Genomic DNA, 576,477 nt, shown 5'->3' with positions numbered 1-576,477 from the left:
TGGATAGCAGGGGAAAGGTGGGGTGGGAGGTGGGCACAAAGGGTGAAGTGGTGCACCTACAACATGACTGACAAACATTAATGTACAACTGAAATTTCACAAGATTGTAACCCATCATTAACTCAATAAAAAAAAAACAGAACTTGCTACATAGTTGACTATGGGAACTTGAGGGTTAAAAAAAAAAAAAGCATTTAGGGTGACCCCAGATTGGAGAATATCTACTGCTTTATTGATCCAGCAGCCCTCTCCGTGCTTCTGGGTATTCTCTCTCTGGCTCACTGAACTTTATGTCCCAGCTGGAGCTGCTGTGCTCTCACGTGACCCTCCCCCTCAGGCCACACAGGAATGCTTTAGGGGTGGGCATTTGGCCCAATTTCACCAATAAGTCCCTTTTCTTTCATTTTTTGTGCTTTGCTCCAAGAGAACTCAATCAATCACTCCCTGAGTAGCTATAAGTTGTAATGCTACAGAGCAGAGCTGTCCAATAGAAATATAATGTGAGCCAAGTATGTAATTTTAAATGTGCTAATTGCCGCATTAAGAAAGGAAACAGGTAGAATTAATTTTAATAATGTATTTTATTTTACACAATACATCTAATATGTTATCATTTCAATATGCAATCAATGTCTTTTTAATTAATAAGATATTTTATATGCTTTTTTTTTCCATACTCAGTCGTCAAAATCCAGTGTGTGTTTTACACTTAACAGCCAGCATATATCAAATTGGATTAGCCACATTTCTAGTGCTCAATAGCCACGTGTGATGGGTGGCTACCATATTGAACTGGGTAGCTCTAGAAGGCCAAATTGTCCGTGTGGAGACAACCAGCCTCTAGAAAGAAAAGAAATAAGTCAACGTGCAGAGAAATGCAGAGACGAGGAGCAGGGAGAAAAACCAAGAATACTAGTGGCATTCAAGTTCCTGATTCTAGGAGTTCTTGAGGATCAGCTGTATCCTCCCACCCAGGACCAACCATAGCCTGGATGTTTTCTGAGCTATCCCAGTTCCCTTTCAATAATATCCTACTTTGCCAAAAAATGTTATTTTCCTTATTATTATCATTATTAATAATAAATTAAACTCATTTGCATGCCTTTACCTTCAGGATAGCAATTTTCTCAATTTGTATACTCACATCCCTCTTCTTAGCAGACATTACTAATTAATCACTCGTTTGCTCTCTTTTGTATACATTCCAAATGTGACCTGAAACTCTCTCAACAATACTTTAAGCAGCCACTACCAAATAATTGGAGTAAACATGTAAGTGGAAATGTATCTGCCACCCCTGCTTTATAGTTGCAATGTGTCCATTTTATTCTTTCCCTTGATGAACAATGAAAGAACTATCTTTATGAACACATCACGCATAGGAAACCCCTGATGTTTCTGAAAATGGTGTGTGTGCATATCGAGGTTGGAGGAGGAGCATGACCTCATGGAGAACTGAAGAACCTGCAATAGCTGAAGGAGATACAACTAGAAATACTTGGCTTGAACGGTTTTGCATCCATATATAGTTTTCCCCCAGACAGGTGGCTTGAGATGCCACTTGACATGCAGAAACCTAGCCACTGTGAAATGTGGCAAGTAATCAAAAGATTTAATGGGGAACTTCTAGATGTTTCTTGATAACAGATCCATTTCCTAAGTATTCATTTTTTTTGGCTGCAATAAATATAAGCCAAGGAAGAAAGAGACTGGAAATGATAAATGTCCTGATAAGAAATTCTGTCACTAAATCTGTGAATCAAACCTCTGGAAGAGATTTCCTATGAATCTGACCATTTTCCTCATGGTGCTGGTAGGATTTCCAAAGAGGGAAAGATATTTGTGCAACTGTATCCAAATGAGACCAAAAGCAAACAGATTTAACTAGAGATTAAAATGTACAATCTTTCATTTGCAATCTTGAATTTGTTGAGATTTGTTAATGGCCGATGAAACTTGCAGGAGGCCAGACGCACTCTTCTCTCTCTGGTTTCTCTGTGGATTTTCAAAAATTCCCTTCCTTTTGTAAGAGTGCCACTTACGGGAGAGGAAAAGACTTCATTTTTAAATTTAAGAATTCTGAGGCCACCACACCTCAGCCAGCGTCATTAGAATAATTGCTGATGCAATACTGCCCTCTAGCAATGGCTCAGACTGGGCTTCTACCCCAGCGGCCCTCTCCCCAAACCACTTAGATACCTCCCTACATCCAGAGCACGCCCAAACAGGAAGGGTGTTATCACCTTGTCTGGTTCCTGAATGAGAACTGAACAAGGATGAGGCTAGTGAGGCCCAGAATGGTCAAGTGATTGCCCAAGGTCATGCAAGTTGTCACTGACACAGTTGGAATTGGAATGCAAATTTTCATCTTGTTTTATTCTCTTTCTCTCTCCCCACTCTCCCCTTCCTTCTCTCTTCCCCATCTTCGTCTTCCTTCTCCCCCTTTTCTTCTCAGGGTAGGGGAAGTTAAGTGTTGGTAATTGGATTATGGAGAAACTCTGAGTGGTGTTAGAATAAGAGTGTCTTAGCCCAATGAATGACCGCAGCAATGGATTATTTGTTCAGGTTATTTTAGCTCCTGGTTGAAGGACGAAGAATCCAGAAGAAAGAGGCCACATTTTTCTGGGAATTTCTTTTGAGCTAGGGCTTCTGGATCTCCAGCAAGCCTCAAAATACAGGCCCATACACCTTTGTTCTGAGGCAATCTTTACTGCAGGAGACAGCAGTCGAAAGAAATCTGTTATGAGTCTGGGTGGGCCCATGAGAATTTGCCTTTCTAAACCCCCTCTCCCAATCCTGAAAAAGTTTGGGGCAATAGTATAGTTGGGGGTGTGCTGGAGAGCAAGGGGAGCAATAGTTTCTCCAAGAACTCTCCAAAAGTGAAGCTTCCAACAACATTTATGGTAATGCGTTGCACGATACCCACTAGTATGGCTATAATCGAAAACAATATAACAAATGTTGGCAAGGATGTGGAGAACTTAGATCCCTCATATACCGCTGATGGGAATGTAAAATGGTGCAGCCACTTCGGAAAATAGTTTGGCAGTTCCTCAAATAGTTAAACATAAAATTATCATACTCTCCAGCGATTTTACTCCTAAGTATGTATGCAACAGAAATGTTCACACAAAAACTTGTACAAGAATGTCTACAGCAACAGTATTCATAATAGGCAAAAGCTGGAAACAACCAAAATGTCCATCAACCATGAATGTATAAACGAAATGTAGCATATGCATAGAACACTCTTCAACTAGAAAAAGGAAGTACTGATACATCTTCCAACCTGAATGAACCTTGAAAATATGATGCTAAGTGAAAGAAGCCAGCTACAAAAGGCCACATATAATGTGATTCCATTTACACGAAATGTCCAGAACAGGTAAATTTGTAGAGACAGAAAGTGGATTAGTGGCTTCCAGGGGCTGAGGGGAGAGGGGAATAGAGAGTGACTGGTTAACGGGCATGGGGTTTCTTTTAGGGTGGTGTGAATGCTCTAAAATTGGATTGTGATGATGGTTGCACAACTTTATGAATATACTAGAAAACATTGAATTGTACACCTTAAATGGGTGAGTTATACGGCATGTGAATTATATCTCAATAACCAAAACAAATGTTTTTTTAAAAAGATACTATAGGATATTGTAGGAAAGCATGGATCAGCCTTTTCAATACCCATTTACACATCAGTGCTCAGACCAGTGAAATGCTCAGTAAAAGTTGCCAAAGGGTGGGATCTTTTTTTCGTTTTAAATCTTGCCAGCTTTCCCAAGCCAAGACCAGCTCTAAGGGCAGCACCTTTTGTATGAATGGTGAGTTGACTCAGACTTTGTTGGAAAATGTCTACGTTTCATAATAATTCTTTAGTGATAGCTGAGCAGTGTATAGGATCAGAGGTTCACAGTTTTGCTCCTCAAGCATTGCGTAAATATTCCATTGTTAGCCAGTCTATGTCTCTTCTGACTCCACCACTTCTGCCCCGGAGGGCTCAAGAGTTTGTTGGTCTGTCGTTAAGATCCCTCTTCATTTTTTTTGCCCCCAGGGATTTCCCTTTCTTTATTTCCAGCTCAGCTATGAGTTTTTCCCCCACACTTTATCCAGCATTCCTTTGAGTTTGTAATGGGAGAAGCCATTCCAGATTATCGCTATCAAGTTACTTAAAGTGTCTGGTGCCTTTTTAATGTGTGCATTCACCCCAATGTTAGAACTTGGATCACCTTCCAAGGCAAGGGTAATGTTGGAAGGCAAGGGCATGGCGTATCTAAATGATTGATCATCTTCCTTCCTTATCCACTTCTCCCTTTTCTTGAGAGAGAAATGAGAAAGAGGGAAAAATCAGTGCTGAGAAAAAAGAGCCAGCTCTTGTAACCTCAAAAATCCTTTTCACTTTCAGAGTCCTATGCCCTTCCACAGGTGCCTGGGCCCAAGATGCATTTTTTTCTCAATGGGAAGATGCCCAGGGGAGAATCATAGCTTCCTTCTCAGGTCAGAGCTCAGAACAGAGGCTGCTCCACTCTGGGGCTGCAGCTAGCCCCTGGGAAGAAGCTCCTGAGCTCAGCAGCATCCCACAGTGATTTCCTTTTCCCTGAATATTGAAGACTTTTCCCAAATACCCTTAGGAGGATTCACATCTGGATCTAAGATGGGAAAAGGGGAAATCAGGGCTGTTTTTGTTTGGGCCTTGGATTTTATGAGCTTCAAATGTTGACCACTATTGGGTGGCAAATTTGTTCAGGGGAACAGGGTAAGTCTTCACAGCGGTCATCTGGCTCTAAATAATCAAGCCATGTATACATAGTGGAGTGGCTGTGTGGGAGGGCTCTGGGGCCAGACTGCACACGTTCAAATCCCAGCTCTGCTACATTTTAGTTCTGTAGCCTTGGGCCAGTTCCTTCACCTCTCTGTGCCACAGATTCTCAGTCTGTCAAATAGGATTAATGAGAGCACTCACCTCTCAAAGGTTGTTTGGGAGATCACATGGGATAATCCAGATAAAGCACTTAATCCAGAGCTTGGGCTCCTGGTAAGTGCTCCATAGATGCTAATATTAAACTGTGGCTTTTGCTAGTCTTCAACCAAGCATTTACTTTTAGATCTTCTCTCACAGTTTAAATAGAACCCCTGAAGAGACAGGATGCTGAATGTGTCCGATCTACTTCCCAAACTCTTCAGGGCCACACATAGGCTTACAAATAATAACAAGATCGTACATTTGTGCATCTTGCATTTGATTTTTCCAAACACTTTAACAACATTTATCCCACAATGCTGAGGTTAGCAGGATGGTGATGATTAGCACTATACTGGAGAAGAGGAAGCTGAGGCCCTGAGAGTAAAGTGGGCTGTCTAGAATTATCCAGCTTATGAGAGGGAGAGACAGGTACTCAGAGTCAGGTCTCCTCCTCCACTGGTCATTTCAACCTCCTACAATTCTCCTACGAATCCACCATGAGGTCACAAGGGATCAAGCAGCCTGCTTCTTTTGCCCCATATCTGATCAAAATGCAGAGAGCTTTCAGAGTAGGTGAGAAGGAAGGAAACTCATGATCCATTAGAAAAAGAAATCTATAGCTCTGAGGTAGGGCAAGGTATTTCATCTGGAGAATGAGGTTGAGAGGACCTCAAGGTCTCAAGCCTATTGGAAGAAACCAGGGGAAGAGGTTCTATATTTGATCTGAGCAAATTAGTTTGGGATAATGGAATCCCCGCTGAGCCCAAAGTGAGCCTCAGAAATGTCTCAAAAGTGAGCCATGGTCATTCAATGGCATCCTGAGCCTAAACTTTCAGGGAGAAAGTGGGCTTCAAGAGAAGATTTTTAAATGCTGTTTGTCCCTGAAGGGCAGAGACAGAGACCAGGTGGCAGGTGAGAGGATGACAGAGGGTAGAGGAACAGGACAGGGTGACATTTGCTCTCTACCTGGGGCCTAGGACTGGGAGTGTGGAGAGGGTTCCTGGCATCTATTCACATGGAGGATAGTGGTTTTGAAGAGATCTGCGGACTTCAATTCCCTTAGGGGGCAAGAATAGAGATAGGGGATGGGCGCTGAAGGTTGCATAGAGGACTTGATGGCTTCTGTTCTCCAGGCTCAGGAGCGTAATCCGAGAGTCTGAGCAGGGAAATGGGGGCGGGGATGGCAGGTGCGAGGTTGCTTCAGGAAGAAGCTATAGCCATTCCTCTCACACAGACCTCACTGACATACCGGGTAGAAGCAATGTTGTTTCGAAGTCTAGGTGACAAAGTGATGAAGTGTGGCACAGAATGGGAAGAGGAGGCACCATTCCCGAATCCCATCAGTGGCTTCAGCCAAAGCTGCCGGAAAGGAGGGCTGTACCATCTAGGACCCTTGCAAATGTGAAGAATCCACACCCCACTCCAGCAAGGGCCTCCATGTTGCCACAGCTACAGGCACCACCAGCAGATGGGGCTGGATGGAGGGGCTGCCCTCGTGCGGTAATGTGGGTAGCTGACCCCCACGAGGCAGGGTAGGAACCGGACAACAAGAGGAGAGGATTATCTCGGAATACCAGAAACTGTCGGGGTCTTCCACAAATAACTGATGGAAACTTTCAAGGGGGTGAGATCCTGTAACACAAAGATGGAGGCAGAGGTCAGTGCCATCTGAGTTTTTAATTGCTTATAGGACCTTATTTTTACCCAAGGGCCAGTGAGGCCAGGAGAAACTTGAAACACTATTTTACAGCAGACGAAATTGTCTCAAGTACTTGGGCATGTGATAGCCCAGCTCCATGCAGATGCTGAGAGGCTCTTGAAACATTTCTAAATATAACCTTTGGGGTGGGTAGAGGAGCAGAGACTGAGCTCTGGCTTCATCTCTTCCATTTATCTCTACTGAAGTTAGCTTAAAGGAGAGGAGAGGTAAAAGCAAAGGGAAGAACAGGGGAGAAAACAAAAGAAAAGAATTGCTATCGTTCTGCGTAAGAAAATCAGTTTCATTTTTTAAGATGTTTTCCTTCCCATATATATTTTCCCGACATGGATTGTGATTCTGTATCATCAATTTCTTTTTCAGTAGAGAGGACAGTCGAGTGCTTTCCCGAGCTAAGAGCAGCCCTGGCTGAACATGGGCCAGGCGTGAGCCAACAGGGCTGGAGAAGAGGGGAAAGCTGGGTCCCCAGAGGCCTGCTCCCTCCCTGCCTGGAATTTGGGTTTCTAAACTTATTGCACCCTCTTTTTCCCAAGGCACTAGCACTGGTGACTGATGCATCTGCAGGCAGCCACAGACAGGATTCTTATCTATATTACCCCAGGGCTGCCAATTTGTCTGCCAATCTTTGTTTTTTCTGAGAATCATTTTCGTCTTCTTGGAATCAGACCCAGTGTTTAGGGTAATGGAGCAGCGGACTTGAGTTCTCAGAGAGAATTCAGTCTCTGTCCTCTTTCCATCCCTGTTGCCATAGCCCAGGACTGAGTCTTCTGGTGAGTCAGTTACCTGTACTGTTGCAGTAGGGGGCTCATAACTGCTCTCTGACCCCTGCCCCCATCCTGCCTCAAAACTGTCACCACGTTAGCTTTCTAAAATATGTTTTCAATCATGTCACTCCTACTGGTTGTTTTTTGGTTTGTTTGTTTGTTTTTGATGAGGAAGATTGGCCCTGAGCTAACATCAGTTGCCAATCTTCCTCTTTTTGTATGTGAGCCACTGCAACAGCATGACCACTGACGAGTGGTGTAGGTCCGCACCCGGGAACCGAATCCAGGCCATTGAAGTGGAGCACGCTGAACTTAACCACTAGGCCATAGGGGCTGGCCCACTCCTACTGTTTCTACAGGATCTTTGAGTAACCCCATTACACGGACAATTATTGAATAAATAGATTGTCCCTATTAGTATCCAATTCTCTGTTATTCTGGTTTCTTGTCTTCAGAGCCATCACCATGATTTCAAGCTATTTTATTTACGTATTTTCTTGCTGATTGTCTGTCTCCTCCCTCCATTGGAATGAAATTTTTATTCGATCAGGGTTCTTATCTGTCTGTCCTCAAAACAGTGGCTGGCACATATTAGATAATAAATATTGATTGAATGAAGGACTCAATAAATCAAATCGTTAGTCACAGTTAATTCTTCTTTTCGTAAATGGACTTTATTTACTTTTATGATTACAAATGTAATACATGCTTACTGTAGAGAATCTGGAAAAGTACAGAGAAGTAGAAAGAAGAACACAAAAACACCCATAATCCCATCACCTGAAGGCAAACACTGCTCATAGTATGTTCTAACTATGTATGCCTGTTTAAAGACTAAGACTTTTATCAAGAGTGCTGGCCACAAAGCACAATAGCCAAGGGAAGTGAGGGCAATTCACAACTGAGGGGTCACCCAGAGGTCAGAGCTAGAGATTTGACACTGAGGGACAAGACAAGGACCACAGACAGCAGATCAAGAGGTCAGAAGTTGACAACACGAGAACAAGTTGGATTACAGAAAGAATGTAGTGAGATGGTGCTTGTCAAGAGTTTAGCCCAGTAACTGTCACATAGTACATAATAAATGTTAGCTATTACTATGATTATCATTATGAGTCAAAACAAATGGTTCAAGATGGAGACTACAAACAGGGCAAGGGCCCTGGAGACCCATTTCAGGTGCTACAAGTTGGGGCATATAGGGGCAAGTCTACTGGATGAAAAGGGTGGTATAGGAGCGGGTATCACTCTCCTTATAGGCTCCCCTGCCAGGTGAAATGGGACCAGGGCTTCCTCAAGTTTGCCTGATGACATGTGGCAAGACACTCTAGGTGTTTTTGAGGTAGGAAATGGTTTCTCCTGCCTAGACTTCTCCCTGGACCAAGAACTAGGACTGGCCTTGATGGTGGTGGGAGTTCAGAACCTTGTACACCAAACACTCTTGAAGTCCACACTCTGATTGTCAGGGCAGGTCACAGGCATGTGGGGTTAAAGGCAAGGTCAAGTCAGCCCAGTGGGAGATGGGGTGAAATGTGCTTGGAGAGGGAAGGCCACAAGGTGTATAATGTAATTGAATGGAATGGGTCCAGGAACCAGTCCTCAAGTTAGCAGCTGAGTCAGATCTCACAGGAGACTCCAGGGAGCGTTACTTGTCGGTGGGGGCCTTCTGATGGCCTGTGCTCTGTCGAAGGTGGTCGTGTAGACCCTCTTGAGGATCTCCATGCTCTTTCAGGTAGTAACAGCGTTTGGGAACATGATGGTGCTGGGAGTGAGAAAAAGAAACAAAAAACAGCAGAGGTAAGAGCCACACTTAATATGACAAGGGGAATTCTGCCTGGATAATGTCAGTAACTTGATAGATTGAGGACTTTGGCTAATGTACCTTACTTATATAAAGTGTGACCAAGGACTAGGCTAGCCAAATTCCTGAGTGACCTGGGTCCACAACACATGTGGCTGTAGGTGAGACCCAGCCCCCAAAAGATAGCCCCTAGCTTAGAATTGGACTTGGAATAAATGGAGAGTTGAGACTGAGCCCAGTGAGTCCACTCACATCAGAACACTCAGACTTTTAACCATCCCAGGCCCTCAGTAATGTGGGCAGGACATTGCTCCTCAAAGTGAATTTGGGGTGAATACACCCAAAATAACTGCACAGCCACGCCCCTGATGAAACTCTAGGTTGGGGGCTATGGTCTAGGAGCTCAATGCCTCCCCTTGGCCTCTTTAGTCTACTCAAAAGAGCCAAGTGTATTCCCCATCATTACCTCCTTATTTTTCTGCACAAAAACCTTAACCATATTTCCCGATCATTACCTCCTCAGTCTGCTGATGAGAGTTCAGTTCATTCTCCATTGCTTCCTCATTATTCCGCTTACAGGCTGACAGCAGAACCTGGCTTGAGCTGCCCGGGGAATCCTTCTCTTCAGCCAGCTGGCACTCGATGTAGAGAGACCTGTCTATCAGCTCCTTTAGGCTGCCGGCCACCTTCAGGAAGATCCGGCCCATTTTGGTGGTAACAGCTTCTGAGAGTCCTTCCAGAAACCTGGTCCGCAGAATGGCATCAGACCAAGACAAATGTCGGGCCAGCAGCAGGAAGTCAGTGGCATACTGCCTGACTGACTTCTGGCCCTGCTTGGGATGGCAAAGAACAGCACTGAGGATGTCTATCTCAGATAGGGAGTCATATAAGCCCTGCGCTCTGCTCAGGAAAGATTTATTTTCACCTGAGAGAGGGTTCCCTACCTCCATCTGCAAGATGGACCACCGCTCTGCTGCCCCCAGATGAAGAGACACCAGAAATGCCATTTTCTCTGAATCGTCCAAAAATACCTTCATTTGCTTCTCCTCGTCAATCTCCACCTCCTCCTCCACAGGGCATGAACCCCGGGCTGCTTCCTGTTCTTCTAAGAGGTAACAGAGTGCTGGGGTCAGCATGCCAAAGGATGGGACTTCCTTTGGTGGTGGATTCATTGTTTCTGGGGTTGTGGCAGTCACATGTGGTGTGGACTTTGAACCAGAGGCTGTGATGTTGACGTGAGAGGCAGATTTTTCTCCAGAGTGTGTGGCTTTGATTTCTAGAGTGGACATCATTCCAGAAGCTGTGACCGCCATTTGTGGTGTGGACATGGCCCCCGGGCCTGGGGCCCTCATTAGTGGCATGGACACCCCTCCAGAGGTTGCGGCTCTCAGAAGTGGCATGGACATCATTCCAGAAGCTGAGGCTCTCAAAAGTGGTGTGGACATTGCTCCAGAAGCTGAGGCTCTCATTGGCGGTGTGGGCATCCCTCCAGAAGTTGCATATATTGTTTGCGGCAAGGGTGTAGATCCAGAACTCAGGACTCTTGTTTGCAGTGTGGACATTGTTCCAGAGGCCATGCTTTTCATTAGTGGCATGGATGTCTCTCCAGAAGCCATGGGTGACATCAATGGCATGGGCATTGTTCCAGAGGCTGTGGCTCTCATTAATGTCTTGGACATCCCTTCAGAGGCCATAGTTGTCGTTTGTGCAGTTGCTATCTTTCCAGAGGCTGGAGCTCTCATTAACTCTGTGGACTCAGCTTCAGAGGCTGAGGATCTCCTTAGTGGTGTGGACATACCTCCAGAGACTGGAGCCCTTAATAGTGGTGGGGACATCACTCCAGAGGCTGGAGCCCGCAGTGATAGTGTGCACATCTCTCCAGAAGCTGTGGGCATCACTTGTGATGTGGGCGTTGCTCCAGAGGCTGGGGCTCTCATCAGTGGCATAGACACCCCTCCAGAGGCTGTGGCTGTCATTTGAGGCATGGACATCACTCCAGGGGCCATGGATCTCATTAGTGGTGTGGACATCACTCCAGATATTGGAGCCCTCATTTGTGGCATGGACATCATTCCAGAGGCTGTGGCTGTCATTTGTGGAGTAGACATTGCTCCATAAGCTGGGGCTCTCAGAGGTGTGGCTATCTCTCCAGAAGCTGGGGGTCTCGTTAGTGGTGGGGACATCTCTCCAGAGGATGAAGTTCTTGTGAGTAGTGTGGACATGTCTCCAGGGTCTGAGGCTCTCATTCGTGGTGTGGACATTGCCCCAGAGGCTGGGGCTCTCACTTTTGGTGTGGACATCATTTCAGAGGCTAGGGCCTGTATCTGCAGTGGGAACATCCCTCCAGAGGTCACAGATCTCATGAGCACCCTGGACATACCTGGAGAATCTTGAGTGCTCATTGGCTGACTGGGCATCTTTCCAGAGACTGTGGCTCTCATTACTGCTGTGGGCATTGTTCCAGGGCCTGGAGCTCTCATGAGAGGTGTGGACATAGTTCCAGAGGCTGTGGCTGTCATTTGTGGTATGGACATGTCTCCAGAGGCTGGGGCCCTCATTAGTGGTGTGGACATCCCTGCAGAGGCAGCGTCTGTCATCTGCTGCATGGACATGGCTCCAGAAGTTGTGTCTCCCATTAGCATTGCGGATATCTCTCCAGAAGCTGCGGTTGTCATTTGCTGCCCGAATGTTGCTCCTGAGGTTTTGGATGTCGTTAGTGGCTTGGACAATGCTCCTGAGGCCATAGCTCTCATTCGTGGCACGGACATCATTCCCGAGGCTGTGTCTCTCATTAACGGTGTGGACATTGCTCCAGATGCTTTGGCTGTCAGCAGTGGGGTGGATATTGCTCCAGAGGCTGAGGCTTTCATTTGTGGTACAGCCATCACTCCTGAGGCTGTGGCTCTCCTTTGTGACATGGACATTGCTCCAGAGACAGGGGCTCTTGTTTGCAGTGTGGACATTGACCCAGAGGCTGGGGCTGTCAGTTGTAGCATACATTTTGTTTCAGAGGCTGGAGCTGTAATTGTCTGTGTGGACATTGCTCCAGAAGCTGGGGCTCTCCTTAGCGACGTGGACCTCATTCCAGAAGCTGGGGCTCTTGTTCGCAGTGTGGACATTGCCCCATTGGCTGTGGCTTTGGTAAAGCCTGTGGATGTTGCTCCAGAAGTTCTGGCCATTGTTAACTGTGTGGACATCACTCTAGAGGCTGTGGTTGACATTTGCTCCATGGACATTGCTCCAGAGGTTGTGACTGTCATCAGTGGAGTGGACAATGCTCCAGAATCTGGGACTGTCTTTAGCAATGTAGACATATTTCCAGAGCCTGAGGTTCTCATTCGTGGTGTGGACATTGCTCCGGGGTCTGAGGCTCTCACTGGTGGTGTAGACATTGTCACAGAAGCTGCTGTTCTCATCAGTGGAGTAGATGTAATTTGAGAGTCTAGATTTTGTGTTAATTGTGGGGGCATCACCCCAGAGCCATGGGCTGGCATCAGCTGGGTGGGCATCACTCCAGAGGTTAGGGCCGACATTAGCAGTGGGGACGGTGCTTCAGCATCTGGGGCTGGCTTTGGCAATGTGGACATTTCTCCAGCATCTGGGACTGACAGGAGCAGTGTGGACATTGCTCCAGAGCCTGGAGCTGACACTCGCGGTGAAGACACTACTTTAGAGTCTGGGCCTGACATTAGCTGGGTGGACATTTCTCCAGAGTCTTGGGTGTTTGTTGGCTGGGTTGACGTTGCTCCAGAAGCCAGGGCTGACATTATTAGTGAGGATATCGCCTCAGAGTCTGTGCCTGACATTAGCAGTGAAGATATCTCTCCGGAGGCCAGTGCAGTCATTAGCACTTTGGACATTGCTTCAGTGTCTTCATCGGTAATTTGCAATGGTGACATTGCTTCAGAGCCTGGAGCTGGCACTGGCTGTGTGGACATCACTCCAGGGTTTACATCTGGCATTAGGAGTGGGGATATCTCTCCAAGATCTGGGGCTAGCATCAACGGTGTGGACATGTCTTCAGAGGATGAAGTGATTATAGGTGAAGACATCGCTCCAGAGGATGGAGCCGGCATTGCCAATGGTGATATCTCTGCAGAATCTGGTCCTGCCATTAGTGCTGTGGACACTGTTCCAAAGTCAGGGATTGTCATCAGTCCTGGGGACATTAATCCATAGTCTGAAGTGGACAGCAATGGGGACAACGTTCCAGAATCTGAGGCTGGCATTAGCAATGGGGACAATGCCCCAGAGTCTGAGGTCGGCATTAGCAATGGAGACAATCCTTCCGAATCTGAAGCTGGCATTAGCAATGGGGACAGTGCCCCAGCGTCTGAGGCTGGCATTAGCAGTGGGGACAGTGCTCCAGAGTTTGATGCTCCCATTAGAGGTGTGGACATGGTGTCAAAGGCTGGGGATGTCATCAGCTGTGTCGACATCCCTCCAGGGTCTGACGCTGAAGTTGAGACTATAGGCTGTACACAAGACTGCAGAATTTGAGCCTCTGCTCTTGACTCTATCATTGGTCCAGAGATGGTCGTCCCCCTGTTTTGGGGGACGACATTTTCCTCCTTCGGCATAGTGTTGAATCGCAGTGAATGTAAGGGTATTGATGTATCTGCCATGGCCAGAGGATAGTGTGGAGAGGATGATCTCAGGGGTCCTGCTGAAGCCCAAGTGGCAAGAAAAATCTGTAAACAGGAAACAAGTTTAGCAGTCAAAAGCCAAGATCAAGATGACTGGGAAATAGACAAATGATTCATGATGGAGACCTTTGTTATGTGTTGGCAGCTATGTGGCATCAGAGAGGGGCCTATCAGGTTAAAGAAGCTGTGCAACAAATTGGAATCTGAAGAAAATATTCCTTCTGCCTCTATCCTTTCAGACCAACCTACTCAGTCGCACAGCACAGGCTCTGTTTATAAATGCTATAAATGGCAACACCCTCAGCAGCCAGGAGCCTGGGCAGTTCTCGATGAAATGAAGCAGTAGCACCACCTTGTGGAAAACTGTGAGCAGTGCAGGTTCCTGGGTTATGTCCTATCCCACTACAGCACTCACAAACCAGCCAAGGTACTGGCAGGCCTAGATGAGAAAGTCCTTTGCCCCAGGATAATCATTAGTTCCTAGGGCTCACTGAGTCCTGCCAGTGGTTTAGTCCCCATTTTACTACTCTGATGGCCTTGAATATCTTCCTCAGGAATAGGAAGGCATTTATCTGATCAATGAACTGAAAATCCTGTTTATTATCATTATTATTATTAATAATAATAACAGCCACTACTACTACCATTTATTGCTCGGTGTGTTTCAGGCACTATAACTTTAGGCAACTGTACACAATTTAAACCATGTATAATGTACGGGGATTTGCAAGCATCATTCCATTTGAATCTTACATTACCCCGCATGATAGACAGTATTGTCACAGTCATGTGTCACTTAACAATGGGGATATGTTCTGAGAAATGCGTCATTAGGCGATTTCCTGGTTGTGTGAACATCACAGAGTGCACTTACACAAACATAGATGGTATAGCCTACTACACACCTAGGCTCTATGGTACTGATCTTATGAGACCACCGTCATACATGCTGTCTGTCGTTGATCGAAAAATCATTCTGCGGCACATGACTGTATTCTCGTTTTACCAGCTTTCTCAGATTAGCCAAGGTTGAGCTAAAATAAGGTCACTGTGATGGTTAAAACTGTATGTCTTTGATTATCACCCCTTCCTCTGGGTTGCCTAGCCTTTGGCATCCTTAAGGCTGCATTCAATTATCTCTCTGACATCTTAGACGATGGCTCAATTGAAGCCCAGTTTATAGCATGTACATGTCTCTGATGACATGCGGGTGGGAAATTCCAGAGCCCCACCTCTCCAGCCCACCTCCATAAGCAGCCCCAGAAGGGGCTTCTTGACACATGGCTTGGAAACCAACACACACATTACACAATGTTGACACATCCCCACAGCTTGCCTATGCCAAAAATGGAACACTTGCTCATTTGGGACAACGTCACAAAAGTCATCAATCTCAGGGTATTGTGCTTCCATAATAATAATGAGAATACTAGCAACAAAAATAGCAACAGTGAACATTTCTTGAGCATGCACTGACTAGCAAGCACTCTGCTAGGCACTTGACATGCATTATCTCACTTGGTCCCCACAAGAACACTGAGAGATTTTGGTAGTACTCTATCTTCATCTTACAAACAAGGAAACTGAGGCCCAGAAAAGCTTCATAATTTGGCTGTAGACACATACATTTCTAGGTCCATCCAACTCCAGAGCCCCCTACTCTTCACCACTGTGCTACCATGATCCACCTTGTCTGCCCTCCCTCCCTCTTACTCAGTCACATCACCAAGACACACCCCCCATCCCCAGCCTGGACAATCCTGAGACGGGGTGTAGCAAAAGAAATACTGGCCTCCTGCTGGCACCTTGGTTACTTGAATAATTGGCACAATGGGCAAGATGAGGCTAAAGAGCAGTCATAGACATCCACCTTGCATCTTCAGAAAAATCCCTGAACATGCCACAGTTTCCCACCAGGCAAACCCAGAAAGATCTTACCTTGCCAGTTAGGGAGAAGCGAGAGTGTCCTTTGCGCCCCTAGCTCTTTTAGTCTGGCCAATTTACTTCTTCCTCATGCCCAGCCAGTTCATTAAAGTAAGACCCAATACCAGCAGCTGTTCTCTGCAATCTCCCTTAGCTATCCCCTGCCACGCCCCCCTCCTGCCCGCCAGCCAGCCAGCCAGCCTGCCTGCCCGCCCACCCGCCCCACTGCTCCTGACTTGCTAGTGCTTGCTCTGTTTCTCTGGTCCCAGATTCCTGCCTCTATATAGGCTCTGACATTTGCCTCTGGCCGCCTTTCACTTGACAGCCCTCCAGAAGCTCCTCTTTAGCACTTGGCCTATGCAACTCCACCCCTCTTCCTCCTCACCCCCAAGAGTTGCACCAGCCCACTATGCCCACCTCTGGCTGTCCCAAAGAAAAGAGGAGATTCATGCAATTAAAGAGATGAGACTGAAAATGTCCTGGCTCAGGAAATAAAACATACCCTCTGTGGCTAAGCAGACACAGGAGTCCTGGGAGCCAGGAACTGCAACCTGTGTGACAATGGAAGCACAGGCAGGGGTTAGAGGTAAGGGACCCGGGGCTGGAGGCTGAGTGAAGCGGTGTCAGAAGAGTTCAAAGAGGTTCAAGCGCTGGGGATCCAAGGTTTGGGAGGATGGGCCATGGGGGCTTAGTAGAGCCCTGCGATGGTGATAATAAAAAAGCCAATTTGCCCCAGTGTCAGAGACACGGAAGGAAATCAGGCAATCAGTGTCCCTGCCACAGGGCTAGGATTTGACAGCGAGTCTCCAGGGCGTTCAGACAGCTGGCAAGAAAAGCACGCCAGTCTGAGCATACCAGGTGAGGGCTTGCTCAGAGAAGCAGGGCTTCAGCCTGCTTTCTAGAACTGGGGCACAAGGTGAGAATAGAACTAGCAGAAGGGTTTACCAGAGTGCTCGAATCTTCGGAATCAATATCCCTTATAGCCCAGAGTACGGGCAGAATTGGTCCCTGAGCTCCGGAAAGGGCAAAGTCTTCAGGTGAAGTTCAAGTAGCCCAGGTATAGGGACTCCGAGTCTGGGGGTTGCAGGGAGGCGTTCAGGTCGTTATAAACCTTCCCACGCTCCTAGTTAGCAGCCGGCAATATCTGGGCACTCGGACTAAGCACTGGACTTGTATTATATCCTTCGGCCCTCATGGCAACACCTGCAAGGTAGGCATTGACACCATTCTTTCTCATCTTACACATGGGGAAATGGGCTCGGAGAAGTTGTGACCAAGGTCACAGAGCTAGCAAATGGCAAAGCCCAGATTCGAGTCCAGGTCAGTCTGATTCCAAAATCATTTCCTCTCTTTGTAATCAGACAAGTGGTTAGAAACACTCCAAAGGCGCTACTTACTGCCACCTTCCTCCTCCCACCTCCATTAATGGCTGAATCATTGGAGTCATAAGAACAATAATAATAGTAATAATAATAATAGTACCAATTGACTTTGATTGAACTCTTCCCATATGCCAAGAACTGTGCTGAGGGCTTTACAAGCATTCTCTCATTTGATCCTAACAGCCACCCTGTGAGCTACGTCCTTTTAACTCCCAGTTTACAAATAAGGAAACTGAGCTTCAGCAAGGTGAACTGACATGACCAAAAGCACACAGCTCTGTTTGCCTTCAGACTCACTATAGTATACCACTCAAAAAGAAAAATTCCAGTTGCTATCTCCTCTCCCCTGAACCAAAACATACTCACAGGAAACCCAACAATAACACCAACAATTATTATTATTACACCCAATAATAAAAGCTGACATTTACTGTGCCAGGCACTGTGCTAAGCATTTTATGCACATGATCTCATTTGGTACTCCCAACAACCCAGTGATGTAGGTGCTATTATCATATTCATTTAGGGATGAGGAACCAGAGGCACAGAGAGGTTTACTAGCTTTCCCAAGATCACACAGCTAGAAAGCACTATTGTTTATGATAATAAAAATTTGGAAGTCACCTAAATGCCAATGTTAGAACACAATTCATTTAATGATTTAAACAAATCATGGTACATCTGTAGTAGCCATTGAAAAGGATGATCTGATTCTTATAAAATAATGATGTATATTTTTGCATAGAAAAAATAAAGCCTAGAGGGACATAGACCAGAATGTTAACAGTGACCATATCTGAGTGGTGAGATTAAAGGGGATTTTTACTTTTTTCTTATCTGTATTTTCTCATTTGTCCATAAGGGACCCATATTATTTGTACTAGAAGAAAAAAAGTTATTTTTCTTCTTTTCAAAGATGTGTTTCCCTAGGGTTCTATATCTCACCCTCTCCACTCCTCTTCCTACATGCTATCTCCAAGGATCCCTAACACCCTCAACCAAGCAACCTCCCTCCCCTAACAAGCTTACTGCTCACACCACTCGGATCCTTGGTCAGTAGTGACCTCTGAAAAATGTCTCTGATGGCTTGCTTTTACTTTGGTGTTGTATTTTGTTTTGATTTTAAAAAGGATTTCTTATTTTTCTAACTTGTGTTTATATTTAATAATTACACAAGTAATCTAGGAATATAGTCACAGGATAAAAACTTGAAATCCTACATACAGATAAAGCTAGTCCTAAGCTTACCCCACCCCCCGTATCTCCTCAAGTCCCATTCCTCTGTCTGTGCGCAGTTGGGTGTGTCTCCCTCCAAACTTTTTCTAGCTGCAATGGCATTCAGAGTTCATATCATGCAATTGCTTACAAAACCCAGCATGTGCAAAGAGCTACAGTTAGAAACCATTCTGGCGCTGGCCACTCCGGGATTCTAAGTTTTGGTCCATTGTGACCATGTGTCATCAGTCTGCTTCTAAGGAGGCTACTGAGAGAGTTGTTGCATGCTCACAAACTTCTGTTTTATTAATGCCAATGTCCCTACAAACACAGAGATGGCAGGTCTTCTAAGGAAGGAAAGCCCAGAAATTGCTACTTAGCATCTCTCAGGTCCCTCACGTCCTGCCCAGTCTGCACTGATCAATCTGGCTCGGAGGTGTCCTGCTCCTGCCGCCGCACCAAAGGTAATTGAGTTTAGGGGAGCGCATGGCTAGCCGCTCAGGGAAATAAGAATAAACAAGAGATGGTTCAATATGTCAACAAATAGCTTTCCAGTTCTTGAAAATAAACCTTGCCCTAGATTCTCAACAATATCCTCTCCCCCAGCCAAAGCAAACAGGCATCCAGATAACTGAAAAGAGACAACCTCAGGATAGAGAAATACCTGGTCTACTTTAGGGTCCTCTGCCTTCCCTGATCAATCAGGGGGAGAAACCCTCTCACTCCCTTGCTCCCCACCAGCCCTGACACTGAAAATGCCCACCCCACTCTTTATAAATAGAGGGAACAAAATAGCCAGCATTTACTGAGTGCTCATTCTGCCAGGCACTGTGCTAAGCACTTTACATACATTACATTATTTATTGCACAATAAACAAATAAAGTGGGGTTTTGACTCCCATTTTATAAATCAGCTAAAGAACTAGGGTAGAGAGAAAATAAAATCAAGCAACTTACCTTGGCTCTCCCAGCTGAGAGGGAGTGAAGCTGAGCTTGTCACTCGGGTCTGTCTGACTCAGCTGGTGCTCTTAACTCACGGGAGAGTCACACACTGTCTTCAAGTCTCTGAAGGGCTGTCATATGGAAGAGAGGGTAGGTGTGTTCTGGGTAGCTCCAAAGAGAAGGATTTGACTGTTAGTTGGGAATTACGCTTTCATTGGATGTGCTGCAAATTCCCCAAACAACATGTATATGCATGTCCAACTCTATAGGGAAAAGAACATCACAAGAAGTGCAAACGGAACTGCCTTGCATTAGGTGCCGTCCTGGAGGATCTGTGGAATCGGAGAGAACAGGAGGGATACCGAAGGACTGCAAATGGGCAGCGTCCCAATTTTCTAAAAGAAGGAAACTACAGACCAGTATACTGTAAACTCCAGAGCTGGAAGCTTGATGTCAATCCTCAGAGAGATTCTGCCGTGGATTATGAAGCAGGTAATTTATAAGCACTTAGGACGTAATTGGTGATACAAGGTACCTAGAGCTACTAGCAGAACTGTACAAATTAGACCATGTTCTCTGACTGGCAGCTATTGCAAAGGGAAAAACAGGGGGACTGACATTGTGGTTACCAGATTTTTATTTTTCCAAGTAAAAGCATTAAGAAACCAGACAAAACCACCCCAAATTATCATTTCATAAAAAGAAAGGGCTTTCTTTAAACACCAAAAGAGAAGGAAACAATCTCAGAATAAAGGACAGTCCTTTAAATGAAATAGATTTCGCTTTCCAAAACATTGACTACATAGTCCACCGGCTTTCTCATTGTGCTGTGGACTGCTCCAATTTTCCTGGAGGATGGGCACTTGTCCAAGGACCCGCTTTAGAGAATCACTTAGAGTTAAAATATCAATACAGACACGATCAGATACCTGTAAGACAGGAAGTCTTTCTGGCCAGAAAAGGGAAGAACAGAGTTTGACTTTAACCTAAGTGAGGACATTAACATGGATAAAAAATGTGTCCACAGGAAAGGAGCGTGAGAGAAATCAAACTTGCCAAGTGCGAATTCAAGCCCTGCTGAGGCGGGACTTGGCCAATGCATTTGGCCCGTGCCACCCCTTGGACTACATGGCCCTCTTGTAGGAATATGTGCCTGATGCCATTAAGCATTTGTACCAAAAAACCTGTTTCTGACTTGAAGTTCTCCAAGCAACCTTCAGACTATTACTTGTCTCCCCAGGGAGAGCTCCTAAAGGCAGATGAATTCAAAACTGGCTCAACCCCATTGCCAGAGTGGGGTTCTATAATGACCTAGACGGAGGTTGCCAGCCTTGATCCTGTCCTGTATAATATTTTTATGAACGGTATAAATAAGAGCACGGATGGAATTCTTACACAACTATTCTGGGGCGGAGACAAACCTCTATGATGAGCCTAGGAAGTCGGTTTACATTTTAAAATCCTGTGGTTTACAGTCTATCTCTCTGCATTTGGTAATTTTCTCTCCTGTTCTTTGCTGCCAATGCACTAAGTTCCTGCAATTTGTGCTCCTCGTGGAAAATACTTACTGAACATATGCTAGCTCTGAGCTCTGCACCCTGAAGAGCAGATAAGGTCTTCTATGTAAACTGCTGAGCATTCGTCTCAATCCCGTCATCTCCCCTCAGATAACTGGTGTCAGTGTATAGACTTCCTGGATCAGAAAAGAGGACAAGCTGAAGTCCTCTTATTTGTAGAATTGGCCCCATTTCCAAAAGAGTTCAAATTGGAGTTTGACCACCTCTGTTGACGTTGACCTTGTTTCTGAAGGTTAAGGCAATGCAGTGATACAGTCCATGCCATACTCTCTCAAACTGCATTTCTCTAAGTGTAGTAGGGAACCTCTCCATCAGGCGCCCCCTGGGAGGACTGTTAAAATGCAGGTGCAGATTTGGGGAGGGGGCTCCACTTTCACAGTGCCAGATTCAATAGGTCTGGAGGGAGGCCGAGATATCTGTGTTCTGACCCAAGTGATTCTGAAACACCCCAGAATTCAAGAACCACTGGCTCAGGGATTTGTACGCCCTGATTTTAACATCAAACAAGTCCGGGTTCCAGCCCCAGCACTTCGAGTTACTTCACCTCAGTTTCCTCGTCTGTGAAAGAGGGATAATAACAGTACCTACCTCACAAGCACTTGGAATATTTTAAACAGAAAACATGGGTAAAGTGTCTGGCACCTAGTTGAAGCTTGGTAACCTCTCCTGGTCCTGCTTAATCGTGGGCCCTGCTGCCTGCCTTCTCAGTGTTCAGCTTCTGCCCCTGTCGCCACATGCTCACTCTTTCTAGGGCTGGGATTCAAACTTCCCAAGCGAGAGACTCTCATTGGTCCAAATTTAGTCACCACTGTGCTTTTTGGGCAGAGTTCTCATCCCGGGTTCCCTCATAGGCTGCTTGCCAGCCTATAGACTGACTACTCTTGGACCAGATGCCCTCTCCTGGCTCAATTGGCTATTGCCAGGGAGAAACAGGGTCACGTGGTACCAAACATAGCCACCTATTCATAAGAAACTGCTACTTCCCTCAGCTAGGGTCTGTGATGGAAACTGCTTAGAAGGGGCCCGTGGGTGTGGCAGGAATTCTGAGGCTTAGCCCATCCAGTACACCTAGGCTTCTCATTTATCCAGCCTGCCAAAGGAATGAAGTGTTCAAGTTCACTGAAGTCTCTATTTAATTCCGACTTTTCATCTCCATCAGGCCAGGAACACCAGTTTTCAAAAAACTAGACCACAGTCAAGGAAAAAAAAAAAACCTTAACCCTCAAATGAGACCGCCTGTTTCTAGAACACGTTTTGAGGTTTTCAAAGCACTTTTGCATCTATTTCCTCTGCAGAGCTTGCAAACTGGCAGCCACAGGCTGGATCCAGACTGCAGACGGATTTTATTTGACCCATACAATGTTTTTAACATTTTAAAAATTAGTTGCCAACATTAAAAAGTCAGGAGATTTCACATAAAAAGCTGGATTTATGGCCTCTCTGGGAAAAACAGAAAGACTTGGATCCTTGTTCTGACATGGCAACAATGAGCTGGAGCTGAGTAAGCTGCTTCCCGTAGATGGGGCATTGGCTCGCCAGGTTGCTTCAGTACCTACCGGCCACCTTTCTTTTTTCACAGTGACTTGCTTGGCCCCTGTAGGCATTTGAAGCCTTATTTAAACTCCATGGAGGGGGCCGGCCCAGTGGCGCAGCAGTTAAGTGCGCACGTTTCGCTTTGGCGGCCCGGGGTTCTCAGGTTCAGATCCTGGGTGCGAACATGGCACCGCTTGGCAAGCCATGCTGCGGTAGGCATCCCACATATAAAGTAGAGGAAGATGGGCACGGATGTCAGCTCAGGGCCAGTCTTCCTCAGCAAAAAGAGGGGGATTGGCAGCAGTTAGCTCAGGGCTAATCTTCCTCAAAAGAAATTTAGAAATATAGACTCCATGGAGTAGGTAGAGAAGATTGTTAAGAGCACAGATTCTGAAGCTGAACTCTCTTGGTTAGAATCCCAACTCTACCTCTTATGTCTTTGGGAACCTGGGCAAGTGATTTAACCTCTCTGAGCCTCAGTTTCTTCATCTGGAAAATGGGAATGATAATAATAATGCCTACCTCATAGGGTTTATTGGTCCAACTGAATAAGTTAAGGCATATAAAGTACTTAGAATAACGCCCCGCACACAGCAAGCACTAAATAAGTGTTAGCTTCTTTCATTGTTCACAATTCCCTAGCTGCTTTGTTGATATCCAAAAGATTCTGAAAACTGAAATTTTGTGACAAGCTCATCTGGTAGCAAAATTGGGCCTGAATTGGTATGAAGCTATTCATTTATTCCATTTAGAAATATTAATGTGGGGGTTGGCCTGGTGGTGCAGCGGTTAAGTTCACATGTTCTGCTTCGGCAGCCCGGGGTTCGCTGGTTCGGATCCCGGGTGCGGACATGGCACCGCTTGGCATGCCATGCTGTGGTAGGCGTCCCACGTATAAAGCAGAGGAAGATGGGCACGGATGCTAGCTCAGGGCCAGGCTTCCTCAGCAAAAAAGAGGAGGATTGGCAGCGGATGTTATAACGCTCAGGTCTAATCTTCCTCAAAAAAAAAATATTAATGTGTATGATCACACGATGCTGCCCCAGATCCCATAAGGGGTGTTATATAATATATGTTATATGTACCATATTGCTTTTCTAAAATCCAAAAATTCTGAACTTCAAAATATATCTAGCTCCAATGATTTCAGATAAAAGATTGTGGCCCATATTATTATTAGTTTGTATACCCACTTGACAGATGGAAATACTGAGCTCTTGAGCACTAAGCAACTGGCCAAAAGTTCTGCATCTTGGAAGCAGAAATAATAATAAGCAGGAATAGTACTGTGGTATGCGTTGGGCTCACAAGAGGCATGCTGATGCAGGACTCTAGTGGCTACCAGTCAGAGTCCCCTAAAGAACTGAAGAATGCCACCATTTACGGAGAGTGACAAGCCTTTCCCTCAGTAGCAATCTTGTGACTTTGCATTAATCTTCACTAAACACCATTGGGTTAGGATTAGGATGGGGATTATTGTCTTCATTTTACAGAGGAGGAAACTGAGGTCCAGAGAGGGGAAGTGTCTTGCCCCAAATCACACAGCAAAAGACAAGCTGAGCTGGAACTAGAAACCAAATTCTGTGCTTTTTCTTCTTAAACCCCAAGGCCAGTCCAACAAGGACATATGCTGAGCTTTCTACATACTGACCCCCATTCTCTGCAGACAATCCTAAAATTTTCAACATACCTGACAAAAGGAGAGTGTCCCAAGATCTCAGCAAATACAAAAGTGAGAGCCCATGCCTGGGTGGACCTCATCCTCCCCAGTACCATAAGCAGCAGTAGACACCATGCAGTCAGAAGCCAAGGAGGGGAGATTTCTCAAATCCCAAGAAAATCACCGAGACCCTACTGTTTGCTCTTCTCTCTTTATTTTTAAGAAGCTGACATTTACTTATGCCAAAGGCCAAAAGAAATGAAAAATCTACTGGAAAGGGAATTTCATCAGTTATGAAGCAATATCTTAAAGAAACCTTTGCACAGTATCTGCTCCCTTGTTTGAAATGCAGAAAATAGAGCACTGCTATTTCATATTGTTAGCGCAACCGAGACCTGGGAATGAAAACACCATCCCTAGGATCTTGCCAGCTTCCTGCCTCAGCACAGGGGAGCTTTCCGACACCACCACCAACTTAAACAAGTTGGAAAAGAGAAGGGAGCCCGTGCCCCAGGTGACCTCATGTCTCTCCTAAGCTCATGGCTTGAGTTCCTCCTACCAACAAATCCGCACTTTGATCACACACCCACAGCGACCCAGATCTTTGAATTCAGCAATTCTTTCTCAGGTTTCAGCGAGGCATTGGCAGCCTGAGCTATTTTGGGACACTTTCTCTGCTGTGGATGCCACTTTCGGAATACGCCAGGAACATGCTAAGGACCTGGAGCTCTCCGTCCTGGACCCGTTTTCGGGATTGCTTGCTCTCTCTCTTTCTCTGGGCTGATCGTTTGGAGGACACACATTCTTGCCAACCTAATCCCAGGAGCCTGACTACCTGGCCGGACCACAGGCTCCAAGAGGCAGTGTGGCTGCCAGCACCCTCCTGGTAAGGGACATGGAGGCACCAGGCAGCCTGGAAGGAGAGATGTCCTAGGGGGTGGTCTGAGTTTGGATGCGGACTGAAAAGACAAAGGGAGGGGGTGATCAGATTTTCCAAACATCTTAGTCTTACGATCATCACTTCCTAATCTGACGCGACTGACTCGGCAGGCATTCAGGAGCCTGCGGTCTCCATTTTCCTGTCCTAAAATCCTCTGCACCTGTAAGTACCAGGGCTCATTGCTGCTCGTGCTGTCTTTTGGGGAGGGGGAGGGGAGGGCCGGGCCTGGGGAAGGTCATCAGTATCTGAGTCAGGTATGGGCAGGACCATGGTGTTGGAAGAATTCCTGACACCCCCACCCCACCCCCAAACTGCTTCTTAGTTTGGAAAATGAAAACGCCTGTTTGTTCCTTCCCAAGCCCCCAGTATACCAGAAACTCCACCTGTCCTTCGGGGTCTTCTGTTCATCAGTGCTGTGCACACCTGATTTCTCATGTTGGACTTAATGGGAGAAGCATACCCTCAGCATTTGAATTTCTTAAACGCAACCACAGCTACTATTGTGGGCATAGCCCCTGCTGGCTTCTTCATCTTTTATGCAGCAATTTGCTGAAACAGTGAAAGATGTTGTAAGCAGAAGGGTATAAATGAGAATCTAGAAACTCTTCCATGGTAAAAAGGAAGAGCAGTGTGGTTTGGGTTGATTCTCAACGCAGTTAGAAATGCTGCCACAACGGGGAAGCTCCATGCTCTGCGGGGAGATGGCCCCTTCCGATGCCTTCCTATTTTAATGGGAGCAGAAGCCCAAATAGCTACAGGCTCCCCAGGAAAGGAGCTTTTCTGATGCTTTTATTTACCACTTTCCTGAGAGACTGGACACTGTCTCTGGGTGCCTATCAGTTCCTGAAGCAGCTCCAATGGCTGCTCCAAAGGGGACATTTTGCCCTGCTTTTGGGGACTGCTGGAGTTCCCTCAAAATAGCCCAGGACGACAGAGCCAGGCCCTGCTACCTACCCTCCTCCCTCAACACTGAGACCCAACCACCCTTAGGGTACAGAGTTTCCTTGGAGGCCAGGGTGAGGAATGTCTCCGATAGCAAGTCATTTGGAAAACCTGCCAGCCCCTATACTAAAAACAGCGTTTAACTGGGCATTCGTAATGACTTCCTCAGCCATGAATAAAAACAGGACAAGGCCAGCAGGTCTTGCCCTTCTATTTCAACACAGCACCATAGAAAGAATAATGTCTTAAGCAGGGAAAAAGCATAAGATGTTCATTAGACCAAGGCTGGCTACCTTCAGTTTCTCAGATTGCAGAAATAAGTGGCTTCGTATTTGTATTCTACTAAGAGTGCCAGGTCCAAGGAGGCTTGGAGGAGAACAGTGTTAGTGCCAGTGCTGGAAAAGTCAAAAGAAGAAATCCACCTTGTGTCTGGTGGAGACTGGAGTAGTCCTCAGGCTACAGAAAGAAACTAGTCTCAGGAGGAGTTTGGCTTTGCTTTGACTACTCCCTGTTCGTGCGGTCTTTGGTAACTCATGAAGTTTCTCAGCCCTCCTCCTTCTGAAGAGCTCTGAGGAAACGATGCGTGGATCACAGAAGTTCATTGTCCAAAGACTTTTTTGTCAAAGCCTTGAGTGTTGGGTGAGGGGAGGGAGATTGTCCTACGTGATGGATTCTGATTATAACCAAAATAATCCAGGTTCTGGCTTGGCAGTAGCCTGAGTTTTGTGTCTACCTTGTGGCATGCCAGGAGTATTAAGAACTTTCCCTTGCCCTTCCAAATCTCTCTCCCTATCCACTCCCAAGGGCTTGAAAATTCTTAAGTACATAATTCCTTTGACTCAGGGCTTTGGCATCAGTTAATATGTCAACCTCTTGGGAGGGTCGACCTGTTAAGCTTCATCTGGATGCATCCCATCCTGCCAGCAGATTCTGATAGAGGGGAGAGGAGAGAGGAGGAACATGAGATCATTGTAGGTATGAAGGTGAGCCACAAAGCAGGAGTCTGGAAACAGGACCCGGGTCAAGGCCAAAAGTACCAAGGAGCTCCATCGGTAGGAAGGGAGGGTTCCATTCTTGCTAAAATGGAATACAAGGCAACTTACCGAGGCAGAGACTCAGGATTTGGAATAAAACAAAGACCCAGTTAATGAAATGGGTACAAGGAGGAGGAAGTATCCCACCTATTAGAGTGGGACAGGTGACATGGAGTTCCCTGCACGGGCACCCTCAATCTGTTACCTGAGCCACCGAACTAGGCCTCTCAAAAACATTAAGAGGCCTCACTGCAAATAATCTAACAGATCGAGTACTCTGTCACCCCTCAACCGTGGCATTACTCCAGCCCAAGAGAGTAGGTTAAAGGAGGGGAGTACACAGCAGCTTAGACTTTGAGACCCTGCTCTCACCCTTTCCTTCCTCTAGGACCAGCATCAGCAATGAAGTCATACCCGAGGGGATTCATGATAGACACAGTGATTTATCTTGTTCACAAGAGCTGTAAGGTGCAAAGAGGGGTTGTCTATGCAGAAGCACAGGCCAAGGGTGAGGCATCCCCACATCTATACAGCTCTTTTCCAGGGCCCAGTGGACAGGGTTTTGGAGGAAGACTACCTGGGTTTAAATCCTGGCTCTGCCACTCGCTAGCTGTGTGTGGCCTTGGACAAGTCATATAACCTATCTGAGCCTCATCTGTAAAATGGGCACAATAATAGTAGAGTCTATCAGATAGTGCTGTGAAGATTAAATGAGATGACGCACATAAGGCTCAGCAGGGTGCCTGGTACAAAGTAAGTGCTTAACAAAAATCAGCAATGATTAAGATTTCCAGCTCTCTGCTGTATGCATCATCATTTGAGAAAGGGTTATAGCTGCACATGGTCCTGCTCAGTGCAGGTGTAACACCATCAGGGTTTCAGGGGCTCCCCATCTCCTTCATTTAAAGTAGCCCTCTTCTCCTTTTCCTCCAGCCTCCCTAGATAAGAGTGTCCCCAGACCTTCCCACTCACTAGTTCTGCATCCACTCCAATCCCAAGCTGATGAAATAGACAGATTCACTGCTATGGAGTCATGAAACCTTTTCCTCGGCTTTCCCCAACCACAGACTGAGCTCCGCTACCCGTTCCCTAGTGGTGAGATGGAACCACTCCTGGGAGGGCGGGGTCCAGAAGGGTGCAGCTCCCGAAGCACTAACAAAAGGAAAGGAGTCTCACCTAAAACTGTGTGTCTCTGGATGCTGTAAAGCTCACAGCAGCCGTGGCGTCAACACCTAGTCATGCCCGCTCCCACTGTGGCTCCCTGACCCTGTGGCTCCTGGCCCACTGTTGCTCTCCTCCTCTAACAGCCCCCCTCTCTCCCTCCCTCGGGACACTCCCTTGTCTGGGCCCCAGGGTGCTGCGGCTTCAAGAGGCTTTCCTTTGCTTCCTTTCTCTTCTTCCTCCCCGCCCTCTCCTGAGGATACAGAATTCACTCTTTTTCAAGGGGTGTGGTGGCAGAAAGGAGCTCTGTTGTCTGTGCAGGCATGCCCTCAGCGTGCTCTCTGCATTCTAGCCCTCCCTAATTCTCTGCTTGGCAGGGGGGAGGGGGAGGAAGCAACCCTGGGCACGCTTATGGTACCTCTAGAATCAGAAGACAAACCTACATCTTCTCAAAGACTAAGCAAGAGTGGTTCTTAAAACTTTTAGTACGGCAGTTTGCTAAAATGCATATTCCAGGTACTATCTCCATATAGATACAGAGTCTCTGGGTTTGGGGTTCATCTCTGGAATCTACATGTTTAAAAAGCTCTCCTTGGGCCACACCTTAAGAAAAAGTGTGCTCCATCTCGCAGAATAGAGGCAGGAGGTGGAAAGGAAAATCACAAGGCTCTGATTCCTATAACTAGCCCCAGTCTTACATCCTGACTCTCTCCCGGATTCCTTCTGAGTCCTGACATTTTCTTATCCAGGCAGCAGTTCCCAGGCTGCTTCACAAAGACCCTCAGCAATTTTAAACATCTGGACTGCAGACCTAAATCAGTGATGCTACCAGTCTGAGGTGCAAAATGAACAGAGTCCATATCTAGAGGCATTCTGAGCTCACTGGGGTTACAGAAGACCTCGGTGGTTAATAGCATGCTGAAGCCACACCGGTAGGCTTTGACTGTCAGCCCAGGCCTCTTATAAGCTGTGTGACCTTGAGAACTTAATCTTTCTGTGATTTGTTTCTTCATCTGTAAAATGGGGATAGTAATAACACCTACCTTATAGTGTTGTTCATGTGGAATTATGAGTTATTTCATATAGCATGTTTAGAACTATGCCTGGCCTACATTAAGCACTCAACAAACATTATCTGTTACTTCTGTTACTATAAATATTATTATATATATAAACAGGCTCTATAATATTCATGAGGAATAAATGAGTTCATGTGCATAAAGTGTTCATAACTGTTACTGATGTGGTCCCAGGGATTTAACAGAGAAATCAGTAGACATCCTCAGGGTTTCAGGAGAGACAAAGACCACCTTGGATAAATAGATCTGGGGGAGGAGTTCGTCAAGGGTCATTCAGAGTGTCAGAAAGAAGATGGCAGTTTAGGGTCTCTTACATTCAGAGTGTAACGAAAGCTCTCATGCCTAACTTGTTGCTATAGATTTACGGGATTATGGGATTTGGTTATGGGACCTGCTGGGTCTAATTAAAGTTTTAGGACTCCTAGGAGACCGGCTGTGGTTCGCACAGACTGGATCTTTACAAATGCTCTTGCTGAGTGTACTCCCAGCTCCGTGGCACTGAAGACTCAGTTGCTTGCACTGAATGCTCCAGAGGTCACTGCATAGCTTTGGTATTTGTCCTTTCTGTCCCAGATCCTCAGTCATAAATGTATTGAATTTCATTAGAAGACACTCCTTCGCTAAAGAACTCAAAAGCTGAAGTGATTGTCCTTCCCTGGTTTGTGGCCCCCGTGTGACATGAGTTCTGCACACAGAGCAGCTCCCTTTCCTGACTGGGGTGCAGCCTTGGAAAGGGGGCACTGGTCCTGAGTGGAAGGGACAAGGTTTCTGGGAGGGGCTAGAAGAAGGCCATCTTCTCACCCAGGCTGGTGTCCCCCTCAACCTCGCCCCTTTCATGCTGGGGCTCACCTGGCTCTGTTCCCAGCCCTTGCCTTGGAGGAGTAAATGGGAGAAGAGACACTCAGTCAGGTCCCACAGGGTCACCTAATACCACTCGGACCCTGGTGGCTTCTCAGCCCTCATCTCTCACCCTGCTTCCTGCTGGACATGTCCACCTGGAAGTCCCATCGGCATCCCAAACCCAACACGTCCAAGCCAAACTTGTCACCTGTCTCTACTTATCCCCCTGCCAACTAATAGTCTTGTGTTCCTGATCTCAGTTAACAGTATCACCTAGCTGGAACGTCAGGGTCATTGTCACCTTTTCCCTCTCCTTGACCCTCCATGACACCCAGCGCTGTGGTTTCTACCTGTTGACATGTCCCCAGAATGATCGCCTCCTCTCTGCTCTCACTGCCGTAGTCCTGATCCAGAGCACTTGCCACTTCTTGCCAGAACCCTTGAGATGGCCTCTCAGTCAGTCTACCTGCCTTTAGCCTCTGTCCCCTCCAGTCCTTCCCCACCCTCATGCCCTAAGAATTGTCTTATCAGTCTGTCGCTCCTCTGCCTTAACAGAAACCTCCCATGGCTCCCTATTGCTTCAGAACAAAGTACAAAACTCTCAGCTTGGCCAACAGAGTCTTGAATCAGCTGATCCCAACCTCCTTTTCCACTCTCCTTCCGCTGCTGCCAATTGCACATCCCACTGCCGATTGTTCCACTCTCCAGAACACGCACTTTCATGCAAATACTGTCCCTTCTGCCTGGAATGTCCTTCCCCTCCTTCCACTGCTCCTCTTGGCAAAACCTTCCATCCCTCAGGATCCAGCTCCAACACCCTTCAGCTGTGAAACCTGCCTTAACTTCCCCAGGTACCAGGCCATTCACCTTCAGTGCCCCCAGACTCTGTTATGTTCCTCAACTACAGCACCCACTGGACCATGAGTATTTATGTCTGCCTGGGTCCCTCCCAGTAGATGGGGAGGTCCCCTAAGGTTGCCTGGGACCATATTGGGTTCTCCTTTGTTCTCAGTAACCTCCAGGCTTGGACACAATAAGCTATTGGTTTCCTCATTTGTAAATTGGGGATGAAAATAGTAGTTACTACCTCCTGGAATTAGAAGGATTAAATGAGATATGAATATAATATTCGTGAAGATAATGATAATGAAGATGGTGATGATAAGAAGGAAGAATAGTTAGCATCCATTTGGTGCTAAGTGCCAGACACTGTCCTAAGCTCTTTACATGGATGAGAGTCAGCTAAACAGATGAGTTAATCAATGGAAAGTGACCGTGTATGTATGTGTTGTGTGTGTGTATGTGTGTATATATATTATAAACATCATATAGATGGCATATGTATAATATATATACTCCACACCGTGTCTGGCTTTTAGTGGAAATTCTAGTTTTTCCTTTATTCCTCCATCTTTCTGTCCTTCATCATTAGCCCTCACTACCCATCACCCACAAAGGGCTGGGGTAGGAGAGAGGTGAATGCAGAGGGGGTCTCTGTGTCATTGTCCCTGGTCACAGAGCAGTTATTGGAAGAGAGCAAAGCTCTTGCAGTTGCCTTTGGACTTGGTGTCTAAGCTTTGTCTCCCTATTCAAGTTGTCATTTCTTTGACGGCAAGGGCTATGCTGTAGCCCTGTTTGTGGCCTCCATAAGCACCAGCATGATGGTGGGCCCTCAATAAGCTCTTTTAGGCTGGGCTTGGCTTCAGAAGTCCTAGTTTTCAGTGATTGCTGAGGCAAGTCTTGGAGCCATGGCTGACAGGTTCTCATGAGCACAGAGAGAGCAGCAGCTGGAGCCACCCGGCAGCAGCCCTTCTGGCAGCGCCCTGCTGGGGATGGGGCCCCAGGCCGGGAGACCGAGGACCTGCATCCAGGACACAGCTCTGCCACCGACTGGCCAGGTGACCCTGTGTAAATCTCTCTGTTTGCCTGGACCTCAAGGTCCTCACCTGTAAAATTCTGCCCCTTAGGGCTGTCTAAGGATGCGTGGCATGACAGCTGTGAAAGTTCTTTGCCAAAAGGCTGTGCAGAAGTGAGGTGTTGCTAATTTCAAGTTCTGGGGCTCCACTCAGTAGGAAACATTCAGGAAGTAGGGGTAGAGGGAGCGAGCAGGAGCTTGTGTACCCAGGACACATGGGGGCCTGTATTTGTTATCCTCCTGCTTAGCAGTATTAGTGATTCAAGCTGGTGCTGCCTGTGGAACACTCTGTCCTTCGGGATCCTCAGGGACAGGAGAGGTTGCAGAGCAGTGAGGCTGAAGCCAGAACACAATACAGTGAGAAATAGAGTGATAGCGATGAGGCGCCACGCACACAGGTTCATACGTATGCATTCACACTCCTGACGGCCCCCAACGCTGCCGCACAACAGCAGCTGGAGCTAATTACAGACAGACAGTTCCTTCTCCAGCTCTTTTTCTTGAAACCGTCAACCCACCCCCAGCCCACCCCCCGCCACCCCTGGGGATTGCCTGGGCTCTCGGAAGGGGTGTTGCTGGCGCCACAGTTAAGTACCTAAAAAGAACGTGGGGGGGGCTGGGTACAGGGGTGTAGGAAGCTACCATGTGGCTCCCCATCTTGTGAGGGTGGGTAGCGAGGAGGGGATAAGTTGGATAGAGCTGGCTGGGATACAGATGCAGCTTTGTGTTAACAGATGTGCTCTCCTGGCAAGAGAGCCCAGGCACTCAGCCCCTCCCTTCTCCTTCATCTGAATCCACCCAGGGATCCCCTCTTAACCCTTCTCCCTCTTAAATCCCCAACTTCCTCTTCAAACTCTGTCTGGCATAAAGCTCCATAAATGTTGAATGAATGGATGGATGAATGAATACATGAACCTTCCTCAAACCGATACCACTCCCAAGCTGTGTTCCCACCTCACAGACCATAGTAACTCTGTAAGCTCTTTCCTCTGCTTTTCTTTCCATATTCTCCCTTTGGGTAGTTGCAACCCTCACCTATATGCTCCTAACTCCCATGTCTCTCTTTCCAGCCCAGCCCTTGCCATCTGCCTGAATGTTCCTCATGCTCCTCAATCCCAGTATGCCCCACATTAAATTCTTCAGCAGTGGCCTCCCCAGGGTTTTTCTAGCAGTGAGTCCTGGGTCTGTCCAGGGGGTTGGGGAGGGAAGGACTCGCGGTGTGGCCCCTAGCAGGAGAGGGGCAATGAACCCATTTTAGCACAGTCCCTGGGGCAAACTCCTGATCCCAGGGCCTCTCTTCACACCAGAATACCAAAGTCCTTCCCTTCACCCTCTTAATCGTCACCCCCAAGAAAAGCCAAATTGGGAACCTTGGTGGCTAATTGCCCAATCTCGGCTCCTAAGATTGGAACCAAGCAAGTTGTTTCAGCAAAGAGAAGTCCTTGAAAAGGAACCAATGTGTGCTGGGGAGTATTTCTTCTCCAATGCTCTCCTTCCTAACCCCACTCTCATTGCTTTGCAATCCTAGTACCCCCGAGCCTGCCATTCCTCACCCAGTAGACACACATATACACACACTCACGCGTGCGCGCACACACATACACACAGCCCTCCCCTCACTCCCCAGCTCCATTCCTCTGCATTCTGGAGCCCTGTCCCCAGGCTCACTGCAAAACCCCCAGGTAAATATTGAACCAAGATTGGTGGAAACTGGGGATTTCATTCCATCAGAGCAGCCCTGGAGGGAAGACCCAGAATGTTTACTGAGAGTCCACACTCAAATTCTTTCCCGGCCTTGGCAAGGATAAAAGCAAATAAAGCCCCCCTTTCCTCCAGGCCCCCCTAGACTTGGAGCGAAGCCAAAGGAATGGGTTACAGACACAGTGGCCTTTGGTTCCTGACAGCCTCAGGGCCTGTGAAGGCAGAATCCATGCTTCTTCCTTCCTATTCCCCAGGGGTCCTGAGTACCACATACCAGGGCAAATGCAAGGTGTGATTATCCCCAACCGTGTTATGGCCACCTCTAGGCATTTTCAGGTTTTAAGGCAAGGTGAAAGCTTTATCACCAATTTCAGTCTGACACACAAAGTGTGAAATAATTTATTTAAAGCACTCGTGTGTTTAATTTCAAAACATTCATTTCTTCATTCAGCAAATATATATTAAAAATTTCAAAGAGCTATAATCCATGGTTCCTGCCTTCAAACTGCTTCTATTCTAGTTGGGGGGGAAAAAGCCCTGCATACAATGGTTAACTGACAGTAAAAAGCCATGCCAAGTACCTTCCCATGCCTGGTGTGGCCCGTGTGGCTCTTGCAGTCCCTTTAGCAGTACTGAAATTTCCCACTCTATTGCTGCTGTCACTACTATTGCTCTCTTCTCCAATATAGGATGGTGGCTAGATGTGTCTCTAGGGTGCCTGGGTTCATATCTGAGTTCTGCCATTCACTAGCTGTTTGACCTTTGCCAAGTTACTCAGCTTGTCCGAGCCTGGTGCCTCCTCTGTAAAATGAGGATGATAATAGTACCTACTTCACAAAGTCATGGTGAGAATTAAAGGAGTTAATACCTAGCACATAATAAGTGCTCAATAAATGTTAGTAATTACTGTGTTCCTGATGCACCTACTGTCCTTTGTTCCCATCAGAGGTTAGGATTCTTATTGTGCTCCCAAAAGGAGTTTGTAGATGCCTATTCATTCATCCATTCAATCAACGAGTACATGTTGAGCGACTACAAGTCCCTGAGCTAAGCCCAGGTCATAGAGACAAATAAGACACGGCTCCTGCCTTTGGGACTAAACAATTCACTCACAGTAGTCCTGGGTTAATAGTGCCCTGAAACACTTGGAAGAAGCAAACACAAATCCTCCCTGGAGAAACGCACCCTCCATCCTGTTTTCAGCAGATTATCACGGATAAAGTCTGACTGAACATGAACGCATAATCCAAAATTACAAAGTGCACAATGAAGCCAGAAACAACAAAAACAGAATTCGATCCTCAAAGATTCAGATATTACAGTGATGCGATATAAAATCTAAAAAAGTTTTATATATATGAAAAAACAGAACAAGATTTTGAAAACATTAGCAAAGAACAAGATACTGGCAGAAAATAATCAGAGAAAGTATCATCTTTGTATAGATGGCAAAGCGAGGGCTCAGAGAAGGAAGTGACTCTATCCATGTTACCCAGCTAACAACGGGGGACTCAAGTCAGGTTCTTGGTGTCTAGTTTTCTTCTGGCAGACTCAAATACCAGGGCTGTAGCATTTTTTCCCTAAGTCAGTCAATGAATGAGATGAGTACAAAGCACTGTGACTGTAAGAACTACAAAGATGAACACAATAGAATTGTTGCCCTCAATTAGCTTAAAATTCAGTAGAGAGATACGACCACACACATATAAAAATAATCATTGATAGGGGCTGGCCCCGTGGCCGAGTGGTTAAGTTCGCGCGCTCCGCTGCAGGCGGCCCAGTGTTTCGTTAGTTCAAATCCTGGGCGCGGACATGGCACTGCTCATCAGACCACGCTGAGGCAGCGTCCCACATGCCACAACTAGAAGAACCCACAACGAAGAATACACAACTATGTACCGGGGGGGCTTTGGGGAGAAAAAGGAAAAAATAAAATCTTAAAAAAAAAATAATCATCATTGATATCAGGCCGTGTGGTAGAAACTGCTCCTGGTAGTCTGGACTGGTAGGAGGTGAGACTTGAGCAGGTCGTTGAAGGGCAGGGAAGAGGTGGATCTATGGGGAAGAGGAGCTTTGGATTGGTGAGAGGGTCAGAGAGAGACTGGGAACGGCCTGACCGACGTCATGGAGAAAATGATCCTACAAAGCAGTTCAGGGAACAGTGAGTTCATTTGGCTAGCACACTGGATACATGTAGGGGCAGGCCTGTGTAGTTGCACAGGACCGGGCACTCACGAGGGCCCCATGCATGGTTTAATGCACTGCTGTCACTGTCTTGAAAGTCAATAATTTTTTAACATTGGGCTCCACATTTGCATTTTGCACCAGAGCCCACAAATGATGTAGCCAGTCCTATATAGGAGAATGGGAGGAGGTATGGCTGGAAAAGCAGGGACACTCTTGGGAAGGACCTTGAATGCCACTTTGATATTTGCTCCGCAGACAATGAGGAATCAGTAAAAGTGTTTGAGTAGGAGAGTGATATGGTGACTGTGCTTTGAGAAAGGCACATGGGGGAGGGGGTACAGATGGATCAGAGAAAGGAGGGATGGGAGTTGGTCAGGAGTGATAAAGCAATGGGGCCCTGGACCGGAATAGTGGCAGAAGACGTGGAGAACACAGGGGTCTTCACTTTATTCAGTTATCCATTCTGCAGATGTTTACTGAGCATCTGGTATGTGCCAGGCTTTGTGTTAGGGGCTGGAATTCAGGGATGCAGAAGACTCCACCCCCACCCTCAAGTCACGGAGGCAGATAAGTAAACAGACCATGCCAGCCCCTTGTGCTAAGGGCTAGGAAGGGATTAAGTTTAGGGTGTTGTGGGAGCCCAAAGGAAGGGTACCTAACCCAGACAGGGGATTCAGAGAAGATTTCCAAGAAGATGTGATACCTGAGCTGCCTCTTGAAGAGGGAGTAGAAATTTGCCCCATGGATAAGGCACAGAAGGGCACTCCAAGAAGAGGAAACAGAATGCGTAGTATTATGGAACATCTACTGCGTGCCAGGCACTGTCGTTTAGGCTGAGAATCCTTGTTCTCAGTCTGGTAGGGGAAGCAGACAACTAACCAGAGAATAACCAGATGATGTGGAAAGTGCTATGAAATAGATGCTGTGGGAGTATGGAGGAAAGGCATCTAAACCAGATCCGGGAGGTCAGGGAAGGCTCTTCCTTAGAGGTGTCTTTGGAGCTATGTGTTGTAGATGAGAAGGTGTTAGCTAGGTGAAGAGAGGGAGGGAGGAGAGGCCAGGTAGTGGGAAAGATGTGTGCAAACCTGCAGAGGTAAGAAACTGTCAGTGGTCTCAGAGAATTGTAAATGATTCCCTATGATTCAATTATGGAATGAGCATAGAAGGAGCATGGGATGATATGACCAAAGAGATAGGCCTTAAATGCCAAGCTAAGGAATTGGGACTTCATCCTATGGAGCAGTAGTTCTCAGGCTTGACTGCACATTGGAATCACCTGGAGAGCTTTTAAAACCCACTGATGACTAGATCCCACGCCCCAGGACTTGGATTTAATTAGACTTCGGGGGAGGTCTTGGAATTTTTTAAATCTCCCCCAGTTTATTCTAATGTGCAACCAGGATTGAGAACCACGGCTTTTGGGTGGGAATTCTCAAATTTGAACACTCACCAGAATCAGCTGGAGGGCATGTTAGACATAAATTAGGGGAGCACCCCCAGAGTTTCTCAGTCAGTAGGTCTCTAATAAGTACCTACTCTGAATTTTCAGAGATGCTGTTGCTTCTGGCCCCAGGACCACACTTTGAGAGCCTCTGGTCTCAGCAATTGTGAAGCCAGTTACACTTAAGCGGAGGGGGTATATGAAATGACCTGATTTGTGTCTTAGAAAAATCACTCAGACCACCTTGAGGAGAATGGTCGCAGGGGAAGGAAAAGGGAGGTGAGGAAACAGCAAGCTGTTGAAGGTGTCAAGGCAGGAGAAGACTACGAGGGAGTCCTGAACTAATGCAGCGGCAGAAGGAATGGGGAAAATGGATCAAATCTGAAGAATGCTTAGAAGTCGACTTGGCAGAGCTTAGTAACTGGGTGAATGTAGAGGTGAGAAATAAGGGTGTGGGAGAGACAACTCTTGGGTTTTTGCCTTGGGCAACTTGTGACTCCCATTGTACTGGGCGTGTTGTTTACTGTAATCCAAAATTCACTTTGTTACCAGCCTTGGGGTGGGAGGTTGGGGAAGGAGATTTCCTACCCTCAAATCTCATAACAATAGTCCCAGGAAATTAAAAAAACCTCTCTCACTGTCCACTCACCCCCTACTTTCAGCACCATGAGTCCTCACCTTGACCCTAATCAACTTGGGATTCTCTTCAAAACACCTGGAAAGGAAAAGGAAGATGGTGATCACCCTGATGTGATGACCAGCCAGCCACCCGAGTCCCAGGTAAGGGGCCTGCTCCTCTGTCATTATGCCAGGTGTGTTCATGTCATTCGTTCGTCATTTTAATATTTATAAGGCAGGTGCCTAGAGGGTTTTTCAAATATTCACAGAGGCCACGTTTCACATGCAGGTAAAGAATTCATACCCTGCTCTTATAAAACCGGGAAAACAAATGCAACTTAAAGGGCAGCCTGCAAAGGCATTCATTCTGCATGGATTTAAAATGTGTAAAAATGAGCAATTTTCCAGTACATCATCGGTCGTGACTATTTGTAAGTCTCCTCCGTGGGCAAGTAGACTGCCAGCAATCAGCAGGACCAGCAGGATGATGGATGGGATAATTGTCCATTAGAGCACAGATAACTCTTGTACTGTGGGAGGGTGCGACAGAATACAGACATGATAGATGGAAGAAGAGCGAGCTAATGTGACAGGAGTTGCAGCTCCACTTCTGGTAGTAACCATTCTCTGGCTGCATCGATGATTAATCAAAGACATGTTCTCATTTGAAACTCTTTGCTCACTGGTGCACAATCCCTGCTTTGGGTTAAATTTAATAGCATCACTAAAAACTGCTGTTCAAGAAACTCAAATTACTTTTCCCCAGAAGAAATCATGCCACATTAGAGGGTGCTTTTGTGAGCTCAGGGGCAGGGGCCATGGAGGGCGTGTGCCTGTGTTTAAATGTTTAATATTGGAATCCTCAATGCCTAGCACAGGGGCTGACACATACAGAGCACTCAATCAATGTTTGCTAAAGTAAAGTGAAATGAATTAATACATTTGTCCATTCATTCATCTGTTTATTCCTTCAACAGACATTCATTAAACATAGGAATTAAGAGCTCTGGCCCGGGAACCAGATGCTTCAGGCTTCAAATTCTAGCTCCAAGCAGCTGTATGAACTTGGGCAAGTTACTTAGCCTCTCTGAGCCTGACACCTCCTGTATAAAATGAGGGAAAGAATAGCACGTGCGCTCAAAGGGCTGCGTGAGGGTTAAATGAGTTAGTGCATGTAAGTGTTTAGCACAGGGCCTGGCCCATAGTGAATGCTCACTAAAGGGCAACTGTTATTATTATCATCGTTGTTATATATACTAGGCTAGGCCTTTCTCAAGTAAGCAGGTCCATATAAAAGGCACAAAATCTCTTAAGAAATGACAAGGCTCTTGGCCAAAGCTGGTTTTCATTAAAGTGGTTATTTATGGTTCCCAGCCCAGAGCCCTGCTGCCCTAGGCCTGCCATTCCTGGCCTGGTGCCCTCCTGTGGCAGCTCAGGCTGTCTCTAGGTGGGTTGTGCTCTCTAGAGAAGCCTGAGACATTGCGGAGCGGGAAGGTGAGGGAGGAAGGTAAGGCCTGGCAGGGTTCCAATTAACCATCAGCATGCAACCCCCGCCATGCCCCCGTCTTGTTACCTCCCTTGGGTGTCTTTCTGTGCTTTTGTATAGCTCTTCTTGGCAAGATTTCTACCTACTAATTGCTATTTCTAATGTTTACTCTCTTGGCTCAGTTGAACGAGATTGTCATTAATTTTAATTTTAATTTTAATTTTAATTTTAATTTCAAGGCACATAGTAGAGAACATTTGACTTGGAGGGCAGGCAGGAGGTAAGGGAGGCAATACAACTTAGTGACTAGGAGAGGATTTTGGAGATGGAAACAATTGGCCACTGAAGAGCTGTGTGACCTAGGGCACATTACCTAAGGTCTCTGAGTCTCAGTTCTAGAAAAGGGAAAGTGAGAATAACAGTTGTCGAGACTAAATGGAAACCATCTAGTATGGTGCCTGGTGGCTATGACTATGATTCTGGGGTCCCAGATGTGGCAACAGAAGCCCAGAGAGGTTAGGGGATGATACATGTAGCTAGTTAGTGGTAGAGGCTTCTTGCTCCTTATTCTCACTACCAAACTAGGCCTGCCCCTTTCAAGGCCTTTACAGTCTCCCACTTACACATACTCGGATATACCAATTACAGTCGTGCTGTTTTTTACACGAGGTAAATTTAATACATTAAATTCTGCTTCCCATATCCATCTACCTGGAATGTCTCACGAGCAGCTCGAGGGCAGGAGCTATAGACTGTTCATCTAATACGTGCTCAACAAACGCTGGGTGAGTGCTGGTAGTTGAGCTAGCCGTCAATAACCCATCCGAGTTGTGTATGTCCCACAACTCCTGTGTTGCATTACAAGCGGTGCAGAAAAGTGGAACGGATGCATTGGACTCACACAGGCCTGGGTTTGAACTCTACAGTTGGAAACTGGGTATAAAGCACCTATCAGTGCTGGAAAAATGCAGTGCCGGATAAATGGTAACAGTACTAGCAGTACTAATAACTATTAGCAAAAAGTGCAGTAGGAAAAATTCCCTAAGGATTAATTTTGTTTTTAAGGGCTATGAGGGGCCCCAAATATGCTACGTGGAGGAAGTCCATTGTAGCTGAATCAGGTGAGCCCAGGTTAAAATGTCAGCTCCCCACGTAGCGATTGTGTGATCTCGCATTCCGCTCCCTGAGCCTCAGTCCCCTCATTTGTAAAATTAAGACAATGACAGTATCTGCCTCACAGCTTTGTGGCGAGGATGAAATAAGACACGGTATGCAAAGCGTACCACAGCACAGTACCTCACACATAATAAGGACTCCAAAAGGGCTATTTTATAAATTAATGAATGTGTGTTATCAATAAAATGGCATGAAAGAAACTCCAGACATCCTTTAGCATCTGCATGAGATTTGAAGGAAAAAGACAGAACTCGGATAAGAGCTGGTTAAACCACCTGTCTCTTCCCATGTAATACCTAATGCCGGAAACGCTAGAAAATTAACGTTATCAGAACAAACCATTCTCAGTGAATGCACAGAAACAAGTCGCTGTTTCACAACATAACCACACAGTTGCTGCAGCTCCGAGGGTCCCTCAGACTGTGATTAAGTGTTGAAAAGGACAAGTCCAACACATATGGAATAGTCAACGTGTCACCTCCTCCCAAATGGGTAGAAACAAATGCACCAATAACCAACGAACCCAAAACAGAAAAACTGAGTCAAAGCAGTTGAGAACCGATCACAGTAGTGACCTCACTGGACTGATCCTTCAGCTCTCGACCCTGGGTTTGCCTGCCAGACTGGAGACCCTCTCAGGCTGAGCAGCTGACCCTGGCTCAGAAGTCTGCTATCATGATGTTGCCACATGTCCTCTCTCCTCTTTATGAGTGGAGGGGAGACTGGACATGATGTGATGGGACCAGCTCCCAGCCTAGGATGCAAAATCTGCCTTTTCTCCTCTTTCTGTTGCCCCCCCCCCCCATTCTTGTTTGGGCATGCACTGAGAATAGCACTCAGGATTCCTGCATTCTCTGACTCCTTTTTAGTGTTTGGATTGGCTGTTCGCCAAGGCAACTGAAGAGCATTTTCAAAGAGTAGGTGAGTTTGGGGAAGATCTCTTATCTTCTCCAGTATTTTCCCTCCCCACAAATTAAAGCAGTCAGAGACCCCCTTGGAAAGAGCACACAAGTGCTCCCAGGGCTTCCAAATTAAAGTTCCTACAAGACCCCCAACAAGGTGGTCATTTTCAAGGGAAGAGTACCCAGGTGGGCTAGCTGCTTTTAAGAAATTTGAGAAGTGACACACAGGTTCCATTTCTGATGTGAAAACCACTCTATGTTCCTTGTAAGCAACGGTTTGATGTGTTATAGTGCAGTCATGGGTGTGAAACACCTGGTATTAACCAGAATAGGGGTGACTTGCTCACAATTTGGGAGGGCAGGTAAATATGGCTTTGCCTCCTGGTCTGGTATCTGGCCCAGACATGCAAATTCCTGTCTGCAAACTTATTCTTTCCTGTCAGAATTCAATAGGTTCATATCAGTAGCTGGCAGAAGTCCGTCTGTGGTTACAGTAAGTGCCACATGGCGACAGGTAAGGACAGCAGAAGGCTGCCAGAAAAGGGAGCCCAGCTTGTCTGAGGGGCAGGCAATCTGGCTTGCCAGTCAGGGGAGGAAATAGGCTCTGGTCCAGGGCCAATATTGGAGGTGCAGAGAACGGAAGCGGAAGAAATGCGGAGAGGGAAAAGGAGAGGACAACTACCATGTGTTGAGCACTTACTCTCTGCCAGGCACTATGTCAGGTCTGGGTATGTTCTCTCATTTGATCCCAGCAAGAGCCCCCTTTTAGAGAAAGGGAAAAACTGCAGCCATACAGAAAAGACAGATCAAAAGCAGGAACTGGGAACAGCACAAATACCAAAGTACCCAGAAGGCAAAGGAGTTGGAATCAGTCGCCAAGAAAAATTCAGGACCCCAAGTTCTTTATAGTCATGGCGATTGGGATTAAGAGATTTGCAGCTAAACCACTCCATGATTCAGCTGACTCCCTTATTGGGCCAGCTCTGCCTGTCACACCTCGAGGTGGCTAGTAAGGGCTGGTTTGGCAAGGACTTGGACCAGAAGAGGGATGGACAGGTGTCTGCAATAGATTCCTTCCAAGAGTAAATTAATAGCCAACATGCCATAAAGCTCCAGCTAGCATGCTAGCGAGAGAAGAGGATCAATGATTTGCAATAGAAAAATTGGCGCATGAATTTAGCTCTGTTTATACAACTATAATCAATGCTAATCATTTCCTTGTTTGGAACTAAGATGTTCTGCCATCATTAATACCTGTTGATAAATGCAAATATGCTTGAATTTCATTAGCAGAGACCCATGCTTAAGTGTACTGACAACTGCAATCAAAGCGCGGGTCCTACTGAAACGAACACACAACAGAAGTCAAAACAGAACTCTGATTCATAAATTGTTTCAATAGTCTTCCCCCACAGACAACATCAGCCCTCGTTTGTTCGTGAGCCAAAACTGTCCTTGGCTCTGATCAGCAGTCAGTGAACAAATGACACTGTATTACAGCATCCTGCCACTAGAGTGTACAACTCCCACACGCGTGAAAAGCAAGCAGCTCTCGCCGTCAGACCGCCATGCCCACAACCAGAAAAGTCCAAGCGCATGAAAAGACTTAGACCCTGCTTGGTCCTTTGAAGGGCTAGAAGACATTTTAAAGGTGAACACACATCAGAGAGATCCATTTACACTGATCGGGCTGTGAAACGAAGTCAGAGGGGTTGGATGAGAACCTCAAACAATGACAACACAGTTGCATTCCCAGCTGTGTTAAATGACCAGCATATCATGATTGCCTTTTCACGCAAATGTCAATGACATAATCCTAGCAGGCTTGCAGCTCTCTCACTGGTGTAATAAAACAATGACCCAATTATTTTGGAGGGCTGAAGCAGCAGATGTGATGACTGGGTGTGTTGTGCAGGGCTCTGTGTGTGATGGACGGGGCACAGTAGGGCAGCAAACTGTGTGCCGAGGATTTGAAACCCGCCTCCCGAGCCAAAACTCCTGCCATTCATCTGGTCGGAAAAAAAATAAAGCCATTCAGCATGAAAGTTCCCACTTGTTCTCATGATGGAGGCCAGTTGGGAAAATGTGGCGCAGCACTGATTGAAGCAAATTCTGTTTAAAAAACCAGCCGGTCTGTGGGTATTTGTTTATTTATAACTCCCCCCTCCCACTCCCCCACACCCTGCCTGGTTCTGCAAAGGATTTGAGATGAGATTTGAACACTGAAAGTTTGTTTAAGTCCTAAACAGGTCCAGCTACTTTTTAGAATGACAACAAAATGAAGCCCTTCGAATGAAGTGCCTTGCTCTATAGACACGGCCTCGGCTTTCCCAGTCAGAGCTGGACCTCCTTGTATTCCGTGGTGAGAGGCACATTTGCATCAGACCACCCTCGTCCCCAGCGCTATGTTTTAAAATAAACCAGGGAAATAAACATGAGCCCATAAGGCTGAAGCCTGAAAAAATAAAGGAACATGGATTCGCTCCCTCCCTCACTCATTCACTCGACAAATATTGATTGGTACTTATTCTGGAACACACTCTATTCTAGGCACAGGAGAATCAAAAGTGCAGAAGACCCAGTCTCAGCCCCTGAGAAGCTCCCAGCCCAGTGGGAAGGACAGACAGTAAACGAGCTCCTATACTGCAGCGTGCTCGGTGCTGATTCAGTTCGCAGGCTCACACTCAGACCGCCTTAGGGTCAACTCTTAGTTCTATCTTTCACTAGCTGTGTGACCTTGGGCACTTTACTTAACATCTTGGATCCTCAATTCCATCATCTGTAAAATGGGGCTAATAATAGAATTGACGTCGTTGGGTTATTATGAGGATTAAATGAGATAATGTGTGTAGAACACTTAGAACAGTTCCTGGCACATAGTAAGCACCCAGTTAAAAGCTGGCTTTTTATGCTTTCTCTTCCTTTTGTTTAATTTTTGTAAGACTCTGCGTCTGGTGATGAGACTCCAAGGACTGGTTTCTAAAACAAAACTGCTTTCAACAAACTCCTCCCTTTAGCCTGATTTTTTTTTCATTTGGAATGACACAGTTCTGTCATGATTTTTCCCTCAACAACCATATGTCTGGCAAGAACCTCAGGGAAAAAATATGTCCCAGATGGTTTTGTTTATGTCAGCCTACTATGTGCCAAGCACCCCTCTCGATGCAAGGGACATCTTGCCAAGCGATAAAGACGAGATCCCTGTCTTCTTGGAGTTTACATTCCAGTGGGAGAGACAGACCATAAACAGATAAATATAAACAGACATAATTACCCACAGAGGAGAATGTGATTAAGGAAGTATTGCCGATAAAAAGAATATTAGGGAGGGGAAGGAAGGAATTAACATAGGTGGTCAGAGAAGTCTTATCTCAGGAGCTAACATTTAAACTGAGACTGAAAGGTGAAGAAGAAGCCTCCAATGTCAAAAGAGGCCAGGCAGAAGGAACAGCATGTACAAAGGCCCTGGGGCAGGAAAAGACTTTGGGAATGCTCCAGAAATCAAAAGAACAATGTGGCTGAGACATACAGCCCTGGCAGGGAGGTAAAGCAGGCAGGATTATTATACGCATTTTGAAGATAAGGAAATGGAAAGCTCAGAGAGATTAATGGACTTACCCACAATGCCTTGCACATAGTAGGCGCTCCATATGTTGTAGAAGTCTCAGTCAGTAGGGCGGGGCTGAGGCCCTCTGCCTTCCAACTCCGGACTGAGATTTCCCACCACAACTAGGAATCAGCTACCCAGAAAGACTGAAACATACAGTCTTTTTTGTCGGTGAGTCATAGGCAATGCGCATTAGAGTGTGGGGTCGAGTGGCCCCAGCTGCCGCCTGAGTGTAAGGGGGGGAGCGGTGGGCTCAGGCCGTGGCTGAAGCTTTTTAGCATGTTTATGATGAGCTGAAAGCACTCACTGCTTAATTTAAAATACCACTCACACATACACATACAATTCAGCAGCTGGGGGAGCTGCCAGGAATTGAGGCTAAGTGTAGAAAATTGGAGGATCAGAAATATCGGGTACCCAGCCTGGTTTCCCAGCTCCCACGAGCTGTCTCTGACCCCATGCAGTCCCATCTTCCCTAATAAGCTCCTGGAGGTCAAGACATGGATGGAGGCAGCAGCGGTTTGGGGAAGGGAGGCCTCCGCAGGCCCCTTTGTGCCAGCCACACGAGCAGTTCTACGTGGTCTTAAGCTTGCCCGCCTTCCTCCTCATCCATGCCTATTAAAATGCTCCTCAAAGCCCAGACCCACTCTCCCGGTGAAGCCTCCCTCTGCAGCACCTCCCAACTCTCCCCATCTTCGTGTTCCTGGAAATCTGACAGTTGGGAAAACTCATTTGGCCGTGATCACGAACTGGCTGGGCTGGCTGCTGTTTTTTCCGGTGCATGTATCTTGTCTCCCCAACCACACGGGGGCCCTCCGCACACACTTGAGGAACTGAGTTGCTTTCTTCGGTATTCCCGCAGCTCTCAGCACAGTAGTATGTACACACTGAGAGGCCCATGTGCGTTTGCTCATGGGTGGCGTGGTAGTATCGTTTGAAAAGCCTTTTGAGTAGAGTACCTACTCTTAATTGAAAAACAAGAACTTCAACTTGACAAAAATGTGAAAATCCTCAGGAGTGTCCAGTTTCCTTCCCATCGCTCCCCTACACCCAGGACCCTCTGCCCACAAACTGGCTGAACCTGCAGCCTTCTCCATCAAAATGCCCCGCAAGTCATCTCTGTGCTCACAATATCCCTTCTGACTGGGAGGTCCTCTCTCCCAACTCTACCCATCAAAACCCCAACGCACCCTTCAAGGTCCAATCCAAACGCCATCTGTGCCAGGAAGCCTTCCCGGGCACACGTCATTGCCTTGTCCCTGAGCCCTCCTAGCACCTTGTGTCTACTTCTTTTATGCTATAGGCTGGTGAGCTAAAATTACCTAGGTGTAAATCCCAACTCTGTCACTTCCCGAGGCAACCTCAGTTTTGCCTTCTGGAAAAGGGGATAACAACCTGCCTCCATGGGATATTAGAAGTTGCCAATAAAATCGTCTCTGCAGCCCACTCAGCACAAGACTTGGCCGAGGGAGCTCAGGAAGTGTTATTGGTCATCGTCATCTTCATCGTCTCGGGAAGCAGGGTGAAGAAATGGTTAAGAGTGTGGGCTTTGGAACAAGACACATCTAGGTTCCAGGCTTGCCTCCGTCACTCCCTAACCGTGGGACCTTGGGCCAGTCACTTCCCCTCTGAGGCCCAGGTTCCTCCTGTGTGAAATGAAGTAATAATAGTTTCCCCGCCTCCATCAACTCTGTTTGGAAGGTTCAAAGACATAAGGTACACAAGGTAAGCCACTGAGCACAGGCTCCTCACATCAAAATCGCCCATTCAGGTCTACACACCGCTCCGACCTATGAAACTCCTGTCCGGACGCACACAATATTTGACTATCTTTGAATCTCTCCCTGCCTAGCCCAGCCCAGAACCTCTGCAGCTGGCAGGCCCACAATAAATCATTGTTGAACTGAATTGAAAACCCAAACCAGATGTGCCTCCTCCCCTGTCAAATGAAGCTTTCAAGCTGGTGGGTTGGGCCTGCTGCCCCTCCGGCTCCCCCTCCCTCGGAGCTCAGCCGCCGCCATTGTCTCACCGGGCTCTGGGGGATGCGGCAGGGAGGCGGGGAGGGAAGAGCACTGTCTGCTCCTGGGGACTCGAGCCAACTGCCTTTGAAGGTCGCTGTCCTGAAGTTTCTGAATGAAAAGAGGCGGGTTTGATCCCTGCACCCATCCAGCGCCCAGCTGCTGCGGACACCCACCTCTCCCCCAACACCAACAAATGGAAGTCAACGAAGGTGGCAGGACAAAGCTCCCTTCTCCTTTCGCAGCGATGGTGACACTGAGCTTCAGAGAAGTTCAGCTCCGAAACCGTGGGACTGGGCTTCAAGGCAGAGATCAGCTGGCGCCACAGGGAAGCTCTAACCACTTGCCTACCCTGCTTCGAGGTTCGTCTTGCTTGGGAGGGCCAGAGGCATGTATTTATCACCCCCTCCCCAGACTCCTGGGAGCAGAACAGAAGGCTTTACTGGGGAAAAATAGTCCGAAAAGTACAAATCTGTTTTAAAACTACAAAAAGAGGCCAGTGTCTTCCGTGTTTCTGAGCCAGAGCTGTGTAGACAGAGCACAGGGTGCAGTACGCTGTCCAGCACAGGGGCGAGGTGAAGAGCCAGACACCAGAACTCTGGCTGTGTCACATACTAGCCTGCCTGACCCTGGGCAAGTGACTTAACCTCCGTGTGCCTCTGTTTTCTCATCTGTCCCAAGATGCCAATAACAGGACCTCCTCACACGGTTGTCTATAAGAATTAAGTGAGCTGATGTTGGTAGAGCACTTACCGTGTGCCTGGTGCACGGTAAACACTATACGGACTGTTTGTTAAATAAAAATAAATACATATCTCTGTCCCTTTGTAGCAGACTAGCCTAGAGGCAGGATAGTCAAGTGGTTAGAGCATGCCTGTGGACCCTGTTGAACTCTGCTTGTAAGCCCAGTCTCATGATTTCAGAGCTGAATCTCTCTGAAGCGCAGTTTGACCATCTCTCACGTGGGGATGCTAACAGTCCCAGCGCCGAAGGCTCTTGCGAGTTTTCAATGAGACAGCTCCCAGTGCCTGCCATGGCAGAGGGAGCGAGCCCCCACCAAAGACAGAGTGCTCCTCGTCTGAATCTTGGAGGATGCTGCCTCCCATTGTTTGCCTCTTCTGGTTAAGTTACTACATGATCTGTAGTTTTGGAAATCCTGCCACAGTAAAGGAACAATTTCATCGTGTTGCCAATGAAATTCCCAAACATTTTATTCGAGAGGCAGAAAAGGGAAACATTTTTGGTCATTTCTAAACCACTCAAGCATGGGCATCAGTTTCTCCACTCAGCAAAGCTGAGCCCCAGAGCTTCAGAAGTCACTGTGCAGGACAAACTCGAAGGCAGGAGTATTTTCCTGCAAACAAAAGCCATCTTTGTCTGCTGCCCAGCTTTGGGAGAAAAACTACCTCAACCCAGGAGCTTGGAAAATTCTTGAAAGTTCTCATTTTATTCCAGCAAATCCAACCGAATTGGCAAGACTCCTGGCCATGTGAACCTGAGTCAGAATGAGTCGCCTCTACCCACCCCCTCCCCACAGCACCCAGAACCCAGCAGGGTACACTGGGCATCAACACACATTGGTCGTCGATTCCTCCATGGGAGCCCCAGATTCCATTTCCACAATGTCTGCCTCATTGCCAAAACACTCGGAAAGCTGCACTACAGAACATTTTGAAAACAGGAAAAAAAAGCATCCATCAACTCACCACTCTAACACAACTCTTAATTTTGTGTGGAAAGTTCTCTTCCAGTCTTTATCCACGTGCAGACATATTTTTACAGCACTGTAGTCATAGGGAAAAACTGCAGCAGCTTCAGCCAAGAACCAGATACCATACAGCTCATGTCACTAAACTTTCCAAGTGAGAGCTTTTTCTTCCCTCATTCACTCCATTCATTCATTCAGTCATTCATTCAACAAACATGGATATCACCAGGCTCTGGTGCTCTGCCCTGAGGAGTATGGAGATGAAGATGACTAAATCATAGTTCCCGCCCTCAAGCAGCTCCCAGTTTAGTGGGGGAAACAGACAAGTCAGCAGGAAATTATAGCACATTGTGATCAATGCATAAATGCTGTGAAACCTCAGAAAAGAAACATTAAAGGTGGGCGGGAAAGGGGTGCACAGGACGAGGGGGGCCAGGCAGAACATATACAAAGGCATGAAGTCAGAGGAAAGCAAAGTGTCATCAAGTAGCCAAAAATAGTTCAGAATGGCTGGATCATAAGCAGATGGCAGTGGACGCAGAGACAAAGGAGGGGGGTGGCAAATCATTAAGATCAAAGGTTTCGGTTTCATTCTGAAGGCTGTGGGGGAGCTTCAGAAGGATTTTAAGCAAAGTAGTAGTGCAGTCAACTGTACATTTTAGGAAGATTGCCCCAGCAACAGAATGGAGGGTAGACGGGAGAACATGAGATAGGTAACGGGGGGACCATTTAGCAGGCTGTCACAGTCATTGACCAAGATAAGGAGGGTGTAAAGGAACGAGATGGCTTCCCCACTTACACGCTGTGTCACCATAGTAGGTGACTTAACCTCTCTGTGCCTTAGTCTCCTCTTCTGTAAAGCAAAAGTAACAATAACATCTCCCTTGTGGCGCTGCTAGGAGGAGCAGATGAGCTACTGCACGCGAAGCGCCTGGCGTAGTGGCTGGTACCCAGAAGACACTCAAGGATGTTGGTGCCCCTTCCCCTCATTCCCTTTTCTTCCACCTCACCCTTCCTTAAAGGCTGGCACGGTATGGAGCATGGAAGTGGCCGAGGCAGGATTCTAACCCAGACAGTCTGACTCCAGAGGGCAGTGGAGAAAGTTTGAAAGTGCCGTTGTCAGGACAGTTACTTAGGAGGATTGTTTAGCCGAGTCGAGGGCCCAGCTGAGGTTGGAAACTATGACTTTCGAGTGGGACTAATCAACAAAGTGATGGGATTTTCTCCAGCAGTGCTCCTCCATCTGGGTGTAAGCACAGAGGAGCAGGCTGTCAGTTAAATTTATCCAGGCTTGGGTTTTTGCCTAGTGTTTGTGTCAGAAAGATATAGGGCAAGGGAGTTGAGGATATAGGCAAGATCCTGAAGTCTAAGTTCCAGGAGTAAGACAAACAGACCTGGCTTCAAATCTCTTCGCTGTCCTGTCCTAGCTGTGGGACTTTGAGTAAGTCACTCAACCTCTCTGAGCCCCAGTCACCTCATTAAAAAAAGAGAAACATACCTGTCGGATAAAGTTACTGTGAGAATTACATGACATTTTTGAAATGATGTGGTAAGATGCTTGGGATGTGCCTAGCACATATATATTCATTGTTATTTTTATCATCATCATCATTTTCCAGGATGGATGGGGAAGGAAGTAAGGTGAGAGGGGCTGACGGAGTGGGAGGACGAAATGGGCTCAAGAGCCTGGAGATCCTCCTGAGGTAAAAGGATGAGCTCTGAGGCCAGCGGGCAGGATGTGGATGGTGGAGGGTTCTGAGATGGAGCGGTTCTGACCGATGATGAAGCATGGCATGGCTAGGATGGGGGTGTGTCCTGCACATGGATCACGGATGTCGAACTCACCCAGAATGATGTCAGGACTTGGGGTGGAGAAGAAGACAGTGAGCCAGATGCCGAACTCTTCGTTGAATGGGTGAGGGAGGTGGTTTGACCAGGAGGGGGTGGTTAAAAAGAAGAGTCGATGAGGAGAGGAGAGAAGAGGGTGCTGTAGGCAGATGGCATAAGAAGGAGGAGTTCTTGGCCGCAGGCGGAGGAGTAACGGTCTGGCAGCAAACAGGGGAAGCCAGAGCATAGACCCCACCTCCCAGCCCTAGGGCGCCTGTGGTGTGGGAGTGTGAGCAGTGCCCACTAGAGGGCGCTGCGGGCAAAGCCGTGAGCACCTCCGTGGAGACTCAGGTTTCAGCGCTGCAGGCGCCGAGGTAAACAGTGTTCTGTGAAGTTTACTCAGAGTGTGGGGCGAATTGGCTCCCGTGGGGTGGGGTTTCCAGAGGGTACGGAAAGGAGTGGGAGAGGGCAGTAGTAGGGAGACGACTGAGTCGGTGGTGGGGGTGGGGAATGGGAGCACAGAGCAGAATGGGGATGGTATGGGAGAGGACAGATGACTGGCAGGCAGGCTCAGTCTGGGCTGTCGCCAAGGACTGGGGGATGTGAGGCCTGCGGGGATTAACTGTCCTCAGGCTTCCAAATGGAGCTTTTTTCCTTTACATCTTTTGTTTATTATAAAAGTAACGCATGCTTGTTTCAAACAATTCTAATCATTATTGAAGTGAAAATCCGCCTCCCCTATCATGTTCCCCCGAGGTAACCACTGTTGACAGTCTGTCTATCCTTCTAGATATTTCTCCTATGTAAAACATATAATATCATTAAAAAAAACCAGAGCCCACTGTACTAATTCTTCTGCAACTTGCTTTTGTCGCAATACTATATTGGAGACATCATTGCATATCAGTATATAAAGATCTAGCTTGTCCTTATTTGTGGCCACATCGTCATTGTCATCATTACAGTATGCAGTAGACATAGGACTGAGTAGCAATTATTGAATGCTGTGCTCTGTGTACTAAGTATTTCACGTGGATTATCTCCATTACTCTTCACGACTTTATGAAGGAGGTATTAGTTTTCCCATTTTATAGATGAGAAAATGGAGCCACAGAGAGGTTTGGAAACTTGGGCAAAGTCACACATCTCATGAGGGCTAGAGGAGGAAGTCATTTATCTCCTTTACTCTTCACAACTTTATGAAAGAGGTATTATTTTTCCCATTTTACAGATGAGAGAATGGAGGCACAGAGAGGTTTAGAAACTTCGGCAAAGACACACAGCTCACAAGGGCTAGAGGAGGAAGTCAAACCTAGGCAGTCTGACCACAGAGCCCAAATTCTTGATCATTACATAGTGAAGATTAGTCTGTCATTACTTGGATGTACTATAAATTATTCAACCAGTCCTCCACTGAGGTCATTTAGGTCATTTCCAATTTTTTGCTATTTACAAAAGACGTTTAAATGGATATTCTTATACATGGAGCATTTCAAAAGGATAAACTCCTAAAAGAAGACTTGCTGGGTCAAATGATGTTTCGAGTTGCTCTCCGGAAGTTGGGCTAATTTAGACATGCACTGAGAGTGAATACACGTGCGTGTTTCACCATATGCCCACAAACGCTGGGTTTTAGCAACCTTTTCATTTTTGGCCAATCTGAGAGGTAAAAGATGACATTTCAATCATTTCAATGCTGTTTGAATTTACATTGTTACTACCTAATTTTTACTGCGGTTGGGAACCTTTTCTATGGCGTATGCCTTTTGTGTCTCCTCTCTGACCTGCCTGTTCCCTATTCTTTAGCCATTTTGCTAGTGGATTGTTCAACGTGTTTCCGCTGACCTACAAAAGCTCACTCATTCATTCCTTCAACAAGTATTTTCTGAGCACCTACTGTGTGGCAGCCGCTGTCCTCGCACTGGGAATACAGTGGCGAATACAGTGGCTGATGTTTGAGTAGAAGAAAGAGATAATAAGCAAATAACTAAATGACGTAATGGCTGATCTTAGTCCTCTGTCTTTCAACTTTGCCTGAGACATCTCTCGCCATCCCGAAGTTGCTCAATTGTTGCACAGTCCAATCTGTCATTCTTTTTCTTTAAAGCTCCTAGGGTTTTTTCTTGCTTTGCAAAGACTTCCTACCTCAATATTTAAAACATATTCTCCTGTACTTTCTTCCAATCTTTCAGTGGTTTCTCTCTTTAAAATCTAAGTCTTTGGCTAAGCTGAAATATATTTTGGAATAAGGAGTGAGATAGAGATCCAGCTTTATTTTTTCAGATGGCAGGCCAGCTGTCACAGGAAATGGCACCATGTATTGAATGGGGCGTCCTTTTCCCCAGAGAGGGTGAAGCGAAGCCCACAGAAAGGAAGAGCCTCAGCTCAGGGTCACGTAGCAAATTAGTGGTGGCAGAACCGGGCAGAAATTTAAGGTTCCAGGGGTTGCTGACTTCCATGGCAGCAATACACAACTGAGCTCGCCATGGCTCCATCCGCTGGTGCACTTGACCCCCCTCCCTGACCCTCGCCAAGATTCACTGTCTGCGGCCAAGGCATCTTCCCTTTCTAATAAGCCCCCTGACCTCTTGCTGAGAGATGGGAGTGCAGCGACCCATGGTAGCTCTGTTCCTTATAAATAGGTGAACACCTGCTGGTCTCTGCTGAGACACCTCGCATTGAGGCAGCTTGGGCTGCAGAGAGCTGGAGGCAGAGGGCAGACAGATTTGTCATTTAGGAACCAAAATAGGAAGTGTCTATTCTAAATAAAGAAATCTGGCGTTGTTTTCGTTCAGTCGCTGACGGAGCAGCTGCCGTCCCGGGAGCCTTCCAAGGGGGCTGCCTCAAGTTATGCCAAAGTGATAAACTGGCGGTTTGGAGACTTCTGGGGCTTGCTCTGAGGCCCCGGCTAGAACCGGCCTCGAGGCCAAAAGGTTTTCTGGAAAAGGCAACTGTTTACCCCACCTCCAATGCAGCTGGGCCTAATCTATTGCATTTGGTGTTTCCTCTACAGCTTTTCCCTTCTCCCTCTACATTTCCTGGGGCTGTGGACATTTTCTCAAGCCCCAGGAGACAGGCATGCAGGAAGGTGTCTTCAGGGAAAAAGAAAAGAGAAGCGGGAGTTGGAGTTATTCAGGCTACTTGGGTTGACTATTTTTTTATAGCTCATATTTTCCCTCAGTTACCAGGAGATTCGCGGTCAAAGTGTTCGAACAAAATAGGTGGATAATTGCCTCCATTATTTCACTTGCCTTTCCGTGGATAGACATAGCCGAACAAATTGGTGAGTTGTTATTGTCCTACTAACCTTGGTGGGTATTTTGTTGCTTCTCTCCTAAACCCTGCTGTAAATTTACTGCTTGTAATAAGGCAAAACAACCTTTTAGCACCCGTCTGCCTCCCACCTCCAGGCGGAGTGGGCGGCCAGCCTCTGCAGTGAGATTCAAGGGCCTTTTGCCCATTTCAAGGACCCCTCCAACCAGTCACGTTGATGTCAGATATTGTCACCACCCACACAGTGGAAAGAGACCAGAGTTCTACCGCCAGCTCTGCCATGAGTCACTGTGTGACCCGAGGCAAGTCACTGCGCCTCTCTGGGACTCGGCTGGCTCTCAGTAAATTGAGAAGGTCTATCTAAGCGGATCCCTACCCAGGCTCCTCCTCAAGATCGCCAGTGGTGCTTATTAATATGCAGATTCCAGGCCCCATTCAGACTTACTGAATCGGACTGCCTAAATGGTCAGAGCCACTGTATCTGTATTTCAAGAAAATTGCCAGTGACTCCATTGTGCAGCCAGGTTTGGGATCCAGTGAGCCAGGTGACCTCAGGGCCGCTTCCACCGCTGACATTAAGTGGTTCCATCCCTCCCTTGGCACTTCGGTGTTCTCTCTCTAAGAGAGGTGCTTCCCTTCATCCCCCTCTGCAAAGGCGGAGCGCATTCTCTCCTCAGGAGCCCTGAAAGCTTTCACCACTTGTTAGATATTAAGCAGTCACCTTTGAGGAGAGGACCCAGAAGGAAGGGGCACATACATTGTTGATGCGGAGGGGGTCAGGGGAGAGAAAAACAGCAGCAACAACAACGGAAAAATGGGGGGCTGGATCTGTCTGAAGGCCAAGGCAGTCTGAGACCCACTGAGGACACAGAGGGCGTTGACATATTGTAGGGACCTCACCTGAGCCTCGTTTTCTCTGGGGTCATCTCTGCAACACAATGCAAAGAGTACAGCCATGCTAGGAAACAGCCTTCCTGTTAGTTGGTGAGGTCTTATGGCTCCTGAGGTTGATACCAGCAAGTGAGGGTGTGAACACGTCTCTCTCGGCGACTGGGGCCATCTGACCTCAGTGCCCGGGCCCAAACATAACTTGAAACAAGAGGCCTGTGAGAAGCACTGGACTTTGACATCAGGACCCTAGAGCTTTGGGGAAAGCTCTGAACTAGAGCCCTCTTCTCATAGCTGCCATCCTGCCCTCGCTTGGTGATCAAGAGCCCCCACAACCTGCTAGTTTTATCCCCCAACTCTGCTGACCTAGATCCCTGACAATCCAGCTCTGTGCTTGAATCCACATTCATTATTCATTATTCACTCGCCTGCTATTTACTAAGCACCTACTCTGACCTGGCACTGGGTTAATTAGGCCAAATGGCAGCAAAACAGACATGGTCCTGGCCCTCAGAAAGCCAACAGGCTAGCACAGTAGTTTTCAACCTTATCAGAATCAGCATCTCTCTCTCTCTCTCTCTCTTTTCGGTGAGGAAGATTGGCCCTGAGCTACGATCTGTTGCCAATCTTCCTCTTTTTACTTGATGACTCCAATTCCCAAAGCAACATCACAATTGTCAACATTATTTTCTGAAATGGTGAAGGACTCTAGGTAAGGCTCTGAAAAAAAATCAATCGTCCATCTCTTTACACAATAGTTTCATTAAAACTGTGGGGTCTGTGGGGGGAAAAAACCCTTTGAGCATACATGTAAAATATAGTATAAGTTCGGATCATTATAAATTAGGTTTTCACCTCCATGGAAATCCAATAGAACATTCAAAAATCATGCGGGTGCAGGACTATTCTTTGTTTTGGTAGACTGTCCTGGGCACGGCAGGACACACAGCATCCGTGTTTCCAGTCCACTAAATAACCTCACAAATTTTCCAAAAGTCCCCTAGGGGGCAGTATTGCCTCAGTTGCAAGCCGCTGGTCTAGCCTTCAGTTCCCATAGGGCTGGGGCTTTGTCTGGTTCTCCCCAAGCTCCCATCCCCTTCATGCCTGCCCCCAAAGAATGGACTCTCCTCCTTGATACCAGTGCCCCGCCTCCGCTTGATCAGTTCAGCTAGGCTGGGTAAGACTGCCGTTCCCACCAAAGCCAGCTGCTGGTCTAGATTGCAACATGTTGTTGCCTTTAAGTGCTCCCACTGAACTTAGCTCCTGCAGCTGGGGCTCCTACCCCATCGCTAGGGTGCCGCTACGTGGAGATAACCAGTCCTTCCACTCCGCACCCCAGCCCCCCACCCCCTCCTCCATCCCTGCACCCTAGCTGTTGATAAGCAGTAGAACAGGTCCAAGTACAACCAGGTTGGAACTTGAGTCTCACCAGATCCCTGTGGCCTTTTGCTGCCGGCAGATAGATTCCCTTAGGATATTGAAAGAGGAAAGAATTCTCTTCTGCAAATATGTAGCCAAAGACAGTCAGCCACCCTCGGGGCTTGCTTCTACCAACCTTTAGACAGCTTTCTTGTCAGCGTCAGAGCGATATCCTCAAATCATTTGAGAAGCCTGCCCAGTTCCCTGAAGGGCCCTGTGGCCGAGAGTATGTGCTCTGGAATCAGACAGACCCGGGTTGAAGTCCAGGGTCTACCTCATACTGCTGAGGGACTTTAAGAGTTTCACTTACACTCTCTGAGCTGCAATTTGCTCATCCAGAAAATAGTGATAATAATAGTACCTACCTCCATAGTGTTCTTCTAGGGATGAAACAAAATGAGTGCCTATAAGATGCTTAGCAGAGTGTCCGGCAATAGTAATCACCCAGAAAATGATAGTTACTGTTGCTATTCTGGGATCACATGGTGTGCACTGAAAACTGGCTCCTGCTGACTTCATTTGTCCCGTCCTACATGTTTCCATTTTATCTTTTAGAGCAAGTTAGACATTTTTGTGAGGCTGACCAGTATGGGTCTGCATCCTGGGTTGAAGTTCCATCTTATGAGAAAGACCAAGCTCGTAAAATCTTCAACTCTCTTCACCCAGCCAAAAAGAATGTATTTTCATTTTTTCTGTCCTGTCTCATTGCACAAAGAAAATCTGAGACAGAGTCATTGAGCAGAGCAGGATTGGGGAGCAGGATTAACTAGGAACTGTACTTAAATACAGCACCCACTTTCTTAGGAAAGTCAAGAATGGTCTGAAAAGATGTCTGGTGAAGTTGGCTGCATGGTTAATCACCTCAAGCCGTGTCTGCAGGATGTCAGAGCTTTTGGAGGAAAAGGGGAAAACACAATCAATCATGCAGGTGCCAAAGAGAGCATTGAGCTCCTGGGCAGGGATGGTATTAAAAAGTCATCTTGGTGCATGCAGCTAGATTAAGGCAACAGACATTTTGAAGGTTCTAGCTTGTTTACTTAGCATTAAGAAAGGGTCTTGAGCAATCCAGAAAGCAGTGAAGGGAACAAGCAAAGGTTTATCGAGCAGTCAATATGTATAGGGCACCTACTATGTGTGTGGCACTGTGAGGGCTATAGAAAGCAAAGGAATGTAATAATCAGTCTAGAACGTTCCCTTGAAGAACTTGCTACCCAATCCGGGAGTGGAAGTAGCGTGGGGAGAAGAACAAATCCATAGACAAAGCATTAGAAAGCCCTTCAGCTGGGGCTTTCTGAGTAGGCTAACGTCCTTTTAGTTGCTGTAATTATAGTCTCACAAAATCAAGCAGACAAGATTTCTGCCATTTGGTAAAAGAAAAAATACAGTCAAGCTGATTAAGGTGGCTGTTTGACTTTACAAGGACTTACACAGAGTGGTTCTGAACCAGGTTTGGTGTCAGGCAGATCTGGGTCTGAGTTCTGGCTCTGCCACTTTACTAGCTGTGTGACCTTGCCCAGGTTGCCTAACCTCTCTGAGCCAGTTTCCCCCTTGTGGAAATTGAAGGTAATAACAGTACCTTCTTGGAAGAATTGTTGTGAGAATTAAAAGAGATACATTATGTAAAGCACTCAGCACAGAACCAACCACACAGTTAATGTTCCCTAAAAAGGTAGCTTACTATAATCATTAAAAGAGAGAAAAAGACTATTGCTAGCATTGGCCAAAGACATCTAGAAATTTCGAAAGAACATTCCACCGTCTCCCATTAGCAATGGGAGCGCTAGTATTCTCGGGGAAGAGCCAGCCAGGCCTGGTCAAACGGTGAGGTGAAGAAAGTGCTGCAGCAGTCCTGCGCCAGCCACTCCTCCCCCAGGTTGATCTGGCGTTCATGCTGCCACCTACTTGCCCAGAAGGGGCTCCCTTCTGCCATTGAGGCCCCTCTCTGGGAGCTCTTGGTCATCCAATTTCAATATTCCATTCTCAACCTCCCTTTGCAATTTGGCATCCTACATCTCCTTCCCTGAGGTACAACAACACTAGAAAGGATAGGAAAATGCTAATGTGACCTTTTAAAAAAGAGTGAACTGTATGTAAAAACCCAACAGCGCCTCTTGGAAAATACGTGTACACAAAACCCCACAAAAGGCTCTGACTCATGCTTGGGAGAAGCAACAGGCACACCTGAATAGATTTTTCTAATTTCACTGGCTAAAATTTGTCTGTGAGTCTCCATCGCAGTATGTATAGTTTCCACCCCAAAAGGAAACGCTTTAGGTTATTAGGAAAAATCATTATGGCGATTCCAACAGAATGTGGATGACAGAATTTGCTCCCGAAAATGCTACCATGTGTATTTTCTTGTTTCCTGGTTATTAATACAATACATTTTGCCTCTAAGTCAAATGTTTTTACTTATGCCAAGAAAAATCGTGAGTTACAGGAAACCTAACAGGCTTAATTAGTGAGGAGTTTAACTTAATCCAGTGGTTTTGCAATAAACCAGACCGAGTCAGGCTCACTCGCTGCATTTAATGGGAAGTGAGTGGTCAGAAATGGCCTTTGGCAAACTTGTTAGAGAAGAGGCACATGATGCGCACAAACAAGGCTGGTTCTCCCGAGGTAAAAATGACAGGCTGAGGTCACTGTAATTATCAACAGTGCTTTTTGCATGCAGGTTCCTATTACATGTGTTACCTGTTGCTTTCAACTTTCCGTAATTGCAGTTTGCTATGGTCAGACAGTGCTGTTTTTCCTTCTTTTTACCAAGCAGCCCACTCGGGAGAAAGTCATTCATGGCCCCCCGAGTTTGCCCTGTAAGTGTATTTTAAAAGGCAAAGTTTCTTAGTCCAACCAAATGAAAGCGATTGGAAAAGTTCACCATAGAAACGAGAGGCCTATTATGTATAATAGCTGAGCTCTTTGCAGCCCGATCCTGAGCACTAGGCCACAATTTCAGATGAAAGAACCTGTAAAGGCTTCAGAAGACAGCAATGAAGATGATTAAGGGATTGGAAAAGAGGATCTAGGGGAAAAGGTTAAAGGTATTAGGATTATAAGGACGATTTAGCCCCCAGAGGAAACAAATGAAGGCTGACCAGCTGTTCTTCCTCGCTGTTGATGGCACAGAATAAATGAATGGCAGCACGAGGCACTTTAGGTTAGATGTAAGAAAGAACTTTATGACAACAAGTCTCCTTAAACACTAAAGGCCATTCATTCTTCACCCCTAAAACATTGGTAGAGCCCCAACCACATGTTGGACTGTGTGCGAGGCACTGGAGGAGGTCACAGCCTAATGAGGGAGATACACCAAATAGATCATTACCAGACAGTGGGAGGCATGCTATAATAGAAGGAATTTGGGATGGCTTGGATTTTAAAAGGGCAATAGGGCGCATATAGCATAATATTATATGTCACCTCCGGTGGGGTCTGAGGCAGCACCAATAATGAAGTACGTTGATATTTCTAGGGAAAAACAGGAATATTCACACAGGGTGTGATAAATCAAGACTAAATAGCCTTATGCCAGTTCAAGTTTTGCTGCCAAATGAATTTGCCACAAACTTACAAAACACTCTCAGTTTTCAGAGCTTTTTGGGTTTTAGAACGATAGATATGGGACAGCGGATCTGGCAAAGGGGAGTGTGGTCCAGCAGTAGGACTTGGGAATGACAGCGGACTTGTGGCCACAGCCAGAGCATGTATTTCTAATGTTCTAAGGTGTCCCAACTCTGCTGCCTCAATACCATAGACAAATGTGGGGAAGATGGCTCTGTGTGTGTGTGTGTAAAGCATGGGGAACCTCCTCATTCCTCCTCAGGTCAAGCCTCACTTTTAGAACCTGTATATAAAGTAGCCCCTGGCAATGTATCTCAAAGGAATTAACCAAATAGTCAAATGTTATTGCTATGGTTTCAAATATCTGGCCCGAAGTCCCTATGAGCACGCCCACAAATTTTCAGAATAAGCATCCTCATGTGGGGTTTGCAAAGTGTGGTAGAATGAGCGTGGGGCCTCTGGCCTTCCTTTTTTTTTTTTTTTTTTTTTGAGGAAGATTAGCCCTGAGCTAACATCTGCTGCCAATCCTCCTCTTTTTGCTGAGGAAGACTGGCCCTGAGCTAGCATCTGTGCCCATCTTCCTCTACTTTATATGTGGGATGCCTACCACATCGTGGCTTGCCCAGCGGTGCCATGTCTGCACCTGGGATCCGAACCGGTGAACCCTGGGCGGCGGGAGCTGAACGTGCGCACTTAACCCCTGGGCCACCGGCCGTCCCATGGCCTTTCTTTTTAACCTGTGTTCTGTGAAGAGCAGGGGCCGGGAGAGACTGCTACTCTGCTTCCTCTCTCACACCTACTCCAGTGGATGGCAGAGCTCAGCTCGGCAAGAGATAAAGAAAGCTGGAAAGCCTACAGGGAGGGGCACCTGAGCACCTGGTTATCTGGATTGGGAAACACCCAACTACCCTCTGCCAGCCAAACAGCTTCACTTAGGGGCTAACCTCCCTTGAGGGGGAACACCCAGTGAACCCTTCCACACCCTCAGAAGTTGTTTGCTTCCTGAAAAAAAAGGGGGCAGTCCTTGAGTTCATTCTCATTCTGTTTCCGGTCAGAAAAAGGAGACGCCCCCCTTCAGGGGCCATTTTCTGCTACCACCTACCCACAACCACCACCTACACCTAAAGTTCAGAGAAACTAAGGCCCTCTTTTCATATTTAGACTCCCACAAAACCATATCCTCTGCCCTGGTCCTCCTCTCTGCCCTCCGGGAATCCAAGCCCACATCATTTCAGGATGAGCTCAGCCTACAACCACTCCCTCTGAGGCCTGGCTTCCCAACCTTGGTCATTCCAAAGTGCATATCTGTTGCAACACACAGGGCCCACCCTAGGCAAAACTGAGCCGGGGACACAGCCTTCAGTCCGCTGATTTCCCAAACCCCCACGCCCTGCCTCTGCTTGCCTTCCTCTTCCCTGGGGAGTCTGCTTCCTATAACCCTTCCTCTCCTCTCCCTACAGGAAAGGCTCTGATAAAGGAATTCGCACTCAGATATAAATAATAAGCCTTCCTTATCCACGCACACATGCCAGACCATCCTTTGCAATTGGACTCAAAGAAATCGTGCACTGACAGTAGAGTTTGTGGCATCACTCATAGGCAAAAAGGAAATATCAGAGGGCCCGGGGAGCCTTTTCAGAACCCATCAGATTATGATGTGGGGCCACCCAGTCAGCTCTCATCTTCCTTATGTAAGGTGGACTGTGGCAACACTCTTCAGAGGAATGGACTCTATTCTCTGAATTCGAGTCAGGTGGTGCAGTCAGACATCAGGAGGGAATATCTGCAATTGGGACTGACCTGGAAAGTCTGAGATGTAGGGTTGTCAAAGCTTGAGGGTGCTGGAGGGAAGGGGTTGAGGAAGGAGGGGAAGATTTTGACAAAAGAGCCATGTTGGTGAGAAGAAGGAAAGAGAAGCAAGGGAAGACACAGTGGGGGAAGAGAAACCTGGATGGCAGTGGAGGTGAGCTAGAGGATTAGTAAAAACAGATTTAAGGAAATGGGTAACACCTTTTGAGTGCATATTTGGTATGGTCGCTGTAGCTGTGTTGTCTCACGCCATCCTCACAACAGCCCCAGGAGGTGAGAACTGTTATTAGATCCATGTACAGGGGAGGAAACGGAGGCTCGCTGAGGTTAGGTAATTTGTAGCAAGTCACACAGTCAATGAATGATGGAGCTGGATTCAAACACTTGTTGGTCTGATTCCATATGAGGGAGGGGCCAAGCACCTTTTGGTTGTAGGAGGAGCCTCCCATGTTGGTGTATGTTGCAAGAGGCCCCCAGACAACCCGTTTCCCTCACCACAACACAGAAGTACCCACACAGCTTCCACAGGGACCACCTGCTCCTGGGTTAAAGATTGCTTTTAGGGAGGGCGCTGTTAAAATGTAAATATGCGCTCTGGAAAAGGTTAGTACAGCCCACGAGTTGGGGGAAAATCCTGCCCTGTTTCAAAGTCTTAGAGGAGTTGGGAAGGTTGAAGCTCTCAGCAAAATGCGCTTCCTGTAGGAGCCATAGCAGAGGCTGCAGGTGTGAATGGCACTGTGGCACTGAGTCCCTGAGATACACAGGGAATCTGAAGACACCAAAGAGAAGACAAACTTGACTTCATAGTTTTACCCAGAGCTGGTCCCACCCTCCATACACACAAAGAAGGGGAGAAGCCATTGGAATCCAACAGCCTAGGGTCAAATCTTGGCTTTGCAACCTGCTAGCTACATGACTTTGGGCAGGTCACTGTTCTGAATTTCCGTTTCCTCATCTGTAAAATACAGATGGACATAGAAACACCTACTTCAGACATGAGATCCTGTAAAATGTTCTGCATGATGCCTGGCACTTAGTAGAAACTCATTAAATACCAAGTCCATCTGCCCGGCTCTCACCACCTCTTGGCAGTAAAGGGAGACTGAATCTCAAAGCCCCGGAAATAGCCTCTGAAGATAAGTGAGACCGAAGACATTCACTGCTTCCTTCAACACATAAGCCCTGAATCCCTCCTTTATGCCCTAGTGAGTCAGACATGAATAAACCAATCCTTGTTCTCAAGGAGCTCACATTCTAGTGGGTACAGGTCCGACACACTATGGCCACATGATGGAATGCGTCATAATAGACGCAGATCTAGGAGCGCTAGCGGGGCGCCTGAGGGCATTGAGAAAGCTTCACAAAGATATTTGCGATGGAACTTGAAGGAAAAGCAGCAATCATTAGGCAGATAAGGAAGCAAGCATATTCCAGGCAAAGGGAGTAGCGTACGTTAAGGAACACAACATGGCAGGTTTAGGTGGAGCTGGAAAAACAAGGATCGGTGAGAGTAAACTGGAGGAGGAGTCAGAAGGGAGAGGGCATGACTAAGTGACATCTCTGAGCAGAGAGACATGATATTCAAAATTTATAATAACCAGTGTATCGTGGGCATCAAACAGTTAGGAAAGACCCAGTGGTCATAAATAATAAGTAAGGCCACACTGGGGCCTCTAACGAAAGGATTCCTCATATTTAGAGTAGTTTTGGCAACTGAAGTAAATATAGGTAGATAATGAATGCTTATGCTATATCTGACATTTCCATGCCGTTTAAACATTTAGTTTGACAGTAACAGTAACATCTGGCATACAAGATATGTGTACAGTGGCACGTAATACTATTTTACAGAAGCAATTTTGTCAATTGCACGCGTGTCTGTATATAAGAGATTCTTTGCTATCCTGCCAAAACTTGGGTACCTATTCAGTAGACTATGAGGGAGGAAGACTCTAGTATCTTTATAGCTCCCCTGAGCATGCAGGCCACAGCCACACACATAATATGTCCCTAATCAATGTTGAATTGATGTAATGAAGTCAGTCGAATTGAGTGTTTTCCCTTTGAAATTTGATCCCTGTCAGTTTCTTTAAAATGTTTTATTTAATAATTCTAATTAACTCACCTCTTCCCCTTATCCTATTCATGGACTTTGCTAATAATGACAGATATTCTTGGGTTAGAGAAGGAATGTTTTTTAATTATCTTTGGCCTCCATAGAACTCCCTCTTAGTTAATTATCTTCTGATTCTCCCTGACTCATCCATGGTCATCCCACACTATAGTCTTATGCCAGCATGGATTTTACTGTCTGACCTGTTGTGTTTCTGAGCCTCCCAAGTGAGAGAATCAGTAATGCAGACTAGCTACACAATGAGGTTATATTAATCATTTATTTGTAAGTGAACCAGGTCACCTTTCACGTCAGCTCTCCTAACATGTCAATTTTTAACGCATCTAACATGAAACAGCCCAGAGAAATCAGTTCCAGCTAGGTAAGGTCCTGTAAATAAATCGTTTTTAGAAAATTGGTAAGAGCAAAAATGATCTTTTTTTCCACCACATTTAGTCCTAACCGAATCATTGGGACCAAGGTCATCTCCACCTGCTTTTGGGCTGTGAGGGCAAATTCAACATTGCGTGTGTAGGAAGTGAGAACCCAGGGTTTAGGCTTTGGAGCCGACTAAGCCTCTGTTTAAATTCCAGCTTTACCACTTGCTTGCTGCGGGCCTTTTTAACTTCACCAAGTCTGGGTAAGTTGGGGATAAAAATACCTACCTTGCAGGGTGGTTGTGGGGATTAAAGGTAAGGTATGGGAAGCGGAACATGCTTAGCCCAGTGCCTGGCAGTGAGCAGACACTCATTAAGTGATAGTTGTTATTATTATTGTTACTGTGAGTCCATTATAAAACAGCAAGAACACGAGACCATGAGTCAGGAGCCTGGGTTCTGTTTCTTAGTTGTACCACTAATGAGGCAAAGACATTGTCTCCTTTCTGGACCTCAGATACTTTGGAAAATGAGTAGATTTGCTGACGGATGGCTAATGTGTCACATGGGTTCCACCAGTCTCCTTTTCAACGTCTATGACAGGCGTCAATAACCAATCACAGCACTCTTTCCTGATGAGCAAACACATCGACTGAGCATCATTCTCAACACCGGGTCTCAAATAGCCTCTACTGCTCAATTAAAGTTGGCAAATGAAATGAAGCTTATTTGCCTTTCCTGAATTAAATAGCCTCAGATGTATGTTTTGGTACATTCTATGGCTTTGTGGAAGAATGTTCTCTGATAATATTTGCAGGCCAACTTTGAGGTGAAGTGAAGGATTCCAGGTTCACAGAGTGACTTCTCACCTAACAAGAGGGAAACACATAATTCAACCTACTGGTGTAATGCGATAGGACCAACCCAGATTTATGTCTATTTCTTCTGCTGTGTCCTAGCTTTGTGACCTTGGGCAAGTCACTTAACATCTCTGAGCCCGTTTCCTCATTTGTAAAAATGGACCTAAGATGATAATATAAACCGGTAACATTAGGGAAAACTGAGTGAGTGTGTAGGAACCCTGTACTGTCTTTGCAACTGTTCCATAAATCTAAAATTATTCCAAAATAAAAAAGTTTATTTTTAAAAAATGGGCAGAAGGGCACAAACTTGAGGGACTGTGAAGATTAAATGAGATAAAATGTGAGACAGCACGTAGTTTGGTGCTTTCTTTTTTCCCTCCCAGGCATTTCCCTTCACCTACACATTCAAACTTGCCGAACCCCTGAGGAATCAATAGGTATGCTTTCTGGACTGTGATGCCGGCAGCTCACCTGCCTGATAGCATTGCAATTCAGAGCCTTGCTGCCAAGCCGAAGCCCTGCAGGCAAGAAGGTTGGGTTTACACAGTCCTGGGAACCACTAAATGTGTCACACATTGCCAGAAAGCAAAATGCCCTGCATATCTTTGTTGGACTCTGTGCATATGTGTGTGAGAGGGCAGGGGTGTCCACAGGGGGAGGCAAAATAGGAGAACTGGGTGGAATCTGGATAAGACCTGCAGGTAGAGAGTCAAGGAAGCAGGTTCATGCCCATTTTCACCCTCACGCTTAAAACTTTTTCTTGTCGGCTTTGGGTGAAAGCACTGTTTCCAGATAGACTCCAGTATATCCAGATAAGTTCGCTGGGGAAAGGCAAGAGGAGGGGTATATATTCAGCCATTAGGTCCATGCTGGTCCCAGGCCTACTTTCCTCCAAATCCATCCCTCCCTTTTCCCTTCTCTGCTCTAGCAGGATGGGGTGAGGAGAAGGAAGGGGGACGAGTTGACTCTTCAGGCTCTTTCCAAGGCTCTAGTGGGATTGGCCAATGGAAGGCACTGGTAGAACATTGGAAAGCAGGAGGAAGAGAGAATCTAGGCTATTTCTCTCCCTCCCTCTCTGCTTTGTGGGTTGTCTCCAGCAGTGATTGTGTTTCTCTTGTGGCTCCAACACTGCTGACCAGGTTTACTGTGGCTGCAGTTTCCACCAAGTGACCCAGCCCCTAGGAGCTCCCTGCTGTGGCTAATCTCTGGGTTGCCTCATTGTCCTCCGCTTGGCATCGAAGCTCTCTCATCAGCTGTGTAACCAGTTCCCCACACTGAATTCTATCTCCCTTAAATACTCTGTGGTTTCTGTTGTCCCAGTTGGACCAGACTGATCAATCCTCCACTAGCCAATAGCAAGGGTTCCTCCTTTCCACTAGCCAGTTTTCATTTTGGCATGCAAGGCTCTAAGAGACTCATCTGGAAAATCAGTGGGAGATTAGGAGAGTGGAAGAGGTCTGGGGAATTAGAAATGGAGGTCAAGCTCAGGAGAGTCTGGACACCTAAGAAGTCTCTGAAACTAGAAGAGAGCAAGAACAGAAAAGCAGCAGAGGTAGTTTTGTGGCTTCTTGTATTTGCTGGGTCCCAGCCCATGAGTACTTTGGGAGTCTTCTGCTTTGGAAGAGAGCAAGTCACAGCCAGGAAAGAGAGGAGAGATTAGCCCTCCTCCCAGCCCAACCTCCAGTCAGCTCCAGGAACATGGAAAGAAAAAGAGAAAAGCTCCGGGGTTTGGCTTGCCTGCCTGTAGGTGGTGGCTACACTCCAATCAGATGGAGGAGAACAAATCCAGGAGTCCCACTGATCCGATTAATCAGGCTGTCCCAATGGGCAGTGATCGAACTGTCCCAGGGAAAGGATTTGCTTGAGGCTGAGTGGCAAGGATTTGAACAGCAACAGAAACCACGTGGGATTGTCCCCAGGACAGGAGTCACTTCACTTAATTTCCTTGCAAATTGTGTTTGGGGCTGTGTAGACCCAGCCACAGTGCCGCAGTCTCATTTATCAGCCACTAATTGACTGTGTGACCTTGTAAAACAGGGAGAGGGCAGTCTGGTCCCGTGCTTACCTAAAAGGACACATTGTGAGTACCCAATACACATCAAACTGTAATTCTAGCTCAGAAGAGATACAAGAGCAGAGGGTGAGAAATGCTTGCTGCTGGTGGCTGAGAAAGAAAGCAGAATGGAGGAACTACCTTGTAGTGCTCAAGAGCATGGTTTTAAAGAAATTATTGTTAGTTTGGTTATCAATGACAATGGCAATACTGTCATTGTATATGAAAATATCTCTGATTTTTTGAGATGCATAATGAAGCATGTAGAGGTATAACTGATAGATTGCTTGGGATTTCCTTCAAAATATTAAGTCAAAGCATAAAAGAGAAAAAGAAAGGGAGATAAATAAAGCCAACATGAAAAATCTTGGTAGTTATTGAATCTGGATAATGGGTACATGGGGTTTATTATTGTATTCTACTTTTGTGTGTGTTCAAAATCTTCATAATAAATTTTTTAAAGCATACATTTTAGAGTCAGACTTGGGTTCAACCACATTCGTTCAGGCAACAACTATGTATGAGTAATGCTGGATGCCAGGCCCTGTATTTTGAGTCCACGGTGGTGGATGGAGGGAGCACAAGACAGACCAGGTCGGGATTCTGAAATGTAGGAAAGGCATTTAGCTATCAGGTGGCCAGAATAAAATGACAAATGTCCACTTCATCTGTTTATGCTCTTTCTAATCTGTCTATTCTTTTTCTAAAGCAATTTCTGCTAGAAAGGCCAGAGTGCTCTCTGATGAATTCTCCCATGATCCCTGGAGGCAGGAGCCACCCTAACCTAATACTCTCAGGATACTGAGCTCTCTTTTTGCAGCCTCTGCTGCTATAGCCAGGGGCTAGGCACGTAGGAAGCCCTCCACAGGGAGGACCACTGCAATATGGTGTGGGCTGTACTTCCAGTGCCCTGAACAACTCCTATAGGCCCACCCAGTTCTCACTGCCAGGAGATTCCAAGGTCTCCATGGAACACTCTGGAGTCACAAACAAATTGCCCTCTCCCTCCCTCATCTGTCTCTCTTCCTCCAACCTGCCCGGGATTGTGCAATTGAAATCAGGTGCAAAATGAGGCTGTCTCAAAAGTTAGACCTGCATTTGAATCCTGGCTCCACCAACTTAACTATCAGTGTGACCTTGAGCAAGTCACCTCCATGCTCTGAGCTTCCATTTCCTCTTCTGTAAAATCGTGACAAAATGGTGACTCCCTCACAGAGTTGTGTGAGAGTTAATGAGGAAATGCATGCAAAGTGCTCACACAGTGCCAGGTACGTGGTAAGCCCTGGGCACTGCTATTGCTGAGGGAGAGGGGAAGAGTCCATCCTCTTCTCTGTGAAGGGAGGAGACAGGAGTTGAGGTCTCTCTGAGCCACAGCTTGATGATCCAGCATGCAGGGCTTCTCTTTAACGTGGGCCCTTAGGCAAAAGACCCCATGCACCTCCTCACTAGGCTAGGGAGAACCCAGAGAGCCCAGATGAGGTGGAGATCCCCTGGCCTGGGGGCACCCTAGCATTTTAGAAGAGATGCAAGAAGGAAACCCAGTTCTGAGCCCACACCAAAGGTTTCAGGCTCACTACAACAAAGTCCCCCTGAAACAACACACACATTCCCTGTCTTCGAAGCCAAATGTTTTGCCTAGTTTCCAACAGTTATCTAGAAGTTGCTCTTGAATTGAGCAGGTTCTTTGGCCCTGCACTGTTCTAGATCCAGAAGGCCCAGCCACTCCCTCAGGATCTGGGAGTATGAGCCTGCGACAGTGGGCAATGGGCCCGCACCAGCTGAATCAATCAATCACACAGCCCCCCCGCTCTGCCAACTGGACATACAGAAGGCTGGCCTGCTCTCCCCAAAGGCCAAGTCAAATGTCACAGAAGAAGCCTTGTGGTACAGTCTGCAGATTCCATTTTCCAGGTGAAGAGACAGAAGCTCAGAGAGGTTAGGTGGATCATCCACCATGGTCCAAGGCATGCCAGAGAGCTGGCAAGGGGCTCCAGGCCTCCTCATCCTCCCAACTAGCGTTCTTGCCCTTGGCTCCCTGCTATCTCTGAGTGTAGCTTTGTGGCAAGCAGCTCTCAGCCCAGGGTAGGCAAGGGGGACGGGGAGGAGAGAGGAGGGATGATTCCTGGAAGAAATCCCCTTAGCAAGAGCAGTGTGACTTCGCCATGGTCATATGTTTGTTTTAAATAAACACATGTTGAAGGTTTCATTTAAGTCATTAATGGAGAAACCAGTAAGATATCACAACTGGTGCCAAAGAGAACTCAAAAGAACGCACATTTAGTCAGTTAAGGGATGCTAAGATGAATTTCCATATGAATGTAAAACAGGAAAAACTGGTCAATAGTCACAGCAATAATCAATTGTATTCCACCAGACACCGGACCTATACAATCCCCAGAGCCTGCAGAATTACACTGAGAGGATATCCAGTAACTCCTTTTGCTCACTTCAAAATCTATTATAATTTGCACCTCACCTGGAAATTGCAGAGGTGTTGGGGGTTCTTGACCTGGCCATTGCTTTTAATGAGGCAGAGGAAACTTTAGAAGCATGAGTGGAGGGACATGAGTGGAAAGGGTACAGGCTTGGGAGTAAAGGAAGGAGGGGCTTGAAGCCTGGTTTCTGCTCTTCCTAGCGGTGTGGCCTTGGGTGGGGGAACTCATCTTACTGAGCTTCAGGCTCCTCACCTGTAAAATGGAAATAAGGAATGGTAGTATCTGCCTCATATGGTTGTTGTGGGGATCAAGGATGAAGATAAAGCACCTGATACATAGTAATTGGTCAATAATCATAATAGCCAACCTTGAATGGGTGCCTGCTCTATGCCAGGCACTGGCATATGCAGTTTACATGTCTTAGTTGATTTATTCCTCACAACAACTATGAGGTAAGTACTGTTATTAGCCCCTTTTATAGGTGAGGAAAGTGAGGCTCAGGGAAGTCAACTGACCCAAGATGACCCAGCTAATTAGTGGTGGTACCAGTGTTTGAACCCAGGTAGTGGACTTCATAGCCAGAGCTCTTAAGTTCTCTACTGCCTCCCTGTTTCACAGGAGATGTGGTCTTTGGTCTGAGGCAGGCCCAGAAGTAGAAGGGCAAATGCAAATAGTGCACATGTGGTCTGAATCCAGGAAGCAAGTTTCCTGCAAACACATGCCCCGGCAAAGAAGGTTCAGAGGAAAGGCCAAGGCCCAGGCCCTCGCACGTGTTACACGTGTCTCTAGCCTTACGCTTCCTATTCCACCCACAACCTCCTCCCCCAGCTCTCACACTCACACTCACACACACATCTCATCAAACCTTTTGATTGATGCCTCCTCAGTGCTTCCCAGTCTTTTTCATTTCATGGAATACATAGAAGAGTTTATTTTTAAGGCCCAAGGGCCCTTGCTGCCCCAGGCCTTTCCCAGCACCTCTGAGGGCTGAAGCGATCAATAATTTGGTATATCAATTGAGTCAATTTGCTGTAACTCACAGGTACCTTCTATATGCTCCAGGCACAATGATCTGACTATAAATTTCTGATCAAACAGACTAAAAATTTGTGGAAAGTTGAACACTTAAATCTTTCACTACATTTAGGGCTTTGGACCCCATTTCCTTCCACTTACATTCAAAGCTGTTAGATGAATAATTGCCTAATATTTAATGTGATGTCATATATTTTTAAACATGTTATTTTAAATGTCTAATCAATATGAATTCATTTATCATTCTTTCCTACAAACATGGATTATAAGCTCACCTGTGATTCAGGAGAATGTAAAAAATACTTCCATGGGAATTTTATCTTAATTCAGTATTATTGGTCTAAGTGAAACATTATCTGTTTGCTCTTCTGAACAGAGAGTTCATTGATTATTGTTCATCAGAGGAGAAGCATAATATTTTTCGTATTTTTTTCAGTCTTTGACAAAATCATGGGTAAAAACTGGCCATGTTTACATAATGCCAAAAGATCTGGATGAATCAAAAAGGAGATGGTGAATTGTTCAATGACTAGGCTGTTTGGTCCATGTACTTCTTGCCAACATCTGGGTGTTTGGCATGAGAGGGTTGACAGTGTTTCCTTTTCATCCACATGTTATGGCTTTGTGTATATGGATGGCTTCTCCCCAAACAACTTGGATGCCTCATTTATGAGGGAATATATGGAAGCAGCTAGAAGTTAAAAATGGAACGGGTCGGACAAAGGGAAAATTGTGGCAGAAAACATTCCTAAAATCGTTCTGCCACTACCATGGAGTTGTAGTCCAAGCAAATGAATTTGCAAATTTTTTACATTAAAGCAGTACCGGGAGGCAGCAACCATGATGTAGAAAATTGTGGCTACTATAAAAATAAACCATTGAAAGGCAAAGAGAAATAATTAATATTACACCACTTATCAGAACACTGTTTATTTATTATCATGCTCTTATTAATCCATTAATCCATGTTCACTGTAGACTGATGTGATGCCCCTGAGCATGATAGTTGGGGAAAAAATGACTTGCCCATGAATTCAGCAGTCCAGGGCCCATGTGGCAGTCACATGTACTCTTAATACACTATTCAATTGTAGCTCTGAATTGAGTTAGTGGACATTCATAACCTCAGTGTGACTGTGTGGAAAACCAAAAAAGGGGATTTCATTCTATAAGAGCAAACCCAGACAAGCTCGGTAGAAACACTGAAAATCAGCACAGAAGGGCAGAGCTTTCAGCACACATCTGAAAACTGCAGATCCGTAGAAAGTAACTTAAAATTGTAGAAAAAAATAGGCAAGGAGAAAGCTTCACAGTGATTCTCTCCACTTCCCACTCCAGAGTGAACCCATCTCCTTTTGAAGTTGAGACTATTCTGAAAAATCATGTTCTGGGTGACAAAAAGTGGATAGGAGAGTGGCAACCAGCTGCTGTTCACCACTGAGGCTCCAGAGTAAATAAGTCTGCAGTCATGGGAAAGAGAGGCATATGCAGAAAGAGTTTATAAGGGAGACTCAGGAAACTTCTTTCTTGAAAGCCCTTATGGTCAAAATCTAGATGAAAAACCAATTTCACCTTCTTGAATTGATTGATAAGGTGGTTTGACTGCATTAATCAGCTGCTTGGCTAGAGGGACCAGACAATTTAGTGAATGCAGCTCAACCCCCCAGAAGCTAGGCATGATCCAAGAACTCAACAGAGCCACCTTTATTGGGTTGTATGACAGAACATGCAATTTCTATTTAGCCCTGTGCTTTTGGAGTCTACAGCAGACCCTTTGGCATGTTCAGTTTGCCTAGCTCCGAGATATACAGGATATCTGATTTGAGAGAAAAGATTTAAAAAGCTCCTTCCATGTTGTTACTTCTCAAACATTTTAGTTAAAAGCAGTGTTGATGTTCTCATTGTTATTCTTCTATGCGATGAAATAGATAATCAGAGTTATTAGAATATATATTTTTCCATGCAACTAAATATTATTTTCACTTCAAAATTTAAAAAGAGACAGAAAGCTTGTAAACATTTTATTTTTTAACCTGAATTGACCCTTGTCTTTCTTTAAAAAGGTTTCACATGGATCTACAAGGACCCCATGTTGCATATGTTAATGTACCTTGTAGAAATTCAGCAAGTATTAATTGAATATTAAATCCTATCAGTTTCTTTTCAAATGATTGTTTAATGTGGGCATGTATTTTATCTATATATCAATGTAGCAATGTTTCTCCATGGGGTCAAATTTGTATTTCGTTCAAGTGAAAAAAACAACTATTGATTAATTGGGGACAGACACACTTCCAATGCTCTGTGGTAAACAAATAAGCTGACTCAGTGTTCTTGGTGGAACAAAACTTTCTCTGAGAGCCGGGAATCAAGTAAACACAGGATGTGTCTATGCTTCTTAACCTGTTCTTTCCAGTTGGAATCATGGTCTGCAATGACCTGTCTCTTCCTTCCTCCCTTCCTTCCTCTGTTCCTTCCTTCCCTCCTTCCTTCCTTTCTTCCTTTCTTCCTTCCTTCCTATCATACTCTCAGCATAGAGCTTCTCACCTTCTGGCTTTGAAGATTGAATACTCCTGAGGACATGGTGAATTCCAGATTAAAAAAAAATGTGTGTATATTTTGGCTGGAGCTACTGGCTGCCACCATTTGCAAGAGAATGATAAATTTCAGTCACACCCTTCTTCGTGGGAGCATGTCAATTTGTGGCAGAACAAAGTGACAGAAACAGGACAAAAATCCCAGACCTTTTGACTCCTAGTCCAGTGCCATTTCCATTGTTACAAGCACCCTCACTCGCTGATAAAATGCTTTGGCACTTGGAAGTAAACCAATGAATATTTTTCAAGACATATGCTACAAAAAACTAGCCAGTCGTTAATACAGGATCCTTAGTCAACTAACTCCGAGAAATGCTGCATGTTCTATCTCCCCTTGGAGATTTGCAGTGCATCTTAGCATTTTAAAGGCTCTAAGAAGACTTGCAGTAAAGAACCCTGTTCAATTTTATTTAACTCAAATTTTTCCAACCTTATTTGACTGTGGATCCTTTTTTATCCCATTGAATGCCTATTAACATCTTGTAGGGTTCCATAGCATGTAATTTGGGAAATACTAGTAAAATAAATCAGGAACATGTGGATTACTATGCTTTGGACACTGCTTAAGAAAATACCACTAGCACTGGAATCCAGCCCTTCTAGCTTCCTGGCCAGTTCACGCTCTCCCCACTGCATATGTCACATGCTTTCCCCATGGTCTTTTTTTCTCCCAGTTGCTGACTGTTGCTCAGATCTCTAATTAGTTACTCTCTTAAGAAAAGTACCTTGTTAATCTAAGGCAATTGTTCTTAAACTGTGGTCCCTGGATCAGTGGTATCAGCATAACCTGGGAACTTGTCAGAAATGCAAATTCTTGGGACCCACTCACTTCAGACTGACTGAATCAGAAACTCTGGGGGTGGGGCCCAGCAAGCTGTGTCTTAACAAGCCCTCCAGGGGATTCTGATACACCCTTAGGTTTGAAAACCACTCATCTTCTAAGGCAGGGCTTTAAACCACTTTGCTGACATCTGCTATTATTTCTTCTTTCCTCTTATCACTCAGAAAATAGCTGAGATAAAGTAAGGTACATCCCAGGAACACGTGCCTACATAATAGTCCCTTCCTTGCGTCTCTCCCAGATCAAAAGGTAATTCCTTTGGCAAACAAATAATTCATTCTCTCCTTTGATATATTCAGTTTACAATGAAAAGCTTTGTATGAAATATGTAAAGATTATCCTTGAGCCAGCCTATCCATGCTAAGCAGCTTGCCCCGCCAAGTCATTGCAAAGCTAAAACTTCTCAAAGACACCAGACGTATTAGTCTCTGAATAGTAAACACATTTTAACACACGCAAGTTTTGAAGGAAGGTTACACAGTGAGTTCTTCACAATCATGTTGATCAATAAGCCAACAAATACCTACTGAGTGCCTGTTAAATGCAAAGCACTGTGCTCCGTGTTCTGGGCTTTCATAGGAGAACACAATGTGGGCCGCTTGCACTCTGGAATATTACAATGTAGTTTGAGAGAGACAGCTATCATATCAAAAACTGCCCAACAAACCAAAGCAGAGACCAAAACGTGCCAGAAGAATGTTACTAACTAATATGCATCTAGACTAGAAAGATATATCATTGAAAGAATATTGACTTAAGAAGCAGGAAATGTGGTTGTAGTTCTCCTTCTTCCACTTAATAGCTCTGTGACCTTGGGCAAGTCACAACTTCTCTGGGTTTTAATTGATATTCTGTAAATTAAGGGTAATCATACCGTACATGCCCAAAGGCAGGGAACGGAAACAGATGCACTCTTGACATAGCTTTCAGTCGAAAACCCATGACTCTAGGCGGTCTCAAATTGAAAAGTCTGCAGGTGCAAGCAGGGGTGAAATCAGCCATGGACCTAGACAGTACTTGCCCCACCCCAGAATTGTCAGGTCTTCTGATTTTTCTAGAGAAACAGAAATACACATTTTATGTGCAATTTACCCATTACGATTTTTTTGGCAGGTAATTCTAAATTTTTTAATTGGGCCAAACAAAACATGTCTGTGAGCCGCATGTGGCTTATCATATTGCTAATTGGTAACCTCAGGATTAGACAGGCCATTTAGGTCTTCATAGGGAAGGTGAGGTTGAAATGAAATGGTGGTATCAGTCTAATTGTTAAGATGCCTCCCTTCAAACAGAGTCAATATTTTTTTCTCTCCACATCTTTGTTTAATATTGCACAGGCATGGCTGCAGTGAATTACAAACCCCTTAGATCATTCCTCCTTAAAGCTTTCCCTGACCACCCCAACCCCTGGTGCTCTCTCCCTCCTTTGACTTCCCATAGCAATTTTCCATGCAATTCATTTGGCAATTAATCACACGGTGCATTGTGGCATCTTTTCTATTGTGGTCTTGAACTGCTATCTAAGCATGTTATAATTATTTAAGTTTCCACATGTTTCCATCTTCTCTTCCCTCTAAGTTAGTAAGCTCTTGGAGGATAGAGGCCAGATCTTATTCCTTACAGTGCCTGGCACAGAGTGGAATATTAATATATTTTGGATTTAATTTCAAAGGAGAGTAGTAGAGAAGGGTAGTGTACCTAACGGTTTCTCTCAGCTGGTTTTTAAATTTCCTCCTCTCCAATACAGTCTCTTTATCATATGTTCTTTATCCTATGCGAACTGATAAATTTCTGCTAAATAACAATAGCTTCAATAAAGTGAAAAGATAACACATAGAATGAGAGAAAATATTTGTAAACATATATCTGATAAAGGACTTGTACCCAGAATATTTAAAGAATTATTACAGCTCAATAAGAAGAAGACAAGCTAATGTTAAAATGAGCAAAAGATTTCAATAGACATTTCTCCAAAGAAGATATAAGAATGACCAATAAGCACATGAAATGATGCTCAACATCATTAGCCATCAGGGAACTGCAAATCAAATCACAGTGAGATACCATTTCACACCCTTTAGGATGGCTATAATAAAAAAGACAGATAATAACAAGTGTTGAAGATGTGGAGACGTTGGAACTCTCATTCCCACCACTGACAGAAATGTGAAATGGTGCAGCTGCTGCAGAAAACAGTTTGGCATTTCCTCAAACTACTTATTATAGAGTTGCCATAAGACCCAGCAATTCTACTTCTAGGTATATACCCAAGAGAATTGAAAACATATCTTCACACAAAAAATTGTAAATGAATTTCATAGCAGCATTATTCATAATAACCAAAAGGTGGAAAATAACCCAAATGTCCATCAATTGATGAATGAATCAACAAAATGTAGTATATCCATACAATGGAATATTATTCAGCCTTAAAAAGGAATACAGTGTTGATATGTGCTATGACATGGATGAACCCTAAAAACACGCTAAGTGAGAGAAGCTAGTCACAAAAGACCACATATTGTATGAGGCCATTTTTATAAAACATCCAGAAGAAGCAAATCTACAGAAAGTAGATTAGTGGTTACCTGGGGCTGAAAAAGGGAAGCAGGGATGGGAATGGCTGCTAATGGCTACAGAGTTCCTTTTCGGGGTGATGAAAATGTTACAAAATTAGATTGTGGACATGAGTGCACAGCTCTGTGACTATATTTAAAACCACTGAACTATACACTTTCAATGGGTGAATTTATGGTTTTCTGGTATGTGAATTATGGCTAAATAAAGTTTTTAAAATAATAATAATCACTAATATTTATGTAGCACCTACTGTATGACACTCTTCTAAATGTATTAACTCATTTAACCCTCACAAAACCCCTAGAAGGAAGGTACTTTTATTGTCCCCATTTGAGAGATGGGAAAATCGAGTTACACAAACATTAAATGATTAGCCTGAGGTCTCACAGTAAGTATTGGAGGTAGGATTCTAATCCAGGCCATCTTGGTTTAGAGTGTTATGTTCTTTAACACAGTGCTATATTGGACCAAAATAGTGAACGCTTGGCATTTCTCCATTATTCTGCTGGAGCTGTGAGGGAGAGAGTCTGCACAGACTTGGGCTACACTGGAAGTGAGTGTAGAGAAAGTTAACTAGCAAATAAAAGAGAATAGCGTACAGAAGAAGTAAGAAGAATGGATTTATAGACACTCTCACTCTGTGGTAATTTTGCAACTCTTTCTCCTGCCCATCACAGGAGGAGTATGCACCTTGTACCTAGTGTGTGAGGGACTGTGTCCGATGAGCTGTAGGGAGCGAGGAGTGTTGGAGTTATCCTTACAGAAAGGATTTTACAGTGATTCAGCTGGCCATGCCTGTTGCTTTCCGGAGGATGGGGCCCCTGTTCAGTGACCCATGAAGTACAATGGAGATGACTCATATTTTCCTCTTGGTTCCAAGGAGTACATGAAGTTATCCTGTCTGCCTGTATCCCCTAGATCTCGAAGTTTCGGAAGATAGCTAGGTTCATTCATTCAAGTGCAAGTATTTATTAGGCTAAATGCAAGGGGATACAAAGTTGATAATAATAACCATTTAGTGAATGTTTACCATGTGGTATATCCTTCATGTACTGGCTTATTTAATCCTTAAAATATCCCTGTGGGGTAAGTACTATTATTATCATCCCCATTTTACAGATGAAGAAACTGAGGCTCAAGGAGATTGAGATCATACCACAACTAAGAACAGAGTCAAGATTCAAACCCAAATCTCTTAGACTCCAGTGCTTTTTTTACAATATACTGCCTCCAACAAATATTTAATGAGCCCACGCTTATACAAGGCACTATAGGAGAGAAGGCAATACAAGTGTCCTGTCCTCAAAAGACTTATAAACCAGCTGGTAAGACAAAATATAAATACAGTCAAAGTTAAATAATGCTATAATAATAATACAATCATAATATAATAATGCAGTTATATGCACAAGTATGCGATATATATAGTAACAATACAACATTAGAAGAGATAACTATGTCTACTATTCATTAATATTTACAGTTTGACAGGCTCTATTCCAAAGGCAGTATTACAAGTATTATCTCATTTATTCTACTTTATAGGTGAGGAAACTGAGACAAAAGGAGGTGAAGTCATTGGCCCATGATCATATAGCTTACAAGTAGCAGAGTCAGTATGCCTCCAAAGCCTATCCTTCTAGTTCTTACATTGTGTTTCCATGATCAGTATGGAACTACCATAAGGATATGAAAAAATGCCATGAGAGCCCAAAGAAGGCCGTTAATTTTATCTGGGGCAGTCAGGAAAATTTTCCCAGAGGGTGCAATGGTTGTGCAGGGTCTTAAAGGAGGGTAGGAGTTTACTGGCAAGCTAAGAGGAGTATGGATGTTCTATGCAGAGGGAACATCATGTGCACCAACATCTGCAAAGGCCTAATTTATCTGAGGAATGTTGAAAAGTTCCGCATGACTGGTGTCTAGGGTATGTCGGGATTGTGAAGAGGTGGAGAGAAGCGGTGATAATGGAAGATGAGACTGAAGAAATAGGCTGGGTAATCAGAGAGTGACGGGCCTCATGTACAGTAGAAGAATTAGTGAAAATGAACTCGAATATGATGTCTGCTATGAGATTCTCCCTCTTTCTGACGTATGTCTGATATTTAAAAGGCTCCTCCTCCTTTCTCCAAGCTGGGGGAATGAGTTTTGCTAAGTAAGGATGAGAATTCTTGGGGGTAAGAGGGTTTCAAAAGTGTACTCTTTGGAAAGGATATAGGCCATGGTGGAAAGGAAGATTGCAATGGGGAAGACTTCTGGAAGGAAGAGCCTCATACATTCAATTGAGAGAGAGACAGATTCCCTTCTCCAATCTACCATTAGGTTGAGCACAAGTATAAGTTACTCAAAGCCCACTCACCCCCCGTATATACACACGGTAGGAAGAGGGATGGTTCTGAGATCAGGAGGAAGACGCTACTAATTGGAGTGTTTCAAAAGTTCCTCGTCCCAGACACAGCTCCTTAGTTGTCCCTTCATTCCTGGGTCTGGGAGACGCCTTTGTTTCCTTTGCCACTTCATTGTGCAAAACTAAGGAAGTTCTACTGTGATTTTCTAGGCAATAGACCACCAAAGAAGGTTTATAAGCAGGGAAATATTAGGAGGCTCAGTGTTGGGGCAGATTGAGGCCTGAACTAGAGGAAGGACGAAACTAACTAGAAGCAGGAAGCCTGGTCCCGTGAGAGAGGACATGGAATTTAATTAAGAGCAGCCTTGTCAGTGGGAGTTGGGAGAAGGGCCTTGATTTAGGACAGCCTTCTGCGGTAAATTCATAGGAACTAGGTAACCGATTCAATATATAGGAGGGGGAGAAGGAGAGAGGGCTCTAGGAGATAGCCAACTAATTTGACAAACTAATTACCAGTGGGAGGTTTATTTATACTTGTCTACTTTCAGTGTAGCCTTCTAATGCCGGGGAGCTTGCCTTGCTTGTCTGACTGGGTTGATAGACCAAAACCAGCTATGGGTAGTACCTTTCCTTCTTATTTCCTTTCTATTTTTCCCCGATTTAGTCTAGTGCTCAACTCCATGGTTCTCCCCTGCCTCCTTTGTAGTTTCTCTTCTGCTCTTTTAAGAAAAGGAATCAGAATAGTCTGAAAGTGCCATTTCTGTACCCCTCCTCCATGTCTCCCAGATCCTGGCGGCCTTTGTTTCTTGTTACTGATGGTGGTGCTTTGGTTGCTGTTTCTTTCCTTTACAATTGGGACATTGCTTACTCGCACTCTGTTTGATAAAGTTCGTCGTGACCCACTGTGCTTTCTCTTCCTAGACCTGTACATAATTATCTTGTGTTTGTGTGTAGTTTGTTTCTTCCCCTCTGTTTTTTCCACATGGCCTTCTGAATTTTCACTACAGTATTTAAAGGCAAAGAGAGAATTCTGACCAAAGCATAGGCTTGGAGTGAATAAAGAATTCTTAGCAAAGAATTTTTTTCATACTATGAACAGCACAGGGGAGCCATGGATACGGATCTGAATCAGATTAATCTTCCTAAAGCACATCTCTGATTATGTCGTTGTCCTATTCCAACATCTTTCATTGTTTCCTCAGGTTGATGGAAAGAAGTTCGAATTTCTAAACCTTGTGTGTCATGTTCCCAACATAATTTTGCCTCCTTAAATCCTGCCACTCTCTTACATGTTGCCACACTTTCCCATGTTTGTACCTTCACTCATATTATTAGCATTCTCACCCTGCCCCATTCCCATCTGTCAAAGTGCCAACTGCTCCTTAGTGCCTAGAAGACCTGATGATGGTAAGGAATCAGACCTGGCTTTCAAACTCAGATTTACTACTTACTGACTGAGTGATCTTGGGCAAGTCATTTCCCCTCACGGAGACTCAGGTTCCTCATCTGTAAATGCAGATTATAATAATCTATTCTCAGAGTTGTAGTGAGGAATAAATTATACAACATATATAGCTATATCTACCACAGTGTCCCTCACACAGTACACGCTCAATAAACTATTGAATGGATAAATTTCAGGGGGTTCACAGACCACTCAGAGGCCATTGATGAATTTCAAGTCAGAAATCCTTGAATTTTAATTGATCAGTATTGGGAAATCTATCTAAATGAAAAATAATGCTTTTGCTTCCCCCATTTACCACTACTTTCTTCATCCCTCAAGAGTATGTTTGTGTATGCATGTGTGTGAACATGCGCAGGCACACGTGTGTGTGAGAAAGCGTATGTTGTGTGTGAGAGAGAGAGTGTGTTGAGGGGGTGGATATTTACTTCAGCAACTACATTTCAGAGGGAGTTGAGTAAACAAGACTTGTGTTCACAATAGGTAAAATCAGGTGCCAGGGAAGGTGAGTCACTTTAAGGAAGGCCCAGAGTGGACCCAGAGGAGAAAAAGAGGACTGTGCAGAAAGCCATGATTGGTTGCAATGTTCTCTAGTTCTGAAGTCACAGCTTGTCACTGAGGGAAAGTGAAGAGTCGCTTGAAATGAAGGCAGCAGGCTGACAGAAGACTTCAGCGACTTACCATTTAAAAGAACACTAAAAGAACAGCTGAAAGCAGATCCCTTTTTTTTTGTCCCTCATGGAGAATTAATATCAGATGAAAATCAGAATCTCACCAAACCATTTACTAAGAAAGTAGGCCATGTAAAGGCTCTCCCTAAAAGCTATCATAGAAATAGAAAGCAATCAAGAATGGAACACTAGAGAACAATTCAAAGGTACAGTGAAAAGGGGACGGGGGTGGCATGATACAGACTATCATGAAAGAGCAAGCCTGTTGTTGAGAGAAAACCAGGGAACCTCAAAACATCATCTGAGTGGTGAGCACAATGATGGTAACAGAGAGCCAGAAAGAGCAGGGAACATGAAGAAAAAGGTGTGCTTGCTGTTAGGAGAGGTCCACGTTCCTCCAAATTGGCAGAGTCAACAGTGGGGGACAGCAGCTGCCATTTCAGTGTCTCTCAGGACCACTCAATGTGTCTTCCTAGAGAACAATTCACAGAAGGGAACTGGGTAGCTCCCAGGGCACATTGGATTGGCAGCTGATTGGCAGTTGTGGACATAGTCATACCCACCATGGGGTCTTCGTAAGCAGTTATTAATGAAAATGGAATTGCCTGGGGGAACTATAATTGCTCTAATCAGTATGACTATTCAATTCAATAAATTCAACATAATATTGAACCACCTGGAATGTGTTCTGTGCTGTGCTAGCTCATACAGGATCATTCACTCATTTATTGAGCACCTATTCTTTGCCAGACTCTGTTGTGGGTTCTGGTGATATAGCAGTGACCAAAACAGACAAAAATCCCTTCTCCACGGGAGTTTACATACTAATGAGGTCAAAAAAGAATAAAGCAAACTAACTGCTACTGAGCGTCTCTTATATATCAGGTGCTTGACATACATTATCACATTGAATCCGTACAGCAACAACCAAGGACAAAGAGTATTATCACCGTTTTACGGAAGAGGAGACTAAGGTTCAAACAGATGAAAAACCAGACCAAGATGACACAGCTTTACATCATGGCAGAACTAGGCAGTGGGAGAACTCACATTTGAAGCCACACGTCTGTCTCATTCCAAAGTTCATGGATTTCTCCTCTTTAACTTTTTGACCTTCCACAGACCCTTAGGGTCAATTTCATCACCATTAAGATTTAACTTTTAGAGACTGCTGCCTAACAGCCGTTCATAAATGCCAGGATTACTCAAAGTTCAGTGGGTACAAGTCAGAACCTGGGGCTATACAGATGACAAGACATAACATTTGCTCTTACCTCCCTCACTGGGTCGGTGGAGAGGCAGTCCAGCAGAGCACTTAAGAGCCCAGGTGCTGGGGAGAGACCAGGTGGCTTCAAATCCTAGCTCTGCCTCTGCCTGTTACTGCCTGCATAACCTTGGGCAAGTTACGTAACTTCTCTTTGCCTTAGTTTTTCCACCTGTAAAATGAGGATGATAGTACCTTCCTCGTGTGGGGGGAGGATTGTGAGGAGTGAGGAAGATAATAATAGCAAACATTTAGATACCGCTTATTATGTGCCAGGCACTATTCTAAGCACTTCATACATGTTAGCTCTTTATTGTTGACCAACAGTTCTCAAAGTGTGGATCAGGCACCCCTGGAGATCTGTGAGAGCAAAACTATTTTCATAAAAATACTAAGGCCTATTTGGCTTCTTATACTTTGATACTCTCACAAGTATGTGTATAGTGGAGTTTCCTAGAGGCTGTATGATATTGCAACAGATTGAAAGCAGAAGCAGAGAGGAGATCCAGCTATTTTCTATTAATCCAGATATTAAAAAGATTTGCAAATGGAAAACAATGCTATTCTTCTCACCACATTTTTTTTTTTGGTTTTGGAAAATGTAGTTATTTCTCATTAAAAATGTTACTTTTATTAACATATGTAATGGGTTTAATATTGCTATTTTAATAAATTGATGAATTTTTTAAGTTTTTCAGTTTTAATTTCTAATAAGGTAAACATTGACAGATATAAGCCAAATAAACAAACTCTCTTTGGGGTCCCCAATAATTTTTAAGTGTTTAAAGATCCTGAGGCCAAAAACTTTAAGAACTTGTGATATACATAATGCCTGAGAAGCCTTTAGCACAGTCTCTGGCAACTACGTGCCACTCAAGGAACGTAAGTAATTATTATTATTACACATATGACCATAATAGACACTGCATGATGAATGTCTTAAAAGAAATGCTACATGCTGTGGAAGTTGACAGAAAAGAAAGCTCGCATCCAGCTGAAGGGTCCTGGAAAGGCTTCATGAAGTAGGTGGCATTTGACCTGGGCACTAAAGAATTAATAGGATGGTGAGCAGAGAACCTTGTGGAGGGGAGTTGATTCCAGATGGAAGAGACACTGAAGCAGGAGAGCATAGGGTGTGCTCTGGAAACAAGGAGTGGTCAAGTTTGGCTGAAGACAAAGCTTTGTCAAGAAGAGTGATGAGAGAAAGGGCTGGAAAGAAAGATCAGTGAGTGCATAACTGTGGAGAGCTTGAATGCCAGGATGAGGAGTTTACCAATTACTCATTAGGTAAGGGGGAACCAATAAGGGTCTTTAGCCAAGGGCTAAGGTTCAGGGAGATGACTAGCAGCTATATTTAGGATAATTTGGAAAGGGAGAGACTGGACATAGAGTGACTGGTTAGTAGGCTATATTATCAGTCCTGGAGACAGGGGACTAAGAATCGAGCTAGGGTAGTGGTCCAGGAGATGGAGGAAAAGGGAAAGATGTGAAAGAATATGAACATCTATTAAATATGTAATTATTCAATGAACTTCCATGACCTACTCTGTTTCTGTCTCCAACGTTAAGGACCTCCCCACTCCCGAAGATAGGTCATGATGGAAATATTTCACATTTATGGCTCCAAAGCTGTGCCACAGTGTAGCCAAAGAAACTGGGCAGAATAAGTATGTAAGATTTCGAAACAAATGTCCATAAGGAAATCAGGGTCCTGGAGAAAAGGACAAAAGTGGAGAGGTATTGGACATGAGGGTAGGGATTGAAATCCAGACTCCCTGTACAAATCAAGATTGTTCAGTTCTACGGCTTATGCAATCTAGGGGAAAGAGAAGTTATGAGATGAGCCCAAGGCCAAATGACAAGTATTTTTTCAAACAAAAGGAAAAGAAATGTTCCATCCATCCCAAGTAAGAAAATGCTGTAAGCGCATGGCACGTGGACAGGGTGGGGGTGAGGGGCAGGATTAGGACATAATAGTTCCAGCCTTTTGCCCAGTTAATTAATGGTTTGGTTTGGGTGTTGTTGTTTTTTTGTTTTCTTCATAAAAAAAAAAGAAAGAAGCCAAGCTATTCAAGGATTTACTGCAATGTTCCCTTAGTTCTGACCGTTCTTTCTGTACTGCGTAAGAGATAATGAAGTTCCTGGAAAACTGTGAACATCTGTGCTCTGCTATGCAGGTCGTTTCACAGCATTATGAAGAGGTGGGACAGGTGCCTCACAGACAAACAGAGAGGTGTTAAGGTTCTTGTTATGCCAAGTGGCTAATGCATATAGCTTTGCTGGGCAGGAGTGAATTTTATTCTCAGTTCTGATCCTGTGAAGAGTCAGTGTAGGTAAAACATTCTCCTGGCAGGATTCCAAGATTGGATTTAAACAGTCCTCTTCTGTGAGGGAGGGTCTTCAGGGCTAGGGGAAAACCTTGTGAGTCCCGTTCTTCTTGAAGGTTTATTATTATGACTACCTGCTAGTGGCTCTGCTCCACCTTTACCCATGGCCCACCACCAGCATTGTGCTGTGATTAGGAAATCTAGAGTGGGAAGGGGTTTTTGTGTCCCTAGGCGGGTCTGGCAGACTTGTCTACTGGGCTGTGAGGTACTGAAGGAGAGGCAAATGACCATACCCCCGCCCCCCAACAATAGGAGAAAACAGTGGCTAACATTTATTGAGGGCTTACCAAGTGCCAGATGCACTTGACTCGAATCATCTCACTGAAACCTCACCACAACCCTGCCAGCAGGCACCATGAGCATATTGTGGGTGAAATAGCAGTCTCCAAGATTTAAATAACTTGTTCAAAGGCACACGGCTAGCCAGTAAGTGGCAGAGCCAGGATTTGAATCCACATTTGTCTGGCTGTTTCTATTATGCCTCACCACCACTAAAAGAGTTTCTTTTTTGTTTTCTCCTGAGTGCTTGTGCTGCCTCACAGGGCAGGACATGTTTTTGGTGCCCCAGATGATCATAGCACCGTGGATCTCTCTGTGTCACCTTGTAGAACTCTCCCTCATCTAAAGGCCTCTGAGGTGCCGTGTCAGCCACCTGAGGAAGCTCCCCTGAACCCTTTGGGCTGATAGAATCTCAGATTCAGGTCATCTGGTCCAGTGCTTCAGCTCATGTCGACTCCTCTCTCTAACATCCCTGTCTAGAGGCAGGCTAACTTCTGCTTGAAAACTTCCCATCAAGCCTGGCTTCATGGGCATAGGGGTATTTCATTTTGCACTGGGCCCTGCGAATTATGTAGTGATCCTGCTTCCAGTGAAAAGAAACTCATTAGCTCAGGAGGCAGCCCATTCCATCTTTGGACTGCTCTGTCTCTTATCAAGGGCATCCTTATGGTGGGAAGAAATCTGTTCTCCACAGCTTCTTTCTACTGGCTTCAGAGACAACAGATTTAAAATTTCTAGCTCTGCAACCTCCTTACCATGGCTGTAAGCAAGTTATTTAACCTCATCTCTAAAATGGGAATAGTATTACTTTCTTTGTAAGACTTTTTTTCTAAGGACAGATAGGCCGGCCATAGCACATTGTATGTAGTCAATGAATGTTAACTATAATTAATGCCATTATTACTTCTAGCACAAGCACATTGAGTGTAAAGAACAGAACATGGTACAGAACACACATCCTGATGTGTTCCTTGCCTAAATTGGGAAAATCACTTGAAGTGTCTTATATTTTCACTATTCTTCTTACTTTCCATGCTAAGAAAATTTGATATCATTAGCCCACTTATCATTAAATCTTTAAAGTACTACAGCTAGCCTTCTAATTTAACAAAAAATATACTTCTCAGTAGTAGCTGTAGTATTTTACCATAGGATTGCTTAGTGTTTTAGTTTTGTGTAAAAATTTCCCACCCCTGATCTCATTTGCATCTCACAATAACTCCAAGACGTAGAGCGGCAGGCAGTAGTTCATTCATTCATTCATGCCTTCATTCATCTATTCAGCCACTATTTAGTGAGACTCTATGCTAGGCTCTGTATTAGTGGCTGGGGATACCATGGTAAACAAAGCATGCCTAGTTACAACCCTCTAGAACTTATATTCTAGTATATTTGCAGATGAGAAAACTGGCCTTGGTGTTTAATCTGCACAAGGTCACACGTTTAGTAGGAGGTAGATCCAGGACTAGAACTAAGGTTGTCTAATGCTCATTACAATGTATATTCCACTCTCCCGTTCTGTCTCTTGTTCCCCTGCATCCATTGCCTTCCTTACTTGTGCCTCCTTCTCATCTCTAAAGTATCTTGAGTTTGCTATTATTCTTTCTAAGCACCACTTTCAGTCTTGCCATTGCAATTTCATCACACACAGTTCCCACTAGCCTGGTGGTTCAACATCAAGTCACCCGAGTGTCCCTGAGCTGTTTGTTGAGCTTGATGTGTCTGGATAACCTGTCAGTAACCCAGAAACAACTAGCCCTGGTGATCTAGCGGTTAAGATTCGGTACTCTCACCTTCAAGGTCTATGCTCATTTCCAGGTCAGGGAACCACAGCACCCATCTGTCCATCCGTCAGCTGTCGTACTGCGGCGGCTGTGTGTTGCTGTGATGCTGAAAGCTATGCCACTGGTATTTCAAACACCAGCAGGGTCACTCATGGTGGACAGATTCAGCAGAGCTTCCAGACTAAGACAGACTAGGAAGAAGGACCTGGCCACCCGCTTCTGAAAAAAACTGGCCATGAAAACCCTATGAATAGCAGTGGAATGTTGTCTGATACAGCACTGGAATGTGAGACGATGGTGCAAAAACCTGGGCAGGGTTCCAGCTCTACAGGGTCTCTAGAAGTTGGAATCGACTCCATGCCACTAACCACCAACCCGAAAGCAGGAGGACTAGGGGCTTGCATTGCTTCACTCAGTCTCCCTGCTCTTTCCTGGGGCAGCTTAACCTTTTTTTGGCTGGCTGTTAGATAACATATAATTTCCTTTTTAAAAGGCTGAAGTGCCTCCCAATTGCCCATGTATAATATCAAGTCCAAACACTCTACCTGGCTTTGTAGGCCCTCCATATTGTGGTCCCACCCTACCTTTGAACCTTATCTCTTTACTCCCTCACCTTTAACACATGCACTCCAAGCTCATTTCCTAGCCTATGGCCTATCCATGCACCTCATCACTCTTGTTATCCCCATCCCACAAACCTAGAAGCTCTCCTTCGTCCCCTCCATCCAAAACAAATCCTACTCAGCCTAAGTCCTACTTCCTTTAGGAAACTTTCTTTATTGGCTCCAGGTCTCAATGATCTCACCAATAACTGAATAGTCCTACATCTGCATTTAAAAAATTAATTGCCCAAGTACACACTAGAGAGGATCTCATTTGATAGTCCTTCATTTGAAAAAGTCCTGGAGATTTTAATTGGCCTCATGCTCAATATGAATCAATAGTGGTGGTGCAGTTGCAAATATATAAATAAATAGCTGCGGGATGCAACCTCAGGCTAGACTGAAATATCATGCCTAGACTGAGAGAAATAATGCCTCTACTGGGCTCATTAATTCAATCACTCATTCATTCATTTAAAACACATTCATTTCTTTGCAAAGTGTATATCCTTTGTCTTAGAAATTCCACTTTTAAGAATCTATCCTACAGAAACACTTTGCAGCATTGTAGGTGTCTAGTAAGTTTTAAGATTTTCTCTTTATCCTTGATGTCCTGAAGTTCCACCATGATGCATCTAAAACTTACCAATTTGTCTTCATTTATTCTGATTAGCATTAGGTACCGGATTTTGACCTGAGGACTCATGTCTTATCATTTCTGGAAAATTGTCAGCCATTTCTCTTTGAACATTACCTCTTCCTATTTTTTCCTTCTGGAATTTCTATTAGATGTGTGTGGAACTTCTTATTCTATCACCCATATCTTCTAATTTTCCTTTCGTATTTAGCATTTTTATAATGTTTTGCTATATTCTGTGACTATCTCAGCTTTATTTATTTCACTAATTCTCCCTTCACTTGTGCCTTAAGTGTAGTTTAACCTGTCAGTTGACTTTTTAACATTTCAAAGTGACTAGAACTAAAGTCTTCCAATGCGCATCCATATTTTCTATAATCTTCATTTCTAGAATTTTTCTTTTATGTGTATATATATATACATATATATATATGTGTATATATGTATATATGTTTGTCCTCTGTATCTGTCACTTTTTTTTTTTTTTTGAGGACGATTAGCCCTGAGCTAACTGCTGCCAATCCTCCTCTTTTTGCTGAGGAAGACTGGCCCTGAGCTAACATCCGTGCCCATCTTCCTCTACTTCATATGTGGGGCGCCTGCCACAGCATGGCTTTTGCCAAGCAGTGCCATGTCCGCACCTGGGATCTGAACAGGTGAACCCTGGGCCTCCAAAGTGGAACGTGAGCACTCAACTGCTGCACCACCGGGCCGGCCCCTGTTTCTGTTTTGTTTGTTTGTTTTGTTTTTTAGATTCCACATATAAGTGAAATCATGCAGTATTTGTCTTTCTCTGTGTGACATTTCACTTGGCATAATACCCTCTAGTTCCATTCATGTTGTCACAAATGGCAGGACTTCATTCTTTTTAACGGCTGAGTAATATTCCATTGTATAAATATGTATCACATCTTTATCCATTCATCTCTCAATGGACACTTAGGTTGTTTTCATATCTTGGCTATTGTAAATAATGCTGTGATGAACATAGGAGTGCATATATCTTTTTGAATTAGTGTTTTTGTTGTCTTCAATTCCACCTAGAGGTGGAATTGCTGGATTGTATGGTAGTTTTATTTTTAGTTTTTTGAGGACCCTCCATACTGTTTTTCATAGTGGCTGTACCAATTTACTTTCCCACCAACAGTGCATGAGGGTTTCTTTTTCTCCACATCCTCACCAACACTTGTTATTTGTTGTCTTTCTGAAAATAGCCATTCTGATAGATGTGAGGTGATATCTCGTTGTGGTTTTGATTTGCATTTCCCTGATGATTAGTGATGTTGAGCATCTTTTCATGTGTCTATTGGCCATTTGTATAAATATACAATATTTTAAAGTCTGTTCAGATTACCGTATTATCTGTAGTTCCTTGGAACCAAAGTCTCCCATTTCTTTTTTTTTTTTTTTTTTTGAGGAAGATTAGCCCTCAGCTAACATCTACTGCCAATCCTCCGCTTTTTTTTGTTGAGGAAGACTGGCCCTGAGCTAACATCCATGCTCATCTTCCTCTACTTTATATGTGGGACGCCTGCCACAGCATGGCTTGCCAAGCAGTGCCATGTCCACACCCGGGATCCAAACTGGTGAACCCCGGACTGCTAAAGCGGAATGTGCACACTTAACCACTGCACCACCAGGCCGGGCCCTCTCCCATTTCTTGTACATACTGACTAAGTCTTATTGTAGTGGATTTCTTCCTGTGCTTTATAATTATTCATGTGCACTTATCTTCTGTAGGAGCTATATTCTGAGGGAATTTGACTCTGAGTTGTAGAGGTGACCCTATGGGCAGTTTTTCGTTTGCTTCTACCAGAGTTCTATGGCGTTCCAAGCTCTTGATCAGTTTTTATGTTAAATTCTCAGCTCAGGGTTTCTGAACTATGTGGGTACCGTGAATTTGGGTCTCATAACAGTGTGTAGCTCAGGTTTAGATTTTTAGACTTATTATGGATGAGTTTATTTCTATATCTTGTTTGTAGAAACACAGTATAGCATAATAGTTAAGAGCATGGACCCTAGAGCCAGGATGCCTGGCTCTGAATCTTATATCTGCCGCTTCCTAGCAGTGTGACCTTAAGCAAGTTACTTCAGCATTATATTCCTTATTTGTAAAATGAGGGTTATAATAGTGCCTACCTCCTGGGATTTTTATAAGGATTAAGTGAATCAATACATGCAAAACATGCAGAACAGTGCTTGTCACAGTGTAAGTACTAAATAAGATTTGTTATTATGGTGCCCCTGGCTATTTGGGAAACCCCGTTTCCATTCATAGATGAAGAAGCTCTCTTTTGCTCCTTGTTTTGCTCAGGAAGCACAATTCTAACTCAATTCCAAGCCCTTCAAAGAATTCGAAGTGTAAGCTCCTAGGGTACAGACCTGGTCCCACCATCTCTGTGAGTTGTGAGATTTCAAGTCATGCTCATTGCCGTGATTTCGAGTTCCATTTTTGTTTCTGAAATCTGGAGGTTTTCCTTTCTTGCTCTTTGAGCTCGGTTAAATACTTTTGTGGATACATTTTATCCAAAGTGTCTCTGTGTTTTGAGTTGCATTGTTGATAATAGTGAACAATATTAGATAACATAACTCTTCAATAATAGAGGATTTGTCAAATAAATTATGGTACATTTTTCAAACAGAATACAATGTAACCATAAAAAAATAATGAAGCAGGTCTGTATAACTATATAGGCTGACACAGGATATAGCTGTGTTGTATTGTTAAGTGAAAAAAACAAGGAGCAGAGAAATATGTTTGTCTATATGAACTTATGTATTTTGGTGCATAGAGAAGGTACTGGAAGGATGCACACCACAGACTATTACCATGGGTACTTCGAGCATGGATGTGAGGGACAGACTTATATTTGTACTTCATTCTTCTTCCTTTAGTTAAGATCTTTTAATAAGGTGCAAGCATTTCTTTTAAAAATCAAATAATTGGAAATAAAAGGAAAAACAGATACTACCTCTCTGATTTCAGCCCTCCAAAGGAAAGCATAACCAGCATTTACCAAGCATCTACTTGGTCAGGAGCTGAGACAGTAATGATGAATAAGCTTCATTCCCCACCATAAGAAGCTCAAGATCTAATGGGAAAGAGATGCATACATAAGCACAGAATTCTGTAAGAAATGTCCTCAAGGAAGTGGGGGAATAGCTAATTTTCTCAGAGGGAAGGACACTAAGGGAAGCCTCACAGAGGAGCTGGGGCCTGAACAGTGTGGAGGTGACCAAGTGGACAAGAGAGGGGAGGGCATAGTAGCAGTCAAGGGTCCAGTAGGAAACCAATGGCACACTGAAACAGGGAAAGTGAGGGGAGTTTAATGAAGGGACTGCTTACATCAAAGTGAGCAGCGTTAAGAGAAACCAACAAAGGATGGTGACGTACCCCAGGAGTCTTTACCATCTTCAGGCCTGAAGAGCCAAGAGGAGGGAGCAGTTACCAGAACCCAGAGAGTAGCTATAGCTATAGAAGATAGCTGCCAAAAAAGTCCATGGCCTGTGGTAGATGCTTCTAGAAAGACTCAACCAAACTGCTGATACTCCACAGAGAGGGAGCCAGGAGAATAAATATCCAGATGTTAATCTGCTTCCAATCTCCAATCCCTTGCTAGTGCCTCCCATTGGCCATATCCAACAAGAATCCAGAGGACAAGGAAGCCAGTTCATACAGTTAATAGTCCGTAAAGGTCGGCCTCTGGGGCTGCAGAAAGAGAATGGAGGAGAATGAAAAGTAGATCTGCAGAGGGTATACGGGATCTCTATGTTTCTCTTAATTTTACTGTGAACCCAAGACTGCTCTAAAAATAAAGTCTATTAAAAAAATGTAGGGGGCCAGCCTGGTGACGCAGCAGTTAAGTTCGCACATTCTGCTTCGGTGGCCCAGGGTTTGCTGGTTCGGATCCCAGGTGCAGACATGGCACCGCTTGGCAAGCCATGCTGTGGTAGGCGTCCCACATATAAAGTAGAGGAAGATGGGCACGGACGTTAGCTCAGGGCCAGTCTTCCTCAGTAAAAGAGGAGGATTGACACCAGATGTTAGCTCAGGGCTAATCTTCCTCAAAAAAAAAAAAATGTAGATCTGGAGGGGCAAACAGAGAATATTCCAAATAGACATTTTATGAAGAGAGAGTCATACAGGTAAAGGAATAAGAGTAAGAAATCATAAAGGGCACTTGAGAAGCAGAGAATAGTTTAGTGTGACTAAATTGTGGAGTTTATGGGGAAAACAAGGGTGGGGTGATAGAGAGTGGAAAATGTGAAAAGAGTATTGACAAACTGTATGAGTACCAAATTTTTAGATTTGCAAACTGATAGCCCAAGGGACAAAATTGGCCTGCAAAAGAAAGTCATTTGTCTTGAGTCTGAATGTGAATATCGTTAGATAACTATGTGGACTTCACAGGTCCCACCACTGATCACTGTCTACCTCACCTTTTTTATTATCTATTTGCCCCTGAAAACATTTTAGGAAAAATTCACATTAGAGCTTGTCCAGGGGAGCGCAAAGCATAGGGGTTTGGAAAGCATGTCAAATTAAGAGTTAAAGGAACTAAGCCATTAAGCCTTGGAAAAGAAATGACTTAGAAGGACATGATGGCTTTCTTCAAGCCAGCCAAAAGCTAACACAGAGAAGAGGGAGTAGATTCATTCGCGTTGTCCCTTCATTCACTTGACAGATATTTGTTGCATGTCCTCTACGCACCAGGCTCCGACCGAGCTGCTCCAAATAGCACAATTAGGACCAAAGGGCATATATTTCAGGAAGGTGGATTTAGACTCGGGATGGCAATTCTTAACCATTTTGACTCTCAGATACCTTGAATCTGATAAAAGGTATGGGCCTTCTCTGCTGAAAGATATACCTGTACCACATGCACACAAATATCCGCATGCAATTTCAGGAGCTTCATAGACCCAGTAAAGCCCACACATGGTCACCAAGCTAAGAATCCCTGGAGAATATAGCAGCCATCCAATGGATAGGTATGCAGCCATTGAAAAGAATGATGTAGACATAAGTGAGAAAAAAAGAAAGGTGCAAAATAGTGTGCATAGTTTTTAAAAAGAAAAAGATTATACACACAGAGATATGTATGTATGATGTATAGGCAACTTCTAGAAAAATACACACTAAACTGATAAAAGTGATTGCTTAAAGGAGGGGAACTTGGTGGCTGGGGCAGAGGGAAACTTTAGCTTTTACTTTGAGGAAGATGAGATGCCTTGGGCTAGTTTTAGCAGAGGAGTAACATGTGTTTCTCAAGGATTTGTGCGATAATTCTAGTGAAAAAAAACGAAGGTGGCTTAGAATAGGGTGGTAGCCGTGGAAGGTGGTGAAATATACTCTCCACTGTTTACCCTTTGATCATTTGGCATTTTGTATCATGTATATCTAATACTTATTCAAAAAATATTACATATCGAAAAAGGACCCCTGACAAGGATCTTTCTAGGAATTCAATACCTCCAATTATGGAGCATTTTGCTTCAGACTCTATGGAGCTTCCTGGAAGTCCTCGTGTAAACACTAAATCCACCACCAGAAATGTGGTATCCAGGAGTCCTGCACTTGGAAGGGGGGCTGCTTTAGATGATGAGGGTGATCTGTCCCCACCTGAAGATGCCAGGAGTCTCAGAACTGCCATTTCACTTATAATCATTCTTTATTTATTTGACAGATATTTATTGAGCATCTATTATGTGCCAGGCACTGGGTTAGGTACTGGAGATATAGGAGTGACAAAATAACACCCCTGCATTCCTGAAGCTTACAGTCTATTTGTGGAGATAGACAATAAACAAACAGGGAAATATGAAGACCTCAGAAAATGATAAGTGCTAAGGAGAAAAATAAAGCAGGGTAAAGTGATACAAAAGCATGCAGAGGGGCAATTTTTAAATAAGGTGGTCAAGGAAATAGCACTGGTAAGGTGTCACTTGCACAGAGATGTGAGGCAAGCAAGTGAGTAAGTCTGTGGCTTTATGGGGAAAGAACATTTGAGTTAGAGGGAACAGCAAAGGCCCACTGGGAGTTATCTTGGCGAGTCTGAGACACAGCGAGGAGGCCATATGGCTGGAGCTGAGTAATCAAGGGGGAGAGTGGTAGGAACTGAGGTCAGAGAGGGAAAGGGGAAAAAGTCAGCTCATGTAGAATCTTACAGGTCATTCTAAAGACTTTGGCTTTTACTGTTAATAATATAAAAAGCCATTGGAGGGTTTTGAGCAGAAGCCTGACATGATCTGACTTATATGTTTAATGGATTTTTCAATGATGCAAGTAAGAAATGATTCTGGCTTGGACTAAGGTAGTAGCAGTGGAAATGGTGAGAAGTTGTCAGATTTTAAATATATTTTGAAAGATTTAGCTCACGGTATTGCTGATCGATTTGATGTGGGGTATGAGAAAAAACACGAAGTCAAAGAAGACTCCAAGTTTGGCCAAACATCTGGAAAAGTGGATAAAGAAGACTGTGAGAGAAGCAGGTATAAGAAAAAAAAATGGCTTTCCTTTTGGAGAATTTCGAATTCACATGCCAATTAGACAGCCTAATGGTCAGAAAGATGAGGAAAACCCAGTAAAAGATACTAAGAAAGAGTAGCCAGCGAAGTAGGAAGAGAACGAAGAATGTGTGGTGTGCCAGAAGTCAAGTGAAACAAGTATTATTTCAAGGTGGGAGTGATCAACTGTGTCAAATGCTGCTGTTGGGTCAAATAAAATGAGAACAGAAAAATGATCATTAAATTTAACTCTGAAGAGATATTGTTGACCTTGACATGAATCATTTTGGTGGAGTGATAGGGGCAAAAGCCTGATTGGAGAGGGTTCAAGAGAGAATGGGAGAAGACTTAGAGTTAAGAAGCAAAGGCAACTCTTTCTAGAATTTTTGCTCTGAGGAGAATGAGAGAAATGGGCCTGTAACTGAGCTCAAGGACAGTTTTTTTTTAACGTTATAGATATTGGTTTGGTGAGAGAAAAATTGCTGATGTCACAGAGGGAGGGGGAAATGACTAAAGCGATGACCTTGATTAGGCCAAAAGGGACAGGATCTAGTACACAAGCAGAGGAGTTAGCCTTCAGGGGAATTACAGACAGTTCATTCGTAGTGACAAGAGGGAAGGCAGGGTATGTGAATACAGATACAAGTAGGTTTGTAGATATGGTGATGGGAGTCCGTAGTTTTTCTCTTCTGACTGCTTCTATTTTCTCAGTGAAACAGGAAGCAAGGTCAGCAGCTGAGAAGGAGGATGGAGCAAGGGGTGTTGGGCGTTTGAGGAGAGGGAAGGTATAAAACAGCCACCCAGGAGAGTTCAAGAATGACTGGACAAAGCAAATGTAGTGATATTGGAAGGTAGTACTAAGGGCCCCGTTGAGGTTGGTGGTCATGACTCTAAAGTGAGACTAGTCAGCACGGTTCTAATTTTTTATCCATTCTCATTCAGCTGCTGGGGCAGGTCTGGAATAGACAGAGTTGGATTTAACCAAGATTAGGTGTCTGTCCCTCAAATATGAAGGCAGAAAGAGGCAAGGGAGGCTAGGATGTACACAAAAGGGTGAATATAACAACAGACATAGAATCTAAGCTGTGCAAAGAAGAAAATGAAGACGCTAGGGGCTGTGGGACACTACTCTACCACTCAGCACATAATTGTTCTCTTGTTAATTTTGTCACATAATGGTTAAAAAGTGTCCATTCCTGTTAGCAAGTAGAGGGCACCAGTGACTTTGTAGCAGTGTTCTTACAATTGTGTTCCTCAGAACCACTAGCCCTTCACTACCATTCCTGTGTATGAAGTCACAGAAACTTAGAAAAACCCTGTGTACCCCATCCCTCTCTTCGAGGTTCACATTGCCTGTTAACATATTAAGGACTCCAAATATTCCTGCCATTGGGAAACCAATTTGACTGATCCAGTGGTTCACAAGCTGGCTTGTTCATGGGGCTCTTTCTTATGTAGTACTATCATCATTCATCCCCAGGGATTAATACGCCATGGAACACACTTTGAGAAATAGTAACTTAGGAAGCATGTTGGGGATAGGAAGCTGAGTTTTAGGCAAAACCCACACTGTGGCCGTTCTCCCAGGCAGTCTGCATGACAGGAACCCACGCCATCCCCAGGCCGTCTCACAGCGCTACAGCTGAGCTGGCCCTTAGAGACTTGGGTTCTATTCAGTTCCCCTAAAGCCAAATAAACCTAATATCGTCAGTACAGCTGTTTTCCTAGTTTTCATTCAGCTGCAGCTCTCCGATGTTATATCTTCAATAATTCAAGAGATATTATTGGGCCAATGCACTGGAAGTAGCATGAATGTTTATTAACTACTTCCTTGCATCAGACACTATGCTTGGCATTTCACGTACATTTTCTCACTCACTCTTCACAACAAGACGGTGAGAAGGCATATGTTATTAAAAAACATCCAGGAAAATCACTAGTAACCAGTCTTCTTCAGAAACTTGTTGCCTGGAAGAAGAGAAATGGGCTGAGATTGTAACAAGCAATGTGTTTGCCACAGATTTGAAGCCCTAGGAACATTCATAGAATCAGGATGTTTGAGCCAAAAGAGACATTGGAGATCAATTTAAGATATTAGGGAGAGGTTATTGCATTCTTCTCAAAATATATTACGTAAATTGTCTCAGGAGACAGGGATTAAGAAATTTTCTTGCCATAACTGCTTTGATTTAAATCAAGCCATATAAAATGATATTGTCACATGAACTACAGGCTACAGATCATGCTGCAAGAATGCAATATTGTAATTGGTTATCGGCTGGAATTGCAAATGAACACTTGGAAATTAATCTGTGTTTCAATGTTGTGGAAGCCTGATTTCACCTGAACACAGTGGTTCTCAAACCTGAATGTGTATCAGAATTACTCCAACTACTTGTTTTAAAATGTGGGTTCCTAGACCCCATCTTCAGAAATACTAATTCAGTACGCCTGGTATAACGGCCAGGAAATTGGCATTTTTAACAAGCTCCCTGGGTGGTCTACTGATATCGGCGGCCCACAGACTGCCTAAAATCTGAGAAAAACTTCCCTAAGGATAGTCTCTTCTTAATCAAGGTATGAGCAGGTCAGTGTCAACTAGTTAGCTGGGACAGTTGCCCTGCAAAGAGACCAATTTAGAAACACGGGAATCCCTACTGTTTCTGGATCCCTGTTTTTCTACAGAACCTCATCTTAATGTGATAATGAACTCTTAGAGACATCTCTTTCCCTGTGACTTGATGATGGAGGTTGAGGCTCAGGAGAAAACAGTAGGCACTATGAGCAATCTTTCTGGGACATAACATTGAGGTGGAATCAAAATTCCTCCTGTAAGCTCTCAAGTGATTAGAAATTCTGTACACCCAGAAGTTTGTAGCATTCACTATATTTTGGTCACTTATATAGTAAAGAAATGGGCATGGCTTGTAGGCTATGGAATGCCTATTCCCTGAAGGGATCTTGGTCCTTAGCCAAGATCCCATCCTCAGTTTTGCAGGTTCCAAAACTCAATTTTGTCATGTTTAACCAGGGAGTCATTAGGCTCTGGGGAACAAATTTCACACAATCCAAACTCATAAGGCATGCTTTAGAAAACGAAATGTCAATTTATTAATTCATCTTGATAATTAACTACAAAGTACACTTACGTCAATCAGTGCATTCTCTTCCCAGTAGGAAATCTCTTTAGGAAACCAAATAAAGGCAGAAGACTGTTTGGTGGAGGCAGACTGGTTTAGTGAAAAGAACCGGGGTTTTGGAGTCAGGTAGATCTAGGTTAGAATTAGGTTGGATTGGAGTAATGCGAGCCAAACATACAAGCCAAACATCCTTAGCCACCAGAAGCTAGGAAGAAGCAAGGAACGGGAACTCCCCTAGAGCCTTTAGAGGAACAATGGCCCTGCTGACACCTTGATTTCAGACTTCTGGCCTCCAGAACTGTGAGAGAATAAATTTCTGTTGTTTTAAGCCACTGAGTTTGTGGTAATTTGTTACAGCAGCCACAGGAAACTAATACCACTCATTTAGTTTTATGGACTTGGAGAAGTCACATAACCTCTTTGAGCCTCAGTTCCCTCATCTGAAAATAGGGCTAATAACAGGCCCCGATGAGATCAGAGTGCTACTGTGAGGATTAAGTAGACAATTTATGTAAAGCGCTTGGTTCAGAGTAGGGGCTTGGCGTACAGTGGCTGTTGCTGCTGGTGAGTGAAGAGGTGGTAGAGGGTGTGGGATGGTCTGAGAAAATGGAGTCATGTAGTTCATGCAGCCTGATGCAACCACCTATTCCCCTATCGAAGGACAATAAATGTATCAGCAGGTCAGGGCACGGGGTGAGAGGAACAACTTCTCTTTCTAATTGTTGTTGTTGTTGTTTCTATAATGGTCAAATAACTTGCTTGCACGTGTCATGATGTCGTGAAACCCTTCTTAGTTTTGATCGACTATCCCAACCTTAGCATTTCCAAGACTACAGTAGTGTTTTCCACTGGTGACATTTTAGAGCATTGCTTCTTAATCACATAGAGGGAGGTCCCTTATCCTATCAGTAAAGGCTTTTTTTTCCCTTTTTTTTGTGGGCAGCCTATCCCATTTCTACAGTGGATGATTTTCTTGTCAGCTTAAGTACCTGAGAGTGGCATTTTTCTATCTTATTGCTTGACCTTAACTTTAGAGTTGGGGGTCCTATGCCCTTTAAGTTCATGGCCTTCTGTCTCCATTTTTCAGAACCCTGTGAATTCATAGTGCTATGTCTACTTTCTCACCAACTTGTTTGTAAACAGAATTCTGTAGTTTCTGTGTCTGACAGCCTCGACTCCCACCCACACAGCCACAACCAGTGCTACCTCTAGGAGGCCAAGGAGACTATGCCCTATTCATCTTTGTAGGTAATGCCCAGAATACTGCATGGCATATGGTAAAGATTTGTTGAGGTGGTGGAAAACAACGAATAAATCTTGGCCCTGGAGAGAGGCAGACCTGGGTTCAGACCCTAGCTCTCCTTTCTGCTAGCTGTGGGGCCTTAAGCAAATTACACCAGCTTTTGGTAACTCAATTCCTTCATCTGCAAAATGATGATGATAATAGCGTCTACATTATAGTATTTTATAAGAATTAAATGAATTAATATATATAAAGCCCTCAGCATAGTACCACATCCATAGTGAATGTTTAGTAAATGTTAGCAATGTATAAAGGACTATATGAAATAATGAATGAAGGAATGTATGTTTTCAATAGGAAGTTTGGTGAGATCTTCTCTGACCGCCATGTTCAAAGTTGTAAGATCCTCCTCCCCATTCCCTATCTGCCTTCCTGGTTTTATTTTTCTTTATACTTTGAATACTACTTGACATTATATATTATACACATATTTATATATAGCTCCAGGAAATCTTTAGTGCCTGTAAGAGATCCAGAGAAGGATGAGAGAACAGCCAGTAAGAATTGGTGAATACTTCATTTACCATATCTCTTACCACATGATTCCTATCGTTGGGAGTACTCGAAAGCTAAAGTTTATCAGAACAAACCACTCACATTGACTGCATGGAAGGAAAACAACGTTTCATATCATAAGAGTAACAGTTGCTCAACTTCAGAGAGTGCTTCAAAATATGATGAAGTGTTGAAAAGTGTAGAGTTGTCAATAGAAGCTATTGCCAGCAGTTATTTTAAATTAAAAATACTTTCAGCATTCTGGTTCTAGTGCAGAGTATTTGAGTTATTATTGTTATTAGAGAGAGCCTGAGCCAGGAGGATTGCATAGACAAATGACAACATTAAAGGAAGTCAGATGAAATTTCACACATAGGAGAGTTGCACAGGCAATCAAAGCAAGTTTTACTTCATATAACATGCTTTAGGTAGCAGTGTAGGGATGACACGGGAAGGGAGGAAGGAGAATTGATATGCTGCAAACTAGCGAGAATCAGCACTTGCTCAAGATTCTGCACATGAGTGGCTATATTACAGTTATCCTGATTTCCTAGTTTTCTGGTCTCCCATTGACTCATTCATCCAACAAAAATATATCGAGTACCTACTACGTGCCAGGCACTGTTCTGGGTGTTGTAAATATAGCAGTAAGCAAAAACCCTTGCCCTCTTGGAACTTGCATTCTAGTAGGAATCGGCACACTATGGGTCCCTGGCAAAATCTGGCCTGTCACCTGTTTTGGTAAATAGTTTTATTGGAACCCAGCCGTTCTCATTTTTTTATGTATCATCTATGACTGCTTTTGCAAAACAACAACAGAGATGGGTAGTTGTGTCAGAAATGATCTGGCCCACAAAGCATAAAATATTTACTATCCGGCCCTTTACAGAACAAGTTTGCTGGCCCTTATTCTAGCCGAAGGAGACCAACGATCAAAAAAATATATGTAGAAGGATCTTTTTGAATACCATGTGTACTCAGACAAGGGAAACAAAAGAAAAAAAAAACAAGTGAGACTTCATCAGACTAAAGAGCTTCTGGAAGGCAAAGGAAACCAAGATAAGAATGAAAAAACCACCCACCAACTGGAAGAAAATATTTGTAAATCATATATCCGATAAGGGGTTAATCTCCATAATATATAAAGAGCTCACACAAATGAACTACAAAAAAACAAACAACTTAGTCAAAAAGTGGGCAGAAGATATGAACAGACATTTTTCCAAAGAAGACATGCAGATGCCAATAGGCACATGAAAAGATGCTCAACATCACTAATCATCAGGGAAAGGCAAATCAAAACTACACTTAGATACCATCTTACACCCAGTAGAATGGCTATAATCACCAAGACAAAAAACAACAAATGTTGGAGAGGTTGTGGAGAAAAGGGAACCCTCATCCACTGCTGGTGGAAATGCAAACTGGTGCAGCCACTGTGGAAAACAGTATGGAGATTTCCCAAAAAATTAAAAATAGAACTACCATATTACCCAGCTATCTCACTACTGGTTATTTACCCAAAGAACTGGAAATTAACAATTCAAAGAGACTTATGCACCTCTATGTTCCTTGCAGCATTATTCACGATAGCCAAGACATGGAAGCAACCCAAGTGCCCATTGATGGATGATTGGATAAAGAAGATGTGATATATATACACAGTGGAAGAAGATTGCTTTGCAATCAAGCAAAAGTGAGTTTAAATCTGGATTCTGCAAATGACCAACTGGATGACCTTGAACAAATCAATCTCTATGAGCCTCAGTTTGCTCATCTGTCAAATGAGGCCTCACAGGTGGTTGTCAGGATCAAATGAGAAAATGGGCACGAAGTATTCAGTACAGGGCCTCACACGTGGTAAGCATTCAAAAAGTGTTAGCTCTTATCAATAATAATTCCTAGGATTATGGTTCTCAATTTTCCCAGCTCTAGAATGTAATTTAATAGCACTATAGCTCCCATCCACTATTGCTCTGTCGTCCTAATTTGTCCCTTTCAAACTAAAAAGGTGAAAAAAAAATTCTTAGAGCCAATAGGTTGAGAACACTCTCTCTACATTTTATAGTCCATTTGAGCTTTATGCCCAGTACAAAAGAATTATGGAAAAAGAACTAGCAACTCTAAGTATGCCACAGATTTTAATATGTCTGACAATGCCTCAAAGACGGGTGCTCTCAGCCTAGGGTGGACATCAAAATCACCAATTTTTATTTTTAATTTCATTAAATATATTCTTCTTGTAAAATGGCAAATAATTTTTTTTCAAAATACTCATACTTGCATTTCCCTTAGAAATAATTCTCCTATTGAAACAAATCTTCAGTGTGGAGACAGGTGGCCAGGCAAGTATGTTTTGCAAAAATTATCCAAGTGAGTCTGGTAAGCACTTCCGCTCTGAGAGAGGGACTGGAAGGTGAGTTTGGGGAAAGAAGGCAGGGCCTCCCTTTGAGAAGAAATCCAAGAAAGGTAGTTATAACCACTCTGCCTCTCACACAAAGTGGGTATGTAGAAACTTACCCTGCACCGGCTGGGGGAAAGCATAGTGTTTTCTCCTCCATGCATTAACCACAGGGGATTTCCCTCCTACAGTTACACAAGCATCACCCTTGACACACCAACCGGAGAACTGTGCTCAGTGAGAACACAAGATTTGTCCCATGCTTCAAAAATGCAACTATATTTACTCACTGGATTAAAAACATGTCATGCCTAAAGATCAAATACTGTTTAATGTCTAAAGCAAGAAAGAATGATTAGCAAATAATTTAATTATTTTTTGTTTACACATCTGTTCCCAAAGCTAATTGTTTGCTGGCAGAAACTGTTTGGCCTTGATTATGATCATTAATGAGCGTGCTTGCATTTCAAATCAACGAATCAGTTTCTCAAAGGCTTTAGTCAAATAAAATAAAAACAAATAATTCTCAAAATAAAAGTATACAACAAAAGTAAAGTATAAAAAATAATACTTTATGAAGTTGTTACTTTTACTTCCTGACATATATATCAACAATTTTACAAATTATGATTGTAGTTTGAAATATTGTCATTTTTTAAAAAGTAGCCTTTATATTTTAGAGCAGTTTTAGGTTCACCATCTAATATATTTTACGGCAACTATTGATATATATAATACAAATATATATATTACATATTATGAATATATAGTATACAAATGTATATCACATATACATATATACAAATACATATTATATTGTATTTATACATAAATATACATAAGTATGTATATTACATGTTTACATATTACAATTACATATACAAATACAATTACATATTGCAATATATACATAAATTGTACATAAATATATATACAATGTATGTAACATATATATATATATGTTAGGTACGCCTACATTACTTTGGAGGTCCATCAAAAGCTTAGATATTTCCCATGTAGTATCTGAAAAACTTTAAATAAATTTTCACATAAATCTTTCACAAATAAATAGAATGTCAAATTTCATATACACATGTGATCTATACTAATGTGTAAATACTCAGTTCTCATTTTTCTAGTAGCAAAATTCTTACTAATGAATTGTAGCCAAAGAAATAAAGACTTTTCAGGACTGGCCCCGTGGCCAAGTGGTTAAGTTCTTGCCTTCCACTTTGGCAGCCCAGGGTTTCACCAGTTTGGATCCCGGGCACGGACATGGCACTGCTCGTCAGGCCATGCTGAATCAGCCACCCACATGCCACAACTAGAAGGACCTACAGCTAAAAATATACAACTATGTAATGGGGGGCTTTGGGGAGAAAAAGGAAAACTAAAATCTTTTTTTAAAAAAGAAAAGAAATAAAGACTTTTGAAAAATAACGCTTCAAGAAGAAATACTAAATTCATGGAGCTATTGCTTTCAATATTTCACTTCAAGGATGTAAAATTTATAATATAATTAGGCATACTGACTCAAAAATCAGTTAAAGCTGATTCTGATTTCCTTCTGATCTCTTGCTAACTATGTGGCCTCGAGCAAGTTACTTCACTTCTCTGAGCTTCAGTCTTTTTGTGTGCAAAATAAGGATAATGATAGCGCCTATGTCAGAGGGTTTATGAGAAGATTAAATGAGACAATACAACTACAAAATTTTTAAATTGTCGGCACGTGGTAGGTGTTTAATGACTGTTATGATATTTTCTCATTATTTCTACTTAGAATGTAAGCTTCATGGTGGCAGTTTCTTTCCCGTCTTCTCTGTTGGATTCCCAGTGCCTAAGATAATGGGCGCTCAATAAGTAATTGTTGGGTGAATTAGTTTATGTGACAGCTATCTGAAGGTCTAGGGGAGCTGTTTATTGATTGTGCCATTGCTTCTAATCACACTTAGCAGCTGCACGAGTAATTCAAGTGGAATTTTTTTATAATAATTTTGTTGACATATAATTCCCCCATTTAAAGTGTACAATTCAATAGCTGTTAGTACTTTCACAGAGATGTACAACCATCACCCCAGTCAATTTTAGAACATGATCATCACTCCAAAAAGAAACTCCATACCCATTAATAGTTACTCTCTATTAACCCACAAACCCCCCGGCCCCCCAGCTGAAGGACACCACCAATCTACTTTCTGCCTTTGTGAATTTGTCTATTCTGGACATTTCTTAAAAATAGACTCATATAACAAGTGATCCTTTTTGACTGGCTTCTTTCATTTAGTATAATATTTTCAAGGTTCATCCATATTGTCACATGTCATCGGTCATCTACTCCTTTTCATGGCCATATGATATTCCATTGTGTGGATATGCCACATTTTGTTTATCCTTTCATGAGTTGGTGGACATTGGGGTTGTTTCCACTTTTTGGCTATTATGAGTAATACTGTCATGAACATACAAGTTCTTGTGTGGACATAAGTTTTCATTTCTCTTGAGTACATACCTAGGAGTGAAATTGCTAGGTCATATGGTAATTCTATGTTGAACTTTTTGAGGAAATGCCAAATTATTTTCTACAGCAGCTGCACCATTTTATATCCCACCAGCAGTGTATGAGAGGGCGAATTTCTCCACATCCTTGGCAATACATGTTATCATCTGTCTTTTTTATTATGGCCATCCTAGTGTGAAGTGGTATGTCATTGTGATTTTGATTTGCATTTCCCTAATGGCAAATGATGTTCGGCATCTTTTTATGTGCCTTTTGGATATTTGTATATCTTCTTTATGGAAATGTGCATGAAATCTTTTGCCCTGCCCACTTTTTAATTGGGTTCTTTCTCTTTTTATTATGGAGTTGTAAGAGTTCTTTATACATTCTGGGTACAAGTCCTTTATCGGACATATGGTTTGCAAACATTTTCTCCTATCCCATTCCATGGGTTGTCTTTTCATTTCCTTTGATTCACAAAAGTTTTTAACCTTGATATAGTCAACTTACCAATTATTTTCTTTGGTTGTTTGTGCTTTTGGTGTCATATTTAAGAAATATTGCCTGATCCAAGCTCATGAAGATTTACATCTATGTTTCCTTCTAAGAGTTCTATAGATTAGCTCTTATATGTGGGTCTTTTACCTATTTTGAGTTAATTTTTGTATATAGTGTGAGGTTGGGGTCCAAATTCATTCTCTTGTATGTGGATATCCAATTATCTGAGCACCATTTGTTGAAAATACTCTTCCTTCTTCATTGAAATGTCTTGGCACATTTGTTGAAAATCAATCAAACATAAATGCAAGGGTTTATTTCTGGACTCTCAGTTCTATTCCATTCATGTATATGTCTATCCTTATGCCAGTACCAAACTGATTGCTGCAGCTTTGTAGTAAGTTTTGAAATTGGGAAGTGTATGTCCTCCAACTGTATTCTTTTTCAGGGTTGTTTTGACTATTCTGGGTCCCTTGCATTTCCATATGAATTTTAGGATCATCATGTCAATTTCTGCAAAGAAGCCAGCTGGGATTTTGATCGGGATTACTTTGAATCTATAGATCAGTTAGGGTAGTGTTGCTATCTTAACAATATTGTCTCCTGAGTCATGAATATGGGATTTCTTTCCATTTACTTATGTTTTCTCTTATTTCTTTCAACAATATATTTTTTAGTTGTCAGTGTACAAGTCATGTACTTTCTTGGATTTAATTTATTTCTAACCATTTTATTCTTTTTGATGCTAGTGGAATCAATGGAATTGTTTTCTTAATTTCATTTTTAGTTGTTTCATTGCTAGTGTAACGAAACACAGCTGATTTTTGTATATTGGTTCCGCAGCTTTGCTGAACTCCTTTATTAGCTCTGGTAGTTATTTTATAAATTCTTTAGGGTTTTATACATACAAGATCAAGCCACCTGAAAATAGAGATAGTTTTACTTCTTCCTTTTCAACCTGGAGAGCTTTTATTTCTTTTTCTTGCCTAATTGCCCGGCAAGAACTTCTATTACAATGTTGAATAAAAGTGGTGAGAGTGGACAGCTTTGTCTTGTTCCTGACCTTAGAGGGAAAGCTTTCAGTCTTTCATCATTACGTATGATGTTAGCTGTGGTGTTTTTGTAGATGCTCTTTATCAGGTTGAGGAATAAGGTGAAATTTATTTGAAACGGGAAGACCATCACCAATGATGGAAATCTCAGGCACAGTTGTATTTTCTCTCTTCTAGTACGTCATGATTCTTCGGTTTCATATTCTCCAAAGATGGGGAACTTGCCTTAAGGGACAGACCTATACCTTATTCTGGGTTTCAAACTGGGATCATTTCATTTCAGAGGAAAGTCTTTTGAAATATAGCCTACTGAGAGTTGTACAGATACTTAACAATTAATTTGTAAAACATAAGATAGCAGGCTTTTGTTGAGCCATAGCTTTATATTGTTTGATGAAGTCTGGGATCTGCCAGTACATCTCATCTTTGCCTTACTCTCCCTGATGGGGGAATGGGAATGGGGAGAGAGCAGAGAGGACTTATACATGATACCTAGAGAAGCAGTGGCATATATGATAAGACTGCCTGGGTTCAAATACTTGTTCTGCCACTTACACCTTTGGCAAATTATGTAATCTGTATGTGTCTCAGTTTCCTCATTTGAAAACTGGGAATGATGGAAATAATAATGATGATGATGATAATAATACCTACCTTGTAGGGTTGTTGTGAGGAATAAATGAGTTATTATGTAGAAAAAACTTAGAACATTTCCCAGCACTATAGTAAACTCTATTTATGTACTTGCAATTAGGCTATGGTGTCTAGAAGCAGCAACATGGGTTTAAGAGCCAGATAAATCCAAGTTGAAATCCCTGCTCAACTGCTTTTACCAGCTATGTGCCCTCTGACAAATTATTTCATCTCTCTAAGCCTTTTGGTTTAGCTATCTTACAGAAGCTACCTTACAGGGTTATTAGAAGGAGTAAATTAGGCAATTCCTGTGAAATACCTAGCATAAAATAATCATTGAACAAGTGGAAACTACTGTTATTGTTGCTTTATTTATATTTTCTTATTTTAAGGCCAGTGAGGTCTTATCACTGAACTTCTCCCGCTCATTTAATAGTTCAGGCCTGGGGATGGTAAAAGCAAATTTCATAGGCAACTTTGGTTTACTAAAAAAAATTGTTTCTAAAATCACAAAATTAACATAAACTTGTAAAAAAATTCAAATTTTACAAAAAGTGTGTGTGAAAAGTAAAAATCTGTTTTTGCATCTATTTTTCCACCCATTTTACTTCTCTTCCCAGAAATAACAATAACAACAGTTTGGTGCATATCCATCCAGACTTTCTTCTATGTATATCCATACACATGAATATATACATGAGAACATATACAGACACACATGTATTTCTACATAAATTATACCTTACTATATATATTATTCTGTGACTTTCTAATTTTATGCAACAGTATGTCTTTGACATCTTTCCATTTGAGTACATAAAGATCTACCTCATTTTTCTTAATGGCTATTGGGTAATCCATAGGATGTATGTGTCACTTGTGTACTTTAAAGAATCTTCAATCATTGCTCTCAGGATAGCATCATGAGTGTCCAATTACAGTATACTTCTTTCTCAAAGCCTGTATTTAACAATGTAGCATGTAAATGTGCATTTTAGGGCAAATTCATAGTTTGCGTGGATCATGAGTGTTTTGTTGAATTCTCAGCTGTAGGGACAGAATGGAAAGCTAAGCGTTCGGGCAGAAAGGAATTTCTTTATTATTATTATTATTACTATTTTATTGAGGTCACATTGGTTTGTAACACTGTATAAATTTCAGGTGTATATCATTATTTTTTAGCTTCTGTATAGACTGCATCGTGTTCACCACCCAAAGTCTAATTTCCATCCATCACCACACATATGTGCCCCTTTACCCCTTTTGCCCTCCTCCTGCCCACTTTTCCTCTGGTAACCGCTAATCTATTTTCCTGATCTATGGGTTTGTTTATCTTCCACATATGAATGAAATCATATCGTATTTGTTTTTCTCTGTCTGACATTTCATTTAGCATAATACCCTCAAGGTCCATCCATGTTGTCCCAAATGGCATGATTTCGTGTTTTTTGTGGCTGAGTAGTATTCCACTGTACATAAACATATATATATGTATATATATATATATACACATATACAAAACATCTTCTTTATCCATTCATCCATTGATGGGCGCTTGGGTTGCTTCCAAGTCTGGGCTACTGTGAATAAGGCTGTAATGACCATATGGCTACATATCTTTTTGAATTAGTGTTTTTATGCTCTTTGGATAAATACTCAGAAGTGGAATAGCTGGATCATATGATATTTATATTATTAATTTTTTGAGAAATCTTCATACTGGTTTCCATAGTGGCTGCATGAGTTTGCATTCCCACCAGCAGTATATGAGGGTTTCCTTTTCTCCACATCCACTCCAACACTTATTATTTCTTGTCTTTTTAATAATAGCCATTCTGACGGGTGTGAAGTGATATCTCACTGTAGTTTTGATTTGCACTTCCCTAATAATTAGTGATGTTGAACAGCTTTTCATGTACCTGCTGGCCATCTGTATATCTTCTTTGGAAAAATGTTCAGCTCCTCTGCCCATTTTTTGATAGGGTTATTTGTTTTTTTGTTGTTGAGTTGTATGAGTTCTTTACATACTTTGGAAATTAACCCCTTGTCAGATACATGATTTGCAAATATTTTCTCCCAGTTGGTGGATTGTCTTTTTGTTTTGTTGATGGTTTCCTTTGCCATGCAGAAGCCTTTTAGTTTGAGGTTGCCTCCTTTGTTTATTTTTTCTTTTGTTTTCCTTGCCGGAGGAGACATGGTATTTGAAAAGATACTGCTAAGACCTATGTCAAAGAGCATACTGCCTATGTTTTATTCTAGGAGTTTTATGGTTTCAGGTCTTACATTCAAGTCTCTAATCCATTTTGGGTTAATTTTTGTGTATGGTATAGGATAATGATCTACTTTAATGATCTACTTTCATTTTTTTGCATGTTGCTGTCCGGTTTACCCAACACCATTTATTGAAGAGACTTTCCTTTCTCCTTTTATGTTCTTGGCTTCTTTGTTGAAGATTAGCTATCCATAGATGTGTGGTTTTATTTCTGGGATCTAGATTCTGTTACATTGATCTGTGTGTCTATTTTTCTGCCAGTCCTATGTTGTTTTGATTACTATAGCTTTGTAGTATAATTTGAATTCAAGGAGTGTAATACCTCTAGCTTTCTCCTTTTTTCTCAGGATTGCTTTGGCTATTCAGGGTCTTTTGTTGTTCCATATAAATTTTAGGGTTCTTTGTTCAATTTCCATGAAAAATGTCACCAGGATTCTGACTGGGATTGCATTGAATCTGTAGATTGCTTTAGGAAATATGGACTTTTTAACTATGTTTATTCTTCCAATCCATGAGCATGAAATATCTTTCCATTTCTTTAGATAGGTTAGAAGGAAAAGCGAGTCACTCAAATTATTACCAGCTTTCGAGTTTTTTTTTTTTCCTGGCGGGTTCTAATTTTGAGAGACTAAATGAAAAAGAAGACCAGAGTGGAAAATCAGTAAGTTCAACAAAGACCTTGGGAAGCTTACTAAACACAATAGTAACTTTTGATCTGGTGGATAAAACACTGAAGTAACTATAATAATTAATCTTTTGTACTGAGAAGTTACTATATAATTACTCTTTTGGATGAGAAACTAGCTTGAATAATTTAGAAATGCCAAAAAGCAATAGCCATGTATTCAAAATGATCGCATTTACATAAATAAAACCATGAAGAATAAATTAAAATTAATGCTTTCAGAATAGGCGAAATACATTGTGTCAATTTCCAACAGCCCCAAACTGTCTATGTGCTACTGATGGAGGTGTCAGAATTCTGGGCAAGTATTCACAAAGTTCAAAAGTGTCATAACACTGAAGCAATGTGGTTATAAGAGAAGAAAATGTGTATAGATCGAATCATGGAAATGTCACTCACTGTAATATCTGAGCAGGAGGTTGCAATCAAAGCAGTTAGCAATTAGAAAGTACAGGGCCCTAACTCCCACAGAATTTTTGATACAAGCAGCTTTGACAGCACACAGAACTATTGTAAGATACTTTGTGAGAAAGCTTTGACAGTGGTAATGCCTGTCTTAATGTCATCTGGAAACAGCTGTTTTTCTCCAAAAGATGGCAATATGTCTAAGTCTGACAAATACAGATAATAAGGTGCTTACCTATCATTAACAAAATTATGCTTTCCTTATTGACAGAAAAGATTTGTTCACATTGTGAGAAGAGTACATTACAGAACTAGTGAAAAGCTATTGAAGAGTATCATATGGATGGCTGCAAAGCATTGATTTCCAGCCCTGAATCTGCCACCCTCTAGGGTATCTCCAATTATCCTGAGGATCATCATGAGCCTTTTGAAAACTTCTCAAAACAAAATTAAATATGAGGCACTTTAATTTTAAAAAATTATATGCCATACAGCACTTTCAGGAAAAGGGGGAGATGGCATAAAATCAAGCTAACAATAGCAGTGTGTTATAAACGCTCACAATATTGGGAGCCAATGATGGTAAGGCTGATACATTATATGGATTCAGCAGTCGTTTTTATGAATTCAGAAACTGTACCAAGGCACGTCATCAAAACAGTTATAGTCAAACGCACGGATTTTCTATGTGTTTCAAAAGTGGGCACTCACATAATACTAATCCATGAATTCTGTCTCTAAGTTTTGGATAATTTTTGTACTTAGGAATTTCCTGAATGTCTGAAAATATGTTCCAATGCCAGCAACAAAATCATTCGTTCATAGAAGAAATATTTATTTGGAGCGTACTATATGTCAGGTACTGATGTACATGTTGCCTGGTAGACTGTTTGCATCAGCCATGTATAGGAGAGCCTGTTTTCCTGAGCCCTTCTAATAGCATACTAGAAAGTATTTTTAGCAATATCATATAAGTGAAAAATTGCCTCTTACTATAGTTTACCATTTCTTATTTTTTCATATGTTTATTGACCATATGAGTATTTGTAGCTCTTTTTTGAGTAATCTCATGTCCTGTGTCCACTTTTCTATTGGTCTTTTTATTATTGATTTGTAAGGGCTCTTTACATATTACCATGCAATCTATCTGACATTATTATCTTTGAGTATGAGCTTCTAGAGACAGCCAAATTTGCTCAGTAACTATCAGAGTTGAAGTCAGCTGATGTTGTCGAATGTTTTTATAAGGTCTATGAGTATCCTGGAATCATTTTGATGCTGTTCACTTCTCCTGTTTCTGCATCAAATCTAATTTTATGTACACTAAACCAGGTTATGCCACAGCCAAACAGATTTCGGGAGTGTCCAACAAGCAATGCTGTTCAGCAGTCAAGAGAGAAAAAATCAGACTATCATCTTGCCAGTGATTTAAAACAACACAAAACATAACAAAACCAAAAGATGTTACTATAGTTGCCACCATCAACTTCCTCATCATTCTTGATTGGTATTAACAGTAGCCTCTTTGAAATATTTCAGCACTTTTTTGGTACTACACATATTTAGATAGGACTTTGCTGGCATCTAAGGCACACTCTATCACCCTGCTTTAAAAAATCTTAGCAGGCATACGCAATTAGGCCCTGGAGAGTTGTGGATTTGACAGTAATACTGACCTTTTCACCAGAAATGGCAAAAGCTGATTTGCAGCAATACCAGTGCGCTCAGCAACTTAAGCCACCATCATTGATGATAGATAAATATGAAAATTTCCATATAATTCTTTTATTTCTGTGACTGAGAGTCAATAAACATTTGCTAAGTGCTTAATAGGTGCCACTTGGTTTTACATACAGTCTTTCTTCCAATCCTCACCATTGATCTATTATATAGATATCCCCATTTTAATATGAAGAAACTGTAACTCAGAGAGGTTATGTGATTTGTTCGTGATCACACTAGTAGCTATTAAGTGGCAGAGATGGAACTTGAAGCCAAAGTTTCCAGCTCTAAATCTAGTGTTTTTTGGATTGTGACACAACTGCCCTCCTCAGCAAGACTGGCCAAGACATGTGAATGCTCCAGGCAGGCTTATGTTCTGGCGTCTGTTCAAGTCAATATTTTAAAAATATTTGCTCAATATTTATGTAATGAGAGTAGGGAGAGACTGAGTTTCTGTTAATAAAAGTGTATACCTTTTTTATTATATTCAAAATAAAGACTTGACCACATATACTCATCACAATAACAGCTACCATTTATTGAGCACTTATCCCAGGTCAGGCACTGTGCTAACCACTTTACGTGCACTAGCTCATTTAATCCTAGGAGGATGGCATCATCATCATCATCATCATCTTCATTTAATATGTGAGGCCCAAAGAGGTTAAGTGACTTAGCCAAAGTCACACAGTTAGTAAGGAATGGAGCCAGGATTTAAGCTCAGGCAGGTTGACACCTGTGCCTATGAGTTTAACCACTATGTTTCACTGCCTTCAACTATAGCAAAAATCCTAAATTGGCATTTTAACATACTGGTTTCTAATTTTTATTTCTTTAGTTTATTTTGATTTGTCACTCAAAACTGAATATGATAGAGATAATTTACAGGGAAATAATTATAAAATCACATTTAAAAGATTTTAGAATTTCCTCCTTGGTTCTTTTTGGTTTTCTTGCTAACAAACCATTACCTATTTTTCTGTAGATCTTGTTTTGTCTTTAGTTTACTTTTGCAATTTCCCAAACCAAGCAACATTCAGAGAGGTGTATTAGAGGATTTAAAATTTAGATAAGAAAATAAACCTCTCATTCCTCATAAACAGCACTATGGCATATACTATTTTGTTTCAGAATCTCAGCCTATCGTGGAGAGTTGCTCACTTTAAGCAACTCCCAGTTTGTTAATCTCACAGTTGGTGGCACATCCTTTAACATGCACGTGCTCCTCACGAAAATAACGTGGTTGGCAACAGTGAAGACTGGCCTATTTTTGCTTTCGATTTTTCACTCAAGGGCCCCAGCCTCCTTAGTGAGAGAGGTGGCCAATTTCCATCTCACCAATTACTTTGGGAAGCACTGGCAGAAACCCAAGATAGTCGGCACCATATTTATGATTTATCCCAGAGATTTTTTTAACACCCCTCTTAAATTGGCGTCCCAGTCTGTTGCCTGGCTGGCCCATTGCTTAATCGTCTCCGTCTCAGAAAGCTGTGGAGGAATTGATGGATCTAATCCAGTTTTCACAATAGTATGCAGGACCCAGGAGTTGAACAAGGAAGGTATGGTTTGGGTACATTCATATTGGTTCAAATATTAAAAGTCAATTTTCCATAAGTTTTAGCTGATCTTGGTGGGCATATAGATTCTAGAGCAAAACCTGTTTGGTGGGTTTCTTCACCTCGCTATTTGTAAACAGGTGAAACCTGATTATAATGAGTGTCAGAGGGCAGCCGTAGCCTGCAGGTTTAATGGTGATGTTGACAGCTATGTAATTACAATGCAGTTTTATTATAGTGCATTTCATATGTATAATTATAATGAAGTTTGGATAATTTAGAAAAATGACTGATCCTGAGCAATGTCAGGTCATCTACAATCTGAACTTCACCTTTGTGTTAATTAAAGCAAAACCTTCAAATAGAACTGGAAATGAAGGGTCACACCTGGTGAAAAGACTCCCCCACTCTGGCTTCCAGTTTGTTGACTCATTGTGTGTACTTCTGTGGAAAACTAAAAACTTTATTGACTTAGTACTTCTGGGTTCAAGATCACGCCTCTTCTCCACCCTCCTCACCCCACCCCCAATTCTTCCTGGGCACAGTCTGCTTTGGATCTTAAAATGTCTCTGACTAGGACTGAGGGTTGCGAATCAAGAGTAGGGAGTGTCGGTAGTTTTATGTCTTGATGCCTGAAAAAACAAAGCCTCCTTCAAACGCTGAAGAGAAATGCACATGATCACATTTTGGAATTTCAAATGGGAACACATAGTCTGAAAATGAAACAGAATATTTGAAATCAGGACTGCCTCAGAAAACTTGGATAATTATAGCTATCATGTATTTTGAGCACTTACTATGTGCCAGGCACTGGGAAAAGTACTTCTTTTATACATCATCTCATTTAATTCTTTCAACAACCTGAAGAGGTAGGTCCTAGAACCCCCATCTCTGTAGATGAGGAAAATAAGGCATAGCAAGGTTTAGACTATTTGCCCAAGATCATATAGCAATCAAATGGCAGAGCTGGGAATCAAATGCAGTTCTAACTCTGAAGGCCTTTCTCTTTTTTTTTTTTTTTTTTTTAAAGATTTTATTTTTTCCTTTTTCTCCCCAAAGCCCCCCGGTACATAGTTGTGTATTCTTCGTTGTGGGTTCTTCTAGTTGTGGCATGTGGGACGCTGCCTCAGCGTGGTCTGATGAGCAGTGCCATGTCCGCGCCCAGGATTCGAACCAACGAAACACTGGGCCACCTGCAGCGGAGCGCGCGAACTTAACCACTCGGCCACGGGGCCAGCCCCTGAAGGCCTTTCTCTTAACCGCCAAGGGACACTTCCATTCTCTTAGATGTTCAGGCTCTAAATAATTTCTTTGCAGAAGGGATTCAAAGGTAGGAGCCAAATCAATACTTCCATCTGTGTATGACCTGCACAATTTTTGCCATATCCAAGGACAACATAAATTACAGGTAGGGTGTTCAGACATGCTCTCTCTCATTCCCTGATGGTGGCAGCCTTCCTCACTTTAGCCTCATCCCCATAAGCCAACCCAGGATCCATTCTTGGCCAGTAAAGTTGGTCTCTGGAAAGTGAACTGCCCCATGGCTGTACCTACTTTAATCTCATCTTAAGCAATAATAATCATGAAATCATAGGTTGGATGTTAGATGCATTTTTAAATGCACATCAAAATAAATCATGTTTAGGCCCCGTGGCCCAGTGGTTAAGTTCACACACTCCACTTGGGCAGCCCAGGGTTTTGCCACTTTGAATCCCGGGCGCGGACAGGGCACCACTCAACAGGCCGTGCCGAGGCAGCATCCCACATGCCACAACTGGAAGGACCCACAACTAAAAATACACAACTATGTACCGGGGGACTTTGGGAGAAAAAGGAAAAATAAAATCTTAAAAATATAAATAAATAAATAAGTAATGTTTATCTGTGAATACCTAAAATTATCTAGTGTACCACCAGGGAGACATAATGTCATATAGGAAATCGCTGATCTGGGTCATCTTAAGTGACCTTCTAACCTTGACATTCTATGAAACATTCAACCTCTAAAAGTAGTTCAAAAAGGTTGAGATGGGTTTGAGCAGGATGGCACTATGCCAATCCTTGCTCATTTTCCTCTCTTGCAGGCTCCAGTCTCTGCTTACCTGTCCTTCATTTTCTGTGAGATTTTTCACAGCTTTTCAGAAGAAACTGTACACTTTCAAGAGAACAAGCTGCTTCTATTTCCACAACTACTGATCTTCAACCTCCAGCTCAGGTGACACATCCTTAGAGAAGCGTTCTCTGACCACCCAATCTGAAGTAACCTCCTATAATGTTACCCTGTCTTATTTTTCTCTTAGTACTTATCACTACTTGAAATCATCTTGTCTGTTGACTTGTATACTGCCAGTCTCCCTACTAAATCATAAGCTCCGGGAGGTCCCTGGCGTTTAGCATAATGCCTGGCATGTGGTACAGGCTCAAGGAGTATTTGTCAAATGAATGCACATGATGAACTAGGGATTCTAAAGTTAGGATAGAGTTGTGGAGCTGATGAAACAGGCAACATAAAGAAAGCTGAACTTTGGGTGATGTAACTTATCCAGCAAGGTAAAGTGGGCAATGACCTAGGAAGGTGTAAAACTGTCCGAGGTACTTACACCACTCATTCCTTCTTGAGTACTTACTGTGTTCAGGGCATTGTGCTAAGCTGTCCCTTGTGGACTGGCTACTATTGAGCTCTGGGGCCTATGCCATTAGTAAGCCCCAGTTCCATTCAGGTAACTCATGTTTACTGAGTGACTACTGTACGTCAAGCACTATTCTATGCTGGGAAACAGCAATAAGCAGGACAAAGTTCCAGCCTTCTAGAGGGTCCAGTCAGGATCAGGCACACATCTTTATATAGTTCTTTATCTCAGATGGTGTTTCCTAGTGATCCTTTACCTTTCTAGCAAAACCAGATCTCTGCTCTCAAGGTGGTCCTAGAATCATCCATCCTGACCCTCTTATATTTATAACAGCTACCATCCACATATTGAATATGCATTATGTGTCAGGCACTGTGCTTTACATGCATTATATGATAGAATCTTTCCAAGAACCTCCTGAAGAAGGTACTATTATTACTTCTATTTTATAGAGGAAGAAGTCAAGGCTCACCGAGATTAAATGATTCACCCAATGTCATGTAGTGATTATGTGGTAGAGTGGCTTCAAAGCTAGGCAGAGTGCCCCCTGGAGTTGTGCAATGCAATGAACCTCCACAGTCACTGTCCTTAACCATGAGTGTGCAATGGTGCCTCTTATATTACATATGGCCTCCCTTTACTTAGGAAATCTAGCTGTTGAAGGTTCTGGCAATCCAGGCAGTCTCAGGTATAGGGTTTTCCTGAGGAGCTGGCAGTGAGATATGTAGAAATGTCTCAAGATCTGCCCGTGTGGACCAGAACGTGAGGCACCAGTGGATATATGTAATGAAGTAGTTGCTACAGTTCATTACACTCTAGGAAAACACTGACTCTCAGTAAAGATCAAATTATTGAAGATATAGTTCAAGAGGAAAACAGTATATATTTGGACTTCTTTAATTTGAAAATGATTAAACACAAAGCAATTAAAGAAAAGCTGAGGAAAACAGCCAGTGCATTTGCAGTGAAAATATTAAAACCATATCTCAATATAGGCAACTCAGATTAAGAAAGTAAATATATTTGTGCTATCAGTTTTATCAAGATATATCCTTTAGGTTCAATATAGAACTAAAAGCTATAAAATATATTTTATTTTTACAACGATTCTGCATCTTACTGAAATATATTCATTTGTCTAGTGCCTTTTCAAAGCAATGTTTCTCACCTTATTTCATTTTGGTCTCATAAAAACCTTGTAAGGTAGAGGAGGGAAGGTATTATCTTCATTTTATAGAAGCGTAAATTTATGATACAAAGTGGACAGGTAAGTTACCAAGAACACCAGATTAGCATTGAAGCAGTGAAATTTGGTTCACAACACCAGGGTGCAAAAATGTCACATTTCTTTATATCCCTGCAACAAATGAAATCTTCTCTGAGCCTTCCACTTTTCCAGCTAGCTAAAAATTCAATCCCATGGGTTTTAGAGCCCCTCCCTCTGCCAGGGTTGTTGAAAGCCCCAGCAAATCATACACAGACCAGAACTTTCAGGGCAGGCCCTCTGCCTGTTGTCTATACTGATATGTTTATCATGCAAATGCACACGGCCTCTTGTAGGTAGATGTGCCAGCTGCTTCTGTGCCACCCTTGGACATTGGTGGGGGGTGTCTTTGCTGAGGTTGGCAGCCTCATGGCCTGGTGTCCAACCTCTCTGAAGTGTACTATGCAGCCATTCTCCTTTGAGATCGTGCCTCTTCTTTGGGGCATTAAAAGGGAGGAAGGGTAGTCCTTGCAGCTCAAGAGATCTGCCATTACTCCCATCTCCTCTCTAGTCTTAGACTTCTAGAATTTCTACGTCAGACAGTTTCTGCCACCTCTACTCAAACGTATTCACCTCTTAACTCTCTGGAACAGGCCAGCAAAGTTTCCCTCAATGAGTCTAGACTTTTGAAATGAAAAGCTCTAGATTCAGGTGACCTTCTAGGTGCCTGTCAACTTCTGCTTTTGACATGCAACACAAAAGCTCCCAAGACAAGGGAACAGGAAGGCTTGGCTATGTTTTGATTTGTGGGAGGGAAAAATACCTACAGCAGCAAAAACAAATTATAAGAAAATTGATATCTCAATAACTAAGCATGGCATAAACTTTGTTACAATTCTTATTGGTAGTTTTTTTGTTTTAGGCATGTTATTTGTAAGTTAGCAGTAACCATGGATCTACATTTTTGCCATTGATTTCAATTCTGTGCGTATTTATTGAACACACAATGCTCCTACTACTGTACTATGTATTGTATGACATATGTAAGGAGAAAAATATACGGTATTTGTCTTTGGTATGTAAGGAAATGAATCCACAATGTGCTCTTTGACAATCTGTTGATGGTAACTTTCAGATCCTACTATCCAAGGAGCTAGGATATTTCTTTTCTAAAGATTATGCCCTTTACAGAAAGTTTCTTCTTTTCTTTCTTTTCTCCTGGCATTCACTCAAGATACACTATATGCTAGTCATGGGGTGAGGGATATAAAGATGGATGACACTGTCCTCGTCCTTAAGAAGTAGAAACTAGGTGGAGAAAGAGACTAGACCAACAACATCAGACTGTCCTAATAGAGGAGGCAATATTTAATTTAGGATGTAAAGGATGAGTTGGAGTTTACTAGAAAAGAAGTGAGGTGGAAAATTCCAGAAAAAAGTAACAGCATGGGAAAAGAATGGGATAAAATTCCCTAAAATAAATATCAGGAAATGAAAGGACATAGCATGCTCAAGGATCTTTAATAATTTGACTAGCGTACAAAGTGTGTGGGGGGTAATGGTGAAAGACAAGACTAGAGAGCTAGTCTGGGATGTGATTGAAAATGTTCCTATATGCAATGCTAAAGAGTTTCAGATTCTTCGTAAAGGCAATGAGAAACCAACCAAAGGTTCAAATAGGGAAGTGACAAGATCAGAATAGCATTTTTTGAATGCTCCTTCTAACAGTGGTGTCAAGGATGGTCTGGAGGAGGAAGAGACTGGAGAGAGAGAGACATAATAATCAAGTGGCTCTTGGTAAGAGTTGATGACATAAAGCAATGGAAGTGAAAATATATTTGAGGTAATATTGATGGACTAAGTGTAAAAAGTGAGGGATAAGTGAGAGTTAAAGATTACTCCCAGGCCTGGGTAATCAGGCAGATGGAGACAACATTAACTGAAATAGGGAATACTCAAGAGGGCCAAGGTTGTGTATAATGAATTCTGTTTTAGAGATGTTGAATTTCAGGTGTCTTTGGGCTATCCAGGTGAGTCTAGCGGGTAAGCCAATTGAAAAATCAGTCTGTAGCTTGCTTAGAGAAGTCGGGGTTGGAGTTAGAGATTTGGGAGTGATCAGAATACAGGTGTTGATTAGACCGATGGCAATAAATTTAGAGCAAGATAAAAGGCTGAGGATAGGGGCATGAGGTAGCTGGAGTAAAAGAAGATCCCAAAAGAAACTGAGAGAAGTAGCAATCAGATGAGAGCTAGAAGAGAAAGATGTCATGGAAGACACAGGAGAAGAGTGGTCCTAGAAGGAAGGAGCGGCCATGTGTAACAAATGCAGAGTAGAGGTCAGAAAGGACAAGAAGTGGAAAGGCCACTATGAATTGGGCAATTTGGACATCACTACTGGCTTTTGTTAGAGCAGTAGTGACAGCATAAGCCAGACTACTGTGGTTTGAAGGCTTAAGAGGAGATAAGGAAGAGGGAAACTGTATATGAGGCTTGTACTGCCAAGAGGGCTGGCAGTAAACAGAAAGTGAGAAATAAAATGGCAGCACAGTAGGCAAAGTTAAAAGATTGTTTAATGTGGGAGAATGCCTATCGCAGAGTGAGAGTGGAGCTCTGAGAGAAGAGAGGGCTCAGGCAGGGAGTTGAGTCTCAGACAAGGTGAGTGACGATGATTGCCAGTTCAGTACTTCTCAAACTCTGTGACAAAGGATCAGCTTTTTAAATTTCCAATCTGTCACAGACTGGTACTTCTTTAAAATATAACAAAAATGAATTACTAGAAAAAATACAGTGAAAAACAAAGACCTTCAAAATACAAGCCCCAGTTTTTCATCATTAGAGTCGATGAAAATACAATTACTTTACCAAATGGCTATAAAATCTCCTAAATTCTTACTCTCAGTTTCAGTGCTTATGTTGTTGTGGTTCAGTATCGAACAGTTTTAGGATTGGAAGGGATACACCACCATACCTTGAGTAGCACTATTCTAGACTATAGGACCTAGAAAGGAGGAAGGAAAGCGCACCCTTTCTTCTGAGAGAGAACAAGGAAGCAAGAAAGGATGGGAGAATAGAGAGAACACTTAGAAGTAGAATGGAGAGTTGAGGGAATTCCCAGCTGAAAATCATTGTTTTGCAGCGAAGTGGGAAACCTGACTTTCTGAAATGAGTAAAGGATGAAGGAGATACGGTGGGAGGGTTGAAGGAGTGTAGTAATGTGTTGAAACAGCTGTTGTGGGAAATGAGAAATGGAACCGAATAAAGATGTATAAAAGAGTTGTAAAACAATAGAGAGAAGGCCAAGATAAGGTTGGAAATTATAAATTTGTTATGGAGCCAATCAGTTCAACTTTGTGATTTCCCTAGCAGTTTTGCAGCCTCAGAGCAGGGGTGGAGAAACATATGGTGAGGTTCTGGTAATATGGTGGGCTACGTATGCAAACTGACTCTCCGACAGAAAACAACTAAAAATGCTCGAAAAATGCACCAGACATCTTATTAAGTGTTCCAAAGAGCTGTAAAGGTAGTAGGGAATTATAGGCCCAGATCTAAGTGAAGGCAGAGAGATGAAGTTACTTTTTCGGGAACATTCACTGAACTTAATTTAAGCTTCAGAGAAGGATCCATAAGCAAAGTGAAAAGACAAAGCCAAGAGTCTATCCAAGGTGGGGAGTCTAATAAGGTTCCTCTCTAGATAAAATTGGAATGACAAGGAGGTAAACCATCAGTGTACAGGTGAGCCAGAAATAACCCCCTGCACACACACATATACATACTTAAGGGGACTCTGAGGAAAGCAGCCTTGGTACTCATTGGAAGGGGGAGGAAGGCACCTGCCCTGAGAAGTTGTAAACACAGTCTCATCTGATAAAGATTTGCAGCCTAAATTCACATCGCCCAGATGCTCCAAAATACCCCAAGCTCTGAATTTAGTTTAAAGTAGACCCAGACTGGTAGTGCCGCCAGGCACCTAGCAGAATGTAAATACTCTCTGCAGGAAGCCACCGTCATCCTAAACCTCAAAATATCCCCACAAATAACTTTACAAAGACATGAGGAGATCTTAATTAAAAATCACTAAGCATGCAATGAAATGAGGCGCCATACTTAAGATAAATAGGAAGTTCAAATAATGTATATTTAAATCCAGAAATATAAGTAATTATGTTTAAATATAAATGGACTCAATGCTTGTTTAAAAGATTGTCAGACTAAATTTAAAAAATCTAACCATATGCCGTTTATAATAGTTACATTTAAAACATAAAGATACAGAAAGATTGACAGTAAAAGCCACTTCACACAAATACTAACCAATAGAAAGCTAGTACTGCTATATTAGATTCAGACAAAATAGATTTTGAGGCAAAAAGCACTACTAAAGATATAAAGGTCATTTCTTTTCTATAAAAATACAGTCCAATGGGAAGATGTAAAAAAATTAAATTTACATGAACCTAATAATGGCCTTAAAATAAATAAAGCAAAAATCAACCCAATTACAAAGAGAAATAGACAAGTTCATAATTATAATGAGAGATTTTATAGCACCTGTCTCAGTAATGATAGAACAAATAGACCAAAAAAAAAATCACTAAGTATATAGAAGATTTGAATAACAGAATTAGCAAAATTGATCTAATAGTGTATAGAACACTGAACCCAATGATTGTAGAATACCTATTCTTTTCAAGCCCACAGAGATTGTTCACCAAAATTGACCATATACTGGGTCATAATGCAAAGGATTAAAATAATATAAATGATATTCTATGATCACAATTCTATTAAGCCAGAAATCAACAACAAAATGATAACTAGAAAAGCTATATATGCTTGAAAATTTGAAAACATACTTTTAAATAAATAATGGGGCAAAGAAGAAACCATATTGGAAATTATAAAATATTTTGAACTGAACTAAAATGAAAATACTACCTATGAAAACTTGTGGGATGCAACTAAAGCAATACTTAGAGGGAAAACTATACCCTGAAATGCTTTTATTTGAAAAGAAAGAAAGACTAAAAATGAAAGAGCTAGGCATCCATACTAAGGAGGTAGAAACAGAACAACAAAATAAGCCCAAAGACAATCAAATGAAAGGAAACGTAGAGTGAAGTTGATCGAGGATTAGAGGTTGGCAGAGAAGATATGGTTGAGGGTAATAAATATGAGAGAATTGAGAAAACTAGTAAAAGTGCGGTCAAAATGATTGGTAATGGGGATCAAGCTGAGCAGAGAAGGGAGTGAAGTGGAGGTGGAGAAAGGAGGGGATGTCAGGAAGATTGGAGAATAGGGATGGGTCTAGGAACATGAGGTCACAAAGATATGAGATCACAAAGCAATTTAATGGGAGTAAGGGAGTGGGAGGTGAATACATAGGAGTTTTTGATTCACATAGAATTTTAAAGTGAAATATTCTATATGTGAAAGAGTTTTAATTGAAGAAAATATTTTATGTGTGACCACATAAGTGAGTTGCTGAAATGAGGTGGAGTACTCTTAATTATCTGTTTATAAGTCTATCCTTACTCAATACTGGTTTGTAAGACCTCACAGGATAGGAAACCACCTAACTCATCTCTACATCCCTATTATGGGGCCTGGCACACAATGGATGCTCAAATGCTTGTCTACTCTAATACAGGCACTATGCTAAGCACCTTGTTGTTGTAAGTGTTGTCAACTCAATTCCAACTCCTAGCGACCCTGTGTACAGCAGAGCGGAACCCTGCCTGGTCTTTTTGTGTCATCCTCACCTTCCAGTGATATATCAGACAATGCTCCGCCACTATTCATAGGGTGTTCATGGCCAATTTTTTCGGAAGTGAGTGGTTAGATCCTTCTAGCTAGTCTTAGTCTGGAGGCTCTGCTGAAACCTGTCTACCATGGGTGACCCTGCTGTTATTTGAAATACTGATAGCATAGCTTTAAGCATCACAGCAACACATAGCTGTCACAGTTTGACAACTGACAGGTGGGTGGTGTGGTCTCCTGACCAAGAAACGAACCTAGAGCACATTGGTAAGAGTGCTGAATCTTAACAACTAGACTACCAGGGAGGGTGAGCCCTTACACACACTCTTTTATTTAATCCTTATGACAATTTTATGAGGTGTGTACTGATATGCAATTTAAGAGATGAAGACAGTGAGGTTCTGTAACTTGCCTGAAGTTGTACAATGAATGAACAGGTGCTGTGCTAAAGGCCTGAGAGTAGATGTTTACTACAGCCCCAGCCAAGCTAACCCAAAGTAATCACTAGGCCCTGTTGTGATTCTGGAGAGCAAAAGTGTGCTGAAGCAGTAAAAACATCGTGACATCTAAATTTTCACTGGAACCCCAAGGCTGATTATAAAATGAATATCCTTCCTCTTTGCCTCTCAGCTGTCCAGTTCTCTCACCCCATCACTCTTCAATTACCACCAAAACCCACGCATTTTATCACCTGTCTTCTCCCTGTGCTCATCATTTCTATCCAGCTCAGTCCTCCCTCTTCCCTGGCTGATGCTGTCTTATCTATCTTCCTATTGATGAGATTAGAAAGAATAATAATTGATGCTTTGAGATCTCAGTGTTTGTGCTTTTCAGGATAGAAGTATTTCTTGACTAATTCATCTTTCTATGAATTGCTTGTCAGTGTACTTCACTGAAGACTTTGTAATGATGACCATCAAAGAAGTGATACTAATAATGATAATAATAACAACAACTACTTATAATAGCTCTTGAAACTATCTACAATTAAAGAAAAGCACTTCTTTGACCCAACATTCCTCTCTAGCTACCGCCTCATTTCTCTGCTCCTTTTTGGAGCCAAATGTTTCAACACAGTTGTCCATATACACTATCTGCATTTCCTCACCTCCCTATTTACTTTTCAACCTGCTCTTGTCTGGCTTCTGACCCCTCTCCTCCAATGAAACTACTCCTGTTATCGCAACAAGCAACCTCCATATTGCCAAATCCAATAGACACTTCTCTATCCTCATCTTACTTGAACTCCCTACAGCATTTGACTTAGTTAACCATTCCCTCCATCTTAAAACGTTTTCTTCCTTGGATATTGTGACAAGATACTATTGGTTTTCCCCCACCTCACTGGCTGCTCTTGTTTAGTCTCCTTTGCAGATGTCTCCTAATATTGTGCTATATTAGGACTCAATCATGGGTCTTCTTCTCTTTTTTTAAAATATTCCTTCTCTATGCCATCTCATCCAGACAATGGCTTCCAATACTATCTATATGCTGATAACTCCCGAATTTATTTCTCTAGTCAAGACTCTCATCTGAGCTCATGACATGCATATTTAACTATCTACTTGACATTTCCGTTTGGATATCTAACAGATACCTTAAACTTACTATGTCAAGAACTCCTGACATCCCCTCAACCAGCTCCTGCCCATATCTTCTTCATCTAAGTATGTCACCACCACTTATTCAGTTACTTAAACCAGAAATCTAGGCATCATCCTTAATTCGTTCCTTGACCTCACCTCAATGACATATCTATCAGTAAGTCTTATTGACTCTATCTCCAAAATTTATGTAGAATATCTCCCTTCATTTCATCTTAACTGCTACCACCTAGGTCCGGGCCTGTCCTGGATTATGGAAGTTTCCTGACTGGTCTCCATACCTCCTCTTGTTCTCCTCTAGTATATTCTCCACAAAGCAGCAACACTGATCTTATTAAACCCTTCAGTGGTTCCCATTTGGCTCTTTGAATAAAAGGCAAATTCTTTGTTATGGCTATGCATGATCTGCTCTTGCACATCAATAAGTAAATAGAAGACTTGAACAATACTGTACACCAACTAAACCTAACATACATTTATAGAGCATTCCACCCAATAACAGCAGAATATGTAATCTTCTCAAGTGCATGTGGAGCATTCATTAGGATAGACTATATGCTAGGCCAAAAAACAAGCCTCAAAACATTTAAAATAATTGAAATCAAACAAAATATATTCTCTATGACAAAGAAATGAAATTAGAAATAAATAACAGAAAGAGATTTTGGAAATTCACAAATATGTGAAAATTAAACACCACACCCCTAAATAACCAATGGGTCAAAGAAAAAAAATCACAAGGGAAATTAGAAAATATTTTGAGATGAGTGAAAGCAAAACCACACCATACCAAGTCTTATGTGTTGCAGTTAAAACAGTGCTTAGAAAGAAATTTATACCTGTAAGACCTTCATTAAAAAACAAGAAATATCTCAAATCAATAACTTAACCTTCCACTTTAGGAAACTAGAACAGAAGAGCAAATTAAACCCAAGGCAAACATAGGGAAGGAAATAGCAAAGATTAGAACAGAGATCAATGAAATGAAGATTAGAAAATGATACAGAAAATTAACAAAAATTGGTTCTCTGAGTAGAATAGCAAAATCAACAAGCCTTTAGTTAGACTTAACAAGAAAAAAAAAGAGAGAAGTCTCAAATTATTAAAATCAGAAATGAAAGAGGGGACATTACTATATTCTTTATAGACATAAAAAGGATTACAAAAGAATACTATAAACAATGTATGCCAACAAGTAGATAACCTAGATGAAATGGACAAATTCCTAGAAACACAAAACTACCAAAACTGACTCAAAAAGAAATTGAAAATCTTACTAGAGCTACAACAAGTGACGAGATTGAGTCAGTAATAAAAAACTCCCAACAACAAAAAAAGTCCAGGACCAGATAGCTTCACTGGTGAACATGACACTTTCAAAGAAAATTAACAACAATTCTTCTCAAACTCACCCAAAAAAATAGAAGAGGAAGAAAACCTCCCAACCCATTCTATGAGGCCTGTATTATTCTGATACCAAAACCAGACAAAGACATCACAATACAACTCAGAACAATATTTTTTACGAATATAGATGCAAAAATCCTCAACAAAATACCAGCAAATTGACCCAGCAACATATAAAAAAGGATTACACACTATGACCAAATGGGATTCACCCAAAGATTGGAAGGTTTTTTTAACATCCAAAAATCAATTAATATAATAAACTATATCAACAGCATGAACTACAAATATAACATGATCCTTTCATTAGACACAGAAAAAGCATTTGACAAAATCTAACCTTTCATGATAAAAACCGCTCAAGAAATGAGATATAGAAGAGAGCTTCCTCAACCTAATGAAGAGCATCTATGAAAACCTCCCAGCTAACATCGTACTTAATGATGAAAGACTGAAAGCTTTCCTCCTAAGATCGAGAACAAGACAGGGAGGTCGGCTCTCACCAATTCTTTGCAATATTGTACTGGAGGTTTTAGCCAAAGCACTTAAGCAAGAAAAAGATAGCCAGATTGAAAAGGAAAAAGTCAAAATAGCTATTTGCAGATGACATGATCTTGTATATAGAAAATACTAAGGAATCCAATTTAAAAAAACTATTAGAATTAATAAACGAGTTCAGCTAGGTTGTTGGATACAAGATCAATATACAAAAATCAGTTGTGTTTCTATACAATGAACAATCCCAAACTGAAACTAATGAAACTATTCCTTCTACAGTAACATTAAAAAGAATAAAATACTTAGGAATAAATTTAACGAAAGAAGAGCAAAATTATACTCTGAAAACTACAAAACATTGTTGAAAGAAAGTAAAGAAGACCTTAATAAATGGAAGGAAATCCTATGTCTATAGATTGGAAGACTTAATATTGTTAAGATGTCAATATTCCTCAAATTTATCTACCTTCAATGCAATCCTTATCAAAATTCCAGTTGGCTGCTCCTCAGAAACTGACAAGATAATCCTAAAATTAATATGGAACTACAAGGATCCCAGAATGGGCAAAACAATCTTGAAAAAGAAGAACAAATTTAGAGGAATCACACTTCCCAGTTTCAAAACTTATTACAAAGTTACAGTAATCAAGACAGTGTGGTGTGGCACAAGGATAGACATATAGATCAATGGAATAGAATCAAGGGTCCATAAGGAAACCCTTACATTTATTATTAATTGATTTTTGACAAGGGTGCTAAAACCTTCAACAGAGCAGGTCAACAGGGACAGAGGAGTCTTTTCAACAAATGCTCCTGGGACGACTGATTATCCACATGCAAAAAAATGCATTTGGACTCCTTCCTCACACTGTATACAAAAATTAACTCAAAATGGATCAAAGACTGAACTATAAGAGCTGAAATTATGGAATTCTTAAAAGAGAACATAGGTGTGGGGCTGGCCCCGTGGCCGAGTGGTTAAGTTCGCGTGCTCCGCTGCAGGCGGCCCAGTGTTTCGTTGGTTCGAATCCTGGGCGCGGACATGGCACTGCTCATCAGACCACGCTGAGGCGGCGTCCCACATGCCACAACTGGAAGAACCCACAACGAAGAATACACAACTATGTACCGGGGGGCTTTGGGGAGAAAAAGGAAAAAATAAAATCTTTAAAAAAAATAAAAATAAAAATAAATAAAAAAAGAGAACATAGGTGAAAATCTTCCTGACCTTGTATTTGGCAATGGTTTCTTAGATATAATATCAAAAGTATAAGCTACAAAAGAAAAAAATGAGAAATTGGACTACACCAAAATTCAACTTGTTTTTGCTTCAAAAGACTCCATTAAGAAAGTGAAAAGACATCCACAGAATGAAAGAAAATATTTGAGAATGATAGGCCTGATAAGGGATTTGTATCCGGAATATATAAGGAATTCTTATGACTGAATAATAAGAAGAGAAATAACTCAATTTAAAAATGAGCAAAGGATTTGAATAAACATTTCTCCAAAAAAGATATACAATTGGTCAATAAGCACACGAAAAGATGTTCAACATTGTTAGTCCTTAGAGAAATGCAAATCAAAACTGTGATGAGATACCACTTCATACCCACTAGGATGGCTACAATAATAATTTTTTTAAAAAAATAAAAATAAGTGTTGGCAAGGATGTGGACAAAGTGGAACTCTCATTCACTGCAGCTGGGATCTGAAAATGGTGCAGCCAGTTTGGAAAACAGTCTGCCAGTTTCTCAAAAGGTTAAACATGGAGTTACCATATAACCCAACTATCTGACCACTAGGTATATACACAAGAGAAATGAAAACATACATCCACATAAAAACTTGTACAGGAATGTTCATTGCAGCATTATTCATGATGATGTAAAAAGAAACAACTGAAATGTCAATCAGTTAATGAATGGATAAACAAAATGCAGTATATCCATTTAATGGAATATTGTTGTTCCTAGTGGATTCCAACTTGTAGCAACTCCGTGTACAGCAGAGTGGAACCCTGTCTGATTTTTTTTTTTCACCATCCTCTCCCCTTCCAGCGCTATGTCAGACAATGCTCTGCTGTTATTCATAGGGTTTTCATGGCCATTTTTTCAGAAGTGAGTGGCCACATCCTTCTTCCTAGTCTGTCTTAGTCTGGAAGCTCCACTGAAACCTGTCCACCTTGGGTGACCCTGCTGGTATTTGAAATACTGGTGGCATAGCTTTCAGCATCACAGCAACAAACAGCCACTGGGGTATGACAACCGACAGACAGGTGGTATGGTTCCTTGACTAGGAAGCGAACTCGGGCTGTAGTGGTGAGAGCACCGAATCTTAACCACTAGACCACCAGGGCTGGCTAATGGAATATTATTCATCCATAAAAAAAGAATGAGGGGCTGGCCCGGTGGCGCAGCGGTTAAGTTCGCACGTTCTGCTTCTCGGCGGCCAGGGGTTCGCTGGTTCGGATCCCGGGTGCGGACATGGCACCGCTTGGCATGCCATGCTGTGGAAGGGGTCCCACATAGAAAGTAGAGGAAGATGGGCATGGATGTTAGCTCAGGGCCAGGCTTCCTCAGCAAAAATGAGGAGGACTGGCAGTAGTTAGCTCAGGGCTAATCTTCCTCAAGAAAAAAAAAGAAAAAGAATGACATACTGATAGATGCTACGACATGGAGGAAACTTGAAAGCATTATGCTGAGTGAAATAGGGCAAACACAAAAGGACAAATATTGTATGATTCCATTTATATGAAATGTCCAGAATAGGCAAATCTGTAGAAATAGAAAGTAGATTATTAGTTTCCAGGGGCTGGGGGAGTGGGAGAGAGTGGAGAGTGACTGATAATGGGTGTGGAGTTTCTTTTGGGGGTGATAAAGGTATTCCAAAATTGATTACGTTGATGGTTGTTGCACAACTCCATGAATACACTAAAAACCATTCAATTGTAAAATTTAAATGGGTGGATTGTATGCTTTGTGAATTATCTCAATAAAAAGAAGAAAGAAACAATCAGAGATGTCTGGGGGAATCATAGAGCAGGGTGTAGCATGGAAAATTTCAAGCTCCTTAGAAAAGCCATATGCCACCCAGAGGCATCTACCGTAGAAATGGCAGCATGGGGGTTTTAGAGAGAGGCCTGTCAAGTGGCATGGAAGAAATCCAGAATTCCTTATGGGGTCCCGTGGAGGATGCAGAAAGCAGCTGAGAATTAAAAGGCCGCATACCCGCCAGGCACTTGCTGTAGCATAGAGCGAACAGCCTCAAAGTCAGAGGCTGGATGGAGGATGTGGCTGACGTTTAGAGGGTTAGCAGCCCCCTAGGAGATGAGGTGTGAATTCTGGACAGTAAGTAAGGAGAGACGGCTGAACTATCTGATATAATCATTGTGAATTGTCCATGCTGACAGAATAAGCTGTAAATTATGGACATTTAAGCAGTGGATAGAGTGAGGCAAAATGAGCTCGACTTCAGCCAGGATCCAGCACAGGTTACAGGGCTCAGATTTCCCCTCCTCACTGCCGTGAGTTTGAATTTTAAATAGAATATTTGCACAAAAGGGACTTTTCATTCAGAACACATTTTTATATTTAAATTGACAACGTTAATCCTCACCCTGCCCAACCTGTGCCATTAGGCAACTGGAATAGGTGCTCCAGAACATGATGATGTTAGTTATAGAAAACTAACTGTGTGTTTATAATTAAATTTGGAGGTGGGTGCAGTTATAGTACATACATTTTCATACTCCATTATATACACAGAGGATAACAGACAAAGTCTTTAAGGAAGAGAGAAAAGAGAAATAGAAGTAAAGGTTGTCTAAACTATGATAGACACCTTCATGATTTGGTTGCTCAAGATTCCTCTAACTGCCCCAAATAATAGTCTTTTTTAGATTTTTTTTCTCCTTTTTCTCCCCAAAGCCCCCGGTACATAATTGAATATTCTTCGTTGTGGGTCCTTCTAGTTGTGGCATGTGGGACGCTGCCTCAGCGTGGTTTGATGAGCAGTGCCATGTCCGCGCCCAGGATTCGAACCAACGAAATACTGGGCCGCCTGCAGCGGAGCGTGCAAACTTAACCACTCGGCCATGGAGCCAGCCCCTCAAATAATAGTCTTTTTGATTATCTCCTCCCTAAAAAGCTTTCCTTTCCATTCCACAACTAGTTATCTTTGTTAATTCTTTCACGTTCAGTATAGGTATTAGCATATCTAAATCTCATTAAGGAGTTTGCATAACTTTGTCTCAAGGAAATAAGTAGCAAAACAACACTCAATTCTTTTGCACTCCAGTTGACAATAGAAGATATAAACGAAACAACTAGAAAATCGTCCAAAGGAAATCATGGTACTCTGGCTCATTAACGTGTTCATCAGATCAAGAAAGGATTCAGGAGGCAAGGATCTGTTTTGTAATTAGGAAAACAAAAGCTGATTTATCAATTTGAATTGAAAAGTAGGTTAAGGATTTCAGTATTTATTCACATATTCATTCAAATATAAAAGGGAACTCATCACCACCATGTGTTATATGTGTACAAGGTTAGATCAAAGTGGTGGCTAATAATATTACATTCCGCAGTTGTTCAGGGATGACAGTTGAGAAAGTTTGATGACAGAGGATAAAAATAACACTTGTTTGGACATAAATGGAAGTTTTTTTTCATTGAACTATGTGAACGTTCCTCATCTTACCCACACCCCCAGAAAACTAAGAAAGTAATTTTGCAACATTAACAAATGCTCACTACCTTATCAAATTATAATTATTCTTTTTTTCTGAAATGAAAAATAACTATACTGTGAACATGGGAATAAACTGAGGTAATGATAAAATAATCAGTTAACTAGTGGATTTAATTCAATTTCCAGTTTTACCACATGGTAAAGAATGTGCCTAACCTTTGTTCAAGTAGCTTTTCAAAAGCTTATAACAAATCACTTGACAAGAGTTAGTTAACAGCAATTTGGAGGCAGATGCAAAAGCAGAAATGCTTATGGTTTGAATGTGCTTTGTTGACGAGGAGACTATGGCCTATTTACTTTTGTTTTTTTAAAGAAACATGAAATCTTTAGCTCCCTGCTTGATAGTCAGTTACAAAAAGCAGAAGGCATCTTACCGTTTCCTCTGGAGGGAATTATCACTACAGTCCAGTATCAGCAGCGGGTAGAAACACATGTGCTCTATCATACTTTGACCTTTACACTCCAAGTCAAGAGAATCCTGGGCAAGGTCAGTTTTCCCATCCACTGTGCACTTTGTGTAGATGTTAAAAAAAAAAATTTTTTTTCACAGAATTTGATCCATAGATTTCATTCACGTTTGAATGAAATATGTTTCTTTCTATGCTGGTGACTTTGCAAGAAAACAAGGCCAGGAGAGGCATTTCCTCAAAGGCTAAAAAGAGGCATTACCACCACAACTACTACTTGCCAGGGGATTTGCAAAGCATCTTGAGGCTCAAGATGGGAGGTGAGCCAGCCTCAGGAGAAGTTAACACGGAGAAAAAGGTTAAAGTGTTTTTCCCCCTTTTAGCCAGCCAATACAACAACGTACTTCAAATAGTAACTCATAGTGATCAGGTAATAATGTATTTTCTCAATCATCGTGTTTGGGTTTGCCTATTTCCTTTATGCTTGTGAGGTTTGGAACTGGAATTTAAAATCCTTTGGGGGAGCTATTTTTGTAGTTCAGCTGGGATGTCCTTGTCTTAGGGTTTCCCATTGCATCAGTCCCTTAGCCTGGTACGATAGCCATGATAGTGCTTTGTCTTTTAGATGAAATGCAGAACTGAGGACATGACTACTGGTGCTTATTAAAGATTCCTTGCTATTTTCACAAGAGTAGGGGCGTTAGACTCTTGTCTACTGGCCAAATTCTAAATCGGGAGATTACATTCTGCCTTCCTAAATTCCCCCAGCAGAAGCAGCCATCCATGGTATCCTACTTCGCTTCCTCTGCTAAACTGTTGTGTGATGTCATTAAATGGCCCCGGTTTTCTACTCTAGAAGTGTTCACATCTTAGTGGAATGGTGAGTAAGTCGGTACCTACTGTCCGACTGTATTTGACCCAATTTCAAACAAATTAAAAGGTAGACTCTGATAATTAAGAATAACGTACAAAACAAAACAAAGCACTCTAACAGTGTACTAGTTGTCATGGAGCATTCCTTTTTAAACCAATCTGCTTTCTCTTCTGCAACATAGCCAAAAAAAAAAAATGAATGCATTTTGTTTTACTCCACTAGTGGTTGACAATGAATTATTTGCCTCAAACAGGAGGATAGTTCTAATAGTAATGATGAGGTTTGAGAGGGTGAGATCACATATCACAAACCGCTTAACCAATCTCTTTTGTCTTTGAGTTGCATCTAACTATTTTAGACACTTGATCTATTTCACAAAATGTTTTTAAGGAGATTCTTTATCTTTCCTTGGTAACGTTTTAGTGTTTCTCAATCTTTCCATAAAAACTAAGTTCTTATTTTTGTTTAACCTCCGTTCCACCTACTGTGATTTAATGTCACCATCTTTTATACATCACTAACCTTGCTATCACATATTGGTAGTGAGAGGCAGTATAGCACAATGGAATCAGACATGCCTGCGTTCAAATCCTGGCTCTGTCACTTCCTAGGTGTGTGATGTTGAGCTAGTTACTTCTGAGGTTCAATTTCCTCATCTGTAAATGAGCAACCTCAGGGGGTTACTATGAAGATCAAAGGAGATAATATATTATTTCCAAGGGTTATGGGGTAAGATGAGACATGGTACCCGGCACCCAAAAAGTGCTTGATAAATAATAGGTATTTATCTGGTTATGTACATAGATCTGACTTAATTCACAAACTCTTTGAGAGTGGGAAGCATACTTCCTGGATTTCAACATAAATACAGCGTTGTGCATATAGTATGGCACAGAGGCTCAATATTTATTGAATGAATAGACGTTTTTGTTTTCCTGAGTGGAATGACCAGCCCTCAACTATTTATAAGATCCCACACATTTAGCTCAAAGGTGAAAAAAAATCAATCTTCTGATGTCTCCAAATATGAAGATACCTGACTTCCTCTAGATGTTTTGGCATGGTACAGACAACAGAAATAACTTACACTTTCTTTTTCTATCAGGTTCATTTCTGTGAATTTTCACGTTTGGTTATTGTCTTAGGTGCCCAGAATGGGACTGACTCAATCATCCGCCTCCTCATCCATCCAAGCATTCTTTGAGAATTTTTTTTAATGAATACTAACAACTATCTAATTATATACCTGAACAAAATCTTTCAGCTTGTGACTAAGTACACTACCTGCCCTATTTACCTGTAAGATCTGTGCTGACTACGGATATATGAATAATTGCTTTGTTCCCAAGCCAAAACAAACACAAAAACCCCTATAACCCATCGCCGAAAGTTCCAGAGGAAAATTAACGTCTCTGAACCAGCGAGGTGTTGATTAGCACTTTACTTTTTGCCTTTAAACTTTTTCATGGGGCTGGGAGGGAAAGTTGGAGAACAAGTAGAGGATATACAGATTCAATTGGGCTTGAATATCTGTCCATAAGGAAAGAATCTTCTCTTTTACCATAATCTCGGAAAACCCCTGGTGCATGCTTAGACTCGTATTAAAGCCACCGCAGTGTGGCCATTTCGCCGACTGCTTTGTACACGCTTTATAGGCGCGGGCTCAGGTGTGGAGCTCCGAGCACCTGCTTGCGCACACTCTGGCAGTTCCGAAACCAACGTATTTGAGGCCGGTGGCTCAGGTTCCACATAACTCGGCTCAAGTGTCACTAACACTATGTGCAGCGCCGGTCATCGAGCTGTGCTTTGGGACTTGAACACTACTTCGGACTTTCTTCTTTTCTCCCCCACTCCCCGCCACTAGTTCCCCTCCTTCCTCCCCGGCTGTGCCCACCTCCTCTCTTTGCTCCCACTCTGCTTTCTCGTTCTCGCTTCCTTCTCCTTCCTTTCCACGGGGCTTCCCGTCTTTCATCCTCTGCCGGCCGCAGGGCTGGAGGCTGCGGCTCGGAGGAGGCGCGAGTCCGGCGGGACAGGCACGAGGTGCCCAGTCGCGAAAGCCCGGGGCGCGCGCCGCGACGGGGGCGCGCGTGGGGCAGCCGCGTGGCCGGGCCGCCGGGCCGGGGAGCGGCGCGCGCGCGCCCCAGGAGCCCCTGGCGCGCCCCCGGCGGCCGGGGCCGCAGCGTGCTCGCCCCCGCCGCCAGCTCGCCTCACTTATGGGTCGGAAGCGCTGCGTGGGGGAGACTGTTACAAGATGGCGGCGGGTTGCTGCGGGGTGAAGAAGCAGAAACTGTCCAGTTCGCCCCCCTCTGGCTCGGGTGGCGGTGGTGGCGCCTCCTCCTCCTCCCACTGCAGCGGAGAGAGCCAGTGCCGAGCCGGGGAGCTGGGACTAGGAGGCGCCGGTACGCGGCTCAACGGGCTGGGAGGTCTAACCGGAGGAGGTAGCGGCAGCGGCTGTACCCTCTCTCCCCCTCAGGGCTGCGGCGGCGGCGGCGGGGGGATTTCCCTGTCGCCACCTCCGAGCTGCGGAGTGGGGACCCTACTTTCCACCCCGGCCGCCGCCACCTCTTCCTTGCCCTCCTCGTCGTCCGCCGCCTCGTCCTCCTCGCCCGGCTCCCGGAAGATGGTGGTGTCAGCGGAGATGTGCTGCTTTTGCTTCGATGTGCTCTACTGTCACCTGTACGGATACCAGCAGCCCCGGACCCCCCGGTTCACCAACGAGCCCTAGTGAGTACCGTGCCCTCCGCCGCCCTCTCCCTTGCGCTCGGGATGGGGCTCAGAGTTGAGGCAAAGTACGAGTCCGCCTGCCCGCCGGCGGCTGCCGCGGTCCCCGGAGCCGCGCGAGCTCAGTCAGGGCGCCCCGCGCTTTCTGCCCTCCGGGGCGGCCACCCCACGCTCGGAGCAGGGTGCTGCTGCAAGAGATGTCGCACTGGCCCCCAGAGGTGTTCACTTTCTCTTTGCGATAACTTCGAGGAGTTGTGACCCTTTCCTTCTCTCCTTCGCCACCCTGAGTCCCCAGCGCCCCGGTTCTGGAGCTCCGGATTACTCAAGGTGTTGACCTCTCCTCACTTTGGTTTCCATTACCCCATGTGAAAGCCCCGCCAGTCTTCCCGCCCCACGTACCTTGCCCACGGAGAGTTACTATCCCATTGCAGGGCGAAAAATAGCAACTCTCCAACTTCTGTTCTGCTAGTGATAGAACTTAGCTCCGGAGCTTATGAGGTTACCCATCTTTTCCTTTGGGTTTCCTTGTGTCCTGGGGAGGGAGGAGGTTTTTTTAAAAACACATTTTTCCTTACTACCTATTTTTATCCGAACACACCCCATTAAAATGTGTTTCTAGTGAAGCGCACCGCCGGCTCTCTCACATTTGAAGTGAGACCTTTTTTTTTCATTCCACCGTCTGGGTAATAGCTCATTCAAAAGAGAGCTGTCCCCATAGAGCCACTGTCAGTTTGTACATTAAGCGTGCATTCGCTTTTGTGTCGACTTCACTTTTAAGAAATCTATGTTAGGCTTGATGATTTGAGAAGTAGTTAATCCCAACAGTAAGTGTGTAGGAATTTTTATGGTTTCCTTTGGTTTTGTACTTTTGGTTATTTTACCCTTTAAGTGTGTGGTTGAAATTGTTTAAAATAGCACCGTTACGGCTGAAAGCCAGGTTAATTCTAATCCCTGTCCATTTGGGTGTGTGGGAGATGGGGCATATGTTTTATTTTTTAATGTGTAAACTGAGTGTAAACTGACTTTTTGAGTTAAATGCTAGACAGAATGTAAAGCCCAAGGAAGGGCAGAATGACAAAGAGGGCGATTGTTTTTATTATGAGTACTTAGCGTCAACAAGGAAAATAATAGAGCAAAATTTCAGTGAAACTTACACTGAAAAGCATCAACTCTTTTTCTAGCTAAGACAAGAGCCCCTTGTCCCCATATCATAAATACCTGAATCGATGTTCTTTTTAAACTTCTTCTTTTCATTTTGTGAGATTAGGGGATTAGACTACTACTGGATAAGTATTAACACTTCTGCCTAGACTAAAAATATTAAATTAATATGTGAAGTGGAAATTGCAATAAAGTGTCGTGGAAATTGTAAATCTGCATTGTTTGTTTTCTTTGGCTTTGATGCTTTAAGTGTATTTAATTTTGTATTTTTGCCACACCTCTGTGGTCTGTGCATTTTCTTTCAGACTTGGTTCATCTTGGAGCATTGGTTCATAAGAAATGCATGAAAGAGCATCCAGACTGACGCTTGGTCAAATAAATATCTTTATAAGTTTCATAGTTTTAATTCTAGGAGCTTAAATCCTAAACCCACAACTTTACTTAGCCAGTTGGTTTTTTGTTTAAGACGTAAAATTCATTTTGAAAAGACTGCCATGTGAAGAACCTATGAAATATTTATTAGCTTGAGTCACTTATTTGTGACTTTTCTGGCTTCTCTTGGATGTCTCTGATGTATTAAAGCCAGTCTTGGGATGATACATAGGTTGGCTCTGCAAAGTCATGGGACTGCAAAAATTCACTCCTGTTTAGTTACGTGAGTTTGGCAAAGGCTGTTTTACTATTCACACTCCATTGCTCCAAAGCATATGAGAACACACTTTCAGGAGGTGCTATTTTCACACATTTTAAAGTGAGTTTGGGCTAACTGAATGACTATAACAAGAATTTTAAAAGGAAAGTGAGCTTGACCAGTTCATACAAAAAATGCTTTTGAAAATGTCATTTAACGGTGGCTACTTTACACACATATTTAGGTATTATTTCTCTCCTGATACCCCATCCACTAGATTTTTTTTCAGTGGAACTAAACGGATAAAATAAGACACACTTTTGACCACTGTGGGTATGTTGAAACGGTGTAAATATTACTATTATCATTTAGCAGGCTTTGAATGTGTTATGTATTCTACAAAACAACTAATTTAGAAGAGACGCTGAACATGACCAGGGGGAGAATGAAAGTTCAGTTAAGTGGAAAGAGGACAGCATCTTATTTTCATTTATCTTAAAGTCATTTTTGAGATGTACTGTGGAAAATTCAGGAAATTTTCTTAAAAGCAGTGTTTGATTATGGGAGTGAAATAACTATGATCATTCGACAGTGCCTTAGTACCCACCACACGTTTTCTTTCTGACTTACATATTTAATAGCATTGTGTAGTTATTAGTGTGGCTTTGTGCTGGGGGCCATAAGACATAAATAGACATAGTGCTTTTCCCCCCTCAGAGTTATTAGTATGGTGTCGTGAGCAGTGGTGTTTCAGGTCCTTTCTCTGTCCACCAGAAGATGTGCTTTTGACAGTTTCAGATTCTCATGTGCACACTCTCTTCATCCCTTCGCAGGCAATTTCTGTCAAAATGTCTGTAACTGGTGAAACCTGCCTTTTATAGGTTTAGAAGTTCTAGCTTCATCAGTTACCCTTGCGTTCTGAAAGGTGATTAGAAATTTCCGGTGATCTGTGTGTTTCAGGTTTTGGGGGGAGGTGTTTCAGGTTTTGGGGGGAGGGGTCAGCATAAGAACAGGCTGGATGAATACAAATTCTTCCCTGTTGCTATTTGTTGGAGGACGGACCTCTCCACGGAGAGGTAGCAGGAGCAAGAGCTTGGGAGGACAGTGGAAACTTGTTTAATGGAAGGCAGGTAACATTTGTGTTAAAAGTTAGGAATGCATTACTAAATCCTTGGTCTTGGTTGTACAGGCACATTTGCCCACAGAAAAAAGATTCAAGACATGATAAAAACATGACTTTAGGTGTATTTTACTATTCAAAGTCAGAGCTCTTGGATTTGTAGGTGGGAACCCGGATAGGCATGTTATAGGAAACCATTTGCTACTATAAAAGGATCCATTGTGCCAGGTGTTGAGCCAGTTCGACTCCAGAGCAGTCGTTCTCAACCTTGGCTGCACATTCGAATCACTGGGGAATTATGAAAAATGGATGCCTGGGTCCCAACCCCAGAGATTCTGATTTAATTGGTCTTGGATGGGGCCTGGGCATCAGGATTATTAAAAGCTCCCCAGGTGATTTTAATGTGCAGCTGAGGCAGAGAACCACTGGTTATATTCAACGAGGCCTTTCTCCTGAGATTTGGGTTAATTTCGTCTGGGGTGGTGCCTAGGAACCTGAATTTTATGAGCAACTTGGGTAATTTTGGTAAACAACTGATTTGGGAAACACTCACAGTGTGGTCTGCGGAAGACATCACCTGGGAACTTTTTCAAAACATCGGCTCTCAGGCCCCACCTCAGACCTGCTGAGTTAGAATCTGCATTTTAACAAGCTCCCCAGGTAATTCTTCCACACATTAAAGTTTGAGGAGGAGTGGTTCTCAAACTTTAGAGTACATCATAATCTCCTGTAGTGCTTGTTAAAACACAAATTGCTGGGCCCCATTCCCAGAGTTTCTGATTCAGTCAGTCTGGGGTGGGGCCTTGAATTTGCATTTCTAACAAGTTCCCTGGTGATGCTAATACTGCTACAGTTCCCAGGACCACACGTTGAGACCCACTGAGTTAGAGTAGTGAGGTCCTGAATAAAGTACTTGAGCGACTGGAAGGGAATGGCAGTTTTCACTGCCAGGTTCCAGTGTAAAACTTCCTGCTTCCATGTCACTATCCTTTATCACATTCTTTCTAACTTAGCACCAGGGAGATTGAATGCTGCCAAGATCATAAGAAGAGTCCGAGGTTCTTGGGATGGTTTCAGTCCGAGGTGGGGCGAGAGGAGATGACTCTTGGAAACCTGTGGTATGATTTGAGGTCTTTTTTCATAAATTGTTAAATGTGGGGGGCACATTTTAGGAGTTGAAAACAGCACAAATAAGATATCTTAAAGTGAGTTGTATTGATTTTAATAAGTAAAGCCCCTTCTGTTCTCACAAAAAAGCTTTGCTGATTAGTTCAATAAATAACATGTTGTGATAAGATTTTAAAAGCTTTTACTTACCCTTACGCTAGCTGGATTGCATTTTAAGAATTTCCCTCATTCACTAAGAAATATAAAAGGATCCTGCTAAGGCACTGGGATTGTTCACTCTTATATCTTTAATGCTGTGTTGCATGTCACGTCCCGTGAACTTTTTATTTTAACCTTCTTACCACCTTTGAAGTTAATGTAGTACTACATTTTGTATAGACCACAGCACATAAGAGATCGTTTACTATTAAACATCAATACGTGTGGTTTTCCATTGCAGTGAATAAAATGTATTTTTAAAAAATCCACTCCTGGACGTGCAGACTTTGAGGGACTCCATCAGGTGTTTTAGCAGTTAACTCTTTCTTGCCACAGTAGTCAAATTACTGTTTTTCAGCTTGCTTGAAGGGATTGGGTTGTTTTCAGGAGGTGAGGTAGGCACTTTGTTTCAGCAGAACAGTAACAACGCTATCATACATTAGTAGAAAAGCTGATTTGATAATGCAGTTGAGGTCAAAGGGATATTAAATCAGCATTTTAAACGCAAGCTGTTATATCTCTATTATGTCTTTTTTGATGAACACTGACCTGAATAGCCGGAAGGTGTATCTGTCTATTGCAGATGATGCTACTAGGCCTTTACAGATTTCCTTATCCATGCTAGCATAACGGTCATGATGTATAGCTTTTCTTAAAAAAATTGTCCGAAAAATTGTTGGGTTGTTTATGGGTTGTTTTTCAACAATGTTGCTTTCCATTGGAAGGCAATCTGGTGTCTTATCTTACCGATAGAAAAGAAAGCAGGCACGCCCCCAGTTGTCATTTATGCTGTAAAAACTGTCAGTAACTGAAATGGAAGGATGTAGAAATACAAATTACAAAATTATTTTTATATCCATGCATAAAGGTGTATGTAGGGCAAGGTATATTTAGTTAAAAAGAAAAACTCGATGCTTATTTTATCTTCTCCCCCATATGGCCAAAGAGAGTGATAATGTAGCTCATAATTTTTCTTGCTTATGAATTGTGTTTGTGCTGCGTTCAGGTCCCAGTTAGTGGGTGGCAACCAAGAATGAATCTCTGCTGGGATCTCAGTCCAGTGGGAAGAAAGACCACTACTGAGAAAGTGAAAAATGCTCTGTTAGCCCATGCACGAGTTGGTCTGTTCTAAGAATGTGTTTCTCAGAAACATACTAACATTCACATTATTGTCTTTAAAAAACTGTAAACTCTTTGAAATTGTATTTGTATGAAAACGCTATAACCCAGTACTGCAATGGATTATAATTTTGAAGTCACTTGTGCTTCCCACGTATAGATCATCTTACTTTTTTGAGCATCATATATGTGTGAAACACTACAACTTGTGCAATGAGATTAGTCAGAGTTCCCTATTTCAATAGGCTTTATTCTGTTCTCTCGATGTCACACATGGTTGCCTGTTTTAAAGCAGCACAATGACCAGGGCTTTTACATTTAAATTTTCTTAAATAGTCCCTTTTTTTCGAACTTGTGTAATAATGTCTCTTTTTGATACTGTTCTGAATCAATTAAGCTAAGTAAGTGAGGACCAGCAGTAAAAGCCAGGAGCTGCCAAGAATGGACCCTCAATGTGTAAGCTGTCTTTCCACAATCAGTAATTGGGCAGTTGCTCACAGGACACTGGAGACAGTGTGAGAAGCCAGTGGTTGTGTAGGTAGGAAGAGTAGATTCCCAACAGTAAACTTATTTAGAGTTGAGCTTCTGGAGTTAGTGTTACTAAGAGCAAGAACGAGCCACAAGCTTATGTAGTACAAAGAAAAGAGCACAAAGGAAGAAGTATGGTGTAATATTATAGTTGGTTGGGTGGAGCGTATTTTACGTTTGGTCCAACTATAAGTGGCATCTTTTCTGTCAAGTGTGGGTGTATTTTATACAGCTCTTAATGTATCATACTTTCAGACTTGCTCAACTTTAAAGATGTTAGTGTTGAATAGCTGAGTGGAAATTATATGTCACTGGGGAAAAAACTTATTTTTTTTTTTAGCTTATACATTATGCTGAGTTCTATGGTTGGAAACCAGAGAAAGAGAAGAAATAGTTCTATCCTCACAGAGCTTACAGTCTTGTTAAAGATGTGATGCAAATAACAAAGTTGTTTAAAATGCTTACAAAGCAATCTATACATGATTGTAGATGAATTAGGTACATGAAAAATATTGTACATAAGCATGGTAATCACATGGAATAAAGGATTGGTCAGGAAGAGGGCTTTTGGGAGAGGATAACTTTTGAGGCAAGTTTTTAAATGGCAAAGGTACAGTGGTTATTGGTGAAGAGTGTGTATGACCAGTAGATCTTGAAGTCTTACTTGGTTGTTCTCCAACCGGTTGCTGCCACCACCACACCCCTTGCCACAGTACTTGGGGATTCCCGGCAGCTGTCTTTAGTCAGCAACTTGCACTCTCAGCATTCTCCATACCACTCCTCTTGCTCTGGTCTCTAAGATCATAATGCTTCAAGGAAATTAAAAGTAGACTTTGGTCTTGGGAACCCTCTGGGAAGGCTGGATAAGAGATATTGTATCTGAGTATAGTTTCTTGTATTAAGAAGACAACAGTACTTGCAGGAGAGTCCTCTGGAATGTAAGATGAATTGGAAGGAGAAGCATCAAGCATCTCAAGGTAGAGGAGACCAGCGAGGCTTAAGGTTATGAGGGCAGTAGAAAAACTGGCATTGGAAAAGTTGGAAAGCTGCCCCAGGGGCAGAGTTTGTGAACATAGGAACACTGCAAAATCAAGAAGTGGAAGAAGTTAGCATATGCAGGGACTCACACTCTGGGGCCAGGCTTTGTGTAGGAGTAGAAAGATTGCAGCTCACCTGCTTTTTGGCTTTCATCATTGTCTCTTCTTTTCTTGGCTCTGTGCCTAGCTATTCTTGTGCTCAGGAAAAGTTTGTTCAACAGCTCTGTTGGAATAGCTATGAAATTTGATCGCAAATGTAAGAACCTCCCCCTTCCCCTCTTCACCTATTCCCAAATCTATCTAATATGAGAAAAAGGGGAAGACATTGGTTTATAGAATTTGGATCAAGTATAAAGATAGCTGAGATAGCTTTTGGATGAGGACCTGAAATTAGGTGATTATATGGGGTAAAGAGGCATTGGTGAAAAAAAATCTTCCAAATTCCCATTGCTGTGGGAAGTGAAAGGGAAAGAGGCTTTGAACATAATTCAGAGTTTATAAGCCTGAAGACCCAAGAGGATGGTGGTGCCACTAAAAAGCATGGGCGATGGGAAGAAACAAAGGCAGTCGTGGGCTGCATAACAACGTTTCCGTCAATGAGGGACCACGTATATGACAGTGGTCTCATAAGATTAGTACCATATAGCCTAGGTGTGTAGTAGGCTATACCGTCTAGGTTTGTGTAATTACACTCGATGATGTTCACACAATGACTAAATCACCTAATGACACATTTTTCAGAACATATCCCTATCATTAAGCAACGCATGGCTGTAGTTGGTCAGGTGAAATCAGATTTCTTAATATGTGTATTTCAAGTACTGACAGTTACCAAATGTCATTTCTTTTTTAATTAGCAGAACCACAAAGCAGCAACAGAGCTATTGTGACGATTTGGTTGGTCTCGTGCGATCTCTCCAGCCTCCCCCAAGCCCCAATTGTGACTTTGAACTGCTCAGATGGGTAGAGATCAGTGAGAATTTTCAGCTCTGTGTTGCTAGTAAAAATACCTGACAGAATGTTGGGTTTCCCTAATGTAGGTTTATATGTTTTCTCAGTCTTTGGGCTTATCAATTTGTAGAGCAGTCAGCAATTCTTATATTTCCTTATGTGTAATTCAGAGCAGAGCATTCAGCAAAATAGGGCCTCATGGAGTACCATCTCAGGAACTTGTAGTTTCAGACCTTGGATTAAAGGAAATTTCTGAAGGACTGGAAGTACTGTCTGGTACTAGATTCTAGGTCCAGTGTCTTTAAGCTTAGAAAGTAAAGAATCAAGCTGAAGCTGTTTTTTCAGCTTTGCTCAACAGTGAAGGATGGATGTTATCAATGGCCAAGATCAGTTATATTGCTTTATGATCTTTGTGTTCTTCAGTGGATGGGCAAATGTGAAAAGTTCTGCTTGAGTCCAGGCCTACTAATACTAGTTTTTAAAATAAGGTCTGTGATAGTCTTGATGATTCTTGCCTTTTCCCTATCTGTTTCATTTTACAGATAATCCACACTGTGACCCAAAGCCACATGCAATGCTGGGAGAGCACAGTTGACTGTATTATGCAATATCCTGCCAGAAGATGCTGACCAGCTCTATAGTAATGGAAAGTAGAGAGATTGACTTAACAGCCTATATAGCTCGCCTTGCCATTCCATATACTTTCTGTAAGCATATGACACACAATTCTAGTAACATATCTTATCTTGAGATCTTGGATTGCTGCAAGGTGGTAATACCAGATTCTCTGCTTTGCTTCAGGCATTAGTGGATTTTTGAGTCATTCTCATAGAATGGAATATATGAAAAATCGGTTGGTACTGTCAGCCTAGAGGTCCCACAGCACTGTGTCTGCCTCAAAGAAATGCTCATGTGCTAGTCACATTAGTGTGCTTCTTCTCTGTGACATTATTATTGTTTATGTAGCCTAGCAACCAACGATTAGATATAGGTGGTTTGGGGTGCAAATAAGTTATATAGCTGGTAAAACTTGGACCTCAGGACATACCTCATTGTAGTAAGACAAAAACCTTTTGTATCCTGATTTTGAACAACGGTGAGGTAAGTGTTTAGATGATGGGTGCTTTTTATATATCCTTTTTTTATATGATAAGTGGAAGATGGTGTTGATGATTTATTCACTAAAGAAGAATTTCATGAAGTCTTCTGGCCTTTTTTCTGTGTTAGTATTGCTCTCAATACATTTCATGGAGTTCTCCATGATTGAAACAAACAAACAAAAGCTCACCATACTTCTTTTGCATTACAAACAGAAAACTTGCCACTAGCTTGGCAAGGTACTTGATTTTGTGGAATAGCTGTTTGATGTTAGGAGTAGGTGCCGGGCAGTCAGTGGTTAGATTTTTTTGTTCTGTTCATGGATCCATCTATCCCACGCTCATCAGTTCAAAAAACCCTCACAAGAACAAATGGGAATGATACTGCTTCTATTTCTCTGACGCTAATGAGGTGATATGTGGATTGTGGTGTATTTTACTCCACAGGCTCCTCTAACCATTGCCGTTTGGCAAGCTGTTTTGCAGAAATCCACTCTTCCACATTGAAAGCATTGGCGCTGTGGAGAAAGAGAGTCGCACAGGGCCGGAGGCAGGAATAGAGGACACATGGGAGTCAGGGAGGGAGAAAAATGAGATTGTACTTGAGTGAGGTGAAGCCTGAATTCAGGGCAGAAAAAGGAGATTGAGTGCTTGGTCTGGAGTAGGACTTCTCCAAGAGGCATATTTTACATTATACAAACCTAGATGTGTCCCCTCTTTGGAACCAATGGTCATGGCACTGTTGATGAAAAAAAATATTCCTATCAGAAACAGATGTACAGCGTGAAGTTTAATAATGTAAGAGGACTTGCCTATGGGTCCCCTGAGCACTTCCAAGAGACCACGTTGAAAACCATTCATGTGGTGTCTTCAGAATGAGGCCTCTAGGTAAGTTGGGGAGCTCTGGGACAAGTAGCTTAAATATACCCCAAACAGATAAGTGTAGCCACTCTCTGGTCATTATCCTTTCTCTTTTTTCTTGACTTGTCTGTGAGTAATAGTTATAAATCCTCAGGTATTTAGATGTGTCCTTTTTTTGGGCCTGTGTATTTCGGTATTAATAGCCTCTACTTAGATGTATGAAGTTTCTTTTATAGAGCTTGCTCACAGTTATTCTCCATGACAAAGATTATGGAGCAGACAATATTAAAGGATAGACCCAGCTATAATTTCTGACCGCAGAATACAATCATAGGAGGGCATTCTGTTGAGCATACTTACCTCTTCTCTACCTTGTCTCCAGTGTCTCTGAACAGGACCTACTATGGTCAGTCTAGCTTGCAAATTATATTCTCATGGATAACTGGAGTATCAGCCACTTTCGGTTACTCGGTTTTTCTTTAATCATATAGGTGTATGGTACTTTTAGCAAATTAATTAATTAATTTTTGTTGTGGTAAAAAAACACCTGAGATCTAGGCTCTTAACAAATTTTTTTAAGTGTACAGTACTGTTAATTATAAGCACTGTGTTTAGATTATTTTTGTAAAGGTACATGGTGGTGGTTCTACCTAAAGCAACCAATTTTTCCTGGGAATTTGGGGAATATTTTAAAAATTAATCTTATGAATATGTAATAGAGATGCACAAAACCTATTTACAAGAGAGCCTAATTTAGGCTTTGAGGTATTTACTTTTCTAAATTTATTGAAAATTATGAATAAAGTAGACTAAAGGCATTAGAGTCAGAAATAACCATTTTTAAAAATTGTTTCAAACTAGTAGCATTTCAGATAGTATTTGACCTGGAATTTATCATTGCTTTATTAGTATACTTAATACCAACTACCTGTATTTGAAAAGAACTTCATTTTCTAGCATTCCTTTTAGGTGGTTGTTCTCTGTTCTTTAGGGCTTTCTAATGAATTTGCAAATAATAATATAAGGAAACGTCTTTGACAGGTAGGAACTTTGTCCCATTCACCTACTTTTAAAGGTTGAAGAACCAAGGCATTCAAAGAAAACATTAGTATTGACAGTTGAACCTGATGTTTCTGAGGAAATGTGTTTTCTTGAGAGATGGAAAACTGGAAGACACCTTGCCTAATGGGATATGATTATAAGTAAGACCTTTAAGTTCATGTGTATATATAAACCACTTTAGTTAAGCACTTCTTGGAATTGTGTCCTATAGTGTACACACTTGTTTTGAATGAAAAACTCACAGCTAAATGTGGTAATTTCATCTGTAAAATAATAGACATGGTCAAGTCATGGGTGTTGAAAGTTGTTTATTTGTCCTCTTGTGTACACAACTAGTATGACGTTCTTTATGATTAGCAGAGGTGCTGGCCTTTTTTAAGTATTATCACGAAATTGTAATGCATTAATTTGGATTTTGGAGCAGGTTCCAACTTCTTCCATTTAGAGATGGCTTTGCACTTCTAAAGAAGAAAGTAGAATTTCCACTATGATTATCCCTTTGCTTATAGACATTTTAAAATGAGTATTTGTTCAAGCTTCAAGATTCATTTTCCAGCATTATCTTAAGACAATGTGTTTTACATCAGAAACGTATCTCTTATTCTAAGCTGCTACTGCTCTTCATATTATGGTTAGTATATTTCAGTTCAATAAGTGATATAGTAGCTGTTGTGGGTAGAACACTTTACTGGGCTTCTTTTTGGATGTGGGTGAGAGGTCTATAAAATAGGCATAAGACACGTTTCCTGCCCTTAAAAAGCTTGCAGTCATATTGAGGAGACAAGATTCATGAAACAAATAATGAAGCTGTGTATGATTTAGTGGCTGAATCAGTGATAGAGACAATGAGGTCTGTAGGAGTTTGGACAAAGACTAATGTGGGCGGGAGTTATACTGGGGGGCATCATGGACAAAGTAGGATTCAGGTTGGGTAGACCTTTCGTAGATGGATAAAGCATTCTAGACAGGAAAACAACTTAAAGACACAGAGGTCAGAATGAGCATTGTACAGTAGTCAATGGGTACCAATCAAAGGTAGATTGAAGTGGGGGAAATCCTAGCAAGAAAGGGGACCCGTCAGGAGACTTGTAATTCAGGCATTGGGAAATGAAGGTCTGCCAGTTGACAGTTTTAAACTATTAATGGCCTGTGAATTGCCTCTTTCTTGGTAAAGTTTCTCTTTTGTCCAGTTAATTATGCCTCAGCAGCTCCTTTAGTGTCATGAATGTCATGAAGCCTGGACAAGAGACTGGGAAATAACACAAGTGGGAGTCTGCTGTGTAGACAAAGTGCTTTCATTCATCAATAGACGTTCAGCATAAGTCAGTTAGATTAACACTGGTTACATCACCCTTTGCCTGAGTGCCTTCTATGTTTGGTGTTTTTTTTTTTCCTTCTGAACTTCGATGCTCAAACATGAAGTGGGTAAAATTGAGTAGCTGCAAAGATTATGTAATTAAAAAAATAAAGTACCCTAATTATTATAGATAAAATTAAATGGCTTTAAGCCACTTTTTTCTCCCTAAGTTAATGAAGACATTTTACTTGAATGTTGCAAATGTAACACACATAAGGTAGGTACTAGGAATTACAATAATTATAGGAGGATTGTGTATTAATTATTGAATGATGTCACTTATTAAATTAGCTTAAACATAGATTAGTCTAATGAGTATGTTCCTTAGGGTTCTTAACATACCCTATTCAAGAATGCTACAACTTTATAACCAAACTCTTTAAAGGTTTTATAGTATCATTTAGAAACAAAATTCTAAAAAGTTTCCTAAATTACAACAGAACAAAGTATTTTTATTTTATGTTGAACAATAATTACCTTTTGAAGAAAAAAACAGCAAAGTTCTGTCTTTTGTTGATGATTTGTCTTTAATTATATTAAGACATAAGTTTAGAACCCCAAATTTCTTTTTCAGTGATCGCCGTAAAATTTTCTTTTATTTTAGAAACTCTCTTCTTTTACTCTCCAGAATATGTTTAAGAATATAAAGCAATTATTTCCTAACTATGAGAGTGATCTCTGACAGGTTCTAGTCACATAAGCATGAACGTTGTGCTGGCATACTCAGGAAGTAAAAAACAACACTAGCACAATGTGCATGAACAGTGTTCTCCGTGTAGTTGCAGTCAGTTTGTAAGTAAATGAGCTCTCCCTCATGTCATAGCCTTTAATTATGAATAATCCGTATTTTGAATTATATGTTATTACATTGAGGTGAAGAAATACGAGATGTTAAAAGAAAATAGTGATGGAGAAATATTTTTGAATCAAAGTTTTTGAAGCAGAGATGGATTTTGACCTTTGTAGGTGATCATAACCCCTGCCACATAATAGAGTCGAAGGCCACATAATCCACCACTTTTTAGACAGACCACACATTGGTCCCTGGTCACTCTCAATATGCTTAAAATCTTTATTAACAAAGGTGAATACCCTCATCAGGGGGAGGAGAGGTAATTTTGTTTACACAAGGTTGAACCGTTTAGATGCCAATTTCATTTTTCACAAGCTTCGAACAATAGGCATGGTAAATAGGCAGTGCCCTCCATAGTGCAGAGCACGATCGAGGAAAAGAAGTCAGTGATTTTCCGTTTTGGCTGTGGCAAGAGGACAAGCAAAAGCCATTTTCAAGTGAAAAAATGAGTATGGGTCCAAAGGGTCCTGGTTCCTGTCTCCACTGGGCTGCTCTTAGAACCTTTGCTGTTTATTTCAGTTCAGTCTAGAGAAATTCAGGTCAGTTTTTACAGAAAAGGAGCGTTTTAGTCTTGAAGCTTTCTTTCACTTTCATGAAAAGTTACAATTATTCACCGTCCCATTATAACCATTCATTAACCCTTTACTAACTTAAATAATTTGCACCAGCTCATCAGGGCCACTGGTGCTTTCCTGTTCCCAGAATTGTTATATTTCTTTGAACATTTTTGACTTCCAATCTCTCCCACCCCAAAATTGAAGTAAAAATCTAGGAAGATCCTTCTCTCCCCCTTCCTCAGTAATTTCTCTCTGGAGCTTTGCCGTTTTTGAGAGCATCAGTCTTGAATAGCTGAAGTTTTGGTAGCAACTGCATTATAGAATTTTTTCCGCTTAAATTCTAGCTATTTTTACCACTTTACATTATCTAGAAAGTTATTTACTGGCCCTGTTAGTTTTCCAATTTGGGGAGGTGGCGGGGTGTTGAGGCAGAGAGGCTGTAAATTTTTGACTTCCATCTTTTTTCAGACAATGGATTTGAATATCTAAAGGAGTGTGTAAACACGGTTTAACTGGCCTGATTTTGAATTCAGGGCAGTGCCAGATCTCAAAGATTTCTCAAAGTTTTTCTTTTTTTTTAATCTTTTTTGTTTTTTTGAGGAAGTTTAGCCCTGAGCTAACTGCTGCCAATCCTCCTCTTTTTGCTGAGGAAGACTGACCCTGAGCTAACATCCATGCCCATCTTCCTCTACTTTATATGTGGGACGCCTACCACAGCATGGCATGCCAGGCGGTGCCATGTCCGCACCGGGATCCAAACCGGCAAACCCCTGGGCTGCCGAGAAGGAGAACTTGTGAACTTAACCGCTGCGCCACTGAGCCAGCTCCTCAAAGTTTTTCTAGGGAGGTTTTAAAGCAGGGAATAAGTGAGGTGTTCCATTGTGCTCCTTCCTGTGCCTTACCTGGAACTGGGTATCTTTTTCTCTGTGTGTATAAGTGACACCATAAAATCTTGGTGGATTTGTTTGCTACCGTTTGTTCTTTGGGGACTGACCTGGCTATATGTAGCTGCACGCAGGAGGGTAAGAACATGTGTTTATGGTTCTCAAAGAGGTATGGCATGGGCTTTGGTCACCTGCTTATCTTTCCCTCATGATTCCACTCCTGTAGGCGATCGGAGTGTTTGGAAGGCTATTTGGTGCTATTTACTTATTCTTTTCCTGCTGTTTTGTTTTAAACTAGGTTCCCATATGTTTAGATAAATGCTTCTTTCTTTGCTAATATTTCTACAGTCAGGAGTTTTTAATCTATTGCCTAAGAATGGATTTTAGGGTGTCAGCAAACACACTGAATATCATACATTTGGTGAACATGAGGAATACTGCTATTTGTTTTTATGGAAATTGTTGATGTGTCTGTTCTCACATTAATATAATTTAGATGAAGAAAAACAGATTTGAAGAAGCCTGACCCAAGGGATTATAAATTATCCTGAAAGCACAGATAATATTTTAGCATGTAATTTCCCTCATAAAATGTTTTATGGCAGACTTGTTTATGTCATAGATCTGAGTCAAAGCTGAATTCAACACATTAGTCTGTAACTTATCCAAAATTAATATCTTCTGGCTAAGAACCAACACTGCTTTACGACTCTTAAACCATTTCCTTATATGAAGCACCAGCAGTAGAAAGTTGCTTTATTTGGGGGGCCATTTTTTTTCAAAAAAATTTTTTTTATCCCTTCTTGAGTTATTGCATAGTTTACAATGTAAAGAAAACATCACGCATAGTCAGATGAAAGGATGGACTTACTAAGTTAACAACTCATTCATACGCATTAGGCTTAAAGTACACAAGATTCAAATTTATCAAATTAATGTCTTAGCAAAATGAAAAATTATTTGATCAAAGACTTTAGTGGTTGCTCATAAATTCCTGAAATTGCAGATTTTAAGTCCATGAATTCTAAAGAGACATAGTAGTGAAAATTTACCATGTTGTAAACCCTTATTGTATGCTCATGCCGATTTTTTTTAAATACATACGGAATAGAACAGTGAACCTCTGAATGAATGATAGCATCATAAATATCACTGAGGCTACTATTGTTGATTTTTATAAGTGATTTCCTCTGTATTAAGGATCTGCTCAATTTAAATTGGTTTTCTCAGAAAACATCTTAGTGACTTTGTAATCACTCTTATAGTGTTTTAAACATTAAGTCAGTGATTCCCAACATTTTTCTTCCTATAACATGACTCTCTGCCCTGCAGCGTGACCCCCAAACCGGGAGTCTCATGTACAATTCTAGATGCTACTTTAAGAGGGGCAGGGCAGTTATATGAAAAGCATTATGTGTTCTCACTGTCTCACCCCCCTGCCTCCCTCCCCCACCTCTGTCTCTCTCTAACATACACACACAAAGGTATAAGCAGATTGCTTTCATATCATACCTGCAACTAAACTCATTCAGGACCTCCAAAACTCTTCAAATGAAGAACCACTTATAATATGTTTGACGTCTCCTAGTTTAGTATTAGGATAATGCTACAATTGTCAGATTTTTTCGTAACTTGTAATTTGGTTTGGCAATATTATAATGAATAATCAATTGTGTGATAAAATAGTAAATGTTCTATTAAAATGAGTTTTTTAAATGTTTGATTATTTATAAAAGTCAAGACTTAGAGCTTATAACCACCATCTTCCTCATTTCATCTAAGAAATACATTGAGACCTTTTCTTGACAACTTTTCATCTGTTATGACTCTAGGCATTGAACTAGATGCTATGCCTTCAGTCCCACCGTGACTCAGATAAGTCATTGTCTCTCATATTCTTTTATTTAAAATTAAAATATCTGAATCTTTAAAAAGGAGAAATATTTTTAAAATACTTAAAATGCAGCCAAGTGTGGATAACAATAAATGCTTTTTTTTTGCATCTGTTATCAAAAAACACATTTGTTTCCTTGTAGTCACCAAAGGTAAAATGGAATGTTAATCTAGGCTGATCATATTTTCTGTCTTCTAATTTTATAGATGTTCATGAATACTTTAACCTAGTAGTTTGTGTGCAGATATCACTAGGGATCCCACGTATTTTGCTGGGACATTATAAGAGCTGAAGGTTACAGTCTTTAGAAAACACCAGTTCCAGAATAATTTTCAATCTCAAGTAAAGAGGGGATTTCTGGAATATTGGAGTGAGGACCTCAGAAGATCTACTCCTTGGTAAAAGCAACGTGAACACTGGCAAAAATTTTCAAAACCAACTTTTTCGGAGTTCTGGAAATTAACCAAAGGCTTCAAACAACCTGAGGAGCATTTATTCAATAAAAACAGCTGATTTTTGGTAAGAACAGTGAGCTTTATTGTGCTTTAACTTGCCCTAATCCTGTTTCCCCTTCCCCAGTTCCATAAGGAAACCAGCAACTTTGCAACTATAGTAGCTATGAGAACCAGGTCAAGTTCTCTAAATATCCTTATCCCCAGAGAATTGTCACTATTTGACCTGGCTGGCAGCTCCCTGGAAAGGCCCTGTTCACAAAGCTTGTCTTTATTTGACCTGACTCATCCTAGCTCAATGGAAAAGTTTTATCCTTAGGGCATTTGCTGAAAACAATCAGGGGCAATTATTGAACATTGCATCTGCCTGAGGTAGTGATACCAGGAAGGGCAAATAAGAGGCTGGCCAAAGATCTTAAAAGGAGGATCTGGGGTTGAGATGGGGGGCTTTACAAAGCTCTAAGCTATTCCTGGGTGTCTCTAGAAGGCCATACATATGTGCATGGCTGTGTACATGCCCAGAAAAGACCTGAGGAGGTCCTATTTGCTCACCTCTAGCTGACCTTGAGAACTTGCAGAAACAGGAAATGAAGGCTAAGGCAGAGTTTTAAACTGCTCTAGCATTGAAAGCATGCCTCAGTACACATACAGGGTCCCTTGGCAAAGGGTAAAAGATCCATTGGTTCAAGACATTTTGGAAAATCTCTGTCCAATCATTAGCTGACTCCTAAGCTAACTGAGCAGAGTCTTCAAGAGGCCATACACAACAGGGAATACAGACTTTACAGAATTAGTCTAGGAAAGTCACTAAACAAACAAAATACAACAAAACTTGGGGAGGGATCTGACTTCAAAACTTGCTACCTTATATCTAAAATGTCCAGTTTTCAACAAAAAATTAAAATGTAAGCAAAGAAGTAGGACAGTATGGCACATATAGAGGGAAATAAACACTCAATAGAAACTGTCCCTGAGGAAGCCCAGATGTTGACAAAGACAAAACTTTAAATGAACTATTATATTCAAAGGAAATCATGTATAAAGAATTAAAGGAAAATATGTGAATGTCTCACCAAATAAAGAATATCATTAAAGAGATAGAAATTATTTTAAAAATAAATGGAAAATCTGGAGTTGAAAATTTAAGTAACGGAAATGAAAAATTTACTAAAGTAGTTCATCAGCAGATACGAGCTGGCAGAATTGAGTCAGCAAACTTGAAGATAGATTAATTGAGAGTATACTATCTGAGGAACAAAAAGAAAACAGGAATGAAGAAAAATGAGCAGAGCTTTAGAGACCTGTGGGACACCATCAAGTGTACAAACATGCATGTAATAGGAATCCCAGAAGGAGAAGAGGGGGAGCAGAAATAATATTTGAAGGGCTAATGGCTGAAAACTTCCCAAATTTGATGAAAATATTAATCTGCAACATTCAAGAAGCTCTCCACCATCCAAGAAGCTCAGTGAACTCAAAGTAGGAAAAACTCAGAAGGATCCAAACCTAGATACATGATAGTCTTTTTTTGTTGAAAGACTTTTGTTAAAAGACAAATTTTTGGAAGACAAATACTAAGAGAATTTTGAAAGCAGCAAGAGAGAAGGGACTTATCATAGACAAGAGAATCCTCAGTAAGATTAACAGCTGATTTCTTATAAGAAACCATGGAGGCCAGAAGGGCAGTAGGATGAAATATTCAAAGTGCTGAAAGAAATGGATTGTCAACCAAGAATCTTATATCTAGCAAAACTATCCTTCATGAATGAAGGAGAAATTAGGACACTCCCAGATGAACAAAAACTGAGAGAATGTGTTGCTACAAATCTGCTCTACAAGAAACAGTAAAGGAAATCATTCAGGCTGAAATGAAAGGACACTAAATAGTAACTTGAATGTACATGAGGAAATAAAGAGCACTGGTAAAGGTAACTGTGTAGGTAAATATAAAAGACAATGTAAAGGTATCTTTATAACTCTTTTCTTATCCTATCTGATTTAAAAGACAGCAGCATAAAGCAATAATTATAAAGCTATTGATGGGCTTATCACATATAAAGAAGTAATTAGAATGACAATAGGTTAAAGGAGGAGGGGTGGGAACAGAACTATAGTGGAATAGAGATTTTGTGTACCATTGACATTGGTTGGTATTAATCTGAAAGATTCTTTTAAGGTAAGATGTTAATCATAATTCCCGGGGCAGCCATTAAGAAAATGACTCAAACTAGAGTAAAGAATTGGTAGTTAGCATTAGAAATCTCAGTGCTTTGGCATGCAGGTTAGATTCTGGAAATGAGATTATAGATTATTTTCAAAGTTAAGTTTTATTTGAAAGTTCCTTTCATATGCTGTAAACAGGTACAAGTATATTGCCTACGTAGAATATTTTGGGCTCTTTCTAGATAAACTTTAATAAAATACTAAAAAAATACCCTTCATAATCACCAATTCTCAGAACATTCTCATGAATTAAGAATTTGTTCTTCTTCTGGTTTTTAAGATGAGAAGACTATACCAAAGAGAATTTAAGCCTTGCCAGTTTCTTCTTTGTATGATTTCTAACATTGTGAGAGCGGGAATACTCAAGCATTGGTTTTATAATGTATCCCTCCTCTCTCCTAAAAGTGCTTAATGGCATATATTTACTTTTGATGTTAAAATTAATATGTTTAAGAATTTTATGACACCTCTCAAGGAACTGAAGACAGTTAAAAATATCTCTCTGAGCTTGCTTGCTTCTCTTCAAGGACTAATTGCAAGAGACTTTCAGTCTGATGTGCAGTATCTGTCACAAAATGTGTCTATCTATTGTCCAGAAAGTTGTTTTTAGCTCAGGTAGAGTTTCTTACAAGACAGCAGAAATTTTTTTTCTGAAATAAGTGACATATCAGTAAAAAAATGTTGAATCACTTTTATGGAAATTTATGAATTTTAGAAGTGAGTTATCTGTCAGTGCGCAGATTAAATTAATCCTTGAAAAAGTTAATTCAAATAAATATTTCTTAAGAGTTTGTGCTCAAGGCACTGGGAGATTCAGAGAGAGAGAGAAGATGTGGTTCCTGCCCCTATCAAGGCTTACTTTTAAGGACAGGTGTGAAAGGTTGTAATATGATGAAAAAAGATTGCCTTTTATATTAATGCTTACTTTACAAATAATAGAGAATTTTAGTAGAGTTGTAGTATAAACTAACCTTTTGGAATTTCCATAACCTAACTCACCTAATGAAGTGCAGAATAGACTAACAAAGTTCTAGATAATAAATTCCATTATAACTTATAATATTGGTGAATTGTTCCTGTGGGGAGAAAATCAGCTCTAATTTTGACTTGCTTTCAGTTTTGTTTATTTGAGGAAGAAGTCATGTGGCAGACAAAATGATTAAAAGCTCTGAACAGTTTTGAATGGATCTTGAACCGGCTGCAAGTATAGCACGAAAACAAGAACTGCACTGCTTCTGGGGGGCTGGCTGTCAGGATCAGGGATGTCCAGCAGACAAAGCAGGATTCCTTGTAAGTAGGAAGCTATTGAACTGGTGCTCTCAGAAGGGACTGCCATCTTCTTCTCTCTCCCCCTAGGGATCTTTGTCTCCTTATTTAGCATTTGTTTACCAAGTTTAAAGAGAGAGTAGCTTAGCAATTTTGTAGTAATGTTTCAGCTTAGAAGCAAGCGGTATAAGGTTGGGGAGGGGAGAAAGGATGCAGTTCTGTATATAGATAAAGAAGGTGCTGGTTTCAACCTGCTTAAAGTCGAGCAACATCCTCAAGGGATAAGGCTTGTTAGTTATGATAGTATAATTCCTTTCTGTAATATACTTGTTAAAGTCTTTTGTTTGCCCTCACAACAAACCCACTGTACTATTTTAAGCAAATTAGTTCAGTTATAAGTTAAATTCTATTTTTAAAGTTAATTTTTAAATTATGAAATGTTAATTAAATGAACTCTCCTCAAAGACGATTGACCTAGATATTAGTTACTGTGGGAATAATGAGATAGATAAGGCTTTCCTGCCCTTAAGAAGTCTATACTCTAGTAAGAGAGCTAAGTTATGCACTGAGATAACTGTAATACAAATAAGTAGGTGCCTTATAGAGGGACAAATAAAACCTATACAAGTTAGGGAATGATGAACATAGGCGGCAGATTTTACTTAAGATGACTGAAGAGTCATCTGGTTCACAGACATACAGATATTAAAATAAGGAAATTTATAAATCACCCATATTCCCACAAAAAATCTTGCCTTCACTAGAATAAGCCTGCATCTTTTTGAGCATTGATGTCTATGGATAGACAGTTGTTGACCTGGTTGTGACTTATACTAATAAGAAGTTAGTTTTTTAAACATCATTCCAGGGACAGAATCAACGGTGAAGAATCCTTCTAGGTCTGGGGTTTTAAGAATAGGTCAAAAGGATGGGTCAGGATAAGAGGTCAGATTAATTCAAGAAAATCAGTATCCCTAAATATGCCAGACAGCTAAGGTACAGCTAATGCTGTGATCTCTTGACCTTGAGTAACTAGCTCACAGTCTAGTAGGAGAACCAAGAATGCTGAACCAGTGGAAGAACCTATCTCTAAATCCCACCCCATAATCCCTGGGTCTTCTAAACTGGGTGAAGGGGAATACACCAGATGGAAGGGATACTTTAAAACCTTCTGGCAGGAACACTGTGCTCCTGGAATGAATTTTTTTTGAAGAGGTAGTACGTGCACATGGTATGAAATTCCAACATCACAAGAGGACAAGGGGATGTAGATTTCCCTCCCACCCCGGTCTCCCAGCCACCCAGTTCCCCTCTCCAGAGGCTACCACTAGTTTCTTGTGTATTTTACAGAGGTAGTCTATGCGTATACTAGCATTTATGTACATATACTTACCCTTTTGCACAGAATAGCATACTATTCATCCTTTTCTATACCTTTTTTTTTTTTTTTGCAGTTGAGAGTCAGTCTTGGAGATACTTCCACATCAGCATGCCTAGAAATGCCTAGTTCTTCTGTTTTTAATTTTAACTTTTTTATTTTGAAATAATTATAGACTCACAAAATGTTACAAAAATAGTACAGAGAGATCCCATGTACCTATCATGCAGCTTCCCCCACTGGTGTAATATCTTACCTAACTATAGGGTATTATCAATACTAAGAAACTGCCACGATATAATTAACTAGACTCTGGTGCCTGTTTCTGTTTAATGCCTGCAAGTTATTCCACTGTATGGATGTACTGTAGTTTATTTAACTAGTCATTTATTGATGGACACTTAGATTGTAGCATTGATGGTATAGGGAAAGACAGGAGACATGTATTCAGGGCCACTGCTAGCACATACTTTGCCTTTGTGTGAACTAGAAAAAAGTGCCCTCTGGGTGGATGCAGCACCATAGGTACATGGCTTGGAGAGCAGAAGACAATCTGGATAACTGTATTTAGCACCTCTACATGTATATCTCTTTGCACATAAGTTAGAATACATATGTAGGATAATGGAGTATAATTTAAAGTCGATAGCTTGGCACATCCTTCCACCCTTGACCCCGACCTTTAACCCTTGTCACCCCTCCCCAATACCTCAGCCATCAAATATTTTCTATCATTTGTGCACATGTCTATCTCCCACATTGGATGGTAAGCTCTTTTGATACCAAAGAGCACATGTCTTCATCTGTGTATCTTCCTTCCCCTCCCCTCCTCACTCCACTACCTACCTAGATAGAATATTGTTTTATATATGTGTTGAGTAAATTTTTGTTTAAAATTTGGGAGCAGTGCATTTTGTAGTCTGCCCCTCGACACTTCAAAAGGTCTTGTAAAATTTTTAAGCCAAAATTATTTTGAATTAAAATACCCACACATACCACAATTGTAGGAGAGAAAAAGAGTGTGTCATGAAGTCAACCAACTAATAATGGGGTACTGAAATTCAAAACATTAAAAGCATTATAGTATTGAAATGCAGAAAACAGAGTAGCTGAACTCCTTGTGAAATTGCAAGCAGGTTATTGGGTTTTAGTTCCACTGAATACTTAAAAATGGGAATAAGAATAATCCTTCTAAGGGTGTTTTAAGAATTCATAATGTGTATAAAGAAATGTATACTGTTACAGATAAAAGAAAGCATTTTAAAGCTCTATTCATGGAGAACCTAAAGTATTCTATATGTATTATATGCTTGTGTTCAGTAAGTACCATTCTTAGAAGTTGCATAAATCTTGTGCCCTAAAAATACCTAATTTCATCGGGTCTTAACTTTATACGCCATTGATTTAGGATGAAAATTGTCCATTTTTTACCGCTGGCCTTTTCCTTACTGTTAAGCACTAGAAATGTTTTATGAAATTGTAATTGCATTAAATATTTCATTAAAACTTATATCGCACACAAATAAGAATGGAAACATTTTTTAATGCATCTTCTATTGTATAAACTTTATATTAGCAATGTAACTAAATAAAATTAGCCGACTAACCATACAACCTAATTGGCATAAATCTTAAAGAAGTGACAAGTAAAATAGATAATAGTAGTTGCAAAATAGCTTGATTCTGAAGATTAAGCCCATGGCATAAGCACTGAATGGACTTGACACCCATATTAGATGATTATGTTTGCTTGTGTATAAAATTTAAGAAGGTAGGGGTTGGGGAAGTTGTGCTGAATAAAACTGTGGGGGAAAGTCTCTTCAGATCTTATGTTCACAGTGAATTATCAAGTGAAAGTTGCTTTGCCAGCAGCACATAAATATTTTTTCATTATAGACAGTGACTGTTCCTGGAAGAGGATAGAAGAAAACATTTGTTTTCCTTGATTATTTGCTGTAAATAACTTTTTCGTAATCAAATCAACAACTATTGTGGGTTTTTTGTGAGATAGAGCCTTGTTGTATAGAGGCTCTCTTATCCTGATGTTAACTATAATGGGTTTTTACCTGTATTCCAGGAAATAAAGCAAGTTGGATTGATTCCATTAGGTTTTATTTTTCAGCTTTAGTGCTAAAATCAGATTGTGTGCAACTCTGAATCATGGTTCTATAAATTCTTGGCTATACTAAGTAAATTACAGTATATCTTCTAGTACAATTATAAGAATGCTGTAACATGCAAGATCCTTTTCTTGAGTGTTTTTATGATTAAAGATTAATTTTCTCCTGAACTTGGCTGGATAGCTTTTCATTCAGCTGGTATTGAAGGTCACTGTCAACTACCACTTCAGTGTCATCTACGTATTGACAGTTTACTGTGGACTAATAGGAGTTTAAAGAATAGTTTGGTTTGGCAAGCTTTCTTACAGGAATGAATAGAATGGACACATTTACCTTGTAATTATGTGTGTTTATGTACACATACATTTCATATTAATCTTGGTCTGTAAACTTCCAGTATGAATAGAATAACTTACCAACTTGCTCTTCCACTGGGACATATGCAAGTAAACCATCTTTTCTACTTAGCGGGTGGCTATTTCTGTGGCTACGAGATATGTTTTTTAACATAAATTGATGTAATTAAATTTTACGTAAATATGTAATCGCCTCTCATTATCCCTGCTTCTGTAAGAGACCCTGATGCAAATAGTGCAAAATAGTAATTTCCTTGCCTCCTTTTCTTGACTTTTCCCCTCATTCTGTGAGCTGTCTGTGTGCATTCCTTACCTTGCTTCAGTGCCTTCACTGGAGTGGCCATACTCCAAGCCAGTAACCGAAAGAGAGGAAATGGCCACATGTGGATAGTGGGGAGTTGAGTATTCATGATTATTAGACGTGAAAATGGGGAGGCATATTAGTCATGTTGAAGTTAATGAACTTACTTGTTGGGGAAGGATTCATGGAAGATTTTATTTTATTTTTCTCTTCTCCCCAAAGCCCCCCAGTACATAGGTGTATATTTTAGTTGTGAGTCCTTCTAGTTGTGGCATGTGGGATGCTGCCTCAGCATGGCCTGATGAGCAGTGCCATGTCCGCGCCCAGGATCCTAACCTGTGAAACCCTGGTCCACCGAAGCAGAGCACGTGACCTTAACCACTCAGCCACAGGGCTGGCGCTGGAAGATTTTAAACTATGTTTCAAATCATAAGGATTTAGAATTTAATGTTGGGGGAGAGGAGTAGACATTCCAATCAGTGAGGATTATAAGCAGAGCTGATTGAGTAGTTTTGTTCAGGGAACCATCAGGAAATGAGGATATTTGCGAAATCTTGAATCAGGAGAGGGAAGAGCGGAAAGACTTGAAATTCAAGCATCTGTTCATTCGTTTTGACTTGATTTCTGACCTATTGGGAAATTATATGCTTGAGTCAGAGTGAGAGATTGGTCACATTTAAAACAGAGTCATTGTTGAAGGGAACATTGGAATGCTTTAGCCCAGAGGGGACTCTGGTCTTCATAGGATTAGCTGTGAAGTTAGGTTTGAGAGGCAAGAATCGGTACAAATAATAGTACGGGAAAGAAATGGTATAGTTTGGCATTTTACTGAACAATGTTGTGGGTGGTGATGTAGAGGTTCATGTTAGGCTCACACTGTTCATCCAAAGAGAAGGGGTGTGCCATTACCCAGTGGATTTTGGAGAACTCTGTCAGCTATTCACTGCTGAAGCTCTGAGGAGTAAGGTCTATATTTTTGACTCCAGGTATACTTGAGAGATCTCCCGTTTTTTCTCAGCTCCTGAGAGAGCACAGCCTGACTCCTGAAATTCTGGTAGAGCTTGTGGAGAGAAATCAAGAGAAATAACATTTGTTGACACCTTATTATCTGCTGTGCACTCTGTTGGGTGTTTTACACACCTGCTTTTCTTCCTTGTTTCTCCACCAAATCAAATCTTCTGTAAGGGTATATATGTGGGTGGGTGGGTGGGTGTGCTGACAGAGAACTCTCTACCCTGTCAAAGCCTTTGTCACTAAAAAAAGTCCAAAAGCCATGGTACTCCTTCAACTCTTTGTTCAGGAACTTTCTAGCCTTTCGCCTTCTTTTTACTCTACTTTCAATTTATACTATCTGGTGGCTCCAAGCCACAGGTCTTGAGCTAAAGTACTTTCCCAAGTCGTGTTCCTCTTCTTTCTTGCTTCCCTGAACTCCCACATTAAGTGGCCTTCCTCTGTGCGCCAATCATTTCTCATTCATAGCTATTTTCTTATCATTTGCTGCTTTATATTAAGTTCTATTCATGTGTTTCTCTCCTTCACTGACTAGACCATAAGCTCCTGAACAGTAGGGAAGACCTTTTTTATTTTTGTTCCTCAAGGCATATCACATAGTAGAGAAGGTGCTTCGTAAAGGTTTATTGTACTAAATTGACCCTATCAACTGCAGTCTGGCTTCTCATCTCTGTTTATCCTTGTGGGATGGCCCTCCACACTCTCTAGCCCATTCTCTCTGTTGAGAAAGAATGGGACAAGGAAAACCTCTTAGCTTTCTTTGTAGTCTCTCTTAATACAGATAAATATATTCCCTGAATACCTAGTTTTGACTTGTCTCCGGATAACAGACTGAGTCCTCCAAGGGCATAGTATTCCCAGCTCTAACGCTTACTACACAGTGCCATGCAGACTGGTATCTTGGAAGCTTGAAGTACAGGAAATGGTTGAGGTGAGGAATTCTGAGCAGCAATATACACACCAATTTCTTCCCCAGAATGATGATACCCAGGAAACCAGGGAGCTCTTGGTTACCTAAGAAGGTGTGAACTGCTCCAGAATGAAATTAGATCAGGTTATGCTAATTGCTGTCACTCTGACTGAGGCCTGATGTTTGGATGTGTTCTCTCTAACTACGACAACAAGGTAGCCTCTCTTTTCCAGAGTTCGAGAGGAAACCAGAATGATTTGAAAGTTCTGACTCCACTAGGTCTGGAGATATAGCCATTTCCCTGAAGTGGGAGATCCTCTGATTCAACAGCGCCTCCTTTGTCTCAGTCACGTTAGATTACTGCACCAGTTAGTGTGTCTCTGCATTTTGACTTCTGTTTGGGAAAAGCGTCTCCAGAGGGAAAACTGACGCAATAGTAAGAGGTGGTTGATCCTTCATCCTCCTCTTTTGACATCCTACTCTTGAATTCCAGTAGACGGCATTCTTTTATCTTTCTTAAACCTGCTACCTTCACAACTGTGACCGACTTGATAACAGGTGTCATAATTGACAAAATCACTTGGCAGTAAAGTTATTAACTCTTCTAACCGGCCCCATGTTTTATAACCAGTGGTTATAAAATTCTGCGTAGTTGTCCATTGGATCACAAGAAACTGTTAACTCATGAACATGACTTAGTATTGAAGGACCTTGTGTCCCTCCTTACCAGTGAAGGTAATGAAATGTCCAAAAGAACTCTTGAACTGGTATTAAAATGCAGTAGTAACTAATCTAAGATACTCGAGGTAAGCCTGATCATCTTTTACCAAGGTCTCCTGATTTTGGCCAATGAATTTATGAAACCATAAGGATCTTGTGGGATGGTAAGAACGAAAAGATGACCCTAAGTAACTTTTCATGCATCCTCTAAGTTTTCTAGGGGTCATGTGCCCATACAGCCTTCATCATTCAGGGTGAGTCACAACCAGAGACTGTATGAGGGTATTGTGAAACTCCATGCAGTTCTTTAGCCATGCTGGTGTTGGGTTCTTTTAAAAATAGACCATTTCCAGACAGTAACCATATATTCTGGATTTCCCAGGACAGCTCTGACTTCAATTTGTCCCATTGTGTCCATAAGTATACTCATATTCATCTGACTCTGTGCCAGTTTTTGGTTTGGAAAATATAGACACCAGCCATGTAAGGACTTCCTTCTTGCCAACTGGAGAGTCCATCACAGCATAGCCTTACTCTTCAATGCTGCCATTCTCGCTGCCAGCAATTTTCACCCACTGCCAGCAATCTGTACTTGTATTCCCATCTTATTTCCTCCCCTTGCTTGAACCCTTCATGAGTTAACTTATCTCTGTTCTTTGGCATCTCCTTGCTCTGGAGTCCAGCAAATGGTATATCCTTACACTCTCACCAAGCTACCTGTATCTTAGCATTTGGGTATTACCCTTTTGAAAAACAGCCCAGTTTCTTTCTTCCCAGGGCATTCTTGGAGGTTGAAAACTGTTCCTGTGAGATACTCATCCTCACAGCCTCAAAAACAGATCAGTAAGAAGAAGCACCACCACTGCCATTTATTGTTCACTGCGTATTAGAACTTGGGTAAATTTTTAAATCTCATTTAATCCTTACAAGCTGTGAGGTTGGTGTTATTCCCTTCTTACAGATAAAGAAACATGCTCAGAGAGGGTAAGTTGTTCAAGATCCCTACTTCGTAACCTCCGTTTGGAAATCCTTGTGACATTCCAGATAAAATATTAGTTGTGTGCATACCAGACTCAGAATTGTGGATGACCTGACGAAGCATTCCAACCCCATATTAGAAAAGAATCTTTACCAGCAACAAACACATAGGTATAGAGATTAGATTAGTGGTTACCAGAGGGGAAAGGGGAAAGGTGGAGGAGGGAAGGCAAAAGGAGTAAAAGGGCACATGTGTACTGTGACAGTAATTAGTCTTTGGGTGGTGAACATGATGTACTTGACACAGAAATTGAAATATAATGGTGTACACTTGAAATTTATATAATGTTATAAACCAATGTGACCTCAGTAAAAAAATTTTTAAGAACCTTAGATTAGGGGCCGGCCCCGTGGCCGAGTGGTTGCGTTCACACGCTCCGCTTCAGCAGCCCCAGGGTTTTGCCAGTTCGAGTCCTGGGCGCTGACATGGCACCTCTCATCGGGCCATGCTGGGGCAGCGTCCCACATGCCACAACTGGAAGGACCCACAGCTAGAAATATATGACTGTGTACCAGGGGGCTTTGGGGAGAAAAAGGAAAAATAAAATCTTAAAAAAGAAACACACTTAGATTAATATGAAAAAAATAAAAGAATCTTTACCTTTATACTTCCCACCACCAGGAAACGTATATTTCTGTACTCTTGATGGGTGAATTTTTTTTTACCTCCTTGTTATATACCAGTAGTCCTCAAACTGGAGCATGCATGCAAATCACCTGGAGGGCTTATTAAACCACAGATTGCTAGCCACACTCTCAGAATTTCTGATTCAGTAGGTCTGGGGGGGGCCTGAGAATTTGAATTTCTAACAAGTTCCCAGGTGACCCCAGTCGTGCTGGTCCAGGGACCAGACTTTGAGAATCACTGTTATAGACTAATCATTTTTTATTCCACAAATTGTTATTCAGCATTTGCGTTCTAGGCACTGTGCTAAGCACTGGGCATATCATAGTCTCTTTGTTCTCATAAAGCTTATAGTCTAGTAAGGGAAACAGATGACTGAACTAATTTTTATCTGAGATGATTAAACAGAGATTGACATAGAGAATAATAGAGTTGCTATCCTCTACTTTAGTTACGTTGAGGAAAAGTCTCTTTGAGAGGGTAATATTTACTCTAATACTGAAAGGATGTGAAGAGCTCATTAAGGCTTTCAGCATTGGCTTTTCTCAGCCCTAACCTCTGTTGCTGTCACTGGTGATGACTACCTTGGGAGAACTCCATGAATTTCAGACTGACCTCTGGGTGGTTCATTCCTTGGCACTTTCTGTGGCCTTGGCCAAGCTTGATTGCATACTTCCTCTATGACTATTTCCCTCCTCTCCACTTCAGCCTCCCCCCACCCAATATAGATACAGGGTCAGAGGAATTTAAAGGGTAGGCTAATTTTGTCTTCTGGCTCCACCTAGGTCACATTCCTTGGTATCTGATGGCTTGAGAAGAATACCTACCAAGGATTGGGCCTGTGAACCTACCATTCATGGCCACAGCCTTCACCTTATAACTATTTATCAGTGACATTTTAAGATTCTGTTTTATTTGCCCGGAAAGGGGCAGCAGTATCGGAATCCTCCCTAGCTACCCTGATGTTGGGTTTCTTTAAAGAAGATTCCCAGATTCTTGCAGTCTGAGAGGACGCTCTCTGCTTTCTAGAAGTCTATCAGAGCAACGTAAAACCAAACCTTGTTTCTAGTTGCGTTGACCAAACCTGGAAAAATTCAGGCATTTGAAGATGGCTCTGCTGTCAGTTGTCCTTATCTCTTGCCCCCAGATTTTTAGCTCTGAAACTTGACAACTTACTCTTTTTTTGCTCTGAATCTGCCCTGCCATGATTTAACTAGCTTTTGCTTGGAGCCCTCCTGCCTCTGGAACCATTTCCTTGATGTCCAGTTTTACTGTTTTGATTAAACATTTCTTCTGGTGTTCTGTTCCTATAGAGGAGAAGAGACTCTTACCAGGTCTTTGTCTGGGAACTTTCGGATAGAGTATTTCTTTTGGCCTAGGTATATTTTTTTGGGATAACAGACTTCCTTAGTCACCTCCCTGTAAACCCCTGAACCTGAGGATGTTTATCAGATGGGGAATACTGGAAATTGACTTTTCTAGTTGCCAAGGATATCCTGAGTTTACTTAAGAAATCTTTTAAGCAGTCATTCAGTGTATGCTTAATGGGCTGTGAATGTCTCTTGTACCTACTTTGCCCCTAGGGGCCAGATTTAACTGCTTTACCCAGACTGAGAATCACCTTTGTTCTGTGGTTCAGATTTTTCTTACTATTAATCTGGTTCCTGATGGTATAGAGTGGACTAGAATTTTTTGTTAACCCATATATCAACCACAATAATGACTAAAATAACAAAAAAGGAAATCGTGTGCAAGCTTATTCATATCTGGAGATGATAAAACTTTTGTGTGGCTTTGGAGTCAGCCCTGGTTGATAACATCAGGTCTGCCCCATACTAGTAGTGTCTTAGGCTACAGTAAACCAACCCCTCAGCCTCAGTTTTCTGATCTGTAAATGGGGATAATAATGCCCCTTTTTTTAATAGGGTTGCTGTGAAGAGTAAAATGCATGTGAAAGCATCTAATCGCGTTTGTCTCATAGTATGCTCTCATTGAATGTTAACTCTCACTTTCCTCCTTAATATTTTTAAAGTCTTGACCCACTTTCTTGAGTAAGGCACAGTCTCTCATGGTGTACCCATCAAGACCAGAATCTTCCATTTCCCCAGACACGGAATCCATTCAAGAACCATCTGAGAACTTATAATGCTTACTATAACAAATTATAAAACTAATTTATGATACTCAATTATCCTTACTTCTGCCAGGTATCCAAGGAAGAAAATTAACAGTGATTGAGGGGCTACTTAGTAGAAGTCTCATTGGCCAAAAATGATGACAGCTTTAGTAATTATACCTTTATTGACATGGCATTATAACACTTGGCAGTTTCCATGACCTTTTAAATGGCTAGTGTCCTTGGGTCCCTGTAGCAGTCCATCAAGCAGACAGTGCACTTGTCCACATCTTACATTTACATGTCTGAAGATGTGGGGAATTGGATGACTCCTTCACGGTCTTCTGACTAATGGATAGTGGAGTTGAGCCTTGGGCCTGTGTCTTTGGATGCTCCATCCCTATTTCTGCCCTTCCCACCCTATTCCAGCACTTTTATCCTACTATACCACATTGGTTTGAACTCTGAGGTTCTGGTATATGATTTACCCACTCACCAGAATTCTAAGAACAAAGCTGCTCTTAGGTTTCCCCCTGATTTTATCCCTGAGACATTTATCTCCTTCAGAGATCTCTCTAAACTGTGAAAGTTTTAAACTCTACCTAAGGGCCTGGGAGAGCGGTTTATGCCTTTGATATAAATTCTGTGTGCCACAGTTAGATGTCCACTACACATTCAAAACCAGTATTTCTTGGGCCGAGACCCACAACAAAACTTTCTTTTAGTATGCTTCTCACTATATCTTTTAGATTAAATTATGTCATTCAGCCAACAAACATATATTTAGCCCTTACTGTGTGTCAGGGGCTAGCCATACAGCCATGCAAAAGACTAACCATCCTCTTGGAGCTTACGATATAGTGGCTAGACAATAAACACACAGGGAGTGATATGTGCTGATGTGTGCAGTAAAGAAGAATAAAGCACTTTTAAATTTTTGCTCAAACCATAAAGTTACTAAATTGCAGTAGTTATCAGTGACCTCTGGTAGACTCTCTAAAAGAGTTATTAGGAAGATGAACTCAGGAAAGGACCGTTATCTCTGAGAGCCCTTAGCAGTTCCTACTTTCCACTCTTTGGACTAAGACCTTGCTTTTTTGTATGGTTGTGAGCAACCCCGATAGAGTTGGACTGTAAGGACATGGCCCAGCACTTAAAGACAGACTTTAGAGGAAGGCTGTTAGGGATAAAACATTTTTGGAGAGACAATCCCACAACAAATACTTTTAGAGTTGTGTTTATCTTTTATTCTTTAAATGTAATGTCTTAACATATAGTGTGTTACATGAAGAACATTGAAAATAGATGGATTTTTAAATATTCAACTCTACTACATTTAACAAAACAGTATAAAAAAGCAGGCTTCTCAGATGCTTCTAGTTTTATGGCATAAAACCGTAGAATAAGTTTTTTGGCATAAGTGTTTTAAAAGTTTTGAAGAACAGGGAGTCTGCAAGTTGGAAAGAAGCCATTCTTACCATGAGGCAAATATACTTGAGTTTAATTTTTAAACTATAACTGCCGTTTGACCTTAAATTAAGACAGTCTGTTTCCATTGTGGTGTTTTACTGGTTTAACAATGAGAACATTTAAAGCAGCTGCCACCAATTAAAATGATTCATAAATGCTGGTTGTAAATAAATATTCTTGAAGTTTTAGCTCAAGTCAATTTTTTTTGTTTTTGTTTTTAGTGGCACTTTCTTTCTGGAAAGCAATTTGGTAAAATGCATCAAGAGCTTTAAGAAATGTTTGTACGCTTTGATCTGGTAATTATGTTTCAAAAAATCTATCCTTAGAAAACAAATCTGAGATATGGATAAACTTTAATGCACAGAGACGTTCCCCACAGTTTTAACAAGAAGGAAATGATTACCTAAATTATTCCACCCATATGATGAAATATGGAGCCATTAAAATATTCTTGAAAATCTTAACCATTTAAGAAAATGTTTATGCAATTTAGCTGGAAAACAAACTATACAAAAGCTTACAGTACCATCTTAACTACATGAAAATATTTCCGTAGAAAAAGACCGTCAGGAGATCTTGTAAATTTTCATTTTCTTTGGGTTGCGAGATTGTGTGATTTTTATTTTCTTTTTATTTTTCTGTATTTCCCCCCAATTTTTTTATGTGAACATGTATTACATTTATAGTGAATAAAAATTTTGTATAAATGTTTTGATCCTTTCTTTCAATGAAATACTTTTTAGTAATACCCAGTCCATTTATATTATTATGAAATAATTTTTTCAAGATATTCATCATTAGAGCATTTCTTCTTTCTAGTGTTTTGTTTTTAATCTTCTGTTTATTTTAATTTTTATGATATACACAGTCACTGTCAACAGTTTTATTTATGCTAGCTCTAATTTCCAGGTGTTCTTCTTTAAAGCCAATGATTCAGTTCCACATTGGAATACTATTTTCCAGCTGGTTTAGTATCAAACAACACACACACATTCTTAGTATGTGGTTAAAGAGAGTTGGCCTTGGAGCCACAATGCTTGAGTCCAAATCCTGGCCCTACCGCCTAGTAGCTATGTGACCACTAACAAGTTAATTGCTCTCTCTAATCCTCAGTTTCCGTCCCTGTAAAATGGAGGATAATAATAGTATTTACCTCACGGGGTTGTGATAGAGATTTAAAAGAGTTATAACATGTAAACACTTGAAAAAGTCCTGGCACATAATAAATGTTCAGTAAAAGTTATTTTTAGTAGCGCATATACACATAGATATATATACACATACACAGAAACATGTACAGATTGTCATGATCATTTGCAAAATGCTACTTTTTGTCTGTCTTTTATTCTTTTGTACAGTTGTAATTTAAAAATTAGGATTTTTGTCTTATTCTCAGGTAGAATTTTCCTTTTCTGCTTTGAACATTTTTTCAAAGTTCCCAGATTTTCAGCAACAAAAACCTTATTGATTTGTTTTCCAATCATATTTTCCTCTTCCATATGTGGAATTGATGATCATTCGGGCTGGATGGAATAAAGGTTGGTTTTGTTCTAGGTATAAAAGAACTTCCATTTACATACAAATAATTGATGCAGTCATTACCAGTTATTTTCATTTATTGTTAATTAAAGTACCACTTTAGTAGAGAAGGAGGGGGATGGGCACGTAAGTGTGAGTGTACCCCAGAGTAATAAAACTACATTTATTTCATTTTAAACTATAATCCCGACATCTCTAATTCAAACTGATCTTCTCAGACATATTTGGGGTGAAAAGAGAGCTATCTTTTAGTGAATCATGCGTTGGGCTAGATGCTTACATATATTATGTAATTTTGTAGTCCATATGAGAACTATTTTATTATATGTAAAAACAATCATCTGGCATTTTTTTTGTCTTACAATACAAAATGAGGAATATGTTCCTATAGAAAACAATTTTAATTGATTAGCTGTTCATTATAGCTAATTACATTAATTTTGCCACTGCTCAGTTTCATTTCTTTGAAGAAAAGATACTTTTGTGGTATGTTTACATTGGCAGAATGAGCAAAGATGCTGGCTAAGTTTGAAGGCATGAAGCTGGTCACTGAAAGACTCTTTTCAAATAAAAAGATTTTTCATCAATCTTGCAGTATTCAACTGAGACACGTATAATCCAGACATCTGCATCTTTAAATGGAAATTCGATTAGTGTTTAATGCCAAGAAGTGAGGGAGACGTAGGCCCAGTGGGAAATTACATTTCCCCTGGTCTTTGCTTCTACAGCCGTATAGAACCCTGGATTGAGTATGTGGTTCCATAGGTGCATTTCAGATCTGGAAGTAGAGAGACAGCCCTAGTTTAAAATAAAACATTTTTTATCTGTGGTATTTGTCCAAAAAGCACATGTTTGGAGTATTGTTCTTGGTGATTTTAAAGAAGAGGACTAGGTAGACTCTAGGGAAAAATTAGCCTTCAGAGATGAGCATGTTCAATAGCTCAGGTGGCAAATCTTGCTTTCTTGTCGTATTGATGTGATGAAGCTGGGTAGGTCACCATCATTTCCAGACCCTAGACGCCACCTTTGGCTAGTTTTTAGTCTGCCATGTACCTAGCAGTTCAACTGGAGACTTTTTAAACCAGAGTATTTAAATATACAGAGGAAGTTGTTGTACTTGTGCTTGTTGGTAGGTCTGCTGTGTTGTTTATCTTCCCAGGGAGTTTGGTCCTTTTGTTTAGCTTCTGTTTCATTTGTTTACAAAGTTACAGCCTTTGAAGTAGGCAGTTATATAGGACTACCTAAAGAGAAGTGTAAAATAAGAAAGTAAACAATTATTCTTCTCATTTCATTACCTTATTACCTCAGTTTCTCAGCCAGTGTCATTCCTGGATTTTGCTTTTTTTTATAGGCTCTGCACTGGCTTGCTTACTGCTATCCTAATTTTCTGTGGAAACTTAGGTTTTTCTGTGCCTCGCAGATTAGAAGCTGGCTCAATTTACTTTCTGAACATTTAACTATCCTGGTGTTGCCTGATGTGTTAATGGGAAATTTAAAAAATAATTTTATATGCTAATTTAAGGCACGTATCAAATTATATTTTTCTATTTGTTCCATCATAAAAGAACTTTGCATATCTCGTTTTCTTAATGTGGAGTTCCTGTCCTTAGGTGACTGCCCTTCTATAGATATGACGTTGTGATTACAAGATTTGTACTATTAAGACTATGAGAAACTCAGTGTTGTCTGGTACAGTAGTGAGGTAAATAGCTGTGCCATAAGATTGTTTGAATCGTCATTGCTGAAAAAATAGCCCTTTAAAAATAGCAATAACAAAACACACATACATCAGACATCATCCATGATTATTAATAACTTCCTCAGGGTTTTTTCGGTGCTGTAAATAAGATTGTTCAGATTGCATTTACTTTTTATTTTTTAAGTGTGGAAGGAGAATAAGAGGAGAGAGCTATTTTTGGCATGGGCTTAAAGAAGGAAATATCAGTGTGACTGGTAACTGACACTTTTGTCAAGTTCAGTTTTTACCTGACTGCTTTGATTTTTGTATTTCATTACTTTGGATTTTAGAGCTCTTGATTTGATATTTTTTAAGAGTGACATCTCTAACCTTTTGTTCTGAGCAGTGCGTTACCCCTGAAATTGGTTGAGTCACTTTATAGTCTTCTAAGGGCTCACCACCTGTCAAAGCTGAAGAGATCTGTCCCTTTTGCTTTCTGCTTCCTGAACCATTTTTCTGCTTGCTGTAGTCTTCTACTATTTGTGGTAGGCTTTTTCCACATTTAATATGTGAAACCTACCACAGAGTTTGACTCTTCAAGTGATTCAGTGTTAAAATGCTTTGGGACTTCCACTTTGGTCCATGACGGAGTAACTCATATAAGACTTGTTCCCTTTTGCCTCACATATCCTGCGAACAACTAGGAACTGGACAAAATATGTGGAACAACTGTTTTCACACAACGGGCAACAGGTAGCACATAACTGTGGTCACTGAGGAAAAGGGAACAAAGTGAGCCCTATAGTCACCCTGGCTTTTTGTGTACAGTCAGTTTCTGGACCATAGCATTGTGAGAGGGAACCCAAGCAGAGCCTGAAGTTTTGTTGAATTGATGAGACAGAGATGGGAACTCAGGGAGGCCTAGGAGAAAGGAATTTGTAGTGCAGAGTACTGGAGTGAGGGGCAGGGGGCGCGGGGGGGGGGGGGTGGTCAGCTACTCAGAGAAAGAGCTCTAGAAATCTGCATAAATGTCCCCTTTATCTGTGGCTGAATGTGAATCTATGCATGTGTTGAGAGAAACACCATGGGGCTGGGGAAAAACAATTCCTCAGGAGGGGTAAGCTGAAAATTTACCAGAGCTCATACAGGAATTGGAGACATTTGAGTTCCTACAGCAAGAGTTGAGAGACCTTGTTGCACACCCAGGTCATTCAGTAGAGACCCCAGAAGATCACACCTTAGTAGTAGGGCTAATGTAGCCCTACAGTAAAGGGTACTCTGAACCCAAACTAACAAAACTTAAAACCAAGCCTTGAAAAATAATTTATCTACCAAAATTTTAGATGCATGACAAAACAGACTTTAACACTCTTTGAAGGAAGACAGTAAAATCAAAATGCTCAAGAATATAATGATTATAATATCTAACATCCAAAACATTACTAGACATTCCAAGAAGCACTAAAATGTGACCCATGATCAGGAGGAAGTCAGTCATTAGAAACGGAACCCAAAATGATGGTTATAGAATTAGCAGACAAGGACTTTAAAGCAGTTATGAAACTATGTTGAACAATTGAAAGAAAAACATCAATATAATGAGGAAAGAAATTGAAGACATATAAAGAACCAAACAGAACTTCTGGAGCTAACAAGTATAGTATATGAAATGAAAAATTCACTGGATGAGATTAATAGCAGATTAGAGGAAAAGATCAATGAATTTGAAGACATAATAGAAATTATCCAATGTGAAACAGAGAATGGAAAAAGCTGAACAAAAGAAAGAGCACCTTAGTGAACTGTGGGGGCAATACCAAGCCGACTAACATACATGTAATTGAAGCCCCAGAAGGAAAGCAGAGAGAAGAATAAGCAGAAAAAAATAGTTGAAGAAATAATGGCTAAAAATTTCTAATTATGATGAAAACTGTAAACCAATAGATTCAAGAAGCTCAGCAAACCCTAAGTGGGATAACCACAAAGAAAACCACACTAAGGCTATCATAATCAAATTGCTGAAAACCAGTGGTAGAAGGAGGGTTTGAAAAGAAGCTAGAGGAAAAGAAGACACATTACATACAGAAGAACAAAGACAAGAAATCATATAAGTCTCTTCAGAAACAATGCAAACAAGAAGACAATGCAATGACATCTTTAAAGTACTGAAAGAAAAAAGTATTGTCAACCTCAAATCCTATCTTCAATGGAAAATATCTTTAAAGTATTCAAACAAAAATAAATGAATATGAAATATATTTTTCTCAAACAAAAACTGAAAGAATTGTCACCAGCAGACCTGAACTATAAGAAATACTAAAGGACATTCTTCAGGCTGAGGGAAAATGGTACCAGATAGAAACTTGGATGTCTACAAAGTAATGAAGGGTGCCAGATAAGTGCAGTAAGTGTAGGGTAAATAGAAAAGACTTTCTCCTCATTTTAAAGTTTCTTTAAAAGTTAAGTCATTGTTTAAAGCAAAATTAATCTATCATGGAATTTATAAGGTATGTAGATGCAAAAGGTATGACAATAGCCCCGAGGGATGGAAGGAGTGAAATGGAAGTATCCTGCTAAGGTCCTTATCTTGTATGTATAGTGATGTAATATCACTTGAAGGTAGATTTCAGTAAGTTAAAGATGCATCATATACAAACTGGAACAACCACCAAAAAAGGCACAACTAATAACCTAATAATGGTGATAAAAAGGAATACTAAAATATATTCACTTAATCCAAAAGAAGACAGACAAAGAGGAGCAGAGAACAGGTGGGAAATACAGAAAACAAATATCGAGTATAAAGATGGTAGACCTGAACATAATCATATCAAAGTTACATTAAATGTAAGTAGTCTAGATATTCCAATTAAAAAGTTGCATAAAGGGACTGGGCTGGTGGCGTAGCAGTTAAGTTCATGTGCTCTGCTTCAGCAGCCCAAGGTTCACCGGTTCAGATCCTGGATGAGGACCTAGCACTGCTTATCAAGCCATGCTGTGGCAAGGATCCCACATATCAAACAGAGGAAGATTGGCACTGGTGTTACCTCAAGGCCAATCTTCCTCAGGAAAAGCAGGAGGATTGGCAGCAGATGTTAGCCCAGGGCCAATCAAAAAAAAAAAAAAGGCTGCATAAAAACGCAAGACCCAAATATGTACTGTCTATAAGAAACCCACTTTAAGAATAAAGATACAGATAGGTTAAAAATAAAAATATGGAAAAAAGATACATCATGCAAACACTAGTCATAAGAAAGCTGGAGTGACTATTAATATGAGACAGATTAGACTTCAGGACAAGCAGAATTACCAGAGATAAAGGAGGACATTTCTTAATGATAAAGTGGTCAATTCATCAAGAAGACAACAATCTTAAAAGGTGTCTACTCCTAACAGAGCCTCAAAATACTTGAAGAAAAATCAGATACAACTGAAAGGATAAATAGACAAAACCACAATTAGAGTTGGATATTTCAACACTCTTAACTCTATAACTGATAGAACAAGTAGACATGAAAAATGAGTGAGGAGTTAGAAAACCTAACCAACACTACCAACTAACTGTAGCTAATTGACATTTATAAAACACTGGACCTGACTGTACCAGAATACATTTTCTTTTCAAATTCACATGGTACATTGGCTAAGATAGACCACATTCTGGGCCAGAAACCAAGCCTGAATATATTCAGAAGAATTGAAATAATACCAAGTATGTTCTCTGACCAAAATGGAATTAAATAAGAAATCAATAACAAAATCTGGAAAATTCACAAATATTAGGAAAGTACACAGTATATCTCTAAATAAATCATGAGTCAAAGAAGAAATTATAGGGGAAATTAGAAAATATTTTGAACTAAATGTAAAACACAACATTAGAATTTGTGTGATGCAACTAACACAGTGCTTAGAGGGAAATTTATAGCTGTGAAATATGGAAAATCTAAAATCAACAATCAGAGATTCCACCTTAAGAAGCAAGAAAATGAAGGACAAATTCAGCTTCAAGTAAGTAACAGGAATCAAATATTAGAAGAGTAGAAATCAGTAAAATAGAAAATTAGCAATAGAGAAAAATCAATGAAACCAATAGCCAGCTCTTTGAAAAGATCAATAAAATTTTAAACCTATAGCTATACTAATGAAGATAAAAAAGAGAGAAAAGATACAAATTAACACAAATTACCAATATCATGAAGGAAAGAGTGGGCATCATTACAGATCCTACAGAGATGAAAAGGAAAAAAGGGAATGCTGTGAATAACTTTATGCTAATAAATTCTACAACTTAGATGAAATAGAATTCCCTGAAAGAAACAAATTACCAAAACTGACTCAAAAAGAACTAGAAAATCTAAATAGCCTTATATTTATTAAAGAAATTAAATTTGTAGTTTAAAGTCATCCCATAATTAAAATATAAACTCCAATGACTTCAACGGTGAATTCTGTCAAATACTTAAGGAACAAATAAACCAAACTTGTAGAAAATGGAGGAGGATAGAATTCTTCTCAAATCATTCTGAGGCTGACTTCACTGTGATACCAAAAACTGACAAAGATATTACAAGAAATCCACAGACCAATATTCCTCAAGTACATACACACAAAAACCCATCACCAAATATTAACAAAAAAACATGAACCTCAACCTTTACCTCGTAGTATATACGAAAAGTAATTCATAATCGATCATAAACCTAAATGTAAAGCTAAAATTATAAATCTTCTGGAAGACAAGAGGAGAAAATCTTCATGATCTCCTTTGGATAAAGACCTTTGGGTCTTCTATTGGACACAAAAACATGAACCAGAAAAGGAAAATTCATAAAATTAAACTTCATCAAAATAAAAAATGTGTACTTTTCAAAAGATACCATAGAGAAAATAAAAAGACAAATGACAGACTAGGAAAATATTTGCAATGCATATATGTAATAAAGATTGGTATCCAGAATATATTTTTTAAAAGCCTACAACTCAATAAAAAGAAACGATCCAATTTAAAAATGAATAAACAAGTTGAACAAGTACTTCCCGAAAGAAGATATGTGAATGAATATTAAGCACTTGAAGAGTTGCTCAATATTCTTAGTTATCAGAGTGCTGCAAATTGAAACTTCAATAAGATACCCCTATCCATTAACTTGAATTAAAAAGAAAGACAATACCAGATGTTGGTTAGGATTTGGAGCAGCTGGCATGCTCATACAATGCTGGTAGGAATGTAGTTAGTACAGCCTCTGGAAATTGGTACAGCCAATTGGAAAATAGTTTGGCAATTTCTTATAAAGTTAAACATACACCTACTCATAGCTCAGCAATTCTCTTTGTAGGTAGTTACCTAAAAGGAATGAAAACTTATGTTCACACAAAAACTTAAATGCAAATATTATCGTAGCAGCTTTATTTATAATAGCCCCAAATGGGAAGCAACCCAAATGTTTATCGGTGGGTGAGTAGATAAACAAATTGTGGGATATCTATTCAATAGAATAGTACTCAACAAGAAAAAAGACCAAACAGCATGAATGAATATTGAAAGCATTATTCTAAGTGAAAGAAGCTAGACACAAAAGACGACATATTGGATGATTCCATTTCCATGAAATTCTAGAAGGCAAAACTGTAGTGGCCGAAAGTAGGCTACTGTTTGCTAGGGTCTGGGAGTGTAGGGAGGAGATTGATTGCAAAGAGGCACGAGGGAACTCTTTGGGGTGATGGAAATGTTCTGTACCTTGATTGTGGTTTAGGTTACATGTATGTATACATTTGTCAAAATTTTTTGGCTTTTACACTTAAAATGGGTGCTTTTATTGTATATAAGTTATACTTTAATAAAGTCGATTTTTAAAAGAAGCACTTTGGAGGTGAAGATGTCAATTCCATGCAACAAACCCCTCCACCTCTTGGGTATTTCATAGTAGAGGTTCTTGAGAGGTTGAACTGTTGTTCTGAAAGGTAAAAGAGGAGGGGGAGGAAAAAAGGCAAAGCCAACATAAGCAGCCCTGATACAAAATATGGTCTCAGTTGAGTACTTTGTCTCTAGATCCTGCCTTTCTTCTTCCCCTTAAAATGAGAAGGGCTTGCCGAATTCGTGCTACAAAGCTGAGTCTATCCAGCTCCTTTCTCCCAAAGGATCAAGTAATCCAATACAAGCACCTTCAAATCAAAACTGTTACCTTTCTAAACCCACAAAACACGTGAAAAAGAAGTATATCACAGTTTTATTGCCGCTCTTACTTATTAAGGTGGCATGTTACATCAGATCTCCTTGGAGTGGGAAACGATAAAAATCTAGAATGCAGAAGCTGGATAACTTTCCAGCCTTTTTTGTATATTAGGGTTTAAATCAATCAGCATATTTATTTCCTAACTACTCTATTTTTGGTGATTTAATGGGTTCTGAGGATAAGACAAGGTGGTAGAAGACAGGTCATTAGCTGGGAAGGTAAGATATAGGTACAAAACCCAAAACAAAACAAACAAAAAATCCCGTAGTTGATTCCCTGACTGTCCAGCATACAAATAGTCAAATGGAAGTACTGAAATACAGTTCCATAAAAATTTTTAATGGCATAAAAAATGGGTTGACTATCAATCAATATTCATTCTAAAATCCCTGATCTACTTCTCCTAGTTCTCTTAGTTTTGCTTATATTGAGTTTAGAAATCTTAACACTTCAGGAGAAGGTCACCCTTTTTTTCCTGGCCTGTTTTATATTAAAGTAATTCTTTTCATAGTAAAGACCGAGTCTCAAACCTTAAAGCTCTTTGAACAAATGGTTTTAGAATAGGAATTCCAAATAGAAATTTCATTTTGGAAATCTATAGCAATTTGTCATTTAAAATTTATTTTATGAGTTAGATTTTCAGATAATAAAGATTTGTGGTTTGTTTCTGTTACCAGAAGAAAACACATAAGTATTTCATCCTTAAAATGCTACCAGATATTAAATTTAAGACCCACTGCAGTATAAACTAAGAAAATATGTGCAAATATAGAATCTTTTTCCCAATGCAGATAGTCTTCCTCATCTAATTTGAAGCTCTAAAAAACAAAATAGTAACAGACTATCACACTGTATCAAATCTGAGACTGAAGTTTTTAAAAGGTTTACTGAAAATTGTTGATTTGGTCTTGCTAAAAGGAAGAAATAGTCCTTTCAGTTCAAAAATTGGCAGAATCAAGCTAATCCTTTAAAGTATGCTTGTGATTTGGCTGGTTGTATGTCAGTGGTGATTACCCTTGATTTACAAGACACACACTTTTAACCTTCCCAATCATCTGTAAGATTTTAGACTGCCTCTCCTCCTCTAGCATTTGCCAGTTAAATTAACATTATAAAAATGGGAGAAAGAAGAATTTTATCCTGCTAGGATAAAATTTCTAGGAACACCAGGCAGAGTACTGAAAGATTGGTAATTCCTGATTCCCACTTTCAGACATTTGTGGTCTTCTATACTAACCCTTGCTGTCTGTTTAAGCAGCGTCTCTTTATTTTCCTGAGCCCCATGGGATGCAGGGTTCTTACAGAGGTTGGAGAGAGGAGTGTGGTATAAGGCTATAATGGTGATTTAATGTATTTTCCTTATCTGCAGTAAAGGATTGGTGTGGATGAGAAATGCATTGAAAACCTTACCTTCTCCCCACCCCCCATTCTATTTACCCCCTCCTATTCCTCTCCTTTCAGGGCTTCCTATCAATTTGAATTTCAAATTATCTGGAAGCCTCATTCATTCATTAATGATTCATTCATTAAAAAGCCTCATTATGTAATATGAATTACTTAAACATTCAGATCAATACTTAGCTAAATAATTGTTAACCAATGGTAAATGGAAATTTTGATGTGGTGGAAATTAGTAGATATTAGATAGAACACCTGAGTTTGATGAAGACTGGCTATACAACAGGAAAAATGAAGCAAGAAGGTTGAGAGGGAATCAGAAAGTGTGTTGGATGAGTGGATAAAGAAGATGTGGTGTACATACACACACACACACACACACACACACACACAAATGAACTACTACTCAGCCATAAAAAAGACAAAGTCATGCCATTTGAGACAATGTGGGTGGAGCTTGAAGTATTAGGCTAAGCAAAATAAGTCGGACAGAGAAAGACAGATACTGTATGATTTCACTCATATGTGGGAGAGAAACAAACACATAGATAAAGAGAACAGATTGATGGTTACCAGAGGGGAAAGGGGTAAAGGGGCACATATTTATGGTGACAGATAAAAACTAGACTATTGGTGGTGAACACGATGCAGTCTATACAGAAACTGATACATAATAATGTACACCTGAAATTACACAGTGTTGTAAACCAATATGACCTCAATAAAATAATTTTTTTAAAAAAGGGTGTTGGGAAGCCGTCAAAGATAAACTGGTAGGTTTTGCTATGGGATTCTAAATGGGAGTAGTATAGAAGCTTGTAAATTTGGTCTAGTGTTTCTAGGCTGATCCAGCATTTCCAGTTTGTTCTGGTATCTTCTCAGCTAATTCTCTCCCCTCCTTGGAGGAGGAAGAGGAGGAGGCGGAGGAGGAGGAGGAGAAGGAGATTTGTGCTTATGCTCACCTGTGTGGTACTGTGTAGTATTCTTGGGATTTTCTTATTCTCTGGTATTTTAGAAGACATCTCACTTTGTTACTCACAATTTTCTTTTTCCTATACTGGGGGAAAAAATTAAATTGGTAGTAAGAAAATATGGAGAACTAGTTAGGTTCTAACAATAACCAGTTTGGTGACTCTGCACTTAGTCTGCCTGGATCACTTTTGGTTTTTCACCTGTAGAATGAAGAGGAAATAGGTAATCTCTTAAAATCTCTTTCTGCTAATAACCTTAGATACCTTATTATATAAACTTTGAACTATGTGGTAAAGTCTTTTTTTGGGAATTTGTGCTCCCACAAAATTCATATGTTGACCCCCCCCAACCTCCAATATGACTGTATTTGGAGGTAGGACCTGTAACGAGATAAAAGGTTAAATAAGGTCACAAGGATGGAGCCCTGATCCAATAGGATCAGTGTCTTTATAAGAAGAGATACTAGAGAGCTCTTTTGCACACTCGCTGTCTCTCTCGTTCTGAAAGCTTAGAGGAAAGGCCATGTGAGGATAAAGCAGGCATCTACAAGCCAGGAAGAGAGCTCTCGCTAGAAACAGAACCCTACTGGAACCTTGATCTTTCCAGCCTCCAGAACTGTGAGAAAATAAATTTCTATTGTTTAAGCTGCCTATTCTGTGGTATTTTGTTACGGCAGCTCAAGCAGACTAATACAGGATTTAACCATATTGAGTACATTTTCACAAATTGAATCTTCAGTTTATATAATTTGAGAATGAGATATATAGCTTCTTTGTGTAGAAATAGGACATGAAAGATTTTAACTTAGTGGTGGAAGGAAGACTCCACCATTTCTGTTTTTCTCTGAGCTTCTAGATCCTGGGAATTATGGTATTGAGTTGGATGTTATGAGTAATACAGTTGGATGTTTGAGTCAATTTGCTGAGGAACCTGAGTACAGTTGAGAAGCCATCATTATTTGATGGCAGAAGAAAAGAACCAAGCCAGAGGGCTTACTTTCTTTTCCTGTATCTACCTACAGTGTAAATAAGCTTGTGGAATTACTCTTATAGTAATTAGTATTATATTGATGGGGACTGATATTATATTGTTAACGTTACCACCTACAAATCTCATTCTAAAGAATTTCATTCTAAAGAAGAGCAAATTGCCTAAATGGGGACTGCAAATGTCTGAGGCTTTTCTTTAACCACTGCTTTTGCCTTGGTATGACAGGGCAGATAGGATTTATGGTAAAGTATTGTTAAGTAAATATACATTTTTCATCGTTGTACCCCCTCCCACAAACATATTTCTAATCTGGTCTGCATCAGTAGGATAGTCTTAAAAGAGAAGCTTAGACAACTTGGGATGGGGAGTCTCCTGTTCAGATTTACACTGCTTTTCTGTACTTTTACTGATTACATGCAACTACATTTCCCTGAGAACTACTATTGACTTGACGGTATTGGCTGCCAGTTGGCTGGGAGGATTCACCTAGATTAGGTGATTACTTCCTGTTCCTGTCTACAGGCTTGGAAAAGTGGAGAGAGTTAACTTTCTTCCAAAGGTTTCTCAGAACATAGTGGTACAAAATGTTCAGAAGGAGGAAAATTCCTTAAAAACCTATGTCTGGTTACCCTCAGATAAACATTTCCATTAGTATTTAATTTCGTTTTGAGCCCCTTTCTAGTTTGTAGAGTTGTTTTCAATGTATGTAGGTGGCCTTAAACTGTATGGTAAAAGTATTTTCCAAAAATGTTCAATCTTTGTCTTACTGTGAACTGTTTTCCTTATTTTCTTGTCATTGAGCACCTCCTCTCAACAGGCTCAAATCCCTTTTTCTACTTTGACCTGTCTCTGAATTTGCTGATGTCTTATGTCCTTTTGGGAACTCATACATGTTTTAATAACACATTTAAGAATGAAATTGCCTATTTCTTCCCTCTGTATGTTGGGAAAAGAAAAAAAAATTGTCGCTATTTTTAGATAATATGTATTGAATGTTCCAATAGTCATTGCCCTGTGCAAAGTAATTATCAGACACGAGATACAATCTCTTGTACTCAGTGATGTTTATTCTGTTTTAGTCTACTTTAAAATGCTTAACTTCCCAAGTTCTTTTCCTCATGAAATGTTGCTTTTAGTTATTTGGGTATTTTTTTAAGTTCCATGTATGTGTTCCTTATAACAGACATTGGATGAACATTTGTAAATGAGAAATTAGAGTCCCAGATTTTGAAGGAATAGTTTTATTCTGTCTACTAAAAGTCTGATTTCTTCCATCTTCAGGCATCTGTCCTAAACACAGTGGGGTTGTCAAGTAGCAATCCCTCCCATCTTTGACACAGATACTTCCCCGCAATACCAACCCCCAAAGTGGATGTTACCCGGGGCAGGTAAGGAACAGGGAAAGTGCAGAAGATTCTGCATCTGCTCTGCCTCTTATGAGGGTTCTTGAGAACACATATTCAACAGTGCCTAAAATTCATAAAATGTTAAGTCTGGAAGAGACCATAGCAAGTTATGAAGACTGTCAGACTCCTTCCTGTTCCCTAAAACTGGTGTGCACTTTTACATCTCCATGCCCTTGCTTATTATAGAGTGCCTTCTCTCCCAGCCTGCTTGGTAAAGGGCAGCTTATCTTCTAGCACCTTACCCCCTGAAGTAATCATCCCCATCATCAGTGATAGTATGGCATAATAAGAAACTATATAGAATTTTCCTCCACTATGTGTTTGAATGCCCTCCAACATATTTCATAATATAGTGTTTAATTGGTATTCTTTTTTCTATTTACCCTACAAATTTTGAATGTTTGAGTAGATAGGATTATAGTAAGAATGATATACATATATATTTTAGAGGGATAAATGAGAGAACTGAAGGTAAAGTACTTTTAAATGCCTTTCATTTCTAGTGTTTTTGATAGGAAATGAATTCACTCACACTTTTAGGTATCTCACTCAAGTCACTGAGGAAGAGAATATAAAACTTACTGTGTTACTGAGAAGCCATCATGGTATTTTAAAGACATGTTATTATATTACAGTATGATTCACTATGTTTTGAATCTGTCAAGGGGCTTGTCTTACGTAGAGATATTTTATATAGCCGTTGTTATGGGAGAGGATTGATGTCTTACTGTCCATATAATGCTTGCTGATGTTGACTCTACCACGTCAGAAAGGGAAAAATGAAGAGGTGAAATTCGCTTTTAAAGATAATATGTGACTTTTAGTATTTGTATGAGTAAAAGAAGAATTGGTGAGAAAATAATCCCATCTAATTCTTGTCTTCCTAATCACCTACTAGTCAAGAGCAATTAGAGAAAATTTTCAAGTGGAGCATTAGAATCTTGTCTTGAGTTAGAAGATGTTTAGTACATATGATGTAGAAAGCAGAAAACCTGGAATTTTGCTTTTTATTTTAGTACCTTTAGCGTAGGTCATCCAGCACGTAAATACTAACGTCAGCAATAACTTGGCCTTATACTTTAGTCATCTTCTTCAATGTCTCTGGGCATTTGCCTCTTGGAAGAAGGTATTTCTTAGTACTGCTCCTCCCTGGTTTGTATATGTTAGTTATTTGGGAACCTGTCTGCCATTGTGGCTGCCTGTCAGACTCAGCATAATTTAAATGTTTGAGGTGGGTGATTGAAGTACTTGAACAGGATGTCTTTTCACCCAATTGCTGATGACTGACTAGAGAGTACTTTATAAAGAATGTGTTCTCTAGCTCAACAGCATTCTACAAGAAATATGTGAAATATGATACGTCCCCCTAAAATTTAAATTTTTAGAGAGCAGAAATGTATTATACCAATAATACTGTGAATGTTTATGTTAACACAAACTATCCCTAACTGTGGGGTAGTAATCTTTTTACATAGTGTCCTAAAATGAGTAAATTAATTTATTTAATAAAAACTGACATATAAATTGCTTCTATTTAGAAAATAATTGTTTTTAGACTTAACCATTAATCGAGGCTGTCAGTGTTTGCTATAGAACCCAAACATCTACTGCATTAAACTTCATTTAAAACTACATTACCTTCTTGATGCCATTTTATTATAATTGATACTTTGATATTTGATGCTTGAGAGATTATATTTATTAGCAACAATTTTATCTAATAATTAAAATAAATTTTCTGGTTTCAGAGTATTGCTTTGTTAATATTTGCTGTTGCCCTTCACCTCTCTGAACCCTACTCATTTTTCTATGCCAAACTGAAGAAGACCAAACTCAATGAATTTTCTTCTATCCCAGTAGCTTTATTTATGGCATTTTGAATGTGGTTTATAGCACTTACTTCCTTTTTTCTTGTGTTAGCTTTGAACATGCCTGCCTCCTGTTCTGGCTCCTAGAGAGCAACAACTATGTTTTAGGCAACTTTGTATCTCTTGTAAGACCTTTCACAGTACTTTGCCCTGATATGTTCAGTAAGTATTTATTGAAATGGTTGATTTTTCCTGCTGATTTTCTAAGCTAAACTTATCAATCAATCAGTAACTTGAGGTTTAAATGAGGAATCAGGCAGTCAGCCATGATGGTTAAGGCTCTGTAGTCAAGATTGCCCAGATTTGAGTTCCTACTTCATTATGTGGTAACTGTGGGACTGCCTGATCTGTAAAACAAAATGTTAGTATCAACCTCCTAGAGTTGTTAATGAGGATCAACACGGATAATTTGTTTTAAACATTTATTGTGCTTCCTAACATATAGGATACGCTCAATACAATGTAGCTATAGCTCTTGCTAAATACAGTCCTATTGGGCTAGACTCAGCCACTTGAGAGCCTGTCATTTGGTCTTTATAGCTCAGGCACCTAACTTTGCATATAGTAAATACTCAATAAATACTTGCTTGAGTTGAACTGATTGATTTACCCTATTTTTATCTTCCAACAGCCCACTGTTTGTAACATGGAAGATTGGTCGAGACAAAAGATTGCGTGGATGCATAGGTACTTTTTCTGCCATGAATTTGCATTCAGGACTCAGGGAGTACACACTTACCAGGTGAAGACCAATTTTTGTTACCTCTGCTTCTACATTAAAAAAAAAAAACTTATGAAACTTGAACCTGATACTTTAACTCCTTTTTCTTTACTAAATTGTCAACATTCTTGACTCCTTTCATGTCAGATTTTTTCTTCTCTTCAACCAATTGCCTTATCTCTGGTAAAATGTTATTGATACGTATTATCATAATATGAAATACTGTGATTACATGTATTCTGCCATAGATATTTTGAAGTGGTTTTTTTTTTCTTTCAGTGGCCAACTTATTTTGTATAACTTGAAAATCAATGACCAAATGTCCATGAGTTACCAAAATGTATTATCTCCATAATAAGTCATTGAGACTTCTCTGTTAGGCTTTTTAAAAATTGTTAATGTCTATTTCTTCTTACACATTTTGTTACACTTCTATGTACTTTTGAAATTGAAGGGAGAACCTACAAAGAAAGTGATAATCATTCACATTCACACTTTACTCAGAATTAATTGTAGCTTTCTTATTTTGTTTCATCTAACACAAGGATAAAGTAATGAATGCCTCATTACAGTTGTTAAGGCTTTGTTCTTAATTTCTGAATCAAAAAAGCTATCTAGCATGCCATCTGATTTTTTGGTTCACGTTTAAATTCCTAGCAAATTGTTTTCCAAAATTATTTCAAAAGAAGAAAATTCCTTAAATAATAAGCTGTTAATAAAGGAATTTCCTGTTTTTGTTCACATTTCAGGGTGATTATCTGATACAGTTTCTATAGTTTAATATGCACAGTGTCTGTCCAACGAGAAATTGGTCCCTGCTGACTATTGGTACTTGGGGCAAGTTGTTTAACCTCCAATAGATAAAGTAGTGATTAAAGTATTTTGTTCTATATATTTAATAGGGATGTTGGGGCATGAAGTAATAATCACTTCTTTTCTTCAGGATTAACATTGTGGAACATTCATTATTTTACTGTAGAATTGCATAAATGCAGCTCATAGCATCAGTTAATAAAATGCTGGTACCCAAGTTTAGTATTCTTATATTTGAAGGTGTAGCTCACAGCTACAGGGTTTTCTTAGATTACAGTGAAGCCCAGAAAGAAAAGCAAGGGCTCGGAGGGTCATATTCATTCTTAGATTGTCACAGGTATTAGAAATTGGGTGTTTGGACTCCATTAAATAACATACATGAGGTAAAGGGGTCAAAACACATATTCTGGAAATAACTTCAACTTGCTAAAGATAATGTAAATGCTAGTGTAGGCATATTAGATTTTTTTTTCCTAACATGAAATACCATGGGCTCATTTTGGGACTTCAGCAAATTCTACCAGCGACTACCACTTTGGGACAGGTGCATATGAAATTACTCTTTTAACAGCTAATCAAAGGCAATTTATTATACATTTTCTAAAATACGTTGTTATGAGGACCACTTGTTTCTTGGTAATGCTTGAAGAAAGGATTCTGTGGCCACAGAAATTTTGAGAACAGTGTTTAACAAATTTAAATAGCTCCACTCACTGTAGGACTTTGCAGAACCTTTTATGTTAATGGTGTTGTGAATCTCTATGAGAGAGACAGAATGCAGATTTTCTCAGCCTTAAACTTGTTTGACTGCAGAAAAGCCTTTTTATCCTCCCTCCCCGGTGTCTTATGCCATTCGGGTTCCAAGGAACACATTTTCGGAAACACAAGTCTGTTAGAAAATTTCCATTTTTCTTTAGAGTTGGGAAGTCTGAGTTGATAGTATAGACACCCTTTGTACTTTCTAATGAAATTGTGCCAGAAATCCCAGTTTCAAATATTATATACTTTAGAAATCCTTAGTAGTAGTAACTAGTAGCAATTTGGTTTTATTTAAAGAAAATATGAAATTCTTTTGCCTACGTTGATAAGAAGGGATGAAAATATCCAACTTGTCTGGTCTTGTGGATCTGTCTCCTAGGATAATTACCAGAAGAATTACAGTATGTTTTTCTGACAATAATGTGATTCTCAATGAATCATTCAAATAGTTGAACTTGGAAATTTGCCTACATTTGTATACCTGGTTACTCTCATTGCAGTCTATGGCTCTTCCTATTTACTTTTTAACTTTTTTCTTATGTTTCTCTCCGACTTCTTGAAATTGTATAGAGCACGTTAGAGAGATGTGTATGTTTGTGTATGTATATACATATATACATACATGGTCTTCTCATTTTTGTTTGGCTTAATTTGTTTTGCTCAATATGATAGTAAGAATGAAGTTATTTGGAAAGAATGAACAAAAGAAAACAAGTCTTAAAATATACAGTTGCTCTTTCTTCTCAGTTCATTTTAGAGTCAAAACTGTAAAAAGTTGCAATATCATATCTTTCAGTCTGCTAGGGCACTTATCATTTCTATATGTTGTTGTTGTTGTTATTAATAACTACAGCTTATGAAGAGCTTAGTACATGACAGACACTGCAGAGGAGCTTTATATGCATGGGCCTCACAACAACTCTTTGGTATTAATATCCACATTTTAAAAATGAGAAAACTGAGATTTACAGAATTTAAATAATTTACCCACTCACACATCTAGTAAGTAGTAGTACCAGGATTCAAACACAGGCCATCTGACTGTAAAGTCCAAGCTCTTAACTGCTATATTTAGAATAAGACAAAATAAGCTTTACTGAGAATTTATGTTTTGCAGCTTTGTCATGAAAATAATGAACTTGAAAGCAGGTTACTATAAATTGTACAAATCATGGATCAATAATTCTTGAAAAATCCTAGTTAGGAGTTAAGATTGAAATTTTGGAACATTATTTTAAATTCTGGAAAATCTGTAGATGAGATTATAAAAAGTATATAACTCAGGGTTATATAGACTAGTCAGAAGAAAATTGACTTGGAATAATGTAGAAAAGAATAACGCTTATTACAAAAATATGCTACTGTGTGATATGAAATTGTATTCTTTGGCTACATGTAAATAATGGACTAGACTTCAAGAAGAATACAGTTTTCCTTAACATAACAATTGGTGATTCTTGGAGTCTGGTCTTCCAATCTTAAAAACCCATAAATCACAAAATTTACAAATGGAATCAAATTAACTTGAGGGTTGAGGATAAAGGGGAATGAGAAAGTAAAATAAAAAATAAACAGTGAAATTAAAGACTCACCAGGCAAGGTATCTTTTTTAAAAAATTAGAATATCTGGTTCTTCACTGTCCTTGTTTGTGATTAGATAGACTATTGTTTAGTTTTAAGAATGTTACTCAGCTATATATCCTTTTTTTATTGTAAAATATACATAACATGCAATTTACCAGTGTAACCAATTTTAAATGTACAGTTCTCTAGCCTTAAGTTCATTCACATTGATGTTCAGCCATCCCCACCATTCATCTTTGGAACTTTTTCAACTTCCCTAACTGAAACTCTGCACTCACTAAACACTAACTCCCTATGCTTCCCTCCCCAGTCCCTGGCAACCATCATTCTACTTTCTGTCTCTGTGACTATGACTCTTCTAGGTACCTCAGATAAGTGGAATCACACAGTATTTATCTTTTTGTGACTGGCTTATTTCACTTAGCATAAAGTCTTCAAGGTTCATCCACGGGTAGCATGTGTCAGAATTTCCTTCCCTTTTAAGGCTGAATAATATTCCATTGTATGTATCTACCACATTTTGTTTATCCACTCATCCATCTGTGGACACTTGAGTGACTTCCACCTTTTGACTATTGCAAATAATGCCACTGTGAAATGGGTGTACAAGTATCTGTTTGAGTGCCCTTTTTTCTTTTTAAAAAACTAACGGTTTTATAGAACGCAGTGATCTAGTTTGTTTGTGGTCTCTTAATCTCTAAAACCTAAGTCTAAAAAATGACCAGGTACTTTTTTAAATGCCTATCCTGGATTAAGTTTTTATTTATAAGCATTCTGTTTTAAAATTAAAATACTTGCCACAGTCACGTTATATGTTCTCCTAATTGAAATTTTGATTTTAGACTGAAATAAAAACTTATAAATAGGCTGAGGATTTTCTTCCAATTGTAAAAATGTATAATTTCTGTGCAGATAGCAGGAAAACTGTGAGAATTACAACATGGAAGTATTAAATAGACTATTCTTTCCTCGTCCTTGGAGACTCTGGGTAAAAGCAGGAAAGACTATAGCAAATAAGAAGCAAGATGGAGAGCTCAGAATTATTGATAGTTTATTCATGGTGACAAATTAAATTTCACAAGTTACTGTATTCATTTGTGGTCGAAACTTCAAAGTAGGAACATTCTTTGTCCCCATTGAAGAAGAATAATTTCTAGTGTTTACCAAGCTACTTGCATTTATGGCTTTTATGTATTGGAAAGCAGAGACAAATTTATTTTCTTTCTTTTAGTACTTTATATACTTTTATAGAGAAAACAATAATGACAAATATAGGTAAGCACAAACATCTTAATCAAAGAAGATTCCTTAAAATTTTGGCTAATAAATTGTCCAGCAAAATGTAAGTCTATTTCTTTATGTAAATTCAAGTTGGTAGTAGTTTTTCTAGAATATATGTGATTAATAGATGTGTTCTTATTTCGTAAAACAGGAATGTAGTGTATCATCACACTTAAAAGACAGTCTTTTCTTCTTGTTTACTTTGTTGTATTTAGACCTCTTGGCAATGAAATAATTATGCATGTGTGGGCAGTGTCTGGAGATTGATTCTGAACTATGCTACTTTGTTGCCCTGCTTAATTCTGAGAAATTAGCAATAGAGGTTTGTTCCTTTCTAGGGAACAGGGAGACCACATAAAAAGTGATGTGTATTGTTTTGTTTTGTGTGAGTCGGGGGGGCGGGGTGTGTGTGTGTGTGTGTGAGAGAGAGAGAGAGAGGATGAGACAGAGGTTGTTTGCATGTTACAAGTGTTCACTTACTATTAGGATTTTTGAGATATTGGAAATAGCTAACAGACCTACTTTATTACTTTCAAAGGTCCTGGCTAGATTAGGTACTTCTGAGTGAGTAGATTCATTGTAAAGCAAATTTGCTTTTATATTTTGGTGGTGTAATCTGGCATTTTTCTAAAGCAGTGTGAGTTTAAAACCGTTGTAAGCAGTGTTATTGTATTTTTTCCCCTCAGGGTGGACTATTTTGTGATCATTCCTATTCTTGATTATTTTAGGTAACTTGACTTGGCTCATTGTGAATAATTAGTTTAAACAAGACCCCTCCCCCACTCCTTGTTGAGTATTAGTCCTCATGGTAGCATCACCCAGACTGATTTTTCTTATGAAAAGAAAAGCTGTACATGAGTCACTTCTGACTGTACACTATTGTCATGGAAGCTCATTCTGGAGATGTTAAGGCCAGAGTATTTTTAGTAAGTGTGTGTGGCAAGATTTCTGGCTAAAATATGCTTTTTGGAGAAATAAATTAGATATATCAAAAACTCTCTGCAAAATTAATTAACTTAGTTTATGATCTACATTTTGTCGCTTTTTTACAAAAGGCAGGATGGCCTGAGTCCTAAAACTTATACTTAATTTGTTAGTTTCAGTGTATAAGTTACCAAATGGAAAATTAAGTGTTTGTTTGTCAAATTTTATAAGCGTTTAATTTAGGATATAGTTTGGAACCTACATTGTTATATGCCCCTTACTCAGAATTATCCATAGGCTAGGACAGCTAAATATAATCTGTGGAGATCTGGAATCTTTATTTTAGCTCCAAGTTTAATGCACTCCTTCATTAGCCCGTGGTTGTGCTAATGTGCAGAGATGTGGCCCAAAAATGGCCAGCAGAATGTGGAAAGAGAAACTAAAGCGCAAGAACCGTTCTCAGTGTGGGTAATGGCTCCTGAGTGATAGAGAGTTATCTGAATTCATATAGCACTTACTGCCACAGAAATTAAGTGCAGTGAATATATCAGATTCTAATTCCTTATCACATCTTTCAGATCTTCAGAGTCTCCGGTTGGAATCCCTGTGCTGCTTTGATTAAGAGCCACAGGCACAATGCCTTTGGGTAGAAAAGCAGAAAAGGCCATCTGTAAAAAGGTGAAGGTGGGAGAGAAGCCGAAAACGGGCTTTTGTGGTGTCAGAGCTCTTGGTTCTTGCGTTTCATTAGGAGAGGACAAACTACAAGAAATCGACTCTATTCCTGCATCTGTCTAAAAACATTACCCTTTTGCTTCTAGGAGGCTGCTATCTCCCCCTTTAATCATGTTTAAACAGTTCATCCTGAAAATCTGATCTAAATTTTGCCTTAAGAGTTTGTAAAATAGTAGAAGAGATAAGAAGTTATAAAAAATAATTATAGTCCTAGGTAGAAGGTGATTTTTGCCAAAGGGACAGAGGAATGATACTGGTGAACAGATACCACAGATACCCTAATCAGTAATAAAAACATAAATATATTTAAAGCAGTTTATGAAATTATTTCATTTTGTCCATCCCTTGTTTACTTTAAGTAAAAGAAAAACATGTTATACCACTTTTTGGTTTGTTTTTATCCTACCTGGACAAAAAAATTCCAAATCACAGGGATATGTATAAATTGTTATTATCACAGTGACCACATAGAAGGTATTGGGTATTTTGAGAGATTACTAACATGTATTTTGAAGGGGAAAATGAACTTGCTATGGGAAAAAAGAAAAACCTAAGAAATAGAGCACACTTACAAAAGTCTGTGTGCATGCACATACGCACAGTTCACCAAAGAGCAGCCAGAGCCACATGGATTGTAAGCCCTGATGCTTAGCAAATGGAGAAAATGAAAAGTTAATAGTTTAGATTCCACTTTTCTCTTGTCCCATTAGAATGAATTCATATTTTGTTTCACTACATAAACTGATATCTACCTCCTTTCCTGAGCATCATGGCTTGAGATAGTCTTCACTTTTTCAGATGAAAGACTGAACACAAACGTTGTATGAAATCAGTATTATATTAGATGTAGTCTAAAATTATACTGTAGGCATTTAAAAATATTTTTACTTTTGTCTGAACATTTGCAAAATAAATGTTCAGCCTACTTGTAAATGTCTAAAGTATTTGAGTCATTAGGACCTGAACGAACAAGAGAACAGGTTTGTATCTTAGTGTTCTGGAAGAATAAGATGGTTCCACCAATGTATGCTCAAGGCAATTATTCCTGTCTAGAATATCATGCAAATAATATGCTGTTACCACTTCTAGGGGACAATGTTGCTGGTAATTTGAGTACTTCAAAATAATTGAATGTTGAAGTTTTTGTCCAGCAATTTAATATTAAACTTTTAGTTATTATTTTATGAGCATGGGAAAATACTTTTTAAAAGATTTCCTTCAAAAAGTAAAAGGAACAACGCCCTCCTCTGTGATCTTTGCCGTTCCCTGAAACCTTGCCTCAAATACGGATATTCAAAGTAGTAGCCCTTGGAAAAATTTCCTTTGCCTTATTGATAACAATTTGATGTTCTTGGAAGGCTGAATACTTATTGTTAGCATTTTATCTTGTGTTATACATATATTTGTTTTAGAAACAGCTTCCGGATTCTTTTTTACATTCTCTCTCACTTTTTTAAAAAAAACAGCAAACATTCAGTATAGAAGTCTTGTCCTAAAGAGCTACATTATCTCAGCAACTTCTTGTTAACAAAAGACATTAATACGTGGACAAATGATAACTTAAAGTTCTTTTGGAATAAGAATTTCATAGGTGCTAAGAATTTTTAAACATGGAAAACAGTATTTAACATAGTCTATTGAGAATGAAGCTCTAATTATTGTTAATACAAATGTGCATTTTCCAGTATGTTTAAAATTATAAAGTGAAGAAAATACATTAGATTCATAAAGTATAGATTTGCAATTGGTCACATGTTCAGAAAACTCACTTTTATTAATTTTACAATTTTGCTTCAGCTCACAAAATTATCCTGTAAATAAACATGTAGAAACTATAGGCTTCGTCATTCAAATTAGGTTAGCCTGTTATTGTCCCCATTTTTAACCCTCATTTTTCAATTTATACATTGGAATGCCAACTTTTGTGTCCTTCCTAGTGGTGAAAGAGAAGATTAGAAAAACCCATAAAATAAATTCTTCAGAAGCTTTAATTAAAAGGATTGCCCACAACTCTACTTCCTGTTGCTGTACCTGGCTCCTTTCAGGACTGCACTATATATTCCACAAAGCTGATTTAAAAGGTTCCAACTGTTGCTACTTCACTGAGGATGGGAGGAAAGAGAATCTCTTTTAAATTCTTCAAGGCTGCTTTAAACCTAAGCCATTCTTCTAAGAGGACCTTCTGTTGCTCTCTAGCTAAGGGGGATTGATTTGCTTACCTAGGTCTAGAGAAGTCTGCTAAGCCTTTGAAATGAGTGGAGCTGTGTTGCATATGAAGAGCAGTAAATAACCATACACTGCTGGTTAGATTATACTGCTAGTGAGGTCATGGGTTCAACCCCCATTTGGGCCAGTTCACTTTGTTTTGGTCCGGATCACAGACTGCACCCTAGACTCCGGGCAGGTGATTACAAGGGGGCTCAGGCAAGAGCATGTGAATGATTTAGTACCACACCAAATGCATCAGCATTGTCTTAGCATATGACCTGCAACTTTGGAGAACCCAAAACTTAGTCATCTCATGAATAGCTAATAATTCTAATCTAAATTGCTTTGAATGTAAAACAAAAATGAGAATATTAAAAAATGTTAATTTCTTTTCAGAAGCCCTCTGAAGAGACCCAGTGTGACATTGGGAATAAAGCTCTTTGGAGTGGCAGTTGAACTGAGAACACAGGTTGGGTTTCAACGGGCCTAAAAATGTTGTGGACAAAACGGGAGATTTCTGGTTGGATTCTTGGCCTCAGAGCAGTCTGGAGAAATTGTTTATTAGTTCCCCTTTCCTCAGTTTCTACCTTTAATAAAGGGTAGCAGCTAAGGATGAGAGTTATCTCAGATAACAGTGGATTTTAGATGAAGCAACCCTTAAGTACTTCAGTGGTGAAAGGATGCGTATGTTAAATCCACAAGCTTGCAAATACATGTTACAAAATGTAATTGCTGTTTTTAAAAGTACACTTTTTTAAAAGCTGCGTTTTAAAGTTATCATCTATAGTGTATTGGGATGCTTCTGTGCCTCATGTGTCAGCTCAATAAGGTGTGTGTTTATAGTCTAAGCGTATGTGCCCTGCCAGGTTGTTGCATCTTCCTCTTCACAGCTTTTATTATTGCTCAGAGCAGCACTCGTACCCCAGTAGCCAAAATGGGCACAAAAACACCCATTGGCATGACCAAAGTCTCCTCATTTATTTGTTAATCCTTATACTTGAGACAAGAAGCACCCCCTATGTCTATCCATCTTGCCTAGAATAAAACCAAAGTCATTCCAAAACTTATATTTCACTCAGAGTAAAGTTAATGTCCTATGATGCCACCATGCTTTCATCCTTCTTAAGAAGCACGGCATACAAGGCCCTAACCTCACACTCCAGCCATGCACAGTTATTCACCACTTCCCGAATAGAGTCTTTCCTGTCTCTCTGGCTTTGAACATCTTTTCCCTGCCAACCACACCTCTCTCCATTTCCACCCAGTCAACTCCTACTCGTCCTTCAAGACTCAGCTTGCTCATTACTTCCTCTGTGAAATTTCCTTGACACTCCCCAGCAAAACTGGTGAGTCTCTGTGTCCTCACAGCACTTTGTTCAGGCCTCTATTAACACGTAACACACGGGATTGTAATGATTAACTTTAGATGCTTGTTTCTCCCTTTTGAACTCGTCCTCAGCAGTAGTTTACCAAGCCACATCAAAGCAAATAACCAGAAACAAGTCTGATCACTTTGTATCAACTTTACTTGATCCTGATAACCATTTCTACTCTCTTCTCTTTCTGTCTGCTTCTGTTAGCTTAGGTTTGTCACTCTTTCTTGGTGCCAGTGTACTTGAGCCAGTAGGAATTGCCGATGCTGATTGGTAGTGAGAGGAGTAGTTTAAGGCCAGTTGGATTTAGACTGAGCCAGGGGGCAGGGATCCTTATCCAGTACACCTCAGAAAACAGGTTAACATAAGGGTGATCTCTTGTTATAAGTTCTGTAAGTGATTGAAGAAGCCCAGTGTAAATTGGTGCTCACCGTGGAAGCAGAGAGCTGGAAGGCACCCTTAGAAGTCATCTAGTTAAACCCCTATTAGAGACTTTTCTCTCTCTGAAAATCTCCCAAGCAATGCGCATCTAGCCTCCACCGGAATATTTACATTGACTTCGGACTCACTACCAGTTAAGTAGTCATTTCATTTTCAAACACCTCTAAACCCACTGCCACAACTCCAGTTACCACATAGCACTAGTTGGAGTGCCAGAAGTCAAAGATTGCCTATATTTTGCACTTTATTCTGTATAGAAAGCCACATTAACCAGCAGTGGTTAAACTTACCCTCTGAGTAATGTCTGAGTCTTTAGAAGTTTAGGAGTGGTAAGATACACAGCTTGGCAACCAACTCCCGTCCACCTACCCATAATCATTTTCACTGGCCCCTTATTGAAACTTTGAAGCTGCTGCTCCCACAGCTTCTCTCACTGCCTACATTAGACTGCTGGAGGTGGCTGGGCCACAGTTCATAGATTCTGAGATCGAACTGTTACCAGAACTTTTAGTACCCCCAACGATTGATCACACAACTAGGAACTAGGGTTAGAACGCAGGTCTTCTGACATTGCCTGGGACTGCCACTACAATTTCCACAATAGAAAGGATCCATAAACAGATGTAAATTTATTTAGTTAGTTTTATGTTAAGTATAGTTTCAGCTATAATAAAATAGTCATTTTGTAATGTAAAGGCTTACTCTTAAGTTATCTGCCTTATATCAAGTTTTGGGATATTTCCATAAAATAAAGACTACCCTTAGAGCTGTTCAACCACCACTTCAGGAGTAACAGCATATCAGTATTCAAGAAACCCAAAGCAAAACCCAAAGCAAAAAAATTAAATTAAAAAAATATATATATATAGGGACTGGCCCGGTGGCGCAGGGGTTCAGTGCGCACTTTCAGGTTGGGTGGCATGGGGTTTGCCGGTTCAGATCCCAGGCGCGGACATGGCACCGCTTGGCAAGCCATGCTGTGGTAGATGTCCTACATATAAAGCAGAGAAAGATGGGCACGGATGTTAGCTCAGGGTCAGTCTTCCTCAGCGAAAAGAGGAGGATTGGCAGCAGTTAGGTCAGGGCTAATCTTCCTTAAAATAAATAAATAAATAAAATAAAATAAAATAAAATAAAAATATATATACACACACACACACACATATTGTATAGTGACAGATAAAAATTAGACTACTGGTGGTGAGCACAATGCAGTCTATACAGGAATTGATAAATAATAATGTATACCCGAAATTATACAATGTTATAAACCTTTATGATTTCAATAAAATAATTGAAAATATATATATATACACACACATATACATGAAGTTTATTCTTATCTTAGATTTCCCTTTTCCTCAAACATGCGTCCAACATATGACTAGTTATATTTCCTAATCACAATAATAACTTTTATTCTTTGTGTGCACTAGACTTGTCCTAACTATTTTATATAAGTTACCTCATTTAATCTTTTCAACATCTGTGTGAACTTGAAGGTATTTCACTTATATTACAGTTAGGGAAAACCAGGGCTTATTAGAGAGGTTAAGTAACTTGCTGAATGACAGCTAATACATGACAGCACCTGAATTTGAGCCTGATTATGTCTGACTCCAAAGTCTGTTCTCAACCACTAGGCTATACTTCTCCCCTCCACTTACATCACTCTCTTCTCCCTTGAAAGCTTCTTATGGCTATTTGTTCTACTAATTCAACTAACATCCCCTAGTCTCAGCTCACAGGAAAAACACACATTGAATAACTTTTCTCTTCATCTGGGACTCAGTTTGTTAACTCAGTATTCCAGAATCTGTGTCACACCCCCAGTCTGTTAATTACAGTCTTACTCAACTTCCCCTGGGTTCTCTTTCCCTTTAGAATCCTGCAGTACACTGTCTCCCTCATGTGCCGTTTTTCTTCACAGCTGTCCTCTCAGTCCAGTGTGGTGTTCTGAACTCCCATAGTCCCATAAGAATTGATCATTTTCTCAGGGATACACACTCCCCAAGCTTTGGTTTCTTTCTGTGCGATACTTGCTTTTAACGTCAGTGAGTTACTAGTAGTGGGCATTCTAGTTCAGCCTTCAGGTTTCTAGCTGGACATGCCCCACTGAAATCTACCAGGACTTTTGAGGGGCTTGGGAAGGCTTCCCCATAAGGGACGGTAGATGAGAGCCCTGGCTCTGCTCTTCTCTGCAGCTGGTTAAAGGGAGACATCATTTCAGGTATAAGAAGCCAGTCTGTTCCTTAGAAATTATAATTAAGGAAACAAATTCCAAATTTCTAGGTAATTTAGACCAAATTTATTGCCTTAGTTTTCAGTTTTACGATTTGAAGTTCCTTGGGGCAACTTGTAAAATAAGAAACAGCTGTATAAATGGAGGACAAATATATCCATGACTGACATTTTTCTCATAGAAATAAAAAAGGAATTTCAGCAAAGAATTGTATGTATTTGGTCATGGACTCTGTCCGTTTTAGAGTTCTTACAATCCTAGGGTTTAAAAAAATAAAATTATCCAGATTGTGTCTCTTTCTTACTGCAGCTGGGATTTGGGGATCTGAGTATTTGAAAGACAGGGAAGATTTTTTAAATACTTTTTATTGAATACAAGTCTTTTATGGGTGCATTATTTATCTTTTTAAATTTTGAGGTAAATGGTAATGAAAACTTTAGAACCATAAGCATTGTGAATATCTTCTATTTTTGCCCCTGAACCATTTAAAAACTTTTTTTGTCTGAAACAAATAATATATCATTGGAAGTCTGTTTGCAGGATAGGTATTTTAAAATTTGTTGGGAAAATACCTTTCAAAATTTTTATTCATATACTGCCTGTTAATTACTATAAAAGTAATAGTGGTGTTGGTTGGTTCATTGTCCATGTCACATGACTCTTAATAGGATTTCAAAGAATTTTGCCAGCATAAGAAGTAGTCACTTCACATATTCAAGTCCCACATGCCAGAGACTCATCATGGCAATCTGGCAAATTAATGATGCAGTGGAAGAGAAACCAGCAAATAGCTGGAGATGCTAGCCTAGAAATTAGTAACATTTTTGGTCTTTGGGATCTCGGGGAAGCAAAGCAGTGCTGTTAAGTGTCATTTGTAGGCTTCTGTGGGCCAAAGAGGTAGGAGGAAAGCGTGATGGGGCCTGGTAGAGCAGAAATTCTGCCAAATAGTCGAATGTCAGAATTGATTGCTGCTGTTCTGTCTCTCGTCTAAGGTGTATCTCATTTTCAGTTCAAGCCTAAGAAAACCTTCCAGAAAGAAAGTTTTAAAATTTCAAAGCAAATAAATTAGTAAATGCTCGTGGCTCCACAGTTTCATGTTGCAGATTTCTTCTTCTGTTTCCCAAAGGATTCACCCAGGGTTTTTCCCAAACCCCCCAGTTACTGCTTCTTATTTTGTGTGCTCGTTACATGCTGCTGGGGCCTCTGGTGCAGCACTTGCTTTATCTTGCCTTGCAGTGTGCTTGGTTTCTTACCTGATTGTCTTCCCTACTTAGATTGGCAGTCTCTTGAGGGCCTGGGCTAAATTTTTCGCGTCTTTGCATCCCTTAAGTAGCTGTGGGGGATTAGGCATAGATCAAAATAAATGTTTGAATAAGAGAGTCAGTTCCCTTCGTATACTGAAATTTGTTTACTAGGTGGCTAAGATAATTAAAGAAAATGTTAGAAGCCACAGCCAATGCAAGGGAAGTGAGAAATGAAGATGAAAGCGTCTGTGAAAATGCAAATCATAGGAAAATAAAATTATTTTGCAAAAGCCATGTACTTTCATTTTTAGGAACCTAGACATAACCTAAGGTGAAACATTTCTGTACTTTGTTTTCTATTTATAATTTTAGATCAAGAAATTTTTTACTCATTGTTTGCTTTATGATTGCATAAGTTGTCATTTAATAAAAGACAGGAACACAATTCTTAGGGGAGGCTTTAGGTAGAGAAAATATTTATGATATTCTCATTGCAACCGTTAAGTTTTACTATTATAAAAACGAAACAATTGAAATAAAAGTTAAAATGTGCTTCCATGGAAAAACCTATATGTACTAATTCTACAAATGAGATGAATGAAAAACAGAAATAGCCTGAAGAAAAGAATTGAGGGTGATATTTAGCGTACTAGATATTACCTGTAGCACACAATTGCAACTTACAAGCATTTTGTGTGCCACAAGACTGCTTATTAGAATTGTTTCATCAAGGACATTTTATTCACAGTGGCACTATTGTCCATGTTATTTTTTTAATCCTCATAAGAGAGAGATGGCCATTTCTGTGAAGTTTTACTTGTAGTTCCTAGTCTTAAAAAGGTTGGGTGAGTGGGTAATGGTTTGTCAGAAATGGTCTTTCTGTGATGGCTGTACACTTTGGGGTGACCAAAGTTTCAGGTGAGCAATCGCAGGTCATGCCTTTACATTGTACCATTTATTAATATCTAGTTAATTATGCTTGATTCTGTTAATGGATGAAACCACATAGAGAAACTATGTTGACATAGAAATAAAACTTGAATTCAACAAACAAAACAGTATTTCACCTCCTTTTCCCAAGGAAGAAGTTTTGGGCTAGGGATTGGCATAACATTTTGATCATTATATTTAGCAAGTTCAAAAGAGTCCTTTTGAGAGATGCAACGTCTAAGGGCTCCTGTCTGCAATTATCAACTGTAGGAATATTTGCCCCAGAGTGGATGCCACCTGTTCTAAGCCCGACTTTCATTGTCATTCCCCCTGCAATAAATACCACGCAATGATTGTGTAATGAATAAACAGTTTGGGGATTAAATAGAATGCTCAATATACTAAAGCTCCGATGCAGTGGGAAAAAAGTCTTTTTGATATGCATTTGACAGGAATGTGTTAATTCCAGTAAAACATCTGGTATAAAAAAGTTGTGAATACAGGACATTTGAGGGGGTTACAGAAGGAGAAGGGATTTACTGTGCTTAACAATTGCCAGTAGTCAGTCCACTTCCAAGTTGTGATTTTGTCAGACTTGGAAATGAAGTGGGATCAGATCTCCTCAGCTCTTCAGTGGGAGAAGATCCAAATCCAGCTGCAGCACGGAGCAGTTACTGATTAAGAACTAAGGCTCTGCCCAGTGTCTCCTAGCTAGTTTTCATTAATATGCTTAATATTGCCCTTTTTATATTCTGGGTAAAGGAAAGAAAGACTGCCTTTGTGGTTTATTGGTTGAACTTGTACAGCTGAATCTACTGTAAAAGGTCTTTCTTCATTGGCATTATTTTGCTACATATATCAGTGTTCTTGCTGTTCTACTTATTTTCTTAATAAGGTAATTCAAACTTAGAACAGTTACTATAGCTTCAAAGCTTGATTGAAAGATGCATTCAGTATTTTCTCTAAATAAGCAGCAATTATAACAACACAGCTGTAGTTAAAGATAGAATTTATATAAATCCTGACAGTCTTGCTTCTCAGTTACATCAGGCTGAAAGAAGGTTTATTCAGTTCAGTTCCACATTTACTGAGCACTTAACTCTGAGTAAGGTGCTTTACTGGGTACTGTGGAGCTACAAAGATGAGCAGTACATGATATCTACCCTCAAGGAGCTTGTAGACTTGTAAGAGAGATCAACATATGCACAAAAAACCTTAAGGAAAAATGTATCAAGTTCTACGTTCGATGTTGGATGTATAAATAACACTACTAGAAGTGAGAGAGATTAGCTCTGGTTGGATAGACTGAGGAAGGTTTTACAGAAGAACTGACATTTAAACTGAACCTCTGTGGACATTTAAGAATCAGTTTCAACATTCAAGAGTGAGGATGTGGAGAAGGTATGCATTATGTGTCCAAAAAACTTCTTGAGCCAAGTGCAAGGAGACAGAACAGCGTATGTTGTTTGGGGCAGAGTTGTAAGTAACCCTGTGTAGCTTGAACTCTAGGCGAGGACATGGGAGATAAAATGATGCACTGGGGCTGGATTTTTTCTAAAGGCATTGAATTGCCATGGAAAGATTTTCAGCAGAGTGATAAAGTCATCAGGGATGATTCTGGCTGCTTATGTATAGGATGGAATGGAAAGGATAGAGATGAGAGACAGAAAAGTTAGGAGGCTAATTTTAAGTATTCCAAATGAGAGATGCTACAGGCCTGAATTAGATTAGTAGCAGGAAGGATATAAAGAGACATGTAGCAGAGACATGGTAGTTATACAAGATGAGGCTGTGCATGGGCAGTAAGGCGAAGGGAGGAGAGTTGATGATGGCTCCAAAGGCTCCTTCTTACATTCTAGGGAGACGACACAAGGAGAAGGGATAGGCAACACAGGCAGAGCTACACGTTGAACACGTTGCTTGAAAAGGAGTTATTTTTAATGTCAAAGTAATTTTGACTTTAATCTTAGGTCATCTTTTTTCTGAATTTGAGCATTGAAGGTTTTGTTTTTTAATTAAAAATTTATTGAAAATTGTGTCCTTTCAGGATATGATAGGGTGGAGTATACTATTTAATAAATTATATTAGATAGTATTCTTATTTATTATTTTATGTAAAAGTATAATAAAGAAAATAGAGGAACAAGACCCTTGATATCATTATTTTCTTTTAGCCCGTGCCGCAAAGCAAAGCTTAGAAAATAAAAGATGAGTTTTATAGGCTACCACTTGCTTGAAGAAGCATTGGTGTTGTAATATTTGTTAAAGTACAGTTAAACCCTCAAAATTCCTCTTTCTAACCAAATATATATTTTGTGGATGAGAAATCTATAAAGAAATAAATGTTTGTAAACACTGGGCGGTTGTTATGGAATTTAAATATCTGTACTTATTACCTAAGAATGTCTGGGTTTCGAGGCTGAGTTAAAATAGATTCCAGGCTTCCTTAAAGGTAAACAACACATCTGTTGATTTGTCTAGGACAATGGAAACTGACTGAATTTTGTATTATGATAAAAGTCAGCATCTTCTCTTCCATCTATTTAGCAATACTTTTTGGTAATCTTTTCTCCTTTGGGGAACTTTCCAGATGTTTTGTGAATATGATTCCAATTTAGAAGAGTTGTTTTTATATTGTAGCTGAATGATGTCCTAACGCAAACTCTTAGACTGGTGTAATTCTAGCCAAGGGGTCCTCTGAAATGTGTGTGGGAGTGCCCTGTGACACTTTGGCTTTCTTGACTTGCCTAGACTCTCAAAACTGTCTGTGGGGCCTGTTTCCTGAAGTTAAAGAATCCAGTCCCTATTGTAGTAATTTCCATTAACAGAGAAAATAGCATTTCCAGGTATCAGCTAGGCTCACTAAGTTTTGAGCAATGTACATATAGTGCAATGAAAATGAACAGCTAGTACCACAAGATGGTTTAGATGGTTCCTTAGGTACAGATGTCAATTTGTATTTCCTGAAAGGAAGAGAAGCCCTGAAATTTAGTGAAAATGACAGGGTGGTTGTTGTTGTACACATTGTCAACAATCCATTTTCAAATAAATAATTGCAAACATTTATTTTAGTGCTAATGTAATAGTCTAGCATTGGGTAGTGACACAACTTTAGACAAGTGTCCAATTTCTATTATGACATTTATTTCTTAATATTTAGAAAATTAATAGTCAATGCTTAGTTTTATCCAGGTATAGATTATGCCTTTTATGATCTTCCATAGAAAAACCCTCCCAAATTGGAACAACTGAAAGTTGCCTCACTCTGGACAGCAGTTCTTTTGTGTCCTCTGTTTGCAGACTACCTTAAATATTTGCCCCAGTCAGGCATAATTTAAAAAGTAAAATTCTCATGTAAAGAGAGTCACAAGCTTATGGTGTCCAGTTGTAGGTGACTTTTAGACTGTGGACACTCTTGTCCCTCTCGATTAACACTGATGATACAGAGGTGACAGAGATGACCAACCCAGTAGATAAAGAGACTTATGTTTTAAAAGAGAGTATAGACTTTCTTGCCCAAGACCATTTTGAAGAACTTTTTTCCCTATAGAATTTACTGGCTAGCATTTCATTTTTGTTGGAACAGTGACCCATGATTATTTTATTCAGTATTCTTGTGGGATACCTACAGTTTTAGTGTCCCAAATTTTCTTAAGCAAACACATTTGGTGGTTCTGGTATTTCCAAGGTTTCTATAGAAACTAGAAATCTTGGACTCTTTTTTTTTCATCTTATAGCTCTGATTTACAATTCTATATATGAAAGGAGGGAGTCTTACCACTTGAAACCAAGCAAAATTAGTGGATTATCCATCCATGATGTGCTAATTCTGTGTATCTTGTGCTTAAGGGAAACCTATACGAATCCAGGAGCTTACAATATAATTAGAATGTTAGACCTATCCTTGGGATGAGGTAACTGGGCCTATAAGGCAGTGAGCCATGCTCACAGAGGGAATGGATGCGGGGAGCTGGAACACTGCCCTGTGATAGTGAAGTGAGAGCCCAGTATGGAGGTGTGAGGCGTAACAACCTCCAGGAATGCTTCCTCTGGACAGTGATGCTACTTTGTTGGGCTTCCATTTGATGTTTGTTTCATAATGACTGAATGTTTAGTACTTAACTTATAGGTTTCCCAGGGGCTTTGTGGCTTTGCCTTTTATTTTGTTTGTTCTGGATTGTAGGTCTAAAACCTCAGGGATATAAGTTTTTTTTTCCCTTCTCCTTCTATTTTACAGCTAGATATAACCCAAGGTATTAAAAGTTTGTAACTTGTTTAGGTCAGATAGTAAGTGATTGACCTCAGGAATCTTGGGCTATATTTCTGATTCAGTTGTTAGGGACCTACCGTAAGACTTGTACTCAGAGGTCTTTCAGTGTGACCGCGACTAGGCGAGAAGCTAGCGACACCAAAGTGGAAGTAAAAGCTCCCAAATTCAAAATAATTGTGGGAAGTCCAATATGACCAATAAAGAATGAATGAAATATTTATTTAAAAATAGTTTTGTTGGGGCCGGCCCTGTGGCCGAATGGTTAAGTTCGCGCGCTTTGCTTCTACGGCCCAGGGTTTCGCCGGTTTGAATCCTGGGTGCTGACATGGCACCACTCATCAAGCCATGCTGAGGCGGCGTCCCACATGCCACAACTAGGAGGACCTACAACTGAAAATACACAACTATGTACCGGGGGGCTTTGAGAGAAAAAGGAAAAATAAAATCTTTAAAAAAAATGAATAGTTCTGCTTGTGTTTGTGACACAGATAACTCAAAATGGGCTAAGAGAGTGTTATTAAGTAGAAGTCTTCCAGAGACCTGCTTTTTCATATACACAAAAGATTTGTGATTATGATGTTACAGTGCACATTTAGATGTTTAATTCTGAAGTCCTGAAAATAGTTTCCTTTTTCAGAAAGTCCTGTACTTCTCTTATAACCTTAATTGCAAAGTTGATTTGCTTAGCGTAGCAGACCCTTCTTTTCTAGTCAGCCTAGGTCTGTTTGAATTAGCACAAATTTTGAATTAGTGGAGCTCAAATTAATCACGTTTTGTTCTGTTACGAAGAGTTTGTTTTCCATCACTGATAATTATTTCCAAGAAAGTTAAGTCCACAGAAATTATTCTCTCAGTTTCCTTAATGTTGTTTACCAAAGTCTAAGAAGTGGCTTTTAGTTACATGAGGGTGGGAAAGGACATGGCAGTGGCAAAGGAAAATGGGGTGCTATAACCTGGTCTCTCAGATTTGTGGAGCAGGCTCTGGGCAGCATTCTAAACCAATATTAGTCCTTGTAAAAGGCAGACCAGACCTGGGAATTTTAAAGTATAATGTGATTGAGAGAATGTGCTGGTGCATGCTAATACTTTAACCCCTATCAGCCTGGTAAGTTGTAAGAACCTCTCAGTTGGCAAACATTCTGACAGCCCCACCAGAGGCGCACCAGAGGTCCATTCGTCTCCCCCAGAGTCAGCCCTTCTTGCACTAGATCATTCTCATTGCGTCAGAGGGTTGATTTTCAACAAGTCCCCTTCCTCCCTTAGACTGTTACTCACCTGAAATCCCACAGAGAACCGGAAGAGTGGGCAGAGGATTTTTTTAAAGGATTTTTCATTTGTGAACTGATGTCTGATTTCCTTTATCCCATGTTCATTTAGAGAGACTTTTCTTGCACTTCTTTTTTCTATGCCTGCCCTTTCTGACTTGTGATTCAGCCAGTTCATAAGATGTTCCTTTATAAGAAGGTGTTAAAGGCATAAAAATAGACTAGTAATATGAGTCCCTATATGTTTCAAACTATAACAGAATAGTAGTAATAATCACCCCACAAACATAAGAGGCTATTGAGGTCCTTCAGGATGCAAAGCATCTGTGTTTTCCTCAGGGAAAGGGCCTGTGAGATCAAAGCAAGTCTGTAACTCTGTCGTGGAAGTAGATTATTATCTATTTATAGCAGTCTATGAGTTTTAGAGAGAAAAATGTTGGCAAACTGTGCTTCAGCACTGTGAATGCACAGTAATCTAGCTAAAGGCTAGAAGACCAGTTACTACCTCCCAAATGAACAGCATTTAGTACAGATTAAACAGGGGAAAACACACTTCAGTGGACGGCTTTTAAGTTGGTGAATAAAAGGATATTTACAGTATAGGAGAAGGTTTACTGTTTAATAGACAGTAGGGCCATTTAATGTTTATTATATTGCCAATAAATGTTTATTAATTATGAGACTCCCTTCCTGTATTCTTTCTTTCACTCATCAAATATTTACTCACCAGCTACTGAATTCTAGGCACTGGGTATACAGTGATGGGCAAAAATGAGCACGGTCACTATACTCATGGAGCTTATGGTCTAATGAGGTTATACGTATAACACATACATGGGGATAGTGAACAATTTAGTTTTTAATATGGGTTTCTATAGGGTTTTTCTTAGCCTGGTAGATTTTCTACAAAAATGCTAGCATCTACAAAGTTTAAAGTAGTAAGGCCTTGTGAGTTTAGTTGCCTTCCTCTTTTATTGCTTTTCCATCTCTAAAATGTGACTTAGTTTGAGATTTGTACTTATCATTAGGTGCTCTAAGTTGTTCATATAAATGCCAATCATGTTATGGTAGTGTAGTGAAACTTCTACGAAGCCAGGTGTTCCACAGGACTGCAATGGAACATACTATGCCCCTGGATGTATACTTGTGCTTGGCACACCGCAGGCACTCAGTGAATATTTGCTGAATTAATTAATTCACATTCGTAGATGTTCTCTTCCACCAGTAATTATTAGGACTGCCACTTATTCATGGCAAGTTTTGCCACTGTGGGGGACAGAGTTACTGTAACATGACTTTAATTTAAATTGCGTGGCTTTTATCCATTGCATTTTTTCCATCCCCAAATGATGCTGTTTCCTTTTAGTATCTATTGTGGTTTTTCTAATATGTACTGTAGTACGGATTCAGCAATTGTCATTATTTCAGTAGCATATTGTGAAGCTTTTCCAACATATTTTATTACCCTGTGTGGTTGTGTTGTGGAAACAAAATCAAAGTAAGACTTTTCAATGTGAGAATTAAGTAATTTTTGATGGCAATAGAATGGAAAACTATACAAGTGAAATTTTTCTTTGCCTTTGAAAATTAGGTTTATCAAGATATAAACCAAATAAGAGATGAAGAGTTAACATATCCTTTTCTGTTTGATCTGGCTCACTTTAAACATATTTGTTGAAAGGAACAAAGTAAAATCTGTTCCAAGTTAAGAGACTGGAAGGTAGGTTGGATGAGAGTCTGAGAGCTTTAGCAGTACATCTCGAACCCCATATTTCTCCCATGCTGAATTTGCGCATGGCATTGTGTTTACTTGAAAATGGGCATTGAGGTTATCTTGCCCTGTCCAGCTTATAGTTTGACATATTTATACACACACAACCAGAACATACAGTGGCATTTACAACAGGGACGGATTCTCTAGTTGTTAGAGCTTGATAAAAGGGAGTTAAATACCCTATTTTTAAAATGTATAACTTTTCTGCTGAATGATCCTTCGATGTAGCTCAGCAGCTAGGGAGAAATGATGGGATAGAACGGATTGGACTGCAAGGCAAAAAGAGCAATGAGGAGAGAGCGAGACCTATGAGGAGTGTGTAAGGATAGAGTGAGAGGAAGAGGGAGTGGGTTAGCAGTGCAGAGGGGGACAGTAGTAAAGACCACATTCGCCCTCCTTACTGTTGGTGCTCCACTGCTCCCGTACCCTTATCTGCTCAGTTCCTAGATTCTGCGTGGCTTCAGCATGCTGACAAGTGCCAGGTGCCTGACAGTATTGAGTTATGCTGGGAAGCTCACTGCTTTATTGTTCTAGCTATTCCCTCATGCCTTTGGCATCATTTTCTTCTTTGCTCCTTGAACATCCGTTCTGGAGTATTATTGGATTAGGACAGAGTCGGTCAACAACTATGTGAAAGAATAATGGAAAGATCAGTGGATAGAGGGACAAGGGAAGTCAGGAGATGCAGCATATAGGTAGCCGTGTGACTTTGGACACGTGACTTTCTGCTCTAGTTCTCCCAAATGTCAAATGAAGGGTATGGACTAGATGATCTCTAAGTGCTTGTAGCTCTGACATTTCGTGACTTTGTGACTGTAGGGGGCCTTGTTGTTGGAGGACACCTATTATGGTTTCTAATATAATGTAGCATTAGCTTTGTCTACTTCATGGGGCTGTTTTGAGCATCAGCCAAGATAAAAGATGTGAAGACCCTTTGGAAACTCTTTGAAGAATCATATAAAATGAAGATGATATGAATGATTTAAAGCAAACTTCCCCCCAAGATATTACATCATGATAAAATTAAAATAGTTCCATTTAAATGAATGTCAGGCAAGTTACAGAGGCTTTAAAAACAGACATGTAGTTATGCTTCATTGTAGAAAAGTATGCCATTGGAAAGTCCACAAATCAAGGAACTCGTTCGATAACCATTTTCTGGTGAAGCAGCTAGGCTGCTATGGGGAGTGAGGCACATGACTTTTCTTCCCAACCCCCCTTCTGCTTTTCAAGGTTACCTGAAAAACTCTAGAAGGAAACAGGCAGTGGATCATGTACCTTTATCTGTCACTATCACCCATCTACTCCCCAAAGGCTGAAATAGAACATTAAAACCAGTACAGAAGGGAATGGGTCATCTTGACCCAACAGCAGAGTATGAGAATGCGTGGCTGCCTTTCGCACTGGCTTGTTACACTCCGCCGGTGGAGGCGGCAGCTGTATGCCTTTGTCTTAGCGTTCTTCTCTCTCCTTCTACCCCCCTTCTCTTCTTTCATCTCCTTCTTATGACATTTTACCATCCTTCCTTTCTTACATTACTAGAGTAGAAAGAGGAAAGAAAAGAGGAAAACATCCAGAAGGTGGGGGAAGGGAAGAAAAGAAGAAAAATAAAGATGAAAAACATCTCAGTGAGGCAATGGAAAGGGCTGGATTCCTCCTCTTACTTCCTCAGTGTGACGGAGTTGATAAGTTTACTATGTACCTCATCTTTAAGACTGACAACTCTTTTCTTTTGTTACGTGTAGTCCCCTGTCATTGATATCCGATAACATCATCAACAGGCCACACAATAAGAACCAGCCTGCTAGCTCTCAGCAGACCTGTACCATCAAGGGCTGGCAGTAGTTTTAGAAAGGACAGTAAAACAGTGGGTAAGCTGAACCACCCTAACGTGGCACATAAGTTAGAGTGACAACATATGTTTTGCAGTTTACTGAGTTCAATTTATAGATTTGATTACCATGGAAAGAAGGAAGGAAAAAATTGCATGACTCTTGCAGTGAGTATGAGAGAGCTTATTCATTCAGGTTGGAAAAGCAAAGTTAAAAATCAGAAACAGGCCCGCCAGCCTAGATATGTCCAAAACTAGTACTTTGGTAACGCTATTATGACTTCCAGCAGATTAAATTTCAAATTGTGGAAAGGCTTCAGAATAAGGGAAGGCTTAGTGTCCCACTAATAAGGCTTATTAAATTTAGATAAAACAGATGTTTTTCAATGGCAGCAGCTCTGAATCACCAAGATCAAAATGGAGAAAGAAGAGGAGAACAAAAACAAGCTAACACTTCACTAAAAGAGTACCATTTGTCTTAGTTTCGGAACCTCCTCACACTTGTAACCTAAAGCATTCAGTTAAACCCCAGGAAAAGAAGCATTAATTGGACAAAAATTCCTTAAAACTGGTTAAATGTGTATACATTTATGTTAATTTGCTAGAATTCTAGAAGTTAATTTGCTAGCATTCTAGAAGTGGTACTGTGAAAAGAGAATGGGCTCTAGAGGTAGGCAGCCCTGAGTTCAAATGTCAACTCTTACCTGTTTTGATGACATTTGGCAAGTTGCTTAATCTCACTGAACTCACTGAGTCTGAGTTCCCTCATCTACAAAATGAGGTTGTTTTGAGGACTCAACAAGATAATGCATGTACAGCACCTGGCTTACAGTAGGTGCTCGACAGATATTTGCTGCTTTGTATTCAAAGCACCTTTTGCTCATAGTGTCACGTCTAAGTGTATTAGAACCAGTCTTTAGAACTTGATTAGGAGCTTTAGATTAGCAGTCTCCAAAGAGGGGATGCACCCAGATGATCCATTGTGGGGTAAGAAGAAAAGATTAGAAATTCTCCCTATGATCGCTTTATCTAAAATATAAGAAAGTATTTAAACTCAACTAATGTTTAATCTATGGATTGACTCTGAGGCTGTCATTTGGTGTATGTCAGAGGGTCACTGTCGCATACTCTAAATAAGGAATCCTAAGGAAAGCGTGAGAACCACAATTTGATGGGAGTTGATAGTGGCACACTCCTTCTTTCATTCACTTTTGGCGTACTGCAGTGTATTTCACTTTATGTCTGCCTGGTTAAATAGATTCATGGTGCTTAGTATTATCTTCAACCTGTGGTTTCTTTGCAAGAATCTTAAGCCATTTGACCACTGTGCGTAGGTTAGCTAAAGCTAAATAAACTCACTCATTCAGGATGGACAATTGGCTTAAGAAGATTCCTGCAGAGGAACAATGGATTGATGATAATAGCAGAGGAACAATGGATTGATGATAATAGCAATAATACAAGCACAAGGCAAGGACAAGAAAATGGTGGAGCCAGCTGACACTTCTCCTACAAGTTACCTTGTAACTTTGTTGGCCATGTCATAAAGTAAACATGAAGATAATCTAATCAGCCTCAAGATAAGAAGGAAATTATCAAGAACATTATTTGAAATATGTATTTATACCCACTGTCTTTAGCAACAAAACTCACTCTGAGTATATATTATTCTTTGGATGTATTAGCTAGTGATAGTAGTACATGTATATACTTTATAAATATACATATTGGGGATGTGTGCTCCAACTTCTTTAAACTGATAAGAATGCTCAATCAAAACAGTTTAGAGACCACTGGTTTAGATGAGGAAAGCACAGAGCCTCTCATCTCTCATTCTGTGTTTGCCGCTTAGAGAATGTTTTGTTTCCTAAGGATTTTGTTGTAGCATAACCAGTAGGATAGAGAATAATATATCTAAATCCATTGAAGACAAATTGAACACAAGAATGCATGCCTGCAGGATAATGGAAATTCTTGACGAAGAAGCACCTTGTTTGATGTAGTAGATCTGTTACTAGAAAAAAAATATGTGTACATTTGATTTTTGTAAATTTATCTGCAATTCTGGGTTACTTGGAACCAGTAAACCAGTAGCAGAGAGTGTAAACGTCCTTCCAGGAAAGAAGCTAACCTTGTCTAACCATTCCTCTTGTATGTGATTTTAATAAGTCTTTTACACATATCCATGTATTATTTTGTAATCTACTATTCTTATATCCTCCATGGCTCTTCACATAATAAAAGACTTATAGCAGGTGCTTAATAAATATTTTGAAAATGAAAGAAAATGAGATGAAGGCTTCTCAAAAACACCAGAACCTGGAAAGGTAGCCATTATCCATTGAGATGGCCACATTTAATTCCTAGAGAAGATAACTTGTTTAGATCCTCCCATATGAAAATCGAAGGGTCAATCTTAGTCCTGGGTCTCCCTCCCTTTCACCAGAGCCGTGATATGGGGGCAGCCCTGGGGCATAAACTAACAAATATGCTGATGATCATTCAGAGTTCTTTGATGGCCACTACTTAACAAGCACCTAGTATTTGTGAGGTACTTATGCAGATATTATTATTTTATTTACTTGTCACAGTAACTCTGTGAGGTAGGTACAATACTATTATTGTCCTCATTTTATAGATGAGGAAATGGAGGCTGACACAATTTAAGAAACTTGCTCAGATGTCACACAGCTAGTATGCATTGGAGCCAGGATCCAAATGCAGGTATGTCTGACCTCAGAAACCAAGCTCTTGACCATTCTACCATGCTCTGTTTTGTAGGACTGTGAACTAGTGCCCATGTATTAATGATAACTCCAATATTTGCATTTTTAGGAGCTGTACATATTGGCACTAAGTCACAGGGAACTGTCATCATACCTTAGAGACATGCTTTTGATGGCCCTGGGGAAATAATACTTGTTCAGGGTTGTAGAGGTTTCTAAATTCTAAGAAAAAGGCAATAAAATTTACATTTAATTCGATTTGAGAAGTAGTTCGGTTTCATAGTACCCTAAGTTAGAGAACATAAGGATGAGATCCCTGAACACTTGGAAAGTCTATGTCAGGTTATTTTTGCATTAGATTCTGTTGAAAGTAGAGACAATTTCACGTTTTCAAATTTCCCAAGATGGAAATTGGTGGTGGTCATACTGTAATCTCTTTTCCAGACCCACAGATTTTTTTCTTGCCAAGAACATTAAGAGCCCTGTTCTAACACTGTATAGTAATGAATGACCCACTGTCATATGGAGTCTTAAAGATGAACCTGAATTCTGAAGAGAAAATTAAATTATGTTCATTATACCCTGGTAGGATATATTTTAAGAGATTTTCATCAGAAAAATAGTTTAAACAAAAAACTGTTTCTAGTAGTTCATTTCTTTTTTTTTTTTTTCCTGCTTCATCTCCCCAAATCCCCCCGGTACATAGTTGTATATCTTAGTTGCAGGTCCTTCTAGTTGTGGCATATGGGACACCGCCTCAACGTGGCCTGACGAGCGGTGCCATGTCCGCGCCCAGGATCTGAACCAGCGAAACCCTGGACCGCAGCGGCAAAGCTCGCGAACTTAACCACTCGGCCACAGGGCCGGCCCCTAGTAGTTCACTTCTGAAAACAGGATAGAGTAAATCCAGAAACTGCGGGGAGAGCATTATGAGGACATTATATGGAGGGAAATGAGGAATACCTGCCATATACACTGAACATTTAGCCATCTGTTTCTTTAGGTATCTTGTATTTTCCAGTTTTAGTTCTCCTCCTCTAAATCAAATTCACAACCTAGTCTCCTAATTTAGAGGTGAGGAACTTGTGGCTAGGAGGCAGTTTCTTGACATTATTGCTCTGGTCATCACAGCATGCAGCCCGGAGAATATTTTTCCCTCCTGGTGGGCAGCTATGGCTATCTCAGAAAGTAGAGGCTTTTAAGAATTTCAGATTAGAGCAATTCAAGAGCTTTAAGCTAATCAGAGGGCAGTAGGTGATAACACTCTAAAGCCTAAGTGAATCCTATAGGATAGGAGCCAAATAATCTATATGAAAACCTACAGGACCTATCGCACTTTATCTCCTTTTCCCTCTTACCCTTCCACTCTTCTTTCCTTGCTTTCTCTCTTTGTCCCTTTGTGTGTGTCCCTATTGTTTTTTCTCTTTCTTTGCCTCCCACTTCCTTTTCCTGCTTCTTTTTTCTCTTCCTCTCCGTCTTTATTTCTTTGAATATATTCCCTTTTTCTTTTTCTTTTCTTCCTTTCTACCTCCTCTTCCTTTTGTTCCATCCCTGAGTTGTTTCCTCCATGCCCTGTTAATTACCCATCATATCACACTTTAAAATACATTTTAATGTTAATATTCATTGAGCGGCAGGTAGGTTGTATTTATTACTGTAAAGGGAAAAAACATCTCCCAGTTAAGTAACACTTTATGTATGTCTTACCATTGAAAATTTCCTTTTGGGTCACAGCCCTCACCAAAATAAGGTTCCTTTCCTCCTTCCTTCCCCATAAGCATGTCCTTTGTCACTCCTCTCTACCATTAGGTTTGATGAATAGTCACTTTTTTGCATTCCATTTTATGTCTGTTATTTTTTTAATAATGGGAAGCTAAAATTGCTACTTAATGTGAAAGAGAGGTTATGGCTAATTTTTCAGATTTTGGTTTAGGATTCTAGTATTCTAAGTTTCTGGAGTTCAGACATGCCACATGTGCATTCTGTTCCAGAAACTCTGATGAAGAATGGCACAATTTCCAGATGATTGAAACCCCTCATGAAAAAACTGTTTTTTTATTTTAGACTAATGTATGCTTGATTTGCTTTTCTTCACCTATCCAAAGAGGGATTTTTAATTTTGGTTTTAATTACTTCCTTGTTGTGAAAAATGATTGCCTGTAATATGAAGCCCTTCTCAGTTTGGTAACTTTCCGCTGGTTAACTGATTGAGGTCATCAGTGTTTTGGACAGCAGAAGAATGAATGAAGGAGTGAGTGAAGGGCTAGCTAGCTACCTAGATTCACTCAAATCATTTCTGTTGCATGCTATATTGTTCATGATGAGCCTTGTAGCATCTAAGGTTTTCTCTCTTTTCAGCTGTTTTTTTCCCTCATAGTTTCTAGGCACTGTCACAAACCCTTTGATTCTTTGATAGCTAAACTCTTAATTCCTTTTAATGTTCATTTTCATTAAAGTGCTGTTTAACATTAGATATTAACTTTGACAGATGTTAATGCTGCTTCTCAATTAGGTGAAATGTATTCTTGAGAAGGTGCCAATTTGAATCGAATATATTTGAATTTGATATGTGAATTAAACTGTTGTTTAAACCTTTCCCATCCATCATATGGGTGATGGAGCAGCTGGCTGGTTTTGTACATAAGTGGGGGATTTTTTTTTTTTATTTTTTCCCTTTTTCTCCCCAAAGCCCCCCAGCACATAGTTGTACATTCTTTGCTGTGGGTCCTTCTAGTTGTGGCATGCGGGACGCTGCCTCAGCGTGGCCCGACGAGCAGTGCCATGTCCGCGCCCAGGACCCGAACCAACGAAACACCGGGCCACCTGCAGCGGAGTGCGCGAACCCAACCACTCGGCCACGGGGCCAGCCCCATAAGTGGGGGATTTTTTTCCTTGCAACATTTAAACATTAGAAAATGGCTTCCTATTGTAGCAATAAGAACCTCATATGAATTTACTACAAGATCTCCTTGTTTGTCAGTTCCTTAGACTGCCTAGAATTTAAATTGGCAGACACTAGTTTGGTATAAAATGCTTTCCATGGACAATATTAATATTTTAAAATCCTTTTCGCTCCTGCAGACTTCCAGTAGACAGGAAGTCTAGCTCTGCTTACTCTTTGGCTACTAATGAATGCTATTAAATTATTATTTATCTTCTTTAGGCAGAGGCACTACAGGTATGAGATCAGAATTGCCAGGTAAGGCAAGCGTTTAATTTTAAAATTAAAAAAATAATCCATTCAAAGGTGGCAACTAAAGTGTGGTTACTAGAAAGAATTTTGGACTTGAGTCAGACAATCTGAGTTGTATCCCCACCTGTGTCACTAACTAGCTGGGTCACCTCAAGTAAGTCACCACCCAGCTCTGGACTGCATATCTTCTCTAAAGGCTCAGCTTCCACATTGCATATTCTGTATACTAAAGAGAGTGGGGCTGAGGGAAGCTGAATCTGCTTGTTTAACAGCTGTCCACACCAGCCTCGCAGCTCTGAGGTCAGTCTCCGGCTGCATTTTTTATCTTTTTTATAATCCCTTAAATCCTTGCTAGGCTTTCATTGCTAGTTCTTTTCCCTAGGAATTTGCATTTAGAGATATTGAGAGCTTCCTACCTTGTGGAACTTTTCTATGCTCATGAATTTAATAAAAAGTTACTTAGAATTGATGAAAAATGCAAGAATTAAAAGTCATTTGAATGAGTGTTTCTGTAAAATCAGACTGTTTCCATCATGACAAATGTACCTTCACTGTTTCAGAGTTTTGAAGTTCATACGTTTGAGTCTCAGTATGGCAAGGCATGATTATCAGTTTCTCTTATTAACCATGCTAGCATTCTCCCACTTACTCGTTGTTCTAACATTCTCTTTTTTTAAGCCCAGAATGATTGTGCAACATGGGTCTGTATCACGAGGAAAGCTTCCTAGCCTGATCCTCAGTTACATTTTATGTACTTGAAAGTTTCATTGATTTGAAATAGTTTGAATTGCACTGAGCTAAAATTTACCTTTCAGTGGTTTGCTAGGAAGTAAATTAACAAAATGATCTTGCCTCAAAGTCTTGAGAAATTAACTGTATGGCAGCTTCAGCATGTGCATTGTTTTAATGTAAAAACTAGAGCCAGATACAAACAACACTTCATTAAAGAGAGGCCTAGCACTATAATTAAAAAGGCAGACAATAACAAGTGTTGGCGAGGATGTGGGGAAATTTGAACCCTCGTGCATTGCTGGTGGGGATGTAGAATGGTACAGCTGCTATGGGAAACAGTTTATTGGTTCCTCAAAGAGTTAAATGTAGAATTACCATATGACCCAGGAATTCCACTCCTAGTTATCTGCCCAAGAGAAATTAAAACATATGTCCACACAAAAACTCATTCATGAATGTTCATAGAAGCATTATTCATAGTAGCCGAGAAGTGGAAACAACCCAAATGTCCATCGATGGATAAATGGATAGCAAAATGTGATATATTCATGCAATTGAATATTATTAGGCAATTAAAAGGATGAAGTACTTTTACAAAATGTAACATGTCAAATGTATCAAATAAAAATAAATAAATAAGATATGAACTACTGATCCGTGTTACAATGTGGATGAAACCGCAAAGATATTATGCTAAGTGAAAGAAGCTGGACACAAGCGGCCCCATATGGTATGATTCCACTTATCTGAAATGTCCACGATAGGCGAGTCCATAGAGACAGGAAGTAGATTAGTGCTTGCCAGGAGCTGTGGGAAAGGGAGAATGGGGACTGACTGCTAATAAGTCTGGAGTTTCTTTTTGGTGTGATGCAATGTTTTAAAATTAGATAGTGGTAATGGTTGTACTACTCTGAATATACTAAAACCCATTGAATTGTATACATTAAAAGGGTGAATTTTATGGTATGAGAATTATATCTCAATAAAGCTGTTATATATCAGAAACATTAGCAACTATGTTACTGTGATTACTTGGAATTATAAAAATGTATTTAAATTACATTTTTGCCAGGGGTTGGGAGGAGGAAGGAATGGGGAGTTAACGTTTAATGGGTACCCTGTTTCATTTGGGCAAGATGAAAAAAGTGCTGGAGATGGATGGTGGCAGCTGTTGCACAGCAATGTGAATGTACTTTAATCTCACATAACTGTACACTTAAAAATGGTTAAAGAGGTAAATTTCATGTTATGTATATTGTACTACAATAAAAAAATCTATAACCCTAAAAAATTACATTTTACATTTTTCTAATGTGTAAGGCCTTTTTTCTCTCTGTCTTTGCCTTTTTTTCTTTTTTTGAGGAAGATTAGTGCTAAGCTAATATCCGCCACCAATCCTCCTCTTTTTGCTGACGAAGATTGGCCCTGAGCTAACATCTGTGCCCAGCTTCCTCTACTTTATATGTGGGACGCCTGCCACAGCATGGCTTGATAAGCGGTGCCTTGTCCTCACCCAGGATCCAAACCAGTGAACCCCGGGCCGCTGAAGCAGAGCACGCAAACTTAACTGCTACACCACTGGGCCGGCCCCTGTCTTTTTAACAGGAAAACTGAAAGTGCGTTTGGCCTTTTGGTTTTTATGCATGGGACTCTTCTGTTTAGAACTTTCTCTGTGTGTGTGTGTGTGTGTGTGTGTCGGGGAGGTCTGCACACACACATATGTATGTCTTTCTTTGGCTTTGAATGAGAACTTGAAAATATTTTTTAAAACTTTATTTGCCAGTAGGAAAATAAAAGAAGCCAAACCATAGGAAATTTATGCTGTTAAATTATAAAATACTGAAATGCTGTTCTCAGAGTGTGAATTATCACAGATTTCCTGACTTTCTTGGTTAATCATGGTTCCTTGAAAGGGAAAAAACGTTTATACTTTATATAGAACATCTCTATATCTTTCTATAAGCATTTTCCTTTGTATAGCAGGATAGAACAAGAACCAAAATACACTGAAAATACTCACATGAGGTATATTTGTACAATACAGTGGGTGAGTTTCAGAATACAAAGGAAGGGATGGAAAAACGAAATAAAAGGAAAATCCAGCAATGAGGAAGTCACTGAAAAAGGAATTAAATTATTTCCGAAGGCCATGGAACTTTTTTATGACCCAAGCAGTTTGTAGGCTCTAAGTTTGTAACCTCTAAGGATTAATCTGTGAAAGCATTTTCTAAGCCTGGATGCTATACAGGACGTTTGAAGATCGATGGCACAAATGCCAGCAGTTCCGTTAATATACTGTACAATCAGAGGTGTGTTTGTTTTTCTTGACCAGGAAGTGGTTTCTTTTAAAAGTACAGGGAACACACAGTGCCTCTGTGTGTGTGTGCGTATCTGTGTCTGTGTATCTTCGGTCTATTGTACTGTGGCAGGAAGAATTATGGTCTTTCAGCATTTTTGTCCTTTACAGTGGGGTTTGTCTAGAGTTTGGCACTGTGGTATACTACCCTTGATTGCAGGACCCAATCAGAGTTGAGGTACTCAGAAATCCACTGATGTGATTAATGGTCTCCTAATCATACTTTTATTTCCTAGATTAGCCCTATTTCCTGTAGGTTCACAATTTTTGAGTCATATCTTGAATTTTTCTTTATAGGGGTCCTGAAATCCTTGTATTTTTAGTAATTTGCATGATTATTTTCATTTTCTTTGATTTCTTTTGCTTGAAGAAAATGAAATTTTGATCTTTTTTTTTAACTCTGCTGTTCTATGGCAACTTGCCAACCTAGTATGAAGTTTTTTTTTACAACATAATATATATATATATATTTTTTTTTCCACCAGCACTAGATCCAGAAGTCTTCCCACAAGTTTCCACTAATCTGGTTTTTATTCTTCTCAAAAGTGAAATAAAACGTTCTCAGATTCTGCAAGTAACCGGGAAGTAGACTAGGAAACGACTGCACAGGAAATGTAGTTGATCATTCACTCTTTACAGCTGAGTTGATCACAAGATTGGCTAGTAAACACAATGTATTGAATGAAAAAAAATGGCAACTTCTAAAATCTTTGGGGCCTTTGCATACTTTGAAGATTTTCGGCACCTTTGGCGCCTGATTTCTTTTTTATCTCTTACCTTTTTCAATTGATTGTCGGCATTTGAAGTTAGGAACTCTCATATCTAGTGATTGCTTTAATATTTGCTTTGTTTTCAACAGTGCCCTTAAAGATAGCCGTTTTCCCCCAATGACAAGGGATGAGCTGCCACGGCTGTTCTGCTCAGTGTCTCTGCTCACTAACTTTGAAGATGTCTGTGATTATTTGGACTGGGAGGTAAGACTATAGAAAATTTTTAAAGAAAAATGAAGGTAACTCATGAGTAATTGTTAAAAATTAGGCCCAGAAATAAACTCTTTCAGCCCATTCTCTATTGTAATGGCGGTGAAGAGTAACATGGATAAATGAACCTCACAGCTGATCAATGAGAGATGAGTGAAGGACGGTTTTTAAAAGGCAAAGTGCCATGTGTTGTTTTAATCCCCAAGCTGAATGTGCTCTTCATTTGTATCTTATGACTTCACCACAGCACCTCATAAAGTCTGTTAATAAGTAGTAAGAAGGACTGATTGGAATTTATTTCTTCTATTTGCATTCCGATGCACTCTGCTATAACCTGCCACCAAGCAGTTACATGGTCAGAGGATACATCTCAGAAACAAGAAACAAAAGAGCTAGGGCAATACACCAGTTCGGGAAATCAGTTTGTGGATAATGACAGGGTGTGGGTTAACTAGAGTTAAATCATGCTAATTCATCTTGACTACCTTAATTTATGCACTTACACTAACAAATGACATCAAGGTTATATCACGGGTATCTCTGCATTGCCATTACCAGAGTAGCCTATATCAATCATATTTTCATTCTTTGGTATGCTGGATTGGGTTTTTAAGGAAGTTCAGATGTTCTCACTGTGATTTTTTTTGGTGGTTGGGAGGAGATAGTTGAGTGCATATCTATGAAATTTTACACACAACCACGCCCACATTACTGAATGCCTACTGTATTCAAGTCAGTTTGCAGTGTACAAAAGTGCTAAGATTTGGTCCCCACCATAAAGCATCACATAGTCTAATAGAGAAAAGAAGTATACACAGAGCATGAAGAAATAAGTGCTATAAGAATGAAACAATGGGAATTCAGTGATACACATAGCACTCTCTTACACACTCTCATAAATACATGACTGTATCATTGTGATATAGCCTGTTTTAGTTGTACTGCCTTTTTAGAATGACTGTCCCCTGTAATTACTGAGATATTTTGCCTTGTGAACAGATCACTGTCTTGATAGCTAATTAGACTTGAATTTTATTTTTGGCTTTGCCGTGATTCCTTGTGAGACTTTGGACAACTTACTCCACTGCCATTCAGCTTTTCCACATATAAAATAAGACATTCATAAAGTTCTTAATCTTCATTTGAAAAAAACCTCTATGATATAAATTATTGTTGTTAGGCCAGAGCTATATTTAAAATTCTTCAGAGAGTCGGATGAAAGAGTTCCTTCTGGGTTTTGTGGTGGGGTTTTTATGGAGCATTATCAGAATATGAAAACATCTTAAGGTTTTTTGTAAAGGAAAACATAAAATTTATTGCTAGTGTTGATCCTAGTAAAGTTTAAATGTGTAAAACCTTTTATAGAATTGAACTTTCCTAATTGATTGTTTTCTATAAGTTTATTGTTCTTATTTGAATTTTTCTTAAGGAGAAGTTAACCAGTATTATGGATATAGTCCCCAGTACTTTATTTTTAAGTAATCCCAAATCGTACCCCTTGCTTATTAACAAATATTACGGTTTGGGTGGTTCTTTCACTGTTTTAAAGCTACTGCTTCCTCTTCTTTAGCTAGAATTTTCTTTCTGCTTTCTGAGTTGCAGCATGCTGTGTGTGTAGTGGTGAGGTGGGAGTGATAACAGGGAAACACCTGAGATCTAGGGGACGCCTGAGCTACAGAAACACTTCTACCCTTCCTTACTTGCAGCCACTCAGTTGGAAGTACAGTCTTGGTGTCCATGTGTGTGCACGTGCATGTGTGGCATGTACATGAATGTGTATTGCATAAACGTGTGTACATGTGTTTCGGGGGAAGGAAAAGTGCGAGAATCTAAGTTATTAAATAGGTATGGGTAAGCAGAGAGTACACCATCATCTTCTTTAGCCCTCTTCAAGCACAGTCTACAGCTAAAACTAACCTTGATGTTATTGGGCTTTTGTGTTCATGAGATGTATCAATTTTCTGTTGGGAGAGTGGGAGGTAAATCACTTAAGAATTGGTACTGTGTACTCTTTCAGGGCATATTTATCCTCTCTGGTCACCATCTGCCAGTTTGAATTTCTAGACGATTCTGTATTGCTTCTATTTGATATTGTTTATTTAAAACATTCCTTAAGGGTTAAATACTGGTGTCTATTTAGTGATGCTTCTCTGTTAAAGTAACAACAAAAAATACACACATATGTTTTTGTACTTTTAAAATATAAGCATTTGAAAGTGAACTAGGTACTGCTAGAATGGCTGTGCTAAGAGGAAAAGACTGTCCTTTTCAGTTAGCTCATCATAGTTTAAAGTATTTAGCATAAGAGAAATTTGTTCCCAAAGAATAAGGATGAAAATTACATTTTTAAGTACAAGAATGTGATTTGGGCTTTAAAAAAATGTACCATAGTCAGTGATTGAAAATGGAATGGTATTATTGTGGGAATGATGTTATAAAGGTTATCCTTAATAATTCTGAAAAAGCATTGCTACTTTAAACACAGAATGCCAAAGTAGAATTAAAGATATTTTGTAAAAAGTATATGTCAGTACAATCCCACTCCTAGGTATATACCCAAAAGAAATGAAAATAGATGTTGAAACAAAAACTTGTACACGAATGTTCATAGCACTACTATTCACAGTAGCCAAAAGGTGGAAACAACCCAAATGTCTATCAGCAGATGAATGGATAAACAAAATGTGGCATATACATACAATTGAATATTATTCAGCCATAAAAAGAAATGAAGTACTGATTCAGGCTGTGACATGAATGAACCTTGAAAACATGATGCTAAGTGAAAGAAGCCAGACATAAAAGGCCACATGGTGCATGATTCTATTTATATGAACTGTCCAGAATAGGCAAATCCATAGTGAGAGAGACAGTATATTAGTGGTTGCCAGGGGTTGGGAGCAGGGGGTAAATGAGAAGTGACTGCTTAATGGGTGCAGGGTCTCCATTTTGGGGTGATGAAAAGGTTCTGGAACTGGATTAATGCTGGTTGTACAACACTGTGAATGTACTTGATGCCACTGAATTGTACACTTTAATATGGTTAAAATGGTAAATTTTATGTTATGTGTATTTTATCACAATAAAAAAGGCATATATGCATATGCATACATATGTATTTAAACCTATTGTCCACAATAGCATAGTAATTCTAATTTACTGATGAGGAAAACTTTAAAAATTTAAAAAATATAAAGAAATGCAAGCCATTCGTAATTACACCATTCTGAGATAACCACTGTTAACATTTTGGAATATTTCTTCCAGTTTTTTTCTGTGTGTTTGTATCAATAAATCTGCATTTTATTTATGTAACTGAGATCATATTGAATATACAGTCACTATTAAAAAGAGGATTATGAGGAAGTCTTTGTTTATGGCTTATCTTTGTATATAAGTTAATTAATTGTATCTCAAATTTCCTTTATGAGGAGTCAGTCTATATTATGAAAGTATATGTTTCATTTTGAGAAATTTCGCACTGTCAAATAGGTACAATTTTTCTTCCAGTAATGAAGTAGCCTATTCACCATAAGTATCTAATTTTAACCTGAAATGCAAAGTGCTATATATGTTTATGCTGAAGGGGAAAACAGGAGATGATTACAGAATTTCAATAGAGAATTTTTAAGTCAAAGATTGGTAATGAGTATGTGTTATATAAGCAGAAGCCTCTAACATAGGGCTTTTCTGTTGGAAGTACAGTTTGAGAGTTGACCCCCCCACTGGTGAAGCGTGTTACTGCAGTAAAATTCCTGATTAAAGGGATGAAAATGCCCAGATCAAAGCAGGGAGAGGGCAAAGTCTAGAAGTCCCAAAGCGTAGAGGTAGGTAACTTTGGTAACAAGAGAGACATCCCTGTGGTCATGAGGATGAGGGATGTGACAGGTGGTAATAGCTACCTAATTTTCAAATGATCAGGAAACAAGTGAACTGCCACAGGGCTGGCTACTATCTTACTCTCTTCTTCATCCAAGGTTTTTAACTCAGCCTATTTGGGAACTCTCTTTTGGTAACATGTCTCTAATTTTATAATGGAAGTTAGTAGGAAAGTACAATTTACATCAGACTTTGTTTTCGACGTTAGAATGCTTCTGTTTGATAATGTGAGGAATGTTTGATAAATGGTTTCACAAGTGGATATAATTAATTTCAAGTCAATGTTGAATTGACAGAATAATCAGTAATGCTTCCGTATGTCATATTTCCTCAAAATAGTAATTATAACATTTAAAATGAGTGTCTATAGGTAGCCTCTCAAGGAGGCTGGGTAGTCACAAAAAACAACAAAACCATCCACAAAAAGCTATAAAGACAAATTGAAACAATGGTCCCACCCTTCTGAGAATTGCCAATTATTGCCCACATCATGATTTACTTATTGCCCTGGTAGGTATGAGAAGGATGAAGAGTGAATGATTTGGGGAAAAAAATTCATTACCTGATAAATTGAAATATCTACCTGCAAGGCTAAAATGGTTGTTAAATGAGGAAAATTGCTCCCCCAGGGAGAAATCCGAAGTGATCCGCCTTGTGTTTGAACACAAAAACTTACTACCATTGTTCTGTGTTCTTCAATTGACGACATTCTCTTAATTCTGAATGACAGGATGATTGACAGATAGTGTTTTAGAAAGAAAGAAAAGCTCATGCAGCATGTTGGGGTCCTTTAAAACGATATATAGCCTAGAACTGGTATAGTTACATTATTTGAGAGCCATGTTTCCTTTTAAAGAGCTAAAAGATAGAAAACGAATGACATTACAGTAGCTGGAGTTTGACTCGGTGGGTGATTCTAGGTGTGTCATGTTGTAGCTGCTCATTTTCAGAGTGATATAAATGAATAAGCTTTTTGTTTGTAGAAGAACTTGTATAGCAAGTATACCACCAGTGATCTTGCAGGAGCTCATGTAGCAATTTGCTGACAGAAGTCAAAATATTTTCTAAATTATAGTCAGACATCTTTTATTTCTGTGCTTGAGAGACAAGATCATTCTGAAGCCATGAGGAAGAAATATTTTCTGTATTCTAAAGTAGACCATTAAATCATATTTCAATAGATTAATGACATTTTCACAAACCATAAGGCACTTTTTGCTCTATCTAGCTCCCTGGATCACTGATATCTCACCTGTATATACAGCTGTCACTTGGGTAATACATTGTGGTGTGAAGACAGACTGTTCCTTTATAGCACTCAACACTTACATGGAATCAACCCATGCTGGGTGGGGTTGGCCAGCGACATTCTTGTGTGATGCCAAAAATCTGTCCCTGGGCTATAGAGCTAGACACCAAGCCCCTAGTCTCATTCTGTCCCTAAAGTACCAAAACATCTGTCATTGTACGTGAGCTTGTTGAACTCCTGGTACTCAGAGAGCTGCACTTCACTTTAAAGGCAACCTCCAAAACACACCTCTTGAGTGATCACAGCTCCGTTTCTGATGGGTTTGGTTGCAGTTAATAATAGTGCGCTTTGTAACAACCTTTATGAGAGTAAACAGATGAGATGAATAAATTGGCTACCATCATTATCTCTCATGTATTTTAGAAGTTCATGTTCTCCTTTATCACCCCCCCTGCCCCTTAGGTTTACGTTTTTATAACTCCTCTTAATGTACCACTGAAAACAGAGTTCCCATTCATACACAGATGGTTAGCATGACTCACAAAGTCACCAAGTGAAATGACTTCTAGTTGTATATGTCCTGTCCACCCCCCCTTAGTGATGGTTCCCCAAGTATGATATATACCATGTTTTGCTTCTCTTCTAACTTAATTCCCACCTTTAAAAAAAATATATATATATATATATGTATGTATGTATGCTTTATATGTCTAGGAAAATGCTTTCACAGTATTTTCTCAGGGACCTTGAGGTTTTTGTATAAGATGTCACTGTCATTATGATAATTTAGTCTTTGTCCTGATGCTCTACTTTTAATGTTTTTTCAAGTGCTGTGGAACATTGGGAAAGGAATGCTTCATGCTTCCTGGCTATCTGGAAAGAATTTGCTGTGAATCAACAATTCAGTGTATCAGAAGCCTAGTGAGGAAGCAAGCTGGTACAAAGTAATGTAACTTCTAGAAGGTGATTTAATGCATAAAAATTTCCATTAGCTATCAGTGTTCTTACTGAAATGGGCTGTGTGGTCCATTCGCAGGCCTCCTCTAGTTACTTCCTGCTTTCCTCCCAGTGCAGTGTTTGGTGGGGGGAAGTTTTCCCGCTGCTTCCTCCAAATCCACAGGCTCTTACAACCCTTGCCCTAGTAGTTCCTCTCTAGTCTACTGTTTCCTGTACATTTTGCCTGTGTGTATCCCCAGCATCTGATAAAAATGAGTACTGAATTTTGAGAATGAGAAGACTTGAGTCCTCTTCCTGACTGCCACTACCCAGTTTAGTGGCCTTTCTGGATCTCCCTTTCCTCACCAAGAAGCTGGAAAGGTCGGACTAGACAATACCTCAAGTCTCTCTGGATGCTGACGGAGTGTAATGCTGTGACTTCCCTTCTCTAAATGGCCTCTGTTTCATTTTACTTCCAGACAATGAGTCACCACTAGCCATTTAGAAATCATAAGAGGTCCCTAACTTTTAAAATGGCCATTGCCAACTTAAATCTAGGCAACAAAACTAAAAAAGAGTCCAGTTTTTAAAATTATACATTCTAGATTTCTTTCTCACAAAAGAATTCTCTTTAAGAAAAAAAATACTCTATTCTAAACTGTAAATGCCTGTTTTATTACTGTGTCATCCCCTATTTTACGTCAGTATTATATTTGTAAATCTAAATTAAGCAAATACATTAGAGAGTGATTATTCACTTTATGAACAGATATTTTTCTTTGCAGAAGGGCTCACTCTATGGTTTCCTTATTGTCTTTCTCATGACTTTAAGATTAATTCATTTATATAAATTCAACCCATATATATAACTTTTTAGGAACAAATCTCTTTTGTAGACCAAGAGATACCATATTAAGTCAGATACTCAATGTACAGTTCTAACCTGTATAAGATTTTTCTTAGTTTCTTATCAGGCAAACAACATTATTTCATATTGGGTACATTTGCCAATAGGTGTTTCCCCCCACCCTTAGGAAAGCAAACGAATTCACCTCTCTAGATGTTAAGAAAATTTTATGACTTTAGTTTCCTTGTCTGTAAATTCACTCCCTTCTTTATTCCCTTTAAAAAAATTGTAGGAATGCATTTTTCTAACTTTTGATGAAAAGCAGGCTTTTTATCTAAAGGTCACCTGTGTTGCCGAACTTTCCTTGGAAAGCTTCAGGATGTTCAATTTTTAAGGAATGCCCATTATAATTAATCATTACAGAGAATTGGGGTTTTTTCCTTAATTGCACTCTGAGCTGCCACTTGTTCTCTGCAAAACCTTAGAGTAAGAACAGTTTCTTTCATTGCAAATGATATATAAACATGTTTGGCTTCATAGCTTTTCAAAGCACCTCTTCATTAGCCATGCTTTATTTAAAATCTTAACTAATTCTTTAAAACTTCATGGGGGTGGTTATTAGCTAGTTCAGGTATTTTAGAGCTGTGCGTCTGCTGTTAGTTAAAATAAATGTTATCAGATTGTTGTTCAGCAGCCTTTGTGAAATAAATTGGCAGGCTTGTGTTCCTGATAGACAAGATGTCTAAGTCTCCTGCAGGAATCAAAATTGGCACTAATTGCTCCTTTGGTAAGCTCTGCCAAAGCCAAGAATTGGTCCATGGAGACTGAATTCATTTCTAAGCTAAAGGTGACTAATTTGCGGGGATTTTAGAGACGAGCAACACACATGCATTTTGGTCAAGGAGACCTTTGTGGGTTTTTTCACAAAATAACAGAAAAAGAAAAATAACCTCAGCTGAGGTAGATGATGAAGTGGAGTTTTTATAGTAGAATATATTAGAAAGTTACTCATGTCCAAGTGATGGCTTTGCAATCAATTATCCTTTTTGGTTTATTTTTCTAGGATTTCTTCTGCTTCTAAAATCTTCTCACTTAAAGGGGATTTGAAAGCAAGGACAGCTCCAGGAACTGGTCAGATAATGGATAAAAACAGCCTAACAATATATGTAGTCCTTGGTGGCACATCAGTTGGTTCAGGAGAAGATTATTATTATTATTTCTTTTTAATATCATGAAAATATTTTTTGTTTTTTTTCCTTGCTCAGTTTCTTTTTTTCTTTTTTATTGAAGTAAGATTGGTTTATAACATTATATAAATTTCAGCTGTACATCGTTATATATTTCAATTTCTGTGTAGATTACATCATATTCATCACCCAAAGACTAATTGTGATTCATCACTGCACACGTGCTTAATCACCCCTTTAGCCCTCCTCCCCTCCCCCTTCCCCTCTGGTAACCACCACTCCAATCTCTGTTTCTATGTGTTTGTTTGTCGTTGTTTTTATCTTCTACTTATGAGTGAGATCATATGGTATTTGACTTTCTCCCTCTGACTTATTTCACTTAGCATAATGCCCTCAAGGTCCATCCATATTGTGACAAATGGCTGGATTTCATCATTTCTTATGGCTGAGTAATATTCCATTGTGTATGTATACCACATTTTCTTTATCCATTCGTCCCTTGATGGGCACCTAGGTTGCTTCCAAGTCTTGACTATTGTGAATAATGCTGCGATGAACATAGGGGTGCATGTATCTTTATGCATTTGTGTTTTCATGTTCTTTGGATAAATACCCAGCAGTGGAATAGCTGGATCATATGGTAGATCTATTCTTAATTTTTTGACGAATCTCCATGCTGTTTTCCATAGTGGCTACACCAGTTTGCACTCCAAGTAGCAGTGTATGAGGGTTCCCTTCTCTCTACATCTTCTCTGATACTTATTGTTTCCTGTCTTATTAATTGTAGCCATTCTGACAGGAGTGAGGTGATATCTCATTGTAGTTTTGATTTGCATTTCCCTGATAGTTAATGATGTTGAACATCTTTTCATGTGCCTGTTAGCCATTTGTATATCTTCTTTGGATAAATGTCTGTTCAGATCTTTTGCCCATTTTTTAATTGGGTTGTTAGGTTTTTTTTGTTGTTGAGATGTATGAGATATTTGTCTATTTTGGATATTAACCACTTATCAGATATATGGTTTGCAAATATCTTCTCCCAGTTGTTAGGTTGTCTTTTCATCTTGTTGATGGTTTCCTTTGCTGTGCAGAAGCTTTTTAGTTTGCTGTAGTCCCATTTGTTTATTTTTTCTATTGTTTCCCTTGCTCAGTCAGACATGGTACTTGAAAATATGCTGCTAAGACCCATGTTGAAGAGTGTACTGCCTTTGTTTTCTTCTCGAGGTTTAATGGTTCAGGTCTTACATTCAAGTCTTTAATCCATTTTGAGTTGATTTTTGTGCATGGTGTAAGATAATGGTCTACTTTCATTCTTTTCCATATGGCTGTCCAGTTTTTCCAACACCATTTACTGGAGAGACTTTCCTTTCTCCGTTGTATGTTCTTGACTCCTTTGTCAAAAATTAGCTGTCCATAGATATGTGGGTTTATTTCTGGGCTCTCAATTCTGTTCCATTGATCTGTGTGTCTGTTTTTGTGCCAGTACCATGCTGTTTTGGTTACTATAGCTTTGTAGTATATTTTGAAATCAGGGAGTGTGATACCTCCAGCTTTGTTCTTTTTCCTCAGAATTCCTTTGGCTGTTCGGGGTTTTTTGTTGTTCCGTATAAATTTTAGGATTCTTTGTTCTTTTTCTGTGAAAAATGTTGTTGGAACTTTGATGGGGATTGCACTGAATCTATAGATTGCTTTAGGAAGTATGGACATTTTAACTATGTTAATTCTCCCAATCTAAGAGCACGTAATATGTTTCCATTTCTTTGTGTCTTCTTTGATTCCTTTCAACAGTGTTTTATAGTTTTCAGTGTACTGATCATTCACCTCTGTGGTTAAGTTTAGCTGTGCGCTGTGCCGATCGGGTGTCCGCACTAATTTCGGCATCAATATGCTGACCTCCCGGGAGCAGGGGACCACCAGGTTGCCTAAGGAGGGGTGAACCGGCCCAGATTGGAAATGGAGCAAGTCAAAACTCCCATGCTGATCAAGAGAAGATTATCTTTTTAAGTCGCTAAGGCAAAAGTTGTCGCTAGGTAGTACTAGGATTACTGGTCATCTTTATTTTCTCCTTTATACTTTTCTAAGGGGATCTTTTTTTTTTGTAATATGCTTGTACTGTTTTAAAAACAGATAAAAATAATGCATGTTTACAATTTTAAGGGTTACAAAAGTAAAAATTACTGAGTAAAAATAGACCTGAATTGTAGCAATGAGGTTTTTAAAATTTATTATTTGGCCAGATTCTGAAGTATTAGTTGTTAACAATTGTTAAGGGTTAATTGTTACTTAGATGGGCACCTTCAAAACTTCAGACTGACTTCTGAGATTGGTGGGTGTATTGAAGTGATGCAGAATCACAACCTGGAGGATTCAGTGGGCAGATCTGGACAATCTGTAGTCTACGTTATTTTATTGGTAGTATCAGGATTGATGGAAGTGATTCATTAGGCTCTCTACAAATTCTCATGAGCCTTTATGTTTAAAATCTCAATTTTTCTTGCCAAAATAAGAATTATTCAGGAGGATAAACTTGGAGTAGACCCAAGTTGGGAGTATCTTCTTCTTTTATGTTGAATTTACTTTCACCGGGAAAAGGAAGAGTCACTGTCTTCACAAGGCTGAGCTGGAGGTGGGGCAGAAGGTACTGTGGGGCTATGAATGAAAGAGGAGAACGTGCTGCATTCTTTTTTTGTGATTTTAGGAGAAATACCATATATGGTTTTTTCCGCCACAGCATATATAAAATGCCAGACTTGGTCAGACCCATGGACTATCCAATGCAGTGTTTGTTTATGTCCTTGGTACCACAGGCTGTTTTGTGAGTGAGCATGTGTGTCTTCTACGATGCCAGGCTCTAAAGGTTAGGAGGTGTGCCAAACATCCTGAGCTCTTCTCATTAAGAATGGCGTCCTTTCATTCAATTCAATGCAACTGGCATGTTGAGCTTGGCAGGTCGGTCTTATGTGAATGACCAGTGATTGGCTGCTTTGTTAATTGCAAAGCATATTTTGCCAAATGATATCATCAACAAAGACATGTCAAACGACTTTTGATTCTTTGACCTCCTGATATTTTTTATTTTATTCAATGTGAACCCACTGAAAATCAGTGGAGTGAGCTATGGCCATACTATTACAGGGAAACCCAACATTTGGTTCTGAAAATGGGGAAAAGTGGGACAAACTGCAGCATTTGCTAAAACAGGATGAACCTGAGGAAGTAAATTGGTTTTATTGGCCAGGATGTGATTGGGGCAAATTTAGCTTTGAGGGTCAGGACTGTGGAGATAATTGTGGACCCAAATGGTCCAAGGCTTGCATGGAGCCTACTCAATTTAGCCAGAGCACATTTTATCCTCATGGATGCTTTTAGCCAGATGACTTTTTTTGATGTTTCAGTATGTCCAGATTGTTGGCTTACTGATTAGGCTCACAAGTAAAAGTGAGGCCCTTTTGTAGTACTGCTAGTGGATTATAGGACTAATACTTGCCTTATAGACAGACTAGGGTATATTAAACTTTGACTATGCAATTGTGAGGAGCATAATATGGACCATGTATTATAATGGGATGGGAGAGGGCACTTTTTTTAATGCTCCTGTGTTGAGAGTCACTGTATTAGAGGATAATAGTTTTAAATGAAGCCACGTTTCTAACAAGGGACCAGATAACAAGGATAAATGAAATCTGCAGACAGTCTAGAAGCTTCATTTTAGCCATTATTTATAATCTATTCTCCTACCAAACCTTTTATTATGTAGCAAAATTGATTAATTTGTGTGTATCTCTTCTCTCTGTGGCCACATGCTCTCTGATAGAGGAGTGAACAAATAGAGAAATGGACAAGAGAGGAAAGAGGATGGAGCCGAGGCCGGGTGGAATTGGGGATGCATAATCTCCAAACTGAATAATCAACTCCAGAATAATCAAGATATATTTTAGGGTCCTAACATTAATCTTGATATTTAATCATTCTGGGCGATGTTAAAAACAAAAGATTGTATAATAGTATTAATAAAAAGCACTTGCTATGAAATGATTCAGAATAAATATGGCTTTCTTTTTAGCATGAAATAGGGATCTACTGAACTGGTCTTAATATTCTCTCAGCACACACAGATACAGCTCTGTTTAATTCCATATCCTCTTATCTATAAGTCCTACATTTAATTTACTACTGTTCGAGTTGATTTATAGCTTTGCTTAGCAAAAGTACAGTCTTGATTAAAAGGATATTATCACAACTGATGGACCTTGAAAGCATTTTTTTCCTCAGACTTTTTAATAATTTTGAGAATGACCTGCAGACTCCCATAAGGCTAGATTTCAGGTCTCTAGTTTTTGCCCACCTGGCTGCACTTCAGGCAGTGGTAGTTAGGGTTATGTGTGGTGCCATAGCTTTCCATACACTACCTCCTTGTCCATCCTTAGAAATGGAGTTACTGCCATAGAGTTTGAGAGTAAGTTTGCTTCAGGGAGTTCCAATTCCCTGGTTAGCTGATCTCTTAGCTAGCCGATAATTGCACCTATAGCCTTTGTCTCTTGGGATGCTGCTGGGCTGAATGATTCTTCAATCTTTCTAAGGGAGGATTTGATTATTATACGTAAGGGTTACATTTGGGAGTTGCAGCTATCACAGATGCCTCCCTCAAACGAAAGAGAATTCGTTTTGGCATTCATTTCAGTGGAGATGACTTAATTTGCAAAGCCAGTGATTTCCACAGGTTGGCCAGATTTGGTCATTCTCCACAGCAGGCCGTTTTCCATTCTACTGTTTTGATTGCACACATGACTATTTGGTGGCGTCTGTGGTTCTGGAAGTAAGGAAAATGCTGTTGCTCAACAGGTGACAAAAGCTATTATGCTTTGATTCTGCTCAGAACATTATTACCATTCTCCTGATTCCACTAGTTGATAAAATGAGTCACTCTGGTTTTGGCTTTATATCTCTGTGGAGTATATTTTTGACTTATCAAATAAGTTATTTCTCACAAAGAATTCACTTTAAAATCACCATACTTACTGTTCAATTTACAGGAGCTTTCAATTGTTCAGAATCGTAGGAACACGAAAAAGAATTAAGAATTGTAAATGTGGTATTAATTCAAAATGGGATAATTTTGATTTTTTTCATATCAAATTTCATGGTGTGGCCTTCTCAAAACACAAAAGTAAATCAATTTTATTCATGAATAATTTTTATTTTGGTCAACGTGTCTATTTAGTTTCATCTTAACATATATATATATATTTCTCTTTATATAAAAGCTTTATTGAGATATTATTCACATACCATACAATTGGTCTTAATCTCTTTTAATTGCTAAATTACTAAGCTTTAAAATCTCTGAAAGTTTTGTTGAAGAACACAAAATGTACTCTTATGGAAAAAAGGATTTATGTGTCTAAATCACCTCCAATTTGCCTAAATCACTTTTTTTCCCAATACATAACATAGTTTGTTGGCGCTAGACTGGTTATTAGAGGTTATCTTGTTAATCTAGAGTAAAAATCACCTGAGGAGCTGTTCTTTCCCCAAACTCCACTTGCTGAAGCATAAAACCTCGTGAAATTTGGATAAGCTGTGCAGCCCCCATCCCCACCCTGCGCCAGCTAAACAGCCTGATGAAGTCTAACACTCTCATCTCACAGAGAGGCAAACATTCCTCCTCTGACGATTTTGATTAGACACCTCAATAAACACCAAAATTCTTTTCAATTTTAACATGACACATTTTTGATAAATTGAGTTGAAGATGCAAAATTCACTTCAGTGAATGATGGGAGCATAAATTATTTATACTGTATGTTTTTAAAAACAAATTATGAAGGATCTGATATTGTTGAAGGAAGAAATTTCAAAGTCACTGATCAGAAAGTCAGTACACAGAAACTGTCGCAGATTTGTCATTGTCTCAGTACTGTGTCAGGCACTGGGGAGATTAGTAGATGTCCTTTATCCTGGAAAGGCCTGATAGCTAAGCACTCATATTTCTTCTCCACTGTCCACAGTCATTTCCCACAGGCTATGGGAGGCCTTAGCCTGTTCGTTTTTAAACAGCTGCCCTAATTGCATTTTCAGCAGAAGGAGACTCATAAGAATACTGATATTAAATAGATAGAAGAAACAGCCACAGAGATAGGCTTTAATAAAAAACGTGCTCAGAAGATCTGACAGACTCTAATGGATGGATGTGTAAAGACCTGGGGAAAGAATGAAATAGAATTTCCAGAGGACTTTTTATTCCCTGAAAACTTGGAAAATTTCAGGCTAAGGGCAAAAGAAGTTTTCATGGACCCCTTTTCCTCTTCTAGACCTTTGCATCCATGCCAATGGAAAGAGTAAAGGTCTATGACTTCGCTCACTTGCTCTGAAAAGAAGCCTCTTTCCCGAGTGAAAATGTTTACCTGGCCTGACATCTGCCCTCCAGTGCCTTGGATGACCTTACATTCCACTTGGGAGTCATTGATCTAAAGCAGCCATAGATCTGGGAGAACAGAATGGATTTGTTGTCCTTTTGAAATTTTATTTATATTAATATTTACAAAGAAGTTAAGAACTTTTTGGGATCGTTAGCTCTATACACTATGCTATGTGAGATATGAGGGGAAAGGGCAGATTCCTTTTGATTGGAAGTTAATCAAAGAAAATGTATATTACTTTGTTAAACATTAGCAAGAAATTGCCCACACTTACATAGAAGACTACCGTTTTTAGGGCATCAACAAAAGTTTGTCTTTTTCACATAAAAAAAGTTGTCTCTTGGTTAATGTATAAGAAACTGTGCAAAAATGCCCTGCCCGAAGTGATTTGAAATCTTTATTGCTCTTAAATTTAGCAGTAGTGTATGAGGGCAAGGATGAAGATAGACAGTGAGGGTTTGCCACTGGTCCACTTTAAGACATAATACATTTTTTTAGAAATGCTATCTGTAATGGGTGATGATGTAGGATCTAGTTGTTGTTGGTTTTTTCAGTCTTATCCATGTTTGCTTATGTACATATAATTCAAAGTTTTAAAGAGGCTAGACAATTTGAGAAGGGAGTCAATAGCCCCAGAAATTTCAGAACTTAATCTGAAGTGGTGATGGTACCTGAAAAACAGCATGGTTGTTTGCTGTCTCTTTGAAGTTAGTTCCCTTGGTCTAGTTCCTTATTTTCATGAGCCACAATTTGGGAGTGGGGACAAGATTCTTGCCATCGACTGTCATTCTACACACAGCCCCAGAGTGGTTGTTCTGGTTCGAAACAGAATAGCATAGCCAGGCGCACGTTGGACACATGCAAATCAATGTTTCCAGCCTCCATGGCCATCATAATGGCCTTCGAACCCAAAGTCAATGCTTTGGAAAGAGAAAACTGATATACCCGTCCAAAAACAAGGGGAAAGGAAGAACTGCATTCTCTTGAAAGTTAAATGATAAGTTTTTCTTTCTGTTTCTATGAAGAAGACTGTACTAATAAAACTGCCAATTTCTTTCAGGTGGGTGTACATGGCATTAGAATAGAATTCATCAATGAAAAAGGATCAAAACGCACCGCCACCTACCTACCGGAGGTTGCAAAGGAGCAAGGTCATTGTTGTACTTTATTTCATATGATCTGGTGAAAACTTTAGACAAATATACAATGCAATATCTGACCTTGCAGTTATGTCTGATAATTGATCAATGTCAAATTGTAAGAAATGACTCTTCCATCACTGCCACTGCAATGTCTGTATGAAATCGGTGAATTACTCACACAGAAGTTGAATCTTTGCACAAAAGTTTGACAGCAAAAGCACAGAAAATTATACTTAAAAAAAGCAAAGATTTGTAAAAGTTGGGTTTAATTCTGGGCAATGGTTTGCTGTGAATTTGAAGTGCCATTTTACCATATTCCATTGTGCTCTAGCCTTGTGGCATAAACAAGCCTTTGGTTTGACAGTCAGCCACACAGTTCATTGTCAGTATCAAGTGTCTCATTCTTAGGTGGTTGCCATTACTCATTCTGCTACTATTAAGATTGTAGGTTTCCCATTAAGATTAGGAGCATAGAAAATAAATACACGAAGTATCAGTGTTTTCTCTGCTTGGTCTGCACTTCCTAATCAACAAACGTGTTTCTGTTTTGCAGATATAGCACAAACCTTTATGAACCACCACTGTAACACACAATAATTTTCCACTCTGTAGTATCCTGTCCTTTCTAGCCACTAGTAAATTATAGTTTCCTGTTAGTTAAAATGAATATTTCTTCTTTATATTATTAGCTTGTCTTCTCATCAGAAAGCGTATGCAATTTGGTTTTTTCGTGTTTGTTTTGTAAAAATGTAAATTACATAACAGCAAAATTTAATATCATTAAACCCCCAAACAAGAAAGTTAGTCTTTCAGGCAGCTATCTGAAGATTTATTTGGGTTGCTTTTGAAAATGTCTCCATCCTGTAGTTCCACTGACTTCTTACAGTGTACATATGAGAGAGAGGGCCTTGGATGATAGTTTACCATCCCCTGTCAGGACCATAGAAACACCCTTGAGTGCTGCATACAATGCACTGGATGGACTGCAGAAGACCCCGTGAGGAGCAGTTGTTACCATGACTTAGTGTGGGAGTCGGAAATACTACTGAGTTTGCAAAATGACATTTCGGCTTTTCCCTCCCTTTTAAAGATGTCACTGTTAGAGTACAATGTTTGTAGTTTGTTACCAAGACATAACTGAGCAGTTACTGCCAGCCTCTTAGACTCCTTGCCTTCAAATGTGGTTGCCATAAAGAAGCCAATGTTGTTAGCCATCATGGATAGCTAGAGTTTAAGGTGTGCGGTGGCGTACCTGCTTCTGTACAGGAGGACATCTTAGCTCTTCTGTGTGATTGTTTTTAGGACCAAAGGAGTTGATGGCATTTGGTGACAGTGATAGCTGACCTCTACAAAGTCATTTTGTATTTAACCAAAGGTGCTTGTCGCATGGCCTTGACTGATATTTTATCTGGTCTACTCTCCACAGGATGGGACCATATTCAGACCATAGACTCCTTACTGAGGAAAGGAGGATACAAAGCTCCAATTACTAATGAATTCAGGAAAACCATAAAACTGACCAGGTACAGAAGGCATTTTCTGGTGCCAGGCTAACCAGTACAGTTTGATGTGTATGCTGATAACCCTTTCACGTCTTTGGTCTCTCTAACTGTACTCGCTTCTCTTTCCTGAAACAGAGTGGAAATGAATGGCAGGGCCATACTGAGGGTGGATACAATGGAGCTCTGCTTGGCAGTAAAGCCTGTGTGATGTATGGGCCCGTCCTTCCCATCTTTAGCTCTGTGTGATTATTTGGGCTTTGTATGAGCAAGCTCTCTGAGCCTTTAGACTACGTTATTGAAGAAAGTTACCTGAATTAGCTATTGGCTAGCTTTTAACATTGCTTAGCAGAACCCCAGGATTCTGACAAGCAGTCCTCAAATTTGAATTTAACCTTAGGATTTTGGCAGTGATAGAAGTCTACCATGAAAGCTTGCTGAAAAACACAATTGAGCTAGATTCACAAATGCTAAATAAATTTCTGCATGGGATAATAGGGATACTTATTTAAAAAGGAAAATAACAAACATTTTAGGAAAATGGGTTGCTGTTTCCATTTATTTCAATTCCATAAAATCACATGAATGCCTGTAGTCTAAAAATGGCCCATTCTCAGCTCTGAGGAGTCACAAATTTGAAAATGCCTCCATCTCTGCTTTCCATGAGTTCAGCATGTACAAAAATAATGATTAACATAAAGCAGAATGTGATGGATCATATGAGATCATAAAGTAAGGAAAAAGGAATTCCAGGAGGGGCTGGAGGATAACAGAAAATTTCAAAAAGGTAGATTTGAGGCTGGGCTTAAAGAACAGGCAGAATATTTGACAGGTGGAGAGTGGGGGAGGAAAGGGATTAACTTAAACAGAACTTTGTGAGTCAAGGCATGTAGGTGGTGAAGTCCTGACCACGTTCTGAGGAATGTTCAGTAGTCTGACTTGGCTGGTCTTTCAGTGTACAGAGAGAAGATGGTCATGGGGCTGGCCTGGTGGCACAGTGGTTAAGTTTGCATGTTCCGCTTCAGCAGTCTGGGGTTTGCCAGTTTGGATCCCAGGTGCAGACCTACACACTATTTGTCAAATCGTGTTGTGGCAGGTGTCCCACATTCAAAGTAGAGGAAGATGGGCACGGATGTTTGCTCAGGGCCAGTCTTCCTCAGCAAAAAGAGGACGATTGGCTGCAGGTGTTAGTTCAGGGCTAATCTTCCTCAAAAAAAAAAAAAAAAAGGAAGACGATGGTCATTAGAGGAAAATTTTACAGCCCAGAAGCTAGGTTGAGTCACATCATGGAGGGTCTTGAGTTCAAGACTAAGAAGTTTAGGCCTTATTCTATAGGCAATTGGTAACCATTGAAAGTTTGCAAACAAATGGATTTGGGCAAGTGTAAGATTGGAATTGGAAACAGGAAAATGAGTTAGGAGATATTGCTATTATCTAAGAATCTGTGGCAGCAATCCAGAAGAGGTGACATGGGAGCCTTAACAAGAGCTGTGGCAGTGTGGTGGGAAGAAAGAAGGGGACAGGTAAGAAAATATTGTGGAAGAAATGAAAGGAGTTAGTCATCATTCAGAAGTAAGGAAGAGGAACAAGTCAAGACTTTAATCTAGATAGAATGGACCAAGACGATCCTCTTAACCAAGGGAGGGACCACAGGAGGAGAGTCATGTTTGTGCACTGATTCTGGGTATGAATTGCCTCCGGGGATGGATCTGTATAGAAGTGTTCAGTAGGTCACTGAAAATGTACGTGTGTAGAGCTCATGGCCAGAGATGGTGATTTGAGATCATCTGTAAAGAGAACACAGTTGAAGCTATGAGGGTAGGGTTCACTGAGCAGGGACACAGCCTAGGGTCAAAAGAACCAAAGGTGGAAACAGGAAAATCCCACAAGGCAGGGACAGATGTGTAGTCAGAGAGAGAAGGAGCAGTCTGAGAGGCAGGGGAGAACCAAGGGAGTGGGGAATTGTAGAACCCATAGCACAAGAGAGCTTCAAAAGGGGAGTTGTGAGCAGTGTGATAATGGAGAGGTCAAGCATAACAAGAAGGGCCTTCTGAAAGAGCAGTGTCCAGAAGAGTGGAAGTAGGAGCCAGGGAGCACTGGGCTGAGGAGTGGTATGAGGTGAGGGGTGGAAGGTAGAAAGTACACATTACTCTTCTGAGAAGTGTGGCAATGAAAAGAAGGCTAAAGATGGAGAAGAGGGTCTGGGATACCAGGATTAAGAAGTTTTTTGTTGTTACTGTTTTCACTTAATGGCAAGACCTGAGTAGAAGGGTGGACAGAGGGAAAGGAATGGTAAAAGAGGGAGTGATGGAAGATCCCGGAAGAAAAGATAGTCAAGTGAATGAGATGCATACATGATGTAATAGGTTGGCTTTGCCCTGTTCCTTCCTGTTGGAAACCAGGGCTGAGGGGGCAATAAAATTTCTAGAACAATTTGAACAAGGAGTAGTAGAGTCGAAAGAACACTGGACTCAGACTCTGGATTCCTGGGTTCTGATGTCAGCTTTGCTACTTATTTGCTGTGTGACATTAGGCAAGGCACGGCTTCTCTCTGGGCCTCTGTTTCCTGATCTATAAAATTATCTCTATGGTCCTGTCTAGCTCTGACATTGGCACGTCACATGTTACTTGATGTTAATTTTGTCTCTTCCCTGACTTTTTTCCAGGTACCGTAGTGAAAAGATGACCTTGAGCTATGCTGAATACCTTGCTCATCGCCAGCATCATCATTTCCAAAATGGCATTGGGCATCCCCTTCCGCCATACAACCATTATTCCTGACACTGAGCCGCACAACCAGTCACTGGGCCTCTCTGCAGACCTCTTCCCAGGAGACCCTACCCCTTCTTGGTCTAGCTATCTCTTTTACTGTACCATTTTATGATGATAGTTTCCGTTGCCATGGTGAGGCTTTCGACATCGTCAATTAAGATCATCATGGTAACGGGTAGGAAAATGGCATTTGTTAAGAAGATCCTGTTTTATTATTTTAGGTCATTGATTTTTTTTTTTTGCAGCATATAGAACTTTTGAGGTTTTCTTTCCTTACAATATGACACAGAATTTTGCTTTGCCATCTCAGTCAGGTTTCTGTCTTTCTGTCCTTCTTGCCTTCTTTCTTTCCTCTCTTCCTTCCTTCCTTCTTTCGGCTGTGGATGGAAGAAATTGTTCAGTTTTTAAGGATTTTGTTTAGGTTTTTCTTTAGTTTTCCTCAGTAAGATAGATAATTTTTGATAGGTAAGTTTGGGAGTAATTCATATCAAATTCAGGTATTTGTATAGTATTCTTGAATTTGTCTAAAATTCATTTTGCTATGAGAGCTTAGTATGTGAGTCTTCGCTCCTTAAGTATGTGTTTTTCCCATGGTTAAAATATATGGACTTTAGTTCTAGTATGGAACATTCGAAGCTCCATAATAGGGCTTGTCACAGAGAATGAGAAATCATTTACACCTATTGTGCTGGTTATCACAGGAGAGACTAGACTGCCTCATCACTTTGTAGAACCCACTTGCAAACTGAAACACTGTTTTAAGAAAGTACAAGCTACCTTTCAGATATGTTGCAGAAGTCATTGTGAAGAGCAGCAAGTATCAGGAAGAGAGCAGGTACAGAATTTAGTGCCTTTGAGAAGAATATAATTAAGTGGAATTAAGAAGAGTTAGAAAAAAGGCAATTTAAAGTAATATACTTGTAAAATTTTATTGTTTCTATATGCAAAACAACAGATAAGACAAATTCCTTACTCATAAGTATTTTTATAAGCTGAAAAAATTTATTTTGAGCAAATAACCAAAAAGAGACATCTGTCTATTATATATTAATTTAAATTTGTTAGCTTTAGGTCTCAGTAAGTCATGATTGGCCAGAGACAATTTTAGCTACCATTTAGAGAAATGGTAAAGATAATCTAGTGAAACAAAAGTTCATATATGCCATGATTTCAGATGTTTGTCATGGGGACAATACTGGAGTTTTAGAGATACTATAAAATAGCTTGAATATCTCTCTGCACTACATACTTTGGATAGAAACACACTTACTATGTTGATAAGATGTTATGTTACACCTGAAGAAATGGAGTTGGCATTTAGATATGATATAGTGAGAGCCCCGCTCATTTGCAGGGCCAGTCTTCTCATGATGCATACAAAGAGAACTTCCTGATGTCAATAGGAGGTCCATATGTATATCCCCAGGAAAAATGACAGATGGTTCTGGAGAAAGATCACCTTCATTTTATGGTAGTAAATGTGTGTGTGCGTGTGTGTGTGTATAAATATTTTTTTTCAAACAGGAAACCAATATATCAATTGATGAATATAAGAGTGGTGCAGGATATATAGTCTAAAACTATGAGATGTCACTGAATATCAAAATGGCATAGCTTATACCTATGGTTGCTATGACAAGTGACAGACTGCTAGTTCAGAATCCAAAAATGCTTTTCTAGTTTGTGAGGTAACTGACTGATCCCTTCTGCCGCCATTGTGGCACAGCTAACTGCTTTCGTTTTCCATGAAAGTCCTTCAAAGTCTGTTGGTGTTCCTTCATCCACAGCATCCGTTGTTGAAATAACCATTTTCAGTTGTGATGCCTTAACTAAGAAGCCAATTGTTAGCCTGAAATGCAATCTCAGTAGCCAGTTCCATTGAAGCTAGAGATTAGGCAGAGAAAGCTAGCTGTTGGGCTTTAGAAAGGGATTTTGAGTCCTTTCGTTTCTACTTGGGAGCATTTTGGAGCAGATTAGTCTTTCAGTATAAAAACTTAAGTGGCTACCTGGTGGAAACTTTCTCTTGCCCTTATAGGGAAACTGAGCACAAGCTGAATGATATTGTCTGCTGCAAAAAAAAAAAAAAGTAAGCAAACTGAAGAGAGACAAAATAGACCAATATTGATCTATCTTATCCATCATCTCATCAGTTCAACAGGCTCCTCATCCTGGGTGAGCTCATGGTTAGAAGATTTTTTTAAAGAAAAGATCTATTACATACACATATGTGTGTGTGTATCCATATACCCATACATACGTACATACATACATACATATGTGTGTGTTTATGTATTTAACGGTGCTAATCAATCTTGAGCAGGTCACGTGACTGGTCATGCGGACTCTAAAATCATATCAGATTTTTTAAAATTCTTGATATATGCAGATGTTATACAGATTTTCTTACCAGTGTAATAATGTTATACTGAAGAAATAACCATCCTGCAGGCTTCAGAGGACGAGGTCAGCAATATTTCCCACCATGGCTTGGGGGAAAAGGATAGTTTTGTCTCCTTTTGTATTCAAATTAATGCACAGTGCATTTTTGTCTCTAAGTAGCTGTTGACTAAAAGACTTTGTAGTGTAAAGGGTGTTATACAAACTGTAATGGTGTGCTTCAAACAAACGCTAGACCCTTTCACCGTCGTATATTACAACGTTGTTAAATATGTGGTTTGACTTAACCTTGAACATGTTGAAATATGTAGCATGTGTTTTTAACTCAGACGAAGATTCTAATTGCACAGGTTGTGTTCTCGCCAGTTGTGGTTTATTTGTTCAGAAACACAAATGTGAATTGCACTCTTATCACCAGAATATTGTATGAGTTCAGTGATCTTGAAACAGCTCAGAAGTAATACTTGAACTTCATTTGAGTAGAACAAAGTTTACATAGCCCCCCTTTGTAATGTTAATTAGTCCCATTTATGTTTTCCGCTTTCAAATGCAACTGGGTATTTTTCCTCTTGGAAAATAGTATGTATTTTACTTTGGTATGTAGCAAAAGGCTTCCATTTCTGGAAGGGTTTTCTTGTTCTTGACCAAGGTCAGCCAGGTACCAGATTCTAAAAGAACAATTCCCTACCCCCCCATTAAGTGGCCTTCTGACTGCACGAGAATGTGCTACTGCCCGCTCCAGTCTCCCCCACCCGAGAGGTCGGTGTCATTGCTGGAGGAAGTGCAAGGCTTGCTCTTTCCCCCACCCCACTCAAAGCGGTTAGCAGATTTGCAGTCCAGCGCATCCAGTCCCAATGCCCAGCACACCGGAAGTTTGTATACGGACCTCTTTTCATGTCTTCAAATGTGCAGGAAATTTGAAACTGTCATCTGGAATAGGTTCCATCTCTTATGTGTGTTAGATCAAACCAAAGAAGCCCCCAGCCATGCCCAAATGCTGCTCCAAAAGCCTGCCTTCCAGTCCTTACAAAAACCTTGCAGGATTAAATGTGTTAACTTTTTTATTTTTGTACAGTTTCTAAGTGATTTTTGCTAGTGATGTTAAATTGAATTAAGTTTATTTGAGGGGTGTGAGTACCTCCTCCATTTAAATAAACTGGTGACTTTCCTTTTATTTTTTAAAAGTGGAAACCCGTTGTGTGCCTCTCAATTTAAGGGTTTCTGATTACATTATTCTTCAGACCAGCATTGATCCTTTATATACAAAGATATGTTTTTCTTGTTTTTTATTACTGTTTCAGAAGAAAATAAACCTTTTATTTTGCTCTGGACCCAGTAACTGCGCTGGTACATAGACGCACTGAGAAAACAAACTTTTGTAACCACCTCTGACTGTTTTTGTATATCAAAGTTGATTACTTTTGAAATATTTGGATCTAGTTTCTAAGTTATTTTAGTGTTTTATATGTTCCCCGAAATTACTTTGAATCGGTCACCAGCATAATGAGTTCTTGGTGATGCAATGGTGAGACTTGTAATGAGCAAAAGCTACCTGGAGTAGCTCTTCTTTTCCTTCTTTCTTAGTGACTTGTTTTTTGATTACAGTAAGACATCACAAATTTCCTGAAACCCCTTCAAGTATAACTAGATCCTCCTTCCTTCTACATTTAATTGCTTAATAGTTTGAAGAAACTATTGGAAATGGGCATTTTATATGACATGTATGGCTTTAAAATATTAAAAATGAGCAAAAAGAAAAATGAGAAGGTTTATGTGGGTCTGTAAGGTATGGCTGTGGAAAGATATTGTAGTAGTTTTGACACTATTGTTATTACCTTTAAAATCATTTACCCAATAAAATGTTAAAACTGAGTTACCATTTGTTGTTTCCTTCTTTAACCTGCCTCCTCAGAGGATCTTGGTATCGTGGGTACTTCTTACTAAAACGCTAACAGTTGAAGACTTTGAAATAATATCCTTGGGAACTGATAGTGATTTCTTTCCAAAGTAGCACTTGGGCAACCACGCCCGTCTGCAGCTGCCCCCTACCATGCGACTTGCCCGTGTCATCTTTTTGCCTGGCCCTCAATCCCGGCTCGGTGAGAGAGTCTAGCCTTTAGTGGACAGTCTGCCCTGGCCCACGGATCTGAGACAAGCATCAGACCTGAATCCCGGTGGCAGCTTAGCTATGCTCAAGCCCACTCCAGATCTCTTCCAAATCCGTATGTTATTGGGCATTTCCCCTTTGTGAGCTGGCAGGCAACGGTAGCAGTGGTCTCCAGCGAAACCACCTGATGCCATGAGAAGCCTTTCTTCTGCCATCAAGGCTTTGCCATTTTCTCAGTACAGAACAGAATCTGAAAATGCCCCTGATGTGGCCACTCAGAGCTTGTATACACTCATACACATACTAGGCATACCACACACTTGAACTGATACCAGTTACTTGTCCAGTTCCAAAGTGATATGAGGTGAACCCTATGCCCAGTGTGCGTTTGGGGAAAATGTCTGCATAAGGGCAGGACCAGATAAGAGCCTGCATCAAGAAAGGAACCTCTCGGTGCGCTGCCTCTATCAGCTGTTGCCTTATTCTCTTTCCTATGGCAAGGCTACCAAGGGCATTGTTGAAATACCTCTGGCTCTTTCTAAATCATTTGCTGTCTCAGTTTCATCATCGTATTTCAGGATTGATTGCTAGTGAATATATGCAGGACAGATTTCTGGTGCATCGCCCCAAAGCCCCACTACCCATGTGAATTTGATGACATGTGCTTATATCAATCACAGTGGCTAAAAACAGCCATCTCAGATCCTAGAGGACTAGTGTGGTTTTGAATAGTGCTCCATTAAGGCGGCCATCTGCTCAGGGTTTATCCAGTTTCATCATTCATGTTTAATGGTACATGGGATTTTTTAATGATTTAGACAATATTAATAGTTCAGGTAGAATGAAGTACTTTAACGAGCCCACAGCATTCTTTTTTATGGCATTAGTGGTTAACTCAATGGTCTGGACAGATTTCAACTTCAGTAATCACACTCCACCTACCTAAATTCTTCCCAGAGTTTCAGCATTTCCTCTAGATTTCACGCCCCACTGGGCACCTTTTAAATAGCTCCACTGCTTCAGAGGGCAAGCACAGCTGTGTGGAAGGAGGCACTTCCTCCCTGTTGATGGAAAATACTATCATATCCAAGGAGTCCTGGCACTGTGAGCGGGGGGAAGTCTGCTGCGGGGCCATCACACCTGGATTCAGAACTGCCGGCCAGGAGAGCCGGTGACTGCCCATTCAGAGAAGGGCTTCTCCCACTTGCTGCGGCTCGGACAGCATGAGCTGAGACAAGTGCGGGTTTGGGCTAAGCTCTGATGGCTCCCCATCTGTTTGCTCAGGCTTTTCACCTGCAAGAGGAATAGCTGAATGAGAGGCTGCAACTGAGGCACGCCCTGGGTATACTGCTTTGGCTCCTACATTCAAAGGCCTTCCTTGTTCTTGTAGCCTATGGTACAATCGCCTGTTCCAAACCCCAAGCCTATGGAAAGAAACTGTTAAAGAATCGGAGGAAATTGCCTTAGGTCCTAAGCAATGCTCTGAAACCAGTAGACCTCCTCATCCCAAGAACTTGGTTACAACTGTGTTTAAAAATGCCCTTAATATATTATGTCCAGAGTGTATTGACTGTGTATCTGAAATTGTTTAAATGGACCGACCCAGAGGGCTGGTGGAGGGTGTGCACTTTATATAAACAAACACTGACCTGCACTTGCAGATTCCATCAAGACAGATGAGCACATTAGTTGGACAGAGGTTAGCTGTAGGATGCACTGAGTCTGGAGCACACAGCTGGGCAGTGGCTGCATTACATGCCTCTGTGCTCACCCACTGCCCTGGCGTCCTTGAGCTCACGCGCTCGTTCTAAAAGGACACAGCCAAGTCATGAGGGGCTGGTCATTTGTTCAGCCTTTAGTCTCCCTCCATGGTGGAAGAATCTGCTTTTTAATCAAAATCTTAGCTGGCATCTCATCATGTTAAAAATGGGAGATTAAAAGCAGTATTTCATTGTTATAAAGTACAAATGTTTACCAGTTACAGAGTTAATGAGAACGATGAGGCTGTTTTGATGACTATAAATGTTGTAATTGGGGTGATAGATGACAGTTGCTGTTACAGTCTCAGCATCCCATTTATTTCTGTATCGTTTTGGCTATACAACAGCAAGAAGGTGCTGATCTGCACAGAGAAGAGGTGGTATCTTACGTGTATAGTTTTATGAGAGTGGGAAGGTATAGGCCTAAACTGTAAAGTCCCAGCACAGTCACAACCTTCTGAACCAGGCCTGACAAAGAAGTTCAGGCAGGGAGGGGAGGGGAGTTGCAGGAGGTGAAATGGGTGAAGGGGATTGAGAATTCCAACTTCTAGTCATAAAGGAAGTCATGGGGATGTAACGTACAGCATGGGAAACGTAGTCAATAATACTGAGTAAACTTTGTAAGGTGACGGACAGTAACTAGACAATGTGGGGACCATTTCGCAGGGTATACAAATGTCGAATCACTATGTTGTACACCTGAAACTAATGTAATACTGTATGTCAATTATACCGCAATGACAACAAAAAAGTTCTGGCAGGCAAAGCATCACTCCTGAGGTTTGAACAGAAATGAGTCAACCTGATGGCGCCTGCTAACCCACTGGTGGTCTTTGATTGCCACTGTGAATGTAACACATTAGGTGTTTTTGCGGTTTTATTACAGTTTTTAAATATTATACATTTAAATACACATTTTTTGAATCAGGTGTTTATGGCAACTTGGATCAGTTTCAACAGAACACCAGGTCCCACAGAACAATCTGAAAACCACTGCTGAAGCCCCAACGTGCCCAGTTATTTTGAGAACCTTTGGCAAGCCATCATTTCATCTCCTTTTCCATTTTGGCCTTTTCCTCCCAAATGTCAGGCTCAACGTGATCCATCAATAGTTACTGAGTGCCTGTCCTCCCCGAGGCATGGCACTGTGCTTGGTTTCAGCATAATGATAGTATAATTTTAGGAGAGAAATTAGCAGTCCACTCTGAGCTAAGAGTTGCGAGGAGCGTACGTTTATTCTAATTGGGAAAAGTAATTCCAACTGGGGCCCGGGCACCATAGGGCTGGCTTTATAGAGTTTCCCTAAATGGCTGCCACCTCAGAGTGGCATTAGAGCAGAGTTGTAGCTGCCTTTATTGGAAAATGGCATTTCTTTGGCCCTCCAACGTGTCAGCAGCGGAAAACACCCCACACTGGGCACAATCAGGATTTCTTGAGTGGAGGAGGAGATTGTTTCTGTCCCCACAATGTGGCTGTCTTGCTCCCTAACAGGAATGGGCAGGGGGGTTGGGAGAGAAATTACATGATTGTGTAAGAAATAGGTTTATGTACATGCAGAACGGCATTTGGTGGCTGAAGCTTTTGTTTCTTACTGGGAAGCTGCCCTCTGAAAGGCATCAGGCCCTTCCCATGACCAGGAGGGAGAGAGAAGCACAGATAGAGACTAGGCCGTTTGCTCTAAGAGGCTGCCTTGAGGCCTAAGGAGCAGCAGAAAGTTTATAGTATGTCTACTGGTTGAAAAATTACCCCATAGGGAAAAAATTCATTCATGGGACAGGAGGAGAGAGAGGATAGTAGGGGAAACCCACCCAGAGAGGGAAATCAGAGTAACCTTCTGAATCACCTGCTACATAGAAACAGCAGGAAGACAGTATTAAATTTGGATATTATGAAACAGGAAACACAACTGGTACACAATAGAATGTTTAAATCACATTTTAACTGACAGGAAGCCGCTGAGAGCTGCAGCCATTGCCTGAATACCAGGCAAATTTGAAACTGGGAGTTGCTATAGTCACTTTTCATCAAACTAATATTTCCATCTAAACAGTATTCTGGAAGGATTCAAGGTTACCATGTGTCAACATATACAAGTGGATTTGTGTCTATCAGCATAGAAGATAGGGGTTGGCTAGACACCTGCATGGGGAAACCATATTCCCCAGTCCCACATATCCTGGCAGAGTGGAAAGGGTGTCTTGGACTGGAAAGGTGGAAAACCCCCATCTTTTTTGAAGGACAGTGCTAGTGTGAGTAATGCAAACATTTCCCTAAACTTTCTCTACTTCAAACATTCAAATGAATTCCAGGAACTCTGCATGGAGACATTGCCACCCCGCTGGCATAAGTCTTGGCAATGGCCCCTTTCCCAGAATTGTGGTCAGAGACAGTGGTGGGTGTCCATGGTGACCTCTGTACATGAAGCCATGCTACTTTGGTGACTTGGTTCTTGTTTATCTTGCCCAGCATATGTGGTTCATGGTACTCATGAATGATGGGATTTAAAAGGGGAACACGGGGTTAATCTAGTTCAAATAGGATAGGATTGCTTCTGTGGGGTAGATGGGCCTAATCGGCCCCTTCCTCTCCCGTTTTGGTTTGTACCACTCCAGAAGAATCTGTGGCCTTGGAAAAGGTCAAATAGAAATTGCTAATTGTCAGCCTCAGGCTGGGAAAGTGCAGGCAACATCCTCTGCTCTCAGGAAGGTTACGCTGTGAGTCCTGCAAGCAGGGTGCACAGGGCACCTGAGAATTAAAAAAAAACAAAACTTTCTTTTCACCTCCTTTTTTTTGACATTTTCTTTTATTGAGGTGAGAGTCACATAACATACCATTAACCACTTTAACGCACACAATTCAGTGGTATTTAGTGTATTCACAATGTTGTGCAACCACTGGCTCTCTCTAGTTTTAAAACTTTTTCATCACTCCATAGAAACACCCCATTTCCTTTAAGAGGTCACTCCCCATTGCCCCTTGGCCATCCCATAAGTAACCTCTAATCTTCCTTCTGTCCCTCTGAATTTGCCTGTTCTGGATATATCGTATAAATGGAGTTATAGAATGTGTGACCTTTTGTCAATGGCTTCTTTTACTTAGCATACTGTGTTCAAGGTTCATCCAAGTGGTAGCATGTTTCAGTACTTCATTCCTTTTTATGGTTGCATAATATTTCATTGTATGTATATGCCACAATTTGTTCATCCATTCATCCATTGACGGACATTTGGGCTGTTTTGCTTTTATGAATAATGCCACTATAAACATTTGTGTCTAAGTTTGTGTGTGCACACATGTTTTCATTTCTCTTGGGTATATACTTAGGCATGGTATTGCTGGGTCATATGGTAATTCTATATTTAACTTTTATGTTTTTAAAGATTGGCACCTCAGCTAACATCTGTTGCCAATCTTTTTTTTTTTTCCTTTTTCTTCTTCTGCCCAAAGCCCCCCAGTAGATAGTTGTGTACTCTAGTTGTAGGTCCTTCTGGCTGTGCTATGTGGGACGCCACCTCAACATGGCCTGATGAGCACTGCTAGGTCCATGCCCGGGATCTGAACCAGTGAAACCCTGGGCCACCAAAGTGGAGCACGTGAACTTAACCACTCGGCCACGGGGACGACCCCTATATTTAACTTTTTCAGGAACCATCAAACTGTTTTCCACAATGGCTGCACCCTTTACATTCCCACCAGTAATGTGTGAAGGTTCCAATTTCTCCACATCCTCACCAATACTTGTTATTATCTGTCTTTTTGACCATAGCCATCCTAGTGGGTATGAAGTAGTATCTCATTGTGTTTTTGATTTGCATTTCCTTAATGACGTTGAACACCTTTTCATGTGCTTATTGGTCATTTGAGTATCTTCTTTGGAGCAATGTCTATGTAAGCCTTTGCCCAGTTTTTATTTTTTTTTAATTATTTACTTTATGTTTTTGGGGTTTTTATAAGATTGGCACCTGAGCTAACACCTGTTGCCAATCTTTTTTCTTCTTCTTCTTCGTCTTCTCCCCAAAGCCCCCCCAGTACATAGTTGTATATTCTAGTTGTGAGTGCCTCTGGTTGTGCCACGTGGGATGCCACCTCAGCATGGCCTGACGAGCAGTGCCATGTCCACACCCAGGATCCAAACCTGCAAAATCCTGGGCCCGTGAAGCACAGTGTGTGAACTTAACCACTCGGCCACAGGGCCAGCACCTTGCCCAGTTTTTAATCAGGTTGTTTGTGTTTTTATTGTTGAGTTGTAAGAGTTCTTCATATATTCAGTATATTAAACCTTTATCAGATATATGATTTGAAAATATTTTCTCCCATTCTTTAGTTTGTCTTTTTCACATTCTTGATAATATCTGATGAACAAAATTTAATATTTATGAAGCCCAATTTACCTATTTTTCCTTTTGTTGCTAATGCTTTTGGTGTCAAATCTAGAAATCCATTGCCAAATCCTAGGTCATGAAGACTTACCATATGTTTTCTTCTAATAGTTTTAGCCCTTATATTTAGTTGTTGATCTATTTTGAGTTAATTTTGGTACATGGTGTGAGGTAGGGGTCTAATTTCATTCCTTTGCATGTGGTTATCCAGTTGTCCCAATACTGTTTCTTGAAGAGATTATTCTTTTCTCCATTGAATGGTCTTGGCACCCTGGTCGAAAATCGATTGACCACAGAGGTTTGGGTTCATTTCTGGACCCTCAATTCTATTCCATTGGTCTATATGTCTATCCTTATGCCAGTATCACATTGTTTTGAGACTCTTACTTTGTAATAAGTTTTGAAAATGAGAAGTGTGAGTCCTCCTACCTTGTTTTTCTTTTTCAATATTGTTTGGGTTATTCAAGGATCTTTGAGATTCCTTATGAATTTAAGGATTGTTTTTTCCATTTCTGCAAAGAAAGCCATTGGAGTTTTGGTAGGGATTGCATTGAATCTGTAGGTCTCTTTAAGGACTATTGCTGTCATTAACAATAAGTCTTGCAATTCATGAACAGGAGATGTCTTTCTATTTATTTGTCGTCTTTAATTTCTTTCAGAAATATTTTATAGTTTTCAGTGTACAAGTCTTTTCTCTTCTTGGTTAAATGTATTCCTGGGTATCTCTTTTGGATGCTATTGTAAATGGAATTGTTTTCTTAACTTCCTTTTCAGATTGTTCCTTACTGGCATATAGAAACACAACTGATTTTTGTGTGGTGATCTTATACCCTGCAACTTTGCTGAATTTATTTATTAGCTGTAGTAGTTTGTGTATGTGTGTAGTAGTCTATGGGATTTTATATATATATATATATATACACACACACACATATATAAAAATAATTTATATAAATTATACATAAGTATATAATTTATATATAATATAATTATATATATAATCATATCAACTGCAAATATAGTTTTACAGTTTTTCCTTTCCAATTTGGATGCCTTTTATTCTTTCCCTTGCCTAATTGCTGTGGCTAGGACTTCCAATGTTCAATAGCAGAGGTGAAAGTAGGCATCCTTGTCTTATTTCCGATCTCATGGGGAAAACTTTCAGTCTTTCATCATTGAGTATGATGCTAGTTGTGTGGGTTTTTCATAAATGCCCTTTATAGTGTGAAGGACCTTGCCTTCTATTCCCAGCTTGCTAAGTGTTTTTATCAGGAAAGGGTGTTGATTTTTGTCAAATGCTTTTTCTGTACTATTGAAATGATCATTTTTTTCCCTTTTGTTCAGTTAAGGTGGTATACTGCATTGGTTGATTTTCTTATGTTGAACCAACTTTGCATTCCTGGGATAAATTCCACTTCGTCATGGTGTATAATACATTGAATGTACTGTTGGATTCAGTTTGCTGGTATTTTGTTGAGAATTTTCCTGTCTCTATTCAAAAGGGATACTGGTTGGTGGTTTTCTTTTCTTGTGGTATCTTCTTCGTCTGGCTTTGGTATCAGGGTAATGCTGCCCTTACAGAATGTATATTTGTATAAAATGAATGGCCTGTATAGAATGTATTTTTTGGAAGACTTGGAATAGGATTAGGGTTAAATTTTTAATATTTGGTAGAATTCGCCAGTGAAGCCTGAATTTTTCTTAGTTGGGAAGTTTTTCTTTAATGATTCAATCTCTTCACTTGTTATAGGTCTGTTCAGATTTTCTATTTCTTCTTGAGTGAGTTTTGGTAATTTGTATGTTTCTAGGAACTTGTCCATTTCATTAAGACTATCTAATTTGTTGGCATACAACTGCATATAGTATTTATAATCCCTTTAATTTTTGTAAGGTTGGTGGTAACATCCCTGCTTTCATTTCCAATTTTAGTCATTTGTGTCTTCCTCTTTTTTTCTTAACGAATCTAGCTAAAGATTTGCCAATTTTGTTGATCTTTTTAATGAACCAACAATTGGTTTCATTGATTCTATTTTTTTCCTATTCTGTATTTCATTTATCTCTGTTCTAATCATTTTTTTCCTTCCTTCTATTGTCTTTAGGTTTCGTTTGCTCTTCTTTTTCTAGTTCTTCAAGGTGTAGAATTAGGGTATTGATATCAGAGCTTCCTTTTAATGTATGTGTTTACACCTATAAATTCAACTCTGAACACTGCTCACTGTATCTCACTAAGTGTTGGTATATTGTATTTTCATTTTCACTGCCCTCAAAACATCTTCTAATTTCCCTAGTGATTTCTTCCTTAACTCATTGGTTGTTTAAGAGTGTGTTGTTTAATTTTCACGTATTTGCAATTTTTTCAGTTTTCCTTCTCTTACAGATTTCTATCTTCATTCTGTTTGGTCAGAGAATATACTTTGTATGATTTCAATCTTCTTAAATTATTTACTGACAATTGTTTTATGGTCTATCCTGGAGAATGTTCCATGTACATGTGAGAAGAATGTGTGTTCTGCTCTTATTGGGTAGAGTATTCTGTACATGTCTTTTAGGTCTAGTTGTTTTATAGTGTTGTTCAAGTCTTCTATTCCTTATTAATCTATTGTCTTAAGTGTTCTATCCATTATTTAAAGTGGGATATAGAAGTCTCCACCTATTACTGTAAAACTGTCTATTTCTCCCTTCACTTCTGTCAATGTTTCCTTCATATCTTTTGGGGCTCTGTTGTCTGGTGTGTCTATGTTCATAATTGTTATATCTTCTTGATGAATTGATCCTTTTAACAATAAAAATGCCCTTCTTTGTCTCTTGTAACAATTGTTCACTCAAAATCTATTTTGCTTGGTATTATATAGCCACCCCAGCTCTCTTTTAGTTACTATTTGCATTGAATATCATTTTCCATCCTTTCACTTTCAACCTATTTGTGTCTTTGGGTCTAAACTGAATCTCTTGTAAGCAGCCTATAGATAAATCATGTCTTTTTAAAATCCATTTTTCAAATATCTACATTTTAATTGGTGAGTTTAACCCATTTACATTTAAAGTAATTATTGATAATGGAGAATTTTTGTCTGTCATTTTTCTATTTGTTTTCTATATGTCATATCTTTTCTGTTCCTCAGTTCTTCCAAATCTGCCTTCTTTTGTGTTTGATGAATATTTTTTTATAATGTGCCACTTTGATTCCCTCTTCATTTCATTTTATGTATCTTTCTTTATTTTCTTACTGGTTACCATGGGGATTATAGATAATATCCTAAGTTGATAACAATCTAGTTTGATCACCTTTTTCTTTTCCTTTTAAATAGACTGTAATTTTAAAGCAGTTTTAGGTTCACAACAAAGTTGAGCAGAAAGTACAGAGAGTTTCCATATACTCGCTGCCTCCCCTGCTCACCTCCCTACACGGCCTCCCTTCCCATCCTGCACCAGAGTGGTACATTTGTTACAATTAATGAACCTACACTGCTACATCATCATCACCCAAAGTCCACGGTTTACATTAGGATTCACTCTTGATGTTGTACATTCTAAAGGTTTTGACAAATGTATAATAAAATGTATCCTCCATTATTGTATCATACAGAGAGTTTCACTGCCCTAAAAATCCTCTGTGCTTCGCCTATTCATCCTTCCCTCCCTTCTAGCCCTTGGCAACCACTGATCTTCATCATCTCTTTTTAATAATTATAAAAGCTAACACTTACTGAGTGCTTATGTGAGCTAAGGACCATATTGTACACTTTTCAACAGCTTTATGAATTTCCCATTTTAAAGAATAAGAAACAAGTTCAACGAGGTTGTCAGTTATCAAAGGCCACTTAGCTACAAAGTGGCAAAGCCAGGATTCAAACCAAGTTTGTCAGGCTCCAGCTTTTTATCATTCACTCTGCTGTCTTGATGAGGATGAGGATGATGGTGACAATGGTGGTGGCAGTGGTGGTGGTAATGGTAGTAGTGGCAGCATCTAACATTTGTGGAAGCAGTGCTTACAATGTGCCAGGCACTGTGCCAAGTGCCTTATCTATACAATCTTCACACCAGCTCTATGAAGTAGGTACTACTATTACTGCCATTTTATAGACGAGCAAACTGAAGCTCAGAGAGGTTAAATAACAATCTCTCTCAAATGTGCAGAACATACAGAGTGTAGGCTAGTGACTGCCATTAAAGACTTCATTTTGACCATCTACCATCTCTCTGTAGGGCTGGAGATGGCCAAAACATAGGACAAGGTCTTTCCCTGAAAACTGATTGGTTCGTTGGATTTTTGACGTTCAAAAATCCAGAGACTTAGACTTGCTGTTATTTGACTCCTTCTCTTACAAGGGCACATGGGGTCTGACAGCACTGATCTCAAGGTCAGCAGACTCTGCCCTTGGCTGTCCAGCCTTGGTTATTGTCTTCCTTGTCACAGGAGGTCTGCCCCTAGGCTTCTGGGTACACAACTAGGGCTCAGAAATAGCCCCCTAATCGGCCTCATCAGCTTTGAAGGAGGCCACTGCAGGAGGGACCTAAGTAGGCCAACACTTTAACCCAGTTACATGAGGGCAGCTGTAATCCGGGCTGATCATGTCTTGCTAAGCTCTCTGATGGGGGTGGGGGAGAGAATGTCCAAAAACTGCTTCCTGTGCCCAAGTATCCCTGGATCTCACTGCAGACACTCCTTCCCCTTCTGGAAGTACTTGGCATAAAGGCTACAAGGGCCACGCTTAATTAGAGTGGCTGCCAGGACTGAGGGAAGGTCAGTGGCAGTTTCCAACTGCGGGGAAATGTCCATGGCTTAGGCTCCCCTAGGTCAAGGTGCTGCTTTTCCTTGAAAGGCCCACTGCCTAATCCTTTTTCTTACTTGTTGGAGGAGGTGAGAAAACCACTGTCTTCCTCTGTGTGGGCCAGAGAGCCACTCACATCAACTCAGGGAGTTTAGGACAGGCTGGGCTCCTTCCTCCCGCCCTCCTCCCAGCTCACCTCTGGCAATGGCTAGCCCTGGGAGTTCCCTAGGGAAGCAGAGTGAGCTGTCTGGCCAGGCTGTGGTTGGGAAATAAAGAAACCAGAGCTTTTGGGGATGGCTGGCCTGGCTTGTCTGGCTCCCTCCCCACCACTCTTTCTGGCTTCTTCCTTCCCTCTCTTCTTCCCTGTCAGTTGGCATGGTGGAATTCCTTATGCAGGTACACTCTGCTTCCTTCCTCTCATGTCTCACAAACCATCTGTCTCAGGAGACAGCTCAACAAAGTAGGCCCCCCTGTGGTCAGGAAGCAGAAAGCTTGCCTGGCGTAAGTGGATGCTGGCAAGGAAGAGAGAGAGGATGGAGTGTTAGAATGAGGCTGTATACTAAAGGTTTGTTTATTAGTTTTTCCAAAGGGGTTTTCTCCACCAGGAGGGTGACTCTCATGGGGAAGGGGAAGAGGAATCAAAGGTAACAATTATGGCATTTCAGCAACTCTAAGACGCCTCAGATTGTAAGATGTCCACTATTTTATGTATCGCCGAAAAATAAAAATAAGTTGCTGATTAAACTATGTCATTCTATTGATTGTAAGATGCATCCCAAATTTAGAGATGTTAAAATGTAAAAAAAAATCTCTTAGAGTCAATGAAATACAGAAAAATTCCTTAAAACTGAGGTATCACATCTCCTATACACCCCACAGACCCCATCACACAGGCACATGAGTGAGCGTAGTCAAAATGCCAACTAACCTCTGTGCTCTGGGAACACACATAGCAACCGCACTGTCTGGAAATAGGACCCCTTACACTGGACAGGATGTTATCGTTTACAAAGCCCTCTCACACCCATTTATCTCACTGGATGTCTCGCAGCTGCCCTGGAGTTCACAGCGAGGTCTGACTTTGCCAAGGGCATCTGGGACCTCAAAGGGGACAGAGAACTGGGACTGCAGGGCCCATCTGTGGAGTCCTGCCATAACGCTTTCTCCACTATGACAGGACAGCCACTATCTAGGAAAGGGTGAAGGCTGAACTAGTGAGGAGATAAATAAGTGGCTTTTAAACCTTTTCCCGATGAAAGTATTTACAGAACCTCGATGTACAAAACAGAATAAAATTGGAGTTGTTCTGGGTGAAGCAAGGGGAAAGGCCAGAACCCCACCCACTCTGCCCCGACTCATCCCTCATCCTGAGGTGGCCCCTGAGGAGTCCCTAAGACTCCCTGAAGCTTTGAGGAATAATTTCCAAACCTCTGGAGTAAGGGGGCTTCAGTAGAAGAAAAAGAACAGTAATGTTCTTTTTCTTAAGCTGGATTTAGACATTATTCTTCATACCTTTGGGTGTGTCTTAAAAATTTCATTTAGGGGGCTAGCCCTGTGGCCGAGTGGTTAAAGTTCCATGCACTCTGCTTCGGTGGCCTGGGTTCATGGGTTCCGATCCTGGGTGCAGACCTACTCCACTTATCAGCCACACTGTGGAGGCATCCCACATACAAAATAGAGGATGACTGGCACAGATGTTAGGTCAGGGCGAATCTTCCTCACCAAAAAAAAAAAAGAAAAAAGAAAAAATTTTCATTTAAAAAAGGCACTAGTCTAGATGGTCAGGTCAGAGATGACACACAACCTGGAAACTTAAAGTAAAAACAAAACAAAACAAAAGTTTGCTTTGAAGTGTGAGCTCGGGTGAGGCCTGGGCATCGAGGATTTGTATTTTAAAGCTCTCCAGGTGATTCTAATATGCAGGAAAATTTATGAGCCCCTGTGTTAGTGGTACCTTGTCAGCTCCAACATTCTGGAAATCTGAGGGTATTTCCTGGAGTGCACAGGAAGGGCCCTCCATTCTCAGGGGGTGGATTACTGGAGGCCCCAGGGTCTTTTTAAAAATGTGTTAAAATAGCATAGGGTGTGGGGTTCCTGGGGACTAGGGAAGGAGCAGCTGAAGGGACAGCAAAAGCAGGCAGCCCCTCTGCAGGCCCCTAGATGGAGAGGAGAGAGGCAGAAGGGACCAGGGAGAATTGGCGGCCAGAGCAGTGGTGCAGCTGGGGATGGCTGGTTGGAGAGGAGAATACCTACATAGCTCGTGCTATTGACCCTGTCCCGTATCAGAGCTTCGTCAAGGAAGCAGCCACCCTTCTTGCTAAGACCTACCTCATTGTGAGGCCCCAAGGCTACCAGCTGGCTGAGAGGCAGGAGGAGCTGCACTGAAGTTAGGAAGCCAGCTGCAGAGGGCAAGCCCTGTGGGTCATCCATTAGCAACAGGAGCAGCCTTCCCTACCGCCTCCCTGGGAGGCACTTAAACCTCTTTGCCAAGCAGCTCAGACATCCCAGATGTGCAATCTAGATGCTGTGTAAATGCTGACGGAGAGGGGCGGGTACAGGCAGTAACAGAGAGTCCTTGACTTTGGGCTAGGCCGGCCTTGCCTGTTGCCAAGGTTAGCAAACCACGCGTCCTTTGAATAAGCCATTGCATTTGTCACACTGACATCTGTGTATCTCTGTTCCTCCACTGGCCTTGGCAAACAAGGACAAGGGGAAAACTCACTGGGGGATCAGGTTGTAACCATCCCAAGCTGCTCCCTACCCTTCAGAGGGGTGGGTGACACATTCCATAGGCTGGTGGGGCTTTTGCCATGCAAACACCAACTGACTATGTGCCCTGGGAAATGGAGGGGTGATCCTGTTGGGGATGAATAGCTACCAAGGACATGGAAAAGCAGTTGGACACCCTGTCCACCCCCTGCTCAGAGGTCTGGGGCAGGGTCGGGTGGAACAGATGCTGTGGGTCTCAGGTCTCTTCCCTCACAACACCGCCTCCTCATCCAGGACCCCAACTACAGAGAGTCCTGCAGAGAAGCAGGATGGGCCCCTCAGCAAGGACGCCCACAGGGTGGTGCTCGGGGTGCCTGGGCAAACAAAGGCACACAGCCCCACCCAGAACTCACAGGATGGGTGCTGGCTTTTGTGGCCAAGGTTTGTCCCTCTGGTAACAATGATGCCTCCCACCATTTTGTAGCATTCCAGGCTAAGATCACTGTTCTTAGCACCTTCGATGAAACAAGTCCTGCGCCAGGGGCTGGAGGATGGATCAGACCCCACCCTGTCCTCAAGGAGCTCAACATATACAGAGGGAGAGAGAGCCATAATGCGTTACGTAGTATGGGGCAAGTGGCAGCCAGGAGTGAGCTCTAGGTGCTGTAGGAACCAAGTGGAGAGGTACCTAATGCAGACTGGGGCTCACCCAAGCTGAGGCAAGAGATGACAAGAGACAATGGGGAGCTGAGAAAACAGTGCCAAGAAAAAGACAAAGAAGCGGGAAACGGCATAGCATGAAAAAGTAGAGTATGTTCCGGCTGGAGCAAAGGGTCTCTCCCTGTGTATGGTTCTTGGGGGGCATAGGGGAGAGGAGATGAAGCTAAAGATGTTTCAGGACCCAGGGAGTGATGCAGTCAGATTTGCATTTGAAAGACTGTTGCCTTCAGTAGGGGGTACAGACTGGAGCCAGCAGGGGCAGACGTACTAGCCCAGGGGACAGGACGCCATGGCCTAGGTCATTGGTGTTGAGCTCTTCCTGAAGAGGGAGACACACAGAAAGGCCACGGGACCAACTTCCTTCCCTTCCCCCCAGCAGCCTCTTTCCATCCTTCCCTCTGGGCCAGCTCTCGCCTGGTCCCTTGCGCCCCCGCCTCCTTTACCCCTATGCTTTCAGCTCTGCTCTGAGGCTCACCAGCAGCAGAAGAAAAGACAGGCTTGACTCCTCTGCTTTGTGCAGTTGGGGTCTCACCTCCCTCTTTCTTGCCTTCTGCATCACTGGCAGGCTCTCCTCCCTTTTCCCTCGGCTGGGGGCGCTGGGTAAAGTCTGCCCCATGATCCCAGCACCCCAGACCAGCAGTGGAGTCTGGGGTAGAGTGTAAAGCACATGGGCTTTGGAGTCTAACAAAACGGGCTTCACCCCCAGCTCCCCCATTCGTTTACTCTGAGCCTCAGTTTTCTCACTTTCTGCCTGTCAGACGGGGACAGCATCGCCAGTGAGCCCTCCATGCTTTTGGGGAGGATTCCGGGAGCTGATGTGCCTGGAGAGATTTAGCACCGCCCCTGGCACACGGCTGTAGTCATTGTTTTGCAGATGCAGAACCTGGGGTGGCAAGAGAACAAATGACTTGCCAGGGCCCAGCCTCATTTATAGCCTGGGGGCCCAACTACTGGCCAATGAGGTGACGCACCTGCACTAGGAGCCACTTTGGCTAGCTGTGTCCCTTCCAGAAGCAGCAGCACCAGCAAAACACAAGTAGGACCTCTGGTGTAAAGGCAGGCCGAGCTGATGATGGTCACCACGGCTGCTCGACATGGAGCCTTGGACAGGCAGGTCCAACTGGTCCCAAAGGGCAGGGTTATCTTGTTCACTCCTCCCTGTGAGACAGTCTGACCCGTGCTGGGCACAGGCCTATGCTGAACAGTGCTGGCACGGAGCCAACCCTCAGGAAACCTGGGATGAGTGCGCCTGAACACATCTGGTTTCAAAGTTGCCTTCTCTGTCCCTGGCCGTCCTGGTGGAAGCAGGCAGCGTGGGAATTCAAGGCCATGCGTCCAGCCGCACGGCTCCCAGGGCAAAGCAGTGCAGAGAGCAAGTGCCCCTTGGGGACCCTCCACGGTGTGGAGGACCAATGGCCCCTTTTGTCTACTTTTCAAAGCAGAGCATCTTCTGAGAAGGTTCTGGGAAGCAAGGCCAAGACTCCTGGATTCTCATAAATCTTTTAATAACAGTAAATGAAGAAAACATTTTAACAGTAAGTCCCATGGTGAGGGTTTCTTTTCATTCAGGGATCTCCAACAACAGAAACACCTAAGACTAAAATTCAGAATGCTAAGTACACAAATTAATGACAGTTTATTTCCAAAGGGAACTGCGGAAATCATTTCGGTACAATCAAAAGGTTTTACAAAACAGAGAAAACACATTACAAAATGCTCCAAGAAGGGAGCAAACTGGTGAGGGCGCAGAGCTCCCAAGAACCAGCTTGGCAGAAACGCTCCCCCTGCTGCTGTTTAGGGGGATGACAAAGACTGGTTCTAAAGGGAGCCACCGTGGGGGATCGGGGGGAGGGTCAGGGAGGGTCTGCCCAGTGCATAGCAATCCCATCTTGGGAATGAGGAAGGACGTGGGGTGGGGGGAAAGAGGGACAGAGGCATTTGTCGATTTCCTGACAGAAATAATTACAGCTCGGACTATCTTATTCTCTCCACCACAATAACACCACTATAAATGAAGAATTCTTTAAAATATTATATAAAACTGACACCGAAAGGAAGCAAGTTTCCCAAACAACAGCTTTGCTTGAAAGGACTTTTGTTTCGTTTGTTTTCTGCCACGAGGAGCAAACCAGTGTACAAAAATGTCACAGACAAGAGCAACAACAAGCGACTGGGTTTTCCTGAGCACGGACTGGCTCACTCTATGTACAGAAGAGGAACGCGCACTCCCTCTCACGGACTCTGCCCACCTCCGAGATGGCAGGGCGAGGTGTGCAACGGGGACACCCCTTCCCAGTCTGGGGACTGCCTAGGAGTGTGCGAAAGACTGCGGGACACCCTCCCTTATGCCTGCTCCTGATTCATCCAAACCAGCACCAGCGTCTTGTCCTGCAGTGTCCCGCATGGCCCTTCTTTTCTCCTCCCCCACCTCCCTTTCAGTCTCTGAAGAGGACAGATGACACTGGCTCAACGTCTACAAATCCAGAGAAGTCTTTCTGGCCGAGGGAGGGGGAGGAAGGGCCTTCTGCCACCCCAAGGCGCCCAGTTCACTCCCGGGGTGCCACGCGGGCCCAACACCAGGGCACGGAGATCTGCTGACAAGCCACTGTCTGTGCGGGGCTGCCCCTGCTCCACAAAACCCTGAATTATCAACGAGCACAAATGACAAAACCCTGACAGAGGCTGCAGCAAAAGGGATGACCTGCTAGCTAGACTTGAGGTACAGGACGGTAAAGTGCGCCGAGCACCCCACTTATCCCGACCACCCTGCAGGCAGCTTCTGTGAAGACTAACAAATCCAAGGAGGAAGAGAGAATGTTGTCTGGGGGAGACTGAGTCCGAGGCTGTCTCGCAAGCTGATGGAGGAACATGTCACTGGGCCTCCAGGAAGAAGATGGGCCAGATCATCTTTGGTGTACAGAACCAAATACTAGCCGGGGGCGGGGGGGAGACTGCCAGCAAGCGTGACCATCTCTCTACAAGTTAACCAGCTGAACCAACTATTCTCATTGGCCCAGATCCTTGGCTAAGGCTACCCGGGGGCTTGAGGCAGCACTCCTTTCCCTTCCTGGGGCTGTTTTAAAAGCAAGTGTCCACTTCTACAAACACTCTCTCAGACACACACTGAGCTCCCACACACTGGCAAATGGCATACGGAAACTTGGCCAAGGTGGTTGGGGAACCTCCGTGGCACTGACAGAAAACCCCTGGGGAGGAGCTGGGAAGCCCGGGCCTGCTGGTACAGGGGTCACCCTCCAAGGCAGGCTGCCGTGGGTCTGTCCAGGTCACCTCTCCACATGGGCTTGGCCCAAGGTACGAGTGAGGTACAGACCACTTCAGATGCCTGCTGCTCCCCAATGCCTCAAATACAGGCCATGAGCCCCCGTGGAGCCCAGAGACAGGGCTCAATCTCTGTTCCTTCCACCTGCATGTTTCTGAGCCAGTCTGCCCCCAGAAGCCCCGCAACCCCCCTCACTTCCCCCTTCCCCTGACAGGTGTATCTGTCTTTGGCCTGGCCGGGCCAGGCACATGGCTTTCACTTTCTTCTTTCCTTCCAAGCAGCAGAAAGTGTCAGCCAGAATGGGATGCTGAGCCGTTGCCAGGGCAAAGGCAAGCTTTTAGAGGCATGCCAGTGTGAAGAAAACTCAGGCTGACTGGCAACGGCCATGCCACAGACACAGGGAGGAAGAGAGAGCGTGCAGAGTCACTATGTCACTGTGGCATTCCAAAGCTGAGCATTTGCCCCACCCACGCCGCTGACTCCCAGCTCAGGTACAGATCATCTGCCTCCAGAGACTCCATATTCTGATAGGGGACAGGACAGGCCCCCAGGGGCCCCTCCCATGCCCTCCTTCCAACCTTTCCTTTTGTAAAGAGGCCAAGAGGCATTGAGGCCTTGCATATTTCCTCATCAGTCATTCCCACACACAGGAGTGTGATGATGGGTGGGGCGAATCCAGCCACTCAAGAGGTGCCTCTTCTGGCAGGCAATCCCAGGGTCAGAAGCACTAAGAAAAACTTGGCCAAGCCCTCAGAGAGGGCAGAAAATGAAGGTTACACATCACGAGGAGCTCATGAGGAGGAAGAGCGCACAATGTTCTCCCACTCACTTCCCCACACCCTGGGGATTCATCACCTCAATGCTAACAGGCCTCTGCAAATGGGCTTCCATGGTGGCTTCCCTGGGCCTAATCTTGCTCAGAGAGACTCTCCTGGATTCTGCTGCTTCCTGTATGTCCGTTTGCTAAAATTGTGACCACTGAGGCACTGAAGCTCAATCTAGGTCTAATACAGTAACACCCAAAATACTGGAACTGGCCCAGGGCAACTGGGTTGCCTAGAGTGGGAGAGGGGAGGCCCATCACAGGAAGTCACAACCATCTTTTCTGTTCTTAAGCAAATCTGTTTTTCGTAAGAGGCAACAAGGGATCAGCAAATGCTCAGCCACTGCCTCCCTTCTTGAGGTCCATGCATGACTGAGCTCAAGTCTTTCAACAAAAGGCCTTCCTTTCAAAGCACCTGAACCTCCACCCATGGGGACCTGATTCCTTGCTACCTCCCTTTCAACCTACACATGGGCGTTGGGGATGGGCAGGGCAGGGAGCCTGTGACGCCCCCCACGCTAAACAATTCAGCACTGAGTCTGGCTGCACTAACAACATGTGGCCCCGGAAAAACAACACTGGAAGGATTTGTATATTCCCAAACCCAGGATGCTGACATATCCTGTAAAACCACAAAATGGATTGACAGGAGCCCCTCCAGAGACACGTCCTGATGCAAGCATTCTCCAAACTCAAATATCCATAAACAAGTGAGCAAACAAATAAACAAAAAGCAAAGAGCCCAACTCCAGCTCATCCTTCCCTGAAGCTGCCTTTAAAAAGAGAGAGAGAGAACATTTAAGGGGCACTCAGGATTAAAATGGCATCTACTATCAACATTAAACTCAAATGGAGCATATGATTCAAATCACAGTTTTCTCAAGTTACCACTTCTGTTGATTAATTCCTGTGCTCACTTCTGAGTGGGATATGGGTCAGTTCCCAGCTCTCATAGGCAGGATTTACCCAGGGTCCTACCTAGTATTAGTCGTGGGCATTGTAACCTTGTTCACTTTGGAATTGCCACTGCAACAGCTCTCCATCCCCTCAATGGAATCTAGCCCTTGGGCCGGGGAGCGCCCCCACCTCCCACCGCAGGCAGCATTCTGGAGGGAGTGGCTGGTTGGCTGCTTGCTTTGAGTCATGGGACACCAGTGGGAAGAATCTGGCCAGTTCTATTTTGGCCATGAGCTGGGAAATCCCTTGGCTCTAGGCTTGCGGCTGGTATAGAAACAAGGCCTCAGTCCCCTTACAGTGGGGGCCGTGCTGGAGACAAAAGGGGACCCAGCAATAAGCCTGGAGGTCCCTGGCAGTGGAGAAATGAAACTCAACCCAATCTCATCACTTCGATGCCAAAAGAACTACTGCTTGTTGTTCCCTCTCTCTTCAACCAGCTGTTGTTAAAGCACCAACAAGCAGAGTGGAAGCTACTGACTACCATCTCCCCAAGTAAGGCCACTAGGAGCAGGGAGAAAGAGCCAAAGGGGAGGAGGAAGAATCCAGTCCTCAGCACGACACCCCAGGCTCCAGGAGACATCCTGGGGGGAAGAGCTGGGGAAGGAAGAGTGGTGGAAGAATGGGACAGAGAAGAGGAAAAAAGAAATACACCAAACATCCTATTGCCCTCTCCCATGATTTCATCAAGAACTGGGTGTTCTCCAAGTCAAGTCAGGACTTGTTTCCTCAGGGAGAAAAAAAAACAAAAAACAAAAACACAAGCACCTTCAGTCTATTTTCTTGGCTGGAAGCCGGAGCAAATCCAGCAGATATTTACACAAAGGCCCAGCCATGTATGAGAACAGGATAACCAGCTTCCCGTGGGTCATGGTCATGAGAGTCTGGTGTCCCGAGGCCCAGATGCGATACCAGGGGCCGTAGAATGGGTCTGAGATGGCCGGACACAGCATGTTGTTCAAATTCACTTCGGTGACCTGCAGGGACAAGGGAGGCAGAGTGAGCGTTCGCCATCCTTAGGCTTTCTCTGGCTTCTGCCAGTTCAGCCATCTCTACCTAACGGGGGACTAGACAAGGAGGGATTGACAAATCCCCACCTGTTCATAACGGGATTTCTCTCCCCTAGGTTTGCTGAGTGGGTCAAGGCTAGAGCCCTGTGGAGGTGATGGCGGAGGCCGTCCAGTGGAAAAGCTGTTTGGTTTGGGTCAGTCTTGCCTTCTGGTTAGGCCCAGAGCCTGTTGTCATTCCTAAGCCTCTACTTTGTGCCTAGTCCTCAGAGAGGTGTTATGGGATAAAAGAGCAGTCAATGTTATGGTCCCTGCATCCACGTAACTGGCAACCAATCAAGTTGGGGTGATCAGTCTAGGACGTCTGACTTCAAACGAGACAGTGCTCATTGGGTTTTCCCCACCATGAAATGTGAGGAGTGTAGGGGCTGAGTCCTCAGAGATTTCATGAGGGATGTGGCACCTGAATGAACTCATGAAAGATGGATGGGGGTCATGGTGAGGAATGGAGTGAGCAGAGCCTTCCTTGTAGGAGGCTTGGCCTAAACCAGGCCCAGAGGTGGGACTGAGCATGGTATGCACGGTGACATGAGGACACTGACTCCTCTGGAATCAAGGAGTCCCAGTGGAGAGCAGTGAGAGTAAGGGTATGAAGGTCACCCTGCTTCCTCCCTAGAGCGCAGGAAGCATTCACACCTTGGCAAGGAGCTCAAACTACCCCCCAGGCAAACCAGAGCAGAGCAATACACCAGGGTGGGAAAGAGAAAGTAACTACTTCTCCAAAGGCATTGGTGACATCGGTTACATGCCCTAGTCCTGCTAGGTCCCGCGAGGCTCCACATGGCTAATGCTACATTAATGCCGCTCGCACACAAAACCAGACATGCCACTCCTGCCCTGAGGACAGCCACGGCACCTGCCTTCCAAAGCCCTTCAAGCCCATTCACATTAAAAACAAGTCCTCACCACCTCTCAGGGAGGTTGGGGCTTTTGTACCATGTCACAGAGGGGCTGGGAGCTCTCTGCCCCTGAGGGGGAGGTGACTCACCCAGAGCAGTGGCAGAGCCAGGACTTGAACTTGGGTCTCTTGACCTCCAGCCCCAGCCCCAAGCTCTTCCTACTCACTTTGCCACCAACAGACATCCATGGACTCAGCAATCCTGGGCCCTGGTTAGCTCAACTACCGAGTGCAGCCACCATACACGCTCCAGGGAGCTCTGGACACCCAAACAATGCCACGGGGGTCCCCCAACACCACACTCCCACTGGCCACACAGCCCAGAACCTGGGAGTAGGCCCAGAAGGGACCCAAGGTCAGAAGCCTCCCCCAGGCCTGGGGCCAGGGATAGGGTCCTGCCTCCTCATGGGGTCCGTAGCGAACCACTTTCCAGTTGCAGCTCACTGTTTCCAACCCAAGTGGCCAGGAGTGAAGGGCATCCTTGCCTCCCCAGGTATGAAAGAAACAGTCATTACTGAAGGATTCAAAAAGCCCTTTGAAGAGGCCAAGGCTGTGGATCATAAATCAGCAACCCAGACACAACAATCTGATGTCCTGGCCTTTGGCATCTTGTATTTTCAAAACAAAACGATATACCCGCGCCAACCAGGATTATCAAGATTTATGGAGAACTCCAAACAGAAGGGATAGAAGGGGATAGAACCAAACTTACCAGGCCCAGGATCTGCAAGATACTGAAGTGATAAAAGAACATAAGGCCAGTTGAGAGAAGGGCCCACTGGAAACTGCTGAGGGGCTCCGGGGTGTAAGCACCTGGAGGAAAAGGGGAGACAGTGAGACAGCAGGGTTGGTGATCCACTTCTCCTCCTGTGCCCCATGAGGCTACAGGTGGCAAGGCCACAGCTGCTGCCTGCCTGATGACCCCCTTTCCCTGGGTACTTCAATCAGCCCCCTCCCAAACTCTGTTCTGCCACGTGATGCTGGGGCCATTACAAAGAGGGGAATTTTTTATTATAGAAGTAATACATGCTTATTAAAGGAAGTTTAGAAAATGGTAAAGAGTAGAAACAAGATGGAGGAAAAGAAGAAAAACATCCCCAGCACTTTACTACCCGAATACAACCACAGCTAACACATGGGTGTGTCTCCTTGGTTATTTTCTCTATGCCTTACAAGTTTCTGTTTTTTCTTTTTTAACTACTAATTGGGATCTTCCTGTATATATAATTGCATATCCTTCATTTCCACATTTATTTTAATCATTCCCTCATGTTTCTAAAGAGAAATGTCATTGAGGAAGCATGGTATGGTGCTTGAGAATGTTAACTTTGATGTCACATAGATTTGGTTTCAAATCTGGATTCTACCACCTACTGGCTTTGTGACCCTGGAAAAGTTGTTTAAACTCCATCAATCTCAGTTTCTTTGTCTGTAAAATGGGGATAATAGTCCTACCTACTTCTTAGAGTTGTTGTGAGGAGTAAAGGAAATAATAAATTGAGAGCTCTTAGTACAGGACCTGGTACAACGGAAGTGTTCAATGCGCGTTAGGTGCTATCATTGCCACATCATTATTCAAATAACTAAAGAATGTGCTATATCCAATAGCTGTGCCATTTCCCAACTGTTAGACAACCCCCTCTCCCGGGAACAGCAAGAAGGATATATTATCCCTCCACGTCACTAGGAACTACCATCCCAGTAGGCTTGGACGTATTCAGAGCTTGCAGAGTAGGCTTATATGATGTTGTCGGTGTCACTCTGAATGTGGACTTGAAGGGGGGTGCTCTAGAATGAAAGGAACTTGGAACCCTCCACCCCAAGCAAGTAGATGCACACATTACATCCTGGAGTAGTATTTTCCCCAAGTCAGTCTTTCACTGATTCATCCATTCATTCACCAGTTATTAGGCACCTATTATATTCCAAGCCCGGTGCAAAGCTTTAGGGATAGGAAGATAAAGAAGACAGGCTCCCTGCAGGCTCGGACTCAGTCTGGTGGGAGAGGCAGACAAGCCAGTCAACAATTAGAATCCAGTATAATGGATGCGATGATCAAGGTCTGTGCTACATATTAGGGAAGACAGAACTCAGCTTGGCGCGGAAGGTGTGGGAACAAAGACTGCTTCTTGGTGGAGGGGGCACAGAGCAGAGTCCTGAAGGAAATATGGGACTTAAGGAGGGGCCTAGGCATTCCAGAGAAGCAGCCTGCATGAAGGCAGATATGGGTGAGAGCGAGGCAATTCAGAGAACTATAGGTAAGAGTTGGGGCCACAGGGAAGAGTGTGATGGGTAGTGAGCAAGACTAAGACTCAGAGGTTGGCAAGGCTGGTCTGCTCTAAGCTGGGCCACGTAGGACTTTAGTGGTCAAGCTGAGGGCTTTGGGCTTCATTCTGTGCTGCAAGGTCATGAGCCCAAATGCCTTAAGTCTCAGGGAGGTAACTGGGAGCAGGGGCGTGGCCAGAGACTAAGGGAAATTAGGGATGCGGGAGACTGGCCAACTGGAAAGACCCCATGCCCTTCTAAAGAGGGTGACTAACCCATCCAATCACTGCCTTGCAGGGACATGGGCCAAGAGTTGCCAGTTTTTTCACTTTTGCAAGAGAAGACAGAAATATGAACTTTCATGTGAAATTTCCTGATTTTTAAATGTTGGCAAATAATTCGAAATGTTTTAAGAATATTCAATGGACCAAAAAAAACATGTCTTCTTGGATGGATTTCAGCCCATGGGTGGCCAGCTTTAAGATCTGCTTTGGAGCCACAGAAAGCTGGAGAAGGTTTGAAGCAGGAAAACGATGTGATCAGACATGTTCTTGAGAAAGATCACCCTGGCCAGCATGCAGGGGATGGACCGGAGCAGAGAGAGCTGAGGCAGGGAGACTGATAAGGAGACTGCCGCAGGACCTGAAGAGGGAAGAGGATGGATGGCTTTTGAAGAGAACAGCAGTGGGGCGGGAGAAACCTGGAGGAAAAATTCACCAGGACATGATGGAAGACCGGATGTTGGGGAGGAAGGGTAACAAAGGATCTAAGAAGCTTCCCGGGTTCTAGCTTGGGCATCATTGGGTTGATGGTGCCATTTACTACGATGGAGAAGAGGAAAAGACAGATTGGGGCAGAAGGTAGGGAAATGGTGAGGCCATTTTAGACATGTTGAAATTGAGGTGCCTGTGGAATACCCAAGTGGAAATGTCTCTTAGACGGCTGGATGCACTCTGGGAAATACAGTGTGAGGGTGAGCATGTGGGGACTGGAACCCCAGAGACGCAGGTTTTCAAATCCTGGCTCTTGTCACTTATCAACTTCAGGGCCTTGGGGAAGCGTCAGTGTCTCCTGAACTCAGTTTCACTCATCTATAAAATAGGGTGTCGCTGCTTACTTCACAAGGTTGTTGGATAGATGAGATGAAATGATTTAAGTCATGACTGTGGTGCCATATTTGGGATTTAACAAATGATGATTGTCTTTATTATTATATGAGTCGCAAAGTCAGTGGAAAGGATGGGGCTGAACATCCAGATGTAGGTGTCATCAACACACAACGGTAACCGAAGTCACAGGAATATACGGAGACTGAGAAGAAGAAGAAGGCCAGACGCAGAGGACCAAGGAACACCACTGGGGGCCTGGCGGTGGACAGCGTGGAGGGGAGAAGAGGAACAAGATGGGGTGACTGAAGCCAAGTGGGTCTTCTCCGGGAGACGCTCAGACTTGCTCTCTGAACAAGAGGGAGGCTCACAGCACATCTGAGTGAGAAGGCCCTTTGAGGGCACTGAACTCATCCCTCCATTTTGTAAAGGGAGAAACTGAGGCTGGGAGATGGGCAGCACCATAGGAAAGTCATAATAGCAGAGCACTGAGCTCTCAGACACTGCCAGGGGACTCACTGCCCAATGCCCCTGTTGCCACTTGTCCAGACCTACATCACACCAAGTTGTACCGTCTCTTTCCTTGTCTGTCTACCTGTCCAGACGAGAGTGCCTCAGGGTCAAGGGCTGGGTGGGACTTGTTTCCGTGTTCCTAGCATCTGGCACAGTGCTTGGTTTGTGAAGAGGCATTGAGCTATGCGCTTATACATTGTGCACTTTCCTTTCTGCTGAATGAGTGGGAACCGGGCAGCACGTTGTCATCCCTGGCTGCTGGGGATCTAAAGGGGAAGAAGAGGGGACCTGGAGACTGACAGCTACTGAGGCTGGCACTCGTGCCACTCTTCAAGCCCTGAGCCATTTTCCGCAGGTGTCCCTTCCCTCCATCCTCTGCTTGGCTCCCCCTAGTGCAGCTGGCCAGTAGTGACAGGCCCTGTAGGCTGGGGGTGGTGGCAGGAAAGGGATGATGGGAGGGGAAGTGTCATTGGCCGGGATGCAGCCCAGCCACAGACCTGGGGGAATGCTGGGACAAGGCCTCAACCACTGGGCAGCCCTCCTCTCCTCAAACTCCTTCCCTACCCTGCCCTAAAAGCCTTGACCCCGTCCGGACCTATGCTATGGAGGCAAAGGAACACCAAGACACCACCAGGGGTCCTGTTTCTCAGGGCTCTCACTGCCTCTTGCCCAAACCCCACTTTAGCACCATTCATTCTGCGTTGCATCATCTGCCCCACACCAGATTGTTCATTCTCTGAGGGAGGGGCCATCTCAGAATCACCTCTTCACCTCCAGCACCTGGTAACCGTAGGCACTCAAAAAATAACCACTGTATGGGAGAATGACCAGCACAGACTTTCTGGAGAATCGTAAAACTATAACCCTTTGGCTCAATAATATTACTTTAAGGACTACCATGGAATACCAAAAAAACCCCCAACAAACCGCCCTTATTTGCACAAAGATATTTACACCTGTGCTACCTATAATATTGAGAAACTGGAAACAAACCAAATGGGGAGAAAGTTAAGTAAACTCTGCTACCTCAATATTGTGTAAGAGTCCACTGCCATTCACATGACAACCAAACTATGCATCTGTGTGAAAAGTCCCTGGCTAGTAATGGCAAGTGTAGAAGACAGAACGCCAGCCCCACGTGGATGATGGAAAAGACAGCTCAGTGGTTTAAAATACATGCCTTGGGGTCAGACAGGCCTGGGTTTGAGTCCTGCCTCTGCCACTGCCTCCAGGGGTGACCTTGGACAAATTGTGCTGCCCCTCTAAGCCCATTTTTCTGGATGTAGGATGGAGGTAACATCTACCTCTCGGGGCTGCTGAGTGGAGTAAAAAGTAAATACAGCAGCCAGCCTGGCACACAAATGGAAGCCGCTATTTTTATCATGGCATCACAGCCATCCAAAATCTCAGAAAAGACTGGAAGAAGACAGGGAATTTTGTAAGGAGGTGATCTCCTCTATGAAGGGGGACTGTCACTCTGGTTTCCACTGCCTCTTCACTGTTGTTGGTTCTTTTCATTGCAAAGATGATCAAAATTTCAGTGTCTTTGAAAAATTTTTAACAAGTACCCTGAGAATAGATGATCCAGTCTACATAGGTATTTGCAAATTGTATGCAAACACACATCATTCTTTTTTCTCACCTGGATGTGGCCCTTGGGATAATCCCAGTGAAAAACCAGTTTTCTTCTAAAGGAAAATAGAAACTTAAGCACTTTCAGAAAAATTAAACGCATAAAACTTTCTTTCAACTTTAAGGAAAAATGTGATATTTTCTGCAGCATCTTCCATCCCAGGAGGGTAGAAGCATTTCAGTTCTAAAGGTAGGGGGAAACCAAGGTAATAGCTTTTTCTGAGATCGATTTCTGCCAGAAGGAAGCTTTATGAGTGCGAGGGAAGAAGTCAACTGCAGCATCAGCAGCAAAGACCGATTCCCAGAGGCCTCCCCAGGGCCCTTTCTCTCATCCTATGATCCCACCCAGAAAGGACTTGCACCAAGGAGATGAGACTGGGCAGGGTGGCACCCCATTTGCCAATCTTCTTCCTGCTCCCTTCAACTCATTCACTTCTATATGTTACCCATTCATTCGTCATCAACTGAGTGTACCCTGGGCACCAGGCCCCATGCTAGGCAGTGGGGCTAAGAAGGCAGAGAGCCCCTGCCCTTGAGCACTCCCCTGCAGCTTACAAGTGAACGATGAGATGGTGCAATAGGGTAAGCACAGTAAGTAAGGGGACACTGAGGAAGGGTAGTTGGAGGAGATGACAGCTGAGGTGAGTTGGGGAAGGAGCTTGAAGGAAGGAAAGAACATTCCAGGCAGTGGGTACAGCCTGAGATAAGGTGTGGAGGCATGAAACAGCATGCAGTTTGCATGCAATCACAAGCAGGTCTGTGTTACTGGAGCACAAAGTGGGAGGGGACACATGTCAGGAGATGAAGCTGGAGAGACATGCAAGTGGGGTCAGGTCATGAAGAGCCTTGTTTGCCATGCCAGGGAACATCACCTTTATCCTATACACAATGAGAAGCCGTTGAGAGATTTTAAACAGGGGAGTGCAAGGTCAGATTTAGGTTTCAGCTGGCTAGATGCTCTGGCAGCAGTGTGAAAAATGGACTGGGGGGGACAAGACCGAAGACCGTTTCAGACACTGCTGCAGAGATATAGATGACATGGCAATTTGTCGGACATGAAAGAGACACTAGGGTGAGTCCCAGGTCTATGACTTCAGTAAGCGAGAGGAGCTGATTTAGGTGAGAGAAGAATTCAGGTTGGAGCAGGCTGACGCTGAATGCCTATAGGATATCCAAGCGGACATCTCCAGTAGGCTGTGGATGTCCAGGTCTAGAGTTCAGGAGAGGGAGATGGCCTGGAGAGACAGAGCTTGGGGTACGGATAAGATCAACAAGGAAGAGCCCACAGAACGAGATTAAAGGACCAAGGACAGAGCCTGGGAAACAGCAATATAGTCATGCGCCATATAACAATGTTATGGCCAATGCCAGACCATATACACGACAGTGGTCCCATAAGATCAGTACCATATAGCCTAGGTATGTAGTAGGCTACACCATCTGGGTTTGTGTAAACACACGTTGTGATGTTCACACAATGACTAAATCACCCAGTGATACGTTTCTCAGAATGTATCCCCATCGTTAAGTGACTCATGACTGTATGTAGTTGCCAGAAGAAAGAGGATCCATAAGAAGACAGGATTGAAGACAAGATTAAAGGTGCCACTAGCCACATGTGGCAATTTACAGTTAAACAAATTAAAATTAAATAAAATTAGAAATTTGGTTCCTCAGTCATACCAGCCACATTTCAAGTGTTCAATAACCACACGTGGCTAGTGGCTACCATATAGGACAGTGCAGAGCTAGAACATTCACATCATCACAGCAAATTCCACTGGGAACACACTTCTCGACAGAGGTAAAGACAAACACTTCTCCTGGGTTTGACAACATGCTGGTCACTGGTGATCTTTGCTATAGCAATCTCAGGAAAGTAGTGATGCAGGACCTGGGTGATGAAAGATGAAGAAAAGTTTTTCAGGGGCACAAAATAAGGAAGGGAATTCCAGGAAAAGGGAACAGGATATGCAAAGTCACAGAGAAATCATTAGCTTAATTCCCAATATTTCAATCACTTCTCTGAATGTCTCCTTCTTCCTTTTGCTCTTACCCGACCTACCTCTTCCCACGAGGAGCCTGCTTCATCTCTAGTCCTCTAAAGGAGTCACTGATTTTTCTCCTTTGGCCCAAGTAGGTAGAGTATCTACCTTCTTTCTTTGCATTGCTGTTTCCAGACCACTGGCCCTCCTTTCTCTCTAAAACCTCACAACCACCATAGTGTACCACACACTACCTTTCCCTTTTACAGTTGTCTACAGACAGATGGGTCATGGCCCTCAATATTCCTTGAGGATATTAGTACTTGGCTCAGTACCACTCTCTCCAAAACCATTCCTAACATATTTCTTGATAATTTCAACATATGCCTAGATGAACTTTGTAGTATCCTGACCTCACAGTTCCTTTACCTCTCCTCAATGACCTAGTCTTCCATCACACCTCTGCCACTCATTCTCATGCCTGAGACCTTTTAATTACGAATATCCACAGCCTCTCCATAAGTCAAGCATTCCCCCTTCAACCACCACTTCTATCTTTCCAGTTTACTCCCTCTAACCCTGACCTCAACACTTCTTTGACGCCACCACAATCTGTGATTCATTGGTTCTACCATCATTTTGCTGTCCTTCATGACCTTACATTCCATGACCCATCATTCTAATTCTCCCTGGCATACACCTTTGACTCCACTGTGCCTCTCTTTATCACACTCATCTTGAAAAAAACCCAGCCCTGGTTAAATCCCAATCTCCTCCCCCTCCTTGCTTGTACATACGCCATTGAACGTGGCTGGAGAAAAGCAACAGTGCTGACTGTTCTCACTTCAAATTCATGATCACAAACCTCAGGTGCATCCTTCATGCTGCCAGGCAATCGTATTATACCTTCCCAGTCCATTCACTTCTCTCAGGCTACAACTTAATATTGTCTCCTCTCTTCTCAGATCTTTAGTACGTCTTTCCCATCCTCACCCTCAGACGATGACCTTGATTCCTACTTCACTGAGAAAAAAACAATCAGACAAAAAACTCCCAGAAGCTCTCATGATCACATCTAACCTCCCATCTGCATCAGTCATACAATATGCTCTGCCTTCACCCCCGTTACCATGGATGAACTGCCTAGGATCCTAGCCAAGGGCAGCCCTCCCAATTGTATGCAGATCCCGCCCCCTCTCACCTACTCAGTATCACTCCTGCAACTGTTTCCTTTTTCTCTTACATCAACAATTTCTTCTTCTCGGGGCTGGCCCGGTAGCCGAGTAAAATTTGCACGCTCTGCTTCGGCGGCCCAGGGTTCGGATCCTGGGCACGGACACGGCACTGCTTATTAGGCCATGTTGAGGCAGCGTCCCACATGCCACAACTAGAAGGACTCACAACTGAAATACACAACTATGTACTGGGGGGATTTGGGGAGAAAAAGAACAGGAAAAAAAAAGAAGATTGGCCATAGTTGTTAGCTCAGGTGCCAATCTTTAAAAAAAAAAAACCACCAATTTCTCCTTCTCTACTGGAGTATTTCCATTAGCATATAAACTAAACATACTGGAAGAGCTCCCATTCTAAAACAAATAAACACTTGACCTCACCTCCCCACACAACCATCTCATTCCTCTGGCTCCCCTTTACAGCAAAACTCCTTGAAAGAATTGTGTGCATCTGTACTGTCCAATATGGTAGCTCCTGGTTCGTGTGACTGTTGAGCACTTGATAATATTGTGGATATATTGGGTTAAATAAGATATAAGATATATTATTAAAATTAATTTCACCTGTTTCTTTTACATTTTTTTAGTGTGACCACTAAAACATTTGAAATTACTTATGTAGCTAACATATTTGAATTGGAGAGCACTTGCTTATACTCCCTGTCTGCAATTCTCCTCTTCCCATTCTCTCTTAACCTGCTCTAGTCAGGCTTCTGCTCCTGCCTCCCCACCCCCTACTCCACCACAACAGCTCCCACCAAGGTCACGAATAACCTTATCATTGCTAAGACCCAATGGTCAATTCTCAGGCCTCATCTTACGTACTTCAAACATTCTTCACTTGGTTTCAGGGATCCTGCCCTCTTAGTTCTCCTCCTGCCTCACAGCCTGCTTCTTCTCAGTCTCCTCTACTGCTTCCTCCTCACCTCCCTGATCTCTAAACAATGGAGAGGATTCAGGCTGCAGAACTCAAGAGTTTTTCTCTTCTCTGTCTATTTTCATTCCCTAGGTGATTTCAACCAATCTCATGGCTTTAATATGATCTACATGCTGATGACTCCAACATTTATATCTCAGTGTGGACCTCTGCCTTGAACTCCAGGCTCACATAGCTCACAGCCTACTCAATATCTGCACTTGGCTAGCTAAGTGGGCATCTCGCTCTTAAACCTGACTTCTGAACTTGGCTCCTATGGTACATGGTTACAGTACTGGCTCCCAATATCCACACCCTTATGTATTCTTCTCCCACACTGATTTGGTCATGTGGCCCACCTGACTCAGCCATATAACTTGCTTTGGCCAATGGGACATCATCAGAAAAGATGCAATCAGAGGCTTGATAAGCACTTGTGCAGTGGGGCTTGCCCTTTTGGAATGCTGCCCTGAGACTCCCATGCCATGAAAGGCTATGCAGATAGAGAGGACCAAGGGAAAGATGGCTTAGTCTGTTTGGGCTGCTATGACAAAATAATATAGACTGGGTAACTTAAACAACAGAAATTTGTTTCCTCACAGATCTGGAGGCCAGGAAGTCCAAGGCCAAGGCACTGGCAGATTCAGTGTCTGGTGAAAGCCCACTTTCTGGTTCCTAGACAGCCATCTGTTTTGGTGTATCTTCACACAGTGGAAGCGGCTATGGAGCTCTCTGGTCCCTTCTTATAAGGGCACCAATCCCAACATGAGGACCCCACCTTCATGACCCCATCCAACCCTAATTACCTCCCAAAGGTCCCACCTTCAAACACCATCACATTGGGGGTTAGGACTTGAATTTGGGGAGGGACACAACATTCAGTCCATAACAAAGAATGATCCAGTCAACCCACACAATTGTGAAAAATAATAAGTCACTGTTTTACGCAACTAAGTTTTGGGGATGTTTAGTACACAACAATAGGTAACTGAAAGAGCACTTCCTCTCCCCAGCTCCCCAAAAAGAGCAATAAACAAGAAAAAAATCCCTTCTTCTAGTCTTCCTTATCTCAATAAATGGTCATCCATCTAAGTTACTCATGTCAAAAACTCTGGAGTGACTCCTCTCCTCCTCTCACACTCCTCATCTGGTCCATCAGCAAATCCTGCTGGCTGGACCTTCAGTATGTATCCAGAATCCAGTGACTTTTCTCTGCCTCTACTGTTAGTACCCTAGCCCAAGCTAGTATCACCTCCTTCCTAGATTATTACAAACATAAGTTAGGTCTTCCTACTTCTATCCTTGTCCCCCTACAGTCTAATTTCAGCATGGCAACTGGGTGATCCCCTGAAAAATTAATTCAGACCATGTCAGTCCTCTGCTCAAAACCCTCCAAATGGCTGCCCACCTCCCTAGGAATAAAATGTCAAGTCCTTACAATGGGCTTTAAGGCCCTATATATGATCTGCCCCCTCACCTATATCACCTTGCTGATCTCACCTCCTACTACTTTTCCCCTCTTTCACACAGCTCTAGACACACTGTCCTACTTGTTATTGCTGGAACATTCTAGAAACACTCCTGTCTCAGGGACTTTACACTTGTGATTTCCTCTGCTTGGCATATTCTTCCCCCAGATATCCAATGGCTCAACCCGTCGCCTGCAAGCCTTCACTCAAATGTCACATTCTCAGTGAGGCCTTCCCTTTAAATGAGACCACCTCATTTAAAATTGCAACCCTCTCCACCCAATCAGCAGCCCTATGCCCGTTACTTTGCTTTATCTTTTCCTCTACGGCACCTAACATCATGTGACTTACTACATATTTTACTTATTTCTTTACTGTCTCCTCCCACAAGAATGTAAGCACTGTGAAAGCAAGCATATGTATCTGTTTTGCTCACTGCTTTATCCCCCAAACATGCCTGACACAAAGCAGGGTTTAATAAATATTTGTTGAAAGAATGAAGCGAGCAGCCTAGTATGTTTAAGAACTTTATACAGTTCAGTATCACTGGACTATCATGTGGGAGAGAGGGATAAAGAGGAGATGAGGGCCAGTTTGGGAAGAGTTCTGTTTGCTCCATTAGATACTCTGGACTTTACAAATCACCTCGAGACCTTGTGAAGAGGTAGGTTCTGATGCAGTAGGTCTGGGGTAGGGGGCCTGAGAGTCTGCAATTCTAACTAGCTCCCAGGTGCTGCCAGCCCTCAGACCACACTTTGAATAGCAAGGCACAGAGCTCGCGGTCTGGCTGCTGATTAAAATAGGGCGCGACTGAAGAGAGAGAGCCCAGTGAGGAGGCTGTTGCAATAGAAGAAGTCAGGGATGATCCAATACGCACTAAAGTAGGAGTAATGGGAATGAATTCAAGAATGATCAGGAGGTCGAATGGACAAGATTTGGTCTTTGCCTGGATGTGGGGAGGAAGGAAGAGTGGAGGGCCAATGATTAGATTTATGGCCGGGGTAATGAATGAACGGATGGTGGTACCACTCAATGTGATGGGGAACATCAGAGAAGATACAGGTCTGGAGAGAGGGAAGAGAATGACAAGCTTAGTTCCCAGCAACAATGCCATCCCATCTTTGGTGCCCTCTAAATCAGATACCTGTATTTCTAGCTTTTGCAAGCCTTAGTCGCCCAGAAGATACATCTCTGGGTGGCACAATCTCAAGATAGTCATGGATACATGATTCCCCATTCTCAACTATTGAGTGCACTCTCAAGTCAGGTTTCCCTTCATCCAGGCATTTGACCAAATTCTGTTTAGTACACAAGGAAGCAGAGGATGTGTATGCTTGGGTGTTCATGTGGAAGGTCCATCTTGTTGACCTGCTACCCTGAGGGGCTGGAAAGCCCACTCAGGCCAGGCTTCACCCTCAAAGCGCCTAGTAGGAGCTGACTGCGCCACTCAGCCTGTAGTCAAGGCAATTTAAAGACCCACCTTCACCCATGAGCATCAGAGATCCAGCCCTCTGCCATCAGCACAGAGTGAGGATCCTGAGTTGGCAAAGAATCCAGCAGGTGGACCAGGCCTAGCAGAATAAGCACTGGAGCCCCGAGACCCAGGTCTCAGGTTCTACTCTTACCAAGTTGCTGTGTGACCATCTGTGTGGATCACAACCCCTCGACACATCAGTGTCCCTCTTGCAGGGAAATCCCAGGCCCTCCCCACCTTGCAGGAGCCCTGTAGGAATAAAAGAGCTAAAGGAACACGGAGACACTCTAGAAAAAGGTGCTATTTAAACGTAACACACCATTGTGCCTCACACAAGTTATGCAGTTAGTACTTGCTGGGTCTCTGGTGAGCTTTCAGCAAGGGGGAGCCAAGTCTGAGATGATTTGAGGCAATGAGGCTTCCCCTTCAGTCTGTAACAGAATCCCCTAGGGAGTGACTCTTAAACTTGAGAGAGCATCCGAATGCCCTGGAGAGCTTGTTAAAAGGCAGCTTGCTAGGCCCCACAGGCCTGGCAGGGCGAGGGTGTGGCGGGGGCGGGGGGGGGGGGGGGGGGGGGGGGGCATGCCTGGAATCAGGAAACAGAGAATTTGCATTTCTAATGGGTTTGCTGGTTAGGCTGCTGCTGCTAGTCCAGGGACCACACTTTGAGAACCCCTGTCCTAGAGAACTCGCAGAAAATGCAGATTCTTGGGCCCTGTTCCCAGAGACTTGAACCCAAGCAATCTGAGTGGGTCCTGAAATTTCCATTTTGGTAACGAGCACCTCACATGATTCTGATACTAGGTCATCCAACCACACAGGAGAAACATACTGACTTAGGGGAATTCCTGGAGGTGGAAGATGTACCTAGAGGCCTGAGGAAAGCTACCAGTGGAGGGGCACAGTCTGGCCAGGCGCAAGGAGCAGCGTCTCATGGAAGCTGATAAAATTAAGGTGGAAAATACTTGACTTAATCCTGTGCTCCTACAAAGCATTCCTGAGCCCCAATTACTTCCTCCTCAGCAGGGGAAATCCCATGGTCTTCAGAAACTCACCTACCCACCCTCTTGCACAAGGCTCAGCTGTTGGCCAATTTTTCAAATTCTCCAGCTCTTTCCTCATCCACTAACCCCCTGGGTGCCTTCTGTCCCTTATCCTTTCCCCTGCCCCTCGCCTGACCAGCAAAGTTAGAACTGAGAAGCCAGTGAAAGGGAACTTCCCCAGCATCCTGACACAATCCTAGCTAGGCAGGAGGGGCAATGGGCTAATGGCGGGGAGGACACAGGCAGCACAACCTGGAACTGAGGTCAGTACTACCTCGGGGCCACTTTCAAGCCATTGCTGGCCAAAGTGCTCTTGCTTTAACTGTCCTAGAAATCAGCACAGGGGCTGTATGCCAACCCTCATCTTCCAGGAGAGCGCCTTAAAGCGCCTCAAGAGAGAAGTGGCTTGCCTGGAGCAAACAACGTTTGGGCTCTTACATCCCAGTTTCCGAAAATGTCCCCAAAGGACATCTGAATTGCCTGTGCTTCAAAGACCCTTCTTCCCCGTGTCTAGCCTGACAGTCCACTGCTTCCCAATTCTGAAACAAGAGCTCCCTCTAGTGAAACTGAAAGGGGTTTCCAAGCAGCCTGGAGGCAGGGCTTCTTAACCTTCCTTGTGCCAGGAGGGACCCCTCTGACAGCAGGTGGATACCGACAAACCTCTTCTCGGAGCAATGTTTTAAATGCATAAAATAAAAGGCAAAGGGTTACAAAAGAAGCCAATGGTATTAAAACAGAGTTATCAGGACTGGCCTAGTGGTGCAGTCGTTAAGCTCACGTGCTCTGCTTGGGCAGCCCGGGGTTCATGGGTTTGGATCCCTGGCGCAGTCCTACATATCGTTCATCAAGCCATGCTATGGAGGTGCCCCACATACAAACTAGGGGAAGACTGGCACAGATGTTAGCTCAGCAACAATCCTCCTCAAGTGAAAAAAAAAAGAGGAAGATTGGTAACAGGTATTAGCTCAGGACCAATCTTCCTCACCAAAACAAAACAAAACAGTTATCAAAATATTTAAACAGATTTATAATATAGTACTTATGTGTTTCTTTACTAATGTGTTTAACAATAAGACCTAGCAGCAAGTCTAACAACTACCATAATTTCAAAGCAGTGATGAGCACAAACAGTATTCTGAGGTGTCTGCAACTACTGTAAGGTGATAGGAAGCCATCTGTGATTGCTACTGACAACACAGTCCTAGGTATGGCCAGTATCACTGGTGCTCGTTGTCTGCATTCATGTGCCACATTCCTGCTACAGGTTAGTGAAAAGAAAGATGGGATATTTTTTCCCATCCAAGTTAATGGACCCCTTAATTCCTATTTTCGACCCCAGGTTAAGAACCCCTGCCTAAATAAAACAATCACACCCAACCAACCAAAACCCCCCCAGGGATGAAGAAAGGGGGGTTCCTGGAGCAGGAATTGCATCACTAGCCCTACAGGTCCTAAAGCTGTACAGGTGCACTCTCCTCCACCTGTCCCGAGGCTGATTTCCCCCCAAACCATCCTGCTGGAACCCCCAGAACCTCTGGAGACCTGGCCCCCTCATCAACAAATCTTTCTATCCCTGCCACCTCTGCACAGAAGGGCCCTTGCACCTCCTCACCGTAAGGAGGCCTGGCTCTCCCCTGGAGCCATTCCTTCTCCCCTGGCTGCTCTGAGCAGAGGCCATTTGTTCCGAGCCTTCGATTCTCACAGCAAGCCTTCCTGGGGAGAAGGGGAGCTGAAGATTCCTCTAGCCCCCTCGTCATTGCTTCTACATGTTTTCTCTTCGCTTTTCTCCTTCTTTCAAGCTTCAGCTTCTGTTCCTTGTGACTGTGACCTGTTGTCCTCCAGGTCACTATCCGATTCATCCCAGATCAGTCTCACTAGGCTTACAGTCTTCCTTTGTTCTGGGTGATTTCAACATCCGTGCAGGCGCCACTGCCAACACCCTAATCTCATGGCCTCTTGAACCTCCTCAACTCCACAAACCTCTAGTCCACTTCACCACCCACAACCCGCTTTGGTCAACACTCCCAACTGCCCCACCTATGACCACAAGCTTCCAGAGGTTCAGCTTTCATATCCTCATTCCTACCGTGCACGTGCCCAGAGACCTCCTTATGACCTCTGATCCCTTGATGCCCCTTACCTGCCCCCATGGACTTCCTCCTTGTTCTGAAGCTCTCTCCCAGCCTCACTTCCTTCCATACCAGCTGGGACCCCATGAGAAAACACTTAAACTCTTGCACTAGCACCATCAACTCCCTGGTGGGCAGAGCGCCCTCTTCTTCCCTCTCACCCCACACTTCTACCTACCCTCTCACTAGCTCATCCTCAAAGGGTGGATTGCTAAAGGTGAGAACCCAAGAAACTGCTCGGACCACATTTTATTAGGTTAGCAGGCAGAGTCGTGGTACATTAGCAAGCAGAAAACAGACTAATCATAGCAAAATTAAATAGTGGGAACTAAGGGACAGGCACTCTCGTAAGCACTCTACATACATTAACATTCAATGCTTATTACAACCCTTCGGGGAAATATTATTATTCTTATTTTACAGGTGAGGAAATTGAAACACAGAGAAGTTAAGGAACTTGACCAAGGCCACACAGCTAGTAAGTGACAGAACCAGGACTTGAAACCAGGTGGTCTAGCTTTGTAATGGGCAGCACACACTTTTCATCATGCACATCTCAGAGAAACCTGTCTCTTTGGACAGTCAGGCCTGCTCACATCCTCCTCTCTCCTGTAGCTTCTCAGTGCCTTTGACGGGGTAGGAAATAAGCTTGGACCCGCTCTACAGATCTGGCCACCTTAGATTCTCAGAGCACAGAGCAGGAAGCTCACTTGGGCATCGAGGCCAAAGCTGCAAGCTCCAGCCTAGCTGCCAGAGGAGCTCTGCCTGCGTTGCACATACTGGGCACCTGCTCGGCCAATCAGAAAGTGGCACTCTGTTTCCCATTCCACTATCGTTCCTTGGGTGACCTGCCCTTGGCCAGAGACCCAGAAAGAGGAAAGTGGTTGGCAGGATTACCAAAACTCTGTCCTGAACCTCCAACGTGCCTTGCTTTCTGGATCGTCAACACCATTGACCCTACTTACAAAGCGCCAACCTTGGATGGATCCCTCAAGCCAGATGTTCTGCTCCCCGACTGAGGAGAAAATGGGTAACCACACAGACCAGTGCCAGGAAAATACAAGGAAATCTGTTTCAGGAGGGCCCCCTCAGAGCTAATCACCAACCTTCCAGAGCTACCCTGTCCAATATAGTAGCTACTAAAGACATGCAGATATTTCCATTTCAATCAAGTCCATTAAATTTAAATCAAATGAGAAATTCCTCAGCCTAATGCCTCAGTCACACTAGTCACACTTCATCTGCTCAGGAGCCACATGGAGCTTGTGGCTACCACACTGGACAGAGCAGAAACAGCATATCTCCATCATCACAGAGAATTCTATCGGACAGCACTGAGATTCCAGACTTACCTCCTTCTCCCATTTCCCGCAGCATTTACTCCTCTTGTCATTACCCTTCTCGGTCCACCATAAAGCCCTTTCATTCTAGGCAGTTGTCATCACTTGTAATTCATCCAGACCCCTTTTTCCCCAGTAGCTTCAATGCTCCCCTGTCACTACTTGCCTTCATCTTCGCACCTGGACATGCCCGGCCTTGGGCAGAGAGGAAAGGGGAGGAGGGGTAACAGGAGGAGAGGAAAGGAGGGAGAGAAATCCATCCCCCAGCTCTGCAAGGCCCTTAACCCCTCCTTGCTTAACGCCCTTAACTTCTCCTTCCTTCCCATCCCCACTTCTCCAAAGGCCTTACTTTCCTGGAACTCTCTGAAACAATGTAGCACTCTTAATCACTACTACTTTAATGAAAATTTCTACTGCCTTAGACTTCCCTGAACAGCTCCAGAATATTCTACCCAATTACCTCCTGGACACCTCAGTCTGGACAGCCTAGAAGTGCCTCAAATTCAAGTGAAATCATCTTCTTCTCTAAAACATGCTCCTCCCTTCTGTGCCCACCTCCTCCCCAGACAGCTAGGCCCAAATCCTGGGGCCTCATAGACTTTGCCCTCTCCCTTACTCCCATAGCATCTTAATTATAATAAACACTATCAATGTAATTATTTCTTATTCATTTAAATTAAAATAAAAAATGATCTCAATTGTATAGCCTCACCTCCTGAAAAGATGAAAAGACAAGACTACTGCCACCTAGTGGTGAAACTCAGGTAAACAATTAGCTACAGCAGTTGAAACGCTCAAGGCAAATAAAAAGCATAAGAACATTCAGGAAAATGTGCCTTAGGTGGCCTATGGAAGTCAGACACAGCTCCAGAGAGGAAGGAGTACCCTTGAGCTAACTTGTAAAGGAAGACGTGGAATTTGCCATGTTCCAGGTAGAGAAGCTGGTGTGAGCATGGATACGGGGTTGGGGATGGGGACTGGTGGGACAATTCTGTCAATAGATTTGTTCACGTAGAAGGTAAAATAATGGGAGTTGAAGTCTAAGTGATGGGAAATGAGGTCAAAGAGACAGGCTAGGATCAGCTTGCAAACAGTCTTGAATGCCATGTAAAGGAGTTTGGTCTTTATCTTGGAGAGGACTTTTAGGCAGTGGCACAAAATCTGATCAGATTTGCTCCTTCCTTAGAAAGGTTATTCTGGAGTCTGGATAGAGGATTAGACTGGGCAGGAGGTAGAGAGCAATCAAGGGACAAGGAAATGAGAGAGAAAACAAACTAATCCTGGCAATAGAGGCTGAGAGCCTGGACTAGGGCAGGGATGGTGGGGATAGAGAAGAAGGGCCAACTTTGCAAGCATTTTGAGAATGTGGATCATCAGAACTTCTGAACTGATAGGTATAGGGGGAGAGGCAGAGGAAGGGATCCAGGAAGTTGCCTAAGTTTTTGGCTTTGGCACTGGATGGATGGTGGAGCCACTAAGACAGGAAATAGAGGAAGAGGAGCAGGTTGGAAGAAGGAGTATGGAATTGAGGAGTCTGACTGTAGACATGTTTCCTTTGAAGTACCTGTGGTGGTTCTGGAGCCTGCAGTTAGATCTATAGATGAGGAACATCAGATTCTCTGGGGCAGGCAGAGCAAAGGAGCCTGAGGAGAAACAGCCAGAGAAGGAGGAGAACTAGGAGAGACGGGTGTCATGGAGCCCAAAGGAGAAACGAGCATCTAAAAGGCGGGATGCCAGCAATGTTAAATCCACCGACAAACATGCACTCAGGATGTGCAAGGCTCTGTGGCTTAAGAATTGAGCAAGACACAAGCCTGACCTCAAGAGGCCACAGCCTGTTAGAAGACAGGTGTGTAACTAATGAGAGGCAGTATAATGTGGTTAATGATTAAAAAATAATAATAATAGAAAACCAGTATACAGCACTTACCATGTGCCAGGCACTGTTCTCTATGCTTTACATATACAAGCTCATTGAGCCCTCAAGGCACCCTGTGAGGTAGGTACTATTCCTATCCTTGTTTTACAAATGAGAAAACAGACGCAGAGAGGTTAAGGCACTAGCCCAAGTGCTGTAACCAGGATTCGAACCCACAGTCTGTCCCAATCCAGTGACTACATGGAGAAGCAGCATGGTGTGGTGGTGACGTCTGCCTGCCTGGTTTCAAATGCCAGTTTAAACTCTAGTGCAGGGGCTCCTAACCTTTGGGGGGTCATGGACTCCTTGGGCAGTTTGTTGTCTATGATTTAGAACTGAAGGAAATGCCATATTTCACTTGGAGTTCATGCAAATGAAGATGTGATTTTCTTTTCTCATCCAAGGTCATGGGCCCCATAAGTAGATTTTGTAAGGATTAAATGAGATCAAGATTGTGCATGTAAAACACTTACCCAGGGCCTACAGTGTGTGGTTATATAGTCACTCATTCGTTCAGCCGCCAAATATCAAGAACAAAAGAAAAATTCCTGTCCTTAGGGAGACGGGCACGTCAACAGACACCTACACTGCAGCGTGTGAAGGACAGCAACAAAATCGTTACAGCGGGCTGCCTGGAGAAGGTGACTGCTGAGGTGAGTTTTGAAGAATGAATACTTTCCAAGCCAACACACTAGAGACGGGCATTCCTGGCAGAAGTCACTGCATTTTCAAGGGCACAAAGGCATGAAAGTTGCACAGTAAACTCAGGGGACCTGAAAGATGTGGGTATCATCAGAGTACAAACTACAAGGAAGGAAGGAGCATAAAGAGATGAAGCTGGGGAAAGGGCAGGGCCAGGTCATGCAGGGCCTTTCATGCCAGGAGCATGCCCTGTGTTTGGGGGACAAGGGGGAAACACTGAAAGTTTCCAAACAAGGAAGTGCTATGATCCTATCTGGGCTTTAGAAATAGCTTTGGAAGCTACAGACGGGCTGTTAGGGATGGGCTGGGGAGGCCGGAGGCTGAGAGATCACACGAGCCAACTGACAAGGGATGAGTAACGCTCAGCACAAGGTGGTGGCCCTAGAGACAGTAGGAAGGGGATGCACTTGAGAGAGATTTAGTAGGTAAAAACAGAACATGGTAATCTCTCTACACAGCAGCCAGCGTGACCTTTTCCAAGAGCTGATCTGATCATGCCAGACTACTGTTAGGACAAATGAGACACCATCTGGAAATAAAGTTGGATCCTTATCTCACATTGTACATCAGGATAAATTCCAAGTGGATAAAAGCTTTAAAGGTCAAAAAGAAATGGAACTATTAACAAAGCAGAAAACAATAAGGGATTTTTTTTTCTTTGCTGGAGGAAGATGAGCCCTGAGCTAACATGTGTGCCAGTCTTCCTCCACTTTTTATATGTGGGTCGCGACCACAGCATGGCTGATGAGTGGTGTAGGTCCGTGCCTGGAATCTGAGCCTGCAAACCTGGGCTACGGAAGTGGAGTGCACCAAACAACCATTATGCCATTGGGCCAGCCCTGGGACATGTTTTTTTTTTATAACCTTGGAGTGGGGAAGGACTTTCTAACCATGACCCAAAGTTCAGAAGCCATACAATAAAAGAGAGATAAATTAAGTCACATAGAAACGTAAACAGCCCACAGGGCAAAAATAAATCGTAAGCAAAGTTAAAAGACAAATGACAAAACTGGGGACAATATCTGAGGCTCATATCACAAAGAGCTAACTCCTAATATTTATATATAAAGAGCTCCTAGGATTCAATTTTGTAAAAAGACCAAGAACACAAGAGAAAAACGAGCACATGAGAGGAACACAAAGTTCAATTATGAGGAGATCACATGCCAATTTAAACAGATAAAAAGATGCTCAGCTGCACTCAAAGTAAAAGAAATTCAAACTAAAACTGAATTGATACACCATTATTTTTACCCATCAGATGAGCAAAACTTGAAAAGTTTGGAAATATACTCTTTTGGTGAAGCTGTGTGGAAACAGGCCCTCTTACACATTGCTAGTGAGCATTTAAATTGGTATCACTTGGGGCCGGCCTGGTGGTGCAGCAGTTAAATTTCACACGTTCCACTTCTCAGCGGCCCGGGGTTCACCAGTTCGGATCCCGGGTGCTGACATGGCACCGCTTGGCACGCCATGCTGTGGTAGGCATCCCACATATAAAGTGGAGGAAGATGGGCACGATGTTAGCTCAGGGCCAGTCTTCCTCAGCAAAAAGAGGGGGATTGGCGGCAGATGTTAGCTCAGGGCTAATCTTCCTCAAAATAAATAAATAAATAAGTTGGTATCACTTTTACAGATTGGGAAATATCCATCAAAATTACAAATGCATATACTCGTCGATTCAGTCATTCCACTTAGGGAGATTTATCCTATAGATATACCTGCACACATGAGAAATGGCAGAGGGTACTCTCAGTGCACGGTTATTTACATAAGCAGAAGATCTGAAACAACCTCATTGTCTACCAATAGTAAATCGTGGTATAGTGTCAGAGCCTTGTGTTATGTTTAACAGCAGAACCTCAGAGCCATAGCACTGGGTTCAAATCCTGGGTCTGCCACTAATTATCTGAGAGGCAGTTTCTTCATCTGTAAAAGGGAGGGAACAGGAGCACCTACCTAGAGGATTAAATGAGTTAATATGTGTGTGAAGAGCTTGAAACAATGCCTGGCACATCAGAGTGCTATGGAAAGGGTTGCCGTGTTTGTTATGCTGTATTTTATCATCCACGCAATGGAACACACGCTGCTGTGAAAAAGAATAAGGAAGCTTCCTGTGGGCTTACCCGGAAAGCTCTCTCAGAAATACTGCTAAGCAAAACAGCAACAACAACAACAACAAAACAGCTGTGTCTTATGCCATTTGGGGATGTGTGTCTTAAGGATGACAATAAAACATTTTTAAAATTTACTTATATATGCAAAAGAAAACTCTGGGAGGATATGCAAAAAACAATAACAGTGATTACCTGTGGGGTTACAGGGGAGACTGGGTAGATGGGGGGGGAGGGGGGGAAGGGTGAGAAGGTGATTTTTCACAGAATGGCCTTTTGTATCTTAGATGTTGAATCATATAAAAGAATTATATAAGAAAAGAATCAATAGGAAAAACAAGTTGATGGCATGCCCTTCTTAAAATCTTTCAGTGGGCTTCTACAGCTCTTAGAATAAAGGCCAAACCAGGGCAGTGAATCCAGGATTTCATGGATAGTATAGAGTTTCTCTTACAAACAAATACATTTTCGAAAAAATCAATAGATTTAACGATATATATCACATATATAATAATACAGGTGCTTACATGGACAAGGCAAAAAATGGCATGCCCGAAGAACTAAAGTTTAGGCAACATTGTGTGGACTATTCTTTTATGATGCTTAGCTGTGAAGGGAAGATGAAAGAGAGATGTGTGGGGTTGAGAGAAAGTTTTTCAGAATGGGAAGACTTCAGCATCCTTATTGGCTAAAAAGCTGAAAGGGTTGAAAATCCACGTAAACAAGTAACTACCTAATGGCCTCAGGTTCCAGAGGACGCAGAAGGGATAGGAAGTAACCACACCAGGGTGTGACTGGCCACGTTCAGAAGGAATGCCACTTCCTCCAAGAGGGGAGGGAAAGGAAAGGAATGATGGGGGCGGGTAAGGATGCTTTTAGAGTGGAGAGGAGTAACTGAGGGAATTCCCACCTGGAAAGCTCTATCTTCTCAGTCGTTTGTTGGGGAAACATCTATTGGCAATGGGGAGGACAGGCAGTTTGAGGAGGGTGGTAAAGGTCTAGCGTGTGACTTCTCAGCGCAGTGTGTAGAAGAGCTGATCAAAGAGAGAAAGTAATTGAGCAGTGGTGTTGAGAACACAACTACAGCAGAGACCATGATATTTTAGTGGCCCAAATCTGAATAGCTGGAGAGATTTTCTCCAAGAGGCCAACACTGGGCACCGGGATTGGACACTAATCCCAGTGGGAGGGACAAGGGAGTGAGGCACTTCCAGGAGCTGGTAAAAGGAAAGTTCCAGTAATTGGTCATGGTGGTACAAGCTGACTGGAAAAAAGAAGAGGCTGAAAGGAGTGGATATTTGGGTCAAAGAAAGGGACACAGAGGGTTACGATGTCAGATAGAGCAGTTTTAGGGGAAGGGGGAAGGCAAAGTCCAGGTGGCTGAAGCAGGCCGGGGGGGCACAGGCAGAAATCACTGCAATTAAGAAGCCCAAACCTTGAGAAGCTGGGGTGGGATGAGCAATCCTCACTGGAAGTCTCTCGGGATGCTGGCTAGAATTGTAATGAAAATGTTGAGAGCCGCGGCCAAAGGCATCTAGGAATCAGGGGCAAGTGACCATGAGGTTAGGTGGTGGTGGTGGTGGCAGTGATGCAAAAAAAGGTCGAGAGAATGGTAAAAGAGAAAGCATTTTCACAGAAGGTAGAGATGAGCTTTTGGTCTGGAAGAGACAGTGGGGAGCGGGGTAGAAAGAGCAGCCTCCATCAGAGGAAGCTTCAGGCAAGAGATGGGAAGACTTTGTGTTCTGTGAAGAGCTCGGCGTGGGGTGGGGGTGGGGGTATAAAAATACAGTTCTAGAAAGCCAAAGGCAAAGAGTTGGGAGGAAAGGAAACAGAGAAATAAAGAGGCAGGCCAGAAGAAGAAGAGTAGCGTGGATAAGGGAGGTCAAGTTTACTATGGTGGTGCCAAAAGACAGCAGGAACAAGGGAAGAATGGGATTCCCATTAATCACCATCCAACCACCCCCTAACCACAGGAAGAAGCAGGACCTTGCCTTTCAGGAAAATAGGGTTCCTTGGCACTGAAGGTTACCTATGGGAGATCTGTCTTGCCTTGCATAAAAACTCCTGAGCCAGTTATCTCTGGAAAATTACAAGAGACTTCCAGGGAAGAGAAGCTCAAACCCTCAGCTTTTTTGGTTTATAAGGAAGAATCTTTTCACTGCTCACTCCCGGTCCATTCCCCCTCTGCGAGGCCCAGGTCCAAGGCTCAGACAGAAAGTGAATTCAGACTTAGGAAATTGAGATTTTCCTCTAAAAGCTCATAATTTCCCCCAAGTGAACAGCAGATGGTAGCAAAGAGCTGGAAAGAAAGCCAAGTCCATAAAAGAGCCCAGAAATGGCGAAGAAGGGAAGGTGAGCGGGGCTTTGGACATGATACCACGCAACCGCAGCACCCTCCATTGCACTGATCACGCTGTATGACAATTGTCGACTAGCCCCACGGACAGGACTCCCTGCGGGAGGACTGTGCCTGTCTGGCTCGGCTCTGATTCCCTAGCGCAAGGTTCAGCACACAGCAGGCGCTCAACAAAGACGAGTTGAGTGCACGGCTCGGGGGAGGGAGAACTTGTTGGGGGAGAGACTCCCAGCCTGACATGGTGGCGAGACAGACATCTGTCTTTTAGGACAACGTGGTGTGTGGAAAAACGTGCTGGTTTGGGAGGGAATCTAGGCTGGATGTTGAATCCGGGCTGTGTTAGAAATGTGTACCTAACATTTCTGAACCTTGATTTTTCTCCTCTGGAGAGGGAGGATTTTTCACCAGGCTAGTTGTGATGAGAAAACACACAAAGTGTGTCTAGCACAGTATCTCGCACACAGGAGACACTCAATAAAAAGTAGATGTTGATATTTACTGTGGTTATTATTACTGTCACTATTATTACATCTTCTTCTCAAGGCTAGGCACCAGAGTAGAGGGGAAAGCATCACTAACGGTAACAAATACATTGGAATTAAGACTTGGAATCCCTACTTCCTCAGCTCAGTTCCCCCAAACAGTGCAGCAATAGATTCAATAGAAGGCCACGGCCGAATCAGCCTCTTCTAGAGGGTGTGGCTTCCCAGAGTGTGTTTTTTTTTTCCAGGGGTGGAGGATGGCTACTTGGTATTTCCCATGTCAGACCAGGCTAGCCCAGCTACCTGACGGATTTTTATAGGCACCTCAGAGCACAAATAAGTTTAACTAACAGCCACATGCATTTGGCAAGAACTTGCATCACACACCTCAGAAATCAGGAACAATGAATGGTGGAGCTCTGGAGCCCTGGGACAGCTTCCTGCCTGGTTCCCTTTAGAATGAGAGTATCTCAGAGAGCTGAATATTATTGGGAAGCTGTTTCCTGTGCCACAGGGGACAGCCCTGAGAAATGGCACAGGTCTCCTGGATATTGGAACTTCAGATTTCCCTTAAAGCTCAGCAGGGAAAAGAGTACATTTAGACCAAATTAAAAAGAACTACCCTTTGACATTGTGAGACCCCAGTGGCTGCACAGGGTAAAAACAGTCTCAAAGAATATTTAGACAAGTCCTAAGAGTCCTAATTGATAGAAACCAGGGAGAGGGGGCAAATCTCTTGACTGGTAGAAGACACCATGGAGAGCAACCATGCCCATCCTCCAGTATGTCCTGGGGTTGACCAGTCCTTGAGGCTCTCTCATGCCAGAAGTCTTAAGATTTGCTGGAATTTCCAAGTTAGAGGAAGCACGACTTCCAAACCATCTTCCAGTGGGCTCAAGGGCCCGTGTGGCCTCATCATGTCATTTTTAATGGGATAGAGGTGAAACCTGTGCTGCCTGTGGTAAGGTAGGGAGCGTTTGTCTCCCAAAAATGTCCCAGCAACCAAGATAGAGAGGCTGGCGGCTAAGAGAAGAGGATGTCTTCCAGGTACAGGGCCTTTCAGGAAGGTAGGAGCACAGAAGGAGGGCTCTAACAACTCTTCTAGAAGAGATAGGAACTTCCCTTCCCTTTTGTCTATCACACAATAGAGGGAGGGGGTCATTTAAGGGTCTCTGTGAGGTCATGAATAGATCAGTTTCCTTTCTAGGCTGTCTCTACCAGGTTGGCGGTCTCTCCCTCTGACCAAATGAAAGGTCTCAATGGTTGATTTTACATGGAGGTAAAATCAAGCTACTTCGTCCTTCAATCCCACAGTCTCACAGTTCCCAGACTTCCTGCCCCTTTCAATATCTTCTTTGCTTCTGAAATGATGGACATAATGAGCAAGAGCATGAGGCCCCTCTCAGGAGGGCTGAGTGCTTCCTCCTCTCCTTCCACCCTATACTGCACACTGAGGCAGGCGGAGGGCACAAGCACAAGCGAGTGACAGGAGGGCTCCATGTAAACCCAATGCCACCACGGACAAAGAGCCCAAGGCCTGGGCCCCAGGACAGGCCGTCAGCAGCACCAAGCTTACCCACAGAAAGGATGGTTCTAAAAAGCCCCCAGACTCTTTGCAGGCCTCATCCATGCCCATTTTCCCACTGCCTCGTGTCTGGCATAGAGCATCCTGCAGAAACCCAGCCAGGCAGCAGCTCAAGATCGTAGTAAGCACCCAAGAGGCTGTGACTCCCCAAAACAGAAGGGAGCGGCAAGTTGTAGGGGTGGCGCAGGGGTGTGGTCTGCTGGCCTTACCTCCTTTCCACAGCAGGTAGATGGGCACCACGTAGAGCATAACATGCTGAATGTAGTAAATCTCCAATTCAAAGGGGAGCTGTAAGGACAGAGGGAGAGAGGGCTTTCAGAGCAGGAAGCACTCATTTCAGTAGATTCTGAAGTTGGACGCCCTTGCTTTTTAGGGCCTACGTCGTAGCAACCCCATGCATTTCACCCCTTCAACTCCCTTCACAATTAGAGAAAAAAGAATGAAATGAATATACTTATGTCCTAGACTGGCATCATCCAAAGTGTACTTTGCAGAGATGGTGCTTGAAAAATGCTCCACTAAGAAAGTTTGGTGAAAAATCTAAGAAATGTTGCATACAACGTATCCCCTTGGAGGTTCACCGTGTATATTAGTGGGATATTAAGGACCCGGGTAGTCTCTACAAGTAAGAACCCTGCTTAACATTGTTTATCCAGTGTTTCCCAAGCTTATTTAGCCAGTGCCGTTTTAAAAAATAACTTAGTATTCTGCAGAATATACTTAAAGAAACATAACCTTATCACTTCCTGCTCCTGGTGAGTAGGTGGTGGACTATTTAAAAGCTTATTTCTCATTTGACATGAAGAACACATGGGGTAGGATTTATTATTCCCATTTTCCAGATGAAAAAAAAATTAACTGCTAGGTCTGGTATGATCTAGATCCAAGAATAAAGTTTCCCCACTGGATATTTGGGATCAGTCCAGAGTTAGCCCTACTTTTGGGTGAAGACCAAACAGCTGGGCCAATTCTGGCATTGCTTGCCAAAAAGAAAGTCTGTCCCCACACCCCTCCCTCCAACACGCCCACTCATTCACTCCTGTTTCCCACCTCTCTTAAAATGGAAGCTCTGGATTACCAAAGCAGAGTGTGGTTTCAACCTGGCAAGGGGACCACACTGGAGAGCTTGGCAGCAGGCGGAGAGTGGAAACGGCTGGGTAGCTAACTCCATTCCAGGGGAAAAGAAATGCAGCAGCTGGCAAGAGGCCTGGCCTCTGGGGCTTACACAGCCCTCAACACACACACACACACACACACACACACACACACACACACACACACACAGACACCCCCAGGGAAGCCCAGAGAGACGAGGACACCCAGGGGAAGGGTCAGCTGCCTCCCTGTTTCCGACATGGCAAGCGTGAACCAAGACTGTGTGCTAATGAGAGGAGGCAGTTATGGGCTCCCCAGGCCCAGAAGTCCAAGCCAGCCGTGAGCCAAGGGCTGAAACCAAAAGATGGCAGGGCTCCCAGAATGGGAGCAGGGATGACTGTGGACCCTGGACAGAGACACTGGCTCTGGCTCTTGAAAATAAAATCCCATACAGAAAGAAAACTTCCCACGGATCCAGATGATGCTCTATGATTATTTTATGCTTACAGAGGGAAAATGTAAAAATCCCAGAAAAAGAGATGAGGTTCCAAGCATCTCTGTAGAACATGTTGGAATAGCTGAGAAAGGTCACGGGGCTTGACAATGGGCATTCTCAGCAAGAGGTAGATTTGGGGGCCTGAGAGGCCCACACTGGAGACCACAGTAATGTGGTCTGGGATCACCCTACCATCTTCATTGTGGGTACTGCTTCATGCTTCCTCTAATGTTTTCACACCTATGATCTACTCAATCCTTTCAAAAACCCCATGAGATGGGCAGGTAAAGTATCACTACCCTCATTTGACAGAGGAGGAAACTGAGGTGCCAAAAGGTTAACTGACTTGACTGCGGTCACCTGGACGGCAAGCAAGGAGAAGGAAAAGGCCCCAGGAAGGCTCAGCTCTATGGCTGTAATCCGAATCTTCAGGTACCTGAGGGACTTAACCTCTCCCCTCATGGGCCTGGGAACCCAGGCTGCTCTCCCACAGCAGGGAGCAGAGAAGTGGGCCAAGGGCCGCAGCCGCTGGTCCCAGCCAGGTCCTCAAGCAGTATCTCCTCCACTGACCTCTCCGACTCCAGCAACTGGACTCACAGTGCCCACTGGCTTCTCCTCCCTTCCAGCCCTCCTGGAAAGCCCTCCCCACCCGCACGTCCAGGAAGGCAGTTTAGCACCGCAGCTGCAAGCAAGGACTTTGGAGTCTGTCAAATTTCTGTTCCAGACTCGATTCTGCCACTAATAGCCCTGTGGCCTTGGGCAAGTCCCTTAACCTCTCCACCCTAGTTTTTGGCAGTAAAATTAAACTAATTATGCTGTTATAACATTGTTTTAAATTTTTTTTTTTAATTTCAATATAACAAACATTTGTATAGTACTGCTTGTGTGCCAGGAACTGTTAAGCAGCACTTGTTAACTATTAATTCACCTAATCCTCGTGAACAGCTGTACTGTTCCAATTGTCTCCATTTGAGAGATGAGAAATGGAGGCACAGATAAGTTAGATAACGTCCTCAAGAGCACACAACTCATTCGGTGACAGAGCCAGGATTCAAACCCAGGCAGTCCGGCTCCAGAGTCTATAGTCTTTGCTGGTACACTCTGCTACCCCGCCCCCAACCATCTCCCCCTCCCCCACCCCCAACAAAAAAAAGCCTGACACCCAGGAGATGTGCAGTGGAGAGGAACTGTTATGGGAGTGGTAAGAGTGGCACATTAGCAGCACCAGGGCTAACACTTGTCCTTACTGTCCCTCCACATGGGGCCCAGCCTCTCCCTGTTCACTTGATCTCCCCTTCACAACCTGCGGGCTGTGGCCCCAGGACCCACACCACACAGTGGCCAAGTTTGATCTGCAGTACAGGCCTCCAAGCTTCTGAGGGTCTGGTCACGAGCCCACCACGGCTCTGCAGACACCTCGGGCACAGACCTCAGTTGGGGTGGCTGGGAGACTGCCCCCACCAGCAGTGTCCTTCTTCTGAAGGCTGCCTCACCCCCTACTCCAAGAGTTCTCTACCTTGGAAGGCCACAGAGAGCATTACAGCAGGTGGAGGCACAACTGACTGCAGGACCAGGGAGGAGAAAGAGGATACAGGCAAGGGAGGGAGTGTGGGAAAAGAGAGAGAGGACAGGAAGGAGGAGCAACATCAGAAAATGCACGCAGGTGGCAGGGAGGAGGGAGCTGAATGGGAGCAAGAACCTACCACTGGTTATTTCACGAAACGTAGTATTTATTAAGTACTTATGCACCATGCACTGTGTTAAATACTTTTATATGTGTTATCTCATTTAATTATTACAAGTTTCCCATGAAGCAGGGACTATGATCACCCCCATTTGACAAATAAGGAAACTGAGGCACGGAGACATTAAATAACATCCAAAGAAGAAGCGGCAGGGCAGGGATGAAAGTAAAGGGCATTCAGCAATGGAGAAGAAAAAAGGTGGTTTTCTTTACTGAGCACCGAATCTGTGCCAAGTCCCAGGAGCGTTCTCATGAAACCTCCCTCACCCTCCTTTCCCCATTTTACAAACACTATCTGTAAAATGGCATACTTCCCCCAGAAGATGTTCCACTTGGCTAATTCATTTCTACCTGACAGAACTCACATCTGGAACTCTAATGTACATATCCTGGTTCCCTTTCAGCTGGAGGATTCCCGAGGCTTTAGACAAAAAGTCTTACATCACTGCAATTGGAAGTCAAAAGCAATAAAAATGTCAAGCTACACAGGTCATTAACTCCCTTCTCACATCGAAGTCAACATCTTTTTTAGAATCAAAAGAGCAGAGTAGTAAAATTCTGCAGGTCTCTGGAGTCAGAATGCCAGAAACATTAGGTATATGGACTCTGACCCTGGCAAGATCCCAGCTTCCTTCCTCCCGGCTTGCCACCCCGACAGCCACACCACCATGCCCTGCCATGGAGACCTCCAGTCCCATTGCGCCCTACATCTTTGGCTACTTCAGTCATCCTAAGAAGCCCAAGACTCCCAGGTCACTGCCCAATATCTGAACTCTAATCCCTCTATAGCTCCCCATCTCTCACCACTCCCCATTTCTTCAAATCCTTCCATTCAATCCTCTGAACTCACTCACTATCATTAGCAAAATCCCCTACATCCTCAAACTCTTCTCGAGTAGTCCCTTTACCTTCAGTCTTTAATGAAAATCTGGTACGCCTCTGAGGACACTGCTATCCCAACCGCCCTCTCAAGAGGTGGCTGGTTTTCCTCCCATGTCACCTTGTACCACTGGGCCAGGAGGGGTTCTGTCTGCCCCTCACTGCTGCTCTAAATTGCTTTCTATTCCAGACCATTCTCTCTGCCTCCTTCCTGACCACTTCTCAGATCTGAATCTCACGTCCGTGGACTCTTCTTGTGGCAGTCATCTATGGACCCGCTCCACGTGTATCCCCCTTCAGTCCTTGAAGACTTTCCCTCCTGCCTTCTTGTCACTTCTTTCCAATGCTCCTTTGTCAAAATTCCTGTTTTCAATATTTAGCAATAGCCCAGTCACTCAAAGTCTTGACCTCCATTCCCCTCAAGATCTCATCTCCGTCTTAGGTCAGTCCTTTATTCCCATGACCGTAGCTGTCATTACCAATACCTGCGACCTTTACACAAACTCTTGTCACGCACCCCACTCTCCAACCACCACCTCCTATCATCTATCCAACCCACTCCCCCTCAAATCCCAACTCTCACAATTTTCCAACTTCACTGGGACCTACAGCCAATTGATCCTACCACCTTTTTACTGTCCCTCACCACCCTGATGTCCTCACTTCTATACTTATCCATCACTCCCTTCCATACGTCCTGAACTCTCCTGACACTCTCTCTCCTTTTTTCCTACTTGCCTCACAGAACCAACCACATTCTCAGTTAAATCCAACTCTCTGCTTTCACATCCTTACACCATGCAAGTAGGCAGGGCTGAAGAACAATATAAAGCTATGCTGTTAACCCTTTAAATTCATGATTGCAAGCTTTATGCCCTTAATGAGCCTAAATTTAGGTCCCTAATGAGCAGGCCTTAATGTGACTCTATAATCTGACTACAAACCCAAGTCCATTCACTCTCCTCTATCCTAGACAACAATTTCACAACTTCTCCCACTGTCCTTAAACGTTCTTCCATCCTCCCTCTCAGCTGGTGATCCGGCTTCTTATTTCATTGGGGAAAAAAGGAGCAATTGGAAAAGAACATCCACCAGCTCCCACCTCCTCATCGCCCTGCTCCCTGCACCCATCCCCACAGCTGCCTTTTCTTCTGCTGCTCTGCAGGAACCACCCGTGCTGCCAGCTAAGGCTGGTCCCCAATTTGTGCACGACATCCTATCCTTTCTCGCCTACTCAAGTACATCACACCAGCAACCGTCCATTTTTGCGATGGATCATTCTCATCAGAAAACAAATAAGCTACAATACCTTTCATCTAAAGAGTAAAATTCTTGACCCCACTTCACCCTCTGGCTATCACCCCCATATCTCTGCTTCCCTTTATAGCAAAACTCCTCAGAAGATTTGTCGCTTCTTGGTGCCATCATTTCCTCTCCTCGGAATCATTCTTCCAATCACTCCAATCAAATTTTCACACCTACCACTCCCCCTAAATTGCTTTTATTGAGGTTATCAATGACCTCCATGTTCCTAATTCCAATGGGCAATGACCATGAAAGCTAGCCCATATGGCATCTTTGTATGAATTTTAAATAGCCACCCATTCTTCAGCCCGGACTCATCCACATGCCAGGGTGTCAGGGAGATTTGGGGTACGGTCATTCCCTGTGCAGTTAACAACCTATACAACTATACCTGCTGGTCCTGGTCAATTTTCAGGCCTCATATTACTTGACCTATCAGCAGCAGTTAATGCAGTTAACCATTCCCTCATCCTTAAAACACTTTCTGCACTGGGCTTCTACAATATGGCTCTCTGCCCTGCCCCTACCTCAATGCCTCCCATTCTCAACCTCCTTTGCTGGATCTTCCTTATGTCCCTCATTTCTAAATGTTGGAGGGGCCCAGAACCAAGTCTTTGGCCCTCTTCTCTATCTACTTTCACTCACTAGATAATTTTATCCAAGTTCATGGTTCTAAGTACCATCTATATACTGATCATTCCCAAATGAATATCTCCAGCCTAGAGTCAGGCTGCAAAGATTGAAATTCTGGCTCCATCATTTATTTGCCATGCACCTTTGGGCAAATCACTTAATCTTACTGAGCTTCAGTTGGCTCATCTGTAAAATGGGAATGATAATAGTATTTATCAAGTTGTGGTGAAATTAGGTGAAACAATGCAGGTAGAGCTCTTGGCCCATTGTTGGCATATAATATGTACTCAATAAACGTGAGCTATCATCAACTTCCTCATCAACGTCGACCCAGCCAGTAAGTGGTAAAGCCAGGATTTCACTTCTAGCCAACAAGGCTTAATGCCAGGTCTCTTTGGGTCAAAAGCCGGAGCTCTTTTACCTCATCATTCTGCCTTAGCAAGAGCTTCCAGCAAGAGATGGTGGCACCTGGGCACCTCCCACAGCCCTATGTCACATATCAATATATTTATCAGATGGCTACCAGGGTACCTTTAGCTTTCCAACTCAGTCCATTCTTTTGTTATATCTCTATGTGAGAGTTTCTCCCTGGAGACTTCTTTATTTCTCAAAGGAATGTCAACACTGCTCTCCTCTTCTCACCCATGACAGTCCTATTCTTACTCTCATCCAGTCAATAAAAAAAAATTATTGAGACACTAGTAGGTGATAGGTAATGTGCCTGGCTCTGGGTTTACAATAATTATGAAGACACAGTCCGTGCCCTATATGAGTTCAAAGTCTAGCTGAGGAGGCTAGCAGATAAAGGGATAACAAGAGTGCAGCAAAAGACCATGGAAAGCCCTGTAGATCAAGCAATGGATAAGGTTCGATTTTTCTTTTAAAGCAAGGGAGAGTCCTGTATGATGCACGGTTGTGTAGAGCTCCTGCTGGAGGCTGTATGCAGGGAATGCTAATGGAGGCAGAAAGACCAGTTAGGAACTGGCAATAGCAATGTCTAAATGAAGCTTAAGGCAGAGGCAGTGAGAGAAGAGAGGATGGACAGATTTGAGAGAAGGTAAGGGAGTTGATTCACCAGGACTAAGTAATTGATTGGATAAGGGGTACGCAGAGGAAGAGGAGGAAAGAAGTCAAAGATGATCCCCAGGCTGAAAACCTAAGTGGCTGGTGGGATGTCAGGGCTTCACCCTAAGTTGGGGCCTACAGTCAAGGGAGCAGGTTGGAGGAGGTGGGGTACAAGAAAAGAAGCTGGGGCCATGCTGAGTTTTGAAACCAGTGTGATGGCCTGGCAGAGATGCTCATAAGTCAGTGGGAATGTAGGTCTGGATCTCAAGGAGACTGGAGAGGATGAGAAGAGTTGAAAGTCAGGAAAATGACACACATGTTTAACTGTACATTATAAAATAGACATAGATAGGAGACTTCTAAAAACAAAATTAAAAATAGAAATACTATATGATCCAGCTATTCCACTTCTGGGTATTTAGCCAAAGAACATGAAAACACTAATTCAAAAAGACATATGCACCCCTATGCTCATTGCAATTTTTTTCAAAAAAAGATTGGCCCTGAGCTAACATTTGTTGCCAATCTTCCTCCTTTTTTTTTCTTCTCCCCAAAGCCCCCTAGTACATAGTTATACACTCTAGTTGCAGGTCCTTCTAGTTCTGCTATGTGGGACGCTGCCTCAGCATGGCTTGATGAGTGGTGCTAGGTCTGCGCCCAAGATCCGAACTGGTGAAACCCTGGGCCACCAAAGCAGAGCGTGAGAACACCCTCGGCCATGGGGCTTGGCCACTGTTCATTGCATACTATTCACAATAGCCAAGACTTGGAAGCAACCCAAGTGACCATCAACAGATGAATAGATAAAGAAGATGTGATATATACAATGGAATATTACTCAGCCATAAAATGATGAAATTGTGTAATTTGTGACAACATGAATGGACCCTGAGGGTACTATGCTAAACAAAGTCAGTCAGACGGAGAAAGACAAATACTGTATGATTTCACTCATACGTGGAAAATGAAAAATAAACAAACACACTCTGGTTACCAGAGAGGAAAGTGGTAGGGAGACGGTGAAAGAGGTAAAGGGGCATATGTGTACGGTGACAGACAGAAACCAGACTTTTGGTGGTCAACACAATGCAGTCGATACAGAAGTCGAAATATAATGATGTACACTTGAAATTTACACAATGTTATAAACCAATGTGACCTCAATAAAATAGAAAAAGACATATAAGTGCACATTATAAAACACAAGCATGGAAATGTAAAAGGATGAAATCCTAAAATGCATAAAAATGCTAATATTTTCTTTGAGCACCCCCATTGGACCATCTTATGGACCCCACTTTGCAGATCCCTGGTCCTCAGCACTCTTTCAAGAAGACTGAATGGATGGAGAGAGATGGCAGCCATAACTCAAGGGGGGGATGAATGGGGAGAAATAACTGTAAAGAATGGGAGAGATTGAACATATTTAAGGGCTGAGGGAAGGAGTCAGTGGAGAGGGAGAGGCTGAAGAATCAAGAGGGGCAGGAGGCACTGGACAGTGAGAGGTCTTGAAGCAGGCAGGAGGCGATGGGACCCAGAGCACAGAGAGAAGGGTTAGCTGGGCTCCAGGAAATGAGGAGGGAAGGACAAGCTGAAGTGAGAATAACTGTACAACATAGGGGCATGCTGGAAATCGAGAGAGCTCCCAACTTAGGAGCTCCTACTACATGGCTGGAGGCTTGGCATTACCAAAAGAGTCTATGGCTAATGATGAGATACCAAGTGAGGATAGGTGGTTACAAAGAAAGGACTCTGGTCTCAGCTCAGCCCCAGACTGCAGCCTCTCAAAAGAAATGAAGGAATTGGAAAAGATAATTGCTATGGTCTGAATGTTTGTGGCCCCCACCAAATTCATATGTTAAATTCTAACGTGGATGTGATGATATTAGGAGGTGCGGCCTTCGGGAGGTGCTTAGGTCCTGAGGGTGGAACCCTCATGAATGGGAACAGCGCCCTTATACAAGAGGCCCCAGAGAGCTCCCTAGCCCCTTCTGCCATGTGAGGATACAAGAAGTCTGTGACCCAGAAGAGGGCCCTCACTTGACCATGCCGGCACCCTGACCTTGAACTCCTAGCCTCCAGAACTGTGAGAAATATATTCCTGTTGTTTATAAGCCACCTAGTCTATGGCGTTTTGTTATAGCAGCCTGAAAAAGACAAAAACAATACTCCACCTTCCTTAGAGGGGAAGGGATGTAACCCACTGTTACTTCTGCCTTCGGTAATGCTCCTGCCAGCCAAGTTTGGCTTTGGAACACTTTATCTTCACTAACTGACCACAGACTTTTACTGTGGCCTACTGGTCCCACAATCTCCTTGGAACTAAATACCACTTGTTAGAGGAGCCACAAAAGAGATGCCCACGAGCTAAAACAAACCACAGCACCTTCACAGAACAGAAGACCATGCTGCCATTAAAAACAACAAGGTGCCCTAAAGAAACACTCTGACAAAGCCAGAATGTGGACCCTTCTACAAAACAACTGGCCCAGACTCATCAAAACTTCAATGTTGTGAATAAAGAAGGTAGGGGAACTGTTCCTAGATTTTAAAAAATAAGCAAAAACCGAAGAGATGGAACAATCAAAACCAAGCTTGAAACTTAATTGGACCCTCATTGTTTAAAAAATTTAAAAAAAACATTCTTGGGACAATTGGGGAAATTTGAACATAAACTGATTATTACATAAAGTACACGATATTATAGAATTGTTGGTAATCTTCTTAAGTGTGATGATGGTATCGTGGTTGTACAAGAGAATGTCCTTCTTCTTAGGAGCTGCAGGCTGAAGGATTGAGAAGTGAAATGTCAAGATGTCTGCAACTTTCTTTGAAATGATTCAGCAAACTTACACAGATAGAGAGATAGAGGTAGAAAGTGAATATGGAAAAGGCTAATTGTCGACCTAGCTGGAGGGTAAACAGTCATCCACTACACTATTATTTCAACTCTTCAGTAAGCTTGAAAATTTTTATAATAAAAAGTTGGGAAATTTAAAAAATTTAAATAAATTTAACTGAGGTAAATGTGTATGAACTAATATGGCAAAATCCTAGGATACATTAACTGAAAGAAAAAACAAGTTGCATTCATTTTGGAGAACAATTTCTCAATATTTATGAAAATGTTTAAATATCCATTCACTTTGACTCACTAATTTTACTCTAGGAACTTATCTAACACAGACACTTGCACACAGCACAAAGATATACACATAAAGATGTTCAGTGCAGCATTATTTGTAATAGCAAAAAAGCAACCTAAATGTCCATTAGTAGGCAAGTCATCAAAAAATATTCTGGAAGACTAACTATGCAACCTCTTATTTAAAAAAAGGAGGTGTAACCATTTGTCGGTAAAACTGAGCAAATCTATAGTATACAAAGTATGATCCTTTTTGGAGGAAAAGGACAAGTTAGTATTTGTACTTTCAGATGTATGTAAGTGTAGAAAAAAAGGACCGGGATGATATTTATCAAACTGGGCAGGAGAACAGGGTTGGCAAGGACAGGCTGAGACAGCGAAGGTGAGCCTTGACATTGGATCCTAGATACTCATATAGCTGCATTTTTACAGCAAATGAATGTCTTCCCTTATTAATCACGTAGCTAAAAGTTTTTAATAGTCGAAGAAAAGGTCAAAAAAGAACGTAGCCAACTATTAGCAGTAATTGTCTCTGCGGAGTCAGGGGAGAACTCTCATGTTATATTCTTCATATCTCTCTATTGCAGGAATCCTTAACCAAGAGGATGTTTTAGGCTATTAAGGATGATTACTGTGATTTCTTTTCTAGTCTTTCAAAAGCTGCTCTCAGAGTATCTCAGCATGTAAAGAAAATAACTTGTAAATGGGGGTCTATAGACTCCCAAATCATTTGTCCTCATTGTATCTTCCTTTGTGACCCCACTCCCACCCCCAGTTAGGACTGATGCCCACAGCCCCACCAGGCACATGGTATTCCATCTCATTCTCATGGTTTGATGTGGAGAGAGAGAGAGTGGTGAGTGACTGCGGTTAGAGGGAGACTGGTCCTTCCTCTTGGAGTCCAAACCCTAAGAGGGCTACTCCTGACTTCTTCCTTGGTGCTCAGAGCCCTTGACAGAGCAGGAGAACAGAGTTGTGGTTGTCAGGTGGCTGCCCCCAGCCAGCTCCCTAATGTCAAACAAACTATTTTGAGCCATGAAAGATGCTGTTTGCTCTGGTGGCACAACTATTTGTGCAAGTGTATTTCCTGGTGTGAAAGAAATAGCAGCCCAGACCTGCCTGCTTCAGCCAGGCAAGCCCACAGAACTTCACTGAGTAATAATTTGGGGTCAATCAGCCACTGGATATGCTGCAAGGCCTCACTGTTTCCTTTAATCACGATGAAAATGAAACCTCCTAGCTCCTCTCCTCTCACTTCTAACAGACTTAGGAGCTGCTGCCTGTCATCCTGGGAAACCACAATATGCCATTCTTTAGTACTGTTGCTGGTATCAAAAGTCATTTCTGAAAAGGCAGGAAAGAAAGCTCTGGTGTTCAGACCACCTAATAATCATAATCATAATTGGAGCTAACATTTGAGTGTTCCCAGGGGATATGTCATAACTAAGTCTATTGCATCATCCTGAGCTGTAATGAGGAGGAGGAGGAAGATAATAATGATCATAAAGGCTTATACTTCTTGACTCTTATGGGCTGAATTATGCCCCCTCCATTCATATGTTGAAGTCTAATGCCCAGTAGCTCAGAATGTGACTGTATTTGAAGATAGGGCCTTTAAAGAGGAGCTAAAGATAAAATGAGGTCCTACGGGTGGGCCCTAATCTAATATGACTGGTGTCCTTATAAGAAGCGGAGATTACCACACAGAGAGACACAGAGGAAAGACCATGCAAAGACACCAGAAGAAGAAAGCCATCTACAAGTCAAAGAGAAAGGCTCTCAGAAGAAACTAACACTGTTGACACCTTGCTCTTAGACTTCTAGGCTCTAAAACTGTGAGGAAGTAAGTTTCTATTGTTTAAAGCACCCAGTGTGTGGTATCTGTCATGACAGCCTGAGCAAACGAATACACTGCCCAACGATATAATATGAGCCAGGTGCTGTACTAAGCACTTTACAACTATTAATGCCTTTCATCTTCCTAACACACTTGTGAGGTAGCTTCTATTGCTATTCCCCAACTTTAAGATGAGGAAATTGAAAACAGAGAGGTTTTCCATAATCCCAAAATGCTGGAAACAACCAAATTTCCATCGCAAGGAGAATAGAGATAGACATTGTGGTATATTTATATGACGGAATGTTATACTACAGTGAAAATATAACTACAGGTATACTCAATAATAGGGATGAATCTTAGTATATAATGTTGAATAAACTAAGCAAATCCCAGAATTCTACATACAACATAATGCCCTTTTTATAAGGGTCAAAAAGCAACTAGAATTAAATATCTTATCTAGGAATATATATCTCTGTGCATATGAGAGAGAGATAAAACTATTTTTAAAAAGAGCAAAGGAATAATAACGAAAATTCAGGTTAGTGGTTCTGTCAGATTGGTAGGGAGGTAGGGTACAGGACGGGAGAAGCACACAGGCTTACATCTCTGAGTTATTATCAACATGGCCAGTTCTTGGGTTGGGTTCATAGTTATCTATGATATTACCAATGTATAAATAAATGCACTCATGAATAAAATTAAAGCAGGTAATGCATGGACTAATGGTGGAGTTTGTTATGAATTGGGGATTATACATAAGATTACCCCAACTGTGTGCATCCAAGGTCTGTTTAAAAAGGAAAAGGGGTGAGAGTTCAACTAACCAACCTGCCCAAGGACTCAAGGCTTATTAAATGGCTGAGTAAAGATGTGAACCCAGAAAACCTGGCAGGAGAATGCATAATCTTAACCACTGTTGTCTGTTCTATAATCCAAGCTGCTTCCCTGATGGAAAAGAAATAGGATCTACTATGAAACCTGAAAGCCTTACCCTACCCAGCTACCATGATATAGGCGCTAGCCATCAAAGTGAACCCACGGGGCTCTGAAGTCACTAGATGCAGATTCACCACTTCTTCAGACTGAGCCAAAGCCTGAATTTCATGTGGAAAAAAGGATAGACGCTTTGAGTATACACAAGAAGGTCTTCAGGATTTACATTTCCAGCCCTAAACACATTATTTGACTTTTTACTCAAGGAGGGAAAGTAAATATTTGCATAGCTCTCTCCACAGATCTCAGGGGAAAGGCTAATGACAGAGATGGCTCAAAAGGCCTAAAAGGAACCAGGACAGCTGCAAGGCAAAAGATAATCAGCTTGTGTGAGGAGGCCAAACTTGGCCTACAGAATGACTTGCCCAGGGCTGGCCTTCCTGCTTAGGTGGAGTGACAAGGGGCTCCATGAAGGCCTTGAGCACCACTGACAGGACTAAGGCGTCATTCTCCCGTCTTGGGTTACATATTCCACCCAGAAAACGTAAGCCATGTATAGTGGGAGGTACGAGAGGAAAGGGACCGAACTCCCAAGTCCCTCTTCAGCCCAGGCAGTCTACGGTACCATCCATCTATATTTTAGGGCCTTCAAAGGACTTGAGCATCAGATGGCTTGAAATAAGGCCAACTCCACACTAGCACTAGATCAAACAAAGGGACAAAAGCATCTGAGATGTGGCTCTCAGCCTAGTCAAAGCAGTTCAAGGGCACTCAGTACTCAGCTCACCAACCCTTGCCAATCAAGCTGGGAGTCTGGTTAATCTTCTACTCCTTGAAGGCCCTTGCTTGAAGGCACCCAGGAGGCCAGGCAGCCATTTGTAAGGCCGGCCTCCCTACCCTGCTGTCTCCAACACCTTCCCCTAACAAGGCCCACCACCTCTGCTACAAGCTGGAGCCAGGTTCATGAATCCCTAGATCAAGATAAGGCAAATGGCACATGACCCCTTGATGCCACCAGAGATGGTACTTGACCACCTCCTGACATGAGCAGACGCTGCTCACTTCTCTTTCTACTTCTCTTCTGTTTAACTCTGCCATTCTCCATCTCTTCCCAGGCTCCAAGCCTACACCCAGGTTTTCTGTCAGCACTGGAGGATGATACACTTGGACTTGCAGCAGCTCTTGGCTAATTTAACACACAGAATGTACAGAATCTTTATTTTCATGACAGATTTTGAGAGAATCTTCTTTGGACCCATGGGATGAGGCCCAGCATTCTGTGTTTTAATAAAGCTCCCTAAGGTAATCTGGATGCAGGAGTGCTTAACTTATACTTGGAAAAATACCACAGTAGAGCAGGCTCCAAAAGTCTAAGGGGTAGGTGTGGAACTCAGAATATTTTCTCAGAAACGACTGGCAGTTCCCAAAAAAATGTACTGATAAGGATAATGATGTGACTAGTGTTCAAAACAACAATAAAGATAACAATAACAGCAATAATAATTAATAATTGCTAGTACATAGCACTTCTCTGCCAGGCATTGTCCTAAGTATTGATATGTATTAACTGGTTCTTATAACAACTCCATAAAATAAGTTCTGTAATCTCCCTTTTACTGATAAGGGAAGTGAGACATAGAGAATTTAAGTAACTAGCTCAAGGTTACTTACAAAACCTGGATGTAAGCCAGGCAGTCTGACTGGAGTCCACATTCTTATCTGCTGAACTACACTACCCTTGATGTGTGTTGAAGACCTTTATATTACAGAGGGAGTCCTTGACTTTGAAACTTGATTTACAAATGACTCAGATCCATGAAGATTTGACCCCCCCCCCACTATTGAAATATTATCCTCTCTCATCCACGCCACCCTGTGAGTCCAGATCTAGAATGTTTTAATTATACTGCCCTGGGAATAGATCAATACTGGAATCTACCTCCATGATACCCCAGACACCAACACATTCATTCACTCATTCAGTCAAGAAATATTTATTGAGCATCTACTATGTGCCAACTATTATGAACAAGATACAAACGGTCCCTGCCTTGATGCAATTTACAGTCTTATACCCAGCTCATTCGAAATGCTGATTTCTAGGGTTTAGAAGGGCTCAGAAATCAAAAGATGATTTAAATCAATGTTCTGAGGGCTCATGACCACTAATGTTAATGTTTTGTTAGCTACATGATGGGTTAAATGGGCTTTCTGATACCTCAGAAATTAGCACAACAGTAGACAGAGACATCATAGGTATTTGTCAACTTAGGGATATTTTAAGACAGCACTGAAAACAGATAGATGGCCAAACCAATGAACAGTATTCAAATGTCCTTCTGACAGCCCCCAAAAGTAAGGATACAGCCATAAAAGGGTTGGAAAACAAGACCCAGACTTCCATTCCTGGTAATAACCAGGGTTAATACTTAAAGAGATCTCCCACTTAAAACAGCCAAAAGTCCTGGATAAAATATTTTTAAGTTGTTTTTAAAAAAAATCTATGAGCTATGATGTCTGCAGGGAATTTCCTGGCCAAAGACTGACTGAAGGTAGGAATCTGGAGAAATAAGTGGGACATTACATCATCTAGTTTTTACCAAAAGGAGATTTGCCAAGCCAGGTGAATTTGAGCTTTGATTTTTCACAGCCTAGAGGGGTACCAGGAATGGGAGAAAAAGGCCAAGATTTCCTAAAGAGTCTAATGAGAGATAACCTTCATAAAGCTAAAACCCATAAAAGCTACATTTCAGTGTAAATGTGTACTAGAAATACAAATTACTCTACCGCTAGAATGGTAAAGAAAATTCAGTCTCAAATCTTAACACTGAGTTGGGATAGCAGGGGAGAGAACTAGTAATCTCCACCAAAACTTGGAACCACAAGCCAGCCCTCACGTGGGTTTGCAGCCTAAACTAACACTACTTGGGTAATCCAAAAACATTAGGTTGAGAATTTTATTTAGCATGATTTCAGACTTGTAGCCCTCAAGTGCCTGGGAAGAATGAAGACAAATCCTCTCCAGAGGAATCCAGGACTGAAAGAATTCCTACAAATAAAATCTCAAGGACAATAAGCAACATTCAAGTAAAATGAGGACAACAATAATATTTAAAACAAAACCTAAACAGAGAAATAAGCTGAGAACCAGCAAAAAGAGAGCTTTAAGGATCTCAGAATATAATCATTTGTTATAGACTATGTTTAAAAAAATGAAAAATATAATAAATTGAAATTAAAAGTACCATTGATAGTTTCAATTGATAGGTTTAGTTGCTGATTAGGCACAACTAAAAATATAAGTAAGTAACTGGAACATACAGCTGAAGAAATTATCCAAGATACAGCATAGTAAGACAAAGAAGTGGAAAATGTGAAAGAAAGATTAAGAGATGTGGAAGACAGAGTAAGATGGAATAACATAACTCTAAATGTAGTCCCGAAAGAAGAAAAGAGAATGGGACAGAGGCTATATTTGAAAATATAATAGCTGTGAATGTTCAGAAACCTGATGAAAAACATCTAACAGCAAATTCAAGCAGCTCAAAGACTCTCAAACAGAACAAGCAAAAACAAATCAACAATGAAACATATCTTACTAAAACTGCAGAACACTGAAGACAAAGAGAAGATCTTAAAAGAGTCCAGAAAAAGAAGAGAGATTACTTTCCAAGGGGTTAAAATTAAGACTGGCCAGTGACTTTTCAAAGCAACACTAGAAGACAGAATATAGTAAAATTATATCTTCATTGTGCTGGGAGAAAAATAAATATGAACCTAGAATTTTATATCCAGTAAAAATACGATATCTTTCAAGAATGAAGGAGGAATGCAAACACTTTTAGACAAAGAAAAACCAAGAGAGTTGCTATCGGCAGATCATTTCTAAACGGAATTCCAAAGAAAAGATTTCCAGCAAAGGTAAAGTAACGTCAGACTTCAATAAGGTCTGAGATGCAATAAAAAATAGAGAGCAAAGGAAGTGGTAAATATGTAGGTAAAACTAAATGAACATTTATTATATAAAATAATAATGTCTTGTGTTATTTTTAAAAGAAAAGCTAAAACAATACAGAATTAAAATACATGACAACATAAGCACCTAAATTGAGGGTGATGAATAGAGTTAAAATATGATAAAGACCACATGCAAAAGAATGAAGTTGTAACCCCATCTCACAGCATATACAATCCTAGGGATATATCCAAAAGATAAAAAACATGTCAATACACTCTTCTCAAGTGCATATGGAACATTCTCAAGGACAGACCATATGTTGGAAAACAAGACAAGCCTCATTAAATTTAAGACTGAAATCATATCAAGCATATTTTCTGACCATAATGCTATTAAACTAGAAATCAACTACAAGAAAAAAGCTAGGAAAGTGACAAACATGTGGAGACTAAACAACATGCTACTCTTTTTTTTTCTTTAATATTTTTAAAACTTTTCCTTCTTCTCTCCAAAGCCCCCCAGTACATAGTTGTGTATATTCTTAGTTGTGGGTCCTTCTAGTTGTGGGACATCGCCTCAGCATGGCCTGACGAGTGGCACCATGTCCACACCCAGGATCCGAACCTGCAAAACCCTGGGCTGCTGAAGCAGAGCACTCGAACTTAACCAGTCGGCCCCATGGCTGGCCCCAACAACATGCTACTCTTAATCTCCAAAATATATAAAGAACTCACACAACTCAACAACAAAAAAACAAACAACCTCATCAAAAAATGGGCAGAGGATATGAACAGACATTTTTCCAAAGAAGATATACAAATGGCCAATGGGCACAGGAAAAGATGTTCAACATCACTAATCAAAAGGGAAATTCAGGGGTCGGCCCGGTGGCACGGCAGTTAAGTTCGCACATTCTGCTTCGGCAGCCCAGGGTTTGCTGGTTCGGATCCCAGGTGCAGACATGGCACCACTTGGCAAGCCATGCTGTGGTAGGCGTCCCACATATAAAGTAGAGGAAGATGGGCATGGATGTTAGCTCAGGGCTAATATTCCTCAAAAAAAATGGGAAATGCAAATCAAAACTACACTAAGATATCACCTTACACCCGTTAGAATGGCTATAATCACCAAGACAAAAAATAACAAATGTTGGAAAGGATGTGCAGAAAAGGGAGCCCTCACACACTGCTGATGGGAATGCAACCTGGTGCAGCCACTATGGAAAACAGTATGGAGATTTCTCAAAAAACTAAAAATAGAAATACCATATGACCCAGCTACCTCACTACTAGGTATTTAACCAAAGGACTTGAAATCAACAATTCAAAGAGACTTTTTCACCCCTGTGTTCATTGCAGCATTATTCACAATAGCCAAGACATGGAAGCAACCCAAGTGCCCATCGACTGATGATTATATAAAGAAGATGTGGTATATATATATATACACAATGGAATGCTACTCAGCCATAAAAAAAGACAAAATCATCCCTTTTGCAACAACACGGATGGACCTTGAGGGTATTATGTTAAGCGAAACAAGCAGAGAAAGACAAACACCACATGATTTCACTAATATGTGGAAGATAAACTAACACACAGAAAAGAGGACAGATTAGTGGTTACCAGAGTGGGAGGGGGTTGGGGGATGGGCACAAGGGGTGAAGGGGCACATTTATATGATGACTGAAAAGTACTAATGTACAACAGAAATTTCACAATGTTATAAACTTTTATGACCTCAATAAATGAAAGAAAACATGTTAGTACAAAAAGTTGTATGTGAATTTTCATAGCAGCATTATTCATAATAGCCAAAAAGTGGAAACAACCCAACGTCTATCAACTAATGAATGTATAAATAAATATGAATATTTACATACAATTGAATATTATTAGGCAATAAAAAAGAATGAAGTACTAATAGATGCTACAACATGGATGAATCTTCAAAACATTATGTTAAGCAGAACCAGACACAAAAGAACAAATATTGTATGATTCCATTTGTTTGAAATGTCCAGAACAGGCCAATCTATCACTCACTGCTTAGAGCTGTGGGCGGCCACAGTGGGGTCATGGGATGATAGCTAAAGAATACAGGTTTCTTGTGGGGTTAGTGAAAATGGTCTAAAATTGATTGTGGTGATGGTTACACAACTCTGTGAATATACTAGAAAACAATGGATTGTACACTTTTCAGGGAATTTTATCTCAATAAAGCTATTACCAAAAAAATGTTATACGGTCCTTGTATCATTTGAGAGAAAAGTAAATGAGTATTTTTGTTAACATTGGTAGGGTAACCATTAAAAAAACCCGATAACTGAAATAGTGTGTATAACATCTAAACCAGTAGAAAGAAAATAAAAGAAGAAACTATCCAATCGATGCCCCACAAAAGCCAGAAGGAAAAGAAGACAAGATAAATACTGCAACCTGGAGTTTATAACCTGCACCAAAAGGCAGCAGTCCAAGTGACCCCCAGCAGTCACATTTGCGCTGAGAAGCAGGCTCTCGCTGTGTGTGCTGGAGTTTAGGACGAGTGGAGCCTCGAGCCCTACCCAACCCCCCTCATTAACAGGGTCCCTGGAAAGACACATGCTCCTCTGTAAGGACTGGATTAAGTCAAGCAAATGCCACCTTGGGATGAAACATCCTCCCTTTGGCCACCAGGGACCAAAATTATCCCTCCAATTAGTTGAGGCCTATAGGTCCTAGATTCTAAAGGAAAATGAGTAATTCTGTTGCTGAGACGTCATTTGAATTTTGGCACACAAGCTAGTTTGAATTATTAAGAACGTAATGTATTAGAAACCCACCTCTAGTGGATCGATGGGTGACGCGCTCATAGGGCTCAGCCCAGGAAGGCCTGGCTGCTTTAATGAGAACCATGAGTGCACCTGGCGCACTCCATCATAGACAGCGTCCTTGGATCTCTCTCTAGGACAGCCTGTAGTCACAGGATACATATTTGTTCGATGGTTATTCCACCTATTGGAACTAACTGATGGGAATGCAGTGTCTCCCTTGCCCAGAGAAGGTGAAATTACCCCCAACTCTGGCTGGAGGGTGCGGATCCTAGCTCTCCCTCTATCCTTGACTCACTGTTCCTTTTTCCCTCCTGGCTCACACCGCAGGGCAGAGGAAGTGAAATGCAAACTTATCTGGAATGACCGCTCTCCCTTAAGGGCCTACTCAGTTAAAGGAAAAAGAATCTTCTCTTGCTTCCACCTTTGGAGGTAGGAGTTCAGTCCACACTGAAACACCTTGCCAGGAATAAAGTTCAAGGCAGTATTTTCTCAGGACAGCTCTGGCCATGCATCTGCCGACAGCACCCCCTGACCTCTGCTTCACAGGGAAAGCTGCCATCCCTTTGCTCAAGATGAGAAACAGAACAGGGCCCATCCCTTTGGCCCAAGTTGCAGCTGACCTCTGGCCTAGTTTGGAGACTGAGAAACAGCAGTTACATACAGTGAATGCGGTATGAGGCACAAATGGGAGTGGCCCAATTCTTTCAACACCATCTAGATCACCTACAAATTGGCCTTCTTTCTAATCAGTCCTATCTTGAACACCCACTCCAAATAGAAACTTGTGTCCTCCCACACCTCCAACAAATACACACACACACACACGCACGCACGCACGCACGCACGCACGCACACCCCTAAAGCCCTCTTCATGAATTCCTGTTTCCATTGTTTGTCTTTCAGTTTGTGCCTCAGGCAAACGGAGGTGGAGAGCAATAGCTAATATATACTTGGAAAAGAATTCTGGAAAGGAGAAAGCCATGGATAAGCCTCCTTCCCAGCTAAAGCAAAGCACAAGCTCAGCAGAAGATGTCCCTGGGGCCGGCCCCATGGCTGAGTGGTTAAGTTCGCACGCTCTGCTTCAGCAGCCCAGGGTTTCGCCGGTTTGGATCCTGGGTGCGGACATGGTACCGCTCGTCAGGCCATGTTGAGGTGGCATCACACATGCCACAACTAGAAGGACCCACAACTAAAATATACAACTATGTACTGGGGGGATTTGGGGAGAAAAGGCAATTAAAAAAAAAAAGATGTCCAGATGGTTCCTAGAGCCAACAGTCTGGAACCATCACAAGGCAGGAGCCGCCGTGAGCCCAGTGCTGAGGATTCCTCCCTGCTTTCAGACTCATTGGAGGGGACTTGCTGGAGGAGAGAGGTGTGCTCTGGATGAGAAGGGAAGGGAAGCAGAATTTCCCCCCACCCTTCCTCCGCCCCTATGGGATGGCCCCCAGAGGGTAGCCTGTGGATCAGGCCATACGCAGGGAGTACGCAGGCAGCTTCTGGAAGATTCATTCTCTTCTCTTCCTCTCCATTCACCCACCAAATAGCCATTTCTAAGTTACTGTCACCTTAGAAAAACACACTCCTGGTCTACACGGAAATGTTTAGCTTCTCTAGAGACCCCCCTCCCCACCGAACCCCCCTCCTATTTTGGGCCAACATAATTCACAATTCCCAGAAATGCCTGAGAAGCGGCATATGCACTTCTGGTGCTAAGCCTGGCTGGTTTTACAGATTTTCATTTAGCAGGTGTCTGTTGCTAAATCAGTAGCAGCTGCTAATTGCTTTTCCTCCCTCAAACCTTCAGACAGAATGAAACATCTGGTGTTCTCTCACTTCAGGTTAAAATCAGATACCTTATCACCCCTCCTTTGGGTTCCATTTTTATTAAAAAGCTTTCAGCTGATGCCTGGAACAGGCAGCAGAGAGCAAGGCTGTCCCAGAGGAAGAGAAATGATTCTAAGAACAACACAATAGGATGAGCCAGCCTCATGCCCGAGACCTGATGCCCAGATGGAGGGGTGCTCAGACCAGTCCCCAACAAGGTGGAGCTTTAAGCTCATGACCACCCAGGGAACCTGGGGCTTCATTTCTTGAGCAAGGGCTCTGAGGAGCCCATCCCCCTTTTGCTTGCAGTGGGTACCCCTCGCTTCCCTGAATCAGTTCCAGCACTGGCAACCCCCATCCCAGCTAGCTCTCCTCTCTCTTCTGGCTGAGGAGGGGAGCTATTTAATATGCACATGCTTCTACCACAATGAACAGGAATTGCGGGGAGAATAAACTATATACAGTGGAGGGAAGCTATAAGGACCCTATCATTTCCAGCTCCACTTCCCAATTTATACCAGTGTTCTCTTGTAGCTTTTCGAGCCACTTTGAAAGTTGTTTCATTTTTATTTTTGCTTCCCCCCCAAAAAAAAATCATTTTTCTGGGCTCCAAATCTGCCTCTTGATTCTAAGTCAAAACTATTCTTAAAGGCATTATTAATGTTATTATATTAGTCATAAATATTAATACATTAATTATAAATTATTGGCTTTAATTAAAATAAATTTTTAAATAATTTAATAAATTATTGATTGTAAATTAACATATTGATTATAAATATTATTAATAAATAAGCATCTGAGCTGACCTTTATTGAGTACTTACTACTATGTATCAGGCATTGTGGTAACACTTTACATGCATCACCTTACTGAAGATTTAGAAATTATGATCACCCTCATTTTATAATATGAACAGGCTCAGAGAACGACTATTGATGATACAGAAACAAGACTGGAAGCGCAAACTGGCTGGATTAGAAGCCTGTGCTCTGCTGACCGGGTATTGGAGAATGTTAAGGAATTATTGTTAATTATTGTAGGTATGATAATGGCATTATGATTACATATATATTACAAGAGTCCTCACATTTTAGATATTCATAATGAAATATTTGCAGTTAAAATTACACGAGATTTCCTTCAAAATCCTTCAGGGATAAGTGCTTGGGGGAGGGAGCAGTTTGAGGTGAAGTGAGGCATACCGATTAAAGAAAGAGACTGGCTATGAGTGATAATGATTGAACTGAGAGATGGATACATTCAGGTATTTTTTTCTACTTTTGTATATATTTTCAATTTTCTATAATATAAAATTACAGATATATAAAATAGAGGGACCCAGAAGGCATCACCGTCCCCTTGGACTTCTAAACCCTCAGTTTGTCTTAAAGTCTCAAGTCACCTCACTACAGGTTCCAAGGTGTGTGGAACATAAGGGGAGGTTGGGAGGACAGCTGTTGAGGTCAGAAGAGAGCATCCTGAGGGCTTTGCCTATTTCTCCCTTCTGTTTATGTGACTGAAGACCGCATGCATCTTTTCAGTGGCCACCTAACAAAGAATTATTTCGTTGAATCCTCACAATACCTATGATGTAGGTAATATTATTATTCCTGTTTTACAGATGAGGAAACTGAGTGAAGTTAAGGAGCTTAACTAAACCCTGAAGTTTCTTCCTAAGAACAGCTGCTACCCAAGGAATCTAGGATAAATAAGACATATATTTGGTCTTTGTCCCCATTCCAGGCACAAAGCTCCTAAGACCCTTGAAATGTCCTGAGTGATGAGTGTCTTCTGTTACTCAAAAGGAGCCACTTTTGAGCACACTTGAGTTTCTGCTCATGAGAGACTTAGGGTGGAGCCCCTAGATAGCCTCAGGATGGGGCTGGTCACCAGGAAGTGATTAGAGGGTGGGAATTTTTAGCCATGCCCACCTGCCTCTGGGAAAGGGTGGCCACCAATCGAGCTCTATAGAAACTCTTGAACAAGAACAATTGATGAGCTTCTGGGTTGGTGAACATATCCACAGGCCAGGAGGGTGGCACGCCTTCGCTGCATGGGAACAGAAGCTCCTGCACATGGGACACTTCCGGACTCTGCCCTGTACACCTCTTCATCTGGCTGCTCATCTGTATCGTTTAAAATATCCTTTCTAATAAACTGGTAAACATAAGTAAATGTTTCTCTGACTTCAGTGAGCTGCTCTAGCAAGTTCATCAAACCCAAGGAGGGGGTGGCGGGAACCACCAATTCATAGCCACTCAGTCAGAAGCACAGGTAACAACGTGGACTTGGCATTTGAAGTGGGGGCAGTCTTATAGGACTAAGCCCTTAACCTGTGGGATCTGATGCTACCTTCAGGTAGATAGTATCGGAATGAGTTAAAGTGTAGAACACCCAGTTGGTGTCACAGAATTGTTTGCTGTGGGAAAACACCTCCCCCTTGCCTCCCTGCCCAACCCCCCCACCACCCCCCCACACACACACATAGAGCATCCCATTCAGTACTTATGCAACCAGGGCGGTGGAAAGAGCACTGGTCTGGGAGTCAGGAGACCTAAGCGTTGATTTTAGAGTTGCCACTTACTGGCCATACAACCTTGTCATTCCCCCTTTCTGGGCTTTAACATCTGTGAAATGACACAGTTGGACTAGATAAATTTCTAAGGACCTCTGCAGCTCTCAACTTCTAAGGTCTAGTTGATTTTTTAAGTCAAGTATTTGGACTGTACCTTTACTTCTATGAAATTTCCTTTCTGTTCCTTAGATGCTATCATTCAGGACCTTTTGGAATATTGAAACTGTCACCCAATATAGCTTTGCTTTCCAGCTTTGGAACACATGCAAATCTGACACTTCAGTCACCTGTGCCTTCATCTAAGTTGCCATCAACTCCTTAAATTAGTTCAACAAACCATTAAGCCAGATAACTGCACTGTCCACTCTCAAGTGCACAGTTCTATATCTTGTCATGAGCCACTCAGTGAAATGACTTACCAAAATCCAGATACACCCTGGCTTTCCCTAATTAACATTTGAGTAATCTTATCCAAACAAAATGTGTAGGGTTTCACAATAATGTATTTTTGGAGGCCTGTGCTGGCTCCTGGTCCAGTTCCATGTGGCCAAAGACCAACTGCTTCATACAGTGTTCCTCGACTTGGCTAGATGCCATTGTGCATGGGTATATCATGCATCTAGAACTCCTAGCATTTAACTTTTAATCCTTTTCAAAACTCAAAATAAATATTCAACTTCTGCTTTGGGTACTCATCTATTTATGCTCTACGAGTTTCAAAATTCACCTGCAGTGGATTTCACGTCCTAACTTCTTTTGGTAACTTTCTTTTTTATTGAGGTATAACTTACATAAAATAAAGTACAAAATATCTGAACTTCCGTCAAGCCCTATAATTTAGGCCTCATTTACAATAGCTGAATGCCTGACTAGGAAGATGTCCATCTTTATCACTGTTCAAAGATAAGTCTCTTTAAGGAAAGAACAGAAGAGGAATAAAAGCTGAGTAGTACTGAGTTGCCTTTGTTCCTTTGTACACTATATGTTGGTCCTTTTGCTTTCTCTCAATCTTGCTTTCCAGCCCTTCTCAAACGTTCATGTGCACACTAATCCCCAGAAGATCTTGTTAAAATGCAGATTCTCATTCTGTAGATATGGGATGAGGCCCAAGAGTCTGAATTTCTAACTAGTACCCAGGGGAGGCCAATTCTGCTGGCCTGGGGACCACGTTCTGAGTTGCAAAGACCCAGGGTACAGTGAGGAAGCTGGGGTGGTGCAGTGGGAAGAGAATGAGCTTTGGAAACAGAAACCTGGGTTCTAATTTGCAACTTCTCAACCCACTAGCTGCGTACCTTTGGGTGGATTGCTTAACAACTCTTTGCATCTCAGTTTACTCCTCTCTATAAATGCAATCACCTACATTTCAGGGCTGTTGCGAGGATTAACTGAGATGAGGGAAGCAATGAGTCTAGCACAGTTCTGGGCTCTCCTCCATACAGAGGCTCTCACAATACACAGCAGCTATTATCATGAATGTCTGATTGTGCCTGCCATTCCCTACCTTTGCTGTTATGAACCCTAAAATTTCAAATTTGGCCATGCCATACTGGTGTGTCTAGTATTCTAACCTACTCTTATGGACTGCATGTTGGTGTGACCCCAAAATTCCTATGTTGAAGTTCTAACCCCCAAGGTGATGGTACTTGGAGGTGGCACCTTTGGGAGATTAAGTTTAGATGAGGTCATGAGGGCAGGACCCTCATAATGGGATTAGTGTCCTTATAAGAAGAGATGCCAGAGAGCTTGAGGGCTCTGTCCCTGGCCTGTGAGGACACAGCAAGAAGCCAGCCCTATGCAAGCCAGGAAGAGAGTCCTCACCAGAACCCAACCACGCTGGCACCCTGATCTCAGACTTCCAAGCCTCCAAAACGGTGGGAAATTAATTTCTGTTGTTTAAGCCACTCAGTCTAGGGTATTTTGTTATGGCAGTCAGAACTGACTAATCACCTACACTAAGCATACTAGCTATCCCATAAGCATTTATTGAGCTCCTACTGTATGTCAGCTCTGAAGTATCATTTTATTTCCCTCTGCTTCCCTCATGGCAATGCAATATCATTGTATTTTAACAGACACTCTATTAACTTTGACTGTTCTTTTAAATATGCTTAAGATTCTATGTTTTAATTTGAATGTAGAGAACTTGGAACCCCTAAAACCTCACAATGCCTTCCTTGGGAAGAAGTGGCATTTTCTCACCCTAAGCAATTCCAAACTCTGAATGACTAAGTACCTCCACTTCAAGAAACATCCTACTACCCTCAGTTCCCAACAATAGACATTCATTAAAGGTCACTGAAGGAACCTCCTCAACCTGATAAGGGCATCTGCAAAAAACCCACAGCTAACATACTTAATGATAAAAGACTGATGCTCTCCCCCTAAGATGAGGAACAAGACAAGTGCCCACTCTCACCCCTTCTATTCAACACTGTACTGGAGGTTCTGGCCAGAGCCATTGTATAAGGAAAAGAAATACAAGGCATCCAGACTAGAAAGGATTAGTAAAACTATCTCTATTCATAGAAGACATGATCTTGTCTGTATAAAATCTTTAAAAACACACACACACAAAATCTTAGCAGTAATAAATTAGTTCTGAAAGGTTGCAGGATATAAGATCAATACAGAAAGAGGAACTATTTCTACAGTGTAGCAAAGAACAATCAGAAAATCAAATTAACCATTCTATTTGCAATACCGTCAAAAAGAATTAAAATATATAGGAATAAATGCAACAAAACAAGTACAAAACCTATACTCCAAAAACTATAAAACATCATTGAAAAAAATTAAAGAAGACCTTAATAAATAGACATCCTGTGTTCATGGATTAGAAGACTTAATATTGTTAAGACGGCAATATTCCTCAAATTGGTCTACATTCAATGCAACCCCCATAAAAATCCCAGCTGGCTGCTTTGCAGAAATTCATAAGATGATCATGAAATTCATGTGGAAATGCAAGGGTACCAGAACGGCCAAAACAATCTTGAAAAAGAAGAACAAATATGGAAGACTCAGACTTCCCAGTTTCAAAACTTTCTACAAAGCTGCAGTAATCAAGAAAGTGTGGTGCTGGCATAAGGATAGACATATACATCAATGGAAGAGATTTGATGATCCAAAAATAAACCCTTACTTTTATTATGTTTTTTAAATTTTTTGTGAGGAAGATTGGCCCTGAGCCAACAACTGCTGCCAATCTTCCTCTTTTTGCTTGAGGAAGATTATCACTGAGCTAATATTTGTGCCAATCTTCCTCTATTTTATGTGGAAAGCTGCCATAGCGTGGCTTGACGAGTGCTGCTAGGTCCATGCCTGGGATCCGAACCCATGAACCCCAGGCCACCGAAACAAAGCATGAAAAGTTAACCACTATGCCACCAGGCTGGTCTCAAACCCTCAGTTTTATTTTTGATTGAGTTTTGACAAGGGTTTCAAGACATTTCAAAAGGAAAGAGCCTTTTCAACAAATGGTGCTGGGACAACTGGATATCCATACGCAAAAGAATGAATTTAGCCTGCTTCCTCACCCTACAGTCATGTGTCACATAATGACATTTGGTTTCAGTCACTGATGGACTGCATATACGATAGTGGTCCCATAAGATTAGTACCATCTAGCCTAGGTGTGTAGTAGGCTATACCATCTAGGTTTGTGTAAGTACACTCTATGATGTTCACACAACAAGGAAATAACCTAATGATGCATTTCTTAGAATATCCCCATCGTTAAGCAACACATGACTGCGTATATAAAAATTAACTCAAAATGGATCACAGACCTAAAAGTAAAAGCTAACACCATGAAACTATTAGAAGAAAACATAGTTATAAAATTTTGTCATCTTGGATTAGGCAATAGTTTCTTAGATAGGACACTAAAAGCAGAAGTAGCCAAAGAAAAATTAGAGAGAGTAGATTTAAGTTTGAAGATTTTGTGTTTCAAAGGACACCATCAATAAAATGCAAAAACAACCCACAGAATGGGAAAAAATATTTCAAATTATACATCTGATAAGAGTCTGGTATGCAGAATACATAAGAACTCTCACAACTGAAAAATAAAAAACAAATAACCCAATAAAAAATAGGAAAGGACTTGAAAAGACATTTCCCCAAAGACATACAAATGGCCAACAAGTACATGAAATGGTGTTCAACATCATTCATCATCAAGGAAATGCAAATCAAAAGCACCATGAAATACCACTCCACACCCATTAGGATGGTTACAGTAAAAAAAAAGTCAGACAATAAAAAATGTTGACGAGGATGCAGAGAAACTGGAACCCTCATACATTGCCAGTGGGAATATAAAACAGTACAACCGCTTTGGAGAGCAGCCTGGCAGTTCCTCAAAAAGTTAAACATGGTGGGGCTGGCCCCGTGGCCGAGTGGTTAAGTTCGCGCGCTCCGCTGCAGGCGGCCCAGTGTTTCGTTAGTTCGAATCCTGGGCGTGGACATGGCACTGCTCATCAGACCACGCTGAGGCAGCATCCCACATGCCACAACTAGAAGAACCCACAACGAAGAATATACAACTATGTACCGGGGGGCTTTGGGGAGAAAAAGGAAAAAATAAAATCTTTAAAAAAAAAAAAAAAGCTAAACATGGAGTTACCACATGATCTAGCAATTCCACTTCTAGGTATCTAGCCCAAAGCTGACATTCAAACAGATACTTTTATACTAACGTCCACAGCAGCACTATTCACAACAGACAAAAGGTAGAAACAACCAAACGTCCATCAATGGATGAATAGATAAACAAAATGTGGTATATCATATAAAGGAATATTATTCAGCCATGAAAAGAAATGAAGCACTAATACATGGTCCAACATGGATGAACTTTAAAACTTTATGCTAATTGAACACAGTCAGTCAGAAAAGGCCACACATTGTATGATTCCATTTACATGAAATGTCCAGAATAAGCAAATCCATAGAGACAGAAAGTAGATTAGTGGTTTCCAGGGCTTGGAGAGGGGAAAATAGAGAGGCACCACTGATGGGTACAATGCTTCTTTTGGGAATGATGAAAATATCCTAAAATTAAATAGTGGTGATAGTTGTACAACTCTGTAAATACAGTAAAAAACACCCTGAATTGTACACTTTAAAAAGATAGATTTATGGTATGAAAATTCTCTCTCAATTAAACCCCCCTCAAAAAAAAGATGACTGAAGGGTTGGAGAAAAAAGCAAGTACTCATTTGCGTAGTGCTTTTAAACTTTCAAAGCCCTTTGCTATCTCTCATTTTTCTTTCGTTCTGTTATCTTTTCTTCATAACCTGTGAGGTAGAGAGAGCAGACACTACTAACTCCATTGGAGAAACGAGGAAATTGATGCTCGATGAGGTGACATCAACTTGTTCAAAGCCCCAAGTCCCAGTCAGTGGCAGGGAGGGTACACAGGAGGGAACAGGGCACACAGCAGAGCTGCCCCGGCTGCACATCAGAATTGTCTCGGTGCTTTCTGAAAATGGGTATGTTTTGAAATCGGCCCTGGTGATTCTAATGTGCAGCCAGGGTTAAGAACCACTGGTCCATGGACTGGAGAGAGGGAAATAGCACTTGCTTCCAAGTGCTGGAGGCTGTTTCTTCTAAGCTTGTTTTAGGAAAACAGAACCAAGGCAAAGAACTAGCAAGTTCTGGAGGCAAAAAGCCTACTTTCTGGCACTCTCCCTGACTGCTGCCACTCCCTCCATGGGCTGAGGGGCTTGGACCTCACTGACAAACCCAAAGGTCTGGACATTTTATTCAAATAGGAAGAAAAACCAGAAGTGAACCTAATTCACCTGTCAAGAGGGAGGAGCGAAGGCGAATCAGTTCACTCATCAAACAGGCTGTCTCAGAAACCAATGGAAAAAACAAAGGCAAGGTTAGTCAGTGTGGAAAAGAAAGCCTCCGGAGGAATTTTAATCTCACTCAGGAAGGCTAATGCAGAAACAAAGCCCCCTTCACTCCACCATCACCCAGCAGCTCAGGGAGCTGGGGCCAAAGCGCTGGAGACTAACATCAAAAAGCACATGCTGACAGGAACCTCCTCAATTTCTCAGATAATATTAGGAATAGTAGTAACAACATGCGACACTGAAAAAGCACTTACTATAGCCAAGCGCTGGGCTAAGTGCTTACCCTACATGATCTCCATTCACCTGAGCACCATTTTACAGATAAGAAAATGGGGTGGCAGAAGTTAGGTCACTTACCCAAGGTCACATGGCTATAAAGGCAGATGAGGCAGCCACAAAACCATAGAGAGGCTGGCTCCAGGGTTAGCACTTTTGACCACTACACTGTACTAACTCTTAACTTCTACGCAGACACAAAAAGACCAAGAATATGCTGCGAACGATGTTAACAGTTGTTGCTGCTCAATGATTTCTGTTTTATTTTGGTGTTTTTCTGTATTTTCTACTTTTTTTCTTATTATCAACATATACTACTTTTGTAAAGAAAACATTTATACATTTGTAAACACAAAGGCACAAAAGCCTCATGCTTTCTGTTGCTGTTTTTAATTTATTGAAAAATAAGCACCATTGCAATGGTGGTGATTTTTATTTTTTATTTATACTTTTCTGTATTTCAGAAATTTTCACCAGTAAATATGTCTTTTGCTGTAATCAGGAAAATATCATTATTTCAAGTGGTTTAACAAATAATTCACCTGGGAAAAATATCATCTATCATCCCTCTGTCTTCACAGCCAAGATCTCAGGACATGTGTAAGAGAGTTCCCCTGGAATTGCTCTGAGGAATACAGAGGTTCAGGCTGGCTGACTAATCCATTTATTCTATCTGTGGATACCTACCGTGGGCTGGGTACGAGGCCCCACAGGGGACAGAGGCCACAAAGATAACTATTCTTGCCCATAGGGAATAGTTATGCTGCAGTGCTGGGAACCTGGGGACAGGGTGAATGCACAGTCCAACCAAACTATGGAGTGCTAAGCAGCTATTAGAAAGAATGAGATTCATCCATAACTGAAGAGGTTACTGATTATCTACCGTCAGGTTAAAGGAAAATACACTGGAGTAATGTTTACAGTGTAATGCCAATTGTGTAGGAAGCCTAAACCCAAACAAATCAACACCTAGAAATATGAAGATCCTTATCTGCATTTATGAGCAAAAGAAAAATGTGGAAAGACACACAAACCTTTAACACAATTGACTTGAGTCCTATTCCCTTGAGGAATAGGACTGAAAGTTGGTGGGGTAAGATGATTAGCTTTCTCCTTTTACTCCTGAATTGCTTTTTAGTGAATATGTACTATTTTTGTAAAAAAAAAAATTAGAAAAGAGGAGGAAGGACGACCATGAGCTTTAGCATCAGAAAGACCAAGTTCTCACAACAGTTCTGTCAATTTCTGTGTGTCTCTGTGCAAGTTATTTAACTTTCAAATGGAGACGCTAACAGATACCCACGTCAGAGGGTTTGTGTGAGGATCAAAGACTAATAATTAACAGCTAACGCTGACTGAGGGCTTCCTATTTGCCAGGTGCTGTGCTACACGCTTTATACACATTAACTAATTTAATCCACAAAAGTTAAGTAACTTAGTGAAGTTCTCTCCCTCTCCCTCCCTACTACCCCCCCACCCCGCTGGTTCTCTCTCTCTCTCACACACACACACACACACAGAGTGGTACAGCCAGGATATGAAGCCAGAGAACCTGATCTCCAAGTCCATACTCTTAACTACGCTAGGATGAGCTATCTGTGAAAGCTTTCCTTTGCAAAGTCCCATGCACCAGTAAGGAATTCTTATCAGGAGAACCAAAAAAGATAAGAAATACACACAAAATCTAAACACTATAAGGGCTAAGAGATGTGACAGAAGCAGTGACCCAGGATGTCTTCTGGTGATTTGCACATAAGTGGCAATGTCTATATATACAACTGAATTCACGACTCTCCATCCTGCTCTTCAGAATCTCAGTGAGGAGCTTACTGTGTCCTACCTCCATGACGCTGGCCAGGGCATTCTCTTAGTTGAACTGCCTCCGTCCTCTGCAATTTGCATGCATATTCTAATTAGTCTTCAAGGCTCAGTTCAGGCTTTATTTCTCTGTGAAGCTTTCTGGAGCACTTAATGATCTCTCCAGGAGGCAGTGTGTTAGAGTGCAAAGTGCACAGGTTCAGCTTTAGCACTTACAAACGTGTAACTCTGAGCAAGCCATTTCATCTCTCTGAACCACAGTTTCCTTATATGTAAAAGAGGGTTCTTGCGAGAATTAAATAATAACATATGTAAATTACCTGGCACACAGTAGGTGCTCAATAAATTCTAATAATAATCCTCTTCCCATCTCTTGGAACTCAGAACAATCACAATTTAGTAATTATGCCTGAATTTCCTTGTGATTTTCCTTTTTCATGATTTTGAGTTGAATACCGTCATAACTTTTCAGGCATTTATCCCTTATTTTTCTAACTAAACTGCAAGTTTCTTGAGGGCCAGGAATGTACCCTGGCTGCTTCTGCATCCCCTGCAGCATACAGCACAATACTTGACATAGAAAAGTGCTCAATAAAAATCTGTGGATTGACTAGTGTGACTAGGCTGGATCCATGGAGGACATAAGACTCTCAAAGATCAATCTTAAAATAAAGGTAGTAATTAGACATATTATAGCATAGTCTCTCTAATTTGGCTTGGACCAGGAACCACAGACTCTTCTCAACACGCTCCATGTCCTCACACCCTTTGCATTCATCTGATCAGAAACACATTGGCCTTTGTAGGTTGAGGCACAATTTTGCTCAAATCAATTCTTCATAAAGCTAAGGCCTCTTCTGAAGCCAACTTTTTATATTTTAAGTACTCTCAGGAAAGCAAAGGGACATTCTGTCCCTAGTCCAGGCCCCAAATCCAAACTATAACTTTTTTAAATAGCTCAATTTTCCAGTCACAGAAATAACTTTTCTAGGTCGATTAGCACATCTCAATATGCCAATTAGCAAAGAGTAAGATTCTTAAGTGTATTTGCATGGGTGACAGCGAAGTTTTCCAAGTAGCACACACGGGTACAAGGTGTGCCAGCGGCAAAGCTGCATTCTTAGAACATTGAGATAATGATTGAGAATGATGGGCTGCCGCCCTAGTAATGAAAACATCATTACTAACCTCTTGCACTCAGGCTGAGAGTTAAGAACATTCAAAAGAACCAGTTAACAGAGAAAAAGGACTGGGCAAAAGGAGAGGGGTGGTAAAGGAGAAAAAAAGGAACTAAAATGATAGATCAACACGGACACACAAGAATGGGCAATTTTGATAAATGAGATAATAATATACTCGAGGTTTCGGGCCTTACAGAAGAAAAGAGCTTGATAAAAAGAAGCGTTATCATTCTTCTTATTATTCTAGTAGCAGACAGACGGCTGCAAACATAAATATAGGCCAAGCTAGAGTGCTTGGTCTGGGAAGGGGGCTGATACAGTGTCTTAAGTTTCTTTTCCCTTTCCAACCTCCCTTGCTCAGAACACTCCACATTCAGAAGAAGCTCTCACGGGCCTTAGAGGCAAAAGGAACAGGGCTGGGGATCAGCTTGGGCCCACTGCCTCATTCTGAGTGCCAGATCATCAGCTTTGCAAGGTAAGAGCTGTAACTGAAAAGCTAATACGTAACCAGGTTCTATGGGCATCCACCTCTTGGCTTTCACTTTCCAGAAGGTGGGTTAGCCTGGAATGGATGATATTCCTTGCAAATTCATAGGCATAGATAAGGAACCAGACATCACCCTCAGGCCAAAAAGTCACTGGCTATAACAAGGAGCTGGAGAACTAGGCAGTATATCTACTCTCTAAGCCATGGACTACCGACAGCTTCGGCGGGGCGATCTTCACATGGGGTCCATGGATGGACTTGTGGAGGGAGGGGAAGGAGGTGGCAGTCTGTGTCCCTCCAGAAATTCTATGCAAAATTGTGTTTGTGCATTTACCTGAGAAGAGGCACTATAGTCATCTTCAGCTTCTCAAAGAAGTCTAGGACTCAACTTCAGATGAAGGGACGCTAAGAAGCATTGCCAGCATCTTGACTCACTAGCATTCAAACCTGCCCTGAATTTCAGCCATACGATAGGAAGAGAGCTCTGAAGTCTGAGTCAGGAAACTTGGGTTCTAGGGGTACCCACCTTGGCTTCTTAAGCAAGTCATTTATCCTAAATTCCCCCTCTCAAAGATAACATTAGACCAGACAAGCTTTCAGCAACTTGCTAGTCTAATAATCAATAGCGCCATGATGCACTTCCCCTCCTTCCTTCCAAGAAGCAAAAGAGAAATCACCCTTAAGACATTTCATCTGAAGCCAGAAAGAGACTTTCCCCAGAATCCTGGCAGCAAAGAGCACTTACTTGTAATATGGGCCATTGGAATATACGTCCTTTCTTCTAAGGTGTCAGCTTCTAAGCTGGAGAACCAGGAGGAACTGGGACTTGCGCATTCTCTGGCTGGTCTTTGAATCCTGGTGCCAATGAGTCACAGGACAGAGCACCACATGTGGAAATTCACTGATGATCCCAAATCCTTGAATTTACTATGGCAACTTCCTCCAACTCCCTCTCTCTCTGTCGTTACATGTGTGAGTGTACATATGTCTATATTACTTGAATACACACTAATTAGTTCATTTTATTTTCCTTGCTTCCTCATTATTGCTAATGAGCAAAAAAGGGGGAGGAAAATAAAAAGATAAAGGGCTAAGAAGGAAGGGCAAAAGAAGTCAAAAGCTGGCTTCCTGCCTAATTGGATCATTAGGCTTAAGAAAGAGTTGCCTATCTTCCTGTGTCTTATGTCAAGTCAATCGAGATCAACTAAGGGGTTGCAAAGCAAAAAGTTCTGAAGGCCAGAAGTAGCCCAGGAGGGGTCCCAACCACTTAAAATAACCCGACCGAAACCAACCGTCAAGACACATGCAAATGGAATCACAGCCTCATTTTAGAAAAAGAGCGCCAAGATTATTCACCAGAGTGAACGGAACTGCTAGTTAAGAGAGAGCTCATCAAAGAAGTGTCAATGTTAAGGAAAGTTACTTGAACATTCTTGATAAGCTGGTTGGCTATAAATCTTGACATTTATTTGAAAAGTATTACGTGTTAATATAACAAATATAATAGCAAATCTGTCTCAAGAGAGAGGAAGAAAGAGGAGGAAAGAAGGAAGGAAGGAAAGAAAAAGAAAGAGAAAGGGGGCAAAGAGAGAGAGAGAAACATTGTGTCTGCATAGAGTAGTATAGCTGTTATGGGCTGAATTCTGTGTCGCCCCCCCCCCCCAACAAATTCGTATGTTGCAGCCCTAACCCCCAATACCTCAGAATGTGACTGTATATGGAGTTAGGGCCTTCAAAGAGGTAATGAAGTTAACATGAGGCCATTAGGGTGGGCTCTAATCCAATCTGACTGGTGTCCTTACAAGAAGAGGAAATTTGGACACACAGAGACACCAGGGGCGTGCATGCACAGACGGACAACCATGTGAAGAGGCAGCAAGAGGGCAGCCATCTACAAGCCAAGGAGAGAGGCCTCAGAGAACAACCACCCTGCTGGCATCTTGATCTTGAGGATAATAACACTACCTTGCCTCCTAAGTTTATTGTGAGGATTAAATAAATTAGTCCATGTAAAGAACTTAGAACAGTGCCAGGCACACAGTATAAGCACTTAAGAAGTGCCAGCTGCTATTACTGCCGTTGTTGATGTTAAAGAAACATCAGCAGGCCTAGTGAAGATATAGACCCTTGGTGTAACACAATACTGATTGAATAGTAACTTAACCACTGGCTTTCTAACTGACTTCAGGTATGTGAATGGGCCTCTGTTTTCAAGCCTGCACAATGGGAATAAAGCTGTCTGTTTATGCTCAGTGCTTCTCCAAGGAGATTATTTGGCTTTCCTTGGGGGAAAGGTCTCACTAGGAAGAACTGAAGGTGACCTGTGTAGAGGAACCATATCCACCTCAGTTGATAGCAGAGACTGGCCAGTGTTGTGGGCTACAAGCACTCAAATTCAGGATCGCTGATTCTATAAGCCCAAGGGGAAATTTTCTGGTGTGCCACTCCTTGCTGGAATCCGAAAGAGCTGCAGGCATCTGCAAGCCAAGGAGAGAGGCTTCAGAGGAACTCAACCCTGCTGACACCTTGATCTTGGGAATAGTAACAGTGCCTTACCTCCTAGTTTATTGGAGATAAAAATAGAGAGATCAGTTTTCCATCTGCCTGATCTCTCTAGCTCCTGAGGAAACAGTAACAGTGTGACCAGACAGAGGGATAAGACAGCGTTAGATCCACTTCTCTGCCTCAGCAGGTTACCTCCACAGGCAGGAAGTAACTTCTGCTCTAGCACGGTTCCACATCCCTGAGCCAGGAAGGAATATGTTTGTAATTTGTTTGATTTGCACTATTCTTTGGTATTATCCCCCAGGGCTCTGAGACCAAGGCAGGAGTTCTGATTCTATGGTTCACTAGGTGAAGTCAGGCGAGTCATAGATTGTGGGGGATGTACAAGGAAGAGTGTAGTACCCATGTCAGCAGCCTGTGCCTGCTGATCCCAGCTCACAGGGGAACACTGAACTGAATGTGCCTGGCCTGTTAGGCCAGAGACCATACTGCCTGCCCTCCCCCAACCCTGGCATTTCCATTTTCAAGAGCTCGAATGGTCTATCTGTAAGGTGCTTTGGGCTCTTTGGAAAAAAGGGGCTAGGCATTATGAGCCACCTGGGCATCCTGCTAAAATTCGGTGTCCAGGGGGCCAGCCCCATGGCCTGGTGGTCAAGTTTGGCACTCTCCGCTTTGGCGGCTCAAGTCTGGTTCCAAGGCATGGACCTACACCATTCATGGGGGCCGTGCTGTCATGGTGACTCACATACAATATAGAGGAAGATCAGGACAGATATTAGCTCAGGGTGAATCTTCCTCAGCAAAAAAAAAAAAAAAAAAGCAAAACAAAAAAAACTGCAGCATCAGATGCAGTAGGTCTGAGGTGGAGCCTGAAATGTCACATTTCTAACAAGCAGCACCCACGTGATGCTGGTCCTTGGACCGCACTTGAGTTACATGCTTGGAGTAACTTTGAATTATAAGCGCCTAAGACACTGATTCTCCAAGGGTGGTCTGAGGACCCCTGCAATCGGCATCACGTGGGGGCTTGTTACGAATGTTCCTTCCCTGGCATCATTGCAGACCCTCTCAATCAGACCTTCCAGGGGTGGGGTCTGGCAAGGCTCATATTTTAGCCATTGCTTCAGGTGACTGCTATGGACATTGTTTCAGAACCACTGCACAAAATCAGTGGTTCTCAACTGCAGCTCCATGTTAGAAGGGACTTTTTAAAACACTATGCCCAGCCTGCAGCACAGATCAATAACTCGGATGCTTCAAGGGTGGGGCCAGGGCATCCGTGTTCGTTTGTTTGTTTTTCATCAGTTTTTTTTAAGTATCCCTAAGTGAGCCTGGAGCATAGTGAGGGTTCAAAATCACTGCTTTAGATGATTGCTTCTCTTTTAATTTCCATCGGTATACAATATGCACCTAGAAAAGTATAATGATCATAAGGGTATATATGAATATTTGTGGCAAGGGAGTGGCTGAATCCTCAGAGACAGTGAAGTGTAGCGGTGGGTGTAGGGTCTGGAGGCTTGGGCACTGCTCCTAACTCTGCCCTAGAATTTGTGTGACTCCCTGAACGTCAGTTTCTTCCTCTGTAAGGAGAGGCCATAATACTCGCCCTATCTACCTCACACAACTGTTATGTGAAAAAACCTTGTGAACTATAAAGATTATCATTTTGATATTTAAACTATGATCTTAATGCATGAAGCAAAGTTAAGTCGTGAAAATAGAAAGCAATAAGAAGGATATTACAGATGATTTCTTTCCCGAGCTTTCTAATGTGGCCAGCTAATTCCTCCACAGTCGCACATGTGGGAGTCTGAGGACAGGGACTGCCACCCCAGCCCCAAAGCTCCTGCTTCTCTCTCTGCTGGTTTATCACCCGGCCCCCTGCCACAGTGGGATTCTAAGTGCTAGCCTCAGGGTGTGTGTGTGGCCCAGAGTACTCCGTGGGTTTGGGTGAATGGGGAGGAATCTGATTCTTGTCCAAGGAGCCCCTTATCAAGGCAGACAGTCTTTGGGAAGATTATTTGGGGCCAATGTGGTTGAGTCCACACTAGAGGCCCTGAGAACACCTGGAAGCCTCTGTCTAATGGGTGGGGCCCCCAGCCTCCGTTCTCTCCACGAAACCTCTCCAAGAGCATCTATGGCTTTTTCGTTCTGTCCTGGTTCTGGCCTAAACTCTTACTGCAGCCCCAGAGTTTCAAAAAATACTCCCACCCCTATCACGCTCCACTGTATCCAAACAGGACTGCATCAAACCTCAACGTGAAACATAAAGATATTTTAAAACTCACATGGGCACAGGAGCTAAGGATGAGGACAAGCACTGGATAATGAAAAAGTGAGCAAATGCAATTTTGTATGTTGTTGGTACGTTCCTAGAAGAGAGAACTTACCAGCCGGGTATTTACCACAGGAAACAGCAGGGCCAGAAGAGCTCCATTCAACATGTGCATCTGCAGCCTGGAGAGGAAGAGAGAGAAAGTCCAGGTCACACACAGCCTCTGCTGCAAAGGCAGACAAAAATGTGTCAGGTTATGCCATGCCATATGGGCGAGCATGTAAACAGGTGGCTCTCTGTGTAAAATGGCGCGGGAGTTGGCACACACGTGTAATAAATTAAAAGCAGCATATTTTGCATCAAGTGCAATGTTCTGAAGAGCACCACCACAGCCTCAGAACCCCCGAACGCTTCCCAAACACACTTTGGTTACAACACTTGATTACACAATGAGCTCTGTGCTCCCTAAACTTTCAGTCAGTCCCGATCAACTGCTTCAAATGCTGCAGCTCAGGCGGCACTAGAAAAAGGGAACTGGATGACCAAGTGCTCTGTTATTACAGTAAGACCTACTTTTCACAGCACAGCTGCTTATTTACACAGCCACATCCAATCCTTTTCCCCACAGAGAGACCTGGGCATAAAACAGCCAGTACAACCAGTGAGCCAGCTGCAGTATTTCGCAAACTGTTCGCCAACTTTCTTAGAAACGTCTTCAGGCGCTGCTGCAGGGGTGGGGAGGGCAGAAGTGGCAGCCTTCCAGGCTTTCTTTGATCTATTTTATATACTGGGCTCTGTGACTTAAAAGCAAAACCAAAAAAAAGAAGAAGAAAAACACCGGTCTGCAGCATGGGGTGGTGACACTGTTTCCCAATACCAAACTTGTTAAAACACATACTAGAAACCCTTGATGAGTCAAGAACCACCAAGTCAGGAACAAACTCTCCTTGTGAGGGCCCTGGGGACTGACTTAAGCAGCTTCCTTCATCATTCAAGGCAAGTGGTCCTTAACTACTAAGGGAGAAGCAAAGAATGACAGTCTGTCCCTCTTGAAGAAAAGCTGATTTGATGGGTCATGTGTGACCTCTGCTGAGTCAAAAACCACTGTAGAGTCAATGGGCCTCGTAGACCTCAAGACACTAGCTTGCTCACTCGTAAACTCTCTTACTCTCTCTCTTACACACTCACTCACTCAGCAGCTCCGGGAAACCAGAATTTCCCCTGTGCTCTGAATAGGAAAGCAGTCTATACCTCACAGACCCCCTAGACCTTTAGCTCTTCTCTTGGAGCTCACAGATGTGTGCCTAAGACTAAGCGACACTACGAGAAGACCCAAGGGAACAGCACAGAAGCCCCAAGGCTGTTTTTCGTCCTCCCCAATCTGTTTCTTACTGCTGCTCCTTGTTACCAATGCCATGATGATGGCAATGATGTGCACTTCATATATTCTAGTCAAGTATCTAATTAACTGCTTTACATAAACTCTCCTGCTTCATTTTTACAGCATCTTATGAGATAGGTACAATTATTTTTCCCATTTTGTTAATGAGGGAACCAAGTTCAGAGAAGCAAAGTGACCTGGTCAACGCCACACACAGGAGAACAGAGCCAAGATTCAAACCCAGGTTTATCTGACTCTGGACCACAAACTCTTATTATCCCCCTCGCTGCTTTCTATCAGAGAGTCCCTCCCTCAAAAATATGACCTCAACTGGAGAGTCACAGATGCTCTTTTTCCTTCCTTTTGGTTTCAGGAGTCTCTCTACCGCCTCCTTTATCCCCTGCAAGAGGCTTAATATGCTTTCAGGGGATGACAAAGGGGAGAATGCTCTTAGGCCACTGTACCAGGCCATCGCAATCCTACAGTTTAACAGGGCTTGGCTCATTCCATAAATGGGAGGACGCAAACCAATGCAATGTCACTCCATCCTCCTTGGGCTGGCTTTTATAACAGAGTCATTCAAGAGGACAACTCTGTCTTCTGAGAAACTGACTGCTGAAAACTCCGGCTCAAGCCTCAGTGCCTAGAGCAGGGGTCATTAACAGCCATTCCAGGTTTGGGGTGAAATAGAGTCTGGCCTAACTCTGCCCCTGGACCCTCCTATGTGACAGTCACAGCATAAACACTCACTCTAGGAGAGGAAAAATCACATGATAATCCAGGAAAAGCTGGACCCTGGTGCTATGCTTTGCCATTGGCCTTAGAAGAATGTTGGCATTTACACAAGGCCAATTAGATATCTGGGCACCAAAAGTTAAGTCTTGAGGATGATGGGACTGATCCCAAGGGACCATGGAAGGCCAAAAATAAAGAAGATAAAACCAACATCAAGATTCAAATGACTAATAAATTCCTAGATAAAGACAAGCCTTGTTACTAATAAATTCCTAGATAAAGACAAGCCTTGTTACTCATAAATTCCTAGACAAAGACAAGTCTTGTTATGGGTCCTCAAAATCCAGTTACACAAGATATATATACGCAAAAGGGTGAATTATGCTTAACATATAAAAAGATCTTGTATATCAATAATTACGAAAAAATCTAACGTATGTTGAGCATTTCTATGTGCCAATCACTGGGTGAAGTAGTCAAAAGCAGCATCTCATTTAATCCTCACAGTTTTTATTATAATTCAGTATCATTTTCTTCAATTTCATAGCTGAGAAAACCAAAGCACTAAGTGATTAAGTGACTTGCTCACACAGCTGCACTGCCCTCTACAAACCCGGAGCAGAGCTGAAGAGGTAAACAACTGACAACATCAGAGGCAGAGGCTTTTGTTTCTACTTTATGCCCACTTCCAGTGGGCCACCCAGATTTCTGCTAGGTATGTGAAATGGGTAATGGGCAATTAGAAAGTCCTGTGAGAGTTCCCTCATCTGTACAATGGGAACAATAATCATACCAACTCATAGGATTGTTATAATGTTAGTATTTATAAAGTGCTTAGAAAAGTACATGTATATAGTAAGACTCATATACATGTTTCCTAAATAAATAGTGAAGAGCTCACCTAAAGCCTCAAGATTAAAAAAGGAGGAAGGGGAAAAAGAAAAAAAAAAGGGAAATCATGTGAGAGAGTCGAACTGTTTCAAAAATTCAAAGTATGAGAAAGAGATCCATAGAAAGCAATAGGATAGATTAAAGGCCAGAATCAAAAACTAGAGCTTGGAGATGGATTCATCTCCAGTTAGTCATACTTACAAATCTCCTTCTTGCTGACTCAAACTCCTGGCCATTATCATTGTCACAAACATTTTTGTCAGCTTTGTTGTTTTTCTATAGGATACTGTGTTAAGTTATCTTAGTTGGTAAGAACCTGGGGCAACATGGCAAGTGTCATGGGTTTGATTCTCTTCCTGTTCAGTTAATTCATTGAATTTGGTTCCACAAACTAATCAATCCCTTACTGTGTGTCTAACATTGTTCCAGGTGATATAGGGAAAAGGAGATCAGTATACATAAGACATAGAATCTGCCTTCCAGAAGCTAACGATGTTACTAGAAAGGCAAGAAATTAAATAACTAGAGAAAATGCAGTATAATGGTTAAGAAGATGGGGTTTGGAATCAAACCTACATTCAAATTCCAGCTTTATATCACTTACTGGCTGAGTGACTCTGGAAAAGTCACTTAAAATACGCGTCAGTGTCCTCAATTGTAAAACAGGGCTAATAACAGTACCTAGCTGAAAGTGTTGTTGAGAGAATCTAATGAGATAAGACCATGTAAAGTGATCAACATAGTGCCTAGGACACAGTAAGACAATACATAGTAACTATTATTATCCTTAACAAAGTAATGTAAATGAATATCACATTATTATTCATAACAACAAATGAAGGTATTAAAAACCTTCACAAGATGGCTTATATTTCAATTTAGTACTTGATAACAACCAAGAACCAAAAGATATGGAACAAATGACAAGTTCTATGAGTGGCTGGAAAGAAAAAATCACAAAAGAAGAATTCTCAAAGGAAATTATAAAATATTTTGAACTGGACAAAAATAAAAATAAACATACCAAAGGTTCGGATCCTGGGCGCAGACACTGCACTGCTCATCAGGCCATACTGAGGTGGCATCTCACATGCCACAACTAGAAGGACCCACAACTAAAAATACACAACTATGTACCAGGGGACTTTGGGAGAAAAAGGAAAAAAGAAATAAAATCTTTAAAAAGAAATGTGAGAGATGCTTAAAACATGAAATTCTTATATTAGAAAAAAAGAATGGGCTCCAATCATTAAGCTAAGCTTCCATCTTAAGAATATAGACAAAAAGGAGCAAAATAAACCCAAAGCAAGCAGAAGGAATGAAATAATAAAGACAAGAAATCAATGAAATTAAAAACAAAAATAGAGAAAAATCAATGAAAACAAAAGCCTGTCTTTGAGAAAAATCAATGCAATTGATAGAGCTCTAGGTAGAATGACATGGATAGAAAGAGAGATGACAAAAAGTACCAAAATCAGGAAGGAAGGAAGGGATATCACTATAGACCCCCAGGAATTAAAAGGATAAAATAAGGAGATACAAACATTTCTATGCAGATAAATTTGACAAGTTAGATAAAATGAAGAATTTACTCTAAAATCACAAATTACCAAAACTCAAACAGGATGAAATAGAAAAACTAAACAGTCCTATTAAAAAATTTGAATATATACACAATGGAATATTATGCAGCCATAAGAAAGAAGGAAATTTTGCCATTTGTGACAACACGGATAGACCTCGAGGGCATTATGTCAAGTGAAATCAGTCAGAAAAAGGCAAGAACTGTATGATCTCACTTATACGTGGAATCTAAAAAGCAAAGACAAGCAAACAAAAAAATCCGAACTCATAGATACAGAGAACAGATTGGTGGTTGCCAGAGACAGAGGGGATGGGCAAAATGGGTGAACATAGTTAAAAGGTACAGACTTCCAGTTATAAAATAAATAAGTCATGAGGATATACTGTACAGCATTGTGACTATAGTTAATTATACTGTATTGTATATTTGAAAGTTGCTAAGAGAGCAGATCATAAAAATTCTCATCACAAGAAAACAAATTTGTAACTATGTGTGATGGTGGATGTTAACTAGACTTATTGTGGTGATCATTTCGCAATAGATACAAATATCAAATCATTATATTGTACACCTGCAGCTAATATACTGTTATATGTCAATTATATCTCAATAAAAAAGACATTGGGGCTGGCCCAGTGGCATAGCAGTTAAGTTTCTACGCTCCCCTTTGGTGGCCCAGGGTTTCCCGTTTCAGATCTCAGGCGTGGACCTATGCACCGCTTATCAAGCCATGCTGTGGTAAGCATCCTGCATATAAAGTAGAGGAAGATGGGCACAGATGTTAGCTCAGGGCCAGTCTTCCTCAGCAAAAAGAGGAGGATTCCCAGCGGATGTTAACTCAGGGCTAATCTTCCTCAAAATAAGTAAATAAATAAATAAATAAATTATTAAAAGAATTTGAATTTGTAGTTAAAAATCTTCTAAGAAATCTCCAGACTCAGATGGTTTCAGTGACCAATTCTACCAAATATTTATATAATCTTGTCCAGAAAATAGAACAGAAGGAAACATTTCTCAACTCATTTTATGAGGCTATTACTACCCAGATTGCAAAACTAGACAAATAAAGAAAAAAAAAAAGAAGAAAGAAAACCAAAACTAAAATAATATCCCTCACAAACACAGACACAAAAATCTTCAATAAAACGTTAGCAAATCAAATTCAGGAGTATAAAAATAATAATAATCTATGACCAAGTGGAGTTTGTCATGGTAATAAAAGGTTGATTCAATATCTGAAATTCAATTAATGAATTCCACCAAACTAACAGTGTAAAGAATAAAAAGTGCATGATCATATTAACTGGTACAGAAAAGGCATTTATCAAAATTCAACATCTATTCATGATAAAAAAAATATCAACAAACTAGAACTAGTAGGGAAATTCCTCAATCTGATAAAGGACATCTAAAAAATATTATGCCCAACATTGTACTTAATGGTGAAAGACTGAATGCTCCTTGCACTAACATCAGGAACAAGAAAAGGGTGCCCACTCTCAGCACTCCAATTCAACATCATACTGGCAGTCTTAGCCAGTGTAGTAAGGCAACAAAAATAATAGATATTGAAAAGAAAGTAATAAAACTGCTATTTGCAAAGAAGATGATTATATGTGTAGAACATCCCAAGGAATCTACAAAAAAGCTCCTAGAACTAATACGTGATTTTAGCAAGGTTGCAGGATTGCAAGATCAACATGCAGACATCAATAACATTTCTACATAATAGCAGCATAAAATTGGAAAACAATTTTTTTTAGATTGGCACCTGAGCTACCATCTGTTGTCAATCTTCTTCTCCCCAAAGTTCCCCCAGTACATAGCTGTATATTCTAGTTGTAAGGTCCTTCTTGCGCTATGTGGGAAGCTGCCTCAGCACAGCTTGATAAGCTGTGCCATGTCTGCACCCAGGATCCGAACCAGCGAAACCCTGGGCTGCCAAAGTGGAGCATGCAAACTTAACCACTCAGCCATGGGGTCAGCCCAGAAAACAAATTTTTAAAAAATACTATTTATAATATCTCCCTCTAAAACTCAAATACTTAGGTATAAATCTAACAAAATATTTACAGACTCTGTATACTGCAAACTGCAAAATGTTGATAAAAGAAATCAGAGAAAATCTAAATAAATAGACAGATAAATGACATTCAAAGATTGAAAGCCTCAACATAAGAAAGATGTCAATTCTCACCAAAACAATCTATAGAGTCAATGTAATTCTGATCAGATCCCAGCAGGATATTTTGTAGAGACAGGTAAACTGACTCTAAAATGTATCTGGGGGGCTGGCCCAGTGGCGCAGCAGTTAAGTTAGCACATTCCACTTCTCGGTGGCCCAGGGTTTGCTGGTTCAGATCCTGGGTTTGGACATGGCACCACTTGGCACACCATGCTGTGGTAGGCATCCCACATATAAAGTAGAGGAAGATGGGCACGGATGTTAGCTCAGGGCCAGGCTTCTTCAGGAAAAAGAGGAAGACTGGCAGTAGTTAGCTCAGGGCTAATCTTCCTCAAAAAAAAAATTTATTAAAATGTACATGGAAGGGAAAAGAAAGTAGAAGCTAAAATTATTTGGAAAAAGAAGAAGAAAGATGAAGGAATCACATTACCAGATTTTAGGGCTTACTATAAAGTTATAGTAATGAAAACAATGCAATACTGGCCAAAAAAAGACACATCAATTAATGAAACAGAATAGTGCAGAAATACACCCACATTGGTATAGTCGTTTAATTTTTCACAGTAATGCAAAAGCAAGTCAGTGGAGAAACCACAGCCCTTTCAACAAATAGTGTTAGAGTAACTGGACATCATATATGAAATAATGTACTTAACCTAAATCTCACAACTTACATAAAAGCTAAGTCATAAATCTAAATAAAAAATGTAAAATTATAAATCTTTTAGAAGGAAACATAGGAGAAAATTTGACCTTTATTTAGGTAAATACTGCTTAAACATGACAACAAAAACTCAATACATTAAACAAAAAAATATGATAAACTGAACTTAAAATTTTAAAATTTCACTCTGTGAAAGACACTTTGAAGAAAATAAAAAGACAAGCTACAGAATGAAATAAAATATTTTCAAATCACATATCCAAAGAGTTTTTATCCAGAATATACAAAGACTACTCACAATCGACAATAAGAAAACAACCAACCCAATTAAAAAATAGGTTAGAAAACTTGAACAAACACTTCACCAAAAAAAAGATATATGGATGGCAAATAAGCATATGGAAAAATGATCCACACCATCAGGGAAATACAGTCTAAAATCACAATAAGATATAACTCTTCACCTATTAGAATTGATAAAGTAAAAATACTAAGAACAGCAAATGTTGGAGAGACTGTGGAGAAACTGGAACTCTCATAATACACTACTGGTGGAAATGTAAAAACAATTTGGGAAACAATTTGGTGGTTTCTTCTAAAGTTTATGAAAAGTTTTAGAAGTTAAAAATACTCTTATTGTATGCCCAGTAATTCTGCTCCTGGAAATTTACCCTATTGAGATGAAAACTTAGGTTTACACAAAAACCCTTAGACAGATGTTCACAGCAACTCTATTCATAGCAGCCAAAGTCTGGATCAGCCCAGATGCCCCTCAGTGGGTGAATGGATAAACAAACTATGGTTCATACATACCATGGAAAACCACTCAGCAATAAAAAGGAATGAAGGATTGATACATGCAACAACTTGGATGAATCTCAAAGACATTATGCTGAGTAAACAAAGCCAGTCTCAAAAGGTTACATACTATAGGTTTCTATTTATATGACATTCCCAAACAACTAAACTATAGTGAAGGAGAACTAATCAGTAGTTGCCAAGGTTTAGGGATGTGAGAGGCTATCACTCTAAAGTGACAGCATAAGTAATTTTTAGAAGTGATAGAACTCCTCTATACCCTGATTTTGGTGATAGTTACAGTAATCTATACATGTGTTAAAACTCATGGAAGAGAGAATTCTGAGATGTCAGAGTAGAAGCACCAGGAATCTGTCTCCCCACCAAGACAACAATTACATGAGCAAATCTGTCTGATGTAACACTTTTGGAACCCTGGAGTCTACTGGAAGCTTGCAACTTCCAAGGGAAGGCTTAGACAGTAACTCATGGTTAATTTCAGTCCACTCCAGCTCTTAGCTCTGCAGCAGCTATCCATCTCTCACCTCCCAGTCAAGTAGCAGGCAGCTGTGCTCATGATCCTGGAGCAGTTTACACACAGCTTGTGGAGGCCAGGGTGGGCAGTAAGATCCTGTCCTCCAAAAATTGGGGATCTGTGCTCTGATTGATGCTTCTGATAACAGAAGGTACAGACAGAGACAACCAGCCATTGTCGCACACGCACCCCATTGTTAAAAGCCCCTCCGTCTCCAGTTGATGTGACTTCTAAGGAATTTAAAGGACCTGCACTTTTGCCTCCCTTCATTTTCCTTTTTCCCCTTTGAGGAGCCAAACGTTAAAGACTAGGACACTCAAAAGCACCTACATATACAGGGGAAATGAGAAAATCACTCCACATGCCGAAGGAAAGGCATAGGCTGAGAAAAGACCCAAGAAGTCCTTAAATTTACACCTCAGGCTAATCCTCAGCTTTGAGACAGCCTATAATAACCAAAAACAAAACAAAACCAAAAAACAGCAAATCCTGGGAAATGGGGAGAATCTGACTTTCAGAGTTATCACATGATTAAATTCAAAGATTCAGTTCTCACCAAAAAAATCACAAGGCATACAAAGAACTAGCAAAGTATGGCTATTAAAAAGGAAAAAAATAAACCAAAAGAAAACGTCCCAAAGAACGACCAGATGGCAGATCTACTAGACAAAGACTTTAAAACACAGACTTAGAGATGTTCAAAGAACTAAAGGAAGACATGGAGAAAGTCAAGAAAATGAACAAAATGGAACTATCAATAAAAAGACAGAAAACCTAAAACAAGAAAAATGGAAAGAAACTCCAGAGCTGAAAAGTAAATTAACACAAATGAAAAATTCACTAGAGGAACTCAAAGGCAGATATGAGCAGGCAGCAGAAAGAATCAGGGAACTTGAAGATAAAACAATTGAAATTATCAAGTCAGAGGGACAAAAAGAAAAAAAGATTGAAGAAAAGTGAACAGAGCCTAAGGGACTTATGCAACACCATCAAGAGGACCAACATATGCATTATAGGAGTCCCAAAAGGAGGAAAGAGAGGGAAAGGGGCAGAGAGATTATCCGAAAAAAAAACCTTCCCAAATTTGATCAAAGACATGACTATACCCATCCAAGAAACTTAACGAATTCCAAGTAGGATGAACTCAGAGATCCACACTGCAACACATTGTAATCAAATTGTTGAAAGACAAAGAATCTTGAAAACAGCAAGAGAGAAGTGACTCATCACATACAAAGGATGCTCAATAAGATTATCAGCAGATTTCTCATCAGAAACATTTGTAGCCAGAAGGTAGTGGGCTGATACATTGAAAGTGCTTAAAGAAAAAAAAAAACCTGTCAACCAAGAATCCTATATCCAGCAAAACTGTCCTTTAAAATTGAAAGAGAAATTAAGACATTTACAGAAAAACAAAAACTGAGGGAGTTTGTTACAACTAGACCTGCCCTGCAAAAAATGCTAAAGTGTGTCCTGCAGGGTAAAATGAAAACCTACTAGACAGTAACTTGAAGCTGTATGAAGAAATAAACATCCCAGTAAAGGTAAATACGTGGGCAATTACAAGAGCTAGCATCATTATAACAACAGTTTGTAACTCTACTTTTTGCTTTCTACATGATTTAAGAGATTAACACATTTAAAAACACACACATCAGTCTAAAAGCTAGTATTATTATAACTGGTTTGTAACTCCACATTTTGCTTTCTACATAACTTAAGAGACTAATGCATTTAAAAATGATTACTTTAAGTTGTGGGGAACACCATGTATAAAGACATAATTTTGTGACATCAATAACTGAAAGGGGTGGGGATGAAACTGTAAAGGAACAAAGATTTTGCATATTATTAAAATTAAGCTAATGTAAATTCAAAGTAAAACATTATAACTTTAGGATGTTAAATGTAATCCCCATGATAAGCACAAAGAAAATAGTTATAGAATATACACAAAAGGAAATGATAAGAAAATTATATTGTAACACTACCAAAAACTCAACTAAACACAAAAGAAGACAGCTAATGAAAGAAATTAGAGAAAAAACTTATAAAGTGTATAGAAAACAAGTAGCAAAATGACAGAAGGCCCTCCTTATCAGTAATTATGTTAAATGTAAATGGATTAAACTCTCCAATTGAAAGACAGAGATTGGCAGAATGGATTAAAAAAAAACTGTGATCCAATTATATGTTGTCTACAAGAAACTCACATTAGATCCAAATACACAAAAAAGGTTGAAAGTAAAAGGATGGAAAAAGACATTCCATGCAAATGATAATCAAAAGTGCGCAGGGGAGGCTATACTAATATCAGACAAAATAAACAATAAATAAAAAAAAATTACTAGAGACAAAGAAGGTCTAGATCTAACAGACATACACAGAACACTCTATCCAACGAGAGAATTCACATTCTTCTCAAGTGTACATGGGACATTTTCCAGGATAGATCATATGTTAGGTGACAAATTAAGTCTGAATAGATTTAACAAGACAGATGTCATACAAAATATCTAGCGACAACAGGATAAAGTTAGAAAATCAATAACTGCAGTAAAATGGGAAAATTCACAACGTTGTGAAAATTAATTAACACTCTTAAAACAACCAATGGATCAAAGAAGAAATCACAAGGGAAATGAGAAAATGAAATGCAAATCAAAATCACAATGAGATACTATCTCACATCATTACAATGACTACTATCAAGAAAAAAACAAAATAACAAATGCTGGCAAAGATATGGAGAAATTAGAACTCTTGCACACTGCTGCTGGGAATGTAAAATGATACAGTTGCTGTGGAAAACATTACAGCAGGTCTTCAAAAAATTAAAAACAGAATTACCATATGATCCAGGAATTCCACTTCTGGGTATATGCCCCCAAAAACTGAAAGTAGGGTCTCTAAGGGATGTTTGTACACCCATGTTCATAGAAGCCTTATTCCCAATAGCTAAAATGTGGATGCAACCCAAGTGTCCATCAACAGATGAATGGATAAACAATGTGGTATATACATACAATGGAATATTATTCTTCCTTAAAAAAGAAATTCTGACACCTGGTACAACAACTAATGAACCTTGAGGACATTATGCTAAGTGAAATAAGTCAGTCACAAAAAGACAAATACTATATGATTCCATTTATATGAGGAACCTACCTAAAGTAGCCAAAATCATAGGGACAGAAAGTAGAATGATGGTTGCCAGGGGCTGGGAGGAGGAGTGAATGGGAGTTATTGTTTACTGGGTACTGAGTTTCAGTTTTTACAAGATGAAAAGAATTCTGGAGAGAGATAGTGGCAATGGCTGCACAACAATGTGAATGTACTTAATACCACTGAACTGTATTAAAAATGGTTAAGACGTTACATTTCAAGTTATGTGTATTTTACCATAATAAAAAAATGGAAAAAATCGCTTAGAACTGTACACTAAAAAAAGTTAATTTTACCGTATGGTAATTGAATAAAATTCAAAAATATATGAGAAGCAAAACACTGAATTCCCCCAGCCTCAGCTTTTACACCTAGCAAACAAGGGATCCAAGAGTCTAAACCTTTCAAACAATGCTTTTTCACATTTTTGTACATTAAAGTTTTCAAATATATATAAAAGTACAAAAATAATATGAGAACCTCTGTGCCCACCATCCTGGTTTAACAACTGTGAACATTACTGATTCAGTTGAAGCCCTGCATACCCTTCCTGAATACCATTCAGCTCCTCCACTCCCTAACCAGAGGGAACCTTTCTTCTGAAGTAGTGGGAGTCCTTCCTGTTAATGTTTTTATACATTTATTACATTTGTATGTATCCACAAACCTTACACATTGTTGTTTCATGTTTATCCCATTAAACGATATACTATATATATACATATATATACCCTTCTGCAAATTACATTTTTCACTCAACATGGCTTCTTCTAATTATCAATGTTGATAACTATAACTCTATTTCATCTGTTTTTCACTGTTGTATATTATTCAATTGTATAAATATATCAGAAGTTATTTGGGGCTGGCCCTGTGGCCAAGTGGTTAAGTTCACACACTCTGCTTCAGCGGCCCAGGGCTTTGCCAGTTCGGATCCTGGGCATGGACCTAGCACCGCTCATCAAGCCATGCTGAGGCGGCATCCCACACAGCACAGCCAGAAGGACCTACAACTAGAATATACAACTATGTACTGGGAGGGGAGCCTTGGGGAGAAGAAGAAGAAAAAGAAAAAGAAAATGATTGGCAATAGATGTTAGCTCAGGTGCCAATCTTTAAAAAGAAAAAGTTATTTATACACTGTTACGTCAATGGACATCTGGATCTAGTCTTTCCACTTCAGCCAGCAACTACATGGAGATTTACTGTCTATGATTTGTATTATGAAAACAAGTGATCTATTTCCACCATCCCAGAGCCCAGGGCCCTTCCCCTCTGATACATCTTCTGTTTCCATAGCCCTTGGTTGAAAGTGTACAATTTTTTTTTGAGGAAGATTTGCTCTAAGCTAACATCTGTGCCAATCTTCCCCTTTTTTGGTGAGGAAGATTCACCCTGAGCTAACATCTATTGCCAATCTTCTTCTTTTTGTATGTGAGCTGCCACCACAGCATGTCCTCTGACAAGTGGTGTAGGTCACCACTTGGGAACCAAACCTGGGTCGCCGAAGCAGAGGGTGCCAAATTTAACTACTGGGCCACTGGGGCTGGCACTAAAAGTGTACTTTTTTTTGCCCACTGTGTGAGGCCCTGGAGCACAAGCCTGTCACAGAGCAGGGAATGCAGTCAGGATCTTACATTTTTTTAACCCACTTTTAAGAAAGCATGACAAAAACTGCTGAATCTAAGTGGAGGTAATACAAGCGTTCAGTCTACCGCCCTATTCACATTTACATATGTTTGAAAATTCTCAGAATAAAAGTTGGAAAATAAAAAACAAAGAAAAACAAATAAGTATAACAGGAAAGCTTGGCTGGCTTTGTGTATAGGCACAAAGATAATTCCCTGGTTGCAACTGGTGGTTTCCCACTTCCTTGTTCCGGACCAAATGGGGCCACACAACTGCAGAGGCACCAGAACTTTTTTTCCTTAGATTTTCAGGAAGTTGGCCAAAGCCCTCATCTGGAAGGTGCTCAACTAATAACAGGAGCTACTTATCTGAAAGCAGTTTTCATCCTGAAATTCTACTTATCTGAATGAAAGCAATTTTCATTCCCTGGGACCCTAATTCTAACAGTGACGTAAATGCACGGATAGTAAAGTGATAAGATGAGATGGTCAAATAAGAGGGCACTGTTTAAATACATCATATTATGTTCATCCAAATAATGAAATACTATGCAGTCATTAGAAATCATGCTTAGAAGAATACTTAATGACATGGGGAAATGACCAGGGTATATTAACTTTTAATATATTATAAAGTAGCATACATAGAATAATCCCAATTTTACTTTTAAAAATGGGTATTTACTCACAGAAGACTGGGAGGAAATTTCAGTGATGCACCACATAATGATGTTTCTGTCAACGAAAGACCGCATATACAATGACAGTCTCCTAAGATTAGTACCATTTAGCCTAGGTGCATGGTAGGCTGTATCATCTAGGTTTGTGTAAGTACACTCTGATGTTCACACAACGACAAAATGACCTAACAGGGTATTTCTCAGAACGCATGCCCACCGTTAAGAAACACGTGACTGTATACTATCATATTAACAGAGGAATTATCAGTTATTCTTATTTTCTTCTTTATTGCTTTCTGTAACGTTTGATGTTTTCCTTACAGGGACCATGGATTACTTTTGTAATGAGAATGAAACATTTCTACTTCTTCATTACCCACTGTATATATCTTGCCCAAACCTTATTTATTATGCTACACTGCTTTTTATTTATTTATTTTCTGGAATTGCTTTTGCCCAACATACAACATAGTAGATTCCTCACTTGGCTTCCCGTAAGGACTGGGTGGGCTGAGAAAGTAAAAAAGAGGCCCAAAATGGTCAGTCCCCATTTCTCTGCTGAGTACTGCTTTCCATGCTTCCCTAGATGAGAAAAGTTATCTGAATCTCCAGCATTTCTTTTACCCAGACATGACATGCATCCAAACAAGAGTTTAAAGCAGAGCAGCCTGAGAGAAGAAAAAAAAATAACAGCAGTCTCTCCTCTAGAAACCTTCAGAGAGACTTCCAGGAGAGGATTTGGGGAAATGAAAACACTGAATCAGAATATGTGGACCAAGACTGTAGAAGCCAAAGCTCCCAGGAGAGAACAAAATTGAATATGTACACGTGGGGAGGAAGGCGCTTCTATTGTGTGTGGAAGGGGAGGAGTCCTGTGAACAGCCTGAAGCCTCCTTCCCTCTTCTAGGCATTAAGGAAGTATGTGAAAGCCAGCAACCTGCCAGTTAGATGGCTCTAGGAAAGCAGACACCAGACCAGCATTCCGCATAACAAAGGGAGTGGGTCTCCCTGAATTGCTGCTTACTCATTATGAATCTTCTAGTTTCCTAGTCTCTTTCCCTTTTAAATCTGCAGCATTCACGTGTAGGGCTTTCTCTCCCTTGCCAAGAACTGTCTTAATAAAGCTGCTCAGTTCAGAGTCAGTCCCCCAATCGCCTTTTTCAGTAATGAGTCCAAACCTAAGCCAAAAAGCAGGTACATCCAAGGTGAAGGTGCCAAAAGGCTGCTCATTTTTGGGTTCCAGAGCAGCTGATCAGTTGAGCACTGAGAAGGGGGTGCTGAGATGGTAAAACCATTCCGACACATTACAACACGACAGGTTCAACCTGAGCCCATCTTGTGAACTCAGGACAGTCCTAGAGATACACGTCTCCCTGGGAAAAGTCCTGTTGTTTAAAAATTTGAGAGTACAATAAATGGGAACTAGAAAAAGAGAGGGTCACAGGGCTACGGAACTCTCATAATATCATGTGGCCCAAAGGCCAATGGGGCATCAATCTTGCAATGCCAAGATCATATGTCAGGCTGTCCTAATTCCCCTCACCCACCCCCATGCTTCTCTCGCCTACCTTGGTTCACACGTGGCCTACAGTCCTCTCTCCATCCAGCAATGCACCCCCTGCTCTCTGCAGCACAGATGAAATTTCATCTCATCTCCTTCAAAAGCCTCTCCAGACTGAGTCAGCAGATACTCATGACCAAATAATCCCACTTACATCAGAGATCCACTCCTCTCCATGTGTAACATGAAAATGAGCAGATTTAAGGGTTTCAGCATGGGGGGTGGTGTACTGTACACTTCCTGAGGCAGAGGATGTGCGCCAGCTCTCTGCTATGCACTTTTCTTACGAGGGTGGGGTGGGGGAAGAGTGCTCTGCCATATAAACTGCAATGCTTAGTGACTCACTCCACGAGTCCCCCGCCCTTGTAGCACACACTTGGATAACCAGGCACGTTAAGCAGTGGGTGTTCACAGGCAGCCAAACTGTCTGATCACAACTCAAAGCCAGGGAAATCTTAACAGCCATTCCCTTTTCCTTCATTTATTCCTTCAAAATACCCCAGTTCAGAGAGAGGAGAGTCCCAGAAGACCAGCTTCTCTAAAAGGCTCCCAGTTCCTTGTGAAACCAAGAATTTTACCCTCTTCTACAAACAGCATCCAGGATGCCAAAGAGCAAACTGAAAACTAGGATGTTGATTGCACTCAGAACCCTCTGTGGGATCCAGGGAGACTGGGAAGGAGGAGGCCATGCTTGCCACAACATGGTGAGGACACCCTCCCTCCTTCAGCCTAGATAGCAGACCCAACAGAAACAGGAAATTTCGAACCACCCCAGGCTGCCCAAGGCTGCCCCCAGACACAGGCCTGCAGTTCACATGACTGGTGGCATCTTCAGCCCCAGCCCTGTGATAAAGAGAGCTTAGCTTTCCTCCAGCTTCGGCTTTCGATGGGGGGGATAATATAGATGGACCCTGACATAGTACCTCTGCTCCAAGAACAGCAGTAAACACACCAGACACCTGCTCCCCTGAGCAGACGGGAGGCTATGGTCAAACTTCAAGCTCTTTCTAGGTCTTGGTCAAGCTGAGGGCTGCCAAGGCTGGAGCTGGTAAGTAGGAGTATCCTCTCCATGCTACTGAGAGAAATGTGGCTTGGGGTCCTGAGAGCAGCATTATTTCCAGAAGCAAAGGGCTCAGGTCTCCAGCTGACAAGTGAGTCCTGATGGCATAAGAATCTTGGCAAGGAGGTACAGAAACAGCTGACACACTAGTGGCTGCTCTTTTGTATAGTGAGTCTGTTATGGTTAATAACTAAAAAGCTGGGATTTTCTAGACGTGGGAAGAGACCAGATCATCTACAGGAAGCATCATCAGTGACCAAGAAGAAAGGACTGACTGCCTTTTAAGTTGCATCTGATATGAACACTTCTGACAGCTGCAGATGTTTCCCAAGCCTCAGGAGAAATAGAAAATCCCTGCTCTGATCCTTATGCCAAAAAGTGTGGCTATGAACTCTGTATATCTCTATCCCTAAAGACCACGATGATGTCACCAGGACAAACTGCAGCTTTCCAGAACCTTGCCCCTACTAAGGTATTCCTTTTAAGTACTGGAGAAATCTATCCCACTGCCTTCAAACTTAGTAACAAGGTCACTATCCTGTTGTACACGTGTAATGTCCTCCTCCTTCCCTCCCTTCTCTCCCCTTCCCTCATCTTTCTTTCGGGGCTAGATTTAATTGTTCTAAACTCAGGGTCAGCAAAATATAGTCCTCCTGTTATATTTGGGGTGGTTTTTTTTGACTTGGTAAAATATATATAACATAAAAATTTACCATCTTAACCATTTTTAAGTATCAGCGGCATTAAGTGCATGCACATTGTTGTACAACCATCACCATCATTCAGCTCTAGAACTTTTTCATCAGGTCCTTCTGCTTTTGTAAATAGTTTTATTAAACATGGCCAAACTCATTCGTTTACATATTATCTAGGCTGCATTCATGCTACAACAATAGTTATGTAGTTAAAACAGAGATCATATGGCCTACAACATCCAAAATATTTACTGTCTGGCCCTTTACAGAAAAAGATTGCTGACCTCTGCTCTAAACCAAAAGACACACTAGATTTCTAGTTTAAAATAGCACTTGGCTAACAGCCACTCACACAGCATCTCCCAGCTTTCCACTAAAATACGTGCAGAGGTACAGAAAAATATAAAACTCCCCAAATCACTGAAAACTTAGACTGATGGTCATCTTATTACTAGAATCTGGGAGAAAACTCTATTAACAATAAGGCTAATGTTGAAATGAGAAAAAAAAGCAATCTGTGGCCAATTCATGCGGCAGCCCCCAGAAACCTGAAACAAGGTAAGGAGACACCAAGTCCTTCTGCCATTATCAGCCTCATGGCTTAGAAATCGACAGTTCATCTAGTAACCAGCAAACTGGACAACCATGCCTCTACTACAGGGCGACTGCTTGCAAAGGAAATCAACAACTCCCAAATCTGATCTACATCCATTTGGAGACTCCTACTCTCAAAAAATCAAAAAGGCAGCATTGATGACATTGGTGCTGGCACACTGTGCCCTAGGAGTGCAAATCTTCACAAGTAAAACTCAGGTAGCAATGCATGTGGGAGGTTGTAGTTTTTCACATACTTTATTTGTTCAGAGTATCAGAGAACCTAGTAGTAGGGGTAAGCAATTCCACATGGGTCCAGCAGAACCCACTAGATGAAGCTGCTAGACACTGGGAAATGGGCTAGAAGCTATGTGCATCAATCTGACCGCCAAGAGTGGAGCTGAGAAGGGGTTCTAACCAATACCAAAGAGAACATGAGAATAGTCAAAGGCAATCTACATATGCGGTTGTTTGACAAATCATAAATAAATCCTCCTTTGAATATGTAAAATTATACCCCAAAACCAGTATGGTTAATATGAAAACTTCTGGCAGCAGAAGGGAAACGCATATCATTCTGAAGACTTGGAAGAAGCACAAAAGTCTGAATTTGGTGTCTGAACCCGAAGAAATATTTTACAAAACTGCATCCTCAACAGAATGTGAGAAAATATGGACTCTATGAAACAGGTATGGAAAGCCATCAAAACGAAACATATTTGGGAAGGAAAGACAACAAAGTGGCGTGAAAAGAGAGCTCAGCAAAGCAAGTAAGAATTACACAGAAATTCATATTGTAGCAGCAGAATTAAATTCCACATTGGAGATGGCAAGAGAAAAATTGATCAAATTCACAGTACAGAAGCCAAATCTGAATCTCTTGCAAGCACGCAGAGGAAAAGGAAAGCTGACTTCAGAAATCCAACAAAGGTGGTTAGGAGGAACACTACTAATATAACATACTAAATGGGGAGGTCAAAGGAGAAAACCCAAATGAACTTCTCAACAGATTCTCAAAAAGCATCAGCTAAATTCAATAACTGTTCCTGATTTTTAAAAAAAGACTTACTAATTTAAGAATAATTCCTTATCATTATAAACGACATCTAATCGAAACCAACAACCAACATCAGAGTTAATAGTGAAACACTAGAAATATTTCCACTAAAATCAGTACCAAAGCAAGAATTCCTGCCGGTACCACTATTATTTAACATTGTCCTGGAAGTTCTAGCCAATACAATCAGGCTCAAAGCAGGGGAAAAAAGTTTTGCTCTTTAAAATGAGATAAAGTTATCATATGGGAGTTTACACCATTAATTTCCAAAATAATCCAAGGGAAGCAAGTGAAAACTATTAGAAGAGTTAAGCACAGTGGCCAAATACAAAGTAAACATATGAAATCAAATCTTTCCAATGTACAAATAATAACCAGTTTGAAGATGTAATAAAATGATATCATAAATGACAAACTGTCCAGGAATGACTTTAGTGAGAAATATGTTGGATACACACACACACACACACACACACACACACACACACACCCCTAAAGAACATAAAAGAAAACTTGAATAAATTAAGAAATTTACCATGTCTTTTCCTGGATGGGGAGACTCAATATTGTAATGACATTAATGAAATTTTAGGTTTAAAGTAATTCCAATCAAAACTAGTAGGATTTGAGGGGAAATATGACAAAAACATTCTAAATTCATTCAGAAGGAAAGAAATGGTTCAGACTAGCTAAGAAAAAGGTATGGGTAAATTAAGAGGCTGGGGAGAATAGCAAAGAGAAATCTGACCTGTTGGCTGTTGCTAATAGAAGGGTACAAAACCGGTGGAGAACTCAACAGAGACATCAATGGAATAGTACAACAAGCCCCCAAAATAAACCCTACCATACATAAGAATTTATGTATGATAAAAATATAACAACAATAATCATAGGGAAATAGTTATTCAACAAATGGTGCTCAAATAAACCACAATTTGGGGGAAAATATAAGTTCTAACCTTACCTCATACCATTCGCAAAATGAATTCTAGATGAACTGACAGCTAAATATTTAAAAAATGATTGAAAAACTAGATTTTTTTATCTGATCTTAGAATGGGAAAATTCTTCATAGCACAGCGATATTTGCCACCCCAAAATGTGTCTCCTTGGCTTGCTCGGTATTGGTATCCTAGGCTGATTATTTTTAAGAAACAAAAGACTCAGGGAGAAACTTTGACCTTCTCCCATAATTGCCTACAAGAATTTAGATAGATGACCCGTTCAAGGAAGGAGCTATCACCATAGATAAGTATGGTAGAGCATGAACTAGATGTGGTAGATAGGGAGGAACCCAGCAAGACCTGTTTGATCAAAGTCCTCTCCATGTCCCATTGTCTCTGCAAGGCGTGGCAAACATTTGTTCACCAGATATTTATTCTTCTCATTCTTGTGAATTCATTCTTCCCTTTGAAATCTCAGACACTCAGCCCCTTCTCCTTAGTCTAGAATAACATATATATACCTCATTTTGCCTGACTGTTTTTGAAATCTCTTATATTAATGTGGATTTCCCATGTGTACATAATTAAATTTGATTTTCTTCTGTGACTCCGTCTTATGTCATTTTAATTATTCCACCAGCCAAAAGAACCAAGGAGGGAAGGCAGGGGAAGAATTTTTCCCCTTCTTGACAGCAGCAAGCATAAAAGCACTGGAAGAAATTACCATGGTCTAAAGGCAATCTAAACCAAATTGGTCTAAAACCAATCAATTTGACCAATAAAAACTTAAAATATACATCAAAAGCATCATCAACGAGTTAAAAGGCAATCTAGGGAAAATATTTACTGCAAAGGTGATCAAGAATTAATACTCTTTATATATGGACACGTCACACAGATCAACAAGAAGAAAAAAAAACCTGTATAAAAACTGGGAAGAGAACATGAAGTGACAATTCACAAATTAAAATATATAATGAGTAATAAGCATAATACATACATATTTAGAATTTTCTACAATGAAATTTGAAGGGAAAAAAAAACTGAGGAAAAGAGCAAGGAGAAAGAAAAAAAGAAGCCACCAGCGAGACGTGGGGGCAACTGGGGAGTACCTGGCTACATTGCAAAATGGCCCTCTTTACTCTCCCTTAGATTTTCAAAGGGCACCTTATTTATTAAGAACCTGTGAGGCAGGTTGGTTCATATTACGGAACTGGGTATGCTCCCTAAAGGTAATTGAGACAGGTAGTTTTTTTCAAAGTAGTAGGATAATAAGCACAGGATGGTCCCTAAGGATATATTGGTTTTACCCTAACCTGAGTGAGAGAAAGAATTCTGTGCCTTGGACACTGAAGGTACTGGTAGATAGCTCTTCAGGAAAGAACCACTCAAAACAGCCAAATGAGTAAAAAAGAAAATGGCTCAGATTCAAAGAGACACAGAACAGCACAGTATGAACAGACACAACACAACAAGCAATTCTGGTGCCACTATATGAGCATCCACAGAGATGAGGAGCCAAGAACAGGATAAGAGGCCTTCAGAAGCTGAAGGCTGCCAGGCTGCAGTTCCAAGAGTTGGAGATGTTAAAGATCAAAAGAGTACCATGCCCAAGGTCACTGTGGTGGTGGGCCATGTAGAAACCCCTTTCAATCTTAGACCCACGGTACAGATGCATGCATTCCACTGAGGCAGCATTTCTAGAGCAGTATTAGCAAGGCCCATGTCAACTGAGGGGCATATAAATGAAGCACACTGGGACCCAGCCAGAAGACCGGCAAACCCTCTTGTCAAGTGCACCAAGGGAACCCTGTGGAGAACCCTGCCCCTTCCACATCACAAAGAGAATTGCCAGCCCTTGCCCAGCATGAGACATGCAGCCTAGCGGGCACACCATACCCCTTTCCTGCAGTGACTGGGCATGCCTCCACGAAGCACATGCCAGCCTCTGCTTAGCTGGGAAGCAAACAAACTCACGTGTTGCTGGCACAGCAAAGGGCTATTAGAAAAAACAGGAGATGAGTATACAGTGCTAGTCAATGAACCCACAGAACACAGTGGCTTAAAGACCACAATAGTGACCATCTGTCTACATTCAGATTTATGGGATTTTAAATGGGATGCTTTCATGGTTTTAACCCCTTAAATAATAATAGGATAGCAGAAAATATTCACTTAAGCAACATAAGGTAGTGATTAGGAGCACTGGCTCTGGAGTCAGAGAGATAGTGGATCAAATCCCCCCTGTACCACTTACAGGCCACTTAAGTCACTTAACCTTTCTGAACCTCTGTTTTCTTGACCTAACTGGGGATACTAGTTGTACCTCCCACATAGGCTTCTTGGAAGCATTCAATGAGATAATCCATGTTAAGTGTTTCCCACCATGCCTAGGCACACAGCAAACCTGATTTATGAGCATGAGCAGGAAAAGGAAGAATGGGAATCCAGACCCTGCCACTATGTAATCTTAGCCAAGTTATTTAATATCCCTTGGCCCCAACTGCTTTATTGGTAGTGTGGATAATGTATTTCCTATCTCACAGCATTATTGGAAGGATTCAACGAGATCATTTAAGACAATATACTTTGAAAACAGTAATGAGCTATACTAATGCAATGTGGAGTTGTTATTTTAAGAGCTGTCTACTTTCTAAAATAGTGATTTTTAACATCACATTGTACATGGTATTTCCACACAGTGGAATAATACGTACCCATGAAAAATGATGTGTAAGGTAAAAACTTGGATAAATCTCCAAGGAGTTATGCTAAGGTAAAAAAAAAAAAAAAACGCCAACCCCAAAGGTGATTGCTGTATGATTCCATTTATATAACATTCTTGAAATGACAAACTTATAAACATGGATTACAGATTAGTAGCCATGGGTCAGCGATAAGGTACAAGTGGGAGGGTAGTGGGTATGGCTATAAAAGGGCAACAGGATAGACCCTCGTGCTAATGGAACTATTTTGTATCTTGACTGTATCAATGTCAATATCCTGATTGTGATATTGCACTACAGTTTTGCAAGAGGTTACCACTGGAGGAAACTAGGTAAAGAGTATACAGGATCTCTCCATATTTTTCTTACAACTGCATCTATATTATGATATGATGCAATATGATATGAAATATTATATATTATATAATTATTTCAAAATATAAAGTTTAATTTAAAAATGATGTGGACAATGAGTTTATAACTAAATGGAGAAAAACTTATGGTATCATTAAGTGAACAAAGCAGAATAGAAAACTATGATTAAATAAGACAAAAAGTTTGGGGCTGGCCCCGTGACCGAGTGGTTAAGTTCACACACTCTGCTTCGGCAGCCCAGGGTTTTGCTGGTTCGGATCCTGGGCATGGACATGGCACCACTCATCAAGCCATGCTGAGGCAGCATCCCACATGCCACAACTAGAAAGACCCACAACTGAAAATACACACAACTATATACCGGAGGGCTTTGGGAGAAAAAGGAAAAGATAAAAATCTTAAACAAAAAGAAGAGAAAAAGTAAAAGAATAAATGCACATCTTGAGACATTAGAAAAACAACAAGAAGAGGAAATCAATAGAGAAGCTGAAAATTAAGTAACATATATATAATATATATATATATAATGTAAAAAGGATAAATATATGCACAACCAGGTTCTATAAAGCAATCAAAAATAGGTAACATGCTTACTAACCTGACCAAAATATAAAATATGGGGGAGAACACAACAACAGACAAGACTGAGCTCAAGAAAGAAGACATGCCTACAGACGAGAAGACAGTTTTTAAAATTATAAAATAAGAGGATACTACATGCTCAACTAAATTCATGGCAACAAATCCGAAAACTTAGAAGAAATGGATAATTTCCCAGCAAAATACAAACGACCAAAATTGACTCAAAAAGATTCAAATAGATTAATTATCATATTAATTATGAAAGGTGATTAAGGGTCTACCAACTGAAAAAGGCACCAGGACCAGACAAGCTTCACAATTGAGCTTTATCTAATTTCTAAGGGTAATTCTAAGGGTAATTAGAGTATTCCAGGCCAGAGGAAAAAAAGGAAACTTCTAGAGCTCATTTTACATAGCCACCATAATTTCAACCCTTAAACCTGACCAAAAAAATCCAAAAGAACAGCTCCAATCTCACTCATGAATACTGAGGCAAGATTCTAAATAAAAGATTGACAAATAGAATCCAGCAATGTAATAAAATAATAATACACTATGATCAGCAGGGCTTATTTCAGTAACTTAAGAGTGGTTCAAAATTAGAAAATCTATTGACATAATTCACTATATAAAAAATTAAATGGAAAAAAATACATGATCAACAGACACTGATAAAGCATGTGATAAAATACAGCAACCATTCCCTTTTAAAATTTCTCTAAGTAAATGTAGGAACTATTTAAATATAATAGACTATTTAACAAACAGCAACAGCAAATATGGAGAGACACAAAAAACATTTCTATTTAAAACTGGTTTTAGACAGAGTGGCCCACCAGCACCATTTTTATGGAACTCTGTCTTTGAGTTTCTAGCAAAAGTAAAAATAGAAGAAAATGAAATAACTGGTATAACCATTCAAAAAAGGGGTAAAATTAAAACAAAATTTACCAGAACTAACAAGAAAGCTTGGCAGGATAGCTAGATATAAGAAATATTTCTAAAATCAATAACATTTTCCTTTTCTAGCAATAAGCATCTAGGAATAGAAAAGAGGACAATATTCCACTCATAATGGACAAAAAAGCTATTAATTCTTTAGGAACAAATGTATCAAGAAAGGTGTAAAACAAGATCTGAACAGATGGAAAGAAATATCATTTCTTAGATTAAAAAAAGCTACATAATTTTTTAAAAATCAATTCTCACAAGATTGAAATAGAAACTTAATGCAATTTTAATTAGAATCCCAATAGGGTTGGTGGGGAAAATTGAATGAAAGTGATCTTAAAATTTGTACATAAGAAAAAATGCCAAAGAATAACCAAAACAATATGTATTTTTAAGCTAACTCAATCAAATCAACACAATTTGGGTGCACAGACAAATAGAAGAAACAGAAAAGAGAATCCATAAATGGATCCTAATATATAAAAATTTTAATAGGTGACAAAGATGGTAGTTCAGTTCACAGGGAAAAGTACAGATTATTAAATATATTATACCAGTACAACTAATTATCCATCTTTAAGAAAACAGTCTTAACCAAGGCTGAGAACCTAGAAGCTATATAACAAAACATTATGAAAAAATTTTGAAAATTATGTGTAAAAATATACCAGCAGCAAAGTCAATACATACAGACTTGGGAAAAGATATTTATAACGATGATAGAAAGCCAATACCCGAAATAAACAAAGAGGTCTTAAAAATTAAGAAAAATATAAAAAATTCACAGGAAATGGGTAGATAATATGAACAGACAATTCAACGAGCAAATTTAATTGGAAAAGAAAAATACGAGATAATACAGAAATTCATTACTAGCCAAGGAGATACATCCATTAAGTTGTCAAAATTATGAAAGAACCGTAACGCCTTATGCCAGCAGGGATATGAAGAAAAGAGTAATCTCATATATTACATAAAAAAGGGCAAAGTGAATTATAACTGCCTGTTTTTGTAAATCAATATGCAAGTATTTAACATAAATATATATATTTATATATAAACAGTTGTATGTGCATATATATATATAATATTATTAAATAAGGGCATACGCACAATGATGTTTATTTCAGGATTGATTATAGTGGCAGAAATCTGGAAAGAATACATGTAATTGTTCGTAATAGGGGAATAGCTAAATAAACTATTATGAATCTATGAAATATTTTGCAGCCTGGTAAAAGAATAAGAGCTATACTAACAGACTTTGATAGATTCCCATGAGATATTGAGTGAAAAAAGCACGATGTATTAAAACATATACAGGATTCTATTTTTGTAAAACAAACAGTGAATAAAAACACCCAAATATTCCAAAACCCATTTGTGTAGGTGTGTCCCTATGAGTATGGAGAAAAATATGGAAGGGTTCATACCGGTTTGGTGATATACAGGGATGGTGAGAAAGGTAGAGGTAGGGGGCAAACAAAACAAAGGGAAAAAAACGGTCCACTATAATAAAAACATAAATCCAGCTATCATATTCATGTATTTTATGTGTATAAATGTATATACAAATTAAATTAAATTTAGAAAAGATATAGTAAAAAAACTTATCTTACGATGTCAGCTTACTACAAAAAGAAAGGCAATAACCAAAATTATCTCTTGGTGGTAGGATTCGGAGTGATGTTTATTTTCTCCTTTATGTGTCTCTGCATTTTCCATAATGAGAATTGTTCCTTTTATAATAATAAAATAAAACCAATAAATGTTATTTTAAAAACATTACACTGAAAAATTGAGCTCATTTTGGGAAACCAAAGGAGGGAAACAAGGTTAAACGCCCCTTCTGCTTAGGGGCTGTGCAAGTATCAGATGTACAAAATCAAGATCCATTCCCCCTCAGCTAGCAGAAAGCTACTCACCTAAGGCAAGACACTAAGTGGCTATTCTAAGGAGCTATTTGAAGCAGCAAATGGGGTATATTTTCCCCCTACCTAACACTTTAATGACTTAAGTAAATCAGAAAGCCATTTAAACCACTCTCAATTATCCAAGGATCTGCTGGGCTCTTTACTTCCTGTCCCCTCCCTCTGGCTTGCAGCCATTTGACTGCTCAGGAACAGCTCCAAAATGGAGGTCAGGGAAGGGGAAAAGAGATGAAATTAATTTGGTCGATTTAGCTTCTCATGAGCAACTCTAATAAAAGGCTTCATAAGTGAGATGGTCACAACTCACGGTTAAAATGAGGGTTCTGGGACTCTTGAGAATTTCATTTAAGCAAACTTGCCTTCAGATAAACATGATTTGCCTGTAATACACTTAAATGGATTTGATGCTTGTTATTTTTAAGAAAGTCAGGACTTGTAATAAGGTGATATGTTTTTCTCCTCACTTTAATTTGCGCTTTCAGAAAAAGAAAAACAAAATCAAAACACAAGAATAAAGCCCTTCCAAGGGAAGAGCAGCAGGACCACAATGCAGAGATTTTGGCAAGGAGGGAAGCTGTCTGACCCCAGGTTGCTCTCAAGAGAAACGTTAGGAGGGCAGCAACCTTCTAAGGGAGCATGCCTCATGCATAACCCACCACCACAAGGAATCGCTAAAAAGGATTGTCAGGGCTTGACAAAAATTACTCCACATATAACACTTCCATGTTTCCCTGTGCCCTCATAGACTTTTGTCCCTTGGGAAGCCCAGAGACAAAGTGGTGCAGGTCCAAGGCACTCACAACAATGTGCTCATCATCCTTTGTTATCAAACAGACAAAACAGCCTGAATAGCAATGGCAACAGAGCAAAAATCAATTTTCCCTTACTTGAAGACGACGATGGCTCCCGGACATGGAGGGCAGGCCAGGAGAAAGATCTGCAATTGAAAAAGAATTAAGTCTGGTTATCAAGAGAAATGCTGGATGCAGTGAGACAATCTTACTTTCATAATAATCATAATAATAATTAATAACCAAACTCACACAAAAAATGTAATATAAAAATTTAAAAGGCAAGCAGGTGGTTTTCTAAACATGTTTGTGTTTGCACATGCGTCTACGTGTTTGTGTGTCATAGTGAGGGGGGAGAGGAAGAGAGATGGAGAGTGAGGGAGTGTTTGAGGGTAGGAGAAGGGGAGAGCTTTTCTTAGGCCCTTTTGGCCTCTAGAACACTTCCTCTAAACCTCTAGAACAAGACTCAATTTTTCAGCTCTTCAAGTTCAATATGACACAGGTAGTCAGTCTCAGAAGCTTTTAACCCAGGACAAATAGAAATAGATTCTGAGCATAGGACAAGTACACAATACCATCTGATGTGCTTCCCATGGGGGAAGGGGGATTAATCAATAGCCAAGCACTGCCAGATTTAGTAAATAAAAAGTACAAATGCCCAATTAAATTTGAATTTCAGATAAACAATGAATAATGTTTTAGTATAAGTATATCCTAAATATTGCATGAAAGATACTTACACTGAAACATTATTCATTGTTTACTTGAAATTTAAATTTAACTGGGCATCTTATATTTTATCTGGCAACCCTACCAATATTGCCAACCCAGGCTCCAAACTTCTCTTCAATTTTGAAGGGGAGCAGAATTTGCCACGCCAAGATATGTCTCTTTGGCATAAGGATTATTTTCTTTTTTAAATATAACACATCTCCACTGAGTGTTCCTAGAACAACTTTAGGGTTGTGTTTTCTTTTTTTTTTTTCTGGAAAAGATTAGCCCTGAGATAACACCTATTGCCAATCTTCCTTTTTGTTTTTTTCCTCCCCAAAACCCAAGTGCATAGTTATATATTCTAGTTGTAGGTCCTTCTAGTTCTACGTGAGCCACCACCATAGCATGGCTACTGACAGAAGGGTACGGGTGGTGTGGTTCTGCAACTGGGAACCAGATCCAGGCCACCGAAGTGGTGAGAAGGTCAAACTTTAACCACTAGGCCATCAGGGCTGGCTTGGTATAAGGATTATTTTTAAGAATCAGCAGACACAGGAAAAGATGTAAAAACTGAGTATAAGTTACCCTTTTGCAGGAGACATTTACACTTATAAGGGAAAATCTCTATTTGTACGGGTATCTCCCTCTCTGTACTGTACCAGCAAGAGAAGGGTGACTGAATCTCTAGAAACTCTTATCAATGGAGAAGGCAACGACCTACATCTGCATAACAATCATACCCTCAGTTACTGTGCTTTTCCTGATAGCCTCCCATAACTGCACCCTCCCATGTCATCTTTTGTCTTTAACTGGAGATGGTATTTAAGGTAGTGGCTTGGGCCAACTGGGGGAGCTACTCAGTTTTCCTGGGTCTCCCCTGTGTATACAGGAGGTATACATGTTATTAAACTTCTGTTTGTTTTTCTCCTGTTAATCTGTCTTTTGTTGCAGGGCGGTCTCAGCCAAGGACATAGAAGGGTAGAGGGAAAATTCTCCGCCCCCCTCCACATTTGATTGGTTTGTTTCTAAGCACGACTATGTGGTTTTACTCTTCTATTTTCCTCCCAGGTCAAAGCAAATGAAGAGAACCTTGTCCTTCTAAGAGACAAATCAGTTCCATCCTACTTGGTTTTACCTAGGCCTGGGTTAGAGCCTTCTAAAACCTCCGCTGTGGCAGTTTGACCTTCAAAGCACTGGTTCTCAAGAGGAACAAAGAAACCCCTGAAGAGCGCCTGTTAAATATGCAAATTCCTGGGTTCCTCCATTAGGAATGATGATTCCAGAAGTCTGGGACTCCAGGAATCTGCATGCTTAACTAACACCCCAGGAGATTCAACCACTCTTGGCAGCCAGACATGCTAAATGTTTGACCTTGCCCTGAACTACTACAGGATCAAAAACACTCAGCAGGACTGAGGATTGACAAAGGAATGAAAGTCGTGTTTGTGAAGTTCCTTCACCTACAGTGATTTAATGGTACGATTTACAAAATCATTGATATGTGTCCCTATCTTGTTGTAGGCACTTATTAATATAGATTATCAGCATTATGGACTTGTTTGGCTTCTCTATGTGTACATTCTTGAGCATTTGTTTCTTCAGTTCCATCAGAGTCTACATTTAGAAGGAAAGGGTACTATAAGAAAAACTTCTATAAGGAAAGACATATCTTGAACCTGCTTGAATCCCTGCCAAGAGGAAGCGAAGGAAGAATGAAAAAGAGAAAGGGTCTTGAAAGGAATACAGCCAAGAGTCCATCCCCTGCACAATACCTCATGAGAGAACCCCTCCGAGGTTGTGCCTTTACCCCCTGTGGACCAATTTGATTAAAAGTGAAAATCCAATGACAATTACAGGTCTACAACCCTTTATCAGCAATCACCAAATTCAAAAAGCTCTAAAAACTGAAAGTCTGCTTTTTTCAAAGCTAATTTGGTAGCAAAACATGATTTGAACTGAGCTGTGGCTATTTACAGACTTTATTTATTCCACTTATGGTGAATATTCATACATTTTCCATAAAAATAGTGTATTGATTATGGGGTGCTGTCCCAGATCCCACTGGGGATATATGTTAAATACTCTACACGCACCGTATTGCATTTCTAAAATAAAAATATTCTGACTTCTGAAATACATCTGACCTTAATGGCTTAGGATAAAGATTGGTGACTTGGAATTTCAATCATCTAAACATTCATTGACCTATCTCCAATTCCCCATCCCAGCCCTCAGGAGCAGTCCAAGAAAGAAAGAAACAAAGCTGGTATTCTTTACCACTGACCCAGCAGTGAAGTTACTCACCTTAGGCAAGGGATCAAGTTGGAGGCTGCGCATAGTTACCCAGCATCAGTCCCATCAAAGGCTACCCTCAGAAGCTACAGTACACAGGGTGGGCAGGGGCCCCCAACCACTTTGGGGAGGTCCTCAATACTTCTAGGGTCCCCGCAGAGCCATGCCAGCAGCCTTCCTGACCTTCTGGAATACCCAAGATACTTCCAACATGCTAAACAGAGAGGTAAAAATGCGCCACTGGGCCCCATAGTTAACTCGTGCTTTTCTAGACGCACAGACAAGAGGAGATGAGCAGATTCTTGAGGGCAGATTTCCTTATAAAAGCTCCATTTGACTGGTTCTGATCCATGACAGCCCTATGCCAGAAGCCCAGAAACCTCCTAAAGGGAGCAAGTCTCCAGTTCCAACCCAGTAAGTTCTCGGATTATCCTCCATTCAATTATAGATCTAACTCCTTTTGAGGCAGCTAATTTAGACTTGATTGTAAATAAGTTTTCCAACAGTTACTTTCATGTGGCCACGTCATTCCAACTAGCGCTTTGACCTTTCTCATCTGATTGCCTGTCTATTTCCATCACCAGGATAAAAAGTATCTTTTTCAAGCAATCTTTGAATCAGATACATGTAGACATATCAAATCAGCAGATTTGAAAAAGGACCCCAAATTCATCATATTCCATTTCCAGTAAACTCATGGCCTCCTTTAGCAACTTCAAAGATATTACGTTGAACCTCCCTGCTCTGCCATGCTGGAGCCACATCCATAATCAGCATTAACCAAAGGAGCCACGTGAAAATGGCATTTTAATTCAGAGGTCCGAAGGCCCCCAGCCCTGGCCTGAATATCTCTGCTCTTCTCCCTTGGTTAGCTGCCAATCGCCTCCAAATTTTGGTAGCATGTGTTTTGTACTAGCAGACAGAAAGCTAAACCATCCCTTTAGCTGCAAATAGAGTGGGAAGAGAGGACTCTTGCAAGTGCAAACAAGGACGGTAGGAAGATGAGAATGCATCTGAGCATATCTCGGCACCAACCTGGCACTTTGTATTCATGCTGAAATCTGCCCAGCTCAGCACCTGAAGAAAAGGGCATGGGCAGGGAGCATACAGAGAAATGCCACAAAGCACTTCCATTTTTCCATCACCTGGGAGGTAAGCAGGGCTTTGTTATTAAATCCCATTTTACAGAGGAAGACACCCAGGGAAAAGGCTCTGACAAGCTTTCTAACAAAAACCCAGGTCCCCTAACTTCCAGATCAGAACACTTTCCATCTCACACCTGACATAGTCCAGGCCTCACGAGTGTTTCTCTTCTTTAGACTCTAGCCCTGCCCCTTGACCCCATGGCACACAGGCAGTCAGCCCAATGGCTCCACACCTGTGCCACCTCACAGCTCACAAGATCTACTCTCTACGAGGTGAGACATCTCAAAACACAAACCTAACTGTGAAACCAACAGGGGGCCAACTTGCTTTACCTATCCACAGTTAGTTGGCTGTTTGAAAAGGTAGTTAGATAATGCATTACTAAGGCCCACCCTATAGATAACATCTCTGATGCTTGGGTCACCATGGTAACCGGTGGGGTGCTTAAGTTTTTCAGGAACTGAGAATGGACTTCAGGCCAGTTGACACCACCAACTCATCAACTGGGCCTGCAGGGATGACTGATAGGTGACCCTTTGATGTCAAGGAGCTGAAAACTCCACCCTCAGATCATGGTAACGCCACCATTTTGTGAACATGTGCCCTATGAGGAGCCATGAAGCTTGACTACACTTGTGCAGGTCATCAATTACCTCACTCCTCCTTATCTCCCATCATCTATTCCTACACTTCAGATCAACCCGCCCCTTTATCCTATAAACGTCTCTAATTCCATTTGTGGGGGAGGTGGATTTGAGATTTGTTCTCCCATCTCCTTGATTGGTTGCCTTGTAAATAAACCATTTCTCTGCTGCAAACTTGTAGTCTTGGTGATTGGCTCTTCATACAGGCAAAATGAACCTGATTTGGTAACAGTTGGGCAGCAAATTATATTTACACAGATGGGTTTCAGAGTCCAGCATTCCCTAAAGACAGGCTTGTCTTAGCTCCAACTGCCTCATTCCCAGGTCAGCTGGGTGCTTGCAATTCATGAACCCTTACAAAACTGAGGTCTTTTTTTGGCTGTTTTTTTCTGGGAAAAACCCACAGGTTCCATTCTAAACCACACTCTCTCAGCTTCCTCAGAAAAGTTCACTGTACTACTCAAAGGTTCTCCTGTCCAGAAACTTGTAAATTCAGCTCTTTGCTAAGCACCCAGTCTAGGCACCAGCAGCTGTACCAGTTCATCCTCTACTGCTGAACCGCTCTGATTCCAGGCTCCCAACTTCCCTACTCAACAGCTCAGCCACACTTGTCCCACTTCCTTTTCCTTTTCCACAGTCATATCAGCCCCAAGTTCACTGGCATCATTGTCCAGCCTCCCATCAACTTCTGCTCCACCTCAACATTCAAGTCAATAAACTCCCATTTTCATAATGCCTAAAGAATTTAATTTTTGTTCACAGGAAGAAGTGCTAGTATTATGGGAAATGTTATTGGGAAGGAGGGCCAGTCACAACAGACCACCCTAAATGAAGGGCTAGCCACATTAAGCAGTGAAGGGGGATGGGAAAACTAAATGAAAGGGAAACAAGAGTGCGAGAAGGACAGGAGAGAGGTGTTTGGCCTGACACAAGATCTTCCCAGGCCCAGCCCTCTGGCTCCAGTTCTCCTGGCTTCCCCTCCTATGACAGCACACAGCTATTTGGGGATTCCTATGGACAAGTACTTATAACCATTACCCACCACAGGAAAAATCCATTCTTTGGGCTGCCCAAAGTCTGGCCGGGGCTCTATTCACTACTGTTCACACTTTGGGGCACTCATCGTCTCTCCCTGGACCACTGCAATAATCTCTTTACTGGTCTCAGGCCTCCAAGCACACTGATACAAGAGGGAAAAAATGCAGCTCTGATCGGCCATTTAAAATACTTCAATGGCTCGTCAGTAACTACAGAAAAAACTCAAACTCCTTAGCATGGCAGGCAAGGCTTTCTCTACTCCAGACCCCATCTCTCTCCAGCATAGTGGCCTCATGCATTAATGCAAACTATATCCCCAACAAACTCCATGTCATAAACATGCTTCCACACCCTCATTTTCTAATAGCTTCATTTTATTCAATTATACGGATGTGCAACAATTTACTCAACCCATCTCCTCCTGTTGCCCATGTAAGTTATATCTAAGTTTTCAGATCCTTTGCTATTTCCTTAGTCTATGTTTGTAGAAGGAGAATTTCTAGGTCTTTAAAATGAATAAACATTTTAAGGCTTTTAATCTATCATTCTAAATTGCCTTCCAGGAAATTTCTTTGAATTTATTCTCCTGCCAACAACAAATGAGAATGTTACATATGGTCTGCTACAACCTAGCCAACAGGTCATTATCATTTTTCAAAAGACAAAACACTGCAGGAAAGCAGACTTTGCTCCCCCCTAAAAATGTCTCTTTGGCATAGGAATTATTTTGAGCTGGTTATGTTTTAAAAACTAGCAGACACAGGAGAAGCTCTGAAAACTGAGTAGAAGTTATCCTTTTGTAAAAGATATTGACATTTATAAGGGAAATTTCTGTTTGTAAGGGTGTCCCCCTCTCTGCCTGCACCAGGAAGAGGAGGATGACTCAATCTCTAGAAACTCTTATCATTGGAGAAGGCATGGACTTAGATCTTCTGCATAACCACCATACCCTTGTTTACTGTGCTTTTCCTGGAAACCTCCCATCATTGCCCCCTACATCTTCTTTTGTCTTTGGCTGGAGATGATATTTAAGGTGGTGACTTGGGCCATTTTGGGGAGTTACTCAGTTTTCCTGGGTATTTCCCGTGTATATAGGAGGTATACATGTTATCAAACTTCTGTTTTTCTCCTGTTAATCTTTTAATTTTCTTTTGTCTCAGCAAAGAACCTAGAAGGGTAGAGGGAAATTATTTTTCCTCCCCTACAACACAAATAGCACAACTTATTGCTTTAACTTGCTTGTCTCCGATGACCAAAGATGCTGAACCATTTTCTAACATGTTTTTTGGCTATATTTCTTCTTTTGGGATGTGACCATCTGTGGCCTTTGCCTATTTTTCCACTGGTATGTTCTTTTTCTTATTGAGTTGTAAGAGCTATTTATGTTTTAACAACATTTAATACTGACTATTTGACATTCATTGCAAATGTTTTTCCCAGGTTGTCATTGTTGTAGCTCTGCCTATGGTAGTTTTTGATGTACAGAAGCTTTTTTTTTATCTTTACGTAATCAGACGTACTTGTCATTTCCTTTATGGCTTCTGTCTTTGATGTCATGCTTTGAAAGTCTTTTACAAAAGAGTCATCTATTGTTTTCCTAATATTTTCATAATTTTATTTTTAAAAATTTAAATCTCCAATATCTAGAAATTGTATCATTGCTAATCCTATTCACTCTTCCAGAATGGTCTTCTCACCTTTCCTCTTCTGGCTAATTCTTATTTACCTTTCAAATACAAAACAAAGCATCATTTTCTCCAGGAAGCCTTCAGTTTAATGGCCATCCTCTATCCTCCCATTAATTCCTTCTGTTTGCCTCTTTCTGAGAAATTACAACGGTTTGTCAGTATAAGGAGTTTACAAAGAGCCTTCCCTCAAGAATTGAGGCAAAATGGAAATAAGAGTACCTACTAAGAGTTAGGCTTTAAAATCAACATATAACACATTAATAAAGTTGTAAGGTCATCCTAAAGCCAAACTGTTCCCAGACTTGAAAGACCAGATTTCAACGTGCTTGAATTATACCTAAAAAAACCATGGGTTTGGTCAAACATTGAGGTATAGAACAAAGAGAGTCACAAAGGCATATTTGGCAGAATCCACACCCAAGCACTATCTAGGAGCCAGAAAACCTTAGCTCATAAAAATCAAGTTTTCTTGTCCCATTAGCAAACTGATCCCTATTAAGAGGATGGAAGCATCACTAAGTGGTTAAGAGTGTGGGCTTTAGAGTCAAGACAGACTTGGGTCCACATGCTGGTCCTGCCACGCACCAGCACTGTGACCTTGAGCAAGAGATTGAAGGCATTTTCATCTCTAAAATAGGGATAAAAATAGTACCTATGTAATTCACAAGGTTTTGAAGAGGATCAAATGAGATAAAGCAAGCAAAGCGCTTGGCACAATGCCTAGCACATAGCTAACACTCAATATATAGTAGCTATAATTATTCTGATCTTAATAGAAAATCCATTCCTACTGTGAGCTACATCAGCAACAGCTCATATGAAACTTTCAATTCATCTAACTTCACTTGTTCTAATTCCACGCTTGCATAATAAGCTTCTGATATATTATTTGACTTCCCTTTTCCAGCTACCTACAAGAAGAATACTTAACCAATCTAGGCTCAGTTTCCTCATCTATAGACAGGGATTACAATAGTACTATCTTATTGGGTAGATGTGAGGATGAAATGCTTGAAGTGCTTGGTTCAGTGCCTTGCACACTGTGAGGAATAAAATAAGTATGAGCTATTGATAGCATCATCCTTCTAGGATGCCCTTTCTCTTCTCCTCTCACCGCAAATTCTATCTAAGCCCGTGGCAAGCTCCATTTCCTCCACAAAGCCTTCTCCAATAACTCCAGACAACACTTCTCCTTTTTTTGCAACGGCCTATAGAACTCAGGTGCTTAGATTTTATTTACTTGGGATATTAAATGCCTCTCTGTTGTTACACAGTGCTATAGGAGATTGAGAGCTAGGATCTGATTATCAATCTTTCCCTACTTACAAATCCTAAATTTGCATTGGTGAGACATTTTATAAAGTCCAAAGTCATTTGCAGGGTAATCAAGGCCCTCAACAATGTGGCCCCTGGATGCCTTGCCAGTTTTATTTCCCACGATGCCTCAGGTTTTCACTCGGAACCTCAGTTTCCACATTTCTAAAATGGAAAGAATAAAGTACTTGCCTCCAATATCTTAACGTCAACTGTTATTTCTATGCAGATGCCAAATGCTTTCTGGATATTTCCATCTGGATGTCACACAGGTACCTCAGACCAACATGCCTAAATCTGAATTTGTCACTGTCTTTCCCTAACCTCTTCTCTCTCTACCTGTGCCCTCAAAAGATAGGAGAGAAGAGACAGCCCTTCCATACAGCAGAATTCCAACTGATAAAGGTAGAAGGAATGAGAGAAACAGAAAATCACCATTAGACAAACACTGCAGCAATAACTGTTGCAGTCAAAAATCACTGATAGATGCTATGATTAGTAATTAGTATTATCATTTTGCAAGCAAGATAATTGTTAATTACAAAGGGAAAAGAGTAACTTAACAGCAGAGAGATCTGCCAGATACCACCTTAACTGACCGATCAAGGTTAATATCACCAGTAATAAGTCATATCATATCATCATGTACCTTCTGATACGATGCACCAAGAAGGATACAACATCACTTCTGTGGTATTTGTGCCCAGTTGCTCAAATCTAATCATGAAATTGCCCAAATCTAATCATGAAAAAACATCAGATAGGTCCAAATTAGGGACATTCTAGAAAGTAACTGACCAATCCTCTTTAAAATTGTCAAGGTAATAAAAGACTGAGGAATTGTCATGAATTGGAGACCAAGAAGACACGACAACTAAAAGCAATGCGGGATCCTGGAACAGAAAAAGGACATTTCTGGAAAACCTGGTGAAATTGGAATAAAGTCTATAGTTTAGTTCATAGCACCAATGCTAATTTCTCAGTTTTAATAATTTTACCATGATTATGCAAGATGTTAACATTAGAGGAAGTTGAGTGAAGGGTATACGCGAATTCTCTGTAATATCTTCACAACTTTCTGTAAGTCGAAAATCATTTTAAAATATAAAGCTAAAAAAAGTAGTTATCCAATCACGTAGCCTATCTTCAGACCTCAGAGCTATGTTTGCTGCCTCCCCTCTTTCTCAGCCCCTACATGCAGTCAGTCCCCAAGTCCTATCATCCTGACACTTTTAACCTTTGCAGTATATCTCGAATCCATCCTCATTATCTTTTTCCCACCTCAGTCCCTATCCTTTCCTTAAAGGACTAGAATAGTTTCCCAACTTATCTGCAGTTCTCCAGTCTCTCCCCTTCCTCACTCTAGTCCCTACAGTATTGTCACATTCCTATTCTTAAAATAGAGCCCTGATCATGTTACAGTCTTTCTTAAAAATTTCAGATGACAGATTCAAGACAATCCCTATCAGAATCTCGGCTGACTTCTTTGTAGAAACTGACAAGCTCATTCTAAAATTCTTATGGAACTGCAAGGGACTCCAAATAGCCAAACGAATCTTGAAAAGAAGAACAAGTAGGAGGACTCACGCCACCTGATTTCAAAACTTACTACAAAGCAAGAGTAATAAAGACAGTGTGCTACTGGCATAAGGATAGATATATAGACTAATGGAAGAGAACTGAAGCCCAAAAATAAACCCTCAAAAGTGATTTTCAACAAAGATGCCATGACCATTCACGGGAAAGGAGGAGTCTCTTCAGCAAATCGTGTAGGGACAACCGGATTTCCACGTGCATAAGAATGAAGTCTGTAACCCTAGCTCACAACCATATATAAAAATTAACTCAAAATCACTCAAAGACCTAAATGTAAAACCAAAAACTATAAAACTCACAAAAGTAAACCAAGTGGTAAATCTTCACGACCCCAGATTTGGCAATGGATTCTTAGATGTGACAACAAAAGCACGGGCAACAAAAGAAAAAACAAAAGAAAAAATAGGTAAACTGGACTTGACCAAAATCAAAAGCTTCTGTGCTTCAAAGGACACTATCAAGAAAGTAAAAGGACAACCTAAAGAAGGGGAGAAAATGTTTGCAAATCCTATCTCTGATAAGGGTCTAGTATCCAGAATACATAAACAGCTCTTAAAGCTCAAAAATAAAAAGATAAATACCCAGTTAAAAAGTGGGCTAAGAGGGCTGGCCTGGTGGTGTATGGTTATGTTCACACACTCTGCTTTGGTTGCCTGGGGTTCACAGGTTCGGATCCCAGGCACCGACATAGCACCAAGTGTCAAGCCACACTGTGGCAGCACCCCACATAGAACAGGAAGATTGGCACAGATAGTTAGCTCAGCAACAATCTTCCTCAAGCAAAAAAAGGAAGATTGGCAACAGATGTTAGCTCAGGGCCAATCTTCCTTACAAAAAAAAAAAAAAAAGAATAAAAAAGTGGGCTAGGGATCTGAATAGACATTTCTCCAAAGAAGACATACAAATGGCCAATATGCACATGAAAAGGTATTCAATATCATTAGTCATTAGGGAAATAAATGTAAATCAAATCCACCATGAACTACCACTTCACACCCAAATGCCAGGCGAAAATCAATAAGACAATCACAAATGTTCATGATGATGTGGAGAAACTGGAAACCTCACACACTATTGGTAGGGATGTAAAATGGTGCTGCAGCATTAGAAGAGAGTCTGGCAGGTCCTCAAAAGGTTAAACACACAGTTATCATACGACGCAGCCATTCCACTCCTGTGGATATATCCACAGGAGACATGTCCACAGAAAAACTTATACCTGGATGTTCACAGCAGCATCATTTATAGTCAGAAGGTGGAAATACCCCCAAATACTCATCAATGGACAACTGGATAAACAAACATGGCATATCCATACAATGGAATATTACTTGGCTATACAAAGGAACGAAGTACGGATACATGCTACAAAATGGATGAACCTTAAAAATGTTATACTAAGTGAAAGAAGCCAGTCAAAAATGCCATATATTATATGACTCCATTTTGTGAAATGTCCAACAGAGGCAAATGCATAGAGACAGAAATCAGGTTAGTGGCTGCTTAGAGCAAGGGAGGTAGGGGAAGGACAGGTAGGGGAGTGACAGCTAAATGGTTTCGAGTTTCTTTTTGAGGTGATGAAAATGTTCTAAACTGACTGTGGTGGTAGCTGCACATACCTGTGGCTATACTAAAACCACTGATTGAACACTTTAAATGGGCGAATTGCACAGGAAGTGAATTTTACCTCAATAAACTATTTCAAAAAAGAAAAACAAACTTCAGATCGCTCCTTATTGCTTGTTGAATAAAGTCCTAACTCCTTAATTTGGCACTCAAGTCCCTCCCTTCTCCATCATCATTTGACCCCCACCCAGCATTATCGCTCACTGCTCTTTTTCACATGCCTTTCTATCAAACCAAAATGAATTATTCACCCTTCCCACATACCCCATGCAGTTTCCCATCTTTGTCTCCCCTTTTGCTGTTCCTTTCCCCTAGAACTCTCTCCGCACAACTTATCTTTATGTGTTTATATCCTGTTCCTCTCATAAGGCCCAGTTCAAATGCTCCCTCCTATGCAAATCTTTCCATGTTCTTCAACCCTTACATAGTAAGCCCTCACAAAATTATTTACTGAAAGAATGAGGGTAAGTAGTTCTCCCATACAATGGCTGCCACTGCCAGAGAATAATGCTCCCAAGGCCACAACTGCAATTCTTTCTTCCTTTCCTAGTCATAGCAGCTGTTCACTGCTTCAGCCCCCTTATTAAGTCCCTGAGAATGATTCCAAACTGCTACTCTCTACCTCTCCCAAAACCCTGTCCTCGACAAAGAAAGCATTGACATTACATTATGCCAGGGCTGCCGAGTACAGTTGTGTAGGTTGTGCACTGCACAACCCTAGTGGCGCCATTCAATTATAGTCTATGTGAATGGCACCCTCTCCTAGGGTTGTGCAGTGCATAGCCATTCGTGGCAGCCCTGCTTGGAAACATCACTAGAATTTGGGAACAAACCCAAAAAGAGCACTCAGTGAGAGAATCATTGTAACTATATTGCTGTTAACTATATTTGCTATTTCCAAATCTTATCAAGAAGATTAACAAGAAACTCAGAAGAATAACATGGTCATAGCACACAAACAGTGTTTGCATGGGATTAGAAAACAAGAACATCCAAGAGAGAAATTGTCACTGATGTTGCTCCAGCAGTAGTGAGAGAAAAGGATACACATCCTGGTGAATACAAAGATGTGATGTACTGTTAAAAAAAAAAAAGAAAAGAAAGAACAGGCCCCAAATGGCCTCTACTACAGCAAACCAAGACTTAATTACAGTTTTAGCCCCTCCCAGGAACATGACCTTTAAACAAGTCAACATGAAACTTCCTGAGTTGCAGTGGTGAGGTAATCTGCACACAGAACCCCTGCCATTTCCTTCCCCCTAATATAAGATGACTCGGCCTGAAATAATCCTCTCTTTGCTGTTGTTACTAACACCCTCGTCCCACCCTCCTTCCTATAAAAACCTTCCACTTTTCACAACCCCTCAGAGTATCGCTCCACTTACTAGAGGAGACGCTGCCCAAATCATGAATCACTTAATAAAGCCAATTAGATCTTCAAATCTACTTGGCTGAATTTCGTCTTTTTAACAGTATCTACATGGTCTCTTTCATGAGACCCTTCAACTCCATTAGGTTCCAATTTTAGGTTATCAGACAAGCCTCTGTTTGCTTTGGCTTCAGGAACCTTGCTATCAGGAAGGGTATGGCCTGGCTGACACAGTGTTTTGTCTCTATACAGGTCTCTCTCTCATCATTCATCCACCTTGTTGTTTGTCAAGAACTCTTTTTTGTAAGGTTGGGGAGTGTGAAACCAACATCCCTGAGTAAGTTGATAAAAATCAGGTTCTGAATCCACAAACCAAGTTGCAGCCTCCCTCTGACTACCAGCTCTAAAGTGCAAGCAATCCTCTCCAAAACGGGCAGCCATAAAGGACTGGAGACATTGGCTGTGAAGACAGGTGAGCTGGTAGCAGAGTCCAAATATGCTAGATAATAGGTTTGTTCCTTCTTTTGTTCCCTTCCAGTTCAGTTCAGCCTCCCACTTTCATATTTGCTCTACCCGGCATATTTCATTCCACTTCCATCTTCTCCAGAGATTTCCCGGATAATGCATTCAAATTGATCATTCCTTTTTCTGAACTCCATTTGTACTTAACTGGTACTATACACTTATTGCTCGGTTAGCCTCCCACTGTCGTTAATAATAATAATAATGGCAAGAACTATTCTTTATTGTGTGCTTACTATGCGCCTTACATGTATTGTTTCATGTATTCCTAACAATCCCATGAGATAAGCGCTATTCCGAACCCCACCCCACCTCCATTTACATATAAGAAAACTATGAGCTACCAAAAGCTTAAGTAACTTGTCTCAGATCACAAAACTAATAAGTCAAAGAATCGCCTTGAATCCAGAACTGTCTGATTCCAAAGATCGTGTTTGTAGCCAATACTCCCTTTTGTCTCCCTCATACGATAATTTGTCTTTTGAAGAGCTTCCTCTGCCTCCACTCCCCAAAGTGTCTAACACAGTGTCAGACACATAAAAGTTTCCAAGGAAACATGTGCAAGTGTGACCCTGCTCCCTGGCCAGACTCCAGCCCAGGACACAAGCTGGAAGAGAAGGGAAAAGGAGCAATGAGCACAGAGAGGCTTGACCTTTCAGGGAGCCACAGGAGTCCTCCTCCTCTGACCCATTTAAGAGAGGATCACGCTGCTGCCTTGATCTCAATCCCAGAAAAATATTTAGAACAGGATGACCTGGTTGTCTTAAAAATCTTCCAGACAACTCTGAAGGAACAGAGCCTAGGTCAACCCGTGGAGGGATGGACGGTATCCAGTTCTCTGCAGGAAGGGGACCAACTGTGTCAGGGTCACAGCCATGTGGGCCAGCACATGTTTTCAGAACTCTGCCGCCGAGGAGCTATGTGACTATGGTCAAAGATTTGGGGGCAGACACAGGAGGGGATCACGAGTATTTTTAAAGAAGAGAGGGGTTTTTTTTTAAATTTCTTTAAGCCTCTGTTTTCTTGTCTTTAAAAATGGGAAATAAGAATACCTATCACTTGCAGTGCTGCTAAGCTATAAAATGAGAATGTGAAAAAAGTACCTATCACCTAGTGCCTGAATCAGCCTGTCCTTGCTGAGGTTCTGGGCACACAGAGATGCAGGGCATAGTTCGTGTCTGCAAGCAGCTCACAGTCTGGCTGACAAAAGTCCTCTGATCTGGAGTACTGCTAGCACTCTGTCAACTAATGATAAAGCTGGCTGGCAGATTACCCTAACTCTCAGCAGGCCATTTTGTCAGATGAAAATTCTGGTGGGAAAGAAGATGAAAACTGCCGTCAAGAATAAAGGCTGAGGGTTAGTCTGCTTCCAATCTCCTTACCCACACCTCTGTATCAGAAAATTGAGGAAGGGGACTCATCCACTATTTTGGAAGTGACGCATGTAAACTCTGTTCTTTTCCTCACAACACTCATCACCATTTCTAATTTTACAATAGCTGTGTTTTTTTAAATGTCAATCTTCCCTGCTAGACTGTAAGCTCCGGAGGACAGTGGCTGTGTGCTGGTCCTTATGCTAGATCCAGAAACTAATGCAGTACCTGCAACATACAAGATGTTTATCAGATATTTGCTGAATGAATAAATGAAACAGATGTCTCCATGGTATAGGGATAGACTTGGTTATCTAATCAAAAGTCACTTTAAAATACTTAAGCCTTCTTTATGCATATAGTGCCTCTCAAGATTTCCAAGAAACTGGTAATGGTGGTTTGTTTCCTGGGAGAAGGAAGAGTAGATTAGGGGTCAGATGCCAGAGGGAATCCCACATGCTATTCTATTCCTTTCAAATTGTTTGGTTTTTTTAAATAACAATGAATCAAACATAAAATCTGAAGAGCTAACATGCTTACAGTGGTTATCTCTGGGAAATCGACTTCTAGGGGACTTTTATTTGCTATGTGTCATATTCTCATGATGTTTCAGGTTTGGATCATGTGTTGCTTTTATGTTAGAAAAACACACTAAAAAGGCAATTTCACAAGGAATAAAAATATAGTGCCTAACTCTGCTAACCACCTGGCGTATGAGAAGGGAGTTGGCTAGAAGTTGGGTCAAGTTCAAAAACCCATAAAGTTCTGTCCAAACTGTACTAAAGAAAGTGAAACTGCTGTCCCTCCCCACAGATAAGCTCCTTCCTTCAAGCAACTGGAAAGATTTATTTTAATCCCTGAGACTGCCTCAAGCCACTAGTACAGCCTAGACACCAAGCCAGCTAGATAACTAGATATTTTTCTGAAGGGACGGTGCCTCTCTTTTGTATGTGACAGCAATGACGGGTCAGTCACAGTGGGCCTCTTTAACTCATCAAACGTTACTGGTCCCATCTCCTAGGCAGGAAAAACTAAGGTACGGAAAAGTTGATCATACTTTCCTCACCTGTCTCAAACAGCCCAGAATGAAGCTGTTTGGCTTTGCTACTAAAACTCAATGATTCTTACTACTGAATGCACATTAGAATCACCTACGCAGTTTATTTATAATAAAATAGCAATTCCTGGGGCCCACTCCTCAAGATCCTGACTCAGCTGGTCGGGGCTGGGGCCTGGGCAGTAGTATTTCAGAGAGTTCCAGGTGATTTCAATGTAGAGCCCACAGTGCTACCCACTCCTGACTACCCCACTATCCATAAAGAGCCCTTAGGTACTATTCTTAAAACTCTTCTTTAAGCACTATATTCCCCTCAAAAAAAGGCAAGCTGAAGAAGCCTGTAACCAAGACAACAAGCTGGGAGCACAAAGAGATAGGTCTTCTGTGATTTGAAACAAAGGAAGCAGAAGAGGAAAAGGAGAGGAGTCTGAAAGCAGGCACTGAGAAACGGACAGGAAACTAGGGAACAAAGGCCTGGTGTGTGAGAGCACCTGAATGCCAGCCCTTCGAACTCCTGCTCCATCATCCAAACTGGGTACCCCGACACAGATGCCCTCAAGACAGACAGCAACCCTGAATTAGCAAATCCAATACTTAAAAACATGCTTTCTTCTTAAACTTCTAAAAAACATGGGAATGTCTGCTTTTGTAGAGGTTACAAAGCATTTTCTTTTCCTCCAAGCCCTCTCGCTTCCCCACCTACACCTGATCCTATCATAAAGCAGAATGACAATGAACGTGAAACCCACATGTGCTTGGACTTTTAAAAAGTGCTCTTCCTCCGTATGTGCTCTGACCCTGGAGCTCAGGTTTTGTTCCCAGCCAGAGAAGCACTGAGATGGATGAAAGGGCTGGGGACGCTGCAAATTGAAAGCCACGAAGTTGGCCTTTTGTTCTCTTTTTCAGGCAGGGGCTATTCTGGAAAGCAGACATCAAAAGAAAAATTCAGCCTGTGATGAGCTGAAATTGGACAAAATGTGATGAGGCATACATGAAAAAAAATGAAAGAAAGAAAAGAAAAGGGCCTTTCTTTATCAGAAGGGACTCTGTTCTGAAAACTGCCTCAAATTACAGCACTTTCCACATTTGGTTCACTCCAGGAAGCTTTGCATTGTACCTAGAACCAAAACGTTTTTTGCCCCATGTTATGAGGAGAAATTGAGGCAGATGCAAATGGCCCAGAAGTGGGTAGTTTGGTAGTGACAAGGGCGAAGGAAATACATGACTTCAAGAATAGCTCTTCTAGGCTCATTCCATTTCTGTCAGTCCAGGCAGATGTGAGTTTATTCAGAGTGACATTAAAGAGCAAAACTGCCATGGAGCAAACTACTGGTAGTTTGAGGGAATACAAAGGTATACATTACCTTTTCTTCAAGGGACGCGATGAATAGCTTTCCTTTATTATTCATTATGATATTGGCCCACCAATCTCTGAGGACTTTGGGTGGCCCAATGGAAGGATGCTTGGCTCTCACAAGCCTTTGAGGTTGGCTTTTGGGCTTATGCTGTTTTTAATTAGCCACCTGCTGGAAATTTTCTTCATCACAGGGAGAAATAACCAGCCTGATGTGGGACTCCTGGAGTAGGTCCTACTAGAAGTGGAGAAATGAGCTATGCCGTCCTCTCAAGCCAGTCACATACCTTCCACAAGAATCTAACCCTGGGTCACAGGCTTACACCCGGAAAAGCACTGGTTAACCTTCCTCTCCAGTGGCCTTTCTCCTAAATGCCTTTGAACATTACTTAAGTGACCCCATTAGGCTGGGTCCTTCAATTCAGTCCTATGGCAGATTCTATTCTGAGCAGAAGAAACCCACAGGAGTCATAACGAGAAGTGCAAATAACATCAAGCAACAGGTATTTAAGGTACTATGTAATTTTTAATAGCTGGGGCAAGGCCCCAAACCAAAAGGCCTTAAGGCTCCTCCTAGCTCTATAGGAACTACATAAAACTAACAACAACATTTATCAAACCACATGCTTACCAATTAAATGCTTGATGGTATAAAAAATTCTAAATGATATTACCACCACACCAGCAGAGTGATTTCAGCAAATCGCATAATCAAGAAATACCCACTGAGCATTCAGTCATGTTCTACACTCTCTACACATGTGGAATCCTAGAATAACGAAAAGCTATCTGTTATGTCTCAATTCTGTACGCAGTGCCTAGGGTAAGCTGTACTCCCTTAGCTCTCCTCCAGGCCCAGCACTAATGAAGCAAACCTAAATTACAGAATGCACTTTCTGCATTACTTCACCCTCCTGTTTCCCCCAATAGATTACCACTAGTGACCCTGGTCAAGTGATTTGAGACTGTCCCAAATATCCACAGAAAGACAAGATGTTTCACCGCATGCAGACTATTTATAGAATGTATACCTCTGGAAGAAACCACAATAGCCTGGGAGTCAGAAGCCTAGGCTCTGATCCCAGAACAGCTGCTAACTAAAGTAGGGACCCAGGCAAAAAACTTGTGAAGGGGAGTAGAATTTGTCACCCGAAAATATGTCTCTGTAGCACACGGATTATTTTAGGCTGGTTATTTGTAAGAAACAGCAGACATGGGAGAAGCTCTGAAAATCAAGTTGAAGCTACCTTTGTAAAAGACTTACATTTGTAGGGGGGTCTCCCTCACTGTACCAGGAAGAGAAAGACGACTCAACCTCTAGAAACTCTTACCCATAGAGAAAGCAACTACTTAAATCTTCTGCATGACAACCATACCCTTGTTTACTGTGCTTCTCCTGGATACGTCCCATAAGTGACTCCTCCACACTCAACATTTTCTTTTGTCTTTCACTGAAGATGGTATTTAAGGTGGTGGCCTTGGCCATTTTGGCTAGTTACTCAGTTTTTCTGGGTCTCTCCCCTACATACAGGAGGTATACATTTTATTAAACTTTTGTTTGATTTTCTCCTGTTAATCTGTCTCATGTAAATTTGATTATTAGACCAGCCAGAAGAACCTATCAGGGTAGAGGAGACATTTTTCCTCCCTGACACTTGCCCTCTCTAAATGTCAGAGCCCACATCTGTAAAAGAGAGTTGGACCAGATTGGTGCTTCTCTGCATGGTTTAGCAGCCCACGGGTATGTCTCATCAGGTGAGAGAGGTGAGGCAAGTGATTTATTATGAATAATAGTTAAAGTACTGAAGTTTGCAAATTATTTGCACATATATTCATTTGTACATTATCCCTCTGATGATTCACTCTCTCACTTGCATTCTGATATGCTTTCTTGAGTCAGGGAGCAAAGGTGAGTTACAGACACAGCAGTTGGGAATTCTGCATAACCCAAATATTATCTTCTTATTGATCCACCCCTCAGCTTAGTCTGTTAAGTATACAAAGACCATCCATCATGGGCATAGCAGCTACAAAATGGCTGAGAATGCCTGGACTAGAACATTCATTCACTTGCCATATAGTTATTAAGAAACTACTACCCACCAAAAGCTAAGTGCTGGGGATAGCACAGCTGAGTAAAACAGACATGGTCTTTACTTTTGTGGAGTATTCAGGCTCGCAAGAGGGAAGAGAAATGACATAAGACACAAATTACACTATACTAAAAACTGCGATCAGAGTTTTGAGAGCCTATAACAGAGCCACCAATTGGTCGGTAGGCAGGGGGAGGAGCTTCCAGACAGAGGGAAGAGCATGGGTAAAGGTTTAATGGCCTAGAGGTTACAAAGAATTCAAAGTAGCTCCTTTTGCCTTGATAATATAGTGACAGGGGAAACATGGCAAGAAATCATGCTGGAGAGGGGAGCAGAACCCACATCACATAAGGCCTAGGAAGCCATGTGAAGGAGTTTAAATTGTTCCCTCCAACAATAAATCCCTATGATTCTGCTCGAAGAGCGAAGCTGGGATGTGTGCCTAGGATCACAGGTCTGAAACCCTGGTGTTTTTCGCCTAAAAACACTATTTGGAATCCTAGTTAGGGGCTAGGGGGTGGGGGACTGTACATACTTCCATTCTACTTCAGATTAAACAAGCTTTTGCCAGCTGGTCTGGGAACTTGACCCCCAAGAATATTGTGTCCATGGGAAAATAGAATCTGAGTTCTAAACAGACTTCCAAAGAAACTTATGAAACAAAACCCATTCCACCGATGTTGGGGAACGCCTGGAAAGAAATTAATACAAGGCCCTGATTTACTCCATAGAGCCAGTGTTTGAAAAAAAAGACTGAACACTATAACCACCATCTTAAAATAAACACAATATCCTCATTTTGATTAGTAGGGTTATATTTAGGTACAACCATTGAGTGGTATCATGTAGTGCCTATTTATATATTTAAACTACCACAAAACCCCAAATATGTTGGAGATGACTTGCTATTTTCACTCTAAATAAAGACAACGCAGGAGTGGTGAAGAGGGTGGTCTCTTTAGAAGGAAACATGGATGCAAACCAAGACTGTAACTTACAATCTTCCTGTGTCCTGACCCAATCAACTGTCAATTACCCAGGCAGTAATTCTACAAATATTTGAATGCTAAGTGCCATCTAATTTTGCATGGTGGTATCTCCATTTTTCTTCACTTTCCTTTCAACAGAGGATCCTTACCTGTTTGCATTCCGATAAACACCCTCTGACACCTGGAATGCCCCACTTTCCCCACTCACTCATTTGGTCTACTCATTGTGAGGGAAATGGAAGTGTCGGGAAAATTTCCCAGAAACACCCTCCAAATCCCATCAGGTCATTTTACAGAGTTGAGTGTGCATACATATCACCTGGAGAGGAGTGGGTTAAAATTTACATCCCCAGGCCAATTTCCCTCCCCCATATCTAGATTCAAGAGGTCTGGGGTAGGGCCCAGCAACCAGCATTCTTAGCAAGCACCTAATGTGACTCGGATGCAACGAGCTCAACAACCAAACTTTGAAAAACCCCACTGTAGATATTTTAGTTAGCTGAATCCAAAATCCTGAACTGAGAATAATGGTTGCCAATCAGAAAGCTGTGTGGTTCCGATGTGGAACGCTGACGGGGTAAATAGATGGGAGAGAAAAACACAGCATCCTAGTCAACTTGCCTCCAACTGTATTTTAGTTTTTTAAACTCCCATATTTTTACTTCAATCAAGCAGATGGCACTGCCTTTTCAGCAATCTCCTACTGGCACCAGAAAAGAAATTCAACAGGGACCATTTAGAAGGAAGGTATAAAAGTGGAAGGAGAAATAATGTTCATTTGTTTGGCCCTGCCCCAATTTCTTTCAGCCTCCTTACCTCTTCTGCTAGTTGGTTTCCATTTCTGGAACTCAGTGCTGCTGTGGCAAGGAAGAGAGGCCAAGGTAGGGCCGCCTTCTATTATTCACATTAATGCTTTCCTCTATTACATGAAAAATCAAGAGTTGACTGGAAAGGAATAAACGAAAGGCAAATATTCTACGGAGGGGTTAAATAGGATAAAGAAGGCCCCCTGTTGGATGAAACTTGTGAGGCGATAAATGAACATTCAGGATCCCTGCCTCTTTTCATTCTCACTGTTTGCCAGGAACACAGATTTAAAGCCCATAACGTCAGCACTGAACTTGAGAGAAATAATCAGGTGTCTGTGTTTTTCCACTGTTCAGCACTAAATGTTAACCATAAATGTTAAGCAACTGTTGTCGATTCAGTCCAAAAGTCTACAGTTGTAAAGGCAGGGGCCCAGATCTGGTCTGACAATGCATTTTATTTTATTGTGGTAAGAACAGTTAACATGAGATCTACCCTCTTAACAAATTTTCTAAGTGTACAATACCATATTGTTAACTACAGGCACAATGTTGTACAGCAGATCTCTAGAACATGTTCATCTTGTATAATTGAAATTTTATGCCCACTGAATAGCAATTTCCTAGCCCCTGGTAATTCCTCCCTCCCAGCCCCTAGTAACCACCATTCTACTCTCTGATTCTACAAGTTTGACTATTTAAATACCTCATATAAGTGGAATCATGCAGTATTTGTCCATCTGTGACTGGCTTATTCCACTTAGCATAATATCCTCAAGGTTCATCCATGTCATCACATATGACAGGATATCCTCCTTTTTTAAGGCTGAATAATGTTCCATTGTATGTATATACATTTTCTTTATCCATTCATCCATCGATGGACATTTAGGTTGTTTCTACATCTTGGCTATTGTGAATAGTGTTGCAATGAACATTGGGGTGCTAACATCTCTTTGAGATCCTGATTTCAATTATTTTGAATAAATACCCAGAAGTGGGATAGCTGGATCATATGTTAGTTCTATTTTTAATGTTTTGAGGAATCCCCGTAATGTTTTCCTTGCCAGCTGCACCATTTTGCATCCCCATCAACATTATATAAGGGCTCTAATTTATCTACATCCTCACCAACACATCTTTCTTTTTTCACTATTCTCAAAAAAAAAAAAAAGACAAGTAGTAGTCTGACAATTTTTATTGCAAGAAAACAGTCCTACTTAAGCTGGCTCAGGAAAAGGGAGGTTTATGGTACGGAAGCAGGTGTCCCATCAGAGTCCTAGTGCAGGACATATCTCAGCCTTGGGAGAACTAGAGGATGGTTCTGGGTTCAAGGGGGTTGTGTGGAAGAGCCGCTCTGTCTCTCAGGGCACCTCCATTCCTCTCTTACTGACTTCCTCTGTTTACTCATGGTTTCTATCTACCCATAACACCATCTTGGACGTGGCCTGACATGATTGCTCCCCTCCCCATCATCTTTTGGCTCTTAACCCTGCTGCAAACTGCCTTATTTACTCTCTCAGCTTCCTAATTCTAATTTCCTAGGAGAGGAAGATGAATGGCCCAGCTCATCTTGTCAAGCCCATGTTGTTCACCAGGTGATGGATGGGCTGTTTGGGGGACAGGTGGCCACTCTTAGTCCAATCAACCCTAGCCAGGGAAGCAGGGTCCTTAGCACAGTTCATGGCTGCTGCCCCCAGCACAGCTGGCACATCTGTGAAAGGGATATGGACCAGAAGGTATATACATGTACAAGCCTGATGCTTAGCATGTAACTTGAAAGATAATGACATGTCCCCTCACAAGCTTCCAACACTCATATTCTTACCTTCTTAATTAAGAAAAAAAGTGGCCGGCCCATTGGCCAGCGGTCAAGTTCGCATGTTCCGCTTTTCGGCGGCCCGGGGTTCGCTGGCTCGGATCCCGGGTGCAGACATGGCACCGCTTGGCACCCCATGCTGTGGTAGGTGTCTCACGTATAAAGTAGAGGAAGATAGGTACGATGTTAGCTCAGGGCCAGGCTTCCTCAGCAAAAAAGAGGAGGACTGGCAGTAGTTAGCTCAGGGCTAATCTTCCTCAAAAAAAAAAAAGAAAAAAAGACAGCATCTGACCCCAACCCAAACGTCTTAGCCCTCTACGTCTACTAAACTAACTTCTTTAAACCAGTAAAAGAATGCAAATATGTTGTGTCACAGGGAAAAAAGACCATGCTGCCAAGTCCCTGAGGTAGAGAGGCAAGGAGAAGAGAGCAGGAGATAGACAATTCCTGATAAATTGACACCACTGACCTTTAGCCCATCTCTCAGCAGGCCTTCAGTCAGTTTGCTTTACACCCTATGATCATCTTATCTTCCTCTAGGTTTCTGCGAGCGCAATGTGAGGTCAGTGTTCAATGTTAACTAGAACAAGGCAAGCAGCGTCACAAACCGACAGATGGCAATTGAGAGCTTATCATTCTTGGATTATTTCATTCCCTAGAGTGTACATGCCAGGGAGGGAAGCATGCTGTTTTGACAGCCACCTAATAATGGCTGTCAGACACTTCTACTACTTCTTGGCTAAACCTTCCCCTAGATAACCTTCTTTTCTCCTATCAATTTCCAGTTGCAACAATAGTAAATGCCACACCTGATAAAGTCAATAGGAGCTTTGCTGGTGACAAGCGCCTGGACAGAGGAGAAAACAAAGCAACACTGAGAACCGACACATCAGAACAAGAAAACCTGGTGGTAGACATCTCGCAAAATGAGTAACAGATGAAGAGGAATTAAAAGGTCGCATTGCCTTGAAAACAATGTTTCTCAAACTCAGAGCAGTGCCTACTAGAGTTGAAGGGATTCCAAACAGGGTTTCAAAGACCAGAGCTGCAAACTCTAAAGACAAGTGAAAGAATACGATATGCAGTCTTATCTCGCAATCATCCCTGAGTAGCTTAATTTAACTGTTTTCCTGTAACTCTTAACAATATTGATTGCTTTTCATCTTATTCCAGGTAAGTAAGTTATGGTAGCTCTGGAGGGGGGAGCAGACAAAATGGTGATCTGTTTTTGGCACCCAACAGTGGTTATCAACCTTTTGGTCCCATGTGCCATCTATCATCCCTTCTTCAAAATAGCCCTTAAAAATCCCTTACACTTCTTTCACATGAGGGCTATTATGTTGCTGTTAAAAGGAATGAAGTAGTGCTATATGCATTGGCATCCAAATATATTTTCAAGTGAAAAAAGTTTCAGAGTATAAGGAATCATCCCATTTTTGTAAAAAAAGAATGTGTAAAGAAAAGGAACAAATGCTAGCTGTTAATAATGATTATCCCCAGTGGATGGGATTATGGAGGATTTTCACTTTCTATTTTTGCCATTCCTCAATTGCTTAAATTTTTCTTACAAAATATTTTTTGCAGTCAAGAAAAGGATTTTTTTTTTTGAGGAAGATTAGCCATGAGCTAACTGCTGCCAATCCTCCTCTTTTTGCTGAGGAAGCCTGGCCCTGAGCCCACATCCGTGCACATCTTCCTCTACTTTATATGTGGGACGCCTACCACAGCATGGCGTGCCAAACAGTGCCACATCCACACCCGGGATCTGAACCGGTGAACCCCAGGCTGCCAAAGCAGAATGTGGTCACTAAACCACTGCGCCACCATGCCGGTCCCAAGAAAAGGATATTTTTAACCCCCACCAGTTCATCGATAAGTGGTTCCAACACAACTTTAGTTTTCACTTCCAATTTGAATAGGTTTTAGAGAGGCCGGAGAGTAGAAAGTAACAAAGAAGCGTCTCTGGGGTTAGAAGAAAATCGTTCACTGCTTATGGTAGTCAGTACTCAGTAAGTAAATCCTGCAAGTAGGACAGAAGGCAGTGCGGCACAGAGGTCAAACGCAGGGGCTCTGGAGTCCTGGTTCGAGTCTCAGCCTACCACTAACTTGTGCTAAGTTTCCTCCTATGTTGACTGATCTTATGTATTAAACCCTTGGAACATGTCTAGCATATGATGTGCTCGAAAAGTGGTAGCTATTCTTACTTTTAATGGGGGTGCTAAAGTGTTAGAATTGAAAATAATTTCCACTTACTTTTATTTATAATGTCTGCAATTTAATTTAAAATACTTTCAGCATAGACACTGTGATACATTTGTGTGTATGTTAGTTTTATTCTATACTGTAGGGCAGTTAGTTAACATGCAGTGGTGTGCTAGAAGCCCAATAGCACTAGCTAGCAAGAGTTGATTGTGTGTGTCCCTTCCCGACTCCTTTGTTACTTTAGTGAGGACAGACTGGCTGCTTGAAATGGACCATGGAAATTGGCAAATGATATAAATCAGTACTTTAAACATTTACCAGCACACCACTGTTAACATTTGAGGAATTCCAATTGAGAATACATACTTCATGGGTGATTAGTTAGCAATTGGAATCGCTAATCAAAGCCCACAATCAAGAACTCAACAACAAAAAGACAAACATTTTTAGTTTAAAAAATGGGCAAAGGACTTGAACAGACATTTCTCCAAAGAAGATATACAAATAGCCAATGAGCACATAAAAAGATGCTCAACCTTAGTCATCAAAGAAATGCAAAACAAAACCACAATGAGATACCACTTGACACCTACCAGGATGGCCATAATTTTAAAAATGGAAATAAGTGCTGGAGAGGATGTGGAGAAATTGAAACCCTCGTCCATTACTGGTGGGAACATAAAATGGCTCAGGCATTGTGGAACAATTCTGCAGTTCTTCAAAAAGCTAAACATAGAATTACTATCTGACCCAGCAATTCACTCTTGGGTATATACCCAAAAGAATTAAAAACAGAGACTCAGAAATTTGTACATCAATGTTCACAGCAGCATTATTCACAATATCTAAAAAGTAGAAGCCACCCAATTGTCTATCGACGGATGAATGGATAAACAAAATGTGGTATATACGTACAATGGAATATCATTCAGCCTTAAAAAGGAATGAAGTACTGGGGCCGGCCTGGTGGCCAAGTGGTTAAGTTCGCACGCTCTGCTTTGGCGGCCCAGGGTTTCGCCAGTTCAGATCCTGGGCACAGACCTAGCACCACTCATCAGACCACGCTGAGGCAGCATCCCACACGCCACAACTAGAAGGACCCACAACTAGAATATACAACTATGTACTGGGGGGCTTTGGGGAGAAGAAGAAAAAAATAAATAAAATTTTTTTAAAAAAAGGAATGAAGTACAGACACGTGCTAGAACATGGGTGAACCTTGAAAACATTGTGCTAAGTGAAATAAGCCAGACATAAAAGGACAAATATTTTATGAGTTCACTTCCAAGGGGTACATTCATAGAGACAGAAAGTAAAACAGTGGTTCCCAGGGGCTAGGGGAGGAGGAAATGGGGAGTTATTGCTTAATGCTTAACGGATACAGAGTTTCTATTTGGGGTGATGAAAAACTCTTGCAAATAGTGATGATGGTTGCAGAACACTGTGAATTAGTGCCACTAAATTGTACACTTAAAATGGTTAAAATGGCAAATTTTGTTATATATATTTTACCAAAATTTTAAAAAAGAATAACGTAATATACCAAAAACCATTGAATTGTACACTTTAAATGGGTTAATTGTATGGTATATGAATTATATCTCCATAAAGCTGTTTGGTTTTTTCCTTTAAAAAAACCCCACAAGGCCAGACCCATGGCTGAGTGGTGAAGGTTCCACGTGACCCGCATCAGCAGCTGGGTTCAAGGGTTCAGATCCCATGTGTGTACCTACTCCACTCATCAGCCATACTGTGGAGGCATCACACATACAAAATAGAGAAAGACTGGCACAGATGTTAGCTCAGGGCCAATCTTCCTCACCAAAAAAAAAAAAAAAAAAAACCCACAAGCAAATCATGGGGAAATTTTGGTGGTGATGGAAGCATTCTCTCTCTTGATTACGGTATATGCATTTGTCAAAATGTATATATGCAATATACAGTCACGGAACTGTATCCTAAAAAGGGTGAATTTTACTGTATGTAAAATATACATTAATTTTTTTAAATGGAAAAAAAAGCCACACTCAAATGCTTTAGCTATGAAATCCTTCAGATGGTTTGTTAATTAGAACAATGAATACTAAACATGATATTTCAGAGCCAGCCCTGATAGCCTAGCAGTTAGTATAGCATGCTCTGCTTTGGTGGCCCAGGTTCAGTTCCTAGGCACAGAACCACACCACTTGTCTTTCAGAAGCCATACTGTGGCAGTGGCAAGAACTAAAAGAACTTACAACTATACAAAACTATCTACTGGGGCTTTGAGGGGATAGCAAAAAGGAGGAAGATTGGCACAGATGTTAGCATAGGGCGAATCTTCCCCTGCAAAAAAAAAAAAGAAAGAAAGAAAGAAATGCTATTTCATTGGGGAACTTCTTGGTGTTCAAGATAGGTGGATCAGTTAGAAATATTATTCAGGCACTCTCACCTTCGCATGAATTGGATGTAAGACTCTGGTTGGCCCAACATCCCTCATCCCTTTGGAAGGGCACCTTTGGCTCAGGAATCCCAACAAATCTTATGTTCAGACACTTAACAGAAGATTCAGGTGTGTCCTTTCATTAGAAGGTAAGCTGAATCCTACCACTAGAATATTGCCACATCTACCTCCAGTGAACCTTTCACACAAGATAGCGGTTGGAAAGAATAAGGGATGGAATATCTCTGGACATACAGATCAGGCTTTATGACTGTTTTGTGCCTGATTACTAAATGTTTGTGGCTGAATTTGGTTTGAATTGCTTTCACTGTAATATACTTATCATGGGGAGGAAACCTATCGCCCTCACCTACCTCTAACTATTGGAGATCAGTGATACCCACCCAAATAGAGGCTAAGAACTGTGGACAACCAAATTGGTCAATTACAACAAATATTTTTTAGGACTTCTATACAAACAGGGGTGTGTCTGATCTGAGAATTCACATGAAGTAAAATCAAAACCAAAGAAACAAAAAATGATCTCCTTTCCCATTTTGGCTGTATGGCTAGCAAGGGTGAGGAGATGGGAGCTGTTCATATTTGTTGCTTATTTACAAGATAATACTATTAAATGGATCTGTTTCACGGAAAGCTTTCCCATTTAATCTGTTGCTCGCCTGGGTGTTTTACCCAAAGGGTCAGAGTCAAACTTCATAATATGGATCCAGGAAAACCGATGGCACTTAGCAGCGGCATCTCTTTAAATCAAGCTGAAAGTTAGGAGCCAAATATCAGTTTCGGGTGTGTCCTCCAGCCTCAGAGGCAATGGGATGAGTTGCTGCGAAGCCTCAGGACCTGAGCCCAAGCAATAGGTAACCTCAGAGGGTGGGTGAGCGTAGGAGGAAGGAGGTTCAGCCAGCAAGAGAAGGCAAAGGCCAGCAGAGGGAAGCAAGCAAGGAGTTCATCCAGCTCTTGTTCTTTTTTTTAAAATCTTATTACCCTGTATTGTCATCATCAAAAGTGACTGTACACAACTTCTTCAAATAAAGTAGGGAAAAGCTGCTGGGAACCCGCCTACTAACCAAACTAACAGAGTTGCTGCTACAGCACTGAGGTCTTAGTCTCTGGGGGCCTAGATCAAGGGAGACCACGACACTGGTTCCATTTCCCTGAGTATTTTATAAAGCACCATATCCAGTCGTTTCACTCAAAGGAGGTTGTATCCTGTAAAACAGGTAAACTGCTTGAAGCAAACCTAATACCTTAAAATCAAGTTTTAACAACCAAGAAACTTGAAGGCTAGAATTCACACTACCACAGGATTTTTTCTAAGAGGCTCTCCATGGAATTCCTCACTTTTGCAACGTGCCCTTCTGCACTTAAAGTAGGATTTAACGTATAGATTTGTATCACAAGTGATTTTCAAGAATATATCTCTTCTCATTCTTACAAAAGAAATAGCAACAGAGATGAGTAAATTTGAAGGAGAGAACATGGGTAGCTCTCCCAGGGGGGTCCTCTTAACATTTAATTTTGATATCTATGAATATATGTCCGAGCTGGTTGCAATGATCCAGCCCTGTTCTTGTTTGCTAGAGTCACTTGTTAGGACAGCAGACTCAGAAACTCCCTCAGCCTTGCCCAGGGATTTCAATGTTGGTGCTACACATCCCTCCCCTCTGAGCCACCCATGACCCCTCATCCACACACCACACGCGTCCCTCTCAGAAACTCTGGCCAGGTTAGTACAGAAAATCAAAATCTAGACTCACTGAATCCCCAGAACACAACTCTTCTAAGTGAAAGCTAGTCAGTTTTCTACGGAGGGTGATAGTATTACTGATTTCCAGTGTTATTTCTGAAGATTAAGAGATCACCTGGAAAGCTTTCCTTAAAGCCAGGCCAAGAGAGCATCTCAACAGGTCTCCCCACCATGACCCCCGAGTATGGAATGCAATTTCCCTGACTCAAAAACAATATCCCCTAGCCACCCACCCACTCACCTGCAGAGCAGAGAGGCCATTTTCCCAGGAACTTACTCGTGAAAAGGCCAGGAGGAAGCACTGTCATCAGTATCTGCCCCCACCTCACCTCCGGCCTGCAGACAGGGCAGAAACCTCTCAGAGAAGTGGCAATTAGCTTAGGCTTCCTCAGCAAAGGCAGCGCTAGAGCGTTCCTCAGTCATCTGATACCTAGGAACCCTCTTTCCATCAAGAAAATCTTTCTTATTAAATCCGTCACACGCACTGTCTCTTACTCTGAGGATATGTGGCTTCAGGAAGGCAAAAGCAAGCATGCTGAGGGATGAGGAAAAAGGACATTGGATCAATAGGCTGAAACTTGAGGTTATTATAAACATAAATGGACTGCCTTAATAATAGTAACAACGACCTTTTATTGAGACCTTACTAGGTCCCAGGAACTGTACTGTACACACAGTGCCTATTCCTTACAACAACCATGCAAGGTAGGCATTATTACCCCAATTTCACAGACAGGTAAACTGAAGTTCAAAGAAACTCACCCAAGCTCAAATAGCTAACAACTGGCAGAACCAAAATTTTAATCTACTAGTGTCCGGTTCTAGTATCCAGCAGAATTAGTGGCAGATAGTACATTCTCAGTGAATAGTGCGTGTTGCAAGAACCCATGATCTTAACCCTTAAACCATACCACATCCATGATCAGGATAGAAAACATCAAAGACATTGATTTTTGCAAAAATCTTAAGTGTACAGCTCAAGGCAGCTTTTTTTTTTTTTAATTTTCTCCTTCCCACCCACGGTGACTGGAGGCAAGCACTTTTCTCTTTCCTTGAACCGGGCCACAGTGAGGAAGCTGCTTCACTACGCCGGGAGAGAAGTGCTACTCCCAGTTATTCCAGCTGTATCTCAACTGCAGGAGGTGAGGTGAGGCTCACACAGGGCCACCTTTTCTCCCAATAACTGGCCCCTCAATTGTGAGTGGAAGAAGAGGCACTCTATTCTCTCTTTTTTTTTTTTTGAGGAAGATTAGCCCTGAGCTAACTACTGCCAGTCCTCCTCTTTTTTTGCTGAGGAAGACTGGCTCTGAGCTAACATCCATGCCCATCTTCCTCTACTTTATATGTGGGTCGCCTACCACAGCATGGAATGCCAAGCGGTGCCATGTCCACACCTGGGATCCGAACTGGCAAACCCCAGGCCGCCGAGAACCGGAACTTTGGAACTTAACCACTACGCCACCAGGCCAGCCCAGATGCACTCTATTCTCAATTGCAAGGCCTGCTGACACATGGAGATTTAACCATCAGCTGTCTCCCAAGGCCCCACCCGGGTCAGTGGTTTCTGAAGACTTCCAGTCAGGACTTAACTAGAACATGTTTTCCCAAAAGGGAGGTTGTTTCTGAGCTAGGCTGTCTCCCTGAGGCAAGCTGGGCCTGGAGGTTAGGAGTCCAGGTGGGGTAGAGAACGGGAGTGGCTGCCTTAGCTGGGCATGTTGGGGAGTGTGAGCAGAGGGAGAGTCTCTTTGATAGCACTTTCGTTTTTCCTAGAAATGAGTCCAGAGGCAGATCTTTAGAACAAAGACAATTATCAAGCCCATCTGCTAAAGTTGCAAGAGAGTTATGGAAACATAAGCAATGTAAAAAGGGACAGGGTAGGGGCAGTAAGGAGCAGACAAAAGGAAGAAATATAAATGTTTGACTTACTTGAAAGTCTAAAAAAAAAAAACAATGAGGGGCCAACCCAGTGGTGCAGCAGTTAAGTTTGCACGCTCCACTTTGGTGGCCCAGGGTTCACTGGTTCGGATCCCAGGTGTGGACCTACGCACTACTTGGCAAGCCATGCTGTGGCAGGTGTCCCACATATAAAATAGAGGAAGATGGGCACGATGTTAGCTCAGGGCCAGTCTTCCTCAGCAAAAAGAGGAGGATTGGTGGCAGATAGCTAATCTTCCTCAAAAAAAAAAAAATGACATTAAAAATATTCTAACAAAAAAGTAGAAATTTGCGACTGGCCCTTAAAGGAGCAGGCAAGTGGGAACAGAATGGGTGACTTCCCAGGTTGTTTCTCAAGGATCAGAGAGCCATGCAAGACACATCTTTCAAGGCCCCAAGGCCACAGAGGGCAATTCTGACTGTGGCTAAGCAGCGGTGACCAGCCTGTCTCCCCTCAAACGGCGGCCATTCTCTCCCACCTCCCAACTACAAGCCCTTGGCGCTTGATGCTGGCGTGTATCTAAGCCACAGGAAGGCACACAATAACAGGAAGCTAATGTGAAAATAAATCATTTGTGTTTTCTGATGTGGCTGGGTTTTGATGGAGTTGGTGAATCACTACTGCCCAGCCCTATCCAATAAAGGAGGGGCCAATAACTCACATCCTCTCCCAGCAGCTTGCATGCACGCCCCTGGCAGAGGTGACCTTGCAATTCCACTCTCATCAGTCACTCCTCCTCATGAATTTTTAATATTTCCTTATTATTGACCGTATCATGAGTCCAAGCATCTCCTCTTGGTATTACATACAGCTTGCCACGCACTGCCTCCACCCTACCAACCCGGCACTATCTCCTCTTCTCCCAACACACATCTCCCACTGGGGGCAGTTTCCATTTTGAAGCAAATTCACAGCTTCCTCTCTCTCCACGGTCTTCCCAGGATCTGGGCTGCCTCTCCAAAATTCCAGGCAGCCACAACATCAATGTAACTGTAGATTACTTTAAATACTGAGATTCTCTTTGCCATAACAAAGGGACTGTACTTTTAAATATTCCATATGATCCTGCACTGTCCAATATGGTAGCCACCACTACATGTAGCTATTTCCATTTAGAGTATTTAAAATTAAAGAAAATGAGAAAAATCAGTTCCTCAGTTGCAGTAACTGATGAGGATTTTAGGCTGGTTAATTTTAAAACTGCAGATGAGAAGCAGGCTCCGAGGACTGGAATTTGCTTGCTCTTTGAGAGATACTTGCATTTGTGAAGGAAGGAGGGATGACCTTGTAGTGACCTGAAATTGGCCACCCCAGGATATGTCTCTTTGGCATCGGGATTGTTTGGGGCTGATTGCTTTTGATAAACTGGGACAGGGAAGGAGGCTCTGAGGAATGGAACTTGCCCTTGTTGGGACACATTTACATTTGTAAGGTAAATCTCTATCTGTAAAAGGTGCCTCCCTCTCTGTACCAGGAAGAAGAAGAGAGATGACCTTGTCCCTAGAAACTCTTAATGGGGAAGGCAAGAACTTGAGTTGGTTGCTGTCTGGCAATCTCATGTAACTGATTTAGGGTGGTGGCTTCTGACCTGTACTTAATCCAATTTGATTCTTGTCTAAAAGTCATGGGATCACCCAGTGACCAGACCCCACCTGCACTGATAGCATTTTAACTTTTTTTCATGTTCTTTCCTTTGTCTTGTAAAGAGATGACTCACATACCCATGCCTTATAAAATTAGCACTAACCCTCAACTCAGGGCAGCAGCAGCAGCTCCTCCTGCCCGTGGGCCCTGTCCCCACGCAGCAGCCTGACTGCCCACGGGTCCTGTCCCCATGCTATTCCACACTATTCTCTAAATAAAAGAGCACTACTGCCAGATCTTGAGAGTCCAAGAAATCTTTCTTTCGACTCCTCGGCTCACCGACCCCGCATCAGTAACTACCTATCAAGTGCGCAGTAGCCACATGTGCCTAGCGGCTACTGTACGGCAGAGTACAATTATCAAACATTTCCATCACCACAGAAACTTCTACTGGACGGTGCAGTATAGCACCATACTATCCATGCAAGAGACGAGCAGCCTAAGGCGTGCTACAATTGTTGTGCATTATCACTTGGAAAATTGGAGGATCCAGATTTCAGAAAAAGGAATACACAGGACTTAGGGATATAGCCCATCTTAAGTAACCAGAAAAGCATTCCTATCAGCGATCCCAACCAGTTCTGGGAATATCACAGATAACTGTAATGTCGCAGCTTTTTTTTTAAAGTTACATGCAGCAGACCTCAGGAACCTTTCAACAAAGCATGAATAGAGTAGTCAGGCCACTGTATGCTAAGCCCTCTGCTATGTGAATCTGGAGCCGATACAGATAACATGACCCAGTGCCTGCCCTGGGAAGAAAGCTCATACACAGAAAACTACAGTAGGTCGAAAGAGAGGAAGGCTAAGAGAGGCACTATGGGGCAGAGAGATGAGACGAGTGGGAGGCACAAGGCAGGACCGCATGACCAGGGAGACGAATTCAAACCTGGATCGGGCCCTAGAGGAGGAATAGAATCTTGACACAAGGAGCGCAGAGGATGAAAGGGGAAAACTGTATGAGCAAAAAGGGGGAGCAAATTAAGGCCCAGGGTACATTTACGGATGAGTGAGGCAAAGAAGAAATATGACAGCTAATCAGCAATCATTTGAAATTTTTTTCCAACCACCCTAATAATCAAAGAATTACATATTAACTTAGTTGCCATTTTTAAAAATATTTTGCTTTAGTGACAGTATCTGTTGGCAAGGAAGAGGTGGGCATGTAACACTGCTGGTAGGAATGTAAATGGCTACTACTCTTTTGGAAAGCCAATATTAAGCTCCTTAAAAACATTCATACCCCCGAGCCAATAATTTCACTTCAAGGCAAATGGCCTACAAGATAATCTGAAATACAAAGATTTATGCACAAAGCAGTATTTTTGCCATGTTATTTATAATCGAGAAAACAATTGGAAATGATTAGGTAAATAATAATTTAGTTATAGGATGGAGTATTAGACAGCCATTAACAATTATGCTTCTGACAAGTTTCAGATGACATGGAAAATGTTTATGAGAATGTTAGGTGAAAAAAATCAGAGTACAAAATTAGTAGCATAGAATATATAGCCACAACCATGTAAAACAATATGAATAGAAGGAGGAAAATAAGCAAAATTATTAACATTTGGTAGCAGGACTATGGAAGATTTTTATTGTCTATACCAGGGCTCAAAGCAAACTATGGCCCACAAACCAAGTCTGACCCACTGACTGATTTGTATATAAAGTTTTATCGGAACACAAATACACACCCTCGCTTACATATGGTCATTGTCCGTGGCTCATTTTATGCTACAAGAGCAGAATTAAGTAGTAGTGACAGAGACAATCTGGCCCTTTACAAAAAAACGTTTGCCAACCCTTATATTTTCCAAATTTTCTATAACGAATATGTTACTTGTGCAATCTTTTTCTAAAAGGTCTATTTCCACACTGTGAAGGGCCACAAGGAACAGGCTAACAACCTCAGATTTTATTTTGTGAATAATTGGGAGCACTAGAAATTTCTGAGGAGACTGGGACATGAGGACATGATGTGACACAATGCCCCCCAGCAAAAAACAGAACACCAGATCATTTAAGAGGATGGAATTTAAACTGTATGCCAGGCAAAGTCTGTGATTCATTAACAGCTATGATTCTGGGCCACTCCTCATTAAAAGGGGAAGATTAACTTGAGATTTGACTTCTTATGGTTTTCAAACTTCCCCCTCTGAATAAACCCTATGAAATGGCCTCCTCCCTGTAGGAATGACCAATCAAATTTTTCCCTCCAAAGAAAGGAGGGGGCCACATGTAAATGTGTGACTTTTGCCTGGAGAGGTAGTTTGAAAGTTTAGCGTGGTATTCCTGTCTTCTTGAAGTCAGTCCTTCATTTTCCAAGCTTTTTCCTGTCTCCTACTTTACTTTCCTGTTCTCAAAGAACACAGGGAGATAACATTGGGTTAAGAGAAAGGAGGGGCAGGGAAAGGTACAAAGGAGAGAATGGAAGTATTTGAAACTTCTGTCTTAAGAGCCCTCAAGGAACCCCTAGATCTACCCACCCTTAGAACATGGTCAAGAAGACCCTAAAACCTATCTCCAAGGAATACGAACCATCTGTTTGGTTTTATCTTCAGAAAGAAGAAAGAGCTGTCTCAGAGAAAGGCTCTATATTCACAGGCTTTCTCCAGATTCTCTATGCCTCCACCACGTGCCTCAGGCCTGCTTCCCCAGATGCACTGCAAAGAACCAGTTCATACAAACTACTGTTTATTGTTTACTCATTGTCTCAGGCATGAACACAGTGAAAGGATGGAAACAGTCAGAAGAGTAGTTTCCTTTCAAATAAGCACGCTGCCAATCACAAAGAAGATTAATCATCTACAGAATGAGCGACTCCCAACAACCACAATTTCAGGTCTGGAAGGAATAAAAACACAGTCAATAGGTCTCTGGGGTTTTTTTTTTTTCTTTTAAACACATGACTGTTTTTGGATTTCAGCAAATTAAAGCTGTGAATTTCATTTGGGGTACCTTATAAAACAGAGCAATTTGCATGTAACTCTGCTGGCTGTGTTTTAAAAATTTATTTATATTGTATTGGTTCAAGAGAGAGAAGACAGAATGCACTGCGGTGCTCAATTATTTAACAGATCATCCTTAACATTTTATATGTTAACATATACCTGGTGCCAACAATTGTTCTCGTGAGCTTTCTGAACCATTAAGCTGTACTGCTGTCCTTCTTCTAAATCAAATATAAGTAATTTGTTGTCATAGCTTCTTCCCACTCCAAAATAGTTCAATACAGGCTTTGTTTCGGCAGGCACCTATCTGTCTACCAAAAATTGGTCATTATCTTCCATCTTCTTGACAAACGTCTTATTAAATTTAGGTGCCTGGCTTTTACAGTTATCAGGAGACTGCATTTCTGTGGCACTTTCCAGCACCTGTATAGGAAAGGGGCTTATAGGACACCTCTGGAACTGCCTGGAAGCTAAGTCACTGGGTGACAGCCAGTCTCACTAGTCATGACGACAACAATCCTTTGCATTGTTACCAAGCTTTACAGTTTACAGAGTGCTGTCACCCACTTTATTGTGTTTGAGGCAGTACTAGGTTATGCTTATCTGCTTCTTCAATTCCCCACATCAGGTGGATTATTTAACTGTGTACATCACTAGTAAGTTTCACTTGTTCTGCTCTTTCTTCTCTAAGGTTGAGTTCTGTTTTTCTACTCTTTTGATGTAGTATATATTAAGCTACCAAGGGCAATCAAATAAACCTTTGGAATTGCAAATAGAAGTAACAACAGAAGCACAGCATATCCTTTTGAGAGTTCCTTGGGCAATGACCCACTGACAGATATTAGCTGTTTAGACAAACACACATGACCACCCCAGAGTCAGCACCAATCTTAATGCTAATCTCATATTTGTAGGGCATGTTACAGTTTACAAAGCAGCTTCACAGAAATTATCTAATTTGGATTGTGCCTCTTATCCACCCATCCCCTCAATATACATAAACCCAGCTGGATCAGGGTGTGAGTACCTCAAATCTTCTTCCTTGCCTTGTAATTTATCCATTTTTAAATATGGATGAATAATTGGTGTTTCCAAATCCAGTTCCTTCAAGCCCTGACCTTTATTTCATGCTTCCATTGTCTGTAAAATCTAGGGCTCTCCCATTGGGTTGGAATTTCTTTGGCACTACACTTTTGTGAGAAAAGCAAATTTGAAGGAAACAACCAGAGGGCGGGAAGGAGATTCTTTTGACATTAGCGCAGATCTCTAAAAAGAAGAAAATGGGGAGAGGGAGATGGATTCTCAGGAACTTTCACCTTTCTTTCTACATTCCTGTGTTAGTAAGAATTTTAAATTTATGATATGTTACTTCTATAAGCAAAAAATAAAAGCTTATTTTAAAAAACAAAGAAGGAGTATTATTGCATTTAAAGAAAAGGCCAGCTGAAAACAAGGGGTCCTAGCTGCCTCACTTTACCCCTTCTTTGAAACTCTCTAGTGAAGAGGACTAGCTCCAATTGCTTATTTAGGAAATACAATCAGAATCAGGGGCTGCCCTAACAGAGCCTGAAAATGAGATTTCACAGTACCACTAGGCTCACGAGCTGGAGCTGAAAAGTTCCATTCCCACCCAAATGCGACCAAATGTAATTTGTCTCTCTGTATGACTTCCAGCTTCATGTAGTCTGATCTATTTGAAAATCTAATAAAAGGTGTAGTCGTTGCCATCATTTCTGTTGCTGGATACTTGTGAGCACTTGTCTCCCACAGACTTTATTTTCTTTCTGCAGCGAGTGGAGGAGCTGATGAATTATTTAGAACCCCTTTGCAACTATTATCTCAATTTCGGCACACCTCGCCCCTGTCAGGTACAAGTGGAACGAGTACTACCCACATAATTACAGCCGTTGAATCTGAAAGGCAGAGAGGTAATGAGATTTGGGCCAGGTCCCACAGAAAATGCTAGGTAATAGGAAGAAGAATGCCTAAGGATCTGAAACCTGTCTGACCAACCAAGAGTAATGTTTATAAAGCCCAAGAGAATTAAAACTCTCCTTGTGAACCTCTCACCCAACCCAAAAGGAATATTCGCTTTCAAAACCTTTTTAATGATAACAAAAGCCTCTGGCACTTGAGGATATGAGGGTGTTAATTTTGTTTGGCAAAGTCAAATTGCTTTAAGAATTTAATTCTATAACTGGGAAGGTGCAATTCTGATTTTAAATGTGTTTCTTCCCTGGAGCTCAAAATCCAATTTACCCACCCAACCTAGAGGGATGATTTGCTTTCACCAAGTCACCCTTATTCATCTATCTACAGGCTAAGTTACAATGGGAACCCCTATGCTGAACATTTGATCAATGAATGTAACAAAGAAAAGTAAAAAAGTAACTTACCACACCTAATAACATAGCTTCAAAATATATAAAGTAAAAGTTGACAGTACTAAAAGAAGAAATAGATAAATCCAGCTTTGTGGTGCTAAATTTTAACAGTTTGCCCAACAATTGATAGAGTAAGCAGACAAAAAATTGGGTAAGGCTGTAAGAGCAGCAAAATTAACAAGGTTCATCTAGTGGACATTGGCCTCATGCTGGGCCACAAAGCAAGTCCCAACAAATTTCAAAGAAACCACACTGATCACACTGTTATTAAGCTAGAAATCAACAACAAAAGGGTAACTAAAAAAAATGTTCAAAAAATTCTTTTAATCCTTCTAAACAGACCATGGGTTAAGAAATCACAATGGAAATTACAAAATGCTTAGAACTGAACAACATAATAAAATACTACATATCAAAATTTGTGGGATCTATAAAGCAGGAGGTAGCACAAAATTTCTAGCTTAGAATGTTTAAAGTCAAAGAAAGCCTGAAAATAAATGAGCTAAGCATACAACTTGTTAGAAAAAGAATAAGCGATAAAACTCAAAATATGAAAGACACAAATTTTAAAAATTAGCAGAATTTAACAAAATAAAATACTAACATACTATAGAGAGGATTAACAAAGCCCAAATTGCTTCCTATAAAAGATAAATAAAACAAAAACTTCTAGTGAGATTGATTTTTTTAAAATAATATTATAAATGAAAAGGAAGATGCCTGTTTAAAATTTGCAGCTTCTTTTTTTTTGGTACTTAAAATAAGTCATTTGAAGTAAAAAAAAAAAACAGTTCACTCATTTCTCCCACCTCCCACCACATTCCCACTCCCCTCTCCTCCTCCTCACCCACCCCTGCCTCTAGCAACCACCAATCTCTTCTCTGTATCTATGAGCTTAATTGTTTTTTTAAAATTCCACATACAGGAGAGATCATACGGTATTTGTCTTTCTGTCTGATTTATTTCACTTAGCATAAATACCCTTGGGGTCCATCCATGTTGCCACACATAGCAAGATTTTATTCTTTTTTATGATAGAATAATATTCCATAGTATGTGTATGTGTATGTATATATATATATCACAATTTCTTTATCCATTCATCCATCGATGGACACTTAGGTTTTTTCCATATCTTGGCTATTGTAAATAATGCTGTAATGAACATGGGGGTGCATATATCTTTTTAAATTGGTTTTCATAGTTATGTAGTGTTTTCTGCAGTTTCTTGTGTTGAGGCTACTAACAATTTTAAACCAATAAATTTAAAAATTTAGACAAAATGGTCACATTCCTAGCAAAACATAAACTACCAACACTGATTAAAGAAGAAATAGAATACTTGAAAATTCCTATCATCATGAAAGAAACTGAATCAGTAGTAGTTCAAAATCTTCCCAGAAAGAAGACACTAAAGCCTAGATAGTTCTACCAGCAAGCAAGCATGCAAGAAACAAATAACTCCAATCTCATGGAAACTACCGCAGAGTTCAGAAAAAGAGGAAGCACTACCCAACCCTTTTTATGAAGCTAGCATAAACTTATTACCAAAAGCTGACAGGGACAGTATAAAAAAGGAAAACTAGAGCCAAATTCCTTCACGAACACAGTAGTAACAACACCAAATCAAATACCAGCAAACCATACCCAGCAACAAGAAAGATAATGCATCATGACCAAGGAGATTTGATTCCAGTAATGCAAAGTTGGTTTAATATTAGAAAATCAATGTAATTTGCCACATTGAAAAATTAAATAACAAAAGCAATATGATCACCTCAATAGATGAAGAAAAAGCCTTTGATAAAATGAATCATCCATTCCTGATTTTAAAAAAACAACTCAGCAAACTTCAAACAGAAGGGAACTTCTATAATCTGATAACGGGTATCAATAAAAAAACCTACAGCAAACATTTTACTTAATGGTGAAACCCTGAAAGCATATCCTTGAAGACAGGGAACAAGATAAGGGTCCTTGCTCTTGCCACTTCTATTAAACATTATACTAGAGGTCTTAACCAGAACAGTACAAGAAAAAGATATAAAAAATACAACAGCTATAAAAGAAGAGACAAAGGTCTCATTATTTGCAGATTATGATTACCAACATAGAGAACCAAAGAATCCTCAGATAAATTATAATTAATGTAAAAGTATTTAGCAAGGTTGCTGAATACAAAAATTATGAACAAAAATCAAATGCATGTCTAGACACCAGCAACTAACAATTACAACTTAAGTTAAAAAAGAAAAAATAAATGACTAGAGACTGTACAGGCTAGTTGGTGACGCCCCTGGACTCTGGTGTCAGACTGCCTGGTTTCCAAACCTAGCTCCACCACTAGCTGTGTGACTTTGGGCAAGCTGTTCAGTTGTTTTGTGCCCTACCTTTTAGAATTCTTCTGAGGATTACGTAAATTAATATGCATAAAGCACATAGAACAGTGCCTGGTGCAAAGTAAGAGCTAAAAAAAATGCAAGCTGTTATTATTACTATGAAGAAGTAGTTAATAGGCCTATTGCCCAGAGTTCCAAGGTTCTAACTGTTGGACTCTAAGACATCTCAAGGGTAAAAAGTCAGGGAGCCACCTGTCACAGGAGCCAATGAAACTCAGCCATGTTTTCCCTTCGGCTGGGCACTGAGCTCCCACACCCAACAAGCAGCTCATTACCCATACACCCCGCTGTTTACAGAGCAATTAGTGGAAGCACACACCCTTTCTCTGGAGATTTACACCCCAATCTTACCAACCCTTTAACTGGCAGCAAAAATCAACAACTTCAAGCTCCCCATGAGAATGAAATCCAGAGTTCCTGATGGCTACTCTTCATCATCAAAAGAAAAGGCACACCTCAGCTCCTTAGGGCAGACTAATGCCAGGAGAGCTTCCTGAGGCATGAGAAGAGAAGTCGTTGTTACTGGCTCCATTTCTTGGGGAGAAGGAGGAAGACAGTAACTATTATTTTTTGAACACCTACTATGTACCATGCACTTCTCTTGGGGCTTCACAAATATTAACTCATTTAATTCTCTCCATACCCTGATGGGGTAGATAGAATTCTTAAGGGGCCGGCCCGGTGGCCAAGTGGTTAAGTTCGCGCAGTTTGGCAGCCCAGGGTTTCACCGGTTCGGATCCCGGGTGCGGACACGGCACCGCTCATCCGGCCATGCTAAGGAGGCGTCCCACATGGCACACCCAGAGGCATTCACAATTAGAATATACAACTATGTACTGGGGGGCTTTGGGGAGAAGAATTTAAAAAAAAATTCTTAAGCCCCCTTTTACAAATGGGAACAAGGGTGGTCGTGATTAGGTAACTTGCTTGAAGGCACACAGCTCATGAGCGATGGAAAGTAGCTTCAAACCCAGATCTCTCTGACTCCAAAGCCTACACCAAGCCAGAAAAGAAGTACTAAAAGAAGCTACTTCCTGAAACAGAGGGAAGTGGGTACTACGCGTATGAAGCTATGGATTTCAATTCTTCTTCTGAGACCAGAGGCCAAAATTAGAATGGGAATGCAAATAATCATTATGCGAACAGAAGACTGAAAATCAGCAAACCAGCAGGGTATCCAAGTTAGTGTTTGTGATGTAGCCAGATGAAATGCTGGTGCCATTTCATGGCATGACTGAGCAGTATTTTTAAAAAATACCCACAGAAATACTGCCGCTGTGTGGCCTCATTTCACCCACTCTTTTTCTGAAAACCAGGATATTCACAGCCAGAAAATGTACTCCTATCGGCTTACCCAGCCCCAGGTGAAGAATAGGATGTGCATGCAGCTTGGTTTTGATGCCCTGGGGCTTTTAACTCCTTCCATATGGCAACGCTGCCAGGCTAACAGACTCGACTGCCCACAGGTGATGAGTATCCCAAGGGTTTTAACCTGGGACCAACGAGCAGAAGGCTAACATTTGCACAGCACTATGTGCCAAGCACCACTGCCGTCATAGCCCACCTGTCAGGGCTTCCCCTTCTGTCCCCAGGTAAATGATTTTGTCCCTCCTAATGGGAGTACCTAATCTGAACAAGCAGAGGAGGAGAGAAAAGCCTGGCTTTCGGGGCAGCCTTTCAGAGCCCTGCCTGATGCGCGCTGATACACAAGCCATCCAAAATAAGGGCTTCCAGGTTCAAGACACACACCCACACACTCCAAGAGTAACATAAAAATATTTTTAAGATCAAAGCTACCGTTCTAACTACAGCACCACATAGGTCTTATAGATGATTAACCTTAAGTGTTCTTGAATACAAGATGATTTTTTATGACAAAACAGATAAATGAAAGGTAAATTATACTAGACCTAGTTCTGTATCTCTGCTTTGAAACTCTGAAGGGAGATAAAAGTTACATGCACAACCTGCTGTTTCGATTCCTTCTCTTCTAGAAACCACTATCTCCCAAAGCCTTCTTGCAAAATAGAACACAAATTCTAGTAAATCTAACATAGACCAATAAAATATAAGCACCCCACATTGAAGTGCCCTGTTACCTTTCAGTCTTTATTTGATCTTTAAAAATACTTTTAGAGGGTCTGGCCCTGTGGCCGAGTGGTTAAGTTCACGTGCTCCGCTATGGCAGCCCAGGGTTTCGCCAGTTCGGATCCTGGGCACAGACATGGCACCGCTCATCAAGCCATGCTGAGGCAGCGTCCCACATGCCACAACTAGAAGGACCCACAACTAAAAATACAGAACTATGTACCGGGGGGGGGGGCCTTTGGGAGAAAAAGGGAAAAAAAATACTTTTAGAGATTACAAGGCCTGAAATTAAATAACAGCCACTTTAAGAAAGCTAGTACTTGGGGGGTGGGGAGTTGGGTGAAACAGGTGAAGAGGATTAGGAGGTATAAAATTCTAATTATAAAATAAATAAGTCATGGGATGTAATATACAGCATAAGGAATAGAGTTAATAATATTATAATAACTTTATATGGTGACAGATGGTTATTAAATGGTTATCATGATCATTTCATAATGTATATAAATGTTGAATCACTATGTTGTACACCCGAAACTAACATAACACTGTATGTTAACTATACTTCAATAAAAATAAATAATTAAAAAAAGAAAGCTAGGGGCCGGCCCTATGGTCGAGTGCTTAAGTTCGCGTGCTCTGCTTTGGCAGCCCAGGATTTCGCCGGTTCGACTCCAGGACGCAAACATGATGCTGCTCATCAGGCCATGCTGAGGCGGCGTTCCACATGCCACAACTAGAAGGACCCACAAATAAAAATACACAACTATGTACTGGGAGGGCTTTGGGAGAAAAAGGAAAAATAAATTCTTGAAAAAAAATAAAAGAAAGCTAGTACTTTCTGATGTGGGTGAGGAGCTAATTGAAAAGAAACTCCATTTCTTTATAAATTCCTGAGGGAAAACTGAGACAATGTGTAACTGTCCAAGCATAGTTAAGCCATTTGAGGTTAACTGGCCCATCCAGAAAGTTCCTGGGAGCACTGTTAGATTTTCCCCACTTGTGCATTTCTGATGCATTTTGTGCCTTATCCACTTCTGACTTTTCCATTCTGCCAGGAAGCGAGAAATGAACCAAAGTATCACCAAATGTCAAAACTAGAAGCGAGCTTAGCTTAGATATCATCAGGTCCAACCCTCTCATTTACAGATGCAGAAAGAGAATCCCAGAGAAGGGAAATGACTTAGCTGACCCCGCAGTACTGGCGACTGGCAGGTCTCCTGATACAGTCCACCCCATAGTAGAACAGACCTGTATGCAAGACTCTTTTCTTCTGACTAGTTCTTTAAATAGGCTTGCAGAAAATTGGCAGATTGTTCTTCATCAATACAAAAAATGTAATTCGTAATCTTTTTAAATGATAAACTCTATTAGCCTAGTAGTTAATGACACTGGCTTTGGAGTCAGCCAGACTTAGATGTCCACACCAGCTTGGCCACCTTCCAGCTGTGTGACCTCAGGCATGCTACTTAACCTCTCTGAATCCTAGTATACTCATCTGTAAAATGGGAATGCCAATAATAGCATCAATCCCACAGGGTGCCTGGTACATGGTTAAGTGTTCGTTAAATATTAGTTGCGACTATTACCATAACCTAGCACACGAGAAGGCAGAGCTGTCAGGTCCCTAATGATGTCTGTGTGGGGAAAGAGCTCTGGGAAGAGAAGTATCTCTACCGCCAATTACTCCAGACTCTTCAGAGAAAGCCCCAGACTTGGAACTGAATTTCGGACTTGGGAACTGACAGGGAACGGGGCAAAAAGACCCAGCCTGATGCTGGCTAGCACCACTAGGCACCTGCCCCACTGCACTAATTCTCAGGCCCGCACACAAAAACAGGCACCTCCTGCCTCTAAGGTAAGTTTCACAAAAGGTTAAAAAAAAAGGAGCAACTGAGGCAGAAGTCATAAACACACAAAGGTTGGGAAGGCCCCTTAGAGTAGAAAAGTGAGGGCCCAGAGTCAATGGCTGTTTCAGTCAAGGGTAAATGGGCCATCTGCAGGTCTCTTGGGCTTGAGCTATAATTCCTGCCGTAACCAGTGCTGGCCCTCGCCAGACAAAGTGTTATCAAACCCCACTCCTCAACCATAAGGAAGCCCAGAAGCAGAAACAACAAATGGAACTCTGGGTAAAGTTTTAACATGGGCCATTAGGTTCACCTGTCCTTCATCTGAGCGACAGAACAGTGTAAAAGGACCTCAAAGGGAGGCGGCCTGCCATGCCAGCCTGGCTCTGCGATTCCCAAGTGCTATGACCTTGGGCAAGTAGCTTCCTGCTTTGGGCTTCTGTCGCTGGCTGCAAGATGAAGGGCCTGAACTTCAGGAACTCAAAAGGCCCTCTGACCACTAGCATTTTCCTGTTTAAGTTCTGCACATAACTTGCCACCTAAAAATGCAGTAATTAGACTACAAATGAGCCTTGATAATAAGCTCACCGGGGAGCAGAAACCATATCTGATATTTCTTGTGGATTTCACAGTCCCTAGTATGATGCTAGACCCAGAGTAATCGCATAATACATGTCAAGGGATACAGAGTCACTGCACAGCGCCCAGCATATCATAAACTTCTCACGTGCCAGGCAGTTCTCCTCGAACCTCTCTCCCACTACGTTCCTGAATATGTCAGATTTTACCAGTCCTAGGCTTTTAATAAAGAGAGGCATTGCACAAGAAAACAGAGCTCCTTGTCACTTCACATGACAATGATTGAACACCTAGGTGCCAGCGCTCTGCTCTGTCCTGGAAAGGGGGCAGACCTGGGCTTAGTGCCGGCACCCGTCCTACAAGCTGTACGAGTCAGGGTGAGTCAGTGAACCCAGCCCAGTGCGAGGTCTCATAAATGCAGCTACTATTATTAAGGAACTCCTGACTCTTACATCTTAAATCTTAGATCTCTCCTAATAGGCTAGCAACTAACTAACATGCAATGGGATGAGCACTTTACCAGTGATTACGCACCCAATGGCTTTGGGAATACAGACGAGGGAATCTATGTACTGAGATATTGTTACACACACACAAACACACAAGCTTCTAAGGGCCAGTTCAGGCTTCAGAACACATTTCATCCAGTCTTCTACACTTGGATTCCTAATTCTGGCTACACATTAGAATCACTTCAGGAAGTCTTAAAAATGCTAATGTCAAGGCCCCAGCCCAGAAAATTATATAAGAATGGGGTAGAGGGAACAGGCATTGTTTTTTGGGGTTTTTTTTTTCAGATGTACATCGTAATATATTTTGAATTCTGTGTAGATTACATCATGTTCACCACCCAAAGACTAATTACAAGCCATCACCACACATGTGTGCCTAATCACCCCTTTTACCCTCCCGCCTCCCTTCCCCCCTTCCCCCATGGTAACCACCAATCCAATCTCTGACGCTATATGTGTGTTTGTCGCTATGTGTTTGTCGTTGTTTTTATCTCCTACTTATGAGTGAGATCATAGGTATTTGACTTTCTCCCTCTTATTTCACTTAGCATAAAGCCCTCAAGGTCCATCCCTGCTGTCACAAATGGCCAGATTTCATCATTTCTTATGGCTGAGTCATATTCCATTGTGTATATATACCACATCTTCTGTATCCATTTGTCCTTTGATGGGCACCTAGGTTGCTTCCAAGTCTTGGCTATTGTGAATGATGCTGTGATGAACATAGGGGTGTGTGCATCTTTACACATTCATGTTTTCATGTTCTTTGGATAAATACCCAGCAGTGGAATAGCTGGATTGTATGGTAGTTCTATTCTTAACCTTTTGAGGAAAATCCATACTGTTTTCCAAAGTGGCTGTACCAGTTTGCACTCCCACCAGCAGTGTATGACAGTTCCTTTCTCCCCACATCCTCTCCAACACCTGTTGTTTCCTGTCTTGTTAATTATAGCCATTCTGACCGGAGTGAGGTGATACCTCATTGTAGTTTTGATTTGCATTTCCCTGATAGCTAATGATGTTGAACATGTTTTCACATGCCTGTTGGCCATCTGTATATCTTCTTTAGAGAAATCTCTGTTCAGATCTTTTGCCTATTTTTTAATTGGATTGCTGGGTTTTTTTGTTGTTGAGACATACGAGTTCTTTGTATATTTTGGATATTAACCCCTTATCTGATATGTGGTTTGCAAATATCTTCTCCCAATTGTTAGGCTGTCTTTTCGTTTTGTTGATGGTTTCCTTTGCTGTGCAGAAACTTTTTAGTTTGATGTAGTCCCACTTGTTCATTTCTTCTTTTGTTTCCCTTGCCCGGTCAGACATGGTACTTGAAGATATGCTGCTCAGACCAATGTCAAAGAGCATGCTGCCTATGTTTTCTTCTAGAAGTTTCATGGTTTCGGGTCTTACATTCAAGTCTTTAATCCATTGTGAGTTGATTTCTGTGCATGGTGTAAGATAATGGTCTACTTTCATTCTTTTTCTCGTGGCTGCCCAGTCTTCCCAACACCATTTATTGAAGAGACTCTCCTTTCTCCATTGTGTGCTCTTGGCTCCCTTGTCGAAAATTAGCTGTCCATAAATGTGTGGGTTTATTTCTGGGCTCTCGATTCTGTTCCATTGATCTGTGTGTCTATTTTTGTGCAAGTACCATGCTGTTTTGGTTACTATGGCTTTGTAGTATATTTTGAAATCAGGGAGTATGATACCTCCAGCTTTGTTCTTTTTCCTCAGGATTCCTTCGGTTATTCGGGGTCTTTTGTTGTTCCATATAAATTTTAGGATTCTTTGTTCTATTTCTGTGAAAAATGTTGTTGGAACTTTGATCAGGATTGCATTGAATCTATAGATTGCTTTAGGAAGTATGGGCATTTTAACAATGTGAATTCTTCCAATCTAAGAGCACGGAATATCTTTCCATTTCTTTGTGTCTTCTTCAATTTCTTTCAACAATGTTTTATAGTTTTCGGTGAACAGATCTTTCACCTCTTTGGTGAAGTTTATTCCTAGGCATTTTATGATTTTGTTTCAATTGTAAATGGGATTGTATTCTTAATTTCTCTTTCTTCTACTTCATTGTTGGTGTATAGAAACACCACTGATTTTGATACGTTGATTTTGAATTCTGCGACTTGACTGTATTGATTTATTATTTCTAAAAGTTTTTAGTGGATTCTTTATGGTTTCCTATATATAAAATCATGTTGTCTGCAAAGAGTGACAGTTTCACTTCTTTTCCAATTTGGATCCCTTTTATTTCTTTTTCTTGCCTGATTGCTCTGGCTAGGACTTCCAATACTATGTTAAATAAGAGTCGTGAAAGTGCGCATCCTTGTCTGGTTCACATTCTTAGAGTGATAGCTTTCAGTTTTTCTCTGTTGAGAATGATATTAGCTGTGGGTTTGTCATATATGAGCTTTATTGAGGTATTTTTCTTCTATACCGATTTTATTTAGAGTTTTTATCATAAATGGATGCTGTATTTTGTCAAATGCTTTCTCTGCATCTATTGAGATTATCATGTGATTTTTATTCATTTTGTTAATGAGGTGTATCACATTGATTAATTTATGGATGTTGAACCATCCCTGCATCCCTGGAATAAAGCCCACTTGATCAGGCATTGGTATTTTTTTAAACGCTTCCTTAGCGACTGTAAGATGCAGCCAGGGTTGAAGACTCCTGGCCTCCACCTTCTCCATCTGCACTTCTACTCCCAAACTTAAGTGACAAATCCAGCAAATAACTGGGAGGCCTGCAAGAGCCATAGAAATTTCATTTTGGTCACTCATCAGACTATTCTCTGAGCCATTAAGATAACTCTGCCACTGCCAAAACATTTTTGGCAACTAAAACTTCAACGAAAAGGGGCTTTCTTAACCCTCAGTTAGAGAAGGCCATTAGCTATGCCCCAACCATTCTATTTATTGGAGGCTTAACTGGCCTGAGACCTCACCCTTTTTGAGAAGCTTCTCTACCCTTAAAATTGATATGTCTTGGGGCCAGCCTGGTGGCGCAGAGGTTAAGTTCGCACATTCCACTTCTCGGCAGCCTGGGGTTCACCAGTTCGGATCCCAGGTGCGGACATGCTACCACTTGGCAAAAGCCATGCTGTGGTAGGCAACCCACGTATAAAGTAGAGGAAGATGGGCATGGATGTTAGCTCAGGGCCAGTCTTCCTCAGCAAAAAGAGGAGGACTGGCAGTAGTTAGCTCAGGGCTGATCTTCCTCAAAGAAAAAAATTGATATTATTTTTTAATTTATTTAATTTATTATTGAGGTCACATTGGTTTATAACATTATATAAATTTCAGGTGTATGTCATTACATTTTGATTTCTGTATAGACCACATTGTGTTCACCACCCAAAGTCTAATTGCCATCCGTCACCATACATATGTGCCCTTTTGCCTGTTTGGCCTTCTCCCCTCCCTGCTTCCCCTCTGGTAACCACCAGTCTGTTCTGTATGTCTCTCTGTTTGTTTGTTGTTGTCAAAATTGACTATTAATTTGTCCCTTCTTATCTGCCCTACTCCCTGCCTACACTGATGTTTACAGTGGAGATCTACGAGTGCTCTCCACTGCCTCCGTAGCTCAGCACTCAGCCAGTCTCTCCCCTTCCACCCTCTCCCCCACCCCCCTACACACACACACACACACACACACACACACACACACACACTGGTTTGCTTTTTTAATTCCTTCTTAATCTGCCTCTGCTTGCCTCTTGTCCACGTCACTATTCCTCTACTTATCCCTCCCCTTTCAACAGAACCTCCTGGCCATGGGGCAGCTACCTCATTCCCGCAGTAGTCTCTCCAAGCCCCCTGCCTCACCTCCACCAGCCACACAGGCACAGCATCCCAAACACATGACGTCGTCTCAGTTGCCAAATCTTCTCTCATGAGTTGGCTTCCTTCACCCACTGACTCTCTTCTACTGAAACTGTTCTCTCAGGCTGCCAATCATCTCCTTTCTTTCATTTAAACAGTATTTTTTCTTAATTATTAAAGAAATGTGTACTTACACAAAATTCAAACAATACAGAAATGTGTTAAGTAAAAAGTGAGAGTGCCCCCTTCCCCTAATCACTCAAGAATAACCACTATTTGATATACTTCTTCTAGACATTTACAATGTGCTCCTAAACATGCACATATAAAAGAGTTTGTTTTCTTAGAAAAATAGGTTTCTATCATACATATTGTTCTGCAACTTGCTTTTTTAATTTTAACAATATATTGTGAACATCTTTCAAATTGAACACAGAGATTAGCCTCTCTTAAATGCTGCACAGTATTCCACCGGCCAGATTCACCATTCTGCTCCCGGTGGGCTGCTGCCCAACATTCTCTGTTTATCAACACAGACGCCATAAATGTCCTTGCACACAACTCTGCACACACGAACATTTCAAGGGCAACTATTCCAAAGCGGGTGGAGGGCTGGCCACGGGACCAGCCTATACTCACCAATTCCAATTGCTTTTTCTCAAGTCCTCCTTGGTCTCAACCTCTTTGCATCACATGACATGGAGGACCTGCTCCTGCTTCCTGACGCTTCTTCCTCTCTTGGGTCTCCTTGCACTTCCTGGATGACTGCTTCACTGAGTCTTTTTTCTACCCTCAAAACTAGGCACTCTACAGAATAATTTCTTCTTTCTCTTCCCTAGCTTGCATAATAGTCTCGTCTTCTCCTCCTTTATCTTCTCTAAACAAATGCCTCCTAAATCTATATTTCTAGCCGTAACCTGCATCTCAACTGCCTGATGGACATTCCAGCCTCGATGTCTCAAACATCTGAAACTCAACAAATCCAAAAATGAACTCATGACCTTTTCCTACAAGCCTCAGTTTCTTCATCTGAAAAACAAAGGGACGGGACTAGACAATTTTTTTTTCAAAATGAGGAGTCTAGTATGCACTGGATGCTGTGGGGAACAGAACACTAATAAACACACAGACCTTGCATTCAGGGAACATACAATCTAAGGAGTGGGGAAGATAGACAAACAATTAATACAAGGCGGAATGACATGCTAAAATAGACAAGAGTGGCTAAATCTGGCATGAAGGTTGAAGAAAGCTTCACGAGAGGGAGTGTTTGGGCTGAGCCTTGAATGAGGACTAGCAACTCAACAGGAAGAGGAAAAAAAAGAATATTTCTGACTGAAGGTACAGCATGAACAAATTATAAACTCAAGAGAAGCAAGGAAGTGCATGGTGTACATGTGGAAGAATGTGCTAGAGGACAAGGCTGGAAAGAAAGGTTAAGACCAAGATCAGAGAAGATCCTGAATCTTATAAGAGCTTCAGGTTTTGTCTAAAGGGTTTATGTATTTGCCTGCCCTAGTCTATGTACCAACTCCAACAGATTGATAGTAGCTGCCTAAAATGCTATGCTAAAAGGGATTGTGAACCGAGAAGGAAACTTGTTGGGATGGCATGCCTATGATTGATTAGCAAAGCTGGCCCAGGGCACCATAAGGTATATGCATAAGGTGTAAGGCAATAGGGAGTTACTGAAGGTTTTTAAGCAAGGGAATGGCATGACCAAACATGTGTTTTACTTGTATCATTCTTGCAGGAGTGTAAAGGATGGACAAAGCAAGAAGATAACTAGAGAAGGGAATATCAGTCAGGAGGCTGCCCTAATAAGCCGTATAATGATAATGAGGAGGAGGAAGAAGTGGAGGAGGAAGAGGATAAACAACCAGAGGAATTACAGCAGAGGAATAAAAAAGCAGATGGAAGAGATAATGAAAGACAGAATCAAAATGACTCAGAGATTATGATGATGGAAGGGAGCAAGAGGGGGGAACAGAAATGTGTCAATATTTCAAGGGATTTAACCTGGGTCACTTCGATAGACTGCAGTGACATTAACTAAGATAGGAGCATTGAGGGAAGAGCATCATAATGCCTGCTTTTCATTCCAGATCCCCCAACCACTTTACTCGGGATTCACGGCTTTCAAGTACCCTTGAGTACACTGGGAGGAAAAACGCGGGACATGCATTGCCTGACGGCCCCAGCATTTATGTAACCCTACATATAAACCTACTGTTCTTCCTATTGCCAGATCACCAAAGAAATATCCATTAATATCTGATCCTAGAAACAATGGGCAAATAAACCTTTGAATGTTAGTGCTCTCAAAAGATGATTAGGCGCCGGCCCGGTGGCGTAGTGATTAAGTTTGAGCACTCTGCTTCGGCAGCCCAGGGTTCATGGGTTCAGATCCCAGGCCTGGACATAGACACCACTCATCAAGCCATGCTGTGGCAGTGTCCCACATAGAAAATAAACGAAGCTTGGCACAAATGTTAGCTCAGGGACTATCTTCCTCACCAAAAAAAAAAGGTCCTCAACAGATGAATAGTCCAACTTAGATAGCGTTTTCCGTTTACAAGCCATGTTCACATACCTGATTTCTCTCCTGCTTACCCTATGAGGTATGGGTAAAGATCATCCCTATCATACAAATGTTAACAGCCATAACTCATATTTATTAAGCACTTGCTATGCACCAGACAATGTTCTAAATATTTGACATGGGGCCGGCCCGGTGGCACAGTGGTTAAGTGCGCACATTCCGCTTCAGCTGTCCGGGTTTCGCCAGTTTGGATCCCAGGTGCAGACATGGCACCACTTGGCAAGCCATGCTGTGGCAGGTGTCCCATGTATAAAGTAGAGGAAGATGTGCACGGATGTTGGCTCAGGGCCAGGCTTCCCAAGCAAAAAAGAGGAGGACTGGCAGTAGTTAGCTCAGAGCTAATCCTCCTCAAAATAAACAAATAAATAAATAAAGCAGAGGAAGATGGGTATGGATGTTAGCTCAGGGCCAGTTTTCCTAAGCAAAAAGAGGAAGATTGGCAGCAGATGTTAGCTCAGGGCTAATCTTCATCAAAAAATAAAATAAAATAAATACTTGACATGTAGCCACGCATTTAATCCTCACAAGAATGCCAGAAAGTAGATACTATTATCCCCAATCTACAGGTAAGAAAACAAGCCCGGGGATGTCAATTAATTTGCCCAAGGCCACACAGCTAGAAAGCAGCAGAGCTGGGATTTGAATCTGGCCAGTCTGACTCCAGAGCCTGCGCTCTTAACTACCGCTCTATTATGTCTTATTACAGAAGATCAGGCACAGAGAGGCTACGTGACTAGCCAACACTACCAGGCTCTGTCAACCAGTGAGTGATGAAACCTACAACCAACACCCAGGTCTGGCTAATGCTTAATCCTGCGCTCTTTCTACCACTCCACATTGTTTACCAAGATGAATCGACCTCTCCCACTGGGCTGGCAGATTTTGACCTTTCGCCTCTTTGACCTTTGTCACCTCTGCTACACAAATGCTCTGGGTTCTGTTAGGGGTCTCTTGCTGTGGAGCCTCATACAACGCTTCCCTAGGATCAGATGCAGGTCTCCACTTGGAGGAAAGAAGTGATGACCTCAGATCCCCAGCTGAATGGGTCCCATTTCCAAACCACCAAGAGCTGGCGGCAGATCACACTGGCTCTACACACAGGTTTGGTGAGCACACATCTCCCTGGACCCCCTACCCAGGCCAAGAAGCAAGCAAGGGTGGCACTGGGGCCAGGCTTCTCTGTGGAAGAGAAGAAACAGAGAGAAAAACACATTGAAAGAGCAGTCAGGTAGAGAGGTGGCCTGCAGCCATGAGATCCTCACTGTCAAGGCTGCAACAGACAACGATGCTCAAAACACTCAAGATTTTTGTTTCTCTACTAGTGGGCAAGAATAAAAGTCCAGCTGCTTTACGCTGGAATGGTTAGGGCTGGAGGAGGTCATGTGCGGTAGTATAGAAAGACAGTGAACTGGGAGTCAGGAGACCAGGCTCTGCTTCTATTTCGCTGTGTGACTTTGGGCAAGTCACTTCACCTTTCCGGGTCTGTTTGCCCATCTGAAAACACAACGGAGGTGGCGAACTAGAGGACCTCCAAGGGTTTTTTTCAGCTCTGACTTGACATCATTCTGCATTTCAAAAACCTGAGAAAGTACGGCTAGAAAACTTTCTTCAGTATCTATAGTCTGCCAAAGGGAAAATCGACTAGAACCGAGGGAAAGAATTAGATAAAACAAAAATGACCTTTGTGGAAGGCTGCAAATTAGGTAATATACAGGCAGTATACTTAGCACAGTGCCTGGAGCATAATTAACATGATCAAAAATGTTACAAGTATAATTATTACTCCTAATTTTTCAGCAAGTGTACACATATAATCAAAAATTATAGTGAACTCTTCCTCCTAAATTTGACAATTTTTTGCATATCTAGCTTTGTTCCAGGTTTACAGTGTTTAAAAGGTCTGAGGGGGACCCTAAATGAGCAGTGGCACCAACTGTCCTTAATGTAGATGGATAGTTATGACTGGAAAGCGAGAACCCAGCCCCAAAGGAAAATAAAGAGAAAATGTAAGTGGGAGGAGGCAGGATTAATCCTGAGTTCACTGCAAACTGACCTTGGAAAGGGGGATGAAAAAACAACTGGTGCGGACCACAGTGTACTTTGCAAATTGTTTTTCAGAACAGACCCAAAGCAGGGAGTCAGCGATTTGGGAAGATGATCCTAGCCTGGTTTCCACGTGTGTCCATCTGAGCAAACACGGCACCGGCTGTGAGGTATGGCCAAACACGGCCAGTCAGGAGGCACCGTGACACGGCGGGCTTCACATTCCTCTGATTCCAGAAATCTAACGCAGCCTTAGCCTAAAGGTCACCCCTATCTCCTAGGTCCAAGACAGCACTCCCCTGAGAGCCCCTGGGAGGACATCCATAGGGCTGAGGGGCAACCCATTCTCTTCGCTCACTGGCCAGAAAGCCCACAAACAAGCAGGGAAACCTGACCTTGGCTTGGGTCTGGCTGCAGGGCTATTCTGAGGAGAGCTGAACTGGAAGGTCCAGGGAGCTGCTGTGCGGTGGAATAGAAATCAAAGGTAAAACCAGCTCTTTTCCTCCAGGTGCCCTGAGATTCCTCCAAGGACTGGGAGCTCTGGGGGGGGGAAAAAGGGAGAAATGCCCACATGAAGCAGCAGCCAGCAGCAGGGCAGCCCCAGGAGCTAAGGGCAAAAGTGCTGAAGGGAACAAGGCCCTCACGCACATGACCCTCAGCACCATTCCTGCAGAGAGAATCAAGGGCTGGACAGGCATGTGCACACTCAAGTGCCTGGAACTTAAAAAAGGAAACTCTTAACAAATGCAAATTGACAAGGAACAGGTGGTGATATGAAGAGGCCCCCCCCCCTTCGTTACAATCTCCCCCTAGGACTTGGAACGAGTGACCTTCCACAGCTAATTTCTAAGTGTTGCTGTTTGTTTTAGAAATGCCCTCCAAGCCAGCACGTCCCAGGGAACTGGGATTATTGTTACAGAAAACATGACCTTAGCCTTCTCAATTCTCAACTCTAAGACTAAGGTACTGCCGACTTCCAAACAATGCTTGGGAATATGCATGGAAGCTTTCCAATGGCCTTGGTGGGGGGGGCAACCCCACCCCGAGGCTGTGAAGTCACATGACCCAGGCCTGGTCCCTGGAAGGCTGCACTTAAAGGAGGCCTTCCTCTAGTGACTGGCAACTCAGGCCCCAGAGGAGGTCAATCCCAAAAGAGAGTGTAGCTGGGTCTTGAAAAAGAGAGAGGTTTCCCATATCCCAGAGATATAGGAAGAAGTGTCTATTTTTTTTTCTACCCAATTGCTGATGTGTAAGGCAAGGCACGATGAAAATCGACTCCCCTAAGCGGCATATTTTCCACCACACTGTGCTGCTCCTTTAGCAAAGATACTCGTCTACTTTAAACCTCTTTCTCCTAGGAGCTCCGGGAGCTACCCTTTCTCCTCCAATAATTATCTAACCCTGATAACGGGCGGCACTTGAGAAAGTTGCACTCCCCTCACTCAAAAGAAATTAGTGGCAAAAAGTGAAGACTAAACGCTCGCACCTGTCTCTGCCCAGCCCCAAACCATTCCTTTCATACTTCTGTCCTGCGCTCACTGGTTTCCTAGGCTACCAATCTCAAGATAGCTTGCACCCTGGAGCCTGCCCACTGATGAAGAGCAGTGATAATGAAGGCGAGAGGTCCCTAAAAGCCAAGCTTCCTACCACGGACAGCCATCCTCCAAATTCTTCAGAAAGAACTGGGTGATTTGAGGTAACTTTCAAATTACCCAAAGCTGTCCTTAGGCCTCAAACAGCCAGGGAACCCTACCCCACAGACATGACATGGGTGCTAACTTCGCTGAACCAATCTTTTTGCCCACTGCATGAAACAAAGAGGCCAGGGAAGCTTTTCTTGGGTGAGATACTTAAAGCTATTATCCTATATCTAATTCCTATCATCCTGTCCCAACGTAGGCACCCAAGCTTGCAGCAGCAGCCGCCATGATGATAATGATGATGGTCAGCGCATCACCATCATCACAGCTAAAATTTATTGAATGGTTACTATGTGCCAGTACTACCTTAAGTGCTTCATTAGTCTTTTCTCATTTCTCAGTCACTTCTCATTTTCTCAATTTAATCCTCACAACAGCCGTGCAGGGTAGGTATGATTGTTATTGTTTTACAAATATGGAAACCTAGGCTCAGAGAGGTTAAGTAACCTGCCCAGGGCTACACAGCTAGTGGGAGGATTTGAACGCAGACCTTTACCATCCGAGAATCTGTGCTCCTACCCAGTATGCCCCTGCCGCCTTGAAATATATAGCAGGAATAACACCACTGTGAAAAACTGCTAACATTTATTCAGTGCTCACAATGAGCCAGAATTTCTGCTAAATGCTTGATTTAAATTATTTTGTTTAGGGGCCGGCCCTGTGGCCGAGTGGTTGAGTTCGCACACTCTGCTTCAGCTGCCCGGGGTTTCGCTGGTTCAGATCCTGGGCGCAGACATGGCACCGCTCATCAGGCCATGCTGAGGCAGCGTCCCACATGCCACATCTAGAAGGACCCACAACTAAAATATACAACTATGTACCAGGGGGCTTTAGGAGAAAAAGGAAAAATAAAATCTTAAAAATAAATAATTTCGTTTAATCTTCACCGCAACTCTATTAGGCAGCTAGTAGTAGGAGTCCCATCTTCGAGGTCAGTGAAACTGAGGTTCAGAACAGTTAAGTAACATAGCTAAGGTCACGAGGTGATGGTGCTTAAATACAAACCCAGGAAACATGATCCAAAAGCTTAACCTATTAAGCTGAACTTGCGTTAGGAAAAGGAGGCATTTCGACTGCCCTACTTCATCAGGCTCCCTGCTGTGTCCCAATCCAAACCTACAGTGTCTCAGCGAGAATTTAGCAAGGAAAAGCCAGTGAGGAAGCCTGTCTGGCCCTTCTGTGTACTGTATATGCCAACAACTCCGATCTGACTAATCTATGCAAAGAAGATCGACTTTTTCTACAAGTCTATCCTCACTCCCGTTCCCTCAACTTGATTTCTGAAGAAAACACCTCACATCCAGCAGCTTCTGCTCACGCTCTGTCCAGAGCATCTAACAGTGTTTACCCAGAGCTCCCAGAGCCATAGTTAAGGACCTTAATGTGCAATCTGGCTCTGCGCCTTATTTAATCAGCACCTGAATGAAATGTCTCTTTGCTAGCAACAGCCAGAGCACAGTCAGTCAGAGTCTTTCTGCAAACACAGCTGGTCGATTGGCACAGATGATTCAATTCACAGGCAAAATACACCCTGAGTTTATACCATCGCTGACGTGTGATGAAGACAGGGAGATTGAAGGCACCGGGATGCAATTAGAATGGGCTCATGCTTCCATTCTCGTCCAGATAATCTCGCTTCTCCCTCTTTTACCCACCGAAACACCTGCCCACAGGGCAGAGCTTGGATTGTTTCTGCCAACAGGCCGATCGTCTCTAACCTCCTGGCTCCTGCCATCCATTCCCTTCCCTCAGAACCACCCAGCCCAGGACAAGACTCAGCCTACCCTTCCTCCCTCTGGCATTTCCTCAGGCAGAAAGAAACCAGAGCCAACCAAGAGATCCCCCTACCCTCCCCTTCAGGACCACAGGCTGGCAACAAGTCCAAGTTCCTAAACACACCACGCACAGACAAATGTGCAAGCCATGCCCTGTTGAGCTGGTAGCTCTTTCCCTGGAAAAGAGATGAGTAAACAGAGAGGGCTGGTGCCAAGAAGAGGAGGACTCATCCCCAGGCATTTGGATTGAACTGCTGTATCCACGCACCTTGGAGGGAGCCTTACCCTGGGGGTCAGCCAGTAGGGAAGCAAGACACTGATAACTCCAGTTCTGTGGTTGGGCGTGTGGGGGAGGTGGAAAAGAGGCCAAAAATTGGGCAAGGAACATGGGAAAGGCCACCTGCTCAACAACATTGTGACACACCCACCAATTAGAGATCAAGTTGGGATAACAAGGCCCTTTTTAAAACTCATTCTCCAGGGGCGGCCCCGTGGCTGATTGGTTAAGTTCTCACGCTCCACTTTGGTGGCCCAGGTTTTCACTGGTTCAGATCCTGGGCACCGACATAGCACCGCTCATCAGGCCATGCTGAGGTGGTGTCCCACATGCCACAACCAGAAGCACTTACAACTAGAATATACAACTATGTACTGGGGGGCTTTGGGGAGAAGGGAACAAAAAGAAGATTGGCAAAAGATGTCAGCTCAGGTGCCAATCTTTAAAAAAATTAAAAAATAAATAAAATAAAACTCATCCCCTCCCCCATGCCCAGATGAGTCTATGAGCCATTCACACTTCAGTATGAACCTCTTAAATGGAACAGCAGTTCTCCCTACTTCCATTATGGATATCACCTGCTCTGCTGAAATGGGCATTTTGAATTGCAGAAGGGATTGTTCTGGAGCTTGGAGAATTTGAGAAGGAGGCAAGCTCGGGTAGCTGGGTCAGTGGAGAGACTTGGAAGCAGGGAAGAAGGAACAGGAAAAAGAAGCAGAGGGTCACATTGCATCAGTTCTGCTGTGGACCTTAGTGAGGGCAGCAACCATCCTATGAGCCACTAAAAGTCCTCTCGTGGTCATAGCGGGATGCCTGCTATCTCATTTCCTGTATTTAATGTCTGCTCACTCTCATCAATGGTCTGTGTGTCTGTCCTTGACAGGGTGGGTCCTCCTTGGGACAGCACAGAGAACACAATTCTCTATCTCACAAGCCACCTATCAAGGATTGGTGAGCAACTGCAGTTGTCTTATCAACAGCCCAGAAATGACAGAGCATTCCTAGAGTTTTAGTTGGTTTGCAAGGGGAGAAATATGAAGAAATCTTCCAGATAGCAATATGCAAATAACTCAAGGTTACAGTTGAACCGCTTTCCTGCGAAAGAGGAAGCAACTATGTGCCCTTTCACAAATCGTTTCCTATGCCTAATATTTCCTTCCTTCCTGCAACACCCAACGAACTCCTAGTCATTCAGTTATACATGTTTATTGAGCACCTGCTATGAGCCAGGCCCTGTAAGAGGCACTAGAACAGAAAACAGGACAAACAAGGGTCTGTGCTCTCATGGCGCTAATGTGTCTCCTTCATGAGCCAGCTCAAATGTTGCCTCCTCTAGGAAGCTTTCCTTAATTGCACTAGGAAAAAAAAAAGACTTTATCCTCTATGCTTTGTTCAAATCTGTTACTGTAATGTTATATTGTAATTTAGTTGATCTCTTTTCTTGCCTGTCTCATCTAAACTGTGAGCAACATGAGGGCAAAGAATGTTTCTTATTTGTCTCAGAATCTCCAGTGCCTGGCAAAATGTTTGACACACAATAAGCATTTGATAAATGTTTGCTGAATGAATGGAAGAATGAATAAATTCCCATGAGCATTTAAAACAAGAGTCCTGCAAACAGAGAGTTAGGGTGCAATAACCATGTGTCAATATTTCCTCTTGTTTGTTACCAAAAATCTTAGAGACTGGAAGGCAGGGAAGGGACGTAGAAGGACTGGAAGGTGATGAAGGGGGCCTGGCTGAAATACTCCATTGACAGAACTCCCAGTTACCAAACAAGCCACTGGAACTCTAAAGCTACCTTAAATATTCACCTCACAATAATTTGGGGCTCTCAACCTCTAATTTCAGCCACATTATTTAACACCTACAGAAACACGAGGTGCTGCCAGAAGACTAAATGCCCTGCCCACAGACCACCCAGATTCATGCCAGTCAGGATGAGCATTTGAACCAGCTTCCCATCTAATACTTTAGCCACCAGATAATATCTCTCAAAGTGGGGTCCAAGGCTCACAACATTCCAGAGTTCGTAATAAATAGAGATTCCCATCCTCGCCCTACACCTTCTCAGACTCTCCTTGTAGAGAGCCAGGCATTTGCATTATAACAAGCTTCCAAGGGAATCTTTCACAAAGAAAATTCAAGAATCACTGCTCTTCACACCCAGTCTCTTCATGTCCACTCAGCCAGTTACTGGCAGAAAACAAGCACCTAAGACTAGATATTCTCAATTTAACAAAAGATGAAAGACCATGGAGGTGTTAATTAACTCAACTGGGAAAATCCTTTCACAATGTATACATTTATCAAATCATCATGTTGTACCCTTTAATATCTACAATTTTCTTTGTCAAATATACCTCAATAAAGCTGGGGGGAAATAAAGTAAAAAAAAAAAAAAAAGATACAAAAGACCAGGAAAAGCTGAGAACCCTGGCTCTTCCTGCAGAGAGTATTTCAATGAGGCACGATGACAATGAGCTACCCACTGAAAAATACGGATGGGGAGAAAGAGGTGGAAAGTGAGTCACTAGCCTAATAACACTTTCTTAAATGTATAGGATATTAAAGAAGGAAAAGACGAAAGTACATGTCCACATGTCTACCAAGGGATTAAGACCAAGATCCAACAGCATCATTTCCTCCTTGGGATGAAAGCGAGCAGATACTTTGGGCAGAGAGCTGGCTGCAGTTCTAATAACCAGCTCTTTGTGATGGAAATTCAACTAAAAGATGTGTGAGCTGGCGCTGAAACCACCTCTCTCCTCTGGCTATTTCAAAAAACAGACAGGAGATTCTCCTAACCGGCACAAGAGGCATAGGAACTGTGCCCTTGAGACCTCAAGAGAATGCAGACAGGGCCACCAGAGGGAAAAGAAAAAAGCGCAGAAAAATTTCAGCTCTGTCAGTCAGTCAGCATTATCCAGGTACACATTAAACAATTAATGTGCATGTACAGTATTGTATTAAACTCTGCAGGGAATGACAAAGAGAAAAACACTATTCCGTTACATAAAAAAAAAAGTGTTCACGATAATGGTGGAGACTAAACAAAATGCAAAAACAAGCAACCCAGCAAACACTTACAAAATTACCTGCATGTGTACAAAAGTTTATGTTAAAGAGCCATATAGTGGGGCCAGCCTGGTGGCATAGCGGTTAAGTTCATGCACTCCACTTTGGTGGCCTGGGGTTCGCTGGTTCGGATCCCCTGTGTGGACCTAGCACTGCTCATCAAGCCATGCTGTGGCAGCATCTCACATAAAATAGAGGAAGATTGGCACAGATGTTAGCTCAGGTCCAATCTTCCTTTCTCTCTCTCTCTCTCTCTCACACACACACACACACACACACACACACACAAAGAACCATATAGTCTGAGGAGTGTTCAGAGGGTTGGGAAAGGAGGACAAAAGGTCTAACAAGAATGACTGGAATAACTGGAGTCAGGTCAGGGTCATCTGGAAAGTTTCACAGAGGAGAATCTTCAAAGAGGAGTACCTACAGAAGGGAGGAACACATGACAAATCCCACAAAGACAGCACATCTATGGCAAAGGGACAAAAGTCCAGGGACCCTGTGGGTCGCCCCTTGAATAGGAGCCAGCAACATACTGTTACTTAAAAGCAAGCCCTATGCTGGGTTCTATAAGCAGGTGCATGGCAAGAAAAGGCTGAGAAGTAAATCTTTCCTCTCCGCTGGGTGTGGGCTGGACTCTGGTAAGAGTCACAGCATCCAGTTTTATAGGCTGTGCATTAGAAAGGCACGCAGGCAGGGGCAAGGATCCAGAGAAAAGCAACAGAAATGATGACGAATGGATTCTAATAGCTACCAAGAAAGGTGAAAAGGAGTTGAGGTTTGTCAGTTTCTGAGTCTGAGGTAAAAATATATTGGTCATCTGCCAGCTATGAACAGCTTTGCCCAGCTTCTCTGTTTAAGTGACCACATAGTTATTCAGAGGATTAAAATGTTTTGTTTCCATCTGGTACGTTTCCTGGAGTAGACAGAGACAGGAGAAGGTTAAATAATTTGCTCAGGTTCCTGCAGCAAGCCATGAGCAAAACTAGCAACATAATTTTAAATCCCAGTGCTGTCTGTGGGTTGTTTAATCCACACCACTTCTCTTTATAATGGACGCCCCCAAAAGACTATAACAATGAAAGATGGAAAAATTCTCTGCAAATTTCCTTGGGGGGGGGCAATAAAACAAACTAAAAAGGAATGTCATGCCTCACTGCTGAGGCCCATATAAACGTCATCCCCTTGTGTCCCCCTGGACTGATGACACAGGACACAGTTCATCTGATAAGCTCTCAGCAGATGGCTGGATCCCTCATTGTACCCATTACCCACCCAAGTCAATTCCAAGCAGGAGCAATTATTAGTGCTCCAGACAACAGATGGGGGTGAGGAGATGTGGCTGGTCTGAAATCAAGTGTGTGTGTGGCGGTGGGGGTGGGAGGGTACCAAAACCCTAGTTCTCCAATCCATCAGGTTTTCTCTAAAACAAATCCATCACAGAGTCAATGGAACACACCAGTGTATATTCAGTTAGTCCCAAAAGGTGCCACAAAAAGCTCAGAACTGTTTTGAATATGTGCCATTCTACACTTTCAGGAAGGAGGAAGTAAGAAAAACAGTGAACCAAAAAGCAGGAAAGCCATATCTGGTAGAAATTGGACTTCTAATACAGTATTGCAAAGAAGAAAGAAAATCAAATAGCAATCGCAACTCTAAAAAAGGATGGGGCTCACTCAGTATTACTGGCTAAAAACCAGTGAATTGGGGCTCCAAGGTCAATAGCATCAATTATTATTTGCCAAACGGCCAGCCTGGATGCAGCCTGCCTTGGGCGCACAGACATCCAGGGTTAAACATCATATGTTGTGCCGCACTGAGTTCAGCGCCCAGCCAGGAGATGTTGACAGACACATACAGAACCAACAGGAATTGAACAGTTGGACAAGACATCCAAAATGGGATCTTTTTGTTGAGTTCCTCAGACAGAGACAATATAACTGGACGTTAGAGAGATAAAGGACCACTAATTTAAGACCACCAGTCTTTACAGATACAGTCAAATTCTCTGGAATTCTAACCCTTCTGCTGAGAAACTGTAGATTTTAGGACTTAAATATAGCTATGAGAATCTCTTCCTGCTAAAGCCTAGATTCCCACTGCAGCAGCTCGTTTTAAAGCCACCTCTGCCACTAACTTGCTGCTGGGTGATTTTCGGTAAACAGCATAAGCATTCAGTAAATTCATTGCCTGTCACCTATACCTGCCAAAATAATTTGCTCAAGGGGACTAGCCATGCTTGAAGAAATACTTATTGGTATAATTGGTAAACACCACTGATATTCAGCAAGGGGTTTAACGATGGTGGGTTAATCTTGGTACTTGCCAATCCTGAGAACCCTCAAGCATCTCCGGCTTGAGCTATGATGTGAGGAGATGCTGCTTCACTCATACAAGCTTCCATCAGTCCACAGTCCCAGGGCCCTTGAGAAATCAGATGAGACCAAAGAGAAACCCGACAGCAGGAATATTAATCAAGAACAGAACTCAGACACAAGAACTGCCCTTCCTTATGCGTCTAAAGTTGGCAGTCACCCAAAGGCAGCACGGCTATCATAAGGGTCTATGTTTCAAAGCCTTGGAAATAAACATTTTACAGACTGAAAAACGGGAGATGGGGAGATGAACCAAGTTCCCTCCAACTCTTCTATTTCCCGGCCTAGAGCAATACTGTCCTCGTTACAGACAAATTGACACTGACTCTGTGGAACAGGGTTTTTCTATGAAGCCAAAATTGAGTCATTCTGTTCAGAGACACATATCAGAAATGTTTCTGCTAAGCTATCCCTTTCATTTCAGCTAACATCTTCCCTTCCTTATCAGGACCTCTGAACTCCATAGAATTTACTGCCATAATATAGCTTAGTTCAGCTAATTCACTTGCCAAAGCATTTCTTTGTACTCAACATCTCCCCTTTGGGATATACAGTCATGGGAAATATTTCAACATCTCTTTCTCCAGAGCCACGCTAATCTATCACAACCAGAAATAAGATAACGCATGTGAAAGTGCCTTATAAACAGTAAAGTGCTAGATAAACATAAGGTATTATTAACCATACTTAACTGTCATTAGTCTTTGCTGCAACCAAGTCAGAAAATTGTTTCTAATCATCTGTTGTTAAAGTTTTTTGAAGGACTCACACCAACTTTAAAAATCCATACATTCCTGCTGCCCAGGAAGAACCGCAAGTAGGGTATAGGATGTTGGATTCATCAAAGGCTGCCCTGGTAAGCCAGAGGTCACTATTTAAACGACACAAAGCAGTGACTTAGGAGTAAAGGGCAAGGGAGCATAATCCTGGGCGGGCTCAAGAATTCCTCAGCATGACTCCGTTCTCCGCCCCCGCCCTATAGCTTCAAAGTTACAGCTAACCGCTGGACAAAAGAAAAGCCCAGGTGACAGGAATCAGCCCATAGTCCCGCAAACGTCCATCTCTCTGCAGCAGCCAGCCCCAAATGCCATCATCATCTACACATGTCCCCAAGGGTGGCCTGTTCAGGTTTATTTTACCGGGGAGACAAAGGGAGCAAAATACAACCAAGGATGAAAAGATGAACAAGGCTACCTGACCTCGGCCAAGAAGAAACTAGCTCCATTTTTCCGCAAAAGGAGGCCAAAAGCACTCGCAGAACAGCTCTCTGTTGCAGCCACAGCCACTGCTTATGGAGAAAAGAATCGCAGGACATAGACTGTCAAGAGCTAGGAGTGCAACTCTGCCTCATTTTGCAGATGGGCAAACTGAGGCCCAGGAAGAATACTTTCGCCAAAGTCACACAACTACTTAAAGCCAGAACTAAGTCTCCAGAGTCTTCTAAAAGCCTCTAAAAGCCTTTCCACTAAAAACCACGGTGCTGACAGGTTTGACATCATCACACGAGCAGCAGCCCCAGTCAAGATGAATTTAGTCCTTTGTTGACCTTCTAGATATGTGGTTGCCCGAGGCCTCAACACCTCTTTGTAGAAGAGGCACCCTCTGACCCTCGCCACCTGCCATCCAAAAAAAGCACTCCTGTCCCAAGAGCCTCGCACGGCGGCGGCTGAGATGCGTTGTTTCCTCTCTTTAAAAAAAAGCCCATTCATAAAAATGAAAGCCGCTCAAATTTACACAGAAGGTCTAGCTGGGAAAGCCCTGGGCTTTCTGTGAATGGCATCACTTCCCAAGAAGCCCTTTCTTAAAAAAATGCTGCCCACTCCAGCCCTGCTAGATGCTTACAACCACTCAGTCAAGAACAGCCTCATTATTCCAAAGCTATCCACACCTCTTTGCCACATCTGCAAGATGGGAAGGGGCTTGAGGGCATTCACCAAATTTTACAGATTGGGAAACTGAGGCCAGGAACCTGCAATCAAAGCAGTTCCTAGAACATAGAGCTAGAAAGCACCCAAGCCACAAGTAGGCGTGCCATGCGGATCAGCCGCGGCCTCCCCACAGACTGCCCTGCCATTCCACTGACAGCCTGCAACCTCAAAGAGGACGGGTTAGTTTTCCAACCCAGATGCTAATTCATCTTTTGGCTGCAAGCAAGCAAGCTCCCTTCCCTGGGTCCCACCCGGGCTATAAAACGGAGATAATAATCTCAACCTTCTGCCCCACACAGGGTTGTCACACGTCTCCTGAGAATAACCTTCTACAAATATAAAAGAAATAAAGATGCTAACGATAGGTTTCAAAACCGTCCCTGAATAAAACACACCAGGTTTTCCACAGCCTGTAATCTAAAAAAGATTTTCCCTTTCTCCTCTTCCTCCTCCTCCATGATTTGTAGTTTTAGAACATCTCTCCACACAGGCTGAGTACAGAAAGACAATCTCACTCTTGGTCCTCACCCAGATTATTTTTATGTATCTGGCAACTTTCCTTTTCAATCCTATTTGTTTTTCTTAGCACCACTAATGGGAGATAAAGAAATTAGCTCTCTGAGCACCCCTGGACCATGACCACAGAAGACAGAATAAGAGTGGTAAGATGGAGAGGCTTGCAAAAAATAAATACCCTCTCACCACGGATAGAAATCACCAGCCCAGAGTTCATGAGTCAGCCTGGGGCCTGTCTCAGAGCGCACTTAGTGGGAGCTTGGTGCTGCCCCACTGCCCCAGCACTCCAAGGCGGAGCTCACCCTAAGAGCAAGACCTCCCAAAGGAAAGAGTCATTAAGAGAAACCCATAAAAGTATTTCCCCAAAGTACCATGGTGGAGAGGAGACAAGGAACTTTAAGTGACCATCTCCAAGAAAGAGTGTCACCAGGCCTCTGGGAAATTAACTGCAGCAGGGGCATGGGGGCTGGGCCATGGTCCCCAGATGTGACTCAGAAAGGGCACCTGGCTGGGTTGGACTTCCTGCTTGTGAAAGGCCAGGCGGGGCCAGGCTAGGAGGGGAGGAACAGGCGGCCTGAGTGTCAGTCGTTCCTAGGGCTCCGGTACTGTGTTCCTCAACTCCACTGTGGGGCTGACGCATTGTGCAAAGGTGAAAGAAAGCCAAATCTGAAATCCACACAAAAACAGCCATTCGTTGCAAAATCATTTTTCAGGCTCCCACTTCCCGCAGGGATAAGGTGCTGTACACTACCAAGTGTCCTGAGCACACAAATGACTCTTATCACTGAGGCTGCCCAGGAAAAAGTCAACACACTCACATGCATCATGGTGACCAGGTGACAGGGGTTGAGCAGGTAGATGACGGTCTTGGTGGCGAACTTAAAGCCCACCTCCACCCCGAAGGTCAGGCACAGGGCTACTAAGAGCAGATTCTTGCTCAGGCTCTCCTTGCCTTCCTCTGGCCGCTGGGTCACCTGCTCTGGCTGGCAGCCACGGCGGCCACCCCTACCGTCCTCCTTCGTCTGCCTCAGGATGTGCCGCAGGGCCACCAGGATCTCCAACAGAGCCAGGGTCAGGACCACCACACTTTCCAGCAGCCGCTGCTGCCAAGAAAGGAAGGCAGCACAGTCGGGGCCCCCATTGCCTGCAAAGCTGGGGTCCACGCCCCCATAGAGCCAGTCCAGGAGACTTTGGTAGCTATACCGGGACATGATGCAAAGTGGTTCCCCTCTACCACCGTGCAGGAAGCAAGAGCGAGATGGAACACGACCCCAGAGGGTTGCCCGGGTGGTGGGACATGTACGAGGGCACACCCCCGCACTCCCCTCCAGACACCGGGGCACCTAGAGCAGGGCAGGGGAAGCTACACGCGAGGCCCGGGGTAAAGTGCTGGCTCTAACTTGTCCCCACGGCTGTCTGGGGAGCCCCCCGCGCTTCTCCAGTGGCCACCAACGAGGCAGGGTTGAAACGAGCCGTTGGCCAATCTAAAAGGAAGGAGAGGAAAAAAAAAAGGTCTCAAAGAGGCAATTGCATCGGGAATTACGAAGCGGGGAGGGGTAACTAGCGAGGGAAGAAAAGGGGAACAGGGGCAGGAGCGAAGCAAGCAGGGGTCAGGGGAAGCCGGAGGCCGGGCGGGTCAGGGCGAGGGCCGATCGGACCCGGCAGTGCCGCGGGAGCGAACCGGGGGCAACCAGGGTGAGAGCGAGGGGACACGCGGAGGCCAGGAGAGGAGCTAGCGGGGCCGGGCAGGCGGGAGGGGAGGTGCGGGGGGGTGGGGGGGGGCGACGGGGATGACCGGGACGCCGGACTCCGCGTCTCGCGCACTCGCCACAGGGGATCTCTTACTCCTGCAACCGCGTGGCCGTCTTTGCCCCCAGCTAGGAACTTCGCTGCCAACGGGCCCCTCCAGCCAATTTAGAGCAGTCCCGGTCCAGCCTCCCGCCCCCAGGTACACCCCCGAGCCCCCAGCTCCACCCCCGGGCCCCAGACGCCCGCCCTCCAGGCAGCACCTCCCCCAGCCCGCGGCCCGCCCGGGACCGGCCCCCCTCGCGCAGGCAGGGGAGGGAGGAAGCCGGGAGGGAGGGAGGGAGGGAGAGAGGGCGGGAGGCCGGGCCAGCCAGGGGCTGGGCTACAGCCCGCGCCCTCCCTCCGCCCCGGCGCCGCATCTTCCCGCGCCTCCCGCCCGGCCCCGGGGACGGGCCGCCGCGCCCCTCGGGGCTCCACTCACCGGCAGCGCGGCCCGCGGCCCCGGCTCGGGCGGCCGCTCGGCTCCCGCGCGCCCCGCGCCCGGCTCCCCTGGCGGCCGCAGCAGCCGCCACGGCGCACGGCTCCTCCTCCCCGTCTTCCTCCCCCTGCAGCCGCCGCGCTTGCTTCCTCCTTCTTCCCCTCCCTCTCTCCTCCCCCTCGCCGCCGCCAACTCCCTCCTCCCGTCCGGCTCAGCCTCTCGCCCCCCGACGCCCTTGGGCCACAGCCACCCCGCCTCGCCTCCTTCCCTCTTCAGCCTCCCTCATTTCCCCCACCCCTTCCACCATTCACACCTCCCACCCTCCCTCCCCAAGGCTCTCCCTCCTCCCTCCCCCTCCTCGAGGCTCAATCTCCGCCTCCTTCCCCTCCTCTCTGGCCTGCCTCGCATTCTGCACTCCGAGCCTGCACGCGTGCACTTCCACCTTCCTTCTCAACCGTATACAGAATTCACCTCCTCTGTGAAGCCTTTTTGATTGACCCGGTTCTCTAGGGCGTTTCTTTGTACACCGGGCACATAGTAGGCGCTTAGGCGGCCCTCGCTAAATTCTGTGGGAATGAATAAGCCTGTCTAGTGATGAGCAGCCGCGCAAGCTTTGCTTTGGGGTGCTTTCTGGGAATGACCTCCTCTTCGCGTTTCCTCCTTTCTGCCCTAAAACGGTGGACTCGTGCAGGACCAGGAAGGCATGTTCTCTCACATTTCTAGCTACAGTCCCACTCCCCACTTCAGTGCCTTAGACAGAGGCTATTTCCCTTTTCCCAGTTCTTCCCGTTCCTGCTCTGCTCTGGTATCTTCCTCTCTTTAGAAAGCCCGGGCCTCAAACTCACCCCGGCCACTCCCTCCCTCCCTTCTCCTGCCACGCCTTCGATCCGTCGCGGACTAGCTGGAGGAAAAGCAGCTTCCCTTGACCTCTCGCCCTCCTCACTCTGGGCAGGGGAGCAGCTGCCTCCCGAGCTGCACGTGGCCAAGAGCCCTGCCACTGAAAGGCCAGCCAGGACAAAGTGGGTGTGGAGGTGCCCGAGAATTGGATAAAGGCGACTGATTGAAACAGGGTCCCCTCTTCCCTGCTTCTTTCTACCCATAGACTGTAATTTGCTTTTCTTGGGACAAGGAAACAAGAAAAGGACGTTCGCCAAATCTACTTCATGTTGGTTTAATGTTTGTTGAAGACTCACAGTGAATTAGGAGAATATCCAGAAAAACACAGGCACCTTGCCTAGGAAAGACTTTCGGGTGTTGGCTACAAGCCAGGCTCAAAACATAAAATACAATCTACTGTATTATCAGGCCATTGTCCTCCCATCCTTTCCAAGTCTGGTTTTCCTGACAAATATAGCCTCAGAGCCAGATAGCCTTGTCTAATTGCAAGCTTTGTACAGCATCTACCATAGGCCTGACGCTCTTTAAGTGCTAATTAATAAAGAACAACAACAAACAAGAATTGATTCAGAGGCTCACTCGTTCATTCTCCTTAGGTGTTTTGTTAAATCCTCTGCAACATAAGCAAGGAACATTAAAGAGAAAGCTGTGGAGTTCCTGGTAATGACAGGCAGCATCCGGAGACCTCAAGTTGCTATCTTCAAGGAAGTCAGGATGAGGTTATAGCGCTCAGTAAATGGCTTCATTAATCCCTCCAGTTTCCATGCTGAACTTCAGTTGGGACTTTGGCCTAGAGGGTCCATTTGTTGGCAAAATGACCGTCTTTAATGACTGTAACCAGGCCAGCTTCCTCACCTGAGCCACAAATTCCTCTTTTTCATAGACAGCATAGCCAAGTGTTTTTAGGACCTGAATTCTAATTCCATTTATGCCTTTTACTTGCTGTGTCACCTTGGGCAACTTACTCAAACTGTGCCTCAATTTCCAACTATTAATTGAAGGGCTATCGATTATCTATTATCTGATTCCTAGGATTATGCACATTTAAATGAGTTGAATTATGTAGAACAATATAGTATCTGGTGCATAGAAAATGCTCAATAAATGCTACCCATTCTTGTTACCCAGTTCTGCATCTGTGCATGCATGCTTGCACACGTGCAAACACTCAAATTCAGGGCCCTCCTCCACATCAGCGTGAACAATTCTACCCATCCTTCAAAGCCCACGTGAAATTGCACTCTCCCCAACCCCACCCCCAGCTCCCAGGGCTCTCTCCCGCCCCTGAACTTCTATAGCAGTTGTTGCCTGCACTACTCATTTTCTTCTGAATCACATACTGCCTTCCATTGTTCTCTCATTGTTCGTCCTGTCTCCCACATTCGGATCTTTGACAGCAGGTGATGGGTCTTAATCTTTTCTAAACCCCCCACAGCACCTGGCAGAGTGGTAAACATGGTAGGCACTAAATAAACACTAGGAGATTGTTGTCCCCATAGGTAAAAGGCAAGCAATAATTGAGCTGAAATGGCATGTCGAATTTTAGAAACTCAGAAAGCTTCAGACAAATGTCCTGATGGTTTCCCTGCTGGGATGCAGGCCAGAGGCTTCCTGTCTCCAAACAGTAATGAGAGCAAATGAACTTTGCTTTTTAAGTAAAGCCTCACAGCACACAGTTAAAAGGGAGCCTGGAATCCAGACCCCGTTCAGTGAGACCTTGGGGAAAATCCTCTCTCTGTGCTTCAGTGTATTCAGGTAAATGAGGGGGTTGGACTAGAATGGTTTCTAAGATACCTGCTGGCTTTAATATTCTGTGATTCTAGGGACTCAGCCTTTTCATCAAGTCATGTTTGAATCTTAAAGCAGGAAGCTAATCTACCCGGTTTGGTGATAGGTGCCGCTTCTCTGCCTGTTGAGACAATACTCTACATTCTTTTGTCCAAAGTGCCTTCCCAGCTGTGAGCTCAGCTGACCTCCTGTGGTGTGCAAAGAGTCAGAAATTATCACCTCTGTTACCATGGACAAACTGAGACTCAGAAAGGTGAAGTGACTTACCTACCGTCACACAAGTTAGTGGGCAGAGTGAGGACTAGAACTAGGGCTTCAACAGCGTGTGCCAGAGCACGCTCTTTCTCTTTGACGTGGCCACCTGACCTTTTCTCCTCTTGCACTTTTGTGTTCTTTGAATCCACTCCTGTCCCTCTACCCACAATCTCACCTGAAAGTCCAATGCATACGTGATCACCCCACAAGCAAAAAATAATGCACAATCCCAATATTATATGAAGTGTTATCAGTAAAAATAAACTGCATGCGGGTGCGTGTGGAGGAGAATGAAGAGAGAAGCCTTTGTCTTCATCTATCTGCTTACTCCTTCTTTTTCCGCCCTCCTTCAACACCAGCATTCATTCCACAAATATTTACTGAGCCTCTATTATGTGCATAGGAGTATGCTAGACATGTGGGCAATCTCTGCCTACAAGGAGATCAAAATCCGGCAAGGGAGACACGACTTACAAACAAGGAAGGTTAGATAACAATACATGAGGGAGGTACAAATACAAGCCAAGCAGGGAAGAGCTGTTGGCACTAGAGCAAATCTTGCATGTATCAAGTGAGCTGCACAGGCAAGGAGGGCAAGAAGAATTCAGGGGTATTTCAACACCAGGTAGACTCATCTATGGGGAGAAAGGTCAGCATGGCAGTGAAGGGGAACAGAATGTGCCCCCCAAAATATGCCTCTTTGGCATAAGGATTATTTTAGGCCGATTATTTTTTAAAAAGCAACAGACACAGGAGAAGCTCTGAAAACTGAGTAGAAATTACCTTTCTGCAAGAGTCATTTACATTTCTAAGGGAAAATCTCTATTTCTTAAGGGTGTCTCCCTCCCTGTACCTACCAGGAAGAGAAGGATGACTAAATCTCTAGAAAGTCTTATCAGTGGAGAAGGCATGGACTTAGATCTTCTGCTTAACAACTGTACTGTGCTTGTTTACTGTGCTTTTTCTGGAAACCTCCCATAACTGCCCCCACTCCCAACATCTTCTTTTGTCTTTAACTGGAGGTGATATTTAAGATGGTGGCTTGGGCCATTTCCGGGAGTTACTCAGTTTTCCTGGGCCTCTCCCGTGTATACAGGAGGTATACATGCTGTTAAACTTCTGTTTTTCTCCTGGTGATTTTTCGTTACAGGGGGGGTCTCAGCCAAGAACCTGGAAGGGTAAAGGGAAAATCATTTTTCCTCCTCCACAGCAGTTACCGTTGGCTGGTACTGACAGGCAAGGAGGAGGAAGCCTTCTGGAGTGAGTGCTGACAATGCTCTGTCTTGATCGGGGTGGTATTACATGGGTGCCCACATATGGAAACATTCATAGAGCTGCACACTTTAGAGTTTTGCACTTCTGCATATATCAGTTATACCACAATTTTTTTTAAAGTTCAGAAAAGAAAGAAAACATCTGGAGCTGGAATTTCCAGGAACATCTTCATGGAGGAAGAAGTGGTGTTTGACTGGAGCTGTGAGTGAATCTAGCCCAGTGGTTGTCAGCTCTGGCTACACTTTAGAAGCAACTGGGAGCTATTTAAAAACACTGCTTCTTGGGGCCCAGTCCAGACCAACACAATCAGAAGCTCCAGAAGTAGGGCCTTCGTATAAGCATTTTTTTTAAACCAAGATTGAGAACTACTATGGGTCTGGTCACTACAGAAAGAAAATTTAACTAAGGCTGGTCAACCACCATTAAGTGGCTCAGTGGTCTTGCATATAGTATCTCATTTAAACCTCATGACAAACAACCCTGAGAGGTGGGTACTATTGTTGTGATCCTCATTTTACAGATAAGAAAACAGAGGCTCAAGTCGTGCTGCCTGTAAGTATCAAAGCTGGGACTTCATCCTAGATCTGTTAGCTCTAAAGCCAGTGACATGAACCTATACACAATATTGCCTATCAGTAGGTCATGTCACTTAGGGAAGCACAGGCAGAGGCTCTTGATAGGTGAGCCAGCTGTCCATGAAGAGATCGCTGCTCTTTGAATGTCAGGTTTTTTTTATTGAGGGTTAACTTACATATGCTAAGATGCATTTTTAGTCTTAAGTACAGCTCCATGAGTTTGCATACAGCCCTGTAATCACTACCCAGATTTTTGGGACACCCCCTACTCCATCACTCCTCACTCCCAGAGGCAAGCATTGTTCTGATTTCTATCACCATAGGTTGGTTTTACCTATTCTTGAATGCCATATAAGTGGAATCATGCAGCATGTACTCTATTGTGTCTGGCTTATTTTGCTCACCATTCTATCCGCAAGGCTCATCAGAGCACTTCTTATATCAGGAAATGAATACAGAGAGTGTAGGAGATGCTAAACTAATCAGACCGGGGACCCATCAGGGCTCAGGGCTTTAATTGCAGATCTTGGAACTGCTGTCACCGGGAAGCCCTTCTCCACCCCGTCACTATAGTTCCACCCATGTTCCAACAGCTGATATTAACAATGGGGCCCCCATGTTGTATTTCTATTGAGTTGTGCAAGACATTTGGAATACATGAACCTCATACAATCTGGAAAGCGGGAGAAGACAGCTTCCTGGAATCAGAGAAAGTTGTGTGCCGCAATGAACTTGGCCTCTGGACTCTCGGAGCCCCAGGAAGACTTCTGGTCCTCCCAGTTTCAGAAAGGTCCCAAGCATGATTAATTCTTGGTGGGAGGGGAGGAGGGCATTTCTGGTGCAACACCGCTTTAGGCAAGGTCAATAAAGTCCTCATATTCCCCTATACTCCCCATCAAAGCTGAGTCTAGAATGCCATAACACAAAGTGGACACAACTACTCTCCCTCTCCTTCCCTCATCCTTCCACCCTGAGCTAATGCCAGCCTCTTTCTTTATTTTGTAGGCAAGTCCAATTTCTAGATTTTCTAAGTCCATTGCTATGTCCTAGCTCTTCTTCCCATAGTAGAAAACATACAACCATTTTGAATGGGTTTAGTCACATAGACACAGCTTTGCTCTCTCCATTCAGGGTCTCCAGCATGAGGCGACAATAACTTGAGCTCTCACAGTGTGCAGAGTTCTTTAATCAGAGCTGTGAGAGGCAGAGAATCACAGTCCTTGTGTTCTATTTCCTGGCTTTATTTTAAGGGTTTTCTTCTGTAACCTTGAACTTTGACCTTTGAACTTTATTTGTAAGTCTCCTGCACTCTCCAGACATCAAGCTAACTTTTCCACACAGTTCCCTAGTATCTAGTGGATTTTTTGTTTGATTGTTTGCTTTGTTGTTTGCCTCCCTGACTTCTAACCTACTTGATCCCTCTAGATGCGATTTTCACTTGCTCCCCACTGTATCACTTAATAAGTAACCTGACCCACTAGTTATGAAAAACTATGTTCAGAGAAAAAAACAAACAGGTTCTAGCTTCAGGTCCTTGGCTTGCCATCCAGCTGACTTTATCTCTTGCTTTCCTTATATTTGGCAGAGAGGTCCAACCTCTCCCTGCTTCACGAGAATATACCCAGGGCAAATAAAGTTATACACATGAGGCTCTTTGCAATCTTGCTGATATATAAATTCAAAAGATGATTACTCTCATTAAATCTTAAATAATGGGAAAATCATGCTTTCACCAGGGAAGCCACACATATCAGGTACATACTAAGGAAAGAAAGAAAAACTTCAGTGACAGCACCACAAAAGAGTCTTTGGTTTGGGGTAAACTAACTTTGAACAGAAACTGACCTTATTAAACCTTTTATTTGTAATCTAGAAAGCCCAAGCCAAGTTGAAGAAAAGTTCAAGACTAACAAATTCCTCCTCAAGCTTCTAAATGTAAGCCTTACTTTAATTGCATTAATCAGCTATCAGCGGGGAAATGTTTTCTTGGCTTGTAGTCCTAAGCTACCACTTACTCTGTCATCAGAAATTCAGTCTGGCATTATTTGGCCACTTAAATCATGAAGTGGTCAGGTGGTTGTCTTTTTTCCAGGGGTTCCAAGAAAGGTCTGTGGGTAAATATCGCAGGCTCAGACAAAACTGAAACCTTGCTGTGGCATACTAGGCAAAGCAGGGAACTCTTCAGGACTTAGGCTGCTCACTCTGCCCTTGACAGAGCCCTGGGCAAGCCTGGCTGGGCAACAGTGTCATAATATCATTAAAAGTACAGGAGGAGACGGGCAGAACCAATCCACCTGGGTTGGATTTGACTGGCTTGGGCTAGCCACTCCCTTTCTTTGGGCCTCAGCTTTCTCATTTGGGATCAGAAAGATTTCAGTCACTCACCTCTAAATTCTCTTCCAGCTTTAATATTCCTTGAAAATAATTGGGAATGTTGGAAAGAACTGGCCTTACAAATTCAGGCTGCAGTTTGGAATCTTGGATATCTGGCTCATTTGTTTGTTTTCTATCCATACTGTAATACAGTAACAAAGGAATCGCTCCATTGAAGAGAGACATAAGCTGGTTCATTCTAGGCTAAGCTCTTCACAGGTACATGGAGGATGGAAGACCCAGCATCTTCCTGAGAGAGGCTCATTTCTACTTGTTGTATTTCCTCACATCCTTTATTATTGTTGTTTTTTTAGTAAACATGTATGGTGGGCCACCATGTGCTAGGTAATATGTACAAACAGGTATTTTATAGCTAAAATTTCACAGACAACATATATTTCGAGCACTAGAATGTGTAAATGCACATCCCTCATTTTTGCGGAAGTTGAATATTGCAAGAAACATTTTAAGACCCTGATGCTGAAACTAACATAAAAGCAAGTATCGACTTTATTTCATGAATCAATATTTCAATAACAAAGTAAATGAACAAATTGGACCTGAAGTCAGGGAGACGTAGGTTCAATTCCTTGCCAATGTTGAGCTTTTGCAACCCCAGGCAAGTGACTTAACCTCTCAGAGCCGTTTTCTTCATATGTGATATGTTATTCACAGTATCCACCTTGTGGGGTGGTTGTGAGGATCAACGAGGTAATATATATGGAAAGTAGCTAGCGCTCTGTCTGGCAAATAAGTCACTCAATAACTGTTTGCTTTATGGATTTTCCCTCTTTTCAGTTCCAGATATTTGTGTTTTAATCCTAAGGCAGAAATCAAATCTACCCCAAATGGGTCAAGTGGGCCAATTTTCTGTAGAATACCCTTTGACTTCTACAGCCTCAGGTGGAACTGACATCCTGTCCATCCACAACATAGCAGGAGTGTTATTAGAAACCACACACTTTCCTGCAGGGGAGGAAGAAGAAAGAAAACCAAGCATCTGGTACATGTGCGATTGATTTTGAGATGTGGGCAAGCTGGCATTTGTGGTTGCTCTTTTCCTGAAGTGCAACGCTGTCAGAAATCAATATGCTGAAAGCAGTTTTGGAAAGCTAGCTCGGGAACCCCTGGAGGATTCTGAGAGCTGTTCCTGCATCCATTCCAGCTCCAGGCCCGTCCCCACCCTAACCTGGTACTCTGTAAGATAAGCAGTCAGAGTACTATCTCATCCCTGTTATAGTGTAGATAAAGCTATCCGGGGCCCCTTGTGGGGAGGCCAAGAGCTTTGATTCATTGTTCTTGCAGTGGAGTCAGATCGAGGAAAGGAGATAGATTTCATTTGACTTGAGGTTACTAAGAGATATTGGTAATAATACCCCCTCCTGGAATGGGTTAAAGAGTGTACAGGGCCAGGTGAATTTGTATCTCTTCTGAGAATTCTTGAGTGGAAGCATAGCAGTAGTAATCAACTTCCAAATTTACACTTAGATCTCAATCTACACCTGAGAATAATGTTATTAACGACAATAAAAATAATAACAGCTATCATTTATTGAGTAGTTATGTGCTAAATTATCTCGACCCTGGGGCGGGAAATGGAGGCTTAGAGAGAGAGAATAAGTAATTTGCTTATAGACCCACTGGTAATAAGAGGAGGAAGGGTAAGTTTCCAAGCCAGATCTATCTAAATGCAGAGCCGGAGCAGCTAACCCCTACACCACGCTGCCTCTTGCCCAGCATTTCACATGACCTGCGGCATGTTCTTGCAAAATCACTGACTAGGTCTGGAGGACTAATCTGTGGGCAGGAGCACAGTCTCTACCATCTGGAATTGGGGAGTCGAGAAGCAAACGAGCCAGACAGAGTGTGAGCCCAGTACCTCAGCCTCCTGATCACAATATTTTAATCATTTGAGCACTTGGTTATACTTCCTACCATTAAAGATGTGTAGACTTTTTTACTTGCTGCTTCAAATCAGAAAGTGATTTAGCTCTTTCAAGGACTCATTTGGAATAGCTGGCATCTGCTTTCAAAACCCTTGGGGATTGAATATCTTCAGAGCAGTTCCCTCTTAGATAGGGTTCTCCGGATAGTGATAGATTTGTTTCTAAGGAAACAGAGACAATAAGAACAGAGGAATAAGAGATAAGAGTCCCCATTTTGCCCTTGGGTTGACCCCTAGCATGCTAATCACATATATACACATGGGATTCCAAAAACAAACATTTTAGACTCAGATTCTTAGTTTATCTCCATACTCCCCAGCCTCTTCCCAGAGCCTCCCCGACTTGGCACTGCCCTTTGTGGCACAGCCTTAAGTTCAGGGCCACTTCCTGCTGCCTTCCTCCATCTCATCTCTTCCTCAACCTTCCATCTGTTCTTTCATCCAGATTTCATCTCCAGATGCCCTCCTCCCACCTGTGAGGGATACGCCGTGTGGCATGCAAGTGATCCACATAGTTCATGAGATACTATTAGTCCACAGCACAGTTATAGATTCCATCCCTTTCCACATTTGCTATTTCCTCTACTCTGGCTTAGAACAGTTTGCAGGAACTATATATAGAGAAAGGTACAATTTGTCATCAAGGCAGGTGAATAGTAAGATGCAGTGACCACGTGAGACTCAGATGGAAGCTTTCTATTTTCTCCTTTGGAGTGGGCCATCTCGGACACAGCGTTTCCTGGTTCTTCAGAGGTTGTATGGCATAATGTTACATGAACTTACCCATGCAGGTGAAGAGTGAAGGGGTTCACTAAAGTAAAATCTAATTGGACTTTTAAAAGCAAATATAGTACAACATGATGCCTACAGTTAACAATACTGTATTGTATACTTAAAATTTTGCTAAAAGGGTAGATCTTATGTTAAATGTTCTTATCACAAAAAATAAAGAAGGTAAAAGGAAACTTTTGGAGTTGATGGATATGTTTATGGCATTGATTGTGGTGATGATTTCACGAGTGTATACTTATCTCCAAATTCATCAAGTTGTATACATTAAATATGTACAGCTTTTTGTATGGCAATCATACCTCAATAAAGTTATTTTTTTTAAAAGTAAATAACTGAGTAAAGGGCACACAGGATCTCACTGTATGATTTCTTACAACTGCACATGAATCTATAATTATTTCAAAATAAAGAATTTAATCTTTTAATTTTTAAAATTTTTTTGAGGTAACATTCATATAGAACATTATATAAATTTCAGGTGTACATCATTATATTTTGACTTCTGTACATATTACATCACGTTCACCATTCAATGTCTAGTTGCCATCTGTCACAGCACAAATGTGCCCCTTTAGGAGTTTAATTTTTAAAAAACAAATAGAAGAAGATCTTTATATATAGGATTTAATATGGAGTTTCTAAGAGAAAGAGTTCAGTGGATCATTGGATCCAAAAAGTTCTGTTTCCCTCAAAGGTCAAAGGAAATTTGATTCTGGGTGCAGAAATCATGCCCTTATTACTATTCAGTCGTTTTAAGGTAACAGAAGGAAAGAAGAAAAACGAGACAAAAAATACAGAGAGAAAGTGAAAGATTTCTCATGGTGTTGCTTATTCTCTTTTTTGCCCTCAATGTCATTTTTTCCCCTTCAGTTGGGTCCACTGCAACAACTGAAGCTTGTTTTAATGCAAACGCATCATCTGGTTGAGATGGTCATGTCAACTATAACCAGAAGGGATCTCCCCAAAATGGTGATTCTAGAAAAAAGGATTTATCAGCCTTCTAGGGCCATTTGCGTCCTCTGGGCCTCTCCAAGCCCTGTCAGCCTCTCTCTCTCTCTCTCTCTCTGGGCCTCTCCAAGCCCTGTCAGCCTCTCTCTCTCTCTCTCTCTCTTTTTCCCTTTCCCATCACATCATGAAAAGATTGGATTTCATCCTGTTTTCTATAGGAGACAGACAAGGCTTGCCTGGAAAGAAAACATCCCTGGAGAGATTAAACTCTGACTAATTCTCATTTCCAGCATCTAAAGGCAGAGGATTAGATTAAGAAATAAATAACATAATACTGTGCTCCAATTGCACTACCCGAGCTCTCTAATATATGGCATTTTTATGGACGCTGGCCAAGGTGGTTCTTAGAAGCTATATTGGTCGAAGGCCCTGTACACCTAGGAAGAGGACAAGAGGAATAACTTAGACTTAGAGCAAAAAAAATGACTTCTGGCTTTTCTTCTTGCTCGCGTGTAAACATTCAAAGTCGTAAGTGTCATACTGAAGTGTGTGTTTGTGCAAGCTGGCGGGGGGGGAGGGCAGAAATTCTATTTTGTTGTAGCCAGTACACGTGACTAAAGGGGCCAAATAAGTAGGACCAGGCTGGGTTTTCACTTCCTGTTCCTTCTGACAACCCTCCAAACGCCTTTCACCCTCCTTCCCTCTTGTTTTTAGCTTCTTTCTCTTCCTTACCCTGTCTCCTTCCATTTCTCCTTTTCCCCGGCCCAGAAAATTGTGCTTACTTTCAAACACAGCCTAAAAGTGTTTGAATAGTGCCACCTGACTGGGAAACTTGGCAGGTGTTTCCGTCAGTGTCTCGTCATCGGCCCCTCCTGCTCTGGGTTGGCTCACATCTCTGGGGCGAGACATCCCAGCGACACTGAATGGCTCACAGAGTAACACATCTATACCCAGCTGCCTTGTGACTAGAGGAGGGAAGGTGGGCAAAATGACTTGCCTGTGCTAAGGGGACTTCCTTGGCTGTTCTCCAACCCTACAGAGAAGCACAGTTGCAACAGGGTGGCTCTGACATTTCCCTGCTTTCCACCCTCCTTCTCACTCCCATCTGCCAAGATTCTTGCCTATTCCTTTGGGCAGGTGTAAAAACACCTGCAAAAATGACTATAGCTTCTTGGATTGCTATAACAAGCAGTGAGAGCAACATTAGAGGTCTGTAGAGGACGAGAAAGGAAAAATGGAAGGGAGAGAACTAGTATTCTCTACTCATTAGGACAGTCTTACAAATAAGAACAAGCAGTCACTGGCCTCTCTTATGGAGTCCCATTTTTTTTCATATAGTGACAAACGAAATCAGAAGGCTGAAGGGAGGGCTTTTAGGGAATCAGAAGATAAGCTTAAGTCAAGTTTCATAGATTTATTCCTTCCCCTAATCAAAGGCAAGTAAAAATGGTGGCCTTAATCCTAAGTAAGACAGTTGCCTGAGTAGGTGATGGAAAGCATAATACCAAGTGCCTGGAGATGCCTAATGGGTATTGTCTCGGTAGCGCTGTAGCATGGTGTTTGAGAGTAAGAGGCTTTGAAGTAAGGGAGAGCTGGTTCAAATCCTGGCTCCTTCACTTACTAGCTCCACTTGTGCCCTTAATCTCCTCTCCTCTCACCTGCTTAAGAACATGGCCCCAGGAATTCTCACTCTCTTGCATCAATAATTTCTTCCTCTCTACATGATGCAGTATCTACAATTTTAAAAATAAAGTCCTTGATTCACCCCACATTCCCCTCCAGCTTCTGTCTCATTTCTCTTCTCCCCAATACAACAAAATTCCTTGCAAGAGCTGTCTATATTCACTGTTTCTAATTCCTCTCCACTTCTCTCTTGAATCATCCCCAATCAATCAGGCTTTTGTCTCTATCACTCCGTCAAAACAGCTCCTCTCAAGCTCACAAATGAACCTCCATGTTGTCAAATCAAATGGTCAGGTCTCAGTCCTCATCTTGTTTGACATTTCATCACCATTCTAAAGAGTTGAACCCTCCATCCTCCTTCAAACACTTTCTCCCCATGGCTTCCAGGACACCATTCTATCACCAGCCACCTCACTGGCTGCTCCTACTCAGTGCCCTTTGTTGATTTTTCCTCTCATTCCCAACCTCTAGCCATTGGAGTCCCCCAGAATTCACACCTTGGATTATTTCTCTTCTCTATACTCTTCCCCTAGGACATCTCATCCAGTCTCTTGGCTTTCATAGCCATAGATACATTGAAGATTTCCAAATTTGTATCTGAGGTTCAAACTTCTCTCAACTCAAGATGCATCTATCCAACTGTCAACATTCCCTCTTGGAGATCTAATAGGCATCTTAAATGTAACGCATTCAAACAGAATTCCTGATTGCCCCTCCACAAACCTGGTTCTCCTCCAATCTTGCCCATCTCTGTTGATGGCAGCTCCATCGTTCCAACTGCTGAAGTCAAAAACCTTGAAGTCAACCTTGACTCCTCCTTCTTCTCCCACATCCCATACTCAAGAAATCTGCAAAACATATCAGACTTTTCTTCAAAATAGCGTCAGAATCAGACCAGATCTTCCCACCTCAATCACTACCACCCTGATCCTGGCTGCCATCGTCTCTCACCTGACTACTGCAACAGCCTCCCAGCTGGTCTCCTTGTTTCTTCCCCTGATCTCTTAAAGTCTATTCTCACTCAACCCAGCAGCTGGAGTGACTTACTTAAAATTTAATTTAGATCATGTCGTTCCTCACTGAATATTCTCCCATGCCTCCCAATCTCACTGAGCATAAGAGCCAAAGTCAACATAATGACCTGCAAAGTGCTAATGATTTAGGCCTCCTTAACATTCTTACGATTTTCCCATTCCGCTCCACTCACACTAGTCTCTTTGCTGTTCCTTAAACATGCCACACATGTTCCCACTTTTGGGCCATTGCGCTGGCTATACCTCTGCCTGGAAAACTCTCTCCCTGGATAGCCACATGGATCACTCCTTCACTTTCTGCAGGTCTCTGCTCAAATGCTACCTCCTGAGAGAGTCCTTACTCACTTCTTTGTTTCCCTTGCGAAATATCACAATCTCCTATATTGTAATTTTAGTTGATTAATGTCTGTCTCCCCCCAGTGTAAACTTCTTGGAAACAAAGACTTTGTTTTATTCACCACTCTACTCACCAGCACTCAGAATAGTGTCTGGGCACATAGTACTTGATTGATATTTGCTAAATGAATGAGCAAATGGATGAATGAATCTCTCTAACAAGACTCCTCCAAACAGATAGTGTCATATAAAACAAGCCCTCAGTAATGCTTCGGCAAAGTAGTTGAAAAGACACCCCAAATAAAACGGATACATATCTCAGTAAAGAGTAGCCTTTGTATCAGAATAAACATTGACAGCTCTGTACCTGCTTTTTATTTCTGATCCTCATGCTTGGAAGTAGGGATATGAATTTTTACTTTACAGATGAAGGAAAAGATGAGGCTCAGAGAATTTAAGTAACTTTTCCAAGGCCACCTAGTTGGTAAAATTCATCCTTTCATCCTTTAATTTGCTCATTCCTTCAACAGATATTTATTGAGCACTTACCATCTGCCAAGCACAGTTCTAGGCACTGGAAATACAACAGTGAACAAGATGCATGAATTTCCTGCCCTTCGTGGAGCTTAAACTCCAGTGGAGTCAGTGATCCTATGAGCAAAAGACATTTAAATGTTGCTTCATTGACTTGATCCATTGGTAGTGGATCAGCTGATACCCCTAGAACAGATCTTTTAAAAATGCAGATTCCTGGGGCCTGCCCCATGGCCGAGTGGTTAAGTTCACATACTCTGCTTCGGTGGCCCAGGGTTTCGCCGGTTCAGATCCTAGGCGTGGACATGGCACCGCTACTCAGGCCATGCTGAGGTGGCATCCCACATGCAACAACTAGAAGGACCCACAACTGAAAATATGCAACTATGTACCAGGGGGATTTTGGAAGAAAAAAGAAAAATTAAGAAAAATCTTTAAAAAAAATGCAGAGTCCCATCCAGTAGGTCTTGGGCAGGGCCTAATTTTCCGCATTTCTAAAAAGCTCCCAGAGAAGATGTGGAGAAAAGGGAACCCTCATACACTGCTAGTGGGAATGCAAACTGATGTAGCCACTATAAAAAACAGTATGGAGATTTCTCAAAAAATTAAAAATAGAAATACCATACAACCCAGCTATCCCACTACTAGGTATTTATCTAAAGAACTTGAAATCAACAATTCAAAGAGACTTATGTGCCTCTATGTTCATTGCAGCATTATTCACAATAGTCAAGATGTGGAAGTAACCCAGGTGCCCATTGACTGATGAATGAATAAGAAGATGTGGCAATATATATACAATGGAATACTATACAGCCATAAAGAAGACAAAATCTTCCCATTTGCAACAACATGGATGGACCTTGAAGGTAATACGTTAATTGAAATAAACCAGGCAGAGAAAGACAAACACCTCATGATTTTGCTCATATGTGGAAGATAAACAAATACATGGACAAAGAGAACAAATTAGTGGTTATCAGAGAAGGTGGTTGGGGGATGAGCAAAAGGGGTAAAGGGGCACATATGTATGGTGATGGATAAAAATTAGACTATTGGTGGTGAGCACGATGCAGTCTATACAGAAACTGATAAATAATAATGTACACCTGAAATTTCACAATATTATAAACCATTATGACCTCAACAAAATAATTTTTTAAAAAATAAAAAATAAAAAGCTCCCAGGTGCTGCTGGTACTGCTGGTTCAGGGACCACACATTGAACAAGGTCCTAGTGTAAAACACACTGTCAAGGAAATAGGAATGCCTACTTGGCTCCTGTCCTTTCATATAACACAGCCTAGACAGAGGGTTAATTACAGCGGATGGAGCAAACTTCAAGGTACCAAGGCTTAGGATTTCCTGACAGGTGTGTTAAACAGGGCACTGAGAACTCAGAGATGCAGCTGGGCAGGGAGCATCAGGGAAGGTTGCAAGGCCACAGCCATTGGAGAATTCCAGTGCCTGGGGAGGGGGAGGAAAAGGACTGGAAAGAACAAAGCAGACTCCCAGTTACAGAGGATTGTCAAGGCCCAAACAGAAGCTCAGGAATAAAAGGCCAGAATCAGAGCAGAGATAGAAGATAGGGGCTTAGACTCAGAATGAAGGTTGAAGTCATCACCACGTATCATGGCAGGACTTGTCTTGAACCTGAGCATTGAATTAGAGATCTTTAAATTGCTAGAGAGCAGGATTGGTCCCACAGATGGGGCAGAACTCACTGGGCCTGTAGATTGGGGGTCAAGAGTCTCCAAGGAGGAACCATGGAGAGAGGAGGGCTTTAGGTACAGGGAACCAAGCAGATCACATGCTGCTCCTATGAGGAATTCACCAAGAGGCAGAACGTGTATTGGGCTTTGTTTTAAATGACATGGTCCAAAATGGGGAAATTTAATATCGATTACTGGCCAGGGATACTGAAAAAAAAACTCTGATTTCTCTCTTATTTGTCAGGCTAGAAAGCAGTTGGATATAAAGAATATTAAACTAATATTGGGAAGGCAGAGATAGCAAAGAGATCTATTGCGAGTGAATTGATGGAAGAGAATGACAAAAGAGGACAAAGGGAATCTGGTGTTTATAAAACTATGCGCTTGATAAGATAAGAGGAAATGCAGGAGGAACCTGAGGAAGCCAGAACCTAACACTGTAAATGTCACACCAGTCTGTGTGCTCCAAGTGACCTTTGAAAAGAAGGTGACTAAGCCCCAGGTTCCTGGAAACTCACTGAGCAGAGTGGCCAAGAGAGTCTGACATCTCTCCTTCAAAATGAGCCAGAAAAGCAGGGTAGCCCTACTGACTCAGAGCTGTACACCGGGAGCAGCATGGTCATGAGCATGGCTTCTGGAGCCAGACAGGCACAAGTCCAAATTCCAGCTCTGCCAGCTAACTTCTCTAGCCCTCATCTCCTCATCTGTAAACAGGGATGATAATAAAATCACCTGCATCACAGAACTGTGGTAAGAATGAAATTACTTGATGCACATTAAGTGCTTAGAACAGCGCCTGGCACATTGTTAGTGCTCCATAGGTGTTAGTTGTTCCTGTTGCAACAAGGAAGAGCTGGAGAGGACATGAGAGTCCAACCTCTTCATTTGCTGGAAAAGGAGCATGAGGTCCAAAGAGAAGTAGAGAGTCACTGCAGGTCACCAGCAAGCTCATAGCAGGGCTAAGAACAGAAACCAGGTCTCCTGGGCTCAATGCTCTTCCCTCCACACATTAACTTTCAGAGGAGTAGCTTCCTAACTTTGTAGATCACAAATAGATTTTACACTGCAATGCATACATATACACACATGTACATAACTTACACAAAATTTACATGAAGTAATACTTTGACATACTACAGTTACCCTAATATTTCCCATTCTATTCTTCAAAACCAAAAATAATAATGATAATAATTGGGGGAAAAAAACCCATCAGGGTCAGGAGCCAAGAGTAGGAACAGAACAAAGCCAGCTGGAGAATATCACACCTATGAGGGATGACACACTTAAGAGCCTGTGAGAGGCACTTGGATGCCTATCAGACAGAGGACAGAAGAGGCCAAATCTGCTGCAGTTGCACGAGGTAACCATACCCCTTTCCTCTAATCACAACATCACACTGTTCCCATTCTAGAGTAATCAGAAGTCTTGGGCGAGAAGGACTGATGAACGGACAGAGCTCAAGTCCCTCTGGCTACACGACTTGCCTGAGCTGAGGGGCATGGGGAAGCACCCTGAGATTGAAGACATCAAATAGGACAAGACTGGATGAACATGATGTGATAAAAAATTGGCTAGAAAACCAGGGATGCTGCCCACGTGACATGATTTAAGGGAAGGGAAGAGACAGAGATTTGAGCTAATCTAAAACATTAATTGGAGAAGAAAACATTTCCTGTTCAACCCCCTGTGTTCAGACTGGTCAATAACCTCTTTATATTTGTAGTGGCCCTCACAAATATATACTCACACATAAAGAGAAGCAACGTTTTTATTAATAGAGAATTGACTATATAAATTACCACAGAACTATATGATGGATTGCCATGTCACAGTTGAAAAGTATGAAGTATATCTGTATATGCTGACGGAAAATTTCAAACGTATTTTTTTCTTGACAAAAGAAAAATACACAGGAGTGTCTATGGCTTTGGCTATTCAGGACATTTCATATGAATGGCACCATGCAATTTATAATATTTTATGTCTGGCTTCTTTCATTTAACAACCTTTTTCAAGGTTCACCCACGTTGTAACATGTGTTAGTACGTCATTCCTTTTTACAGCCAAATAATATTCCATTGTATGGGTATACTGTATTTTGTTTATCCATTCATAAATTGATGTACATTTGGGTTATTTCCAATTTGGGGCTATTTTGAATAATACTACTATGAACATTCATGCACAAGTTTTTGTGTGAACATATATTTTCAGTTCTCTTGGGTATATACCTAGGAGTGGACATGTTGAGCCATATGGTAACTCTGTACTGTATTTAACTTTTTTAGTAACTGCCAACTGCTTTCCAAAGTGGCTGCACACTCCCACCAGCAATGTATGAAGCTTTCAACGCCTCCACATCCTCATCAACACTTGTTATTATCTGTCTTTTTAACTTTTTTTTGTAAGATTGACACCTGAGCTAACAACTGTTGCCAGTCTTCTTCTTTTTTCTTTCTTCTTTTTTTCCCCAAACCCTCCCCAGTACATAGTTGTATATTTTAGTTGTGGGTCCTTCTAGTTGTGGAATATGGGATGCCACCTCAGCATGGCCTGATGAGTAGTGCCATGTCCGCCCCCAGGATCTGAACCAGCAAAACGCTGGGCCACCAAAGTGGAGTGTGCGAACTTAACCACTCGCCTATGGGGGTCGGCCCCTAACTTCTTAATTATAGCCATACTAGTGCATGTGAAGTGGTGTCTCATTGTGGTTTTGATTTTCATTTGCCTAACGATTAGTCATGTTGAGCATCTTCTCACGTTCTTATTTGACACTGGTGTATCCTTTTTGGAGAAGTGTTCCTTAAAATCCTTTATTCATTTAAAAAATTGAGTTATACAAAGTTGCGATTTCAAAATAGAAAAATATTCATAAAGTCTCACCTTGTGGGCACAATTTTATGTAATTCAATCCCCAAATTAAAATTTGTCAAGGATGACATAATTTTAAAGATGATGGCGTTTTAAAGAGGGCGTTTTAAACTGTACTTAACCATTGCCACATGATTGTGACTCTAACTGGTAAACAGAGATTGCTACTGGACTTTTTCAGAATTATTCTTGCATTATTGGAGTTTTGAATGTTGTAAAATCTTCATGAAGACTCTTTGGAATAAAATACAGCTACCCTCTAAGATCAGAAAATGCTTCTGAAAGCAAACATTGTGGTTACACTTTTAAAAATATTTTTATGATGTCTGACATATACTACATTAAAGCATATCAAATGTCCTAATCACAAGAGAACAGCTCAAAGAAATTTTGTGTCTGTATATACCCATGTAATCACTACGTGGATTAAGACATGGATCACTTCCATCATTCCTCATGCCCCTTCCCAGTTTACACCCCCACGTCAGGAGGAACATTGTTCTGACTTGTACCACCATTGATTATTATGGCCTATTCTCAACCTCCATTTAAATGGAATCAAGAAGTTTATCTTCCTTTGTATCTGACTTCTTTTGCTTACTGTAATGTTTGTGAGATTAATCCACACTGTTACATGTAGGGTGAGAAGGGAATTTGTGCAGGGAGAAACAGTGATAGCGGAGATGGGAGTTTGGTTACATACAGGAAGATTAAGGATGAAGGGGGTCAGATTTCTCACTGTCAGAGAAGGGAGTTACAAACAAGGAAAAGGACAGAGCCAGAATGAACCTTGTGGCACGAGATTGGACTTGGAGGTACTGATATGAACTTGTTACTTCTTGCTGTAACAAATTACCACAAATTTAGTGGCTTAAAACAACACAGATTTATTCTCTTAGAGTTCTGGAGCTCAGAAATCTAAAATCAAGGTGTCAGCAGGGCTACACTCCTTCTGGAGGCATCAGGGGATAAACTGTTTCCTTGTTTTTTTCAGCTTCTAGAGGTCATCTACTTTCCTTCAATTACGGTCTCCTTCCTCTATCTTTAAAGTGCATTACCCTAACCTCTGGTTCCATCGTCACATCTCCTTTTTCTGTCGTCAAATCTCCCTCTGCCTTCCTCTTGTAAGGATACTTGTGGTTATATCGGGCCAACCCAGATAATCCAGGAAATATCCTCATCTCAAGATGTTTAACTTAATCACATCTGCAGATTTCCTTCTACAATGTAAAGGAATGTATTCACAGGGTCTGGGGTCATTATTCAGCTTACCACACGTGGTGTAAGTATATGCATGACTAGGTATAGAAATAAATATAGAGGTAAGTGTGTATGTGTGTGTATATACGTTTGTGTATGTTTATGTATATGTATACATGCACGTACAGATCTTGGCTTCTAAACACTATTCTCCAATAAAAGAAATGGGACTCCTTCAAGAAATGGCTGATTCCAAAGCTGTGGCAGGAAAAGTACAAGATAAGACTGCAAAATGTTATTGTGCTTTTAAAAAGCAAGCAAGTACTCAAAAAATAATAGAGGCATGTTAAAAGAAATATAAGCCAGCTTGAAGGGTCTCCCATCAGCAAAAGTGGGAAATTTTATGCATTAAAAGAGACAAGGAGAGTAACTGATTGTAACACATTGAATTAAATAGAAAACTATGAGTCTGTACTGATATAAGGAAATAAATGAGGAACTGTAAAAATACCCTGAATGGGATTAATAGCAAATTAGATACTGCAGAAGAAAAAAATAGTGAATTTGAAGACATGCCAATTGTTTTAGTTTTCTATTGCTATGTAACAAATTACCGCAAAACTTAGCTGCTTAAAACAGTGTGCATTTATTATCTCTGTTTCTGTGGCTCAGAAATTCAGATACAATTTTCCTGAGTCATCCAGTTTAGGGTCTCTCATAAGACTGTGAACAAGGTATTGGCTGGGGCCTTGGTCCTCTCAAGGTTCAAGTGGGGCAGGATCCACTTTTGAGTTCACTCACTGGTTGTTGTCAGAATTCAGTTCCTCACAGACTGTTGGGCTGAGGGCCTCAGTTCCTTGCTGGCTGTTGACCAGAAGCCACCCTCAGTTTCTTGCCGTGTAAACCTCTCCATGTGAAAGCTCACAGCATGTCAGGTTGTATCATCAGAACAAGCAAGCAAGCAAACAAGTCAGAAAGAGTACAAACAAGGTGGACATTACAATGTTTATAAATTAACATTAGAAGTGACATCCCTTCACTTTTTCTGAATTCCGTTTGTTGGAGGCCAGTCACTAGATCCAACCCACACTCAAAGGGAAGCGATTACAGAAGAGTATGAATACCAGGAGGTGGAGATTATAGTCAGAAGCTGTCTAGAACCATCTGCCCTCTGGCCCTCAGTCATTCATGTCCCTTCCACAGGCCAAGTATACTAACCCGCTCTTCGGGTTCCTTAAAATCTCATCTCATTACAACATCAACTCAGCCCAAAATCTTTTTATCTAAATGAGATCCAGGGTGCTTGAAGTTCCTCAGATTTATTTCCTTATATATAATTACCAGTTCCTCTCAATATGAAGATCAGTAAAACCAAAGAGACAAGTTATCTGCCCCCTAACTCCCGCATAAACACCCAACAGACAATGGTGGAACAGGCATGGGATAACTGCTATAGACTTCCCTGTTCAAAATGGGAGGAAATGGAATGCACAAAGGAGTCACCGGCCCATAGTAATTCTGAAATCTACCAGGCAAATGTTGGAAGTGACAAGTTTTGAGGCTTGAGAATAATTCTGCATGGCACTTGTCTGCACCCTCTGGGCTCTTGGTTTCACCCTCTGAGTCTTCCTTCCTTTTTCGGGAAAGGTAGCACATGTTTGCAGCTGAGTAGTTTTCTCAGTCTACTTACTGCCGGTGGAATTGTGGCCTGTCTCCTTATTTTGTACCGTCTCTTTTTCTTTGCTTGAAGCCAACAGTGTTTCTGCTGATAGAGTTTTCTCAAAAACTTTGCAGGACTTCTGTGAATCTCATTAGAGTTTACTACATTAGACAAAAAACATAATTAAAAATCTCTGTAAGATAATCCCTTCTCTACCTTGGAACGCTGCTGAGCCAGCTGAGAGACAATGCCCTTAAGTTTCTTTGAGCCCCTATTGTTCAATTAGAAAATCTGTGAAGCAGACACTTAATTGCTTTAGTGAACCCTTGGTGTTACTGAATAATACCCTGACTTCTTTGATCTTTCCAAGGTCTTAACAAAAGGTCATACAATCACACATTTAGACCATTTCTCCTGACAGTGCTGGGAAGCCATTCATTTTTTTTTTTTTGGTTTGTTTTTTTAACCCTCTCAGCACATAGTGTGTACCTTTAATCAGTGTACTCTTATAATTGTATTTCTGGAAAATCTTAATTTTTCCTCTAAGAAAGGGCTTTCCTATTACTTCCTTTATTTTGTTGTTCTGAAACTTCATTAAGACATATGTTAGAGCCTGTCAACATAACTCTCATGTCTTTTGATGGCTCTTTCATGGTTTTATTCCTTTTTTTTTTGTGATATTGCATTCTGGGTGATATTCTCTATTTTAGTTCTTTAATTCTCTATTTAGCTGTGACTGTCTTAAATATTATAGTGTCTACTGAGTTATTTAAATAACTACGTATATTTTTATTTACTATGATTTAACATTTCCACTTATTAATCCATATCTGTTGAATAGAGTTTCAAATTTTCTTATTTGTATGGATGCTGTACTTTATCTCTTTGAGGACTCAATGTGCTTGTTTAATAGCATTGTCTATTGCACTCAGATTTCTTCTAGAGTAACACATCTTCTATTGTTTATTTCTTAGTTGTCTTTCTTTAATATTTGGATTTTAGAATGTTGGTTGTGGATTCACCTTGAGTGCTTCTGTGTGTGCGTGTGTGCATGTGTGTGTATATTTCCCTCCCTCTCTTTCTCAGCTCCCTTCTTCCTTGCCTGGTTGATCTGCACTTGCCATCTTCTGACCCCCTGTGGTTCTCATTCAAGCCAGGTTATAGTATCTACCTGAGAATTCTTTCCTGTGGTAATATTAGATATATTACAGATTTGATATCCAATCAATAATCAATCTGTTCAGGTCTTGCTTATGGACTTAGAACTGGTTTACCTGCCTCTCTAAAGTGATCAGGTTCATATAATAAGCCAGGGCCCCAGACAGTGATCGGTTCAGGCTTATCAGCTGTTTTCTTGGATGGGGGTGTGTCACCTCAGGTTTTGTTTTGAGTCAATGAGCCCACACAGTTTTATTCCCCGTCTATGTAGATATTATGTTGGACCCTCTCTATCCACTATTGTGGTGTCCATTCTGATATCTCTTTTTTGGCAATTCAATATAAAACAAAACTTGTATTTATGCTAGGTTGGACTTTGTGTCTCAGCACACTTCTGCCTTATTCCAGTGGCAAAGATTCCAACTGCTATGTTGTTTCTACAGGGGCCAGTACCCTTTGTAGCTAGATACACTTGAGTATGAATCTCGGTTATGCCGCACACTAGCAGCATGACTCATTATATTCATCTGTACAATGGGGATAGTCGAGAACTAAAAGAGATAATACATGTAGTGCCCCTGGCACCTAATACAGGCTCTATAAACAAGGGGCTGCCTCCACCCGAGTGATGCTTGAATTTTTCGACAGCCCACAGCAAAGCATGTTTTTCCCCTCAACTTTGGTCAATTTCATAGTTTCTGTACGTGGGACATCCAGATACACCGTAGCTGAGTCCTCTCTTTCAAGATCTCTCACAGGCTGCGGTCATCTCAAGGCTTGACTGGGGAAGGATCTGCTTCCAAGCTCACTCATGTGGCTGTTAGCAGGACATAGTTCCTCAGGGGCTGTTGGACTGACAGCCTCAGATCATCAATGGCTATTGGTCAGAAGCTGTCTTCATTTCCTGCCACATGAGTCTGTCCGTTGGGTAGCTCACAACATGGCAGCATGCTTCATCACAGTAAGCAAGCAAGAAGAGCCAGAAAGAGAGAGTGAGAGCAAGACAGAAGTCACAGTCTTATAACCTAATCTTAGAAAAGACAACCCACCACTTTTGCCTTATTCTATTCATTAAAAGCAAGCCATTAGTTCCAGCCCACACTCGAGGGGAGGTGACTACACAGGAACATAAAAACAGGAGGTGGGGATTATTGGGAGCCATTTTAGAAGTAAACTATTACAGCAATAGAAACTAATCAAAATGAAACACAAAGAGAATAGAGAATTTTAAAAAATGACAGAGCATCAATAAGCTATAGGACTACTTCAAGTGGCCTAATATATGTGTAATTAGATACCTGAAGGAAAAAGAGAAGTGGGGAGAAAGAAAAGATATTTGAAAAAACAATATTCTCAAATTTTTCAAATTTGATTAAAACTATAAACCTACAGATACAAAAAGCTCAACTAACCTTAATCAGAAGAAACACAAAGATAACTACGCCAAGGCACATCATAATCAAATTGCTCAAAGCCAGTGATAAAGAGGAAATTTTCAACACAGCCAGAGGAAGAACAACATGTTCTGTATTGAAAAACAAAAAAATAAAGAAGACAACAAATTTTTCGCGAGGAACAACGCAAATGAGAGGACAGTGGAACAATATCTTTAAAGTGTTGAAAAGAATTGTCAACTTTGATTTCTGCACCGAGTGAAAATATCTTTCAAAACAAAACATTGAGTCTCATCACAAGAAAAAAATTTGTAACTATGTATGGTGATGGATGGTAACTAGACTTATTATGGTGATCATTTCACAGTGTATACAAATGTTGAATCATTATGTTGTAAACCTGAAACTAATATAATGTTGTATGTCGATTATACCTCAATAAAAAAGCAAACAAAAAACCCCACATAACATTGCTGAAACAAATTAAAGAAAGCATAAATAAATGGAAACACATCCTGTGTTCATTGGTTAGAAGACAATTTTTTTTCCTTCAGATAATTATTTGAAATAAATTGGGAATAGTTAACTACCATATTAACTGTTCACTGAACATTTTGAATGTCTTGTTTTTTCTGTATCTGAAATGACTTTTTTGGGGGCCAGCCCGGTGGTGTAGCAGTTAAGTTAGCATGTTCTGCTTTGGCAGCCCGGGGTTCAGTGGTTCAGATCACAGGTGCGGACCTACACACCGCTTAGCAAGGCGTCCCACATATAAAAAAGTAGAGGGAGATGGGCATGGATGTTAGCTCAGGGCCAGTCTTCCTCAGCAAAAAGAGGATTGACGGCAGGTGTTAGCTCAGGGCTAATCTTCAAAAAAAAAGACTTTTTCTCATTTTCTTCTCTCATTTGCACATTTCCCCTCAAAATCTGAAAACTTTCTCCTTGTTGCCCACTAGACAGCAATTCTCTTTTCTTGAAGTTCTCTCTTTCACGAAGTCATGGAAGTCAAAGCACATTTTGTAAGGAGTATCTCAGCATTGTGTAAACAAAAGGATTCCAAGTTCCAGCACTTGAAGCAACAATGTACAATCAGAGAATTTTCAAGGTGAAAGATACTTTTTGTATCATTTGCAGCAACACAGTAGAATTTGAGTACAGTTAAAACCAGAACATTGCTAGAATTTGTTAAGACCGTTAACAGCAAATACCTCCCATTTTCAATTCTTATATTCAATAGCTGGCAACTTTTCAGATAGTCCTTCTGGTCTCATCTGGAGGAAACTCCATCAAGTCACCAAATATACATTGGAATTTTCAGCTACTACTGGGGATCTCTTCCTTCATTCCAGGAATATTTATTAGGGATCAATCAAGAGTTGGCACTGAGATTTAATGGATCCAATTTCTAGGTGTCAACTCTTCCCTCCCCCAGTTTTATTGAGGTATAATTGACAACAAAATTGTATATATTTAAAGTGTACAACGTGATGATTTGATATATGTACACATTGTGAAATGATTACCAAAATCAAGTTAATTAACGCATCCATCACCTCATATAGATACCTTACTTTTCCCTTTGGTAAGAATGCATAAGAGAGCTACTCTCTTAGCAAATTTCAAGTATATGATACAGTATCAACTGTAGTCACCATGCTGTACATTTGATCCTCAAAACTTATTCATTTTATAACTTAAAGTTTGTACCTGTTGACCAGTATCTCCCCATTTCCCCCTTCCCCTCCCCCTGGTAACCACCATTCTACTCTCTGTTTCTACGAGTTTGACTATTTTTTTTAGATTCCACATGTAAGTAATACCATATAGTATTTGTCTTTCTCTGTCTGGCTCATTTTACTTAACACAATGCCCTCTGGGTTCATCCATGTTGTGGCAAATGGCAGGATTTCCTTCTTTTTATGGCTGAATAATATTCCATTTTGCATATACATATGACATTTTCTTTATCCATTCATTCGTCAATGGACACTTAGGCTATTTCTGTGTCTTGGCTATTGTAAATAATGCTGCAATGACCATGGGAGTGCAGATATCTCTTCAAGATATTGATTTCATTTTTTTTTTTTTGGATACATATCAAGAAATGAGATGGCTGGATCATATGGTAGTTCTATTTTTAAATTTTTTGGGAACTTCCATACTGTTTTCCATAATGGCCATACCAATTCACATTCCCCCCCAGCAGTATACAAGTGTTCCCTTTCCTCCACATCCTCGCCAACATTTGTTATCTCTTATCTTTTTTGTGATAGCCGTTCTAACATGTGGGAGGTGATATCTCATTGTGGTTTTGATTTGCATTTGCCTCATGATTAGTGACGTTGAACATCTCTTCATGTACCTTTTACTCATTTGTATATCTTCTTCAGAAAAATGTCTATGCAGATCCTTTGCCCATTTTTAACCAGATTATTTGGGGGTTTTGCCATTGAGTTGTATGAGTTATTCATATATTTTAGATATTAACCCCTTACCAGACATATGGTTTGCAAATATTTTCTCCCATTCCATAGGTTGCCTTTTCATTTTGTTGGTAGTTTCCTTTGCAGTACAGAAACTTTTAGTTTGATGTATTCCCACTTGTTTTTGTCTTTTTTGCCTGTGCTTTTGATGTCATAGCCAAAAAATCATTGCCAAAACCAATGTCAGGGAGCTTTTTCTCCATGTTTTCTTCTAGCCCTTTTATAATTTCAGGTCTTACATTTAAGTGTTTAATCCATTTTGAGTTAATTTTTGTGAATGGTGTAAGATAGGGAGCCAGTTTCATTCTTTTATCTGTGGTTATCCAGTTTTCCTAACACTGTTAGAAAACTTAATATTGTTAAGATGTCAATACTACTCAGAGTGATCTAGAGATTTAATGGAATCCCTATCAAAATCCCAAAGCCTTTTGGCAGAAATGAAAAAAACCCATCCTGAAAGTCATATGGAATCTCAAGGGACCTGAATAGCCAAAACGATCTTGAAAAGAAACAAACCTAGAAGACTCACACTTCCTGATTTGAAAACTTACTATGGAGCTATAGTCATCAAAACAGTGTAGTACTGAAAAATATAAAATGTCAGGATACTAGAAAGCGTTTCAGCAATTATTTCAAAGTATCTCTCAAGCTTAGAGCAATTTCTAGTTCATAATCACAAGGCAAAAAAAAAAAACCCAGTGTGGTACCGGCATAAAGATAGTCATATAGACCCACTGAATAGAATAGAGAGAGATCAGAAATGAACACTTGCATATATGGTCAAATGATTAGTGCCAAGAGTATTCGATGGGGAAAGAACAGTCTTTTCAACAAATGACTGCTAGGAAAATTGGATATCCACATGCAAAAGAATGAAGTTGGATCCTTATATAACACCAAATTGCCAATTAATTGCCAATTAAAGAGACAAATTACCAATTAATGAGAGAGTTGACATTAATATAGATATCAAAAGGAAAATAAGAGAGGCTGGCCCCGGGGCCGAGAGGTCAAGTTTGCGCACTCTGCTGCAGGCGGCCCAGTGTTTCATTGGTTCGAATCCTGGGCGCAGACGTGGCAGTGCTCATCAAACCACGCTGAGGCAGCATCCCACATGCCACAACTAGAAGGACCCACAACGAAGAATATACAACTATGTACTGGGGGGCTTTGGGGAGAAAAAGGAAAAAAAATAAAATCTTTAAAAGAAAAAAGGAAAATAAGAGAATATTATGAATAACTTTATTTCTAAAAAGTCAACACCTTAAATGAAAAACACAAATTCCTTAAAAGATACAATCTATGAAAACTCACTCAAGAAGAAATAGATAACCTTAATAGCACCGTGTCTATTAAAGAAATTGAATTTGTAGTTAAAACCATTCCCACAAGGCAACTCCAGGCCCATATTGCTTCACTGGTGAATTCTACCAAAGTTTTAAGGAAGAAATAGTATAAATCCTACCAAACCCTTCCAGAAAATTGAAGAGGAGGGAAATCTTCTAAACTTACTCTGTGAGAACAGTATTACCAAGGTTGGTCCAAGAAAAGAAAGCTACAGACCAATAGCCCTCCTGAACCTAGGTGCAAAAATTCTAAAACAAATTTTTGCAAATTGAATTCAATAATATGAAAAAGGATAACACATTATGACCAGCTAAAGTTTATCTCAGAAATGTAGGATTTGTTTAATATTTGAAAACCAGTCAGTGTAATTCACCATATTACCAAATGAAAACTCATATGATTATCTCAATAGGCCAGCCCTGGTGGTCTAGTGTTTAAGATTTGGTGCTCTCAACACAGCAATGCAGATTCGTTTCCCACTCAGGGAAGCACACCACACATCTGTCATTTGTTGTACTGTGGTGGCGATGCGCTGCTGTGATGCTAAAAGCTATGCCACCAGTATTTCAAATACCAGCAGGGTCACCCATGGTGGACAGGTTTCAGTGGAGCTTCCAGAGTAAGACCGACCAGGATGAAGGACCTGATCACTCACTTCCAAAAAAAAATGGCCATGGAAACCCTATGAGTAACAACAAAGCATTGTCTGATATACTGCCGGAGGTTGACAGGACGGTGCAAAGAGACCAGGCAGAGTTCTGCTGTGCTGTACACAGGCTCACTAGAAGTCAGAATCAACTCAACAGCACTAACAACAACTCAATAGATGCAGGAAAACAATTTGATAAGATCCAACATCCATTTCTGACAAAGACTCACAGCAAACTAGCAATGGAAGGGAGCTTCCTCAATTTGATAAAGAGGGTATACAATAACATCACGGTTTATGTCAAAGGTTGAAGCTGCATTCCACAGGCAGAATTTATTCTTCCTCAAGGAAATAGCAATTCTGCTCTTAAAGCCTTTTAACTGATTGAATCAGGCCCAGCCAGATTATCTAGGATAATCTCCTTTACCTAACGTCAACTGTGAACATTAATCACATCTACAAAATACCTTTGCAGCAATACCTATATTTGTGTTTAATTCAGTAATCAAGGACTATAGGGCCAACCTGTGGCCTAGTGATTAAGTTTGGCATGCTCCACTTCAATGACCCAGGTTCAGTTTCCGGGTGTGGACCTACACCACTCATCAGAGGCCATGCTGTGGCAGTGACCCCATAAAAAATAGAGGAAGATTGGCACAGATGTTAGCTCGGGGTGGATCTTCCTCAGCAAAAATAAAAACAAAAGTCATTAAGGACTATAATCTAGTCAAGTTTGACACATAAAACAAACCCAACCCAAATGTCCATTAAAGGTGAATGGAAAGACTAATTGTGCTATAGCCATTCAATGGAATACAATTCATCAACCAAAGGGAATGAACTATTGATACAGGCAACAACAAGGATGAAGCTCAAAACAGTTATGCTGAGTGAAAGAACTTATACAAAAAAAGGGTATATACTATATGATTCCATTTACATAGAATTCTGGCAAGTACATATTAGTTTATAGTTGACAGAAATTGGACCAGTGTTTGCCTGAGGACATAGGCAGGATAGAGAGCAGGGTGAGGCAGGAGCAAGGGATTGCCAAAAGGCTTGAAGAAATTTTGGGGGGTTCGTTGGTGTATTCATTATTTTGATTGAGTTGATACTTTCATAGGTATATACACATGTCAAAGCTTACCAAACTTTACACTTTTTTAATACTTTAAATATGTGCAATTATGTTAATTATACCTCAATGAAGCTGTGGAAAACTAAAGCAAAAAGCTAATTGGACACTCTCAAAATTAATCTCACAACTCAATAATGTGTTATCACCTGAAGTTTGAAAAACACTGTGTGGGAGGCTCTAAAGAACACTGCTTTGCTTGTTGGTTTACTTGTTTGCTGTCCACCATTCATCCTCTTCCTCCATGACGGGAGATCTGAGATGTGAGATATTGGTGGGACACAGTACTCTGACTCAACTACAGAAGGTGGAGGAGAGAGGTCCTCTCGCCCTCTTCTGGATGAAGAATCTGGAGCAACTGACCAAGAGCTGGGGATGATTATTATATAGTCACTGTAGTTTTGACAATGCCCAGCCTCACCAACAGTGTCCTGGCAAGACTGTTCCTGTAGGAGGAAAGTTGCATGTTTCCTGGTGGTTTTGGGATCCCTTTGGTTCATGTCATCTTCTGAGCCTTGCCGTTCAACCTCCCCTTGATTTTGGGAGCCCCTCCCCAAACATCCTTTCCAAAAATTTATTTTATGTTTTGTTTTGTTTGATTAAGTTAGCTATAGTTGGTTTCTGCTGCTTACAATCAAGAACTCTGATAATACAGGGAAGAAAGGGGAGAGTTATGGAGAGAAAATTCTGGAAAGCCCATCAAACCTCAGTCAAGCAGGAACCAACTGCTTATTTTGTTTAATAAAATACAAAACCACTGACATGAAACCCTAGGGTAGCTTTACTTAGGGTTAGGGAAGAGGAAGATGTATTCAACATTTTTTTTTTTTTTTTACAATAAATAGAGCCTGCTAGTTTGCTCCAGATGCCCAGACTATGATCCATCTTCAACGACTTTTCGCATAGGGCTAGCTTGGGTGGGTGGGCATTGCGTCTGTTTTTCCTTTCTGTTGTCAATAGAAACAAGGTCAGGTTTACAGAGAGTGGGGTGAGTGGTAGTGGCTGTTTGCCATAGTTGGGTAGTCGGAAAGATGGCAGAGGGACCCTGGATTTGGGTCTTCCGCAGTGTGACTCAGGCATGAAGCAAATCTCCGTTTCCTAATCTAGGTTTCTTTATTCTTCCCTCTGACAGTGGGACATGCTTCCAAATCCCCACCCAACAGCAAGAGTGCTGTGAAATCTAGAGAAGTGCATACCTTTGCAATGAACGCCAGGCATAGAAAATGGAGACATTTGTATAGCACCCCGTGAGAAACACACAAACAGGCTGCTTGCAGGCCCAGATGACTGGCCTGGGGGCTTTTATGTAATCTTGGTACACTGTTTAGGAAGCTCTGAGCTAAAGCAAGCAAGAACAAATTCTCTGTCTGACCATTTCAAGGCTGCCGCAACCTGTCCCAGCCTTCTTCCATTCCTACCTGTCCCTACCCCTCTATTTAACCAAGTCTTATTCACTCTAGGCCACTGATTTTCAAATTGTGATCCAACAAAAGGCTCTAGCATTTGACAGAAGTGAGACTCAAGCCAAGAAAGTTTACAAAACACTGCTCTGGCCCACAGTGATCTCTTCCTCCCTTGACTTTGCCTTGTTTTGTTTTCCATAGATCACATTCAGCTTTATATTTAACATTTCATAGAGTATATCTTGTCTTGGCTTCCCAGTGAGATTGGAAGGTTTTGGAAGGCACAGCACCTAGCTCATTGCTAGCACTTTACAAACACTCATTGGGTGAATCATTAATGCGTGAATGAAAATAGTTAACATTTATTGATTACCATTTGCCAAGCACCTGTTAAGGAGTTTGCATGCATTATCTCATTCAGTCCTTATAACAGACCTATGAAGTGGGTGTTGTTAATATACTCCTTTCACAAATGAGGAAAGTGAGGCTCAGAAGATAGAAGGGGCTTATCCCAGGTCACACAGGCAGTATATGGCTGGCTGGTATTTGAACTACTACCAATCTCAAAGGTAGCATGTTTCAGAGAGGAAGAATGTTAAGGACTTTTAAGACTTACAGTTCTGAGATACCAGATATTCTCTGACAGGGCTGACAGGTGAAGTGTCAAAAAAGCAGGGAAACTCAGTTAATTGAATTTTTTTGAAGGAAGAAAGAAATGGAAACTATCATCAAATTAGGGACATTGGTTTACTCTCTCCTGGTACCCTCCCCCCATTAAAGCCCTTTGCCAGACACACAGCAAGTTTCTTCTATTAAGTGACAGCAATAATCCACATTCAGTCTCAAAGCCCTAATTAAGCAACTAGTTGTAAAGGAGCTTTCTATGACTCCCAGATACTAACAATGTACACGTGAACCAGCTATTTATGTAGAAACTAGCACAGTGCCTGGCACATACTTAATGAAACATAGGAATATTTCATACTGTTACTGGTGTTAATATAAAGAATATTTATTGAATGCCTAATATGTGCAATGTTCTGGGTGATTTCATAGTTCCTGACTCACATAATCCTTACAATGATCCCTTGAATTAGATGATTTTACTGCATTTTAACAAGTGAAGAAACTAAAGCTCAGAATGGTTAATATTTTCTCAAAGCCACACTGATCTGATACCAAAACCCATGCTCTTTATAATACCCAATACCAATAAACAACATGTATGTTGATACGAATAAATGGACCCAGAAGGAAAACAGCAACCAGTTCTTACCAATACCCTAGAAACGATGCCTCTGGTTTGAACTCAGCTGAAGGATGAAATCCATTCAAAGATCTCAGTGACCCCTCCAGCAACTCGATCAGACTTCACAGATGATAGCAGCTTGGAGAGGAGATATTCTACCCCTCTGGGAGCCACAGTCCACTTGACGTTGGCCCCAGGCTCATTTCACAGCAGACCATGGGACTCTGTCCTACCTAGTTCATCAAGAACCTTCTTGTTTGGTTACAGCCAGTTTGGAACAATCCAGTGAACCAAGGAGTCTTTAGGGAAAAGGAGATAAAAAAAATTGTTCATTCATAACATAGTCCTCTGGCAGAGACTGCTTGTTGACTCCCCACAATATCTATTCTCACGTTTTCCTACGTGATACGATAGCCTAGGTAAAAATTGCGTTTTCCAACAGCCCTTGCAGCTAGTTGTGGCCTAGTGACTGGTTTCTTAGCTAATAGGACTCAACTGGAAGTCATACGTGCAACTTCTGAGTTGTGCCTTTAAAAGAAAGAAGCATGCTTTCCACTGCCCGTGAGTTGGAATGTTAACAGCGTGGGGAAGCTACAAGATAGAAGGAGCCTGCGCCCTTAACATCTTCAGACCTCCACACTAGCCCTGGACCACCTATTAGACAATTAAGAGAATGAAAAATAAATTTCTATCTTGTCTCAACCACAATATTTTGGGGTCTTTTATTAGGGCAGTTGAGCACGTAACTAACTCATAGGAATACTAGTGGGAAGATTGTTCTGGAAGGTTGGCTACTTTGGGTGTTTTGCTCTACATGTTTAGAGACAGAAAGGTCTTTATCTGTCATCTCATCCAAGGTCCTTCTATTTCAGATGAGACACAGAGAAGCAGAAAGGACTTGTCAAATACTATCCATTTAACTGGGGTTGCCATCTGTTACCAACCAGGGAGGCTATCCTCTTTATTTTTGTACTTGGCATTATTAGAGGCCAACAATAAGTGCCCTTTCTAAAAATAATGAACTCAACTTGTCCTTGTTTCCAGATAGGCCAGTTTCTAAAAGCAGGTCTGTGGCAGCCCCTTGAAGGCCAGCATACTGGTGGACTGTGGTGGCTGATGTTTTTAAAAAGCAACCATATTATGAAGCAGTAAGTTGAACTGTAAAATAGTGACACACAATTTGTTTAATAATGAGTTTTTTTAATTGCGGGTTTTTTTTCTGGGAATTAACGTAAGTGCGCAACAAAATACCCAGTTCTGACCTTGTCGTAGTGGGAAGTACTTGGCTGAAGCAAACACTGAGTCTCCAAGGTTGGCAGTTGTACAAGCATTCTGAGTGTACATCAAGCATCTATTATATGGAAAGCATGCTTTGAATTAACTCACTTGTGTAACAGAGCATCAACCCAAACAAATATCAGTGTCCAGTACCCTGAAAGGTCAGATAGGCGGAGGAGTCATATTTACCTTCAGCAAGCAGGAGTGAGTGGCAAAGATGGACTATGAGGACAGAGAAAGAAGATTTGAAAAAAAGATCTGGTGACAAAAGATGTCACAGATATGCTGCATTCCTCCATAACAGTGACAACTCCTCATCTTGCCATTTTTTGGTGTCTCTTAAGAAGTACTAAGTAAGATTAGGACCAGCTTTAGAATGATTGTTGGAGGCAGGGTGTAGTAATGGCTCAGATCATGGCCTTTGGAGATGGATAGACCTAGGTTCGAATCCTGACTCTGCCACTTTAATAAAGCTGTTTTTCCTTCCCTTCTCCAAGCCTCGATTTTCTTATCTATGAGATACAAGCAATACCCCCGGCCTCACTTGGTAATTGCAAGGATGAAATAGGCAATGGTAATGTCCAAAGCACTTAGCACAGTGACTGGCATATAGTAAGTGCTCAGTTCATATGCTGTACCATTATCATGGTGTTTATACGTGTTGACAACACTGAAACCTACTTGAGTGGAAGGCATAGGAACCCCCAAACAAAGGCTTCTCATAGTACAGGCAGCAGTTCGTGTCTGTTATGGTATAACAAATTTACCCAGTAATCATGAGGAAAATGCAGATGACTGGGTTCAACTGCTAGAGATTCTGACTCAGTAGTCTGAGTTGAAGCACTTTTTAACGAGCTTTCCGAATAATTCTGGTAGATGCGTTCCAAGGACTGTTCTTTGAGAAAGAGTGGCCTAGGGTCCTAGAATGTATATATAGGACCTGGGGAAAAGCTGGTAGATGATTTCAACAATCAAGCAGTTCTTGGCTAAACACTGTAAGACTGACAAGATCCTAATTCACCCTCTTGCTTGGAAATGGAGGGTGAATGGCTCACAGCTCTGGACTCTCGGGGTTCCATTAGGCCGTATACGTTTCAGAGTTAAAGGAAACAGTGTACAACTTAATTTTTTTCGGCTACTTCCACCTGCTACTTTCTAAAGGCTCTCTCTCCTACTCCCCCATTGCAGGAGACAAAAGTGATTGCTGACCACACAAAAGGGAGGCTGTTACAGCTATGGTTGATTAAGCTGTTAAGTGAGGAGCACTCCATTTAACAATAGTCTTGTTCTCATCAAAATTAGAACTGTAGAGTGGCTGATAATGGGCTAAAGAACACATCATCTCTGGCTGGCGCACACAGCCACTACAGTTCAAAATCCCAGGCTCCCTTGATGACCGTCCGAACTCTTCAACTAAGATAGTTGCTCCTTCTACACTGAGATCAGACGTAAGGACAACAGCCAAACTGCCCCGCCGCTTTGCACAAGACTCCATAAAATGATTAACTTGATTCAAAACACACACACACCCACACCCACACACACTTCCCCTTTATTTGGCTAAGGTGGTGAGAACAAGGGTGAAGTTGCTACAAAAGGGTCTGTAAAGCTTTGAGATTAATGAGGTTTGCTTTAGTACCACCCCAGTCACCTTCATGATGAATAAAAGGTGACAGAGATAGCAAGCGTCTCCTAGAGGCCGTAACTGAAAAAAGAAATCGCTAATGTTGGGGAAGAGATTCTGAGGTAGGGGGAATTTGAGAGGTCACTTGTTCTTTGAAGACTTTGGTTTGTTCGAGGAGGCTTTCTCTACATTGTGAAACGGATCTACAGAATAAGAACTGCACCTCTGTTGAGGTTTACCAACCCCAAATCATCTCCCTTAGTGGTTTGGTCTTCAGTAACAAGTCACAAGCTACACCTTCCCTTCTCCAGCAAGCCCATTAAAGAAGCTGCACAGAAACCCAAAGGTTTTACTTTTTCCAGAATTTGGATTAAATTACATGCATAGGGAGCCATTGGCCTTTCTCCATTTGCTGGAAAGGGGTCAGTGACTCACAATAGTTTGTAAACAGTTTGCCTGTTTAATTCTGACATTCTCTGAAAGTCTACATTCCATGACTGCAGAGATCTGGTATTTCACACAGGCTACCTTGCATTATCTTTCCAGTGCGTGCCCTGTCTGCTCCAGCCGGAGACCATATGACGCTGCACCCCACATTTGTTCACTGACGATACACAGGCAGCAGAGCACTGGCCTAGGAGTAAGGAGACCTGGGTCCCAGTCTCAGCTTTGCTGCCAATATGCTGTGTAACCTTGAGCAATTTCCTTCCCCATCTGAGAATCGATCTCCTCATCCGTAAAATGAAGAAGAAGACCTCTAAGTGTCCCTCCAGCTCTGCCATTCTATGAATCTTAATATAAAGGCTTAATCAAATGTAAATTAGTCCTACCACATCAGCAACCCCTAAGCTTGTGGTTCCTAAGTTCCAGTGTGTGTCAAAATCAGCCAGAGAAGAAACTCCAGTTTTGGAAATTTATCCTACATCTGGAAAATGATGCAGGTACAAGGTAATTGATTACATTCCTTGATTGTATTAATTAGCAGAGGATTGGAAACAACCCATGTGGCCATCAAAAAGTGACTGGTGAAATAAGGTCTGGTAACTCCAAATAATGGAATACTATACAGCTGTGAAAACTAGTAAGGAAGTTCTATATGACAGACACGGCAAGATGTTTAAGTTACGTTAAAGATGCAGAACAGTGTGTAAAGTGTGCTAACATTTGGAGGGGGAGTGAAAAATATATATCTACCATTGTTTGATATCTGGTAACATATCTGATAAAGAAACTGAAGGGATTCATAAGAAATGAGTAGCAGTGCTTTACCTAGGTTTGCATGGCAGATCAGGCTGGAATAAGGTGGGAACCGGACAGCCGAGGACAGGCATGAAGAAAGACTTTCGGTTTATTCATTTTTATATTTTTCAAGTTATGCACCAAGTAAATGTATCATCTCTCCAAAAATTACGTAATAAAATAGAAAGACAGAATTCTTTTGGGAGCTAGTTAAAAATGCTGAACTTAATGAGTCAGAACTCCAGGGGTCCAGAATCTGCATTTTCAGCTAGTTCCGCTAGTAGATTCTGATGTAAGGGCGAGTAAAATATACTTAGAAAAAACCTGGCCTAAACACTTTGCAAAATAGGAGGGGTGGCAAAGATGTCTGTAGTGTAAGGTAGGGCCTTCTCCTTAACAATTTCTCTACCAAGCAGCCCCACATCGCTCTGAAATTATAAGGCTTCCAAATCGATACCTCACTTTCTACCTTCCTACGTCTTCCAGTGATGTGACCAAGCCTTCTGTGAGAAATCCTGATATGTCTCGACAGTGGAAAACATTCAGTCTCCAGCACCTACATTTGTGTGGCTTTTCTTTCTCACAGGGTCAGGCTAGCAGGACCTGCTCATTGGGAGGAATAAGGGTTGTTGGGAAAGAAAAACCCTCTCTGAAAGATGAGATCAAAGAGTGATTTCACTTGCCTTGCACTTCTGCTGCCAGCTGGCCTGCGGAGCAGTGCCTTTGCAGAGCCAGCCACAGGAGCAGCAGCAGTGGTGCAACCACCTCCTCCTATTAAGTGGAGCTGCTTGTGGATTTTGAGTCAGTGTGTGGGCAATATGCAGGTTTTGCCCGGAACTGGCTTACCTTTATCCTTTGTCTGAGCCAATTTGATGCCCTTTCAGAAATAAAATAAGCAATACTTATTGCTTATGTGTGCTAAGCACTTGCCGTGTTATCTTACCTATTTTTCCAACTCTGCAAAGTAGGTGCTGCAGTGTTTTTATCTCCATTTTACAGATATGGAAACCGAAGCTTATGTAGGTTAAGTGACCAGCCACAGGCCACACGGCTAAGAAACAGCACAGTTGGGATTTAAATTCTGGCAGTCTGATGCTAGAATCTGTGCTCCTAATCACTTCATTTTATTGTCTTTCTTTGGTGGTGGTAGGAGGGTCATCCCTACTCAAGACCCAGCCACCCAATAAAAAGTTTCTGCAACTCTCGTCTCAAGAGCTCAGGGAATCCCCATAGGCTCTGCCTTTGACTCACTGTCTGCTTCCCTCTTGCTCTGGTCAGCTGTGCCTGGTTTTCTCACGAGCATTGAAGAGTCCAGATTCTCTCCCTTTGGTCTGCCCTCTGGGATTGACACTTCAGTTGGACTGTCTGCCTGGTTTTAATTTTCAGCTTCTGCCTTGATCACTGGCTTTCAGATCACCTTTGGCTTCAAGCTCTGAAGCCCCCAGGCAGGTCTAACCCCAAGCTCAACCCAGGCTCCCAGCCCAGGCCTCCAGGACGAGTATAGTATTCTGGCATCCTGTTTGTCCTACCAGGAAGAGAAGAACAGACTCTCTTGGTCTCTCTCTCAGACTTTTCTTTCACAACTAGCTACTTCTGCTGACTCCCCACCCTCAGTGATGTGCAACAAGGTCTCCCAAGACTTGTCAACAAGCTGACTTCCTCCAGCACAGCACAGAGGAGCCAAGCCAGCAGTAATGGCTCATTGGTGGCCGAGGATTGCATTCTGGAGTTATAACTGAATTTGATGGTATTTGCTGACCCCTTCTACTAGCAGCCAGGATACAGATACAGTGTGGAGACAAGAAGAGGAAACGTTTACTATGACGACCATAGTTCATGCACTTTTCATTTTTTCAGGACTGGGGACGAATTTGCACCAAACCAACCCCTTGTTATTGCCTTGTTCCACAGCAGGGTGCATTTGAAGACGGTTAGCTATGGTGGAGGAGAGGTGGAGTATTTGGCCACATAACAGAGCAAAACAAACTGGTCCAGCCTCAGAGTGAACTGGAAGCTTTAATCAGTGGTGTTAACCACTCCCACGTAGGGAGACAATAACGCTGGCTCATTTTTGGGAGGGGACTTGCTTGGTTCTGATAGCTATGGTGAGAGCCTAACATGCTTTGCTAATTTTTATTTTTTAGCATCTCCTTGTCATCAGCCAGTCCTAGGGGATATGTGGACTTAGACCATTTTATCTCCTTTTGCTGCTTTTGACCACATCCTTCCCCTTCTCAAAACCATTCAGCAATTCTCTCATCGGAACACCAGAAAAACTGGGTCCCACCCACGATCTGTTTACATGGCACGGAGAGAACGGACTCTGGAGACTGAATGCCTGAGTTTTGCATATCAGCCCTGTTAGCACAACCTGTGTAACCTTCTGCAAGATACTGAACCTCTCTGTTTCCCAGTTTCTTCCTCTGTAAAATGAGAATAATTATACCACCTATCTTATTGGGTTGTTGTGAAGAATAAATGAGATAATATTTGTAACGCACTTGCAACAGTGTCTGAGTATAGTGAGTACTCTGTAAATGTTTGTTAAATAAATGAATAATAAGTATATTCATTCATTAAACAAATACCTGTTGAGTATCTATGAGCTAGCCAGGGGTTGGCAAACTTTTACTACAGAGGGCCACAATGTAAATATTTTTTAGGCTTTGCAGGCCATATGGTCTCTGTCGCAGCTACTCAACTCTGCCATTGTAGCGTGAGAACAGTCATGGACAATATGTAAATGAATTGGTGTGACTGTGTGCCAACATAAATTTATTTACAAAAACAGAATTTGGGCTAGATTTGGCCCACAAGCCATAGGTTGCTGACCTCTGTGTTACGGAATGGGGATGCAATGGTATGCAAAACTGACCCACTAAATCGTCCCCCCTAGTGTGGGAGACAGAAGTTAAATAAATAATTTCATACCTTATCAATTAGAGCAAGTATGGGGGTTGGAGTTGGGGTTGGGATGGGTCTAACATACTCTTGAAGATCAGCAAAGACTTCTCTGAGGAAGTGGCTTCCAATTGAGGATAACGTCACACTTCAACAGGTAAATGCGGGCATGGGGAGGGGCATGTGTGAGATGGCCTCGATTGACATCACCCTCAAAGACTAAGGATGTCCTAAACAGCCTAAATATCCCCATCTTACCCTTCATTTAGTCCATGGAGAAATAGCTGAGGTCTGTAATCTAATCTTTTCTTGAGTTGTTTTTAATTTCAGCATGTACAATCTCTGGTGAGAAGAGCAGAATTGTTAAGAGCATAGACTATTGACAGACTGCCTGGCTCCACATACTAGCTGTATAACCTTGGGCAAGTTACTTAACTTCTCTGTGCCAAAGTCTTCTCTGTCTGTGGGATGAAGATGACAATGTTGGTAGCATCCACCTCATAGGGTGGTTATGAGGATTAAATGAGCCAATACACTTAATCTATTTGGAATAGTCTGGCTCATGAAAAGCATTAATATATGTTAGCTCTTGCTCTTGTTGTGGATTATGTGTTCCATACTTTTTGCAGGGCACTAGATTTTCCTTTTCTTCCTGCTAACATTGCCTCCTTCATACTCTGAGGACTACCACTCCAATAAATTCTCTTATTTCAGAATGTAGTTAACAAGCCAAACAATGGTTAACTTGTATTGAGCACTTATGTTCCAGATTCGATGCTAAATAGTTTACGTACAAATCTCATTTAATCTTCAAAATCAAAGTCTTAATAATCCATTCAAATTGAGGCTCAGAGAAGTTAAGTGATGAGAGACTGAATATACAAAGGGACAGTGTCCAAACCATATATAAAAATAGAACTTTGACCCACGACTTGCAGCAAATGCCCAGGAAACCAACCTCTTATCTACAATAACCAGGCCAGGGAGGCGGCCTGCTACAATTCAGGGCTGGAAGAAGTCAGACTGCTGTCTCTAGTAACAATCCAGGAAGGCAAATTATACTTCCTGTAGCAATCGACCCAGTACTTGATTAGTACCTGACAGCTTCCCTAGTGTTTGTCCTGACTTCCAACTTAGGACCAACCAGAGAAAGCCAAATATACACCTCTAGCCAATCCCACAGTATACCCTGCTTCTAGTTAGCCCACCTACAGCTTCCCCAGGCCAACAGCTTCCAATCAGGGGAGACTGAGCCATCCCTTTTTCCACTTTAAAACTTTCCCACTCCTCTGCCTGCCTTTGAGTATCTGCCTAAGCCTGAGTGACGGCGACTGACTCTTTGCTACAGCAAGCTCAGAATAAATAGCCTTTGTTCGTTCTCACTTGGTTGGTCTTTGTTTATTTTTACAGTGACATCATAAGGGTCATAAAACAAATAAGTGGCAGAGCTAGGATTCAAAAGCTGGTCTATCAAACTCCAGAATCCCGAGTCCTTAACTAATATACCATACTGTCTCCCCACACACACTTTCAGGATGTTTTTGAATTATGCATTTTGATGGCATCTTCTTTACCTTTTCCCATTGAAAAGAGGCAATCTGTTTAGGATTCCCTTATGCTGCAGCCCTTGCCTCCAAGAGAATTGGAGGCTCCCTCTCCGTACCTTCTCTAGCTTATTGCATGATTGGAGGTGCAACCTACATACAGTAATTCCAGGGCTGGAAGCACCCAGGGGAACAATATCTGTTTTTCTCAGGGCTGGCACGATGAGTTGGCAGTGTCATCAAGATAAAGTCCTAACGTTTGTTGGATTCTTATTATGTGCCAAGCACTGTGCTAAGTTTATATGCATTAATTATCTTATTTAATCTTCAGAACAACATTGGGAAGCAAACAATGCAATTCTTCCCATGGTGTGGGTGATGAATCAGAAGCAGAGAGAGCTCCAGCAATGTTGGTATGACTTCAGGGGATGGAGTAAACTTCTTTGCTCCCCAGAACACTTCTGGATAGCTCCCTTCCTACCAGCATTCCCGTTATGAAAGAAGTACTGGTTTTATCAAAATACAAATCTCCCTGGAAAAGATAATACATTCAGCCTTCCCAACCCTTCACACTTCAGTTATAATTACTACACCTCAGTTCCATTTATGAGAGCCAGTTTTGACAGGCAGAGAAGTGGAAAGAGCAAGAACATCCTAAGTGAGGGAGCAGACTTTGGGACATTTACTGGCTAACATAATGTGGGCAAGAGCCAGAGAGCTGGCCCTAGGTTCTGTTTCATTTCTGGTATCCTTCCTGACTGAGAACAACATCTGAGGCCTTCCCACTTCTATTTCCCGAGTTTTCTTCTAAACTCTAGACCAGGCCATTCCCTCCTCCTGGTATCTTTTTCTGCTTGGTGAGAACCAGATCATCAGACATTTCCCTTAAAGGTCCTTCACACTATCACTTCCTCCAAGCAGCCTTCTTTGTTTAATGTTAGAGCTGTTTTCCTGAGAAACCAGAGCAAACCATTGCCAAAGCTTCTCATTCAGCCTGACCACTCAGCTCTTATCAGCTGAGGGCCACAGCATACTCCAGTCTGCGTATTAATGGACCTTCACAAAGCCCACAAGCTGACTGGATGGACCTGGTGTGAATATAACCCAGTTGTCTCATGTAGTCAGAGTGTAAATTACCACTTTGTCTTCAGCCCTCAGTCCATTCCTCTTTTAAGGCCTCTTTTAAGGAAGTTTACAATTTGGTGATCTGGAAAAATCAGCTATCACTCAGTCAAAGCAATTGAAAAGAAAGAGAAAACTAACAAATTAATATTCTGTGTCTCTATTAGCTAAGCCTTTTATCTATGGTCCAGAAACCATCCCTGAATTGGTGTTTTCATAATAGCTGGCTTCCAAGGTTACTGCCTAAATTAACTGAGGGAAAGAGAGAGAGGAGGTCAGAGAGAGACGAAAGAGAAGAGAGGAGTGTCTAAAGAAATTCTCCCTGTCTGTCGCATCCCACGCTGTCCCTACACCAAACCTCAAGCCCTCCCTGGGACTAGACAGTTGAAGGTGCCTGTGGGTTAGAAGGGAGCGGGCAGCGCTTGCAATTCAGCCTGAAATGTACCAACACTCTTGTAGATCACACACCTTCTGTGACATGTACGTAAAAACACCATTTCAAACATATCCTTTCTCACGTTGACTTTAACCGCTATCCCCACTCCCAGAAGTACCCAGTTCTCTGGCTCCGTGTTCCGTAGGGAGGTGGCTAGGCCTATGAAGAGCATTTAAGTCTGCTTTACCACTCACCTACTCCTTTTTCCCAGCCAGTATTGGCTTCCCTTAGGACCAGCTCCAAGAGTGGTCTAAGCCAGGGATCTGTGAACTCTTCCTGTAAATGACCAGACAGTAAATATTTTGGGCTTTATGAGCCATATGGTCTCTGTCGCAGCTATAAACTTCCGCCATTGTGGCATGAAGGCAGCCATAGATGATATGTAAATGAATTAGCAAAGATATGATCTGATAAAATTGTATTTATAAAAACAGTAGTGAGCTGGATTTGGCCCTCAGGCTGTAGTTTGCTGGAGATCATGAATGTGTGACCATTGTTTGAGTCTCTGATGAGTGTCTTACAGGTTCACAGGTCACAACTGTGAACACCACTGGTTCCAGTGGGAGCAGAAGCCACGCTAGAGAAGGATGCAGGGGCTTAGATCCAGTGTGGCCTGACCTCCAGACATACTCTGACAGTGCTGTTTTAAAACAGAAATCCTGATAGGAGTTTGCTTCCTTATCTTTTTCCTCTACTTCCTAAAAGTAGAGTATGTTTTTTGATTGAGGAGGAAGGTAGGAGAAAGGAGGAAGCTAGGGAGGTTTCCAGTGATTTGAGGTTGCTGAGAATTGGATTCTAGTTAACTGAGGTCTGTCTGCTTCCAGGGTAGCAGCAGAGCAAGCTTGCTCACCAGTCAGGCTTAGCATTGCCAGGGGGGCCAGCCTGGTGGCGTAGTGGTTAAGTTCAAGTGCTCAGCTTTGGCTGACTGGGGTTCACAGGCTCGGATCCCAGGTGTGGACCTACAAACTGCTCATCAAGCCATGCTGTGGCGGTGTCCCATATACAAAGTAGAGGAAGATTGGCACAAATGTTAGCTCAGGGTCCATCATCCTCAAGCAAAAAGAGGAATATTGGCAACAAATGTTAGCTCAGGGCCAATCTTCCTCATCAAAAAATAAATAAATAAAATAATTTTGTTTTAAATAAGCATTGCTAGGGCCAGTGGACTTTCCCATCAGTGTCCAAAGTTTGCAAGTGGCTTGATCACAACTCTTACAGGCCTAAAATATGTCTGAGTCTCAATGTCCTTGGGAGGGCTTCCGTAATGTGCTGGCAGAGGGCGTTGCCCCATAGGGTATGACTAGTCAAGAGCTAGAATGGCAAATGGGTTTTGCTTTGTGTGGCAATCCCAGCTGATTGGTAGGTAGCTGCTGTCTTTTGAGAAGGATTTTGAGGCCACAACTGGGGTGAATGGGAAAGTGAGTTCACTTGGTTAATGAAGCCTGCTATGGGCATGGGAGGAAGGAGGAGAAGTAGACAGGCACCAGCTCTGCTCCAGGCCGGGCGAAACTGGGAAGGATATCTAAGAAATGCAGGCTATTTGCTGAGTCCTATCTGCTAGTGCCTGGCTGGCTGGTGAGAGACATTCCTTCAAACATCTGAGTAAATCAAGTGACTCATTGGGAAGGTGGCCCAGTTAAGGCCTATTTTTGTGGCTATTATCCTGTGGTACAATCTAGAGGACACTCCTGCCCAGGGTGTCCTGTAAGGAGGGCTGTGTTGCCTTTACTGTGGGTCATCTCTATTCATGGTGCTAGCACTAAGGGGTGCAGACAGAGGTGGGGAAGAGAGAGTCCTAGCCACTAAGGTCTTCGTAATCTACTGGAAGAGATTGATATGCAAATTAGTATCTAAACCATAAAGCAGATTGAAATACAATCCTATAAGAATATAATAAGGAAAATGCTGTGAAAGCCCAGAGGAAAGAAATGAGCTTTAACCCATAGGAGATGGGGTTGGGGCCTCGGAGGGAGACCATGCAAGTCTCTATGGAGGAGTTAGCCTGCGAACCAGGCCTTGAAGGATGAAGTAGATTTGAAGATGTAGAGAGGACGTTGAGGAACTGTGGTCCAGTGGTTCTCAATCTTATTTACACGCCCCAACACACCTGAGAAATATGATGTGTCCCATCCATTCATCCATCAACTATTTTTGGCCTTTACGGCAGGCATGGTTGGAGCCAGAGGCTGCAGTTGTGTGGCCCAGCCTCTCCCCTTGGCGACCATGTTTCTTGGAGGAGAATCTCCACTCCAGTCTCTCATTCTGCTAACCCACCCTTCGCACTGCAACCAGAGCCTGTTTGCTTGCTTTAGTTTCAATTTTTAAGCTTTTTATCTATTTTTAATAGGAAATAAATATACATCATCCAAAGGATGCAAACTGATATAAATAAAAAAGTAAGTTTTCTTCCAAAACCCTGTCTTGTCTAATCATTGTTAACAGTTCCTTATGTATTGTGCAGGAGAGAGCCCATGTAAACACAAGGAAATATGCACATACTCTTATCACAAATGGCAGCATGTCGTACACATTGTTCATCATCTTGCTTTTTTGTAGAACCATACATCTTGGAGACACTTTCCATAAGCACATAGAATGACTAGCCACTTTATAGCTGCATACTGTTCTTTTGTATGGAACACCATCAATTATTTAACCAGTTTCCTCTTGAGAAGATATTTAGGTTTTCCATAATCTTTTGCTAATAAATAATCTTTACACATGTGGGAATATATCTGTATGGTAAATTCCTAAAAGTAGACTGACTGCATCAAACAGTGTGAGCATTTGTAACTTTTATACATATTGCCAAATTGCCCTCCACAGAGATGTTCCAATCTACAGACCCACAGCACAGTGAGTTATCAAACTTTTTCTTATTTCTCAATCTGATAGATGAAAAACAAGATCTCACTGCAATATTAAATTGCATTTCTCTTATTATGATCAATGTTGAGCATCTTTTCATATGTTTAAGAGACATTTGTTTTTCCTTTTCTGTGAACTGTTCACATCTGTTGTCCGTTTTTCTATTGGCTTAGTGGTCTTTTCTTTATTAATTTTCAGCAGCTCTTTATATAGAAAGGATATTAGCTCTTTGTCATGTCAGTCGCAGGTATTTTTCCCAGGTGAGCACAATGGAGTCTATGCAGAAACTGATATATAATAATGTAATCTGAAATTACACAATGTTATAAACTAATACAACCTCAATAAAATAATTTTTTTAAAAAGAGCCTTCATTTTAGTCATGATATTTCTTATAATTTCTCCCATTTCTCAGAGCAAGTATTGAAGTGACTTTATTGAGGATGTTTTCCTTCTTCTATGTACAGCCTAGGGAAGTTTCTTTCCTTCCTGTCTCGCCTTTTGTATTCTGGATCTTATTTTTGCTACTCCTTGCTAAGGTATTACCTGGTTAGTGATTATCTGCCTTTTAAGTCAAAGAATCTTTTGGAATCTGATTAAAGCTCTGTACCCAATGCCCAGAAGTATATTCACATATAACATATCTATAACTTTACATTTACTTTCAAGGAGTTTACAACCCTTCTGAAGAGTAGTTTTTGGACGTGTGGCCCGAGGAGAACCTGTATCAGAATCTCTTGGGAACCTTGTTTAAAATGCAGACTCCTGAGCCCCTACCTAGAGTGAGGGAACCAGACTCTTTGCAAATAGATGGGGCCATGGAATCTGCATTTAAAAACATTCTGGTAGGGGCTGGCCCATGGCCGAGTGGTTAAGTTCTCGTGCTCTGCTGCAGGTGGCGCAGTGTTTGGTTAGTTCAAATCCTGGGCGCGGACATGGCACTGCTCATCAAACCACGCTGAGGTGGCGTCCCACATGCCACAACTAGAAGGACCCACAATGAAGAATATACAACTATGTACTGGGGGGCTTTGGGGAGAAAAAGGAAAAAAATAAAATCTTTAAAAAAAAAACAGTCTGGTAATTCTGATCCATAATAAAGCATCCCACAACCTAGGGGAATCTATGGATCTGGGTGAAGACCCCCTAGTTTGTCTCAGTCCCCAAGTAGAGTGTTTAAATTCTGATAGGAAAATTCAAAAGAGGACAAACCTCAGGATTCAAGTCTCAAATGAAGCTAAAAGGTGGGGTGACTGATGGGGAAAATGAGGCTTCTGCACTGAGGTCTCTCATTATACCATGTGGTCAGTCAATCATAACAGCATCCCGCTGTGCATGTGTGTGTGTGTGTGTGTGTGTGTGTGTGTGTGAAGGAGAGGGAGAGTCACAAGTGGAGCTATCTTTATCTTTTTTGGTGTGTAGATCAAAATGACCTTTTCAATATTTCTCCCTCCTTCTCCCTCTCTCCTCCCCTAACTCTTTCTTGCTCTCTTCTTTCATTAAAGTGCAAACAAAGCACATCCTCACTCCAAGAGGACAAAGTGCTGTTCAAGGGTAAAGTGCTTCATGTGCAGAGCAGGCTTTAGTAGAGGTCTGAGTCTTGCTGGAATAGGCCGTTTATACCACTGACTGGACTAGCATTTGATTTTTCTCACAGAAGAGTGTGCTAAAGGGAAACAGTCACTTGGTTGTCAAGACCTCAGCTCTGGCTTTCCGGGGGCCATAGGACCATTCCTTTGTATTGGTGGCACTTTTCCCTCCTATAGGCAGCCTCCCCCAGGGGACCCACTGGCCTCTTTTGTTGTCCAATGTCTGCTAACTATTTCTTCTCATAAAATACATATGAGACAAAATGTGTATTTGGACAAAAGCACCAAACACACAATGTGCATAGAGTGTTGGGGGTCCGTGAGGTTCCTGAAGCCCATCCATGAGCTCCTTAGGGTACTACTTCCCAAACCTGAGCATCTGGGTCACTAGGGGAGCTTGTTAGAAAGCCCAGGACCTATGCTTCACTCCAGACCTACTGAACAGGATCTCTGGGCCCCCCTGCCTGGACAAGTTCCCCAGATGGCTCTGATACACACTGAAATGTGGGGCCCACTAGGTCTGAATTAACCCCTGCTAGAGGGTTCCTTCCTGTGTTAACTGGTGGGATCCTTCAGTTCCCATGGGAGTCTTCTCCAAGGGAAATCAGTGATTTCAGGGGAGTACCAGACACTGGGGGCCATCACATGGGCCTAACATGTGAGTCTCCAAGAAATGAGGCTAACACACTGATTTTGTTTTATTCCCAGATCAGACTGTATCAGGGAGCACACTGGGAGGCCGGGTTTGCTTGGGAGATGAAAAAAGAGGATAGTCCAGCCTGAGAACTATTCAATGATTCTCTTTATAGATACAGTTTATCTAAGCCCTCTATACTATAAACATGGGCTTGGAAATTGAGGTGGACAGCCCGCTGCTGCTCAGCAGGGAGAGGAAGCTCAGGTGAACCAAAGCCTGCTTAATAGCAGAGCAACTGGCCGTGGCACTTTCCTAGCTGAGTCATGTAGAGCGAAGCAGTAGGTTGAAGGATGAAGAGCAGTTGAAGATTTCCGAAGGGTGGTTGGCTAATAAACTAATTGGAATTTCAAAGATTGAAGCCTAAAGCCCAAATCAATTTCAAAAAGCAGCCTATCTTGCTAACACTCACCTCAGAATTCTCAGAATTTATAGTGTCTCTGTCTGCCTGAAATGAGATGAGAGTACTCTAAATCAGAGAAGGATCCTGAATGATCTTTGCTATGGATCAGTAATGCCAGATAACAAAAGGACTCCTCCACCTGGTTCAGGCATTGATCTCCTCGCCAAATGTTCTTATTCCTGAGGCCTGAACTGAGACCTACTTCCTAAGCAGGCCTCTCTAGGGGAGGCAGCTCATTCCCTCACAACCTACCATGTCCAAGCCAGGGGCTGGGGTAGATGTCCTCCTTGCTCTCCAGCACTGCTTCCAGACCACTACTCCTCCATCTTCATGTCAAAACCTCTACTCCTTTGAAGCTCCTTCTAGCCAGCAATGCCATGTTTTCCCCTTGTGCATTACGTCATCTTCCAAGGTCCCCATTATTTAATGAGCATGTAGGCACCTGCCTTTCTGTCTTCCTCTCCATCCCAATCCTGTCATCTTTCTGGATCTCCACTCAGCACTTCGAAAACTCAGTCTACATTCTCCCTACAGCAGACAAAGTGATATTTTTAAAACATAAATTGGGTCATGTCTCTCATCTGCTTAAAATCCTCCAATGGCTACCCATCGCTCTTATGACAAAGTCCGTATTTCTCTCTGTGTATTTATCTGGCTTCCACCTACTCTGATCTCTTTTCTAGGGTTCTTGGCTTCTCTCACTCTGCACTAGCCAACTCACCAAGCTCATTCCCTAAGCTTCCTTACATTTGCTCTTCCTTCTGCCTGGGAAATTTTTCTTCCAAATTTTTGTGTGGATGACTACTTCTCATGCTTCCAATTCACAGCTGAAATGTTGCTTCAGAAGGGCATTCTTCGCCCACTCTATATAAAATAACTCCACCCCACCCAGTCACTTTCTTTCACATTATCCTATTTTATTATTTTCATAGCACATATCATATTCCTTTTTTTTTAAAAGATTTTATTTTTTCCTTTTTCTCCCCAAAGCCCCCCAGTACATAGTTGTATATTCTTCGTTGTGGGTCCTTCTAGCTGTGGCATATGGGACGCTGCCTCAGCGTGGTTTGATGAGCAGTGCCATGTCCGCGCCCAGGATTCGAGCCAACGAAACACTGGGCCGCCTGCAGCGGAGCGCGCGAATTTAACCACTCGACCACGGGGCCAGCCCCTGCACATATCATATTCTTAAATGATCTGTTTACTCGTTTTTATGTGTCTCCCCAATTTGAATGTGTTAAGAAAAAACGCTTGGTCGTGGCTGTGTCTCTAGCACCTAGACTAGCTCCCTGCACATAGTAGCTGTGGTAGGCAGCCTCTAAGATGGCTCCCCTGATCCCCTCCTCCTCTTATTCACGCCCTTGTGTAATCCCCTCTCCTTGACTGTGCACTGAACTCTTACTCCCTTCTAGCAAATAGAATGCAGCAGAGATGACGATGTCACTTCAGAGATTAGATTACAAAAGACTTTGGCTTCCATCTTGAATGCCCTCTCTCACTCTGTTGCTCACTCACTCTGAGGGAAGCCAGCTGCTATGTTGTGAGCTGCTCTATGGAAAAGTCCATGTAGCAAGGAACTGATACCACTGGTCAACAGTCAGAGAGGCTCTGAGGCCTGCCAGCAGCCCTGTGAGTGAGCTTAGAAGGGAATTGGAAGGAGATCCTCCCTTAGTCAAGCCTTGAGATGTAGCCCTGGCCAACACCTTGATTGCAGCCTTGTGAAAGACACTGAGATAGAGGCAGCTAACTAAGCCATGCTCAGATTCCTAACCCACAGACCCTGAGAGATAATAAATGCTCATTATTTGAAGCCTCTAGAATTTAGGATAATTTGTTGCACAGAAATAAATAGCTAATACAGTAGATTCTCAATAAATACCTGTTGAATTAGTGAATTCTTGGTGACCTCAACGTCCATGTGACCTCCTCATCCTCAATGACCCTGCCTTTCATCCCACTTTAGCCGTCCACTCTCTTGGCCACATTCTTGCCCTTATCATCATCCAGAATTGTTCCACCTCTGACATCATAAATTAAGACATCCCATCCTGTGACCACACCCTTCTACCTCTCCAATTCACTCAGTTACCCCCAGTATACTAGTTCTTCATCCTCACTGGGACTCAGTCCACAGACACCATGTCACAGGTTGGCTTCCTCAGGAAGTAAACTCTCAGAGGGAGTTTAGTGTGCAGAATGTTTATTAAGAAGTGTCCTTGGGGTCTGGCCCCGTGGCCGAGTGGTTAAGTTCACATACTCCACTTTGACGGCCCAGGGTTTCGCCAGTTCGCATCCTGGGTACAGACATGGCACCATTCATCGGGCCATGCTGATGCTGCAGCATCCCACACAGCACACCCAGAGGACCCACAACTAAAATATACAACTATGTACTGGGGGACTTTGGGGAGAAAAAGGAAAATAAAGTCTTTAAGAAAGAAAAAAGAAAAGAAGTGTCCTTGGGATTATTACCTATATAAAAGAGGAGAAGGAAGCAGAATTGGGCAGAAGTTGGGACGCAGTGCAGGCCCGCTGACCGCCTTGATCAATCCCATGAGGAATCCCTTAAGTGTTATTCTGAGTTGGGCCAAGATGGCCAGGCCTTTATTCCTCTGTCTCAATCAGTCACTGGATTTGGGGCACTGGGGAAGGGGTGTGCCTTTGAGTAAGGAAGCTAGCATTCTGCAGCTGTGAAGCAATCTCTGAAGGGCCTGGCAGCACAGCTGAAGGCAGCTTGTGACAGTGTTCCCAGCAACTGAGGCAACAAGTCTTTCACTGAAAGGTGATCTGGGTTGCACATCGCAGTGTATATCACATCTCAATCTATCAGCCTCCTCCCTGTCCTTATTTCCTTCTCTGCTCAGCTTATATACCATTGTTGAACACTCCCAACTTTACACAAGCCTTGTTCTGCTGACTTTCTGTATGACCTGCCCAGGCAAAACCTCCAACTTGGAGTGAATTCAAGTAACCTTCTTCCCCACTCTTGCACCTGGGCTGCTGAACATAGAGAAAATCAAACAATTGTGTGCATTGGTTTTTCCGTAAATCTGTAGTCTCCAAACTCAACTGGGTCCTCAATGCTGTCTGTCAGTCCTAATATGTTTCCCTTTTCAGCATTCTCCCACTCACAACTCCAGCTATTTTAAATCTTCTCTGTATCCTTCAGAGCACTGAGCTCCCTACTTCTTCCACCCTCACCTGAACAGTTGCCCTCATCTCATCTTCAAGGACAAAATTGGTATCAGAAGAGAGTTTCTACAACTTCTTTCCAACAAATCTCTGGGTAGACAAGATCTATTGATTCTACCTCCCAAACGACTTTCAAAGCAATTTACTTCTTACCACTTCTACAGCCACTCTCCTATTTCAGGTCACGACCCTCTTACATTTGAATGGCTGCAAGTGTCTTCTAACTGATCTCCTCAACTCCCATTAAATTCAAACATCATGCTTACTTTCTTCTCTCTGCCTTCACAATAAGTTTCTCTGTGCCCAGAATACTTTTCCTTTTCCATCAACCCCTACATCCTGGCTAATTCCTCCTTTCTGTTCAGGTCACAGCTTAACTGACCCTTCAGTAAGAATATATTTGACTCTCCAAACTAGATTAAGATCCTCTACTAGATGTTTTCATAGCACCCTGTAGTTCTTCTTTCATAGCATTTATACACCTTGTATTAGTTATCTATTGCTTTGTAACAAATTACTCTGAAACTTAGCGACTTGAAACAACAAACATTTATTATTTCACAGTTTATGTGGGTCAGGAGGGGCTTAGCTAGGTGATTCTGACTTAGGATCTCACATGAGGTTGTAGACAAGATGTTCACTGTAATTGTAGTTACCTGAAAGCTGGACTGGGGCTGGAGGATCTGCTTAGAAGGGGGCTTACTCACATGGTTTTTGTCAGGAGGCCTCAGTTCCTTACTATAGACCTTTATGTAGGACTTCTTGAGCATCATCACAATATAGCAGTGACATCCCCCAGGGCAAGCGATCCAAGAAAGGAGGAAAGAAAGAAACTATAATGCCTCTATGACCAAGTCTCAGAAGTCACACATCATTACTTCTGTCACATTCTATTTGTTAGAAGTGAGTCACTAAGACCAACAACCCACACTCAAGGGGAGGGTAATTAAGTTCCATCTCTTGAAAGGAAGAGTACATAAGGATTTGTGGACATATTTTAAAATCACTATACACCTCTTTATAATTGTGTGTTTGCTTGTCTGTCTTCACCAGACCGTAAGCTCCGTTAGTACAGGTGCCACGTCTTTATACTTCACTCTTGTGTCTGCAATGTCTAGCACAGTGCCTAGAGTGTAATGGAAGTTCAATAAATGTTCGATGAGTGAAGGAAAGCATGAATTAATGAATTGATAACTCTTATTAGAATGGGGGAGGAGACACTATATAACAATGCTTTATGAATCATTAACCTCTAGATCAAATTAGGGTATCAGATTAGCTTTGGAGAGAATGGCGTCCAAATGGGGAAGAGTTATATGACAGGAATAAAAACCTTGATGTAGGCAGTGCTGGCTCTGCATCCAATACTGAGAAGTTGTTTTCTGAACGTCTTGAACCTTAAAAATAGTTCCTGAAGCGCCATAGGGGAAGATGGAGCTCTTTTTTTTTCCTCTCCAAAGCCCCAGTACATAGTTGTATATTCTAGTTGTAAGTTCTTCTAGTTCTTCTATGTGACCCGCTGTCACAGCATGGCTACTGAAAGAGGGTGGTGTGGTTGGCGCCTGGGAACTGAACCTGGGCCTCCAAAGCAGAGCAAACTGAACTTTAACCACCATCAGGGCTGGCTCGAGGATGGAGCTCTTTTTTCTTTTCTGCTTTTTCTCCCCACATCGCCCCCAGTACATAGTTGTATATATTTTAGTTGTGGGTCCTTCTAATTGTGGCATGTGGGATGCTGCCTCAATGTGGCCTGATGAGTGGCGCCATGTCTGTGCCCAGGATCCAAACCAGTGAAACCCTGGACCACTGAAGTGAAGCACGTGAACTTAACCACTCACCCACAGTGCCGACCCCTTGGAGCTCTTTTTTGCCTTCCTTCTGGTAGGGAGATAAATGGTAGAATCAAGACTTTGGCGTTCATTCTAGGACCTGCCAAATTCTCTATTCTGGAATTGACTATACTCTGATTCATTAGATCACAATGAGATGAAGTTGTCAGAACACCAAGAGGCCAAATGCAGTCTCTAAACAGTCTCCAGATATCAACAGCACTGCTTCCAGCCTTCTGCCTGAAGGTGGGAATCACCAGGAACTCCAATCGTGCAAGCTGTGGCACCTAGTTCTTGAAGTTGTTGTTGTTGTTGATAGTGGTGGCAGAGATTTCCTCACCAGGACAGGTCCATGGTGTGGTTCTGGATATTGTTTTTGGCTTCTTTGCCTCGAAGCTTATTCTCCATTCCTCTCAATTATTCTGCAAACTATAAAAAATTCATTCTTTTCTTAAATCAACTGGAATCAGTTTCTGTTACTTGCAACTAAGAACCAGGACTAATATGGAGAAGCCTAATGATTTGCCCAAAACCATCCAGTCAGCAAATGGTGAAATTTTGCCTCAAACACCTGGTATGTCTGACTCCAGGGCCTAGACTTATAACCCTTCTCGTTCTTCCTCCTGGGCAAGGCTTTCTTTCCAAACAGCAAGGCTCCCCACTCTGTCGGGCAAGCCCATAGCTCAACTGCCACCCTGACATCGAAACATCAATTCAACAGTCTGACAAAAATTACAGTGTCCCTAGTCTGCAAAAAACAAGTCTAGGCTCTTGGGGTTGGGCTGGAATGTCACACAGAGGTGAAAAGGTAACGTGTTATTCCTTCATTCAGGAGAGCAAGTACACACTCATACTTTAAAAACAAAATAGGCTAAATCAACACCATTAAGGGGCAAGAAATTGTTGTGGAGAAAAGAGTTCCTAGAAGGAAGAGATAATATCCCATTGGGGAAACCAGGAAGGCACAAGAGGGTGGCATTAATCCAAACTGTGGGAAACTCTACGGGGGAAACTACTCATATTGTTCAACAAATAAATTACAAAAAAATAAAAGAAGAGAAAGAAGTCACACCTAGAGACTAGTAGATATTTAAGAGACTTATCAAAGACGCTCAACATCCCTAATCATCAGGGAAATGCGAATCAAAACTACAATGAGATATGACCTCACACCTGTTAGAATGGCTATCATCAAGAAAATAAGAGATAAAACAATTGCTGGCGAGGATGTAGAGAGAAGGGAACACTAGTACACTGCTGTTGGGAATGTAAATTAATACAGGCACCATGGAAAACAGTATGGAGGTTCCGTAAAAAATTTATAAAAGAGCTACCACATGATCCAGCAATCCCACTTCTGGATGCATATTTGAAGGAAATGGAATCACTATCTCAAGAGATATCTGCAATCCCATGTTCACTGCAACATTGTTTACAATAGCCAAGACATGGAACCAGTCTAAGTGTCCATTGATGAATGAATGGATAAAGAAAATGTGAGTTATAGTATATAGATATATAGATATAATGGAATATTATTCAGCCATAAAAAAACAAGGAAATCTTGCCTTTTGTGACAACATGGATGGAACTTGGAAGTTGAGGTCATTATGCTAAATGAAATAAGTCAAACAGAAATACACAAATACTGTATGCTCTCATTTATATGTGGAACCTAAAAAAAAAAGCCAAGCTCACAGAAACAGATGGTAGAATGGTGGTTCCCAGGGGCTAGGGGGTGGGGGAAATGGGGACATGTTGGTCAAAGGGTACAAACTTCCAGTTATAAGATGAATAAGTTCTGAGGACCTAATGTACAACATGGTGATTATATTTAACAATACCATATTATACACTTGAAAGTTGCTAAGAGAGTAGATCTTAAATGTTCTCACCACACACACAGAAATGGTGATTATGTGAGGTAATGGATGTGGCGGATAACTTTATTGTGGTATCATTTCACAATGTATAAGTGTATCAAATCATGTTTGTATGTATGCATGTGTTATGCATTTATCTAAAAATGGGTCTTGACACATAGGGAAGATTTTTAATAGCCAAAGAAAGGGGCTGGTGAGGCAGTCTTTTTACAAACAGAGGGAATAGCGTAAGCAAAGGGGCAAAGGGGAAGTGCGGGGTGCATTCAGGGAATAATAAGTACGTGGTGCACAGAGGGGATGGGGGACATATCTGAAAAGGTAGGTTGGGGATTGATCGTAGAGGGTCTCAGATGCCTCAATTCAGCAGGCAACAGACCACCATTAAAAAAAGGTGGTAGTGGGATGACAAAAAAGATCATAGAATCATCTAGAACTGTAATACTGGAAGGGCTGCTAGGTAACAGATATGTAATTACAGAGAATGTAATGAAGACGAAGAGAGAATTAGACAACTTGCCAATGGCGTGGCTGAGACAAGTTCAGTCTTCTTACCTCTCAGGTCTCTGGTTTTCAACCATACTTTGCTCCTCCCAACAATTGTAAGAGATTTTACGAAGATGAATTTGTCAGGTTCTAATCTCAAGTTTGCTATTAACTTGCTACGGGCAAGTTACCTCATCTTTGGATCACAGTTTCCTCTTCTGTAAAATGTACGTTGTGACACATGATCTCTAAAGTCCTTCTTCTATCTCTAAATTTAGAATTAAATTAGAGTTGAGAAAGTTTGGAACAATTTCAGTTTGATAGTCTAAGACAGAGACTGATACTTGTCCCCCAGTATCTCTTTTCTTTCTTCTTTATTACAGAGCCCATAACTTTTAACTGGGAATATGGCTGCCAGAATAAATTTTGTATTTCTATCTTCCCTTGGAGCTATGAGTGGTTATGTGACTAAGTTCTGGCCAATGGGCTATAAGCTATGTTTTGGTGGTGGATACAACTTTCAGGAAGTACCCTTCAAAGGAGGATACTTCTGTCTTTCTTTCTTTCTTCTGGCAGGAATGCAGACATGATGGCTGGAGCTGGAGCAACCATTTTGAATGATGATGTGACATTGGCCCACGCACAGAAACTGTGCGTGGGGAAGTGCCAAGCAAAAGGGTGGAATAACTCTGGATCCCAATGATTGTAGAGCCTTTGCTGGCCCTGGACTTCATATGTTAACATTCACAAGAAATAAACATCTACCTTCTGTAAGCCACTGTCATTTTGGGTGTTCTGTCACTTGCAGCTGAACCTATATTATAACTGATACAGAAGATAACTGATGTAACTGATGGAATTGACAGCCTGAACTATCAGTAGGTTGGCAGCAGTGACTCTGGGAAAGCACAAATGAGTTGAGGGTTATTCCAAGGTTTTGAGCCTGAATGACCATTGTCAGAAATAGAGAAGATAGACAAAGAGCTCATTTGAGAGAAAAGATAATGAATTTGGTTTTAGATAGGACTAGAGGCTTCATCAAGAGATCACATGAGCACTTAATGTGCAAAAGACATGTACAGGCTCTCAGAGACACATGCATAAAGAGGAACTCAGCCTTCCCTCAAAGACTCCCCCAGTTACTTTTGCGAGTCTCCATTGACATTTCACTGTAGTCTTAGAAACGTGTCCTCTCATGTCCTTTCACTATAGGTTTCTTATCGAGGCCTCTTGTCATTGCTTCTGGCCTCATGAGAACACTCTGGATCAGGCACAGCTGTCTTCTGGTGGTGGCCATCCTGAAAGGCACTGTTGTCTAGCAGAGTGGTAGGCAGGGGGAGGGTTAGTCTTTCCCCAACTCTGTGACTACTCACTTTGTCACCTAAGCCATGAAGCAGCACACCTTATGCCCAGAATCACACAAAGTACACGGCTTTTCCAGCACCTGGTTCTAACTGGACTCAAAATCAATCTCTTCGGAACCGCTAGAGCACAGATCTAGTAATTGTGGTGGACAGACTCTAAGATGGCCCTTAATAATCCCCATCTCCTGGTACATCCTTCTGTAATCCTCTCCCCTTGGGTGTGGGCTGGCTTAGTAACTTGCTTCTAACCAATAGAATATGAGAAAGGTGGTGGGAAGTCACTTCTGTGATTATGTTACATTAGATTTTTAACTCTGTCTTGCTGAATGATTCTTTCTATTGACTTCACAGCTTGCGTCCTTTGATAAAGCAAGCAACCTGTTGGAGAGACCCACACGGCAAAGAACTGAGAGAAGTCTCTATTCCACAGCCAGAAAGGAACTGAAGCTCTCAATCCAACAATCCTTGAAGAACTGAATCACGCCAACAACCACATGAACTTGGAAGGGGACCCTTTCCCAGTCAAACATCCCAATGAGACCCAGGCCTGGCTGATACTTTGCAGCCTTGTGAGAGATCCTGAAACAAACGACCCAGTTAGGCCATACCCAAATTCCTGACTCACAGATACCGTGAGATAGTAAATGTGTGTTGCTTTCAGCTGCTAAGTTTATGCTAATTTGTTATGCAGCAATAGATAACTCATACAATAATATTCCTTCCATTCTTTTCATCTCTCCTCAGGCCCCTGCCTCCTCCACCCCAAAATCTCCACCACACATACCAACTTATGAAAATATATGTCTTTAGAGATCGCCAGCCCACTGGTTCTGCAATCACAGAGTTTTGGCATCATATTTAGGACTACAACCTGGCCAAATAAATGATCAGATGTAAGGTTTTATCACTCCCTTATCTGTTGTATAGAACAGCTTAATTTAACTCTAGATTCACCTTCTGACTTATCACATTCTTTTATCTTGGTGTGTTCAGTTTCTCTAGTTATCCTGGGCTCCAAGGAAAGTCAATTATAAAGTCTCTAGCTGCTCATAGATGCCTCTCGCAGAGACTCAACTGGTTTATTCAGTTGGCTTCAGTTCATAGAGCTATTTATGGCTTAGTTTTGACTTTCTAGCCTCCAGGAAAGAGGATTCCACTCTGGGTCTTTCGGACTATCCATGTCTTCATTCTTCCTCTGGGCTAAGTTTTCCCATTCTGAAGTTATTTCTAAAACTTTTATGTTCTACCATGAGCCTGCCTCCATTTCTGATCCATACTTTATTTTCATATGCTTTAGCAACCTATAACTTTCTTAATCAGTCACCCTCAATTGAAGGCACATGTACTTTTATATAAAAAATATATATTTTTTAAGATTTTATTTTTTTCCTTTTTCTCCCCAAAGCCCCCCGGTACATAGTTGTATACTCTTAGTTGTGGGTCCTCCTAGTTGTGGCATGTGGGATGCTGCCTCAGCGTGGCTCGATGAGCGGTGCCATGTCCGCACCCAGGATTCGAACTGACGAAACACTGGGCTGCCTGCAGCAGAGTGTGCAAACTTAACCACTCGGCCACGGGGCCGGCCCCTATAAAAAATATTTTTTAAAATTTTAACATTTTTCATAAAACTCTATACTTTGGAAATATAGTTATTTTTGATACATCAACATTTTTTCCATCTCTTCCTAATAGTTAATCCTTTTTCCTTAATCTATCTGCACAGTGCAAAAAGATCCAGTTTTTTGCGATGTATGCCATTTGTTTTTCATGTCTGCATGACACCAAATATCCCACCTAGGTGGGTGGGAGATATATGCCATACAGTATTTGTAATCCATTTCCTTGCCTCCATGTAAATCCTATGGAAACATCGTTCTCAGGAATTTTTTCTGGTCTAACTTCAATTTATTCAACAACAAACATCCATATGACAAGCATTGGGGATGCATCTACTATGAGCTAGGTGCTGGGGATACAAAGACGACTAAGGCATGAATTTTATCCTCAAGGAGCTCACAGACAAGAGCTCCCACTTTTGTGTGCGAGAGACAGACAAGTAAGCCAATATTCGTAATATTGTGTGACAAGGGCTGTAATCAACGGGTATACAAAGGGCTGTGGGGGTACCCTGGTGGAAGTGAATAATCTCCCTAGGTGGGTTGGGGAAATTTTACCTAAAAGGTAGCCTTTGGGATGAGCCTTGAAGCCTGAGCAGAATGTTTGCATGTGGAGAAGGGCAGTAGTGCATTCCAGGCAGAAAGAACACAATATTATGCATGTCCAAGAAGATTTCTATTGAAAACCACTTTTAAACAGAGCTTTAAAAGATTTTAAAATTGATTTCAAGTAGTTTCATTATGCCCTCTCCTAATGTTTCGGAGCTACTTCAAATGATGAAAAAATATTTATTAGGATTTGAAGTAGATGGTAAGTATATTTTTCAACCCCGGATTAGGACATGTGACCTGAAAAACACAACTGCAATTTCGGGAAGAATAGAAGCAAGTGTTTGAATTTAGATCTGTCTGTGAAAATCAGGTCAGAACACATGTTCTCTTAGATATTAATGGATAAAAACTCCAGGTAGAGAAATTTATGATTACAACCCTTAACAACCAGAGAACTAAATGTGAATGTCTGAAGACAACTTCATGGAATTCGCCGGCTCTTTGGAACCAGTCACATTGAGAGCTCACTGGAGGCTCTGCCGTGGGAGTACAGCCATTCTGATAGCCTCTGTATCTTTTGGCTGTAAGTAACAGACACTCTAGGTAGCTCAGGGGAGTACAAAGTGTTGAGGGGAATGTTTTGTGGGATCCTGGGGTATCTCACAGAAATAAAGGCGGAGTGAAACAATCAAGGCCTGGGAATAGCAGAAACCAGGGCACCTCAGTAGCATGCCCTCGAGGAGTGAGCATCACAAACCCTGGGAGTCCAACTGGCTTGAAGTAGGCCTTAGTGACCTGGGGCAGTTCCTGCTTCTCTCTACCCGGTTCTTATCATATAGGAATTTGGCCCAGCGCTGCCAGATCCAGTAAAGCCAGAATTGTGGGTTATTATATGACATTCCCTGGTTTTTAAATATTGGCTACTAATCCACATTAAAAAAAGAATAACAGTATAAGGGCCAAAGAAAACATGTCTTCAATCTCTGCTCCAACATGTTGCCATTAAAATGACAACTCCAACAGCTTATCCTCTCTGCCTTGCTCCATTCAAAGCTCCTGTTTCCTGGAAAGAGAATTTCATCGGCCCAATCCGAGCCAAGGATCTATCTCAGATTTATTCAACTATGACTGGAGGGCAGAGTGACTTAGCATAGGCACGGCTGTGGGGAGGAGCGGTTCTGCCTTTATGTATAAAATGGGCCATTCCCACTACTCAGCCATAAAAAAAGACAAAATGGTCCCATTTGCAACAATAAGGATGGACCTTGAGGGTATGATGTTAAGTAAAATAAGCCAGGCAGAGGGAGACAAACACTGCCTGATTTCACTCATATGTGGAAGATACACAAACACATGGACAAGGAGAACAGATTAGTGGTTACCAGAGGGGAAGGGGGTTGAGGAGTGGGCATAAGGGATAAAGGGGCACATATGTATGGTGATGGATAAAAATTAGATTATTGGTGGTAAGCATGATGCAGTCTATACAGAAACTGATAAATAATATTATACACCTGAAATTACACAACGTTACAAACCATTATGACCTCAATAAAATAATTTTTTAAAAAGGGGTCATTCTCAGGGAATAATAATCGTGACTAGCACATATTGAGTGCTTACCATGTGCCAGGGGCTGACGGAAGTATTTAATGTATATTGTCATTTAAGCCTCACAACAACCTAAAGAGGAGTTATTCTCATTCCCCTATTACAGATGAGGAAACTGAGGCTCACAGAGATTACAAGTGTCGACGAAAATAATCCATAACCAATCTATAAATGAAAATATGGGTGAGTTTATTCTGAGCTTAAATCTGAGGATTATAACCTGGGGCCTTTCTTCCCGAAGGAAGAAAGGGCACCAAAGAAGTGGGGTGCACAGACTGGTTATATACCCCTAGAGAGGATGTTTCACATAGGATTGAAATGTCCCTTTTACAATAGTCACGAGACTGCTCTGTCAGCACAGAGATTGATGGAAACAGCAGGTAGGTCTTGTCTTCTGTCTCAGTGACCACAGCAGGGTGGCAGTCTGTTGTCTCCAGCTGAGTGGTCACAGGTGAGCTGGGTGGTCAAAGGTGAGTGCAGCAATCAGTTCCTAGCCTAAGGAAAAATGCTTATCCCTAAGGAAATGCTAATGTGGGGGGAAGTTGCACCTTTATCTCAAGGGCCTTTGTTCTGGCCATAGGAAATGTCTAAGCAGATATACAATGCGTGCTCAATAGCCACAGTCAGGCCCTTTTGGAAAAAACAAAGTCAGGCCGAATTAGGTTTATATCAAATGGCTTCCTCATATACTACAATATATCCTATTGCTTGCCATTTTTATTTGTCATAAGGGATTTGCCTGAAGTCACACAGCTAGTGCTGGGAAAGCCAGACAGTCTGTTCCCTGATCCTGTGCCCTTAACCACTTCACCATGATGTCTCCTGAAGAGAAGAGAGATCAGGAACCAGGCAGCCACCCCACTTGTTTGATTGGGCGAGAAGTTTCAGGAAGCATATGCATGATGCAGTTAGAGATGAAGGGGTCATGGGTCTACCAGAGTCTGACATCCAGGAAACTGACTCTCGGGCTGGAAAAGTGACTTGCCTAAGGTTGCGGAGCTAATAACAGGCTAAGAACCCTCCAAATGCCCTGCCCTTTTCACCACAGCCTCCGGTTCTCAGCCAATCAGCCTCAATATTCACACTCCCCAACACCTCATTTACATTTGTGAGGTCCCATAAAAGTACTCCTCCTTTCTTTTTCACTCAATTCAGTCTCTCAGCTGCAATTCTTTTTTTTAATGCTTTTTTGGTGAGGAAGATTGGCCCTGAGCTAACATCTGTTGCCAATCTTCCTCTTTTTCTTCTTCTCCCCAAAGCCCCAGTACATAGTTGTATATCCTAGTTGTAAATCCTCCTAGTTCTTCTATGTGGGATGCACCACAGCATGGATTGATGACTGCTGTGTAGGTCTATGCCCAGGATCCGAACTGGTAAGCACCCAGTGGCCAAAGCAGAGCGTGTGAACTTAACCACTACCCCACCGGGCCAGCCCCTCAGCTGCGATTCTGTATATCCACCCTTTTATCCCAGATCTGCCTGTTTATTTATGAAAATCAAGGGATGCTCTAGAATACCCTTTAGGGCAGGAAGCACACCGTTTTCCATCCGCATTACTTTTTTCCATTTGTCAGAGCTCACCAGTCATGGACAAAAATCAGCAGCTTTCCAACATTGGTCAGGATAAGTCCAAAACTGTAAATAAATACTCAGAGGTTAAACTCTAGAGGCCAGTGTCCACTGCCATCCTTGCCACACCATCAGGCTAACCTTGGGTTGAAAGCACATGCTTCCTACAAATCTCAGAAATGAGCAGAATGGGTTTAGGGAAAGTGCGGGTGCTTGGTCCAGCCTTGACAACTGGCCTGGAACTTCAAAACATGCGGGAAATCTCAGGCCTCATGGTCCATTCTGCATGCTATGGGGAGATGACCTTGGGCATCAGGCTCTCTGAGAGAAAACTGTAGAGAAGAAAGAACCTGAGCTTGGGTCAGACTGTAGAAAGCAGAGAGTGGAGGAAAGGAAGAACTGAAGTTAGGCAACCCTTTCAAGTCACCTACCTTGCCTGCATCCTTGTGTTACTCTCTTTATTAAAGCCCCTGGAATGAATCCGTTATAATCATTCCCACTGACGGATGCTGGCCCTTCCCAGGGAGACTGGTGCTCTCATCAGCTAACCTCACGTTGGACTCTTGTATCCCTAGAGAAGTTGTGCACGAATCACCTTTAGGAAATTCAAGAATCCTCTGAAATCAGGGGCCAGCTGGTGGTGCAGCGGTTAAGTTCACACGTTCTGCTTCGGCAGCCTGGGGTTCATCAGTTCAGATCCCGAGTGCGGACACGGCACCGCTCAGCACACCATGCTGTGGTAGGCGACCCACGTATAAAGTAGAGGAAGATGGGCATGGATGTTAGCTCAGGGCCAGTCTTCCCCAGCAAAAAGAGGAGGATTGGCAGCAGTTAGCTCAGGGCTGATCTTCCTCAAAAGAAAAAAAAAGAATCCTCTGAAATCATATGCAGAATGTTGTGGATATGTGCATTTTTCTAAGGAGAGCAGTCATAGATCTGATCAGATAGTTAACAGGTCTATGATCTTTAAACAAAATGTATAAACCACTTGGCCTGGAAGCCTTAAGGTGAAGGAATGCACTTCTAATCATGTCGTGACAGGAGCAGTGAGCTAGGGTGCAGGGCAGCAATTTTCCCAGAGTCCTGAAAAACCACAAGGAATTCATGAATAAGGTCACAGAGAGTTGGTCTGGGAGAGGTGGGTCGTCTGGAGACAGATGGGAGGAAATAGGAGAGGAAGGCAGCAGCAGAGGCCGCAGAAGTGTCAAGAGATTTGAAGGAGGCTGTAATCAAGTCAAAGCCAGACATTTTGAAATAACTCGAGCAGAGGAGCCTATCTGAGAGTGCTCTGCAGAGCTCAGCCGAATGACAGAGATGGGATCTGAATGGCTGGGAGCAGAAACCGTCTTAAAGAAGATTTGTGTTTAACTGCGATATTTAATATTCCTTTTCAAGGCAAAACAGTAGCAATCAATGTGAAAGTAAGGGAGCAGCTGCTGCTTCCCAAATACTGTCAACAAGATAGAAAATGTGCGAGGTGTTGTGAATAATGGCTGTAATTAAAGCAGTGCAGCAGTTCTGGTAGGATAAGCAGGGTTCCCAGGGTTATGATTATCAAGTTCAGTCTCAAAAGCATGGCCACTGTGTGTGTGTGTACATGTATGTAAGTGCATGTGAATGTACACATTTGTGCCTATGTATACAAATGTGGAGAGTTGAAAGAAAAGGATAGAATCTGGAGACAATATCATGGAGAGAAAGGGAGAAGGTGAGATAGATGAGACTTGATGGCAGGGAATGATAAGAGAAGAGGAAAAGGGAGAAAATGGAGAAGAGAGAAGGAGAGAGGAAGGGTTGGCTTTTCACTCTGTGGATCAAGGGTTAGCAACCTACCTTACCTGACCACCTATAAAGTAGGTACACAGCACACACACACTATTAATTACTTTTACTACATACTATTTCTTGCAATAACTTTTTCTCTCTCTCTCTAATTTTCCTTACTTATTTATTGCTTCCTTCACTGAACTGTAAGGTCCATGAGATCAATGACCACATCAGTCTCATTTACAACTTGCAGTAGTCAGTTTAGGCTAAGCTATGCTGAAGTAACAAACGACTCTCCAAAACAAAGATCTATTTCTTGCTCACCTTACATGTTGGCTGTGGGTTGGTTATGGCTGTGCTCCAAGTGTCTTCACTCTGGGACCCAGGTTCACAGAGTAGCCCCTATCTGAGACATTGGTGTTCTCATGGCAGAGAGAAGACAGACCATAATGTTATCACTCTACGGCTCTGAAAGCATCTGCTTGGAAGTGGCATAGTCACTTCCACTCACATTTCATTGGCCAAAGCAGGTTGCATGGTCACTCCTGAATTTAAGTGGGGATGGGGATGCATAAAACACCCTCAGGCATAGGGGACAAAAAATTTAAACAGCAATACAACATGCTGCACCACCACATTCTCAAGACCTGGCACACTCCCTGGAACAAAGCAGATCATCCTATAAATGGCGCCCTGCGGCCCTTGGCTGTTGGGAAGCTTTGTTCTAATGTGTATTGTGATACTGGCCAAAAGAACTTCCTCCTGGTTCATATTATGTGATATAGAAAATTGATATTTTCTCAATCTTACGTAATGCGTAAACAAAAACATCTCTAGAAAAAATTGCTCTTTTCATTGCTTTGTAGCACACAATCCAAGTGAAAATCATGTGCTTTTTATGCAAAGGCAGGTTTAAGATAAGTCCCCTATCCCCCTTTCAAACAGATTGCTTTCTTTAAACACAGAAATTTCAAAACTGCCGCTAGGTGGGGAAATGGAACGATAGATCAGGCTGGGATAGGGGCTTCGGAGCTTTCCAAACAATTCAGGGAGGTGGAGCTAACACTACTCTTTCAAAGTCTAGAACCCAGAACAGTCTGAACCATGGGAGAAACGCTGAACTATGAAGCATCTAATCTAATAATGCCCAACTCATCATGCCCAAAGCTGAACTTCTGATATTCCCTCCCCCTGAAACCTGCTCCACCTTTTCAACCTTTTCCATTTAATTAAATGGTAACTCTCTCTTTCCAGTTGCTCAAGACAAATTGTTTGGAGTTGTCTTTGAATGTTCCCTCTGTCTTTGTCTCTCTCTCATACCCCACATCCAACTGATTAGCAAATCCTGTCAATTCTGCCTTCAAAATATACACAGAATGTGATCGTGTTCTATCATCTCCACTGCTATCACCTTGGTCTAAAACATCATCATCTCTTGGCTGGATTATTGCATGACTTCCTCTAACTGTCAGCTATTGCTATATGATATTGCCAAACAACCCCCAAATGTTAATTGCTCACAGCATTTATTTTGCTTGCTCATGGGTCTCTGGGTCAGTGGGAATGGCTCTGCTTCAGGCTAGAGTCAAGTTCACATCCTTTCTGGGTAGCTCTTCATTCTGGGACCAGCAGCCAGCTGGGGCATGTTCTTCTCACAGCAGATGGCAGGTGCACAAGAGGCCAAGCTAAATCAGGCAAGAACATTTAAAATCTCTGCTAGCATCATGTCCACTGACATTCCACTAGACATAGCAAGTCATGTGGCCATGTTCAGCAGCAACGGGGTGCTGCAATATATTTTGCCTGCTCTAGAAGGAAGTACTGCAAAGTCACATGGCAAGCAGATGCATATACAATGCAATGACAGGAACAGAGTGAAAAATTAAGAACAATAGTCCAATCTACCATACCTCCTAACTGTTCTCCTTGCTTCTGTCTTTTTCCTTCTAGAGTCTATTCTCAACATAACTCCCTCCCTCACCTTTTTAGGGTCTTTGCTCAGATGACACTTTCTCAGAGAGACCTTCCCTGTGCACACTATTTAAAATTGTAACCCCCCAACCATCCCAGCACCTCTACCTTCTTTTCTTCTTTTCTTTTTCTCCAACAGCACTTGTCACCTAACATGCTGTGTATTTTGCCTATTTAGTTTATTATCTGTTTCCTTTGAATAGAATGTAGGCTTGCTGAGGACAGGTATTTTGGTCTGATTTGTTCACTGCTGTATCTTGAGTGCCTGGAACAGTGCCAGGCACACAGTAGCCCTCAATAAACACGAAATGAATGAATGAGCTATCAGTAGTAGGAACAAGTTGTTGGCGAGGCTAAGAATGGGAAGAGGTTGGGCATGGCAGTGGAGTGTGGCACTTTATGGCAAAGACCCTGCCACTTTTGAAAAGGAAGAAGGAGGAGATAACAAAAGCACCTCTGAGGGAGAGGAAATAAAGCATCACTTTATTCTTGGCCATTTAGGGTTTATAGGCAGTGAGTGACATGACAACTCCTGAATAAATGCCTGCCATACCTTTAGGCTGCCTCCTTCTTATCTGGACCCCCCTCCCCCCCTCACCCCCTACCCCCGCCCCACATTCACATGCTGAGAAGCAGAACCAGGATTACAAATTCAGGTTTCCTGAGTTCCTTTTGTCCACTCCCCTCCCTTGACGCTACACCCCAGCAATCTTCAATGGTGAAAGTTTCACTTGAGGCAATGGGGTCTGCCAGGCTGGTTGATTTTCCCTGTGTGAGTCCCAGTGGATTCCTGCCCTGGGATAAAGCCCTGCTTGAGGTGCTTCCCTGGTTTCTGTCTCACAAGAAAGAAGCAATTCCATGCAAGTAGGACCCAGGGTCAGCCCTAGAATCATGGTCTTCTAAGTTATTAGGGTCTGGGAGACCTGGTTGAGCTACTGGAAGGGGCACTGAAACACTTAATTGGATCCAGGCCTGGGAATGGATTCCAACACTCAGAAAACTTCTTGAAGTGGGATCAATGGTTACAGAGTATTAGCAAAATACCTGTAATTTTTGGCTTTTTTCATCAATTTGTGTGTGTGTATACAAACATATGAGGTAATATATTAGCGTATCTCTGTAACATAATATGAATGGTGTGTATATTCTATATATAAACCGTGTGGCAGTCTCCAAAGATGGACACTATTAATTAATTATTTCCATCTACCTGCATGCCACTCCATTCATCAAAGAGGAGAGTCTGTTTTTTCTCCTCTTGAAGCTGGTCTGGTCTCATGTCTTACTTTGTTTAGTGGATGTGGTAGAAGTGATGGTGTACCCAGTTCCAGATCTAGTTTTCCAGAGGCCTGAAAGCATCTGCATTTTCTCAGGGGCAGCCAGCTACAGTGTGAGAAGCCTGACTACCCTGAGACCACCATACTGTGAGGAAGCCCAAGCTAGCCACATGGAAAGGCCATGTGGAGGAGAAGCCAGGCACCCAGTAGACAGTGAGAACTGAGGCCCCAGACATAGGAACCCATTGAAGCCATCCTGAGCAGACCAGCTGTTTGAGTCATCCCGGCTAAGGCTCAGATACTATAGAGCAGAGACAAGCTGTTCATACTGTGTTGGGATTCCTGACCCACAGAACCGTGACAAGGAAAATGGTTATTGTTTTAAGCCATTAAGTATGAGAGTAGTTCTGTAACAATTGCCGACGAAAATAATCCATAACCAATCTATAAATGAAAATTTGAGTGACTTTATTCTAAGCTAAAATGTGAGAACCATGGCCTGGGGCCTTTCTTCCCGAAGGAAGGAAGGGCACCAAAGAAGTGGGGTGTACAGAGTGGTTACATACTCTCAAAGAGGATGTTTCATATATGATTGAAATGTCCCTCTTACGACAGTCACGAGACTGCTCTGTCGACACAGCGATTGATGAACACAGCAAGTAGTAGGTCGGCTGTCTCAGTGGACACAGCAGGGTGGCAGGTCTGTTGTCTCGAGTAGGGTGGTCACATGTGAGCACAGCAATCAGTTCCTAGCCTAGGGAAAGATGCTTATCCTTAAGGAAATGCCAATGTGGGGGGAAGTTGCACCTTCATCTTAAGGGCGTTTGTTCTTGCCATAGCAAATGTTTAAAGCAGATATACCATGCATGCTGGATGGCCATGTCAGGCCCTTTTGGAAAAACAAAGTCAGGCTGAATTAGATTTACACCGAATGTCTCCCTCATATACTCCAATATATCCTATTGCTTGCCATTTCGATTTGTCACAATGGAACACTTCAACAAATGAATGTACGTAGTGAGAGGCAGTTTAGCGTCGTGTCAAGTCTGTGAACCCTGGATAAAGGCTGCCTGAGTACCTGCTGCGGGACCTTAGGCAAGTCACTGAATCTTTCTGTACTTCAGTTTCCTTGCCTCTAAAGCAGGGTTAATAATATCTCAAATCAGAGTTGTAATAATTAAGTGAGTTCATGCATGTAAAGCCCTTTGAACTGTGCCTGGCACATGATAAATCCTATGTAAGTGTTAGCTATCTTTGTGATGATGATGACGATTTGTAATTTGCATTATGGGTGCATCTGTTTCGTTCACATTTACTCTCTTCTATCCCTGGGATCCCCAAGGAACAAAAAGAAACCAAGCAGGACAAATAAAAGTACTTCCTCCCCAGCTATCAACCTAGGGCCTTTGCACATAGTGTGCACTCAGAATCTTGTGATTTAATCGAAGGCCCCAAATTATTTCTGGCCAGTATAGGAAAGAACTAGAGGACTGTGCAGCCCCCAGCCAATTTTCTTCCGTATTTCCATTTTGCGTAGGCAGATGTTCAAGTTTGCATTCCTTAAGCACACATCCACAGGCTGTCATGACAGCAGGGGGAGAAGACAGCTCAGAAACCGACTGGGAGGCAGGGGAAGCCAGTTTAGAGAAAGGCATTGTTGGCAGATAATCTGCAAAGTGGATAATTCACCTGAGGAATCAAGGGCCAACTTTAGTAAATTACCACTTCCCAAGCACTCCCAGTGGCCTGAAAGCTTCCTGTGGCCTCTCCAAGTACCTACCACTGCTGGAGGGGAGTCGTGTGGGCCCTGGGAGGATTGGCTTCAATATAAAATAAAGTAGATAATAAGTATTTCCGTGCTTCTTGTCACTCTCATGGAAATGCAAGCTGCCAAGGCTGAGGGGAGGTGGGTGTTCAGTGTTCATCTGACTAATCTGTAAATCAGCGTGATGCAGCCTGTGCCCAGGTAGTAGGAGGCAACTTGGGGGAAAGAGCTGGGCCTCTGAACAGTGGTGTGCAAGTAGGGGTTGGGGGGCTCTTGGAGAGGCACAGGGGATGTGCCCTGAGCTGGAAGTCAGTGAGAGGGAGAGAGTTGGAGTCAAATATCAGGGTAGGCAAAGTCCTTCCCCTGCCTTTCCCGTCCCCTCCTGCCACCTGCAACCACTCTTCTCATTTTCTCCACTGCCTCGCCACTTTCCAGGTAGGGTGTCCTGCCTGGTTTAAAACTGCCATTTCCCTGGAGAGCTGAGCCCATTCTAATTGAAGCTCCCGTGAGCAAACCCAGATCAGAGAAGCAAGAAAGAGCTGCCTGTGAGGAAGGGCTGCGAGGGGTGGGAGGCGAAGGAACCAGGAGAGTCCTGGAATCCAGCTGGTGTCTGGAGAAGCAGGGGAGGGGGTGGGAGACGGGCTAGTTTGGGCAGCTGCCTGGCTGCTGGAGAAGCTTCACAAACCTGGGTTTACACAGACTGCTAAGGCCCCAGGGTGCTGGGGAGGGGTTGTAGGTAATAAATGCCAGGCTTGCAGGCTGAGAATGGTGAAGGGGCAGTGCTGGGAACAGAAGAAACAACAAAAACAAAAGAGCCCTCTCTCCAGGGAGCTACCAATTGCTCTGTCGCTTGACTCTCTGTGCTTTCCAACAGGGGCACTGTCTGCCCGGCATATGATGTTGCAAGGATCAAAAATAGCCTCTGGTAACTGCGAGAAGATCTGTTTATAGAGTTCCAGCCTTCACACCACCTGTGAGTTACACCCAACCAAGCGATCTTTTCCAAAGAATGAATTTGTTCTTTCTCTGAAGGGTTCACTGGCCACAAAAGGCGGATGGTTTTCTGTACATCTCTCTCCTCCTTTGGAGCGACGCCTTCCATCCCTCTCCTACCCACACGAGCCTCCTGCTGCCAGGCCTGGGTGTGCCCTCGGGCCCTGAGCACCTCTTCATTCCCTCCCCTCTGCACAGCTTACTTGTTCTATGTCTCATTCTCTCCCCCTCTCTCTGTGGCTACAGTCTAGCTGAGTAACCTGAGCCAGTGTTAGCAATCCTAAATCCCTTCCCAGGTCCTTCTGATGCAGACCCTCTCCCCTTCATGTTCCTGGAAACTAGCATAACAGCATAACGGTGTTGCCCCTCTCAAGTAATATGTTTTCATTTCGAAAGGGGAAGACTAAGCTCTTTAACCTAAGAAGTGACTGATAACATGAATTTCAGATAAGCAGGCGTCTGGGGAGCTATTTTTGAGGCATAGGGGCTTTCTGTTGGCAACTTGTCCCGCCGATCAGTGCTGGCAGCAACAAACCTTGCCTATGTCTAAGACCAGACTTGTGCCCTTAGAGTGGGAGTCTGAGACTCAGACACAGACTGAGTGACTACAGGAGCCAGGTGGCAACAGAAATAAATCTAGTGGGTGTGGTGGGCTAGTCTCCGTGGCAAACTGGAGAGGAGAAACACATCCAAATTATGAATCAGCAGTGCAAAGGGAGATAATAAGCTGCAGCTGACAGCCTGCCTCAGTGCCCGGCAGATAAGAGGAAGTGGTGGGACAGAGGCGAATTACGGACAGAGTGCATGCTCTGTTTAAACAGCGCCGCCGCTACTCAGCTCCAGCCCACTGTTGCTGCATGTCCGACTGCATGTACAGAGTTGGCGGACTTTCCAAATTTTCAAGAGAAACCAAAAGAGCTGATGTTTTTAAAGGGAAAATCACATTGCTTTTTAATATATTCTAGTTACCAAAAAATAATTCTCAAATATTGAGAATGCTGAGCTCATCTCAAAACACATCTTTGGGATGCCTTCAGCCTGCGGGTCACCTCTGCTGGAGGCCATCAGAATATACTACTCCAGGCATTGAATCGGTCCAGAATATTTAAGCTGGGGCAGAAGTTGGCCTGGCACTGACTATATGTTCATGATTAGGAGCCCAGGGAGCCCCCATCCTAGAGGTAACTTCTGTATCTCTTTTAAAAATCTCACGAAAGGTGTTCGAGTAAGGCTCCTAGGTGGAAGAGTCCTGAAATTTCGCCTGTAACTAAATTTAGTCACTATTCAGTTATCCATAGAAGGATTGCCAACTCAAGGGATTAGTCATGTGAATTTTGAAGCCTGTGCCTGTTTCCTCTGACACTTAGGATGCCCCTGAATGCTGCCTGCCATTCACCCACACTGGAGTGGGCACAGAGTACCGAGCCATGCACACAACGGTTAGGAAAGCAAATCTGCACTGAAGATAATCCCAGAATCCATCCCCAAAGTCCATATTCTTGTGACTCTCTGGCAGAACAGATAAGAAGGAATCCCCTCCTGGCTTTAACTTCATCTAATTAGTAGAAGTTGGAAAGGGGAATTTGCTTGGGGCTATCTATGCAAAGTTCTCATCTAAAGTCTTCTCAAGTGATCCATAAGCACAAACAGTATCCATGGGGGCAAATGTTTATTCTTTGCCCCCTTCTTTTCTTCTTTGCATTCCTTTCATCTTTAGAGCATTATTTATTGAATGCCTTCTATGCACCAGGCACTGTGCTAGTCACTGAATATAGAAAACAAGACAGCTGCACCCCCTGGCCTCTGGAGCTAGTGGAAGCTTGGCAGACAGGGAGAAGGGAATTCACTGGAATATAATCTGTGACACATGCCTGGGCCTACCGAAGCTTCTCAATACAGACCTTAGGAGATGTCACCATATTGTGAGACTGTGGCACCATACTATGCTCTGTAAGAGAGAAAACATGGGCCTTGGAATCTAACGAGCTTCCCTTTGAATCCTGACTCCGCCACTTGCTGCATGTGTGACCTTAGGCAAGTTACTTACCATCTTTATGCTTCAGTTGCCTCATCTGTAAAATGGGGGTGATAGTAGAACAGTGGTCCCAGGAGTTCCAGTTACCCACTGTCAACCACGGTCCAAAAATAATGCTACGTCACAACGTCCACATCGTTCACCTCACTTCATCTCATCACATAGGCACTGTGTCATCTCACATCATCCCAAGAAGAACGGTGAGTACAGAACAATAAGATATTCTGAGAGAGAGAGACCACATTCACATAACTTTTATCGCAGTATATTGTTATAATTGTATTTTATTATTAGTTGTTGTTAATCTCTTACTGTGCCTAATTTGTAAATTAAACTTTATCATAGGTATGTATGTGTGGGAAAAAAATAGTACATACAGGGTTCAGTACCATCCAAGGTTTCAGGTATCCCCTGGGTGGTCTTGGAACGTATCCCCCGCAGATAAAGGGGGACTACTGTACCTACTTTGTGGGATTATGTGCTTGGCAGAGGGACTGGCTCAGAGTCCTCAGAAAACACTAGATGCCCTCCTCTCATTCCTCATAATTTGAAAGTGATACCACTAGTCCTCCATTCAGGATCTGCGCTTCTGAACTATTTTTTAGTGGTTGAGATGGGTAATGCTGACCCACCCATTGTTCTTAATTTCTCTTTGCCATCCTTCACGCTGGCCCTGGTTGCATTTAGTAAAAGTTCAAGAATCCTGGCCAGTGGTGTGCTGGAGTCAACTTGCCCCAGCTCACAAGAACCGTTTGAGCATGTTTCCTTACTCTGTGTTTAGATGCCTCTTGTTGATAGCTGGAAATTGGCCATGGTGGGAATATTTACAACACAGAAATTGGCAAACATTACAAATCAGGGCTGTCGCTCCCCAAGAGCTGACTGATAAATGTTTACCAGCACCCCACTGCCTAGGACTAGCTGGAAACTAACTAGGTCATCTGGTCCTGTCTCTGCTTCAGGGCTATGACTAGGGTGCCTAGGCTGCAAAATGTAAAGTGGCACTGACGCTAAAGGTCATGTACAGGCAGGCATGGCACACGGTCCTGAGAGTGAATGCCGTCTTAAGTGTTGTGCCCTAGGCACTTCCCTTGCCTCATTCTAGTCCCTACCCTGCCTTGTTTCTATACAATTATGCTTTCAATCAATATTTATTGATCATCTACTATATGCCAGGTTCTTGTCTACAAACAACATCCCTGGCTTTATAGAGCTTACATTCTAATGCGGAAGGGCAGGAATCAATGTGATAAATAATCAAACCTATAGTATGTTAGGATAGTGTGAAGAGCTAAGGCAAAAAATAAAGCCAGGAAGGGATCCAGGAAATGTTTTGAGGTGAGTTGTAGTTTTAGATAGTGGGGTCAGGGTAAAGCTTCACTGAAAAGTGACCTTTGAGTAAAGACCTAAGGAGGGTAAACAAATTAAGACTAATGATTTTCTTCCACAGTTTGAGAGCTCTCTAAGCAAAGAGGATCCACAAGCTTAGGCTCACACATTGATCCACTGATGCACGAGTCCAACACCTATTGATTGAATGCCTGGTGCCAGGCAGTGTCCTTGCTGAGGATAAAACAGTAGCTAAGATTTACTGTGTGCTTACCATGCGCCCGGCACTGTTCCAAGCATTTTGCGTGCATCAACTCATTTGCTCATCCTAACAGCTCCAGGAGATAAGTACCATTATTAGTTCCATTTTACAGTTAAGGAAACTGAGGCACACTTACAGGGATAACCAAAACGTGGTACCTCTTCTCAAAAAGCTCTCAATCTGATAAGGAATATAGATATACAAATAATTATAATGTAACCTGACTGAAGGAAGAACAAGATGTTATGGGAACACAGAAGGGCCTTATTCCAGAGGGTGGTAGAAAAGATTTCTCCGAGGAAGCCATTGCTTTGCAATGAGGGATATTAAAAGAAGCAGTTCACCATCAAATTCATCGTAGGACTTGTGGAGAATACTGCCCACTACATCTTACAGTATCTTCTTTTCTGAGAACCCTCTGAAGGTATTTCTCTCAAATCCCACAAAAAACTGAGCTTCTTTTAAAAATGGTGGCAGGTGGGGGGTATTTGTTTAACCTATGGACAATATAAATCCTGTAACTCATCAGGTTTCTATCTTTGCCTTGGCTGCCAGCCATCTTAGAAATAAATTTGTGGCCTACCTCTCTAAGAACAGAAGGATCTTTTCGCAGGCATTTTTTTTGGTTGACTCTTGCCTCACTGTATTTTTGTTTCTTTTTCTAATTCTGATTTTCTTTGTACTATGATTTCATCATTTATTTGTCTTTTTCCCATTTTATGCATTTTGAAAGCCGTGTCAAATACTTTTCAGGATAAAGTATAATATAAAAAGTAGATTAGGGGCCAGCCCGGTGGCGCCATGGTTAAGTTCGCACGTTCCACTTCGACGGCCTAGTGTTCGCCAGTTCGGATCCCCAGCGTGGACATGGCACTGCTTGGCACGCCATGCTGTGGTAGGCGTCCCACGTGTAAAGTGGAGGAAGATGGGCACGGATGTTAGCTCAGGGCCAGTCTTCCTCAGCAAAAAGAGGAGGATTGGCAGTAGATGTTAGCTCAGGGCTAGTCTTCCTCAAAAAAATAAAAAAGTAGATTAATTATAAGAGACAATGAATTTTTGTTGCAGGGATTCACCCTGAGCTAACATCTGTTGCCAGTTTTCCTCTTTTTTTTCCCTCCCCACAGCCCCAGTGCATGGTTGTATATCCTAGTTGTAGGTCCTTTTAGTTCTTCTGTGTGAGCTGCCACCACAGCATGGAAACTGACAGATAGGTGGTATGGCTCCCTGGCCGGGCACCGAACCCGGGCCATCAAAGCGGTGAGAGTGCCAGACTTTAACTGCTAGGCCATCAGGGCTCGCTCAACACAGTGGATCTTGAAGTGAGTCTTAAAGGATGAGTTTATCAGATGGGGAGAAAAGGACATTCCAGGCAGCACAAATAGAAGAAGGAAGGCATGAAAATGGATGATACACATTGGTGAAGATAAGCTGGGCAACAGAGTGGCTCCCAGCAGAGCCTGTGGAGTCAGACAAACCGAGGTTTATGACTTTATACAATGTAGTTACGCCTTGGTTTCTTTCTGTAAGATGAGATTAATGCTAGGGATAGAGTGGTGAATAGACAGAGATGGTGGCCTTGCTCCTCATGGAGCTTACAGTCTAGTAGGAATAACAGATGTAAGATGCTTAGCATATTCAGCAAATGCTAAATAAATAATATAAATAATCATATAATAATAGTACAAATAGTGTTGCAGTTCAGGGCATGAGAACTATGGGACTTCCTGTCTGAGCTGCAACATAGAGGTATGGAATGTGAAGACAATGACACTGGAAAAATATGAAGGTGACAGAGACTTAAAAGGCTTTGAATACAATGCTAAGGAGTTTGGAGTCATAGATTCTTTTTTTATTGAGGTACAATTGACACAGAACACTGTGTTAATCTCAAGTATACAACGTAATGATTTGATATTTGTATATATTACAAAATGACCACCACAAGTCATCCAGTCAACACCTGGCCCCATACATAGTGACAAATTTTTTTTCTTGTGATAAGGACTTTTAAGATCTACTCTCCTAGCAACTTTCACATATGCAATACAGTATTGTTAACTATGGTCACCCTGCTGTACATCACATCCCCAGAGTCATATTTTTTAAGTGTGCGCACATGCACATGTGTGTGTGTGTGTGGTGGGGACGGGAAGAGGAGTGAGATGGTTTTTTACTTTGAAAAATATTGAGTCACTAAGTTCTTTTGCCTGAACCAAATCTCTCTTCCTGTAGTTTTTATGCACATTTCTTTCCTCCTCCTCCTCTTCCACCTATTACTACTCCTACTAGCTCTCATTTCTTGAATGACTACTATACTAGGCACTCTGCTAAGTTCTTAACCTGCGCTTAATGGCACCTACCTCACAGGGTGGTGAAGATGATTATCTCTTTTTTATGGATGTGAAAACTGAAGTTTAGAGAAGTTGGGTAATTTACCCAAAGTCACATGTTTAGTAAGTGGTGGGGTTAATTTCTGAAACCTAGGTAACTGCAATAATGATCGCTATTTAATAATGCAGGCACTCACTCTGCATATCTTTATCTTATTTCATCCTCATGACAACCTTGTTAGAGAGTATTATTATCCTCATCTTATAGAGAGATTGAGTCTCAGAGAGGTTAAGTAACTTTTCCAAAATCACACAGCTTATATGTAGCATAGCTCTACATTCACATTTTGGATAGTACTGCTATTTAAATGGGCAGATTTCCAAAGTTTGTACTTAAATTCTAGGTGCTGTAACTTTAATGCTTTAGGTCAACAGATAGACCAACTTAACAGTCATTCTTGTTTTCATTGGGCCACCCTTTCCTTCCGTTACCTGGGAAAGAACTATAAGCAACTATTGAAGTTGACTCCCCTTTGAAACAGCTTTGCAACAGTTCCTGAGGCATCTGCCTTTCAACAGAGGTTAGAAACCAGAGCTCATACCCAAATCAGCCTTGTTCCCTGCCCTTCACATACACACACCACTTTCTCCCAGATACCCCGATGCCGTAAGACAGACTGAAGAAGGGGCGCTGTGTGCGGGGAGATTTGGCCTGACTACCGAAGAAGCTAACCGCAGCAGAAACTAATGAATCTGGGCTTGACAGGTATCTTTCCAAACACACAAAAAAAATCATTATAAAGTGTCGCTGTCTCTTGAAGCCTCTCGGCCCAGCTCCTGATTCATGGGCGATAAGCTCAGAGTTGCAGGCCCGCCACCTTATTGCCACACAAAACATTAATCTTCTGGGTTTTTCCACCGTGCTGACAGCACAGGGTAATCAGACAGAATTACAGCTCTGAGACATTCATGATCATGGGATTTGCACCAAATAAACTGCTGAGGCTTTGATATCAATGGCTGACTACAGCTTTTCTTTTCCTCTCTTTTTTTTCTGTTTCTGGAAGGCCAAGGGCACTTTTCTACGTTTCTATTCCACATCTATTTCTTCAGAAAGCCTTGATTCTCCATTAGCAAGAGAAACTTGTTTGCACTACCCAGAGACAGCATTTGCAGATACTGGGACAACGAGGGGCCTGGTATTATTAGCCCTGGCTTGTTGGAGCCTACCTCCTGGGCTGCTTGCTGAATGTGTGGGCAGGGGGTGAACAGGGGATGGGGGCCGAGGCTGTGCTTGGGAAACGCCAGGCCTGTGTAAAGTTGGAATAGGAATGTGCTTGAAATTTCACTGTGTATGTTTGATTTCTTTGGCTTCAGGTTCAGTTCCATATTTGAATGCACATGTGCTTGGGAGAAGCACATTAATATATTTCAGGGAATGAGTTTGCTTTTTTCAAGTATGTAACTAGCTAAAAGCAGGGCTGTTTTTCTTGTAGCTTAATGTTTTCAAATAGGTAGCACCACATTCACATGATTCAAAATTCAAAACTACTTCAAAGGGATACACAAAGAAGTCTTCCTCCCACCCTGTCTTAATTTACCCCACTCTTTGTCCAGTCCTCGTGCCTCTAATAGGTAGCCATGTTTATTAACTTCCCGTATAACCCTTTAATATTTGTGCAAATATAGGTGGATGTCTTTTTCATATTTTCCTTCTTTCTTCTGTGAAGATAGGATAATATATATATGCTTTTCTGTACTTTGCTTTCTTCACTGTAGTGTATATCATAGAGCTACTTCAGTATCGGTACAGAGATAGCTTCCTCAGTCATCTTTTTTAACAACTGTATGATACTACATTGTAAGGATGTACCACAGTTTATTTGTCCAGTTCCCTGTAGATGACCATTTGGATTGTTTCCAACCTTTCACCGTTGTACACAACGTGGGCATGAATAACCCTGTACAGGAGTTGTTTCATAAGTGTGAAAGTCTACCTGTAAGAGAAATCCCCAGAAGGGTAAATGTTTTTAAACTGTTGCGAGATGTTGTCCAATCGCCCTCTATGAGGGTCGTACCTTTTTGCATGCCCAACAGCAATGGATGGGAGTGCTCGTTTCTGCCTGCTTTACAACAGAGTGTTGTCAGACTTTTGGATTTTGGCAAATCGTCTAAGAGGGAAATAGTATGTAAGTGTAGTTTTAATTTACACTTATTATAAGTGTGGTTGAGCACCTTTTCATACGTTTAAGGGCTGTTTGCTTTGTATTCATTTATTTGTTTCTCCATTATACCTTCTGCAACATTCAACAGATATTTTTTGAGCACTTACTGTGTAGCAGGCACTGTGCTAGGTGTTTGGAATACATCAGTGAACAAAGAAGACAGTGATCCCTGCCCTCCTTCGAGCTTACACTCATTCACCCATTGTTCCTTCATTCTGCAAACCCTGAAGCAGGCACTGGGATACGTAGATGAGTGAGACATAGTTCCTCCCTCAAGGTTCAGTTTGGTTGGACGAGGAAAAGGTCTATTACACTATGGTGAGGTAAACGCCAGGAGAGAGGTGTGTACAAAGGGTTAATGGAGCAAAAGAGGCAGCATGTCACTGACATTGGAAGAATACAGGAACCCAACTTTGAGCGAGACTGGGAGGCAGCCAGGCTCAGAAAGAGGCAGCAAAAAGCACAGAAACATAGAAACTCATGTCACCTTTGGGATTGAGGGATAGCTCCTTATCACTGTTATGGGACAGAAAAGGTAAGGGAGAGTGGCCAGAGAAGTAGTTTTCAAATTTGGTACTCATATTTTTCATATTTGGCACTCATTAAATAGTTATCTGTTGGTTGAATGAACAGATAAAGTTTAGGTAACACACTAGAGTGCTATATTTGTTATCTGACTGTGTAACAAATTTCCCCCACATTTGGCGACTTAAGACAACAAACATTTATTATTTCACATAGTTTCTAAGGACCAGGAATCTGGCAGTGATTTATCTAGGTAGTTTGGGCTCAGATTGAGATCAAGCTGTTGGCTGGGCCGGTCGTCTCAAGGTTTGACTGGGGCTGGATAATCCAGTTTCAAGCTCACTCACATAGTCGTTGCTAGGCCTCAGTTCTTCGTTAGATGTTGGCAATATGTATCTCAGGGGATTGCCTGACACATATTAGGTACCAAATAAATACAAGCTACAATTATTATTACCTAAAAACCATGAGGAGTTGTTGAAAGATTTTAAGCAATTGAGTGACCTAATCATTTCTGCTGTTTCCAAACCCTCCTTCCAGCTTTAGTGTGGAGAGTGGACTAGAGAGGAGAAAAGCAGGAGGGAAGGAGGCCCATTAGAAAGACGTTACTAGTGTGAGATGACAGTAGCCTGGATTAGGGTGATCATGACAGAAACAGAGAGAAATGGATTCATGCAAGGTATACTCTAGAAGGAGAGCTATCTACATATCAGTTAGATGTAGGTAATGATGGAGAAGGAGATAGGGAACACAGGAGGAGGAGCAAGGTCTTTTGTTTGTGGAGGTGAGGTGAATTAGGACCATGTAGAGTTTGAGATGCTTATAAGACATCCATGCAGGAAGGTCCAGGTGGCAGTTGGATCTATGGGTGTGGAGCTCAGAAGAGAGATCTGGGCTAGAGATTTAGGAGTCATCAGCATATGGGTCACTGAAGCCATGGGTGTGGATAAGATTACCCAAGAGACAATATGTCTGGTGAGACGAGAAGGCTGCCTAGGAAAGAACCCTGATGGTCACCAGCAGTGAAGAGAAGGATGGAGGCAGAAGTGCCTGCAAAGGAGAGGTAGAAAGAGTGGCCAGAGAGAAAGAAGAAAACCTGGAGGATGTGGTGTCTTATAAATCAATACAATGTCTCACGAAAGAGAGAAGGAAGACTCAATAATGCCAATGCCGGGCTGACCCGGTGGCGCAGTGGTTAAGTGCACACATTCCGCTTCGGCAGCCTGGAGTTCGCCGGTTCGGATCCCAGGTGTGGACATGGCACTGCTTCGCAAGCTATGCTGTGGTAGGCATCCCACATATAAAGTAGAGGAAGATGGGCATGGATGTTAGCTCAGGGCCAGCCTTCCTCAGCAAAAAGAGGAGGATTGGCAGCAGTTAGCTCAGGGCTAATATTCCTCAAAAAAAAAAAAAAATAATGCCAATGCTGCCTGCTAAAAGAAAAAGGTCATGGAAGTTAAGAGCTGAATTTACCAAGAAAGAGGTCATTGGTGATCTTCATGAGAGTCATGTCACTGGAATTTGGGGAGGGGTCCCTGTCTCAGCCTCCTTCTCTAGGCTATGAGTGTCCCACCACGGCATTTATAGACCTTGGTGTTGAGTACCAACTCCTCTTCCCAAGCAGAAGGTTTGAACTCACGGGCGTCAGCTTCTTAGAGAACTAGACTCAGGGGTGGAATTCACGGGCACTGGGGTACTTCTGGACCAGGATGATAATAATAAATAATAGGAGCCAACATTTATTGAGTACTAAGCACTTTACAAGGATAATCTCATTTAATCCTGACACCAACCCTATGAAGTAGAGACATGGCAACAGCGCTTACTATGTGCCAAGTACTATTTTAAGTACTATACATAAGTCAACTTTATTATCTCCAGATAAAAATCTAGTGGCCCACATCACAGTGTAGGCCCAGGCCGAGCTGAGTTAGGCCAGGATCAAGGAAGAGGTAAACGAAATTCCTCAGTCATTGGAGAACTTCTGCTGCCTCTGGGCTCCAGGAAAACCCTTCTCTGAGGACTGTAGAGTTATGAGGACATTTTCTTGAGTGGATTATTAGGGCAGACCTGTCTAGAGGAGGGGCTGTCAGGTCAGGGGATGTTTTAGAATATTCTGCAGGAGACCATGATAACTTGCCCCAGGGGACCATCTAAGATGATACTCATTAAGCGCCGGAAGTCCCCTAACCATGGTCTTCCATTGCCCTCATTCTTGGGTACAGAGGAAGCTCTGGGTACCACAGAAATCTAATTACAAGAAAACTCAAGCCCCTCTAGGTTAGGGAGCAGTGAGAGCAGATTGCCATTTTAGATGGTAACAGTGCGGAGACTGCAGTAATCCCAGCTGCTCTGTTAACATCTCCAGGCACACACAGGTGTCCATATGCCAGGCAGAGGGCACATCTGCTGGGAGATGTCATTGCTCTCAGTTCCTCTCCTGTGGCATTAGGCCCATTAAATCACAGGAAGGTATGAGCAACTCATCCCCTCCACCAGACCTTGAATTTCTCAATGGTAGAGATGAAATTTTGTTTACGAGGTGCGTCTCACGACTTCTCAGGTTCTAGCACGATGCTAAGTTTATAGTAATCCTCAATAAATATTTGCTGAATTAATGAATAAGAGAAAGAATGAATTTTTCCTAGGGTCAGCCCTTGTCTTGGCTTAACTCTTATTTATATTCATAACCAGACTAACCTCCCTAGCCAGCAGAGCGTCTGTTGCTTTTTCTAAGGCAGGAATAACAAACAGTCTGGGAGGACTAGATCAAGTTGATTCAATTCAACAAGAATTTAGCAAGCCTGCTATGAACTTAGTACTGTGTCACACGCCCTCTCAGAACAGACAGGAGCCTATTTAATTCAAAGGTCTTAAAAATATTGCAGACATACAAAAAGGTATAAACGGTCCTATGACAGACACCTTTGTGTCCATGACCCAGCTTCAAAATTAAGACATAAGCAGTATGCACAGCCCCAAAGACTCTGAAAGTCAAGAGGCTGTTTCTTTTTAAGTTTCGCATCAAAATTCTTTTGGTGACAAAACCTATCCTGAACTGACCTGAGGCTATTTCATGGGGTGCACCTGTCCCACAAAGTGTGACAAATCATACGTTTTGCTGCAGAAATATTAATGTTTTCTTTTTTTTTTTTTTGAGGCAGATTAGCCCTGAGCTAACTACTGCCAGTCCTCCTCTTTTTGCTAAGGAATCCTGGCCCTGAGCTAACATCATGCCCATCTTCCTCTACTTTGTATGTGGGATGCCTACCACAGCATGGCTTGCCAAGTGGTGCCATGTCTGCACCCAGGATCCGAACGGCAAACCCCGGGCCGCCGAGAAGCAGAACGTGCGAACTTAACCACTGTGCCACTGGGCTGGCCCCTAGAAATATTAATATGTTTGATCATGAGGTGTTGCCCCAGACCACATTGGGTCTGTTATCCAATGTGTGGTACATATTTGTATTACATTTATAAAATCCAAACAATTCTGAATTCCAAAACACACATGGTCACAAGGTTGGTAGGTAAACCATTGTAAATATGTGATCTATTGGGCCCCAATTTGGGGCTTGGTTACTGAACAGTGTTTGCCAATGTTCCCCAAAGGGAGGGAGGATGGAAACTAGGTAGGCAGCCAAGAGTGTCTGGCATACCTCATTATCCTCCTCAGGCCCCTAAGCCCCCACACCTACACCTCTTCCTTAGACTCCACATTTCTTTCAGCCTCTGGCTTGCCTAACTCAGTGGCGGCCTCATCCTACACAAACTTCTAATGCCAACATTTGTATATTCGTCTCGGATCTTCCCCATCCCCCAGATTCTATGCCTTCCTCTCCTATCTCTTGCCCAGCTTTTCCCTCTCGGTGTTGAGATCCTTTCTTTCTCACGTGCCCCTTCCATCTTTCTGCTGTCTATTGATCCTGGTTCCTTGAGTCCTGTATCACCAGCTCTAGACCCATTATTCCTTCTCTTTAGTATTTGGAGCAGCTCTTTCTCTCTGGGGCCATTGCGTTTGTCATCTGTATATATGCCTCTTTTTCCCCCTTATCTTCCAGTTTACTTCTAAACTAGGCATACTTATATTAAAAATTAAGCCAATTTAAAGAAAAATATTAAGAACATTAGATAGTAGTATGCTATGTTATGGCTAAAATTCATGACGGCAGTATTCAAGTGATTGTGGGAAATTGGTTCAATACATCTGTTTTGAATGAAGGATTTTTTTTGAGTGATGTGCCATCTAGTGGTGAATGGAGGATGACAATCCTTCTGGTCTGAGAAAATACAGAAGATCTTTAAAAGAAAAGCCAGTTTGACCCTCAACCACCCTGACAGGTCCAAAGCACTATCCTATGAAAATGCATGTACAGCAAAGGTCAAGTCCCACCTGGAACATAGCTGGGTGTGATGTGTGACTTTAGCTTGGTGTTGTTGAAGGATGTAACATGAATGTATATGTATATGTTTATGTTTATGTATACACTTCTCGGATGACTTGATAGCCAAATTCAGCAACTCCACAAATGCTCCTTAAAGGCATCCCAAAGGCCTTTCTACCAAGGCAATGTAAGTGACTGCCTTGTATCATACCTTCATTCTGGGAAGCCACATTAAAAGAGAATTAGTGCTGTGCAAGGAAGGAAATTGCTGTCTGAGAAGGAGACAACTTTCAAATCATATCTCCCAATTTCATAAATCAAGTTTCCAAAACACCCAAGTCAAGACATTTTTATTGGTAGTCATTTGTTCATCCAGCTAACATTTATTGAGCCACAAAATAGCGTCTTAAGATTACTCCAGGCCTGTTAATATATACTTGCATTTTTATGAAAGAAATATATCACCAAATCAAGAAATATATACAGGGGCCAGCCCGGTGGTGTAATGCTGAAGTTTGCACGCTTTGCTTCAGCGGGCTGGGGTTCGCCGCTTAGGATCCTGGCCACAGACCTACACACCACTCACCAAGCCATGCTGTGGTGCATCCCACATAGAAGAACTAGAAGGACTTACAACCAGGATATACAACTGTGTCCTGGGGTTTGGTGGAGAAAAAAAAAAAGACGATGATTGTCAGCAGATGTTAGCTCAGGGCCAATCTTCCTCACCAAAAAGCATACCTTAAAAAAACAAAGTGAGGACGGCCCTCTGGCAGAGTGGTTAAGTTTGTATGCTCTGCTTCAGCAGCCCAGGGTTTCACCGGTTCAGATCCTGGGCACGGACGTGGCACCGCTCACCAAGCCATGATGAGGTGGCGTCCCACACAGCACAACCAGAGGGACCTACAACTAGAATATGCAACTATGTACTGGGGGGCTTTGGGGAAAAGAAAAAGAAGAAAAAGAAAATAAATATATACAGTATAGCTAGCTGGGCACATCCCAGATATAGAGAATTCCAGGGAACCTAGAAATGTACTCCCTCCCATGCACTTCTCTCCAAGTCGGCCAAGTTAGAAATTTTAGCTGGAGTAGCTAATAGATAAGTAGAATTTCAGCAATTATTTCTTGTTGAATTAGTAAGTCCTCCAAGGCCTATAGCTGCTGTTTACCAGTAAAAATAATGTATGTAAATAAGTACTTGAAGAACCTCAAAGAAGTCATCCTTTAGAGTGACCAACCATCCCAATTTGTGTGGGACTGTCTTGGTTTTAGCACTCAAAGTCATGCATCCCGGGAAACCTCTCAGTCCTGGGCAAGGTCCAGTTGATCAGTCTAGCTCCCTTAGGCTCTTCAGAGGATTGATCCTGAGCAAATGATCCACCATCCAAACAACCTTGAAGGAGCGTAATAATGTAGGCTGTGTTGGAGTGGTTGCTAAAAGCTATTAACTTAGATTTTACCACGCTTGAACAATCTTACAAGGCAGATATTATCATTATCCCCATGTTACAGATGAGGAGGCTGAAGCACAGAGGCAAAGAACTTAGAACTTACCTGAGATGACTTAGCCAGCAAGTGGCAGAGACAGGATTTGAACCCAGACCAGTACAGCATGAAATGCTACATCATTAAACTGTACTTCTCTTACTCAGACAGGCTACTCAGTCACAGCAGCTTATGGGCTGCCAGACTCCACCCCTGGCCCCAAGTCATTCAACAAGGGAAATCTGGAGTTACCCAAAATCTTGATATTTCCTTAGACCATTTTGGCAACAAACTTTCAAGATTTTAGAAGTTTAAACAAGTGGATGGATAAAGAAAATGTGGTCTATACATACAATGGAATATTATTCTCCCTTGAAAAGGAAGGAAATCCTGCCACATCTACAACATGGATGAAACTCGAGGATATTATACTAAGTCAAATAAGCCAGTCACAAAAGGACAAACGTTGTTATCATTCCACTCATATGAAGTATCTAAAGTAGTCAAAATCATAGAAATAGTAAATAGAAAGGTGATTGCCAAGGGCTGGGGAAAGAGAGAAGAGGGAATTAATATTTAGTGCGTATAGAGTTTCAGTTTTGCAAGATGAAAACTTCTCAAGATCTCTAGCACAATAATATGAATATAGTTGACACCACTGAACTGTATACTTAAAATGGTTAAGATGGTAAATTTAATTCTATGTATTTTTTTTTACCATAGTAAGTAAAAAAAGAAAAGCACAGTTCTGAGCCCCACTCCCGAGCTACCGAGTCAAAATTTCAGGGGTTGGCGCTGTGAATGTGCATTTTAAATAAATTCCCCATGTGAGTTTTATCTCCTCTAAACTTTGAAAACTACTGACAAAAATGTGTAGTAAATCCTCTCTTCACTGCAACAAATTTGATATCATGATCTTAGCTTCCCCCTTTCCCCAAGAATATTTATGTGCACTTTCACTTGCTGCCAGCCAGTGTGCTTGGAGAATGTAAATTCATTTTGTTATTAGCCAAAGCAGAAAAGAATCCAAAAGGCAAATGTGCTGCAAAAGAAGGTCATCCAGTCCATTTCCAAGCCAAACAGAGATAACTTGGGATCCAGCAGTTTTCGATTACCCGTGACTCTGATCTTCTCCATTTGAGTGACTAATTGAAAGCTGGCTATATGTATGCTTGCAGAAATTATTATTTTAAATTGTTCACATTAGATAAATCTCAGCCTCTGGTGCTGTCTGTAAGAAATGGTGGTGAGAATATTAATGAGCACTTTCCCTAGAATGAAATTTTATAACTTCTAAACAACCATGAAATCTCCTGTTTTCACTGTCACTAATTATGGAGCTGCTGAGCAGGTGCTAGCACTATTCAAGGTCAGTGTCAGGCAAGGGATAAGAAATTTAGCTCACATTTACTGAGCACTTACCATGTGCTGGGCACTGGGCTCAATTCTTTCGGTGGAGGAACTCATTCAATCCTTAACCTAGGCCTAGAGATAGGTGTTATTGTTATTTTCGTCTTTGTAGAAATGGAGGCTCAGAGAGCCTCAGCAATTTGCTGAAGACCACACAGCATGTGAGACATGGAGCCAGCCCTGAAACCCAGGGCTTTCTGACTCTAGAGCACATCCTCTTAACCATGACACTATGGTCCTTCTTGCATAGAGTCTTCCTCTTCTCACACTTCCTACCTACTGGTAGCTTCTCCCCCAGACCAGTAGTGCTGTCAGACAAAGGGCGTTAGATAAGGAGCTTCATATAGCTGCTTAGAAGTTAACTTTTCACCTTGTCTCTGGTACTTGGGCTTTGTTCCTAAGATAAGTACGCATTGAAGCCCAGACTTGATACCCGGCTTGCTACCTTGTTACCTACCCTGCCCTCTGTCTCAATTCCAAAGACTGGAAGCCTGTTTTTAGTTTTTCCAGTCCTTCCCTGACTCTCCAATTACCCTCTTTTCTTGGATTTGCCTGTTTGGACATTCCTAGATTCCTTGTTGCTGCTCTGCTCATGATATGGATGCCTCATTACCTCAGTTGGACCTCTCTGATGCTGACTTCATAGACTCTGAAAATTAAATTACCATTGAAATCACAGTCTACAAAAGTAGGCTAGGACCTGTGTGCTAAACCTAAACAGGGTTTAACTGTTAACTGCCTGACAAATCAAAAGATTTATGTAGGACCCAAAGCCTCCTAACATAATAGACAACATGTTCAAGATGCAATTGAAAACCAACCATCATACCAAGAACCAAAAAAATCATAACTTAAATTAGAATCAACTGACAACAACATTGAGTTTAATCAGATGTTGGAATTATCTGACAATGATTTTAAAGTAACCATCAGAAAGATGCTTCAATAATACAAATTCTCCTGAAACAAAAGAAAAAATAGAAAATTGCGGCAAAGAAATAGAAGCTACAAGAAGAGTCACATGGAAATTATAGAACTGAAAAATACATCGCAGAAATGAAATATTCACTGGATAGACTCACTAGTAGTGGGACAATGACAGAGGATAGAATCAGTGACCCTGAGGACAGATCAGTAGAAGTTACCCATTCTGAATAACAGAGAGAACACAGACTGAAAAAAATAAGCAAATTCTCAGGAACTGTGGGACAATAACAAAAGAATCCAACATTTGTATCATTGGAGTCCCAGAAGGAGAGGAGAAAGAGAGTAGAGCTGAAAGAGTATTTGAAAAAATAATAGCTGAACACTTCCCACATTTGGCGAAGGACACAAACCTACAGATTCAAGAAACTGAGCAAAGCCCAAACAGGATAAACCCAAAGAAATCCATGCTAAGACACATCACAATTAAAATTTTTTTTTAAGATTTTATTTTTTCTTTTTCTCCCCAAAGCACCCTGGTACATAGTCGTGTGTATTTTTAGTTGTGGGTACTTCTAGTTGTGGCATGTGGGATGCCACCCCAGCATGGCCTGATGAGCGGTGCCATGTCTATGCCCAGGATTTGAACTGGCGAAACCCTGGGCCACCAAAGCAGAGCATGCGAACTCAACCACTCGGCCACGGGGCCAGCCCCAAAACTTTTGAAACTAAAGAAAAAGAAGAAATCTTGAAAGCAGCCACAGGAAAAACGTGCATTACCTATAGGAGAATACCAATTCAAATTATATCAGATTTCTTATCTAAAACCAGGAAGGCAGAAATCAAGTGATACAACATTTTTCAAGTGCTGGAAGAAAAAAACCTGTCAACTGCAAATTCTATATCTGGCAAAAATATCCTTCAGGAATGAAGGAGAAATGAAAGTAATTTCAGATGGAGGATAACCAAAAGAATTTTCACTAGAATACCTACTCTTAAATATTAGGCTAAAGGAAGTTCTTTAAATAGAAAGAAAATTGTAAAAGAAGGGATCTTGAAAGATGTTCAACATCACTAATCACCAGGGAAATGCAAATCAAAACTATACTAATATATCACCCTACACCTGTTAAAATGGCTATAATCACTAAGACAAAAAACAACAAATGTTGGAGAGGTCGTGGAGAAAAGGGAAACTTCATACACTGTTGGTGGGAATGCAAACTAGCACAGCCACTGTGGAAAACAGTATGGACATTTCTCAAAAAACCGAAAATAAAAATATCATATGACCCAGTTATCCCACCACTGGGTATCTATCCAAAGGACTTAAAATCAACAATTCAAAGTGACCTTTTCACCCCTATGTTCGGTGCAGCATTATTCGCAATAGCCAAGATGTGGAAGCAATCCAAGTGCCCATCGACTGATGATTAGATAAATAAGATGTGGTATATATACACAATAGAATACTACTCAGCCATAAAAAAGACAAAACTGTCCCATTCGCAACAACATAGATAGACCTGGTGGGTATTATGTTAAGCAAAATAAGCCAGATGGAGAAAGACAAACACCAGATGATTTCACTCATATGTGGAAGATAAACATATGCATGGACAAAAAGAACAGTTCAGTGGTTACCAGGGGAAGGGGGCTGGGGGATGGGCACAGGGGGTGAAGGGGGGCACTTATATGGTGACTGAAAGTAATAATGTATAACTGAAATCTCACTATGTTGTAAACTATTATGAACTCAATAAAAAAAGAAGGGATCTTGGAGCATTAGGAAGGAAGAAGAAACAACAGCTAGAGCAAAAATATGGCTGTATATATCAGATTTTAATTTTCCTCATTAGTTTTATAAATCATATTTGATGGTTAAAACAAAAATTGTAACACCATCTAATACTGAGGACAGTGATAATTAAAAGAAGGGAAGGTGAAGGAGCCTAAATAGAAATGCAATTTCCACACTTCACTTGCAGTAGTAAAGTGTTGGTACTAATGGACAGCATACCAGTAGATTGACATTATTAATCACATATCTATATTCTAATATACAGAAAAACTACTATGAAAACTAAACAAAGAGATATACTCAAAAACACTATAAATAAATCAAGATGGTGGCTGGCACCGTGGCCAAGTGGTTAAGTTTGTGCACTCCACCTCAGCAGCCTGGAGTTTCGCTGGTTCAGATCCTGGGCTCAGACGTGGCACCACTCCTCAGGCCACACTGAGGCGACATCCCACATGCCACAACTAGAAGGACCCACACTAAAATATACAACTATGTACTGGGGGTTTTGGGGAGAAAATGAAAAAAAAGATTGGCAACAGTTGTTAGCTCAGGTGCCAATCTTTAAAAAACATCAAGATGGACTCCTAAAAATATTCAAGCAAACCTCAGGAAGGCAAGAAGAGTAAGAAGAACCAAAGGAAACAGATAGAAAACAAATAATAAAATGGAAGGTTTAAGCACTAACATATCTGTTATTACTTTAAATGAAAATCGTCTAAATAGACTAACTAAAAGATAGAGATTGGTAGAGTGGATAAAAAAATATAGCACACCTATATGCTGATTACAAGAAACTCACTTCAAATTCAACAATATTGATAGGTTGAAAGTAAAAAAAAATGGAAAAAAGATATACCCTATAGACATTAGTAAAAAAAAAATAGGAGTTGCTAAATTAATATCAGATAAAGTAGACATCTGAGCAAAGAAAAGTACTAGAGACAATGATGGACATTACATCAAAATAAAAGGATCAATCTGCCAGGCAAACATAACAATAATGATGTATACAAACAAAACAACAGAGTCTCAATACACACAAAGCAAAAGCTGGTGGAGCTGAAAGGAGAAATAGACAAGTCCATATTTATAGTTGAGGACCTCAACACTCTCTCTCTGAAACTGATAGATCTACTAGACAGAAATCATCAAGAATCTGGAAAAGCTGAACAACAAAATCAACTAACAGTATCTAATTGATGTATATAGAACACGCCATCCAACAATAGCAGAATACACATTTTTTTCAAGTACCCATGGAACATTCAACAAGATAGACCATATCCTGGGCCATAAAACTAAACCTCAAAAAATTTAAAATAATTCAAATCATACAAAGTGTATTCTCTGACAATAATGGAATCAAAATATAAATCAACAACAGGAAAATTTAAAAACATACTTCTAAATAATCCATGGGTCAAAGAGGAAGTCTCAGAGAAAATAAATAAATATACAGAACTGAATAAGAACAAAAATACAATATATCAAAATACGTGGATTATGGGTAGAACAGTGCTGATAGGGAAAGTTACAGCATGAAATTGTTTACATTATATGTAAGAAAAATCCTCAAATCAACAATCTAAGTTCCAAAATCAAGAAACTTCCAAAAAGGAGAGAAAAATAAACCTAAAACAAGCATAAGGAAGAAAATAATAAAGATAAGAGCAGTAATCAATTAAATTTAAAATTGGAAAACAACAGAGAAAATTGATGAAATAAAAACCAAATTCTTTTGGAAAAAATTAATAAAATTGATAAAACTTTAGCAAGATTGACAAAAATGAAAAGAAATACACAAATCACTAATATTAACGATGAAATAGGGGCTATCACTACAGATTCTACAGTCATTAAAAAGATAAGTGGATACTTGGGAGGTAGGCAGAGCAAAATGGTGGGGTGAGCTGACCCGGGACACTCTCCCCTCCAAACTACAACAAAGGACTGGAAAAAAAAAAAACAGAATTTCAGCTAATAAACCTAATGCCAGGACTCAGAGACCTATAGCATCAAAAGAGGGAGGACGGAGATGCTGCTGCCGGCCTCGGAGGAGCTGGAAAGCGGTAGGAGAGAACTTCGCTCCCTCCCCTAGTGTCTGGGATCGCTGCCGCAGGTGTGGGAAGGAGCGGGGAAGGGGCCACACAACCAGGGGATCGTCTAGGACTCCCGCCACCGGTACAGTGGAAACCCGCTCACGGGGGAAAGCTTCCATGTGCAGGGACCCCATAAACCAAGGGCCCCGGGAAACCAGAGAACAGAACTGATCCAAATCCAGATCGGTGAGCAAGAAAAACCGCCCCTCTCCCCGGCAAACCGCGCTGGGCACTGCCATCTTGCCCAAAGGCGGAGAGCTCAGAGCGTGTGGTTCTCGACCCCATCTAGTGGTGACAGGCTGTAACTGCAACCGAATTCTACCACCATGTGAAAAAACCACTCCCCTACCATCCAGCAATTTATAAAAGCCCCAGACCAGAAGGAAAACAATAAAAACACAGAATTAAGTCCTGAGGACTTGGAAATAGGTAAACTAAGTGAAAATGAGTTCAGAGAGCCATATTCAGAAAACTCAATGAAGTAGAGACAAAGATAGAAAAACAAGCCAACGAGTTCTGGAGTTACTTCACAAAAGAGATTGAAATTATAAAGAAGAATCAAACAGAATTACTAGAGATGAAAAACACAATGGACCAGATAAAACAGAATACGGATTCCCTGAATGCCTGGGTAGACTCCATAGAAGAGCAAATTAGCAGAATCGAAGATAGACAGGCTGAATGGCTCCAGACAGAGGAAGAAAGAGACTAAGGATTAAAAGGAATGAGGAAAGTATTAGAGAGATAGCAGATTCAATGAGGAGAAAGAATTTAAGGATCATAGGAATTCCTGAGAATGTGGAAAAGGAAAATGGAGCAGAAAGTATGCTTAATGAAATTATAGAAGAGAACTTCCCAAGTCTAGGGATTGAGGGAGAAATGTGTGTGGAGAAAGCTGTCAGATCTCCTAGATTTGTCAATGTAAAAAGACCTACTGCAAGGCATATAGTAGTACAAATGGCAAAATGAAAGACAAAGAAAGAATACTCAGGGCAGCAAGACAGAAGAAAATAACCTACAACGGAATTCCTATCAGACTTTCAGCGGATTTCTCTACAGAAACCTTACAAGCTAGGAGAGAATGGAGTGACATATTCGAAACTTTAAAAGATAAAACTCTTCAGCAAGAATACTCTATCCAGCAAGAATATCCTTCCGATATGAGGGAGAAATTAAATCTTTTCCAGACAAACAAAAGTTAAGGGAATTTGTAACCAAAAGTCCTCCACTACAAGAAATCCTCAAGAAGGCTCTCATACCTGAAAAAAGGAAAAAGGGAGAAAGGGATCACAAACCACAGAGTAGGGAGACAGATAAATAGAACCAGAATAGGATAGCAAATATTCAACTATAGCATTAGGATAAAGCTAAGGAAACTACCAAAGCAAAGACGATCTTATCACTCTAACTACAAACTCATAACTCGAGTTGGAATAAGAAATGAAAATAATAATTTAGGAGGGGAAGAGCAAAGGGACTAAATCAGTCTAGGCCAAGTAAGTAAGAGACCACCAGAGAACAGGCTATATTATACACGAGATTCTAAATACAAACTTCAGGGTAGTCACTAAACTAAAAAACAGAACAGAGCCACAAAGCATAAATAAGGAAAAATCTAAGAAACCCATCATAAGAAATTGCAGTATCAAATGGGTAGGGTAAAGCACACAGGAAGAGAAAAGCAGGAAAGCCAGATAATGAGCAACAGATTGACAGCATTAAGTCCACATACATCAATAATCACTCTCAATGTAAACGGACTGAACTCTCCAATAAAAAGACACAGAGTGGCAAAATGGATTAAAGAACAAGATCCAACAGTTTGTTGCCTCCAGGAAACACACCTCAGCCCCAAGGACAAACACAGGCTCAGGGTGAAGAGGTGGAGGACAATAGTTCAAGCAAATAGCAAGGGAAAAAAGCAGGTGTTGCAATTCTTATATCAGACAAAGCGGATTTCAAAATAAGACAGGTAAAGAGAGACACAGAGGGACAATATATAATGATCAAAGGGACACTTCATCAAGAAGAAATAACGCTTATAAATATCTATGCACCCAACACAGGAGCACCAAGATTCATAAAGCAACTATTAACAGACCTAAAGGAAGATGTTAAAAACAACACAATAATAGTAGGGGACCTCAACACCCCACTCACATCAATGGACAGATCATCCAGACAGAAAATCAACAAGGAAATAGTGGAGCTAAATGCAAAACTAAAACAATTGGACATACTAGACATATATAGATCACTTCATCCTAAAACAGCAGATTACACATTCTTCTCAAGTGCACATGGAACATTCTCAAGGAGAGACCATATGTTGGGAAACAAGGCAAGCCTCTACAAATTTAAAAAAATTGAAATAATAACAAGCATCTTCTCTGATCATAATGCTATAAGGTTGGAAATTAATTACAAGAAAAAAGCTGAGAAAGGCACAAAGATGTGGAGACTAAACAATACACTACTGAACAAGCAATGGATCATTGAAGAAATTAAAGAAAAAATAAAAAAATACCTGGAAACAAATGAAAATGATAACATGCCATACCAACTCATATGGGATACAGCAAAAGCTGTATTAAGAGGAAAATTCATCGCAATACAGGCACATCTTAACAAACAAGAAAAATCCCAAATAAGCAATCTTAAACTACACCTAACTGAACTAGAGAAAGAAGAACAAATAAAGCCCAAAGTCAGCAGAAGGAGAGAAATAATAAAAATCAGAGCAGAAATAAATACTACTGAAACGAAAAAGGCAGTAGAAAGGATCAATGAAACAAAGAGCTGGTTCTTTGAGAAGATAAATAAAATTGAGAAACCCCTAGCCAGACTTACAAAGAAAAAAAGGGAGAAAGCTCAAATAAACAAAATCAGAAATTAAAGAGGAGAAATAACAACAGACTCTGCAGAAATACAGCGGATTATAAGAGAATACTACGAAAAACTCTATGCTAACAGAATGGATAACCTAGAGGAAATGGATAAATTCCTGGACTCCTGCAATCTCCCAAAGCTCACTCAAGAAGAAGCAGACAATTTGAACAGACCAATCACAAGGAAAGAGATTGAAACAGCAATCAAAAACATCCCAAAGAATAAAACCCCAGGACCAGATGGCTTTCTTGGGGAATTCTACCAAACTTTCAGAGAGGATTTAATACCTATCCTTTTCAAGCTATTCCAAAAAATTAGGGAGGATGGAACACTTCCTAACACATTCTATGAGGCCAACGTCATGCTGATACCAAAACCTGACAAGGACACCACGAAAAAAGAGAACTGCAGGCCAATATCACTGATGAACATAGATGCAAAAATTCTAAACAAAATTTTGGCAACCAGAATTCAGCAATTCATCAAAAGGATCATACATCATGATCAAGTGGGATTCATACCAGGGACACAAGGATGGTTCAACATCTGCAAATCAATCAACATGATACACCACATCAACAAACTGAGAAATAAAAACCACATGATCATCTCAATAGATGCAGAGAAAGCATTTGACAAGATCCAACAGCCATTTATGATAAAAACTCTGAACAAAATGGGCATAGAAGGGAACTACCTCAACATAATAAAGGCCATATATGACAAACCCACAGCCAACATCATACTCAATGGGCAAAAACTGAGCGCCATCCCCCTGAAAACAGGAATGAGACAAGGATGCCCTCTATCACCACTCTTATTTAACATAGTACTGGAAGTCCTGGCCAGAGCAATCAGGCAAGAAAAAGGAATAAAAGGAATCCAAATAGGGAGGGAAGAAGTGAAACTCTCGCTGTTTGCACACGACGTGCTCAGTATGGAGATTCCTCTTATATATAGAAAACCCCAAAGAATCCATTGGAAAACTCTTAGAAGTAATCAACAACTACAGCAAAGTTGCAGGGTATAAAATCAATTAGCGTAAATCAGTAGCATTTCTATATTCTAATAATGAACTAACAGAAAAAGAACTCAAGAACACAATACTATTCAAAATCACAACAAAAAGAATAAAATGCCTCAGGGTAAATTTAACTAAGGAAGTGAAGGACCTATATAATGAAAATTACAAGGCCTTTCTGAGAGAGTTGGACGATGACAAAAGAGAGGGAAAGACATTCCATGTACATGGATTGGAAGAATAAACATAGTTAAAATGTCCATTCTACCTAAAGCAATCTACAGATTCAACGCCATCCCAATCAGAATCCCAATGACATTCTTTACAGAATTAGAACAAAGAATCCTAAAATTTATATGGGGCAAGAAAAGACCCCGAATTGCTAAAGCAATCCTGAGAAAAAAGAACAAAACGGGAGGCATCACAATCCCTGACTTCAAAACTTACTACAAAGCTACAGTTATCAAAACAGCATGGTACTAGTACAAAAACAGGTGCACAGATCAATGGGACAGAATTGAAAGCTCAGAAATAAAACCACACATCTATGGACAGCTTATCTTCGACAAAGGAGCTGAGAGCATACGATGGAGAAAAGAAAGTCTTTTCAACAAATAGTGCTGGGAAAACTGGAAAGCCACATGTAAAAGAATGAAAATTGACCATCTTTCTCACCATTCACCAAAATAAACTCAAAATGGATCAAAGACCTAAAGGTGAGACCTGAAACCATAAGGCTTCTAGAAAGAAACGTAGGCAGTACACTCTTTGACATCAGTATTAAAAGGATCTTTTCGGACACCACGTCTTCTCAGAGACGGGAGACAATAGAAAGAATAAACAAATGGGACTTCATGAGACTAAAGGGCTTCTTCAAGGCAAATGAAAACAGGATTGAAACAAAAAAACAACCCACTAACTGGGAAAAAATATTTGCAAGTCATATATCTGACAAAGGGTTCATCTCCATAATATATAAAGAACTCACACAACTCAACAACAAAAAATCAAACAACCCAATCAAAGAATGGGCTGGAGACATGAACAGACATTTCTCCAAAGAAGATATACGGATGGCCGATAGGCACATGAAAAGATGCTCATCATCGCTGATCATCAGGGAAATGCAAATCAAAACTACACTAAGATATCACCTTACACCCATTAGAATGACAAAAATATCTAAATCTAATAGTAACAAATGTTGGAGAGGTTATGGAGAAAAAGGAACCCTCATACACTGCTGGTGGGAATGCACACTGGTGCAGCCATTATGGAAAACAGTATGGAGATTCCTCAAAAAATTAAAAAAATAACTACCATATGATCCAGCCATTCCACTACTGGGTATCTATCCAAAGAGCTTGAAGTCAGCAATTCCAAAAGTCCTATGCACCCCAACGTTCATTGCAGCATTATTTACAATAGCCAAGACGTGGACGCAACCTAAGTGCCCATCAACAGATGAATGGATAAAGAAGATGTGTTATATATATACAATGGAATACTACTCAACTGCAAAACAGAACAAAATCATTCCATTTGCAATAACATGGATGGACCTTGAGGGAATTATGTTAAGTGAAATAAGCCAGTTAGAGAAGGACAATCTCTGTATGACTCCACTCGTATGAAGAATTTAAACATTTGGACAAAGAGAACAGATTAGTGGCTACCAGGGGAAAGGTGGGGTGGGGGGTGGGCACAAAGGGTGAAGTGGTGCACCTACAGCATGAATGACAAACATTAATGTACAACTGAAATTTCACAAGATTGTATTCTATCATTAACTCAATAAAAAAAGATAAGTGGATACTTTGAACAACTATATTTTCATAAATTTGACAGTTTAGAAGAAATGGACTCATTCTTTAAAACTCACAAACTATTGAAACTTAACCAAGATGAAATAGAGAATCTCACTAGCCCTATAACCATTAAAGAAATTTAATTTATGATTAAAAAGCTCCTGAAAAGATTTTTCAGGCCCGGATAGTACTACTGGAGAATTCTACCAAACATTTAAGCAAGAATTAACACTAAATTTATACAATCTCTTCCAGAAAATAAAAAAGCAGGGATCACTTCTCAACTCATTTTATGAAGCCAGTATTACCCTGATACAAAAACCCTACAAAGATGGTACAAAAAAAGAAAACTGCAAACCAAAATCTCTCATGAATCTAGACAAAGATATCGTTTAAAAAATATTAGAAAGCCAAATCTAAGAATGTATAAAAAGAATGACACACCATGACCAAGTGAGATTTATTCCAAATATTCAAGGGGGAGGGGTTTACCATTCAAAAACCAATCAATGTAATTCATCGTATAGACAGGCTAAAGAAGAAAAATTATGTGATCACATCAAATGCTGTAGAAATAGCAATTGATAAAATCCAACACCCATTCATAATAAAAAAAGAAACTCTGAGGAAGTTAGGAATAGAGAGAAATTAGCTCAACATGATAAAAAGCATCTACCTCTTTATCTCTCTACAGAGATAAAAACATAAAGCTAATACTATACTTAATGGTGAAAGACAGAATGCTTTCCTTCTAAGATCAGGAACAAGGAGAACATGTTGTCTCTCACCACTCTTATTCAAGATGGTGCTGTAGTTCTAGCCACTGCAATAAGGTAAGAAACAGACATTAAAAGGCATACATGTTGGAAAAGAATTGGTTTTATTTCTCTTTTCACGACATGCTTTGCTATGTAGAAAATAACAAGGAATCTACAAAAAACAAAAAACATCTAGGACTAAAAACAAATTCAGAAAGGTTGTGGGATACAAGATCGATGTGCAAAAATCAATAGTGTTTGGATATACTAACAATGAACATAAAGAAACTGGAATTAAAAACACAATAGCATTTACAATGACCCTAAAGGAAATGAAATACTTAGGTATACACTTAACAAAATATGTACAAGATCTGTATGCTGAAAATTACAATGATGAGAGAAATCAAAGAAGACCTAAATAAATGGGGAGACATACCATGTTCATGAATTGAAAGACTCAACATAGTACATTCTCCCCAAATTGATGTTTAGGTTTAATGAAGTCCTATCAAAATCCCAGAAAAGTTTTTTGTAGACATAGACACTTATTCTAAAATTTATATGGAAAGGCACAGGCACCAAAATAGCTAAAACAATCTTGACAAAGAAGAACAATGTGGGAGGATTCACACTACCTGATATTAAGGCTTACTATATTGTTATAGTAATTAACAACAGTGTGATATTGGTGGAGGGCTAGATACATAGACCACTGGATCAGAATACAGATCAATAAAACAGAATAGGGAATCTAGAAACAGGCTCACACAAACATGTCTGATTGATTTTGACAAAGGTACAGATGCAATTCAATGGAGGAAGAATAATGTCTTCAACAAATGGTACTGGAGCAATTGGAAATCCTACAGCAGAAAAACAAAAAAACCAAAACCATCCTCAACCTAAATCTTACAGCGTATGCAAAAATTACCTCAAGATGAATCATAGACTTAAATGTAAAACTACAAAACTTTTAGAAAAAATCATAGAAGACAATCTCTGGGATTGAGGGCAAGGGAACGAGTCTTAGACTTAGTCCCCAAAGCACAATTCATAAAAGGAAAAATGGATAATTTGGATCTTATCAAAGTTTTAAAAAACTTTTGCTCTGTGAAAGCTCAAGGAAGAGAACAAAAAGACAAGCTACAGATTAGGAGAAAATATTTGTCAACTGATATCTGACAAAGGACTCATATCTAGGAAACAGAGAGAGCTCTCAAAACTCAACATTAAATAAATCCAGTTAGAAAATGGGCAAAAACAAGTACAGACAGTTCACTGAAAAGAATATACAGATGATAAATAAGCGTATGGAAAGATATTCTGCATCATTAACCATCAAGGAAATGCAAATCACAACCACAATGAGATATCACTACATACCTATCAGAATGGCTAAACTAAAAAATAGTGACAACACCAAATGTTGACAAGGATGTGGAGAAACTGGATCACTCTGACATTGCTGGTGGGAAAATAAAATGGCACAATCACTCTAGAAAACAATTTGGCAATTTCTTGAAAAAATTAAACATGTTCTTACAAGGTGACCTAACAATGGCACTCTTGAGCATTTATCTGAAACAAATGAAAATTTACGTTTACGCAGGACCTGGACATGAATGTTTGTAAACAACACAAATGCCCTTCAACGGGTGAATGGTTAACCTGAGGAACATCCATACCATGGAATACAATTCAGCAATAAAAAGGAACAAATTACGGATACAAGCAACAGCATGAATGAATCTCCAGAAAATTATCCTGAATGAAAAAAACAATTCTAAAAGTAACATACTGTATGATGCCATCCATATAATGCTTTCAAAATGACAAAATTATAGAAATGGAGAACAGATTAGTTCCTGCCCAGGGTTAAGGAAGTGGGCAGGAGAAGGAAGTGAGTGTGGTTATTAAAGGAACAATACAACAGTTCCTTGTGATGACGTCGCTGTTCAGTGTCTTGACTGTGGTGGTGGATAGATAAACCTACACGGGTAACTAAACACAGACACACACACACACAAGTGAACACAAGTAAAACTAAGGAAATCTGAACAGTATTAGTGGATTGTATCAATGTCAATATCCTGGTTGTGATATCATAGTTTTGCAAAACTCTGTATTATTTTTACAACTGCAGGTAATTCTGCAATTATCTCAGTAAAAAAATTCAATTTGAAAGAAGGCCAGCATTGTTGGAGCTTAGTGGATGAGCACTTAGTGGAAGCCCTTGGAGGGGAGTCACATGAACTGATTTATATTTTAACGAATCCTTCTGGCTGCTGTGTGGAGGGGCAAGGGTGGGAGCAGGGGGACCATTGTGGTAAACCAGCATTTCTGTATTGCTACCATTGTAGCAAGAAATTCTGGTAGTTTGGATTGGAAGCGAGTGAAGATGGAGAGAAGTGGGTGCATTCAGGATATATTTTGGAGGTAGGGCTGACAGAAGCTCATAGCTGGATGGATGACTATGAAGTCCTCGGGCCAGAGGATTTTCCAGAAAGGGCCCAATTCTACTGTCTCTGTTATTCTAGCTTTTCAATGACAGTGTCTTCTCAGTGGCTTGGTCTGCCTCCTGAGTATGGGATAGGAAAAATGTAGCTGCTTGAAGAAAGTGGTCTTCTTCTGGCATAAGCTAAATTTTAGGGTCTGCCTTGGCTTCTCTTGGATGCTGTGATCTAAAGACTGGGGGTGTTGGGCTCCTAAGAACTGTGCTCCTGGACCTCAAAGTGCGAGTTGATCACTAATGGCTCTCATTTCCACACTGGGAAATGGGCTTTGACTAGCACCACTTCCTGGAGATAGATATAAAGGGGGAAGTTATGAGGCCTGGATCCTCCTTGGGAAGGATGCCATAGATTAGGCTTTGGTTTTGAGGGTGTAGGTTCTGGCTGGGTTGAAACTGGGGTATAGGCAAGCAGGACTTTTGGAGGCTGGAATGCCACAACTGGGCACCAGGCAAATAGCTTTCCTCTTTTTTTTTTTTTTTTTTTTTGAGGAAGATTAGCCCTGAGCTAACTGCTGCCAATCCTCCTCTTTTCATTGAGGAATACTAGCCCTGAGCTAATATCCATGCCCATCTTCCTCTACTTTATATGTGGGACACCTACCACAGCATGGTGTGCCAAGCGGTGCCATGTCCGCACCTGGGATCCAAACCAGTGAACCCTGGGCCTACAACTATTGTTGTAGAGGAAGAGGCAAATGGATTTTGATGGGAAGTCTCTGCCACACATGACTGTGTGTGTGCTTTGGCCTAGGTGCCACTTTTACCTTCTCTGCCCTTCCTGATCTATGTCACAGGAGTTACTAACTCAGCTGTCTCTAGGAGCAAGGCAGGTAAAATAGTGAAACAGCCTTAATTAACTGGTGAGCCTGTGACCCATATCAAAGAATTTGCCCCCGTTTGGCTCTAGCCAATTGTTGCCAATTAGGATTTTAGGTTCAGGGACGCTGGCACCATAACAGGGGCATCCACTGGTGGTGTCCACTCATGCAAAAGTGGGCTCCAGTCAGATGTACAGCAGAGATGCTGAACTAAGATTTGGGACATGAGACTTCTCAAGGCTCCTGAGGGTACCCAGGGTATAGGACAAGACCTAGACATTTTCTGTTCCTCTTAGCACCTTCCACACCTGCCCCCCCCCGACCCTGAGCTATTCTTATAAGATAAGTGAATTTTCAGAAATAGACATTGTGCTCCCATAGGTTTAGTACATGCTGACTGTGTGGCTTATTGTATAGGGCTAATAGTAGCCTATATGATGCCTTTAGCAATCAGAAATCTCAAGCACCATGGAGATTTCTAAATGAGGATTCGAAAAAGATGGCCCCTTTGGGCAGATGAATTAGAAAAAGAAGTCCACCTCTTGGTGGAAGCAGCCCTGTGCAGGGCACAAGGCTCGGTGAGGAGAGGACGGGCTGAATTTCAGTCCCACATTATCTTAGCCTGGCACCTTAATGTCGGGCACAAACCCTGCCGCCCTGGTGCCGTAGCTAGTAAAAGCTTAGCTGTCCTGCCTGCTGTCGTTGCTGCTCTGAAGACACCAGGGGGCAGCCAATTACATAAATTCTGCCTTCTTTTGAGCTCCGCATGGGAGGATCTGATACGCCCAGGACATGTGGGGCAGCCTTCATGTTCAGGTAAAATCTGTAAGCTCCCAGAGGCTCCTGGGCTCAGCTGGTCTGGGAAATTCATTGCACATTGATCCCTTTGAGACTTTGAAGAATTGTGCTGCCGGTTCATTTCACCCCACCTGTGGCAGCTACTGCTTAAGGAGGCAAAACAAACCCAGTTTCATGCAGACTTGATTATATGTTGGCAGGTAGAGCCATGGGATATTTCTTAAAGCAGTTTGGAAATCTGAAAAATTCTAGCCTAGACCACATCATTCCAGCATAATTTTAATATATCCTTGCTTGCCAAAATGGTGCCTCTGTATTGTCTTGCTGCCAGCTGGCAAACAGGGAGTATGATTTATGCAGTGTTCCTTTAGGACCCTTAGAACCCTGTGTTTCCAGTCATAATTATACCTGAGCAATCTGAGTCTGGTGGGTTCCCTTGTTAATCTGTCAGGTGGCAGTACTAAAGGTGGTGAAGGGACAGGTCAAGATGATTGTGAGAATAGTTCCCAAGCCTCCCTGCCTGGCACTGAAGCACAGACCAGAGGATAAGAGCTGCATCTGATGGGCCAGCCCTATGGCAGAGTGGTTAAGTTCACTCGCCCTGCTTCTGCGGCCCAGGGTTTCGCCAGTTCAGACCCTGGGCGCGGACATGGCACCGCTCATCAAGCCATGCTGAGGTGGTGTCCCACATGCCACAATTAGAAGGACCCACAACTAAAACTACACAACTATGTACTGGGGGACTTTGGGAGAAAAAGGAAAAATAAAATCCTTAAGAAAAAAAAAAAAGAACTGCATCTGAGTGGGTAATATGTATCTGGTATCCCCTGCCCTAGGAAACAGGTCAGTTCAGTCCAAAGGGATGGCAGAAGGTAAGAGCATCAGGCTGTGGGGAAAATAACAGAATTTGAGAGAGCTGGCTGAGATCTAGATGGAGGGACGTGGCTAAAATGGGGCACAGAAGCAAGAGACAGAGGGGAGCGTTCTGAGCGTATGTGCTGAGTCAATTGGGGCTTAGAGAACCAAGGTGCACGGAAATAAGACTGCTGAAGTGGAGCTGAAGGAGTGTAATCAAGAACACAGGCATCCAATGCCCCCAGCTGGGTTGTCCTGTGCCTGTACTCTGGACAGACTGAGCCTAGTTAATAGGGCCAGGATGGAGAAAATAACAGTGAGGCACTCTGTACTTCTCCTCTAGGCTATATGGACACTCTATCCTGTGTAGAGGGAGTAGTGGACTTGTTTTGCCTTGTGCCCTGGCAAAGTATTCTGCACATCCTCCTTTCAGGATAAATGCACTTCGGGGGGCAGCCTGGCACCATGAATTGTGAACGTGTTTTATGAGCTTCAAACCATTAACACGCAAAAGGGCTTTTAGCAATCAAGTCTGGCTGTGCAGCCTCTGACAAGGCTGGCTTTCCAACAGAGGGCAGCATCCGCTGGTTATACTGCTCCATTCTGGGACACACCTAGTGACAGCTTTAGGGAAATTGAGAGGATGGGGGTGGTGGTCTGGAAAATGGGAAGGAGGGTGAATTTCCTCAGGTGTCATCTTCTCTTACAGTGTCATGGTGTACCTGGGACTCAGCTATTATTGAGTATTCTCTCCAGTGAGTATGGCAAAGAACCACAGAAGGACCAAAGAGGGTGGTGGGGATTTTGGCTTTCTTTCCAAAGAAACTTGTGTAAAAGAGTGATCACTTCTGTAGGAAAAGTTGGTACCAGGATTGCTTGTGGTATGCGTTTCTTTTCTGTGGTACGTAAAAACACTGGCTTTGTCTAGTTTTAATCCCCCCAATATGGTTTATCTCAATATGAGCTCATCTTCCTTCCCCTTTCCAAGGAGGCCCTCCTCAAGTTCCCCTGCCCTTAGCTGTCTCACTTCCCTTTAGAAGTTCCAACCCAGTAGCTGCCTCATTTCACTTTGGTAAAAGGAGTAACCAACAATGGGTAAACTGGCTCAAACCTTAATTGCCCTCCCTGTCAGGGGCTCAAAACTGCCTGGGTCCCCTCTCCCCAAGATCAGTTAGCAACATAATCAGGATCTGTGTGTCTGCACGTGACGGGAACGCTTGGAGAGGGCCTTGCGTAAAACGTGGTTCCCCTTTCTGACCAAGAAAACCCAGACAAGTCTTAGTCACTCACTGATAACACAAGTAAGAAGCAGATGTGGTATTTGACCAGAGGTCTTTTTTATATATATTATTTTTATTTGCTATTGAGGTTATGATAGTTTACAACCTTATGAACTTTCAATTGTACAATATTATTTGTCAGTCATATTATAGGTGCATCACTTCACCCTTTGTGCCCACCACCCATCCCCCCTTTCCCCTGATAACCACTAATCTCTTTGTCCACGTGTTTGTTTATCTTCCACATATGATTGGAGTCACACAGAGATTATCTTTCTCTATCTGGCTTATTTCACTTAGCATAAAACCCTCGAGGTCCATCCATGTTGTTGTGAATGGGACGATTTTATCCTTTTTTATGGCTGAGTAGTATTCCATTGTATACATATAATACCATATCTTCTTTATCCAATCATCATTTGATGGGCACTTAGGTTGCTTCCATGTCTTGGCTATTGTGAATAATGCTGAAATGAACATAGGGGTGCATGGGTGTCTTTGAATTGCTGATTTCAAGTTCTTTGGATAGATACCCAAGAGTGGGATAGCTGGGACATACGGTATTTGTATTTTTAATTTTTTGAGAAAACTCCATACTGTTTTCCATAGTGGCTGCACCAGTTTGCATTCCCACCAGCAGTGTATGAGGGTTCCTTTTTCTCCACAACCTCTCCAACATTTGTTATTTTTTTGTCTTCGTTATTTTAGTCATTCTAATGGGTGTAAGGTGATATCTTAGTGTAGTTTTGATTTGCATTTCCCTGATGGTCAGTGATGATAAGCATCTTTTCACATGACTATTGGCCATCCATATATCTTCTTTGGAGAAATGTCTGTTCATATCCCCTGCCCATTTTTTGATCAAGTTGTTTGATTTTTTGTTGTTGAGTTGTGTGAGTTCTTTATATATTATGGAGATGAACCCTTTGTCAGATATATGATTTGCAAATATTTTTTCCCAGTTTGGTGGGTTGCGTTTTTGTTCCAATCCTGTTTTCCCTTGCCTTGAAGAAGCTCTTTAGTCTGATGAAGCCCCATTTGTTTCTTCTTTTTATTGTTTCCCTTGTCTGAGATGACACGGTGTCCGAAAAGATCCTTTTAAGACTGATGTCAAAGAATGTACTGCCTATATTTTCTTCCAGAAGTCTTATGTTTTCAGGTCTTACCTTTAAGTCTTTGATCCATTTTGAGTTTGGTTTTGTGAATGGCATAAAAGAATGGTCAGTTTTCATTCTTTTACATGTGGCTGTCCAGTTTTCCTGACACCATTTGTTGAAGAGACTCTCTTTTCTCCATTGTATGTTCTCAGCTCCTTTGTTGAAGATCAGCTGTCCATAGATGTGTGGTTTTATTTCTGGGCTTTCAGTTTGACCAGACATATTTTGAATGCAAATCTAGTTATAACATTGAAGAGTCTTTCTTTTTTTTGGACTTTGTTAATGTGTTTTGTTTTGTTTTTGTTTTTGTTTCTCCTCCATTTATCTGTTTATTTTTGGATATACATCATAATATATTTCGAATTCTGTGTAGATTACATCATGTTCACCACCCAAAAACTAATTATAGTGCATCCCCTCACATGTGAGCCTAATCACCCCTTTTGCCCTCCCCCCTCCCCTGAAGAGTCTTATGAACAATAGGCACTCGATGTTCATTGGGAGGCAGTGTATATAACACAGTGGTTAAGACCCCAGCTTCTGATGACTGGGTGTTTCTTTTTTGGTTCGGGTATGCATGGTCAAATGTACACAACATAAAATTTACCATTTTAACCATTTGCAAGTGTCCAATTCAGCAGCATTAAGCATATTCACAATGCTGTGCAACCATCACTACTATCCATTTCCAGAACTTTTTTATCAGCCCAAACAGAAACTCTGTCCTGACAACTGATTTTGAATTCAGCTTCTACCTCTTAGTAGCTGTGTACAAATTCCTTAGGGAGTTCAACTTTCTTATTTATCATATGAAGATAATAATAGTACCTACTTCATAGGAGTGTGTATGTGTGCACACATACATTGTGGTATTAATTAATATTAATATCAATTGATTGGTTAATTGATTAATGTTTATTGCATATTTATTGAGTTCTTACTCTGTGCTTGAGCTACTAAATGACAGGGCTAAGATTTCAAACTCAGATTGGCTTGACCTCAGGGCTGGCATCCGTACTGCTTGTACTGTGAGGATTAAATGAGATAAGGAATGTTCAGTGCCTGCCACATAGCATTCCCTCCACAAATGCTAGCCTTTTTATTACTATCATTACTGTTATCAAATTGAGTTTGAAACTCATGCCTCCTTCGCCTCTCTGGTGATGGTAGGTTGCTCTATCATCCTATACAGGGAACGTTCCAACTGTAGCAATAAATCTTCCTCTACGCTTACATAGAAGAAAGAGGTGGGAAGCCTCTTAGATGTATGTGTGACTAACCACATAGGCCTGCTACCTACGAACTGCCACCCTAGCTGCATTACTGGAGGATGCCCACCTCCTTCTCCATTTCTCCCTCATAGCAGGCCTAGGACCTGGGGCCTGGCAGGGCCAGCAGTGACATAGACCGACTTCCAAAAGGTGAAGAAGAACAAAGGGAAAATCCCTTTTAACCACTGCCTTCTACAACTAGTCTCAACTCCCCACCACTCCCCACTACCACCAGGACCACCCCAACCCCTCTCAGCAGTAGATGGCAGTGTCAAGGGAGAGAAAGAAAGGAAAGAGAACCGTATCCTACTCTGCCAGTCCTGCCACCACTGAAGTTTCCCCACCTCACCCTCTCGCTGTTTCAGTGTCAGTCTCTTGGGCTGGCCAGAGGTGAGAGAGAGGAGAAAGGGGAAGGCAGGCAGAAGGGGAGAAAGTGGGGCAACCCTGGGCTCTGTTCCCTACCTCTTGCTCATTTTCCGGTCCTCACCTAGAGCTTCTCCTCCAAATGCACAAGCTTATTGTATATCCCAGAGTTCTTTCCCCAGCAACTCACAGCCTTCAACCTGCTAGTCTCCCCATCTTCACCCCCTCACCCTGCCTCACCTGAACTAGAGGGGTCATTGTCCAGCTCCAAACAGAGGGTAGGAGAAGGAGGTTATTCCTGTTCCTGCTGTCAAGATCGCGTGCGATCTTCAAGTTGTGTATCTGGATACTCCCCTAACACTCTGGCTCAACAGGAGGGATTATTCGCCATTTCTAGGCCACATCTCATGTTTTCTTATTTCCATGCCTTTGCTTACGTTGTTCCATCTCCTTGAAACACCCTACCAGTTTACTGCTATCATTCGTCTCACATTCCACTGCTTTCTTAAAGCCTTCCCTGGCTTCTGCTCCCCAGATGTGGTATCTTCCTTTTTGATTTTCACTATCCTTTGTGTGTAACCCTCCAAGTAGCGCTTCAAATAGTCTGCCTCTTACAGTCACTCAAATTAATATTTTATCTTCCCTGACGAGATAAATAACTTTCTTAGAGGCAAGGACTCTGTCTGAATCACATTGGTAGCGCTGCAGTGCCTTGCACACAGGAGACATTTGGTGAACACTTGATCCTAGTTGAAAGCACTTTCCGTCGAAACATGGGTAGGTTTTGATTACTTTATGGATTTGGGAGGATGACACTAGGGGCTCAACCGCTATGTGAAACAGTGCTTCTGTTTACAGGAAAATGCAGGCAAGCTGTAAACAACATATTTCAACATGCACACCATGTTTATAAATTGGGGATGGCCTAGATGGATAGCAGGAAAAGAACGCCTCAACTGGTCACCTACAAGTTAAGTCTTCCACCAGCAGAGGGCAGCGTGGGTAGCACCCAAGCTAAAACAGTCTTGAGCCCAAGTTCCTTTTCCCAGTCTGATTGTCCTTTGGTCAGTGGAGGAGATGGGGTATTCTCTAGAAACAGGCAACAGAACCCCCTATCAACTATGTAGATATTCAGGGTTGAGATGGGAGGTGGCTCTGGAACCAAAAAGGCGGGATCGCCCCTGTATACATTAAATTCCCTTCCATTGGATCTAAGTCACTACAATTCTTTACATTTTGGTAGTATAAAGTCATGCTTTGCTTAACGACAGGGATACATTCTGAGAAATGCCCCATTAGGCAATTTTGTTACTGTGTAAACGTCATAGAATGTACTGAAGGGGAAAAAATTTGCCACCTCAAAATGTGTCTCTTTAACATGAAGATGATTTTACACTGATTATTTTTAAGAAGCAAAACACTCAGAAAGTTTTTCTTGTTACTTCCTCCTTAACTGCCTAAAAGGATTCAGATAAGAAAACCTGTCTTGGGAAGCTATCACCTTAGCATAACATGAACTAGGTGATAGGCAGGGGGGGAACCTAGAAAAGCCTGTTTGTTGGGTCCCCCTCTATGTTCTTCTCTGTGTGGCCAAAGAAACACTTGTTTTCCAAATTTTTGCTCCTTTTCACCTACCTGTGAATTGCCTTCGTTCCCTTTAAAGTCCCTGACCCTCCCCACCCCCGACATCCACTTTTGTCTTTAGTTGAAGGTGCTGTTTAAGGTGAGGGCTTCAGCCATCTTGGCACGTTACTCAGGTTTCTTGGGTTTTATCCCATAGATTCATGTTATTAAACTTTTATTTGTTTTTCTCCTGGTAATCTGTCTCGTATCAATATAATTTGTAGACCAGCCAGAAGAACCCAGAGGGGTAGAGGAAAATTTCTTCCTCCCCTACACTACTTATACAAACCTACACAGTATAGCCTACTGCACACCTACACACCTGGGCTATATGGTACTAATTTTATGGGACCGCTGCTGTGTATGCCATTCGTTCTTGACTGAAACGTCATTATGCAGCCCATGACTGTACTATACATTAAAGTGACAAATGACGTAACTTGTAGCAATCATGGTTTTCAGCTATGCCCTAAGATCCTATTTTTGATTGGATTTTCATAAACTTTTACCACTGGAAGACAATTTAAAGGATTAGTAGTCTAACCACTTGGGGCCCTTTGGGGGTAAAAACAACCCTTTAAATTAAATATTTCAGGCATATAAAGAGTATAGAAAATATAACCAACGCTCACATACCTACCACCTAGCTTAAGAATCCAAACTACAGATACAGCACTGGTTACACAGGTGCACTTTGCGAACATTTATTGAGCTGTTCCCTTTTATTTTGTGCTCGTTTTTGGGGGGGGGGGGTACATGTTACATGTCAACCACATTTACAAAAAAACTAACAGATACAAGTGTAGCTTCTGTATATTCTCTTAACCTCAACCCCCTACTCGGCAGAAGTCCTGAACGTAGAGATTCTCAGACCCATGCAGGTTTTTGCACTTTTGCTACATGCGCACGCATCCATAAACAATGTATAGTGCTCTTTTGCATCTTTTTAAACTTCATATCTAAGTTTATCCTTCTTCAGTTAGTTTGTTTTGCTCCACACAGCTTTATGTCTTATTGTAATCACTAGGAATACATTAGAAAAGAAATGGTTGTGACATATTTGTCTACATTTATACCTGTGATTGCTTTTCTTCTGTTCTTTGGGACTATCTACTTGAAACTTTTGAAGAGATGATTAGACTTGGGAGAATCAATCACCTTGAAGGAATCTCTAGAAAACAGCCCCTACTCCCCCTGCCAGGCCCCTACTGTGCACCCAAGGCTGTACCCCAAACTTGCTTGTTCAAGGCTTAAAAATATTCAACCAGTAATTTCAAACAGCACTTCCAAAAAGGCATCTTTAACTTCTCTGAAATGCAAAGTTGTGTGGAGAAGGTATTAGCATGCATATGAAAATGTTGCACAGGCAACTCTGACTTCTTATGAAACGTTAATGAGTTATCATCTTGGAGTTCATACCTATTCAGTTTTGCATCTTGATTTTTTTTTTAAGCTTCTCTTCTCAAATAGGGGCATATGCAGGCAAATTGAAGTAAGTTAGGAAAACATTTTGCATATAAATCTTGATCTAATTTTCCTATTAAGACCCAAGAGAAAAAAACTCCACAGATAACCCTCCCTCTCCCCTTCTCCCCAACACTTGTACCATTTGTTTTATGCAAATGACTGATTATCAGAGTCAAGTCAGTTTATCACACAACTTCTCTGTCCTTCCCCAGACAAAGATATAGCGGACTAACACTGCTCTTCTTAGAAAGATTTCCAATTTGGAAACGTGATTATTTCAAAATGTGTTTTAATTTTTGTCTAAAGATCGGAAGTCCAGGCATTTTTCAGAGTACCGCATTTTTCAAAGAAGAAAACCTCAATTTACAGATCTAGAGATCCTTTGAGCTACATGAAAACATATGACTCTATCTAGTTGTAACTCGAAAAAGCAGTGTGTAGCTCTGTCTTTGTTTGCTTAGTCACTCACTGTTATATTTCAGTTTTCACCCTTTGCTCTCTCAAATAATACAACTCTCATCAATAGCTGTTTGATAATAACAATGAACAGTCTTTTTATCTTAATTTCGTGCTTCATTGTTATTATGTTATTACTTCCTCCCACTGTTTTCTCTTACCTCCTACTTATAAACTTAGACTTTCTAGAACATAAACTTTCCATGAAGGTCACCGCCAGACCATTTGTATCTGCCAGTGAGGTCAACTCAGGGCTCCAAAGCACTGCAGGAGGCCACATTTTTCCTAGGAGCTGCCCATGGAGCTTTGAATTGTCTGTGGTTTTCAATTACTTGTGCTATTCTTCTTTCCATCAGCATAGCTAATTGAGCTGGCTCTAAGTCTCTGGAAAAAAGGCTTTATAATGAAGAGCAAAGGGCTGGCCGACTTGTTTCATGCAACACAGCTAAAAAGCTCTACAGGAGAAGCTTAATAGGGTCATGATAATGTGTTTTTTTTCTTATATGCATTCCAGTTTTATAAAAGCTTTGGTTTCTAAAATTCCTTTTTAAATGAATGAAGATTTCTAAATGCAATAGACTTTTCACTGAAAAATCAGGTAATCCGTATTAACTTGATCTTCAGTTTTATTAGTCATACGAAATCATGCAATTTCTCATTAAGCTACTTGGAAGTTGTTCACCTTTCTTTCAGGTGCTGTTTGTCTAACAGAACTTGGAAGAATCCCTTTTGCACCCAAGATGTCCAAAAGGTGTCTTGTTGCTTTTCCCTCAAGCCTGATTTCTCCTGTGTCCCCAGTTCTAATAAACAGCACTGCCACCCGGCCAATCAACTGAGTCAGAACCATCTCCCTCATCTCTTTCATTTCATCAGTTACAAGGTCTTCTTGCCTACCTCCTAAATAAATGCCCCACTCACGTGCCTGGCTGTCCATTTTTATTCACTTCCATTGCTGTGGCTTTGGCTCAGGCCTCTCTCTTTCACCTAGAATATTGCATAGTGTTTTGACAAGTCCTCCTCCTATTAGTTGTCTTCCTCTCCAAGGAATTAATTAATTGTTAATTAATTCTACTGCCACGGTGATTTTTCTAAATGTAAATCTCATTTCGAATCTCCTACCTAAAAAGCTTTCAGTGGCTCCCTATAATCTGTTGGATAAAACCTAAACCCTTAGTACAGCATACAAGACCCTTCGTTATTTGTCCTCTGTTCACTTTTCCAACATCACCTCCAACCCTTTCCACATGCCCTAGGTATCCTGAATTACTTACAGAGCCCCTACATATGTTGTTTTGTGTGCCATTGTCTTTGTACATGTTGTTTGCCCACGATAATGCTTCTTTATTCACCCCACCCCCACCCCATCCCCAGCAAATTCCTATTCTCCTTCAAGACCCAGCTCAAATGTCTTCCCTGTGAAGCTTTCTGAGATCCATTCCTTGGCCCTGATAGAAAGTAGATGTTTAATGAATGCTGATGAATGGGTAAATATATTCAATGGATGAAAGGTAGTGCATGGGGCCAAGGGTGAAAAGGTCAGGAATGAGACCTCCAGGGCATTGAAGCATGTGAGCAGCTGAGCCAGAGAGGCTGGATTAGGGATGAAAACGGAAAGTCGCAGAAAGCAGAGGGATAAACAAAGGTAAGTTTGTGGTTTTCCTGGGTCAGAATGACTTTCGTATACTTAGTTAATTCTTTCGCAAAAAGTGAAACATGGTAACTACTGAGCTGAAGCTTCCCGGAGAGGAAAGGCACTAAGACAGGCCTTTCTAGAAAGAGGAAGGAAGATAACGTCATATTGAGATACACATTGTCTTTGTTGTTATTGTTACGAATAGTCATATGTTTTCACATAGCCAAAAAGAAATACACACCACAAGCAACCCTACACATGTTTATTGTTCTAGTATCTCCTCTTCCTGTTAACATGATCTAGAAAGATTACTTTTCAACCCAGGAATTTTGGAAAGAAAACTAAAAGTCCCTGAGATCCTACAGTGTTTTCACTGCAATTTTTAACCTGCATTCAATGTAGGGAAGAGATGTGCAATCATAGCTCAGCCCCTAGATGTTCCATGACATGAAAAGAAGAAATAGGTACAGAATGGTGGGGCTAGAAGCACACTTGCAGGTCATTTGGTTCAACTCTTGTGTATCTCAGATGAGGAAACTAAAGCCCAGAGAGCTTGGGTTAATAGCAGAGCTAGGATCAGAACCCACGTTTTATGGCCCTCTTTCCAGTAAACTTTGTTCGTTACAGCAAATTCCTATTCATTCAACACAGTTGACCACCTGCTGTGTTCCAGATGTTGTGCAATGTCCTCAGGATATGGAGATGAATAGACCATGGTTCTGCTTTTCTTTTTAAAAAGATTTGTTTTTAATTTTTCCTTTTTCTCCCCAAAGCCCCCCAGTACACAGTTGTGTATTTTTAGTTGTGGGTCCTTCTCGTTGTGGCATGTCGGACACCGCCTCAGCATGGCTTGATGAGCGGTGCCATGTCCGCGCCCAGGATTCAGACTGGCGAAACACTGGGTCACCGAAGTGGAGCTCGCGAACTTAACCACTTGGCCATGGGGCCGGCCCCTAGACTGTGGTTTTGGTTCTTAAAACACTCACAGTCTAGTGGGGGAGACAGAGAAATAGACTATTTACAGCGGCATGGAGCATGAATGAGAGTATTGTGCCTAGGATATTATGGAAGAACAGAGGAGAAACATGTAGCAGAGTTTAGGGGTGAGATGAAGAGAGACATCAAGGAAAGAAGTCTTCCTGGAGGAGGTGAAACCTGAGGTATCTTAAAGAAGAGGAAAAGTTAGCTAGAATTTATGTCTTCTCCTAACTTCTCACAGCCTGTATTGTTTTACTCGTTTAACACAGACTCCGTCAGAGATTCATGAAGTTGTCTTGCCTTCCCCATAAGATTGTAAGTTTTCTGAAGGAAGGAGCCTGTCTTAACTTTGTGTATTACCCCATACGGCTCCTTCCTGTGTACATACATGGTAGGTAGTAAACAAATATTTGTAAGAGGATGGATAAATGAGTGAATAAATAATTATGTTTACTGAGAACTTATATGTTTTAACTCATTGAAACCTCACAAAAAATTCTGTGAAGAGAGAACTATCATTATCTCATTTAACAGATGAGGAAACGAAGGCAGAGAGAGGTTACTCATTATGTAGTAAAAAGAATGAGGAATCAAAAAGCTTGAGTTCTAGCCTTCAATAGGAACTAGACTAACAACCATTTTGGGTAAATGGCAGATGTTTAAGTCTCTGTTTCTCCCTGATTTTGCAGCATAATCAGACTGGACTAAATTACACAGTACTTCACTGGTGGGAAATGACTGGTCTGAGAAACAGCTTGGCTTTAGAATTATAGGACAGCAAGGTTATTTGAACATACCTTTGGTTTGTTACTGTCTAATTTTTTTTTTTTTTGAGGAAGATTAGCCCTGAGCTAACATCTACTGCCTATCCTCCTCTTTTTGCTGAGGAAGACTGGCCCTGAGCTAACATCCGTGCCCATCTTCCGCTACTTTATATGTGGGATGCCTACCACAGCATGGCTTTTGCCAAGTGGCGCCATGTCCATACCCGGGATCCGAACCAGCAAACCCCGGGCTGCCGAGAAGCAGAACGTGTGCAGTTAACTGCTGTGCCACTGGGCCTGCCCCATTACTGTCTAATTTTCACATTCTAACCAGTTACGAAGTCAGCCTGCCTTCTTCTTCCTCACCTACAGTCAATGATTTTCAGCTGCTACCAAAAATCTAAGAACATAAGTGTTGCCCAAATCTCACTTGTCATCACCCAGGCTGACTGGAGCCCACCAACAGCCTGGCTTAAGGGGTGGTGTCCTGGTAGATCTGCTTTCTAAGCAGTTGGCCCAAGTTGGTTTCAGGCCAACGTAGCAGCTGTATTTCTTTTAGGTTAAATACCACAATGAGGCAAAAAGCTGAAATCTTGCAAACATCTCATGGAGATGTCTGTCCAAAGAAAAGATACAGAAACCCAAGGTTTAATAGGACTTTATTTTACATTTCTAACTATTTGATCATGGGTTGGCTTTGCACTTTGTTGATTTGTTTATTTAGAGTTAGCATAAAAATTCATATTCCTCTGCCAAACACATCTGGCATGTCACACTCTGCCCACTTATAATCTCACAGACTCCCCAACACAGGGCCAGGACTCTAGCTCTACTGATCTTTACACAGAATTCCTGCAGGGCATGTTCAGCCCTGCTTTCCCTGGACCATTCCCTTGACCTTTGGGGTCCACCTGCCTGGCCTCCAGCAATCCCTAATAGGCAGCTGCTATTAAGAGCTTTACTTGTTAATCCTCTATGCACGTCTGTAGTGCATTTGGTCTGCTCCCTACAACGTCCCTTTTGTTTGCATGCAACAGGGTGTGTCACTGATTCAAGAAGGGCTAGAATCCTGGGCAAGTATCAGCAAAGTTCCCAAGTATCCAAATGCTGAAGCAGTGCACTCAGAAGAAGAGCAAACATGTACGGACAGAAACATTGGAATGTCACTGGCTTTGATATGTGAACAGGAGTTTGCCAATGTCATCTAAGCCAGTTAGTATTCAGCTCTGGCATTGATTTGCTGCCAAATCTTCAGTTGAAACATGTAGAGTAACCATGATTTCTAACATTGTGATCCTATTTCTTATTGTTGCTTTTTTCACCCTAAAATACAAAATGGCGACTATTCTCAGATGGAAAGGGAAGAAAGTTAGGAAAGACAATCAGAGGTGGTAAGTGGAAAATAGAAAGCAAAGAGAACCACTTAGAAGGCAAAAAGAGCACTGGACAGTGGATCAAGAAACCTGGATTCTAATCACAACTCTTTCATTAACTGGCTCTAAGACCTTGGGCAAGTCATGTCCCATCTCAGAACCTTCAAGCCCTCATTTCAAACATCTTTTCTGGAGCAGAGCTTTTTCAACAAAGGAAAAGTGAAATTGGACTAAGTATTAACTGACATTGAACAATTACTGTTAATTTTATTCAGTGTGGTACTGTGATTATGCTTTTTTCCAGTCTTAGTGAGTTGTAATCGACATATAACATTGTATCAATTTAGGGGCCGGCTGGTGGCACAGCGGTTAAGTTCACATATTCTACTTCGGCGGCCAGGGGTGCATCAGTTCAGATCCTGGGTGTGGACATGGCATCGCATGGCAAAAAGCCATGCTGTGGTAGGCTTCCCACATATAAAGTAGAGGAAGATGGGCACGGATGTTAGCTCAGGGCCAGTCTTCCTCAGCAAAAAGAGGAGGACTGGCTGTAGTTAGCTCAGGGCTAATCTTCTTCTTCTTCAAAAAAACATCATATCAATTTAAAGTGGTTTAAAGTGTACAACATAATGATTTGATATATGTATATATAGCGAAATGATTACCACAATAAGTTTAGTTAACACATCCATCATTACACATAGTTACAATTTGTTTCTTGTGATGAGAACTTTTAAGATCTACTCTCTTAGCAACTTTCAAATATACGGTACAGTATTAGTAACTATAGTCACCATGCTGTACATTACATCTCCAGGATTTATTTATCTTATAACTGGAATTATGATTATGCTTTAAAAAAAACAATTAATCTCTTAGAGATACGTACTGACTTATTTATTAGTGAAATAACATAATGTCTGATATTTACTTTAAAATTTTGCTTTTCTCCAAAAAAATTTTTTTTTTAATTTAGGGAGAGGGTTGGCTAGATGAAACAAGAATAGCAAAACATTGATGATTGTTAAAACTGGGCAATGAGTACATAGGTTTATAGTTTAGTTTATAGTATAGTTTATAGTTTATACATATAGTTTATAATACTAATCTGTCTAACTTTTGTATATGTTTGACATTTTCAGATAATAAAATGCTAAATTTAAAAAGATAAGAGCTCATTTGTTTCAACGGAAGAAGAGGCAGAACGTTGAAAATGCATGAGGGGCCAGGGGAGTAAAGTTAGTTAGCATAAGAGTTACATGTATTTTAACTGTGCTTATTTTCAGCAATCAAATTAGCCTTATGAACAATATATGAAGACAACTATTACGTGAGTAAAATATGGGTTTTGCATGATATTTTACTTGGAGACCGTGAGTCAAAAGTACTGACGCTTCTTACATGCCATGGAGGCATAGCTTTCTTTTACCAGACAGCAGCACTACTTTCCATCCTGGCCAGGCCAGTGCCTGAAAACAGCTGCTTTCCACTTACTGAATGACAGCATCCACTTTGGCCGTGTGATCCAGTTGGAATGAAGAATGCTAAACCTCAAAGTTGATTGAAAGTCACCACAGGACCGAAAGGAGGGGTTGTTATTGACTCAGGGATAGAAATTGAGCAATGAAAGGACAAAATGTGTCCATGAGATTATTGATTACAAAGTAAACTTGTGACTCAATCTCCCACTCAGGTTTATTCAAAATGTTGCAAGTTTGAAAAAGCAACCCTTACAATGTAAACTTGCAGAATTTGTGGTCAGCAAATCGTGTATCCTGTCGCAGGCACATCCGGAAACCGTCTTTGCCAGAGAGAAATACACTGGTTTCTTGGCCCTGTCTGTACTCTCCCTGGCTAAAAGTTACTGTTACCCCTGCTGCCTCTGGGCCAGGCTTACTTGAGATTGGGCCTTGCCAAAGTCCGGGGTGGAGTTTGGTGGGAAGGCGGGGGCAGGTGAAAGCAGGCCAGCAAGCTAGTTCGGTCACATATTCTTTCCTTGCCGTCATGCCCTGCAACTATTCTAGTAGGCTTCTTTTTTTTATTAAGATTATGATAGATTACAACCTTGTGAGATTTCAGTTGTACATCATTATTAGTCATGTTGTGGGTACACCACTTCCCTCTTTGTGCCCTCCCCCCAACCCCCTTTCCCCTGGTAACCACCCATCAGTTCTCCTTGTCTATATGTTAACTTCCACCTATGAGTGGAGTCATATAGAGCTCGTCTATCTCTGTCTGGCTTATTTCGCTTAACATAATACCCTCGAGGTCCATCCATGTTGATACGAATGGAACAATTTTGTCCTTTTTTATGGCTGAGTAGTATTCCATTGTGTATATATACCATATCTTCTTTATCCAATCATCAGTTTCTGGGCATTTAGGTTGGTTCCACGTCTTGGCTATTGTAAATAATGCTGCGATGAACATAGGGGTGCGTGGGACTCTTGGGATTGCTGATTTCAGGTTCTTAGGATAGATACCCAGTAGTGGGATGGCTGGGTCATAAGATATTTCTATTTTTAACTTTTTGAGAAATCTCCATACTGTTTTTCATAGTGGCTGCACTAGTTTGCATTCCCACCAACAGTGTGTGAGGGTTCCTTTTTCTCCACAACCTCTCCAACTCTACTAGGCTTCTTAATGTTTGATGTTTGTAAGGATGTAGGATGCTTTGGCTGAATCTGCCATTCTGGTCCTCTTGGTCACTATTGCCTCTCTTGGCCGATGAGCTCCTAGCTTCCCCAGGCCTGGCTTCCTGCAGAATTCCCTACATCTTAGCACAATAGGGGAAAGACATGGCTCTTATATGTGGAAGAGAATAAGAGGAAAATAATAATAATCACCAGCATTCATAAAGCACTGACTCTGCCAAGAATTGACTCACGTAATCCTCACAACGACCCTATGAAATAGGAACTATTATTATCCCCATTATACAGATGAGCAAACTGAGGCTTGGAGAGGATAAGTGACATGGCTAATGTTACATGGTCCATAAGCCGTAGAGACAAGATTTGATCCAGGTCTATTTCATGCCTGAGCCCACGCTTTTAGCCACCTCGCTGTATACTGCCCTCTGAAAGAATGCCCACTGAACTCCCATTTGTTGAACTATGCTACAGTCGCTCCTGGTGAAGAAGACTCACGAACTTGAACATCAGGAACTGTGGCTTATTCTTTTTATATGCTGCCACCATGCTTAACCCAGTTCCTTACTCAATACACGTGTTAGTTAATTAGAAGAGTGAGAAGAACAGATTTCCCTCTAAGACACTGTTGAGTAACTCTTATTTTCAGAGCCTAAACACTTCTGGGGTTTAGGAGCAGTGTAGAGGCTAAAGATATGCTTTCATCTGTGATCTCAAGTCATGAGTCAGTGAGTTAGAGCATACTCCTAATTTGGAGGAAATGTTTACAAACCGGAAAGAGCAATGATGGTGAAAGAAATAGAACTAGAGATGGAATTCCTCTCCTAAAGACTCACCATTTGCATGGGAGGGGGATTTTGGAAGAGCCTATTTCCCTAGGTTTCTTGTAGACAGAATCACTGCAGTGGTACTCTTGCAGAAATTACAACCACAGGATTGCTCAGGGGAGGGCAAGCAAAAGAAAGAAGCAGAGTTGGGTGAAACTCATCAGAAAAATCTTCCTGGACAAGGCGACTTGAGATGGATATTGAAGAAAACAACAAACAAACCACAGCGCTGGGTGTCATGGAGGGTCAAGGAGAGGGAAAAGGTGACAATGATCCTGACATTCCAGCTAGGTGATACTGTTAACTGAGATCAGGAACACAAGACTATTAGTTGTCAGGGGAATAAGTGGAGACAGGTAACAAGTTTGGCTTGGACGTGTTGGGTTTGGGATGCCGATGGGACTTCTAGGTGGACATGTCCAGCAGGAAGCAGGGTGAGAGATGAGGGCTGAGAAGCCACCAGGGTCCGAGTGGTATTAGGTGATTCCGTGGGACCTGATTGAGTGTCTCTTCTCCCATTTACTCCTCCTTTCTTCTGGCCCCTCGCAGAAACCTTGTCCCTTCCCCTCAGGACCAGTGCCCCCTTTCCAAGGCTGCACTCCAGTCAGCAAAGGGAGGTGCTCTGTGTGCAGAACTCATGTCACACGGGGGCCACAAGCCAGGGAAGGACAATCACTTCAGCTTTTGAGTTCTTTAGCGAGGGAGTGTCTTCTAATGAAATTCAATACATTTATGACTGAGGATCTGGGACAGAAAGGACAAATACCAAAGCTATGCAGTGACCTCTGGAGCATTCAGCGCAAGCAACTGAGTCTTCAGTGCCACGGAGCTGGGAGTACACTCAGCAAGAGCATTTGTAAAGATCCAGTCTGTGCGAACCACAGCTGGTCTCCTAGGAGTCCTAAAACTTTAATTAGACCCAGCAGGTCCCATAACCAAATCCCATAATCCCGTAAATCTATAGCAACAAGTTAGGTGCAAGAGGTTAGTCAAACGGTGAATGCAGGTAACACGTATCCAAGATGGTAGGAAATGGTTCTTACCCCCAATCCAAGGTGCTGCTTTAACTAAGATTTGTCCTAGTTACCATCACCTGAGTTGGGGACATAGAAACTAGGAATGTGCCTACGTACACACACATGCACACACGCATGCACACATTCCTGGTCACTGCAGTGTCTGCTGTATTTTGCTCTGAAACAATTCCTAGACTGTGAACTAACACTGGGGCAGGGTTACTTAGGGTTTAGCCTAGGGTCTAGCTACCTCAAGGCCTCTTCCCTCCTTTCTTCCTTTTAGGAGCAGTACACATACCTGGGGCCCTCTCCCCATATGTCATCTGAGGACAACCCAGAAATTCTGGAAACACCACCACTAGAAACAGTAGCTGCTCACCCCCCAATGTCCCAAATATCCCCCAAGTTTCCACACTCAGTTCTTCCCAGGCCCTTCCCTCCGAAATGCTGTCCCTGAGGCCCGTCTCACTTTAGGCAGTGCATAACTGGGCATCGAGAGCGACGGATGTGAAGGAATCCAGGAGCTGCCAGTAAGATTAGCTCCCAGGCTCCAATATGCTAAAAGTTAGCCTTCCCTGCTGCTGAAGGCAACCATCAGGAAGTGAGCTATATCCTCTCAGGTCCCCAAAAGCTTGCAGGGAGCCCCCAGGAAACTCCAACTTGGCCTTAGCCCCTGATGCTTGACCCTGTCCTATGACCTTTGACCTAATCTTATTTTCAGAATACTCTATCCAGGATGCCCTTGGTCTCTCAATAATTTTTTTTGTGATGTCCCTGGGGTCCTAAAGACAATCACTGAGAATTTCCTCAGGGAGGTAGGACAGACCCCAGTTAACTCCAAGACTTAAGAACCCCTTGCCTTGCACGGGCTTTTATGTATATTCAGCTAGTCTCCCAGACCCATGAGACCTAATTCTGTTCCTTTTTCTGAATCCAGGAAGAGGGTGGCTATGGGTAGGTGCTGTCTCAGAAAACCCTCAGGTCAGGGGAAATCTACCTGTTGGGTCCCATAAGTCTGAGGGGCCTCTCCTCTAGTCCTTGCCAAAGTCATCTTCAATGCCCCCTTGCTTCCAGAGCCTAGGAAATGAGCTATTGCAAACACTGTTCTCCCCAAGTATGAGGGTCTCAGAACTCCCAAAATCTTCTCCTATAGGCTCTTGGATCTCCTGGTCCACAAAAGCCATTTTCCAATGGGCCTTTGAGGGTTGGCTAGCAGGGAAGGACTCTTGCAGCCAGGGTGCCCAGTTGCATGGCCCTGACCAACAGAGAGCAAGCGAAGTCAGGTTCCCCAAGCCCAGTGGAGTTGTTTCTGATCCTGCCCTGGAGAGAAGCACCAGAGTTGGTTTCTCTCTCTGAGAGGGGATGAGTTACCTGCCCACTGACACTGTGGGGTAAACTTCTCCCCCGCCTTTTATCCCCACTGTGCAATGGCCAGCCATGGCCCCCAAGTTGCTGTCATAGCTAATTATGAGTCTCAGCTTGTTCCTGGAACAAACTATTAACTAAGGTGGGGAACACAAGACTATTAGTCCCTGGAGAATGGCCTGGAGTCTCAAGAATGCCAGTATCCCAGGGAGCAGATCCAGGGATGGGGAACTTTGAGACTCCCAGGGAGAGTTTAGAGGCTACTCTGGGGCCCTTCATCCTGTCCCCATAACCAGACCAGGAAGCGGGATCTAGGAGAATGAGCCATTCTAAACGACCTTTGGGGCTTGCAGGGGGCCTGGGAGGCAGCTGAGGTCAACTTGACACCTACCCTGGGGAAGCCCTGAAACTAGCATAAAAGAAACACCCCCAGCTGTAGCTGTTGTTAGCCTCAGTCGTGAAGGCCTTAGCCAAAGGTGACAAATCTCCCATCATGTAAATAAAAAAAAGCTGGTGCTTAAGGTCCCAGCCTCTGGAGGCAGATAGACGTACTTGTGAATCCAAATTCTGCCGCCTTCTAGCTTTGTGATACGGGGGCAAGATACTCAACCTCTCTCTTAGTTTTCTCGTGTATAAAATGGAGACTATAGATGTACTTGGCTTACAGGGTTATTGTGAGTATTGACTGAGTTGATGCATGTTAAGTCTGTAACGTAGGACTTGACTGTAGCAAGATTCCAGAAATGGTGCTTGTTTTGTTGCTATCACAGATCTCATCGGCCTGTTCACCGGGATATAATAGAGAAAGAAGAGGCCAGGGGCCAATTACTAAAAAGGCCAAATGGCCTGGTACCCAGGCATCATCAGGCCACCCTTGAGAACATTGATTTCCAGATACTGTTTGTCACAGAGTCCTTGTTTTCTCCCATGTTCCATGAGACCTGAGTTGTGGATCTCTCCAGAACTGTGGTGGGATGTGTGGAATATTCATTTATGTTCTTTACTCCTACTCTACCACCATTGAATTTTGTCACTTGTAGCCCAAGGGCTTTTTCCCAAAGGCCAGTCTTCTGTTCTCTCCCTTAGTGCATGTGACCTGAGCTGTGGGTGGGTTCTGCTAAGGACAGATAAGATCTGGAATACTTAGTATAAGCACTGTTTTCAAGTGAGTGTATTAGGACAAGACAGGTGGGTGGCACAAGCCAAGGATGATTTGTTGACATTTACTGGCCAAGCCAGGCTGGTCCTTAGGACATTGCTTCAGCACTAACTAAGCAGGCTTAATGATACAGATTCCTTGATCCATCCTCGGAGACTCTGATCCAAAGTGTCTGGAGTAGAACACAGGGTTGCATAAACTCCCAAGATGAGTCTGATGCACTGCCAGGCTTGAGAAGCCAGGCCTATCTGAACAACAATAATTCTCACATTTCAGTGAAGACTGGATTCACTTGGTGGGGTGGGAATTGTTAAAATGCAGATTTCTAGGCCTAGCCTGGTAGATCTTCTGATCTAGTGATCTAGATCTTTTTATCCAGTACTTGCCAGTAGGCATCAGGAATCTGCACTTTTAACCAGCACCTCCAGGTAACCCTGGCCTAGGGGAAATGACCGTTCCCTTTGTAATCATTCCTGACTAGTACAACCCAAAGGTTCTCCAGAAAAGGAAGGCACTGTATCTCTTTTATGTTAATATATAATCTCCTAAATTCTTTTGAGAAACTGTTGAAATATTTTCTCATTCTCGTGATGATATATAACAAAAACTGATTCTTAGCAAAAAACATGTATATTTTAGATCCTTTTATTAGTGAAGATTGTATTGGTTATTTATTGCTTCAGGACAAATTACCCCGAAATTAAAACAACATTTATGATCTCACGGTGTCTGTGGGTTAGGAATCTGGGCGGAGCTTGGTTGGTTGCTTCTGGCTCAGGGTCTCTCCCAAGGCTGCAATCCAGGCCTTGGCCAGGGCCTATGGCCTCACTTGAAGGCTCAACAGGGGCAGGGTCTGCTTCGAAATTCACTCATGGGATTGTTAGAAGGATTCAGTTCCTTTTTGGCTGTTGGCCAGACGTCAGTTCCTTGCTGTGTGGACTTCTCCATAAGGCAACTCATAGCTCACAACATGGCAGCTGGCTTCCTTCAGAGTGAGCAAGGGAGAGAGAAAGAGAATGAGAGTGAGAAATGCAGCAAGAGTAAGCAAGGCAAAAGTCATCCTCTTTCTGTAACCCAATCTTGGAAGAAAAATCCCACCACTTTTGCCATATTGTGTTAGTTAGAAGCAAGTCACTAGGTCTAGCCCACACTCGAGAGAAGAAGATTATATAAGGGCCTCAACACCATGAGGTGGGGATCACTGGAGGCTATCTCAGAGGCTTCCTATCACAGAAATCACACTTTAAAGTACATTTTAATGCAACATTTAATATTATTCAAATTATAGGAAAAAATTGATTGATCTTATTTGAGTGATGCATGCTGTTTAAAGTATGCAAAACAAAACATGATTTATTGACAAATGCATCTAAACACGACATTCCAGTATGTTTTGTCTGGGGACTGAATGTATATTAAAATGTCAAAAGCAATTTAACTACGTGTGATGACATTAAAAATAGACAAAAACTGCTTTCATGTCACGATGTTTGAAATTCTTATATTTTGTACTATAAAAATAAATTCACTTATTTACGTAATTTCAGTATTTTGTTTCTAAGTGATGACATTGGAAAATAATACTGTCATTTCTCCACATCTTCTACACAAACAACAGAGCAAATGTGTTTATTCTTTTTCCCCCCAATAAATGTAGAGCCAAATTGTATACAATTATCACTAGACTTCCAGTTTTGCCATTGATTTTCTTTTTTTTGAGGAAGATTAGCCCTGAGCTAACTGCTGCCAATCCTCCTCTTTTTGCTGAGGAAGACTGGCCCTGAGCTAACATCCGTGCCCATCTTCCTCTATTTCTATGTGGGACGCCTACCACAATATGGCATGCCAAGTGGTGCCATGTCCACACCCGGGATCCGAACCAGTCAACCCCAGGCTGCCGAAGCGGAACGTGGGCACTTAACCGCTGTGCCACTGGGCTGGTCCTGCCATTGATTTTTGAAGCAAGAGAGAGAGCTTAGCGTACACTGTACGGTTATTTTGCTCAGATGTTGTTACTTAAGAGTCTGGTAAAGAGCAGCTTCAGACAGTGTCTTAGTCAGCCAGGGCTGCCATAACAAAGTACCGCAGACTGGGTAGTTTAAACAACAGAAATTTATCGTCTCATAGTTCTGGAGGCTGGAAGCCTAAGATCAAGGTCTCGGCCAGGTCGTCTTCTGAGTCCTGTCTCCTTGGTTTGTAAACGGCCATCTTCCACCTGCGTCTTCCCGCGGTCTTCCTGCTGTGTCCAAATCTCATCTTTTTCTAAGGACACTAGTCGTACTGGGTTAGGGCCAACCCTAATGGCCTCACTTTAACATAGTTACTTCTTGAAAGGACCCTTCTGCAAACACAGTCATATTCTGAAGTACTTTGAGTTAGGACTTCAACATAGGAATTTGGGGGTAACGTAATTCAGCCCATAAAAGACAATTTTCAAAATTGCTACCATTCTTATCATCCTTAGTCACTTATATTTCAACAGCAATCTTTCTTATGCTTCTTGTCTATTAGGCAACAATCCACTGTAGGCATAAATGGAACAATACTTGACTTTAAACAAAAACAACTTAAAACTGTACAATCATCAAACCAAGAGGTCAGTAGTGAAGTGATAAACGAGGTGAGCGATGTGTTTGAGTGTCATTGTCCAAGATCCACAAGCTGCCACGTGGGCTCACTAGCTATGTCCTGGAGTTTATCAAACTGTTTTCTTTTAAAATGAGTGCTTTTAAATAATTTTAAATATTGACTTTGTAAATAGAAATTGAAAAAAGATGCCATTACTGCCTTTAATGATGTAAAACCCTGGGGTTTGTGAACCACCTCTTGGGAAATGCTACCTAAATCCAGACTTAATATCTGCTGCCATAGCTCAGAGTTGCCCAGGGTTCGTTAATCACAAGCTGCCTGCCCCAGCTCTGGGCTTGGCGCTGTACAAGAGGCAAGAGGATTTCACCGATGTCATCTCATTTAGCTGCTCTAACAAGGAGTCGGGTTAACTCTTGAATAACATGAACCTAACTCGAAAATATCTGAGGAAGGTTAACAGTAAAACATAATAAGGCACCAGGGTCGGCAAGTGCTATAGCCCCTCAGCAAGCCCAGAGGACTCCCCATTTAAAATGTCAAAAAGTCTCCACCTTTTCCCCCATCCTCCTATAATTAGACTTGCTGTTCTTCGAGCAATATCATTTGAGAAAAACAGAGAAAAATAATTATTCGATTTTCCTTCTGCTTCATTTAATTATTGGTTTTGCTACAACCACTTTCTGCTGTTTTCTTTGGCCAAGATTCAGCATTTCACCACCATTAAAGGTTAAATTAGCTTTTGTGGGCTGGACTTGGAACCTAGTTATCACTTATTCTTGGGAAAATGGGATCTGAGTTCAAAATAACTATTTACTAAGATATTTTTGGAACAGGCTTTATTTGTAAGCTTGGAACAGCTTGTGTCCTGTATGACAATTACCAATTTAAAAAGAATAGAAAGGCAATCAAACATATTTAACATTAAAATTCTACTGAGCATGGCTGATTCTTTCTTTGAGGGTTCAGAAAGCCTTTCAGGATCTTGCTCTTGTTGTAAACAGCTGTTAAAATGCTGCTGATGTCATAGGAAAGTGAGCTGACCTCTGCACTTCCCTAAAGTGGGGAACCTGCTGCCTGATGAGCTGAACCTGGTCCCTGAATTCCACAACCATTTCAGTAACTTTTCCTGAAACTGAGAGAGAGCCAATCAAGTCCATCTGTCCGTGATCACTTGAGTTGGTTGCAAGCACTTTTCTGGCTATGGGATAAGATACCAAAGGCTCAGAAGACATAATTTCTGTTCAAGATATTATCTTTATAAGTAAGCTTAGACTTTATAACGGACAAGTTTTATACCTTTGTATCCTCTAGCTTTCTTCAGTTGTGTTTTGGGAGATCTAGGACCTGTTTCTTGGTTGGTGTTTCCTTTCTTAGTTGTGTTTGTTATCATCAAGATCCATGGCAGACAGAGTAGCAGCACGTTTTGGTAGGGGTTTGGGAGGCTCATATTTGAAATTGCAAAACCAGTTCCCAAAACTGCATTAACAGAAGTTACTCAGCTCATTGACTGGAAGTTTTCTTAGATGATCCCCACAGCTAAAACACTGTGCCCCATTAAAACACTCCAGTACATTCTGTGCTCAGTACGCGATGGGTACAGGACACTATTTACTGGGTACAGTAGGTTCTTATATTCACTTGCCAAACACGCAGAAATGTAGACAAGATGATCGAGGTCTTAGGCAATGTGACAGCTGTAGCAAGTATGGTGTAGGCTGCATTGTCCAACAAAGCGAAAGCAAAATTGGACACGCTTGGGAGCATATTTCAGAGCTGAGCCAAGAAAGGCGACTCCCTTCCTAGAAGCTCTGAAACCACGGCAACTATGGTTATTGAGTCACATTTTCTGAAATATACTATTTAATGGCGATGTTAATTAAATGATTGTGTGGGGGTGGTGTCTCAGGAAACTTGGAATCTGACTTCCAAACCCAACCTTGTGAAATAAAGCTGAGTTTATTTGAGGGTGGTATAGGGAAAGGAGTGGCAACAGATAGAGTAAAAGGCACAAAGAAGGAAAAGATTAGGAGGAAGAAATAGATAAATACATGAAACCACACGGAGGTCATTCTTTTTGACTAAACATTTAATACAACTTTTACACAAGAAATTACTTAAGCCTCTGGAATCAGAAATGCCCTTTTCTTTTTTCCTCAGACTGGATGTTGCATGGTGATCCAAATTAGAAGTTTTCGTGATTGTCTTCGAATTAAAATGTAGCTGTCGTGACCTCTTTGAAGTCTCTCAAGCATTCAGTTAGAAAGAGCCAATCTAAGTGATTTGGTTTTAAAATAAAATATAAAAATAATTTGCTGAATAATTGATACAACTTCCAGTGGCTTTTCCAAGAAGTCCCCAGTGCAGGCTGGGAAATGTTATTTTCTGCATCAAAGGCATCCCTGAGCTGCTGGGGCAGATCTGCAGTGTGAGTTGCACAGTCCTCGTGTGGTTCCTATTGATGTGGCATGGCGTTCTTTTAGGTTTAAGTACTGGTGCCTTGTCAGTTCTTCGTTAGTTCATCCTGTATTTTCAGCTCTGTCTACTGAGAGAATCCCAATCTAAAGTGCGCTCACAGACAAGAGTTTTACAGGAGAAACACACCTGAAATATGGGGCACTTTTATCTGAGTCACGGTTTAAAAAGCAGCACAACTACAGTTTCAAGAATGATCTCCCATTTCGAATTTAGAGCTCACATATTGCCTTGTTAGTTTAAAAATGCACTGAGAGAAACGAGGCAATTTCATGCATTTTGCCACTAGTGGGCACCAGCGGTGCAGTGAGAAAGATAAATTTAAGAAAGCAGCTTTCCTTTCACCAGGTTGAAGAAATAAAAAGTATTTTTGGTAATTTTGGGCTTCCTTTTAGCTTTTGTATTTTTCCTGTTCAGATGATACGTAAAGAGACTTTAGGCTTGATCAGTACCTTTCCATTCCCATATCTGAAACAGAAAGGAATTGCTGCACTTCCCAAGGAGGCAAGATGAATACAGACAACTGCTTAGCATTTTCTCAGTGCTCAGTATGCATCAGGGACTATGTGAAGCAATTTACATGCTGTAGCTCAACTAGTCCTCGCACGAATCTTAGAGAGTGGATGTTATTATTATCCCCTTTTACCAGTTTGAGAAAACTGAGGCATAGAGAGGTTAAGTAACTTGCTTAAGGGGACAGTAAGTTGTAGAACTGAGACTCAAACTCAGGTCCATTTGATTCCCAAGTCAGGGCTCTTATCAGATACCACAAAGCATCTATATGCTGTCTTTATTCTATAAACTTTCTATTAGGTTGTGGTATAAGGCAGGTTATCCTGTCTATGTGTGACTAGACCTTTCATCAAAATCAGACTGTCTCAAACTGTGGTACCAGTATGCAATTAAATGGGAAGAAGAAAAAGCCAAACAATTAAACAACAAATAATACAAAGCTAAAAACCCCCAGATAGGGAGGAGTCTCATGGAAAAAAAACTTCCCCAGTTACACTTCCAGATGTGAAGATCATAGGGTACTCAAGCTCTTCATCCAGATTCCACTCACTTAACCTGACAGTCCAGAGATTTGATGGCTCGGCTATCAGGGAGAGCCAGTGTCTTCAGCCCTGGGGATGGAAGCACCAGCACCTTTGCAATGCTGGAGAAAACTCCCCCCAGTCTGAGACATCTCCTTTAAGGAATCAGGGTATCATGTGCAAAACATCTACAAAACAAAGCCACATCATTTATTTTGCAGTAGCGCATTTCACTTCCGGGGCTAAATAACAGAGGAACAAAACCATAGATATCTTTCTTGGCTCCCAACCTTGGAGGAAATGAATTTACAAGGAAGGAAAATAACAGAAGTGATAGTAAAGCAAGCTCTCAGTTTTGTATGAGAATAGAATATGGGAAGTAACCTTAATAATCCCAAACGGCTGAAAGACCAAGAATCACATGACTTTGACCACGATATACAGGCGATGGACCTTCCTGATTATAGCTTTCTGTAGCTACTGTCATAACAACTTTGCACTTTAAAAAATTTTAGTACCTTTTATATAACAGAGACTTTCAATAGTAACATATATATATACTCCAAGTGGTGCGCTCAGAGCTTTACCTGCATTATATTATTTAAACCTCACAAAATACCTTCTCGGCAGTTACTGTTATTATCAAAGCAACAAATGCACATAGTTGAACAGATAGTACAGGAGTCCTACACTGAAGACAGAGCAACCTCCACACTTCCCAGTCCCTGTGCCCCTCTCTAGGAGGCAACCACTCTCATTTTTCTTGATTAGTTTTTGGGTTTATTTTGGTATTTAACTCTAAATTCCTGAATTACAGTTTATAGTGCCATTTCTTGATTTTTCCATTTTAAGCATTCTCTATTCACTTCCTGTATGGAATATAATGATTTAACTCCCTTGCAACCCTTCCCCGTCCTTGCATATACATGTCTCTCCTGTTTTATCTTGTAGTTAATAATGATGTCCTTTTTCACTAGGATAGTTTTTATGTGTTTGTCACTACTGATCCAACCCCAAACTTACCAAAAGGACTCTGAAACTTCTCAATATGGTCAACACATCAGGTAATCTGATGGTTCCATCTTTTTCCTGGACGTATCCTTCCAGAACCCTCCATCTACCTGTCTCTAGCCTGCAGCACAGTTGTCTTCCTGGGCTTTCCTTTCACCTTTGTCCTGGGAATTTTCTTCATCAGTCTCCTGTGTAGCACGCTGTTTCTTGGATCCCCTGTCTTCCCCTGACTGCTCCCTTGTCTTGATGGAGCACATATCCCAGTGGCTTCCTGAGAAAGGGTTGATGGGAGGTAAATTTTTTGAAACCCTATCCCTGGTATGCTTAAATTTCATGACAATGTGCCTTGCCATGTGTCTTACAGTCATTGTACTGGATACATAATTGGCCCTCAAATCTGGTAATTCATTTCCTTCAGTTGGGGAAAAGAATTCTTTTATTCTGTCTTTAATTATTTCTCCTCCTCCATTTTTTCTGTTCTCTCTCTGGGAGCTCCTAATGGATAATGGCTCTCTCATTCTCCTATCTTGTCTCTATTTCCCACCTCTTTGCCATTTTGTTCTGCATGCTGGGAGATTTATTTGCAGACTTTATTTTATTTTTTTATTTTTTTGAGGAAGATTAGCCCTGAGCTAACATCTACTGCCAATCCTCCTCTTTTTGCTGAGGAAGACTGGCCCTGAGCTAACATCCGTGCCCATCTTCCTCTACTTTATATGTGGGACGCCTACCACAGCATGGCGTGCCAAGCGGTGCCATGTCCGCACCCGGGATCCGAACCGGCGAACCCCGGGCAGCCAAAGTGCAATGTGTCCACTTAACCGCTGAGCCACTGGGCCGGCCCCAGGAGATTTATTTAAATGTAGCTTCTATCTACTGAATTAAAAACAATTTTACTCTAATAGTTTGAATTTTCAAGAGCTCGTTCTTGTTCTCAGAGTGTTCCTTTTTCGTTTCCAGCATCAGTGGATGTTTCATGTCTACAACGCATCCATGCATTTCTCTGAGAATATTAATTATAGGGTTTGTTTTGTGGCTTCGTCTGTTCCCTGCATTGTTTCAATTTCTTCCCAGTTTCTTTTTTCAATGTTTGTTTTGGTCTCTTTTTTTCTGTTGAAAATTTTTCTCCAACATTTGATTATCCTTAACCATTCATTTGCGTATAGGAGTGAGGCAAGTGAACAGCTGTGTTTGGGCAATTATTGACTCGTGGGCCTTATGTCCTGAGGTGGACCGGAGCAATTCATTGACAAACCCTACACATGTCAGTATCTGTGGACCTTTACACTTACGGCGATCAAATTCCCCAGAGAGGAATCTTCCAATTTTCTGCCTGAGGGATATAAGCCTGACTGCCAGCATTAAGGGTGTTGATGAGAAAGAGGAAGGGGGTGCTGTTTAGTGTTCTCCTTACCAGCTGAGCCTGGTGACCCCACCTAAAATTCATCGTCATCCTTGGGGCTGGCCTGGCAGCATAGTGGTTAAGTTCACATGCTCCACTTCAGCAGCCCGGGGTTCGCTGCTTCAGATTCTGGGTGCGGACCTACACACCGCTCATCAAGTCATGCTGTGGCAACAGCACACAAAGAACTAGAAGGACTTGCAACTAGGATATACAACTATGTACTGGGGCTTTGGGGAGAAAACAAATCATCATCATCATCCTAGTAATAATAGCCACCATTTATTGAGGGCTTACTTCATCAAACATAAAGATTTGTATAGAAATATGTTCTTTACACCATTGTTTATCATAGTGCAAAATAACCTAAATGTCTAAAATGACATTAATTTTAAAAATCATGGGGTATTGATACAATGAAATGGTAGGTAGCCATTAAAAACAATCTAATAGTCCTAGTTGTTGAGGCCAGCTACCTTCCACAGGGCTACTTAACAGAGGTCCCATTTCAGCTGAACAGGCCCTATTTTCACCTCCACTCCAGCCACCCACCTAAAGCTGGATTGAAGGGAAAATAGAGGGTGCCTTTTGGGAACTGCAGTGATGATTAGAGATGATCCCCATTCTTACGTCCCCTCCCTTTGGTGGAAAGGAGGCAATGATATACTGATCAAGGTTTAACAACCCACTGGAGGTATCTTTGTAGTGTAAACACTCCCACCATGGCCAATTTCAAGCTATCAATTTGATATTAACTGGCTAACACATTTCCTGAAAATTTAACAATCCATTTTATGAGTTTGTGATGAGCTGGCTCCAGCACACCACAGAAGGGAGGCCTCAGAGAATCACAGTGGTTAGACATTTGCTTAGCCACCAGTCCAGCTTTGAAGATCAGGCTTAGTGCCACTGGAAAGGGGTTGAGAACTTTAGAATCCAAGGGACTGCCAGGTGAAGAGAAGTAAATACTTTCTCCTTGAATTTCTGGTTCCTAAGAGGTATGGGAGCCAAGGCCTTGGAGGAGATTGGGAGCTACATGTTTTCCAGCTCCCCCCAAAACACACACATACACAAACACACACACACACTCGCTAGAGCCAAAAGGCATATGCATTAGAGGAATGCAGAAGGAGGCCACAAGCTGGGAGATGCAGGGGACATGAGTGCCTGATGGAGCTGCTCAGCACTGAGCTCCTCAGCAGCAGCTGGACTCAGGCTTGCTGCGGAGAGGTAGTAAGTGGTAGCCTCCACAGTAGTGAACTGATTTCTTCCTTTCTTCTTCTGACCCCAACATCAGAAGGTTAAGCACCACCACAAAGAAGGCAGGGCGAGGAGCAGAGGGACGGCGTGAGGAAGAGGAGAGCTGTCAACCAAATAGGAGATTAAAGTTGCAAAACAAAGGGAGCTAAGCCTTAAGAAGCAGAATGGGCCTGTTTTAATGGCCAGAAGTTACTACAATATCACGGATCAGATTGAGATGGCACTACGGTGCTCCCACCCCATGGAGGAAGGAAGTGTGAAAGGACATAGTTGGGAATTTTGGAAAAATTAAAACCACTGCATGGTACATGGTGGTAATCTGAGAGCAGTGAATGTACAGCTACTTAGAATTTTCTTCTTTATGCTTTTGTGTGTGTGGTTATTTTTGTACAACTAACATGTATATCAATGTTTTTTGTTTTTGTTTTTTTTTGCTAGGAAAGCTTCTCCCTGAGCTTACATCTGTTGCCAATCTTCCTCTCTCTCTTTTTTTCCTCCCCCAAAGCCCCAGTACGTAGATGTACACTCTAGTTGTAAGTCCTTCCAGTTCTTCTGTGCGAGCCACCACCACACCATGTCCACTGACAGTGGTGCGGCTCCACATTTGGGAACCAAACCTGGGCCACCGAAGCAGAGCACGCCGAACTTTAACTTTTAGGCCATCAAGGCTGGCTCTATAACAATGATTTTTTCATTTAAGGATCCATGTTACTGACGAGAATAAAGATGATGTCAGGAACAGACACAAAAACATGAAGTTAACAGAAATGCATTTTCTGGTGCACATTGAGCTCCTGGTAATGCAAGGTGCTTGGAAGAAAGCTGACTTCAAGAAGTCCTGGTGGGGGGGCCGGCACCATGTCCTGGTGGTTAAATTCAGTGTGCTCCACTTTGGCAGCCCGAGTTTGGTTCCCAGGCACAGATCTACACCACTCATCGGCAGCCATGCTGTGACGGCAACTCACATACAAGATAGAGAAAGATTGGCACAGATGTTAGCTCAGGGTGAATCTTCCTCCAGCAAAAAGAGGAAGATTGGCAACAGATGTTCACTCAGGGCCAATCTTCCTCAGCAAAAAAAAGAAGGAGAAGAAGTGCCAGGGGGCATTTGTGAAGAGCAAGGACCCCCTCCTGGAGAGAGAAAGTACCTAGGTCGTAAAGAGGCAGCTCCTTAATAGCTTTGATCCAAGAATAGAGTTTCCCTTCTCCTACTCATTTCTTGGGGGCTTCAGAAAGGGAATTTCTGATACAATATTAGGTCTTTAAATGGACAATTTAAAGCAACTTGAAGAGACAAAAGGCCCCATGCCCTATTGGCCTTATTACATCACTGGGGAGGAAATATTTGGTCTGAAAAGCGTAGATTTTTCTTCTGTAATTTATACACTACCCAGAAACCTCTTGGCTTCCTGGAATTCTTAGTAAAAATTCTATTTCTCAGCTACAGTGTTCAGGCATTGCTCCTAACAGCTTGCTTGGCCGAAACTAACTGGTTTTGCCCCCCAGCAAAGGTAATGGCATTGCCTTTGGCAATACATCTGAAGAGCAAAGTGAAGTTGCGCTTTCAACAGGCTCCTTGCCAGTTCCTTAAAATCAACCAAAACTATCCATCCATTTTTAATTTCTCCTTTGGCAGCTACTTCAAGTGACTAAAAAATGTCCTAGCCAGTCTAAAAACAGCCCCAGGAAAGTATCCAAATTCTGTTACATCTAAAATTTGTTATAGTGCAGTCGACCCTAAAAGGGCATCGTAAACATCATGCAGTTGTGTGGGGACATTCTGAGGTTTCAATACCATTTGGTTGACTGGCTAACATATTTCTGGGATTACCTGTGACAAGGTAGAATTCACACACCAGAAGATAAGTAGTTCCTCACTGAATATCTGCTCTGGCCATTCCCAGGTGCTAGGCATTGTGTGTGTGTGTGTGTGTGTGTGTGAGAGAGAGAGAGAGAGAGAGACACACACACACACACACAGACAGACAGAGGCAGAGACAGAGTGACAAGGTGAGAATAAGTCCCTCCTTTTGTCTTTCCATTTGCTACTTACCACCCGGTGACCTGAAGCAGTGACAATTTCCTGAGGAGAGCAGCTCATCTTGCTCATATTTGCCTGTGGAGCTTTTCCAAAGAGCCAGGTAATTGCCCCAATCCTTCCCGTCACTTTAGTAAAAGTGAACGTGTTGTGGGTTTCCACTTTTATTCAGATTCTTACGTCTTTGAGCCTGATTTCGCTTGGGCCCAGACTAATTACTGTTACGACCTGGGCCAGAGGTTTGTATAACTGATCTTTAGGCTCTAAATTCAAAGTCATTTATAACATAGTAGGTTATAGAAATTTGATTTGGAAAATCTTTAGATGACATCTAGAAAATATAATTTTCAGTAGGTTGATTCCTCTCCAGGTGGAAGATCTAGAAACCAAAGGTGTTGGGAATGCAAACAGATCTTCACTACATTGCACAAGAACCTAAGAATGGAAAAGGCTGGGCCAGCCCCCTTCTTCAGCTCACGAGTCTTATCTTTCACAGAGGCTCCAACGATAGGTTGAGGGAGGCCTGAGGTTAGCTTCTTGGATATCACTCCCTTTCCTCTAATAATCCATTGTGGGTTTGTTAATAGTGAATCTTTCTATGCCTTTTGGGGGATGTGACTTATATTGCCAGCTAATACCATTTCTCATGGTAATGGATGCTCTAAATTTCCTCCCCACTGTGTAAAATCAGACTTCCCTTGATTTGGCTTAAACTCACCTCATAAAGTTAAGGTGGATTCTTCCCCTTTTCTCTTTTGGCACTCATTATTCGCTCCACAAGGCTCTTTGTGATTTTATAGCTTTCTAATGCATCTCCCCAACCCCAGCCTTTCTGATGGAACGGCAGCTAATCTTTTTAATCATGCCTCCTTTCTGCCATATGGCAGCCCCTCCCCCTCCTGTGCTCTTAATCTCTTTCTACAGTCCTCCAATCCCTCCCCTTCTGTTAGGTATGCCTTTTTGAAAGGGCAGTGACCCAAACTGTCCCAAGGGTATGGCTAATGGGGTGATTGCCCTGACCCCTGCACTCTGGGAGTTCCCACCCAGCAGCAGAGACCAGGTGGTTGGTGGGATGGGGATGGGGTGGAGTGGGGTGAGGGTGGAACGGGTGGAGGGCAAATAAACTGGAGGCTTCACCAGCAGGAGGTAAAAAAAGATCAATGTGCTCATGAATACATTATAGTTAGTAGCTGAATTGAGGTTGACTGCTTAGATACGGCAGCCTCCCCTTCCTTTGAGCCCCCCCTACTTTTGCTCCATGAGACCCCGTCATGAGAACCCCTCACCTTCTTTGGCCTTCAAGCCTCCTCTCCATGTTTATTTGCCACATTCAATTTGGATAAACATACTTCCGTATGAGGAGGAGTATGTGGATCCATAGTTCACTGGGGGCGGCATGTAAATGAAGAATTATTCTGGCACAGATGCTAGTTATTTTGGACAAAGAGAAGACTGGTTCCTGGACCCTGATGGATAATGAACATGAACAATCCTTTGACTTCTTTTCTGCCAAGACAGCCCCATGGACCTGAGCTTCTGTGCCTTGGGCCATGAGTATTATCTGCTCAAAAGCTGCTGTGAAAGATATGAGTCAGAAGACCTAGCAAAGTTTTCAAAGTCAGCCATAGTGCTGAGGATAACAAACTAACTGGTCCGAGCTGCAGACTTCATTAAGGATCCCCTGAAGGAGTGCTTTTCAAAGTGACTCATGGTTTTATTCCCCAAATGATTGTCTGGGTTAAGCTTAGACGTGAGGATGAAAGTTAGTGAAAGCAGAGAAAGTAAGAGGGGAAAGTGAGGTGCTTCATATAAACACATAGAGCACACCTTTCAAGGACATCTCTTTCTGTCTGCTCCCCACTCCTTACACCAAGGAATTACCTAAAAAAAGTGGGAACAAAAGTGGTAGTACAGGGGAGGGCTATGGTAACATCTAGTCCACGCTGCTTTATGACTTACTTTGCCCGCTGAACCTGAGGTCTAGGCTTACATGTTAATAGAATTCCATTGAGCAAAGGAATCTTTCCTTCCTGGAACTTGGGCCGCATATACCAAGTGGGACTCTCACACATACACACTCAAGCGATGCCCCATGACATTTCTCCAACAGCTGCCTCTCCTAAATCATGGAATTGCACAATGATCTTGCAAAAGCAAGGAGCATGGCCAAAGAATGAATTTCTAAAGGAATTTTGCCCAGAAGTCATTTGACCTTTTCCCTGGCTTTCCAAAGAGGTCTTTGTCTGAGCAAAATAGTAGGATGAGGTAAGGTGGGTACCTTCCTATCCCACTAGGTTCTTCTACTTGAAAGATACTTGTCGTCTCTGGTGTACTCAGAATTCCTGAACTCTTCACTTTCAACTCTAATTTCTGCCTGCCAACTGAATAAATGATGTAAATTGCAAATTTAAGGTTCATATTTTCTAGTGAAATGTCCCCAGAGTCTTTGGCAATTATATATCAATGTTGGATTCATAATTAAGAATTACCACATACACCTAGTGTTCAGATGTGCAATTATCTGAGGCAAAAATTCAGTGTCCTTGAATCTAATGGGTGAATGATAGTGTTATCAGAGCCCATACATAAAAATACTCTCATATATCTGGGTTTGGAAAATCCTGGCTTTTCAGACATAAAATACTTGTTTCACTTACTGTACAATTCAGCTAAAATTTCCTCTATGAATCAGACCCAGTACTACCTCTTCCATGAGATCTGGATAAGTTCCATGAAATGCTAAGCCACGTGCTGAGTAGAAAGTTCAGATAGATTTTCCCTGCACATAGTAGAAATCATCCTGTTTATCTATTCTGGCTTGGTTGTGAGAAACAGCAAGTAGAGGAAGAGATCCTACCCCCAAAAAAGTGAGAACAAATATGTTTGCAGACCTATATTCAGCAGACAACATGCCTTGTACCCAGAAGACACACAATGAGTGCCTGTTGACTTGAAGAATGGAGTCAAGATGATGGAACTTGACCCTGTTTACCAGCCACTGGAATCTTGAGGTGGCCACCAGGATGAAATGCAACACTCAAGTTATCACTAAGTTTAGATCTCAGAGATGCTGAACAAATCTTCAGAGCATCTAAGAAATCATGTTTAAATCTCTCTGCCTCCACCACCCCCCATCTCTGCAGTGAACACAACTCTGGAGAAGTAGAAGTTGAAAGACTGGTTGGCTTTCTCCTCTCAAAAATGAGAGACTTGAGTTCCATTTTTCTGTAAAGTTGTTCTAACACCTAATTTTAAAAGCAAGGGCCTGATCAAATGATGTGCATATTGGTTTGTCAACCAGCTAGTCTGGGCAATGATCATAGACACAGGGGCTGGGATAGAGGGGGTCGAGTTCGTTATTAGAAAACCAAGAGGGGCTGGCCCCGTGGCCGAGTGGTTAAGTTTGCATGATCTGCTGCAGGCGGCCCAGTGTTTCGTTGGTTCGAATCCTGGGCGCGGACATGGCACTGCTCATCAAGCCACGCTGAGGCAGCGTCCCACATGCCACAACTGGAAGGACCCACAACTAAGAATATATAACTATGTACCGGGGGCCTTTGGGGAGAAAAAGGAAAAAAATAAAATCTTAAAAAAAAAAAAAAGAAAGAAAAGAAAACCAAGAGTGCTGACCACACCCAGAGTGAAAACTTCTGGTGGAATAGATTTCTAGAAATAGATTTAAGCCACTACCTGGGGGTTATTATAAGTATTCAATAAGATTACCTTTTCACCTTGTTATTAAAAGAAGTTGATCTTGTCAATTTGCTGTTTCTTAGTTAACTGATGGGTAACTCAAGAGTCACAAGGATTTATGAGCTTGTTTTACAGAAGAAAGGGAATACCTTCAAGGATCACGAGATAACCAGCCCACAGCTGCTGTCCACACCCAGAAGTCAGATTGCCCAGGGGCTTATCAGGAGTGAAAGAAGCATGGATTACCCCTTTGTTTCTCCCATTCTCCTCCTGCCACACCCCTTAGCTCTATAAAACCCCCTGCTTTCTTCTCTTGTTGAGACAGAGTTGAGAGAACCCATGCTCCCACCTTCTCATCTTGGCCATTTCAAAGAAAGCTTTCTCTATCTCCAAGCACTGATGTCTCAGTGTTTGGCTTACCGCACATCAAGCACACAAATTTGAGATTAAGAGGTTTGATATCAAGACGACCCTGGATTTTTCAAGATTGTCGTTTAGCAAGGTTGTACTTAGATTGTTCAGGCTTCCAAGGAAGTATACCCAGCAGTTTCGTAAATGTAGCAGTGTTTCTGAGAAATCTTAGAGGCAAAAAGGATATGGTACAGTAAACAAGGTATTCTTATCTTAATGGTAATGATTTGTAACTGGTCAACATTCCAAAGGGTGCCAATGATGTCCTCAGCCCAGAAAATGTCTAACTCCTGCCTTTTTGGTTATTTGCTTTGGGATCTACAATCCTCTTACGGCCCAAGGTTGTTCTTTTGGAGGTACATGGTCCTGGGCAATCTACCTGTAGGTCTCACTCAATGACCCCACCATTTTCATTTCATATTAAGGCGTGGAAAAGTAAGAATTCTTTTCTGCATTCCCCTGGAATCTTGTTTGGAGAGCTGAGGCAGGAGACTCCAGGGGACTACACAAGCAAGAACTAGCACTGGGCAAATCAGGACTGCTGTCATATGTAGGAGATAGAAGAGTCTCTTACTTACAACCCCACCATTGCCATGAGTACAGTAGAAGTGTGGGTATGAGTGTGGGCATATAACTGTGATCCTAAGAGGAGGTGATTGCTGCGTCAAGACTTTCACCATTAGCCTCTGTAAGTTGGGGCTAACAGCTCTGTCTGATCAATGAAGCATTATAAAACTCCTATATTCTCAGGGAGGGCCCGAAGCATTCTCCTCTACTTCCTCTGCATGAGCACTCCTGGCTTCTAATGACACTCATGGGAGTTTTGATCATCAAAGCCTATATCCTTTAACAGATCTGGCGTGAAGAAGAGTGACTTGGACTAAAAGTAGCCCTAATTTAAGAAATAGATATCAAATACTGTCTACAGTTTCCACGGGGCAGCTGAAGGGGCGAGACTGATCAATTACAAATCAGGAAAGGCTAGCCAAAAGCCAGACTCCTCCATCACAACCTGGTAGTAGGCCAAAATGTGAAGTCAAACAATAGTGTGACCAACAGCTGACTCTTTTAGTTTGCCCTGTTATGAAAGTCTGCCTTGGGTGATTCTGTAAGGCAGCTGGCAGGTTGAAAAAACCATTTGTCACTTTACCCAGGGAAGCCTGTAATCTAATAGCATCAATTCTGCTGGAAACAAGAGCATGGGGCATGGCTGTTCTAGAGAAAGAACCTGAGCAGTGCCAGGGTGCTTGGCAGAGCCCCAGATACAGGTCATGGGTGCTGGTTCCTTAGTTGGTCTTATCCAGAGAGCAGAAGCCTGAAGCAGCCTTGAGTAGTTCCCACCACCTTGTTAACTTATGACATCCAGTCAACTATTTTGCCTCTCTTGGCCTTAATGTTTTCATTTGTAAAATGGGGTTAAGGGCAGCATTTCATGCCTTGAGTCCGTCAAGGCCAAGGTTCAAATCCCACTGTAACATTTCCTGTTTGACCTTGAGCAATTAACCTCTCTGAACTTTCAGTTCCTCATCCATAAAATATGGAAAATAATACTTATCACGTGGGAGTTGAGAAAGAAAATAATGTGTGGAAACATAGTAGCCACTCAATAAATATTTGTTGAATCAGGAAATGAACGGTAGTGCCTGGCACATAATAGGTGATTTTTAGGTGTAGGTTCATCTTCTTTCTTCCTCAGCCAGATATGATTTGGAACCATATTGAGACAAATTCTTCTTCCTGAGCCACAGGATCCAGGTAGCAGCCTAATACTCCAGAAATTGTTAAGTCTACATCTTCTATGGTTTTTTTTTCATACATGCTATTCTGGCCAGAAATGTATATCTTAATTACACTGATGGTAAATATGTCATGGTTAAAAGAAAAAATACCAACTAATGTCAAGTTTACCCAGCAAATATTAAAAAAGAAGAACAATCTTTCTTTATGGAAAAATGTGCACATGTTCACAAATACACACATAAACACACAAAGTTCTGCATATAATCTCAAGGGGCCCATAGGCCCTCTAAAGCTCCAAGTGAAGAACCTCTGGTACACAAGACTAGAGAGGTAGGGCAACTGGTCAGATAGTTATTTTAATAACCCTGTAAAATTCTTTGCAGAAAATTGTAGGTGGATATAGATAAAAAAATAACATTACTTTTTTTTCAAACCTTCATTCTAAAAGAACCTTGTTTCACATTCTTAGTTCCCAGATGGGAACTTATTATTTCCTTCCTTTTTCTTTAAAGGTGATCACAAGCCTTTCCTGAAAAGATGAAAATCATAGCTAATTTGCAACATTTCCGTTTGTCTTCGCTTTCTTATGTTGAAGCTAGCAAGGTCTATAGTTGGTGGTCAGTAAGCATTTTAATTTAATTCTAAGTAATTTGATTGTATTATTCTGTATGTTAATCATTAATACCCTTTATGGTAGTCACTGTTTGGTTTCTTGAGCTGTCATGTATACCCCTACACAGCTATATATGAAGATCTATGCCCATTGACCCATTAGCATTATCCACACTCCATATATAAGGTTGTCCTTTGGTCTCTAGTTTCAGCTTGAAGCTCTTCGTCCCCTGGTCCTCTCAATGCCCTTCCTTAGAAAGAGCAGCAGCCCTAGTTCTAACGATGGCATATCCAGTATTCCATCTGTTGGAGTTTTCCCTGGCAACTGCAGTCTTATCTTTTAAAATCATGACTTGGCACATCTTTATAGCATTTTTTCTGTCCACCCAGGTTGTGGTTCTCCCACTTCAATCTATCACATTGCAGCTGTGTGAATATGAGACAGTCATCCACGTTGTCCTAGAAAGGCTGTGTTTAATGGTTATTGTTTCTTTGCAAGTAGACAGGCTATGTTCTGAGACCTGACCTGTCATTGAATATTTAGTACAGCTCCTGGATTGTGCTGGTAAAGCAAAGTTCCTTCATTATAGCTTAAATCTATGATGAGATTCTGGGCACACATGACTGCAATTTTGTCCAGGAGTCAATCCCAGAAGGTTTCTGATGGTGAAATTTGTTTCAGTGGAAAGCATGATAGTTACCCCAAGCAGCTTTTGTTTTTGAAGATAAGGATGATAGACTCCTTCCTTACTATATCATTGGTCAAATGCATCAGACAGAATGTTCTGACCAGCTAAAAAATTTCGTTTGTGAGTCACTTCCTCCTTTGCTGTCTCTTACCAAAAATCCTCCCTCCTAAGCTCAAAATTTGTATACTGTCCTCCAAAAGTATGAGTGGCCCCATGAAACCCTGTTATATGAGAAGGAATGGTGGTTGGCAAGTAGCAACAAATCCATGATACAGCCACAAAGAAACACAGGCAGCTTAAGGCTTGCACTCAAAGAGCTTGTGAAAGCTGCAGTACCAGCCTCCAAGACTTTTGCCAGACTAGACTGTGCCAATCCCAGCCAAAGCTAAGCACATGCCTAGGAGTAAGAGGTAGAGAAAGAGACAAGAGGCGGTGCGCAACATCTCATATTCTACTTCCTTCTCTCCTTCCTCCCCTTTCCAGAGAGCTACATGTCAGAATATTTGCCCTGGAAGGAGAGAATTGATCAAAGGACTCTCTCAGATCTAGGGTCAGAACATTCACTTACATTTAAGCACTAAACTTTCTCTCTGTGGTTAAGGATATGGACTCCAGGGCCAGGCCCCTAGGCTCAAGTTCTGGCTCTGTGTCTTAGTAGCCTAGAGACTTTGGGGCAATTGCTTTACTTGAGTGCCCTTGCTTTTCTCATTTGGGATGTGGCATGAATTACAGAACCTACCTCATTGTATTGTTGAGAGGATTCTCTTAAACACATTATATATGTATTTATGTATGTATGTTATGTACAGTCAGCCCTCCATATCCTTGGGTTTCACATCTGTGGATTCAACCAACCGCAGATGGAAACCCACCCATGTGGAGGGCCGACTATATTAATTGTTCTATGCCATTTTACACTGCAAGGGACTTAAACATCCACAGCTGTTGTTATCCGCAGGAGTTCCTGGAGCCCATCCCTCACTGATACCAAGGGATGATTGTATATATGTGCGCATGTCTTAAAACAGTGTTTTAATAATAATAATTTATTAATAATATTTTTATTACCTGAGTTAGGGGCTCGTCCAGCTTGCCTTGTTCTATTACTGTCATGAGTTTTCGACATTGTCCTTGGACTTCAATGCCATGTTTGTTGTTCCAACAGTAGCTTTAACTTCATAGGATTAAACTTCATCTATTTAGGTCCCTGAGAATGTTCATAGAGCTCTTTCCCTAAATCCCCCTTGCAGTGGTTCTAGGGGTCCCCTTGGGGCCTTAACGCCCCAGCAGAAAATAACCTCCTTAATCTACAAGGGAATAGACAGAATATAAAGAGGAAGAGACATGAAACTGACTAGGAAGGGGAAGGCTGCTTAACACATCAAAGGTCCCTCCATGCCAGTAGGAAGTAGAAGACTAGAGCGGCCCCTTTGGTTTGTGGTCTGTTCACTTTTTTCCATTCCCCACTTCTACCCTTTCTGTTTCCCTCCCTCCTATTTCCCCAACCTTTGTAAAAAACAGTATGTTGGGGCTGCTGACGCAGAAATCTGGCTTGTGGTAGCTCTTACTGTGTGGTGACTCATGCTGTGAAGCAGTTATAATTTGCCTGGTGGGGGAGGGAGAGGGAGTTGTGTCAGTGTGTAGGCTGCAGGGAAATTGCCTGGGTGGTAGACACACTCAGCTAAAGCAGGAGATGAGTGAACTTTTCATGACATCCCCTAGGTGTAAGAAAGGAGCTGGGAGAGGGCAGAAAACCACTGCCCTAATCCCAACCATCAAGTTTGGAGTTTGGGGGCATCACAGAGGACTTTAGAGCAATGAGATTTTTCAGATCTTGGGGATTACAAAGCTAAATCTGGAGGATTTGTATGAAGGAGATCAAAGAGCAAAATAGTGAATGAAGTGCTACTGCTGTTCAGTCCTTTCCTTTCTTCTTTTCCTCCAGGGCCTCAAGCCTTTCTTGATGCTCAGTGCTCCTGTGAACAACTCTCTGCCTAGCTCCCTCTGCCAGGTAGATAGTACCCCAGCCAAAGTGTTGCCTAGCATCTCCAAAGTTCATCACAGTGGAAACCATGTGTGGGAAGCCTCACCCACTCTGTGGCAAGGTCTCAGCTTCTGCTGGGCTGCCTTCTCTGTGGCTCCCAGGCATGTTCAGTGTCAAGCAATGAGGAGGAGATGTGGGCAAGAAGACATTCTTTTCTTTGTCTCCCACTGTGCATGGGCAGACCTCCCCTTCCTCGCTATCCAGTCACCAGGCTCTCCCATAAGTACCACCATCCACTTTCTCTGGCCCCCACTCATGACTTCAAACTTTGGGACAACTTAAATGTAGCTGTTGTCCCCAAGGAAGGTCAGGGATACTTGCTTTTGACCTTTTTTACTCTCTTCCCCTAAGAAAACTTCTCTTTATATTTATAATCCATTTTCTTAGGCCCCTTTCTGGGTGACTTAAGCAGATCAGATAATCAAATCTAAGTTTGAGTGTTGATGGCAGATAGATAATGGTTCACTCTGCTACTTTTCTCAGGCAACTTACACATTTTAACAGGACCCTTTAATACATTAGCCCAAGGGTTGGCATTCTTTACCTGTTAAGGGCCAAATAGAAAATATTTTAGATTTTGAGGGCCATTCAGTCTTTGTCGCAACTATTCAACTCTACTATTATAGCATGACATTAGCAATAGACAATTCATAAACAAATTGGAATGGCTGTGTTCCAATAGATAAATAAGTTGAATTTCATGTAATTTTCACGTCATGAAATATTCTCCTTTTGATTTTGTCAATCATCTAAAAGCATAAAAACATTTTCAGTTTGGACATACAAAAACAGCTGGTAGACCAGATTTGGCCAGTAGGCTGTAGTTTGCCAACTAGTGCTTTGGTCCAAAGGGTTGATTCAAATGGGGGTTTCACATGCTGTTATAACTTGAATGGGATGGAGAGAGAGAGCTTTCTAGAATGGGTTTGGGGGCAACTGCACTGTCCTCTTCAAATCACACAAGCTGGGTGGAAATGTTCGCTAATTCATTCCACACACATTGTTGAGCAACTGCTATGTGCCAAACACTGTGTCGGGTACTATGTAATACATTGATGGAATAAAACAGATTCTGTCTATGCCTTTACAGAGTTTAAAGTATAATGGTGGAGATAGACAATCAACAAGTAAATAAGTCATTTAAAATTGTGATAAGTGCATGAAGGAAACACAGGAGAGCAGTTGTAGAGAATGAGGAGGGAGTATACTTTGAAATTGTGGTCAGGAAAGGGGGAGTTGTATGTGGAGATGTTTTTATTAAGGAGTTAGCCTGGCGAAGAACAGCCAGGAGTAGGGGAAAGAAAGTGCATTCTGGGCAGAAGGCCCAGCATGTGTTAGGGGGCTGGGACAGGCAAGAGCTTGCCTTGTTCACAGATCTCAAAGGAGACAGTATGACTAGTAAGACTGGAGGAAAGAGGTCGGAGAGGACGTGGAAGAAGTAGGCAAAGGCCAGATTCCATAGAGATCTGTAGCCCATTGAAAGAGTATGGACTTCGTTGAAAGTGCAAGGAAAGCCCTTTTAGAAAGATTATTCTGATTAATGTGTGGAGAACAGACTGGAAGGAAGGAGAGAGTAAAAGTTGGATAATCAGTTAGTTTATCACAGTAGTATGGGCAAGAAGTGATGGTGGCTTAGACTAGGGGGTTAGCAGTGAAAATAAAGAAGAGTGGATAGGTACATGATGTATTTTGGAACTAGGAACTGTAGAACTTGCTGATTAGATGTTGGAGGTGAAGGAGATAATAGAATCAAGAATGATTTGCTGTTTTCTGGCTTCAGTAACTTAGTAGACAGTGGTTCCTTTCAATGAGATGGAAAAGACTGGGAAAGGAACAGTTATATTGAGGGAGTAGGGAAGAGGGCGGTAATAAAGAGTTCTACTTTGGACAGCTTAAGTTTAAGATGCCTCTGAGATCTCCAAGTAGATCTCCAAGCAGTTGGTGATGTGGGTCTAGCATTGTGAGGAGAGTTTTGGGTTGGGCATATGAATATGGAAGAAATCAACATACAGATGCTATTTAATGCCATAGGAATAGAAGGGATCACTGAAGGAGAGAGTGCAGATAGAGAAGAGGCTCCAGGAACTAGTGCTGTGGCACTCCACGATTTCGATACTAGATGGAGGAGGAGCCTTCAAAACAGACTGAAAGGGAACAGTCAAAGATACAGAATTTTTTTGATTGTACACTATCACAGAAGCTGAGACAGGAGATTGTTGGAGGAGAGAGTAGTAAACTGTGTTGAACACTGTTGGAAGATCGAATTAGATGAGGACAAAAAGAGCACTATTGAATTTGGTAACATGGAGGTCTTCAGTGACCTTGGCAAGAGGTTTTAGTGGGGTGGTAGGGCTAGACTTGCAGTGGCTGAGTTTAACAGAGATCGAAGGCATGATGGCATTAGCCCCATCAGGTCAGTTCCAAATGCATCACTTGGTGATCACTTGGTGGTTTGGCAGTTTCCAAGGCAGCTACTCCCTCAGGCAGCATTGAGTGGTATGGGCGGATGGCATGGTATGGCTCCTTCCACTCTTTCAAGGTGGGTTTTAAAAGGATTAAATTGCTCAATCATCTACTTTTTGGGCGGGGGAGGGGGGAAGATTGGCCCTGAGCTAACATCTGCTGCCAATCCTCCTCTTTTTGCTGAGGAAGACTGGTCCTGAGCGAACATCCATGCCCATCTTCCTCCACTTTTTATATGTGGGATGCCTGCCACAGCATGGCTTGCCAAGCTGTGCCATGTCTGCACCCAGGATCCGAACTGGTGAACCCTGGGCCACCAAAGTGGAACATGAGCACTTAACTGCTGTGCCACTGGGCTGGCCCCTGCTCAATCATCTATTTATTCAGCAAATATTTATTGAGTGCCAGGCACTCTAGATGCTGGAGATATAGTAGAGAACAAAACAGACAAAACTTCCTGCCCTCATGGAGTTTACATTCTAGTGACTAGTAAAGCCAAGTAAACAGGCGATTACAATCAGGGTTATTTTGTACTATGACATAAGGAAAATACATTAGTCAGGGTAATTAATTCTAGCTGCTATAACAAACAACCCTCACATCTCAGTGGTTCAATACAATAAAAGTTTATTTGTCATTCATGTCACAGGCCAATGCAGGTCAAGCAGCTATCTTGGGCAGCTGTCTTGCAAGTAATGACTTTCAAGCAATAATCCAGGCTTTTTCTGTCGTGTGGCTTCCCCATTCCATAGACCTCCTCAGAGTCTGCCAATGGCTCCTCTGTATTCTGCAGGCCAGTAGGTAAAGCCAGCCCATGGAGTATCACATAGCATGATTTATGGACAGACTTGAAAGTGATTAGAAGCCAATCTAATGGCAAGAGAGGCTACCAAATGTAATTTTCTTCTTTGCCCTGTAAGGAAATGGAGTTAGTGAGAAACTATCCAGCACTGCCGCTGAAGTGTAAGGCACTATGAGGGTTCAGGGGAGGAGCTCTTTTTTTTTTTTTTTTTGAGGAAGATTAGCCCTGAGCTAACTACTGCCAGTCCTCCTCTTTTTGCTGAGGAAGCCTGGCCCTGAGCTAACATCCACGCCCATCTTCCTCTGCTTTATATGTGGGATGCCTACCGCTGCATGGCGTGCCAAGTGGTTCCATGTCTGCACCCGGGATCCGAACCGGTGAACCCTGGGCCGCCGAGAAGCGGAACGTGCAAACTTAACCGCTGCACCAATGGGCCAGCCCAAGGAGCTCTTAATATTTACTTAAGGTGTCACGAAAAGGTTCCTGGATGAAGTGACATCTAGGCTAAAGACCTGAAAGATGAAGAAGAATTAACCTGGTGAGGTGGAGTTAAGGATGTTCCAAGCTTAGAGAATAGTAGGTGCCAATGATAGGTGAGAGAGAGCATGACTTGTCTGGAGGAACTGAATGAAGTCCACCAGGACCAGAGCCCAGAGCATGAGCTCAGGAATAGCGAGAGATGAGAATGAAATAGGAGGCCAGTGCCAAGGGTGGGCAGACCTTCAGGCTGATGCTTACAGATAGAAGAAGAGGCAAGAGTTCCTCCAGGGCAGCTGGTCGCTGATGAAGGCTCTGGGTAGAGGTCCTAGGGCAGAGGTTTCAAACTCAAAGGACTTTAGGGGCTAAGAAGAGGAGTTGAGAGTTTAAAACAGTAGAGAGCAGTGGTGTCTATAGTGAGGCAGAGTGTGCATGCTGGGCCTAAATATATTAAATTCAAAACAAAAACAAACAACAAACCAGTGTGCAGGACAAACGAACCACATCTGCTGTGGACCTCTGTTGGAAGGCTTCTAGAGAGTTCTTACAGTCACCGAGGAGTTCAGGTCAAAAGCAGGAGACAGGAAGGTTTCAGAAACAAGATTTTGCATCCAAGTCTATTGCTGTCAACACGCTGGTTCGCAAAGGCTTTCACACTTACTTTCTGCCATGTTGGTTAACTGGCTGGCAAGAGTGCAAGTTTCTTGACAACGGGCATGAGATTGTCTTATTTCATTTCAATAATAATAGTAATAATTAAAATGCCAGGCACTGCTGTAAGTGCTTTATTAACCCATTAAGTCTTCACAACAACCTATGCGAGAGGTACTATTATCACATCCAGTTTTAGATGAGGAAACTGAAAGTAGCCTCACAGTGACTTGCCCAACGTCACACAGTTAGAAAGTGACAAAGCTGAGATTTGAACCAAAGCGAACTGCCCCTGGAGTCTCTATTTTAGCTGAAGTCTGCCTCTCAACAAACATTATTTTACACTGCCTCTCAGAAAATATTTACTGGGCTCCAACTCTGGGTACTGGGCAAAATCCCGAAGCACGCAATGAATAAGACTAACCTCTACCCTCAAGGAGTTACCAGTCTATCACAGGGGCCCACGGGCCGAATCTGGCCTGCTGCCTGTTTCTTTATGGCCTGTGAGCAAAGAATGGTTGTTATATTTTTAAGCAGTTGAAAAGATAATTAAAAGAAGAGTATACGTATCATGACACATGAAAATTATATAGAATTCAAATATCAGTGTGCATAAAAAAAGATTCATTGGGACACAGCCACACTCAATTGTTTTTGTATCGTCTGTGGCTGCTTTTGTGATACAACCAGCAGAGCTGAAGAGTTGTGGCAGAGATTGTCTGTCCCACAAAGCCTCGATTATTACTACCTGGCCCTTTACCTCAAAAATGTGCTGACCTCTGGTCTATTGGATCACATAGATATTTCAGCACAATTTCAATACAAAACGAAGGAAGGCAGCATTGTTTGATGGGAAAAGTATGGGCTTTCACTCAATGGAGACCAACAGACTTGGATTTGAATCCCAGCTCCATCTCTATTGGCTGTGTAACCTTAGGTTACGTAACTTCTCTGAACACATTTCCCAGATAATGATGCTTATAATGCCTTTTTCACATACAATTGTGAGTACTAGAGATAACGTAGGTACAGTGTTTGCACAAAACACTTAAAATGATAATACTAGTAATAATAATAACAATGTCAATAATGCTATGATAGTGGAGGCAAGGTGCAATGTGAACATGGTATGTGGACATCTGAAACATTTTAGAGGATTTGTGGAAAACTTCCTGGAGGAGGTGACCTTCAAATTGGCCTCTGGTGCCAGATGGACTGATTTTGAGTCATAATTCTTTGACTTACCAGCTGTATGACTCTGAGCAGATTACCATTGGAGCCTCATTTCCCTCATATGTAAGATAGGGCTAATAACAATAGTGCTGAGCTCACAGGGTCATTCTGAGGATTAAATGAGATGATGCATATAGAACACAGGGCTATGTTTGGCACGTGGGTAAGTATTCAATAGAAGTCAATCACTGTCATTGATGGTGTGGTGGTTGTCATTATAGTTTAGGGCACACGGTTTTGAGATAGAGAGACCTGGGCTTGTATTCGGGCCCTGGGCAAGTTACTTAACTCCCCTGAGTCTCATTTTCTCACCTGTAGGCAGAGGTAGCAACACTAACTGAGAAGGGCCGTTGTTAGGGTTAAATGTATGGCAGATAGTAAGTGCTCAATAAATGGTAGCCATTGTTATTAAGCACAATGATGGCAACAGTGAGTGCCTAATAAATGTTATCAAATGGCCAACTAACTAGTGGGTTCAAAGTATTCACATTCACTAGTTGAGAGAGGAAAATTCATCGACTTCGGCTTTGACATCGTAAAGTGGATACGAAACTGTCTCTAGCTAAAAAGTTGTGATATCTTATGTGTACTAAAATCTTTTCAGAATTTCCTGTTATTTAGTAACTGCTAGTACTAAGCCGATATATAAATATGACTTACAAGTGTGTATAAAAGATATTAAGCAACATGGGGAAATGGTCCTGCTGGTTACTTTTCTCCATCAATAAATAACTCATCATTTGATGAAGCAACAGTCTCATTTCCCTAAGAAAATACCAGAAAGGACAGCACTCAGAATTTTTAAAAGCCCTGTTTGATGAGCCTTTGGTAAATATATATTTAGAAAATGATAAACCAAGACCTTAGGACAGATTCACAAGCCCCTTCTGGTTGTAGTTACGCAAGGAAACGGAAAACATGTTCCAAGGGACCGGGGCCTAGTCCAACGTTTACACTGATTGAATTTCCTAATCCCATTTCCTTCTGCAGCTCTTTCCCAGCCAGGCTAATGGCCTCCATATCAGACTGGCCCTCAGAAAAGTTTTGTGGCAGACCAACTTTCTCTTTGCCTTCTTCTGGCCTTCTTTTTCACTCTCTCTGCTCTGGGTCCCCACTATCTTCATGCTCTTCTCTAGTGCCCCCAAACCCCTCCCTGCAATGTCCTATGTGAAGTAGCTTTCCAGGGAATAGAGATCCCATGCCTTCCCTCCCATCAGAGCTGACCTGTCTCCTAGGTCACTTCTTTGGAGCTCTGCAATTGGTCCCTAAGACAACAGGAGATAAAACTAGAAAAGTTTAGCTACTTCCCACTGTCTCAACTCTGGCCTGCTAACATGCTCAGTTCGTTGCCCGAAAGAACAAGTTCGGGAGCTCTTCTTTGACACCTGCCTAGGAGTCCTAGGTTTCTTAGGGTTGGGGTGGTATCGCTGCATGAAATCCATGGTAGCTAGCAACTGGGCATTCTGCCCACAGCGGTGGGTTGGCTTGTGGGGTGCTTTGTCCAGACAGAGCAAAGTTCCTGCTTTGTGAAGTCAACTGGGACAAGAATGGAGTGCAGGTAAAATGAAGTAAAATGGGAATAATAACAAGACCAACCTCCCGGGATATTGCAATGATTAAGTAACACGTGTAAAGCTTTCAGAACAATGTCTGGCACCGTGTAAGTGTCCAATAAATGTTCGTTGCTGTTATTCTCACTCACTGAAGACGGGGGGCTGGCTGGCAAGGATTCTGATCCAAAATGGCTCCTGAGTACAAATGGTGCCTCTCAAATGCTCCCCTTTTGGAGACCACTCGCTTAGTCCCTCCTGAGCAGTGCTCTACTCCCATTCAAGGACCGCACTTAGAGCTCCTGCTCCCTTCTTTTCCCCACTCACCCAGTCTCTCCTGCCTGCTTCCTGCTAACCTCATTTACCATCCAAGCTAAACGCCCCAGTGTCTTTTCTTTCATAATAACCCAAAGGTCATATACTGGTAGCAAATATGTGCTGTGGACATATTTGTTTGGCTCTCATGGTCATTTTTCAGTTGGTTGACAACACTTAAAAATCAGGTGATTTCCTGTAAAAAGCTGGAGTTTTAGCTTCTTCTTTTTTTTTTTTTTTTAACTCTTAAGATCCAGCAACACAGGCCCAAATTCTAGCTGGCAAATATCTGTTGCCTCTGAGTGGTTCCTGTCCCCCTAAAGCCAGCCATGCACTCTTTGGTATGCCACTGTCCCCAGCAGACACTTCTGTCTTTTATTGACATTAGCCTTAGCCCTTCAGGGCCCACCAGAAAGAGCCTCAATGGCTTGTTAAAACTGGAGGCTGAATCAAGGGCAACAAAATACAGGCATATCTTCCCTGGAGGTCAGGGAATGGGCTGTGTTCACAAAACTCAGTTGCCTACCTCTACTTCCTGGAGGGAAGATGAAAGATGTTCTTTTCAGCCTGGAGTAGGTTGCCCTTTACTCGACAATGAGCCAAATGACCCCTCCTAATGGAGAAAGGGGGAAAAAAAAATATATATATATATATATCCATATCTATGTAAATATATGCATAAATTTTGTATTTGCATCCTGCTATTAACTCATCTCTCCTTAAGCAAGGAAGTCCATATGTGTCTATTTCAACTAAGTGGTCTTTCTTCCTCAACAACTAAGGCTTTGTCCATGGAGTTTATAGGGCCATGTGTCATTCAAATACTTTGGGCTGTTTTGTGGATACACTGATGAACATTCTCCTGGAATTCAATCCAGAAACTCTCTAAGAGCCTGCAGGGTGGGATTGAGAGAATACTGAATATTAACTCAGCCAAACTTCTTCAGAGAGGCAGTCAGCATCTAGGGGCAGCTGAAAACCCTGCCCAGTGGCCAGGCATGGCAGGAATGCCTGTAGGAGTACATCTGCCCGAAAGTGTCTGCAGCTTGTTTGAAGTCTAAAGAAGAAAAATAGCAGATCAGTTCTTCTGAGCTTGGGGGTAATGATAATGAACACTTATGCAGCTTACTACAGGTGAGGCACTGTTCCATTACCTCACAACAGTCCGATGAGGGAGGACCTCTTATTATCCCCACTTTTACCAATGGGGAAACTGAGGCACAATCAGTTAAGTAACTAGCTAAGGTTGTGAAACCAATGAGTATCAAAGAGAGGATTCTAACCCAGGCTGTTGGCCTGCAGAGTTTGTACTCCTAACTATTACATCCTGGTTCTCAGTAAGGTCCAGCAGCATCA

General features: G+C 41.9%; 3 protein-coding genes and 1 long non-coding RNA gene across 10 annotated transcripts; 1 reads left to right on the top strand and 3 right to left on the bottom strand.

Annotated features, from left to right (window-relative positions):
• Positions 1 to 8,101: 8,101 nt before the first annotated feature.
• On the bottom strand, positions 8,102 to 19,481 carry RTL9 (retrotransposon Gag like 9). Its single transcript, XM_014831058.3, has 3 exons — positions 19,363 to 19,481; positions 9,755 to 13,930; positions 8,102 to 9,200 (listed from the first exon to the last, which is right to left on the bottom strand). Exons 2-3 carry the CDS (start codon positions 13,862 to 13,864, stop codon positions 9,084 to 9,086), a joined length of 4,227 nt encoding a protein of 1,408 aa, XP_014686544.1. The 5' UTR covers positions 13,865 to 13,930; positions 19,363 to 19,481; the 3' UTR covers positions 8,102 to 9,083.
• Positions 19,482 to 134,446: 114,965 nt separating this feature from the next.
• On the top strand, positions 134,447 to 242,085 carry AMMECR1 (AMMECR nuclear protein 1). 2 transcript variants are annotated; one of them, XM_014831056.3, is made up of 6 exons: positions 134,451 to 134,999; positions 184,139 to 184,249; positions 217,766 to 217,880; positions 233,464 to 233,554; positions 234,972 to 235,068; positions 237,711 to 242,085. In XM_014831056.3, exons 1-6 carry the CDS (start codon positions 134,527 to 134,529, stop codon positions 237,823 to 237,825), a joined length of 1,002 nt encoding a protein of 333 aa, XP_014686542.1. In that variant the 5' UTR covers positions 134,451 to 134,526; the 3' UTR covers positions 237,826 to 242,085. The 2 variants fall into 2 exon arrangements, with proteins under 2 accessions (XP_070359258.1, XP_014686542.1); XM_070503157.1 differs by lacking the exon at positions 184,139 to 184,249 and having other exon boundaries at positions 134,447 to 134,999.
• On the bottom strand, positions 169,593 to 181,507 carry LOC139042790 (uncharacterized). The gene is made up of 2 exons (XR_011499923.1): positions 179,234 to 181,507; positions 169,593 to 170,200 (listed from the first exon to the last, which is right to left on the bottom strand). It is a non-coding gene; the product is annotated as an uncharacterized lncRNA (long non-coding RNA).
• A 16,063-nt stretch (positions 242,086 to 258,148) lies between the features above and the next one.
• Positions 258,149 to 424,848, bottom strand: TMEM164 (transmembrane protein 164). Of its 6 annotated transcripts, none has more exons than XM_044764240.2 (7): positions 424,709 to 424,848; positions 423,300 to 423,965; positions 356,273 to 356,322; positions 328,778 to 328,844; positions 290,153 to 290,231; positions 264,395 to 264,495; positions 258,149 to 262,694 (listed from the first exon to the last, which is right to left on the bottom strand). In XM_044764240.2, the coding sequence occupies exons 2-7, from the start codon at positions 423,690 to 423,692 to the stop codon at positions 262,488 to 262,490; spliced, it is 897 nt and encodes a 298-aa protein (XP_044620175.1). In that variant the 5' UTR covers positions 423,693 to 423,965; positions 424,709 to 424,848; the 3' UTR covers positions 258,149 to 262,487. The 6 variants fall into 6 exon arrangements, with proteins under 6 accessions (XP_044620175.1, XP_044620174.1, XP_044620177.1 ...); XM_044764239.2 differs by lacking the exon at positions 424,709 to 424,848 and adding an exon at positions 424,327 to 424,459; XM_044764242.2 differs by lacking the exon at positions 423,300 to 423,965 and having other exon boundaries at positions 424,709 to 424,814.
• Positions 424,849 to 576,477: the final 151,629 nt, after the last annotated feature.

This window comes from Equus asinus, chromosome X (genome assembly GCF_041296235.1).
Source record: "Equus asinus isolate D_3611 breed Donkey chromosome X, EquAss-T2T_v2, whole genome shotgun sequence".
Lineage (NCBI taxonomy): Eukaryota > Metazoa > Chordata > Mammalia > Perissodactyla > Equidae > Equus > Equus asinus.
This window is presented reverse-complemented; position numbering and strand designations above follow the sequence as displayed.

Bases quoted from the DNA above. Each gene is read 5' to 3' on its own strand.
- RTL9 (XM_014831058.3), bottom strand. From the start codon at position 13,864: ATGGCAGATACATCAATACCCTTACATTCACTGCGATTCAACACTATG. The intron at 9,201-9,754 runs GTAATGATCGGG...TCTCACTCCCAG, and splicing joins CTCATCAGCAGACTGAGGAG to CACCATCATGTTCCCAAACG.
- TMEM164 (XM_044764240.2), bottom strand. From the start codon at position 423,692: ATGTCCCGGTATAGCTACCAAAGTCTCCTGGACTGGCTCTATGGGGGC. The intron at 356,323-423,299 runs GTGAGTGTGTTG...TTTCAATTGCAG, and splicing joins ACCTGGTCACCATGATGCAT to ATCTTTCTCCTGGCCTGCCC. The intron at 262,695-264,394 runs GTAAGTTTGGTT...TTGTCCCTGCAG, and splicing joins TCTTGCAGATCCTGGGCCTG to GTCACCGAAGTGAATTTGAA.
- AMMECR1 (XM_014831056.3), top strand. From the start codon at position 134,527: ATGGCGGCGGGTTGCTGCGGGGTGAAGAAGCAGAAACTGTCCAGTTCG. The intron at 217,881-233,463 runs GTAAGACTATAG...AATTTCTTTCAG, and splicing joins GTGATTATTTGGACTGGGAG to GTGGGTGTACATGGCATTAG. The intron at 233,555-234,971 runs GTCATTGTTGTA...TACTCTCCACAG, and splicing joins GGAGGTTGCAAAGGAGCAAG to GATGGGACCATATTCAGACC.